Source organism: Podarcis cretensis (genome assembly GCF_951804945.1).
Source record: "Podarcis cretensis genome assembly, chromosome: 9".
Lineage (NCBI taxonomy): Eukaryota > Metazoa > Chordata > Lepidosauria > Squamata > Lacertidae > Podarcis > Podarcis cretensis.
In genome coordinates, this window is record NC_137178.1 from 13,275,201 (window position 1) to 13,777,700 (window position 502,500).

Sequence of the window (502,500 nt, forward strand, 5' to 3'; positions counted from 1 at the left end):
AGGGAATCAAATTAGTGCATTTCAAGAAGGTTGCTCTGAGCCATGGGTAGGCAAACTAAGGCCCAGGGACTGGATGTGGCCCAATCGCCTTCTAAATCCGGCCCGTGGATGGTCCGGGAATCAGCATGTTTTTACATGAGTAGAATGTGTGCTTTTATTTAAAATGCATCTCTGGGTTATTTGTGGGTCATAGAAATTTGTTCATTCCCCCCCCCCCAAAAAAAAATAGTCCGGCCCCCCACAAGGTCTGAGGGACAGTGGACTGGCCCCCCGGTGAAAAAGTTTGCTGACCCCTGATGAGCCTTTCTTAGTATGTACAAGGTGTGTTTTGCACTTTGGGAGCCTGCAAAAACACCCCCTCCTTCACTTTCACACACCTGTAGCCTATAAATGAATTCTACCAATCTCGTTCTGTGTTGTGGTGTAGAACAGCCTTCACCAGCTTGGGGCATAGCTTCAACGTTTCCCTTTTTTAAAGGGACATTTCCTTATTCCGAATAGGATTCCATGAAAGAAAAGGGAAAAGTTGACAGCTATGACTTGGGGCCCTCCAGAAGTTGTTGGACTACAACTCCCATCAGCCATAGCCACGTTGTGCTGATGGGAGTTGTAGTCCAAAAACGTCCAGAGGGCACTAGGTTGGCGAAGGCTGATGTAGGAAGACATTTGTTTATAAATTGTACTTTTTATTTTTTCCACATGATGACTTGTTCCTCCCCCTCCTCGAAACCCCCAATTCTTGTGATTATATAGGGCAAATGCAATGTGGATACTTTTCTATGATAGGTTCATCCTCGTTAAAGATTTTGGGCCAGTTGTAGAATATGGGTTTCTCATTAGGGGGAAGGCATCTCTTTGCTGGACAGGTTATCTAACAATTAAAACAAATCAAAAAGTCATCTGGTAGGAATCTTTGCATGACTCCCCCCCTCCTCATTAGTCCCTTAGACTTCAGTGTTGCGAGAATGTCTGAATAAGCGATTTGGAGATCACAGCCTCTAGGTGATGAATTGCGTGTCCGCCTGAATATCAGCAAAAGTCAGTCATGGTGGGGCTTGGAGGCATACCAACTTTGGGAAGATCCCATCATAAATGAAAACATACATTGTATTAATTACGTTGTTTCGATACAATGTTCAGAAACAGCCAAGAAGGGAACTACAGTGGTACCTCAGGTTACATACACTTCAGGTTACATACGCTTCAGGTTACAGACTCCGCTAACCCAGAAATAGTACCTCGGGTTAAGAACTTTGCTTCAGGTTGAGAACAGAAATCGTGCAGTGGCGGTGCAACGGCAGCAGGAGGCCCCATTAGCTAAAGTGGTGCTTCAGGTTAAGAACAGTTTCAGGTTAAGAACGGACCTCCAGAACAAATTAAGTACTTAACCTGAGGTACCACTGTATTATTTATAGTTGTCTTTGGCACTGAACAACACCTCATCCCCACCCCCACCCCGCTTGAACTGACACTGGGCATAAATTCTCCACTGAGAAGGCACAGCTAAAAGGACCTCCTCACATATTCCGTGTACACCTAAAAATGCAAAGTGTGTGAATGCTGCAAGCAGGTGTGTGGCAACAGACGCATCACACAGGTGTTATCAAAGAGCCAGGATTAGCTGCATATCCCTGCCGGGTATGCAGGTGAAAGCTGTTTTCTCCAAGGCTCCTGGTGGAATATAATTACTGCACTTTAAAAACCTGTTGCTGAGGATATTTCACACTGGTTTCAGCCTTTGTCTTAGCCATGTGTATGTAGATATATAATCTTTGTATGCGAACTGGCTTGGAGATGCTGGGTTATATCCAACTAAATTCCGCTCAGACTTGACCCACTGACATAAGTAAGCAGCGCCAGATTTAGGGTGGTGCAGGCAGTTCTGCCCCTGCATGGGGCACCAAGCCAATGGGGAGCAAAAGCGAGATGATCCATGATTGAGAAGAGCCATTTGGTGGCACCAAGTTTCGGCCTTGCTCAGGGCGCCATATTACCAAAGCCTGGTCCCCTGAAGAAAGCCAGGTCCTCTAATTTCCGTGGGTCTTTTCTGTGCATGACTCAGTAATTGAATATAGACCTATCAGTAGAAAAGTACTTTATATGTGAAGTGTTCCTTGGATGCATCACAGTGGGTAGTAATCTTCCCAGTGCTGCCATCACGACCTTTTCTAATTGTTTTCAAGAGAAAGTGGAAGGGCAGGGAGATTGTAAACAAAAAGAGTGGCATGGGAGGAAGGTGGATTCTGGTAAACGAAAAGAAAAGAGGTTGTCCCACGTTGCAGTTTTATCTTAACGGTGGATCTCAGGTCTAAAAATGTTGAAGTCAACTCAGGTTCAGAATGCCCTTTGTCAGTTTTGATCAGTCCAACATCACAATCTGCTTTTAATTCTTGAGAAACCATCGTCCTTACTAGCTGGCCGTCCTTAAATGTGCAGTGATCTAAGACTTCCCCACCAAAACCAATTTATTTCAAGTAGAATTTTGCAGTGTGGATAAAAATAGAAGTTCTAGCTTGAATGCCTCTCCCACCTTGTCGCTGCCTGAACTTTCTACACTTGAGATTCTTTAGCGGAGTGCTAAACTGAAATAAGCTACCAAGCCAAACTGTTCCCGGTGTGCTATCTCTCTCTCCCCAACTGAATCCCACAAGCGAATATCTGCATCAGTGGTAGGACCTTTCCTGGAATATGTGAATTCATTGGAAATAGCACATTTCTGGCCCCCTTCACTTCTTCTATGGTTATTTTTTATATATAAAAACTTTAAACTAGACTTGCAAAATGCCAGTCCTTCAAATAGAGGACTGTCCCTTGTAAAATAGGACACAGGGCCACCTTAGAGGCAGCTCCCTCATGAAAGGGCAGTAAATTGCTAGTTATTTAATTGAATTATACAGCAAATATCATTATTTTGTTTTGTTTTACTGCTAGGAAGAGGTGTTTGTGTGGGTTTCAGCCTCAAGTGCCAAAATAACTTGACCCAGCCCTGAGTACTGTGTATCTTGACTCTGTGGTGGTGATGTTAGTCACCAGGCAGCAAAATGTCTTGGGGTTGCCTTGGCCAGAGTGGGGTAAGCAAGAGGAAGAGAAGATTTTTTAGGAGGAGCAAAGTTCTCAGCAAAGTGTAAAGGTCCACCCTTTTTATATGAAATAGCACATTCTGACAATGTTTGTTGTGGTTACATTAATTACATGTCTTATAATCACTGAGTTATCCAAATGATAAGTCAGTAATTATAAGCTGAGACCCTACCTGCCCGCAGACTGTCTCGCCAGAGTGGTGCATACCCTAGTTATCTCTCGCTTGGACTACTGCAATGCGCTCACCTTTGAAGGTGACCCAGAAACTACAACTACCGTATTTCGCCCTATAGGACTCACTTTCCCCCCTCCAAAAATGAAGGGGAAATGTGTGTGCGTCCTATGGGGCGAATGCAGGCTTTCTCTGAAGCCTGGAGAGCCAGAAGGGTCGGTGCGTACCGACCCCTCTCACTTTCCAGGCTTCGGGCAGATATCCGCAAGCCTGGGGAGCCCGCGGGAGTTCCTGCCGGGCTCCCAAGGCTTGCAGATAGCAGCCTGTTCTGGGGGCTGGGGTCGGTGGAAGCTCGGGCTTCCCCCGCCCCAGCCCCGCGCCTAGGGGGGGGAATAATTTTTTTTCTTTATCCCTCCCTCAAAAAACCTAGGTGCACCCTATGGGTCGGTGCGCCCTATAGGGCGAAAAATACGGTAATCCAGAATGCGGCAGCTAGACTGGTGACTGGGAGTGGCCCCTGAGACCACATAACACCGGTCTTGAAAGACCTACACTGGCTCCCAGTATGCTTCTGAGCACAATTCAAAGTGTTGGTGCTGACTTTTAAAGCCCTGAACGGCCTCGGTCCACTATACCTGAAGGAGTGTCTCCACCCCCATCGTTCTGCCCAGAAACTGAGGTCCAGTGCTGAGGGCCTTCTGGCGGTTCCCTCGCTGTGAGAAGCCAAGTTACAGGGAACCAGGCAGAGGGCCTTCTCGGTAGTGGCACCTGCCCTGTGGAATGCCCTCCCATCAGATATCAAGGAAACAAACAACTATCTGACTTTTAGAAGACATCTGAAGTCAGCCCTGTTTAGGGAAGCTTTTAATGTTTAATAGACTATTGTATTTTAATATTCTGTTGGAAGTAGCCCAGAGTGGCTGGGGTAACCCAGCCAGATGAGTGGGGTATAAATAATACATTATTATTATTATTATTATTATTATTATTATTATTATTATTATTAATTATTAATTATTAATTATTAATTATTGTTATTATTATTTTACTTTATTCGTTAAGTAAATTTATGTTGCACCAAAGAATCCCAAGGTGGAATACATAGTTATCCCCCAACTTCCATTTTATCCTCCCAGCCTGAGAGATAGGGACTGGCCCAATGCTGACTTGATCCATGCTGACTTTATTTCTCCTTTGGGAGCAACGGCAGAATATACAGTGACTACACAAACAAACGTATGAATCCAAATATGATCCATATGCCACTTTACATCATGCTCAATTTACAGGCGCAATACAAGCAAAGTTAAACATTTCCTTTCCGTGAGAAAAAAAAGCACCTGTTTAACTGTATTCCATTGAAATCAATGTGGATTAAAAGTGGTTCACTTTGGTTAAGACTGCACCTTATGGGTCGGATTCCGCTAATTGTCACTGGCAGAAACCTGCACAAGGATTTTCTGCACAGTGGGGCTTTCCCTCTCTCTCTCCTCTTCTGTGTGTCTAATGGCCCCTCCCAAATTGGTATTTTTTGTGGCGGGGGGGGGGGGGCAGGAAAGAGAACCCCTAGAATAGCACATGGGGGAATGGAGGGGGACTGTTCCCAATGTATGGGCTTATTCCCTAACAGGTGTGTGTTAGGTGTGTGCAGACATAAAGAAGGCAGAACAGAGACCAAATAGTTCTATTTAATGAACACAGTTAATTTGACTTCATCAACACTCTAAACCCCCCCCCCCCAAAAAAAAAAAAACCCTAGATCTCTGAAAAGTCATTTCAGGTATTACACCTGTCCTTGAGCCAATTACAACCATATGGTTTCCTACTTCTTTATTTAAGCTGTTCTTTTTTCTTAGTTCAGTTTGAAACACAAGTCAAAAAAAAAAAAAATAACACAGGAAATGCAGCATAGTCAACTTTACTAAGAAGCACAAAACACTATTGGGTTGGGAAGAGAAAAACGAGGATTTCTTTTTCTTTCTTTCTTTCTTTCGCAGGGGGAAGAGGGCAATGAAAACAGAATTTCCTTCACCATTCTTTCAAGCTGCGCTTCTTTCAACAAAGCTTGGGCAGCCTGTAAATGCATAAATAAAAATTGTGTCACCCCATTTCATAAACAAATTTACTGAATATACATAAGGAACTTTTTTTATTTTTATAATGGAGGTTTACCGGGGAAGCGAAAACAAAGCAAACTGAGAGCAGAATTGGAAGGAGTTACTAAGTAAGGCTTGAAAGAAAAAAAGGGGGGTGGACCATTTGCAGGCTTGCGCTTTCTACTTCTCAGTTGCACCTCAAAGCGCACTACTGGCGACTGAGTTATAAAGCCACAAAAAGAGAGTTTAATAATGGAAGTGCTGGTGCATTCTTAAGTATATGGGGCCAGCATGCTGCTTTAATATCTAATTTAAAGTAGGACTAATGATGACTATATAACTAAGCAGCCCTCATTATTGCATCCCTTTTCACCCATGGGATAGATTTGGCAATCCATAAAAATGTCAGTATATCCTCTGTAAAGGTAAACATGCCACATGCTAGTGGACTTGTTCTAGCCCCCAAAAACATGTGGTAGTGATAGCAGCAGAACCGAGCACAAGAGCCCTCTAGCCTCCTAAAGTTTCCAGCAATTGGTATTCAGAAGCATTACTTGCCTCCAACAGTCAGGGGGCAGAGTGTGGCCATCATAGACAGTGGCCATTGATAGCCTTATTCCTGCATGAATTTGTCTAATCCTCTTTTAAAGGTGTTCAAGTTGATGGCCATCTCCGCTTCCTTTGGGGGGGGGGTCAATTCACTGGTGTAGCTTGGGAGGGTGCCAGGGGGCATTGCCCCAAACCCACAATGGGGAGGGGCATGCGAACCAGGTGTATCCCCCCCCCCGATACAGTGGTACCTCTGGATGCGAACGGGATCCGTTCCGGAGCCCCGTTCACATCCTGAAGAGAACGCAACCCACGTCTGTGTGTCTGCGCCTGCACGGGTCGCGATTCGCCGCTTCTGTGCATGCGCGTGACGTCATTTTGAGCATTCCGTTACTTCCAGGTCACCGTGGAGGGCAACCTGCAAATGCTCAACCTGAAGCAACTTCAACCCGAGGTATGACTGTATCCCTGTCACTGGTGAAGACCCTGCTGGTGAAGACCAGCACCCTCTGCACCCCACTCTCACCCAGTATGCTCCCACCCACCTGTCAGTGACGAGGGCTGGGTGAGGCGCAAAGGGTGCTCTTGTCCCTGACAAGCAGCCGGGCTGTAGCCAGCCATTCCACTCCCAGGTCAAGCCTGACCTGGGGGCGAAGAGAGGAGAATTGGTGGCAGCATTGCTGCCCCTTCCTTGGATGAGTGACGCCTTGCAAGGGTGCTGCCAAGGCAACATTCTTGCACCCAGTGGGGTCCCTTCGCACGCCACCCCTGGGCTGCTGGAGCATTTCCTGGGTGAATTCAATACTTTTTAACTATGCACGGTGTGGATAAGTACTTTCTTTTGTCAGCCCTGAGACTTCCCACATCCATAAGTTCTGGTTTCATGACAGAGGGTGAGAGACATTTCTCAACCCATTTTCACCGTGCCCTTTTTTTAGGCAAGGTGACCAGAATTGCACACACTATTCCAAAGGCAGTTGCACCATAGAGGTGTGTAACAGCCCTGCTGTAATGTACCATAATCACATTACTTGAAGCACAATCTTTCCCTGTATGTCTCACCTTCAGTTTTCCTCACCTTCCTCTGTTTCCCTTGTGTTGTTAGCTCCTCAGACACCTTGTGTCTTCTGCAGAACACTAAGTGTGAACAGATGGCACTAAGTAAATCAGGTTAATTTATTGTGGCAACCAGGTGGAGATATACCATGATAGCATCTGTACTGGCCTTCTTCCCTTGGTCCCCCCCCCCTCTCTCTTTCATTTTAGCAGCAAATAAGCTGTGATGCACATTTTAAAATGGCACAGACATTTATTACTTTTGCATCGGTCACCGCCCTTTGCAAACGACATTTCCTCTGAGCCCAGGACAGCTTCTGCAAACAGTAGTGGCTGGCAACTGACACAGCTGTCTTAGGGGAAGGCAGGGCCGGCCTAAGACATTTTGCTGCCTGAGGCAAAGGACAATGCGCATAGAAACAAAATGGATGAGAAGTCTGCCTGAATCTCACTTTCACACTGGGGATAGGGTGGTGCCCTTCATCACACCTGAGGGCAGCAGGCGAGTTTAGGAGGCCCAAGACAAGGCTGTGTGGCAACAGAGAGGTGTAGTTTGAACCCTCAGAGGTCAGCCCTGAGACCTACAGGCATAGTGCAGTACACAAACTGAATAAAGAATAATAGTCACTTCTAGGGACTACAGCTGCTACTACCCACTTCAGTATCTGCAACTGAGGCAGTCGTCTTGCTTTGCCTCATGGTAGGGCCAGATCTCAGGGACGCGGGTGGCGCTGTGGGTTAATCAGTCCGATCAGAAGGTCGGCAGTTCGAATCCCCGCGACGGGGTGAGCTCCCATTGCTCGGTCCCTGTTCCTGCCAACCCAGCAGTTCAAAAGCACGTGAAAGTGCAAGTAGATAAATAGGTACCGCTCCGGCAGGAAGGTAAACAGTGTTTCCGTGCGCTGCTCTGGTTCGCCAGAAGTGGCTTAGTCATGCTGGCCACATGACCTGGAAGCTGTACACCGGCTGCCTCGGCCAATAAAGTGAGATGAGCGCCGCAACCCCAGAGTGGGTCATGACTGGACCTAATAGTCAGGGGTCCCTTTACCTTTAGGGCCAGACCTCAGAGAAAAAAGGAAGGGGAACAGGCCCCTGGTCTGAAATTGGAAGTTTCTTCATCGAATGGCATGTCCTGTTTCTCTGCTTGAGGTGAAGTGACACCAGAATTGGTGCTGGTTTGGGGTGAGATTGTGCCAATTTCCAGGGCAAGATCTAATGTGATTTCTGCAAGATCTTGCTGGGAATCGGTGCAATCTCGTCCCATATCAGCACCACTTCTCTGCCAGTGGCAGAGGCAGCAGGGCAGGCAGAGGGCCTTCTCGGTAGTGGCGCCCGTCCTGTGGAATGCCCTCCCATCAGATGTCAAAGAGATAAACAACTACCTGACATTCAGAAGACATCTTAAGGTTCAGGGACATTTTTAATGTATGACATATTAGTGTGTTTTTGGTCTTTGTGGAAGCCGCCCAGAGTGGCTGGGGAAACAGATGGGGGGGTTTACAAATAATAAATTATTATTATTATTATTATTATTATTATTATTATTATTATTATTACCCACCACAACATACCACATAAAGAACTTTCCAGTGATCTTAACTATGCAGGTATAAGTTCCTGACACAGGTTATTCAGTGCCTGGAACAATAGCTCTTGGGAGAGTGTCAGTCTATACATGGCGATCTGCAGAATTCAGTGGCAAAGGTTTCTTTGGACAGCACTGTGTAGCAAGAAACTAAGCCCCTTCCCTGCATGCAGAAAATTAATGTATCAGGGTGAAGGCCTCAGCTGTATTGCTCTTTTTCTGTGTGCTTGGAAGTTCTCAAATTTTTTTAGCGGGGCATCATTGCATCATGCACTTTCCGTAAGGACTTACACAGTTCAGGAGAAGCCATGCCACTGGGCCCTGCTGCCTGCCTAAATGGAGGCAAAGTGTGAGGGTGTTTCTGCTTCCCTACAGAAGTGCAAGGAGCTTTTAGGGAAGGCTTGTGCTCTCTACAGTGTCGCTAGTGAATGGACAGGGAACCAGTCCATCAATTAATTCCCTGTCCGCTCCTCTTCCCTCACGTGTCCTGTCCCCGCCCCCTTAATTAATGCAAGCTGCTTTGGGAGACAATAATGGTCTGGAAAGCAGAATAGAGTAATAGGTAATTTGCCTGTTGAATGTACCTGTTACAGTGTTTCCTAATGCTTCCTGATCACACATTCTTTCACTGCAACTGCAACTCCAGTGTCATGCATCAATAATGTTTAACTATTGTGGTTTGGAAACAATTGCACTGCCTCAGCCTGCCCCACCCTGAAGTGTTACGTTCTCAGTGCAAAGTTGGGAGCCAGCAGAATCTTCTCCCTCCACGAGCAGAAGCCCCATTACTGCCTATCATGGGGCTAGATATATATTCTGTGTGTATTCCCACAAACCATATGTGAAGCACATGTGGAATTGGCAATCAGGCGTGTGGGGGTGGGGGAAGGGTACAAAGCAGCCCTTCTGCAAAAATCTGTCCACATCCATCCATCACTCCATCATCACCTTGACACGTTTGACTCATAGTTAAGCAAAATCAGCCCTGTGCCAACGCGGAGACTGGTTCAGCCATGTGAAAGTGCCCAAAATGGCAGCAGGAGGAAAAGAACAGGGGTTGGCAGCGATGGAGTAAGGAACACGCTTGCGATAAGTTATTTGCTTTTAACTTACTGCAGCAAATAAAAATCTAAAGAAATCTGATATCCAGGATCATCCTACAGCCGTGTTGATTCTTCCAATATGGTTCTGGCCGCTAAATGTACTTAGAAGTTTTGTTGCAATCCAGCAGCATAAATTTTGTTAATTAAAACAAAATAATAATAATAATGTGCTTGATTTATATCTACTGCATCCTGAAGACCCAAGGCAGGTGTGTAGGGGTGTGTGTGTGTGTGTCTGTGCATGCGCAAAAATTCCAGTTAAAAACAGTCAAGATCTAGTAAAGCAAAAAACATTACATTTTCCTGGCTTTAAAATCATCCCAAAACAATACCTTCCCCCCAGGAACCTGTGGCCCTCCAGATGTTGCTGGACTACAACTCCCATCATTCCTCATCATTGGCCATGTTGGCTGAAGCTGATGGGAGTTGTAGTCCAACAACAGATGGGGCGGTATCACTTTGGCTACCTTTGTCACTGCTGCTGCAACGTAGCACCTCCATCGTTTTCTATTTTTACCAGGGCCATGCTAACCAATCAAGGAGGCTGTGACTGAATAAAAAATACATCTCTGGGCCCTGTTTTTGAAATCAAGGGATGCTTTGAAAAGAAGAAGCAATCCCACCCCATGCCCCAGTCTTAAATGGTAACTTTGGATGTTAAATCCCATTACATGAGACTGACAAGCAAGTGTACCTGGGTTTGCTGCTTTGGCCTGGAACTTGTCAGTTGTGTGATCACTGCTAATGCGGGGTTGAAAGCAGAAGAGAGTTATTTTTAATCCAGTTTGCTTTCCAGTTTGTGCAGGCATTACATTAGAGCTACAAATATGGGAAATGTAAAAAAGCAATTTGAGCATCGCTTGTGAGAGCAGCCTTCGTCTTGTGGTTTGGCTTCTGGGTCAGGCTATCTACTTGGGTCGCTGTCCATGATTTCATGCGTATCTGCTGCATGAAAAAAATTATTTCCCCCACTTCTCTTCCAGAGTTATAGGCATGTGTTTCTTTCTGCCTTTTCTAAATCAAAGCTAATGTAACATCACAGCATCTGTGGTGACAGCATCCGAGAACCAGCTTGCAGGAGTTTCCCTAACAGTTGCTAGCTGAAAATGCAGGAGAACAGTGACATCTATTGATGAAGACCAGCAAGTTTTTAAAACATCGAGAAACCTGCTTTGGGTATCTTCAGTGGAATGGCTTTTAAACTAGAATGTGACCCTCTTGTTTGAGTTTCACTTCATCATTTTTCCACAATGTGCTCTGAACAGAACTGGAGAAAACAATTCCGTCTTCTTGCCTTTTCCATCTGGTTTAAATTCTACATGGAGTTGAACAATTGCCACGGCACCAATGATGCAAATGGCTCTTGGGTAGAGAGGACTATTTTGCTACTAACCTACACCTGAAGTATGCTAAAATCCTAAAAGGGCTAGATCACTGACCAAACTATCTAGGGACGAGAGTCTTCACTCTGTACTATTTTGATTGTCTGTATGGGAGGGAGGAGGAAAAGGCAAGCTCAGGCTTGTTAGTTATTAAATTCCCACCTCTATATTTAACATTTTCCTTTTTGTTCCAAGAAAGTAGCAAAGCAAAATCTGGTGTGTTCTTCCCATCTCATCCCCATCTTATCTTATCAGCTATCTTATCTTTATAAGACACCTGAAGGCAGCCCTGTTGAAGGAAATGAATGAATATCTGTTGCAATTAAAAATGAAATTTTGTGTTAAACTGACTTGTATGATAGTCACAGGCAGATTACCTGACCCTTTCTATCCTCACACAAATGTTTTTTTCTTCTCCTAGGGATCCCTGGCAACAAAGAAGTTCGGGTTTTTAACCTAACCTCCCTCACCAAGTCTGAAAACATCTTGTCTGCTCTGTTGCATTACTATGTTGGGGATCTCCAGAACAATAGTAATAACTGCCCTCATATCAAGGGCTGCTCTCGCCATGGGCACAGGAAGCCCGACATGCAGATCAGCCTCTCGCTGTTGAGTTTTCCTCCATCGGGAAACCAAACCCGGACCCTGGGTCATTACTCCATCAACGTCTCCACTGCTTTCCGGGACGTCCTTTCTTGGCAGTGGAAGAACATTACCCAAGTCTTGAGCAAGGCAAAGCAAAACAACAACCTGCTCATTGGAGTCAAAATGGCCTCCGTCGGCCGGCACACCTGGAAGAACATGCACCCCAGCTACGAGCCGTACATTCTCGTTTACGCGAATGACTCTGCAATTTCGGAGCCTGAGAGCGTCGTCTCCAGCTTGCAAGGGCACTGGAGCCCGCTTCCGGCCAGCTTCCCCAAATTAGACAGCCATTTGAAACGCGGGCTGGGGGAACGGCGGCAAAAGCGCTCTGCCAGCGTCTTGCTGCCTCTGCAGAACAACGAGCTCCCGGGCGCCGAGTACCAGTACAGCGAAGACGAAGGTTGGGAGGAGAGGAAGCACTACAAAACGCTGCAGCCCCGGCTGGCGGAGAGGGCAAAGAACAAGAAGAAGCAGAGAAAGAACAACCACCAGAAAAGCCAGACGCTGCAGTTCGATGAGCAGACCCTGAAAAAGGCAAGAAGGAAGCAGTGGAATGAGCCGAGATACTGCACACGGCGCTACCTCAAAGTGGATTTTGCAGATATTGGCTGGAGCGAATGGATTATTTCCCCTAAATCTTTTGATGCTTATTATTGCTCAGGTGAATGCCAGTTCCCGATTCCAAAGGTACAGTATTTTTTTCTCTCTTTATATATATATATTTGTTTAGGCATTTAGTCATGTCCGACTCTTCATGACCCCATAGACCAGAGCACGCCAGGCACTCCTGTCTTCCACTGCCTCCTGCAGTTTGGTCAAACTCATGCTGGTAGCTTCGAGAACACTCTCCAACCATCTCGTCCTCTGTCATCCCCTTCTCCTTGTGCCCTCAACTTTTCCCAACACCAGGATCTTTTCCAGGGAGTCTTCTCTTCTCATGAGGTGGCCAAAGTATTGGAGCCTCAGCTTCACAATCTGTCCTTCCAGTGAGCACTCAGGGCTGACCCTCTCTCTCTATATATATTTATTTTAAATCTTGCTTTATCTCTACACAGTGCACAAAAACGCAGCCCCATCCTTTTAACAAACTGCACGTGGCTTTCTTAAAAGTGTCAATAAAATCCAGCTTGATTGTTATTAAACCATAGTATGCAGTAAGAGGGTTCTCTCTCTCTCTCTCTCTCTCTCTCTCTCTCTCTCTCTCTCTCTCTCTCTCTCTCTTCCTAATGGCTAAGTAAGAATCCAGAACTGATTTACACAAAGATATAAAAATAAAGTTACAGGGGAGAATTACAGCAGGCTTTTTTTTACAGAATTCAAATATGCTATAAATTGCTTATTGGGTAATAATAATGTGCGAACTCGTGACCGCCTGGTTAATCATCCCTAATATCCCCTGCATGCCCATTTCTAAAAAAATAATAAAATACAACCGTGTTTAGTGCTTTATAAAAGTTGCAGCCCATTTCTAAAAATCGGTGTGCTGGAAAATAAGTGCTTTGGTTGGGGAGAAGGATGCCCTAAGCCACGAGGTTCCACTAGGATGGAGAGAAAAACCACGCCATTGGCATGGGATGTTTCAGCTACTATCTGGATTCCATGGGTGGATGCCATGGTGCAGGTACCTGTGGGAAACTCACAGTGAGGACCTGAGCACAGATACATGCTTCCCTCCTGTTGTTTCCAGGAACTGGTATTCAGAACCATTACAGTCTCGGAATGTAACTAGTAGCTATTGATAGCCACCTCTTCCTCCATGAATTGGCTGTTCATCTTTTAAAGCCACCCACGTTGTTGGCCATCACTGCTCCTGTGGAACAGAGTTCCACAGTTTAACTATTGTTGTTGTTGTTGTTGTTGTTAACATTTATATACTGCCCTTCATCAAAAGATCTCAGTGTGGTTCACAAGATAAAAGCACAAATAAATTATTATTGTTAATTAGATTTATATACTATGCAGAATTTTAGGGATGCGGGTGGCACTGTGGGTTAAACCACAGAGCCTTGGGCTGGCCGATCAGAAGGTCGGCGGTTCGAATCCCCGCCATGGGGTGAGCTCCCGTTGCTCGGTCCCTGCTCCTGCCAACCTAGCAGTTCAAAAGCATGTCAAAGTACAAGTAGATAAATAGGTACCGCTCTGGCGGGAAGGTAAACGGTGTTTCCATGTGCTGCTCTGGTTCGCCAGAAGTGGCTTAATCATGCTGGCCACATGACCCGGAAGCTGTACTCGGCTCCCTCGGCCAATAAAATGACATGAGCGCCGCAACCCCAGAGTCATCCGTGACTGGACCTAATGGTCAGGGGTCCCTTTACCTTTTTTACTATGCATAATATGAAGAAATACTTACTTTCACCTGTCCTGAACCTTTCAACATTCTGTTTCAGTTTCATTGGGTTTCCACAAGTTCTAGTAAGAGAGGGAGAAAAAACTCCTCTATCCTCTTTTTCCAAGCCATTGTTATTACTGGCGCTCTCCTGAAGTTCAGATCTATCTTGTAGTGGCTCATCCAGGCATCCTAACCCCCTCTTGCTGCGTGCCTCTTTCCACAAAACCTACGCTAGGAGAATGGCAGCCAGGCAGGCCAGTGTGGAGAGCTTCAGAAGCAGCAACCTAATCTTTTAACTGAAGGGGCGTCTTCACCCCCATCGCTCAGCCGGGACACTGAGGTCTTCCTCTGAAGGTGTTCTGCTCGTTTCAGGGAAGATACAGGGAACCAGGCAGAGGGCCTTCTCGGTAGTGGCACGCTCCCTGTGGAACGCCCTCCCTTCAGATGACAAAGGAGATAAAGAACTACAGTGGTACCTCCGGTTATGAATGGGATCTGTTCCGGAGGCCTAGCTGTATCCCAGAAATTCCATAACCAGAAGACCGCTTCTGCGCACATGCGCGGTGCCGCAGAGCGCTTCTGCGCATGTGCGAGTGGCAAACCCACTTCCGGGTTTGCCGCGTTCACAACCCAAATGTTACGTTACCTGAAGGTCTTTTGGAAGACATCTGAAGGCAGCTCTGTATTGGGAAGGTTTTAATGTTTGATGCTTTATTATGTTTTACATACGCTGTGAGCCACCCAAAGTGGCTGAGGAAACCCAGCCAGATGTGCAGGGTATAAATATTATTATTATTATTATTATTATTATTATTATTATTAACAACTCTTGGGTGCCCCTGGCCATGTCAGCCCTATCATTAGGCAGAGTGAGGTGACCGATTGAGGCAGCTGATGTTGGGGAGCAGCAACGAGGTGCTGGAAGGCAAAGTGCTTGACCCTGTGGCCCTCAAGTGCAGTAAAGGACTCTCACTCATTGCCAATGTTGAAGTAAGATTCAGTTGCCAGTTCCTGTGCCTGGAACAGTGTGTGCAGATGGTTGCCTTTGGTCTGGGAAGGAATTCTCCTCTGCTGATGATGCCGTATGACAATGGTGTGCTTTTATTTTAATTTTTTGGGTTTCTGGTTACTAATAGGCCTTTGCTTTTTGTTATTCCACCAACATTTGACCTTTCACAAAGCCCTTAAGGCTGCTTACAATTTGAAGCAACACCCCAAGATCACTGCGTATAAAGCCACAAAAAAATTGCAAACAAATTAAAACATCAGTAACAACTACATTTAAGCAGAAGAACAGCAAACAAAAGTCATGTTAGAGTCCCCTAAAGACTCATGAAACAAAAGATTTTGTCATTTCCCCCTATAATGTTTCAAAGGATTGCTTCTGGTAGACCTCTTCCTTTCTAGGGAACTAGGGGAAAGGCACGTGGTGCATCCACTGGGTAGAAAATAAGTAGGGCTGATTCTGTTCAGTGCCTGGATGGGGCCTAGAGATGTGCAGCAGGGGCAAGGGCATTTAGAGACATTAAATGCAATTTGCATTTGGTTTGCTCTCCAAAGTGCAGCCATCCTGTGAAATTTTGCACTTCTCTGAATTTTGCAATGCAAAATTCCCATAGAACTGTACAATTGGAGGGGACCCTGAGGATCACCAGTCCAGGAATATACAGCTCTCCCATACGGGGATCGAACCTGCAACCTTGGCATTATCAGTGCCATGCTCTAACCTACTTGGGCAATGAGGACTTTCCCTTCACATTTTTGCAAAGTGATTATCCCTTATCTAATGCACCTTTGTGCGATATTTTCCCTGACATAATGCACTTTCATATGTCGTTTTCACTAATATATGCATTTACACCCACCTTAATATGTGCTTTTTAATAGAACACATTACTTGGCTTGAGAGCTGCATTGCAAAATTCAGAGAAGCGCAAACTGGGGAAGGATCATTGCGTTTTGGTTTGCTTACCGTGTTTTTCACTCTATAAGACGCACCTGACCATAAGACGCACCTAGTTTTTAGAGGAGGAAAACAAGAAAAAAATGTTCTGAATCAAATGTTGTTGAAGAGGCTTTGCGTGGCTATCCCTGAAGCCAGAACAGCAAGAGGGGTTGCTGCGCAGTGATCCCTCTTGCTGTTCTGGCTTCAGCGATAGCTGCGCAGCCTGCATTTGCTCCATAAGATGCACACACTTTCCCCTTACTTTTTAGGAGGAAAAATGTGCGGCTCACCATCTTAAGTGCAAGTTCAGCCGGGTTGCCTTTAAATGTGAACTGAACCAAATTCTACCTCCCTTCCTATGGACTAATGGTGTGACTTGATACAAGGCAGCTTCCTCTGCTCCTTTGTAACTACTCACACTTCTTCCTTTTCCCCTTCCTTGCTGTGTTTCCATTAACCCCCTCTCGCTCGGGTAGGCATCCTGGATATCCAGATGCAGACCAGCTGGGAGCTGGGGGAGATAATAAAACCAGAGAGGTGGAGAGGGGAAATCCATGTGGATTTGAATCATTACCACTCTGTCTGTCTTAACAGCCCAACTTTCATCTAGCTTCCCAAAAACATGTCTGTAGGTGTCTGAGGACACTCATCATTTTATTTTATTTTATTTTACACTTCATGTGTTTTCTACAGGAAACACCTGCGCAACACAAAAGGTGGCTGTTGTGCAAAGTCTTGAGCTGCTCTACTGCAGAGACAAATATATGCTCCGAAAAGTACTGCAGGCAGAGGACTGGGCATTCCAACAGTCCCACACATAAAGAATTGCTACTCAGAGGGAAAGCTAGGACGAAAAATTGCTTCTGGAAACGAATTCCTCTTTCTTATCTACTCTGTAGCTCAGGGGTGATGGAGAACCTCAAGCCCAGGAGGCAAACGTGTGGGGGGGGGCAGGCCTCTCTAGATGGCTCTTGGGAATCCCCACAGGTCACACCCTCCTGGAGTGCTTTTGCCTGCATGGAATGTGTCATTGACATGTGACAATGCTTCTTGTTTGCATGGATGGAAGGTTTGGGTGTGCGCAGCAACCCTCTGGTTTTGTGTGTGGCTGAAATGCAACCTATGGTGCAATGGTAAGAGCCACATCCACTTTTGTTTCTGGCCTTCAGGCATTGTTGTTGTTGTTGTTTAGTCGTGTCCAACTCTTCGTGATCCCATGGACCAGAGCACGCCAGGCACTCCTGTCTTCCACTGCCTCCTGCAGTCTGGTCAAACTCATGTTAGTAGCTTCGAGAACACTGTCCCACCATCTCGTCCTCTGTTGTCCCCTTCTCCTTGTGCCCTCAATCTTTCCCAACACCAGGGTCTTTCCCAGGGAGTCTTCTCTTCTCATGAGGTGGCCAAAGTATTGGAGCCTCAGCTTCAGAATCTGTCCTTCCAGTGAGCGCTCAGGGCTGATTTCCTTAAGAATGGATAGGTTACCCTCCAACATTTCTCCAATGAAAACAGCGACATCCTATTTTGACAACAACAACAATTTTACTATATATTCTCCCAGCCTATCTGACTGGGTCACCCCAGCCAGTCTGGGCGGCTTCCAACGTATATAAAAACAAAATAAAACATCTAGAAACTTCCCCATACAGGGCTTCCTTCAGATGTCTTCTAAAGGTTGCATAGTTACTTATCTCCTTGACTCAGAGGGTCACATAATTCCATACCCTCCAACATTTCTCCAATGAAAATAGGGGTGTCCTAAGGAAAAGCAGAACATTCTTAGATCAAATCAGAAACTGGGGCAGCTTCTGTAAATCTGGGGCTGTCCCTGGAGAATTTGCTGATCACCAATTCGGGGAGCAGAAGCTGCTGTTGTAGCTGCTCTGATTCTGGGGTCTGCATGAGGTTTAGATACCAAGAGCCTTCAGAATATACCTGTGCCTATTTATTTATTTTACTAGTTGCAGCTATTTATTCAAAATATTTTTGTCCTACCTTTCCCATATAATGTTCCAGGTGGCGAACAGGCTTGTTTCTTTTTTTTTTAATTTTAAATAATTTTTATTCATTTTCCAAACAATTTTATACAATCAACAACATCACACATACCATCTCGGGACTCTTTAATTGCTCATCGTCTAACATTTTGTATGCCATCAAATGCCAACAGTGTCCTTCAGCTCTCTATATTGGACAAACAGGCCAAACCTTACGCCAAAGAATAAACGGACATAAATCTGACATCAGGAACCACAAGACAGAGAAACCAGTAGGAGAACACTTCAATCTCCCAGGACATTCTATACAAGATCTCAAAGTAGCTGTTCTATTACAAAGGAATTTCAGAAATAGACTGGAAAGCGAAGCTGCTGAATTGCAACTTATCACCAAACTTAAAACCATGGAGAGACCTGGTCTGAACAAAGACATTGGATTCTTATCTCATTATACATGACAAAGCCATTTTTCACCTTCTCACCCCTTGCTTTTTCCTGTAAGACCTATTGCAGTCGTTAAGAGTCGTCAACAGGCTCATCACAGCTATCTGCCAATCACCCAATCCCACCACCCTTCTGAGTAATACCCCTCCCCACCTTCTCACTATATAGAAGGGTCTGGTGACTTCTGTTTCAGTGTATCTGAAGAAGTGTGCATGCACACGAAAGCTCATACCAAGAACTAACTTAGTTGGTCTTTAAGGTGCTACTGGAATGAATTTTTTTATTTTGTTTTGACTATGGCAGACCAACACGGCTACCTATCTGTAACTGGAACACATTATTTAACACTCATTCTTCAGTTTTCGACTTCCCTCAGTTTCTTTGTCAATCTTTCGTAAGAACAGGCTTGTTTCTTTAGCTGATAAACATATTAGTCCTGTCTTGCAAATAAAATTGTCAGATGTTACCAGTCCATGAGTGTTTTCACCAGCCCATCTGTCTGAGCTCACGGCATTAGTCACCTGTATTAACAATCATAAAAAGGTGGCGAGTGGAAGTCTTACTATTTATTTACAAAATGTTCCCTAACTGCTCACTGACAATCCTGCAAGCCACTATTTACAAGCCTGCATTGGTCAGTTTTGTCGCCGCCGCAGCTGTTGCTGCTGTTTTTGCTACGTGGGTCAATGTACACATAACATTATTAACACTTTCCGAAAGGAATGCTAAAATTGCCCACTTTTGTTTTGAAGAAAAAGCAGCAGTGCCCCCAATACAGATGGGAGCCCCCACATCATTTTTTTATTTTTATTTTGTAAATCACACACACACACACACACACACATACCACAGAGATAAATGCTATTATTTCCCCCTGACTATGGCCAGCCACCTCAGTCTTATCTGCCTCGCAGAATAAAATGATGGGGAAGAATATATGTTGTGTGCTTTTATTGCTGTAAACTGCATTTTTTTTATTATACAGTAGAACCTCGGGTTATGTACCGTCCTCCTTACGAAGGCTTCGGGTAACGAGTTCCACTAACCTGGAAGTATATGCTTCTGGTTGCAAACTTTGCCCCGGGATGCGAGCAGAAGTCGCACGGCGGTGGCAGTGGGAGGCCCCATTAGCGAAAGCATGCCTCATGTTAAGAACGGTTTCGAGTTAAGAACGGACCTCCGGAACGAATTAAGTTCGTAACCAGAGGTACCACTGTATAGCAATACAGGCAATCCTTGTTTTGTGCAGGGGGTTATGTTCTGGATCCCCATGTGTCAGTTCTGGCAGGGCCTGCGTAAAATGTTCTGGCCCACCCAGTTCCACCCTTTTAGTGACTTTTAATGACGTTTTAGTGACTTTTAGTGACATTTTAATGATGGGTGGCGCTGTGACTTGCTGATCAGAAGGTCGGCGGTTCGAATTCCCGCGACGGGGTGAGCTCGCATTGCTCGGTCCCTGCTCCTGCCAACCTAGCAGTTCGAAAGCACGTCAAAGTGCAAGTAGATAAATAGGTACTGCTCCGGCGGGAAGGTAAACAGCGTTTCCCTCGGCCAATAAAGTGAGATGAGCGCCGCAACCCCAGAGTCGGTCACGACTGGACCTAATGGTCAGGGGTCCCTTTACCTTTAATGACATTTTCAAGTCACTTCTGGGTTTGGTGCCATGTGATCAAGTGTCAGTTGGATGCACGTAAATCGGCCAGCACCTGTGCACAAACATTTTTGCAATTAATAATGTAATGCCATCTTGAACACTTTGAAGGAAATATATGCTACAAATGTACCAAATGGATGGATAAGCAATCTGATTCTAAAAGCAAGAAGGAGGCATGAAACTCAACTTTCTCTGGGCCGGCTAATGCTTATGGCTCCCAAAGAACTTTTTGGATAACTGAGTCCACTTCCAGTGTCAGAGTTTAGCTGAGGAGAACAGCAGCTCAGGAGAGAAGCTTCAGGCAGGCAGAAGGATTCCCTTCTCCTCGCTCAGACACTTGATCAGAGCAGTTTTGGGTCTAAACACATAGAACTGCAGCCGTCACATCTAGTATGACCCTGTGGGTCAGTTTACACAATGGGTAGCCCATGTGATGCTTTGGACGACAACTCTCATTGGTCCCAGGCAGCAACACAAATTGCTAGGGATGATGGGAATTGTAGTTCAGCAAACTCTGGGGCGGTGGGACACCATATTGGCAGGCTCTGTTTCCCAGTTCTGGAGAACCAAATGGTGTCACTTATACTGCACTGTATTGCTTCAAGTGCCACACTGTATGTTCATATAAAAACTGCACATAGGAAATGAACAGCGGGGGCAGGGGGAATCCTCCTTGAGATGCTTTTTACTATAGCGTGAAGACCAGGAAAAACTTTACAGCTTGATTCTGTTGAATGTCTAGGCTGGCTCTGAGTAACAAGAGGTTCATTCATATTTCTTAGTGCAGTGCCTGGAAGGGAAAACCAAGAGTTTTAAATTTAAACTGAAAACCGCATCCAAGCAAGGCTCTGCGTCAACCGGAGAGTAGTTGCTCTCATACCACAACCGTGCAGGAAGGGTACCGCAGGCCAGCAAACATCTTTATTGCTATTTTGTGCATAAAACCACAAAAGCAGAACAATAAACTCACAACCCCTTTCAGAAACTGTAATTGACTTTGGAGAAGCATAACCTCCCAGTGTTCTTAATAAAATAGACTTGACATAAGCAGAGCACCTGTTTCCAATTCCTTTTAGCTCATAAGACACAATGGATATTTCATGGATCCCTAATGCAACCTTTTGTTCCTGGCATTCGGTGAGAGCAAAAGGACCTTAGAAAATTCCTGCGCACGCCTAGGGATAGCATAAGAGCCTTCATTTCTCTGTCCTAATTCGTATGCCTGCAGTAAAATAGTCTTCTCCTGTTTTCTGACTTCATTTTGTACATACTCTAAAGACGTGGGACCTCTAGAAATGTTTCTGGAAAAGAAATCCAGACAATGGGCTCGAAGGTCTCCTCCTCTTCCCTGCCCCACTCCACCCCACATTTTATAGATTACATCCTTTAACAGGAACACTGGGGGCTGGGGGAGGAACAAAAGACAGAGAACAATATATTGCAAATTATTCTTGCATAAGATATTGACTGGCTCAAACAGCAGCGCATTGAAGAACACCCTTTTCCCATTTTGGGGTGTTAATAGATGCAACAGAGATCTCTTTATAAACTGCTACACCTTCCATTTCAGCAAATCATCCATGGAAAGGGAGAGAGGTCTGCTGGCATTATGTTCCATTTTGGAGAGGAATTTAAAGATTACCGGGAGGGAAATTGCATCTTGCACTGAAATTAAAAACACATCTTACCCGCCTCCTCTTGAATGGAGTCAGAGGCCAAATCCAGCAAAGTGCATGTGCAGCAGCCAGAGATAGCCGTACATAGCGTGATAAGGGGAGCTGGAATCTGCCTGGATTAGCTGTCTGATGGGGAAGGGGCAGAGAGGGGACAGGATACAGTCCCCACTTTCCTCCCGAAGAGCTGGCTCATATTCCAGCTAACCTGCTTTCTGGGCTACAAACATGCAGTCCTGGTAACTGGAGTCAGCTGGGGGAACATATTGTTGTTTAGTCATGTCTGACTCTTCATGACCCCATGGACCAGTGCACGCCAGGCACTCCTGTCTTCCACTGCCTCCCGCAGTTTGGTCAAACTCATGCTAGTAGCTTTGAGAACAGTGTCCAACCATCTCGTCCTCTGTTGTCCCCTTCTCCTTGTGCCCTCCATCTTTCCCAACATCAGGGTCTTTTCCAGGGACTCTTCTCTTCTCATGAGGTGGCCAAAGCATTGGAGACTCAGCTTCAGGATCTGTCCTTCCAGTGAGCACTCAGGGTGGATTTCCTTAAGAATGGATAGGTGTGATCTTCTTGCAGTCCACGGGACTTTCAAGAGTCTCCTCCAGCACCATAACTCAAAAGCAATAATTCTTTGGCGACCAGTCTTAATTGTGGTCCAGCTCTCACTTCCATACATCACTTCCGGGAAAACCATATGGGCACTATCAATTTGTATGCATGTTCCCACATCCAGTTAGGAAACCTGATTTTGCATAGGCATGGCCGCTAATGTGCATGTTCGGCAAGATGCGCTTTGTTGCTACTAATAATTGCAGGAAACTATCTTAACAGATCAAGGGATGCAGGTGGCGCTGTGGGTAAAACCACAGCGCCTAGGACTTGCCGATCGCATGGTCGGCAGTTCGAATCCCCGTGGCGGGGTGCGCTCCCGTTGCTCGGTCCCAGTGCCTGCCAACCTAGCAGTTCAAAAGCACCTCCGGGTGCAAGTAGATAAATAGGGACCGCTTACCAGCGGGAAGGTAAACGGCGTTTCCGTGTGCTGCGCTGGCTCGCCAGATGCAGCTTGTCACGCTGGCCACGTGACCCGGAAGTGTCTTCGGACAGCGCTGGCTCCCGGCCTATAGAGTGAGATGAGTGCACAACCCTAGAGTCTGGCAAGACTGGCCCGTACGGGCAGGGGTACGTTTACCTTTACTTATCTTAGCAGATCAAGGCGGAAACATTTTTCTGCCCAAAGGGTGCATTTCCTTCTAGGCAGCCTTCACATGAGGGGTGGTTGGCACATGCCAGCAGTGGGTGAGGCCAATGGCGCAGAATGGGGGGGGCACAGAGACAGTTGCCCTGAGCACAAAATTCCTAGGGGTGCAAAATTTCAACACCCAGCGCTGCCTCAATATAGCTCTGCACTTCTGTCGCTGGGCTCCATTGAAAATGGCTTCTCTGTGTGAACCAGGAAGTGATCTCTCCAAACAATGGAAATGGCTTCTCTTTTCTTATCTCTGCAGCTACGATCTTCTGGGTGACGCAGACGCTGTTAGGCAGTTGAGTGCGCATGCGTACTCCGTCCATTTCCCTCCCTCTGCATGGCCCCGGGCGCTGGCAACTCACACTAGGCCACTGGTTGGGTCAGAGGCAAAAGAGGGCAGAGAATTACATGTGAATTTTACCTTTTTGCAGTAGGCTAGTATCTACCCAGAACTCACACACCTCTCTCCATCCTCCAGGAAACCAAAAAGTTTTATCAGAGCTGGAGGACACATTCCAACCAGACAAAAACACTGGGCGGGCGCGATGTTGGGCTGGTGAGAGGTGTGACCTGGTGAAAGAGGGTTTGAGACCTACCTAAGGAGAGTCCAACGGGCCAAACAGAGAGAGCCACATTCAGCCCCTGTCCTTTTATAGACAATACAGAGCAAGTCAAGTATAAACTGGGCAGCCTCTGTTTATTACATCATGAGCTCTTAAGAGGAAGGATGGCATGCAGTGGTTTGTGAATTTTATTTGATAAGTGATATCCTACATACAAAAGGTGGCATTTTGACATGCAAACGGTTCGCAAATTGCATTTGATAAGCAATATCCAACATGGCAGCTATTTCAAGCCCTGGGTCACCAACCAGTTGTTCTATCAGAGCTGGTTTTCAGATCAGTTAAGGAAGGTGTACAGTGTCCAATAAGATGGCTTGATTGAGGATTTATTTCACTTATATAAACTGTAATGTGCAGAATTAATTAGTAATGCTAACCTATGTGCAGGGGGCGTATAGTAGCTGGAGGAACTCATTGAACTCCGTAAACATGTAAAACTTGCCTTATTTTCAAAGGATAATCAAGGTGGCTAACAAACCCTAACAACCCTGAAATATGGAGCGATCCCTGTTCAAACCGTAAGGGCAAAATATTCATGCCAGAACCCCAACAACAAATTCCAAAACAGCAATCAAAGCTAAAGCATTGGAATAAACCATCGTTCTTTCAGTGAAGCCTTGGCGATTAAACCTGGTATAAAAGCACTGCAGATCTGTTCATGGTGGTGCTGTTGTAAAGGATCAGTTAAACATTGTGTGTTCCCAGCCCAGTTAACTGCTGTTCTTCTCTTCTGCAGGCCTTGAAGCCCTCCAACCATGCAACTATCCAAAGCATTGTGAGAGCTGTGGGTGTGGTCTCTGGGATTCCAGAGCCTTGCTGCGTCCCAGACAAGATGTCGTCTCTCAGCATCTTATTCTTCGATGAAAACAAGAACGTGGTACTCAAAGTCTACCCAAACATGACAGTGGAATCCTGCGCCTGCAGATAACACCCTCCCCTGCAACCCAAGAAGCCTTATCTTAAAAAACAACACCTCCTGCGTTGACTTTGTTGCTTAACAGTTCTCCCCACCTGACCCCATTTTGCACTGCCAATGCATTTCATTCTCCAAAGATTTTTAAACAAGTATGAATGAAAAGATGTGCAGGAGCCAAGAAGGAACACACCACAGGTTGCCACAATGTGGAAGGACTAGACTGTAACTTTCTTACTGTGAGAATATGGTGGTGGGGGAATGGAAAGCTCAGCACCAGTAAAGCAAGCAACAAACCTTGTTGTTGCAAGCTATGCATGGGGGGGGGGGAATGAAATCTGCAAAGAACTTGTCAAGATGATATGAAGATTGGCAGGAAGACCATTTCGTATATTTCTGTACAAAGCTTTGTAAATGGTTCATCAAAACTGCTGGTTTTTTCAATCCACTCTTTTAGAATCTAGTGGTGAAGGAGATTTAAGATATATGTTATGCGTCTGAAGCAAAGCTTTCTGCCTTAGGTTACAGGAGAACTTCCCAAAGTGCTGAACAACACAATCGGTTCTGACATACGCAAAGAACCTAAGAAAATCCAGTGTAAGGTGTTTATTTCCCTGTTGTGGCATGTCAGAAGGGCTCTGTGTTTGTGCGTGCCTCTACACAGACAAGGGCTTCCTTTCGCAGAGTAATGGAAACCTTCATGTTGCAATCAAAAAATATTCTTCTCTTTGCATATCTACTAAAGATCAATATGCACGGGCAGTCAATCCAACAAAATCCTACTCGTTGACCTAGTGCTGGTCTTTGCAGGAATGTGGAAGAGAAAAGTAGGGGACTCCCAGGAGGTTGCTATGGCCCTCCAGATGTTGCTGTACAACCCCCACCACCCCTGGCCATTGGCCATGCTTGCTGGGGCTGATGGGAGTTGGAGGTCAGCAACGTTTGGAGGGCCAAAGGTTTCCTACAACTTCTTTGTGCAATGGACAGCTCCTAGCGCTGGTAGTTAAGCCCTGTCAGGTGTGATTTAAACATGATCGTGTGTGTATGCATTTTTCAGCTGCCTGGTGCGAGGTTCCACGTGTATGTATGAACCTGATCACTAGCACTCATGTATGCAGTTTCAGCCTGCTAGAATCGTGTGTTTGTAAGGAATGGCTACTTGGCATGCTAATGTCATGTGCCCAGGTGCCTGCAAGCTGGTTGAAGTAAGAATGGAAGGAGAACCGTGCTGGATCAGGCCAAGGGGTCAGGGAGAGGCTGATGGGAAAATCTCAAGCAGGATCTGTTCTGCCCACCTGCAATTCCCAAGCAGGCAGCATACAAAATCCTTAATGCCCAGAGCCCTGCCTGGGTCATCCTCCCCACCCCCCAAAATGTGTTGCATCACATTTAAAGCATCCCTCACTGTTGAGGAATGGAGTACAGTTCCTCCCCAAAACAGCACTGGCGCAAGGAGAGCTTGAGTTCACCAAAGCCAAGGAGCAAGCTGATACAAAATCATATGGCAGGTTCCAATTACAGCAAAACCACATTTCCTGATGTGGACCATGAGAACCTGCAAACATTTGGAGGAAAAAAGGTTGTATCCCATAACAGAAGATTTACTCACGGCTGCAACGAATTCCTGGATCTTGCACTTTTGAATTTTCTGCCCCGTCTACTCCCTCCCTGCTAGCAATAGCTTTCTCACGTAATTCTTGATCAAGCTGTCCCTGCGCTGGTGCTACGTATGAAATCATGAAAGCTCAGTGACGTCCACTTTCATAGCCTTAGAGCAATACTGCTAAACTTAGAGCAATACTGCTAAACTTAGAGCAAGGCTGCTAAACTGCATATCCATGAGCTCAGCTTTATTCAGTGGAACCAAAGACTAAGCAGAGGCTGAGTCATTAGCCCATGACCTTCTGGAATTATAAACTATCCAGCCTGCAATCATGGCTAGGCAATCGGATTAGCAGGCAAACAATGCATAGGCTGAGAGTTATTTGGTCTCATGCTTGCAGATGAAAATTGGGGAGTAGCGTCTGCTTTTGTCAGAGGAAGTCGGTGCTGAATGCAATGCGTGCAAATGTGTGCGCTTTGACCACACTACCTGGAAAGGCCAGCACTTGGGATGGACTTTGACATATGATTGCTATGCATCTCACAGAAGATACGAAGTGCCTTCCAGTCTCTGCCAATAAAACACTGTGCATCTTTCTTGTATTCAAGCAAAACTCTAGAGCTTGGAATGGAGCGGAAAGCTTTCATTTCCAACTCACTAGAGTTATATTGCAGCTTCAAAGGGTTGGTTCCTCTTGCTTGGGAGCTGACAATATTAAGCTATCTCCTTTCCCATTTTTTTTTAAATTAAAATAAGACTTTGTACATTTTTATTTTTATTTTGCTTAGGAATTGTGATGCTTGTACAGTTGGCGTCAGTAAAGTTAAAAGGAAAAAAAAAAAAACCCCAGAGGATATTTGTATATAGAAAGAAGCTTCTATTCATGCCTTTAATTTATTTTATGTTTGTTGCCTTCCTGTGTGTTAATTAATTTCCACTTTTTAGTATTCTCAAAAACATTGGTTTTTGCATTAATTTTACAAAATTATGTATCTATGATTAGAGGAGCTGCATGCCATCGGAACCAAATTTACGTGATGGAGGCACACTGAGAAGGGACACTTTTCACTACTGATGTATAAGCTTGCCTGACTTGTATTTGTTTCTCTCCTTCAGTAATAGGAATTTTTCACTGCAAACTACTATGTACAAGTAAAAAAAAATTTTTTTTTAATGTGAATCTTCATTCTCTCTCTTGATTTTTAATATCACTTTGCACAGAATAGTTTAAAACAGGATACATGCTCCCTCCTTGTTTTGTAAAGGATGACAAACAGGTTTTAAATAAATAAATAGGCTTTCAGTTTGGAAGAAGTTCCTTTTAAAAAACAAAACAAAACCCAAATTGTCACTCTCTGTACTTAAGGTAAAGGTACCCCTGCCCGTACAGGCCAGTCGTGTCCGACTCTAGGGTTGTGCGCTCATCTCACTTAAGAGGCCGGGGGCCAGCACTGTCCGGAGACACTTCTGGGTCACGTGGCCAGCGTGACGAAGCTGCTCTGGTGAGCCAGCACCAGCGCAGCACACAGAAACGCCGTTTACCTTCCCGCTATAAAGCGGTACCTATTTATCTACTTGCACTTAAGGGTGCTTTCGAACTGCTAGGTGGGCAGGAGCTGGGACCGAAAGACAGGAGCTCACCCCGCTGCGGGGATTCGAACCGCCGACCATGCGATCGGCAAGCCCTAGGCACTGAGGTTTTACCCACAGCGCCACCCGCGTTCCCGTACTTAAGGTAGGTTACAGGAAATAGAGTTGATGTCAGTTGAAATATGCAACACCCCACTGCTGTAACCCATCAAGCACTTGATGCTCTTAGTAAGGGCCACAGCTCAGGGTTAAGACACCTGCTTTGCATGCAGAAGGTCGCAGGATCGATCCCTGACATCTTCAGATAGCGCTGGGAGTGTCCCATATCCGAAACCCTGTAAAATTGCTGGCGGGTGCCATAGAGAATACTGAGCTAGATGGACTCGCGTAGTTTTGTATGTGCCTACCACTCTCCACATTAGGGACGTGGGTGGCGCTGTGGGTTAAACCACAGAGCCTAGGACTTGCTGATCAGAAGGTCGGTGGTTCGAATCCCCGTGATGGGGTGAGCTCCCATTGCTCGGTCCCTGCTCCTGCCAACCTAGCAGTTCGAAAGCACGTCAAAGTGCAAGTAGATAAATAGGTACTGCTCTGGCAGGAAGGTAAACAGTGTTTCCGTGCGCTGCTCTGGTTCGCCAGAAGCGGCTTAGTCATGCTGGCCACATGACCTGGAAGCTGTACGTCGGCTCCCTCAGCCAATAAAGTGAGATGAGCGCCGCAACTCCAGAGTCCGTCACGACTGGACCTAATGGTCAGGGGTCCCTTTACCTTTACCTTTACCACTCTCCACACAGACTTCCTGCAGTTCCAAGCAACAAAAGTCCCTAGAAGATTGGGCATGTATCATAGTAAGTCAAAGGCTAGCCAGGACTGCAATAGGCAGACACTTGGGTTGACGGTAGTGAATTGCAGAAATAACCTATACTTAGAAGTTTTCCCCAATGTGGCCAGTGCTAGCGACTCATTGTTGACAGCCATAAGCTGCTAAATTGCAGGTTGTGTTGAATGCAATGGGCGTTGCTCTGTTGATGGAAGGCATCTGTTTACAGAATGCAGCGGGAGGGAATTATAAGTAAATTTCCCACCCCCTATTGCCTGCAAACCCAAAATCTGAACTGAATAAAAATGAGAAAGAGAGAAGACCCAATCGCGATAGATTCGCCCACCCCCATTGTAGCTGAAGTTAAGAAATATTTCATTTTGGTGTGTTAGGAATGTAGGGGGCCTGTAATAGTGACGTTCCTGTGTGTGGATGGGATGCTACTCTGGAGAACAAAAGGACTGAGAGATGAGCTAAAAAATGTTAGGGTTTTAAACCAGATACGTACAGCCTTTTCTGGGTTGGTTGAGCAACTAACCAGATTTTAACGGGAATGGGAATTAGTTTGTGGCCCACGAGAAAGGACTGGTTTATGAGAAGTGGATTCTTTGCACGCCGTATCACCATAAAAGAGAATGATAAGATGGCAAAGAAAAGCGCAACTTTTTTCATAAAACAGCTTTTGAAAAATCCCCATGTGGTGAAGGAAGGGGCAAGAGAAGTCTTTTATCTAAACTTTCCAGAGATCAAAGTTCTCTTTTCTTTTCCATTCTTCAATGCACATTGCAGGTTTCCACCCCCGAAAAAGATGTTAGGTAAGACCTGGGTAAAACTTCAAAGCCAAATTAAAAAAAAAAGGTGGCATGTTGAAAAGAGGCAATTCAGGTGGGGAAAGGGTTGGTGATATTTATGTGCATGCATTCATTTATACAGAAGTAAAATAGATGTTGTTTGTTCTCTGAGCTGTTGCGAGGAGAGAATTAAAGCACTTGGAAGATTTTTTAAAAAAGCTTTTAATGCAAAGTTCCATAGGAATACTACACCTGGATCAAACTGAAAGCCCATCAAGTCAATTGTTCTGTGGCCAGCCAGATGTTCAGATGTTCAGTGCCAGATTATCAAATAAGAAGAGCAGGTCTATAGGCCTTCTAGGGGCCCCGCAACAGTGGATCAAAATACTATTGACTTGATCTTGAAAGACAATTACAAAAGCATATTAGGAGATAATTTGCAAGCCTCTCCCCAGGTTTTGACTGCCTAGAGGACTCTGCGGGTTTAATCTGACACTACAAACCTGGCCAGATCCAAGTGGGAGGCAGCTGACTGCAAAGACCAGCCTGGCAACACAATGGCAGGCGGTAATAGCCATAATCAAATCCAAGTTAGGAGCATAGGAGCCAACTCCTAGGGGCCAAGGAAAAATTTGAGGGGGGCCACCAAAGTAAATGAGGGATGCAGGTGATGCTGTGGGTCAAACCACAGGGCCTAGGCCTTGCCGATCAGAAGGTCGGCGGATCAAATCCCCGCGACGGGGTGAGCTCCCATTGCCTAAGGAGTCTTAAAGCGGCTAACATTCTCCTTTCCCTTCCTCCCCCACAACAAACACTCTGTGAGGTGCATGAGGCTGAGAGACTTCAGAGAAGTGTGACTGGCCCAAGGTCACCCAGCAGCTGCAAGTGGAGGAGTGGGGAAGCGAACCCGGTTCCACAGATTACGAGACTACCGCTCTTAACCACTACACCACACTGGCTCTCCAGCAGGAGGAGGCTTAGCAACACCTCCTGGAAGTGCGTCTTTGGGCCGACTCGCCGCCAGGATGAGCTGGAAGGTAAACAGCGTTTCCATGCGCTGCTCTGGTTCGCCAGAAGTGGCTTAGTCATGCTGGCCACATGACCCGGAAGCTGTACGCTGGCTCCCTTGGCCAATAAAGCAAGATGAACGCCACAACCCCAGAGTTGGCCACGACTAGACCTAATGGTCAGGGGTCCCTTTACTTATACCTTTTTACCAAAGTAAATGGGCAATGCCCAAATATTTTATTCAAGTTGGCACCCCTGGTTAGAAGCGAGTTCCATAGTTTAATTGTGCCCTATGTGGAAAAGTACTGCTTTATATCTGTCCTGTATTTTCCAGCACTCAGGCATTATGAGGGAGGGAGGAAAACTTTATCCACTTGGTGCATGAATAATTCTATGCCCTTCTATCACGTCGCCTCTTCCTCACCGTTTTTCTGAACTAAGATGTCCCAAATGCTGCAACCTTTCTTCGTAGTTGTTCCACCCTGTGATGAATTTGGTTGCCCTTTCCTTAACCTCTCCCAATATCCTTTTTGAGGTGGCGTGCTGGGGAAAAAAATGCTTAAAACTAGTGGGCATAGCAAACCTTGCCAGGTTTCCTGGGTCCTGGCAGTTGCCCAAGGGTGCCATGGGCCTTGGGGATATAATTAGTGAAGTGATGAGTGATTAAGTGGCACAGCTTCCCACACCCACATTTTCAACCCATGCCGGCACCTTTTTTGTAAAAGCAGCAGCAAAAAGGCCCTTACTCTGGAAGCTGTGTGCTCCCCGCCGCGGCTTTTGCTTGGAGTTGCAGGCAATAACACGACCAAGAAAATGTCACTTGACTTTAGAGGAACATGGAGCAGATGTCTGGCCTTTAAAGAGCAGGATTGCATTTTGTCACCTTATAAAAGAATATAGGCTAGTAAATGGGCTTTGGGACTTCTCCATGGGTTTTCTAGATGCTTTGGTCTCTGCATCTGGCAATTGAAGATGGGACCACGGCTACACCAGTGGGTTTTGCATTTACTGCCTGCATTCAGTTGGCAAAGCAATTAGCCCTTTTGCTGCAAAGCCAGCATCTGAATTACCCTCAAAATTTCCTGCGCAAAACTACTTTCCATCTGCCTGGTGTTTTCACCACCGGGAAAAAGTTACACCTGCGCTCCATACAGAGTTCGTATTGGCTTTCAACCCACTTCCAAATGCAATACTAGGTGTTACTTTTGGACCGTAAAGAGCACTGTTATATAACCCAACCGATCATCTTCTTTGTTCTCCTTAACCAAGAGAAAAACCCTTGTGGATAAGCTATTTTGAGTTAAAAATCTGGCTTATTGTAAAGGAAGAAGAAGAAGAAGAAGAAGAAGAAGAAGAAAAAGAAGAAGAAGAAGAAGAAGAAGAAGAAGAAGAAGAAGAAGAAGAAGAAGAAGAAGAAGAAGAAGAAATCCCCAAATAATTGTTTCTCAAAATAAATGTCTTCCAGCCACAGTCCTAAACAGATTGCATTTGTTGTTGTTGTTGTTTAGTCATTTAGTCGTATCTGACTCTTCGTGACCCCATGGACCAGGGCACACCAGGCACTCCTGTCTTCCACTGCCTCCCGCAGTCTGGTCAAACTCATGCTGGTAGCTTTGAGAACACTATCCAACCATCTCGACCTCTGTCGTCCCCTTCTCCTTGTGCCCTCCATCTTTCCCAACATCAGGGTATTTCCCAGGGAGTCTTCTCTTCTCATGAGGTGGCCAATGTATTGGAGCCTCAGCTTCAGGATCTGTCCTTCCAGTGAGCACTCAGGGCTGATTTCCTTCAGAATGGATCGGTTTGATCTTCTTGCAGTCCATGGGACTCTCAAGAGTCTCCTCCAGCACCATAATTCAAAAGCATCAATTCTTTGGTGATCAGCCTTCTTTATGGTCCAGCTCTCACTTCCATACATCACTACTGGGAAATCCATAGCTTTAACTATACGGACCTTTGTTGGCAAGGTGATGTCTCTGCTGTCTAGGTTTGTCATTGCTTTTCTCCCAAGAAGCAGGCGTCTTTTAATTTTGTGGCTGCTGTCACAATCTGCAGCCACAAAATTAATCTGCAGTCAGATTGCAGCCAAATCAATCTGCAGCGAGATTGCATTTACTCCCAAGTAAAGACCCCACTGATGTCAATACATCTTCATTGCAATACCAATGCAATGAAGCCCGCATTCTGGCCAGCCATGAAGGAGTGTGTTGGAAAACACAAACAGAGCATGTTGAAGGTGCCGTGTAATAGATTTATTTGTGCACACAATGCATTTTACAGCCGGTTTAAAAAGGACAAAGGCATTTCTCTCCCTGTGTGTACATACCAGCAACACTCTTGTGTAATAAAACCAACATATACTTTCTCGTTTAAAAAATAGGCATATATGAAAACTGGGCATATATACAAATAAAGTGGAAAAAAACAACCCATCTATTTTCTCTTTTTTAAAAAAGTTTTACAGCCTTTACATTTTTGATACCTTCTAGAAACGGGGCACAAAAATATAGATGATGTGCACTAAAGAAGATACAGATCTGGGAGACACCGCACAGTCTTTGGTATTACTAACTGGTACCTGCAAGCACTTGAGTGGTTTCTATAGGATCAGGGATGAGTCACCAGGTACCCCCCCCAACACTACAAGGACTACAACTCCCATTATCCTTGAGCATTGGCTGTGTTAACTAGGGCTGATGGGAGTTGTGGTTCAATAACAGCCAAAGGCCCAATACATTTTCCATCTCTGCCTTGAATCCTGACAAGACAGAAGTACTGTTTCTGGGGGACAGGAGGCGGGTGGGTGTGGAGGACTCCTTGGTCCTGAATGGGGTAACTGTGCCCCTGAAGGACCAGGTGCGCAGCCTGGGAGTCATTCTGGACTCGCAGCTGTCCATGGATGCACAGGTCAATTCTATGTCCAGGGCAGCTGCTTACCAGCTCCATCTGGTACGCAGGCTGAGACCCTATCTGCCTGTGGACTGTCTCACCAGAGTGGTGCATGCTCTAGTTATCTCTCGCTTGGACTACTGCAATGCGCTCTACGTGGGGCTACCTTTGAAGCTGACCCGGAAGCTACAACTAATCCAGAATGTGGCAGCTAGACTGGTGACTGGGAATGGCTGCCGAGACACATAACACCAGTCTTGAAAGATCTACATTGGCTCCCAGTATGTTTCCAAGCACAATTCAAAGTGTTGGTGCTGACCTTTAAAGCCCTAAACGGCCTCAGTCCAGTATACCTGAAGGAGCGTCTTCACCCCCATCATTCTGCCCAGACACTGAGGTCCAGCGCCGAGGGCCTTCTGGTGGTTCCCTCACTGTGAGAAGCCAAGTTACAGGGAACCAGGCAGAGGGCCTTCTCGGTAGTGGCACCCGCCCTGTGGAACACCCTCCCACCAGATGTCAAAGGAAAAAAACAACTACCAGGCTTTTAGGAGACATCTGAAGGCAGCCCTGTTTAAGGAAGCTTTTAATATCTGAGGGAGTATTGTATTTTAATATTTTGTTGCAAGCCGCCTGGAGTGGCTGGGGAAACCCAGCTAGATGGGTATAAATAAATTAATTATTAGTATTATTATTATTACTGCAGCTGCCTTATGCGGAGATGGACCACCTCGCCCAGGAAAGTCTCCTTTGCTTGGCAGCAGCTCCTCCAAATCCCAGGCACAAATCTCCCCCAGCCTTGCCAGGAGCCCTCTTTTAACTGGTGGTACTGGGATTTGAGTGTGTGAATTATATTATCTGACAACGATCCCAGCGGCACCTTTTCCGCTGCTCATGGTCCTGTTGTGTTGCACCAATTTTTTTCCAACAAATAATGTTATTGACAGCCGCTGCTCCTAAGATTCAAATGCAAGTGGGAACTTTGATTTGTGCCGACTTCCCCCAAGTTCATTATCACACCAGGTGGTCAAATGCTATGGCGCCATCTCCCTGAGGTGGGTTTAGAAAGCAGGCCACTGCCTTCCTATGCAGCCATTGTCACAAGGTGGCAGTAGCGAATCCTCAAGCTGGCTGTGTCCTCCAACAAGACTTCATCATGCCACCCTTGTAGGATCCCTGATTATCACCCCTTTCAGAGATACAGGGTCACAGGAAAAAAACACACAATCCCTTTGCTGTTCTGCAAAGTTCAACCTTCGGGGTTGAACTTCAGAAGTCCCTGCAGTCCCTATACGGGGCATAGCTGTCAACCATCCTTTATTTGGCGGGAAAGTCCCTTATCCCAGCGCTGTGTCCCTTATTGATGATGTCCCTTCAATTTCCTGGGTTTCAAAGGAAGCAGCTCCTCTCCCTCCCTCCTTGCCGGCCAGGGAGGAGGGAGGCTCCAATTGTGTTGCTTGGCTGTGTTGCTCACCCAATAAGGAGTCTACGAACAACTGGGGGGTGGAGCTTGCATGCCTTGTGCTGATCAAATCGGCCGCGTCGCCTGGGGACTCGCCTTTGCTCAGCGCTTCCCAGCAGAGAGGTGACAGTGGTTTTCCTTGCTGCATCCCTTTTGCCAGGTTGCTGCGCTGTGGGAAACCACCGCTTGAGGCTTAGTTTGGCTGCTGGCTGGGCTTTCTGCCTTTAGCTTGGAGGGGCTCAGAAGTTGAACATACCTGTGCTTGGAAAATCGCTTATTTTGGCTGCTGGTCCCTTATTTTCAAATCTGTAAGTTGACAGCTATGATATGGGGTCATGTATGTATCTCCTTCATGAACCTTTGGCTTTAGATCTTGGAAAGGCCAGAGCACATGCTTTATCTGCCTAAATTCATTTTCTGGCATCTGCTGCTAGGACTGGGAAAGACCACACAGGAGAGCTGCTGCCAGCCAGTGTTGACAACACTGACCTAGATGGCCTGATGTGAAATATGACAGCTTCATTTGTCACTCTCTGCATTTTTGCCATCGAGCCACTGCTCCACAATGGAAGAAACAAAAAGGTCTTTGATTTCTATTTCTAATTCAACTTGTTTTTTCAATTAGACTGGAAGACTAAACATTTTCTACAAAATAGAAACAGGACCTATGCTTTTAAGAATCTCTCTCTGTTAAAACATGGCCAGTCAAGAAAGGAATAATGCTTTTTGTCCAAGTGGGTTAGATGTGATCCTCTAGAGGCCTGTTGGTTTCCAGTTACCACCTGCCCCAGGCAGACCGACAAAAATATTAGGAAAGATCAAAACCTAAGGGCAGTGAAAACAAGTTTCCGCACTAGGCATATACTAACCCAGGAGCTGCAGCCAATTCCAGCACTTTGACTCTGCACTTCATGGTTTTTCAATATGTTGTGAGGCACCAATAATGCACAGGAATTGACTTCAGAAATCTCTGCTGAAATCTCTGCTAAATCAAGCTTTTTATATACATATATAAACCCACACACAGAGAACAGTTATTTTGGGGGAAGTCTACCATACTGAACGTAATTGTTCTGCAATAATTGCCTTTCTTGTTGAAAGTGTAAGTTGGCCATCTTCTAACAATATGGCACAATCCTTTTAGCTCCTGTCTGCACTGATATTAATAGCATTTTTCTGTAGCAATGCATATGTATGGTGCATATGCGTATGCAGTAATCCCACCTGTGTATGCCAATTCCTGGATGTTAAGAAGACTGCTTTATGCTGATGCGACACTGCAACTGGAATAATGCCCTACTTAAAATACAGCTTGGCTCCTGAGCGCTTCTGTACATCGCAACCTGAGCGGGATATTTAAAAAGCTACTTTTAAGTGTGGATTTTGTTTACCCTGGAAGATGACCAGAATAGGCCACCTCCACGAAGCCATTCAGAATGCTGCTCAGCTCTATTGCATCTTTCCATTCCTCATACTGAGGGCTCACGGTTGCCAATACAGTCATATCTTGGATCCCAAACACCTTGCAAGTCGAACGTTTTTGCTCCTGAACGCCGCAAACCCAGAAGTGACTGTTCTGGTTTGAGAACGTTCTTTAGAACCCGAACGTCCAACGTGACTTCTGATTGGCTGCAGGAGCTTTGGAAGTCAAACGGACTTCCGGAACGGATTCCGGTTGACTTCTGAGATACCACTATGATGCACATCTCTACGAGAGATGAAGAAATTCTGTTTGCAATTAAACAAGGAGTGATGCTTCTTGCCACTGCCACTGCCCCATCCTTCAAAGGACAAGGCAAAACCCATCATGCTGCGAAGTTGCAAAGGAAGTTAAAAGGGGGGGGTGTCGGCGTCTGTATCCTGCTCACACTAAATGCAGACGTCTCCTTGATCTGAATGCAGCTGGGTTGGGCTCCTAACAATTGTGTTACATGACTACTACAAACAATCTGTGGATGCTCGTATTTGTTGATCTATAAGCCTGCTTCTTCTTTTCTCCTCTTAGAAGTCTTTATCCCAGCCTGAAAGCTCATCTGGTGGGGTTCCCTGTTCAGGAGGGTATCGGTCGAAGTAGCTGTAATCCATCGGACCAGAAAGCTGCGAAAGAAACACGTGTAAAGAAAATCTTAAGGGGGACACCAGGCAAAAAGCAGTTACAGAATCATAACTATCAGCTGAGATCCAGCTCCGAGGGCCTTCTGGCGGTTCCTCACTGCAAGAAGTGAAGTTACAGGGAACCAGGCAGAGGGCCTTCTCGGTAGTGGCACCCGCCCTGTGGAACGCCCTCCCACCAGATGTCAAGGAAATAAGGAGCTATGCAATCTTTAGAAGGCATCTGAAGGCAGCCCTGTATAGGGAAGCTTTTAATGTTTGATTATGTTTCTTTATATGCTAGGAGCTGCCCAGAGTGGCTGGGGCAACCCCGTCAGATGTGTGGGGTACAAATAATAACATTATTACTATCATCACCATCACCTAGTCCAACCCCACTGGCATTTAAGGCACATAAGCTTTGAACGACTTCCTAGCCACATTCCCAAAGCATGCTGGGATATTATCATGTCAGGCAATGGCACTCATTGCAACTATCCACTGATCCTGCCCAAATGAAATCAAACACCATTGATGCAGAAGAGAGGTTCTGTGAGACCAGAGTTTGAATCCCCGCTTGGCCCTTCTGACACAAACAAGACTTCACCCTTGTGCAAATGGTCAAATGACAAGCGTTTAATGCCACATAGTATGACGTTCTCAGTACCTCTCTTTTTAAAGGAGACGTTAACTTCCTTGCCTTGAGTCCTTCCCAGTTAAAACTGTTCAGCCACCTAGGAAGGAAGTTTCAGAACAAGAAGATCAGTGAAACAGGCTTCAGTGGTTATAAGACAAGAGGCGCATCTGTCTTGGAAGGAAACAACATCACACCTTCATCCTGCCTTTGTGGCCACAAAAGGACTTCCATGTTTCTCCTCTGCTCTACAGCATCAGAGACAAAAGCAGGAGAGAAAGAAGCGACCCTGGTTTGCAAGGAACCCCGCCATTCCTTTCCTTACCTATGCCTCTTAATATCATGGATACCATTCTTCAGATTTCCTAACCTCTCGGTTGGATTTTGCCTACAAACAAAAAAAACAAAAGCAAAGTCAACGCTCCACAATTTGGAAGCTTCGTAATTTAATAATACTATCACCTTCTGTGTTCTAATGCAATTCAGCAGGTTGGATCCTATCTCTCTATATATTAAAAGAGCCTGAATCAGCCTTCCCCAACTTGGTGCCCTTCAGTTGCCTGTTAGCAAACAGATTTGAAACTTCCAAGGGCTTTCCCCAGAAAACCTCCATTTGCACCAGTTGTATATTTAAAATCAAGGCAGAGAAACTTTCAGCATGACCTTATAAATAATATGCTCTTGGTCCGCAGGAAGTGGGGCTGATTTCTAGTAATGTTCATTTTGTTGGTATTTGCAAGTGGGTGGGGGAGTGGGAGAGTGTGTGTGCTCCAGCCGCCAGAATACATGGCTTGAAATACCCTCAGCAACTTCTCTCTCAAGTGAGAAAGAGAAGTGTTATGAAAAATCAATGATGTGTCATCATAAATGTATGGGAATCAGTGCATTTACACGTACCACATGTCAAAACCTACAGGTGGTGAAAAATGGCCTTTACAGCATGGCTCAGTTAAATAGTGGCAAAGTTTCCAGATGTGCCTATTTGGTCCTGTTTTCTCAACGAACCTGCCAATTTCTTGATGAAAGATCACCTTTACCAGTAAAACCTGAGCTGAAAGGGTACAGAGAGCAACAAAGTGGCCGTGTTTATTCCTAGCCAGCCTTGAGACTCCCCTAGTCACATAGCAGGAAATTCTTCCTCTGTGAAACAGGTTTAACAAATGTTGATAACTATCCAATCAGACTTGTCAAAAGAGCAGATTCCTATGCATGAACGAAACAGGTCTGTGACAATGGATTATGGAATCATAGCATTCACAGTATCAAAAGAATGACCCAGACTGGCCAGGAAAAGGCAATCAGCAAACATTAGCAGGGATCTTGACAGACAGAGGACAAGTCATACTCTCACAATTTCTAGTTACAGGTAGGTAGCCATGTTGGTCTGCCGTAGTAGAAACAAAATAAAAAAAAATCCTTCCAGTAGCACCTTAGAGACCAACTAAGTTTGTTATTGGTATGAGCTTTCGTGTGCATCCACAATTCTTCAGTTGGTGTCTAAGGTGCTACTGGAAGGATTTTTTTTATTTTGTTCTCAAATTTCTGTTGTAGACCGCCTCTTTCTGTGATGCTTGTATGATGCTTGTGGGTGGTCTTTGGCTAACACACCCTTTCTCAACCTGTGGGTCCACAAATGCTGGGGACCCACAGGTTGAGAACTGCTGGGCTAAGGGGTTGGGCAATTCCTACAGTCTTTAAAAGTTGTCACACACCTTTGTTCTGGGCTCCCTGGAGAGACTCTACTTGCAAACAGATCAATAGAGATCAGCAGCTTGCCTTGTTTTCTTTGTTGCCTCTGAAATATACTCTGAGTCGAGAGTGGATTTCATGCTCTTTATTCAGCTCATAGTGGTGAGGAGGAATGGAAGTTCCCCCAGAATGTCTGCTTTATATACAACAACAACAATCTTTATTACGGTCCAGAGACCAACAAAACATTACAAATCAGTACAGAGTTCATACAGCCTACCTCCAAGTTAATCAAGCACTTTGTTTGGAACATAGGGCTCATTTGTTCTTACAACCACCGATAAAAACTTTGCCACTGCCAAAGTTCTAGCTTTTGTCCGGTCTTCCAGTAGGAACCTGACATAGTGAGCCTCTGACTTTCCTGGGAAAGGCACCAGCAAGGGTATTATCAGTTCAGCCCTGGCTTGCTCATACTTCGCACAATGTAACAAAATATGATTTATGGAATCGATGTCTTGAGCACACGAGCAAAGTCTGTCCTGGTAGGGAGCACCTCTCAGCCTACCATCCAGCACTGCAGAGGGGAAGACATTCAGTCTGGCCTTGGTGAAAAGCCTTCGAAAGTTAGGTACTGTCAGGTTTTTGATGTAAGATGTTAACTCAAAGACATACCCATATTGAACTCCTGCTGCCAGTGGACTACAGACTGCGTGTGACCGAGATCGCAAGTCACTGTGTGCATTGTCCCATAATCTTTGCTTTAAAACCTTTTGGGCGCCTTCATAGCCCAGGTAATACAGTTGGGGGGGGGGGGAGAGAGACCAATAGAGGTGGCTTTTTTAGCCATGGTTTTCTGCCATTTGCTGACAAATTCCTCATTTGTCAAATGTTGGTACAGACCCTTCCCTAGATTAAACACTGAAATCCTGAGCCAATGTCTTAGGGCAGCCCACCACGCTCTAGCTGAAATTGGGCATTCACCAGCTTCCAACAGAAGTACGGAGTTGGGGACGCAGTTAGGTACCTGCAGCAGAGATCGTATAAATTTTGCCTGAAAGCCATCTAGCTTTGGCAGGTCCCCATTATGCCAGACATTTGCTGCATACAGGAGTTGGGAAACGGGCTTTGCATTGAAAACCCTTAAGGCTGCTGGAACATATTTGCCGCCCTTTGTGAAGAAGAATCTATGTATGGCTAGCTTTGTAATCTCCGCCTTTTGAAGGGAGGTTTGCCAGTGGTGCTTCCAAGATCTTGTATGATGGAATGTGAGCCCTAGGTAACTGAAGTAATTTACCTGTTCGAGGTTATGGCCATCCAGCACCCATTTAGACTGGGAGAATCTTCTTTTGAAGACTAAGATTTTAGATTTTTCATAATTAATGGATAAACCATTTCCAGAACAGTAATCAGAAAATTTCCTCAACAGATAATTCAAGCCCGGCCTGGAGCGTGAGATGATGGCTGCATCATCAGCATACAAAGGGGTCCTTCTCATTCCTATTTTTGGAATGTGTCCATCTGGGTCCATTAAGTTCTCTTCTAGGTCATTTAAGAATAGACAAAACAATGTGGGGGCCAAAATACAACCCTGTCTCACCCCCCTAGTCATCTCGATGCTGTTCGATAGCTGTCCCTGTCGACCGCATCGGACCTGCAGTTTGGTTCCATTGTACAGGGCTTTTATAGGAAAGAAAAGTCGTTTGTCCTGCAAGATCAGACTCAATTTGGACCATAGCTGGGATCTGGGGATGGAGTCAAATGCTGATTTCAGGTCCATAAAGGCCACGAAGAGTTTACCCTGTAGGTGTCTGGTATACTTCTCAGCTAGGAGGGACAGCATTAGACAGTGGTCTGTTGTTGAATGATTCTCACGGAAAGCTGCCTGGGCTTCAGATAGTATATTATGTTCATTTAGAAAAGTTGTCAATTTGCTACTGAGGAAATGGGCATACAGTTTCCCAATTATTGAAAGCAGGCTAATAGGCCTATAATTGGAAGGTACATTTGGGTGGCCTCTCTTAAAGATTGGAACTACTATAGCATGTTTCCAGCTATATGGTACCTTACCAGAGTTATTTATTACCGTAAAGAGTGCTGCCAGAAGCGGAGCCCACCAGTGCTGGTTTGATGTAATCAACTCAGCTGGGATAAAGTCTTTCCCCGGAGCCTTTCCACTCTTCAGATTCCCAATTAATGTATGGACTTCCTCCACAGTAACCAGCCTCCAATTAGGGAGCAGTGACAATTGTGCCCTGTCATCCTCCTGTAAACTGGAAGGGAGGTTTGGATTTTCCATAAATATATTTCTGAAGTGGTTCTCCCAAACCTGAGCTGGAATGACACAGCTGGGGGCTGAGGAACTATTTTTCATTGAGTCGGAGACCATTTGCCAAAAGTGTTTAGTTTCATTGTTTAGTGAGGCATTCAATAGTAGGGACCAGGAATTTTGTTCGGACTGCCTTTTTTTTGAGGCCAAAAGGGCTTTGTACTCTTTTTTGATTTTGAAATAAGATTGAGGTAAGTAGCTTAATCCAGCGTTTCTGTAGGCCAAATAGGCGTTCCTTAAGGCTTCCTTCTTTGTGTGGCACTCTTGGTCAAACCAACTGCGCCCTTTTGCAGTGCGTGGCTTGCCGGCTGAGTTTATGTTATCCGAGACCACATCCTGCAAGGACTCAATGAGACTTTCATAAGCTGTCAGGGAGGAGTCTATTGATAAATTGTTTATTATAATTGATCTTAACTTAATTGCAGTTTGTGAATTCAATCTATTCTCAACTGCAATTGCTATCTCAGGTGTCCATTTTTTCCTATGCAATGCTGGATCATTTGCTTTGTCTATATCCTCATGTTCTATGTGAGAGTGCTGAATTGAATTTTGGCCAGTAGTGGAGATGATAAGAGGTAAGTGGTCACTTTCAGTCCTATTGTCTATTGTGAATTTTTTAATTGATTCGAAGGCCTGTCTGTTAGTGAGACAGTAGTCTACTGTGCTGGCCCCATTTGAATTTATGAATGTGTACTCGCCTTCTCTGTCCCCGGGGAATGCCCCATTAGCAATGATCAGATCAAGACTTATTTGTAAAAAAGCCAGGCAGAATCCAGCATAGTTGATTTGGCAATCTTTCGAATGTCTACGTGGGGGTGGGTTTAGCAAGAGGGCGCTATTTTCCTTTAGATCTCTTAATATTGGGAATTTTATTTCCAGGCTATCATCATTTGAGCCTATTCTGGCATTCATATCTCTCATTAGGTAAAATGGCGAGCCAGGGTACCTAATTTGTAGGGAATAAAGGAAACTATGGATTTTACGCCACGTGCTCTCTATCTGTGTTTGCACTGTATATGGTGGAATATACACTGAAACAAGAATAATACTCTTGGATTCCATATGCAAGGTGATCCCCAGTGCCAGCTGCTCGAAAACTGAGCACTCAATAACTTGTGACGCCAATTGAGTGGAAACCAGAGTTACTAGGCCCCCCCTCGGTCGTCCCCTTCCAAGCGGTTTAGACGCCTTGATTTCATAGACGTTGTAACCGTCGAGAGCTATGTTATCAGTTGCCCAAGTTTCCTGCAGCATTATTATGTCAAAACCCGTTATACATTCACGAAATGGCTCGTCCCCAAGTTTGTTAGGCCAACCCGCTATATTCCATGAGATAATGTTAAAGCTGCTCGTTCCATAACTGGCTTGGCTTCATTGTGGTGGGGAAATTGTTATCAGCTCTCCCACTGGTTCGGTAATGATACAACCGTTCTTAGGATATGCACGGTGTTGTTGTTCTCGGGGTTGATTTGCGGCATTTTCCCGATTTCCCGGCATCGACGGTGTTATTTGGATTGCTGGTGCCATCGGGGGGTCTTCGTCAAAGATAATTAAATCTGTCTCTGGCTTTCTATGTGTCCCACTTCCCTTGGGAGGGTCGTCACTTGGCATTGGCTGATCAGATTCCAGTTGGGATAGAGGGTGGTGAAATTCTGGATCTGCCAAAGGCGTAATAGAGAGTCCTATCTTTGAATTATCTAGATTGGGCTGGCGTTCTTTGTGTGTTTGACCTTTTTGGTCTGATGTTTTCCTCTCCAAGTGAGTGTTGCAGCTGGGTTCACCGCACATGTTCATCTTTGACGGCCCTTCCGAATGAATCATGGCCCTGTGGCGAAAGCCCTTCGGCAGAGAGGGTGCTGATTGCTTGGGGTTGGTCCGGCTATATGACAAGTTTGGCAGTAGTTGTTTTCGTTCTGTGTCTTTAAAAACACGCCTCAAAACAATATTATAGTCCTGTAAAATGGCCCTATATTTCAGAAGCATTTTAGGGGTAGCTGAGTCAGAAAATGTCAGCGTGAGTCTGGTGTGCTGGGGGTCCGTGCAAAGCAAGTTTATCGCGATCAGAGTGTTGCAATGGATATTTAGTAAAAGCTTAAAGTTTCTCTTCACACTGTCGATTGATTTCCAGTAAGGCAGCATACCATTGAAAGGATATATATCCAGAGCTACTTGAGTACTTTGTAGGATCAGGTCCCTACTTTCGCTTTTGTTGTTTTTAGTATTTGTAGTCTCTTGGTTATCAAGTCCAGGCCGGTTGCACCCCTGTACATGATGGTCTAGAGGGAGGGCAACGCTATGGTCGGTCTCTTTAGTACTGAGTTGGCTATTTTTGGCTGTCAGGAGCACCAACTCCGTCAGGAGAGACGTTACCTTTTCTAATTTGATGTTAATTTCCTCCACTGTTCTTGCAGTCAGCAGACAGTGGTCCATGAGTATTTCTGCATAGAGCGGTGCCCCCTCAGATGGTAGTTCATGGGATAATTCATGAGCGCTCATCTCAGCATTCTCCCCTGGGTGATCTCCGCCCATTAGAGCATCCCCACCTACCTGGGAATGCGTTCTGTTTGGTGTGGTAGGTTCTGAGTTCTGTGCTTTTACAAAATCGTCCATTTTGCTCTGCTTGCTCTTCTGTGGGCTCCCTTCTGGAGATGAGGCCGGTCGTTTCTTTTTCCTAGACATTTTCCAGGGATAGAGCCGCTGTAAATCAGAGCAGCTTCTGCTGTAAATCAGGAAGCTCGGCGTCTACCCACGATGGGGCGTCTAATGCTTTATATACATTATTTACACAATGGGCCCCACGTGATTGGCTAATTCCGGGATTCTCCTGTAGGCCAATCAGGTTGCGGATTCACTTCCACCTGGAGCTGGATTGGGTCGCTCCTGTGGACCAATCAGACTGCTGCATTCTGGATCCTATTGTTCTAGGGCCAATCAGGCTGCTGCATTCTGAATCCTATTGTTCTAGGACCAATCAGACTGCTGCATTCTGACTCCTATTGTTCTAGGACCAATCAGACTGCTGTATTTTGGATCCTATTAAACTCAGTACATAACAGCATCACTGTTTCATCTCTGACCAAGATGAAAGGGATATCTTTTCTCTTGATAGGGGAGGGGGCCGAGGCTGTAAAAACCAAACCCCATTTCCCCCCCCCCCCAACAGAAGAAATGATAAAAGCCAAAGGCGACGACTCATCCTTACTGCAAAGGGTGCAGCACCAATGCTCTGATCATTGCTACTTTGCACACTCAAGGTATAGCAGAGTAGAAGCTTCTTGTATGCCGTGTACCATATTAAAACTGCTGCAGACTTGTAGTTAATTATAAGACAGGAGGCTAAGAGCATGAACAGATGGGGGGTTCATTCAGGATACTGAGGTGCTGAGTCAATGAATCCAGTCTGCTTGAAGTGGGGCAAACAGAAGACCTGGAAGAGAGGTCCTGGATCAGGGTCCATGTGCCCTTCTGCGGCAACCTTGATCTTCCAGTTTGCCTGGTCTTCTGTCTCTTTCTCTGGTGATAGATGCCTGTCTCCATCGAGGCACAGCCAAGATCTGGGCTGGCTCAGCTTCAGCAAGGCCGTTGAATCACCTGCCTTTTTTTTTTTTTTTTTACTTCCATGTGCAATGGGCTTGCAAGAATGGGATGTGTCCATCCCAAAGTCCCAAGAAGCAGGCCTTTGAAAACAAGGTAAAGGCCTCAGAACCTCAGCCTTCAAGGGGCGAATTGGCAGCAACTTCCAGTTCACGTCTTCGGTTTTATGTTGGTTGCCTAGCAACTTGCGAGGAAGATTTTAATGTGAACAGGGAAGCCAAAATGCAGCTGATTAACACAGAAACAAGTGCAGCCTAATCTGAAGAGAAGAGTCGGGGAGACAGCAGGCCCCAGTGAGGCTTTGGGTCTGGGCAAAAGTTGCTTGAGCATAAATAGGCAGCCAGGGCTATAGACTCTGATTGTACGTATCTACCTTCACTCAGAATGCCCAAAGTGGACAGAGCAATCAAGTAGCAATACTTGCACGGAATTGCACTGTAAAATAAATAATAAAGTATCTCACACCCGGTAAACATTACGCAAACAATGCATTTTTTAAAAAACAAAAACCAAACACCCTCAGTTTAATAGTTAACACCCAAACATCTCAGCAGGATCTTTTTTGCTTCAAAAGAGAGAAAAGATAGGTTTTGGCTTAAGTTTAACAAGCTTTGATTTTGGGCGCGTGGCAGAATGTAACACGGCTAAAGTATTTTTTTCACACCTTCGCGACCAAATTGCCCTCCTCACCTGCAGAGCCGCCGAATCAAATCTTCAGGCCGCTTTGTGATTATCCTGGGAAAATCCAGCCTTTCGACGCCTTTCAGAATCAAATTGTAGGTCATCATTTGATCGACCCCAGAAAATGGAGGACTAGAGTAAATGTCACGATTTTTAGAAATGCATTGGGCGGGGGGGGGGGGGGGGGAGAGAAGGAAAAGAAAAAAAGAAAAATGCTTGAGTAAAAAGGAGTTAGTAATGACAAAAGAGAAATTCTATTTTAGATACAGGTAAAATTCGCAGAAAGCTGTTTTATAGCAAGTCTCACTAATTGTCCTAGCAGCCCAGTATTGTCTATTCTGATTGGTAGCAGCAATCCAGGGTCTCTTCCACCGGGTTGGACTAGATGACCCCTGTGGTTGCTCTCTACAATTCTATGAATCTCTGACCTGCTACCTGGTGCTTTTAAATGAAGATACTGGGGATTGAACCTGGTGACTCTTGTTTGCAAAGCAGATGCTCTACCACTGAGCTATATTATTTCCCGATTAATGCCCATGCAAATATGCATGAAGAAAGAAAGAAAGAAAGAAAGAAAGAAAGAAAGAAAGAAAGAAAGAAAGAAAGAGAAGGAAGGAAGGAAGGAAGGAAGGAAGGAAGGAAGGAAGGAGAAGGGAGAAAGCTAGACCCCCTAACAGTTTGGCTACACTGAACCTTAAACAGAGATCATTCTGAAATATGAATGTATTATTACGGATTTGTGGGGGCCCTGCCTTCCCCTAGGTTCCTGGGTGCTGAGAATCAAGGTGGGCAGATAGGTGTTGGATTTAGAAGTGTAAAAATTCAGGCTAAGCTTCTGTTCCAGACCAGGGCATTGCCTGAGGGGGGAAGTTATTAAGAAGTGCAAACAGAGATCCTTGAGTCTGGGCAAACAGGGGTTGCCAGGGTTATGGTGGGCGATGACTGAGACAGAAGGGGTTGGACAAGGGGGTTTGTTGGAAGAAGATGGAGGATGTAGGAGAGCACAACATGGAGATGAAGGAGAAGAAGCCATCAAGGTGAGGCAGAGGCTGATTCAGCTGCTTGTGGATCTGAGCTTGCTGCTCTTCAGAGCAGTGGCGGAGCTAGCGGATTTGGCACCTGGAGCGGGGGGGGGGGGCATGGTGTGGCACGTCCTCGAACCCAGCTATAAAGTGTGGGCTCTACAATATGGACTCTCTCCATAATATAATAACCAAGCAAAACAACAGCAAATAACCTATTTGTGTAAAGAGTTCATCGAAGCAGTGATTCCTGAGGTAACTGACTTGGCACTTACTTTCCTGTCAGCAGCTCATACACTAGGATACCAAGAGACCAGAAGTCCACGCTGAAATTGTGTCCTTTATTCAGGATGACTTCAGGGGCAACGTACTCAGGAGTCCCGCAGAACGTCCAGGTCTTTTGCCCAGCTCCAATTTTCTTAGCGAACCCAAAATCAACCTCATGGGGAGAAGAGCAAATACTATCATCAGACAGTGAGGCATTTAGCTTTGGCTGTTCTCATTTGCAGCATCTAGCCCATGCTGGCTTTGCGTAACCCAGGGCATTTACAAGTGGGCTTTGGAAGGCCAAGGGAAGTGGGCTGCCATTTACAGTGGTACCTTGGTTCTCAAACTTAATCCGTTCCGGAAGTCCGTTCCAAAACCAAAGCATTTCTAAAAACAAGGCGCACTTTCCCCACAGAAAGTAATGCAAAATGGATTAATCCGTTCCAGACTTTAAAAAGCAACCCCTAAAACAGCAATTGAACATGGATTTTACTATCTAACGAAACCATTGATCCATAAAATGAAAGCAATAAACAATGTACTGCAGTCACACAATCAATCAATCAGTAGCTGAACTGGGTTCCACACAGGCACAAAAACAAAAAGAGCTGCAAAATCAGAAACGCAAAATAAATAGCAAAAACAGACAGACCTCAGCATAACACTCAAAATGGAAGCATAACACTCAAAACGGAGCACATTCGGCTTCCAAAAAATGTTCGCAAACCGGAACACTTACTTCTGGGTTTGCAGTGTTTGGGTTCCAAGTTGTTTGAGTACCAAGGCGTTTGAGAACCAAGGTACCACTGTACTTAAAATGTACAGGATGGCAAAAAGGTTGCTTTTCTCTTCCATCTGTTCTGCTCCCTCTGCCAGCTTGGTGCCTACACTGACTTCCAGAAAGGTCCTTTACTTCCCCAGCACATAGTTAAATTATGGAACCCGTTGTGACGTTAACATATGAGAGTGCTGGAGGTGAAATAGTTAAACAGGTTGCCCAGTCAGGGTGGAGTCAGAGGGACTATAAAACCAGCTCTGGGAGGGGCAAAGGGCAGAGTTCATTGGGAGTTGGGTGGTTGGTTGGAGTGGGAGTGAATTGGGATAGAGTCTGTGGGGAGGTTGAGTTAGTGTAGCAAAATAGGCTGAGTCAGAAACCGTTAGGGGCTAGGAAGACAAGTCAATATCTGAGAGGTGGTTTAGTGAGTGAGAGCAGGTAGTGGAAGTTATAGGTCTGGATAGGCACCCCATGAATGTAATTGACCAATACCGTTTATGAAACCACACGCTTGTTAAACTGCAATAAATAAACAGAAATTTATGTTCTAATTTAACCCTGACTGGACTCAGTATTGTACCAGGTAGGGCCTGGGTGGTGGCAGCGAGAAATAAAGTGGTGGCACAGGGATCAATAGACGGTGAAACGTCCGGGGACGGACCCTGTGTGATCGCCACACGTGTTCCCACAGGAGGCAGTGACACTGGTCCTGCTAGCTAGGGATGATGGGAGTTGTAGTCCAGACTGGAGACCCCAGTTTGGGAAACCCTGGTCTACCCAAACCAGTAGCAGCTCTCCATGGTTTTGGACAAAAGTCTTTCCCAGCCCACCTTGTAGACACCAGGGGTTGAATCTTGACCTTGGCATGTATACTGAGCTATGGGCCTTCCATTATCCTATTTTCACCTTAGCATTTTGAGGGGGGTACTTTGCTTCTGCTGCACACAGGTATGTCAAGAACCTATGAAGAGTCTGTGTTAAAATATGGATGCAATTCGTCAATCGGAAACTGGGTGGTCCATGGAAGGAGGAGATTACAGGTGGCTTGCTGGTTTCCATCCTCACTCTACCCAAGTGGAGTGCAAGGAAGTTTCCGTTCTTTGTGAATGTTCCCTTTGACTTTGGGCTGGCAAACGATATTCTTCAGAGGCTCAGATCTGACCCAGGAGGCCTCTCACAATTGCTGACCTCGAGGATCATTCCTTCCACTTAGACCAAGCACACAATTTACAGGAAGATTCTTGTGAATTAAAATTGTTACCTGGGAGGAAGGGGGTGAAATTGACACACCCAGGGGAATAATATTCCTTCCTAACCCTCGGGTTGAGTGCGACAGAGGCTTCAAGGATTAAGTGCTCTTAAAATTTCCCTTTAACGGGCATGGCACTGGATGAAAAGCAAGCTTCTCTCTGCAGGGCAGTTATGGGCATTAAAGAAAAACAAACCAACCACAACCTCACCAGCTTTATATAACCTTGAGCGTCCAAAATTAAATTTTCGGGCTTCAAGTCCCTGTAGATCACACTGATGTAATGCAAATATTCGATGGCTTCCGTCACACATCCAACACAGAACTTTGTAGTGGTTTCATCAAAGCTCCCTCTGAAATAAAGCAAACATTTCCCATCTTTTTCACACTGGCTGTAGTTCTGTAGTTCATCCATATCCAATGCAATCCTTGAGCTCCAGAAATCAAGATCCTCTATCTCTCTCACATTTTATTTGATACAAGGAGAGTTGGGTCTAAATAAGCAGGTCTGCGGCTGTAGTAGATAGCCTGAGGGCTCCTACAGATTTCATTTTCATTGCACGTTCATGATTATTTGTGCTCATGATGCTATTTAGGGGTGGTCATGCCCAAAAACACTTTCAATACTATTTGTGTGTGCAAAAGTTTGTGGGCAGTCACACTGCTTCATTACCAGTCAGTTTGTATCGAAGAACTTCCTGCTGAAATCATTCAACTTCTTAATACAGTGGTAGCTCGGGTTAAGAACTTAATTCGTTCCGGAGGTCCGTTCTTAACCTGAAACTGTTCTTAACCTGAGGTACCACTTTAGCTAATGGGGCCTCCCGCTGCTGCCGCACAATTTCTGTTCTCATCCTGAAGCAAAGTTCTTAACCCGAGGTACTATTTCTGGGTTAGCGGAGTCTGTAACCTGAAGCGTCTGTAACCTGAAGCGTCTGTAACCCGAGGTACCACTGTGCCAGAAATGTTCTGGTTTGTATTTTCTCCTGCTCCGGAGGGCAGGATTCGAACCAATGGCTTCAAGTTGCAAGAAAGGAGATTCTGACTAAGCATCTGGAAGACGTTCCCAACAGCAAGAGTTGTTCGACAGGGGAATGGACTCCTTCCGGAGGCAATAATAATAATAATAAATAATAATAATAATAATAATAATAATAATAATAATAATAATTATTTATTATTTATACCCCGACCATCTGGCTGGGCTTCTCCAGCCACTCTGGGCAGCTTCCAACAAAATACGGTGGTACCTCGGGTTAAGTACTTAATTTGTTCCAGAGGTCCGTACTTAACCTGAAACTGTTCTTAACCTGAAGTACCACTTTAGCTAATGGGGCCTCCCGCTGCTGCTGCGCCGCCGGAGCACAATTTCTGTTCTCATCCTGAAGCAAAGTTCTTAACCTGAACCAATATTTCTGGGTTAACGGAGTCTGTAACCTGAAGCGTATGTAACCCGAGGTATTAATCTCCTTCATTGGAGATTTTTAAGCCGAGGTTGAATGGCCATCTGGCAAGGATTCTTTAGCTGAGATTCCTGCACTGGACTAAATGCTCCTGGAAGTCCCTTCCAACTGTATGGTTTTATGATTCTCCTACTTTGGTTGCCCTCTAGCCCCTCCGGACAGCAATAATGTGCTAGCACTGGGGAAGCACTGCAGAACAAACTAAAGCAGCACAAATTCACCACTAATGCATTAATATTGTGTCAAGAACTTGTAAAATGCACCTGCAGCAAAACACAGGTCTGAAGGGGCCCTTCTTGCAGGTTTATGAAACATTTTAGTAATTGCAAAACCCTTTGTCTGGAGACCACAGGAGAAACTTCCCCATGAGCTGTGTGGTGTAGTGGTTAGAGTGTTGGACTAGGAACTGGAAGACCAGGGTTCAAATGGCCATGAAGCTCACTGGGTGACGTTGGACCAGTCACTCACTCTCGGCCTAACCTACCTCGTAGGGTTGTTGTGAGGACAAAATGGGGAGGACGGAAACTATGTTCGCCAGCTCCTTGGAGGAAAGGTTAATAATAATAATAATAATAATAATAATAATAATAATAATAACATGCCACCCATCTGTCTGGGTGCTCCCAACAAAATACAATAAAATTCCAACCATTAAAAACTTCCCTTGAGATGTCTTCTAAAAGTCAAATAGTTGTCAATCTGTTTGACATCTGATGGGAGGGCATTCCACAGGGTGGGATACAAATGTAATAATAATAAAAATAAAATAAAATAAAATAAAATAATAATAAAAAATATAACTCACATTGCCCTGTTAAGTTTCTAAAAACCTGTAGTCTGTACACAGCCCCACTGGGCATGGATCTTAAGGCATGCTTCTTTCTTTCTTTCTAAATCATTTTTTTGAAAAGTTATTCTTCAGGTAGAAAACAAAAAAAATATTACCTGTCTCTCAGGATACTCCACAGCTCACCACCAAGACAGGCTTCCAAGAGCATGTAAACGTATTTGTTGTCTTTGAAAGTGCGGTACAATCTGAAGTGAATTGGAGGGAAATCAATCAGTCAATTAAAATTATTTGTAGGCTATCCTTTATGAGCAAAACTCACTCAGGACGATTTACACAATAACAAATTTGTTTATTAAAAATACAATTTCCAGGGGAAAATAATAATACAATGCCAAACCTCCCATAAAATGCAAGTATCTGAGCAAGCTGGAAAATTATTAAGCTAAACCATACCTGGGCTGTGTCATTTTCTATAACAGTGGTTAAAGCTGAATAGAAAACAGAGAAAGCAATTTACTTGACAATGAAGGGAGAGCAGGCTTCTTCTAGAATTTTTTTTTCAGAGTGAATGTGCTCCTGCTGTTTGGTATCCACTATGTGTTTCTTCTTGATACATTTCATGGCAAATGTGATGTTCTCGTTCTTCACTTTCACCTGAGTTCACATTAGAGGAAAAAAAGAAACAGTTTAAAGGGGCTACATGATCATAAGCTCCCACCCTCCCCATGTCCCTCACTTTTTTGCAGAGTAGACAGAACGGAATGATAAGTGCTGACCATAATGGAAATTATGTTGATAGGAAAGGGATTCTTGTCCATATATGTTATAACCCTACAGTTAACAAGAATTCTGGAGGAAAATGCCCTTCAATATGATCGGTTTTGTCTAAGACAGTGGTGTCCAAACTTTTTTCAAAGAGGGCCAGATTTGATGAAGTGAAGGGCTGTGGGGGCCGACCTTTAAGACTGAAGTTGTTGAGCTGCCACAGGGGCTGGATTAAACCAACTGGCTCGCCGGATTATGTGATGTTACCATATGATGGTAACATCATATGATGGCCTATGTGATGGCCTATGTGATGTTACCATATGAGAGTGCTGGAGGTGAAATAGTTAAACAGGTTACCCTATCAGAACCCAGGGGGGTGGAGTCAGAGGGACTATAAAACCAGCTCTGGGAGGGGCAAAGAGAGGAGTTCGCTGGGAGTTGGGTGGTTGGTTAGAGTGGGAGTGATTTGGGATAGAGTCTGTAGCTAGGTTGAGTTGATGTAGTGAAATAAGCTGAGTCAGGAACAGTTAGGGGCTAGGAAGGCAAGTAAATATCTGAGAGGTGGTTTAGTGAGTGAGAGCAGGTAGCGGACGTTATAGGTCTGGATAGGCACCCCATGAATGTAATTGACTGATACTGTTTATGAAACCACATGCTTGTTAAACTGCAATAAATAAACAGAAGTTTGTGTTTCAATTTAACCCTGACTGGACTCAGTATTGTCCCAGGTAGGGCTTGGGTGAGGGCAGCGAGAAATAAAGTGGTGGCACAGGGATCAATAGACGGTGAAATGTCCAGGGATCCTGTGTGATTGCCACAGCCTGCTCTAAGATATTCGGGGGGGGGGCTATAGGATCAAGCATCCACAGAATATGAAGCTATGGAAAACCACTAGACCTGATTAACATGTGAGAACTGCGACAAAGTGTGGCACTATGACACCCTGCCATTCAAGATTCCAGCCAGTCAATTCCACTCCCTACTTTTCTTTTCTTTTCAAAACAGCCATTCAGCATTCTATTGGCCACTGAGCATGCTCAGTCCTCATTGGGTAGTTTGCTCTCTACCCCACCGTCACTTAGGATTTTATTCATAAAGGTTTTTATCATTCTAGAAACCCTATTCTCACCCTGCTGGTATCTCCCTCTCGTGCAATGGCAATCACAACCCGAACATTAGAAACAGGTGGTGGGGGGAATGATTGATTGGTTTGGCTCAATTAACTGCAATGAGTCTGTTTATATATATATAGCCTGTTTATATATTTGGAGGAATTCGCCAGCCAACCAATTGCTGCCTGCTCTCCAGCATTGTCAGCTTGCAAGATGTGCTGATCGCTAGTGTAATGGAAGGTAGTGGTTAGGGAAAATGGGAGAGGAGCTACCGTTTCTCGCAAGTGCTCAGTGACACATGCAGGCGCCCCAGGCTCCAGCCAAAGCCCTGTGATGCTGCCATCACAACACACCTGTCACGATGCCCGCAGCGCGGCCATAGGCGAAGAGGCCTGCAGGCAGATGGCGAGTCAGCACGTGGGCAGCAAAGCTTCGGATTGGCTGGCTGCTGGCACCAATCAAAGCCCAGCTCCCTTCCTCCGTGGGGCAGGGAGAAGCCAGGAGGAAGGGAGGGAGGAGGCACCACTGCGGTGTGTGGGTGTGTGGGAAATGGCGCCCCAAAAAATTGCAAAAAAAATGGCACAGCCCGAATGATCACACCGATCCAAGCGGCGATTCCAGGACCGTCCAAGGGCTGGATCCAGAGGGCAATTGGGCCTGATCCGGCCCACAGACCTTAGGTTGCCAACCCCTGCGTTAGAGAATGCACTTGAAAATATGGGAATCCTGAGGCCCTAGGAAGTGCAAGATCATCCACACTGGCACGGGTACACCAAAACATTCAGATCAGAAGCAGCAGTCAAAATATTTAAAAGGCAAATTCTTACAAGTTCCACTCTTCCAAATCCACCAACACCCAGGGTAGCGACAATTTCCAGGTTCTGAAACGGGCAGGAGGAAGGAAACTGGGCTACTTTTTCTTTCAGCTGTATCATCTCCAAAGAGACGTCGCTGGGTAGCTGCTCCAAGGAAGAAACTCTGCATTAAAAAGAAATAAAATATCCCCTTCAGTTCAATCTCACCGAGAATTGCTGCGGTGGTCTGATAATGTTTTTTGAAAAATGTTTTCGACGTTCCCCCACGTTGTTCAAAGGTATCTTTCCTCAAGCACCTGGAGCAATGAGCTCACAGATGGCCCTTTTCTGACTGAGCTGGCAGAGGAAAAGACCCCCCCCCAAATTCATTTAAATTATTTTGTTTCTGCAAGCTCAGTTTCAAGACCTTTTCGTAGCTCACTGAAGTTTTAAGAAGAAACCACCAGTGTGGATAGGAAGGAGGGCTTCTTCCTGGCTCAGAGGAAAGGCGTTGTGAGTTATTTGTTCTGGATAAGTCATCAAAGTAACGATGGCAGGTGTGTCTCAATAGGAGAAGACTTCCTAAGAACATGGGACGCAGGTGGCGCTGTGGGTTAAAGCCTCAGCGCCTAGGACTTGCCGATCGAAAGGTCGGCGGTTCGAATCCCTGCGGCGGGGTGCGCTCCCGCTGCTCGGTCCCAGCGCCTGCCAACCTAGCAGTTCGAAAGCACCTCCGGGTGCAAGTAGATAAATAGGGACCGCTTACCAGCGGGAAGGTAAACGGCGTTTCCGTGTGCGGCTCTGGCTCGCCAGAGCAGCGATGTCACGCTGGCCACGTGACCCGGAAGTGTCTCCGGACAGCGCTGGCCCCTGGCCTCTTAAGTGAGATGGGCGCACAACCCCAGAGTCTGTCAAGACTGGCCCGTACGGGCAGGGGTACCTTTACCTTTACCTCCTAAGAACATATTGCAGCATTTTTGGTGTCCTTGAATTAGAATGTCTTTAGCATGTCAAAGGAGAAAAGAATTTCATGTCTTCTTACAGGAGAAAAGTTAGCATAAATAATAGAAAATAGTGTTGTTGTTTTTTAAAGGAAGATTTGATCAGGAACAGAATGCGATCTTTTTCTAATGAAGTTTTGAGAGTTCCCCTCCACATGTCAAAAATACATGCAGATGCATGCCAGCTGTCACCTGCTGTTCTGCTGAAAGTCTCTTTTTAGTGGCAGCATTTCATGAGGCATTAAATATTGATTGCAATCTCTCTGTTTGGGTACCTCGGGTCTGAAATGGCAATTTGTTTGATGAACAGCCACCTGCTTTTATTGCCTCTCTCAGTGGCCTTTTGTAGGTTTATTGTAATGAAGTGAGGGCCAAATAATTTCTCGTCAGAATGCCAATGGTAATTTCTCCAACTTGAACACTGATTCCAGTTCTGCATTAATGGTCTTTCAGATAATCCATTAAAACTGATCAAAATGAAAACGATACTGAGACTGCCTAATATTGCCTAATATTGCTGTGACGGGTGCCTGTGTTTCCATGGTTCTGATCAGCACTAAAAGGAAAAATACAGTGCTAGTAGCAGATAAAGTCCATTTGAAGCCACCATCCTTTACAATTAATCCATCCCACTTCAGTTTTTACTTAAGGTGACATTATGTCTGCAGTGATGGTGCACATATAGTGATGCTATAAAGCAAACTGTTGTTCCCAGGCTAAGTCAGTTTGGACGAGGGCTGGAATGGCTAAAATTGCACGCAGCCTGGGTTAAGATTGCATGCAGATAGGAATTTCTGAGAAAAAATTAAACAGCTGTACTTAAGAGCTTCCTACTACCATTTACGAGAATGGCAAAGTGGAAAGCATACATGCAAAGAACTGAATGCAAAACTAAAAAAAAAAAAATTAGGGGAAGGTTCTGGATTGTGGCCAATGCATTGGAATCCCCCTGCTCCATTGCGCAGTGACACTCACAGTGGTGCCATATGTTATGGTAACACAGCCAAAATACTAAATAAAACACCACAAAAAACAAAAAGCATAGATGGACTGGAAGATATCATCGCTGAGCAGCTCTGCTGGAAAACAACAAAATGCTTCTATGCTGTGATCTTATGTTGCTCTTGTTATTGTTTAGTCGTTTAGTCGTGTCTGACTCTTCGTGACCCCATGGACCAGAGCACGCCAGGCACTCCTGTCTTCCACTGCCTCCCGCAGTTTGGTCAAACTCATGTTGGTAGCTTCGAGAACACTGTCCAACCATCTCGTCCTCTGTCGTCCCCTTCTCCTTGTGCCCTCCATCTTTCCCAACATCAGGGTCTTTTCCAGGGAGTCTTCTCTTCTTATGAGGTGGCCACAGTATTGGAGCCTCAACTTCAGGATCTGTCCTTCCAGTGAGCACTCAGGGCTGATTTCCTTAAGAATGGATCGGTTTGATCTTCTTGCAGTCCATGGGACTCTCAAGAGTCTCCTCCAGCACCATAATTCAAAAGCATCAATTCTTCAGCAATCAGCCTTCTTTATGGTCCAGCTCTCATTTCCATACATCACTACTGGGAAAACCATAACTTTAACTATACGGACCTTTGTCAGCAAGGTGACGTCTTTGCTTTTTAAGGTGCTGTCTAGGTTTCTCATTGCTTTTCTCCCAAGAAGCAGGCATATTTTAATTTCATGACTGCTGTCACCATCTGCAGTGATCATGGAGCCCAAGAAAGTAAAATCTCTCACTGCCTCCATTTCTTCCCCTTCTATTTGCCAGGAGGTGATGGGACCAGTGGCCATGATCTTCCTTTTTTTGATGTTGAGCTTCAGACCATATTTTGTGCTCTCCTCTTTCACCCTAAATCTGAGATGCCGCAAGAATTCTTGAGGTCAGTTAGCTTGTGAATTTGCGGGACTTGAAAGCGGCTGGAAAATGCTAAAGGAAAAGTAAATAAATAAACAGACAAAAACCACAGCAACTTGGGTCACTCATGAGTCCAAAATCGGAGGCGCTGCAGTCTGTATTCCCTTTTAGCAGGGAATGCTGTCGTAATGTAGATATGCGCCACCAACCCTACAGAGTGTTGAAGAGGTTACTTTCCATGCAATTTCAAGGATCAGCTGCAAGACTTACTGAGCTTGTCTTTTTTCATCGTCCCGAGCCAGGGTGGCCACATAACCCGCAAGGTATGCCTGGAGTTCTTCAAAAGTCCCAACGGTTTGATTGAAGGTTCTACAGAACAAAAGGAATGAACCAACATGGAAGATCATTGCTAGGAGCGACGAGAACACATTTTCGTCAGTTTGCCCCCCCCCCCAATTAAATATACCACAGAAGTATCTTTGATTTCTACTTAGATCTCGTTAGCCAGACATATGGTAATGAATAAAAACACCCAGAGATAATTGCTGTGTTTGAACAGAACAGCTTCAGTGGGCAAACACTGCATGAGGCCGCAATACACACAGGCACTGAAAAACCTGGTTGTCATATTGATGCATATGCTGTTATGCGGGATGACATTGTCTTGTTGTGCTGTATATGTGATAAAGGGGGAGCCACATCAGGGTGAAGGCATCCTTCTTTGCTTGTCTCTGTGCTAGTTTAAGTTTGTTGGTTAAATATTCTAGTAAGGCAGTTTCCCATACGTTTTGGTACCAGAGGTCTATGTTCACTCCTAATAGGACCTTCCAGAGTCTAGTTGTAATGTGTTAGGAACTGGGCAGAGGAGAAATGGTGGAGTCCGCCTCCCCATCCGGACCCTTCCAGGGAGGAGGAGGAGGAAGGCAGTATAGATTTACAACAGGGGTTTGAGGGAGGTCACAGCTCAGAGGCAGATGAAGGGGAAAGTTGGGAAATTGTGGGCGAGTCACAACAGCTGGCTGACATGTTGTCACTAGAAAGCATTCCAGACCCATCATCTCCCAGAACCCGGCAGGCCTTAAAAGTAGGAGAGCAAAGAGCTCAAAGACAGAGGGCACTTAGCGGCACCCATAGAGGAGGTGATGATGATGATGAACAAGGAAGTGGGAGAGACAGGAGGGTGGAGATTCATTTGGGACAACACCATTTTCCAAGAGGCTTGGTTCTAGAGCCTCCCTCTGTAAAGTTTGAAATAAAAAAGGACCGTAAGAAACTTTCCCTTGCCTTTATACTTCCCTGGGCAACCAGCTCACAGTATCCTGACATGATGTTTCTAGCTGCTGAGAGTAAGTGACCTATGAGCTCCTTGTCATGTGTATGTGTGTTGTTGTCTTGGGAGATATTTAATAGGGCTAGTTCTAGAGTTACATCTATTACAAAACCCTACACAAACACGCTGTGATAGAATGAAATAACATTAGCCCTTCACATCTCTCTCTCCCCACTTTCTTTCCCCCACAACCGCATGGTGTCTATGACAGTACTGTCTCATAGCAAATGTAATCAAACCGTGAAAAGGACTCCATTAATTGAAAATGGAGACGCTGTTTTCCTTGTTTATGTGCTTGTTTTTGTAACACAAGAAAATATTTAATAAAAACCAATTATAACGAAACAAAAAACCTGATTGCACCTGCTTGAATGCAATTATAGGAAATTAACACTCTGTGACAGTCCTTCACAACTTCTGACCCACCAAGCTGAACTCACATCACCACACTATGTAGCGTGGCCCGCAGGGAACTTCATTAACCTATATTTCCTGACAGTGAAAACAAGAGCGGTTTGACAAGAAACAGGCAGAGAAGGGTGTGTCAGAAAGAGAGAGAAAGAAAAAGGATGGTACAGACAGACAGACAGACAGACAGACAGACAGGGAGAGGTACGAGGATGGAATGGGGATGTTTCCAAACTGTCGCTATTTTCAGATGGGACTGGCAAACTCAGGGTGTGCGATTAAAGTTGATTTGAAGAAATGAGCAGTTTGTGGATAAGCAGTCTTTTAGGAAACCTCATCTCCCATGAATGATTTAGCACACTGGCAAACTCAGGTTGTGGAATTAAAGTCTATTTTGTGCTCTTGTGCAACAAACCTGAACATTTTGTGATAAGGACAGGGGTGGGAAAATGCATTGGAAAAAGTGAGATAACATTTGGTTGAGTCAACATCATATAACTCATCCTGCAAACGAATGAGAATGAATGTTCAGTAAATAGCTGACATCCTCAAATATGCCCACACTTTGTGCAAACAAACCAGGATGGATGTTTGGTAAACAGGGCGTCTGGGACAGGCAGGAGAGAGAAGGCAGTGGCAGAGAGAGAAAAGGGACTTAGTGGAAGTTACTTATTTCGGATATGATCCAGGAATCAACTTTTGTTGGACTCTTAATTTTCACTGATTTTGAAAGGTATGAAGTATGTGTTTAAATCTCTCCTACAAAGAACAACAGGACTTTCTGCGCCTTTAGTAGGGATGTCGGGGAATTGCAACAAAACCAGAAACGGAAGTGAAAATTCTTGCAGTTTGTGTGTTTTCCTGTGCTCAGGGAAATCAGTCGAGTACGTGCAGTTTGTAATTGTTCGCATCGTTGTTGCTGTTTTCTCAAACAATAAGTAGTTACTTCGTTTTTTAAAAAAAAATCGTTTTGCTGTTTCATTTACATTGAAGTAAAAAGTTACCTAAGCTACATCACTTTACATCAAATAGCAGATAAATAACAAAATATTTAGTGGAAAGCAAACTGCAGCGGAATGGAAGCAGCACTGATTGTGCCCCGAGAAGAGAAGACTGAGAGGTGACATGATAGCCATCTTCAAGATGGAGCAAGCTTGTTTTCTGTTGCTCCAGAGCAGGGGTCAGTGAACTTTTTCAGCAGGGGGTCAGTCCACCGTCCCTCAGACCTTGTGGGGGGCCGGACTATATTTTGGAAAGGAAAAAAAATGATACAAGAGCACCAGGAGCCCCGGTGGCTGCTTACCTGTGTCTTGTGAGCAGCAGGGGCTGGCAGCGGGATGATGAGCATGCGTGAAAGGGCTCCGGAGAGCGGCTGCTTAAAATGGTGGCCATTTGAGCGCTGCTGCTGCTGGCACTAACAAAGTCCAGTCCCCTTCCTCCTCTAGGCAGGGCGGGGAGAAGTCAGGAGGAGGGAGGGAGGGAGGGAGGAGGAGGAGGCGCCGTGTGAGGGAGAGGGAGGGAGAGGGAAAGAATGTGCGCATGCTGGCAATCCACACGGCGATTCCTAGACTGTCCACAGGCCGGATCCAGAAGGCAATTGGGCCTGATCTGGCCGCAGGCCTCAGTTTGCCTACCCATGCTCCAGAGGGTAGGACATGAAGCTATAGATTCATATGACAAGAAAGGAAGATTCTGACTAAACATTAGGAAGAACTTTCTAATGCCAAGAGCTGTTTGACTGTGGGGAGCACAAAGTCACAAAGATGCCACTTACTCTCGGTCTATGACAAGGCACTCCACGTCGTTTTCGTCGGCAATTATATTAGCAGACCTGACGTCGTCACTGTAAACGGAAATAAATCAAGGCATCACACTGACTAAATTGTTCTGTCCAATACAGAGATATTAAAAAGTGGCGTATTAGATGTCAGCTTGTGTACAATTGGCAGAAGTGGTGCATGAGGAGGGCAGAACAGCAGGACAGATCTCCCAGAGGTGCTGAGCTCGCTAGGAAAGGCTTGAGGTGCAGTGGTGGCAAGGTTACGGGAACCCTGGGCTGGCAGCAGCAGCCTGCAGGAGACCAAAGACACCAACCCAAGATTTTGCAACCTCACAGATCCCCTGCTCCACCCCTGTCAGGGCCGTCTTACCCATAGGTGCTAGGGGTGCAGGGCACCTGGGCGCCGGGTTCTCAGATGCACTAGGCCAAGAGTCCGGGGCCCGAGAGTTGAGTCCAGGGAAAAACCCGCCCGCCGGTCGGAGCGCCGCGGTGGGCTCTTCTGCTGTGGGTGGCTCTGTGCTGCAAGTTTGGGGGCAACTGAGCCAGTGAGACGCTGTGGTGGCTGGCCGACACCGCCCTCCTGTGCACCTGGGACTGGGCAACCTGGGTGGCCTGGATCTTTGCACCCCAGCGCCGCATATGCTTAAGAAGAAGAAGAGTTTGGATTTGATATCCTGCCTTTCACTCCTCTTCAGGAGTCTCAAAGCGGCTAACATTCTCCTTTCCATTCCTCCCCCACAACACACACTCTGTGAGGTGAGTGGGGCTGAGAGACTTCATAGAAGTGTGACTAGCCCAAGGTCACCCAGCAGCTGCATGTGGAGGAGCGGAGACGCGAACCCGGTTCCCCAGATTACGAGACTACCGCTCTTAACCACTACACCACACTGACCCCTGTCCCATTGAACACAGCACCAGTGGGGGGGGGGGTGCCACTGCTCATCTGCCCCCACCCTCCCATCATGGATCATAGTGGAAGCTAAAACATCATTTATTTGATAACAGTTTATATACCGCATCATTGTAGAAAAAAGACCCTCAAATCACAGCAGAACACTTAAATACAACTGAAACTGAAGAGACTCAGGCTGCAAGTTGTGGGAGGATAAATCAGTGGGGGAAATGGACACCACAAATATTCATTATTTTTATTTTTATTTTTTAATTTTTTTTTCATTAATTTTCCATTTAAACATATATAATCACATCATTATTATCCACTTTACATGTTTGGCTCTTTAGAGCCTGTCAACTTCGTTCCCTCCCGCCTCTTGGCTTTCAAAAATAACCTTTATATCAGAGCATTTTATATATTTTCCAGTTCTAATATAACTCATTACAAAATACCTCGCAGTTTAAATAAATATAGAAAGGTAAAAAGTTTCTCATCACAAGTCTTCAGATATCTCTACTAGTGTTGTCAATTGCTTACAATGATCTTTCAAATATTGTATAAATTTACTCCAATGTTTTCCATTTTTTAAGGGAAATTCCCTTATTCCGAATAGGATTCCTCACAAGAAAAGGGGAAAGTTGACAGCTATGTTTTGGAATACTTGATCATGCTGGTTTCAGATTTTTCCCGTCAGCTTCGCCAGTTCTGCAAATTCCATCATTTTCATCTGCCACTCTTCTTTCGTTGGCACTTCTTGTTAAATATTCATTATTTTTAGGGCAAAATGGTTAGTCAATTTCCCCCTTAGGATTGTGCCTAAGACTCATATTCCCAAGTCCTGCTCCTGAACTCCTCTGCCATCCTGCATACCGTATTTTTCCTTCTATAACACGCAGATTTTTTCTCCTAAAAAGGAAGGGGAAATGTCTGTGCGTGTTATTGAGCGAATGTGTGGTCCCTGGAGACAAATAGTGCAAGGGGAGGCAAAAAAAAGCAGGCAAAAATCAAACCGCGCGTCTCCTAGAAGGGAAACTTGAAAAGAGGAAGCGGCTGCTTTCCGGCATTCTGCCTCAGGGTCTTACTGCCCACCCATCTCTGTTTCCTTGCTGTGTTTGCTCAAACGGAACAAAGAGCAGGGAAAGCCCCTCCCCTCCAGGCAAGCAGAGGGGAAAGCTGAAAACATGCAGGAGGGAGAGAGAGAGAGAGAGAGAGAGAGAGCGAGCGCGGGAGCTGGCTGGCTTGGGTGGGTAGGTGAGGGAAAACTTTTGCCTTCCTTTCCTCCCTATACCCCTCTCCTGCATTCTTAGCCAGCTGCTTCTCTGCACACCCCTCTCCTGCTCCTTGTCCCTTCTGTGTTTTTCCTTCCCTCCCCACTTAAAATGTGGTTAAAAAGCATGGATCCACATGGATCCTCAGGATCTTTGCATTGGGTCAGCCCAAATTCACCATCAGATCACATAGCATGTCCATGGCTACAGCCTGCCCACCAAAAATCACGCACCCACTGTTGCCTGGGGCTGCAATGGTGCAAAAATGTGGTTAAAAAGCATGGATCCACATGGATCCTAAGGATCTTTGCATTGGGTCAGCCCAAATTCAACATCAGATCACATAGCATGTCCATGGCTACAGCCTGCCCCCCCAAAATCACGCACCCACTGTTGCCTGGGGCTGCTATGGTGCAAAAATGTGGTTAAAAAGCATGGATCCACATGGATCCTAAGGATCTTTGCATTGGGTCAGCCCAAATTCACCATCAGATCAAATAGCATGTCCATGGCTACAGCCTGCCCCCCAAAAATCACGCACCCACTGTTGCCTGGGGCTGCAATGGTGCAAAAACGTGGTTAAAAAGCATGGATCTACATGGATCCTCAGGATCTTTGCATTGGGTCAGCCCAAATTCACCATCAGATCACATAACATGTCCATGGCTACAGCCTGCCCCCAAAAAACCACACACCCACTGTTGCCTGGGGCTGCAATGGTGCAAAAACGTGGTTAAAAAGCATGGATCTACATGGATCCTCAGGATCTTTGCATTCAGTCACCCCAAATTCACCATCAGATCACATAGCATGTCCATGGTTACAGCCTGCCCCCCAAAAATCACGCACCCACTGTTGCCTGGGGCTGCAATGGTGCAAAAACGTGGTTACAAAACATGGATCCACATGGATCCTCAGGATCTTTGCATTCGGTCAGCCCAAATTCACCATCAGAGCACATAGCATGTCCATGGTTACAGCCTGCCCCCCAAAATCACGCACCCACTGTTGCCTGGGGCTGCAATGGTGCAAAAACGTGGTTACAAAACATGGATCCACAGGGATTCTCAGGATTTTTGCATTGGGTCACTCCAAATTCACCATCAGATCACATGTCTGTGGCCACAGCATGAAGCACAAAAATGATACATCCACTGTTTCATTCAGAATGTTTTTTCCCTTGTTTTCCTCCTCTAAAAACGATGTGCGTGTTATGGTCAGGTGCGTGTTATAGAGAGAAAAATACGGTAATAAACATTTTTAGAAGCAAATGTGAATGCTAGCGATTTTAAAATGTAATTTTCAACTCACCTGATGAGGGCCTTTTCCCCAAAGTAATCTCCTTTCTGCAGCGTTTTAATGAGCTGAGACTGTGTCTGACCTTCTGCAGTTTGGGTAACCTTAACCTAGGATTTGGAAGGCTACATGTTACACAATCACTTGTCAAACGCAAATACAATGATACCAAAGCCACGTTCACACCATACATTTAAAGCACCACGGTAGCACTTTAAACAGTCGTGGCTTCCCCCAAAGAATCCTGGGAGTTGTAGTTTGTTCAGGATGCAGAGAGTTGTTAGAAGACCTGTATTCTCACAGAGCTACAATTCCCAGAACTCCTTGTGAAGCAGGGTTGAGAGTTAAACCACTTTGGGAACTGAAGTTCTGTGAGGGAAACAGCGCTCTCCTCACAACTCTCAGCACCCTTAACAAACTAAAGCTCCCAGATTTTGGGAGGGAAGCGAAGTGCTGCTATTGTGCTTTAAATATGTGGCATGAATGTGGCCACAGTTGTTTCATCACCCATACAATTTATCATCCTAGTTTATCAACAAGAACCACCATTCTTGAACTGAGCTATTGTTTAGAGTTCTTTGTCGGGTTGGGGTTGTTGCTGTTATTGCGATTAATTTTTGGTATCTGTAATTTAGATCTTATTATGATTTATGCGGAAACTGTGGTTGTGCATTTCCTGATGTTTTATTTATTGTTTATGACTACTGTTGTTACGTCGTAATTATGTATTGCAACTATATATTGCAAAACATCTAATAATTAGACTACTGCATTCTGAATCCTATTGTTCTAGGACCAATCAGACTGCTGCATTCTGAATTCTATTGTTCTAGGACCAATCAGACTGCTGCCTTTTGGGTCCTATTCGCCATCCGTCTGCTATCACCCATGCTGACCGAGGCTGATAAGAGTTCATCAGCACCTGAAACGACACAGGTTCCCTAGTCCCCCCTTTTTAAAAAACAACAGCATTTGATTGTAGATTGGAACCCACTGAACACAACACGATGAAATATCTTGCAGGAAGCCCAATCCGTTCCCAGATTTGCCAGCTCCCAGATTCAATAAGCAAATCGCCTGAGATGTGCCCAACACAGACTGATTCCTGCCAGCACATATTTTGCTTGCTTTCTCTGAGCGAACTGCAGACGTGTTTATCCCTGGCGCTTGCCAACTGGTAATGTGCCATCTGTGTCTATTCCGGCATGTCAGCTGAGCTGCTCGTTCCCCGATAGTTAACACATAAATGTTTTTTGAATAAGTCCCTTCGCCCTCTGCATAAAAAAAGGAAATATTTTGTTCTGTTTTTCAAATGAAGCTTTTGAAGGCTTTGGCTGGGCTCCACAGTTATCTTAAAAGGTAAAGGGACCCCTGACCATCAGGTCCAGTCGTGGCCGACTCTGGGGTTGCGGTGCTCATCTCGCTTTATTGGCCGAGGGAGCCGGCGTATAGCTTCCGGGTCATGTGGCCAGGATGACTAAGCCGCTTCTGGCGAACCAGAGCAGCGCACAGAAATGCCGTTTACCTTCCCGCTGGAACGGTACCTATTTATCTACTTGCACTTTGACATGCTTTCGAACTGCTAGGTTGGCAGGAGCAGGGACCGAACAACAGGAGCTCACCCCGTCACGGGGATTCAAACCGCTGACCTTCTGATCAGCAAGCCCTAGGCTCTGTGGTTTAACCCACAGTTATCTTGGGCATACGTAAAACCTTGGGCACATATAGCTATATTTTCACTTTGCCATCCAGCACTTGTTGTTATTATTGATTACCGACCCTACACCCCAAGGTCCCAGGGTGGGTTACAACATTAAAACATAATATTAAAAACAGTTTAAAATAACTTGCAACTCCCCAAATAAAGTGGGTCCTAAAATATACTCCTCAAGTGTCAAAAAACAAGGTAAAGAGGTGCATCTTCATCATTAGCTGGAAGCTGTACAATGAAGGTGCCAGACACACCTCTGTGAGGAAGGAACTCCACAGCTTAGGGGCCACCACCAGGAAGACCCTTTCCTGGGCTACCCCCCAAGTCTCTGGGGGGTGGAGCAACTTCCAAGAGGGCTCCCTCTGCTGATCTCAGCACCCAATAAGGTCTAAGGAGCAAAGGAGGGGATTTTTCTGACCTTAAATCAGGTCAGAAACGAACTGGTAACAATGGAGCTGTTTTAAAAATGGGGTTATATGATATCTAAATGGAACCCAGCTGATATTCTGGCTGCTGCATTTCAGACTAATTGAAGTTTTGATTCATATTCAAGGGCAGCTCCATACACAGCCCTTAAAAAAAGCAATACAGAACAACGAACCCCTGTGTTGCAAACTTAACACAACAAACAATACAAGCAACACGAAGACCAGTATACTAGAAAGCACTGTAATTCTTATTGCATAATATACATGATTTAGTACAACAAAAACAAAATGTGTACACTTGTAAATTCTCTAATATATTTGAAATCAAATCAACACACGTCTGTCAATCTTTGAAAGTCCGTATAAGTATAATAAGTCTATGGTTGAAACAAAGTAATAGATGCTATCCTGTGGGCTAAGTGGTAAAACTTTTTTTAGGTGTTCATGGTGCCGAAGTAGTAAGTGAATAACAATGTAGGACAGTGATCCTGGATAATCTGATTGTTTCGCTGGAATCTTCTTCAGCACAACCCATAGATTAGAAAAATGCACAAGGAGTAGTGGTCATGAGAATATGTTGCTTGTATTGTTTGTTGTCTTAAAAAAAAGCATGCAAATGTATATTTTACCACAACGTACATATTTGAATACATATTTTATACATGTGTATTTAATATATGTGTTTCAAATACAGCCAACTACTAATTTGTGTGGGGATTATGTTCCAAGGCACTGCACCTAGGTGAAATCGCATATCTTTGAAACACCATGGGAAAAAGCTTTAAAATGCTCTGCTCCTGTGTCGTCCCACCCCACCACATTCTGCCCTGTTCCACCCCTTTTCGTGATGTTTGTGTGACTTTTGGGGTCATTTCCAGGTTTGGGCTGATGTGCATGTGCCTAAAATCGTCGCTGCCTGAGCATATTTTAAGTCTTCATTTCTACAACTATTTCATCCTAAAACACACATTTTTATGTTCTTTGGTAGACTCTTCGAGCAGAAAAGTGTGTCGCAGAATTCACAGAAATCCAAAGGATAATTATGTTTTAAATCTGTGCATTATTGGTGCACAAGCTGCAAATTCGATTGGTTGGCTTAAAAAGGAAGAGTAAACCAAATTCTCCTCTTCCCCTAACTGTGACCTTCATTTCAGTATCACTCACATCCTTGGAAGGGGCAGAATAGTCATCTGTTGTGACTGCAACCAAACAAACCTTCATGCTCCTACCCTTTGGCAAATATACCTGTGCATTTTCAGTGGCAACTTACCTTCCCTTTGGATATAACAAAGAAGGTGTTTCCTTCCTCTCCCTCCCGAATAACATAATCACCTTTGTCATAGTATTCCTAGGGGACAGAAATAATGCAGATTATAAGAGGATGTAGAAACACATTCAGAGCCTTTCAGGGGCCGAAAGGGGGGGGGGGACCACCAGCATTTTAAAGAACATTGTCAAGCGTGTAGGTTTTAATACAGACAATTATTTAAATTCATACCAATCCCTACAGTTCAGAGCCAGATAAAAAGGTTGAATTATTCAGTCTGCTGAAGGCACAGGTGGATTGGGGTATACACCTGGATAATCCCAGTGTTACATAACTGCAAACTTCCTTGCAGACTTTCTGCAACTGGGCAGCAGAATGCTTCTGAGCAGGTAAGATCATGCAAATTCCGAAGAGGCTACAGCTGCTGATAGTGGCAGCTGGACAAGGATCAAGCATCCAGCCCAACAGCCTGAATTCCTCTGCATTGCAGCCATACCACTGTGACTTAAAGGTTAGGGAGGTGTAGCTGGGCAGGGTGTGACCTGGGGCAAATTACCGTATTTTTCGCTCCATAAGACACACTTTCCCCCTCCTAAAAGTAAGGGGAAATGTCTGTGCGTCTTATGGAGTGAATGTGTGGTCCCTGCAGCCATATTGCCCAGGGGTGAAAAGCAGATTGTGCTTTTTTTTTTTTTTAGAAAAAGGGAAGGGGGTGTTGAAACGAAACCACTGAGCAAGCGATCAGGAGGGAGATAAGGGACGCTAGCAATAAAGGAGGCTGCCTGGGAGGGGGGAGGTAAAAGCACATGGATCCTCAGGATTTTTGCATTGGGTCACCCCAAATTCACCATCAGATCACATAGCATGTCCATGGCTACAGCCTGCACCAAAAAAATCACACATCCACTGTTTTGTGGGGCCACAATGGCACAAAAACATGGTTACAAAGCACGGATCCACATGGATCCTCAGGATTTTTGCATTGGGCTACCCCAAACTCACCGTCAAATCACATATCATGTCTGTGGCCACAGCATGAACCACAAAAATCATACATCCACTGTTCCTCTCAGAATATATTTTTTCTTGTTTTCCTCCTCTAAAAACTAGGTGAGTCTTATGGTCAGGTGTGTCTTATGGAGTGAAAAATACAGTATGCAGGGCAGCCTATTATGTAGGGGAATTGCATACGAAGGGTACTGCTGGCTCAACATCCTGTTCTCACTGTGGCTTGACCAGATACACATAGGAAGCCAGAGTGCACCAGTTTTCTAAATGCAGTGTGGTGGCAGTGGGGATAAGAGCTTTCCTTTCTTCCCCCAGACTCCAAATGCTATTATGTAGCACCCCACAAAGATTCATCCAGACTACTTCCTCCTTCCTGGCAGACACTCCTCTCCTCTCTGAAAAATCTCACCCTTCATTAGCATTATCCCCTCCTGCCTTGTTACCTTTAAAAGTCAACCTTTAAATAAGAACCTGAGTCATCGTTGGCTGCCGTCCCTGGAAACCTTCAAAGTGGAGGTGTAAGAGAAATACAGTGGCAAAAATGTGTGTCTAGGCAAACAGACATAATATAATAATAATAATAATTTATTATTTGTACCCCGCCCATCTGGCTGGGTTTCCCCAGCCACTCTGGGCGGCTTCCAACAAGGATGAAAAATACACTAAAATGTCACATATTAAAAACTTCCCTGAACAGGGCTGCCTTCAGATGTCTTCTGAATGTCAGGTAGTTGTTTATTGCTTTGACATCTGATGGGAGGGCATTCCACAGGGTGGGCGCCACTACCGAGAAGGCCCTCTGCCTGGTTCCCTGTAACTTGACCTCTCGCAGTGAGGGAACCGCCAGAAGGCCCTCGGAGCTGGACCTCAGCAGAACGATGGGGGAGGAGACGCTCCTTCAGGTATACTGGACCGAGGCCATTTAGGGCTTTAAAGGTCAGCACCAACACTTTGAATTGTGCTCGGAAACGTACTGGGAGCCAATGTAGGTCTTTCAAGACCGGTGTTATATGGTCTCGGCGGCCGCTCCCAGTCACCAGTCTAGCTGCCGCCTTCTGGATTAGTTGTAGTTTCCGGGTCACCTTCAAAGGTAGCCCCACGTAGAGCGCATTGCAGTAGTCCAAGCGGGAGATAACCAGAGCATGTACCACTCTGGCGAGACAGTCTGCAGGCAGATAGGGTCTCAGCCTACGTACCAGATGGAGCTGGTAAACAGCTGCCCTGGATACAGATTTGGCCTGTGCCTCCATGGACAGCTGTGAGTCCAAAATGACTCCCAGGCTGCGCACCTGGTCCTTCAGGGGCACAGTTACCCCATTCAGGACCAGGGAATCCTCCACACCTGCCCGCCTCCTGTCCCCCAAAAACAGTACTTCTGTCTTGTCAGGATTCAACCTCAATCTGTTAGCCGCCATCCATCCTCCAACCGCTTCCAGACACTCACACAGGACCTTCACCGCCTTCACTGGTTCTGATTTAAAAGAGAGGTAGAGCTGGGTATCATCTGCATACTGATGAACACCCAGCCCAAACCTCCTGATGATCTCTCCCAGTGGCTGCATGTAAATGTTGAAAAGCATGGGGGAGAGGACAGAACCCTGAGGCACCCCACAAGTGAGAGCCCAGGGGTCTGAACACTCATCCCCCACCACCACTTTCTGAACACGGCCCAGGAGGAAGGAGCGGAACCACTGTATAACAGTGCCCCCAGCTCCCAGCCCCTCAAGACGGTCCAGAAGGATGTTATGGTCGATGGTATCAAACGCCGCTGAGAGATCCAGCAGAACTAGGAAACAGCTCTCACCTTTGTCCCTAGCCCACCGGAGATCATCAACCAGTGCGACCCAGGCAGTTTCAGTCCCATGATGAGGCCTGAATCCCGACTGGAAGGGATCCAAATGGTCCGCTTCTTCCAGGCGTGCCTGGAGTTGTTCAGCAACCACTCGCTCAATCACCTTGCCCAAGAATGGAAGGTTTGAGACTGGGCGATAATTGGCCATCGTGGCCACATCTAAAGATGGTTTTTTAAGAAGCGGTTTAATAACCGCCTCTTTCAGCAGGTCTGGGAAGGCTCCCTCATGGAGGGAAGCATTCACCACCCCACGAAGCCCATCGCCCAGTCCTTCCCGGCTAGCTTTTATAAGCCAGGATGGGCAAGGATCCAGGAGACAGGTGGTTGGCTTCACTCGTCCAAGCAGCCTGTCCACATCCTCGGAGGTAACAGATTGGAATTGATCCCACACAACTTGACCAGACAGGACTGTAGCACTCTCCCGCCCCGGCCCTGCTCCCACGGTGGAGTCTACTTCTTCCCGAATCTGAGCGATTTTATCTGCAAAAAAATTTGCAAAATCATTGCAGGAGAACATATGGCCCGTACTGGGCCCCGATGTTACAGGTGGTTCCGCTAAATTGTGAACCACCTGAAAGAGTCTCCTGCTGCTGTTTTCTGCAGATGCAATAGAGGCGGCGAAGAAAGTCTTCTTCGCTGTCGCTATCGCCACTTGGTAGGCTCGACGTTGAGCTCTAACCTGTGTCCGGTCAGATTCAGAATGAGTTATCCACCACCGGCGCTCTAGCCGTCTCAACGATTGTTTCATTGCCCTCAGATCCGTGGAAAACCACGGGGCTCTCCGGGCTCCATGCAATCGGAGAGGGCGCTTCAGAGCCAAACAGTCAATAGCCCTGGTTAACTCCACATTCCAGCGGGCCACCAGGGAATCGGCTGAAAGGCCATCAACATGGGATAAAGCATCCCCTACCACTCTCTGGAAACCATTTGGATCCATTAAGTGGCGGGGGCGGACCATCCGAATCGGTCCCACCTCCCTGCAGAGGGGATGGGTCGCAGAGAAGTCCAGTTGCACCAGGAAGTGATCTGACCATGGCACTTCTTTCGTTTCGCTTTTAGTTAGTGTCAGATCACCAACATCCATAGAGGTAAATACCAGGTCCAAGGCATGTCCGCGGCTATGGGTTGGGCCAGACTTATTCAGGGACAGCCCCATGGAGGCCATGCTTTCCACGAAGTCCCGAGCGGCCCCTTGTAAGGTTGTGTTGGCATGGATGTTAAAATCCCCTAGGACAACCAAGCTAGGTGTCTCCAGGAGAACATCCGCCACGACCTGAAGCAGCTCGGGCAGGGAATCCTTGGTGCAGCGGGGAGGTCGGTACACCAAAAGGAATCCTGTACTGCCCCTATTGCCCAACTTCCAGAACATGCACTCGGAAAACTGGGTCTTCCCAATAGGACGCCTGGTGCAAACTAATGACTTCCTAAAAATCACTGCAACCCCCCCTCCCCGCCCACATGACCTGGGTTGCTGTGCGTAAGAGAAACCTGGTGGACAAGCAGCGGCAAGGACAGGCCCATCTGCTTCATCCAACCAAGTCTCTGTTACACATGCCAGGTCAAGTCCTCCATCCATGATCAAGTCATGGATGGCAGTGGTCTTATGAATCATTGACCTGGCATTGCACAGCAACACTTTCAGGTCATGTGGGTATCCCTTGCTGATTCTAGTATCCATCCGGTCAGGACCAGACCCGGAGGCAGGGATAGTCCTCAGACAACGACTAAACCTGCCTCCTCTGTAATGACATGGTCTGGTCTTAGCGTAACTCCTCCTCCTACCCGTGATCACTGAGATCGGTTGTCCCAGTGCATTCCCCCCTGTGAAACATGTCCCAGCCATTTTGTTGGCTGGGACCAACTCCCCAGCAGCCCTGACCCCTCCCCTTAAGAACAAAATAACACTTAAAAAAACAACAACAAAACAACAAAAACAACAACAACAACAACACAAATAAAACAATACAAACAAAAAACAATAAAAATTACAAAAACATAAAATCAAACAAATTCCCAGGCCCAATAAACATCCACCCCACCCCCACCCCCACATACAAAAAAATCAAAATAAAATTTTTAAAACATTTTAAAAGCACTCTGCACCCCTCCAGCAGTAACAGCAACTGTCCTAGTGAGGCCCGTCAGGCCCTGCCCTGGGCCAGGTGGTAAGTGGCAGGAAGGAGCAGGGCCCCCAGACACTCACATACAGGAGAGTCCTCCTGGGCAGCAGAGCGCAGCAGTCCCTGTGAGGCTTCAGGCCCCACCCCAGGCCAGATGGTGAGTGGCAGGAAGGAGCAGGGCCCTCAGACACTCACATACAGGAGAGTCCAAGAATGAGCTTATTTTGGCCTCAGCTCAAATGCAGTCGCATTGAGAAAAATGGCACATGAAGTTGACAGAAGCAGTAAATGGGATATTTATTCTGCATCTAAACAGCTCAGTAGCTCACTAATACAAATAGGTAGCATCTCAGATTATTTCTTTGGGGCTATAACTACCACCAGCCCTGGCCAACATGGCTGCTCTGGCAGTGGCTAATGGGAATTGTAGTTCTGAACATCTGGAGGGCACCCAATTGGCGAAGGCTGCCTTACAGCTGCTTTGCACTGATTCAAACCTCTGGTCCATCTAACTCAGTACTGTCAACGCAGACTGGCAGCAACTGCCTAGGGTTTCAGGCAGGGTTATCTCCTGACTATATCTGGAGATGCCAGGGATTGAACTTTCTGTATGCAGTGCAGAAGGGGTGGGTGATATATCGTCCAAAACTGGTTTGAAGCCCATATTGTGATATTGGTTTCATAATTTTTGACCTGGCAATATATTGTGAATCATGGTGTGTGTATGTGCGCTATGCAAAAAATCACAATGTGAAAATGTGAAGCCAATCAATGCTCCTTTTGATTCCTGTAGCCCCTGTTAACTCTGCCAACACAGCTCTCCCCTGCTTCTTGCAGGGGGCAGCGAATCACAAGAGCAGGTAAAGGTAAAGGTACCCCTGCCCGTACGGGCCAGTCTTGACAGACTCTAGGGTTGTGCACTCATCTCACTCTAGAGGCCGGGAGCCAGCGCTGTCTGCAGACACTTCCGGGTCACGTGGCCAGCGTGACGAAGCTACTCTGGCGAGCCAGAACCGCACACGGAAACGCTGTTTACCTTCCCGCTGGTACGTGGTCCCTATTTATCTACTTGCACCCGGGGGTGCTTTTGAACTGCTAGGTTGGCAGATGCTGGGACCGAGCAACGGGAGCGCATCCCGCAGCTGGGATTCGAACCGCTGACCATGTGATCGGCAAGTCCTAGGCGCTGAGGTTTAACCCACAGCGCCACCCGTGTCCCATTCAAATCACAAGAGCAGGCACCGGCAAATATCACAATGTAGGAGCAACCGTGAAGCCAGCCAGTGCCTCCACATAGCTCCATCCTTATTTCAGACATTGTGATATATCAGTATATCACAATGCTCAGCTGGTGATATAGCATGATGTTGAGGACCAGATATCACCCAGCCCTACAGTGCAGATGCTCTACCACCGAGCCACAACCCTTCCACCAATACAAAGCAGCTACAGAAAGGTGAGGTGACTACTGTTATCTTTATTATACACCCACGTTCTGCTCCTCTTTCAAAAATCTCAGGCCACAAGAACTGCCATGACTTCTGCTATGTATTCAGTGGTCTGTGTTTGCCTGAGCTTGAGTCTGCACTAAGGATTCTGAGCCCCTGTGTTCTGATTGGATACATGATATCCAATCACAGAACATTTTAGGATTTGGGCCTCTGCCATTGGCCCTTAAACTCTGAGTTATGATTTGCAGCTTGGCAGTCTAGACAGCCAATCACGTTGGGAGTGGGAGTGGCCCAGGCCTTCAGAAATGTATATAACCAGTTGATTTGCCCCTGTTGTCCAGTTCTGTTAGTTCAATAAAGGTTATTGCTGTTATCACTGTGTCTTGCCTGGTGGGAGCCCACCTACACTTCAATTTCCCTAAAAAGTATTCAGAACCGCCAATATTGTTAGGGCTGTTTGTGTGGTGTGGTCTGGCCAGCCCGACAAACAGTCTGTGCCAGACTATTGTTCCGATGGAGGTGTTGTCAAATGGAAGGAGTGCGTTGTGAACTTTGGAAGAAATTCAGATCGCTCATGATAAGGCATTAGCAAAAAAAGGGAAAGAAAGGAAAGAGGGGGAGGCAGGTATCGATGATCAGACAAAGGCTGAGCACGGATCCTGCTCAAAATATTTTGAATGTTTCTCAAATTACATTTCCTAATCCTCGCCAAATCACTCTGCAACACTCTTCTGCAGAAATAAGTTCCACTGAAATTAAACGGCACATTTACTTCCAAGTAAATGGCATTCAGGATTGGAGATATAAAGCGCTAAATGAGATCCGTTACCTGCTCATTTGTTCTACCGGAGAATAAAGCCATATACTTGCAATGCCATAAAGTGTGCATTAAACCAATATGCCCAGAGCTGTTCACACATAAAACTGCCTGCTCATTTACAATGACAAATACATAAGCAAGAGCAAAGGAATAAAAACCCTACTAATAATTTTAGGTTTCAAATAATTATTCCAGTTGCAGGATCTTGTTATATTTTTATAACTAAAGAAGGAAAACTGAGCAGTGAAGAGAAAAATCTAGTATTTGTTCTAGACAGCTCTGTACAGTTTTTATCAGTCACTATCGCTACTCCATTAATTCTGGTTACTTGATAGACAGAGGAGGAAAGGCTGGCTTCCATAAGTTTCATCACAGCAAGTATTTCATTACAGATAATTGCCATAATGTCAAGAGCTATTTTAAGCGCAAGGATACTCATCGCTAAAAGCTGGAAAACTCAAGAATTACCCACACTGGAAGAATGGCAGATGCAACTGATAGACTATATGGAACTGGCGGAGATGACGGGCAGAATCCGAGACCTGGGAGAAGAACTGGTGGAGGAAGACTGAAAGAAATTCAAGGACTATCTACAAAAATATTGTAAATTGTATGATTGTTAAGAAAGATGTAAGATTAGCAAAAACATGGCTTCAACAAACTAGTTATAAAGAATATAAATTTAAATTCAATCGGAAGATGAAAAGATAAATTTGGGATAATTAATATTTTATGATTAAGCTTCAATAGGAGTATGTTAAATCCCAAAATTTGAGACATTAAATATTGGAAAATTATATTATATGAATTAAATCAAGTTAATAATTTGCTGGTAAAATTTATGTTTAGAAAGCAGGAACAAGAGATGTGAGGAAGTCCAAAGTTGAGAATGAAATGTGGATAATGGAAAATATTATGTTATTATGAATGCCTTTTATTGGTTATACAAAATTTAATAAATATTATTATAAAAAAGAGCTATTTTAAGCGCTCCTTGGGGCTCGCATGCACAAAGTCTTCTTGGAACAGCAAAATCCACATGCTTCTTGCCGCAAGCGATGTGATTTGCGGGTGTTACTGACCGCATCCTTGCGATACATTTAAAACAGCAGAATTCCACTTTAGCTTTGTGGAATCCTGGGAACTGTAGCTTGTTAACGGTGCTGAGAGTTGTTAGGAGACCCCTATTCCCCACACAAAGCTATGATTCCCAGAATTCCCTGGGAAGAAGGATTGATTGCTAAACCACTCTGGGAACTGAAGCATTTTGAGGGGAACAACTCTTAACAAACTGCGGTTCCCATGATCCTTTGGGATGATAGTTTAAAACCAGGAACCATAGCCATGATAGTTTAAAACCAGGAACCTGGCAGAGGGCCTTCTCGGTGGTGGCGCCTGCCCGCTCTGTGGAGCGGGAGTGGCCCAGGCCTTCAGAAATGTATATAACTAGTTGCTTTGCCCCTGTTGTACAGGTCTGTTAGTTCAGATGTCAAAGAAATAAACTACTATCTGACTTTTAGAAGACATCTGAAGGCAGCCCTGTTTAGGGAAGCTTTTAATATTTGATGAATTATTATATTTTAATATTTTGTTGGAAGCCACCCAGAATGGCTGGGGAAACCTAGCCAGATGGGTGGGGGTATGTATGTATGTAGCCAGATGGGTGGGGGTATGTATGTATGTATGCATGTATGAATGAATGAATATTATTATTTAAATTGTGCTGCACTGCTCTTGATATATGATGTGGATGTGGTCACTGTCTGAGAAACACAAGCCCAGTAATATGGTCATTTTTGTGACCACACTACAGTCAGCTAAAAACAGATTTCCCACACCGTCAATCATCACTTCTTTGTGCAACTGCAATTTTTGAAATATTCCCCAACATAAAAACAACAGCTCTGCGAATAGAAAATTATCATAACTAACTAGGCTTAGCTGTCCTACTGTCCTACTAACATGCTGACTTTCCAGTGGCACAGGTAGGACATAGTCTTGCTCTTCTGGAATATTTGGTGATTTTAGTTAAAGTTCAGCCTCTTGGCCTACTGTTCTATACCTGCTTATTAGGGAGTGTGTCCCCAACCCCCGAGTAAACATATATAGGAATAGACAGCAAAATCTGCCCATTTCCCATGCGGCAATGAGAGCACAACTAATTAGTGCCCTTGAACTCTTGATCAAAAGGTTTTTGATCCAATGGAAGCATCCACTAACAGAAGAGGAGTATTTTTCCAATCTTCCCTTCCCCTGGCCCCCCATGCCACCTTCTACTGAAAGTGTGGCCCACTTTCTATCCTCTTCCAGAGGGTCCCCTCAACTCTCTGGAGCTGATTTTCCAGAGGCACTGCAAGATCAAAAGCCCTTTGGTAGAGCACAAGGGCACCAGCTGCATTCTGCCAGTTACTAAAAGTGGATGTGAATCTACAACACATTATTTTATACCACGTAATCCCAGGTTAACTGCTGTCTGTCATATAGGATTTTTCCTGAAGCTTTAAAACAGAATACAAGAGATCTCATTGGAAGCCTGTGCCACTGGGTATAAAACTACTTACCACTTCCAAGCAGTCTATAATCTTTGTCAGTTTATCTTCAGGTAGATTCTTCAGCAGAGAAACACTTTGAAAGATAAATATCAAAGGATTGCATTTAAATCAACTTGTATGTAGAGTTTCAACTCCTATACACAGTTTCAGCTTTTCTGTTGTAGACATTTATTGTCGGGGTAGCTGGGTTCTCTTTAGTTATTGTTACGTTTTAGGGTTCTTACAATCAAGTGGTGTATAAATTTTATGACCTAAATAAAATGAATACTTCTCCCAATCCAAAAGGATATCATGCATGATAACTCTCAAAACAGAAATTATCCAAGCGACTAAAAGAGCAAGTGAATGATGCTCAGGTAGGGGCTACTGATATAAGGCTTAGCAGTAGCATAGGAGAACCAACGTGAGCTAAATAATTGAAAATATACCCTTGAAAAATGTTTTTCAGTGCTTTCAACACCATGTAGTTATAATGGAATATTTTGTTATTATTTAAGTTACCTGCTTACTTAAAGAGATATGCTGCTAAATAGTTGTGACAGAAATAAGAGCTCTACTGAGGTTAAAGGTAAAGGGACCCCTGACCATTAGGTCCAGTCACAGATGACTCTGGGGTTGCGGCGCTCATCTCGCTCTATAGGCTGAGGGAGCCAGCATTTGTCTGCAGACAGCTTCCAGGTTATGTGGCCAGCATGACTAAGCAGCTTCTGGTGAACCAGAGCAGCACACGGAAATACTGTTTACCTTCCTGCCGGAGCAATACCTATTTATCTACTTGCACTTTGTGCTTTCGAACTGCTAGGTTGGCAGGAGCAGGGACCGAGCAACAGGAGCTCACCCCGTCGTGGGGTTTCGAACCGCCGACCTTCTGATCAGCAAGTCCTAGGCTCTGTGGTTTAACCCACAGCACCACCCGCGTCCTACTGAGGTTAGTCGCATATTAAAAGCAAGTGTGCTTAATATTGCCCTCTTATTTTGGAGGGACAAGCTAATATCGCATGTAATTTGGCCCTGAAATTCTCTTCCCTGCACAAGCCCCCACACACACTTGAAATGCTTTGAACAATATATACAAGGAGCATCACGTAAGAACAGCTGACTTGACCCAAAGCTGAGACTGTCCCAGAAGGCCTGTAGACTCCATCTTGGTAGTCAAGATAATCCCAAAACTATTTGGTAGTTATAAGAATGAGCTCATATATAAGTTTATATTCACTTGTGTGGATATACGCTAATTGACATGCTTTGGTGCTATGCTTATCTGGGCAATGCTGGGCTCTTGGCCCAGAGAATGTAGCTTTTCGTCTGCCTTGAATAGTTGCCACTTATGCCTGCATGGACTGATGGAAAGTTCTGGCCAAGCTGACGTATGTTGATCTTTGTATGAGCAATGTACAGTGGTACCTTGGTTTCCAAATGGCTTAGTTGCCGAACAAATTGGCTCCCGAATGCCACAAACCCGGAAGCAAGTGTTCTGGTTTGCGGACGTTTTTTGGAAGCCGAACGTCTGACACGCAGCTCCTGCAGCCAATCGGAAGCTGTGCCTTGGTTTACAAACAGTTTCAGGAGTCAAATGGACTACTGGAACGGGTTAAGTTTGAGAGCCAAGGTACCACTGTACTGTGGTACCTCAGGTTACATACGCTTCAGGTTACAGACTCCGCTATCCCAGAAATAGTGCTTCAGGTTAAGAACTTTGCTTCAGGATGAGAACAGAAATCGTGTGGCGGCAGCAGCGGGAGGCCCCATTATCTAAAGTGGTGCTTCAGGTTAGAACAGTTTCAGGTTAAGAACAGATCTCCGGAACGAATTAAGTACGTAACCAGAGGTACCACTGTACACATTTTCCTGGGTGAGGGCAAGTCGTGACAACCTCTCCCTATTGCGGTGTCCGTGCTGTGTCTGTAAATACAGTGAGGCTCTGCATACTCTGTTGTAAGTTTACACCTTTCTTTAATAAAGTACTAGAGCTGGTCATTCTGGCATTCATGACATCCTTCTTTGGTATCGCTGCATCAAAACACCAGCCCATCTGAATCAGATCTGATCATATCTAGATCAGATATGGTAGAGGATAGCTCAGTTAGTAGAGCATTAGATTCTTGATCTCAGCACCGTGGATTCGAAGCCCGGATGCCTACAGGAACCCCCTGAGCAAAACCTGAGGGCGACAGCACTCTCCTTGTGATTTCCAGCAACTGGTATTCTGAAGCATACAATGGAAGGAGAACATTGTCACTGATAGCCTTTCTATCTCTGAATATAGAGCCACACAAGTTGTGAGCTACAAGAGAAAATCAAAATACCTGCAAGAAATTTTGGCCTTCTAATACAATTTTCAATCTGATTTTAATACTGTACCATTGTGTTATATAGTAACCTGCCCTAAGGCCAGCAAGAAATTCTGTAAATAAAATTTTCTCAGTCAGCAAGCCTGCTCTCAAGACATTGCTGTGTCTGCCTCATTGACCTTATTTACTAAATATAGATGTAATTGAAATCAGTAAATGTCCATGGCAGACTTGCAGATACTTCACCCGCAATCAGTGAGGCATTAAGTGGGTACTTGATGTCAAAGCAGCTTGCAGTAAGGAAGTAAATAAAAACATTCAAATCTGAATTGCTAGAGAAGTTTTACTTGGCAATCTGTCCCAAGGCTCTGCCATCTAAAAACAAGAGGATTGAATGACTGACTGATAATCTTGGGTCTCTGCTTATTTTCAATAATATACAGTTAGGCTTCTTCCAGATGACCTGTTTATTCAACATTCATCCAGATTCGTTTGCAGGGAGTTGAGACAATGTTGACTATTTAATGTAGGGTTGCTGTATTTTGAAGAGCGAAAAAGAGGACAGATTTGCCAACTTCTACTTTTAACTACGGATCGCTGTGACGACTCTCATTTTACATACCCATGAAAAAGAGGATGTGTCCTGGAAAAAGAGGACACATGGCAACCCTAATTTACAGAGCATTCATTCTGATTTGTTTGCAGACAATGTGTCAAAGCAAGCATTGATGCACTATCCAGTAAATTTCCCCATCACTTTCATTTTCACAAAAAGTCCAATATTTGTGGGGGGAAGGATATTTGCGCAAGACGTCCCAATAAACTGTAATTGTGCATTATGCGTCTGAATCCTACCCCAAAACAGCAGCAATCTGGAAGTGCTGCTGAGCTAGTTTAATGTTATGAGCATAATCTTCCCCCTGAGTTCCACCGTTTTTTGCCATTGCCCCAGGGATGAATTCAGAAGCAATCACTTCTGTTTTTCATTAACCATAGCTTGCCATATCATCTGACTAGTTTAGGAAGCTGGCATTTTTTTCATTGACCACAGTTAAATTTAACCACAGTTTAGGGTTCAGATGACACGCTAAACAGTGGTTAATTGGTAGCTTCTGACTTCCTCCTCGCAGCCATGGGAAGGCTGCAAGCTCAGGTCAAGCTAGGGGGATTCTCCTAATGCTAAACCACAGTGTAGCGTTATGCCTAAATGAAGTCAATGTATCTAAATGCACCAGACCCTCCCCACTAAATGCAGCAATAATTATCTGTCTATCCTGAGAAAACAAGTGTATGCGTTGTTTACCTTCTGAGGAAGTTTTTGTATTGCTCATGCCTTGCTTGTGCTGTCCTCCTCATTATATTCTGGAAAACCTCTCTGTCTAATGCCCATGTTTTCACGCTGGTGACAGCTTTAGGAACAACAAGAAAAGCAAAATTAAGAAGCTAAACAATTCTACAGCATACAAAAAGTCACCCAGGTACACCCAGTGCAAATCCACCAAAGTGAGCATATTGACTGAGGTTCTTTGTGAAACTGAGAATGCATTCACACTCACAGTGGGATTTTTGTATCACTTTCTTTTAGCCGAAATTGTCAGTGAGGGAAGCTGCAACTGGCAGCTTCACACCTCGCTGGTGTGATGATATGATTTTACACAGCAACTGCTCATGTTTTACCCTGGACGATTTCTATTCCAGGACAGCTTATAAATGCTGCAAATGAATAATTGGCATTCTCAGCAGGATTTCATAGTAAAGAACTAACAATAGCTCAGAGTCTTCCAAGGGGACAGATCCAATAATAATAATAATAATAATAATAATAATAATAATAATAATTTATTATTTGTACCCCACCCATCTGGCTGGGTTTCCCCAGCCACTCTGGGCGGCTTCCATAGAAACCAAAAATACAGTAAAATATCACAAATTAAAAACTTCCAAGGTGATACATCCCAGATTTTGTGGGACTACTAGTCCCATCACCCTTGAGTGCTGAGTGAGGTTTATGGGGACTGGATTCCAACAAAATCTGGGAGGCACCACAATAGCTACCCCTGAGTTAGAGTGCCAGGCTAAGGAAAATAGTGTTCACGTGGGTGTCAGGTGTCAGAGGATCTAATCCCCACAGCAGGTTGCCAGGAACGGAAGACAAGGAAAGTTCTTACCAACTGCTTTTTATTCAATATTTTACAGAGAGAGGCTTAGAAATGCAGCCTCTTAGAATAATGGCATTGCTCCCAGTAAAGCTCCAACCCCTTTCTCTCCCAGTACATTTCCGAGCACAATTCAAAGTGTTGGTGCTGACCTTTAAAGCCCTAAACGGCCTCGGCCCAGTATACCTGAAGGAGCGTCTCCACCCCCATCGTTCAGCCCGGACACTGAGATCCAGTGCCGAGGGCCTTCTGGCAGTTCCCTCATTGCAAGAAGTGAGGTTACAGGGAACCAGGCAGAGGGCCTTCTCGGTAGTGGCACCCACCCTGTGGAATGCCCTCCCTTCAGATGTGAAGGAAATAAGCAGCTATCCTATCTTTGAAAGACATCTGAAGGCAGCCCTCTTTAGGGAAGTTTTTAATATTTAATGCTGTATTGTTTTTAACACTCGATTGGGAGCCGCCCAGAGTGGCCGGGGAAACTCAGCCAGATGGGCGGGGTATAAATAATAAATTATTATTAATTATCATTATATTCGTCAACAGCACCACCCCCTCTATGGTTGCTGCTTAGGGCCATCTGTCTCCAAGCCCTTTGCTCTCCTACTTTTAAGGCTCACCAGGTTCTGGGAGATGGTGGGTCTGGAATGCTTTCTTATGATAACATGTCAGTTAGCTGCTCCAGCTCTGGCCCCTCCGCCTCTGCCATTATTTCCCAACTTTCCCCCTCATCTTCCTCTGACCTGTGACCTCCCTCAAACTCCTGTTGTAATTCAGAACTGCCTTCTTCTTCTCTGGAAGGGTCAGGCCGGGGAGGTGGTCTCCACCATTCCTCCTATGCCCAGTGGCCTTTGTCCATTCCCTGACCCCCAGTCTAAGTTGTCACATAGGGTTGCTGTGGGGCAGAGATGGATTTAGAGCAGTATGAGCCCAGCAGCCACACCAGGTGTGCAGCCAAGATGGGCACATTCTCAAAGCCTGGTAAGTGGGTAAGAGCTTGCCCAGCTTCGGGAAGGAGGCATTAAGGCTCCGGCAGGGTCCTAGAGTCCTCCTTCCTCCTTCCCAAAGCCAGGCAAGTTCTTACCAAGCTTTAGGAAGGAGGTTGGGAGGGCTCTAGGATCCTGCCAGAGCCTCATGCCTCCTTCCCAAAGCCCAGCTTAAGCTGGTGCCACAAGGGCTGGGGGTAGGGTGTCAAATGCACAGGGTGGTATATTACCATAGCTGTCAATGTTTTCCTTTTTTAAAGGGAAACTCCCTTATTTTGAATAGGATTCCTCACAAGAAAAGGGAAAAGTTGACAGCTATGTATATTACCACAGTCCACCCCTACATGGGGAAGGATGAAATAGCCCCTTGGTATTTTGCTCTGAGCTTTTCAGAGAAAGAATAAAATATAAACAAACTGACAGTCCTTCTTATTAATACTGTGGAGAATATTCCTTTCTTATATGATAATGACTCCTGCTTGCCTGGATGAAGGATAGAGAGGTGTGTGTAGAAAGTGGCCCATTGTACAAAAGTAAAATTGACACCTATTGCTCAACCCATTTTTGCCTCTGGCATTGCTCGCCATTGGAGTTTGGCGCTTGGAACATTGCCCAGAAGGTAAGCTGCCCCCTAATCTCAAAAGGGCTTCTCATTCCCACTGCAATATGTATGCATGCTACTAAATACAAATACCCCCCCCCAAAAAAAATCTTCATACTTCCCAGAAGTTAATAACATCTGAGTTGTGCTTAGGATGCTAAGGAGAAACGTTGACAAAGGCTCCTAATTAACATGCACTAAAAACTGCTCAAAACCTGACCTGGGGCTGTAACGAGCTGACAACTCAGGAGCACTTCGTAAAAAACAAACGAGAATCAAAATAGAAAGTGGTCATGGCAGATAAACTAATCTGCATGGTGCTGCCTCTTGTATGAGATTAGCAGAAATTGTTCCGTGCCGCTTTTCTGAATATGAATTCCGTCTGCTCAACACGCAAAAAGAACCTCAGGGCCTGCTTTTTCCCTTCAAGAATCTAACTAGGCTTCTGGAGCTAGGAGTTCTGGGCCAATGCATTGACCAACAGGCCAGAGAAGGGAACTGTTGCTACTTCAGAGCAGACAGTAGGAACCTCTTTATTGGAATTCACATATCCAAGAGTGAAAATGATGCATCAATCAGATCCCTCTGTATGTAACATTCCCAGGTCTTGTTTGGGAACATGTCATGGGAAACTACTGGGATGTTTTTCCACACCTATTAGATTAGCCTCTGCCTGCCTGACACATATATTTGTCCGTCTGCCTTCCCTGATTAGGGACAGAGCCAAAATTTGATTCAGTTTGATTCAATTCTCATTTAAAGGTAAAGGTAAAGGGACCCCTGACCATTAGGTCCAGTCGTGACCGACTCTGGGGTTGCGGCACTCATCTCGCTTTATCGGCCGAGGGAGCCGGCGCACAGCTTCTGGGTCATGTGGCCAGCATGACTAAGCCGCTTCTGGTGAACCAGAGCAGCGCACGGAAATGCCATTTACCTTCCCACCGGAGTGGTACCTGTTTATCTACTTGCACTTTGATGTGCTTTCAAACTGCTAGGTTGGCAGGAGCAGGGACCGAGCAACGGGAGCTCACCCCGTCGTGGGGATTCGAACCACCGACCTTCTGATCAGCAAGTCCTTGGCTCTGTGGTTTAACCCACAGCGCCACCTGCGTCCTTTTAAGGTGAACCCACCTAAATCACACTTCCCAAAACAATGCGCGAACTGAAACGCAGCCGGCTTTCAAAATTTGCACTCCTCTGAATTTTGCAGAGCGGTTCTCCAGTCATATAATGCATACTAAAATGCATATGTTAATTGCATATAAATGCATATATTACTGAAAATGACATGCAAACGTGCATTATATTAGAGAAAATATTAACATTCCCTAATATTTATTAGAGAAAATACGCTTTGCACAAATTTGCATATTAGACAAAACTGCATCAAAAAAGAGGTACGCTGGGAGAAATTTGCACTAGAATGCTGATGAATTTTCAGGGGGACTTTTTAAAAAGAAAATAAATAAATTTGCAAACTGAGGTGGAAATGTGGAGGGCTGAAAAACTGAGAAACTGAAACTGACAGATTTGCCCATCTCTAGCCCTGATCTACCTTGTTTTGCCCTTTCACTCACAAACTGCTGCTCCAGTTTTGGAATTCCATTTGCTAAATCCCCTCACAACTGCTTGTTCCACCAACCTCAGCTGCCCAAGGCCTTGCAGCCATAGCTAGAGACGACCAGATGGTGTGCTTCAGAATCTCTACAGCAGGGATGGGGAAGCTGGGGTCCTTCAGCTGTTGTTGGACGACAGCTAGCTGACTATTGGTCATGCTCACTGGTGCTGATGAGAGTTCAACAACATCTGGCTCCTCATCCTTGCTGTGCAGCATCAAACCCAAAGCTGCAGGTTTTGTCTCACAAGATCCCCACATGGCCACTGTACGGCTCTTCTCTGTTTGTCTCATCATCACCACAATCTCTTCTATCAGGAAAGAGCAGCCTGGAGAGGGTTGCTTTTCTGCTTTTGCAAAATTTCGAGGGATTAAGTGCACATACCTTTCACCGAGGCCGTCCTTGTGCAGTTGTACAAAATGGCCAGCTCCCCAAACGCTGTCCACACAGGAATCGAAGAGAGAAGTTTGTTTTGCTGAAAGACTTCCAACCTGCCTTCTGCGGGGAGAAAAAGACAGAATCAAAAATGGTGTGCAATTTTGCTGACTAGCTACGAGGCAGGTTCCTACAATCACTTTTATATAAAACTTAACCCCCCCCCCCAAAAAAAAACAGACAGCCAGGTAATCTAATATCTTAGCTAGTACTTCAGTGTTAGTGTGAACTATCCCTAGCAGTTTAGAACTGGGAACTTAGAATAAATCTCAACAGATTTTAAAGTCCAAAGCTTAAAACCCTTAGATGAGCTCTACGCCCAGTTTTCAATATATACGGCAAGATAAATTACAACCTCTCCATGAAGATTCTGCTCCGGGCAATTTCTTTTACACCTTTTTTTTATATATTCGTTGAAAAATGGATTTTATTAGAGTTAACAATATTTTACCACCTCTGCATCCAAAACTTTATTCCTCGTTTCAGCTAACGGCAAGATTTCATGAGCAGGTGATCTCTGAACATGTCTGTGTGTTTCTTTGCTGCAATTGTTTCCCTCGAGGCTAAAAAGTCGAATATATCACAAGCACACTGTCCACAAAATAGCTATTTTGCTAAACATTAAACAATGGTTCTAATATTGGAAGAGCCAGTGGAAATTAGAGGCGAACTTTTTTTAGGACGAAAGGACAGCTTTGCTCTTAACGCCATGTTCAGGGGAGCTATTTCCTCCCTAGTATTGATTTCGCTGGTTTAATTAGGAGTAACTCGATTCAGCTATCGACTCAGCTAGAACTATGGCAGTGTTAATTGCACCAAAGGTCAAACAAAATGTGACGGCAGCAACCATGTTTATTTAAGCACACATCTTGGCAAAGTGTGCCTGCCTGCCTCATTGTAAATGTCAAAGTGGGGTACAGGGGTGAAGGAGCTGAATCTGCCCCACAGTCTCACCCCAGACATTTGCCTTGCAGTGCAGCTTAGTTCCCATATTGTAAAAAGAGGAGCCCTGCAGGATTAGCCTTGATATGTCCCAATGACAGAGTGGTGCATGCTCTGGTTATCTCCCGCTTGGAGTACCGCAATGAACTCTACGTGGGGCTACCTTTGAAGATGACCCGAAAACTACAACTAATCCAGAATGCGGCAGCTAGACTGATGACTGGGAGTGGCCGCCGAGACCACATAACACCGGTCATTGACTCCCAGTATGTTTCCGAGCACAATTCAAAGTGTTGTTGCTGAACTTTAAAGCCCTAAACGGCCTCAGCTCAGTATACCTGAAGGAGCATCTCCACCCCTATCATTCAGCCTAGACACTGATGTCCAGCTCCGAGGGCCTTCTGGCGGTTCCCTCACTGCGAGAAGCCAAGTTACAGGGAACCAGGCAGAGGGCCTTCTCGGTAGTGGCGCCTGCCCTGTGGAACGCTCTCCCATCAGAGGTCAAGGAAATAAACAACTATCTGACTTTTAGAAGACATCTGAAGGCAGCCCTGTTTAGGGAACTTTTTAATGTTTGAGGTTTTATTGCTTTATTATTATTATTATTAATAATAATAATAATAATAATAATATAATAATAATAATCATCATCATCAGTTGGGAGGCACTCAGAATGGCTCACAAGCAGGCTATGAGCACAACAATGAATCGGGGTGTTGGGAAAATCTGAGCTATGCCTTCTCAGAAGTAAGTGCCGCTGAATTCAATGGGGCATACAGTGGTACCCCAGGTTAAGGACTTAATTCACTCTGGAGGCCCATTCTTAACCTGAAACTGTTCTTAACCTGAAGCACCACTTTAGCTAATGGGGCCTCCTGCTGGTGCCGTGCTGCTGGAGCACGATTTCTGTTCTCATCCTGAAGCAAGGTTCTTAACCCAAGGTACTATTTCTGGATTAGCGGAGTCTCTAACCTGAAGCATCTGTAACCTGAAGCGTATGTAACCCAAGGTACCACTGTAATATTTTGGCTGCTTGAGGCATTGGAACCCTCAACATTAGCAAGGTCAGAGTATCCGGTGTAGCCTTGCAAAGAGTGGCCAAACCAGACGACGAGACAAAGGGGCGGCAAGCAGCTCGTGGAAAAGGCTAGATGGATTTAGCGGTCGGGTAGTGGGAGAAATAAAAAGGGAAAGCTGTATTCATAATTCTTGTGAGCATTTCTGGGATGGGGAAAGGTGGGATATCCAGCTGGCCATTTATAAACAGATAATAATAATGACTCATCTCTTAGGGCTGCTGTGATGGATGGATGAGGTGGGAAGGCACTTAAAGCACAACACACATTATTACAAGCATCGCATTGCTCCTCTTGCGGCCATAAATAATAGTTGATGTGCCTAGAAACATCGCTGGCCACAGTAGCTAATGGGACTTCTGGGTTCAGACACAGTGTGCAGTTTGCATGGACAAAAGGATTGCCCTGTTGTAAACTATCAAGGAGATGGATGTTGGAAGCCCTATATTCCATCTAGGCTGCCATCTTAGAATCATAGAATTGTAGAGTAATGCAAGATAAATAAACACCCAGCAATAAAAGATAATGGGAGAGGGTTTACCCCAGAAAATTATTTGTCAAAATTACAAATACCCAAATACAGACGGTCATTTACCCTCGCTAGATTCAACGTGCTGCCTTATTGCAGGGCAGATTCGAGGGTAAACCATACGTGGACTGAGTCTACTCCTGCGGCTTGATGGAGGTAGAAACTGTCTCTCATGTCTTGTTACGCTGCTGTTTCTATGGGGATATACGCTCGGTATTTATCACTCCTGTTATTCAAAAATCTCCAAACGGGTCCGAATTTCAATGTCTAAAACTCCTGGTAGAGGACAAGGATCTAGAGATCACGCTTGTTGTTTAGTCATTTAGTCGTGTCCGACTCTTCGTGACCCCATGGACCAGACCACGCCAGGCACTCCTGTCTTCCACTGCCTCCCGCAGTTTGGTCAGACTCATGTTTGTAGCTTCGAGAACACTGTCCAACCATCTCGTCCTCTGTCGTCCCCTTCTCCTTGTGCCCTCCATCTTTCCCAACATCAGGGTCTTTTCCAGGGAGTCTTCTCTACTCATGAGGTGGCCAAAGTATTGGAGCCTCAGCTTCACGATCTGTCCTTCCAGTGAGCACTCAGGCCTGACTTCCTTAAGGATGGATACGTTTCATCTTCTTGCAGTCCATGGGACTCTCAAGAGTCTCCTTCAGCACCATAATTCAAAAGATCACACTAAGGGTGGCCAAATTCTGTGCGACTGCCAAAAAAACCTAGGGAACAAGCTGTACTACCAAAATGATTAAGGTTTTAAATGACAATTTTAGGTTATATTTTAGTGATCAAGATTTAATATATATTTTAAACTGCCGCTATATCTGAATTGTCTCTGTAATACCCAATTGCGACTCAATGTATTCCTCTTGTGTTTTATGATATTGTAAGTGAGCTGGAACTGGTCTGTGACCGTAATAATAAAATTCAGAATTGTAGAATTGGAGGGGGCCACAAGGATCATCTAGTCCAACCCCTGAAATGCAGGAATCTTCTGCCCCGCATGGGGCTTGGACCCACAACCCTGAGATTAAGAGTTTAACCATATCTACTCAGAAGCAAGTCCTCCTTAATTCAACAGAACTCACTCCCAGGTAAGCGGGGCTAGAATTGCAGCATGGTAAGTTCATTCCAGGTCTAAGCAGCAAAATTCCCAGTGCTAGCCATTTAAATGTACAACTTAATGTGGTTTACTAACCTGCCAGTACAAATATATGGTTGCCAGGCTCTCCTTGTTTGATTATGTAGCTCCCTTGCTGGTATGTTCTTCCATACATACATTCCACCATATCTCTGATCTGCTGTGGGTCCAGCCTCTTCAGAAATTGGTTTCTACTCAGGGCATCTGTGATGAGCTTTTTCTCACTTATATTCAGTAAACCAGAGAGAGGAGAGGAGAGAGAGAAAGAAAGAAAGAAAGAAAGAAAGAAAGAAAGAAAGAAAGAAAGAAAGTCAAAAGTCACGTTCATTTGCAGCATATAAATGGATTACATTATGCACAACTTATTCCCCCCATCATGGTATTCACAGTCCAGTGACTATGAAAGTAGTTTACATTTTTTCTCTGCAACCTAAAACATTCAGCACATAGGAAGTTGTTGCTTTAAGCATTTGTCCATCTAGCCCAGCACTGCCTGAGCTAGGGATGGGAGGATCTGTAGATTTCGATTCTCTTATGTTTCTCAATTTCCCCATTTTAAATTCAGTCCTCCACATTTTTGCAACAATTTGCAGAGTGCTGTTGTTGTTTTTAAATCCTCAGGAATATTCTTCAGTATTTCAGTGCAATTTTCTCTTGCTAAACACTATTCTGCACACAGTTTTGACTAGCGTGCATGTTTTTTTTGCAAGCAGCTTCTCCTAATACAATGCATTTTTTGTTTGTCGTTTCACAAACATGTGCATTTTGATACACACATTCCTCTAACACTGATCGGTTGGAGAACTTCATCACAGCATTTGGAAAAGTGTGAGTTTTGGAGGATGGCTATGTTTTGGTTCTCATGCTGTTTCAGGAAGTGCAGCTCTGATACCTTCTGGTTTAAATGCGACCTGAATTGAATTTTGTCCCCCCTGCCCTGCATCTCGATTGGCAGCAGATCTCTAAGGTCTCAGGCTGAAGCCTGTCACATCACTTGCTGCCTGGTCCTTCAAACAGGGTATGCCAGGGACTCAGCTCGGCAATGTGGGCTGGAAAATTTGTTGTGCCATTTGTTGCAACCAAATCCTTTCCCAAAAATACTTACAGCATGGAAGCATACACACACACACACACACAGAGAGGGAGAGATTACATTTTTGTTGGCTCCATGATGAGATTCAGAAGATTGAACCAAATGATTAAGAAGTAAGAACAGGACTGTTTATTTGTAATTTATCAAATGTGAAATCTGGCTGAAGTTGCATGCAATGGAACTCAATGTAGCGCTAAGAAGATTGTTCCATCAGTGCTGTTGGTGTAATGTGAACAATGGGTTGATGTACACAGTGCTTGGTCTCATGTCTTTAGGAGCACATCCCCCCATGCTTGGATGTTCTGCCATAAGGGTGCCAGGTGCACTGGGTTACCATAGCAACACCAGCGAGGTCAAGCGTATGACATGCTGAGTTCTTCCATTGGTTCAGGAAATATGCCTACAATTAGAAATAGGTATAACAGTCTCTAGGGACGCAGGTGGCACTGTGGGTTAAACCACAGAGCCTAGGGCTTGCCGATCAGAAGGTCGGCAGTTTGAATCCCTGCGACGGGGTGAGCTCCCCTTTTTCGGTCCCAGCTCCTGCCAACCTAGCAGTTCGAAAGCACATCAAGTGCAAGTAGATAAATAGGTACCGCTCCAGCGGGAAGGTAAACGGTGTTTCGATGCGCTGCTCTGGTTCTCCAGAAGCGGCTTAGTCATGCTGGCCACATGACCCGGAAGCTGTCTGTGGACAAACGCCGGCTCCCTCGGCCTATAGAGCAATATGAGCGCACAACCCCAGAGTCGTCCGCGACTGGACCTAACGGTCAGGGGTACCTTTACCTTTTTATAATAGTCTCTAGGGCACTGTTTTCATTATGTCCTAGTGCATGTCTTGTCCATGCCCTGTCCTGTTCGCTGTCGACATCTGACTCTGAGTCTGTGAGAGTTAGGGGAAGAGTCTGTGAGTTTTACTCAGCAACGTAAGCTAGCATGGTGACTGTGTTAGTGAATCTCTCTGTACATGTGTATTTTTCCTTCAAAGACCAGAAGAACTGCATACAGTAGACAGTAGTGTTTAGCTTTGTCTTGCACTTGGAGACAATAAGCACTTTGTGGGAAAGGAGTTTTCCCCTTAACGGGGGGACTTTGGAAGAAGTTATTCTGCTGGGAGCTAGAAACCTCTGAAGACTCTGCTGGGCAGTGGAGAAGGAAACCTCTTCGGCACCCGGTGCAGGGCACCGAAGGGCAGGTAAACTGCCTGGTGGCACATGTGTGGTGCCTATATGGACACATGCGTGGCAGCCTGTACAGACTGCGCATGCGCGGTGCCCGTATGGAAGGAGCTCGAGCGGCAGCCCATACAGACGGTGCTTGAGCGGTGCCCATACTGAAAGCATGCGCACCCTCAGCCGCTCTACAGCTGGGGGGAGGCAGTGTACCATCTTGCCAACAAACCCCCAGGTGGCACCCGGGGTGAACCACCCCCACCCCCCTCGGTGCACCCCTGCTGCTGGGGCTCTGAATCCTCTGCTGATACATCCCACAGGTTGAGGTATGGTGAAGTGACTTTTACAAATCTCCAGCAAGTGCAATCATTTCCGCCTGCAAGATGGAATGATCTTTGCTCTCAGTGCCCTATGCCAGGGGTGGCCAACTTCCAAGAGACTGCAGTCTACTCACAGAGTTAAAAACTGGCAGCGATCTACCTCTGCTTTGGGGGGGTTCAGGTAAAAGTTGTTGAGCTTTTCTAGGGAGGAGAAAGGCTCTGTTTTATTGAGGGTTCGGGAGGCATAAGTTGCTTAACTTTGGGAGGTGGGGCGTAACGTTTTTACATTATTTTGGGGTCAAAGATAGCAACTCACCAAATGAGTTTTCATCACCGAATGATTGCTGGTGGAAAAACAGCCTTGGTTTGTAAACTCCGTCTTCTGTTCTCCAACAATGGAGGGTGGGGCGGGGCCAGGGGGCGGGGCCAGAAGGGGGCCAGCGATTGACCAAAACCTTGCAGGGATTGACCAGTAGATCGCGATCGACCTGTTGGACATCCCTGCCCTATTCAATGCTCTGGGAGTTCTCCTGAACCTCCCAACAGATTTGGGAAGGGTGTGGGAAGAGGAGAAGATGGGGAAGTCCCATTGTGCTAGCAGGACTTGTGGAATTGAATCCAGCCCATGGTTTCATCAGAATAGTACACTGCTCTGAAACGGCAGACTGACTTACAGATATTAGGCAATGCTTTCATCAAATTACCTGCGCATTGCTTTTGGCAATTTTTAGAATTTGCAATGCCGAAGCAATGTGGATTCTGCATTTTTGCAATCTTTCCACCTTACAGCAGACACTTTCCTGTGCTCTCCTAAGAAGAAGCCCTGTTGTGGCAGACCAAAAATCCATCTTCAGCATCCTGTTTTGCCTCTGAGAAACTTGAAAGCAACTCATGAAGGCAACAACCCTCTCTTGTTGTTTTCTCCAGCAGCCGGTGCTCCCTGACCTTTGAACATAGAGCTTGCACACAGTCATAATATGACAAGCTGCCATTGATGTATCTATCCTCCATTTGTCTCTATGGGGGCTTCAAGGCTGTTGCTATTTAGGGGTGGAATTCAAACACATGCTGGGAAATTCGGGTTGTGCCAACTGATTTGGAGCATTTTTGGAGAAAATGCATTTCACTGCTCCCCCTTTTTTGAAAGGGACAAGGGGATAGGAAAATGCACTGGGAAGTGTAGGGCTTCCTTGACGCAACGTTAACAACCCCCCGTGAAAGCAAACCAGAATGAATAATGAAAAATATAAAGGCAATGTCAAGTCTCACCACAACCTTCTGCTAACTAGTCAGGATAAACGGTCAATAATCAGGCTGACTGGAAGTAACCCTAGTGCCTTTTTCAAGTACAGTGGTACCTCGGTTTACGAACTTAATCCGTTCCAGAAGTCCGTTCTTAAACCAAAACCATTCTTAAACCGAGACACGCTTTCCCTAACAAGGCCTCCCGCCGCCAGTGCCCTTCCACTGTTTGGATTCTATTCTTAGACTGAGGTAAAGTTCGCAAACGGGGACACTGCTTCTGGTTTTGCGGAGTTCGTAAACTGAATCGTTCATAAACAGGGCTGTTCTTAAACCAAGGTACCCACTGCAATCAAAACTGGTGGTCATCACTAAATCCTGGGTCAGCAAGTTCTATCACACCCATAGCTATGTGAATAAGCATTTCTTCTAGCCTGTACTGAATCTCCAGTCAGAAATAATGGCTGAATATTCTGGTATTATGAAAAAGGTAGAAAAACTCTGTTTTTTTTCCATACCACACACCATTTAATTTACCTTTACCACATCCCTCTTTAGTCCTATCCCCCCCCCCGCCCAAACTAAGATGACTCAAGCTATGTAGACTTCTTGCAAAAGCCAGGAGGGGGGAAGCTGTGACCCTCCAGATGTTGCAGACTTGAAATCCCATCAGCCCCAGCCAACATGGTCAATTTTATAGAGTTATTTTTTCATAAAATTTATATACCACTTGTTTGTAAGGGATGTGGAGAGCTGGAGTCCAACGAAACCTAGAGAGCCGAAGGTTAGTCACTCCACCTTACCGCGTTGTTGGCATCCATCTGTCTCGAGAGACAATGGGTGTCAAACCACAGCATTAGCAGCACCCAAGTACCGTCCTCGGGGTGCAAGCCTGTGTGTGGAGGTCCTGGACTGCCCAGACGACTGTTGGTATGCTGCCGGGAGATGGGGGCAACTGGCGGGCCTCCAGCTGGCTCCAGCCATCAGCTGGCAGCCGGGCGAAACTCCCATTCTTGGAACAGCATCAAAAACTGCAACTCAACCCTCAGAAGGCCTCAGAAGCTTAAGCACGCAAGCCAACAGATATTAGAATTCTTTGCAACGGAAGTGGCAGACAGAGACATGTGTAAGCATATTTACAGCATTTATTCAACAGCAGGACAAAGGAAAAACATGTCTGCTTCCCTTCGTGTTCAAGCACAACAGCGGCATAGCAAAAGCAATATACAACGGAAGTTCCCAGCAGACTGTGCTGGAAGTAAACAGACTTGCGACATACAACAACTCCACATATCTGCTCCTCTTAAGGCAGAACGGAACATCAATATCCTAACAACGACAAGAAGGCATGGCCTTCCTGATGTGGTCCAAAGGAAAGCAGAGCAATACGTTTGGCACCAGCTTGGCTGCAGGAGTTGCTGGAAGGAGGGGTACAAGATGCCAACCAACCATCTTAGGGACTCCACTCTGGATTTATGTAGGGTTTGCTCTTTAGCATTTCTTCTACCAAAGATGTCCCACAAGGCAGATGAAGCTTAGGACAGGATGGCTCAGTTGGTTAGAGTGTGGTGCTGATAATGCCAAGGTTGCAGGTTCGATCCCTGTATGGGACATCTGTGTATTCCTGCCTTGCAGGGGGTTGGACTAGATGATCCTCAGGGTCCCTTCCAGTTCTATGATTCTATGACTATCAGAGTTTTCCTTCTCCTACATGGGCTACCTTCAGAGGTTGATGAACTCCACCTGCCCCTCGCTTCCCTCTACAGCAGTGTTCCCCAACCTTGGGCCTCCAGCTGTTTTTGGACTACAATTCCCATCATCCTTGACCACTAGTCTTGCTAGCGAGGGATGATGGGAATTGTAGTCCAAAAACAGCTGGAGGCCCAAGGTTGGGGAACACTGCTCCACAGCACATGCAGAAACTGCCTTCTTGACCGTTGGACCCACCATTGGTCTTGTCCACAATATCTGCCAGAGCCTGTCTTTGCACAAAGGGGAAGTCCCTAACTCACGGAGGGTTTGAGACCCAATGGCTACCTTACAGTAACTGTGTGAAACACTCTTTAGGGTGAAGAGGGGGAACCTTCAGCTCTCCAGATGTTATTGAAACAACAACATCGAAAGGGTCACAGGTTCTTCATATCAACACTGCATGAAACACACACTGTCTGAGCCCATGAAACTGAGAAACTGAAATATATTTATTCATTTGCAAATGAAGGGATCTGAATCCACATCTAGCTAACTTGAAGGGCAACCTTTGCCCTGGAATGCTGTGCTTTCGTTATTGCCTGTGTGAGGCTCATCCATCTAATGAAGCGAATCTCAACACAGCACTTTGGAAACCCTCCAGGGTCTCTTCCGACTTGGATTCATAAAACAAAGTAAAACTGTCCCAGAGAACGAGGCTTTGCTGCAAAATCTCCAGAGGGCACCTTAAGAGTGAATGATCACTTCCCGTTTTGCAGCTTGATTCATTTCCTTTATTACCTGTGCAGCAAGCTTGAAAACGAAGAACGGCAATGATAAAAGCCTAGAAAAATAAAATCAGAAGCACAGAAGTCGTCGTGTTTCCTGGCCGAAATAGAAACTTTGGGCATTTAGGAAACTTTAGGCCTAGCAAATCACATTGTATATAGGTCACAATGTTCAGCTGAAAACAAATTTTCTAAGTATAGGCTAACCCCCACTGCCATCTTGCATAAGTGGGTTTTTTTCTTCTTTACATCAGGAATTCCTAATTAGACCCAAATATTAAACATTTCCACAGAGCTGGCCAATGCATTAGATATGGTCTCTAAGGGACCAATTCAGGCTACCTTAACATTTCACTCTCGTGACAATGGTCCCTCATGCAAGCTGAATTTTGGTTTTCCCCATTTATGGGGTTTCTACGGCTTAATTGTCTTGGTTTTCCATCTTTACTTCCCCCACCCCATCTGATCCTGTTATATCTTAAAAGCACTATAGGAAAAAATCAAAATACGAGAGAGAGAGAGAGAGAGAGAGACTAGTTTCTGAACAGTATACTGAGTTCTCAATGATGGTTGCATGGCTAGCTTCAGGAAATAGCCTCCTCACATGTAATTGTGATGTGCTGCAATGTGTCTCCTCCCTAGGCACCAAAGGTAATAGCTGGAGTGCCAAACCAGCATTGGCCCAGTTTCTATGAGGGATGCTGCTGCCAATACTTGTCAATACTTGGCCACCTCCCATCTGGTCCTGGCCGTCTGATGTTACCACTAGGGCAGACATGGCCAAACTTGGCCCTCCAGCTGTTTTGGGACTACAATGCCCATCATCCCTGATGACTGGTCCTGTTAGCTAGGGATGATGGGAGTTGTAGTCCCAAAACAGCTGGAAGCCCAAGTTTGGCCATGCCTGCACTAGTGGGGGCCACACTGCAGCTGCTTTCACATGGCAGAAGGGCCTTGAAGGATCTATACAGAATTGCTCTTTGTTCCAACCCACTGTTACATGCAGCCTATACACTAATGAACCAAATGTATAGTCTATTCTTTTCCTAATTATTACTTTCCTATCAACTTACTCTCTACTCCCATTGCCAACAATTCAATTTGTAATTTTTATTTGCACGGGTGTGCTTATTTATTGCTGGGAACATAAAGAAACATTAACTCCATTAAAGGCCCGTCTGGCGCAGTGACTTTCTCCCTATAAACGTTGATTGATGAAACAAAAATTACAAACTTCGCCCTGCTTTGCCATTAAATTTTCTCAGGGTAGTAATTAGTGGGTGCATAATCGTAGACAATCACCTGCATTATATGATATTGAAGTGGGGGGAAAACACAAATTACGAGGTTCAAACATCAAGAGTGGAAGGAAAAATGGAAAACAAAATTGCAATGAGGAATAAAGAGAAACCAAGGCAAAAACTAAAGGAATTAAAGGGACAATCCACTGGGAATCTCTCCTTCATAATCCCATGGACATTAATGGAAGCTGAGTTGTGCATTATGCTGCTCTTATACAACTCCCATTCACTTCAATGGGGTGCATGTAGAATCTCGTAGCAGATGAGATAATAATAATAATAATAATAATAATAATAATAATAATAATAATTTATTTATACCCCACCCATCTGGCTGGGTTTCCCCAGCCACTCTGGGCGGCTCCCAACAGAATATTGGAAACACAATAAAACATCAAACATTAAAAACTTCCCTAAACAGGGCTGCCTTCAGATGTCTTCTAAAAGTCAGATAGTTGCTTATTTCTTTGAGGGCGTTCCACAGGCCGGGTGCCACTACAGAGAAGGCCCTCTGCCTGGTTGAGTGGCAGAAGAGACAACCTGCTTCCATTTGATTTAACCTCACACTTCCTAAGGCAGCTTCCCCAACCTGGTGTCCTCCAGATGTTCTGGGCTACAACCTTGGCCCTCCAGATGTTTTTGGCCTACAACTCCCAAGATCCCTAGCTAGCAGGACCAGGGGTGAGAAAATGTGGGGTGAGAATAGAGCAACCCTTCCTTTATTTATTCCCTTCCTGATCGTTATTGTAATTATTATCATGTTCTCTAACACTTTTGCTATCCTTCTTCAGCAATCTACGAGTGGAGAAATATCCCCATTCATACACTGGATGAGGCCATACCATTCGTGACAGCTATGTATAGTTTGAGGTTCAAACAGGGCTGCTGCAAATTGTACATTTCATTTATTAGTACAGTGGTACCTCGGGTTACATACACTTCAGGTTACATACGCTTTAGGTTACAGACTCCGCTAACTCAGAATTAGTACCTCGGGTTAAAAACTTTGCTTCAGGATGAGAACAGAAATTGTGCTCCGGCGGCGCAGCAGCAGCAGGAGGCCCCATTAGCTAAAGTGGTGCTTCAGGTTAAGAACAGTTTCAGGTTAAGAACAGACCTCTGGAACGAATTAAGTACTTAACCCGAGGTACCACTGTACTTCTATTTCATAGGCTATGTTTTCAAACACACCAGGAATGTGCTTCAAAAGCCAGATCTGTTTTACGACGGGCTGGGTCGCTCTGGCACTCATCTCAGTGATAATGACATGTTTTGGAAGGGGATCTGTTGTTTGGAAGACATTTCGAGCTCAGTCGCTGTTGCTTGGGGAGTTGGGGCGGAAGGGAAGCTGCTAAATCCAACCTAATAACTGTAACTTGAGATAAAAACCAACTTCATTTTTTTCATAACATATCTTGGTTTTTCCCTTGATGTCCTACAGGCACTCTTCCTTGGGCTCCAAAATATATTCGTATCATTTAGATTTCTTACTCGCCCTTCCCCACAAGTAAGAAAATCAGAATTTGGCACCTGCCCTGGCAGTAGACAACCTGCTGGTTGCATTTTGTGCTTTGCTGTTCGATTGTGTAGACTGCACTACACTGCACTGCTTTTTTCCAGGGGGAGGAAGATGCGGAAAAAAATGGGGCTGTTGGGCCATTGCGCTACCTAGTTTAATATCATCTGCTCTGACCCGCAGGGGTGCCCCAAGGTTTATGGGATTTCCTAGTGCTAATATCCAAGTTCGTTTATGACTGGAGATGACAGGGATTGCCTGGGGTCTTCTGCATGAAGGACAATATTTTTTAAAAAATGCCTGTAATAACTACATTTGAAAGACGGGCTTAGCAAACATTCAATGACAACAGCTTCCCTTGACAAGGGAAACAGATCCCTTTGTAGCTCTTTGAGGATGGAATCATGGACCTACTCGAGCAAGACCCTGATAGAGACACATGCCAGACTAGCATGTTCTCTCCCTTCTGGTCGATCGTTTGGGAGCTTCAAAAGCTTTCTTCAGCCCGAACATCACAGCAACCGATACCAACAGACATCAGCACACTTAGGGATCCTCAGAGTCTTTGCAGCTTGCATAACAGACCTCAGCAACTCAGCATTTTGGCTAATCTACTTTATTTACATATAAACACACACGGAGCACTGCAACATGGCTCCCTCTCTCTCTAGCATCAGACAGCAAAGAGAAAGAACAAAGGACAATAGTCCATGGAACACAGTAACACAAACATCCTGTCTCTGTCACCTCCCACTTTGTGGAATCAAAACATACACCATCATGTGATAGGCAAAAATCCAATGACTGCAATCATTCACTTTTCACAAGAGTGAATGGTGGAGAGAGCTTATTATGCAAGACTAGACTGGACTGTGTGGAGGAGGAGGATGCGAGTGAGCATCTCGGAGAGGTCGCAGCTTGCTGTGCTTTCAGGTCAATCAATACCAAAGCGAGTGGAAAAAGTCGGAATTGCCTGGGGAATTTTGCAGGCTTGTAGCAATAGCCGAAAGATCATCTGACTAGATTGCAAGGTTCTCTGCATGCCTATACATTCACCCTTCGTATTTACAAGGAATGAAATGGACATGCCACTTTGAAACACGGGGTACATAGGAAGCTGCCTTATACAAATTGAGGATATCGGTCCTTCGAACCCAGTGTTTTCTACACTGGTTGGCAACAGCTCTCCAGAGTTTCAGGCTGGGGGTATTTTCAGCCAACACGGAATTGAACTTGTGCCTATCTGCATGCAATGGCCCTTCCAGCATTAAACTGTTAAATTTATTAACCACATGAATTTATTGGCACTTCTGTCACTATAAGCCATGTCCCTTAGAGATGATGGGACAGAATGACCTTTTATTGGCATCTACAGAGCAAAACACCAAGTGATGGACCAGATTACTGTTGGCTCTAATGACTAGTCTGGCAAGCTTGACATTCTGGCTTCTTTTTAAAAATAGTCTCCAGCTCAACACTGGTGAGTCTGCAAGCCAATGAACAGAGCAAGAGGTCTGCTGCACCTTGTCGTCTGAACAAGCATGCTGTCTCTTGGCCAACCCCCATATTTTCTCCATGCAAATGTTAAGCCATTTTGACAGGAAGAATGCAGCTGGCCAGCTCAGGAGCGTAATATCACTCACACCTTACTAACTATCGCTGGCTATTCACACATCCTGTCCCTTGCAGTATTGTATGCCATTGACTGAATTGCACCCCCAGTTTGGTGTGTTGCATTTAGTAGGTCTCTAATGGCAGAGGGACTGAGATGTTCTGAACTTTCTTCTTAAAGTTAAAGGTAAAGGGACCCCTGACCATTAGGTCCAGTCGCAGACGACTCTAGGGTTGCGGTGCTCATCTCGCTTTATTGGCCGAGGGAGCCGGCGTACAGCTTCTGGGTCATGTGGCCAGCATGACTAAGCCACTTCTGGCGAACCAGAGCAGTGCACAGAAACGCCGTTTACCTTCCCGCTGCAGTACCTATTTATCTACTTGCATTTTGATGTGCTTTCGAACTGCTAGGTTGGCAGGAGCAGGGACTAAGCAATGGGAGCTCACCCCGTTGTGGGGATTCAAACCGGCGACCTTCTGATCGGCAAGTCCTAGGCTCTGAGCTTTCTTCTTAGGGTGAAGTAAACATACTCTTCCTGCTTGTTTGCTGTCTGAAATAGGAGTGTTCAAGTCTCAAGGAAGTTGCTTATCTCCCTTTAGTCTCAGAATCTGGCTTTGGGAAATGGACACAGAGCTCTTAGAATTATGTCGCTGTGAAACCATAATGTCCTAAAACCCAGGGCAAAGAAACTTGTTTCCTTTTATATTTTGGGTTCCAAATAAAAGCACAAGAGCCTAATAATCCATATAATTATTATTTACCACATTAACAGCCCTATCGCTTAGGCTTTTGTTATACATTTAGCCCATGCATTTAAACTTTCTGACTTGCTACACACACACTAGAGGTATACAACTGTTTTGGTTTGATATGAGAAGCAAGATTTCTCAAATGTTTGAAAGATGGCTTCCTGGCACCTATAACTCCCCTATTAATCTTAATTCAAAGGAAACGGCAGAGGGTGCAAAGCTAGGAAACTGGAACAAATACCTACTTGGTTTTGGCTCTTTCATGTGGCCAGTGGCAATTTAATGCTGTTAACTTCAGGTGGTGAGCAGCTATCCACCTTATTGCTCTATCTGCAGCTCCTGGGGAAAGGCCCCAAAGGGGAAAACAAAAACCTGCTATTGTAGAATCTTCCTCGCTTTACTATGCAGATTTGAGTTTCTTTCCAGTGGAATCCAAACTGCAGCAGAATTTCATTATGTAGTCTCCAGAGCTAATTGCACTGCAAATTCAGTTATAACCCACAGGAGTCATAGCCTCTTTCCATAACTAGTGGACAAAGGATATGTTTGCGACCCAGAGGACCAATGGTGCTCCAGTTTCCCTACAATGGTGCTGAATACTTGTGGCCAAAGAACTGGGACTGAGTCTCTGAAAATCCCAATGCCCTAAATGGAGGCAAAGGTAGAGAACTAAAAATGCAACGGTTAGTTCCTAGTTCCTAATTCTTGTAGTGCATAGCCTGTTTTAAGCTGAAACTGTTTTGTCTTACCAAAAAGATATATCTAACAAGTGTGCCACCAGCTTCCCTCTTCAAAAAAGTGATTATATTATATTATTGTTATTTAGTCACTGAGCACAATGAACCAACCAATAAAAACCTAAAAAACCACATCCCCTATACCCCCGTTCCCCTTCACCCATGTGAATTTGGGAATTTGAAATATCATTTATAATATAAAAGCTTTAATATAAAATTTCTAACTGTGTTATATTTGTATACAGCAAAAAGAAGCAAAGAAAAGTTTAGAGTAATTAGGTATATTTTAATTTAGTTAATTATGTAATAGGTTTATGTTAGAAAATGAATATGGATGTTGAATTTGATGTTTGTAATTTTTCTTTTTTTGGTTTTGGAAATAAAAAATTAAAAACAAAACAAACCCACACCCATACAAATAAATGACAGGGCTTAGGAAACCTATCCCACTAAAAAGAGGTGGCAGGTACTTGAAACTGCTCAAATTAAAGGCACAAAGCCCAGGTAAAAAGAAAACAACTTTCTTGTTCCTAAAAATAGATAAAGATGGTGCCATGTGAGTCTCCCTGGGGAGATCATTCCACAACCAGGGAGTCACCACTAAAAAGGCCTGTTCAATGCTCTGTCTAAAATAGGCTCTTAAAATACAGTCACCATTCTGTTTAGAGTCAACATATAGGGAAGAAGTTCTGGACACTGCCTTATTTGGCTGAGACATAGTCTCACAAAATCTGTGAGTGCCGTCATTATGCTGAGACCTAGGAACTGCTTCTAGAGTGAATGAGGCAGCCTTAAAGAACAGTTCCAGAAGAGCATAGTGAGTGGGAAAGAAGAAGAAGAAGAAGAAGAAGAAGAAGAAGAAGAAGAAGAAGAAGAAGAAGAAGAGTAGTAGTAGTAGTAGTAGTAGTAGTAGTAGTTTGGATTTGATATCCCGCCTGAAATATACTCAGAGTCGCAAAGTGATTTCATGCTCTTTATTCAGCTCATAGTGGTGAGGAGGAATGAATCGATGTCCCCTCAAAGTATCTGCTTTATATACATTATTTACACAATGGGCTGCACATGATTGGCTAATTCTGGAATTCTACTGTAAGCCAATCAGGTTGTGGATTCACTTATATCTGGAGCATGATTGGGTGGTTCCTGCCAACCAATCATACTGCTGCATTGTTCTAAGACCAATCAGACTGCTGCATTCTGAATCCTATTGTTCTAGGACCAATCAGACTGCTGCAACTTGGATCCTATTGTTCTAGGACCAATCAGACTGCTGCAGTTTGGATCCTATTCAACTCAGTACATAACACCGCCTTTCACTCCCCTTCAGGAGTCTCAAAGCGGCTAACATTCTCCTTTCCCTTCCTCCTCCACAACAAACACTCCGTGGGGTGAGTGGGGCTGAGAGACTTCAGAGAAGTCTGACTGGCCCAAGGTCACCCAGTAGCTGCAAGTGGAGGAGTGGGGAAGCGAACCCGGCTCCCAGAAGAAAATGAGCGCCTTAACTGATAGTGCAGTGGTACCTCGGGTTACATACGCTTCAGGTTACATACGCTTTAGGTTACACACTCCGCTAACCCAGAAATAGTGCTTCAGGTTAAGAACTTTGCTTCAGGATAAGAACAGAAATCAGGCTCCGGCGGCGCAGTGGCAGCAGGAGGCCCCATTAGCTAAAGTGGTGCTTCAGGTTAAGAACAGTTTCAGGTTAAGAACGGACCTCCGGAACGAACTAAGTACTTAACCCGAGGTACCACTGTATGTCCTGGAACAGAATGATACAACATTAAAAGTCTTTAGTGCACATGAATTCTTACTAGCCTATCTGCTCAAACAGACCTATGCCAGCCACCTGTGGTGTACCGAGGACCTGAGAAGAAAACTCTCCCAGTTTACAAATGCTTCTCTGCTTCAGGGTCTGAAAGCAATTCTTACAAGGGCAACAGATGAATGGGTATTTGAAAGCCTGGGTTAATATTTAGTTTTTTTCTGCGCAGTAACAGGCACCATCCAGAAAAACCTGTCTATTGTGCACAGCCAGCACTATTATTCCAGAAATAAATCCAGAAATAAATTTGATAGGCAATAAACAAATACACAGATTAAGACACACATTTAAGCGTAATCTACCACACCCATTTGCAAACACCAAATGGGCGTTATTGAGGGGAGCACCAACCACCATCTCCCCATTTTGGACTCCTGTTTATGAGTACTAAAGTCTCACATGCACTCGTTCACAAGCCTTGCACACAAGCTCTTTTTCACACAAGCCCAGCCCAGCCTTTCCCACTTGTCCAACTATAGGCAAGTTCCTCAGAGACAGACGCTCCTTTTCGCTCGGCATCTGTGCTCCGAAGAATTATAGCTTTGCTGTGGCAGCATGAACAAAAAAGGCATTCTCTTACGCTCAAGGTATATCTCTTAACTAAACAACAAAGAACAGCGAGGCAGTGTGATCCCAAGGCCGCTCTGAAAGCCCATGCCAGCTATGAAAGCCCAGGGCACATTGTGGTGCAATCTTTTCCTGCCCCAGATCCATTACTCTTCTTGCAGGAAATGTTCTTAGAGAGGACATTTGCAAATGCATTCCTCTGCACAACCTCAGAGCCTTCGCCCCTTTCAGCTGCTCAACGGCAGACAGGGAGGGGAATCAGAGGGATAGGGGCAAATCTGTCTGTATGAGGCATTCAAACTTCCACACACATTTGTGGTAGTCTACCGGCTCCTTGCCCAAATTATATAAACGACCAGAAGCGTGCATCTAAAACCGCAACATTAGAACTGTCTCACACACTTACAGCTATCACAGCAGCAGGCAACTATCCTGTGAAGGATCAGGGTGCATAAAAAATCAATGATTTTTTTTTAAAAGATTTTTATTTAAATAGGTTTTTTTATTTCAATCAGATTTTTAAAAATTTCAATCAGATTTTTAAAATGAAATGCTTTTGGGGGGAAAATCTTTCTAAAGATAGTTTTCTATTGTAGTTACATTACAGTCCAAAGGCTATTCATCAGGAAATAAGGATTTGTTTTAAGTTTTTCATGTTTGCTAAAACTCAGTCTAAGGGGTTTGTTTTTTTAAAAAAAATTGTTTAACCACATCAGTTAACAAACATGGATACATATGATATATTGTTCTTGTTTGAGTGAAATAAATAAAATAAACCTTCACCTGGTTGTGAATATTAAGATTATACCAGCAAGAATGAGTCTTTCTGTAAAAGAAAAAAGATTAAAATCAAGTCTTACTGACTAGTGATTTAAATCATGATTTAAATCGATTTGACTTAAATCGTGATTTAAATCAGTTTGACTTAAATCATGATTTAAATCGATTTGATTTAAATCAAACCAACCCTGTGAAGGATGCACCTAGCTATGCATACTTTGGTGTGCGCACTGATCGCCCCAGCGCAGCATGCCCTCTCACCTTGAGGCCTTTCTGACTCTCGCCTTTTCGAAGGAGAAGCGAGGCTGCTCGCTCAAGTCGTACGTCCGACTCGTGGGCTCTGCAGACACGCCTTCCTTCGCGCCTCTCCTCCTGTTGCTGCAGGGGGCTGCATGGTTGGCCCTGGGCGCTTCTTTAAGAGGGGAGAACAGGAAGGGGTTTGCCCCCTGGGTGTCCACAACATCCTGCAGCTTGTTGAGCTGGATGCATTTGCACTTAAGTTCTTCGGTGAGGTCGGCAATGGTCCGGGTTTGCTTCGCCAGCTGCTCCTGCAGCTCGATGATGTGGTAGTTCCTCTCGTGGAGCTCTTCCTCCTGCCTCTTCAGCTCCTTCTCGAGCTCCCAGATCTTGCTTCGCAAAATATCCGCCGCACCTGTGATGGTACTGATGTTCAGTCCCGGGTCTTTCAAGAACTTGCTGCTCCCTGAGCAGCCCAGAGGGCAGTTTCCCACATGACTGTCTGGCCTCTTCAGGTACTTCTGTTTCACTGACCCATTTCCCATTTGGGCAGGTGACCTGGACAAAGGGGAAAGAAATAAACCCAGTTCAAAACCCTCGCTGTGATAATGGGATCAAACAACCAGAGCATTGTTTACCTGAAAGGCGAATGCTAAGACTGGCAGGTTTTCTCACTGCACAGAAAGAAAACTTAAATCCTTTTTCCCCCCTTTAAAAAAAATAATCCATCTAGCTGGAAGTCAGCTTGTGTGCCGCTGTGCATTTCAAACCGACGTCTCATGCAACCTGCTGCTCTTGTTGAGCATTCCAAAGAATTTCACACATTGAAACTGAAATTCTGGTGTCAGGCTGCTAGAAGGAAATAAAACCAAATAGCAACATGGAAATGTGGGAGGTGGGAAAAACAGAAAAGAAAAGTCAACTTTCTGCTGCAAGAAAGCTACTGGTGTGGTTTTGAAAAAGCAGCAGTTATATTTTGATGTTTAAGTCCAAATCTCTCTCTCTCTCTCTCTCTCTCTCTCTCTCTCTCTCTCTCTCACACACACACACACACACACACACACACGTGTCAGTGACAGAACTGGAACATCATTTCAGCTTGCAAACATGAAATGTTGAGCTACCAAACCTACACATGGCTGAAAAATAGATGAGAGAAGAAGAAGAGGAGTTTGGATTTGATATCCCGCTTTATTACTACCCTAAGGAGTCTCAAAGCAGCTCACAATCTCCTTTCCCTTCCTCCCCCACAGCAAACACTCTGTGAGGTGAGTGAGGCTGAGAGACATCAGAGAAGCGTGACTAGCCCAAGGTCACCCAGCAGCTGCATGTGGAGGAGCGGGGAATCGAACCCTGTTCACCAGATTACGAGTCTACCGGTCTTAACCACTACACCACACTGGGTCTACTGGCTGTACTATCCACACTCTGACTTTCTCTAAAGAATCCTAGGGAACTGTAGGTCCCCCACCATAACTTAGACAGTTGTTGCATGAGGCTCTGGGTCTCAGGTGGTGATCCCCATCCCCTTTCCATGGGCATCTGCAGTCAAGGATCAGACTTGGGAGATTCTTGCATGATAAGCTTGAGCTGTTTCGCTGCTCTCACATAGGGCCGCTTCAGTACTGGGCAATATAACATAGCGAGTCTTGGATTTCATGGAAGGCAGGCAGGTAGTCAGAGGCTGCGTCAGACTCTTGGTATCTACAAAGTTTCCTATCACAGAAACTCAGGTAGGTGCCTTACACAGAGCCAGACCACTGGCCCATCTAGCTCACTATTGTTTACACTGGCTGGCAGCAGCCTGATCACCAAGGTTTCAGGCAGCAGTCTCTCCCATCTCAACCTGGAGAAGTCAGGGACTGAACCTGGGACCTTGTGCATACAGGGCAGATGCTCCACCACAGAGCTAGGGACCCTTTCCCTAATCTTTCCTTGCCTCTACCTTTTTCTCTCTCCTGTCTGCTCCAGCACGGGAAGGTTGTGACACAGGAGACTCCCAATCTCACTGCTTCTCCAGCTCCCCTCTGAAACTATGGTGGCCCTTTGGACACCCAAAATGAAGACCCTGTGTAGTTTCTCCCAACATCTCCCAGGAAGACTGATGTCCACTCTTCCACAGAACTGCCACCAAGGTGCTGATGTTGCCTCCTGGGCCATTATTACATCTTCCTTATCTCCCTCCATTCAAAAGGGCTTGTTCCCCCACACACAAAGGATGCAAATGTATGTTGTGTGCAGTTTAGTGAATGCTCATGGGGGAGCCACACTGGGACTCAAACTGCTCATGAATAGCCTGTAGCTTATGCTTGCAACCGTGTCGAGGCCTGAGCTATGGAGGCCTGGAAGAGAGAGCAGTGCAATAGGTTCTTCTTCCTTACGAACACACTCTCTCTTTGTGTGTGTGCATGAGAAAGAGAGAGCCCTGTAACATTATCTCAGTGCCATCAATGCACGTTGATTTGTGACTTCTGCGAATGGCTAGCAGGGCTGTCACTGTGATTGATGGGTGGCAATGAAGTTGCAAAGGACTCTGTGGGCTGTTGTTGTTGTTCTGCAGATTCTCATGCTGTTTTGCTGCTGGAGGAGCATAGCTCACTTTTTCCAGCGCGCCACCATAAGCCTTGGCAAAGCACCGCCACAAGCCCAGCTGCAGAATTAGCCTGCTCATTCTGCTCTCTGTATTACCGCACAAGTTACCCAGGTTCTAAAATATGCATGTCATTATTTATAGATTTGCATCTATTCCGGGCTGCACGTCTGGGCTAGAGAAAGAAACAGTTAGTGGGAAATAGCATTGTTTGGGGTAGTTTGGACCACATGGCTTTCAGCTGATTGGTCCTGTGTCTCAATGATGGGGGGGGGGCTTGCTTAAGTGCAGGTCACACACACACACCATTGCTTACGGTGGGGGGGGGGGCTGTCAGTGAGACAATGTCAGGCGCCTTTGTGGCACCTGAATTGTGATGTTCTGGTAGCAGGATTTTAACCAATGTTGTCAGCAGTAATGGGAACACTGTGTGTGTTTATGACAAAAGTGTCTCTCACTAAATGTAAATGAACTGTGAAAAAGACTGTGAATTGAAAGCGGAGATGATAGGTGTAGCTTTCCCTGTTTTGTAACACAAAAAATCCTTAATAAAAAGTAATGAGAGAGAGAGAGAGAGAGAGAGAGAGAGAGAGAGAGAGAGAAACAGTTGTGCAAAAATTCAGGTGCCCAGAAACCATTTGGAAGTTAAAAGATGAGCTTGGCAACTGGTTCCATGCATAGCTGTAAACGTTTCCCCTTTTTAAAGGAAAATTCCCTTATTCCGAATAGCATTCCTTGCAAGAAAAGGGAAAAGTTGACAGCTATGGCTCCATGTGTAGCTGTGGACCATAGGAGCGAAGGAAGATTATGTCAAGTCTGACCACAGACCCCCCCAAAGGTGGTGACCCTATACCAGCAAAATATGGCTGGCTTCCTACCTCTTGCAACAATTTTTGCACTATTCTTGCAAAATGCCCGATGTGAGCTAAGTTGAAACGTACATTTATAGCCCGAGTCACCAAGTCTCTTCCCAAAAGCTTCAAGATGACAGACATAAGACTTCTCATTTCATCCTCAACAGAGTCCTGTGAGGAGGTTAGGTTAACTGGTCCAAAACAGACCAGAAAAATTTGTCAAGCATCCTGTTCTCTCTCACTGGAGCCAACCTGATGCCTGTGGGAACCCCACAGGCAGAAACCAAGCAGAACAGCACCCTCCCAAGTTGTGATTCCCAGCAGCTGGTATTGTGAGTCATACCCCCTCTGACAGTGGAGGTAGACCTTAGCTATCACAGGAAGAACCTGCATAGCTCAGTTAGAGTGTGGTGCTGATAAAGCCAAGGTTGCAGGTTTGATCCCCGTATGGGACAGCTGCATATTCCTGCATTACAGGGGGTTGGTCTAGAAAATCTTCAAGGTCCCTCTCAACTCTATGCCTAGGAATCTTTCATAGTCCAATCCTCCATGAATTTCTCTCATTGTGTTTTAACAGCCAACTAAGCTGGTGGTCATCACAACCTCTTGTGGGAGCAAATTCCTTCGTTTTGCACTGTCCTTCACTGTGCAAAGAACTACTGCAGAATCATATAGTAGTAGTAATAATAATAATAATAATAATAATAATAATAAGTTATTATTATATGTACCCTGCCCATCTGGCTGGGTCTCCCCAGCCACTCTGGGCGGCTTCCAACAAAGATTAAAAATACATTAAAATGTCACACATTAAAAACTTCCCTAAACAGGGCTGCCTTCAGATGTCTTCTAAATGTCAGGTAGTTGTTTATCTCTTTGACATCTGATGGGAGGGTGTTCCACAGGGTGGGGGTGCCACTACTGAGAAGGCCCTCTCCCTGTAGCTTTGCTTCTTGCAGTGAGGGAACCGCCAGAAGGTCCTTGGCGCTGGACCTCAGCGTCCGGGCAGAACGATGGGGGTGGAGACGCTTCTTCAGGTATACTGAGCCTGATTATGCAGAGGAACCATGAGGGTCATCTAGTCCAACCCCCTGCAGCAGTGCAGGAATCCTTTGCCCAACGTGGGGCTCGAACCCACAACCTTGGGATTAAGAGTCTCATGCTCTGTCGACTGAGCTATTTGCACTGCCATTCCGGAACCTTCCATATGGCCAATTTGGGTGGGTTTGAGCAGTTGAATGGGGATTCAAACCTGTGCCTACCTGGTCCAAGTGTGACACTCTACAACACATTGACTTGCATACTAAAGAACTCCAAAAAAGCAGAGCCACTTCAGCTTTTCCAGAAGTGTCAGTTTGCCCCCCTTCACCTCTAACTGTGACACTAAACAGCTAATAAACCATTGATAATGACCAAATAGAGAACAGGAGCTTGCTGCTCAGAAAACTCTTCCATCTCTTTCCTTTGCTGCTATTCTATTTAATTAACCAACACAGGGACCAGTGTGTGATCAAGTCACATCAGATCTTCATCTCCTCCTCTTCCCTATCCTGCAGAAGGAACAAGGATGCATGTGCTTTTAGCTCCAATCAAACAGCTCCATACTACTGCCCTTCCTGGAGGTGATACAATTACTATAATCTCTCCCATCAGTGGTTATTTAATCTATGCATATAGGCATGTTATATAAACTTGATTTCCCCCATTATATACCAACAGAAAAGGAGAACGCCAAAGGCATAAAAACATACATACATTTTCAGCACTGACACTTGGGTGAAGCCCCCACCCCTTCTCTCCCCCATTTACCCCCCCCCCCCCAAAAGGAAAAAGAAACACGCTTGGGGGAAAAACATCCCACTTTGTACGTGAAACCCTAACACACAATAAACTTAGAAGTGGTTTTTTTTCATTATCACCTTGAGATGGTGGTTCAGAAGCCAATTAATAAATCAGTGGTAATAACAGGAACAATAAATAGCAGGATGAGATAAAGCTGGAATGAAGTCCCTCAGACATGTGACATGGTACTCAATGTCTTCTACATTAGCAAAATCCTAGCTCCAGCAGTGAACACGGGTGGAATGCCAGGACGCTGGACTCCTCGGAAAAATCTGTATGCATTTTGAGCTTTAAACATGTCGCACTCCAGAGAAGCCCGCTATTCCTAGCTTCCTGCACAAATCTCTCCCCCAGCAGACAACTGCAAGCCCAACATCGCATAGTTGTGAAGTTCCCCCCTCCCCTCTCTTATTGCACATAGATGGAGAGCAACCTCACATCTTTCCCCCACCCTTTCTGCTGGAGCCATACGGTGTGGGTGCAAATAAAGTAAATAATAATTGTGGTATTGCTCTCAGCTAGGTCAATTAATAAATTGTTAAGAGCTGGGTCCCCAACACACACATGCCAGATTCAATCAACGCACGCTTCAGGTAGCGCAGAATTGCGGTTTTAAAAATGCACATTTGCAGTACTAGTTATACTGGGTTAATTAATGCAATCATTAATTGCTTTGCAAACAGAAGGTCCCAGATTCAAAACACACACACACACACACACACACACACACACACCCCGCATCTCCAGGTAGTGCTGGGAATATTCCCAGCCTGAAATTCTGGAGAGCCCCTGCCGGCCAGTGTAGACAACACTGACTCAAGTGAAGGCAGCTTTCTCCGGGATGCGTATGCACACGCAACCAGCGGGTGCACACGTGAAGCGTCAACGCGCGTCTGGACCCCGATTTCTCCCCCCGAACCTCCATCCGCTCGTCTCCAAGAGCCAGGCTCGCCCGGCAACCTTCGCCCGCTTCGGCGGCACTCACCTGCCCGGTCAGCCCTGGCTCCGGCCACTGCCTTTCCAGGGACGCAGCCGGCCTCGTGCCCGGAGCCGCGGGGCCCAGAGAGACAGAGGCAGGCGGGCGGGCGCGGAGGCTGCGAGGGACGGGCAGCGCGTTCTGCGGGCACCGCCGCCGCCTCCTAGCTCCAGCCGCGGCTGCTTGCAAGAGGCGGAGATGGCAAGGGCTGCTGCCTGCCTGCCTGCCTCTCTCTCCGGCGCGCAGGGGAGGGAAGGGGAGGAGAGCGCAGGCAGGAGCCGCCTCCTCGTGCCAGCCCCGCCGCTTGCCCTTTGCTCGAGGCCGGGAAGGAGGGAGGGAGGGAGGGGAGCCGGCTTGTTTGGCGCTCGGCGGGGATAGGAGCCCCGCCACCGGGGCCGCGCATCCCCCGGGCCCGCGCGCCAGGCTGCTTGAATCCCCGGAGAGCGCGCAGCGGCGCATAGCTAGAGAGGAGGAGAAGGGGAAAGGAGCTGTCCAGCAGGGTTCACACGTGCAGAAGGTCAGCTTCTCCCTGCAACCCGCCACTCAGCTAGCGGGGACTTGAACGTGTGAACGCGCCACCAGCGCAGAGAAACAGGGCGAGCAGCCACCCGGAAAGGCTGGGCTTTTCCATCAACTGGCCCCAAGTGCTTTTCGCTGGGGTAGGCCGTTCACACGTTCGGTTGCTGCCAGGGTTTAAAAAGGAAGCCACGTAGTGCTGAGATGTGTGTGACGGAGAACGTATGAATGGGTTCTCGGTCTTGTGTTGGAACCCATATGGAACTGATGTTGACTTGAGTTGTGTGGGTGATGACCCATTTCACACATGCAGCTTGGTGCTCGAGGGTGACACGGCTGAGCATTGGGCAAGTGTCTGTGTCCCAGCTTTGAATGCTCTTCCCAGAAATGGGGTTGCCACCTCTGCCTGTGACTTTTAAAGTTTATTTCACATGTTATAGAATTGTAAACCCCTCTGTGGGGTTTGTTTGGATGGAGGTTGGTGTATAAATTTAATAAACAATGACAATAATAATTTATATACTGGGAAGTAACTTGCAGACTTCTGTGTAGGTTGTCACAACTATTTCAAGCACTACAGTTCCCATAGTTTATGGGGTGGGGGGGGCTTTAAATGTGCTTTAAATATATGGTATGCATGTAGCCTCTGCTTTCACTTTAATGTAGGAGTCCTCAAATTGTTCTGTAAAATTCTTCTAATTGCTGCCTCTGATCAAAACAGAGTGCTGTCCAAGCAAACTAACTCTAATAGGAGCATTCCTCAGAGGCCTGCCCTACCTTCCCCCCCTCTCTCATTATATTTTGTTCTAATTAAAAATGACAAAGTTATTACATAAAATGCACTAATTGTGCCTTTTGCTGCTTTTTTGGTACTTGGGAATGCAAATCCTGTGGATGATACAGTGAGAATTATGAAAGGGGGGGGGGAAATGGGTCATATAAAAACTTTCCATAATTAAACTACTTTGTGCAGAAGGATATTGACAAGGAAACAAATGGCAGTAGGCCTCCTTTCTTAGGTCCGAACTACATGTGAGGTTAAGGGACGCGGGTGGCGCTGTGGGTTAAACCACAGAACCTAGGACTTGTCGATCAGAAGGTCGGCGGTTCGAATCCCCGCAATGGGGTGAGCTCCCGTTGCTCAGTCGCTGCTCCTGCCAACCTAGCAGTTCGAAAGCACGTCAAAGTGCAAGTAGATAAATAGGTACCACTCTGGCGGGAGGGTAAACAACATTTCTGTGCACTGCTCTGGTTCACCAGAAGCGGCTTAGTCATGCTGGCCACATGACCCAGAAGCTGTATGCCGGCTCCCTCGGCCAATAAAGCGAGATGAGTGCCGCAACCCCAGAGTCGGCCACGACTGGACCTAATGGTCAGGGGTCCCTTTACTTTTACATGTGAGGTTAATCACATGGTTAAAACAAGTGCACCTAATTTGGCCCTCTTATCTTGGAGGGAAACTGGTATAACATGTAGTTCAGCTCCTAAATGCTCTTCCCTACGCAGGACAAGGCAGACTCAATACAGATCCCTTTAGCCTGGTGCAATATATAGAATCATAGAATCATAGAATCATAGAGTTGGAAGAGACCACAAGCGCCATCGAGTCCAACCCCCTGCCAAGCAGGAAACACCATCAGAGCACTCCTGACATATGGTTGTCAAGCCTCTGCTTAAAGACCTCCAAAGAAGGAGACTCCACCACACTCCTTGGCAGCAAATTCCACTGTCGAACAGCTCTTACTGTCAGGAAGTTCTTCCTAATGTTTAGGTGGAACCTTCTTTCTTGTAGTTTGGATATACAAGGAGCTTCACATATTGTCTTGGACTGGTTGGAGGAGTCCAAGGAGTGGTGGGAGGAACCAGCTGGGGAACCACCAAGGGAAGAAGTCTCAGAACCAGGGGGTTGGTAGTGGGGCAACACTGAGTGATCAGAGGGAGAAGACTGAGAGGAGGTGATGTTGGAAGCTGAAGAGGTAATAGGGCTTAGTCAGCTGGGAGAGTCTTCAGAAAAGAGAAGTCCAGAATCAGAGGTAGAAGCTGAAGCAGGAGAGGAGGGAGGCCAAGGGTCAGAGGTTGAAGAGGCTTGTGTGTCTCCTCCTCCTGAAGCGAGAAGCTGCCCTCCACCCTGGTCTCCCAGAAGAGTCATGAAATGGGCAGAGAAGAGGTTGTCTACATGCAGGCACAGTCTCTGATTGCTTGGGGGAAAGCTCTGGAGAGGAGAGGACTGCGAGGAGGCAGGGACTTTCAGTTTCGGCAATGGCTAAGTAGGCTGAAGCCTAGGGTCTCTAAATCTAGGGGGCCTCCCCAGTCCACCCACCCCCCAGCGGGCAGAATCCCCTCTCCCAAAACTGCAAACCCAAGACTTCATGTGAGGGCAGGGCAACTCAGAATTCCTGGAGAACAGGCAGAACATCTTTATCCTGGAGAACAGGAGAACATCTTTATCAATGACTTGGATGATGGACTCAAGGGCATCCTGATCAAATTTGCAGATGACACCAAACTGGGAGGGGTGGCTAACACCCCAGAGGACAGGATCACACTTCAAAATGACCTTGACAGATTAGAGAACTGGGCCAAAACAAACAAGATGAATTTTAACAGGGAGAAATGTAAAGTATTGCACTTGGGCAAAAAAAAAAAAATGAGAGGCACAAATACAAGATGGGTGACACCTGGCTTGAGAGCAGTACATGTGAAAAGGATCTAGGAGTCTTGGTTGACCACAAACTTGACATGAGCCAACAATGTGACGCGGCAGCTAAAAAAGCCAATGCAATTCTGGGCTGCATCAATAGGAGTATAGCATCTAGATCAAGGGAAGTAATAGTGCCACTGTATTCTGCTCTGGTCAGACCTCACCTGGAGTACTGTGTCCAGTTCTGGGCACCACAGTTCAAGAAGGACACTGACAAACTGGAACGTGTCCAGAGGAGGGCAACCAAAATGGTCAAAGGCCTGGAAACGATGCCTTATGAGGAACGGCTAAGGGAGCTGGGCATGTTTAGCCTGCAGAAGAGGAGGTTAAAGGGTGATATGATAGCCATGTTCAAATATATAAAAGGATGTCACATAGAGGAGGGAGAAAGGTTGTTTTCTGCTGCTCCAGAGAAGCGGACACGGAGCAATGGTTCCAAACTACAAGAAAAAAGATTCCACCTAAACATTAGGAAGAACTTCCTGACAGTAAGAGCTGTTCGACAGTGGAATTTGCTGCCAAGGAGTGTGGTGGAGTCTCCTTCTTTGGAGGTCTTTAAGCAGAGGCTTGACAACCATATGTCAGGAGTGCTCTGATGGTGTTTCCTGCTTGGCAGGGGGTTGGACTCAATGGCCCTTGTGGTCTCTTCCAACTCTATGATTCTAGCAACTATGAGACTCGGGGCCAGCCAGTGGGTTCCAATTTGAAACTCTAGGGCCCCACTTGAATTTTTTTTTGTGGGGCCTTAGTTCACAGCAAAAATCTGCAGAATCTTAGAGATATCCTTTAGAGGAGAAATTGTGAATTGAAGAATTTTAAATACCCGTCATCATCGTTGGCTTCATTCAGTTTTGTTTATAACACGCTTCCATTTTATTCTAGTCGTGAGGGTGGGGGATTGGGAGGGGCTTCACAAGTGGAGTAGCCTAGGGTCTCTCTGCATCTAAATCCAGCCCTGGGTCTGACATTCAGTCGAGTCTGTGGAGATTGTGTTTTTGCTAATAAAGAGATAACTCCATCTTTGAACTGTGTGGTTACTTAATGGCATGCTCCTGTGACATGTACATAAGGAGAGTTCATCTGGATCAGGCCAAAGGTCTATCTCAGGGGTCAGCAAACTTTTTCAGGAGGGGACCAGTCCACTGTCCCTCAGACCTTGTGGGGGGCCGGGCTATTTTTTTTTGGGGGGGGGAATATGAATGAATTCATATACCCCACAAATAACCCAGAGATGCATTTTAAATAAAAGGACACATTCTACTCATGTAAAAACACGCTGAGTCCCGGACCACCCGCGGGCCAGATTGAGAAAGCGATTGGGCAGGATCTGGCCCCTAAGCCTTAGTTTGCCTAAAAGGTAAAGGTACCCCTGACCATTAGGTGCAGTCGCGGACGACTCTGGGGTTGCAGCGCTTATCTCGCTTTATTGGCCGAGGTCATGTGGCCAGCATGACTAAGCTGCTTCTGGTGAACCAGAGCAGTGCACAGAAACGCCGTTTACCTTCCCGCCGGAGCGGTACCTATTTATCTACTTGCACTTTGACGTGCTTTCAAACTGCTAGGTTGGCAGGACCAGGGACCGAGCAATGGGAGCTCACCCCGTGGTGGGGATTTGAACCGCCAACCTTCTGGAGGCAAAGGCCATGAAAAGACTTAATATGGAGACTAACTGGCCAAAGTATTGGGAAATTTTGGAGCAGGAGGGTGATAAAGTGAAATTGCAGAGTTATGAGAAACTCAAGGAAAAGGTGCGAGATTGGTTACACTATTTTCAAGTAAGAGAGGCCTACAACTTAGATAAAAAGATTGGCTTCCAGGTGGAAAAATCAAAACTAGAAACAGAGTTGTTAGAACCCAATGCTAAGATATTATCAAGAATGTATAACTTGCTGTTGAAATGGAATACTGTGGGTGAAACGGTAAAATCTGCTATGATCAAATGGGCGCAAGATGTTGGACATAACATTATGTTTGCTGACTGGGAACAGTTATGGTCCACTGGAATCAAATTTTCGGCATGTAATGCCTAAAGAGAGAATATTATGAAAATGATGTACAGGTGGTACATGACCCCAGTCAAGCTTGCTAAAATTTACCATTTGCCTGATAACAAATGTTGGAAATGTAAAGAAACTGAAGGTACATTCTTTCACCTTTGGTAGACGTGCCCAAGGATTAAGGCTTTCTGGGAGATGATTTATAATGAAATGAAAAAGGTATTTAAATATACCTTCTTGAAGAAACCAGAGGCCTTTCTCCTGGGCATGGTCGGCCAATTGGTGCCAAAGAAGGATAGAATTTTCTTTTTGTATGCTACAGCAGCAGCAAGAATTCTTATCGCAAAGCACTGGAAGACACAAGATCTACCCACCTTGGAAGAATGGCAGATGCAAGTAATGGACTATATGGAAATGGCAGAAATGACCGGCAGAATACGAGATCAAGGAGAAGAGCAGGTGGAAGAGGATTGGAAGAAGTTTAAAAATTACCTACAAAAACATTGTAAAATTTTTGAATGTTGAGGACATTGAAATGAAACGAAGGGGTTCTAGTGAATAAGATAAATAAGAGTATGAAAGAAGGGATAGATATTGGATGAAAATCAGAACAATATAATATGTGAAGGAATGTTTAAAGGATAAAATTAATAAGAATGAACTTGCTAAATTAATTTTAAAGTGGAATACAAGAAAGGAAGGCGGGTGGAAGTCAGGAAAATAAGGTTATGAAGGATATGAATTTGAAAAGAGCTCTTTTTTATTTCTTTCTATGTTAAAGGTTTTCTTTAAGTTTTCTTAGGTTTGTAACATTTTTTCTGTTTTCTGTTGTTTTGGTTCTTTTTTGATCGCCTGTTTTTGTTGTTTAAATGCCGATGTTTGTTGCTGTTTTGATGTTTGTTGTCTTTTCTTTTTCTGTAAAATTGAATAAAATATCATTAAAAAAAAAATGAACCGCCAACCTTCTGATCAGCAAGCCCAAGGCTCTGTGGTTTAGACCACAGTGCCACCCGCGTCCCCAGTGCCACCCATGGTCTATCTGCTCCAGCAGGAGCACACTCTCCTCTTGTGCTCCCACGCAATTGGTATTCAGAGGCTTACGACCTCCGATAACACACGTTATAATGGACATTCGTCATGGAAAGCCATTTCTGCCAAGACTTTGTCCAAACTGCTTTTAAAGCAGTCCAAGTTGTTGGCCATTTCAATGTGTTGTGGCAGTGAGTTCCACAGCTGTGCAAAGAAATACTTCCATTTGTCCTAAATCACCCACTATATTTGCAGTTATGAGAAAGGGAGGAAAACTTCTGTCTAGCCACTTTTCCCCCACTATGCATAATTTTAGACACCTCTCCTTCCACCACCACCTTCTACCAAAAAGAAAAAGCTGTACATGCTGTTAGGTGCAGTGACCAGAATTAACACAATATTCCAAGTGTAATTGCGTCATAGATTTATATAAAAGCATTATGATACTGGTGGTTTTATTTTCAATTCCTTTCCTAATGTTCCCAAGCGTGGAATTTACCCTTTCCATAGCCACCACAAACTGGTCAACATTTTCATTTAGCCAGACCTCTGAAGTCATTCCTGGTCATTTAAAACCAGTACACACCCCATTAGCAAATACACGAAGCTAGAAAATTTTTGTGTGTGCCTTGCTTCACACTGCTCACATTGAATTATATTTTAATGCCCCAAATCCCTTTTTTAAATGCTGCATCACAATGAACACTTTTCAGCCCTCTGATCTTAAGGGAAAGTTACCTATTTTTGCTAGAAGACCAGCAATTTCACTTCCAAGTTCTTTAAGACTGCCACGTGGACATGATTATTTGTTCATTTTGAATTTGTCAATAAGGCCTGTTAAACGCAATGGTTCTGTGGAGGAGTCTCCTTGTTGCCCTATCATACCACTTTAAATAGTCATGCCTCCCCCCCCTCAAAAATCATGGGAATCATGGGAACTGTAGTTTGTTAAGGGTGCTGATCGTTGCTAGGAGAACCCCTAATTCCCCTCACAGTGTTACAATTCTCAGACTTCCCTGGAAAGAAGGATTGATTTTCAAATCACTCTGAGAATTGTAGCTCTGTAAGGAGAACAGGGGTCTCCTAACCTTTCGCATTTCAATGTTTAGGTTTCCGGTGATGAAAAATCCTGTTGTTGTTGTTGAATAGGATGCCCCTATTTTCAATGGAGAAATGTTGGAGGGTGATGTTATTGGCATTTTGATATATATATATATAGTCCAGTCCAATTATTATACGCATCTGACTGGGTTGCCTCAGCCATTCTGTGCAGCTTTCAGGATATATAAAAACACAATATAACATTAAACATTAAAAAAAACACCTTTCCTACACTTGATCTTAGCCAAAAGGCCAAGAAACCTTTCCTATATAGGGCTGCCTTCAGATGTCTTCTAAAGTTACTTATCCCCTTGTATTGGGGATCTCATACATGAGCTTCCATCATTTTTCTGATGAAGACAGGGACATTCTATTCAACAATAATAATTTTACTATTTATACCCCATCCATCTGACTGGGTTGCCCCAGCCATTCTGGGCAGCTGCCAACATAATAGAATATTTAACATTTTAAAACTCCCCTATACAGGACTGTCTTCAGATGGTTTGGGGGTCGGATAACTCCATACCCTCCAATATTTCTCTGATGAAAATAGGGGCGTCCTAAGGAAAAGTGGGACATTCCGGGATCAAATCAGAAACTGGGACGACTTCTCTAAATCAGGGATGTCCCTGGAAAATAGGGACACTGGGAGAGTCTGGGAGTGGAGGATAAATCTGATTCAGTTCACCTTTAAAGGTGAACCTACCTAATCTGCACTTTCCAAAACACTACAAGAAGCAAAATGCAACCATCTTTTGAAATCCGCACATCTCCGAATTTTGCAACATTGTTCTTACACCAAGTAATGTGTACAAAGATGCATATACTAAGAGAGGGTGTGCATTTAAATGCATGTATCTGTGAAAATATAGCAACATTGCATACAAAAATGTGTTTATTGGGAGGAATACGCAGGAAAATGCTGCTAAATTTTCACGAGGGTTTAAACAACCACCACCACCTGCAAATTCATAGAATGGTAGAATTGTAGAGTTGGGGGGGGGGCGACTGCTAGGATCATCTAGTCCAACCCCCTGTTGCAGAAATGTGGAAGACTGGAATTAAAATGGGGAAAATAAGAAAGAGAGAAAACTGAAACGGACAGATCCATCCATCCTTAGTGGTAACAAGAGGAAATTGAAATGTACGGAACAAATGACATATGTTCACATGTCAAATTAGCTAAGAAATATATCAAGCATTTTCTTATACAAATAATATGCATTAAAATTATTTAAACAATTAAAATTATTATTATTTAATTATCTCCCTATCCATAGGACTTATGAGCAGACTGCACAAAATAAAGTCAGCCACAGATTGACTTTGCCCTGGAAACAGGTCTGGTGGGTTGAATGCCTTCTGATCCACCACAGAACATTAGCACAAAATGCTGCAGAATTGTACTTTCATTATCTACTCGGGAATCATGATTAGTTATTAGCAACCACTGGCAAAAAATAATAATCCAGAAATGTCCCAGTGTTTACAACGACGTTATAAACCAACAGCCTTTCGTAACAGCAACAGAAGGCACAAAGCACTAAAAGATTATTTACAAAAATGAGCTCCCTTCCTGAATTTGTCACAGAGCCTCTCCAACCTAATAATAGCATTTAGAAACAAATGACCCAGATTAATTTCTGAGATCTGCTGCTGGGAAAATTATTCCTTTTGGATCCTTCGAGGAGGAGCGATCTGATACTTGGGGACTCTGCAACATCAAGGATGAGGAAGGAATTATATATTAATTAACCAGTGCCAGAAACAAGACAATGGCTACTACTGGACTAATCTACATCAATATTCAGCGAGGTTACTTCCAAGTTTCATAAATAATCTGAGATCTGACAATGGCTGATTTCATTTGAAGTTGGACTGTCTCAAATCCAGGGCTGGATTTAGGTTTGATGAGGCCCTAAGCTACTGAAGGTAATGGGGCCCTTTATACGTCCAGCTGTCCTTTGTCAACAACAAATTGTCACTGTCTTTTGTGTTGAATACATGCTATATGGTATCTAAAGCCATTTGCACATAACAAAATGTGTATTTTATCAAAGTAATTGTTGAACTGAAATACAATTAAGAAATATATTAGTAGTGAAATGATAGAAATGAGCAAACCAATGATCTTTTAGGGAGCAGGCTAGCAGGCGGGGCCCATTACATATCATAGTAGCCTACACAACCCAAAACACTGTTGCTGTATGTAGGTTTTATTTTATTTGTTATTTTATCTTATATTTTGGAAATGTACATCCAGTTGGTTTTTTTTTTTTTTGGGGGGGGGGGGAGCCAAGAGAGTGGGGCCCTAAGCTATAGCTTGTTTAGTACGTTTCCCAGTACGCTTCTGAACACAATTCAAAGTGTTGGTGTTGACCTTTAAAGCCCTAAGCGGCCTTGGTCCAGTATACCTGAAGGAGCGTCTACACCCCCATCGTTCTGCCCGGACACTGAGGTCCAGCTCCGAGGGCCTTCTGGCGGTTCCCTCACTGCGAAAAGTGAGCTTACAGGGAACCAGGCAGAGGGCCTTCTCGGTAGTGGTGCCCGCCCTGTGGAACGCCCTCCCATCAGATGTCAAAGAGATAAACAACTACCTGACATTCAGAAGACATCTGAAAGCAGCCCTGTTCAGGGAACTTTTTAATGTGTGACATTTTAATGTATTTTTAATCTTTGTTGGAAGCCGCCCAGTGTGGCTGGGGAGACCCAGCCAGATGGGCGGAGTACAAATAATAAATTATTATTATTATTATTTAGCTTATACATAAACCAGAACAAGGGCTTAAGGAGAGAAGGCGAGCCTGCTGGACCAGTGTCCCAACTAGTCCAGCATCCTGCTCTCACAGTGGCCAATCAGATGCTTGTGCAAAGCCCACAATCAGGGCCTGAGCACAAGAACATATACCTCAACTTAAAGCAGGACATCCTGGAATTACAGAATCCATTCCAGCTTCTGAATGGATCCTGGGATGTCCCATTTCCCCCCTGCTTGCAGAGGTGCCACCTGAGTCATCCACCTCGCAGGTTTTTGGGTGCTACGCTCCTCCTCCCCACCTCACAAGTTGCCCCTCCGTACTGTCACCTACCAGAAGCAACACCAGACCTGCCAGGAAAAGGAAGGTGGCTGGACAGACTAGCCACCTGTGAAGGAAGAGGACTGCGAGGAAGGGAATTCCAAACTGAATTTCCAGTTTGCGTTTCAGAGGTTTGGCATAATATAAAGTGAAAAGCCCAAGCAGGTTGAACAATTTCTGGAGGTAAACTGTATAGAAGGAGGAGACCATCCAAGAAGATGAGGAGGAGGAGGAGGAGGAGGAGGAGGAGGAGGAGGAGGAGGAGTTGGGACTTGATATCCCGCCTTTCACTCCCCTTAAGGAGTCTCAAAGTGGCTAACAATCTCCTTTCCCTTCCTTCCCCACAACAAACACTCTCTGAGGTGAGTGAGGCTGAGAGACTTCAGAGAAGTGTGACTGGCCCAAGGTCACCCAGCAGCTGCATGTGGAGGAAGCAAACCCGGTTCACTAGATTACAAGTCTACCACTCTTAACTGCTACACCACGCTGGCTCTCCATACCATACCTGTACTGTGGTGAATATAAATGCATGTTGCCTCTGTCAGTTTGCATTTCTTAGTACGGAAAGTATTGATCTGATGTGTAGAGATATTTCCTATTCTAATTAATTCAAGAGGGTTCTGGAAGCTTCTCCATGTGAAATAAACAAGCAGCAGGTTCGTGATGTTTGGGTTATTCCATCAGAGAAGCTGAGTACAGCTGCCTTAAACTGGTTCTGTTATCTCTTCTTCAAGGTCATGCTGACTATAATAAGAGGCCAGAAGGAGCCTGGGTTTCACTTTCTCTTTCCAGCTCTTTTACTTCTGGTGTGGTTTTCTGTATATAGTGTTTAGTCTTATTGTAAGTTTAAGTTAAGTCTGCTGCAACTGGATTTCTTATGGACAGTGCCAATCCTGAATGTATTGGATTTGTGACCATGATGCTCATTTGCGTTCAGTAGTAGTAAAGTTCTACTGGATGAAATACAATTGCCTCTGGTCTATTTTGGGGGGACCCTGCAACGTATTTCAGTTTTTACTCTGCTAACTATATGTTGGAATTTGCTCTGGATCAATATTGAGTAGAATTCCAATGACACCCTCTTCCCCACAATCGAGAGTAGATTGCCATAAGAATAACTTTGCTCTAACTAGGACAATAGGGATGCGGGTGACGCTGTGGGTTAAACCACAGAGCCTAGGACTTGCCGATCAGAAGGTCAGTGGTTTGAATCCCTGCAAAGGGGTGAGCTCCCGTTGCTCAGTCGCTGCTCCTGCCAACCTAGCAGTTCGAAAGCATGTCAAAGTGCAAATAGATAAATAGGTACCGCTCCGGCGGGAAGGTAAATGGCATATCCGTGTGCTGCTCTGGTTCACCAGAAGTGGCTTAGTCATGCTGGCCACATGACCCGGAAGCTGTATGCCAGCTCCCTCGGCCAATAAAGCGAGATGAGCACCGCAACCCCAGAGTCGGGCACGACTGGACCTAATGGCCAGGGAGCCCTTTACCCTTTTTAACTAGGACAATATCCCAGCATTTTCATAGAAGGATTCCGTATCTGTGTGCGATTTGCACGGATGCAGCCTACAAATTCCCCAACGTTAACTAGCATAAACATGCCTGCTTTTATATCCGTAAGGGGAGAAATTATTCATGATGTGACCTGACTTTCACTTTTGTATTATACATTCGCAGTAAACACAGCTTCTGTAATCTTTGGCAACTGAGAGACTGTTTCATCATTAGTTCAGTTCAATTACATGCTGAATTAACTACTGTCTTGGGTTGTTGTTGTTGTTTTGTCCTTTTTAAGCATTTCACTGTGCATTAGGTTTCGACAGACAAATTGAAGTTACTCCTTTATGTGCTTGGTTGGAAACAAAAATGCAATTTCTTAAAAGTTAGGCCAGGTCTCTGAATGAGGTGACAGGCTTTAATAAATAATAATAATAAATTTTATTTATACCCCACCCTCCCCAGCTAAGACCAGGGCGGCTAACACCAGGTATAAAAACAATTGATTGAAATACAACTTAAAAAAACAAGATTAAAATACAACATTAAAATGCAGCCTCATTTCAGTAGAAACTCAAATCAAAAACTTTTTTGGGGATGAAAACGTCAAGTCTTCAACAAGGCTAACTATCCAGACTGGTCCTACGTGGGCCAGAAAAAAGCCAGGGAAGTCCCCAAATAGGAGTTCCATCAAAGGAAGTGAAAAGAAAGAAAGAAAGAGGGGGAGGGGGTCAAGTTGATTCCAAGCCAAAGACCAGGTGGAACAACTCTGTCTTACAGTCCCTGCGGAAAGAAATCAGATCCTGCAGGGCCCTGGTCTCATGAGGCAGAGCGTTCCACCAGGCTGGAGCCAGTATTGAAAAGGCCTTGACTCTGGTTGAGGCTAATCTGACTTCCTGACTGGGCTCATCAGCCATGGTTTCCAGGTTCCAGCAAGATTGCATGAGGCAATCAATTTTGTTTGGCTCTCGCGAAATTTCACAGAAACCTGGAAGGAGTGTGTGTGCCTTGAATTTCACAACCTGCGGAAACTTTCTTCAGGGTCTTGCGAAAGAACAATGTGAAACAACAATTGATGACCTCCTTCTACAGGTCCACAATAGAAAGTGCCTCTCATACTGTATCACGGTGTGGTACGTTGGCTTGACAGCCATGGACGGAAAGTCTTTACAGAGGGTGGTGAACACAGCACATGATATCATGGGCTGTCCCCTGAGCCTGCTAGATGACATCGCAAGGGATCGATGCCTTAGGAGAGCAAGAAAAATTCTCAAGTACGATTCACACCCTGGCCAGCACCTCTTTAATCTTCTACCCTCGGGCAGGAGATATAGAAGTATAACCAGTCATATCAACAGGCTAAAAAATGTTTCTATCCGTGGACAGTTAGGCTGCTGAACAGAAAATAATACAGTGCAACTGACTTTTGGGGTTGGTGTGTTGTGCGACAAGCACACAGAGTGCAATGAGATTGAGTGTTTTTGTGGGGGGGAGGCTCAGTTAATTTCATTGTACATATAGGTTGTACATTGACAATAAAGGTATTGCAAAAAATTGGAAATCAGAAGAAGTACCAACATTGAAAGACTGGCAAAATAATTTTTTAAAAAATGATTGAATTAGCAAAAATGACGGCAACAGTTAGAATGCAATCTAATCAAAACCTCAAACAGGAATGGGAATGTGCACAAGAATACATGACCAAAAGATGCTCCAACAAGAACTTATTGATATGTATAGACTGATTTCACAAAGTTAAGTCAAGTTAAGCTAAGCAGATATATAAGATTGAATGTTTAATTATTAAGATACAAAATTACAATCTTGATAATAAAGTTACAAAATAATAACAAGGAAGTCACGCACGGGTGGAGGGAAGACACAGGGCAAGAAATGTATAACTGTTGGTACATAATGAAATGTGAAAATGTGAATTTACGAATATAATGTATATGTATCAATATGTATTGATACATATTGATACATACACCTTGCCAACAAAGGTCCGTATAGTAAAAGCTATGGTTTTCCCAGTAGTGATGTATGGAAGAGCTGGACCATAAAGAAGGGTGATCGCCAAATAATTGATGCTTTTGAATTATGGTGCTGGAGGAGACTCTTGAGAGTCCCATGGACTGCAAAAAGATCAAACCTCTCCATTCTTAAGGAAATCAGCCCTGAGTGCTCACTGGAAGGACAGATCCGGAAGCTGAGGCTCCAATACTTTGGCCACCTCATGAGAAGAGAAGACTCCCTGGAAAAGACCCTGATGTCGGGAAAGATGGAGGGCACAAGGAGAAGCGGACGAAAGAGGACGAGATGGTTGGACAGTGTTCTCGAAGCTACCAGCATGAGTTTGACCAAACTGCGGGAGGCAGTGGAAGACAGGAGTGCCTGGCGTGCTCTGGTCCAGGGGGTCACGAAGAGTCGGACACGACTAAATTACTAAACAACAACCACAATCAATATGTAAAGATTTCATATATGTATTACAACATTAATAATAAATAAATAAAGTGCAAAACAATAAAAATAAAGATATTATTATTATTATTATTATTATTATTATTATTATCTGCCTCAGTCTGCCCTTTGGCCAAGGTACGCCATAATGTTTCGAAAAACCAGTGAAGAATGGAGACAGTACAAAGTGGGAATCCAGCTCCCTCAGCTGCCAGGACCTGTGGGGGAAGTGTCAGTGGGCAGAAGGCAGACAGAGAGAGATGCAGGCAGAATAAAAAGGCTGCAGTGGATCTCGAGAGTTTATGCTACATCTCTCTCTGGAAATTGGTGGGGCATTTGGCTCCAGCAGCAGCAGTAGTACAGGAGGAAGAGTCATCTCACCCTCCGCCTTCCAGATCTGCCTTGCCTCTGGTGAGCTTGCCATGGGTGGGAGCTTGCAACTGTGGGAAAAACGCTCCTGTTTAGGTGGCTCGGTCACTCTTGTTTTGGTTGTTTGGTTAGCTTTTTGTCACTTATGCATTGAGGATTGTTGAGGGTATATTCACCAAGACCACTTGTCTGTATTGTGAGCCCAGGTTAACCAGGATTTCACGGGAAGTTGATATTTAGATGAGGGTGTAATGGCACATGCCAAACCCTTTGGAAAGGCAGGACTTCACCAGAGAAAAGCATTCCCTATTATAGTACACATTCCCCCGCTTTCATTTCATAATGTTGAGTGCTTCTGTTGGGAGCACAGCGGTCAAATGGAATGCAAACCAGGTTAAAAAAACTTAAAATGTTACATCTCCATTTGCTTTTGCATTCTGACCTTTTGCAAAGGAAGCACAAGGAATAGGAAATGCAACCTCTTACGCATTTCTAGAGGAATATCCAATTAAAGACAATCAGTGATTTAAATAATGGTCTCCTTTTTCGCATAGCTTAAAATGTTCAAGAAAAAGTGCAGTTCTCTTGGTTTATTTCTCTTTAGAAGGTTGGTGAAAGATTGTGTGTCAGAATGCTTGTGTGTCAGGGGAAAGGGCAGAGGCCTTCTCTCTGATGTGCTAAATTTTAACAGGCAGGGAACTTTTGATAAAGGGAAAGGAATCAAACATGTGATCATCCACCTAGCGGCATACCTGAAGGAGCGTCTCTACCCCCATCGTTCTGCCCGGACACTGAGGTCCAGCGCCGAGGGCCTTCTGGCGGTTCCCTCACTGCGAGAAGTGAGGTTACAGGGAATCAGGCAGAGGGCCTTCTCGGTGGTGGCACCCGCCCTGTGGAATGCCCTCCCACCAGATGTCAAAGAGAACAACAAGTACCAGACTTTTAGATGACATTTGAAGGCGGCCCTGTTTAGGGAATCTTTTAATGTTTAATAGATTATTGTATTTTAATATTCTGTTGGAAGCTGCCCAGAGTGGCTGGGGAATCCTAGCCAGATGGGTGGGGTATAAATAATAAATTATTATTATTATTATTATTATTATTATTATTATTGTCGTCATCATCATCATCATCATTATATCAGGCATGGCTGATGCCTGGGGTGGGCATGCAGAGGTTGGATGGCTGTCTGTCATGGATGCTTTAGTTAAGATTCCGGCATTGCAGGGGGTTGGACTAGATGACCCTCGGGTCCCTTCCAGTTCTTTGAAATTCTTTTTGTAGTGTTTGTTTGAAATGTATACCTGCTTCTTGTAAGCTGTTTTGAATATGATTTTATTTTTTGTGGGAAAGCAGCATACAAATGAAATGAACAACTGGTTGATTGATTGATTGATTGATTGAACTGGTCTCTTCAGTTCTGACCTGTATCTCAAGCTTTGCCTGTTCCTAGTGGCTATCTTGGAGTTGTCTGTAAGCACACAGTATTGATCTCTGCCCCTTAATAGATTCATATATTGCTTGCATAGCAAGTCATGCACCTGAGGCCTTGCAGGCTGTGGGTCTCCAGAAGGTTCTCCAATAAAAATAACAACGTCCTTGTTAGAATTCCTGCTCCATGATTGCAGTCATGGGATTGTTGTCTTTCACATGACGTGATGTGTTTTGATTGCACAGTGTGGGAAGTGACGGAAACAGGGTGTTTGCGTTACTGTGTTCCGTGAATTGGGACTATTGTCCTTTGGTTTTTCTTCTTCTCTTTGCTGTCTGATGCTAGAGAGAGAGGGAGCCATGTTGCAGTGCTCTGTGTGTGTTTATATGTAAATAAAGTAGATTAACCAACATGCTGAGTTGCTGAGGTCTGTCACACAAACTGTGCAAATTCTGTGGATCCCTAAGTGTGCTGGTGTCAGTTGGCATCGGTCGCTGTGATGTTTGGGATGAAGAAAGCTTTTGAAGCTCCCAAACGATCGAACAGGAGGGAGAGAACATGCCAGTCGGGCATGTGTCTCTACCAGGGTCCTACTCGAGTGTAGGCTGAACTCCTGACAGTCCAAAGGAAAAGCAGGACATTCCAGGATCGAATCAGAAACCGGGACAGCTTCTGTTAATCCTAGAGCAAACTTGCTTTCTGCTGTTCCAGAGATTAGGTCCTGAACTGATGGATTTAAATTGCAAGAAAGGAAATTCCAGCTAAACATTAGGAATAATTTTCTGATGGTAAGAGCTGCTGGGCAGTGGAATGGACTCCCTTGGAAGGTAATGGAGTATCCTTCCTTGGAGGTTTTTAAGCATCTCTCAGCGATTCTTTCGCTGTGATTCCTGCATTGCAGGGGCCTGGACTCGATCAGTGGCGTAGCGTGGGGGGTGCAGGTGGGGCCAGCCGCACCGGGCGCAACATTTGGGGGGGGCGCGCTCGCACTCGCAGCTCTCTGCCCCTACCTGGCTCACTCACTCTCTCTCACTGCAGTGCTGGCTGTGCGAATCCGATCCGAGCTGCCGGGTCGCCGCCCACTGTGGAGGGGGAGGGTGCCAGGCGTGCGTTGCGGTGTGGAGCGGAGAGAGAGCGAGGGAGGGACTATCTGGGGGAGGGACAGTGCAGCGGCCGCCCAGCGCAGCGCTGAGCGCGGGAGAGAACTACACCCGACCAGCCCAGGCAGCAACAAGAAGAAGCTGGCAGCGGCGGCAGGTTAGGGGTTAGGGGCGCAAATTACTTGCCTTGCCCCGGGTTAGGGGGCGCAAATTACTTGCCTTGCCCCGGGTGCTGACAACCCACGCTACGCCGCTGGACTCGATGACCCTTTGGGTTCCTTCCAACCCTACAATTCCATGATTATATGATTCAATAAGTTGTGGAACATTTGTGGACGGCAATATTAAGTTTAGCCCCCTCCCTTCAAAACACCAATTCTTCTGCACATCTGCTATAAGCCTTTACCACAGTTAAGTGCTTCAAAATCTCATTCACACAGAGCTAAATAAGATTATGTGATGATATGAGGAGTGTTATCTTGGCCTAAAGGGTTGAGAATTGATAGGAAATGCAAGCTTTACAGATACAGAGGGAGGCAGTGGGGTGAGGGAGGTAGAGAGAGACATCAAGGAGAAAAGTTATAACCAAATTGCAGCTTGTTTTGAAAAACAACATGAAATTAGGTTACCTTCATTCTGTCCAGAGGCATTAGAAGTGATTGCTATTTATTTATTATTATTTTTACCTAACAGGGAGCTTCGGTTGTACCTACCTTTATTTTATTTATGCGACCACTCAGAGAACGACATTGTTTTTCCAGCTGAAGGAAGGCCTTTTAAAATAGGCATTCATCTCCCTGTTCTGAAGTGTTTACTCAAAGGAAAGTGTCTCTGCTTTTATGTTTATAATTGAGGTGCACAATAATTCCCCTGCCGCCACGCCTCTCGTCATTTCCGTGAAATCCTTTTAATGCACAATGAAAGGAAGGTCAGTTTTAAATTGGGGTTTGTTACTTTGGTACTGCTGCTTGCTGCAGACAGCGCTGAAGGGCTGTGCGTTGCAACCTGGCACTATAGAGTCAAGTCTCTGCAAAGGGTTCACATGGCCACCACAACATGAGTAGGGCGAAGGAAACACTCTCCCATCAAATCCATGTTCAGGTAAATGTGTGATCAGCTTATCATTTATTACCATGTAGCCTTAAAGGTATTACAGATCTGCCAGAGCTGATGTCATCTAATTCCCTAACACTTGTGATTCATACTCATGCATTCTACTCCAGCAGTGGTCTAGCTTGCTTGCATCTGTTGACCCATTTTTGTATATTCTGCTTGATTTTGTATGTTAAGTGTGTTTTGATTTTAACTGAGATTCGGCACACTGCAGAGATGCTATTTCATATGAGTTTGCAGTATTACAAATTGAATTATTATTATTATTATTATTATTATTATTATTATTATCTTTTTTATTAAGTTTTACATTGCAAATTTAAATTCAAACATCAACATCAACATCAGACTTTTAGAGGACATCTGAAGGCAGCCCTGTTTAAGGAAGCTTTGAATGTCTGATGGATTACTGTATTTTAACATTTTGTTAATATTTAGTGGCTGAGAAGGCCCAGCCAGATTGGCAGGGTATAAATAATAAATTATCATCATCATCATCATTTAGGATTCCCTGAATCCTTTGACTCCCCTCCACCTTTCCATAGTTTCCATTCTCAATCTTTCTTCAACTGCTTCACTTATTTTCTCTATTTTTCTTAATTAATCCATTTTACCTTAATTTTTAGTACTTCACAAGCGTTACTCAAATCCTGCCAAAGTTTTTAGTTGTTTACAGTGTTCTCTTAAATACATTACAATTTTTTCCCATTCCTTCTTAAAGTTCTTCTCTTCCTGTTTTCTGATCTTCCTGGTCATTCTCGCCATTTTGGTATAGTCCATCATCTTCATCAACCATTTGCCTCTCGTCGGGACTTCATCTTCTTTCCATCTCTGGGCCAGTAGCATCCGCACTGCCGTTGCTGCATACATAAATAATCATTTCTGCTCCTCTGGAATCTCTGCACCTAAAATTCCTAATAAAAAAGCCTCTGTTTCCCCCCCCCCCCCCACAAACACAATTTTAAACATTATTTCCAACTCATTATATATCATTTCCCAGAATGCTTTTGTTATCTTGCATGTCCACCAGCGAATTGAATTATTGTTATCATTATTACACTGCAAATGTAGTCACATCTGTTCCTGGACTTTACCATAGCAAAACAAAATCTCCTTGCACATAGAAAAATAGCCTGTGAGGGAGAGGTCTAGGCTAGACCTAGTCTGCTTGATATGCTAATTGTCTAAATGCAGATAGGTAAAGGTAAAGGTAAAGGTACCCCTGCCCGTACGGGCCAGTCTTGACAGACTCTGGGGTTGTGCGCCCATCTCACTTAAGAGGCCAGGGGCCAGCGCTGTCCGGAGACACTTCCAGGTCACGTGGCCAGCGTGACATCGCTGCTCTGGCGAGCCAGAGCCGCACACGGAAACGCCGTTTACCTTCCCGCTGGTAAGCGGTCCCTATTTATCTACTTGCACCCGGAGGTGCTTTCGAACTGCTAGGTTGGCAGGCGCTGGGACCGAGCAGCGGGAGCGCACCCCGCCGCAGGGATTCGAACCGCCGACCTTTCGATCGGCAAGTCCTAGGCGCTGAGGCTTTAACCCACAGCGCCACCTGCGTCCCTGTGTCTAATTGTCTAAATGCAGATAGAGGTATTCAATCATGCAATTCTGTATTTTCAGCCTGCAGTCCAACTTTCTCATGGGAACATAGGAAGCTGGAAAGTTTCATATAGCAAGCCAACTCCAAACCATGGATTCCCACAGCAGTATCTTATTCATAATCCACATGGCTTAAATCACAGCACCAGATTTCTGTGCAATACTTGTCTTGCTTCATATAATCAATCTTTGGGGCTGGAGTGGATTTGATTCAATTCACATTTAAAGGGAAACCAGCTTAATTCCATGCTGCGACATCCACACTTCTCCAGATTTTGCTATGCAGTCCTCCGGCCATGAAATGCGTGCAAAAATGCATGTACTGAAATAAAACATACATAAAAATTACACGTATTCATGGAAAACAAATACAAAAATGCATTATTTTAAGAGATATTGCTCTGCCAAAAAAAAAAAAAGTTATATTATGCAAAGTTGCACACAAACATTTGGTGCAAAGTGTGTTCTCCCTCAAGGAGAGCACGGGTTGTGGGCGGGGCTGACGAGACACCTCACTGTTGCTAGGCAAATGGTTTGGCCATCCTTTAAGCAGGGGCAGGCTGTTACTGGGGAAATCTAGATGTTGCCATTTGTTGATTCATAGCCCTATTTGTTAAATACAATTCACACAGTGACAAACTTCCTCTTTTCGCTTCGGATCACCCGCCCTCCCTTCCCTTATTTTAGGCTGTTTGCTCGAGCTTGCTATGCCTGTCATGGGGTCGTCTGCTTTGGGGCAGGGGCCTGGTAGAAATTTTGTCCATTTGGCTGATTAGTGTGTGCGTAGCAAATCATCACAACTTGTAAGGTTTGCGGTTAGGCATTGGTCTTGGAATTGGTTGGTGGAGGGGTATGGATTTGGCTGTGCCTGCCCCTCCAAAATGCTGCTGCTGCTTCAAGGGTTTTCCATTAAAGGAACCCAGGGGCTCCCCCATGCTTTTGTCCGAAACCCCCTGGCAAGGGGCTAGGGCCACGCAAGCCCCGGGAGCATTCTGGGGAGAGGTGAGGCATGGTTCCCAGTCCCGTCTCTCTCCCCAGGTGACTTACCCTTGCTGACTTCGCGGGGGGTGCGAATGTCAGAGCTGTCCCCGTGCGGGGTCAGTTAGTGCTACCAATGCCTAAGCAACCACTCACATTGCTGTAATTTGAATAAAGTTGTGGCCAAAATTATGCCAAAAACCTTAAACAAAAATTAAATGTCAATTGTGTTTTTCTTTGGGGGGTGTCTTGGGGACCTCAACGCGCAATCAATTTGTACAATTTTCATATGCACTCCCCGGCCCCCCCAAAAGCAAACTGAAGTGGAAAAAACGTAAAATGTGGAGAACCTGAAGCCGACAGATATTTCCATCCCTGACAATGACAATTCCATGTTGCTGTGGATTTAAAAATCAGCCAATGAACCACAGCAGCTCACAGTGAGTTAGCTGATGCTATTTTGCTCTTGTCTTGATGCAAGGAACTATTTATTGATCAATGCACTGGCCTCTCAGGTTAAAAAAAGCTTTCTTTTCTTCTGTTGCACTGCAGACTACTGTTGATCCTCCCTAAAATGAGCTTTTCTTTGTATTCGCTTGCTAATGTTTGTTGCTAAACAGACCGAAAGGAAATGGAACTGCCACCTGTCTCTGCCAAGACAGTTTCGCAACACCTTCTTTATATCACATTTAATATTTTACTTGCAATTCCGTGGACCAAAGTTCCTCGCTGCTTTATTACAGTAACATTTCATCAGTGAATGGCTATGTGCAATTTGTTCTTCTTTATAATGATAATAAAAGTTTATTAGGGGAGGGGGGTGGATATCTGTATATGCATGCATGTGTGTGTGCGCACATATGTCCAAGAGGAGACTGAATTGCAGCTTTATTTTCAGGAAACATAATTATGAGAGGTAGTTAATATTTACTTGCTACCCCCTTTTCCCTGGAATGAACTGACCTTCCTGTGTGAGCTCATTGGCCACAATAGATAACAAGAAGACTTCAGTAGCTGACAGTTTCATCTTCTGAAAGCCATCTTGATGGCGTAAGGTGTTTTGATGTTGCATCAAAATCCCAACCATTTCCCTTCTTCATATCCAAGCATTTTTCTGCAAGATGTACATGCATATCCATGCAAAATGTGGAAGGTCCTGTTAAGATTGTTAAGGTCATAACTCCAAACTTTACAACACAATCCTGAGCATGTTTGTTCAAAAGTTTTGCTGTGGTCACACCCCAAAGGTAAAGATAAAAGGACCCCTGACCATTAGGTCCAGTCGTGACCAACTCTGGGGTTGCGGCGCTCATCTCGCTTTACTGACCGAGGGAGCCGGCGTACAGCTTCCGGGTCATGTGGCCAGCAGGACTAAGCTGCTTCTGACAAACCAGAGCAATGCACGGAAATGCCGTGTACCTTCCCGCTGGAGTGGTACCTATTTATCTACTTGCACTTTGACATGCTTTCGAACTGCTAGGTTGGCAGGAGCTGGGACCAAGCAACGGGAGCTCACCCCGTCGCGGGGATTCGAACTGCCAACCTTCTGATTGGCAAGTCCTAGGCTCTGTGGTTTAACCCACAGCGCCACCCACGTCCTGGTCACACCCCAAACCTACATGTAAATAACTCTTACACTCCTTTAACCAGGGCTGTCTTTACCCAGGGGTGAAAGGGGTGCGGGGCACCCGGGCGCCAAATTCTGGGGGGTGCCAAATGTATACCTACTGTATACCGGTCCCTCTCGATCAGCAGCAATGAAAAGTGGTAGCAATGATCGGCAGCTATGCTACCACTCAGTGGATTTGTAACTGGCTGACTGACCGAACCCAAAGGGTGCTCATCAATGGTTCCTCTTCATCCTGGAGAAGAGTGACTAGTGGGGTGCCACAGGGTTCTGTCTTGGGCCCGGTCTTATTCAACATCTTTATCAACGACTTGGATGATGGACTCAAGGGCATCCTGATCAAATTTGCAGATGACACCAAACTGGGAGGGGTGGCTAACACCCCAGAGGACAGGATCACACTTCAAAACGATCTTGACAGATTAGAGAACTGGGCCAAAACAAACAAGATGAATTTTAATAGGGAGAAATGTAAAGTATTGCACTTGGGCAAAAAAAAATGAGAGGCACAAATACAAGATGGGTGACACCTGGCTTGAGAGCAGTACATGTGAAAAGGATCTAGGAGTCTTGGTTGACCACAAACTTGACATGAGCCAACAGTGTGACGCGGCAGCTAAAAAAGCCAATGCAATTCTGGGCTGCATCAATAGGAGTATAGCATCTAGATCAAGGGAAGTAATAGTGCCGCTGTATTCTGCTCTGGTCAGACCCCACCTGGAGTACTGTGTCCAGTTCTGGGCACCACAGTTCAAGAAGGACACGGACAAACTGGAACGTATCCAGAGGAGGGCAACCAAAATGGTCAAAGGCCTGGAAACGATGCCTTATGAGGAACGGCTAAGGGAGCTGGGCATGTTTAGCCTGGAGAAGAGGAGGTTAAGGGGTGATATGATAGCCATGTTCAAATATATAAAAGGATGTCACATAGAGGAGGGAGAAAGGTTGTTTTCTGCTGCTCCAGAGAAGCGGACACGGAGCAATGGTTCCAAACTACAAGAAAAAAGATTCCACCTAAACATTAGGAAGAACTTCCTGACAGTAAGAGCTGTTCGACAGTCGAATTTGCTGCCAAGGAGTGTGGTGGAGTCTCCTTCTTTGGAGGTCTTTAAGCAGAGGCTTGACAACCATATGTCAGGAGTGCTCTGATGGTGTTTCCTGCTTGGCAGGGGGTTGGACCCGATGGCCCTTGTGGTCTCTTCCAACTCTATGATTCTATGATTCTATGAAAAGCAGTGGAGTGAAAGTCTCTGCCCCTCCTCCGTCGCTCTGTTACTCCGTAGCATCAAATATCCCTGACGAGCCAGGAAACAAAAGCAGTTCCCCCTCTGCTGCATCATTGTTACAGGTGAATGATTTCCCTTCTAAAAAAGGACAACAACTTTGGCTTCCCCCTTCCTAAAGAAAGCTCAATAAAAGTTAATTTGGGGGTGATGGGTGGATCTTTGCACCTTGGCGGCGCATGTGCTATAGATGGCCCTGACTTTAACTGTTATGGCTTCCCCCAAAGAATCACGGGAACCATAGATGGTTCAGGGTGCTAGGAATTGTAGCTCTGCCATGGAGAAAACTACAGCTCCCAGGAATCTTTGGGGGAGTAGAAATGCATTTTAAATGCATGGTGGGTATGTGCGTAAGATTACACCCTTAAACAAATGTGCTTTTCTATAATGGGGTGAAAACCCCTACATCACGTTTCTGCTGGTCTCTCCCCCACCCCCAAGTATTTCGGGCCTGAGGCAGATGCCTCACATTGCCTAGTGGCAGGGCTGGTTCTGAGTTCCACTAGTAAAGTACAAATTCATGTTTTTATACTGTATTTTATGCTGCTTTTACAATTAAGTGTTTTAAATTTGTTGTTAGCCACCGTGAGCTAAAGTGCGGGGTATAAATAAAAATTTATTTATTTATTTATTTATTTATTTATTTATTTATTTATTTATTATTATTATTATTAAACCTTGTGGTTCTTTCAGAGAAGGGAGCCCCAACCAATAAGCGGCTGTGAAACAGATGTAAATGACAGGCTCATTGTATGGCTGTACCAAACTCTAACCTGGGAAGATATCCAGGGATCTCCAGTCCAGGATCCCTGAAGGTAGTGGCAGTTATGTCCCAAAGGATCCATTGATCAGGCACAGGAAGACAGCCAAGCTCTGTCTCAGTGGCTGCGACTCTTTTAGGACCTGTAAGCACACTGGAATACCGTGCAACTGGGACATAACTGCCAGGAAATCCCGGAATTACAGAAGCCTGATGTCTTGGGATTTTTGATAGAAGGCTACAGGGTTTTTTTGGTGGGAATGTAAAAAAGTAAAGAACTTCTGGGAAATGATATATAATGAGATGAAAAAGATGTTGAAATATACATTTTTTAAAAAAAACAGAAGCATTTTTACTTGGTATTATAGGTCAGGACATTAATAGGCAAGATATGAAATTGTTTTTATATGCAACAACTGCAGCAAGAGTATTGTTAGCCCAGAAATGGAAGCAATAAGAAATTCCGACAAAAGAAGATTGGCAGACAAAAATAATGGACTGTGCAGAATTGGACAAAATGACAGGAAGGATTCGAAACCTGCGGGACCAGAGATTTGCAGAAGATTGGAAGAAGCATATGAACTATTTGAAAAGCAATTGTAAACAACATATTACTCTACAAGAAGTTTTGTAAGGAGGAATATATGAAGTGCTACAAAGTAGATAAAGAATAGAGATATTGTTATGAGTTTTAAATGTAACAGGGAAGATAAGAAATGTATACTAAGAGATTAGATTGGAAAATTTTCAGACAGGACTGATGGAAGTCAAAAAAATGGAATAAGATGTAAAAATATGATTAATTACTGTTGAAAATGGTATGTTAAAAAAAACCTAATAAAAATTCATATATACAGTGGTACCTCGGGTTACATACGCTTCAGGTTACATACGCTTCAGGTTACAGACTCTGATAACCCAGAAATAGTACCTCGGGTTAAGAACTTTGCTTCAGGATGAGAACAGAAATCGTGCTCCGGCGGCGCGGCAGCAGTGGGAGGTCCTATTAGCTAAAGTGGTGCTTCAGGTTAAGAACAGTTTCAGGTTAAGAACGGACCTCCGGAACGAATTAAGTACTTAACCCGAGGTATCACTGTATATAAAAAAAGACGACTACGGGTTGTTTTCTTAAATGATTACCAGTTCTGCAGCTACTTACTGTGCATAGCTGTAGCCTAGCGCAATGGGGTGTCTGCCCCCCCCCATGTGGCATCACCGTTTGCTGCTTGAGGTGCTAGTGGCACCTGAGACATAGAACCCCATGTCCTTTTGCCCCTGAGGATGTGGAGTTGTCACCTAAAATGAAAATAAACCATACAACATGTTAACTTTTTTCACAGGAAAAGCTGGATGACTGAAGGTATCAGCACGCTGAGGATGTGAGAGAACCTGTGGCATTTTCTTGTGAGGTTTAATTCCCCCCATACACACACTTTACCACTCCAAAAGATTCAACTACCCTCCCCTGTCCTAACCACAGCATTCCCTAGACCACCGAGCACGTAATTTTTAACGAAGACGAAGAGCCCTTTATATGAATTATAGAACAGCTTCTGCAGTTAGGCTGGCAGAAATAATCATTACAAGGGCTTCAGATTCTCCTTCTTCAGTACAGATATGCTGAGCTCCCAGCCGAGGGGAGAATGAAATTTCCCCATTGCGGTATGGTATCTCATATTTAGGCACATTATGTGGGCTTTATGACTTCCTGTGAATCATCTGGCTCTTAAGTACTTTTGGAGACAGGATACTAAACGCAAGAGGCCTGTGCTTATGTGGTCTCTTTTCTGTATTCCCATTGCTTTTTTCCCTTCTTCCTTTCAGTGTTTGTGAAAAGCAACTGAAGAATAGCAGTGTTTTCCAAGTGGTCAAATTCACAAGGTTTGGGGGGCACCATTTCCATATGTTTCACCTGCTCCTGTTTACTAGGGGCATGTCAGAGATTCTTGAGCAAGATTCTGAGGTGGTCTCTATTTCCCTCTCCCTCACACACACACTGTATACCTGAAGGAGCATCTCCACCACCATCGTTCTGCCTGGACACTGAGGCCCAGCTCCAAAGGCCTCCTCGCTGCAAGAAGCCCAAGTTACAGGGAACCAGGCAGAGGGCCTTCTTGGTAGTGGCACCCGCCCTGTGGAACACCCTCCCACCAGATGTCAAAGAGAACAACTGAGGCATCTAATCATAAGCCTGCATTTTTATTAAAGCTTATATGTTTAATCAGGGCCTGTATCTTAAAAGACCAGTCTTAGAAGACCAGCTGCCTAAGAACCTTGGCAAAATGTTTTTCTCCTAGACAAGGGGCCCCCCTGATTTATAGCAGAAAACAATTCTCAAAGTCGTAAAAAGGGAATTACAGGCTGACAGCCAAGGTTACACTGACCCTACAAATTAAGGGTGGATAAATAGTAAAATGAGCCATATCTTCTTCCTAAGGTTAAAAAGGTCAAGAGCAGTGAAAAAGCAACTGGTCTGGCTGGCAGAAACAGAACATTTTTGGGAAGTCTTTTCTAAAGCTGTTTCTTTCTTAAACTAAGATCCTTTTAAGATTTCTTTTCCTTTTAAAAGGTTAGTTATGTATTAAATATATTAGCTTAAATATAATTATGCAAAGGATTTAAGAAATGCTAGATTCTTATTTCATATAGTTGTAAGAGTTGTAACTATCCTGAAATTAAGTCAGCCACCAGCCCCCCCCCTTGCCAGACAGGAGACGTCATCGAGCACTCCTGATATATGGTTGTCAGGCCTTTTGTTTAGAAACCTTCAGATGAAGGAGATCTCTCAATGTTGATGTGAACTCAAAATCCTTGACATATGTTTAAGATAAAAATTCAAGATTAATCATCTGTTTTGGAAGGCAATAGGGCAAGGAGGGCAAGAGGTGAGCTGGTAATTAAGATTCCTTGTTGAGACACATGTAAGATATATTACTACTTATTTGTCATTTATAGATAGAAGAATATATAGCTTTTTGATTTCCATAAAAGGGCAGAAGGAAATGGGTGTATCTTTTGTGATTGGTTCTAGCAAACAGCCAATAGGAATTTCAACCAGGCTGATTGGACAGAGGCAGCCACAGGAGGAGCAAGGGGGCTGGATTAAGGAAATATAAGTGCTGGCCAGAATGGCAGGAGGCCAGGCCAGAGCTTGGTAACCATATACCACTGTGCCTCATATTTATTTGTCTGACAAATAAATTATTATTTTAATTTCTCTATTGCTGCGTTGAATATTTCATTCCAGCTAAGCGTTAACCACAAGCAGGGTGCTACATTTTATGGTGCCTCTGTGACTCGGATAAGTGGTCTGCTGGAATGCAGCCCCTTCGCCCTACTGGGCAGGGTACAAGAGGGAGGACCACGAACTGCTTACCCAGCGCGCACCGGAAAATTTTTCCAGGGGAACGCAGAAGTCTCGTCTGTCTGATACCCTGCTCACTGGCGGCGACGGACCGGGGGGAACCAGCCAAGGGTAAGTGCACAAAGGGGTTTTGGCCCTCCAATTAATTGGGAGGAAGAGAAGTCTTGATCAAACTTCTGCGCCTCAGTAAGGGGGAACTGAGTACGCTAGGTGGCTGGGTACATCAGATGGTGATCTGGTGTAGGGAAAGGTTGGGAGGTAGAGTGTGGTGAAGTATCCAGCGCATTGTATGTGTGAGAAAGTACAGAACAATCTGTAGCTGACCTGAGTGTGGAGTGAGTAGTACTTCGGTTCCCAGTGAGGCGACTCCATCTGGGCAAGGAATCTCACAAAGCGTGTGTGTGTGTGACTGAGTGGATACTTCACAGGGCCATACAATGGGAGTTGGGGGTTCAAAGGGGGGAAATACACCTCTTGAATGTATGTTAAATAATTTTAAGAAAGCCTTCTCAGGGGCATATGGAGTCAAAATGACGCCAGAGCGCTTGAGAACGTTATGTGAATTAGAATGGCCAAAACAAAATACTGGATGGCCATCTCAGGGAACCTTTGATATAAATTTAGTAAGCAAACTTTGGTCTGATATCACCAAAGAAACTGGAGGGTGCCCAGAACAATTTTCATATATAGATTCTTGGCTGAGCACATTAAATAAAAACCCTCCATGGATAAGGGAATGCAAAGTCAAACGATGCAAATTATTGGCTGTAAAAGCCGAAGCTAGGAAAGGAATCTTGCCAAATAAACTCAAACCCATTTTTGAGGGACCAGAGGAAGAGGTGCTTCCACCTCCACCCTATGCTCCACATCGAAGGGAGCCTAATTCAAACACTCCACCAGTTGTAACCCCAAGGCAAGAAAGTGGAATGAATAATGGGGGTGGAGTCACAGAGCTTGATTCCTTGATAGATTATGATAAATATCTTCAGGAGGCATTGGAGTCCTATAATAAAGCCCAAGCAGAAGTGGTTATTCCACCTGTGACTCCTAATAGACCTCCATCTACAGTCTCCTTTAGTGGAACAACTGATTGCCCACCCCAAACCCCTGTACATCCAAGTCCCAGAGAAATATTACAGAAGTTACAGGGAGACCTTGATCGGTCAGCAAGCAATACAGCCAGGCGTATAAAGCTGCTAAAAGAACGCCTTGGGACAAATACCATCCCCTACGATTTGAGGCCCCTAGAGCAAAGTGAAGAGAAAGGTCACGTAGTAGCCCCTCTTAGAAGAGTATTTGATGCACTTGAGGAGCCTGTGCTGGTTAACGGGCAACCCGGACCACGGCCACCTCGAACTTCGACCCTGCAATATATTCCATTCACGACTACGGATCTGATGAATTGGAAAACACACACCCCATCTTTCGCAGAAAAACCTCAGGCTATGATGGACTTGGTGACTTCAATAGTAAATACTCAGTCCTACTTGGACAGATTGTCGCCAGCTCCTAAATACTCTTTTCACCACTGAGGAAAGGAGAGACATAATTGAAAAGGCACAGATATATTTGCGTGAGCAGGCCAGAGTGGGAAATATTTTTAATATTGATCGTCATCTTCAGGACAACTTTCCCTTGGAAGATCCTAATTGGGATCCAAACAATGCAATTCACCTGGCCAGACTTACCACCTACCGCCAGACACTTGTGCAAGGTATCCGCAGGGCATGCCAGAAGCCCACTAGTATGTCTAAAGTCTCAGAAGTAGAACAGAAACCAAATGAGAGTCCGGGAGACTTTTTAGAGAGGCTGCAGGAAGCCTATCGTATATGGACTCCTTTTGACCCTGAAGCCCCTGAAAACAGCAGAATGATTACTGCTACATTTGTGGCCCAGTGCGCTTCTGACATTCGTAAGAAAATTCAGAAATCAGAAGGATGGGAAGGGATGCTGATGAGCCAAATTATGGCCATTGCACGCCGAGTTTATCGGAATAGGGATGAGGCTGAGAAACAAGAGAAGAAGTGGCAGAAGGAAAAGATGGTAATGCTAGCCACAGCAGTGAAGCAAGACTACTGCCCCTTAAATGGAGGGAGAGGACGGGGAAAGAATCCACCACTGGGAAGGAATCAATGTGCAAATTGCAAGAAGGAGGGTAACTGGAAGCGGGAGTGTCCTGAACCCTTGAGGTTGGAAGAAGTACGCCCAGGTCCAGGCCCAGGCCCAGGCTCCGGCCCAAGGAACCAGGGACGGGGACGAGGAATGATCCGAGATGGAAGATATCAGAGACCTGGACAAGGACGGAGTAGAGACAATTTCATTGGACTGGCAGAAGAGGATTTTACCCAAGACTAGGAACGACCGGACTCCATAAAGTTAGGCTTCCAGGAGCCCACGGTCACGATTCAATTAGGGAGCCATTTAATAGACTTTATGATTGATACTGGGGCTGAATACTCAGTACTCCCAGAACTATTGCAGAAAAAGGCATCCAAAAGTGTAGTCATTAAAAGTGCCACTGGACAGTCAGCTAAGAGATCTTTCCTCCAACCTTTGGAATGCCAGATTGGGGGACATCGTTTAACCCATCAGTTTTTGTATATACCTGAGTGTCCAATACCTCTCTTAGGCAGAGATATGCTGTCCAAATTGCAGGCCCAAATCACCTTCACTCCTCGAGGTCCAGAAATGAAACTGCCATCAAAAGCAGCAGGAATAATTACCCTCTCAGTACCTAAGGAACAATCATGGCGCCTAATGTCAGCCTTGCAAGTCCAACCCACATTAGATACAGAATTAAACAAGCTCCTCCGAACTCTACAGGTGCCACCAGGAGTATGGGCCGAAAATAGCCCACCAGGAATGGCTAAGAATATAGCTCCAATTGTAGTAACCCTAAAACCTATGGCTACCCCTGTATCTGTAAAGCAATATCCCTTACCCCGGCGAGCAGCAGAGGGCATCCAGAAACATTTGGACCGCCTATTAAAATATGGTCTGCTTAAGCCCTGCCAATCAGAATGGAACACACCCCTTTTGCCTGTTCGAAAACCTGGGACAGATGAATACAGGCCAGTACAGGACTTGAGGCTCGTAAACCAGGCTATCGAGACCTTGCACCCAAATGTACCAAACCCATATACCTTGCTGAGTTTGATCCCACCAGAAGCAACATTTTTTACTGTATTGGACTTGAAAGATGCATTCTTCTGTTGCCGGCTGGCACCACAGAGCCAACCTATATTTGCCTTCCAGTGGGAAGACCCTTTGACAGGAACAAAAGGCCAGCTAACCTGGACAAGATTGCCCCAGGGATTCAAAAATTCCCCAACTTTATTTGGCACTGCCTTGGCGAAGGATCTAACAAGTTACCCCTCAATACCGGGAGAAAAGGCGGTTCTGCAATATGTGGATGATCTTATACTAGCGGCAAAGGATTTTGATACCTGTAAAGAAGGGACAGAGGAACTGCTCCACTTGCTCTGGGAAGCTGGCTACCGAGTTTCCCAGAAAAAGGCACAGTTATGTTTAGAAAAGGTCAAATATTTGGGCTTTGACATCTCACACCAACAACAAGCATTGAGACCAGAGAGGAAAGAAGCTATTTGCCTTATCAAGGAACCTACCACAAGAAAACAACTTAGAGGATTCTTGGGAACAGCAGGGTTTTGTAGACTATGGATACCTGATTTCAGCAGTCTGGCCAAGCCCTTACATGAAAGCACTCGAGGTGCAGAAAAGGACCCCTTCGTATGGGGACCTGAGCAGAAACAAGCCTTTTTAGTTATCAAACAACGACTTATGGAGGCCCCAGCCCTTGGATTGCCTAATTCAGAAAAACCCTTTCAGCTGTATGTACATGAACAGAATGGGATTGCTGCGGCAGTCCTGACCCAGAGATTAGGAAGTTGGAACCGTCCAGTAGCTTATTTGTCTAAACAATTGGACTCAGTAGCAAAAGGATGGCCTCCATGCCTAAGGGCAGTAGCGGCCACTGCAAGCCTTGTCAAAGAAGCTGATAAATTTACCTTTGGCCAGACGATGTATGTGAATGTACCTCATGCTGTTTTGACACTCATGGAATATAAGGGTAGTTATTGGCTAACGAACCCAAGGATGGCTAGATACCAAGGCTTATTGTGTGAAAATCCCAGGATTCATCTACGAGTAGTGAATATGCTCAATCCAGCAACTTTGCTGCCCCTACCAGAGGTAGATGATGAAGGATCACATGATTGTCTCCAAATAACGGATGAAGTTTATTCCAGTAGACCCAATCTGAAAGATGAGCCATTGAAAAATCCAGATGTTGTATATTATACTGATGGTAGCAGTTACCTGCATGAAGGTGCCAGACGAGCAGGATATGCTGTGGTCACTAATGAGGAAGTTGTGGAAGCTGAAGCTTTGCCTGCTGGCACCTCAGCACAAAAAGCTGAACTTATAGGTTTAACTAGAGCTCTGCAATTGGCAGCTGGATGTAAGGCAAACATCTATACTGATTCTAAATATGCCTTCTTAACCCTGCATGCACATGGAGCTCTATGGAAAGAAAGAGGTCTAATCGGAGCCCACGGGAAGGCCTTGAAATATGGACCTGAAGTAGAAATCCTGTTGGAAGCAGTATGGGCTCCAGAACAGATTGCTGTAATGCACTGCAAAGGTCATGGACGAGGAAGGGATCCAATAACCAGAGGAAATCATGCTGCTGACAAAGCAGCCCGGGAGGCAGCCCAAAAGCCTGTGGGAGGATTTATAGCAGCCCTCATACCAGAGGTAGTTCCAGAAGAAGTTAAACCTCACTATACCCCAGAAGAGAGGAAGTGGGCTGAACAGGAAGGAGCGGTTGTGAAGGACGGTTGGATGATCCTGCCGGACAATAGGATTTATGTACCTCATCATCTAGCAGGCACAATTGTAAGAAATTATCATGAATCTACTCACCTTGGCGGTACTGCAACCAGAGAGAGTCTCAGTCGGAAGTTGTATATTATTAATCTATCACAATTAGCAACTTGCATTTCACAGAAATGTGTTCTTTGTGCTAAAAACAATCCCAGGCAGGGACCGGTACAACCTCCTGGAATTCAGCATGTGGGATACGTCCCCATGGAAAGCCTAATTGTGGACTTCACAGAGTTGGTCCCTTCTAAGGGATTCAAGTATCTCCTTGTGTTTGTAGATACTCTTACCGGATGGGTTGAAGCTTTTCCCACCCGAACTGAAAAGGCACGAGAGGTAACTAAGAGACTCCTCACTGAATTGATCCCGAGGTTTGGATTACCTAGATGCATTGGAAGTGATAATGGGCCAGCATTCATTGATCAAGTAGTACAAGAAGTATGTCGAGTCCTACAAGTGAAATGGAGACTGCATGCAGCATATAGGCCTCAGAGTTCAGGGAAAACTGAAAGAATGAATCGGACTCTGAAAACCCAATTGGCAAAATTAACCCAGGAAACGGGATTGGGATGGGTAGATGTGTTACCCATAACACTGTTTCGTGTTCGGTGTGCACCCTCAAAAAGACTTAAGTTGTCACCTTTTGAGCTCCTGTATGGGAGGCCACCCTCCTTTGTTCAGGATATTCCAGCTGACCTTAAACAAATAGGAGACCATGTGACACAGGAACAAGTGCAATCTCTCTCCCGTGTTTTTGTTTCTCTTAACAGGTGGGCCCTCGAGCGCACGCCGTGCAGCATTGCCGAGCCAATTCATCAGTTCCAGGCTGGCGATAGCGTATGGGTGAAAGAGTGGAAACGCGATCCACTTGCACCTAAGTGGCGTGGACCTTACACCGTCTTGCTCTCTACTCCAACAGCGGTGAAGGTAGCTGAGGTGACCCCCTGGATTCATCACTCTCGTTTGAAGAAGTCCGAAGGCAGTTGGACGTGCAAAGGTGACCCCTCTAATCCTTTAAAACTGACTCTCTCCAAAAACCCCTGTATCTAGCCCTACCGGGAATGGGCTAGGTCACGGGCAACATTTAGACGACCGGCCTGCTGCAGCCACAACCTGGAAGCTGGCTGACCTGCGCACGCCTGAAGCTTGAGGAGCGTCTGAACCAGCGACTGTGAACGGAAAGATTCTCTTATACAATTGATTGACTGCCCCCTTGTGGAACAATTATAAAGGATATTACTCATTGGGGATCCTCGGGATATATGTTTTGGTCTTGGTGGTTCCCCATTTTTGTCACTGGGGGAATTATATTGGGGCTAATATTTATTTGCTATCACAATAAGGTAATCTTTTGTGGAAGGAATGCATATGCTAGACATCAACATGATTTTATTATTAATCCTGATCCCTTGGGAAGGGGAAGGGTCCTTGAATCTGACCAAATTTGCTAAATATGGATTCCGCCATGACCACAATATGTGGGTAGGCTTAGCTGAGATGGTAGCCAATGTTGCAAATAGGACTAATTGCCTTGTTTGCTCTCTTGGGCCAGATGATTCAGAGGGAGGTATGCCCTTATTACCAATACCATTAAATGCCATTGGTATGGTAAGCGAAATGCCACACCAAACAGAAGTACAGAATTTCCCCGGATGGAACTCAACTAAACCAATACGAGTTATACCTGTGCAAGGGGAATTCTGTGTGCATAAATCATCAGATGCAGCTGATCCTACCATGATAGGCTCTTCCCATTGCCACTATACTTGGGATTATATTAAAAATAGTCAAACCTGGGCAAACGGTACTACGTATCGAACTCGGAATACCTTGCCCTGTGCACCTCATTTTATTCATGCATGGAAAATGGTATGGAACATAACTGTGATAGAAGAAGGCAATCTAACATACTGCACTGTGAACTCTCTACCCCTTTTGATATTTCGCCTTCTGCACTCCACGTACCAAAAACCTCAGACCTGATGGTTGTGGTGGATATGTGGAGAATGGGCATACAAGAAACTCCCTTCCAAATGGAGTGGGACTTGTTTCTTGGGATGGGTATTACCACCAATGTGGATTATGCCCACTAGTTCAGCCAAGCGTACACGAAGAAACGCTGATATTTCTCATATAGCAGGAGGAAGTACCCAAAGTTGGAGCGGTACTGATGATTGGCCACCAGAGCGCATTATAGCCTATTATGATCCTGCCTCCTGGAATCCTGGTGAGCTCATACAAGGGGCACGGGATCCTATTTATAATCTAAACAGAATAATTCGATTGCAAGCAGTAGTGGAACTTGTAACCAATGCAACGGCCCAGAGTTTGAGACTTATTGCACAACAGTTGGATGAAAGTAGAGCTGCCATTTTGCAACTGAAAATGGGAATGGATTATGTACTTGCCAGGCAGGGAGGCCTATGTGGAGTCTTGAACTTGACAGGGAATGCCTGTTGCTTTAACATTTCTGATAATGGTGAGGCAATCCGTGTGTTGGCCACAAAGATGGAGAATATAGCACATGTCCCAGTACAAACATGGGAAGGATGGGATATGGGATGGCTCACCAATTGGTTACCTAATGTCGCAGGACTCAAAGGGATACTATTGTCTTGCTTGTTTTTCTTGACAGTAGTAATAATGGTTTTATGTATGGTGCCATGTATCATTTCATGTTTTAGAAGTACAATTAGCAAGATGATTTCAAATGAAACTCTACCTCATATCATGGCCCTATACAGAGCTTTACCTCAGGAATATGATGAAGGTCAAGCTATCAAGGACACTTGGGATGAAGGTCCTTGAGCTTGAAAGGGGGGAATGAGGCATCTAATCATAAGCCTGCATTTTTATTACTTATATGTTTAATCAGGGCCTGTATCTTAAAAGACCAGTCTTAGAAGACCAGCTGCCTAAGAACCTTGGCAAAATGTTTTTCTCCTAGACAAGGGGCCCCCCTGATTTATAGCAGAAAACAATTCTCAAAGTCGTAAAAAGGGAATTACAGGCTGACAGCCAAGGTTACACTGACCCTACAAATTAAGGGTGGATAAATAGTAAAATGAGCCATATCTTCTTCCTAAGGTTAAAAAGGTCAAGAGCAGTGAAAAAGCAACTGGTCTGGCTGGCAGAAACAGAACATTTTTGGGAAGTCTTTTCTAAAGCTGTTTCTTTCTTAAACTAAGATCCTTTTAAGATTTCTTTTCCTTTTAAAAGGTTAGTTATGTATTAAATATATTAGCTTAAATATAATTATGCAAAGGATTTAAGAAATGCTAGATTCTTATTTCATATAGTTGTAAGAGTTGTAACTATCCTGAAATTAAGTCAGCCACCAGCCCCCCCCTTGCCAGACAGGAGACGCCATCGAGCACTCCTGATATATGGTTGTCAGGCCTTTTGTTTAGAAACCTTCAGATGAAGGAGATCTCTCAATGTTGATGTGAACTCAAAATCCTTGACATATGTTTAAGATAAAAATTCAAGATTAATCATCTGTTTTGGAAGGCAATAGGGCAAGGAGGGCAAGAGGTGAGCTGGTAATTAAGATTCCTTGTTGAGACACATGTAAGATATATTACTACTTATTTGTCATTTATAGATAGAAGAATATATAGCTTTTTGATTTCCATAAAAGGGCAGAAGGAAATGGGTGTATCTTTTGTGATTGGTTCTAGCAAACAGCCAATAGGAATTTCAACCAGGCTGATTGGACAGAGGCAGCCACAGGAGGAGCAAGGGGGGTGGATTAAGGAAATATAAGTGCTGGCCAGAATGGCAGGAGGCCAGGCCAGAGCTTGGTAACTATATACCACTGTGCCTCATATTTATTTGTCTGACAAATAAATTATTATTTTAATTTCTCTATTGCTGCGTTGAATATTTCATTCCAGCTAAGCGTTAACCACAAGCAGGGTGCTACACAACAACTATCAGACTTTTAGAAGGCATCTGAAGGCAGCCCTGTTTAGGGAAACTTTTAATGTTTGATGCATTACTGTATTTTAATATTTTGTTGGAAGCCACCCAAAGTGGTTGGGGAAGCCCAGCCAGATGGGCAGGGTAAATATTATTGTTGTTGTTGTTGTTGTTGTTGTTGTTGTTGTTGTTATTAACTTTTAAACCACTCTGGGAACTTCAGGGGAAGAGGGGCTCCAAACAACTCACAGCACCCATAACAAAGAGTGATTTAGCACAGCCGGGCACACCTGAGACATTTCATTTCCAGGAACAACCATGTACAGCACAGTGGGAAGGGGAGGAATGTTTTTGCTAGGCTTTTTGTCGGTGTGCAGATCCCAGGGCTATTAGGAAACAGAAATAATAAATCCTGACAGTTTCATACTCTCCCTGAGTCATTTAGGAAGCTCTTGGTAAAACAGGTAAAACATCAAAGGCCCGTGGAGTGAAATGCAACTCTTCCCCCTTACGTCCACTCCCAGGAACCTTGTAGAAACAACAGTTGTCGTCCTTGTTAAGTTGTGGGTGAACATATCAGACGGCACAGCGATTCTTCCAATACAGCTCTTTATTTGTAAGCTGGAACAGAACTGAACTGAAGAGCTAAGTCAGCCCGCTTACATAGAGCTCCAGAACAACGTAACTGTAGCAACTTTCTAAAACTATCCAATCACTGAACATAACTTTTGATCCTTCATTTGTATACAAACTATCCAATCACTGAACGTCACTTTCGATGCTTCATTTGCATAACTATCTACAGTATCCCCCTGCTGGCCCAGGGTGAGAACTTCAGTACATAACTGAAGTTATGTCTTCAGTGTGTCTCTTCTGCAACTGGCAAGATGGCACCATCTGCAGGTGTGTGTTATGTTTGTGGTGGGAAGAAAGGAGGAAGTGTGTTAAACCCCTAGTTGATGGGCTTGTTTGTTCTTGTCCAGAAGAAGGGTTCCTTTTCCTTTCTCATCCAGTGCTGCTCAAGATCTTGTGATGCTGTTGGCCAAGCCAGTTCTGCATCCTCAGACACATGGCCCCAAACCCCCTGCTGGGTTGGCAGTGGTGGCAGAGTATTGCAAAAACATCCCAAACTGGGGTTTTTAAAGTCCCACACAGCTATTAAGGAATAATAATTAAAAATGCAGCCCAAAGCCTGATGTTGCTGCATTGGAAAAATAAATGCATAGTTCCGTTTATTCAATGGATTGAAGATCCGACTACACTTGCCACGAACAAATGGAATGCTTGTAGAAACAGACTCTGCATGGACAAGTGAAATAAAATTTGGAACTCATACAGTAGATTAAAAATTGTAATTGTTAACAAATGTTAGAGTGATAGACTATATCCAGGACTTTTTTAAAGCTGGAACTCAGTTCTGGCACCTCTCAGGTGGGCGCCATTGCCATTGTAAGAGATCGAGGGAGGTGTTCTTTTTTTTTCTTTTTTAGAGGAAAAAAATCTTTATTGAAATTCATTAATGTCATTACAGATTTAACGTCTCTCTCTCTCTCTCTCTCTCTCACACACACACACACACACACATATATATTCCACTTAGATATCAACTAAGCTAAAATCATATAATGGTACATAATGGTACATAAAATAAAGTAAAACAACAACAAACTAAAGTAAAATAAATATAGACTTCCCATCATTTCCCAATATAGTTGACATTTGTGATTTTGAATGTACTTATTACCTTACATTTAATATACTTTCTAATATTTTCTTACAACCTAGCGTGCCGATTTTCCTTTATTTCTTAATATTTTATGTACACAAGGGTCATTCAAACACTACCATAGATAATATGTCACTGTTTTTTTTTTGTAAGTATCTCTTAAACATTTCCCATTTTTGAGAAAATAACTGTTCGGTGTTACCTCTTAACCTATTTGTTAATTGAGCCATTTCCACGTAGTCTAATAATTTATTTTGCCATTCTGTTAGCGTTGGTATCTTTTCCCTCTTTCCAATTAGATGCTATCAATAGACGGGCAGCCGCTGTTGCATATAAAAAGATTTCTCTTCTATTTTTCGGAATGTCTCTACCTGAGATTCCTAACAGAAAGGCTTCTGGTTTCTTTAAAAATGTGTTCATGGTGAGTTCCCTCACCTCTTTTTCTAGAAAAATAGCACGGACTATATTCTTTGTTGTTGATAATAATAACAACATCCAATGAAGGTGCACCAAGAACAATATATGGCAAATGCAAGAGCAACTATACATCAACTGGTCCTTGAGGCTGGACAATTACAAAAATTGGCAGGGATGTGGAAAGGGAACCACAGGTGGAGGAGGCCACAGGTGGGGGGCTGAGGAAGAAACCAGGGCACCAAGACCCCTTTTCCATCCCTGTGCAATTCCTCTCTCTTCCAAATCCCTCAGTGTGGCTGATGTGGGCAGCCTGAAACAATGATAGCCAACGTGGCACCTTCCGATGCCGCTGAACTACAATTCTCATCAGCCCTTGGACGCACAACCAACAGTCAAGGATGGTGGGTGTTGGAATCCAACAACATCTGGAAGCCACCACATTGGCTGTCAACTAAATAAAGAAATAGAGAATTTTCCGAATGGCTTTTAACCTCACACTCTTTTCCACCTGTGCTTTTAAAAAAACAACTTATAAAAGCATATAAAAATGCAGTCTGGCTTCAGAGTAGTGAAAGATTTAACACTCCCCTTTCCTATATACTTATTCACCAACCTGCCTTTCCCTTTCCCTTGTAGTAATGTTTCCTTCCAGCTGTGTTCATGGGCCATATTAACTTCTATTCCCACCCGGCCTCCACTCATCTTTAAAAGGGAGTCAAGTAGACTTCACCTTTCTGGTGGGAAACCCTGCATGTTTTTCTGGCACCCTTAACAAGCGTGCTGCTTCTAGCACAAAACAGATGTGCACCCCGAGAGCAGGTTCAAAATTCAACTGAGAAGCAGGGACTTAGGTCTTCTTACACCGCAATTTAGGCACTTAGCTCTGCACCAGCACAGCACATCTGCCATGGCTGTACATTTTCAAAGCGTTCTGGCAGGTGCATTTCATGTCCATCGGGGAGAAGGCAAGTTATATAGAGGTGGGAGATGGTGGGGTGGGAGAGAAGAACAGAAGCAGGGCCTGGTATGGGCGACAATGGTCTGGATCATGGCCATTGGGTGGAAGGCAGAGAGGAAAACACTAGGTGGCGCCAGAGTCAATAGCAGGCAGTGCCAACTCCTTCTAGTTTTGTCCCTATCCTCCTTCCTGCTCAGTTCTACAAGGGCAACACTGAGGACTCATCCAGACTTCCTCTCGTCTCACCGCTTTCCCCCCTGGCTGGATCTACACTGTTTAACGTTATTAGAACAATATTGGATCTATCATTCTAAAATGTCACAGGGCACAGTTGTAAAATAAAGCGTTTTGAAATGCGATCTCCCTACTGCTGGTCACTCTGCAGTGCCCTCTGGTGTCACATGCTGATAATGCATTAAAGGTAAAGAGACCCCTGACCGTTAAGTCCAGTCACGGACGACTCTGGAGTTGCGGCGCTCATCTCGATTTATTGGCTGAGGGAGCCAGCGTTTGTCCACAGACAGCTTCCGGGTCATGTGGCCAGCATGACTAAGCCACTTCTAGTGAACCAGAGCATCGTTCATCGGTCCCTGCTCCTGCCAACCTAGCAGTTCGAAAGCACGTCAAAGTTCTGGCGGGAAGGTAAACGGCATTTCCATGTGCTGCTCTGGTTTGCCAGAAGCGGCTTAGTCATGCTGGCCACATGACCCAGAAGCTGTACGCCGGCTCCCTCGGCCAATAAAGTGAGATGAGCGCCGCAACCCCAGAGTCGGCCATGACTGGACCTAATGGTCAGGGGTAACTTTACCTTTACCTATATATAGGGTGCCTACATTCTGCATGGACTGGTTGCATGGCAACATGTGCAAATGGCTTTAGATACCTATAAGGGCCATAAATTACCAAATTTGTTGTTGACAAAGGACAGCTGGACATATAAAGGGCCCCATTACCTTCAGTAGCTTAGGGCCTCATCAAACCTAAATCCGGCTCTGAACGTAATCCCTACCGGAAGGCCGTTTGACTTCCGAAATGCTCAACAACCAAGGCGCTATTGCCGGTTGGCAAAATCCATTGAAAAAATGGAGAAACACGCCATTTCGACTTCTGAGGCGAGTTCGAAAACAGGAAGCGTTCACTTCTGGGTTGTCGGCATTCGAAAGCCGAAATGTTTGACTTCCGAAGTGTTCGACACCGAGGTTCCACTGTATATGTTTAAAGACTCGGTGGGCATGGGGGAAGGACCTATTGTGCTGCAGCCCCAAATCTTAGTGCCTAGCTCAGATGCAACTTCGCTTTTATATTTCAAGCAAATAGCAGGAATGGCAAATCCTGGAAGATGAAAACCGCTATCATGTGGAATCAGAGCTTTCAAATGTGCGCATAAAGAAAGGCTCTTCTTTGTCAGGAGTTACCCTCCAACTAGTCCTGAGTTTCAGGCTCCAGAGCATTTTTTGGGTATGTTTACAGACCTTTGCCTTGCTCATATATTCCTGAAAACTTCCACTTGATGTTTTCCCAGAACTGTTGCATAAACATAGCACGTCTCTCCTTTTCTTCCTCTGTCACATTCTCCTCTGCTTTCTTTCTTTCAAACTGCAGAGTTACAGTGAACTTTTTCGACTCCCCATCACTACTGTGGCACGATCGATTGAAGCCTGAACTAATGCTATTGCCTCACTTGCTTTGGAGAATTGGCTTGTGATGTAATTGATAAGGGTGTGTGATTCTGCCAACATCCCTTTTGGAAGTTTCCTGAACAATGCTATGCCCCAAACCTTCTTGTATCATTGTAATGTGTCCACTTGGTTATTACTAGCCTAGCTTCATAGCTGTTACAAATTCCAAACCACTCTTATTAACAGAATTAAAGAGACTTAACTGACTGGTTTGTGCAGGGCCAGATTTGGGTTTGATGAGGCCCTCAGCAACTGAAGGTAATGGGGCCCTTGATATGTCCAGCTGTCCTTTGTCAACAACAAATTGCCGCTAATTTTTGTATTGAATATATGCTATATGGTAATTTATGGACCTAACAGGTATCTAAAGCCATTTGTACATGACAAAATAGGAGCCTACACAACACAAAACACTGCTGCTGTGAGTAGGTTTTATTTTACAGTGGTACCTCGGGTTAAGTACTTAATTCGTTCCGGAGGTCTGTTCTTAACCTGAAACTGTTCTTAACCTGAAGCACCACTTTAGCTAATGGGGCCTCCTGCTGCCGCAACGCCACCGGAGCACAATTTCTGTTCTCATCCTGAAGCAAAGTTCTTAACCTGAAGCACTATTTCTGGGTTAGCGGAGTCTGTAACCTGAAGCATATGGAACCTGAAGTGTATGTAACCTGAGGTATCACTGTATTTGTTTTTTATCTTATATTTTGGAAATGTACATCCAGGTTTTTTTCCCTTTAATTTTTTGGGGTCCCCCAAGAGAGTGGGGCCCTAAGCTATAGCTTGTTTAGCTTATATGTAAATCCAGCACTGATTCCGTTTGTCAACCGAAGTTCCACTGTATCACGATTCCCATTTCACCTCAATGACAAAACTGATCATTATAGTTAACAGCAGACTTGTTTCCCTACCCAGTGCTGACACCTGGTGGTTGAGACACTCACAGCAATAGTCCCTGCTAGGTTCCTATTCGGGGAGAGAGAGAAAAGTGAGGTATTTTGAAGGAATGTTTTGATAAGACACAATTACTCTTCCAGCAGAGATGCAACAGGCACCCTCACTTTGGGCTCCTCCATACTTCCGCTTGGTTTGAGAGGCTTTTTGTTCATCCCATCACTTTCCCTTGGGAAACCGAAAGTTTCCTGCTGAATTGGAACAAATGTCAATCTGCAGATTTCACTGCAGTAAGTGCTGGGACAAAAGAGAAACCTGTTACATCCTTGCCTAAAAATCACAGGACAAGCGGAAGCATGGATGAGCTCTTTGACTTTCAGGCATCTCTTTTCTTCTTCATTGAAATTTATCTATCGATACTTATTCACAGATATACAGACTCGACTCTTGCAATCTTGGCAGTTCAGGGCTCCCTGAAGTTGCCCAAGGAAAAATTACTTCTTGCATACCTTCCAAAGTTTCTCTGATGAGAATAAAGGTAAAGGGACCCCTGACCATTAGATCCAGTCGTGGCCGACTCTGGGGTTGCGGCGCTCATCTCGCTTTATTGGCCAAGGGAGCCGGCGTGTACAGCTTCCAGGTCATGTGGCCAGAATGACTAAGCTGCTTCTGGTGAGCCAGAGCAGCGCACAGGAACGCCATTTACCTTCCCGCCAGAGCGGTACCTATTTATCTACTTGCACTTTGACGTGCTTTTGAACTGCTAGGTTGGCAGGAGCAGGGACCGATCAATGGGAGCTCACCCCGTCACGGGGATTCGAACTGCCGACCTTCTGATCGGCACGTCCTAGGCTCTGTGGTTAAACCCACAGCGCCACTCGCGTCCCTTCTGATGAGAATAGGAATGTCCTATTCAACAACAACAATAATAATTTTATTCTTTTTTAAAAAATATATATTTTTTATTAACCGACCAATCAAATCAAATCAAATCAAATCAAATCACATCACATAAATTCTGAATTACAAAGCCGAATTTTAAATTTTTGTTGAGGGGACCCATATTTCAAGTTCCAAAGGGGGATTCCGATCATCTTCTTACTACTGCGTTAATGTCCAAATCAGTCCAAATAAAGTTCATAATTCTATCCAGTCTTATCTTGCTGTTTCCACATCTCATCTTGTTCGAATATATTTTCTCTTTTTTCTTTGTGATCTCTTCTGATAATCTCCTTAAGCAGATAAGCACCAATTATAATCCTGTGTGATTTTTTCCGTTCGTCCAATCCTCAAATCGAGATGGTTTCCATATATCATCGCTTTCATAAGTAACACCGCTCTTTCCATCATTAATCGCAAAACTGTCGTTCTTAAGTCCCTCTGAGGAGTCTCACCCACAATATAAAAACAGCTCTATTTCTCCTCCCAGACTTAAGTCCTCCGGCAGAACTTGCCAACATGGCGACGGTATTTTTAACTGCGTCATTCCAAAGCTCTTATACTTTCCACAATCTTCTTAAAACATGCTTTGGTTAGAAAATTTATCTCCACACAGTCATAAATCCACAGCTTAAGTCATTAAAATGACATTTCCGACTTGTGGGGGGTGGGGATTCTTGGTTAATCACTTAGAGGGGGGGGGAAGGAAAGTTTCCCCCCTCCCCCATCCAGTCCTTTTGCCATACCGAGCCTTGGCGTATCTTCTCATGATTTATCTTGTTCCTCCGACCCATCTTGTTTAACAGAGATCTCTTCAGTTAGCAGTCTTTACTCCCCCTCCTTCCTTGAAATATTTGCATTCGCTTCCTCCTAATTGTTTCTTTTGAAGTTCTTGCAGCTAGAGGCGCGGATCAGAGACAGCGTCCAGGAGCGCCAAAATCTCACAGGAGGGCATTCTGCCTAGTGCCCCCCATCCCCACAAATTCGGGGGTGGTATAGGGCACAGCAGGCAAGGGCAGCCCCCCCACAACCTTGGGGGGGGGTAGGGAGGCTATTTACTCCCATCACAGCCTCCTAATTACCTCGTGTGGGTCGGAGAGATGTTATTGTCAGCCATCTTCTGATGCGCCAATAATTTTATTCTTTATACCATGCTCATCTGACTGGGTTGCCCCACTTTGGGCAGCTTCAAACATATCTAAAAACAGAAGAAAACATTCAACTTTAAAAAAAAAAAAACTTTCCCTGTACAGAATTGCCTTCAGATGTCTTCGAAAGGTTGTATCTCCTTGGCTTGGGGGTCACAAAACTCCATACCCTCCAATATTTATCCAGTGAAAATAGGGATGTCATATGGAAAAGTGGGACATTCCAGGATCAAATCAGAAACTAAGATGGCTTCTGTAAATCCAGGACTGTCCCTGGAAAATAGGGACACTTGGAAATTCTACTGTTGTGTTTCACTAGGTCCATACATACTCATTAACCCCCTGCCTCCATGACTTTGCCCCACTTATAATCTATCTGAGCACAGACTATAGGAATTGCGAAAAATAAATAAATAAAACCAACAATTCCATTTTGTGCCTCGTTGCTTTTTTATTCTTATTTTATTCATGATTTTCAATTTTATAATCATTTTAACATTTCCAAAATTGACTTCCTTCCCCCCTCTTTCTGCAGTTCCTAAAATTTATTTTTCATATTTTCTGCATATCCAAATTAACTTAATTTATTCATTTCTTCATCTACTTTAAATATATACTCTTATTACAATAATCCTGCCAATGTTCTTATCTGTTTACAATTTATTTCTAAATATTCAATAAACCATTTCCACTCTTTTATATATATATATAAAGTTTATCTTGATTTCTTATTTTTCCGGTAAGTTTCACCATTTACGCATATTCCGTAAGTTTTTGCATGTATTCTTCTTTTGCTGGGAAACATTCTTGCCACTGTAGTCGCATACATGAATAAATTTCTATACAGTTTGGGTAGTTCTGTCCCTGTAATTGCCTCATTGCAAGACTTTGGGACACTACGTCCAGATGTTCCTATTTCAACTTGTCAAAAGTAAAATGTTTCTTTTTAAGGGACCAGAGAGGCAGAAGGAGGTGTACTGGATGGATCATGTTTTCAAAAGTGGGGGATGAAACCCTGGAAGACTTACGAGTCTTTTGAGCGTTGCTTGAGAAGATACTGAAAGGTCTGACATCTTTATCCCTCCCCCCGCAATTGTTCTGATAGTCTTGTGTTGAGAGGGGGTGAAATTTGCTTTCCATGCTGGGTTATCCATGAAATGCAAAAGTAACGGGAGAAATTAAGTACGAAGGACCTCGCCTGCTTCAAATGTCGCAAGTTTCGGATGCTGAGAGTACAGTGGTACCTTGGGTTAAGAACTTAATTTGTTCCGGAGGTCCGTTCTTAACCTGAAACTGTTCTTAACCTGAGGTATCACTTTAGCTAATGGGGCCTCCCGCTGACGATGACGTGCTGCCGCCGCCGCCGCACGATTACTGTTCTCACTCTGAAGCAAAGTTCTTAACCTGAGGTACTATTTGTGGGTTAGCGGAGTCTGTAACCTGAAGCGTCTGTCACCCGAGGTATCACTGTACTTAACTAGAGTTTGAGAAGGATATTGACAAACTGGAACATGTCCAGAGGAGGCCCATGAAGATGCTGAGGGGCCTGGAGATCAAACCCTGAAGAGAAAAGGCTGAAGGAACTGGGAAGGCTTATTCTGGAGACAAGATCACAGTAATTGTGAAGTATTTGAAGAGCTCTCACATAGATCACGGAGCACATTTGTTCTCGCTCCAGAGGGTAGGATCTGAATCAGTTGGTTTCAATAGCAAAATAGGGAATTGAATCTAAGCATCAGGAAGAGGAACAGTATCAGTAGATGTCATGGGCCCCTAAGATCATCTGGATGTGGCAGAAGAGGAAGGAGAAGGAACAGATGGAGAACTGCGGGGTTCTCACCTGGGGATGGAAGAGGGATGTCCTCCTAGGGGGACTTTGACCAGCCAGAGGGAGGGCCTGAACAGGTGGAAGTGGTGACAAAGCTGAAGGTGAAGGGGCAAGGCATGGTTTGGTTGCTGAGAACCAGATCTATCTAGCTATGCATGTGTGCTGGGCCCGGGGGTAACCTGTGAAATGCGATCCAGGACTGCTCCAGAATCCAGAGGTTCCATTGGAAGTCAGTCCAAGGCAGGACACGAGGCAGGAAACCAGGCACGGACAGGTACCGGATCTCAGGCAGGATCTAACATACAGCAATGTTGCTCCCGCAACCTGGGGCGGGGTCCGACAGCCTTTTATCTTTGTCAGGGTAACGGCCGGTCCTGATCCCCTGGCGACTCACCTCCCTGTTTCGCCCGAAGGCGAGCACTCCTCTTGCGAGTACTCAGGTCTCTCCTTCTCTCAGACCTGAGTCTCTGCAGCTCGGGAGACGTCGGTGGGTTACTAGACTCAGGGGCTGCCTCAGCCTCCCCTGACCCAACCGGTAGTGGAGTAGCTGTAAATGATGGCCCAGCTGAAGGCAACAAGGTAACCCCCGCATCTGGAGCCAGGGCAGGCTCAGGCCCCTGACTTGGCCCAGCTGGTGTTTGTTGCAGGGGAACCTGTGCAGACCGGGACTCTTCAGGATCAGGCCCCAGACTTGGTTCAGATGATGCCTGAGGCAAAGGATCCGATGCAGACTGAGTCTCCTCTGGTTCCAAGTCTGAGTCTGAGTCCGAGGCCATCATAGCATGAAGTAGAGGCTGCATTTTTAGAATATGAAAACATTTATTATAAGAAGCAGCGGCAGAAGCTCCCTGGGCAGACTGCGCTGATGGACCCTTAGCTGATGGCTCTCTGACCATTGTCATGTTTAAGCCATTTCTCTACCTGTCTTCAACTGGTATATTCGTAAATAAACTCAAATGTTACAAAGCACTATAAACCCCTTAAGACCCCAACATTTCTCCAATGAAAATAGGGATGTCCTATTCCGTAATAATAATTTTACTAATTATACCCCACCCATCTGACTGGGTGGCCTGAGTCACTCTTAGCGACTTTCAACATATATAAAAATATAATAAAGCATTAAACATTTTTTAAAAAAAATAATTCCTATACAACGCTGCCTTCAGATGGCCCGGGGGCTGGATAACTCTATATCCACCAACATTTCTCTGTTGAATATAGGGACATTCCTAAGGAAAAGTAGAACATTCTGAGATAAAATCAGAAAGCAGAGTGGCTTGTGTAAATCTGGAACTATCCCTAGAAAATAGTGGCAATTGGAGGGTTTGAGACCCCCTGTTTTGCAGGTTCTTCAAAGGATCTTTAGTAGACAATATATGATCGGCTTGCCGATCGGAAGGTCGGCGGTTCGAAATCCCGTGACAGGGTGAGCTCCTGTTGCTCGGTCCCTGCTCCTGCCATCCTAGCAGTTCGAAAGCACCTCAAAGTGCAAGTAGATAAATAGGTACCACTCCAGTGGGAAGGTAAATGGCATTTTCGTGTGCTGCTTTGGTTCGCCAGAAGCGGCTTAGTCATGCTGGCCACATGACCCAGAAGCTGTACACCAGCTCCCTTGGCCAGTAAAGCGAGATGAGCGCCGCAACCCCAGAGTCAGCCACGACTGGACCTGATGGTCAGGGGTCCCTTTACCTTTAAAGGGGAAAGATATTTTTTATTTGAACAGAATAAGAAAACCTCCTCAAACAGCAACAACAAAACCCTTCAAATAATAAACCTTCTTAAATAGCAATAAAAACCTTCTTACAGCAAGAAATAACCAATTCCCCCTCAAGATCTTCACCCACATACAGCAATAGATCCATCCATAGGGGGCCTCAGCAGTGTTTGGTCCATTCTTCTCTGAGACATTTAAGTGGGTAACGTCAGGCCCAATTTCTCTCTCCATTATGATGGGCTGGGAAGGGTGAAGAACACAGATAATATTTATCTTGCATATATGCTGGTTAAGGGGAAATTGGTTACAGATATCTCACAGCTGTACAGGATACCTCTGTTTCATTTGAAGCTTGTCATAAATCTGGTTGCTTAATGTAGCTGCTCCAGTGATTTTAATTTAGGGGACATTGGGAACGTCCCCGCACATGACCCTCGTATATTAAGATAGAAAGAGGGGGCTCGACTTGGGTTTGAGGCATCTCAAGGGAGGTGCTTTAGATTTATGAAAAGGCTGTGTTACCATGAGGAGTTCAGGGAATACGAGGGAAATCTTTCATTGATTAGCAAAGCCGTAAAGAAGAAATTGGTGAAAATGATTTTTTTCAAAAAAAATAATAATATTTGGAGCCATAATAAAAATGCTCTATTTGATTTATTCTCCTCTTTTTTCCGATAAGCACACACACATACACAAACAATGCATGTCTAGGACTGATTTGCAAACTTTCCCCCTTTTAGGAACACTTTCACATCAGCTTGTCTGCTCAGCAGCATTGCAAAGAATTCTGGGACACCTTCAGGAAGATGTGGGGCGTCCACACGACTTCGCTTTAGCATTTCATTCGTCCCAGACCATTTAAAGCACTATCCAAACTGCAGAAATTCAGTTGTTTTAAAGTGGATTTTTCGTGCTTCGGCGTCAGAACCATTGAATCGACTGCAAATGCACCAACCTAAAGTTCTGGCCTTACTGACAGTCTGGAGCAGGCATAGGCAAACTCCGGCCCTCCAGATGTTTGGGACTACAATTCCCATCATCCCTAGCTAACAGGACCAGTGGCCAGGGATGATGGGAATTGTAGTCCCAAACATGTGGAGGGCCGGAGTTTGCCTATGCCTGGTCTGGAGGCACTTGAAGCAAATTGAGCCTCAGACTTGCCACGTAGAATGAAAGGGCACACTCAGGACCAAACTCACCTGTGGCTTTACATTAGAGAGACAGGTTGGAAATGGTGAGAAATCTATTTTTCCCCAGACATGTCTGTGTGTTGTTACTGAGCTTGTCATTGAAGGACCCCTGATAAGCTTTCAGCACCTTCCAGAGGTCTCCAAAACAGTTTGTCAAGCCAAAGCCAAACTTTTGAGACAGGTCACAGTCAGGGGTTCAGTTATAGCTCAGGTAGACTTAAGTTCCAAAGACCTAGAGGCTGGTGGTCAGGTTCCTGATCAAGGAGGTTAAGAAAAGGCAAAGAACTAGGGGCACCAAGCTTTTCAGGCCTATAGGCACATTTAGATTTTTGAATGGGTGCCATGGGTGCCACTCAGTTTGGTCACCCCTGTCTCGCACATCCCCCTCCTCCAAAGAAATAGGAAGACAGAGGGAGAGAGCACACACACGACTTTTCCAGGGATCTGGCTAAAAGTTGGATGTAGCAGAATTAATGTAAAGCACATAGAGTTTAAGGAGGAAGTGGGAAAGAGGGTCACACTTGCAACTTCCTCCTTCACGTCTATGTCCTTTTCAAAGGACACAAAGGCCGCCACCTAATGACCAATGGGGTAGGCATCTCAGAGGCTTTGTGGGCGCCTAAGAAAGACTTCAAGGGAGCTATTGCATACCCCTCAACTGACCTGAATAAATCGGAATATCCTCTCATTGCATCCATGCTCTCATTGCATCCATACAAGAGTGAAATGAAATGGCGTTTGAGTTGTCTTGGTGTAGAATCTTTGCTTGAAATTTGCCACCTGTTCTGGATACTGGACTGAAACGGGACAAAAAAACCCAGTGAAAATAAATTGGGGTTCAGTTAATGGGTGGTGAGGGAGGAGGAAAGACGCTTACATGCCTCAGCTCTACTATTTACAGCCCTAAACAGTGGTACAGTGGTGCCCCGCAAGACGAATGCCTCGCAAGACGAAAAACCCGCTAGACGAAAGGGTTTTCCGTTTTGGAGGCGCTTCGCAAAACGAATTTCCCTATGGGCTTGCCTCGCAAGACGAAATGTCTTGCGAGTTTTTCCGACTTCCCCCCCCCTTTTCTAAGCCGCTAAGCCGCTTATCCGCTAAGCTGATAAGCCGCTAAAAGCCGCTAATAGTGCTAATAGCACTAAGCCGCTAAGCCGTCAATGGGCTTGCTTCGCAAGACGAAAAAACCGCTAGACGAAGAGAATCACGGAACGGATTCTTTTCGTCTTGCGAGGCACCACTGTACCTCAGTTTTCGAATGTAATCTGTTCCGGAAGACCGTTTGAATTCTGAAACATTCAGAAACCAAGGTGCAAAGAGTGGTCTGCAAATTAAATTGAGAAACACTCAGCAGAAACCGTTCGACTTCCGAGGCGTGTTCAAAAATGGAAGCATTTACTTCCGGGTTTTCGGCGTTCAAAAACCGAAACATTCAACTTCCAAGATGTTTGAAAACCAAGGTACCACTGTACTTTGGGGGTGGGGTGGAAAGTTACACATCCGCAGAGGATGAAATTAATGGACTACGCAGAACTGGATAAATTAACAGGAAGGATTCGAAACCGGCGGGACCAGAAATTCACAGAAGACTGGAGTAAATTTACAGACTATTTGAAAAATATTTGTGATGATCAGACTACGTTTGTAGGATTGCAAGAAGTTTTGTGAGGAGTATTATTAGAATTATCGCAAAAATGGATAAGAGGAGGATGGTTAGTGAAGACATTGCAAGGTAATATGATTTTAAGAAATGCATAAGAAGTGGTTAAAATGGTGGATCATCAGAGGAGCTGATAGAAGTCCAAAAAAAGATTGTATAAAAGATGAAGTTTTGTGGTATGTACTATAATTTATATGTTAAAATTGAATACAAATTATTATTAAAAAAAAGGAAAGAAGCACAAGAAGATGGCTTGCTGGAACAAGACTGTGCACCAAGCCAGTTCCATTTTTCCTCGTCTCATAAAAATCATTTTAGGAACTGGAGACCCAACAACAAGTCTTTGGATCTGCCTCAAGAAGCTGTCAGCCTGGAGATCCCGCTGTTTGCTACTATTTTCATGCGATAAGCAGAGCCTCATTATATATATCCCAACTTAACTGTGGGATGGGCTTCTCACTGTTAGTGATTCATTTGTCGGAGTCGAGGGGCCCCTCTTGGCCAGGCTGGCTCACGCACGCAGCGCTTTGGCAGAAGAACTGTAGATGTTTCCAATTAGGTGAAAAACAAAACCTCCAAAGAGCGTGGCTTTAACCCAAACGAAACCTCTCCTGAATATCACATTTTCTGCATCAGGAAAGTGGTTGAGACAGCTGCACCACACAGGTGGTATCGCAGGCCGTAAATTACGCCGCATTTATAGACGGCTTGGGAGATGCGGTCTCGGAACAATTAATTTTACCACTGGAACTTTGACCCCAGAGCACTTTTTACCGCCGCAGGAATTTCTTATCGAGTTCTTGGCACGCAGGTGCAACGTGGCTGCTCTGGGGAGAGGCGCAGCGTTTAAGACAGGTAGGGCCATGAAGGAGGGTGTGTGTGGGACGGCTATTCAAAGTGCAGCCTGGGGAGGGAGAAAGGAAAAGCTCGCCCGAGTGTAAAAGGAGGGGGGCAGGGAGGAGAACAGCCTCAAGTAAAATCATCCCCTGCTAATGAGTTTATTGCCTACCCTCTCACCCAGAATGTGTGCGAGGGAATCTCCAGGGCACACCTAAGGGCTGGCCGAAATGCCACTGAGAGAGAATTACAAGCGCAGCTGCAAGCTGTCTGCAACAACAGGCTTATCGCAGGGAGGCAACCTGGGCCTTGTTCCAGCAGAAAGCAAGCCACACGTGTGATGTTAATCTTCCCGTGGACGTCTGCTGCACTTTCAAATGCATGGCCCAGGGAACTTTGCAAGTGATAAGATACCACCCCGTCTAATGAAAGAAGACTTTGCTGAAAGTACCAGATGCTTCAAAGATCCCTCTAGACCAAGAATGGTTTTGATTTGGAGTACCTGTCCCCAGTAAATCTCTGCCCTGATTTTGCCTTTGGGGGATATCTCCACTGGTTTCTTTCTTTTTTTTAGTATGAAGTGCATGAGTCACTGGGTCTCTACTGGATGCAACCTCTCTTGAGGTAGTAGAGCACCTGCTTTGCATGGAGAAGGTCCCAGGTTCTGTGAGATAACCAGCCTCATATAACCAACACGCTTAAATCTAATTAATGCACGAAAGGGTTAATACCATAGAGTAAGCTGTCCTGCCAGGCTTAGTCACTCTGCCTTGGGACAAGGTAATCAGGCCTTTAGTTTTCTCAGTCTACCAGAGAAGCTCAGCATGCGAAGAGGCTAAGCTGGTTGCTGCAACTTAGCAGCATGGTTCTAACAAGCCTTTCTTAAGTTCCTATACCAATAATTTAGGAACTTTCACCACTGAAACCAAGTCAAGTTTTACTGGCTGTGTTTTGCGACCGCTGTATGCATAAGCACGTGAATCTGACCTTTGGAGAGTTTGTAAGTGAGCCATTTTAATTTACCAAATGGGTGGGGTTTTTTCTGTATTGAAGGCTCCATGGGGCCAAAGAGCACTCCCCAAACATCAGCCTCTGGAAACAACCATCCAAGTATTTCAGAACCACCGAAAAGCGGTGCCACCCACCCCTAACTCAGACAGCCGCTCCAGAAGGATCCTGTGGTTGATGATACTAAAAGCTGCTGAGAGGTTGAGGAGAATTAACAGGGACACATTTCCCCTGTCTCTCTCCCAGCAGAGGTCATCATATTATCTTGTCTGTAGTGCACATAAACACCAAGGTACCATGTAGGGCACAACCTGCAATTTCACAAGCTAGTGAGGTTTGTTTTGAATGGTGGTCGATAGCTGATCTAATACAATTGTGTTTCGCTAGTGTTGTTGTTGTTGTTGTGTTTGTTTGTTTGAAAAGGCTCTGTTGCAAGTCACTGCCAAGCAGGCAGCACCACCAAGAGGGCCTCAACTGCTATTCATAGGCTCTGATATGGCTGATTCTGGAGAAGGTGCTGTTTTGTATATTTGGGTCCCAAGCCATTTAGGGCAGAATATACAGAATAAAAGGGACGCAGGTGGCGCTGTGGGTTAAACCACAGAGCCTAGGACTTGCTGATCAGAAGGTCGGCGGTTCAAATCCCCGCGACGGGGTCAGCTCCCGTTGCTCGGTCCCTGCTCCTGTCAACCTAGCAGTTCGAAAGCACCTCAAGGTGCAAGTAGATAAATAGGGACCGCTTACCAGCGGGAAGGTAAACGGCGTTTCCGTGTGCGGCTCTGGCTCTGGCTCTGGCTCTGGCCAGAGCAGCGATGTCACGCTGGCCACGTGACCCGGAAGTGTCTCCGGACAGCGCTGGCCCCTGGCCTCTTAAGTGAGATGGGCGCACAACCCCAGAGTCTGTCAAGACTGGCCCGTACGGGCAGGGGTACCTTTACCTTTACCAGGCGGGAAAGTAAATGGCATTTCCGTGCACTGCTCTGGTTCATCATAAGCAGCTTAGTCATGCTGGCCACATGACCCGGAAGCTGTACGCCGGCTTCCTTGGCCAATAAAGCGAGATGAGTGCTGCAAACCCAGAGTCGGCCACGACTGGACCTAATGGACAGGGGCCCCTTTACCTTTATACTAGAACTAACACCTTGAACTTGTCCCAGTAGCTTGCTGGCAGCCTGTGCTGTGCTTTCAGGACTGGTGACATAGGGTCACATTGGGCTGCCCTAAGTACCAGCCTAGAAGCCACATTCTACACTAGCTGCAGTTTCTGGACCATCTTCAAGGGCAGCCCCACTTTCAGCTCATTACAGTAGTCCACATTCGAGGCCACCAGAGAAAATTAACCAAAGGAACAAAATCACCCACTTTTCTCCTGTCACCTCTTACTCACCTCAAAATTCAATTCTCATTTTCATCTAGATTTCTGACTTCTTCATTCATGTATCCTTTTCACCACAAGATGGTGCCATCTACCAATCTGCCCTGAAACTAACTACCTTCTTATTTCATGCCTAGATTGTTGAAGATGCTAGAAAAATGCACCCTGTGTCACTGATAGTAGTACGACTCACGCAACACGTTGGTGACTAAGATACACACAATAATTACCAAAATGATTATGCATTCTTTATCAATCCTCTGAAAAAAATACAAAAACTTATGCAAAGCCACAGAGACTTGTGAACTACCCAACCTAAGGTCAGCTTATAATGTCTGATTTCAATGGATTTTCCAAGCATTTGACTCAGTCTTTTGTTTTCTTTATCTTTTTAGGCAAGTTCATGAAGACACCAACAAAAGGTAAGTTCGATGTTGTTCACAATACCGAGACATGCTAGTGAAGTTGTAAAGGTAAAGGTAAAGGGACCCCTGACCATTAGGTCCAGTTGTGGCCGACTCTGGGGTTGCGGTGCTCATCTTGCTTTATTGGCCGAGGGAGCCAGCGTACAGCTTCCGGGTCATGTGGCCAGCATGACTAAGCCGCTTCTGGAGAACCAGAGCAGTGCACGGAAATGCCATTTACCTTCCCACGGTAAATAGGATTGGTACCTATTTATCTACTTGCACTTTGATGTGCTTTTGAACTGCTAGGTTGGCAGGAGCTGGGACAGAGCAATGGGAGCTCACCCTGTCGCGGGGATTCGAACCGCCGACCTTCTGATCAGCAAGTCCTAGGCTCTGTGGTTTAATCCACAGCGCCACCCACGTCCCTTCAGTGAAGTTGTTGATGGATGTTAATGAAGTTGTAGTCAGGGTACCAACGTTTTGCACCTGTTTCGCCCTGGCAGTCCAAGTAATCAAGAGGCTGCTGTTTGCCCCTGATAGGGCCCTTTTACTGGGGCTTGCAGGTAGCACACTCCCAAGGTAGTTTTCCAGGCTTCTTCAGTGGTCTGATCTCAAAGCCTTGATACGTATATTGATATTCACTAATAATAAAAGGTAAAGGTAAAGGTACCCCTGCCCGTACGGGCCAGTCTTGCCAGACTCTAGGGTTGTGCGCTCATCTCACTCTAGAGGCTGGGAGCCAGCGCTGTCCGCAGACACTTCCAGGTCACGTGGCCAGCGTGACGAAGCTACTCTGGCGAGCCAGCGCAGCACACGGAACGCCGTTTACCTTCCCGCTGGTAAGCGGTCCCTATTTATCTACTTGCACCCGGAGGTGCTTTCGAACTGCTAGGTTGGCAGGCGCTGGGACCAAACGACGGGAGCGCACCCCGCCGCGGGGATTCGAACCGCTGACCATGCGATCGGCAAGTCCTAGGCGCTGAGGTTTTGCCCGCGTCACTAATAATAATTCAAACCAAATCTTATTAGAAATTAGGTTGTTGAAGATGGCAGAAGGGGAGGGCGAAAGACTTGTTTGCCTGTTGCTGCTGTGTCTTGTTGACACTGCCTGTCTGTCATTTGTTATTATACCCCAAAGTAGACTGAACCCTTTGCTGCATGCATTTCCTCACAATATGGTTAAAAAATAATTATCAGTTGAATGGCTGAAGAATGGGCTGGTTCACTCTTTCCTTCCATCCATTTCCCCACAGAAAGTCTCACTTCTTAAACTGTTGCTCTCCCCAGCTAGAGCTGGATGGGGGTGATGTTTAAGAGTCCCACTTTAGCCACTGCAACACATTACTGTATCCCAGCGGTGTAGTGTGGGTTGTCAGCACCCGGGGCAAGGCAAGTAATTTGCGCCCCCTAATCCGGGGCAAGGCAAGTAATTTGCGCCCCCTAACCCGGGGCAAGGGACGCAGGTGGCGCTGTGGGTTAAAGCCTCAGCGCCTAGGACTTGCCGATCGAAAGGTCGGCGGTTCGAATCCCTGCGGCGGGGTGCGCTCCCGCTGCTCGGTCCCAGCGCCTGCCAACCTAGCAGTTCGAAAGCACCTCCGGGTGCAAGAAGATAAATAGGGACCGCTTACCAGCGGGAAGGTAAACGGCGTTTCCGTGTGCGGCTCTGGCTCGCCAGAGCAGTGATGTCACGCTGGCCACGTGACCCGGAAGTGTCTCCGGACAGCGCTGGCCCCTGGCCTCTTAAGTGAGATGGGCGCACAACCCCAGAGTCTGTCAAGACTGGCCCGTACGGGCAGGGGTACCTTTACCTTTACCTTTAACCCGGGGCAAGGCAAGTAATTTGCGCCCCCTAACCCCTAACCTGCCACTGCTGCCAGCTTCTTCTTGCTGCTGCCTGGGCTGGGGTATTTACAGTAAGGTAGCCACGGTGGCGGCGGGTCCGTGTCAGGTGATCTGAGGCGAGTTGCCGCTGGCACTGCCGCCCAAACGACACCGCTTGCCCGGAGGAGGAGGAGGGCAGAGAGGCGAGGAAAATGCAACATGGCCCAGCAGCTGCAGCAGTGGCGGCGGCGCTGTGAGGAGGGGCTGCCTGGTGCGCCCTCCACGGCCCTGACGCGCGGGGACCGCGGCGAGCGCTGAGAGCCGCTGCCTGCCGGACGCCTTCAGCCCGGACGCGCGCACAGCTCGTCGGTTCCGCGAGACATGGGGCTCTGCTACAGCCTGCGCCCGAGGCTCTTCGGCGACTCCGGAGGTGGCGAGCGCGCCCCCCCAGATGTTGCGCCCGGTGCGGCCGGCCCCCCCTGCACCCCCACACTACGCCACTCCTGTATCCTGCTTTTGTCGGGACCATAGCTTTATGGCAGAGCACAACATTTGCATTCAAAGGGTCCCAGGTTTGGTCCCAGGCAATCTCCATCTTAGGAATGGGGGAGAACATCACTTTCCTTTGCAGTGTGAGCAGGAAGCTACTGAAATCATGCTTTTCAAAGCATTGTGTGAAGAAGCATAGCTAACCTTCAAAAATTGCACTTCTCTGAATTTTGCAATGCAGTTTTTCAACCAAAACACTTGTACACAAATGCACCTCTTGGGGGGAGAGTGCACATAAAAATCCACACAGCCTACATAAACGTGTTATATTCATGAAAATTGCAGAAATGTGTGGATTTGTCATTATATATGTAAACGTGTCTATTGGAAAAAATCCGCATTAAAATGCTGGTGAATATTCTTGGAGGTTTCTTTAATTCACAGATTGCAGGGGGAATTGTGAATTAGTTGGATTTAAGAATGGAAGAATAAGAAACCAAGAGGAACTGAAACTGACAGATTCATCTATCCCAACACATAGTAGATGATCTGCGAGAGCCTGTGTTTTAAGTGCTGATAATATTGAGCATGATGTATGAACAGCTTGTCCTTGTGTACGGCAGTTTCCCGTGTTCCTAACATGTTTTGCCTCTTTCCCCTTAAAAGTAGGGATTGGAATCAAGCTAGTGGATGAATTTAAACCAGAGAGTAAGTCATAACTTTCTTGTCAAAATGCATACCCCAGCCACAAAAAAACCTGCATTTGGGAATAATGCAGATAAGAAGTATATACTCTAACAGAGGATTCTCCACAGCATTACAAAACTGCAATTTCCAGGATTCTTTGGTGGGAGCTATGGCAGTCATACTTGAATATAAAACCAATCTAGTCTACTGTTTCCATACCTTTCAATCCTTGTTGTTGCTGTTTAGTCGGTCAGTCATGTCCGACTCTTCATGACCCCATGGACCAGAGCACGCCAGGCAGTCCTGTCTTCCACTGCCTCCCGCAGTTTGGTCAAACTCATGCTGGTAGCTTCAAGAACACTGTCCAACCATCTCGTCCTCTGTCGTCCCCTTCTCCTTGTGCCCTCAATCTTTCTGAACATCAGGGTCTTTTCCAGGGAGTCTTCTCTTCTCATGAGGTGGCCAAAGTATTGGAGCCTCAGCTTCACGATCTGTCCTTCCAGTGAGCACTCAGGGCTGATTTCCTTCAGAATGGAGAGGTCTGACCTTCTTGCAGTCCGTGGGACTCTCAAGAGTCTCCTCCAGCACCATAATGCAAAAGCATCGATTCTTCGGCGATCAGCCTTCTTTATGGTCCAGCTTTCACTTCCATACATCACTACTGGGAAAACCATAGCTTTAACAATACGGACCTTTGTCGGCAAGGTGATGTCTCTGCTTTTTAAGATGCTGTCTAGGTTTGTCATTCCTTTTCTCCCAAGAAGCAGACGTCTTTTAATTTCGTGAGTGCTGTCACCATCTGCAGTGATCGTGGAGCCCAAGAAAGTAAAATCTCTCACTGCCTCCATTTCTCCCCCTTCTGTTTGCCAGGAGGTGATGGTGTCAGCATCGCCCTTGAGCCAGTGTTACCAACTGGACTCATGCACTTCAACCCCGACTGGGCTAGGCGAGCTGGGTAGCACTTCCAGAGACCACCTTCTTCAACTGGAACAGGTCAAAGTGCTGTGGACTCACAGCTCAGATCCGTGAGCACCGGATTCACTTCCACAATACAGTCGTCCACAGCAGAGTACAGCAGAGTCTAGCAGTGTATAAACAACTCGAAGAGCAGCTCTGTAGAATATCTTCTTTTATTCTATAACTATATAATACAAAACTATATACAGAGCTAAATAGGTCTAGGCATAAATGAATGCTACACTGAGTGTCTGCAGCTGCTCTTAGCAGCAACCTTATCTCTACACACGATCTCTAACACTCAGTCTCTCTCTCTGTCCGACACACTGACTGACTGACTTACTGACTTGGTGCTGGAGCTGAATAAGTAGAAAGCAGCACACTGCTCCTCCTCTCTGGAGAATCAGCAGACTCGTCAGGAGATTCTTGGATATGGGAGGGGTGAAATCTCCTCAGATGGGACCAGTAATAATAATAATAATAATAATTTTTATTTATACCCCGCCCTCCCCAGCCAAGGCCGGGCTCAGAGCGGCTTACAAGCAATAATAAAAACAAGTTGAATGATTACAACTTTTTTAAAAAATTAAAATACAACATTAAAATATTGAAATATTAAAATATTAAAATTTAGCCTCATCGCAGGAGGAGAAGGAAAGGAAAAAAGAAAGAGGGAGGGAATCAAATTGGCTCCAAGCCAAAGGCCAGGCAGAACAACTCTGTCTTACAGGCCCTGCGGAAAGAAATCAGATCCTGCAGGGCCCTGGTCTCATTGGCAGAGCGTTCCACCAGGCTGGAGCTTGATGCGGCGAAGGTGGAAAAATGTCGCCTTGGCTGTTGCTGTAACTTGTGCCTCCATGGAAAGGGAGGCGTCAAGGATTACACCCAAACTCTTAACGGAAGGCAATGGCACTAATTGGGCCCCCGCAAGAGAAGGGAGTTGGTCCCTCATCCCCATGCCATCCCGACCCAGCCATAGGACCTCTGTCTTCGAAGGATTTAGTTTCAATCGGCTCCCACGAAACCATCCAGCCACAGCTTCCAAGCATCTGGTCAGTGTGTTCGGGGCCGAGTCAGTGTGGCCATCCATCAGCAGATAGAGCTGAGTGTCATCAGCATATTGGTGACAGCCCAGCCCAAAGCTCCGGATAATCTGGGTGGCCACGATCTTCGGTTTTTTTTATGTTGAGCTTCAGACCATATTTTGCGCTCTCCTCTTTCACCTTCATTAAAAGATTTAAGTAGCAATTCAAATATTTCTCTCTCCCGCAAAAGCACTAGGTGGTGCTAGCATCCCAGTGAAGTCCCGATGTTTCCTCCTGGGATTTCTGCAGACCAGAGCAGACCAAGTATGAGCAGCAGGGCCTGGAGAACTCTCGTAAATTGCATCGCTTCTCTTGTGACATTTGCTGAATCAGCCAAAGAAAGGCAGAGAAATAAAACTAGAGAATGAAACAGCTCAACAATTAATAGAGCCATAACAAAGCTTCTCCCTTCATCTCCCCTAATGCCAGTGTCTGGGGCAATGATCAACTTTTCCTTGCTTGCTTGCCGTGATTTGATTTGCATATCAACCAGACATGTATGTGCGCGCAGCTTCAAGGTACAAATGGAAAACATTGGGGAAGAATTATCAGCAGAAAGGGCCTGGAAATTAAAAAGTTTGGGTTTGGAGAGGTAAACACGGTTGGGAAAAGTTATGGAAAACACATTTGAAATTTACGGCATGTAGTACCCTAAAAGAATATTATATGAAAATAACGTACCGGTGGTATTTGACTCCTAGCAAGCTAGCAAAAATGTATAGAACAAGTACAAATATCTGCTGGAAATGCAAAGAGAAAGAAGGTAGCTTTTATCATATGCTGTGGTCGTGTGAGGTAATAAAATCTTTCTCGGAGATGATATATAATGAACTGAAAAAAATGTTTAAAATAACCTTTTGTTAAAAAAAAACCCCAGAAGCCTTTTTATTAGGAATTGTAGGTACCAACATCCCAAAGGAGCAGAGAAGACTTTTTTATGTATGCGACAACAGCCACACGGATGCTACTAGCCCAGACATGGAAAGAAGAAAGATTCCCTACCAGAGAGGAATGGCAAACTAAGATGTTGGACTACACCGAAATGGCAAAACTGACCGGAAAGCTCAGGAACCAAGAGGACAAAAACATCAAGAAAAAATGGGAGGGAAATATAATTTATTTAGGAGACCACTGTAAGCAGATGGAAACATTAGCAGGATTTTAAACTCACTTGTAATGTAACAAATACTATGGATAATATGGATAGATATGAAATATAGATTATGATATAATTTGTAGTTGAAAACGCTGACATTAGGACCCACAAAGGGGATGGGGGAAATCTCGAGATTCATAGAAATCTCTGTATCTGGAAATGTATTTAGTTTTGTTATAAATCTATATTTGAAAAATCAACTAAAAATGATTTTTTTCCCCAATAAAAAATGTGGTTGTCCAAAAGGAGGGATAGCTAGCTTGTTGCCGCCAAATGTTGCTAGACTCCAAGTCCTGTCAGCCTCAGAAAACATGGCTACCACTAGGGTACGACCTAGTTTGTGTAAATCCCCATGTCATGAACTGGTTGGACTCAGAGGAATGGTGGGAGGTGCCAGCTGGGGAATCCCCAAGGGAAGAAGGCTCAGAGCCAGGGGATTGGTGGTGGGACAACAATGAGTGGTCAGAGGGAGAAGACTGGGAGGAGGTGGTGTTGGAAGCGGAAGAGGTAACAGGGCTTAGTGAACAGGGAGAGTCTGTGGCAGAGAGAAGACCAGAAGCTGAAGCTGAAGCAAGAGAGATGAGTCAGGCTGGTGAAGAAGCACAGGAGTCTCCCGCTCCTGCTGTGACAAGCTCCTCTCCTGCCTGGTCTGCCAGGACCAGGAGAGGCATAAAGAGGGAGGAGGTAAGGCAGGCAACGCTACCATAGTCTCAGATTGCTTGGGTAAAACCCAGGAGAGGAGTCGTCTTAGGCAGCTGTGGGAAGGCTCTGCAACTGCCTCATAGGGGCAGATCTATTGAAGAGAGTTGCTGTGCACTTTAGACCTGGCAGACCTGAGCACATCCTGTTTCTTCTAATAAAGAAGTGGTGGTTTAGTGGTGACTTGCTTCTGACACCCCATTCATTTCAACGGAGCTTGCACAGGAGAAATCCCTGCTGGACCTTGCCCTAAGAGTTTGACTCTGCACATCCCATCAGCTGCCTTGACGCCTTGTCTCTTCCAAGGACACAGTTCTGGATTTTAACCTTTGAAGTCCTAAACAGCTTGAGATCCACCCTGGTACCTTCAGGACTGCTTTCTCCCCTCTGGGCCAAAGTATTGGAGCCTCAGCTTCACGATCTGTCCTTCCAGTGAGCACTCAGGGCTGATTTCCTTCAGAATGGATAGGTTTGATCTTGCAGTCCATGGGACTCTCAAGAGTCTCCTCCAGCACCATAATTCAAAAGCATCAATTCTTCGGCAATCAGCCTTCTTTATGGTCCAGCTCTCACTTCCATACATCACTACCAAAACTGTGCACAGCATTATAAAATCTACGGTGTGACCACACTTGGAATATTTGACTTGTCTTATCGCTTCCTTTTCCCAACACAGGCTCCCACCTCGCTGGTCTGCCCTCCTTTCAATCTCGCATCATCACATCTGCCCAGTAGAATGGTAAATGAAGAGAAGGGACAGTACTGGCGGTGGGGGTGGGATGAGGCGTCTATTGTTGCACACAGAAGCCAAGCTCATTTGCATCCAAAGTGAAGGGCCTCTGGCTTGCCTAAGGCCATCATATTTGCATCTCTTTTCAAAAGGGGGAGTCCCACGGCTGGCCCCATCTCGCAGCACCTGCTGCCACTGTTGTGAAGGTGGAGAGGCTCGTGTCATTCAAGGCTCCCGCTGCCTGCTTCGGTATGCACAGCCTCTTTGCAAGCCAGATCAACACTCTCCATCCCAAAGCACACAACAGTGGCTGCTTTTGACTGTCAACACTCATCTCTGTTCCATTTTTATATTCTCCCCACTTCTCCGGAAGCACCATAAATGAAACATGTTTGCCCCAGACACCTGGAGAGTCAAAACAACGGAGGAAATGTAAATTATTTCCACAGATAAGCAAACGATTGCATTGGAAGAGGCAGAAGCAATCCTAAAGTCATTATATTTTATTATTTTATATCAAGCCACCTCAGAGATCTTTCTGGGATAAAAGGCAGGATGGAAACCAAACTAAGAAAGAAACAACGAAGAGATAAATAACCACAGACTCCGTCGTCTATGCAGTGCACACTTATTTCGTATTTAAAATGTTTTCTGAGGATGATTCAGGATATTCCTTTGAAATGTATTTATATTGGTTTGGTTGCATCGCAAACTGTTTGCTTCAAAAAGCGAGATGAAAATACTGAAATAAATCGAGGGGCGATGACGTCTCAAGGTTCAAGACACTCTGTGGGATAATGGTTTGAGGCCAGGCTCAAATCTCCACTCAGTCCCGAAGCTCACTGGGTAACCTTGGGCTACTTACTGCCTCTGGGTTGAACCCACCACAAAAGGTTGTCGTGGGCGAGAAGAAAAACATAAGTGTCAAGAACTACCTTGAGGAAATGTGGGATATAAACATCCATCTGCTTCCATCTATATTTGATAGGTGTCTCTGTTGCCATACTTTTCAACCTGCTGTTTGATTCCTGGAAGTCCCAGCCAAAATGGCCAAAGGTCAGAGATTTGGGGAATTTTAATCCAGCAACTTCTAGAGGTCACCAGGTTCTACCATTTATGGTGACCAGGCCTAACACCCGTAGCCTGGAGTATGAACAGGGCTAGCCTGAGCGCATAGAAATGTAGAGCTGAATGAAGTATTTCACACACAAAGGAAGAGGTGGCCATATTGGTGAAAATCTGTGATGCGGTTGAATTATAAATTATCCAGTTTCTACAGAGGGCCAACAGGGACATGGGTGGCACTGTGGGTTAAACCACAGAGCCTAGGACTTGCTGATCGGTGGTTCGAATCGGTGGTTCGAATCCCCGCAAGGGGGTGAGCTCCCGTTGATCGGTCCCTGCTCCTGCCAACCTAGCAGTTTGAAAGCACCTCAAAGTGCAAGTAGATAAATATGTACCCCTCCGGTGGGAAGGTAAATGGCGTTTCTGTGTGCTGCTCTGGTTCGCCAGAAGCGGCTTAGTCATGCTGGCCATACTCTGGCTCCCTCAGCCAATAAAGCAAGATGAGCGCCGCAACCCCAGAGTCAGTCACAACTGGACCTAATGGTCTGGGGTCCCTTTACCTTTACCTTACAGAGGGCCAACACCATTACACCATGTGAGGTGGCTGCCATTATCATGAGGAACCTCTTGTCCATGGGCATGATTAGGCCTGACAGGCCTCTGGGTTTGGCCTACGAGGCCATTTTGAGCAAAACATGCCCACTCATCGATCGCCTGATGTTGCAAGAAGTCAGGTGCAGCGATCTGCTGTCTCCGACGTAAGCATGAAGTGCTAAGATCAGAGAGAAGTCTTCTCTCCTGTATTAGTGCTGAGCACCACAGTGCTACGATCAGAGATAAATTAATGGGCCCACAGTACTAAGACGGGAGATAAGCTTCAGCCTGCTGCTTTTAAAATTTCCATTGAACTTTAAAAGCTGCAGTCCTAAAAACAACAACTCATTTTTACTTCCTTTTTTGTGCTAGAGAGCCACACCCTTCAGTTTATAGAGTACGGAATGGTGACTAGTAAGAAGTGTTCATTTCTTCAAATGTTATTCTCCCCTCATGATTCCACCTGCAAGAGGGTTGAATCCAATACTATTTATACTTAGAGTAGACCTACTGAAATCAATAGACATGGATAACTTAGATCCCTTGATTTCAGTATTGCAGAACTGGCAAAACTGACAGGAAGAACCCAGAACCAGTGAGACCAAGCATTCCAGAAGGACTGGAACAAATTTATATTGCATTTATATTATATTATATCTGAAAGACAAGTGTAAGCAATTAACACTCTCCTGTGTGAGTGTCTGAGTGTCTGAGGGCCCTGCTCCTTCCTGCCACTTACCACCTGGCCCAGGGTGGGGCCTGAAGCCTCACAGGGACTGCTGCGCTCTGCTGCCCAGGAGGACTCTCCTGTGTGAGTGTCTGAGGGCCCTGCTCCTTCCTGCCACTCACCATCTGGCCTGGGGTGGGGCCTGAAGCCTCACAGGGACTGCTGTGCTCTGCTGCCCAGGAGGACTCTCCTGTATGTGAGTGTCTGAGGGCCCTGCTCCTTCCTGCCACTCACCATCTGGCCCGGGGTGGGGCCTGAAGCCTCACAGGGACTGCTGCGCTCTGCTGCCCAGGAGGACTCTCCTGTGTGAGTGTCTGAAGGCCCTGCTCCTCCTGCCACCTGGCCACCACCTGGCCTGGGGTGGGGCCTGAAGCCTCACAGGGACTGCTGTGCTCTGCTGCCCAGGAGGACTCTCCTGTGTGAGTGTCTGAGGGCCCTGCTCCTTCCTGCCACTGACCATCTGGCCTGGGGCGGGGCCTGAAGCCTCACAGGGACTGCTGCGCTTTGCTGCCCAGGAGGACTCTCCTGTGTGAGTGTCTGAGGGCCCTGCTCTTGCCGCTTACCATCTACCTGGCCCAGGGTGGCGCCTGAAGCCTCACAGGAACTGCTGCACTCTGCTGCCCAGGAGGACTCTCCTGTGTGAGTGTCTGGGGGCCCTGCTCCTTCCTGCCACTTACCACCTGGCCCAGGGCAGGGCCTGACAGGCCTCACTAGGACAGTTGCTGTTACTGCTGGAGGGGTGCAGAGTGCTTTTAAAATGTTTTTAAAATTTTCTTTTGAATTTTTTGTTTGTGGGGGATGGATGTTTATTGGGCCTGGGAATTTGTTTGATTTTATGTTTTTGTAATTTTTACTGTTTTTTGTTTGTATTGTTTTATTGGTTTTTTGTTTGTTTTTTTAAGGTGTTATTTTGTTCTTAAGGGGAGGGGTCAGGGCTGCCGGGGAGTAGGTCCCAGCCAACAAAATGGCTGGGGCATGTTCCACAGGGGGTGATGCACTGGGACAACCGATCTCAGTGATCACGGGTAGGAGGAGGAGTTACGCTAAGACCAGACCATATCATTACAGAGGAGGCAGGTTTAGTCGTTGTCTGAGGACTATCCCTGCCTCTGGGTCTGGTCCTGACCGGATGGATACTAGAATCAGCAAGGGATACCCAAATGACCTGAAGGTGCTGCTGTGCAATGCCAGGTCAATGATTCATAAGACCACTGCCATCCATGACTTGATCATGGATGGAGGACTTGACCTGGCATGTGTAACAGAGACTTGGTTGGATGAAGCAGATGGGCCTGTCCTTGCCGCTGCTTGTCCACCAGGTTTCTCTTACGCACAGCAACCCAGGTCATGTGGGCGGGGAGGGGGGGTTACAGTGATTTTTAGGAAGTCATCAGTTTGCACCAGGCGTCCTATTGGGAAGACCCAGTTTTCCGAGTGCATGTTCTGGAAGTTGGGCAATAGAGGCAGTACAGGATTTCTTTTGGTGTACCGACCTCCCTGCTGCACCAAGGATTCCCTGCCCGAGCTGCTTCAGGTCGTGGCGGATGTTCTCCTGGAGACACCTAGCTTGGTCATCCTAGGGGATTTTAACATTCATGCCAACACGACCTTACAAGGGGCCGCTCGGGACTTCGTGGAAAGCATGGCCTCCATGGGGCTGTCCCTGAATAAGTCTGGCCCAACCCATAGCCGCGGACATGCCTTGGACCTGGTGTTTACCTCTATGGATGTTGGTGATCTGACACTAAGTAAAAGCGAAACGAAAGAAGTGCCATGGTCAGATCACTTCCTGGTGCAACTGGACTTCTCTGCGACCCATCCCCTCTGCAGGGAGGTGGGACCAATTTGGATGGTCCGCCCCCGCCACTTAATGGATCCAAATGGTTTCCAGAGAGTAGTAGGGGATGCTTTATCCCATGTTGATGGCCTTTCAGCCGATTCCCTGGTGGCCCGCTGGAATGTGGAGTTAACCAGGGCTATTGACTGTTTGGCTCCGAAGCGCCCTCTCCGATTGCATAGAGCCCGGACAGCCCCGTGGTTTTCCACGGATCTGAGGGCAATGAAACAATCGTTGAGACGGCTAGAGCTCTGGTGGCGGATAACTCATTCCGAATCTGACCGGACACAGGTTAGAACTCAACTTCGAGCCTACCAAGTGGCGATAGCAACGGCGAAGAAGACTTTCTTCGCCACCTCTATTGCATCTGCAGAAAACAGCAGGAGACTTTTTCAGGTGGTTCACAATTTAGCGGTACCACCTGCGACATCGGGGCCCAGTACGGGCCACATGATCTCCTGCAATGATTTCGCAAAGTTTTTTGCAGATAAAATCACTCAGATTCGGGAAGAAGTAGACTCCACCGGGGGAGCAGGGCTAGTCATGTTGTGTGGGATCAATTCCAATCTGTTACCTCCGAGGATGTGGACAGGCTGCTTAGACGAGTGAAGCCAACCACCTGGCTCCTGGATCCTTGCCCATCCTGGCTTATAAAAGCTAGCCGGGAAGGACTGGGCGATGGGCTTCGTGGGGTGGTGAATGCTTCCCTCTGTGAGGGAGCCTTCCCAGACCTGCTGAAAGAGGCGGTTATTAAACCGCTTCTTAAAAAACCATCTTTAGATGCGGCCACGATGGCCAATTATCGCCCAGTCTCAAATCTTCCATTCTTGGGCAAGGTGATTGAGCGAGTGGTTGCTGAACAACTCCAGGCACGCCTGGAAGAAGCGGACCATTTGGATCCCTTCCAGTCGGGATTCAGGCCTCATCATGGGACTGAAACTGCCTTGGTCGCACTGGTTGATGATCTCCAGCGGGCTAGGGACAAAGGTGAGAGCTGTTTCCTAGTTCTGCTGGATCTCTCAGCGGCGTTTGATACCATCGACCATAACATCCTTCTGGACCGTCTTGAGGGGCTGGGAGCTGGGGGCACTGTCATACAGTGGTTCCGCTCCTTCCTCCTGGGCCGTGTTCAGAAAGTGGTGGTGGGGGATGAGTGTTCAGACCCCTGGGCTCTCACTTGTGAGGTGCCTCAGGGTTCTGTCCTCTCCCCCATGCTTTTCAACATTTACATGCAGCCACTGGGAGAGATCATCAGGAGGTTTGGGCTGGGTGTTCATCAATATGCGGATGATATCCAGCTCTACCTCTCTTTTAAATCAGAACCAGTGAAGGCGGTGAAGGTCCTGTGTGAGTGTCTTGAGGCGGTTGGAGGACGGATGGCGGCTAACAGATTGAGGTTGAATCCTGACAAGACAGAAGTACTGTTTTTGGGGGACAGGAGGCGGGCAGGTGTGGAGGATTCCCTGGTCCTGAATGGGGTAACTGTGCCCCTGAAGGACCAGGTGCGCAGCCTGGGAGTCATTTTGGACTCACAGCTGTCCATGGAGGCACAGGTCAAATCTGTATCCAGGGCAGCTGTTTACCAGCTCCATCTGGTACGTAGGCTGAGACCCTATCTGCCTGCAGACTGTCTTGCCATAGTGGTGCATGCTCTGGTTATCTCCCGCTTGGACTACTGCAATGCGCTCTACGTGGGGCTACCTTTGAAGGTGACCCGGAAACTACAACTAATCCAGAATGCGGCAGCTAGACTGGTGACTGGGAGTGGCTGCCGAGACCATATAACACCGGTCTTGAAAGACCTACATTGGCTCCCAGTATGTTTCCGAGCACAATTCAAAGTGTTGGTGCTGACCTTTAAAGCCCTAAATGGCCTCGGTCCAGTATATCTGAAGGAGCTTCTCCTCCCCCATCGTTCTGCCCGGACACTGAGGTCCAGCTCCAAGGGCCTTCTGGCAGTTCCCTCACTGCGAGAGGCCAAGTTACAGGGAACCAGGCAGAGGGCCTTCTCGGTAGTGGCGCCTGCCCTGTGGAACGCCCTCCCATCAGATGTCAGGTAGATAAACAACTACCTGACATTCAGAAGACATCTGAAGGCAGCCCTGTTCAGGGAAGTTTTTAATATGTGACATTTTAGTGTATTTTTCATCTTTGTTGGAAGCTGCCCAGAGTGGCTGGGGAAACCCAGCCAGATGGGCGGGGTACAAATAATAAATTATTATTATTATTACTATTAACATCATTAGCAGGGTTATTTGAAGATTTGTAAGATGAAATTGCTACCTATTCAGGTTGAGTAATGTAAAGTAATGTAAACCATCAGATGGGAGGGATGGAAGTCGTTAGGCTCATTTGAGCCAAAGAGATAAAATAAGAGGGTATGATGTTACGTAATGTGATTATACGTAAATAAATATCATTTATAGAAATGAGCTGAGTATGACTCAGAGAAACTAGGAACAGCCCATGGGAGTCTACACCCTTTCGTCAACCAAGACACGCATACAAACTCTGCCAATACAAGTTGTGATCACAGGGTAGTAGTAGTGTAAATTCTCAACAGTGGGATCCTGCACATCTTTCAAGGAGCAGAAGCCACCATTCTTTTTCAATAGGGTGTCTCTTTTCTTGCAGAAGTAATTAAAGAAGAAGAAGAGTCGAGCCTTGAACTCCTTTTCCAAATCTACAAGTATGCAGGGCAATGCAAGTGTAGATGTAGATATATTTATTTTCAAATTTGAACAGCGGCACTGATTACATACAAATCCCTGTGCTTAGAATACGATTCTGGCAAATGAAGGACCCCCACCTCGAACATTAGGCTGCCTAATAATGGAGGGTTATGTTTCATTTGACAGAATTTCCTAGAGGGCAAAATACAGTGGCTAAGCATTCCGGTTACTACAGAATGTATAACAAGAGGCCCTCTTTCACAGTCAAAACATTGCTCATAAACTCATGAAGCAAAAGACAGTCGGTTGTTTTCAACCCACACTTCTACTTTAGCAGAAGATTATCCTTCCCTTGTCTTTAAGACATCACACAATTCCAGTTAGCTTTACTGGGTCACACATTACTTCAACCATTACTTCCGTTTTTCTCAAAAACCCTCAATAAAGGCATTGATCTACCCACGGTCTGAGCTGCAATTTTTGAAGAGGAAATAATAAGTCAAATTGTTCAACCAATAACCTGGGGTGGGAAGGAGATGCAGACCATTTGGTCATGTCTACATTAGATATTTAAAACCATTCCAAATCGGTTTAAATGTTTTGGCTCCCCAAGAAACTATGGGAGGAAATAGTTTTATGAACAAGTTGTAGGAGTTGTAGTCCAATTACATCTAGAGTCATTCCTCCAATCCTGAGCTGGAGGTCTCTACCCTGACTACTTTCAGATAGCTACAGTTTCCGAGGTTTTCTGGATAAAGCCAGGAAGTTAAATCAGATTCATACCAGATTATATTTACTGTGTAAATGTGCCCTTCAGAAACAAATAAAAAGACAGTGTAACTATAAATTGGGGAGAGGGTTTCTTTTCTACAGAGTCTAGCTACATTTGCTACGTTTCCTTCTAGTGTCTCTGCTTTTCCTATCACAGCACTGAGTTTAATCACTTCTCATTTTTAAATAATACCACAACAATAGTTTGCCAGCCAGCAGCAAACTCAAGGAAGAAACAAAACAAACGGAAAACCCAATGACCCCAAAGGAATAATCATTAATCCCTTTCCCATGATAAATAAACGCAAATCTTAAGCAGCCCATGTCACTTTGCCGTGAATGTTTCTTCTTCTCCCCAAGGAGGAAACCAAAGTTCTTAGATTCGCTGAGCAAAATATCAGCCTGAGACAGTTTTCCTTTCCATTCACCGCTCAAAACATGATGCAGTCGAAAAACGAAATGCCAGCAGTTGGAATGAAATTTTGTTTGAGACTCCAGCCCACAAGTAGCAGCAAGTTGTTAATACAAAGGAGCGAGGCGAAAGTGTTTTTTTTAAAGGTGGTGATGGAATCCCATCCAGGTGTTTTGAAATGATTCAAAGAAGAGTCAGATCTTCAAACGGTTTTCTTCATCGCTGTCTTTTGATCAATCACCCAAAACAATCCAGTCACTTAATCTGATGATCCATCAGGTTTGAGAAGCCGGTTTGCTTGTTCTTGAGTTAACTTGCGGTTGTTCCTTACGTTTAATAAAGTCCTGACATGTCTTAACTAGCTGCACAGCTCTTATAACTTAAAATGTCACTTGATTTAAAGAGGGAGGAGGGGGAGGAGGGGGAAAATAAATAAGTGACATCAATAATGGCCTTCAATTAAAAAAATAATCCACGTCAGCACAGCAGCAGCAGCAGCAACAGCAGCAGCAGCAGCAGCAGCAGGAAGCCAGTCATGGATTAAACCCTTCCAAGAAGCGTTGACCTAAAAGACAGAGGAGTAGAGAGGACACTCATTAGGAACAGAGGCGGTTGGTAGGACAGGTGGGAGGCCAACAGCAGGTGGCGCCAAAACCAATGACAAATGAAGCCCAAACCAATGGCAGACACAGCCAATTAATTCAAGTTTTGCTCCGGTTCTCCTCCTTTCTACAAGGGGCAATATGGCATCTGAGGAGCTGACAGCGAAGACCACCCCATGGACAGGAAGGACAACAAACTGAAGATATTAAGACAGCTCTCCATTGATTAGGACACTGGGAAACCGCTCCACAGATTGTCTCAGACGTTGCATTTGTTGGTCTCTCTCTGAACTGTCCACCAAATGGGTCTGGGTGTATTTTAGTGCTTGTAGCTCTCGGGAGCACAGTAGATTGGCAGCAACCTCAAAGGTGCTAATTTTGATCTTTCAAAAGTGCAGAGCAGACAGTGGGGAACCTCAGGTCTGGGTTAGGGCAGAAGTGGCCCTCCAAATCTCTGTTTGGCCCTTGGGAGTTTCCTATCACCACCCCCTCTCTTCCCAGGCTACGCCTGTCAATGGCCCTGCCCTAAGGTCGCACCAAAACATTGTGCAACTTTCTCAGGCAAAAAGGTACTGCACTAGCAAGTTTCACTCCCCAACTGCCATTGGCATATGGTTTCATCGGCAAAGGAGGGACAATAAGGGATTTTAACCAATGCAGCCTTTCCTAACCTGGTAGGTAAAGTAAAGGTAAAGGGACCCCTGACCATTAGGTCCAGTCGTGACCGACTCTGCGGTTGCGGTGCTCATCTCGCTTTATTGGCTGAGGGAGCCGGCGTACAGCTTCTGGGCCATGTGGCCAGCATGACTAAGCTGCTTCTGGCGAACCAGAGCAGCACACAGAAACGCTGTTTACCTTCCCACTGGAGCGGTACTTATTTATCTACTTGCACTTTGATGTGCTTTCGAACTGCTAGGTGGGTAGGAGCAGGGACCGAGCGACAGGAGCTCACCCCGTCGTGGAGATTTGAACCACTGACCTTTTGATCGGCAAGTCCTAGGCTCTGTGGTTTAACCCACAGTGCCACCCACATCCCTTCCCTAACCTGGTACGCTCTAGCTATTGTTAGACTCCAGCTCCCATCATGTCCAATTGTTAAGGAATGATGGGAGTTGCAGCCTAGCAGCATACAAAAGGGCACCAGGCCTGAATCAGCACAAGTCAACTTTAGGAGAATTTAGAAACATGCATGACTGACTGGACAAAAGCCTTCAAACAAGAAAGGGAAGGAAAATGGAAATCTGTCTGGGCAAAAATAAATAAATGCATTCATTCAGTTTTTAAAGATGAAAAAAGGAGGTTCCTAATACATTGGGGATGGGTGGAAGGGACAAAAAAACAGGAAGATGAAACAGCTTGTGTGCTAATACTTTGGGAAAGCCCAGAAATTAAATATGACTTTTTTTTGGAAGCCAGTTCACACTGTGTCCATCTGTTGAGGCATGCAGCAGTGGAACACTTGGTATCGAAGGTGTCTTAGCGCTCAAGCAACTTTGCAGTCTGCTGATTTATCTGACGGCAATCCCCTTTGACACTGACCTGAGAGTCTTCCATCTGTCTTTTTCAATGTGGTTCTCGGGGCCTTCGCTCTCGTAGGAAGCCAAGTAAAGTGCTGCAGTCAGAAGAAACAGAACATCGTCATTACAGGCATGCGAGCCAGTGTAGTGTAACGGGTAGAGTGTCGGACTGGGACCCGGGAGACCAGGGTTCGAAACCCCACTCAGCTCACCGGAAGACCTCCAGGGCAAGTCACTCACTCTCAGCCTAACCTGCCTCACAAGGTCATTGTGGAGATTAAAATGAGGAAGGGGAGAATTGTGTTGAGCTCCCTGGTAAAGAAGTAGGACACAAATGCAACAAATAAATAACTATCTTCCAGTCCTTGCCTCAGAGGACTTCATCAGCATCTCACCACTTGGGGTAGGGGCCTTGTCACTTCCAAGTGTACAGTAACAAGGTCTGGATGGTAAAGAACCCTCTTATAATGCTTTTTTTATTTAAAAAAACTGCTTGCAGAATATTCTATCCATCCTGATTTTCTGTAATGATTGTCCTCCTCTTACTATTTGTGGTTAGAATACGTGGCTATGGATTTTTGAATTATTGCAATTAATTACATGCCACCTTTCTATCTCAGTTGGGACATTCATGGCAGGCGACAACCATTATTTGAAGCACGGTCACCAAATTTAAACAACCATTATTTCTAGACTTGCATTGCTTTAATTGTGAATCAAATGTTTTTCTGTTGCAGGGACTGTCTTGCTTCTCCATCCTGTGATTCAGGTGGACTTCCTTCCTTCCTTCCTTCCTTCCTTCCTTCCTTCCTTCCTTCCTTCCTTCCTAGAGCTATTATGTACCTTTATTCATTGATAAGAGCAAACCAGTCCTTTGCGATTGGAAGCGGGGGTTGTTTTGATGATGCTATGGATGCTAGCCAATCAGCACTGCATATAGCTGGCCTTTCATCACCAACTTGTAGTACTGTGGGTTTTATGTACTCCTCTTTCTCAGAGACTCACAGGTGTATCAAATGCTAACCCTGCCCTTCTTCTCCCAAGGGGCTACCTCCAACAAAGCTAGGGTGGTCTTCTGTATTTCCCAAAAAATAATGGTCACACTGCACAATGACCAGAGTTTGCACATCTCTTACCATCCTCGCTGAAGACTGGGACGGTGAGCAGGTATGGAAGGATTTTCCGGTCTCTTTCAAAAGGGCACTCAACTTGTTTCCACGTCATAAACTCACTCACTTGTTTAGCCAGTTCCCAAAATTTCTGGAATTTAATAGAGGGCAGAGAAGGTCAGTAAAAACATGTCCACAAAAACAAAACAAAACAAACAACCAATCAAAGTCTGAGTCAAGAAAAGAGAGGGATGCATGGTGTAAAATTCCAAATTAGCATTTCCGACAGCTGCGATAGAGGTAAAGAGGTAAAGGGACCCCTGACCATTAGGTCCAGTTGTGGCCGACTCTGGGGTTGAGGCTCTCATCTCGCTTTATTGGCCGAGGGAGCCAGCGTACAGCTTCTGGGTCATGTGGCCAGCATGACTAAGCTGCTTCTGGTGAACGAGAGCAGCGCACGGAAACGCCGTTTACCTTCCTGCCGGAGAGGTACCTATTTATCTACTTGCACTTTGACGTGCTTTCAAACTGCTAGGTTGGCAGGAGCTGGGCCCGAGCAATGGGAGCTCACCCTGTCGTGGGGATTCGAACCGCCGACCTTCTGATCGGCAAGCCCTAGGCTCTGTGGTTTAACCCACAGCGCCACCCGCATCCCTTACGATAGAGGTACACTCGCTCTTTTTCTGAAGTAAGAACTGACGACGCCACTTCACCATCATATGACGGTGATTCTTCACCCTTAAGAGAGCTACAACTCCCAGGAAGTGGGCTTCATAATCTGTGAAAGGAATAGGGGTCTCCTAACAACTCTCAGCACCCTTAACAAACTTCAGTACCCATGATTCTTTGGTGGAAGCCATGACAGTTTAAAATGGGACAGCTCAGTCGGTAGAGCATGGGACCTTTAATCTCAGGGTCATGGGTTTGAACCCCACGTTGGGCAAAAGATACCTGCATTGCGAACGTTTTTTATGTATGCTATAACAGCAGCAAGGATACTTATTGCAAAGTATTGGAAGACACCAGATCTACCCACGCTGGAGGAATGGCAGATGAAGATGGCAGACTACATGGGACTGGCAGAGATGACTGGCAGAATCCGAGACCAGGAGAAAGAGACAGTGGAAGAAGATTGGAAGAAATTTAAAGACTATCTTAATAAATATTATAAAATTAATGAAGGCTAGAATTGACATGGGTTTAAAAATTATGTGGTTTTCAGGGGTGTTGATTATGGAAAAAGAACAGAATTATTAAAAACTATGGGAAATAAGGGAATGGATTTGCTGATTAGATAATGAAATTAGAATACAGAAGGGGGAGGTATGAGGAGGTCGGGGAAATTAGGTTTAAGAAAATAAGGATGGAAATTATACTTGTTTCTTTTTGTTTTTTGTTTGTGTATGTTTTTATTGTTAAACTTTAATAAATATCATTAAAAAAAAAAAGATACCTACATTGCAGGGGATTGAACAAGATGACCCTCAGGGTCCCTTCCAACCATAGCTGTCAACATTTCCCTTTTTTTAAAGGGAAATTCCCTTATTCTGAATAGGATTCCTCGCAAGAAAAGGGAAATGTTGACAGCTATGCTTCCAAACTCTACAATTCTATGATTCTGCTTAAAATGTATAGTGCAGATGTGGCACTAAAACAGATGTAAAAAGAGAGAAGAGGGAACCTGAATGCTTGTCTGTTTTTAGAGGAAGGGCATAGCCAACCACGAGCAGTGAAAGCGACAAAGTCAGAGCAGACATTCTCCCGCAAAGGGTGGGGTCTTTGCCAACAGGACCCGGCAGCAGACACCAAATGATTAAGTCTATACCTCCGGGACTAGTCATGCTCACAATTAGCATCTAGAGATGGGCAGCCAACCCTCCGGCAAGGCTTTCTGTTCACAGTTTAATTAGCAAAGCTTGTCGGTTAAAAAAACAAACCACACACAGATACACACATCGAGAAATTCCGAGCATGCTCTACTTACTTCGAAATTAACGTGGCCGTTGGGCAGGCGGTTGGCGCAGCCCTCGTTGAGGAAGTAAATGTCCTTGATAAGCAGGCTGAAGAAAGGGATGACGATCTAAGGAAGAAGGGGAACAACAGGCTTAGTTAGCATCCAGTTCCAAAAGGGAGGAAGCACAACAATGGGCAAAGTCAAGGTGTTCCAGTAAAAACTTGAAAACGGCTAATGCACGTAGCCTAGAGGCAAAGGAGCATTTCTAAGGTGGCTTATACAAAGTCTGACCTTTTTATTCATCTAGTTCAGCACCGTTGACACTGTCTAGTAGCCCTTCCCCTCCCTTTCAGCAGCGCTGAAGCTAGCATAATAGTGACACTGTTTGTCTAAGGCACACATTCTTTTTCTACCAAAGGCCAGGGATCAGGGGCTGAACACAAGTATTAATGAACTTATGAGTTCAAGGATCTTTCTTTACACTCCCCGCAATTTCCTAAGGCCCAGCTGAAATTAAGCAGGACTGTCGCCAACCTTGAGCTGGAGGTTCTCCACTCTGGGTGTATTTGCTCATTTATTTATTAAATTTATACCCTGGCCCTTCTTCCCAAAGGACCCCAGGGCAGCAAGCAACAAGGGAGCAAACATCTTAAAAACCATCCCGATACAGCTGCACACTGGGAAACCTCAATTTATTATTTATTTTTTAAAAAATAACTTTTATTAGTATTTTCCAAACAACAACAACAACAACACGAAAGATATCAAAAAATAACAATACACAACACACAAAAATCAACATTCGAAAACTAAAGAAAGCAACAACAACAATAACAAAAAACAAATCCATATCTTACAAGTTAATATTATAAACACTAAAACAACAAGAAGACATTGACTTCCACCAATCCCACAGCACCTCCTTTATCTCTCATTGTGTCTTCCTGTTTTCCTGTTTTATTTATCATCTCTATCCTAACATCTAGATATAAATCCATCTTTCATATCCTTTCCCTTCACAAGGTTATTCCAGACTCAGCCAGATTTCTGCTCTCGAACCTTGACTTTTGAGGTATTCATTTAGGCACTCCCATTCTTTTTTTACTTCACTTTTTGGTTTTTGTCTTATTATGTCTGTCAACCTCAATTTAAAAGGCCTGCTGAAAGAGAAAAGTCTTCGTCTGGCATGGAAAAGACAACAGAGATGAGGCCTAGTTGATATTCAAGCGGGGAGTGATTCCAAAGGGCTGGTGCTGTGACAATATAAAGACCCGATTACTATGTTGTGCATAGGAATGGACCTCCTAATAAGATGGTATCTGCAGGAGGCGACTAGGGCTGGGCGATACCTGGTATTCAACACCGTGATTTATCACCAGTTAAACACCGTGATATACAAATATATCACAATGTCTGAAATAAGGGTGGATCTACGTAAAGACATGAGCTGGCTGCACGGTTTTTCTCACATTGTGATTTTTGCATAACGCACACACGCACACATCATGATTCACGATATGTCGGCAGGTCAAAAATAATGAAACAAATATCATGATATGGACTTCAAACCAGTTTTGGATAATATATCAATATATCACCCAGCTTTAAAGGTAAAGGTAAAGGGACCCCTGACCGTTAGGTCCAGTCGTGGATGACTCTGGGGTTGCGGCGCTCATCTCGCTTTATTGGCCGAGGGAGCCGAACTACATGTTATACCAGCTTTCCCTCCAAGAGGGCCAAATTAGGTGCACTTGTTTTAACCATGTGATTAACCTCACATGTAAAGGTAAAGGAACCCCTGACTCTGGGGTGGCAGCGCTCATCTCGCTTTATTGGCCGAGGGAGCCGGCGTACAGCTTCCGGGTCATGTGGCCAGCATGACTAAGCCGCTTCTGGCAAACCAGAGCAGCGCACGGAAACGCCGTTTACTTTCCCGCTGGAGTGGTACCTATTTATCTACTTGCACTTTGACATGCTTTCGAACTGCTAGGTTGGCAGTAGCAGGAATCGAGCAACGGGAGCTCACCCCGTCGTGGGGATTCGAACCGCCGACCTTCTGATCGGCAAGTCCTAGGCTCTGTGGTTTAACCCACAGCGCCACCCGCATCCCCACCCAGCCCTAGCAGTGACTGATTTGGTATATAAGGGGTGTCCTTCAGGAATCCTGGTCCCAAGTGTTATGGGATTTTGCACACTAGAACCAACTTCTTGAACTTAGCTTGGGAGCTAAATGGGAGCCAGTTTCCCTTTGGGTTTCCCATTGCATCCGGCATGCAAACACATGGACACATATGCACAATATCAGTATATTTCCAAACTTACAAGCTTATCACAAGAGTCTCAATACCTCTTTTCCCACTTCACAACCTCTATTTCATGGACCATAATAATTTTTTTAATCCCCTCCTGTAGTTTCTACTGCTAGCATTCCCTTCCCACCAAAATAAACAACCCAACCCACAATTGACCATGCAGGTAAAGGCTGGCTTTTTTTAAAGGTTCAGCTGAAATCCAGGAGGTACTGCTTTCCTCAAAGTACAGAGATTTCAGAGAATATCTTTTGGCCGAGGAGCAGCCTGCAAAGCTTTCATCTTCCTGCCTTTCATCCGGAAAGAGCAAAGTGTTTGCTTCTCACACCTTTCTAACTTGGCTCTATTTCTGGGGCAATGGAAATGAGAGAGAAAACCCACTAAGAAACTGATTCTCTGCAAAGGCAGCCATGGACAGGAATAACATCACATTTCCCATCAGGAAAGGCTTGCCCAAATAATTAGTGTTCCAGCTTGATTAATTTGCATTATTAAAACACATGCCTGGGGAACATGTGGCCTTCAAGAAGTTGCTGGACTACAACTCCCATCATTCAAGACCATCAGCCACATTGACTGGGGATGATGGAAGTTGGAGTCCAATGAAATTCTGCAAGGTTCCCATTATAAACCCTTCCTTTCTGCTAGCTTAAAAACAGTAGAGCCTCTGATGCCACCACTAAACGTAAAGGGACCCCTGACTGTTAGATCCAGTTGTGGCCGACTCTGGGGTTGCGGCGCTCATCTCGCTTTATTGGCCAAGAGAGCCGGCGTACAGCTTCTGAGTCATGTGGCCAGCATGACTAAGCCGCTTCTGGCGAACCAGAGCAGCGCATGGAAATGCCGTGGTTTTTTTTACCTTACCTATTTATCTACTTGCACTTTGACGTGCTTTCGAACTGCTAGGTTGGCAGGGGCTGGGACCGAGCAACGGGAGCTCACCCCATCGCGGTGATTCCAACCGCCGACCTTCTGATTGGCAAGTCCAAGGCTCTGTGGTTTAACCCACAGCACCACCCGTGTCCCTCTGACGCCACCACTAGCCCTCACCTTTCATTTTTTAAAACAACAACAAATTCCTTGGCCTTAAGAGTCACATGTATATGTTCAAAAGCATGTGGGCAACGTATGGCCAAATATGAGGAGCCCAAGGAATGGATAAAATAGATCCCTAATGGCGATGGACAGCGATGTTGCATAGCTCCATGCTTCTCCTCATGACTAGCCAAACCAGAATAAATTATCCAAAGTAAGAGAACTATACAAATGGGCCTAGCTTGCATCATTTATACAATTTGCAGAAGGGAGATTTCCTTGGCATGAAACTGATTACCTTGGCACAGTATTCAAGCGTATTTTTTTTAAGTGCAAAGCACACAGAACCCTTTAGGACAGGCCAGATGTTACATTTCTTTATGAAAAAAGGGACAATCAGTGACCAAAAATGCACATCCCCCCCCCCCAGTTCCCAGGAAGCTGTGCTCCAGGCAGATGGCTTACCTGGTGCACACCTCCTAATAAGTAAATTTGATCCCTGGCCAACCGTGAATATATTTGCAAAACATACCTTCTCTCTGTTGCTGTGTGCTGTCAAAGACCTCTGAGCTGCTCCACGCAGAGCTGTGCGGTAATTGTAAAAATTGCTGGAAGGGTCCATTTGATGCTAGATTTTAAAAAAGAGTGGAAATGTTCACAACATTTCCATGCCATAGCAGACACCACAAAATTATTTAGAAGTCCAGCATTTAATTCAGTGGAAGAGCACTGGATACAAAGCAGCAATCGGCCTGTTTTTAGATATATAATATTTTTAATACGGTCAATGACCAGAAAGCAATTTATAAAAGAAATACAACATTATAGCAGTATTGTGCTACAGCAATCGGCCTGTTTTTAGATAGTTTTTAGCTTGCTGCTAGTGTTACCAATACAGTGGTACCTCGGGTTACAGACGCTTCAGGTTACATACGCTTCAGGTTACAGACTCCACTAACCCAGAAATATTACCTCGGGTTAAGAACTTTGCTTTGGGATGAGAACAGAAATTGTGCTCCGATGGCAACGCAGCAGCAGGAGGCCCCATTAGCTAAAGTGGTGCTTCAGGTTAAGAACAGTTTCAGGTTAAGAAACTGACCTCCGGAACGAATTAAGTACTTAACCCAAGGTACCACTGTAATTTCATTGTTTTCTTCATCTGTAAACTGCTCTGAGGTTTGTTTACTTTTTACAATCAAGCGATATGTAGCTTTTATGAAATAAACAAATAAAGCAGACAACCAGCAAAGGCTCATCCAAAATTCGAAAGAGAGGCAGAGATGGATGGAGATAAGCCACTGTATGGCTCTATATTTAGATAATCAGATGTTTGAGTCAGATAAGCTATTTGGAAGTAATAGGAAATTTAACAAATTGGGACCCACGTTCTGCATATTCGCCCACGGAATAGATTTTCAGTGTAATTTTCCTTTTAGTATATTATTTTGTTTTATTATGTTTGTGTTCTCTGCCCTGGGACAATCAGGTGAAGGAGAGATTACAAACGTTCAAAATAAATAAATAAAGCGTTGCCCATTAAATGGCATATGGAAAGCATAGACTACTATAGATTTTTCTAATGGGCTAGGAGCTTCTCTTGTTGCTACACTGTAAGCAGAAGTGTGTAGTCAGAACATTTTAATATATTACCCACCCTCTCCAAACTTTAATGGAACTAGCATTAGGGATAGAAAAAATGGACAGAATAGGTAGATACAGTGGTGCCCCGCAAGACGAACGCCTCGTAAGACGGAAAACCCGCTAGACGAAAGGGTTTTCCGTTTTGGAGGCGCTTCGCAAAACGAATTTCCCTATGGGCTTGCTTCGCAAGACGAAATGTCTTGCGAGTTCCTGCGGGGTTTTTTCCCCTTTCCCCCCCTTTTCCTAAGCTGCTAAGCTGCTTATCAGCTGATCCGCTGATAAGCCGCTTAACAGCTGATCGCTAAAAGCCGCTAAACCGCTAATAGCGCTAATCCGCTAAGCTGTCAATGGGCTTGCTTCACAAGACGAAAAAACCGCTAGACGAAGAGCCTCACGGAACAGATTAATTTCGTCTTGTGAGGCACCACTGTATCTTTGCATAGACGATGATAACCACTTGTCCCCCTGGCTGATAAACAACTGGATAAACAAGATTTCAGGTGACCAAACCACATTTACCTCGAGAATGTCGAATTTGGCCGTCTTGACCTTTGACCAGGTTTTCTTTAGCCTGGAGACAGGGCTCATATTCATTCCAGCTTTTAGTTCAAAAGGCCACAAGGAAGATGCAGAAACAAGAGCGAAAGAGCACATCATTATTCTGGACTAGATATATTTAAAAAGCAGGGGACAGGGAATTGAATATTTGCAAAGATAGCCATTCTGGCCTCCTTACAGCATTATGAAGAAGTGACTAGAAAGTATTGGCGCTGCAGGTCTGGTAGCAAAAGCAGCCTCACATCCTTCTGTCCTCTGTCCTGAGAGTTGGGACTAAGGCTATGTGCACGCCAAACATTTAAAAGCACATTAAAAAGGTAAAGGTAAAGGTACCCCTGCCCGTACGGGCCAGTCTTGACAGACTCTGGGGTTGTGCGCCCATCTCACTTAAGAGGCCAGGGGCCAGCGCTGTCCGGAGACACTTCCGGGTCACGTGGCCAGCGTGACATCGCTGCTCTGGCGAGCCAGTGCAGCACACGGAAACGCCGTTTACCTTCCCGCTGGTAAGCGGTCCCTATTTATCTACTTGCCCCCGGAGGTGCTTTCGAACTGCTAGGTTGGCAGGCGCTGGGACTGAGCAGCGGGAGCGCACCCCGCCGCAGGGATTCGAACCGCCAACCTTTTGATCGGCAAGTCCTAGGCGCTGAGGCTTTAACCCACAGCGCCACCTGCGTCCTAAAAAGCACATTACTTCCCCCCAAAGAATCCTGGAAACTGTAGTTTGCACTTTCCAGCTCCTGTAACAAACTACAGCTCCCCAGATTCGTTTTTGGGAGAAGTCAGATACTTTAAATGCAGGGTTTGTACACAGCATAAAAGACAAAACTAAGCATCAGGAAGTGTTTGTTCCCAATTTTGCCTCTGCCATGGTGACCTTTGGCACCCCATTCTCTCTCAGCCTGAATCCTTCCCACCACAAATTGGGTATAATACCAATGACAACAGGGTTGTTGTAAGGATTACAGCTAGATAATGGCTGTGAAGCAATCTGAATTATCATCATGTTTCTTAATTAGCTGAACGTCCTTGTGTGGATTGTGACAATACAGAAGCACAATATTAAAATCAGTTAAAACAATTTGCAATCAAAAGAATTGCATGGGTCCTAACTGAAGATACTGTGCAGTACAACCGGTAAGTATCATTATTATTATTCGCTCTGCAAAGCAACAAGATAGTTCTATCTGGTTAGTGATATTACATTGCAGAGCAGTTGTGCGGCAGGAGTGGGGAGACACAGGGTACAGTTGTTGGCAGCAACAATATAAATTTTCCCTGACCTGCTTCCCCCCAGATGTTTCTGGCTAAGCTACAACTAGAGATTGGGAAGAAAGGCAGTTGACCATGCTCACTGGGGCTGGTGGGAGCTGGAGTCTAACCACATCTGCAGTGCCACAAGTTGGACAATATTTTAATATTCTGTTGGAAGCAGCCCAGAGTGGCTGGGGAAACCCAGCCAGATGGGTGGGGTATTAATAATAATAATAATAATAATAATAATAATAATAATTTGCCCAGATCTGGCCTGAATCAGACTGAGGTGAGCCAACTCATTCTCCAAACCAAGCACCCTTTAACAAGCAACTATTTAAAAATACCATGCAACTACAAAGGATTCCCGTCTATACTTACAAATAATGGCCATTAATGAGTTGAAGTTGCCAATGTTAAAGCACTCCCGGGCCACGTCGATGAAGTACTCTATCATCCTCGCTCGGTGCTTTTTCTTCACAGGCTGAAGGAAAACAAACCCAAAAGAGAATATATTTAATTTCATTTAATTTATTTCTTGCAGAGGAAGGGGTAAATGAAGGGGGAAAGCACAGGTACATATGTCTATATCCTGAGGGTTCTTTTGTAACAGTACTCACTGGTAGAGAGTACCAGAACATCTTTTTTCCTACCCACGGCGGCCATTTTGTGCTGGCACCCACGGCACTTTCATGAGTGCCAACGCCTCATCTTTTTGCCCCCACCCCCCAAATCACTGTCCCTACCATCTATGGCACTGTAATTTAACATTATTCTACAGATACAGTACAAGAACTTGCAACACAAGGAGGACTTTAGGTTGTTCCATCAGCTCCATGCTTGGTATATTAGATCTATGTACTAGTGGCTGTTTCAGAACTGACAGAAAATCACAATGGGACTCACATCTCGCATTCAGTGGAGGGCTATCGAGGCCCTTCTGCTAACCTTAGCTAGGTACTTCAGGCTTGCACACATTTTATTTTCTTTGGGTGAGCAAATTAAAATCATCCGAAAAAAGGATTTCACACGGGGACTGAAATGTAGAGCTGATTAACACACATGTATTCGCAGGCCTGGAGGCATTACCTGGCATGATTGGTACCAACACCTTGCCAGACTCAAATGGTGGAGGGATATACCATTTCACACTAGAGAGAGGGCAGGGCATCATATTTTAAATTCTCCTCCATGTTAAAAACAAAACAGCAAGTTGAACACATTCCCAGCATAAACTAGAGCAGGCTTCTTCAACCTCGGCCCTCCAGATGTTTTGAGACTACAATTCCCATCAACCCTGACCACTGGTCCTGCTAGCTAGGGATCATGGGAGTTGTAGGCCAGAAACATCTGGAGGGCCGAGGTTGAGGAAACCTGAACTAGAGGAAGATCGAGCATATCTCCCATTTTCAGTTTATTACTTGCAGGGAGATTTTTTGATGTGGAAGGGTGTTACAAGTATGGCACCCAACCCCTAAACTGTAATCTGATTTGCTTACCATGCATATTTCTGTGGCAACTAAGTAGCTGAGCCTGTTGAACCATTCTACGTAGGCTTCCAGGTTCCGCGCCTTCTTCCGGTCCCCATAGCAGCTCTGAGAAGACAAGAGCAGCCGTTTGTTTCCCATGCCATGTTTCTAAGCGGGGGGAAATTCACCTTCTACAGCTTTCTTACCGTCTTTACCTCGCCTTGGTTTAAATGAGGTTTTACGTATAATACCCAAGTGGCATTCCCCTTCCAGAACTACAATTCCCAGAGTTCCCTGGGAGGAGGGATGGGTTGTTAAACCACTTTCAGAATAGTTGCCATCTGTGAGGGGAATAAGGGTCTCCTAACAAGTCTCATCACCCTTAAAACTACAGCTCCCATGATTCTTTGGGGGAAGCCATGACTGTTTAAAGTGCTTCAAGTGAATGATGTTAGAATTAGTCAACAGATGCTGTAATCTGGTGACGGTTTTACCCTCCCAATGAACTTCTGTTCAGCATCATGGACTGACATGACTCTCCAGGAAGCCAAAAGCAACCACAGGCAACCTCTTCAGTCTCTGCACTGCCATGTTCCTGCCCATCCTCTCATTTCCTCCCCTGCTGCACCTCCTATATGGAACCCACATAGTCCTGGTCTCAGCGTTGCAATCCTAGATTATCAATGGAGTTCACAGAATCACGCATAATCGCAGAATTATACAGTTGGAAGGGATCAAGAGAATGATCTAGTCCAGCCTGTTAAGTTGTGGGTGAACATATCAGACGACACAGCGATTCTCCAAACAGCTCTTGTTTATTCACAGGCCAGAACAGAACTGAACTGAAGGGTTCAGCCAGCCTGCTTATATAGAGCTCCAGTACAACGCAACTGTAACCATTTTCTGTAACTATCCAATCACTGAACGTCACTTTCAATCCCTTATTTGCATATGTGGCCCTGAGTGAAAACTATCTACGGTATCCCCCTGCTGGCCGAGGGTGAGAACTTCAGTACATAACACAGCCTTTCTCAACCTTGGGTCCCCAGATGTTTTTGGCCTACAACTCTCATCATCCCTGACCACTGGTCCTGTGAGCTAGGGATCATGGGGGTTGTAGGCCAAAAACATCGGGGGAAGCAAGGTTGAGAACCACTGATTCTAGTCCAACTCCGCAATGCAGGAATCTTTTGCTCAACGTGGGGCTCGGACCCACGACCCTGACATTAAGACCTTCATGCGCTACTGACTGAGCTAGCTGAACTTGTCCTGTAGACTGACTGAAACCTAGCACCCACGCAGCCCCCTCATTCACCTTGTCGTTATCCAGCGGATCCTTTTGTACAAATGCCTGGACAAACTCCTGTGGTCCGATGTAGTTGAGCCTCTCCTGCAGAAAGGGGAAAGGAAAGGAATCAGAACCGGTGGCAAAATTTGCACACCGCTGTCAAAGAAAGGTGAACACAGAACACAGGCAAGATAAGGAGGCAGCGGAGAGCAGGACGGCGTCAACTCACTAGCTCTATGTGAGTCAGCTGCTGGGCTAGCATGTAAGGGTCGCTGCAGACGGTGATGATATCCCTCTGAATGGCTTGGGGTTTGGTCTTCAGGACCGTCAGCCGGTCCGTCGAGCTAGCGTTGATTTTTGCAAGCACCTCCTCGTACTGGCTAAGGGAGGCCAGCTTACGAATGAGATTCTGGATGATTTGCTGCACATTTTTCCGGTACATCTGCCAAAGGAAAAGAAAATAATTCATCAATTAGTTTCATTCATATCTCACCTTTCGTCCAAGGAACAGACAGGGTGGCCTATAGGCTTAGATGGCTGCAATGCATTAAATGCAGGGCTGCCTCTGAAGAGGGTTCAGAAACTTCAGCTAGTGCAGAATTTGGCAGCCAGGCTGCAAGGCGGTTTCAGCATATGACACCAATCCTGGCCCAAGCTCACTGGCTGCACATTAGCTTCTGGGCCCAATTCAAAGTGCTGGTTTTGACCAATAAAGCCTTAAACAGCTCAGGCCCACAATACCTCAAGGACAGCCTCTCTCCATATGAACCTACCCGGACCCTGAGGTCATCCTCTGAGACCTTACATCGTGTGCCTCCTCCACGTGAGGTCTGGAGGGTGGCAAGATGAGAACGGGCCTTTTTGTGGTGGCTCCCAGTTTGCAGAACACTCTCCCCAGGGAGGTTTGCTTGGTGCCTTCATTATATAATTTTATGTTGTGAACCACTCTGAGATCTAAGGATGAAGGACGGTATGCACATTTTAATAACAACAACATTATAATTATAATACCTCCCCGCCTTTTTAAGCCTCATAGCATTTCTGGGAGGCAAGTTAAGAGTGACATACGGTGACTAGCCCAAGGTTATCCAGTGAGCTTCATGGCTGAGTCAGGATTTGAACTCTGGTCTCCCAGGCCCTAGTCTTACACTCTAACCACTACCCCACACTGGCTCTGTTATTGAGTTATGCTTCATGCATATGTAATATCCTCAAGTATTCAAAGTGATTCATATTAGCACAGCCCTGTAAGTTATTGTTATCCCCATGGCTTTTTTTGTGGGTGGCAATATTCACCAGTATAGCACCTCTCTTCTGGAAGCCCACAGAAGCCATTTTGTGCTGGTACCATGACACTTTTAATAAGATATTAGTACAGGCTACTTCATTAAAAAACAAAAAAAAAAACCAAACCAAAATCACACTGATTATGAGCCAAGCCATGGTTTAGCTTAGTATTATACTCTAATCTGGACTCTTGATCCAGACAAACCACGATCTGTAGCCAAGGCTTGTTCTATAGCTTACTATTCTTAATTTGTTTGTGAGAAGATAAGCCCTGAGTCCAGGTTTGGATGCAATGCTAAACTAAACCATGGATTGGCTCACAGCAGCAGCACGATCAAATGAGGAGCAAAGTCGCTGTGATCTCAACTCATATGAAGAAGAAGAAGAAGAGGAAGAGGAGGAGTTTGGATTTGATATCCTGCCTTTCACTCCCTTTAAGGAGTCTCAAAGCGGCTAACATTCTCCTTTCCCTTCCTCCCCCACAACAAACACTCTGTGAGGTGAGTGAGGCTGAGAGACTTCAGAGAAGTGTGACTGGCCCAAGGTCACCCAGCAGCTGCATGTGGAGGAGCAGGGAAGCAAACCCGGTTCCCCAGATTACGAGACTACCACTCTTAACCACTACACCACACTGGTGATCTGTTCACACTAAACCATGGTTTGGCTTAACATTTCATACAAACGCAATCACCAACACTTTAACAAAGCAGCGCATTGAAAGACTTATAAATTTATTACAGCATAAACAGGATTTTGGATGGGAAAATCTCTGCCCACCCACACCCCGCTGCCGAAAGGCACTGAGTGTGACAGCTTGGGAGACCGTAATGACAGATGGCTTTCAGTGATCACTGGGGAGATATCTCAGCCTAAAGACAAAAGAATATCCTTATCACCGATTGCCTGTTGGGTGAGCTATACATGCTTATCTCACGATTTGATGTGACAGCTAATAAAGGTCAATGCAAAGGCAGGGGGGTGAGTGAGTGAGAGAGGGGGGTGGAGAGAGGGAGGGAGACAGACTGAGAGATATAATCCATATGTTTAAATACGCACACAAATAAACTCAAGTTCTCTGTCTCCAAGTGGGTGGATGTGATTTTACCTTCAGACACAAAGGCCACCTTACCAAACTCTCGCCCAATGTCATAGACTGGCTGGATGCAGATGACTGGTGGGAGGCACCAGCTGGGACCCCCAGAGGAGGAAGGCTCAGAGCCAGGGGATTGGTGGTGGGATGACAAGGAATGCTCAGAGGGAGAAGAGGGAGCAGACTGGGGAGAGGAGGTGTCGGAAGCTGGAGAGGCAACAGGCTTTAGTGAGCAGGAAGAGGCTGTGACAGAGAGCAGTCCAGAATCGGAGGCTGGAGAGGAGGGGGACCAGGAGACAGAGATGAGGCAGGCTGCTGAAGAAGCCAGGGACTCTCTCCATTCTGCTGTGACCAGCTCTTCTCCCCCTAATCCCCTACAACCCAGACAGTAATGAAGAGGGCAGAGCAACAAGACATAAGACGATGGAGCCTTGGGCTGCTGGGAAAGGAACTGGGGAGGAGCCTTAGAGTGTGGTGGGAAGGCAGGGACCTTCAGTGCTTGCAACTGCCTCACTGGGATAAGACCTACTGGGCAGAGTAGCAGGGATCACTAGGCCTGTACTGTTTTGGTTTCTCTGAGTAAAGAATTAGCTCACAGCTGGGTGTTTTATTTCTGACCGGCTTCTGACACCAGTCCTTAGTGGGCAGGATCTGGACAGGCTCGCTTTAAACCCAGCACGAGTTGCAATATTGTCCTACAGGATGCGGTTGAAAGCAGTTAAGATTTGGGGAGGGGGGGTACAGCAAACAGCACTAACGGAAGGCATCCGTTCAGTCACCTGGGGCGGATGGGCAAACCTACGTAGGACTTCCTACAAACCCCTCAACTCTTGTAGCGATCTGCATTGCAGTGCAAAAGAAACAAGGTCACTCCCTCCTGCATTTACCCTTCCAAGAGAATTACTAGCCAATATAACTAATAATTTATGACATCCAGAACTGTACTGCGACGCTGGCTTTCTCTCTCAACCACCCCGCCTTTTCATAAGGGGGTGGGGGAAACAGAGTCCCTTCGAGATTCAGAAAGTCTTTGTTGTTATTATTTTTACGTGAACATTTATTACCCTCACGTAATCTTTTTGGAACATTTTCATCTGAGGAACCCCTGCTAAGGGACCCATGTTGCGTGGGGACACTTTATGAAGGTGGCTCTTGGACCACTAAGCAAGGCCAGCAAGGGGTTTTCATAGGCCTGAAGCAGAGTTGTCCATTTCATTCTGAAAGCGTCTCCTTCCTTTTTAAAAAAACAACAACCCAGAACCTATCTAAGTCCTTTAGGGAGAATTAAAGCACTGCAAGCTTCCATAAAATGCAATGTCTCACATTGGGCGTCATAGATAAAGTGGGATATGCAGTCATAGTAAATAAATAAATAAATAAATAAATAAATAAATAAATTTTAATTTATACCCCGCCCTCCCCGGCCCGGGCCAGGCTCAGGGCGGTTAACACCAAATATGAATTACAATAAAATGTAAGAGGGAACAACAACAACAAGCAAACAAACAAACAAGCAAACAAGCAAACAGTTAATTAAAATACGGCTTAAAATACAGCTTAAAACGCAACCTCATTTTAGTAGTAGCCCATAAATCAAGACCATAAAGGGAGGAAACATCAGCTATTCACCCATGCTGGGACAACAAAAAACCCAAGGGGAAATTTATATACCAAATCCCATATAAGGGGTCAGAGTGAGTCTAAGCTGAAGGCCAGGTATAACAGCTCCGTCTTGCAGGCCCTGCGGAAAGATGTCAAATCCCGCAGGGCCCTAGTCTCTTGTGACGGGAGCATTCCACCATGCCAGGGCTAGTGCTGAAAAGCTTCAAGGGCAGCCCCGCGTAGAGCGAGTTACCTGGAGGTGACCATCGCATGGATCACTGTGGCCAGATCAGGGAGAGAAAGGTAAGGGACCAACTGCTTAATACGGCAGAGATGGGAAAATGCCACCTTTGTTGCAGCTGCAACCTGCACCTCCATAGAAAGGGAGGCGTCAAAGGTTACACCCAAACTCTTGACAGAAGGCACTGGCACAAATTGAGCCCCCGCAAGAGATGGGAGTTGGCCCCCCAACCCCATGTCGTCCCGACCCAGCCAGAGGACCTCTGCCTTCGAAGGATTTAACTTCAGTCAGCTCCCACACAGCTATCCAGCCACAGCTTCCAAGCATCTGGTCAGTGTGTCCGGGGCCGAGTCAGGGCGGCCGTCCATCAACAGATAAAGCTGGGTGTCATCAGCATATTGATGACAACCCAGCCCAAAACTCCGGACAATCTGGGCAAAGAAATGAATGGTGTGTGTACACACACGCACACACATTTGCTGTCCCACATGCCAGCTGACAGGCACCGGCTGGCAAACAGGTGGTTTATCAAAGGGGAAAGAAGCAGCTGGGATCAAGCGTTGGGGGGGGGGGGACCATAGTGGGGAGGGAGAGGCCCCAAGGGATTTTGGAAGCAGAGCACACGCAGAGCAGCTCGATAGGTTGGAGGTTGTGGGAAGAAAGCAGAATGGGGAAGGGAGGGAGAGTCACGCAGGAGAGCTCAAGTATGTGATTTCCATAGTGCACCAGGAGACCGCGAACATATGGGCAGATAAAAGACTCAGAGGCTGGTCCATTCGGGCAAACTCAGCAGGGAGGATGGGGACAAAAGCAGGAGTTGGCTGTCTGTCATTTGACTCCGACTCTATACCTCCTGTTAGCTTCTCTGCCTTCTGCCCCACTAGATAAAAGCAGATTTCAAACCACAAATGCTTCCAAAGTCTTGCTACCTGCAACATGGAGGTCCTTTTCCCCACCCTCCCCTTTTAAAATTGGTGCAATATAAAAATTGTACTAAAGCTTTAAAGGCATTTTCCGACCTCCTCTCCCAGACGAATGGCACTGGCATTCTGTTTATCGGATAGGGTGGAAATTTGTTACTATTGCCTCTCCCACTCCTTCCAGCGGCCTTTACTGCTGCATGGCATCTCAGGGCTCATGGATGGCACTGCGTTCCTGGGCAGTGGCAATGATCCAGGGTTCCTCCTCCCTGCCTGTCAGGTGTAATGCAGGGTTGTCTTAAAGGAAGACCAGAGCTTCCCAACTGCCTCACTGGGGATGATGTCGCTGCTACCACTTGCGATGTCCGGCAGAAAATGGGAGATTTATACAGTGGATCCTCGGGTTACATTACCTTCGGGTAACGTAACTTTCGGGTTGCGAACGTGGCAAACCCAGAAGTGTATACTTCCAGATTTTGCCACGCATGCATGCACAGAAGCGCTCTATCGCGCCACACGTATGTGCAGAAGCGGCACCTCATGTTGCAGACTTTTCGGGGTATGTAAGGATCCCCAGAACGAATTAAGTTCGTATCCAGAGGGTACACTGTATTTGTTTGCAAGTGCTTCCAACCCTACCCTTTAGCAAAGTTCTTACAAAATCAGAATGTCACGCATTTAAGACACCCAGGGTGCAATTCAATGTTGTACTAAGGCGTTCTGTCAGCGAAAGCATTTCTGCTTGGTGGATGTAACAAACTCCCCGTCCACCAGACTGTGGGTTCCCCTGAACCTCCCTAGCAGACATGGGGGGCTGAGAGGGGCGGGAAAGCCCTGTTAATGCTAGGAGGACTTGGACTAGTGCAACAATTTAGTTGAATCCAGCTCACACATCAGAGATGCCTTGGTGTTCAGATGAGCACAGCGTGATAGTTGGCTCAACACAGGGGTTATTCCTGCATTGGCCTACACCAAGACAGTGTCTTTGAATCACTCAAAGCCACCACCAAGAGATAAAACCTTGTCTGCATACATGACTGGTTTTCTGCAATTCCTGCATATGTCATTTGACTCTAAAGCCTGTTGGGATATTCCGTTCCACCTTAAGGAACAGGCATGATTGTTGTGTGTCACATGCCTGTTAACACTCCAGCACAGTATGCTGGGAACTTCCGTTTCTGTATAGCTTTTGCTTTAAGCTGCTTGCTTTGGATGAGATCAGACATGTTTCCCTATTGTCCTGAAGTACGCTGAATAAACTGCTTGTAAATAAGCTCACACAAATTCTCCTGCTACTTCTGTTTGCGCGTTATCTCTGCTGAGTTGCGTGCTCCAGCTTTTGAAGCTGTGGGTCGCAGATGCTGCAACAAGGCCTGGAGATTGCCCGGCACACCGGCCGGTGGGCTGGAGCCAGCTAGGGGCCTGCCAATTGCCCCCGTTCCTTGCTTGCATGCCAACAAAGCCTACCATGGCTAATAGAAGAAAGCAGGGGTGGGAGCCACTGTGACCCTCCAGGTGCAACTAGACTATAACTCCCCCTGGGTCCAACTCACTGGGCCACAGGAGACACTTCAATGCAGGATGTGAGAAAATGCTCTGCAGTGATTAGGAACATCTTGAAACACCAGCAAGCTCATGCTCCACTCAAGTGACTCACCTCATCCCCACTGGCAATCTGATGGGCCAGTTCCTTCAAATTCCTCATCATCCGCTCATCTCGAAAATCATAAGGAAATGTCTCCGTCCACTCCGTTAACAACTGCAGAATTTTGGGGGCAATTTTCCGTAACCGGTTCTGGAGAGAGAGACAAAGAACATAGGTGTGGTCCCTCAGAATATTCGTGGCTTAGAGTTAGGTGGGCACAAGAATAAGTACAGTGGTACCTCGGGTTACATACGCTTCAGGTTACATACGCTTCAGGTTACAGACTCCACTAACCCAGAAATAGTGCTTCAGGTTAAGAACTTTGCTTCAGGATGAGAACAGAAATTGTGTGGCGGTGGTGTGGCGGCATCAGGAGGCCCCATTAGCTAAAGGGGTGCTTCAAGTTAAGAACAGTTAATCCGAGGTACCACTGTACTGAGTATTGCTGTTCAACTAAACAGACTTTCCATTTGGGGTGCTTGAGATTTCTGTTCAGGCTGCATTTTAAAGTATGTTTGATCCCAATTCACAGTTTCTAGATTGGAACAGTTATTCTGCATTTCTCCAACGAGTTACAAAAATGCATACTTTGGGGTAAAAAAAGTACAAAGATAATCCAGTTTTTTTATTCAGTTTGGAAGAGAAAAAAACAACACCCTACTGGTTCAAGAATGGGACAGAATGAACTTATGGATGAACACATGCAAAAGCTGACAGGGACCAGAAAATATTGATCCATTCCCACCCTTTTGTGTCCACTTCTATTCTCACTAAGGGTGGAAACAGACAATTATGCAGTGGAAAACCATTAAAAAGTGTATTGTAAGGCAGGAGGACGGTGTAGCTGCTTTGAGCTCTTTGGAGGAAAGGTGGGGTAGAAGTTGTAGCCAACAAATCATAGAGGTGGAAGGGACCCAAGGGTCATCTAGTCCAACCCCCCATAATGCAGGAATCTTGGCTAAAGAATCCATGAAAAATGGGCACCCAACCTCTGCTGAAAAACCTCCAAGAAAGGAGAGTCTACCACCTCTCATGGAATAATCTTGGCAGAATTAGATGGATCCCTGTATTGTATAAATATAAGTTCGTAGGGAGGTAAAAAGAAACTATATAAGAAATATCTAACTGTGTGATATAAAGTAATGGATAAAGTACAGTGAGATTAATTGGAAGTCAATTTTAAATTTCTTCTCTATAAGTTTTATAATTGTGTTCAGTATACTGGTAAAAGGTAAAGGGACCCTTGACCATTAGGTCCAGTCGTGACCGACTCTGGGGTTGCGGCGCTCATCTCACTTTACTGGCCGAGGGAGCCAGTGTACAGCTTCCGGGTCATGCGGCCAGCATGACTAAGCCACTTCTGGCGAACCAGAGCAGCACACGGAAACGCTGTTTACCTTCCCACCGGAGCAGTATCTATTTATCTACTTGCACTTTGACGTGCTTTCGAACTGCTAGGTTGGCCGGAGCAGGGACCGAGCAACGGGAGCTCACCCCGTCACAGGGATTCGAACTGTCGACCTGCTGATCGGCAAGTACTAGGCTCTGTGGTTTAACCCACAGCACCATCCGTGTCCCCAGTATACTGGTATATGATGATAATTATATTAATGTTCTTGTATCTTCTAGTGTGGTGGTTTGTTTGATTTTTCTGTTATTTGTTTGATTGTATGTTTGTTTACTTGCATGTACATCTGTTTTCTCATAAATGTATTCATTTTAAATTAATAAAGATATTTTAAAAAAGAAGAAAAAGAAAGAAGAGTCTACCACCTCTCATGGGAGTCTATATATAAATATAAATACATGCATCTCTCCTCGATGTGTTGGCTAAGATGACCTTCCGCCCCAGTCATTAAGCAGGGTGCAACCCTAAATCACATTGATTAGGCAGGCCACTTACTTTATCGGCCGTGGGCTCATCCAGTCTCTGCTGCTCAATGCACAAATGGCAAACTTTTGCCATTAACTCGTAAGGGTGGACGAAGAGCCGAGAGCTGAGCAGGAAGGTAAAGATGTATGTTCTCTGCAGGTGAAGAGAGACAGCGGCTAAGAAGATGCATAACTTCACAGGGGGCATTTACAACAAGACACGCATGCTCATGTTTTAGCAGGCAGAGGCTAACTTGTTGCGTTACCGTGGGAGAGTGCCCAAGACTGCCAAGATAAGCATTTGAAACCTCATTGCGCCAAACACCATTGTCTTCAGAACCTGTGCTGGGTAAATCATCACACCCTGCTGATGCAAGGCTGGCAGCAGACAGGGCAAGGAACATCACAGCTGAGCCGACAATCGTTGCGTAATAAACACGCAGTCAATAACAAGAGTTGCTGGGTACGCAATTTCAAATTTCATCCTCTTGCTAAACATGCAACATTGCCTAGTGGTTTAGGGACTCTCACTTCTACCTTGAACTCAGTGGGTGGTGAGAGGCAAACCTCAGCATCAGCCTCCCATGAGAATCACATGGGCCTACTCTAGAGCAGGAGTCTGCAAACTTTTCCAGCAGGGGGCCGGTCCACTGTCCCTCAGATCTTGTGGGGGGCCGGACTATATTTTTTGGGGGGGAAATGAATGAATTCCTATACCCCACAAATAACTCAGAGATGCATTTTAAATAAAAGGACATATACTACTCATGTAAAAACACGCTGATTCCTGGACCATCTGCGGGTCAGATTTAGAAGGCAATTGGACCAGATCCGGCCCCCGGGCCTTAGTTTGCCTACCATGCCTTAGATTACGTTCTCAACCTGTGGGTCCCCAGATGTTGTTGGACTACAACTCCCATCATCTCTGAGCTCTGCTAGCCTTGCTAGCTAAGGGTGATGGGAGTTGTAGTTCAATAACATCTGGGAACCCACAGGTTGAGAAAGGCTGCTCTAGAGCAGTGTTCCCCAACCTTGGGTCTCCAGCTGTTTTCGGACTGCAATTCCCATCATCCCTGACCATTCCCTGGTCTTGTTAGCAAGGGATGATGGGAGTTGTAGTCCAAAAACAGCTGGAGACCCAAGGTTGGGGAACACTGCTCTAGAGCATTGATGCAAGCAGTATTGAGGTCATGCTATAAAGTGCTACAGAGAAACAAAGCAAAACAAAACAGGGAGAGAGAGTATCTCCTTTACCAGTATGGTTGGTGCCACCTCCATTTTTTAATTTATTATTATTATTATTATTATTATTATTATTATTATTGAAATATTAATATATTGCTGCATCATAAAGATATAGCACAGTGGTTTACAACCATATAAAAAATGAAACCAAACAATAAAATAATAAAAAGGTCAAAGCAAAAATAAATTAGACACTAACATCAATAGACCATTGTGTGGGATGCACTTTTAATTGCCGGGCAAAACAGAAAAGTTTTCAGGAGGTGTTTAAAGGTTGGCACAGAAGGCGCCTGCTAAAACTCTAGTGGCAGGGCATTCCACAGGACTGGGGTGATGACACTAAAGGCTCGATTTCTCGTTGTTGTCAAATGAGCCCCACCAACTCAGGGAACAACCAAAGATGCTCTGGCAGATGGGAGAGGCAGTCACGCCAGTGTTGCGTACTCTAGAAAAACCAGAAAGCTTGCATTCTTGGTAGATCCACTATGTGTTGAAACTCACTGCTCAGAATCATGGGATGAGACTTACCGCTGTAACTGACCAGCCCTAGTTTGTTATTCCAAGACTGTTGCAAATTCCAGCAATAAATATAATTTATTATCTGTGAAACCGATTCAGCTGCACTTGTTTTATTCTCTGGGCAGCCAGCTCCTAAGTGATCTTCACAGTAGATCTTCACAGCTGAGGCTTCCCTGCTCCATAAGCTCTCTGCTACGCTGCACCAGCCCATCAGAAATAATCTGAATAGCTCAGCCACAGGTTTCTGCACCCCATAAATAGAGCCCAGCAGTCTGGGCTCAAAGTATCTATTCCATATCACTTTTGCAAGCAAGAGAATACAACTGAGGACCAGACAGTGTACATCTTTCCAGTGTGGAATCCTGTCCTGTTGCCATCATAGGACGGAAAATTCCACACGGCTTCAAGAGTTAGCAATCCTCATGTGAGTTTTCAACAAGGGTGTCATTCAGTTCAATCCGAAGCTTCCATGCATGGACATGAATAAGCAAGGAGTGTTTTGAAGCAACCTTGTTTATCTGAGTAATTACCGTATTTACTCGAATCTAACGATCACCTTTTGGGGCCATATTACATTGCGAAAGTTAAGGCGTGTATTAGATTCGATGACACATTTACATCTGCCAGCAAATACTTTTTTGTTTCGAGGTTCTGAAAACTAAGGTATGCATTAGATTTGATGGAGCATTAGACTCGAGTAAATATGGAAATACTGAAGGAGTCCTACTGAAGGCAATATTCACACATTAAGAAATCTGTCGCAATCGATTGCTCAACACATTTGTGAAGATCAAAGGGGAAGCTGAACATTTGATTTCCATGTGCGTATTCAGACACAGAGCAGAGAATAGAAGCAAACTCATCATACTGAAGGGGGCCAATTCACTTATGGCTGTTTTCTACATGGATGATAATGCCCAAACAGGAAAATTGCATGTAGACTTGGGTATGGTGCTTATCTTGCTGTGTGTATATGTTGCAAATAGCAGCGTTTTCCCAGCCTGTAGTTTGGTGGGCAGGCATCTAGAAACCTACTTAAAGGTAAAGGGACCCCTGACTACTAGGTCCAGTCGTGGCCAACTCTGGGGTTGCGGCGCTCATCTTGCTTTATTGGCCGAGGGAGCCAGCGTACAGATTCCGGGTCATGTGGCCTGCATGACTAAGCCGCTTCTGGCGAACCAGAGCAGCGCACGGAAACACCGTTTACCTTCCTGCCGGAGCTGTACCTATTTATCTCCTTGCACTTTGACGTGCTTTCAAACTGCTAGGTTGGCAGGAGCAGGGACCGAACAACGGGAGCTCACCCCATCGCAGGGATTCGAACCGCCGACCTTCTGATTGGCAAGTCCTAGGCTCTGTGGTTTAACCCACAGCGCCACCCTCGTCCCGTTTAGAAACCCACTTCGTGTGGGACAGTGAGTGCTTGCTCTATGGCAGAGGGGCAAAAATGGATCCAGCACTCCATGGGTCGTTTTTTACAGAGGAGCAGGATATCAACCAACTCACTGTGTGTCCAAATCCCTAGGAACATAGGAAGGTGCCTCATGAAGAGTCAGACCAGTTGGTCTACCTAACTTAGTATTGTCTACACTGACTGGCAGCTGCTGGCTCCAAGGTCTCTCCCAGCCCTACCCATGGATGCTGGAAACAACTGGGACCTTTTGCACACTCTCTGAGAGAATAGGGGAAGGAGAGGGTGTGTGTGAATGAGACCCCAATTCACAGACAAACAACTTTAATAGCCTGCAGTATTGCTGAATGCCTTGGAGGCTTAGCAAATGGAGGGGGAAATACCACAAACAGCACTCGGTGGACGGTGGCCCAATGTGCTTGAGAGATGTTGCACTCCGGTTGGACAAGAAAAAGAGCGTAAGGCTGTGGATGGCAGACCCTTCACAGAACAAGTCATTCCCCATACTGCCCACAACACACCTGAGCCAACCCTCACCCCCTACTTCCCCACCTCTCTTCTAATGCACAGTAAGTAAAGTTAAAGGGACCCCTGACCATTAGGTCCAGTTGTGGCCGACTCTGGGGTTGCGGTGCTCATCTCACTTTATTGGCCAAGGGAGCCGGAGTACAGCTTGCAGGTCATGTGGCCAGCATGACTAAGCCACTTCTGGTGAACCAGAGCAGCGCACAGAAACGCCGTTTACCTTCCCACCAGAGTGGTACCTATTTATCTACTTGCACTTTGATGTGCTTTCGAACTGCTAGGTTGGCAGGAGCAGGGACCGAGCAACGGGAGCTCACCCCGTCGCGGGGATTCAAACTGCCAACCTTCTGATCAGCAAGCCCTAGGCTCTGTGGTTTAACCCACAGTGCCACCTGCGTCCCAATGCACAGTAGGTCGGGCCAATTTAATTTGCAAAAGGAGGAGACTTACATCAGGGTAGTAATCAACAGTGGGCACTAAGTGCTGGATGAGGGCTTCCAAGGATCCTGACAGCAAGTTGTTTTCATGGTAATAGAGTCCTCCGCAGCTGTCCTCTTTGGCCTGATACAGGTTTCGGTTGTAACCACTGCTGTCAAACATCGCTGCAAAGGGAGGAGTCTGCGGCATGTTTTCCTAAGCAAATACAGAGGAAGGAAAAAAGTTTGTACACAATATTCAGGCGAGGCAATTCATTTATGATTCTTCCCTTTCTTAATCCCCACGAAAATCCTTTGTGGTAACTCATAAATCCCATTTTATACTCGATAAGGTGTGGTTGGACCACACCAGCTTTTCCGAACCTTGGGTCTCTGGATGTTGCTGAACTACAACTCCCATCAGCCCCAGCAAGGCCCAACAGTCAGAGTTGATGGGAATTGTAGTCCAATGACACTTGAGGATCCACGTTTGGGGAAGTCTGGACTGGACAACAGAGACTTGCTCCAAACCATCCAGTATGGTTGTGTCAAAAGGCTGTAATTGGAACCCAAATCTGTAGATTTGTCTACTGGGGAAAGTGTGTACCACAACAAACCTGGGGGTCCTTAAAGGTGGCACATGGCTCAAAGAAGCCAAGGTGATGCCCTCCAGATATTTCTGAACTGCATCTCCCACCTTCCCTGGCCATTTCCCATGCTCACTGAGGCTGTTGAGAGTTGAAGTTCACTTGAAGGGTCTATGGTCCTCCTTCTACACACCTGCAATAGAACTTCTGCATCGGATCCTGACGATTGTCCATACTTCAGAAATGCCTCATTGTCAGTTTCCTCCAGGGAAGTTACTTGAAGCTGTAATCCTGAATCAGTCAGGACTGTACCTACAGCTCTTTGCCCACCAACTCAGCTCCATTGCTGATATGTCAACAGACACGGATTTCGGGTTCTGCCTCCCTTGGAACATCACATCTTCCACAGTCCCTCTACCCTCTCATCCCCTTGGGAACCATAATTCTCAAGCATCCTAGATTGGTGGACTTTCCACAAGAAAGAGCAAGAGGTATGTCGACACACCCTGTCCTGGGCAACAGGGATTATCTTCATCGGCTGTTTTGTTTTGGCTAGCACAGTCCAGACCAGACAGCATCCTGGATGGTTGCCGTGGGCTAGGGTTTTTGCATCAGGGTTTTGTCACACAGAGGATGCTTCAATTTCAACCAGTGGCTCCAAGTGCTACTTAATCGTTCCTCTTTTGTCGGAAATGCAACAGACTTTCAATGTCATTGAGGCACTGTCCCCGCTATGGAAGGATGTGTGTATCCAGAATTGGTCTCCACAGTCACTTACAGACTCATTGTTAAAACCGTGTTGATGGAAGACAATCTTACTCGGCTACTAGTAATTGCCAAAGAAGACAACACAACAATTTCCAGTCACACAGCCTACAACACATCCCATCCTTGATGCAGCCACGTGTTCGGGGAAAAGGAATGATCACATCAATGATGTTGGAACAGTCATCTCTCTGCCCCTCTGGGTTACGAGTCAAATTGCCAGGTATGTACATTTGTTCAAGTTTCATGCAAGAGGTTGGCATGTCTCCATATGCATGCATCTGCAAGGGCTACAGGCATGCAAATAATGAAATGGACAACGAGGAGGAGTCAAACAGGAAAGGGGAGAACCTGCTAAGAATGCCCCACGTGTCATTCATCCTGAACGGTGCTGCCACACCCTTGATTGAGCAAGACTCCCAACAGTTTTAATCTCAAGATCAAATGAAGGAAATGGCTGGAGCTCGGTGGCAGAGCACATGCTTTTCATACAGTTCAGTCCCCAGCATCTCCAGTTAGGGCTTGGGAGAGACTCTTCTCTGAAGCCCTAGAGACTGCTGGCAGTCAGTGTAGACCAAAGTTTACCTCGCCTGGGCCGGTTCACTCCAGTGGGCTGGATTGCACATGCATGTAAGTGTGCGCTCCCATGATTTCCGGTGTCTGCACCTGCGCAGACATGATTTTTTGCATCTGCGCATACACAGACACGATTTCCGGCGCTGCGGAAGCGAATCCCCACACTGTGCTGCTGCGCTGGTTTAGCGTAGTGCTTGGGAACTCGCTGAGCGGGCGGCTCGTTTCGGGGGTGGCTCGTGGGCCGGTTAAACGACCCCCGTGGGCCGCTTGTGGCCCATTGGCCTTAGGTTGCTTACCCCTGGTGTAGACTGTACAGAGCTAAATGGACCAATGGTTTGACTTGGTGTAGTGTTACTGTGGGGCCAATAGTTGTTAAGAGCGGTAGACTCGTAATGTTAGCCACTTTGAAACTCCTTTGGGTAGTGATAAAGCAGGATATCAAATCCAAACTCTTCTTCTTCTTCTTCCTGAAACCCTGGAGAGCTGGTTGCCAATTGTAATAGACAACTCGACAGACCGATGACCTAAGCAGTTTATCTTCTTCTCTCCCCGATAAGAAGATCCAGCTGGTGGCCTCCTGTTCTCACAGTGGCCAACCAGACACCTGCGGGAAACCCTCAAGGAGAACTGGAACGCAAGAGCACTTTCTGTTCCTGTGGTTTCCAGCAACAGGCATTCAGAAACACGGCTGCCTCCAACCCATAGTGGCTAGCAGTCACTGATAGCCTTATTCTCCATGAACTCTGCTCTCCACCCCATCCCCAACACAGCTGAGACTCTGCAAAAAAGAGTCTCAGCACACTGCACACACATGTGTGCCTGGGAAGTGCTTGATTCCACGCTTCCCGCAAAGATAGCATTGCAGGTGCAGATGCCACCTATTCTCTTTATCTATTGCAGCAAACCTTTTCAGCAGGGGGCCAGTCCACTGTCCCTCAGACCTTGTGGGGGGCCAGACTATATTTTGGGGGGAAAGAATGAATGAATTCCTATGCCCCACAAATAACCCAGAGATGCATTTTAAATAAAAGGACACATTCTACTCATGTAAAAACATGCTGATTCCTGGACCGTCCGTGGGCCGGATTTAGAAGGCGATTGGGCCAGATCCAGCCCTCGGGCCTTAGTTTGCCTAAAGGGACCCCTGACCATTAGGTCCAGTCGCGGACAACTCTGGGGTTGCAGCGCTCATCTCGCTTTATTGGCCGAGGGAGCCAGTGTACAGCTTCCGGGTCATGTGGCCAGCATGACTAAGCTGCTTCTAGCTAACCAGAGCAGCGTACAGAAACACTGTTTACCGTCCCACCGGAGGGGTACCTATTTATCTACTTGCACTTTGACGTGCTTTCGAACTGCTAGGTTGGCAGGAGCTGGGACAGAGCAATGGGAGCTCACCCTGTCGCGGGGATTCGAACCGATGACCTTCTGATCAGCAAGCCCTAGGCTCTGTGGTTTAGACCACAGCGCCACCCGAGTGGGTTTGCCTACTCATGCTCTATTGTGTGCCCAATCCTCCAGAGATTGGGGGTTGTTGTTGTTGCTGATGTTGTTGTTTTGATGGGGGGGAAGACTCTTTTAAATAGTAAATAAATGCAGGACTTGGTGTGTTCCAGTCCAGGAAAGGCCCCGATTTTGGAAAACAAGTGGTAACAAGACAGCCTGTCAATACGTAGCTTCTCTCCCCACCCTCCTTCTCCATCTGTGTGCTCCAAAACTCCTAACAAAGCACTTTTCGGAGGGAGGCGTGGAGAAGCTATTAAGTTATTAGCTGGATTCCTGGGGACAAAAAAAAAAAAAAATATGAAAGGAAGAAAACGCACCATGCAGCACAGAGAGCCAAAGGGTCTGGCTTGCTTCTGGCAACAGGTCAAGACAATGAAGGCATTCAAACTCTGCACGAGACTTGGAGGATTGAGCAAGGAAACAATAAGACAGAAAGCTAAAACACAGTGGCTTGGGGAAGGTGGAAGGCACACCAAGCTGGAGAGACTCCCCTGGCCTGCCTAACCCCCCCCCTCCCTTCGCTAATCCCTCTTTTCAAGATGCCAAAGGAGATTTGCATCAAAATAAGGGAGGGCAGCAGGCTCAGCATCTGAAAAGTCACATTCATCACTCTGAGCAGCTGTTCGACCAGGGATTGGATTCCTCCCAGCACCAATAAGCCAGGAGGGGGTGGGGTGGGGGGTGTGCATGAAGGGAAAGAATAAAACAGACCCACGTGCCTTCGCAGAAGGGGACAGACGCACAGCAGGTGAAATTTTAGGCAATGTGAGAATGCCACATGCCGCTTTGGAAGGAGAAGGCAGTTGGGAAGAAGAAGTGGGTAGGAAGTCCCTTTGTCTTCAGAGGGCATCACCAGCAGCAGAAAAAGAAGAGACAAATGGTACTTGGCCACTTCATGACCGCAGATGAGCTCCTTTTCCCCATCACTTCCTTCCATCTGCTATTTTGCAAAACCCAAAACAGAAACATGCACCAGTTTCCTCCAATGATGCTTCCCATAGACATTTCTTTGTCATACTCTAGATGCAATAGAACACCCAGACTCTTCCTTACATCACCAGTATAATTTTTTTGAATATGAGATAATGGGAGGGATCCAGAGACCTACTTTAGACACCTAAAGGCAAAAGCGTCCCTTGTTTGTTTGTTTGTTTGTTTTTTAAAAGCCAAACAAAGGACCAGCAGATTCCAATACATCATTGAATGTAAACATTCCAATATACATTCGCATAAGACACTGATAAATATGCTCGAATTCAGAGTGGGAAAATGTTTCCCAAGCCTTTCATTGATGGGAAAGTCAGCTGAGAGCGCACAAATTAGGAATTAGCACAAGTGCAAATGTATAGGAATCCTATCGCTGTCACCCAAAAGGACTCAGGATGGCAAGATTTAGAATAAAGACGACAACTCCTGTCCAAATCTAAACAATTTCTCCTCTGCGTATCATAGAACTGCAGAGTTGAAAGGGACCACAAGGGCCATCTATAGCCCAAGCCCCTGGGATGCAGGAATCTTTTGTCCAAGGTGGGGCTTGAACCCACGACCCTGAGATGAAGAGCCTCATGCTCTACTGACTGAGCCACTCTGTTCCATTGGAGCCAAGAGGAACATCACCATGCAAGGGGAAGGACCACGGCTCAGTGGCAGAGCATCTGCTCTGCATGCGGAAGGTTGGAGGTTCAATCCCCGGTATTTCCAGGCAGGGCTAGGACAGACTCCCTTCCTGAAACCCTGCAGAGACGTTACCTGTCAATATTGAACTATATCATGGGTAGGCAAACTAAGGCCCGGGGGCCGGATCCGGCTCAATCACCTTCTAAATCCGGCCCATAGACAGTCCAGGAATCAGCATGTTTTTACGTCAGTAGAATGTGTCCTTTTATTTAAAATGCATCTCTGGGTTATTTGTGGGGCCTGCCTGGTGTTTTTACATGAGTAGAATGTGTGCTTTTATTTAAAATGCACCTCTGGGTTCTTTGTGGGGCATAGGAATTCATTCATTTATTTTTTTCCCAAAATATAGTCCGGCCCCCCACAAGTTCTGAGGGACAGTGGACCGGCCCCCTACTGAAAATGTTTGCTGACCCCTGAACTAGATGGACTGATAATCTGACTTGGGGCTCCTCCAGACTTCCGCTTGACAGAACGAAACACACTGGGCAATCTCCAGTTTTGCCCATCCATGAGAGAAAAGGCATTTGCTCATAGAATCACAGAGCTGGGAGGGACCCTGAGTTCCACCCAGTCCACCCCACCCCCTGCAGTGCAGGAATATACAGTTGTGCAATGGGACTTCTCCTTGCTCCACTCTGTGACTCCCTTAGGCGCCGCCCCAGCCTGCTCTGAGGAGTTGAGGGACCCTCAGAGCAGATCAGGGGGCAGCGTTAGAGACTCAAGATATATGAGCTAGGTCCTTAAACCAGGGCTCCTTAAACCAGGGTTGTTACAGTCGCCAAAACAGAATGCCCCATTTTGGGGCCAGGCGACTTGAAAGTTGTATTTTCCAATATAGTGGTACCTCAGGTTAAGTACTTGATTCGTTCCGGAGGTCCATTCTTAACCTGAAACTGTTCTTAACCTGAAGCACCACTTTAGCTAATGGGGCCTCCTGCTGCTGCCGCGCCACTGGAGCATGATTTCTGTTCTCATCCTGAAACAAAGTTCTTAACCCAAGGTACTATTTCTGGGTTAGCAGAGTCTGTAACCTGAAGCGTAGGTAACCTGAAGCGTATGTAACCCAAGGTACCACTGTACAACCTTTTGGTTCCTGGAATTCATTCTGACCATGAAGACAAAATATAATGGGTAGAATTCTACAGGATGTGTTGCTCCTGTGTGAAAATGGTCAAGATCCAAGGACCTCCCCAGGCACGCACCTCCAGATAGTGGAGACGTCCGACGCCATCTTGGCACCTGGGCATCTCCCCTTGGTTGCAAAGGGACAATAGGTAAAGGTACCCCTGACCGTACGGGCCAGTCTTGACAGACTCTGGGGTTGTGCGCCCATCTCACTTAAGAGGCCAGGGGCCAGCGCTGTCCGGAGACACCTCCGGGTCACGTGGCCAGCGTGACATCGCTGCTCTGGCCAGAGCCAGAGCCAGAGCCGCACACGGAAACGCCGTTTACCTTCCCGCTGGTAAGCGGTCCCTATTTATCTACTTGCACCCGGAGGTGCTTTCGAACTGCTAGGTTGGCAGGCGCTGGGACCGAGCAGCGGGAGCGCACCCCGCCGCAGGGATTCGAACCGCCGACCTTTCGATCGGCAAGTCCTAGGCGCTGAGGCTTTAACCCACAGCACCACCTGCGTCCCTAAAGGGACAATAGCCAGTTGCAAAATGTACCTGGTGCCTGTCGAATTTCGAACGCTGTCTGGCGGCGGAGGGGCGGTCCTCAGGAAGGAAGAGGTGCTACACTACAACTACAACATTGTCCTTAAGTGGCACCAGCCTTTTAAAGACCAGTTTCTCTTTGATATGTTTTCTGACGGCTGCTTTTTCTCCCTTCTCTCTGCATGTTTTCTTCAAACCCTGGCTTAAACCAGCCGAGCTTCCTCTAAACGCACCCCCTACCTCTCTTTTTAACAAAACAAAAGGCAAAGCTTATGCGTTTCAGAACCCCAAGATCCAAGCAGCTTGCTTAGCGTGAATTAGAAGGACAATTATGGCATGACAATTCCATCCAGGACCCTGGGAGAATTCCGCCTCTGCCCCATTCGGTTGCAGAGAGATTTACGGAGTGAATTAATCTGAAAGGGATGCACGATGGACTTAGGCCCAAGGCAAGCCTGCAATAAAACTTCCCCTGTGCAGCAGGAGATCGTTTGAGGCAAAAAGCTGCTTTTCTATGTCATTATTTACAACCAAGCAGCTGGAGGACGGAAAGGAGGGGCTGCTGGGCAATGCTCCATGCTCAAGTGTAGCACACCGTTCCAGTTTTCAGCCTCACAGATCAAACTAATCCAGGGGCTGATGCTTCCTTAGCCTTGGGTGTGTGAACCCAAATAGTGAACAAGTGCCAGAGCAGCTTTCCCCAACCTGGTGCCCTCCAGATGTTTCGAACTGCAGCTCACGTCACCCCCCAGCTGTCTAGAGGGCACCATGTTGGGAATGGCTGCACTTGAGAACCTGCAAAGGGAGCAGACTAGGTTTCAAGGATTTTGGATAGCAAGGCTCAGAAAGAGACCTCAGGCCCCTGGTGCTGTTCCCAATAAGTTTGTGCTGGGGTAGATGAACCATGGGGCAGATTTATGTGTCAGGTATATCATTTTTTAAAAAATTACTCAGATGTGTAGATATCAAATGCTACGGAGTACAAGGATCTCAAGGTCCATTCCTTTTTAATAAATTTGGTTTATCCAGGATTGAAGCTGGCCTGGTAACGTTTTCAGAAGTGCTCGTTGTTGATATCTTAGATCAGGGGTCAGCAAACTTTTTCAGGGGGCCGGTCCACTGTCCCTCAGACCATGTGGTAGGCCAGACTATATTTTGGGGAAGAACATGAATGAATTCCTATGCCCCACAAATAACTCAGAGACGAGTTTTAAATAAAAGCACACAGCCTACTCATGTAAAAACACCAGGCAGGCCCCACAAATAACCCAGAGATGCATTTTAAATAAAAGGACACATTCTACTGACGTAAAAACATGCCGATTCATGGACTGTCCATGGGCCGGATTTAGAAGGCGATTGAGCCGGATCCGGCCCCCGGGCCTTAGTTTGCCTACCCATGCCTTAGATTAGGGGAAGGAGAACAAGTTTCTCTTGAAGGCCCCATTCGAAAGAAGTCCAAACTGAGTGTGGGCAGAATCTGCATTGGGCAAGGAAACTTCTCTCTTCCTGCCACTTCTTCTATTTCCTTCCTCTATGCCATCCCACAAAATCAGACTAAGGCACTGCAGTTTGCCTCAGATAAGTTCCCCAAATTTCCATCTCTTGGTTCTGCTGATGGACTGCATAAGCTGAGGAGAAATGTGACACTGATGCAAGTTGGCCGTTTAAAATACACTTATTGAGGATCCACCACCAATTCTGGCTCCCTCCTAACTAAATGCACATATCCGCATTTGCAGATAGCTGTACCTCAGCTCCCAAATGCTTTGGGAGTCAAACAATCTGGCTCCCAAGTGATCGAAAACTGGAAGTGTGTGTTCTGGTTTTCAAATGTTCTTTCGGAAGCTGAACATCTGACAAGCTCCCTGCAGCCAATCAGAAGTCGCGCTTTGAAAGTCAAACGTTTCAAAAGTCGAATGGACTCTGTTCGGCTTCCAAGGTATGACTGTATATGAAAGTTCAACCCTCCTCCCTGTGCCCTTGCTGTTCACAAGCTTACAATTTGGAGAGGTGTACAGATGCTTGACACAGACATGTGAAAATACATCGATTAGCCACAAAATGGGTTTCGACGAAAAAGCACAGAGTTCAGGATATGAAGAAATGCATGCAGCCTCAGGACTTTCTTGTCTGGTGAAATCTAATCCAATTGCAGCGATGCTAATTTCTTCCAATATAAAACTTGATCAAAAGCAGGAGAAAGAACTGGTTTCAGGACGGCCAGCCTTCAGCAGCTGGGTTATTTCATCAGCCAGCAATTCTCCAGTTGAGCAGAAGGTGGAACCTGACTCCAAACCCTTGGATCAAAATCTCAGCCTCTCAAATCATCACACCTACAAAGTCAACAGATTAAGCGGGATCTTCCAAGTACACATTAAGAAGCAGACACAGTAGATGGGAAAGAAAAGGGGACTCTTTATCTCCGTGTACAGCTTACAAGAAAATGTTACAGAGGGGAATGCTTTTGGGATGATTAAGAGACTTTAACTTTTAACCTCTTATTCAGACAGACTTAAGGCATGCACACCCACACACTTTATGGGGCACTCGGAAAACAAAAATCTTCAGAGCAAGGAAAGCAGCTCTGAGTCACTCTGTTATCTTGCAATATGTCTCAGGAACTTGGCTTCACTCTGACTATTTTTACATTAGGCTAGACACACACACAGGCTTCCAAGTACACTAAGAGCAGACTTTGTCAACCTGGCGCCCTCCAGATGTTTCAGACTAGAACTCCATTCTCTAGTCCAAAACAGCTGGAGGGCACCAGGGTGGCAAAGGACAATATAGTGGTACCTCGGGTTACATACGCTTCAGGTTACATACGCTTCAGGTTACACACTCCGCTAACCCAGAAATAGTGCTTCAGGTTAAGAACTTTGCTTCAAGATAAGAACAGAAATCGTGCTCCGGCAGCGCAGCAGCAGCAGGAGGCCCCATTAGCTAAAGTGGTGCTTCAGGTTAAGAACAGTTTCAGGTTAAGTACAGACCTCCGGAACGAATTAAGTACTTAACCCGAGGTACCACTGTACATTTTTTGCTTGTGTGAGGTTTCATTTCACAACTCACAACAATACAATAATGACTTGCGGTTGTTCCTATCCTCGTCAGTATCATCGCATTACCTGGTAGCGGCCTTTTTCTGGCCAAGCCTGTGGCAGATCAAATCCAAATCAGAGACAGTACGGTAACCCTTAATGTAAATTTAACAGAATCAGGAAAAAGTAACCAGGGAGAACATTCCATCTCTCGTTACATTTGAACCCAGGGACATCCAATGGATGCCTTTGAGATGATAAGGCTCTCAAAGGCATCAAATAATGACGGACGCCACCTATCAGTTGTCCAGGATCATGAGCAAAAGCATTTGCTGCCTGTCATGAATGTTCCCAGCAATATTATTTTCTGCAAAGTTTTTCTCTGCTCTGGCGGAGAAGAGGCAGGAACGGTGGACACCTGCCTTGGCTAGCAGAGTTCCCCCAGACCTTGGACAGCACCAGAAAGATGATTGCAACAGGTGTTACTGGAAGAACTGCCGTGACTGGGTGTTTTTCAGGTGTGCCTCATCAGTTAACAGATGCAAGTGCTCCCACACAGACAACACAAACAGTTCCAGAGAAAATGATCTGAAGACCACAGCCCAAGAGAAAGCATAAAACCATCTACCTATTAGAAACACATTTGGCAGATGAGTTTCTGTTCTTCATAATGGAACAGAGATAGGGAATCCCCAGCCAGGGGCCTGAATGTGGCCCTTCCCACATTCCCAAGTCACACAGCTTAACAGTCCTTCTTTGTACTCTTCTTGAAGGTTTTTGCCTGGCTGGAACATAACTCTACCCATGCGCTCCTTGCTTGACCTGGGTCCGAACCTCCCTTCTTTTAACTTGAATCCATTGATTTGGGTCCTGGCCTCCAGAGCAGGAGAAAGCAAGCTTGCTCCATCCCTCATGTGGCTGTGCTCAATACTGCAACATTTTGTTGCAGGTCCACTTGCCACCTCCTGTCTCTAAACAAGGTCAGATGTTAACAAGACCTTCCCAGCTATGCTCTATTCAGCATTAAGGTAAAGGTAAAGGGACGCCTGACCATTAGGTCCAGTCGTGACTGACTCTGGCTTGCGGCACTCATCTCGCTTTATTGGCTGAGGGAGCCGGCGCACAGCTTCCAGGTTATGTGGCCAGCATGACTAAGCCGCTTCTGGCGAACCAGAGTAGCGCACGGAAATGCCGTTTACCTTCCCGCTGGAGTGGTACCTATTTATCTACTTGCACTTTGACGTGCTTTCGAACTGCTAGGTTGGCAGGACTATTCAGCATTAACCAGGTGTAAAAAATGCAAACTATTTCCCCTGTCTGATGCTCTCTCACATGGTTTAGTTTTTCCACCTCCTTCCAGGAGCTGGTTTCTATGGGGGCAAATACTATCCCTGTGTTAAGCCATCTTTGGAAAGATTGCTTGCAACCTTTCCCACAGAATAATAATTGCAGTACATGTTCGCCCAACTCTGATATAGAAAAAACAACACATGGGTAGTTTCTCCTCCCAACAGCAGTATATAATAATTGAAGTCCATCTTCCACACTTTTAGTATCACCCTAACCACACTGATGACAAATCTATCAGCATGCAAAAGCTGCTTCGATATGTAGCATCAAAGGTTATATTCAGCATAACCTTTTGCCCTAAAGTTTCTACCTCTTTAAATCATTCCTCTTCTCCCCTTGTGCCGGTTGGAGGATGGATGGCAGCCAACAGATTGAGGTGGAATCCTGACAAGACAGACAGAAGTACTGTTTTGGGGGGACAGGAGACGGGAGGGTGTGGAGGACTCCCTGGTCCTGATTGGGGTAACTGTGCCCCTGAAGGACCAGGTGTGCAGCCTGGGAGTCATTCTGGACTCACAGCTGTCCATGGAGGCGCAGGTCAATTCTGTGTCCAGGGCAACTGTTTACCAACTCCATCTGGTATGCAGGCTGAGACTCTATCTGCCCATGGACTGTCTTGCCAGAGTGGTGCATGCTCTGATTATCTCCCGCTTGGACTACTGCAATGCGCTCTTTGTGGGGCTACCTTTGAAGGTGACCCAGAAACTACAACTAATCCAGAATGCGGCAGCTAGACTGGTGACTGGTAGCGGCCACCGATACCACATAACACAGGTCTTGAAATACCTATATTGGCTCCCAGTACGTTTTTGAGCACAATTCAAAGTGTTGGTGCTGACCTTTAAATCCCTAAAGGGCCTCATTCCAGTATACCTGAAGGAGCATCTCCACCCCTATTGTTCTGCCCGGACACTAAGGTCCAGTGCTGAGGACCTTCTGGCGGTTCCCTCGCTGCGAGAAGCAAAATTACAGGGAACCAGGCAGAGGGCCTTCTCTGTAGTGGCACCCGCCCTGTGGAATGCCCTCCCACCAGATGTCAAAGAGAAAAATAACTACCAGACTTTTAGAAGACATCTGAAGGCAGCCCTGTTTAGGGAAGTTTTTAATGTTTGACAGACTATTGCATTTTAATATTTTGTTGGAAGCCACCCAGAGTGGCTGGGGAAACCCAGCCATATGGGCAGGGTATAAATGATATATTATTATTATTATTATTTATTATTATTATTATTATTATTATTATTATTATCACTTTCCAAAGGCCACATACAAGTGAGCACTGGGCAGAGCCAGAGTGGGTGGAACCACAAACAGAAATTTACAGTAGTCTAGTTTTGACACGCACACCCCATGCTCCACCCAGGCAACGAAGAGGCATTATCAGGGTTTCCATCCCTAGCATATAGAAATCATTCCGCACTACGTTTGGGGAGGAAGGGACGAGTCACCGGTTGACACCCGAGTCTTACTTGCCAGATCTTATGATCAAAACAAGGCAGCCGCCCTACCAAACTCCAGATCTTCTCCCTGCCTCCCCTTTCTCTGTTCTGCATCTCGCCCGGTCCTAAATTTAGAGGGCTTAGCAACACTCAGCCGCACTGTGGGAGGGTGTTTCCGCATCTCCAGGCTTGGCAAGGCGAGCCAAAACAAACCCGTTAGTGCAGAAACGAGAGGGGAAGAGAACGAGCACAGATTCTCCCAATGGAGGAGGAAGTAGACCAGCCAGACAAGACATTTTTAAAGGTCTGCCGCCCCTGTAAGCTTCAGCTCTGAATGATAAGGTTTCAGTTCTCCTCGATTTCCCCTGCTCTTTGCTTGGGCCACACACCAGCTTCATTAAAGCGGACAATCTGTTGGGAGCTCCTGCGGAGGAGGAACCCGTGGTTCTCTTTAAATATATATATATATATATACACACACATTTTTATTGATTTTTTTAACATATCAGTTCTAACAGTCATACAATGTAACTTCTCATCTTATACAATATTTTTAGACTTCCATCAACACCACTGATGATTTTCCGTTCTTTATCACTTATTATGCATTTCTTAGTTTCTATATTACATTTAACTGTCCTTAACGAATAATTCTCTTCATAGTCTTTCTTGCAATATTTCAAATAATCCACCTTACAAAACTTCTTACAGTCCTACTAGCGTAATCTGTTCATCACAATTATTTTTCAAATAGTTCATATATTTGCTCCAGTCTTCTAAGAATCTCTGATCCCGCAGGTTTCGAATCCTTCTTGTTAATTTATCTAATTCTGCATAGTCCATCAACTTCATCCTCCATTCTTCTTTCGTTGGTAGTTCTTCTTGCTTCCATTTTTGTGCCAATAATATTCTTGCTGCTGTCGTTGTATAGAAAAACAACTTACAATCCTGTCTAAATCTATGGTTCTCTATATGTTGTTAGACTACAGGTTGTATCACCCCAGCCTACTGCTGCTGTTGGCTGCGGCTAATGGATTCAAACAGCACCTGCAGAGCCACAGGCTCCCCACCTCGCCACAAGGAGTATTCTAACTCTGGTATGGCTGATCTGCATAACCTTGTGGCTTCAGTTCTAGGATAGGAGAACAGAGACTTCATTGGCTATTGTCCCAAAGTGCCCTCTGCTTAATCAAGGTATGACAAGTAGCTATGATGGAAAGGGCATCTTCCACAGTTGACATCTCGTGTCCACTTCTGGGCACCACCATTTAAGAAGGATGTTGACAAGCTGGAACGTGGGCAGAACCAAGGGCAACCAAGATGATCAAGGGTCTGGAAGCCAAGCCCTATGAGGAAAGGTTGAGGGAGCTGGGTATGTTTAAGCCTGGGAAAGAGGAGACTGAGAGGAGATATCTTCAAATATCTCAAGGACATGGAGGATAGAGCAAGCTTGTTGTCTCCTGCTCTGGAGGGTAGGACTCGAACCAATGGCTTCAAGTTACAAGAAAGGAGATTCTGACTAAACTTCAGGAATGATTCTCTAAGGGCAAGCACTGTTCAACCGTAGAACAGACTCCCTTGGGAGGTGGTGGACTTTCCTTCCTTTGAGGTTTATAAGCAGAGGCTAGATGGCCTTCTGTCACAGTTTAGATTCTTGCATAGCGGGGGGTTCGGCTGGATGACCCTCAGGGTCCCTTTTCCAACTCTACAATTCTATGGTTCTATGGTTCCTGTCCGCCATGAAGTCCTCCAATTCTGACTTCAAGCTTTTTAAACAAAGATGAGCAAACATTAACAGCAGAGGAACTGGTTAGAAGGGCTTAGGTTGCATTTTCTTAAACCAGTCAAACTTACTTCCTAGTGAATACAGTATGTTTTGTGATCACGTTGCCACAGTGACATAGTGGAGCAGGGACTCACTAGTCGTATCAGAGTAGAAACAACGGCATCATTCTCAGAATGCCAAATAAATAAGCTTTTCACAGAGAGAGACCTACTAAATAAGATCTGCTGAGGACAGGTTAGGTTACATTAGCATGCACAGCTAAAGGGTTAACCTGCCATTTTTATCCTGGAAATTCCAAAGTCCCTGGTATTATACCCAAAATGCCACAAAGCACCGAGCAATCTACTGAGTCCAGCAAAACTCTTCATCAGGCTAGATATTAAGCAAAAGCAGAGGGGGTCAGAGGTCAGCAAGAAAGATGACTTAGTAGTGTTAGTTTTTTGGGGGGGACAAGACTTCCCTAAAATCCGGGAACCATTAAAGGGTCAGAATTTAATCAAGCCCCCTGAATTTTCAGAGCAATTCAATTGCTGGAACAGCCAGGATGAGTTGTTAACAAAGGCAAGGTGATGAGCCATTAAGAAAGTGGAGACTCAGTGCCCAAGGTGGCAGAGACCAAAAGAATGTGGAGTTTTTTAGCATTTCAGTTTCAGGTCTTTTCAGATCCCTGGCTACAGCTTGGGAGAAGCAAGTACCTTTGGGAGCGCAAACCCCTCCATCGTAGGTTCAGGGTAGGTAAATGGACCATATACCATAAAGACAACACAGTCTCTGTTGTGCCTTAACACGAACCCTGGAGAAAGTGCCTAGACCCCCAGACTTTCACACAGCTCAGAGATTGGAGAGGTGTGAAACAGTATTAAAGCCAGAATGCCTGCCTTGATTAAGAAAAATCACTTTTACTGTACCGTCTTTAAAGGGGCATACCTGTGTGTGGGGGGGTGCCTCATAAAAGAGCACCCGCGCACCGTTACATCACTGGGTTGCAAACAAGTCTACACCAGTCTCATTTTTCACTGACTGACAAGCAAACAGCTTAAAGTACACAGTGGATGCATTTCAGTGCAGCTCAGTATCAGTTTACTGTTTACAAAGCCCTTTGAATAGAGGACCTAGCTGAAATCACCTTTTGACATCAACTCCAATTACTGAACAACACTTTAAAACACATTTGAAGCCTGTGACTTCTCCTAAAAGAGTCCTGGGCACTGCAGTCTGTTAAGGATGCTGGGAATTGTAGCTCTGGCAGGGGGGAACTACAGTTCCCATGTTTCTCCATAGGGGAGTCCTGTGCATTAAATGTGCATGAAATGGATCTGCCCTATAAAATCCCATCAATCCATCTGTCGAGTTATTCAGTTCTGTTCAAGGGAGCTGCCCTCTTGAAAGGTATAGCCTGACCCCTCACAGCAAGTCGTCTCCATGCATCCTCTACATTACCCAGGAGAGAATTTTGGAATTCCTCTCTTGTTTACAGAAAAAAAGAGCCCTAGGAAGTCAGCCTATATATAGGAAGAAATGCATTCCTCGTCTTTTTACGCAGCATGGAAATTAACAAAAGGGGAATCCTGAATTCAAGTGACAAAAGCAAATACTGATGACCCCCTTAAATATTTTTTTACAAAAAAGAAACGTAAACAATACAACTTAGCGATCCATGTGTCACTTAAGCAAGAGTACTGCGCTTAAAATTATAATGTGTGCGCACCCCTAAGTTATCCAAGGCTACCCCTGCGTCAAACTAGTTTCAAGAGCGAATAAACTGGTTTATGTGACCCGGGAATGTGGCCATATAGGTTGAAAACCACGCTCCCGATTTCCCACCTTCTCTTTCCAATCTCCTTGGCTCAGTAGCGCAAAGCGCATCGCTGTAAGTTACACTGATTTCCAAAGAAGGGGCCCTCCCACGTTCCACTCAATATAGCACGTCACTAAATTAATAATTACCCATGGTGGGTCTACTCCCGAGGAAGCGTTTTATAGCACGCATCTGGTCCTCCGCACAAGTCCGCGAAAAATAAAGACAACAAGCTGTTGGAAGCAAGGGAGGTGAATTTCATGGGTGGCCACAATGCTAAAAAAAGCCACACCTTGGGAAAAGGAAACCCGGCAGAAATCGGCAGAACTTCACGAGTCAAGCGTACAACACGGTCCACATCGCTGGTGCGCTCAGACGACGCTACATCAACCCGAAGGCATTGACAGACACTGAGACGCTCGTTCCCACGCACGCGCGTCTTTTTACCTGGCTCAAAGGATCTCCGGATCTAGGCTACAAGTTTCCTCCAATTTCTGTCGCCTCTGTGCAAATCTTCCCGAGTCTCTTCAGGGCGCCAAAGTGTGGGCTTCCACGGCAGAGATGAACTCGCAGGCTCAGAGAGGAAAACTTCACCTCGACTCTCCCGAGCGCAGCCCTCCACAAGATCCAACCTCTGCGCGAGATCCTTCGCCCGAGGTCCAAGCAGCTCCGCGCACCGGTGCAGCTCTGCGCGACCTCCTAACAACACCCACCCCCACCCCCGTCTAAATTATGGAGCTAAAATAAATATGAACCAAAATCTATCAATTTAGCAGCGCAGATAAAAAAATAACACCCGGCGCGCCTTTCTGCAGCTGCAAAACTGATCGCTCTGCCGGCCGCGGGTGTACTAGTAGCGCGCACGCCCCCTTCTCCCGGGTCCTTTGGCTCCGCCCCCCCAGAATTCCTCCACCAATCCTAGCTCGGAATCTCACTACCGACGGGGGGGGGGAAGCGGGGGAGGAAGGAGAGAGCAACGCTGAGAAGCAGAGATCAGAGCAAAAGGGAGTTTTGTTGTTTTCGTCTGTGTTTCACCGGAGCCCCCCCCCCCCAAAAAAAAGCAAGCGCGAGAAGGATTTCCATAGAATTGGAGAGTTGGAAGGGTCCCAAGGGTAATCTAGTCCAACCCCCTACAATGCAGGAATTCTGCACACAGCCGTCCCCGGGTGGGCTCGAACCACCAACAGCAAAACGCATCGACGGATTTTTGATCAAGGAAATGGTTTGGGGTTTTTTTTGGCAGGGTTAACTACAAGGCTGTGATCGGATCTCTTGTCTCTCTTAATTTCTTTGGAGGTGGGGTGTGCGTTACATTTAACTATGCCTACAGTGGCAGCAGGGACGCAGGTGGCGCTGTGGGTTAAAGCCTCAGCGCCTAGGGCTTGCCGATCGAAAGGTCGGCGGTTCGAATCCCTGCGGCGGGGTGCGCTCCCGCTGCTCGGTCCCAGCGCCTGCCAACCTAGCAGTTCGAAAGCACCTCCGGGTGCAAGTAGATAAATAGGGACCGCTTACCAGCGGGAAGGTAAATGGTGTTTCCGTGTGCGGCTCTGGCTCTGGCTCTGGCCAGAGCAGCGATGTCACGCTGGCCATGTGACCCGGAAGTGTCTCCGGACAGTGCTGGCCCCTGGCCTCTTAAGTGAGATGGGCGCACAACCCCAGAGTCTGTCAAGACTGGCCCGTACGGGCAGGGGTACCTTTACCTTTACCTTTACAGTGGCAGCAGAATGTCTATACCATTTCAGACAGAGCGGATCATATTTTAATAATGCTTTTTTAAAAAAAGTTAATCTTATTGTTTCTCTGTAGGGGTTAACTGTTTTGCTTGTACAATCAGCATAAATCTCAGACCTGAGGATGACTCAAGCATCTTCCTGGGGTTTTTTGCAACACTGCCCTAGGCACGGTTCCTCAAAAGTTAAAAATTCTACTGAGTTCAGTGGAACACTAGATAGTGACATGGATAGTGGGAGAGAGGACTCAATGGAGTATCCTGCACAGGGCCGGCCACCCATGAGGCATGGGGAGGCGACCGCCTCAGGGGGCAGGATTCACCAGGACAGCAGATCCTAATGTCGCCCTTTCTTCCCTCCTTGTTCCTGAAGCAGATCTTCCCTCACTCTTACCCCTGCTTCCCTGGTGAGGGCATCATTTAGGGGTTCACCTCAGGTGTCAAAATGCCCTGGGCCAGCCCCTAACTGAATTCTCACGCTGCAGTGCAACTAAGCCGCTTCTGGCGAACCAGCGCACGGAAACGCCGTTTACCTTCCCGCTGGAGTGGTACCTATTTATCTACTTGCATTTTGACGTGCTTTCGAACTGCTAGGTTGGCAGGAGCTGGGACCGAGCAACGGGAGCTCACCCCATCGCGGGGATTTGAATCACCGAGCTTCTGATCAGCAAGTCCTAGGCTCTGTGGTTTAACCCACAGCACCACCCACGTCCCATTTTAAAGATGCCCAAATTGAGGCTGAAAGGACAGCTAGTGACTTGCTCAAGGCCACAGAAGTCAGGGTGAGTGGGGAGGGCAACCCAGATTTAAAGCACATGGCCTCCCCTAGAGAATCCTAGGCAGTTTCCCCCTCACACATTTCCCAAAATTCAATGAAATCCTGGCAAACATGAATCTTTAAAATGGGAATAATAATTATTGTTGTTACTTATTTATATGCCACCCTTCTAACTGGGTTGCTCCAACCATTCTGGGCGGCTCCCAGCAAAAAAACAGTAAAAATGCAATACAGCATCAAACACTAAAAGCTGCCTTCAGACGCCTTTTAAAAATCACCTAGCTGTTTATCTCCTTGACATCTGATGGGAGGGTGTTCCACAGGGCAGGTGCCACTACCGAGAAGGCCCTCTGCCTGGTTCCCTGTAACCTCAACTCTCGCAATGTGGGAACTGCCAGAAGGCCCTCGGAAAAGAACGATGAGGGTGGAGATGCTCCTCCAGGTATACTGGGCTGAAGCCGTTTAGGGCTTTCAAGGTCAGCACCAACACCTTGAATTGTGCTTGGAAATGTACTGGGAGCCAGTGTAGATCCTTTAAGGCTAGTGTTATGTGGTCTCGGAGGCCGCTCCCAGTCACCAGTCTGGCAGCCGCATTCTGGATTAGTTGTAGTTTCCGGGTCACCTTCAAAGGTAGCCCTGTGTAGAGCGCATTGGAAGATAACCAGAGCATGTACCACTCTGGTGAGACAATAATAACCACCAGCTTGTTGCAATGAAGAGAAAAGAATAGCAGTGAAGTACAAGATCAATCAATCCTAGTAATAAGAGATGCCTGCAGTTTTAGAAGGCAGCCAGCAGGAGAAGCTTGACTAGATTAGGTTTCCTCCTGGCTGCTATGAAGTTAATGTTCAAAGCAGGCTTCATTTCTTCCCTGGCTGACAAATATCACGAAAGTAAGGAGGAGATTATGCGGGACGCAGGTGGCGCTGTGGGTTAAAGCCTCAGCGCCTAGGGCTTGCTGATCGAAAGGTCGGCGGTTCGAATCCCTGCGGCGGGGTGCGCTCCCGCTGCTCGGTCCCAGCGCCTGCCAACCTAGCAGTTCGAAAGCACCTCCGGGTGCAAGTAGATAAATAGGGACCGCTTACCAGCGGGAAGGTAAACGGCGTTTCCGTGTGCGGCTCTGGCTCTGGCTCTGGCCAGAGCAGCGATGTCACGCTGGCCACGTGACCCGGAAGTGTCTCCGGACAGCGCTGGCCCCTGGCCTCTTAAGTGAGATGGGCGCACAACCCCAGAGTCTGTCAAGACTGGCCCGTACGGGCAGGGGTACCTTTACCTTTAAGGAGGAGATTGGAGATAAAGTGTTACCTATACAGGAGGGGTTGGGGCTCTGTGGAATATCTTACAGTATTCGATTGCAGTGAAATAATAGGCAATCAACTGCTTTTATTTGTTTACAGTACAGTAATACCTCGGGTTACAGACGCTTCATTTTTTTTTCTCTTTGTTTCTTTTTTTTTAAAAAAAATATATTTATTAAAGTTTTAAAAGTTACAGAAAGAAAAAAGAAAAAGAATCAAACATAACAAACCCATACAATACAATATAAAAACAAAAATACCACATATACATAACAAAAGTAATTAAAAATAAGTAATTAAAAATAAGAAAAAAGAAACACAACCTATACCTTCAATGTTATTAACTTTTTATTACTTGTTTCAGCGACCTCCTCACACCTCCATTTTTTTCTATTCCACTTCAGTTAATTGTTTCAGCAAATCCTTTCCATCTTCTTCAAATTTCTGTCCTATCATTTAACTTAACAAATTCTAACATTATTTTTTTTCCTTTAATCCAATTACAATCCATTATACTTAATTCTTTATAACATTTCTGCTAAAGCCATGTAACTTCATTCCAACATCTTTCTAACAGGGTTGCAGATGCTTCAGGTTGCGTTTTTTCGGGTTATGGATGTGCCAAAACCCGGAAGTACCGGAACGGGTTACTTCCAGGTTTCGACAGTCGCGCATGCGCAGAATCGCTAAAGCACGCTTTGCGCATGCGCAGAAGCACCGAATCGCAACCCCCGTGTGCGCAGACACGGGTTGCAATTGCTGCGGGTTGCGAACATGCATCCCACACAGTTCACGTTCACAACCCGAGTGTCCACTGTCGTTTATATAGGATGTCCAATTATGGTAAAAATTATATTCGGGGTTTTTAATGAAATATTTTCCATAAGTAACAAAAGTACATTCTGTGCCTCTGTTTTTAAATCGTAGCATCCTTCATACAATTTGATTGCCGTCCCTTAGAGACAATTTTTTTGCTGTAGTCCATGTGGGGTTGAGGGGGAAAGAGAGGGTGGGAGAGAGGGGGGAGAGAAATTTAGGGTAAATGTGGAAGGGGCGGAGAGGAGGGAAACATTAAACTTTAATTCTCTGTATAATATATGAGCGGAGCTTTTCATGGAATTGTAGAGTTGAGGATCATCTAATCCAACCCCTTGCAAATGCAGGAATATGCAACTATCACGTTTTGTATTTTGATCAATACAAAATTGGGTGTGGCACGGAATTTGGTGTTTTTTCTTCTGATAGGGTGGCCCAGAGGAAAAAAGTTTGAGAACCACTGTCCTAACAGAGGTATAAGGCAGAGTGGCAATTCTGCTGCTGCTCAACGCAAGGAAATAAGATGCCAAAAAAGGACTGTGAGGAAATTGGTAGGAGAATTTGCCCCTGCCAACATACTGAAAAGGATCTGAACAGGGAAAGCCTTTATTGGATCACCCATTGGGCAATGCAGACATTTGCCTCAGGCTCAGGGCTTGCGGGAAGCGTCACATTGCAGAGTTCCCAAGTATTTTTCAGTCAGAGTGGCAGCAGGAGGCGGCCCCTGAGTCCTCCTGCTACTGTCAGGTTTATCTCCGAATGGTGATTCAGAGGTCGTCTTCCTTGAGCGCTTGCTCATGTGTCCGGAGGCTCTTGCAGGTGAGATCATTTGAGAGAGCTCGGTGGAGCTAGTGTTTTCCACAGCCAAAAATGTACAAAGACAAGGCTAACTGTAGTGGAGGTGGAACAGAGGGGAAAGAAGCTGCTACGTCACTGCCTGAGGAGGAAAAGCGAGTTGTGTCACTTCCGCTGGGCTCTGATCCTCACCAAAAATGAGGGGTTGGAAGGGTAAGAGAGGTAAACAGAGTCAAGATATATGAGTTACTGAAAAAACAGAAGCAGAACACCCATGTTTCCCATTATTTATTTCTGTTCTCTATTATGACTAATCTACATTCCTCAGGTGCCTCATATTTAAAATGTGTCAAGGCAATGTACGTTCTAGAAATGTAGAGTTTTGCCCAATGTGGGGCTCAAATCTAGGATAAAGGTAAAGGTAAAGGGACCCCTGACCATTAGGTCCAGTCGTAGCTGACTCTGGGGTTGCGGTGCTCATCTCACGTACAGCTTCCAGGTCATGTGGCCAGCATGACTAAGCCACTTCTGGTGAACTAGAGCAATGCACAGAAACGTTGTTTACCTTCCCACTGAAGCAGTACCTATTTATCTACTTGCACTTTGACGTGCTTTCGAACTGCTAGGTTGGCAGGAGCAGGGACCGAGCAACAGGAGCTCACCCTGTTGTGAGGATTCAAACCGCTGACCTTCTGATCAGCAAATCCTAGGCTCTGTGGTTTAACCCACAGCGCCACCCGCATCCCCCAAATCCAGGATAGGGGTTCCCAAATTGTGGTCCGTGGCCCATCAAGAGTTGTCAGACCAAGCAATGGAGACAGCACACTGCCCTTTCAGAGTTAAGGGGCTGTGCCTTCTCCTGCCCCATTGCCCCACTGGCCCTGTTCCCTTGCTCTTCTCCCCTGCCTTCTCTGGGACAGAATAAATAAAAGAAGAAGAAGAAGAAGAAGAAGAAGAAGAAGAAGAAGAAGAAGAAGAAGAAGACGACACTTAAACAAAGAGATTGCACCCAATTCTTGGACGAAAGCATGTAGTCCGATGGAAGGAAACAAAGGCTGCCATATAGGTCAGATGATGAGGTATAGGAACATAACAATATTTAGCCTTTTCTGTATTTTCAAAATGATTGGTGGGTGGGTGGGGGTGCTATTTATTTAATCAATCAATCAATCAATCAATCAATCAATCATCTATAGGCCACTCAGTATACATTGTTGAAAAATATCTAAGTGGTTTACAATGTAAGATAAAACAAAATCACAATGCAAAGATACAAATAAAACAAATATATATGTTGTCAATATCACCAATAAAAATCCAGAATCAAAATAAAGTACTGAGCAATGTGGTCTAAATATTTATAGTCAAGAAATGCCCCTCTTCAGGGTACAACATTGCATTCCTCCTCCCACCTAGTTTCGGTTCCTTAGTCCCCTCAGCAGACAGTCCCCACTGGGCTGTTTTTGGAGTTCCCCCCTCCTTCAGGGTTCCCCTCCTTTCTTAAAATGGTTTTCACTTTTTCTATTTCTGCAAACTTTGGGCTTCCCCAAACCCTGTGGCTTCCTCTCTCTTAGGAATGGGTGCTTTCTATTTTGACCACCAAAGTGCGAGTCCCCTCTCCTGAAAATGGAAAACAGAACAGAAAATGAAGATAATGTTAGAGGGATACCATTTAATCATGGATTTTCAGCAAGAATTCTCCCTAGGGGTAGAGGACACAGTTAAAATACTGAAAGTGGAGAGCAGACTAATTTCCGACACACCAAAATTAGAAGAACTTTGCCTGTGTATATGCTAGATTTTTAAAGCACAATCACAGTGCAATCTTTCTCTCAAAGAGTTCTGGGCATTGTAGTTTCCCCCTCAGAGAGTTACAATCCCCAGCAACCCTTAACAGACTACAGTGCCCAGAATTCTTTGAGGGGGGAATTGTGCAGTCAAACCTCGGTTGCCGAATGTAATCCATCCCAGAAGACCGTCCGACTTCCGAAGTGTTCGACAACTGAGGCGCAGCTTCCAACTGGTTGCAAGAGCTTCTTGCACTCAAGCAGAAGCCACATCGGACGTTCAAGTTCTGAGGATCATTCGAAAACAGGAGCATTTACTTCCGGGTTTTCAGCGTTCAGGAGCCAAAATGTTCGAAAATAGAGCTGTTCGACAACTGAGTTTTGACTGTATAGTGTGTACATGGTCTGTGGATTTTGTCTCATATCTCAGGTTTTGCAAAAGCTCTAAACTCTTAAAAAAATAAAAATAATCATAAGAATCTGGGGATACTGCCCCCTTCCCAGTGGAAGCTCAAGGTATCCAGTTTGACCAAGTCTCTGGAAAAATGAATCTGATTCCTCTACAAGGATTTTTGCCTTGGCATGAATGGGAGAGAGTGGAGAGCTTTTGCAAAGCAGAATTCCTAGGGAATTTTTAAAACCAGTTTCAGCAGAAAGGAAGAGACAAATAAAACCAAAAAAGGTTAATTTACGGGAAGTCCCAGAAACTGACACCCTTGGAAAGAACCCAAAACCAATACATTAAGGAATCACCATGTCATAAGCCTCTTTCCAAGAAGTGTGATGAAATTTCTTTTCGTTTTATTAAGCAAAAACACAATAAGGGAGAAGAACTTATTGACCCTGTCTTTTCCCCACCTCCAGCTGACAAAAGGACCAGATTCCAGCTTTGTAGCTTGTGAGTTTCGCTGTCCAAAAAGGGAAGGAGTTTGGTTCCAGTTGCATTTGTCGCATTTCAGCTGTAACTGGGGCTTCCTGGATGTGCTGAAAATAGCTGGCAAATTATCTAGAAGCCACTACCAGCTGTAGTACTAACTGTTGCCTTAAGAATGGACAGTGAGAGAAAGAGATGGAGTAATATCTCTACGTCACACACCTCCAGGAAGGCAACTTCAGCGCCTGTTAAGAAAAGTGGAGGTTTCAAATATAGCTTGATCAAAATCGCACGTAAAATGAGGGGGGAAACACTTTATGAGGTTGGCCAATCCAGCAAAGACAGAACTAAAATGATTCAGCCAGGCAGCACAACACAAACCTGTTGTTGCACAGGTCTCAACCAGTTGCTTCCTTGTCCCGCACAAATAAATTAGCAATAGTTGATGGCAACAGTGACAGGCAGCTCTATCTAGTCTTTGAATCCGGTGTGGTAAATCCCAGATTCACTTGGCTGGTGCAATTGTAGGGTTTTGCCTACAGATTTACTGCCTTTTAATAAGGCTCAGTTCTGTACGTATACATTCTTTGCCAACCTCTCTCACTGTGAACATGCCTCCTCCTTACTGTCGCTTAATATGGATAGTAGGCTTCCTGTAATAATAATAATTTATAATTTATACCCCGCCCATCTGGCTGGGTTTCCCCAGCCACTCTGGGCAGCCTCCAACTGAACATTAAAAACAATACAGCATCAGACATTAAAAACTTCCTTAAACAGGGCTGCCTTCAGTTGTCTTTTAAAAGTAAAATAGTTGTTTATTGCCTTGACATCTTCTGGGAGGGCGTTCCACAGGGCAGGCGCCACTACCGAGAAGGCCCTCTGCCTGTAGCCTCACTTCTCACAGCGAGGGAATCGCCAGAAGGCCCTCGGTGCTGGAACTTTGCGTCCGGGCTGGATGATGGGGGTGTATTGCCATTACTTTTTCATTGACCATATAACGTCCGTCCTGCCCATGCTACCCCCCCCCCTTAATATGGATTTTCTCATACTAGAAATACTCCAAAAAAGAGAGGGTGTGAGAAAATCTGAAATGAAGGGTCACAGTATCAGGGGCACCAACTTGCCCCCTGACATCATGCGTAATTGCGGGGGGCATGAACCAGGCACCCCCCACAGAGATCCCCATTGCACCCTGCTAGCAGTGGGGGCTGGGGAGTGGAGAGGGTGAAAATCACCCTCCCCATCGGCAGCAGGGGGTGGGGAATGCAGAGGGTGAAAAGCACCCTCTGTGCCTCCTGGCCCCCTCCATATTGGGGGGCTCGGCCCCCTGCCAACAAATATTGAGGGGGCCAAAGCCCCTTCTGCCCTCTCCAGTTGGTGCCCCCGGGCAATATGGATGACCCCTAAGAAGGACTTGTTAACCTAGTTGGTATCTGTATTAGAACAGAAATTGATTTCACAGATGTAATTGTTGTACATCTATAATAATTGTTTATATATGCATATCTATCCATCTGCAATTGTTTTAATCTTTTCGGTATGCGCAATTGCTCCTCTGTGTTTTTGTACTGTGAATTGCTTTGAGATGCCTCACTGAAAGCAGTAATAATAATAATAATAATAATAATAATAATAATAATAATAATGTACACCCACTAACAAAAAGAGCCACTTGGACCCGTTTCCGAAGAAAAAAAAACTGGGAGCCGCAAAACTCGTCATTATAAAAATAACTTTTTTGTCACTTTTTAATTATTTCTTTGTTTGACCCCTCAGAATTACTCCTCCTCATAGAAATAAACGTTAAATTAACAAGTTACCTTTTTTTGTGTGTGTGTTCTTCACTCCCCTTCAAAACAGTGACCAGCGTACATGCCCCCTTTCAATGCAGTGACCAGCGTACATGCCCCTTGCAATGTAGCGGGCGGGTGGGCGGGCGGGAAGGTGACTAACGCATGCACCGCCCCCATGCAACGTCACAGCCAGTACAGCGCCCGCCACAGTGGGGAGTGTCGGGGCGCACAATGCGCCTCCTCCCCTTGCTAGTATCCGCCCCGGAGCCGCGGCAAAGGTGTAAAAGAGCCACATGCGGCTCCGGAGCCACAGGTTGCTGACCCCTGCTGTAGGCTAACAGTGTGCTAGGAAGCTTGCCTATTAAAAAGAGACTCTTAATACAAACAGAAACTTGATTCCAGCCAGGTGGAGAATTTGCACCGCAGTTCTCTCTCTCCTTCTGTGGATTCTGCAGATGGCCCTAGATTATTTCAACACCATATGCATACCACTTTCTTTGTTTCTTTTTTTAAAGGGCAGCAAAACAAAACTTAGAAGCTTTGAGGTTACAGAGGATCCCTGGTTCTCTGTTAGCGTCACCCCTTCCAACATTTCTCCAATAAAAATAGGGACATCCTAAGGAAAAGTGGGACATTCCAGGATCAAGTCAGAAACTGGGATGGCTTCTCTAAATCAGGGATGTCCCTGGAAAATAGGGACCCTTGGCAGGGCTGTAGCTTTTGTTTTATTGTGGACATGGCTGGAGGCAATTCCTTCCCTCACCACCCCCTCTGTTGTAAACCCTGAAATTCCTTCTCTCTCCCTGCACCCCAACCAGCATCAAACTCCCCCCCCCCCATTTCAGCCTGACGACCAAGCTCAAATGCTACCTGACAGACTGCAGCCATCAGTTTATGAATGGTAAGTAATTTCCTCACTGACAGCCTCCCATTTACTCTGACATCTGCCAGCACTCCCTGACACTTGAATAAGCATTAAGACATTAACAGTCTGGCACAGGTTTAAGAGCTGGAATAATAATGGTCAGTGGACTGGGAAAGAGGGAGGAGGAAAAGGGGGAGCCACCCACTTCCGCCAAGAACAAGTGGCTCACGTGTTTTCGCCATGCGTTTTTTTTGCTTTGGAAGGCCTAAACAATGGAAAGGGCAGTTCTCAGCGTGACATATTTGTGGGAGTGAGAGTGTTTGGCTCTTGACTGGCTAGAACAGCCTTCCCCAAATGAACACCCTGCAATTCCCATCAGCCCCAGGAAATGCACCAATCAAAAATCACAGAATTGTAGACTTGCAAGAGACTCTAAGGATCATCTAATCCAGGGGTCGGCAACGTGTGGCCCATGGGCCAAATGCGGCCCTTGAAGACCGTTTTACCCAGGGGTAGGCAACCTAAGGCCCAGGGGCCCGATGCGGCCCAATTGCCTTCTCAATCCAGCCCGCGGACAGTCCGGGAATCAGCATGTTTTTACATGAGTAGAATGTGTCCTTTTATTTAAAATGCATCTCTGGGTTATTTGTGGGGAATAGGAATTCGTTCATTATTTTTTTCAAAATATAGCCCTGCCCCCCACATGGTCTGAGGGATGGTGGACTGGGCCATGGCTGAAAAAGGTTGCTGACCCCTGGTTTTACCGGCCCCCAAGCCACCCCCCGAACTGAGCCACCTGCTCAGTGAGTCCCCCGCATGCTGCACTAAACCGATGCAGCGTGGCACAGGGACGCACTGAGCAGTGCCAGAAATTGCATCTGCACACATGCAGATACCAGAAATCGCACCTGTGCATGTCCAGATGCCAAAAATTGCTTCTGCGCAGGCGCGGTTTTAGGGGTCTGGGCATGCGCATATGTGATTTCTGGCATTGTGCTGTGCCGGTCCGGCCCACGGACAATCTCCATGGAAGTGATCCGGCCTATGGCCGGTAAACCTTGCTGACCCCTGATCTAATCCAAGCCCCGCCCCCAATGCAGGAATGTGCAGCTGCCCCAGACGGGGATCGAACCTGCAACCTTGGCATTATCAGCACCATGTTCTAACCAGCTGAGCTATTCAGGTGGGTATTTCTCAATAATTTCTCAAGAAGCTGGAGGATACCTGCAGATTGTGACTAACACCATGAGTATTTGCAGCTTCCTATGTGAGCACGCTGAGGTTGGTGGGGCGCCATTTGCCCTAACAGACAAGGGTCTGCTAAGAAGAGTGTTCAGATACATTCCAGTGTAGAGAAGGACCAGTTGAGGGCATAACATGGGGACAGGAGGGGCAGCCTGGGGTGCAAAATGTGAAGGTTGCTAACACCTGTGGTCTACACCAATGGGAACTGACTCTCCAGGTTTTCAAGTGAAGGTCATTTCTAGCCTTCCCTGGAGTTGCTTGGGATTGAACCCAGAACTTTTAATTCCACTTGTGCTTCAGACTTTCCCAGTTCCTTTGAGATGGTGGCCCAGGGATGCGCCTTACTTTACCATCAAGGTGTTCCTTATTTTATGGAACTCGTGCTTACACAAAACGTTCCTGATCCCTCCCCTTGCCTGTCGTGCAAGGCTGAGGAAGACTTAAAACACATTGCAGAGTTCCCCCCAAAATAGAACAGAGGCAATTTCTTCCAGCAGAGCTATACTCGCTACTGAAGGCAAATGAGCATAATGGTCACAAATTCAATACATTCAGGACTGGCACTGTCCACAAGAAATCCAGTTGCAGCACTTATCATAAACTAACTTACAAGAACTTATAATAAGACTAAACCTTAACACGAGAAAGTGAGTGAAACCCAGGCTCCTTCTGGCCTTAATATTATAGTCAGCATGACCTTGACAGAAAGGATAACAAAACCAGTTTAAACCAGCTGTACTCAGCTTCCCAGAAGGTATAACCCAAACATCAGAAACCTTCTGCCAGCATCTTACACATAGAAAGAAACCTTCTAGAACCCTATTGAACTAAGCAGAATAGGAAAGATCTCTATACATCAGATCAATACTTTCTGTACTAAGAAATGTGAACTGACACTGCCTGCTTCTTTTATATGTTTCAATTACCCTCTTTCCCACCCTCACCCCCAATGAAACATGCCTGATTTCTGCCCCATTAGGGATACCACACAGCAGCAAGCTACCTTTCCCACAGCTTTCCTCATCGTCAGCCCATACATAGTATATCTGTACTTGGAAGATATGGTTCATCTAGCCTTTGAACACTTACACACTCTTTGAGGCTAGAAGTGTATGAAGTGAATCCAGAGGGCTTTGGGAAGGCCTGAATGTGTTTATTAAACATCTGGGAGGAATATTCAATTTCCTGGAATTAATGTCAAACAGAATTCACCAGCTTCATTTCGCCTTTTGAAATCCAGATGCAAATGTTTCCACTTCCAGGTGAGCCTAATGGACTTCTAAAGGGGGGTGGTCTCTGAAATCTAGCCAAGTTCCCCCCCCCCTCCCCAGTAGCTCATGCCTGGCTGACATGGGTCACAACCTCGCAAGAAAGCGGAATGGAAATTAATCATTGGCGTCTCCCAAAGTCAGCCCAAGTCATTTTGTGTCGCTCTGCTGGTGGCCCAAATTGTCCCTGGGTTGCCGGTTCCTGCATTTGGGGGGCAGGGGTGGGGTGGGGCTGGTTGGGATAATGATGAACAGAGGCTGTGTGCACAATACCAGCTGAAAATGCAGCTGGCCTGTTCTTTTTCTCCATTTGCATCAAGGCCGGTTTGGAGAAAAATGCATTACAATGCAGTAATTCACAAATAAAGACATCATCTTACACGTCACCAGACTTTGCTGAGCACCCCCAGAAGACTTACAGTGGGGTCCTTCTCACTTGGCATCATGCTCTGCAGGATCTGTAAGGGTCAACCAGGGTGCAGGACAAGGGGAAGGTTCAGGTGGGCCGCAAGGCACGATGAGCATGTTTCGGAGCTCTGAAGTTGCTCCAGGAGGGAACAAGCTGCAACTGCGCCCTTTTTATAGCAGAAGCATCTGGGACCAGAGGCGGAGCTACCGGGGGGGGGCTAGCTGCTTGTGGTGAGCGGCGAGCGTCCAGAGGGGGTGCCACCCGCGGCAAGCATCCCGGGGTAGTGGGGCGGCAATGTCACCCCCCTCAGGGATGACACCTGGGGCGGACCGCACCCACCTCACCCCCTTCCTCCGCCAGTGCCTGGGGCGGATGTCAGGAACTGGCTAGATGCAGACGGGGCACCAACTGAGGAACCACCAAGGGAAGAAGGCTCAGAGCCTGGGAAGTGCTGGTGGGACAATGAGTAGTCAGAGGGAGAAGACTGGGGAGAGGAAGTGTTGGAAGCTGAAGAGGTATCAGGGTTTAGTGAGCTGGGAGTTTTGTGGAAGAGAGAAACCCAAAATCAGAGACTTGAATCCTTTCCACAAAATACTGATAGTCCAGAGGCGCCCCTGTTGCATTATGGGAAAGGACTGGTCAGCAGGCAATTGCCACATTAGGGTTCAGGTTTTCTTTAGGATGACTCCCACTTCTACTATCCTTCTCCTGGTTGTTGAAATTGGGCTCCTTCTTCCCACACTGTGTCTTGTGAGATTATCTTGTGCAAAGACCTGTATGGCCCAACCATCCAGACCAGCATTTGTATTCAGGGCCGTCTTTAGGATATGCGCCGCCAGGGTGCAAAGATCCACCCAGTGCCCCAAATTTAGTTTAAAGGTAAAGGGTAAAAGGACGCCTGACCATTAGGTCCAGTCGTGGCCGACTCTGGGGTTGCGGTGCTCATCTCGCTTTATGGGTTGAGGGAGCCGGCGTACAGCTTCTGGGTCATGTGGCCAGCAGGACTAAGCCGCTTCTGGCGAACCAGAGCAGTGCACGGAAACGCCAATTTACCTTCCCACCGGAGCGGTACCTATTTATCTACTTGCACTTTGGCGTGCTTTCAAACTGCTAGGTTGGGAGGAGCAGGGACCGAGCAACGGGAGCTAGCTGCCCCCAAATTAACTTTTATTGAGCTTTTTTAGGGAGGGGGGAAGCAAAGTTGTTGAGCCTTTTGGGGGGGCGATTGCTCACCTGTAACAATGACGCAGCGGAAAAAACTGCTTTTGTTTCCTGACTCGTCGGGAATATTTGACACTACAGAGTAACAGAGCAATGGGGGGGGGGAGGCAGGGACTTTTGCTCCATTGCTTTTCACTGCTGCCGATTGAGAGGGACTGGTATACATTTGCCGTCGCCCAGAATTCGGCACCCGGGTACCCCACACCCCTTGCACCCTGGGGTAAAGACGGCCCTGCTTGTATTCTGGAAGCAATTCCTTAAATAAATTAAAAATCAGTGCATTGGTGGGCATATTTGAATAAGGCAAACGCTGCCTTGGCACTGTTCTTGCACGGCTGCCGGCAGGTAATTAAGAGGTGTTTCAAAGCCTAGAGGGAAATTCACAGGCCATTACGGGCAGTTTTCACTCATCCACTTTTATTGCAATTTAAGCTCTGTGCATCTGTGCTGCAATCAAGCAAGATGGATGCTGAGAGAGCAGCAGTGCACAAACCAGGGGATCCTCAAGTCCAACAGAAATCTTGCGCTTGCTGCGTCTCAGTTGCTTTTTTAAAAAACTGATTTTTTAAAATGGCTTTTGATGCAAAAGGAGGCAACATGAGCCTGAGGTCTTTCCCACGTCTCCAGCCCTCAATCCCCCCTCTCCAAAGTTGGACATCATGGCTTGCCAATCTGCATTTTGAATAGTGGTTTGCCATTGCTGGGAAATTGCAAATGGCAATGTTACATTTGGGAGGAAAAAGAAAGGTGGAAATGATTTTAGAATGTGCTCATTCCCACCCCCCTGCTCTGCACCCTACCCCATATTGGAAAATCTTATACAGGCTCCTCTCCTCAAGAGTAGTGAGGGTAAGCTAACCCACCAAACACACACACACTTAGCCCCACCACAACTCATTGAATCTGGTCAGGCAAACCTCATGGTCTACACTGGTCCTACACTCAGCCACATGAATGGGCAAGGGAAACAATACAAACTAAAAATCCTGGAGCTTGTAAACTGTGGGGATCAGGCATGGCATGATTACAACCCCTGGACCAGTGGTCATCTAGGTTGGGCACTGGCTGAGAGCCTCAGGGTTTCGAAGAGCCACTCAACATTCTAACCTGCCTTGTGGGGAGGTGTGCTTCTTCCTTCCTGTCTGCTCCCTCTCTGGGTTCTGCGAAAGGGCCAAAGGGACTGTCCTTCTCAGAAGAGGCCTGCGCTTAAAAACAACAAGCCCTACGTTTAAAAATACATGTTTTGCTGTCACAGCAAACTATGTGCGTCGCTAGCATTCTCCCGGTCACCTCACCCCGAACACCTGGCTTTGAAGAAGGTCCCATCCTTGGTCTTTTATTCAAGTGCAGAGGTGATAGAGAAGCCACCAGTGCTGTTGCTGCTCTCACAGCAGCAAATATTTTTTGTAACGAAAAAAGGTAGATGGGAAAGAGGACACCGTCGCAGTGTGTTCCAGAGGCAAGGGTGCTTCTGGTGTTAGGATTGGGTTGGCAGTCTTTTACACAGGAGGAAGAAATGGGTGTGTGAAGGGCAAGTGCCTGGGCTGGAGAGGGTGGGGGAGACCTACCATTTCCTCTCTGACTTCAGCTGTTTGGGAAGCGGGAGCAGGGATGGTGTCTCCCACCACCACCCCAGTCTTCCAACAGAGTGGAGAGCTTCACTGGAGGCTGGAGAGGGCTTTGCTCAACTGAGCAGGGTGGGTGCAGCAGGAAGCAGCCTGAACAGGAGGGTGTAGTCTTCTTTTCTAGAACCAGGCATGATCTTCGCAGATGGAGGCAGACCTACCCACCCTGATAGAGTGCATCATCACCACAAGGCAAGTCTTGTGAGGAAGCATTCCATGCTTCAACTTTAAGAGCTTGGTAGGCAAGTCACTTGTCAGTAGCTCATCCTACACTCGAGTAGGACCCTGGCAGAGTCACATGCCCAACTGGCATGTTACCTCCCTCTTGGTCGATCGTTCGGGAGCTTCAGAAGCTTTCTTCAGCCCGAAAATCACAGCAACCGATGCCAACCAACACTGGCACACTTAGGGATCCGCAGAGTTTGCGCAGTTTGCATGACAGACCTCAGCAACTCAGCATTTTGGCTAATCTACTTTATTTACATATAAACACACATGGAGCACGGCAACATGGCTCCCCCTCTCTCTAGCATCAGACAGCAAAGAGAAAGAACAAAGGACAATAGTCCCTCTTCACGGAACTCAGTAACACAAACATCCTGTCTTCGTTACTTCCCACTCTGTGGAGTCAAAACATATACTGTCATGTGAAAGACAACAGTCCCATGACTGCAATCACAGAGCAGGAATTCTAACAGTACTGACGCTTGTTGGGTCAACTCCATTTCTTCCATCCAATTCTGAAATCCTTGCCCTGCTCCTCAACTCCTGAACTATGATCCCAGAGCCTTGTGTCTGCTCCTGAGCCGCTACCTTCATTTGTCTGAATAAGTATCTCTTTCTTATTTACACGTAAGAGCCTCTGTCTTTGTGTTTTGGGATGGGATGGGAGTAGACGGTGCTGTAGCCCTCCCTGAAGTCTAGTGCTAGCTCTGGCCCCTCAGACTTCAGCAGACGCAGCTTGTGGATTGGAGGATTTACAGTGGTGCCTCGCAAGACGAAATTAATTCGTTCTGCGAGTTTTTTCATCTAGCGAATTTTTTCGTCTTTCAAAGCATGGCTATTAGCGGCTTAGCGGCTATTAGTGGCTTAGCGGCTTAGCGGCAAGATGTTTTCGTCTTGCGAAGCAAGCCCATAGGGAAATTTGTCTTGCGAAGCACCTCAAAAACGGAAAACTCTTTCGTCTAGCGAGTTTTTCGTCTTGCGAGGCATTCGTCTTGCGGGGCACCACTGTACTGTGAATCCTAATACTTCCTCAGAAGTAAGCTGCACCAGATTCAGTGGTGCTGACACCCTAGCGACTGGAGCATATTAACATTGCAACCTTAGAAAAGATTCACAAAGCAGCTTACAATAAAAATGCAAATGAGGCCTTTCCAGTTTGAATTGACACTTTGGGTCTCTTCAGCTGGTGCATTAAGTATCCTCCTAGGTGACAGAATTTCTTCTTTGTGTGAAAGCTGCTGCCAGCTTCTTTTACTTTCCTCCACATGGGTCTCCAGAGATTCAGGCTCAAGACAGTATTTCTTAAATGGTTTGCTATTATTAATATTTAAAGTGGTGAAAGTTGTAATAATTATTTAATACAGCTCCCCTCCTCCCTGACCATTGGCCAAGCTGGCTGGCGCTGAGGGGAGCTGGAGCCCAAGAACATCTGGAGGGCAGCTGATTTTGGGTGGACAGGCAGAGTCACTTTGCACGACAGCCTTTATAAGCCTCACAGGAACAATGTATGGAAGATCATCTCATATGTGCTCGTGCTGCCTTTGAATTAAAGCGAGAAGGCCCTTGTAAATACCTACACCCTCCAAATTACTTATTTTGCTGGCTTAATTAGAGCAGGGTAGGTTCTGCAAAAGCTCACTTGGTTAGGGCATAGAATCATAGAATTGTAGATTCTGAAGGGACCTCAAGGGTCCTTCAACGCAGGAATTCAGGAATTTAGTATGGCGCTGATAACACCAGGCAGAGGGCCTTCTCGGTAGTGGCACCCACCCTGTGGAACACCTTCCCACCAGATGTCAAGAGAAAAAACAACTACCAGACTTTTAGGAGACATCTGAAGGCAGCCCTGTTTAGGGAAGCTTTTGATATCTGAAGGACTATTGTATTTTAATATTTTGTTGGAAGCTACCCAGAGTGGCTGGGGAAACCCAGCCAGATGGGCGGGGTATAAATAATAAATTATTATTATATTATTATTATTTGATCAGCATATGGGACAGCTGCATATTCCTGCATTCCAGAGGCTCGGACTAGATGACTCTCAGGGTCCCTTCGAACTCTACACTTCTATGTTTCATGCTGATTAGAATTACACTGAGGAAAGTTAAACTTTTGGTTGTTTTTTTAAAGACGTTTTGCATCTCTTCTTCTGCCATGGAGCTCTAAGGCAGGGGTCAGCAAACTTTTCAGCAGGGGGCCTGTCCACTGTCCCTCAGACCTTGTGGGGGGCCAGGCTATATTTTTTTGGGGGGAATGAACAAATTCCTATGCCCCCCAAATCACCCAGAGATGCATTTTAAATAAAAGGACACTTTCTACTCATGTAAAAACACGCTGATTAATTCCTGGACCATCCGCGGGCCAGAATTAGAATGCAATTGGGCAGGATATGGCCCCCGGGCCTTAGTTTGCCTACCCATTCTCTAAGGTAATGCACACCACATTCCAAGATAGCCTCCCACCCAGGTATTTGATGGATCAAATGATCAGGTTTAGCCAATTGTTTATTGGCTTGTGGGGTGGGAAAACAGCCTCTCTTTCCAGCTCCCTTCCCTTCCCTGCTTATGCTTGCAGAAATGCAAGGATACATACATATACACTCATCTCCAAACTATTTATATATGAATAAATAAACGCCTAGGAAAGTATAGCTTCCCACCCCAACTCCAATATAGCTGACTGCTACTGTGAAAGCAGCTTAGTGGATGTTGTCCCCCACTGTGATGTGATCCATGCAGCCAAAGCAATTTCATAATTATGTGCATGGAAGGTCTGACACTCTGTTTTTTTAAACAACAACAACAACAACAAACCACCCACCTCCACCAGTTTCTGAAGGTTAGGGGAACATTTATTCCTCCTTTCCCAGTGCCAGCTCCTTGCCAGTTTTATAGCACAGAAGCTCGTGCAGGCAGGAAGCCGTGCAATTGATTGGCATTTATTTTACTAGCTTCAGGTTCCCTTAAGAATGTAAAACAACAACCAGCAGCAGGTAGGGCAGAAAGGAGCTTGCTTCAGTTTTTCTCACTGGTGCTGTAACTGGCCAATGTGCCTAGAGAACCACATGCTGTCATGGTCAAGTTTGAAAAAGAGTTGGAAGTCTAGAATAATTGATGGTGGTTGGTGGGGATGGGAGGGCCCGGGAGGAAGGAGATTGACAGTCTTTGCCACCCCCTTCAATAGACAATAAGGAGCTGGATGTACCGATGTCAAGGAGCTGTCAGTGAGCCAGGTCATCCACAGGACAGGCACACACACAGAAGGCAATTATTTTTTTTATTAGCAGAAAACAACAACAACACAACAATGTCCCTGGTTCATCTTAACAGGGGTCAGCAAACTTTTTCAGCAGGGGGCCGGTCCACTGTCCCTCAGACCTTGTGGGGGCCAGACTATATTTTGAGAAAATATGAACAAATTCCTATGCCCCACAAATAACCCAGAGATGCATTTTAAATAAAAGCACACATTCTACTCATGTAAAAACACGCTGGTTCCTGGACCGTCCACAGGCCAGACTGAGAAGGTGAATGTGCCGCATCTGGCCCCCAGGCCTTAGGTTGCCTACCCCTGGTCTTAACTCATTGAAGGCATTGCTGAAACTAAGCCCTAAGCATATCCTTCCCCTCTAGCCTCGCACTCTATATCCCTCCCAAGCAGACAAAGGCTCCATTGAGGGGGTGGGCTCCTCCCCTGGGCCTGTCTGGTGCAGTGCTCAGCAACATGCATGACGTTCCTCGAGCAGGGAGTGAGAGGGGAGGAGAGGGAGGACTGGGACTGTCTGTGTGCATGATTCTAATCCTGTCCTGGAGGGCTCTCCTTCTTCTGACCTCCTTAGATCACTCAGGTCTCCCTTCTGCTGACTGCTCCTCAGTGTCCCACCATCAGGCTCCAGGCTCTAAGGCAGTGGTTGTCAATCTGTGGGTCCCCAGATGTTGTTGGACTACAACTCCCATCATCCCTGAGCTCTGGCTTTGCTAGCTAGGGATGATGGGAGTCCAACAACATCTGGGGAGCCACAGGTTGACAACCACTGCCTAGGATATCATCTTTGGAGCCTTCCCTGGGCTCCCAGGCTCCCACCACTCTTCCTCATGGAGCCTGTCCCTGACGACCAATGGTCTAATGTGCATAAGGCCACTTGCTGTGTGTTGGTTTCTGCTTTCTTCACTGTGCAGCGAAAAGCTCCGGGCAGCCTGCCAGCTTCTAGTTAATGGCTTTATGGCTGGGCTTTGAACTTTTAAAAGCCGTTTGCCAGGCACAAGCTCACAGGCTTGGGGAAGGCTTGAGAACCGAAAGCACTTTTAAAATTGCTTTTGGAAAGAGGTTTGAAGCAGCAGTGACGCACCTTATTTAAAGCAGCAGAGATGACGCAGAAGGCTAATGCCAGAGTCATGATGGCTAGCTGCAGAAGGCTGGCTGATGCAAGTGGGGAATCTGTTGCCACTCAGATTGCTGTTCAGCCTACTGCTCAGCTCACAGTAGACTATGTTACTGCCGTGATTCAGAATGAAGCAGACCGCCGGGGTGCTAGCTGCATGGGTAAGGGGGAGTCTTCACAGACGTCATCCCAGAGTGCAGTGGAACCACCAGATGGCGCCAAAGCTTTGAAGGCAGTGAAATGCTACTCGTGTGGACGTCTAGGCCATATGAAGAGGGAATGCAGATATCCCAGGGCCAAGACAGAGCAGCGCTGCGAAAGCTCATCACGTGGAAAAGGCCAAGGCAAAGGCAAAGGTCCGGTGTCCAGGACAACGCAGCACAAGGCAATGGTCTCACGCTTCACTCCAAAGGTTGCAAAGGTCCAGAAGACGTCTAGATCTTTCTTCGTGGTGGATTCGGCTGCAACGCACCACATGTGCAATGATAAGCAACTGTTCGCGGGGGGGAATTCACTTCTCAGCAGTTTGAAGCTTTTCTGACTGAGAAAGGAATTCAACACGATTTGTCTAGTCCTCGCTCACCATGGCAGAATGGACTTTGCGAGAGGGCAAATCAAACATTGCTTCAAGGGTTAAAAACCTTGCTGCATGATGCCAATCTTCCAGTGAGTTATTGGGCCGAAGCTCTCTCGTGTTTTACTTACAGTTATAATCGCAGGTTGTCTTCAGCGATTGGTTGTACCCCCTATGAGAAGATGTTTGGCAAGAAGCCATACATCAAACACATGAAAATTTTTGGTTCTGACATGTGGGTTCACACACCACAAAGCTCCAAATTAGGCAAGCGTGGATTGCATGGTATCTTTCTAGGTTATCAGAAAGGTTCTTACAGAATAATGATGACTGACTCTAAGACAATTAAGCTCACAAGAAGTGTAGATTACAATGCCAAGTGGGGGGAGAATGTGGGAATTTTCCAATGTTATCCTGATGACAGTGATGAGACTGAGGATGAACAAAAGCAGCCGCAACAACCCACACCCACTGATGAAGGTTCTGATTCTGAGTCTGAAACTGAATCGGGTGATTCAGAGGATTTCAAGAGTGCGAAAGCCTCTATGCGACCCTCTGAAAGCTCTGACCAAGAATTGGAGGAACCATTGTTCACAATAGGTCGCTTTTCTCCTAAGAAGGAAGAGGAGAGTGTTGAAGACTTAAGGCTAATTCGCTGGTCACAAAGAGCCACAAAAGGCAGACCTCCAAAGAGATTTGCTGATGAGTTTGCTAAGATAGCAGTAACAGCTGTTAAAAGCTCCAAAAAGGTATTTGAACCTTCAAGTTTCCAAGAAATCCAGGATTTGGATTCAAAGGAAGCTGAGCCATGGTTAAATGCCATGAAGGCTGAGCTTGATTCCTTAGAGAGGAACAAAACATGGGAGCTAGTTCCAGTAGTTCCAGGAATGAAACTGCTTGGAAGCAAATGGGTCTTCAAAACGAAGACTGATCAAAATGGCAAGATAGTCAGGCACAAAGCCAGATTGGTAGCCAGAGGTTTTGCACAGGTACCAGGTGAAGACTATCACGAGACCTACTCACCCACAGTGAGATATGAGAGCATTAGGCTTATGCTCAAGCTAGCTGCAGAGGAGAATCTACACATTAGTCACCACGATGTGAATACAGCATTTTTGTACGGATCTCTAGGTGAATCACTTTATATGCTTCCACCTGATGGCGTACAGGTAAAACAGGGATTTGTTTGTGCTCTGAAGAAGTCCCTTTATGGTCTCAAACAAAGTGCACGGTGTTGGCACACAAAACTCACTGAAGTATTGTTTTCTCTAGGTTTTAAGCAAGGGAAAGCTGATCTATGTGTATTTGTCAAAGAGGAGGGGCAAAAGAAGCTGTATTGCTTGTTTTATGTTGATGATATTTTATTCTTTTGGAAAGATGTCACAATGTACAATAACGCCCTAGCTCAACTGAAAGAGCACTTTGACATGAAAGATCTTGGTGAGGTAAACAACTACCTATCTCTGGAAATAGAGAGGGATCAAGATGGTAACATTCTAGTACACCAGTCACGGAAAATTGCTGATGTGTTAAACAAACTAAACCTGATGGATGCTAACCCTGTAGACACACCGATGATAACAGGTTATCAGGTAGATGACACTGAAGAAGCATTTTCTGACACTACACTGTACAGAAGTGTGCTAGGCAAGCTAAACTTCATTGCCAGATGTTCAAGACCTGACATTGCTGTTAGCTGTAATTTGCTAAGCAGACAAGTCAACAATCCTACTGTTAAGGATTGGAAAGCTCTGAAACGCATAGTGCGCTATTTGAAAGGCACTATGCATTACAGACTGAGATTTAATAATCAGAAGTCTGGTGGTCTTGAGATATTTGCAGATGCAAGTTTTGGAAGTGACACTACAGACAGGAAAAGTACGTCTGGAGTTTGCTACATGTACAATCAGGGTCTATTTGATTGGTCATGCAAGAAGCAAACAACAGTTAGCTTAAGTACTTGTGAAGATGAACTGAATGCACTGTCTTATTCACTTAAAGATTGTGAATGGTTGTTACAATTGTGCAAAGACATGAAAATTCCTGTCAAATGTCCAATCCAGGTTTACCAGGACAACAAAGCATGTTTGGCTTTGCTGAATTCTGAAGGTTGTAAGCAAAGCACGAAGCACTTGCAGTTGAAGTTGCAACATGCTAGGGAATGTATTCAGAAGGGACTCGTAATGGTGTCCTATATGCCAGGTAATGAAATTCCTGCTGATGTATTGTCCAAGATTGTATCAAGGGATCAACACTGTACCTATGTGCAGAAGTTGGGTTTGTACTGATATTGTATGAACACGCTGCCCAGTGATGTTCACAGAAAGGGGGAGGATGTTGGTTTCTGCTTTCTTCACTGTGCAGCGAAATGCTAGTCACAAGGCATTGTTTACATTCCACAGTCAGAGTTGCTGTTGGGTTTCCCACGGGAATAAGAGGCTGGATGTGACGTACACTGGTTTCCTGTTTTTCACAGTTCTCTCGGTGTTTTCTGAGGAGAGGAGTTGCTCCTCTGCTCACGCAGAGGCAAGATGCATGTTTGTAATCTCTCAGCATCGAAGTGTAAATAAAGCAAAGTAAAGTATGTGGCACGTACTGCTCATCATTCCGCTGTGTATTTGACTCTGCAAATACAACCTGGCCCTGATGACCTCCTACTCACTCACTGTCACCAACTAAGCCCTGTTTTTTGTTGGTTTTTGTGGTTTTTTTGCATATAATGGAACCACCCAATGCACTTCTCAAATGTAGTGAATCTGGACAAGTTCTTAGCACAACACCCGTGCAATGCAAAAGTATGTCCAAAAAGAATAGGCCATCTCAGGTCATATAATATGGAAAAGCACATGTGTAGGGGGTGGGGTCCCACTTACAAACTCTGCATTTGTCAAGTGTATGACTTGGTAGGTGTGGGTGATATTCCCAGTCTTTGCAATTTGGTATTCCCGCGTAATCCGGAAGAGGCTTGTTCACCTTTTCTGGAGAGCTACTAGCTGTTGTGCTCATATTATTACTCATTGTGAATAATGCCGCAGTGACTAAGATCACTATGGCAGCAATTCAATTTGCTGTTTTTATGCCTTGATTGATTGCATTACAAATCTAGACGGTGTGAGGCACCTCAATTTGCATCTCGGAGGCTGGCTCGGAACATGGTCTCTGCTCTTGTGTGGTTTGGCACAGAGGAGGCCTCCTCCTCCACCCTTTCCCCCCTGTCAATATGTCTTTTAGGAACAATGCAGGGAAGGGCTGCAGCCCAGTGGAAGAGCATCTGCCCTGGGTTCAAACCCCAGTATCTCCAGGTAGAGCTCGGAAGGACTACTAGCTGAAAAAAACCCAGAGAGCTGATGCGAATCAGTGTAAACTAGTGGTTCTCAAAGGGTGTGGGGTGCCACCCTGGTGTGGGAGGAGAGGATTGTAAGAGTGATGGGAAGATTCAAGGGCAATCAAATAAACTTTTAAACAATTCAGTGTCGTATAGTACAGTATAGTATAAAAGGTAAAGGGACCCCTGACCATTAGGTCCAGTCGTGACCGACTCTGGGGTTGCAGTGCTCATCTCGCTTTATTGGCCGAGGGAGCTGGCGTACAGCTTCCGGGTCATGTGGCCAGCATGACTAAGCCGCTTCTGGCGAACCAGAGCAGTGCATGGAAACGCTGTTTACCGTATTTTTCGCTCTATAACACGCACCAGACCATAACACGCACGTAGTTTTTAGAGGAGGAAAACAAGGAAAAAAATATTCTAAACGAAATAGTGGTTATATGATTTTTGTGGTTCATGCTGTGGCCACAGACATGTGATCTGACAGTGAGTTTGGAGTAGCCCAATGCAAAAATCTTGAGGATCCATGTGGATCCGTGCTTTGTAACCACGGAGGAGGGAAGGAAGGGGAACCATGGATCCTCTGCTCACAACTGCAGCAGATCCCCCCCCCGCCACCCGCAGGCATTCGCTCCATAACACGCACAGACATTTCCCCTTACTTTCTAGGAGGAAAAAAGTGAGTGTTATGGTGCAAAAAATACGGTACCTTCCTGCCGGAGCGGTACCTATGTATGTACTTGCACTTTGACGTGCTTTTGAACTGCTGGGTTGGCAGGAGCAGGGACCGAGCAACGGGAGCTCACCCTGTCGCGGGGATTCAAACCGCCAACCTTCTGATCGGCAAGTCCTAGGCTCTGTGGTTTAACCTGCAGCGCCACCCGCGTCCCTTCCCACAGTATAGTATAGTATGTTCAATTTATACATCCTAGGAAAGCTCCCTTATACAGAGTCAGACCAGTACACTGATAGTCAGCAGGGTTTCAGCCAGTAGTCTCTGAAGCCTAGCTGGAGATTGAATCTGGGACCTCTTCCACTGAGCTACAGTCCCTTTCTGCTTAATAAAAAAGCCCAGAAGTGATTTACAAGTAAAAAAAAACCACAACCACAAAACTCCAAAAACATTTTAAAGAACAGATTTAACAATGTAAGATCATATTATTAGTACAGTCATACCTCGGGTTACAGAGGTTGCATTTTTTCAGGTTATGGACTGCTGAAACTCGGAAGTACCGGAATGGGTTTTGGTAGTCGCGCATGTGCAGAAGCGCTAAATCGTGCTTTGCACATGCGGAGAAGTGCCGAATCGCAACCCGCGCGTGTTTTTTTAGGATAGGATTGAAGTTGTTGAGGTTTTTTTAGGATTTTACCTCAGGAAATAAACTGCCACAGGGAACGGATTAAACATACTGGCGGGCTGGATTAGACCCCCGAAACAGACTTTGGACATGCCTGGGATGATCCTCAGGGTCCCTTCCAACTCTATGAGTCTATGATGACGGTGATGATTACTAGAACGTTTAGTTATTAAATTTCTATACCACCCTTCATCTGAGGATCACAGGGCGGTTTACAATATAAAAATAATTAGCCAAAGGCCTTGGAGAAGAGGAATGTTTTCTCCTGGTGCCTAAATATATGTAACAAAGGCGCCAGGCGAGCTTCCCCGGGGAAAGCATTCCACAAGCAGAATTCAGAACCATGAGGACTGTAGTCTTACTTTTCCTTTAAAGGAAGGGACCCCAGTTCAGTGACAGAAAACATAGGACCAAAGGATAGGTATGTTCCTTGAATGCCTGATAGCCTGCAGAGCTAATGCCTGTCAGTGTAGCAGTGGTGGACCTTGGTGATACAGCGCCATGTGCAAGGGAAAAAAATGGACGCCCTCTCTGGCCCTCACTCCACCTTCCGAAAGCCGGGTAAGAGGTACAGTGGTACCTCGGGTTAAGTACTTAATTCATACCGGAGGTCCGTTCTTAACCTGAAACTGTTCTTAACCTGAAGCACCACTTTAGCTAATGGGGCCTCCTGCTGCTTCTGCACCGCCGGAGCATGATTTCTGTTCTCATCCTGAAGCAATGTTCTTAACCTGTAGCACTATTTCTGGGTTAGTGGAGTCTGTAACCTGAAGCGTCTGTAACCTGAAGCGTATGTAACCCGAGGTACCACTGTACTGGGATTTGGGGAGGAGATGTGAGGGCTCTGGCAGGGTCCTAGAGACCTCCTTCCTCCTTCCCAAAGTTGAGTAAGTGCTTGGCCAGCTTTGGGAAGGAGGAAAGAGGACTCTAGGACCCTATCAGATAGCAGGTAACAGTAATGATCTACCTGAGTCAATGGTCTGGCTTGGTATAAGCCAGACCATTCCTATGTTCCTGAACAGGTTGTCAAAGAGAAACTGTTGCTAAAGAGATTATTATTTTTTGGCCGCTAAGAACATATGCTTCTGGCTAAGAAGTGAGTATAACAAATTTCAGACTATTTGCCCGCAACTGCTCTGGGCTCTCTTCATTAATTTCTTCCAGTGCCATTCCCCAATGCTTTATTAATAGGTGAGATTGGAACCCACGGAGAGCAATTCACTCCCCTTTATGCAGGCATTAAAATTCAAAGAGACAGGCACTATCAGAAGAAGTGGGGCGGGGGCCTAGCTATAATTATGAGATTCCTGTCCCTCGCTTCACTTTCTGGCATTGCTTTAACAATGCTTATTATTCCCAGGGCTGAGCTACTGAGCAATTATTGTGGAAATTTCCCATTTTGAAAAGTGCTTTCGGTTGCCGTAATGTACCCATTTAGCAAAATGCTGGTGCAATGTGGAAAAATAACAAGGTACATGGGAGGGGGAAGGAGGAGCAAGAGAAAAGATGTGCTATTAGGGAGCCCAATTTTCTTCTTATTTGTAGTGACAGTTTGGTTTCAAATTCATCGACCAAATATTAACTGGCTACCACTCTGTCCCCGTCCCCACCCCCACTTATTTAGAGTAAGAAGGTTTTGATTTGTATAGCATGGAAATAATGGCAACGGGTTTGATTTTTTTCTTCTTCTCACCAATGAAATCAGGAACGCTCCATTTTCATGGCTGCTTTTCTTAAGTCAGTGATGGGAAAACTGTGGCCCTCCAATTGCTTCTGGAATTTATGAGAGTCGGAGATTAGGATCATATTGTGCGGCGCAGAGGTCCCCCATTCCTGCCTTAAAGGTGGCTAACCTTTCTTGGCCCAAATACCACACTGCCCAATGGGAATAAATAGAACCTATTTATTACCTGTGAAATACAGCATACATAGAATGATCAGAATATAATAGAGTGCAATGCATCCTTTTCATGCTGGGTACATAGAACACAAGACTGAGACAACTGCATATTCCTGCATTGCAAGGGGTTGAACTAGATCAGGCCTGTCCAACAGGTAGATCACGATCTACTGGTAAATCACGGGGTGTTCCTGGTAGATCCTGATTGACCTTTGGCCCCACAGCAATCTCCTTAAAGGTAAAGGTAAAGGTCCAGTCCATTAGGTCCATTCGCGGACAACTCTGGGGTTGCAGCACTCATATTTCTTTATTGGCCGAGGGAGCCGGCATACAACTTCTGGGTCATGTGGCCGGCATGACTAAGCCGCTTCTGGCGAACCAGAGCAGCACACAGAAATGCCATTTACCTTCCCGCCAGAGTGATAGCTATTTATCTACTTGCACTTTCGAACTGCTAGGTTGGCAGAAGCTGGGACCGAGCAACGGAAGCTGACCCCGTCGCGGGGATTCGAACCGTGACCTTTTGATCGGCAAGTCCTAGGCTTTGTGGTTTAACCCACAGTGCCACCTGTGTCCCTTTAGCAATCTCCTTAGAAAAAAGCAAAAAAAGAGCAAAAAACCCAGCAACTTTGGCTTACTAAAAAAAAGCTCAACATCTTTGGCTTCCTAAAAAAAGTTCCACAACTTCGGGTAGATCACTGCCAGTCTTTTTATGACAATGGGTAGATCACTGCCAGTTTTTTTTATACTGTGAGTAGATCGCAGTCTATTGGGAGTTGGACGTCCCTGAACTAGATGAACCTCAGGGTCCCTTCAAATTCTGCCGTTCTTTGATTTCCATGAATACTTTCTTGCATTGTACTGTGGTTGTTTGTCCTTGGCCAGTTTCTCAATATTTTCTGGCACTGAGGATGCAGCTACTCTCCAGTTGCTCAAAGTTCACATTTTTAGCTTTTGGCTACTACGATAGCATCAAAGTGTTGAGGAAACTCTGCTTCTTAACAACCAAATCTGTGGGGTCTTTAAACCTGAAAGTATTATTAATACTAAAACTTACTGATTAAGAGAAAAGAAAAACAAGATTTGCAAGTGCTACTGCTCAGAGATTAGAGCTAGTCTGGAGTTTGAGCCCATATGTCTCTGTCACACATGGCTGCAATCTGAGTCCTCTGGAACCCTTCGCTTCCTCTGACTTGAGGTTTACCACCAAATTACAAGGCTTCTTTTGATAAATCTTCTTCCTTTTCCACCACGGACAGTATACAGCTGAACTATGCCTAAATTCTGCACGCAGACCTCCAATGCCTGAATATTCCTGGACAGGAATGTCCAACAAAAAGTCCATCTGCCAATCCCGATTTCACAAACCTATAACTGGACAACCCTGGAATTTCAGTTGTATGATTAAAAAATCCATCAGCACATACTCCAGACTGAAGAGTGTCCTGTTCCTTCTGCAAGGCCTACTTGCTCAATAGCAAATTTAATTTAAGAACATTAAGAGGAGCTCTACTGGATCGAACTAAAGGTCTATCTGGTCCAGGATCTGCTCTTACACTTGCCATCCATAACTGACTTTGGGAAGCACAGAAGTAGGACGTGAGCAGAACAGCACTTCTCACTTGTGATTCTCAGAAACTGATGCTCACAGGCATACAGTCTCTGACATCACAGTTAGAAGCAATTGCTAGCCTTTTCCTTGAGTAACTGTGACTCTAAATGCTCTTTTAAAGCCATCCGAGTTGGCTTTAAAAGGCAAACAAATTTCTGGGCTCTTTAGGTCCACACCAAACCCAAGTAGCCATCCTCTGTAGCTCAAACTATGCAATCTTCTGTGTCAGCCAGAGCAATAAGTACACTGTAGTATGTTTCATGAATAGGAGGTCCTGACCCTCCTCTCTCTTTCTTTTAAATTCATTTTTTAAAACAAAAAAAGAGAGTCTTTTGGCTACTTAAAAACCACCAAATTTATTATGGTATAAGGTTTTTGTGAACTCAAGGTCGCAGAAACATGAATTGAAATATTCGTTGGCAAGTATATGAAAGCGAAAATTGCAAGGTGGGAGCTGAACAACACTGAGGTGTGATAAGTGCGGTCAGTGATAATTAAGGCTTAAATGTTTGTTGTATTGGCAAACTTTTAACCTTTCACAGTAGCAGATTTGATTTTTCACAGCGCAGCTTCCTTTCTGAAAGTTGACCTTATTTGTACATACAAAGGTGCATATATGAATTTTATACAGATTTGTGTCATGGTGGGCCTGTGGGCCTGAGTCTGAAGGCTCTAAATTGCATGTGGAAAATCTCAAAGTCAATCAGCACACTGCTGACTAATTCAAGGTAGGAGGCAACCAAGTCTGAAGACTTTTCAACCCCACTGATTTTAGCTGGAGAAAGTAAAGCATGTCTTTAACTTTCCCATTGACATCACATGAATGGAGTTCTTAACTTTGTCTGGATCATGCCCTAAATGTTGAGCAGTACTACTGTAGTAATTATCTTAGCAATAAATACTAGAAGAGTAGTTATCTATAGTAGCTGAAACAACAAGGAGTTCTATGACACCTTTAGGACTAACAAATTTATTATAGATTTAGGAATAGTTCACAGGGAAGGGCACTGTGTTGTGTCTCACCTGGCCTCCAGGTCTCTGCAGTGATACTGGCCAGGAGGTTAGGTACACGCTGCCAGCATATGCAGCAAGTGTCCCTGAAAAAAAGGGACATTCCATTTTTTTATTGCAAGAGAACGGGGGCCATTTTGGTCACCACGACCTCATGCGATTTCACACCACAAATTCTCCTGGGGGAAAAATGCTTTTTGAGACTGTGATGTTACATGGCACCCCAAAACGTGTATTTTTGTGTGCGGTACCCAGGGGACGCGGGTGGCGCTGTGGGTAAAACCTCAGTGCCTAGGGCTTGCCGATCGCATGCTCAGCGGTTCGAATCCCCACAGCGGGGTGAGCTCCCGTCTTTCGGTCCCAGCTCCTGCCCACCCAGCAGTTCGAAAGCACCCTTAAGTGCAAGTAGATAAATAGGTACCGCTTTATAGCGGGAAGGTAAATGGCGTTTCTGTGTGCTGCGCTGGTGCTGGCTCGCCAGAGCAGCTTCATCACGCTGGCCACGTGACCCGGAAGTGTCTCCGGACAGTGCTGGGCCCCGGCCTCTTAAGTGAGATGGGCACACAACCCTAGAGTCGGACACGACTGGCCCCCTTTACCTTTTACCCAGAAAAGCATTCAAGGGGTGGGGAATTGTGGTGCAAAATAGTGCACCATTTTGCAATAAAAAATGGGAAGATGGCATCCGGGAAGATTGTGTCCTAGATTTTGCCATCCCCTTATGCGCCAGCCCCGTCCACAGATAGATTCCAAACACCTCAAAAGGGCTACAGTGAATAAGCGCAATTCTATATAACAAACTAAAACTGTCTGTTTGATAAAGCCACCGAGGACAAGTGAGGGCAACGTAAATTAATAAGCAAACATTTTCACGTGGAATGTTGGGAAACTACTGCATAGGGGACACACTTTGGGTTTCGCTTTTTTGACGCCGTCGGAAAGTGTTTTCAAAATCCAGTACTATCTTTGGCCGGTTTCAGAGCACTGACACACTGGCTCAGTTATTCTGCACCCTACCAGTCTTCCCCCTCACGACCTAAGGAGACTAAACACCTCACTTTGGAAAACCCAGCAAATGTCAGCCTTTGCTGCTAACCCCTCTGGGAGCCATTAGCATTTTAGAAAAAGGAACCTAGTCTCAATTCCGCTTTGTCCCTTCCCAGAAAGCGGGAGTTTGTTTTTCCTTGTCTCTGAGTCAGGCCACTGTATTACTCCGAGAGCAAGTCTGAGCCTTTAAGTACAGCGCATAATGCAAAGTTTATTAGAAAGGCCGAGGGAAACCAAATTAAGTCAAAAGCAAACAGCCTCGATAGCCTCATTCCTACTCTGCACAGTCACTTAATTTAAGCCTCGGTTCTCCCCGCCTCTGTATATGGAACTTGGTTTTCCCCCAGTCAGCCTTTATTTAAAGGATTGGTTCTGAGGTACATTTTTTTACCTGGGAAGTGCGAGGGAATGGGGGCGAGAGTCCATTAAAGCCACGTAGGTGCTGACGCGTACGGTGTTGCATATTAGCCTTGGTAAGTGCTGAAACTCATGAGGCAAAAGCTAACAAGGATGATTTCCCACATCAGCTCACAGTAAATTTGCAAGAATGTGGCAGGAAGACATCTCTCTCTTGCACTCTCCCTGACCTACACAATATTCTTATGTCAGTTTTAACTGCTGTGGAACCTTAGGAACAGCATTCACAAGACGGGTTGTTGAGAGACAGTTATTATAGACAGCCTGAGTAACCTCATGGAATGACCATTCCCAAAGTTGAGTACAGTCATACCTCAGGTTGAATGTGCTTCAGGTTGAACGCTTTCGGGTTGCGCTCCGCGGCAACCCGGAAGTAACAAAGCACGTTACATCCGGGTTTCGCCGCTCGCACATGCGCGGAAGTGGCAAAACGCAACCCGTGCACGCGCAGACGCACCGTCGCATCTTATGTTCCCATTCAAGATGCGAACGGGGCTCCGGAATGGATCCTGTTCGCATCCCGAGGTACCACTGTATCTTGAAGCCATAGCTCTCTAACAGTGGGTCTAGGGCCAATTTCAGGTGGGCCTCAGTGCCACAACTTGCCCATTGACTTCTCATTTTTCTGCCCCAACCCCTAGCCATGCCATAGTTGGATGGACCACAGCTTTGGCTGGATCAGTGCCCGCACCAACAGGTCAACCAACGCTGAATAAAGGCAGATGGGAGACAGAGAAACTTTGGGTTGTGGGGCAGGGAGGAGGGATGGAAGATCTCTGAGGGGGTGGACTAGACAAGGAGTTTAAGGGAGGTGATAAAAGGTTAATATTTACTTCTATTATGAATAGAATAGAATAGAAATGTGAGAAGAAAGCAATGGGTGATGAAATTACAGAAGATGAGTAAAAATACTTTGGGAGGCATGTGGGAAGGGAAAAAGTATAAAAGTAAACCTTTCTCAATGTAGAGCCTCTGGGTCAGTGAATTCTGACTTAAATGGGGAGGGGGAGTTGCAAATGTTTATATTTCAATTAGTGAGGATTAAGCTATGGAACTCCTTCCCACGAGGAAAACACAGTGACAAAAAGTAGGTCTCAGTCACTTTCAGCCACCTCACATGGGCCCCAAGGGCAGAAAGTTGCCATAGAGTATATAAGCAAAGCTTTATAGTAAAAAAAAAAAAAAAAAAAAAAAAGCAGGATCAATATGCTTCTCTGACTTTGTTCTCTGCACTATAAGGGTGGTTTCTATCTTTTGAGGGATGCCACGGCTGCTTTGAATATCTCCACATGGCAGCCACATGCTATACACCACTTCACATGCAGAAGCTGACTTGAAATGGATTGTGAAATTTCCTCAATGCCACCAGCAATTTCCCCTTCCGTGTTTAAGATATACTATCGCCTTTGGATTTATTTTGAATGAGTGTGTGATTTTTGTGTATTTTTTAAAACCTGATTTTGTCGTAAACTGTTCTGTGTGGCTTGTGTAAAGGGTGGTATATAAATAATCTAAATACCTTAAGGGCACAACTGTTAAAAAAAGAGAGACTTCCTTGCTGCCTCTGCTTTCTGCTTTAGTTTCCTCCTCATTATTCTAAGTCTTAATCTTCACACTTTCTATACGAACATCCTTCATGTTACAGGGATGTGTTTTCACCCCGAAGCAGTGGTGCCGTGATAAATTTTTGAAGCGCAAAAGCTCATCGTGGCAGCCCTTATTATAGCCATTTCATCAAGAAGTGTCCAAAAAATACAGGCATCTGTGTTGATCCACATCACCAGAAAGAGCACAACATCCAATTTATTAAGGTTAAGTGACAGTCATAGAATAGAGAACTGACAAAGGAGGGTATATTAATTAGCATGTTGAAATGGGGTCAAGGTGTGCATGGGTCCTAAAACTCGCCCTGCATCTGAGTCTGCACGTTTTCCGAAATTCTAATTTATTTCTGAATCATCTCTCTTCTCTCTTCACTTCAATCTGTGTTTTGGGTTTCAAGCCACTCTGCGTAGAACAAGCTCTGTCTTTCCCCATAATGTGGAATATAACAACTTGACTTTTCCCCCTTCTGTGGGCCAAAGTGAATGAAATATGCAGGCACGAGAGTCCCTCCAGAATGAAATGAAGCCTGCCAAACCCAGGGGATTTTTAAGGGCAATGAAAGAGGATAATTCTCACCCATAATCCCTTAAGGGGTGTGTGTATTTTTGCATATATCTATACATCCATAGGGACGCAGGTGGCGCTGTGGGTTAAAGCCTCAGCGCCTAGGACTTGCCGATCGAAAGGTCGGCGGTTCGAATCCCTGCGGCGGGGTGCGCTCCCGCTGCTCGGTCCCAGCGCCTGCCAACCTAGCAGTTCGAAAGCACCTCCGGGTGCAAGTAGATAAATAGGGACCGCTTACCAGCGGGAAGGTAAACGGCGTTTCCGTGTGCGGCTCTGGCTCGCCAGAGCAGCGATGTCACGCTGGCCACGTGACCCGGAAGTGTCTCCGGACAGCGCTGGCCCCCGGCCTCTTAAGTGAGATGGGCGCACAACCCCAGAGTCTGTCAAGATTGGCCCGTACGGGCAGGGGTACCTTTACCTTTACCTATACATCCATAATGATATCTATCTCTATATTTATCATCTATCTATCTATCTATCTATCTATCATCTATCCATCTATTCATCCATCTATATAAACTGCAACTCTCCATCACCTCTTCCTGTCTGGTGTTTCCAATAGATCTTACATTGTGAGGCTGTCCAAAATGTTGTCTGTGGAGTTCTAAAGAGCTCTTGCTTTTTGTTAAAGCAAAGTAGGGTTTAAAATAAATAAGTAGATCTTAATTTAAGTTTTAAACTCTTTTTTTAACCCTTCTGTTACTGTGCTTTAATAACAACAGTCTAGAGCTCTTCACAGAGTTTTGCATGCTATGTTTAGGACAGCCTCACTTCTTGCAACAACCATGTTCCAGATACTGAGTTATTCTGCAAAGAGAACTACAGAAACAATCAAGCGGCAGAACAAAGCAAGGTTTTGTAGGAAATCTGGTCTGACTTTGGGAAAGGCAGGTGTTACTGACCATGTTTCAGATTGGGAGGGGGAAAGACCACCCCCAAAGTCACCTCAACTCGCCTTGTTCTTCAATCCCCACACAGAGCTTAAGTGCACTGTTAGAATGGGGAGACCTAGACTCACATTCTGGATCAATCATGAATGCAATCCTATGCATAGTTATCTGGGAGTAAGCTCCATTAAACCTGTTAGGTTTAACTTGAAAATCACACTGAGCGTTAACGATATATCTCCAGCCAGCTGGAACGTAGCCTTTCACTTTTAATTAGAAATGCAAAAACCTCACAAAGAAGTCTTCCCATTTAAGATGTTAGCATCAAGTAGGAATCCCATCAAAGGAAATAACTGCTCAGCTTCTGCTTAATTCTTTTCCTCATTGACTTCCTCTATCCTAATCTGCAACATATAACAGTAAAAAATTGAAATCTCAATATCACCTCATCCACTTGCTGGAACAAAGGAAGTCCCTCAGTTACCTGGTGTTCTGATAGATGATGTCATTGGTCCTGCTCTGGAAAAAAAGTTGCACACATGCCCTTACAGTTCCTGCTTCACCAGTATCACTGCACAGCTAGGTAAAGGTAAAGGGACCCTGACCATTAGGTCCAGTCATGACCGACTCTGGGGTTGTGGCGCTCATCTCGCTTTATTGGCCGAAGGAGCCGGCATACAGCTTCTGGGTCATGTGGCCAGCATGACTAAGCCGCTTCTGGCGAACCAGAGCAGCGCACGGAAACACCATTTACCTTCCCACCAGAGCGGTACCTATTTCTCTACTTGCACTTTAACGCTTTCAAACTGCTAGATTGGCAGGAGCAGGGACCGAGCAATGGAAGCTCACCCCATCACGGGGATTCGAACCGCCAACCTTCTGATCAGCAAGTCCTAGGCATCCCTCACTGCATAGCTAAATACAGCTTAATATAGCTAAACAGATGGATTACACAACAAGCTCCCAACGGTTTTAGTATGGCGACCTACAAGTCCAAATTTACTTGGCATGGTGTCCCATTGATTCATTGTTCCATGAATTTTGGACCATAGCTCTTTGGCAGCCATTGGTTTCATGCACTTCAACTGCACACTTGCCAGTTTTATATCCATGACTTGAGACATCTGAGCAATAATTTACTAAACACCTATGAGCACATGGCGGTGAACCATTTCCAGATCACCTGCCTGCCAGCACAGAGCTTTTTCCAAGCGTTAAAACAGAAGACTTGAGCCTTTCCAATGTTAGGTTCCAAGTGTCGAACATGGCATTACAATATGCCAACAAAACAAAAGTTGGAAGAGGCATTCATCGTATCATTTAAAAAGTAATAATTAGTTGGGTTCGCTGATAAAGCCAAGATCTATTTGCACAGGCTGCTTGACCCAAAGGTTGAGAAATGTTGCAGTATACCATTGTATAGCAAAAGAGACATATGTAATGCTGTGCAAGCTCACAGCTAAATGCAGCCTCCATGCTCAGAGGCTATGAATACCAGCTGCTGGGAAGAAAACAATGGGGAAAAGGCTGTTTTAATGTTCTTCTGCAGGCTTCCCAGCACCATCTGCCTGCCACTCTTACCAACAGGACGCCTGGCCCTTAGTTTGATCTAGCAGAGCTATTTCTATGATCTTCCACGCAATATCCTACATGGACACCCATGTAAGAAATTTGCCGTCATTGAAGCAGCCCTGAAAGGATGCCATTTGAGTCAAGATAAGAAGTCGGCAAGAAGAAAAGGCATTTCCTTCAAAGATCATCAAACAATGCAGCTACTTTGTTTCTTCTATAGATAATAGTTGAAAACCTAATAAAGGAGACATGCTGTTGTTGTTTTATCGCAGAGCTTTCGAGCACTTTCCCCTAACCGCAATCAAGAACAGATTAATCTTATTAGTCTTTATGCTCTTCATAAAATGATATTAGGCTTTCATTAAAGGCATCAAATGGGTTTTGATAACATCTATTGGCTGCCGTCCTCGTAAAGATTGCTGCTTCATCAAAGAGCTTTGAGGTTCTTCCTGAGAACGGCACACAAAAGGCTAGATTTTTACTATTATTTGTCTAAATACAGCCTCGTTCTCTGCCTTGCATCTTTCCCACAGACCAAAACCAAAGGAATGATACCAGATTTCTGTGACTGTGGACTTGGGACCAAACCAGGCACAATGTGGGAAATCTGTCATCAATCTCCCCACATCTTTTACTTTGATGGTAAGCATTTGGATTGGAGGCATGGGGGACTGAGAGAGGGGAAGATTAACCCCAGTTCCTCTGCACCATTCTCTGACTTAGATTATCCCTTGAAATGATCTATCTGTCTTTTCCCAACTCCAATGCTTGCAGCAGTTGGGGGTGCTGCAATTTAAGATTGTTGTTGTTTAGTCGTTTAGTCGTGTCCGACTCTTCATGACCCCATGAACCAGAGCACAACAGGCACTCCTGTCTTCCACTGCCTCCCACAGTTTGGTCAAACTCATGCTGGTAGCTTCGAGAACACTGTCTAACCATCTCGTCCTCTGTTGTCCCCTTCTCCTTGTGCCCTCAATCCTTCAGGGTCTTTTCCAGAGAGTCTTCTCTTCTCATAAGGTGGTCAAAGTATTGGAGCTTCAGCTTCAGGATCTGTCCTTCCAGTGAGCACTCAGGGCTGATTTCCTTCAGAATGGATAGGTTTGATCTTCTTGCAGTCCATGGGACTCTCAAGAGTCTCCTCCAGCACCATAATTCAAAAGCATCAATTCTTCGGTGATTAGCATTATTTATGGTCCAGCTCTCACTTCCATACATCACTACTGGGAAAACCATAGCTTTAACTACTGTATACGGGCCTTTGTTGGCAAGGTGATGTCTCTGCTTTTTAAGATGCTGTCTAGGTTTGTCATTTCTTTTCTCCCAAAATTTAAGATTAGAAAATGACTATTATGATTGTAGCTAATAGGTAAGATTTCTGGCCTTCCTCAAAATCCCATCGAAATGTTTTGCGGAGGGATGACCCACACCTTGTTGCCGCCACCATACCTTGCAAGTGTCCCAGAAAAACCAGGACATTGCGTTTTCCCCCAGTGCCAGCACAGTGGCAATTTTGGGCACCATGGTCTTGTGCAATTCCATGCCAATATCTCCCCCTGAAAAGGTACTTTTGGGGGCCAAAATCTCATGCAGCATCCCAAAACCACACATTTTTGGGTGCCATGAAAACACGGGCCCCAGAAGAGTGCATTTTTGGACTCCGTGATCTCGCACGGGCCACGCGACTTGCTCGGGAGCATGGATGGGAATACCCAGATATTGGGACTCAACATGTTGGAGGATACGATACTGCTATTGGGTGAAGTTTGCATATGACATAAATTGCATCCAAGATGACTGTGTGTGTTGGATTGATCCAGAGGCAGAATCATTTCATAAACACACTGTCTCTGTTCAGCAGAAGCGAGCCTCTGGTGTCAGCTAAGGCCTCGTTATCATGCAAGACGTTGGGAAGAATAATTGTGAAAGCGGAGTGGGTTGGGGCTGGCACCAAGAAGTCAGGGAGTGAAAAAGCACAATGCTGGGAACTGCAGTGAGGAAAAATATCATGAGACAGAAACACCTGTCAAGCTGTCAGCTCTTTCCCCCTGCCTTTTGTGTGAAGAAATGTGACAGTTATGCTCCCATTCGCAAAGAGAGGTGTTAAGAGGAAAAAGGAAGCCAGGCTTGTCAGAAATCCACTGTTTTCCAAGTACAACAAGTATCATCATATGCTCCTTTGTAGATTGCCTGGACCTTGAGTGGCAAGCCATGCCCTGAAAGGGCTCAAGCAGAGAAAGGAGACAAATCGTATTTTAAACGAGGAGTTCTCTAAAGGGGACTGATAGTATTATCCCTTGACTTTCCCTACTCCTTATCCTATGCCTAATAATTCGGGCCAGCTCTAAACATTTGGATTCCCAAACTGGTTCAGTCTAAAGTCCCACCCTGGGACATACTATGGCAATTTCACCTCCCAACCATATTTCCCCTTCACCCAAGATCCAGCCTTCTCTTTTGCTTTCCCTCATCCTCTTATGAAATCATAGACTTGTAGAGTTGGAAGGGACTGCAAGGGTCATCTAGTCCAACCCCCTGCCAGCGCAGGAATCTCAATTAAAGCATCCATGACAGGTGGCCACCCAACCTCTGCTTAAAAACCTCTAAGGAAAGCCATGGTTTTCCCAGTAGTGATGTATGGAAGTGAGAGCTGGACCATAAAGAAGGCTGATCGCCGAAGAATTGATGCTTTTGAATTATGGTGCTGGAGGAGACTCTTGAGAGTCCCATGGACTGCAAGAAGATCAAACCTCTCCATTCTGAAGGAAATCAGCCCTGAGTGCTCACTGGAAGGACAGATCCTGAAGCTGAGGCTCCAATACTTTGGCCATCTCATGAAAAGAGAAGACTCCCTGGAAAAGACCCTGATGTTGGGAAGGATTGAGGGCACAAGGAGAAGGGGATGACAGAGGACGAGATGGTTGGACAGTATTCTTGAGGCTACAAACATGAGTCTGGCCAGGCTGCGAGAGGCAGTGGAAAACAGGAGTGCCTGGCGTGCTCTGGTCCATGGGGTCACGAAGAGTCAGACACGACTAAACGACTAAACAAGGAAGGAGAGTCTACCACCTCCCGAGGGAGACCATTCCACTGTTGAATAACCCCTACTGTCAGAAAGTTCTTCCTGATTTTTAGTTGGAATCTCCTTTCTTGTAAGTTGAATCCCTTGGTTCAGGTCCTTGGTTCAGCAGCAGAAAACAAATTTGCTTCATCTGATTGCTATTATTATTATTATTAATTAAATTTGTATACTGCCCTATACCCACAAGTCTCAGGTTGGGTCTCATCTTCCAAGGTATAGTCCTTGAGGTATTTAGAGATGGCTATCACATCTCCTATCAGTCTCCTCTTTCCCAGGCTAAACATACCCAGTTCCTTCAACCATTCCTCATAAGTCTTGGTTTCCAGACTCTTGATTGCCTTGGTCGCCCTCACTGCTATCTATCCTCACTGCTCCATCCACAGCCCGACTCTCCCTTGAACTGGGAAAATAATTGCTATGTTCAGTCTAAAGCACTATTGACATGGGCATCATTATGACTGGGAAGCCACAGGGTCTGTGTCTGGATATTCCCTGCTGGACTAGCAACCTAGAGCAATGGCCAAATCTGGTAGACAGAGTGCACTTCCGAGGTGGATGCCATAGTGCTCTGGAATGTGGATCCACACAAGCCCTGAGAGCCTCCCCCGTCACTTTCATTTCTTATCTCTTCCAAGTCTTTCATAGATGGGGTACGTACTTTTGGTTTTATTTCATATTGAATTGGCATTATAGTTCATGTGCATAGTTTATAATAATTTGAGTTATTGTAAGCTACCATGTATATGCAGGTCATCGTTTCAATAATTCAATTGCAGTTTATGAAGCATTTCTGTATCCTTCTGCTGTGCTGAAGAAGAATTCCACGAAACAGTGGGTACAGTGGTGCCTCGCAAGACAAAATTAATCCGTTCCGCGAGTCTCTTCGTCTTGCGGTTTTTTCGTCTTGCGAAGCACGGCTATTAGCGGCTTAGCGGCTTAGCGGCTATTAGTGGCTTAGCGGCTTAGCGGCTATTAGCGGCTTAGCGGCTTAGAAAAAGGGGGGGAAAGGGGAAAAACTCACAAGAACTCGCAAGACAATTGTCTTGTGAAGCAAGCCCATAGGGAAATTTGTCTTGCGAAGCACGTCAAAAGACGGAAAACTCTTTTGTCTAGCGAGTTTTTCATCTTGCGAGGCATTCGTCTTGCGGGGCACCACTGTATATCCAAAATCACTGTTCACTACGTCTGTTTGTGGACCACTTCAGCAGCATTGGACGTCATAAAACAAAGCTTTACGGCTTGTTTTCACCAGATAAGAATCTGACCTATTGCTTCTCTCAGAGACTTGCATCGCCCACAAAGACTTTCAGAGACCTATAAGACATGTTTATTTGGTTCTATGTTTTCAAGAGAATCCATCAAGAGTGCATATTTTGTGACTTTCAGAGATTTAGAAGATTTCTGTTTATTTGGTTTTGCAGAGAGTGCATATTTCATATATTTCATATTGTTCAATGTTCTGTATAGATTATATAAAGAGTTTATATTGACATTGCATTGTTGTACTTGTGTTGCCTTTGGATATTACTGATATTTGTTTGCACAGGGGTTTAATTGTTTGGTTACTTATTGTCAAAGCAAGAAGTGGTCAGAGCCACCACCCCCCGCCACCTCTATCCCTCTTTACCTCTCAGAGATGGGGAGAGGGCAGAGGCATGGAAGTGTTTGATCTGAGCAAGGATTTGTGGGATGGGGTGGACACAGGGAAATGGCACATCTCTTTCTGACCATTACCAGAGCTTCCTGCTCATGCTAGGAATCAGGGTGATAGTTGGACAGATTATGCCATCTAAACCTTCCAAAATAGGACAAATTCTGCTCCAAGGATTCCACCACCTTACCCCCTCCAGTCCTCTTTAATCCCAACCTTCTCCTTGTCCCAGACCCTCCTAGTGTCCCTATTTTCCAGGGACAGCTTCAGTTGCATGGACTCCCTTTTCCGGCATCAAAGGATTCATATAGGGGAGAAACCTTATAAATGTTTGGAGTGTGGAAAAAGCTTCAGTTGCAGTAGAAGCCTTACTAGATACCAAAGAACTCATACAGGAATGAAATCTTAGAAATGTTTGGCGTATGGAAAGAACTTCAGTGACAAGGGCTCCCTTAAAGGGCTCCCTTAAACCATCCCAGTTTCTGATTTGATCCCGGAAGGTCCCACTTTTCCTTAGGATGTCCCTATTTTCATTGGAGAAATGTTGGAGAGTATGGAGTTATCCGACCCTCGAGCTGTCTGAAGGCAGCCCTGTATAGGGAAGGTTTTTTAATGTTTAATGTTTTATTATGTTTTTATATATGTTGGAAGGTGCCCAGAGTGGCTGGGGCAACCCAGTGAGATACGTGGGGTATAAATAGTAAAATTATCATTATGGAATGGGACATCCCTATTTTCATCAGAGAAATGCTGGAGGGTATGTTGTCCTCCCCCTGGAAACTCTAGATTCAGTTCCAATTGACTTTTCATGATCATGCCCAAGGCTCTAAACGGGATCCTAAGAGCAAAGAACAGGCCCCGTGTTCTGTGGTTCAGAGAGGCCACAGCAGGCTCTGTTGATTCCAGCAGTGTATGAGTAAAATTGCCACTTTCTTATTTGTAATGTTTCGGGAGAAAGCCATGAGGGGAGGGGAGTTTGTGGCTTGTCAGCAGTGACGCCATGGGCACCGTGCAGTTGGTGCTTGTGACACTGGAGGAATCAAGCACAGCACGTACCAACAACATTCTTAGAAGTAAAATATGCAGTTTAGGAAAGATATTTTTAGAAAAGGGATTTGGAAAGACTGAGTAACAACCTCCAGCTTTGCCAGACTTGCCACTCGAGCAGCCTCATCATACATCAGCCACTTTCCAGTGAAGATTGTCATCTAAGGAGTCTACCAGGTCACTTCAAATGAAAACTGCCTATGAGGAATGATTGTCAACAAAAACTTTTATGGAGCTTAGTCTGAGAATAACACCTGGTGGGAACTTAGGATCCTGTTCATCAAACCTGCACAGTTTGAGATCCACCTAATCAGATACAGCATACTAGCCAGCTATGAAAGCCTATCAAGGCCTCAATAAAACTCTCATTTTTTGCTGCCTGCCTAGAACAGGGAGGCCGCCAAGCCATAGGCAGGTCACAAATTGTGTGAGTTGTGCTGGAAGTGCAACAGCAGATATCATTCGGCAGCTAACCAAGAGGGCGGTGGCAGTGTTGATTAGTAGCAATGAGGCACAGTGGCATGTTCGTCAGTGAGGTAGTACATGCTCTGATTGGCTATGAAGTTTTTCTTCTGTGTGCTTGATTGAATGTCTCCCTGCCCTGTACAAGGCCTGAGCCCAAAAGACAAACTTCTCTTTTCTTTCACCTCAGATTACCATATGCTCTGCTTTTGTTCGCTTTGCTCAGTAACATGCTATCAGGATTCTCCTCTTTGGACTCTGTCAGAGTTATTTAAGTGACTTTACTAACAACTTGTGGGATGAGCTCAATTTGGTACGTGGCTATTATCCTTAGATCAATCTGGGAAAACCTTCAGACAATGTTTTCCTTCATTCTTGCACTTGCAGGGTCAATTTGAAAGGCAGGTTTGTATGAGTGCAAGTATCAGGTCCAGATTGACTTGCAACCCCATGCAGAAGGTTTGGGGGTGGGGTGTATCTTATGTATTTGTAAAGCTGTAGGAACCAAGCCAAAAGGCAAGCAGGAAAATTGACCTTCCTGTGTTCAAGGTCATATTATCTACAATGGGGCCGTTTTTTCGCTTCCCTGTTGCAGAAAGCATCTGCTAGTGAGCTTTCCCATAACCTCAGCCATCCACCAAATTATCTTTCAGAATGCAAATTGTGTGCTCTAATAGCCTGTTCTAATCAGAGACCCTCAATAGCCCCCCTCCCCTGTTTTTCCACAGCAGGTGGGAGAGAGAAGCAGAATGAATATAGAATGATACAATGAAAAAATCTGTTATGCACTGATGCCAGTGATTACAGGTCTTTGGCGCAAACAGCTGGTGCTGCCTCTGGCCTTTGAAGGGGAAAAACTAACCAGATAATTATTTGCTATATTTCATTGGATCAGTTGCTTTTGCTGCAAAATAGGGAAGTTTTCACGTTACTCAGAACTCTGCAACATTCCAGGAGAGCGGTAACTTGCATAGTTCCTTGTCCCTGGTAGCCAGTCCAGCAGAAGATCTCATTCCACCTATTTTGGATCTCCCTGGTAGGTGACCAAACAAAGGTCTCATCCACACTTTGGTTTGACCACAGCTATTCAGGCTGGGTTTAAATGTCTCAGAATCACCACAATTGGCCAATTTATTGTTATTGTTATGTAAAGATGCTCCTAAAAGTATACAAGGAAGCTGCCTAATTGCAATGGCAAAACAAAACAGAATCCCGAAGGACATCTCCGTGCACACCTGCTGTCTCCTACATAATTTGTCAGCAGTGAACACTGTTGTGATCTTTGTTTTTCAGCCTTACAAAGGAATGCGTGCTTTTTAAAAACATTAAATTCCCAGAATCAGATGCCAATGTGCATGACTTCAAAGCAGAGAACAAAGGGCAAAATAAAGTCAACAGTGAGTGACAGGTCAGTTTTTAATTAATGCTTAATGATTTTTTTTTTTTGGGGGGGGGTGAAATAGAGATATATATTTACTACTTAATATATATATATCTATTTCCACTCCCCCAAAAATAGAGACATATATTTACTACTGAATATATATTCACTCGGGATGTGGATGGCACTGTGGTCTAAACCTTAGAGCCTAAGACTTGCCAGTCAGAAGGTCGGCAGTTTGAATCCCTGCAACGGGGTGAGCTCCCATTGTTTGGTCCCAGCTCCTGCCCACCTAGCAGTTCGAAAGCACATCAAAGTGCAAGTAGATAAATAGGTACTGCTCCGGCGGGAAGGTAAACAGCGTTTCTGTGCGCTACTCTGGTTCGCCAGAAGCGGCTTAGTCATGCTGGCCACATGACCTGGAACTGTCTGAGGACAAATGCTGGCTCCCTTGGCCTATAGAGCAAGATGAGCACCGCAACTCCAGAGTCGTCCGCAACTGGACCCCTTTACCTTTATATACAGTGGTACCTCGGGTTAAGTACTTAATTTGTTCTGGAGGTCCGTTCTTAAGCTGAAACTGTTCTTAACCTGAAGCACCACTTTAGCTAATGGGGCCTCCTGCTGCCGCCACGCCGCCGGAGCATGATTTCTGTTCTCATCCTGAAGCAAAGTTCTTAACCCGAGGTACTATTTCTGGGTTAGCGGAGTCTGTAACCTGAAGCGTATATAACCCGAGGTACCACTGTATTCACTACTCTCTTCTTCTGTATAGTTGACCAAATCCCAGCTGTATTTCAGGCAGTGTGCATTTATCGGAAATGTAATCACAAAACAATCTTGTTGTTTCAAAAGCCTTTGAGAGTGTATGAACGGGTGGGGTGAGGCCTCTAATATCAGCTGCCAGTCAGCAGGAGGAGGCTTCCTCACTTCCTTACATGTGATGAGTGAATGCTTTCGGCCGTGCAAATCATATGATTCCTGTGAACAATTTCCAGCTCACATAGTCAAGAGAAGTATGGCTCTGATTTTGCTCCATGTGACACCACTGCATTCTTTCGTTTCAGAAGCGTAAGCATGACCAGAGGCAAGTTTGTATCTTGATCAACGTGCCACAGAGCATAATGAATGGGCAGCCTGCAGCCCTTAGTCACCTCCTGTTGTCATTTCCTGGGAGGAGCTGACCACCCCTTTAAAAAACCTTGCATTTCCTCAAACCCTCATTCTGCAAGTGACTTTCAAATTTCCTTCTGCAAGCTTTCATTTCAAGCAACTGACAAGAGTGATTTGTCCATTCTCCAGCAGTCCACTGAACAGAAAGCGAGGGAAGAGGGTGGTAGAAAGTGTAGGAGAAAAAATATGGGTTTTGCCCACTTCTGGGGCTGTCCACCACAGGCTTTAGCCCTGCCCACAGCCAGGATGGGACCTCCAACACACTACCTTCAAGAGAATATGACCCTCCAAGGACACATGATTCTCCACCCTGCATTGCAGGGGTTGGACTAGATGACCCCTGGGTTTCTTCAAACTTTATGATTCTATGATTCTACCCCTGCCACTCCAATTTAGATGACACTAGAAAGTGAGTTTGATACTCTGTTTTTTAACTAACAATAGTGAGAGCAAATCACAGTTCCCCAGTTTTGGAAATGTTGAGGAACTATGGAGTGGTTAAAAGTAAACTAGAAGTTGTCAGCCTCCCCTTCGCATGCATGAAGGAAGAGAGGAGAATAGTGGGTTTGTAGGAGACCCTAAGCTTAGGTGGACTATGGCTTGGAGAAAAGACAAATTAGAAGAAGACAAGAGTCAAAGAAGTACATAGTTCTGAGAGGCCAAACACTGGCTTTCTGCTCCTTCCCGATGGCACTGGGCACTATAATTTTCTTTGGCACTGCATGAGTTCCTTTCTGTTTTGCTCAGAGTGACCAGCAGTAACCTCTGGCAAACAAAAGCAAGCTGTCGACAAAGTATGCAAAAGTTTACCGATGAGTCCGTGGGACAACAGAGATGGAAAAACACTGCCAAATATAAGCTGCTCATGAGATTCCCTCTTCCAAGATGCCCTGCTCCTTCAAGGCACCTACTTTTAGAAGAAACACAGAACAGCTTCAGGAGAGAGCCCGGCTCCTGCATCTTTTCCAGGTTTATTTTAAAGGGAAGATTTTATAATTCTGGTTTCCAAGTCACAATTACAGAAAAAGCTTCCAGGTCTGTGGGCGACAGGCGCCTCAAGTCACTCTAAATGTGATTACCAAAATCTAATAGAAAGCGCTTTCTGACACACAGTGATTTTTTTCTGAAGCACTTAGGAAACCCTCAAGCTCATTTTGTCTGTGTCGTTTATACATCAGCCGTTAAGGAGTTAGCAAAATGCAGACAGGCTCATTTCCCTTTGGGTCCTTAAAGTGGTTTATCTGCAGCCAGTCATCCTGCAGCTCCTGAAGATGGAACCAGGAGTGCCCCCAAACGAAAAACCCCAGAGTTTGATCTGAAGGCACATTAGACTATCAGTTTGCTGATGCTAAGCAGATCTAGGTTTGGTCAGTGCTTGGATGAGTGACTGGTTTGGGAGCCACATTTCTACTCCCTTGAGTTCCATTACATGAGATAAAGGTAAAGGGACCCCTGACCATTAGGTCCAGTCGTGACTGACTCTGGGGTTGCGGCACTCATCTCGCTTTATTGGCCAAGGGAGCTGGCGTACAGCTTCTGGGTCATGTGGCCAGTATGACTAAGCTGCTTCTGGTGAACCAGAGCAGCGAATGGAAACACCGTTTACCTTCCCACCAGAGCGGTACCTATTTATCTACTTTCACTTTGACGTGCTTTCAAACTGCTAGGTTGGCAGGAGCAGGGACCAAGCAACGGGAGCTCACCCCATTGCGGGGATTCGAACCGCCGACCTTCTGATTGGCAAGTCCTAGGCTCTGTGGTTTAGCCCACAGCGCCACCCGCATCCCCACATGAGATAGATGGTATATAATTAAAAATATAAAAATGCCATATCACAATCTGTTCTTTTATTCAGTTTCCAAAGTAGTCTGTTGTGAGATGGAGGTTCATGGTCATGGTCTGCTACATATTCTGTCGCTCATCCAGAACTAGGTAAAAAGTAAAGGATCCCTGGATGGTTAAGTCCAGTCAAAGGCGACTATGAGGGAGCTGGCGTTTGTCTGCAGATAGCTTTCTGGGTCATGTGGCCAGCATGACTAAACAGCTTCTGGCACAACAGGACACCGTGATGAGTGCCAGAGTGCACGGAAACACCATTTACCTTCCCGCCAGAGCGGTACCTATTTATCTACTTGCACTGGCATGCTTTCGAACTGCTAGGTTGGCAGGAGCTGGGGCAGAGCAACGGGAGCACCTGCAACTTTTCCAGGTTTATTTAAAAGGCAACTTCTGGTTTCCAAGTCTCATTTACAGAAAAAGCTTTCAGGTCTGTGGACGACAGGTGCTTCTAAATGTAATTACCAAAATCAAACAGAAGTACAGAGCAACGGGAGCTCTCTTCATTGTGGGGATTCGAACTGCCAACCTTCTGATCTGCAAGCCCAAGAGGCTCAGTGGTTTAGACCACAGTGCCACCAGGAGGGGCTAATGGGGTGTTCCCCAGATGTTGTTGGACTCCAACTCCCATCAGCCCTAGCTAGCACAGCCAGTGGTGGAGAATGATGGGACTTGGAGTCCAACGACATCTGCAAGGCAGCACAATGACTGCTCCCTGAGTTATATGCATTCCTGTTAAATGCACTGCACAAAATCAACATTGTACAACTCAGGCCCTAAAATGGGGAAACCAGTGCCCATGCCTTATGTTTTATGGTACGTGGGAGCCAAGTATGCGGTTTGACGTCTGGCCTTCCTTTGTTGCAATCTCTGGTGGCTCAAAGGAATAATAAGCTTTCCTCATACCCCTATTGTGTTGTATGCAAACCATGCATGGCATTCACTGGTGGGCTTGAGGAAGAGAATGAGGCTGGATTAAAAGGGTCATCATGTCAACCATTCTCCGCATGGGTTTGCCAGTGTACACAAAGTACAAGATGTCATATTTGGGGAAAGAGATAAGGGGAAATTCCCTCATGATCCACGCTGAAGAAGAAGAAGAAGAAGCCTAACCTGTGTTTTTAAGTCATTACCAGCTGGCTTTACGTTTGCAAAAGGGTTTGTGGCATGCTCAGTTCTTGGTGGTTACTTCCTGGTGGTGACACTAAAGAGAATGAATGCCAGGCAAGCAATTCTGCTTTTGACTGACAATGAGCCTGACTTTGCTTTATAAGAGTAGGGTTTTTACAGATTGGAAAGGCAAGGGGGAAAGGAATCATGACTGAAGTTTTGGAGAAAATGTTTCAGAAAGGAGAGGGGGCTCGTTGTCAGTCAAAAGCAGAACTGCTGGCCTGATGTTTTTCTCTGCTGTACAGAGCCTGGTGTGGACAATACTAAACAAAATGGGCCCATGGTCCATCTGACTCAGCATAAGAACGCTTCCTATGTCCTTAAAGTCAAGACATCAACAAAACATATAAGGAAATACTTTTTTCAGAACCTACTACTAATCACTTTCATTGGGTGATGTCAAGTGTGTGTGGGGGAGTGCCTACATTTCTCTATTCCAGGGGTCAGCAACCTTTTTCCGCCGTGGGCTGGTCCACCGTCCCTCAGGCCATGTCGTGGGGGATGAACAAATTCCGGACACTGAGGTCCAGCACCGAGGGCCTTCTGGCAGTTCCCTCACTGCAAGAAGCCAAGTTACAGGGAACCAGGCAGAGGGCCTTCTCGGTAGTGGCGCCCGCCCTGTGGAACGCCCTCCCACCAGATGTCAAAGAGAACAACAACTACCAGACATTTAGAAGACATCTGAAGGCAGCCCTGTTTAGGGAAGTTTTTAATGTTTGATGTATTACAGTATTTAATTTTTTTTTTGGAAGCCGCCCAGAGTGGCTGGGGAAGCCCAGCTGGATGGGCGGGGTATAAATAAATTATTATTATTATTATTATTATTATTATTATTATTATTATTCCTATGCCCCACAAATAAGCCAGAGATGCTTTTTAAATAAAAGCACACATTCTACTCATGTAAAAACACCAGGCAGACGCCATGAACCCATGAACCCAGAGACACATTTTAAATAAAAGGACACATTCTATTCATGTAAAAACATGCTGATTCCTGGACTGTCCGCGGGCCAGATTTAGAAGGCGATTGGGCCACATCAGGCCCCCGGGCCTTAGGTTGCCTACCCCTGCTCTATTCCTCTAATTTCCCTCTTTCTTTTTTAAAAGAAAAAGTGAAATGATTTGCTTTCTTACATAGATTCCATCTGCTAAATTACAGTGCTGTCCAAAAATCTGAATTGGCTCACTACATTTATCGTATGCTGCCTCCTGTTGATTTTATCTGTTTTATTGTTACTGTTTTTACTGTTGCTATTGTCCATTTGGTTTTATTGTTCTAACCTTTATTGTGTGTCAATAAGTGGCTGAGTTGAAAAGTAGCTTATAAACTGTAATAACAAAGCAGAACAAAAAAGGTTTAGACAGATTCACAGTGGACCAGTTAATCCATTACAGTTAGCTATGCTAGCTAAACCATGGTCAATAGACCTCTGCACACATATTCTGGCTCGGCTCCCAATCACCAACTAGTGACTCTTTCTTGCAAATAAGAGTCCTTTATTCAGACAAACAGCAGTGCAGGTTGAACAACAAGCACAGGGTCCAGAAGTCAAGATCCCAAGGTCCAAGAGCAATGTAAGAGGTTCATAACTGAATTGAAGCTACAAAGATGTCCCAACAGCTTACGTGTCCCTCCTACCAAGCTTTCAAAGATGTGGCAGAGCAAGCTCACTCATGGGACTAGTGCCATAAATCTGCTGCACATGCTCTTGATCCCACCTATGACAACTGTGCCTAGTTTTTGGTGCTAAGACTGTGTTTTCTCCCTCTGCCTCCAGCTCTGTCAACTCCTTCTGGCTGGTTGGGGCAGGAGAGGGAGCCAGAAGATCTGCTTCTCCCTCTCTAACATCTGAAGTCTCAAAGGGAGACCCTCTCACCTCCAACCCTAGTTTCCAGCTTTTCAATCCTCCATCTGTTCCTTCTTCCTCCTCCTCCTCATGGTCTACCACTTTGGTTAGAACAAGCCACAGTTCCTTGAGTTCACTTGCAACACAGAACCGTGGTTATTTCAAAGTGAAACGGGAAACTTTCACTCTCCTCCTCTTGTGAGCAAAGGAGAGAGAGGAGGAATGTGTGAACGCAAGGCTCACCGTGGCTCATTCCCAATTTGAACTGGTCCACACACAAAAAGGAACACAGTGTCTGGGACTAGGGTATAATACAAGCAGAAAATAAAAATGCTTTGGCAATGGAAAAAGTCAAGATTCATGGGCCAGTGAAAGTGATTCAGCAGGCTCAATTCATTTTGCAGGATACTTATTGCAGTCATGGGACTAGGCCCTGGGTCAGGCTGTTGCTTAAGCATTCATTGCAAAAGATCATTGCTTCTTGTCCATTCATCAATGAATAAGTTAACTATGGTTCAATTTGCACATGGCAGAATTACAAATGGAAACACCTGACAGGTTCAGAAGAAGAGGAAAACCTTCTCTTCCTCCAGATGCTTTATATTTCATTATAGGTTCATATAAAAACATCCAGACACTCATCTTCTACTTGGACTTATCTAGAGTTGCTATATTGTGAAGAATCCATTTCTCTTTCCTGGTCCGACTTCAATCTAATGCAGCACAGAGTCACCAGCTTGTTACTTTGAGATTTCTCCCTTAGCGCATGTGGCCGATTAGACTGATGGCTCTCTCACTTTCTGGGCCAGCTCGTTCAGAAGGAAAGAGGCATTGCCATTACAAATCTGTTAACACCCTGGCGGATGAGATATGGCTTGTCAGGCAGAAAGAAATCAATCTCATTTCATTTCCGTCTCAATTTCCCTCCTTGGTGCCTACAGTCTTTGTGGAGATGCAAATCTATCATTAGCCTCGTCTGCATGACACCCCACATTCTCTTGTGTCTCGTTTTCTTTCCAAAATAGCCTTAAAAGGATCTCTGTTACACCATACAATGCTAAGCAATGCCGGGCACAATCTGTTGGCAAGGTCATTGTGTAGGTGTGTGTGTGCACCTGGTTTACTGGAAGGAATGGGGATTATTATGAAATAGCATGACCATTATGTAGCAATATAGAAGATGATCTTGGTGGATTATGCCTGGTGTATGGACATGCAAAGCAGAACAAACTGTATACCATGGGTAGGCAAATTAAGGCCCGGGGGCTGGATCCGGCCCAATCACCTTCTAAATCCAGGAATCAGGGTGTTTTTACATGAGTAGAATGTGTCCTTTTATTTAAAATGCATCTCTGGGTTATTTGTGGGGCATAGGAATTCGTTCATTTTTATTTCTATTTTTCAAAATATAGCCCAGCCCCCCACAAGGTTTGAGGGACAGTGGACCGGCCCCCTGCTGAAAAAGTTTGCTGGCCCCTGCTCTATACAGTTGCCAGATTGAGATATTAGGTTCCTCTAATGTTGAAAGTTCTAATGGAATTCCATCCTGTCTCTGCAAGCACTTTTCTTCAGGCCCCTGGCAGAACAGCCAAAGAGAAACCCTAATTTAATTACAGTGGTACATCAGGTTACATACGCTTCAGGTTACATATCCTTCAGGTTACAGACTCCACTAACCCATATATAGTACCTCGGGTTAAGAACTTTGCTTCAGGGTGAGAACAGAAATCGTGCTCTGGCGGTGTGGCAGCAGCAGGAGGCCCTATTAGCTAAAGTGGTGCTTCAGGTTAAGAACAGTTTCAGGTTAAGAACGGATCTCTGGAATGAATTACCGTATTTTTCGCTTTATAACGCGCACCAGACCATAACACGCACGTAGTTTTTAGAGGAGGAAAACAAGAAAAAAAAAATATTCTAAACGAAATAGTGGATATATGATTTTTGTGGTTCATGCTGTGGCCACAGACATGTGATCTGACAGTGAGTTTGGAGTAGCCCAATGCAAAAATCCTGAGGATCCATGTGGATCCATGCTTTGTAACCACGGAGGAGGGAAGGAAGGGGAACCATGGATCCTCTGCTCACGACTGCAGCAGATCCCCCCTGCCACCTGCAGGCATTCGCTCCATAACACGCACAGACATTTCCCCTTACTTTCTAGGAGGAAAAAAGTGAGTGTTATGGTGCAAAAAATACGGTAAGTACTTAACTCGAGGTACCACTGTCCTCTAGTTCAGGCTAGAAGGATGGCTCAGCCACCAGAAATGCAGAAATGTATACATTTGTAAATACTACTAAGACAACCATCTGAGCCACTCAGAAAACCATAGAGCAGGGCCTTCTCAGTAATGGCACCCTGAATGTAGAATTTCCTCCCCTTGGAGATACAGTTGTCCTCCGCATTAACAGCTTTCAGACATCTAGTTAAGATGCAGCTTTTTGCTGAGGTCTATGGAGGTGGTTGATTTAAGGTGAGTTCCTTTGTTGCTGTTCTACAAGGTTATCACATTCTTGCTTTAGGATGTTGATAAGGCTTATTGGTTTCTATATTTTATTTGGATTTTTTTTTTAAAAAAAATCAGTTTATATTCAAAGGAACCTCAGAGCACCAAGCAAAAAAGATAGAAATCAAACACAACAGAACAGGATTTCAGAAAACCTTGTACAAAGTAGAGGTCCAGTACTATACAAAAGAATATCAAACCATGTACAAAATAGATATCAAATGCAACACACACACATGCTCACACAACGTCAAATAAGTATATAATGTAAAAATCAAATATAGTATAAAGGAAATAAACAAAATACCACACAGAACTCAAAGACAAGCCAAATTACATACAGTGGTACCTCAGGTTAAGTACTTAATTCGTTCTGGAGGTCCGTACTTAACCTGAAACTGTTCTTAACCTGAAGCACCACTTTAGCTAATGGGGCCTCCTGCTGCTGCCGCGCCGCCGGAGCACGATTTCTGTTCTCATCCTGAAGCAAAGTTCTTAACCTGAAGCACTATTTCTGGGTTAGCAGAGTCTGTAACCTGAAGCGTATGTAACCTGAAGCGTATGTAACCTGAGGTACCACTGTACATGTTTTCTGATGTACTTGTTGTACTATTAGTTGCAGTTTCCAGGTCATTCTGGTGAGACAGTCTGTGGGCAAGCAGGGTCTCAGCCTGCGTACCAGATGGAGCTGGTAAACAGCTGCCCTGGACACAGAATTGACCTGCACCTCCATGGACAGCTGCGAGTCCAAAATGACTCCCAGGCTGCACACCTGCTCCTTCAGGGGCACAGTTACCCCATTCAGGACCAGGGAGTCCCCCCCACCCCCTGTCCCCCCCAAAACAGTACTTCTGTCTTGTCAGGATTCAACCTCAATCCGTTAGCTGCCATCCATCCTCCAACCGCCTCTAGACACTCACACAGGACCTTCACCGCCTTCACTGGTTCTGATTTGAAAGAGAGGTAGAGCTGGGTATCATCCACATACTGATGAACACCCAGCCCAAACCGCCTGATGATCTCTCCCAGCGGCTTCATATAGATATTAAAAAGCATGGGGGAGAGGACGGAACCCTGAGGCACCCCACAAGTGAGAGCCCAGGGGTCTGAACACTCATCCCCCAATACCACTTTCTGGACAGGGCCCAGGAGGAAGGAGCAGAACTACTGTACCCTAGATCCTTCCAGAAGGATGTCATGATCGATGGTCTCAAAAGCCGCTGAGAGATCCAGCAGAACTAGGAAACAGTGACTTCTTAGCACCAATGAGGCTTTTGAACGTCTTTAAATACACACGCAAAAACATTTTACTTGGCACACCAGTTCAATCTATAAGCAGTGCTTTGCCCTAATCCACTCTAGCAGTGATGCTAATCCCATAGACGTCTCCATCCACTTGTTTTTGCTGAGTCAATGGAATCTTTGCAAGCTGGTGCTTTCTGTTCCTCGGAAGGAAGCACTTTTCTGGGTGTTCGGTGGAAGAGGAAACCTTTGCCATTAAACCCCTTTCCTTTCCGTCACCAGTGCAATCAGCAGCCATATGCCCAGTTCTTGCCGTCCAGCTTGCACTTCCTGTTTTCCCTGCCGGAGATTCTTACTTGTATCTTTGGCTCACATTTCAAGAGTTCTCCGTGTTTGGGAGGGAAGGTATCCTGTGGAGAGCATCTGAAGAAGGGACAAAGCCTGCAGCTGTAATAATAAAAAAAAGGGTGGGTTTGGTCCTCGTAAAGAGTTTTCTAAACTCAGTTGCAGTAAAGACCAACATGGAGAATCCGAAAGTCGCCAGCCTGCGGCCAAGGGATCATTGGATTGCACCACTGTGTTTGCTATAAAACAAAAAACTTTTGAACGGTTGCTTACAAGCCTTTGTGGACACGTGGAGAGACTGTGTCTTAGAGAAGGTGGCTATATAAGCAACTCCCAATTTATGTGGGGGTTATGTTCCAAGGCCAGTAGTGATGTATGGAAGTGAGAGCTGGACCATAAAGAAAGCTGATCGCCGAAGAATTGATGCTTTTGAATTATGGTGCTGGAGGAGACTCTTGAGAGTCCCATGGACTGCAAGAAGATCAAACCTATCCACTCTGAAGGAAATCAGCCCTGAGTGCTCACTGGAAGGACAGATCCTGAAGCTGAGGCTCCAAGACTTTGGCCACCTCATGAGAACAGAAGACTCCCTGGAAAAGACCCTGATGCTGGGAAAGATTGAGGGCACAAGGAGAAGGGGACGAGATGGTTGGACAGTGTTCTCGAAGCTACGAACATGAGTTTGACCAAACTGCGGGAGGCAGTGGAAGACAGAAGTGCCTGGCGTGCTCTGGTCCATGGGGTCACGAAGAGTCGGACACGACTAAATGACTAAACAACAACAACAACATATTCCAAGGCACCACACATTTAAATGAAATTGTGTATATTTGAAGCACAATTTAAAAAGCCTGCAAACACCCTGTTCTGCCCCTGTTCATTCCCTTTTTGTGACGTTTATGTGACATATCTGGGTTTGGCGTGATGCAAGTGTGAGCAGTCACACACATATTGGACACGCCTAAAATGGTCACTGTCTGTATTGCACAGCAAATGTGCATTCATCAAGAAGCTGCAGTAAGAGCGACAAAACACAGCTAGCACGCCCCTTTTAGAGAATTTTCATTTTCCCATTTGGTTTGCGATGTGTTGTAAAATTGTGATTTCCCTCCAGTTTTGACTTCCCTTGAAATTGCATGTGTGATCTGAAATGCGGTTGTGCAAGCGTCATGGGTGCCTATTAGGTAAGGGCCTATGATCTCACTGCCGCCCTGTGACAGAAGAACCTCGCCTTCTGCCATGCCAAAAACCTGTTTGAAAGGCCTTTTAAGATTCTTTATTTTAAATTAAGAATTGTTTTTCTGCTCTTTACCACCCCACTTACAGCACTTACATACTGTAGATTTTTTGACAGCTAGACTTAATAACCCCCTTTAACTATTCATCACCATGAAACTTGGAGTGGGGGGAGAGATACTTTTGGGAGGACATCTTACCTCTAAATATGAGATGGATGAGGGTTTCCCCCCTTTCTTTCTTTTACCAAAAAATCATAAATAGGATGTACCAAAAGAAATCACAAAAACTTCTATTTTTGTTGTTGTTGTTTAGTCGTTTAGTCGTGTCCAACTCTTCATGACCCCATGGACCAGAGCACGCCAGGCACTCCTGTCTTCCACTGCCTCCCGCAGTTTGGTCAAACTCATGCTGGTAGCTTCGAGAACACTGTCCAACCATCTCATCCTCTGTCGTCCCCTTCTCCTTGTGCCCTCAATCTTTCCCAACATCAGGGTCTTTTCCATGGAGTCTTCTCTTCTCATGAGGTGGCCAAAGTATTGGAGCCTCAGCTTCAGGATCTGTCCTTCCAGTGAGCACTCAGGGCTGATTTCCTTAAGAAATCAGTCCATGGGACTCTCAAGAGTCTCCTACAGCACCGTAATTCAAAAGCATCAATTATATGGTGATCAGCCTTCTTTATGGTCCAGCTCTCACTTCCATACATCAATAGCTATAGGATGTAGCATTCTGCCCAGAAACGTTTTGTCTGAGAGCAGTGGATCAATGGCTTGAAGTGGCTTTAATACTTTGGGGCATGTGTGTTTGAAGAAACACCTTTGACCAGCTCATATTTAAAAGTAAGGAACCCACTACCCCAGATGCTTAGAATTCACCTGAGAAAGCATTACTGGTTATAAGAGCATCTAGCCCAGAATTCTGTCCTCACATTAACCAGAGGCCTGTGGGAAACCAGAGATCAGGCCCTGACCACAGACACACACCTCCTATTTCTGAATCCCAGTCCTGACTGGTAGCCATTGATAGATTTCCCACCCATGAATTTATCTAACTCTCTTTCAAAGCCATTCAAGTCCACTGCAGAAATGTCAACATCTACAGTTGGTGGGTTCCGAAAAAAACTAAGCAGATGGAAGAACTCTCAAATAATAACTAGGTGAACCCCGCTACACCTTGGGGGGGGGGGAGGTAATTGTAAATGAACATAAAGTGCATGTTTCATATGGAACCCAACTTCCCAATTTCACAGAAATATCCTGATAGGATTTGAACCATCCAGAATTTTTCATTGTGGTGGTGGGCAGTGAAAAGATTAACACAGTGTGCAGTGGTCTCTGTGTGTCTGTGTGTGTTTTAAAAATGTTATCTATATTAGGAATGGACTTGAAAAAAATATTCCCCCAATACTCTTTTCAAACCATTTACAGTACAGATACATTTAGAGAAAGGGACTTAGTACATAATATGTAGGCTCTGGGGACACTTGGAATAACGTAGAAGCTCATTAACTATTGAGATAGTTTGGAGGTATGCACCCAAATCATTAAATAGATGCATCTGGATTTGTTTGGAATGTGATCATAAGCCTGAAGAGGAAACCCAAATTCTTATTTCAAACTGGGATTTCTTGCTTGCTGCGCTTGTTTTGCAAGGCTTTCCTTTTGTTTCTATTTCACCATTAATGGTAAGACCCAGGGTTCTCGCACCGTCTAAATAAAGGCCATTTACTACAGATCCAACCCTCCACTTTGTAGCAATCTAGTCTTCCCACACAAAAATATTTGTGGAAGGGTCAGATTTCATGACCAAATTAGGATTCCCAGCGAGGATCTTGGCTGAGTGGATCTGAGCAGCTGAGTGGGAAAGCAGAGGTCATGGGATTGCTCCTCTATATGTCAGGCTCATAACTCAACCTACTCTTTGAATTTGTGCAGGTCGGTCACAGTCCACACCAAGGGGGCAGAACATCCCCCTATTCCATTGCTCTTCATGGCATGTGCCTTGACCTAAGGTGATCAACCGCAGCACAGCTTGCAGTTGTTGTTGCCTTTCTTTTTCAGGAGTGAGAGAAAGCATCTGTAAGGATTCAGTTCTATTTATCCTTAATAGTATTTGAGGAGAAGACATACTTGCAGGCATGGGATTTCCGTCCATGTGTGATAAATGGTACAGTCATACCTCAGGTTACTACAGATGCTTCAGGTTGTGTTTTTGGGGGTTACGGACTGCCGAAACCTGGAAGTACCGGAATGGGTTACTTCTGGGTTTTGGTGGTCGCGCATTTGCAGAAGCGTTAAATAGCACTTTGTGCATGCGCAGAAGCGCCGAATCACAACCCACACTTGTGCAGACACGCAGCTGCGGGTTGTGAACACTGCGGGTTGCGAACATGCATCCTGCACGGATCACATTCGCAACCCGAGCATCCACTGTACTGGGAACCTTGAGAGGAAGTGATCATGTCCTCCTGGGTTTTGTGGTACAGAGGCAAGAGGAAGCTGAGTGTTATCAGACGTGCACTCTGGACTTTCAGAAGGCTGATTTCAAAAAAGCTTAAGGAATTACTGGGTGAGATCCCATGGTCAGAAATAATCAAAGACAAGGGAGTCCAAGATGGATGGGAGTTTCTTAGAGGTGAAATATTGAAGGCCCAAATGCAGACAATTCCAATGAGAAAGGAATGTGGGAGGCATCTAAGGAAACCAGGGTGGCTGCATAAGGAGCTTACAGATGAGCTGAGATTCAAGAAGGGCATGTGTAAGAAATAGAAGGGAAAATCATGAATGAGTAGCCAACAGTTGCATGGAGTGGTTCAGGCAGGCCAAAGCTCAAGCTTACAAGAGAGGTTAGAAATAATAAAAAAAAAGGTTTCTTCGGCTATATTCGAAGTAAGAGGAAGAACAAGCAGGTGGTAGGTCCTCTGCGTGAGGAACACAGAGAAATGCTATTGGGTGACAGAGAAAAGGTGGAACTACTCAACACCTGCTTTGCCTCTGTCTTCACCTAAAAGGAAAGCAATGCCCAACCTGGTGATTAACAGAATAAATCATGCAAGGAGGGAGCTGCAGCCAAAGATAGGAAAAGATGTGCTAAGGGAACACCTAGCTTTAAACAAATTCAGAACTCCAGGGCCTTGATGGGCAGCATCCAAGGTACTAAAGGAGCTTGTGGATGTAATCTAAGCACCTCTGTCTATAATCTTTGAGAATTCTTGGCGAAGAGGTGAGGTCCCTGCAGGGAAATGTTATGTTTGCCACTCAGCTTGCCCAGTGCCCCCTAAGACAGGGTGAAACAGAGGATGCTGTGCAATTATCAGTGTTTCAATAAGATCCAGTTGCCTAGTTGGATTGTGTATGTGGAATTGAGAGGTGAAGAAAGCAGCATCTTGTGCTTGGCCTCAAGCAACAAAATGTCTTGGGCTGACTCCTTCTTCTGATGATGGTGTTAAATTTATATATTGCTTACATGCCAAACTGGTCATGAAGCCGTTTGCAACTATAAAATCAATGACAACACCCATACATAATTAAAATACACCAGAATCCCATCAGGGCATTAAAACAGCCTCGATTAAAATATACAATTAAAGCAAGCCAGTTAAAAAGCGGGATAATTATAAGAGGTTAACACAAGAAGATCAGAAGTTCAGTTCAGGGGAACGAATTGCCTCAACAGCAGCCAATGGAATGCCAGTATCGATGCGGCCTCTTGTATTTTGATAGGGAGGACATCTCACAACACTGGTGTTACCAGTGAAAATGCTCACCACCATGTTACCACAAGCTGATAATCCATCAGGCCATTGCGCAACTAACTGGGTTCCATTAGCAGATCATAGGAACCTTGTTGGGCAGTGGAGGAGAATACAGTTTTTCAGTTCCAGATCTTGCTGCAGATCCTTCAGCACTGGTCTGATACGTGTCCAATGAATTCATCTAGCTCAGTATTGTCTGCATTTCCTGGCAGTGGCTCTCCAGAGTTTCAAATATACAGCAAAAATTGAAACAAAATCTTCTGAAACCACGTCTTTAGATGTCAAACATGAAAACCAAAATAGCCATCAAACAAGAAACCTGTTCTTTCTTATATTGCAACCTCAGCAGCTAAAACGAGTCCTCACCAATTAACCAAGTAAAGCTTGGGTTGATGAGCCTGCCAATTAAAACTTGCATTCTTAATAGTAATATAATGGTCATGTCTATTCTAGAAATGGTTTCTCCCCCCGCTTAACTTTCTGACCAAGATGATTGATGGAAGACTTTGACTCTGAACTCCCAGGAACCAGAGCAGAAGATCAGGGGAGGAAGGTCAACGCTTCCCATCAACTCATCCTTCATTATAAAGGTTATCATATATCAGAGGGCCATGCTGTCGTAAATCCTGAAGCGGGATCAAAGGCAGCAGAACAGATATCCATTACATACCTGGCTCCTACAATTAGGCTGATGCTTTAAAGTGGCAGTGTGTACTTTTTGTTCACAGTCTTTGCTCCACTGGTGCTATCACAGAAACTAGCTACATGTTCACAGTCAAGGCTGGATGTTCCCTTTGTTGCTACTTGCTACAGTGAAAAAAGACAGGGCACCTTTTAAAGCCTCTTTACAACTTGTTTGCTCAGCATTTAGCTCTTTTTGATCCTTCCTCTTGATGCAGCTTCAACTCCACTCTCAGACTGTTACCTAAAATGTATTGTGATCAAAGGACCCCTAATTATCTAGGATTTCTTCTGAGCTCAAGCCCCCTTCTGCCCCCACCCCCAATATCCACATCCACGCTGACTAACATTGCAGACTGGAGAGATTAAAAGCACTTTAGAGGGGTGAGTCAATGTTAAATTTCATTCATATATTTATTTAGTAAATTTGCATACCGCACTTGGTTCACAGAATAAAACCACAAAGTGCATAATAAAAACAAGAACAAACCAACCCAATAACCCCCCTGCCACAAACACATTTAAAAGAATATAGACTGTTTTGTGAAATATGTGATGTTAAATCAGAAGAAAATGCAATGTTCTGAAGAAAGATTGTAAGCTAGTAGCTTATCTATTTGCTTCAGCAGCAGTTGCTGATCAAAAGCTTCTCCGTGCATTGTGTGTGTGTGTGTGTGTGTGTGTGTGAGAGAGAGAGAGAGAGAGAGAGAGAATATAGCCAAATAAAGAAATGTTCATGCTTTTTTAGTCAAAAATTTTGACTCCCGCGTTCCTAAGCAACACGGCTGAGATTTCAAATGCATATAGATCCCAGTTTGTTGCTTCTGTCTCTTGGTCACACTGAAGCACATACAAGGGACGCTGGAGTGAAAGTTCCTCCACCTTAGACTCTCCAGGTGAGTTCACTTTCATGATTTAAAATGCAGTGAGTTCATTTCCCTCTGCTGCATTTCAATCCACATTTGCATGGTTCACATCAGAGAAGAGGTTGGGATATCTTCACCTGATGCCCATGAACTTGCTGGTTTCCCCACTCCTGGAGACTTCCCTCCTGAACTCCTATTTATGAAGTTATCAGCTGCACATCTCCACATTGCTGCTTACTCTGCCTCCAGTTTTCTAGCTGGATTGAAGCTAGCTTGAGGGGAAAATGCACTAGACATCAGGATTTGTCAAGAAACAACATGGACTGGATATGGATTGTGGCTAACGTTGAGCAAATGAGGCTTCCAAAACTAGCAGCAGGGAGCACACTAGATGCAGAGTAATCAGTAAACATGAACATCCCCTCGGCTTGGCTCAGGAAATAGAAGGAAAGAAACCAGGAATGTCCCACTGCTCAACACAGGCTGGCCAAACTTGAGAGAAGCTGGGTCCCCATTACAAAAAGAAAGCTCTCAGGCTGAAGAGACGGTTCAACTTGGAATGATGACGGTTTGCTTCACCTGCAGCCCTGATCCAGCTGCTAGCAATAAAGTACAATGAAATATCAATGTCAATATCTGATGTGATGAACTTCAACCTGTCTTCCCGTCTTCAACCACAAATCCACATACCACAGAACATTTGAATGAAGCTTGAAGACCACTGGTGGTCCGTGGAACACAGTTCGGGAATTCACACGGATCACAGGCACAGGGTTGCCCCTAAGATTGGGAAGGCCATTGCATGTCATGTGTGTGTGACATCACATGTGCGGCACACATCACACGACGTCACACACATCTTCCAACGTCCTGCAGGCCGGACTGGCGGGGCCAAGCAGAAGGTTGTACCAGCCTTGCTGTGACAACAGACACATCAGATACAGCCTTCAAAGAGGCTATTGCTGTCACTGTGGGGGCAGCAGCATTCTTTGGAGGCTGGATCTGTGGATCTGTGGATCCTGCCGCCTGAGGCAGTTGCCTCACCTTGCCTCATGGGTGGGCCAGCCGTGTCTGTCACTTTACCCAGCCACATGCATAGACCTGTTCTGTTTCCTCATCTCCTTTCCTGGTGTCCGTTCTTTATCACTCATCTCACCATCTCTCTCACCAAGTGGCTTCAGTCTTGAAAGTCCCCTCCTCCCAAAACCAATGGCAGAGACATGAGATTCTTATTTCTAATACACCTGTGCCAATTTGTTACAACCTGGCTGCATTGTACAGAGCTCATTTCAAGAGATTAGGTTTCATAAATGAAACTTAACTGGAATACAGCTGGGGGAGAGCAACCACCAAGAAAAATAAGTAGAGTGTTCTTTATTTACATCCCTCCATGGTCCTTCCCAAAGATCTCAGACCATAGGACAAGCCTTGGAAGGCAAAAGGTCTACCTTCTAGCGTATCTGAAATGCCGTCTCCTTTTTTAAGAAATAACAGCTGGCGTTCAATAGAAAGGCAAGCTAGAAATCTAAAGTATTTAATTCCACTGATACCTAGACTGAATTTTTGGTGTTAAGCTGTCTGCTTTTACAAGTTTTAATCGGGCAACCTCAGCTTAGGTGCAAAGTCATTTAATGCTATAGCTGCACAGCGGGGGAACGTGGTCTTTAAGTCCTGAAACTTCAGTATGAGTCACAGCTCATTACCGAAGGAGACACATGTCTCTGTTTCACATTCCCCACGCAAACCCCAAAGTCACCTGCTTTGCTTTCCAAAGGACACTCTCACATCTCCACGTGAATATATTGTGGGGGTTTTTGACGCTTATGCAAGCCCCAATCGCCACTTGTGAAGAAAGAAGGAGACCCTAGTTGCTGAAAAAGAACAAAACCTATTACCTGCTTCTTCCAGGTATCTATAACTATATATACCACACAAACACACACACACATACAGAGAGAGAGAGAGAGAGAGATTGATTGATTGATTGATTGATTGCAAGGTGTGGAGGTTAGCTATGCAAGAGTCATTATTTGAAACCTAGGTCATTTATTTCCCCAATGAATGTTTTTTTCTGAATACAATGGTACCTCAGGTTAAGTACTTAATTCGTTCCGGAGGTCCGTTCTTAACCTGAAACTGTTCTTAACCTGAAGCACCACTTTAGCTAATGGGGCCTCCTGCTGCTGCCGCACCGCCGGAGCACAATTTCTGTTCTCATCCTGAAGCAAAGTTCTTAACCTGAAGCACTATTTCTGGGTTAGTGGAGTCTGTAACCTGAAGCGTATGTGTCAGGGAATTGCCATCGGATCTCAGGGGGGTGGAGAGGCTCTCGGATGCTGGGGAGGGAACCAGCAGGGAAAGAGGGAGAGCTTCCGCTGAGGAAGAAGGGAAGGAGGAGGAGTCGGAGGGAAGGCTCAGGGACGCTTCCAGCCAGACCAGTGGAGAGAGCTCAGGACCTCCCCTGGGGACGCCCACTCTGCGCAGAAAGCTGACGCGCAGGGAATCCAGGCAGAGACTTTCTGTCAAGGAGCTCTTATGTTGGAAAAAGTTCAGGAAACGCCCACTAACGGATTCTGCCAGTGATTAAGACAGCCACGAAGTAAGGGCTGTCCAGCTAGGGAAGGTTTTAGCCAACTACTCAACTTGGAGCGGTTTGGCGCTTACGCACAAGCAACCCCTAATCCCATTACAGTATGTAACCTGAAGCATATGTAACCCGAGGTACCATTGTATAATGGCACACATTGTAAAGATTCTTCCTTTCCTTTCCTTAACGCTGCAAAGTTTTTAAAAAACTCCACAGCAAAGAGTGAATTCATTGTGCTGCTTTGAGTTAATATACTCCTGCTTCATTTATAATCACCAGGCAGCATAGTACAGAAAACGGCGTGCAGGCACCACAAAAAGAGTGAAAATGTTCTTCTCAAAGCATTTGGCTCTGGGCCAAACAAACACACTGCCTAAACTGCTTGCCCAAAAGATGTTCCACCATCCCAAAGCACCCTCTGGAAGGGGCAGGATTATGATGCACATTTCAAGCAGGAGGGGAGACTCCCTAATCCTTTCCCTCCCACCTGGTTTTCACCTGAACCTGCTTCTCAGAATGATGTTACAGAGGTACCTTGGGTTACAGACACTTCAGGTTACAGATGCTTCAGGTTACAGACTCCACTAACCCAGAAATAGTACCTCGGGTGAAGAACTTTGCTTCAGGATGAGAACAGAAATCGCACTGTGGCGGCAGCGGGAGGCCCCATTAGCTAAAGTGGTACCTCAGGTTAAGAACTCTTTCAGGTTAAGAATGAATTAAGTTCTTAACCCGAGGTACCACTGTACATCCTACTGGGAGATTTCATTCGGCTGAAGAAGACCTGAGAGATGTTCCTCTATTCCAAAACATTCTTGGGAGGGGGCTAGTCTACAGCGGGAGGTGAGACTGCTTAACCTTTTCCTCATCCACTAGCCTTTCATGTGAAATCACCTCTGGGAATGGCACTACATTCCATACCCCATGAGCGTCCCAGGGAAAAATGGGATACCCTCTTTTTTCTCACGAGAGGATGGCGCCTATTTAGGGTGCTGTGATCTCGCACAACCTCTCCAGCATATTGGTGAGGTTGTCCTGAGCGTTTACTAAGAAGGCTTCTAAGAGCCAGTGTGGTGTAGTGGTTAAGAGTGGTGGACTCGTAATCTGGGGAACTTGGTTTGATTCCCCGCTCCTCCACATGCAGCTGCTGGGTGACCTTGGACTAGTCACACTTCTCTGAAGTCTCTCAGGCTCACTCACCTCACAGAATGTTTGCTGTGGGGGAGGAAGGGAAAGGAGATTGTTAGCCGCTTTGAGACTCCTTAGGGTAGTGGTAAAGCGGGATATCAAATCCAAACTCTTCTTCTTCTTCATGATGTTTGGATGATTTAGGGTGCTGCCCCCAGCTGATAACACAGCTTCTTCTGAATGCAAGGCCACAGGGCTTGGCCAAGACAATTTGATCCCAGATGGTGCAAAGTAGAGCTGGGTAAGGCCTGGGAGAAGGTGTGTAGCCTGGTGGAAATCCCAAGAGCCAGAGAGAGAGAGATGGAAGGCCACATTTGCCCCCTAAGTCTGACATTCCTCACCTCTGTGTTACGCTGCCTCTCACACTCGCTGCTGTTGGTCTTGCTACCCAACTATCTGCTCATGCCCCATCCTGGTGGGTTCTTCAGTCTCATAACCTTGGAATCGTTGCTATAGTAGCCACTCAGTGTGGACGTGCATAATATTAGGGGATTGGCCTTTTTAATGGTGCGTTATCAACCACAGGTGGCAAAGTACTGCAATTACAGAGGATGGATTCAGATCAATTATGAGAACCTCCAACTATATATTTACCACCCTGAATGATCTCTCCCATTATCAGCTAATATGCAGAACACAGAAGGGCTAAATGACCCATCACCACCTTCTTTTGAGTGATAAAAATCCCCTTTGTTTCTGAAAATCTGTCAGAGTATAATCACAGGCATTATTCATCAAATAAAAGGAGGGTGTTTTAATTTCCTCATTAATGGATAGCACCCGCTGTTTTTCCGCCCACAGCCATACAACCATTCCTTGGGCTTAAATAGGCTCCAAATATCAAACATTCATTTTTTTTTTATTTTTTCCCCCATAAATCCATTTATACATAGCAGATGCTGAGATGATTAATTTCTAAAAACGAGAGGTGTCATCTGAGACTCAAACTAGCATTTCTGGAAGCATTTCCCTTTAACCATAGATGAGATGTGGGTTGCCACTTGGTAATAAGAAAGGCCTTATTGTTCCAACAAACAAGAACACCAACAACACAAAGACTCAAAACTTTATATTAAAAAATGCATTTCAAAACCTTATATTTAAAAATGCATTTTGAGTTCTTGCTGTTACAATTCATGACCCAGACCACGAATAACCACACCGATTAATACAGAATATCTGTAAGAGTCTGTCTTGATGGCTGTGTGCATATATATATATATACACACACACACACACACACACACACACACACACACATTGTGTGTGGGAAACCACACTGCATGTAGTTTTGTTTCAACATACTTCCACAGATGCAACAGAGCTGAGCAGACCATGAAGATCACCTCAGATTCCACCCATGCTGGGAGGAATATAATCCCAGGGTTAAGGGCGTCTCTCAAAGGGGACACTCTCTGGCCTGGCAATAGCATTGCTTCCGTGAACCCTTGCAGACCCTTCCCAGTGTCCCTATTTTCTAGGGAAATTTTTGGATTTACTGAAGCCGTCCTAATTTGAACCCGGAACGTCCCACTTTTCCTTAGGATGTCCCTATTTTCATCTGCAAGATGTTGGAGGGCATGGAGTTATGTGACACCCAAGCCAAGGAGATAGATAACTATACAACCTTTAGAAGACACCTGAAGGCAGCCCTGAACGGGGAAGATTATTTTTTAACGTTTTATTGTTTTTATATATGTTGGAAGCTGCCCAGAGTGGCTGGGGCAACCCAGTCAGATGGGTGGAGGTATTATTATTATTAATAATAATAATAATAATAATAATAATAATAATTAAATAGGACACCCCTATTTCCATCAGAGAAATGTTGAATGTTATGCCATTGGAGGCCCCACTGAAATCTTAGGCAAGAGACGGCTGATGGACACAGAGTCAAAAGCTATGGTGTCATTTAGAGTTCAAATACATCAGCAGAAGCTTGAACTGAACACTTTCCTAATGTCAATAGAAGCATAGGTGCTTCCAGACCTGTTTGACCGCCCCCAGAACAAATGTATACACCTTGAGAGGGATGCCTCTCAATATTTTGAAAAATTGTTGCCTGTCTCCCATCTAAAATGTACCCAAACCCTCTCCTTCCCTTTTTTGTGTGTGAAGCAGAGTAATTAAAGTTATGTTTGTTCATGTACGCACAACACACAGTCACAAAGAAACCCCCTTTTTAAAATGATCTTTATAGCATCCTTCCTAGTTTTAAAATATTGAATCACAGAAGGCAGATCCACAGCATACACTTAATGCGCATTCAAGGCACATTTAAAGAAAATGGCTTTCCCCACAAATAATTCTTGGAATCATAGCTTGTTACTGGTGCTGGGAATTGTAGCTCTGTGAGGGGAAACTACAGTTCCCAGAAGTCTTTGGGGGAAAGTCATGTGCTTTAAATGTATTGTGTGGATCTACCCTAGGGTTCCCAGACATCCCCAGATTTGCAAATCCGTCCCTGGGAAACGTGGCAGTGGCAGCCTCAGCAGCCCGGAGCCAGCCTGGTAGCACAGTTGGCTCTGGCTGGCTTCAGGAGCTGCTCACTGTTGTGGCGCCCGCAATTTTGCCTGCTCCACGACAGCGAGCAACTCCTGAAGCCAGCCAGAGCCAACTGCACTACCAGGCTGGCCTTTCCTGGGCAACACCTGCCTGCCTCTGATTCCCGAGCCTCCCCCGATCTGTCAAAACAAAGGGGGAAGGAGATCGGGGGAGACTTGGGAGTCATGGGCAGGTGGCGTGCCATTGCCCAGTTTTTTTAAAAAAAACTCTGCGCATTTATGTTTCACAGGGTGCAAAAGAAGGGCTTTGCACCTTTATACAATATGCATGTGTGCTTGGGCCCAGGGTCTTTTGCCTCACCATCCCCACTACTGACTCCCTGTTGCTAAAAGGTAAAGGGACCCCTGACCATTAGGTCCAGTCGTGACCAACTCTGGGGTTGCGGAGCTCATCTCGCTTTATTGGCCGAGGGAGCCGGTGTACAGCTTCCGGGTCATGTGGCCAGTATGACTAAGCCGCTTCTGGCGAACCAGAGCAGCGCACGGAAACGCCGTTTACCTTCCCGCTGGAGTGATACCTATTTATCTACTTGCACTTTGATGTGCTCTGTTGCTACTCAGCTGTAAAAAAAAAAAAAAGTGTCCCTGGATTCATTGAAAAAAATCTGGTAACCATAATCTACCCAGATTTGGAAGATATCTCAAATGTCGTCCCTGATGGGTAGCCTTCCAGCCTCTGCTTGAAAGCCTCTAAGGAAGGAGCATCTTCCAGCCTCCTTCCAGCACCATCCGTTCCATGCTCAAAGAGACCACCAGAGACAAAATGCAGGTATTATGCCAGTGCCTAAGCTAGTTAATAAAGTTGCAAATTTCTCTCCCCTTTCAGTGTTCACCATTCTCTTTGGTGGAAACTTGTCTTTATATCTTTAACAAAGCTAAGTTTTTTTTCCTGAGACTTTTCTTGCTATTTCACTGGGATTCCTTTTTCCATTTTGGGGGTGGGGGGTGGGGGGGGGAAATACTACAACAACCTTTTCACCTTTTCTTCTTCTCCTTTTCTCCTAGAAATACCTTCTCAGCACGACTTGCACTCGCAAAGTAGCTTTGAATTTAGCCACTGTGTCCTGAGTTACAGCCAGAAACCATAACTTGCCTTCCTTTTGAACAGAGAATGCCGAATCCTTTTCTATCGAGCTGGTAATTTAAACGAGTCAAATAACATTTCCTCTTTGGTTCTTCTAATATTTCTTGTTAGTTATTTCTTCCAACATTGCAGAGTGGTGTTAAAATTGAAAGAAAAATCTGTTGAAGGTACTGTTGGTTTTGAGTCTCAGACTATTCAAGATGTCCTTTTTATTGTGGATTCATTATGATTGGTGCTAATGGTGATACTGGAGCACTCACGTCCGGGTTTTCGGCGTTCGGGAGCCAAAATGTTCAAGAACTAAGCTGTTCAAAAACCAAGGTACGACTCTATAAAGGGACCCCTGACTGTTAAGTCCAGTCGCAGACGACCCTGGGGTTTTAGCGCTCATCTCTCTTTACTGGCCAAGAGATCCAGCGTTTTTGGCATACAGCTTCCGGGTGGCCAGAATGACTAAGCCGCTTCTGGTGAACACTGTTTACCTTCCCGCTGGAGCAGTACCTATTTATTTACTTGCACTTTGACGTGCTTCCGAACTGCTGGGTTGGCAGGAGCAGGGACTGAGCAACAGGAGCTCACCCCGCCACGGGGATTCGGACCACTGACCTTCTGATCGGCAAGCCCTAGGCTCTGTGGTTTAGACCAGCACCCCAATTTCTATCACTTTGACTTTGCCCCTGTGGTTTTCCAGGTTAAAGGGGCTGCAAATGGATTTTTTTCTGGAATCAAGTAACATAGAAATGAAAGCTAAACACGTGGAAATTAACAGCTAGGGAAATGTCGAGGAAAGGGAATAAACTATTGTGTGAATGCAGCCTAACTTAGGTCCACTCAATGAAAAGGACTGCTCCAAATAGCACCAACTGAAAGGAGGCACAAAATGAGTGCTCACTTCCACGAGAAAAATAAATAAATCTTAAGCCTGAGCCATGGCTCTTCTGCTGGCAAAAAAACCCAACAATGATTCCTTAATCCAGGGGTCAGCAAGGCTTACCTTGCCTGGGCCGGTTCACTGCCACGGAGCAGTGGGCGCACGAGAGCGGGTACGGATTGTGGGCGCATGAGAGCGGGTACGTCCTCGATTTCTGGTGTCTGCGTCTGCACAGATGCGATTTCCGGTGCTGCTCAGTGAGTCCCCACGTCACGCTGCGCCAGTTTAGCGCAGCGCGCGGGGACTCGCCAAGCGGGTGTCTCTGTTCGGGGGCAGCTCATGGGCCGGTAAGAAGAAGAAGAGGAGTTTGGATTTGATATCCCGCTTTATCACTACCCGAAGGAGTCTCAAAGCGGCTAACATTCTCCTTTCCCTTCCTCCCCCCACAACAAACACTCTGTGAGGTGAGTGAGGCTGAGAGACTTCAGAGAAGTGTGACTGGCCCAAGGTCACCCAGCAGCTGCATATGAAGGAGCGGAGACACGAACCCCGTTCACCAGATTACGAGTCCACCACTCTTAGCCACTACACCACACAACCCCCATGGGCCTCTTGTGGCCCATGGGCCTTAGGTTGCTGACCCCTGCCTTAATCCAATCATGGCATCCTCAAATTCATAGTTAAGACTGCTTTCTAGCTTGCACTGCCAACTGTGTCAATTTATCCTCTTTGGCAAGTCTCCTCTCTCTCCAGGAGCTGGTCTTCCTCCTCACCAGTGGGGATCCTGTTCAAACAAGCTTCAACACTATTATTGTCCCCACCAACACACACACACACACACACACACACACACAAATAAACAAATGGTGAGCTGGCAGAGAGACAGCGAAAGAAAAGAAGCTCTGCTGCCCACTTCATATCTTCCAAAGGAAGCAGACAGGGGGAAAAGGACTCCACCTGAGTTCTAATCAACATCTGCCCATTTCCCTTTGGACCTTATCTTTCATTTCTTCACACTTAGCAATTCCCATTCTTTGCCTTGACATCTTCTATTTATCCAGTTATTTCCTTCTACTTCTCCCCCTCTCCTGCCCTTCCCACCAACCCTTTCCTTCTGCTAATGACAACACTGATACGGGAGTTACAGGAAAATGTGGTTAACTGAGGCTGGAGGCAGATACTCACTTTTTTTTTCAGGGAAACGAAGGTGATTCGAAACAGGGATTGAACTGCACATATTGTTTGCATTTTGCCATTTCTGGTAAAGAGTTTGAAGCACCTTCTGCATGCATCTGCCTTTGGAAAAGCTCTCTGAAGTACTGGTTCCCAAATCCTTTTTGCATGCAGTTCAAAGTGTCAGCCTTGATCTTGAAGTCCTATGTGTCTTGGGTCAGCATTAATGAAGGGAACACCTTCTCCCCTATGAGGTCCACCCTATCCTCAACTGAGGCCCTGTTCTGGGTGTTGTGGTCCAGACTGTGAGGCTGGGAAGATGGCAAGAAGATGCAGGGCCTTTTAGGTAGCAGCACCTTCATTCTCACCCCCCAAAAGTCCACTATATAATGTTCCTAGTTTTTAGATAGATGGCTAAGACATTTTAAAAAACCAGAAAGCACTTGCAGGACTTAGATCAGAGATGAGGAACAGGACCATATTATCATAAACCTCGCATGATCCAGATCAGATTGGAAGGCCCACACACAGCTCATCAGTCAAAGCAGTTCCTAGGCAGCGGTTCCACGTCTGATGTTTAATACTACATGTCTGAATACTACTTGCTGGGAATCACAGGTAGGCTCATGCCTTGCCTGCAGGCTTCCCACGGGCATCTGGTTGGCCACTGTGAGAACAGAATGCTGGACTAGACTCCCCTTCTTCATGGGCTTCCTACACAAGAGATCCAGAGGGCGGCAACATGAGAACGGGCCTTTTCTGTGCTGGCTCCCCTTGTGTGGAATGCTCTCCCCAGGCAGGCTCGCCTGGCATCTTCATTATACGCCTTTAGGCACCAGGCAAATATGTTTCTCTTCAACCAGACCTTTGGCTGATTGACATCCGATGCCCTTTTCAATGTGTTGTGAGAGGGGGAATTATTGGTTTGTTTTGGTTCTTATTTTTATTGTGTATTTTATGTTTTTTTATGTTGTGATTTTATGTTGCAGACCCTCCCAGTGTCCCTATTGTCCAAGGACAGTCCTGGGTTTACAGAAGCAGTCCCAGTTTCTAATTTGTGTCCAGAATGTCCCGTTTTTTCCTTAGGATGTCCCTAAGGACTGAGATTATGGGTGGTATACGAAGAAGAAGAAGAAGAAGAAGAAGAAGAAGAAGAAGAAGAAGAAGAAGAAGAAGAAATTGACCTGATTCAACAGTGCCTTCCCTATGCATCCTACTTTACAGGGAACAGTTCTCTGGTTAAAGAGCTGTCCATTCAAGTCTGGTTTAAAGGGAAGGAGCCCTAAGAAGTGAGAGTGAGGTTTGATATCCTGCTTTTGAATCATGGTGCTGAAGGAGACCCTTGAGAGTCCTATGGACTGCAAGAAGATCACACCTATCCATTCTGAAGGAAATCAGCCCTGAGTGCCCACTGGAAGGAAAGATCCTGAAGCTGAGGCTCCAAGACTTTGGCCACCTCATGAGACTCCCTGGAAAAGACCCTGAAGTTAGGAAAGATGGAGGGCACAAGGAGAAGGGGACAACAGAGGATGAGATAGTTGGACAGTGTTCTCAAAGCTACTAACATGAGTTTGACCAAACTGTGGGAGGCAGTGGAAGACAGGAGTGCCTGGCGTGCTCTGGTCCATGGGGTCATGAAGAGTCAGACACAACTAAATGTCTAAACAACAACAACAACAACAACAAATTTAAACGATAGCAATTATTTCCAAATGTGCATCTTGACCAATGCAATTTTTATGCAAGCTGGCACCATGGTTTGCCCTCCTTTTTGCGTGCTGCATTCCCTTTTTTCTGGTGATATGCGCCACCAAGTCCAGCCACAGGCAAGCACCAGCTGTTGGCTAGTGAGACTTCCGTGGGAAATGTCCTCGCCGCCTTTGGTTTTGGTAAACTCTCTCCCCCCCCCCCCAAGGCTGTGGATTATTTGGGCTCCTTATGTAAACGGAACCTGCGGACTGGGAAGTGTTAGGCCCAGGGAAGGCCTTGTCAGCACTGATTGCAGCTTTGGGGGGACAAGGTTTATGATCTAGATGACATGTTTTGCTGAGCATCTCTGTGTAAACATTAGGAAGTGCAGCTGCAGAGAGAACAAAAACAGACCTTGGGGGAGAGGACAAAACAGCAGATCTGCTGGTGCACTAGCAAAATGCCAGCACTGCAAGCAAACAACAGAGGAAGAACACCAGGCCTCCTGCAGTTGCTCACGCAGGGTGTGTTTGTCACTTATCCAGGCTTGCTTTCCTTTAGAAAGCTTGCTGGAGGCTTACCAGCATTTTAAAATATTTGCGTGTTCTAAACAAATATAAATAGAATCACTGTGCTGACCCACACCAAGAATTCAAAGCATGCATTTAAAGCACATGACTTCCCCTAAAGAATCTTGGGAACCGTAGTTTCCCCACTTGCGGGACTACAATCCGCAGTACCCTTAGCAAATTGTAGTTCACAGGATTCTTTGGGAAAAGTCATGTGCTTTAAATGCGCAATGGATGTGCTTTAAATCTATGGTGGGGATTTGCCCATAGGGTTGGAAGGGTCTTTGGGCATCGTCCAATCCAAGTCCTTGTTCAGGATAGGCTGTGCAGTGCAGAATGCAGCTATACAGGGCCAGCCCTGCCATTAGGCAAGAATGAGGCCAGCTGCCTCAGGCAAAAGATTTTGGGTGTCTTGAAAAGACAGGAAACTGTTACATTATTTAATTGGCTATTACTGTGTTTTCACTGCTGGGGATGGCATGACGCGTTTTGTGTTGGGATTTCCTGCTTCGGGTGCCAAAATAAATTGGCTGGCCTTGTATATTAGGCACATTCAGTTCTCCACATCTGCACATCTGTTTGAGGTTTTTGTTGGGGTTTTTTTTAAGGGTCCTCATGAAAATGTATCAGCATGCTAGTTTGGAGTTCCCCTAATATACACACTTTTTTGCCTGCTTCAGACATTTTTGAAAAGCCACTTCCCCAACAGAATGAATGCCGTTTGAAATGTTATTTTCACTAACAGGCATTTATATGCACACTTTCCTCTAGCATATGAATCTCTGTACACGTTACTTGGCTACATTGCAAAATTCAGAGAAATGAGAATTGCGAAGGACAGCCACAGTTCAATTTACACCTCAGTTCAGAATATGTAGATTAGGTAGATTCACCTTTAAATATGAACCAAATCAAATTTCCCCCCTTATCCACCTGCCTGATTTCTGTCTAACCTTTGCTTAAACACCTCCAGCAAAGTAAAGACCCCCGTTTATTGAGGCAACCTGTTCTACTCTCAACAACTCTGACCATTAGGAAGTTTCTTTAACTGAAACCTGCCATTTCCAGCCATTAGCCCTGCCCTGTGAAGAAACAGCAAACAGGCCTGTTCCATCTTTCTTTATTCAAAGAAACAGCATACAATGGCGTACAACCCAGTAAGTCTTGCCCCTATAGAGCAGTTGCCAGGAATGATGGTACTGGTCTTCACTCCCCCTCTAAGCCGCCTCCTCTACCAGATGTTTCTCAAGCAGTCTCAAACTTCAATGGGGCATCTCTGATCCAGTGGCGGAAGAAGAAGAAGAGGAGTTTGGATTTGATATCCCGCTTTATCACTTCCCAAAGGAGTCTCAAAGCAGCTAACATTCTCCTTTCCCTTCCCCCCCCCCACAACAAACACTCTGTGAAGTGAGTGGGGCTGAGAGACTTCAAAGAAGTGTGACTAGCCCAAGGTCACCCAGCAGCTGCATGTGGAGGAGCGGAGACGCGAACCCGGTTCACCAGATTACGAGTCTACCGCTCTTAAACACTGCACCACGCTGGCTTGCCTGCACCATGAAACCTCTTGGGCACCTGGGGCAGTGTGAGCCACCCATAGGGGAGGGATGCACCACGGGGCCCCTGGAGTCTGCCTGCCTCCTCCCACTCAGCCGCACTACAGCTGGGGGGAGGCAGCGGGCAGACCGTTTGGGCAGCGCAGAGCCTGTGTGCACCCAAGCCACCGCGTCTCTCCCAGGAAAGACCCGTGGCTCAGGCACGCTGCAGGCCCTGGAGTGAGTGCCGTCCAGCATTTTGTCACCCCCCTCAGTGGTGATACCCGCGGCAGCCTGCACCCACCGCACCCCCCTTCTCTGATCTCTGTACCACCCTGCATGTCCTTGGAAACAGTCAGCAATGTCTAGGCAACACGATGACCATATACATACGCAATAGACATTCTTTATAGAATTCCTTCGAACCATAACAAGTACAAAATGAAATCTTTAGTCTCAAAGTCTTCATAAACCCATCTTATTTCGAATGAATGTAGGTAAATAGCAAATGGTGTGGAACAGTGCTCATGTAATAATGTAGTCACTGCTACCTTATGAAGCAACTCTATATTCGCCCACCACGCTGACGAAGAATTCTACGAAACAGTAGTCAATATCCGGAATCACTGTTCAGTGCTGGACATCATATTTGCTGAATACACAAAGCTTCACAGCTTGTCTTTCATCGTACAAAGTTTGGTACCTCACTTCATTTAAAGATTTTCAGAGACTTTGAGACTAAAGATTTCATTTTGTACTTGTTGTGGTTTGAAGGAATTCTATAAAGATTGTCTGTTGCATATGTATATGGTCATCGTGTTGCCTAGACATTGCTGACGTTCTCTTTGCAACACAGGGGTTTGTTTGGTTACTTATTGCTGTCCTTGGAAACAAGCAGGGAGGGGAGCTGGTCCCAGTAGGAGAGGCAGGCTCCCTGCATTCTTCTGCAGCCTCTCCTCCCTCCTCCTCTGCTTCAGCCTCTGAGTCGGAACTGCTCTCTGTCACAGGTGCTCCCTGCTCACCAAATCCTGTTGCCCCTTCAGCATCCAACAACTCCTTCTGCTCTTCTCCTTCTGACCTCTCCTCGGCGTTCCACACCAATCCCCTGGCTCTGAGCCTTCCTCCTCTTGGGTTTCCCTTGTGGGTTCCCCAGCTGGTGACTCCCACCACTCCTCTGCCTCCAGCCAGTCCCTGACACAGAATATAATAACTACTCACTCCTATGCCCCTGCCCTGTGCCTTTGGATCCCATGTCTATTTTGGGGAGATCTCTGGTCTATTGCACCACAAAGCAGGTAGTACCACAATGTGGAAGATGCAGGCAGGAGTGCTCTATGGAAGGGGTAGTCAACAGAGTGTCCTCCAGATGTTGGTGTGCTATGACTCCTCTCATACTTGACTAAAGCTGGCAGGAGTTATGGTCCAGCCACACCTAGAGGGGCACCACATTGGCCACCACTGCTCAGTGCCACAAGCAGGTCCAGCTAACCCTTCGGTTCACATTCTGGCAAGCTACAAGTGCCTGCCCTAGTACTCTCTCTCAGGCTCCTTTGTGGAGACAAGATGCTTACTGGCAGTGCTGGATCAGTGCCAGAATGTATCCCACATCATTCATAATGTTCCTTTTTTACTTTCTATCAGAGTTCAGTGAGTAGAACTATCGTGTGGGTTGCCCTGAGACAATAGCTCTCCAGATTCGGCCTGACACATCCTTTGTTTTTGCAGGTGATATGTTGCCCTGGGAAAGAAATGTTAAGCCATTTCCCTCAAATACCTGAATACACCTTTTTCCCACCACTCCTAGCCAAGCAATGTCTCTCTGTGGGGAGGCGAAAAACTCTAAAAGGTCAAAAGTCCAGCTTTAAGACATGCTTAGATGCAGACAATGAGCTGAGTTTTGAACTCTGCAAGCTCTCTCTGTGTGTAAGAGAAGTCAACATGGAGCAATCCAGTTGTTGCACCTCCCATAATCCCTCACTTTTGACAATGCTGTCTGGGGTTGTGCTTATTGATATGATAGCCATGTTCAAATATATAAAAGGATGTCACATAGAGGAGGGAGAAAGGTTGTTTTCTGCTGCTCCAGAGAAGCGGACACAGAGCAATGGTTCCAAACTACAAGAAAGAAGATTCCACCTAAACATTAGGAAGAACTTCCTGACAGTAAGAGTTGTTCGACAGTGGAATTTGCTGCCAAGGAGTGTGGTGGAGTCTCCTTCTTTGGAGGCCTTTAAGCGGAGGCTTGACAACCATATGTCAGGAGTGCTCTGATGGGGTTTCCTGCTTGGCAGGGGGTTGGACTTGATGGCCCTCTTCCAACTCTATGATTCTATGATTTATTGGAGGGGGAAGGGCAAGGTATGGAGAGCTTGGGCAGCCCCAAGGCAGCACAGCTGCTTGTGCATAATGGCAACCAGGGCCATCTTAACCATAGGAGCCAGGAGTGCAGGGCATCTGGGCACCGGGCTCTCAAGAATGCCAGGCCAAGAGTTTGGGGCCCGAGAGTTGGAGTCCAGGGAAGAGCATGCCCGTCGGTAGGAGTGCCGCTGCGGGCTCTTCTGCTGCAGGTGGCTCTGTGCCGTGAGTTCAGGGGCGAGCAAGCAAGCGAGGCACTGAGGCAGCCGGCCAGCTCTGCCCTCCTGCGCACCTGGGATTGGCGTAGGGCTGTGGAGAGGCCCGCCCAGCACACGCTGCTCACACCACAAGACACCCAGCTTCGCTGAGTCACCGATGCCTCGGGCTGGTTTGTTGAGCTGGGCTCCTTCTTGAGCAGAGATCAGCGTGGTGTCAGCTCCCTACAGAAATGTCAACAACTCAGGGGAACCTCTCCTAAAAAAAGGTCAACAACTCTGGGCAACCTGGGGGGGGGGGAGGCCAGGCGGATCTCTGCACCCTGGCACCGCATATACTTAAGATGGCCCTGATGGCAACTGTATCAGACTGGCTCCACCACATTCCCTACGCAAACTCCTTGCGCCTTTCTCCTCCCACTTTCCCTCCAGTAAGCATGCTGTATTCAGAAGCTGGGAAGGCACTGGTGCCCTACTAACACTGTCTCATGTGCCACTACTGCCTGCAGGGCTGCATTCAGCCTTCACGCCTGAAGGTAGCCATCTCTGCTCTAGCGATGACAAACATTGTCCCTGAAAGCCGAGGAGGAGGAGGAGGAGGGTATTTGGATTTGAAGAAGAAGTTTGGGTTTCATATCCCTCTTTATCACTAGCCTAAGAAGTCTCAAAGTGGCTAACAATCTCCTTTCCCTTCCTCCCCCACAACAAACACTCTGTGAGGTGAGTGGGGCTGAGAGACTTCAGAGAAGTGTGACTAGCCCAAGGTCACCCAGCAGCTGCATGTGGAGGAGCGGGGAAGCGAACCCAGTTCACCAGATTACAAGTCCACTGCTCTTCACCACTACACTACATTCAACACCTAGCCACTTCAGGGGGTACCACTAGGGGCGCATCAGAAGACGGCTGACAATAACATCTCTCCAACCCACACGAGGTAAATTGGAGGCTGTGATGGGAGTAAATAGCCTCCCTACCCCCCCAAGATGTGGTGGGGGACTGCCCTTGCCTGCTGTGCCCTATACCACCCCCGAATTTGTGGGGATGGGGGCACTAGGCACAATGCCCTCCTGTGGGATTTCGGTGCTCCTGGACGCCGTCTCTGATCCGTGCCACTAGCTGCAAGAACTTCAAAAGAAACAATTTGGATGAAGCGAATGCACATGTTTCAAGGAAGAAGGGGGAGTAAAGACTGCTAACAGAAGAGATCTCTGATAAAACAAGACGAGTCGGAGGAACAAGTATAAATCATGAGAAGATACGCCAAGACTCGGTATGGCAAAGGGACTGATGGGGGAGGGAGGAAAAAAACTTTCCTTTCTTTCCTTATGTGATTAAACAAGAATCCCCCCCCCCAAGTCAGAAATGTCGTTTTAAGGACTTAAGCTGTGGATTTAAGGCTGTGAGGAGATAAACTTTCGAACCAAAGCATGTTTTAAGAAGAGCGTGGAATGTATAAGGGCTTTGGAATGACACAGTTAAAAATTCCGTCGCCATATTGGGAAGTTCTGTCGGAGGACTTAAGTCTGAGAGGAGAAATAGAGAAATAGAGCTGTTTTTATATTGTGGGTGAAACTCCTCAGTGATCAAAGATGAGAAGTTAAAAGAGGGATTTTTGTGTTTTTTCTTCTTTTTTCCTAAAATGTGTTTTTTCTTTTCTTTTTTGAATCTATTTTTTTTTCTTATGTATTTTATAATTTTGTATTTTTGTGTATTTGTTTCTTTTTCTCATGCTTGTTGTCTTTTCTAAAACTTAATAAAAATCTTTAAAGAAAAAAAGAAAAAAAAGAAACTCCTCAGTGGGACTTAAGAACGACAGTTCTGTAATTAATGATGGAAAGAGCGCTGTTATCTATGAAGGCGATGATATATGGAAACCACCTCGATTTGAGGATTGGAAGAACGGAAAAATTCACACAGGATTATTATTGGTGTTTATCGGCTTAAGGAGACTATCAGAAGAGATCATAAAGAAAAAAGAGAAAATATATGAACAAGATGTGATGTGGAAACAGCAAGAAAAAACTGGATAGAATTATGAACTCTGTTTGGATTGATTCGGACATTAACGCAATGGCAAGAAGATGATCAGAATCCCCCTTCGGATCTTGAAATATGGGTTCCCTCAACAAAATTTAAAATTCAGCTTTGTAATTCAGAATTTATGTGATTTGATTTGATTGGCCGGTTAATAAAAATTATTCAAAAACACCTCGCCACTTCAGCTGAGGTGGCTCAGTCGGTGAAGCACGAGACTCCTCTTCTCAGGGTGGCAACTTTGAGACCCACACTGGGCATTGCAGGGGGTTGGACTGAATGACCCTTGCGATCCATTCCAGCTCTGCGATTCTGTGATTCTCTCCCCCAGCACATTCTATGGTCTCAGCTGGATTGGAGAGCCTGGCACCCAGACTATAGGAACATGAGAAGTCAGACTCTTGGTCCATCTTGCTCAACATCATCTACATAGGCTAGCATGTGCTCTCTGGGGTTTCATTCCCAATCCCTAACTGGAGAGGCCAGGGATTGAACCTGGATGCAAAGCTACGGCCCTTCCTTGCATAGCATAGAAAGCAGTTGAGGAAACCAGTGCCCCTCCTTTGCCAGCCAGACTTTGCAGCTCCAAAGTGCCGCGCGATAGGAAAGGAGAGGAGGAACGAGATTAAAAGATGGAGGAAGAGCTGGGTGGAGGATAATGAAATGCTCAATCACTCATCCTGAGCAGATATTCCAGCCTTCTCATGGCTGGGTTTAATCAGGCAGGTCACACTCTGACTAGCTGCTGACATCTCTACAGCCACATTTCCACCTTTACTCCTTTTTCCCAGACTCTAATTACACACTCGAGCTGGCCCAGTCGCCTGACGAGGCATCCCAATGCCCTTTGCTTTGCCAAGAAGCGTCCGCAGGAGAATCCGAGAACAGAGAATCTATTTTACTTTAAACTTTTGCTACTCTGCCTTGCAACTCTGCCCTCGTTGGGGATTTGCTAAGCTCTGAGTGTTCTAAGATACCGGATTGTAGTTCTATCCATTCCCAGTATATTTCTCTGTTTATTGGACAAGTCTGCATTAAATCCATTCTGTGTTTAATCTGTCTGCGCTCTGCCCTTTCATCTAGGGGATTGGCAAAGCAACTGGCAATTTTGCAAGTCACACGCAAAAATAAAAAAAACTGCCAGGGGTGCCAACTTGAATAAAATATTGGGGGGGTCCGGGTAAGCACTGCCCCACATAAATGATCACAAGACGTGGTACATGCACCCCATTTGAATGGCAATGCTTATCAACATTGGGAGGGGCCTGCCCCCATCAAATAATTTTTTGGGGGGAGGGCAAAAAGACCTCAGCCCTAAGGAATTGGCTCCTATGAAAGCTGCTGTAGTAAGATGCCAATAATTAAAATGTAACATCTTCAAGATACACATCGAAACAGTAGAAAGCCAAGAAATATTCTACTTCAGAAGTGAGTCTCTCAATCATTTTTTTCAAGTGGGCTTCCAGCAAAACTTGCTGCTTGCAAGGATCTCACACCCCTAACAGGTATGTGTCCAATACTGCCTTGAAGATATCCTACCATGGAGGACATTGCCACAGAAAAGGACCCGTTCCTGGGCACACCCCTGCACCCCCAACCTCTGGCAAGTGGGGGAACTGGAGACTGAGCCAGTTGAGAACAGGAGCTGAGGAGGAAGAGCAAAAAGTATTTCTTGCATTGAGAATTTCTGAGGGGAGTTTTTGCTGAGAACTTTCATGGGTGCGCTAGGAGGAACTGGTAGATCAGGGGTCAGCAAGGCTTACCATGCCTGGGATGGTTCACTGCCACAGAGCCCCCTCCATGGGCTGGAGCATGGGCGCATGTGAGTGCGCACACCCATGATTTCCAGCGTCTGCGTCTGTGCAGACGCAATTTCCGGGATCTGTGTTTGCGCAGATGCAATTTTCGGTGCCACAAAAGCGAGTCCCTGCGCCGCGCTGGTTTAGCACAGCGCACTGGGACTCACCGAGCAAGCAGCTTGGTTCGGGGACAGCTCGGGGGCCAGTAAAACAACCCCCGTGGGCCGCTTGTGGCCCCTGGGCCTTAGGTTGCCGACCCCTGTGGTAGATACTCTAGTACCCAAGGGCATTGTGTTGGCAACCTCTGCCTTCAGTTCTTGTTTGCCATGTGCCAAAATCATGTCTTTGTACCAGCAGAGGTTCTGCCAAGCTGGGATTCCACCTCCTCCCTGCCTTGTTTACTGTAAAGTTGTACATTGAACATTGCACCTATAAAGTCACGACTGCTCCCCAATGGGAAGTTTCTGCTTTGCCAAAGTTGTGTGATATTCAAGTTAACCAAGTTGTGATGAGAAACACAGAACATTATGTGCTCTCTTGTTACTAAGTATAACATCCTCGGCTGTTTTCCTGAAAAGGGGATTGCAGTAATGTTCTTCTTTAAAATCGCTCTCTTTGAACACTTGCCAAACGCCTTCACTTGAGACTTGTGTTTATATGTTCAGTTCTCATGAGTAATGTTTATGCTGGGCATGACCTACTCTCAGTTTTACACACACCCTGAAATCTGCATTTTATTACTAAGCTGGCGAATGCAAAACCCAGACCCTTTGATGCCGGGTTACACCTGTTCCTGCCTCCTCTATAAATGACACTTAAAACTGCACTTGCTGCTTCTGTGTTCTACATGCAAGTCCAGGGAAAGATTAGCACAGAAGCTTTTTCAAACAGAGCGCCACATTCTGGGTGGGTGGGCTATACAATATTAATTTAATTTTTATTTTATTTTTTATTTTTATTGCCCTCTGGGCAACCTTTAGGGGCCACAGGCAAAAGGGGGTGCAAGAATGGATGGATAGCTCAGTTGGTTAGAGCATAGTGCTGATAATGCCAAGGTTCCAGGTTTGATGCCCATACGGGACAGCTATATATTCCTGCTTTGCAGGAGGTTGGACTATTTTGGGATTGGTCCCATCCAGTTCTACAGTTTTGTGATTCTATGATTCTACATTTTGTACAGTATATTAGTTTCTGCATGCACTCACATACTCCTCTCTGCCCTTCCTACGGGCAAGCGAGAGGCATGATCAGAGTCCAAGGGCACATCCAGCCAGACAAAAACATCCAAGGAGAATACGAAGCAAGGCAGGTGAGGGGTGTGGCCTATGGAAAGAGGGCGGGGCCAGGGAGGGCGGGGCTTTAGGAGATTCCCCATCTCTGGTATAGAGCTAAGCAAACAACTCTGTTCCTGGAGAATTAAGTCCTCCTCAGTTACTTTCTCAGACAGAAGGGACAGAAAATAAGAGGAAATATTTTCTCTGTGAAAAGTAGCAGAAGAGAAAACCTCTTGAAAAACACCAGAAGCTTGAAACACATTTAGCTTCCTTAAAAAAAAGAAAAAGCCAGTCAACTTTGATTGTTTTTCTTTGACTGCGGTTAGAGCTAGAATGCTGAACTAGATGTGCTTTTGTTCTAACCCAGCCAGGAAATTCTTTGGTTCTTATCATTAGGGCTGCCAGTTGATTTAAAGAATGTTAAACTCATTCACTCTGCGAACTTTGGTTGAATAATCTGTGGGCTAAATTTGCATCTGGATAAAACAATAAATTTAATAATATATATATATATATATATATATATATATATATATATATATATATAAAATAATAATATTTCTGATGCATGAAACGTGGTCTCTTTGTGTCCACATTATGTGCACCATCCATTGCAGGTAGACCTGGCACCAGCAGCCAGTCACAATAGGCATTGGCCTTCGGTTTCAGAAAGGCCTTTCAATGGCCTAACCTATTTTACCACCAGGCCTGGGTAGAAGGGTGCAGACACTGCTTGAGAGCCACACTGAACTTGCAGTGGTGCTATATATACAGTATATTTGAAGGGGACGCGGGTGGCGCTGTGGTCTAAACCACTGAGCCTCTTGGCCTTGCCAATCAGAAGGTCGGTGGTTTGAATCCCTGCAACGGGGTGAGCTCCCGTTGCTCTGTCACACCTCCAGCCAACCTAGCAGTTCAAAAGCACACCAGTGCAAGTAGATAAATAGGTACCGCTGTGGCGGGACAGTAAACAGTGTTTCCATGTGCTCTGGTTTACGTCACGGTGTCCCATTGCACCAGAAGTGGTTTAGTCCTGCTGGCCACATGACCCAGAAAGCTGTCTGTAGACAAACACCAGCTCCCTCGGCCTGAAAGCAAGATGAGCGCCGCAACCCCATAGTCGCCTTTCACTGGACTTAACTGTCCAGGGGTCCTTTACCTTTAACTATATATATTTTTAAAGGGGGGGGGAGGAATAGTAGTGCTGCCGCCACTACTGCAACAGATGCCTGCTTCCACCTTCCTGCTTGCTACCTCCCCCGAGCTCTGAGAATAGGCTGGGACGAGAAGAAAGTGCTCTTCTTTTCAGGCATTTTGGGTGAAGAGGTCTGGTAAATGCTGGAGCCGCTGTTTTGGTTGGCCATTTTTTCAAAAAAATCTAAGTTTCAAATGTCTTTCTAGCTGCCTGTCAGGGACTGTGCTGAGGAGGGCTGCACTTAGGAAGAATGGTGGGAGGCACCCCCTCCTCCTGATCCTGAATCTTCGCAGGAGCAGGAGGACAGTATAGATTTGGAACAGTGGTTTGCAGAGGGGAATAGTTCAGAAGGCAGAAGCTGGGAAATACTGTATGGGGAACAGCTAGCAGAAGAAACACTGGAAGAGAGAGAGTTAACAGATTCACAGTCTCTAGACAGCATTCACCCCCCTTCCCCAAAGTCTCGGAGAGCTCAGAAAGTGTCAGAACGGAAAGCACAGAGACCACAAACTCAGATTACAAGATGTAGGAGTGACATGAATTAATAGGGACGGAGGGGGGATGACCTTAATTGGGAGCACCGCTACTCTGGTTAGAAGCTTTCTTTTGTCATTCACTGTGTTTATAAAAAAACCTAACTGGTATGAATTCCCTTTCGTTTGATCTGCTCATTTACGGCCATGAGGGAGGAAGCCGATTCCCCCAAGCCTGACACTGCCACAACAACCCCCAGTGATGGTGTAGTGCCAGGGGTCAGCAAACGTTTTCAGCAGGGGGCCAGTCTTCTGTCCCTTGGACCTTGTGGGGGGCCAGACTATAATAATAATAATAATAATAATAATAATAATAATAATAATAATAATATCTTTATTGTCATTGCACCCTCTCGGGGACAACAATATTTTAGAGAGAGAGAAAATGAACGAATTCCTATGCCCCGCAAATAACCCAGAGATGCGTTTTAAATAAAAGGACACATTCTACTCATGTAAAAACCTGCTGATTTCTGGACCATCCAGAGGCCAGATTTAGAAGGCGATTGGGCTGGATCCGGCCCCCAGGCCTTAGTTTGCCTACCCATGCCCTAAAGCCTGGTACCAGCCCTGACAGCAGTGCTTTGAAGAAGCATTCTTCCTCATTGAAAAGACTTGCCATCTGCATCCGTAGGAGCCTTTCTATTCAAAACAATATTTTCCTTCTGTGTTTGTTTTTATGTGCTGCTAGATTCATAAGAGGATATTTCCAGTTGCCTTAAATGTCTTCCGATCAATTACCCATCTGATCAATAAATTCAAGCGCTGCTAGTACCAACAAGAGAAGAAAGGCAGATGAAACTGATGGAGTTTGCAGAGATGGAAAAATGACGGGGAAGATCGGAAACCAGGAAGATCAAGTATTCTCTAAAGACTGGAGTAAATTTGAAATTTATTTAAAAGACCACTCTAAACAGCTAAAATCTTTGGCTGGGATGTAATGACCCTTGTCATGTGGAATTATTTATGATATTTATGGTTATATGATAGATGGATAATGGTAAAAGATGCCGTAAATTTAATCTTAAACATGGAATCCATGGAGGGAGGGAAGGAGGTTCAAAAGAACATTGTATTTTAATGTTTGAAATGGTTATGATAAATATGTATAAAATTATTTTTAAAAGCCAATTTAAAAATTATATATATATATATATATATATATATATATATATATATATATTTCAAGCACTGCAATCCTAGAGACACCATCCATGTGACACGAGTGCTAATTCCAAGAAGAGAATCCAGATCTCTGCCTGCAAACGGGGAACAACTGTACATTTCTGCTGCACTAAGCCAACACGATTAGCCTGGAGAGAGGACCCCAAGGGGATTTCGTCGCCACCAGTGTCCAAGGAAGGAGGCTGTTGCCTATGAAACCGTGCGATAACAAACACACATCCCTGGAACATCCCTTACTTGAGGTATGTTTAAAATCCGAAGCGGCAGGCTTCCCTTGCAGACGGAGCCTGGCTAGCTTCCTATCCCTGATTTTAAGGGCTGGCTGTGTTCTCAGCACTTAAATCTGCTAAATCACCCTGCTGGCTAATTTATGCTGTCACCTTGGCACAACGCATCTTCAAATGAAAGCGTGTGGGAGGTGGGAAGAAGGGGAGGGGGGAAAATAATCTGTTTTCTCTTTCCAGCATCGGTTTTGCTGAGACAGTCTTTGGGAGTGGGTCAGGATTAAGAAAGCTTGAACAAATATATATATATACTGTATATATCGTTCCCAGGTTTATGGGGAGGATGACACACAACTCCACGTCCTGGCTAGGTGAAGGGCAGTAATTGAGTGAGTTCATCTGGAACCTTCCTTGTAAGTTGAAAAGGGGGGTGTTGCTCTGTTTTTCTAAGTGTGCGACCCACCCTTGTCTTCCTGCTCATCTGGGGGCCCTGGAAGAAAGGGGTCAACTCCTTGTACTCCAGAGGGGTCAGAAAGAGTGGCAGCGTGGGGGAAGATTTATAGAGCAGCAGGATCAGAGATCTTCAAGCTCTCAAAGGAAGTTGCTGGAGAGGGGCAGAGAGTCCATGGTTGGAGGCAATCATTTCTTGAGAGTGGAAGATGGCATGGGGAGATGTGGCTACCGTTTTCCAGTGAGTGCATAACTCCAGCATTTATCTGATGAAAATAGGGATGTCCTATTCCACTATTATTATTACAGTGACCTTGGTTTACAACCATAATCCGTTCCGGAGGTCCAGTTGCAAACCAAAACAGGTTCTAACCCAAGGAGCGCTTTCGCCAATGGGGCCTCCAATAAATAAAAAAAAAAAGGTTGTAATCCCCCCAAAATTGGCTGTAATCCAAAAAAAGGGACACACACTTCTGGGTTTGATGTGGTTGTAATCTAAAATGGTTGTAATCCAAAACGGTTGCAAACCAAGATACCACTGTATTATTATTATTATTATTATTATTATTATTCCCCACCCAGGTGCCTTCCAACATATATAAAAACATAATAAAACTTTAAACTTTCCTTCCCTATACAGGGCTGCCTTCAGATGTCTAAAGGTTGTATAATTACTTACCGAATTTTTTCATGTATAAGACGACCTTTTTTCTGATATATTTTTTTGCAATAAATTGAGGGTCGTCTTATACACGGGTTAATATGCTAAGTGTGCAAGGGCTGGTCCTGCGGCAATAGCAGGGAAATGTCAGAATGGAGGCTGCTTACCTGCCCTTCCTAGCTTAGGAAGAGTATTCGGTGAGTGCCAGTATGCGGTGTATTACGGCACCAGTTCCATCAGCCAGAGCGGGGGATCGCCGAAAAGCTGCTCAACAGCTCAGCGAACTTACAAAAGAAGCTCAACAACTGTTGAGGGCTCCCAAAATAGGGGTTGTCTTATACATGGGGTCGTCGTATACACGAAAAAATACGCTACCTCCTTGGCTCAGGGGTTGCATGACTCTATGTTGTTGTTGTTGTTGTTGTTGTTGTTGTTGTTGTTTAGTAGTTTAGTCGTGTCCGACTCTTCGTGACCCCATGGACCAGAGCACACCAGGCACTCCTGTCTTCCAGTGCCTCCTGCAGTTTGGTCAAACTCATGCTGGTAGCTTCGAGAACACTGTTCAACCATCTCGTCCTCTGTCGTCCCCTTCCCCTTGTGCCCTCCATCTTTCCCAACATCAGGGTCTTCTCCAGGGAGTCTTCTCTTCTCATGAAGTGGCCAAAGTATTGGAGTCTTAGCTTCAGGATCTATCCTTCCAGTGAGCACTCAGGGCTGATTTCCTTAAGAATGGAAAGGTTTGATCTTCTTGCAGTCCACGGGACTCTCAGGAGTCTCCTCCAGCACCATAATTCAAAAGCATCAATTCTTTGGCGATCAGCCTTCTTTATGCTCCAGCTCTCACTTCGATACATCACTACTGGGAAAACCATAGCTCTAACTATATGGACCTTTGTTGGCAAGGTGATGTCTCTGCTTTTTAAGATGCTGTCTAGGTTTGTCATTGCTTTTTTCCCAAGAAGCAGGTGTCTTTTAATTTTGTGACTGCTGTCACCATCTGCAGTGATCATGTAGCCCAAGAAAGTAAAATCTCTCACTGCCTCCATTTCGTCCCCTTCTATTTGCCAGGAGGTGATGGGCCCAGTGGCCGTGATCTTCGTTTTTTTGATGTTGAGTTTCAGACCATATTTTGCCCTTTCCTCTTTCACCCTCATTAAGAGGTTCTTTAATTCCTCCTCACTTTCTGCCATCAAGGTTGTGTCATCTGCATATCTGAGGTTGTTGATATTTCTTCCGGCAATTTTAATTCCGGCTTGGGATTCATCCAGCCCAGCCTTTCGCATGATGAATTCTGCATATAAGTTAAATAAGCAGGGAGACTATATACAGCCTTGTCATACTCCTATACCCTCCAACATTTATCTGATGAAAATCAGGACGTCCTAAGGAAAAGTGGGACATTCTGGGCTTGAATCGGAAACCGGGATGGCTTATGTAAATCCAGGCCTGTCCCTGAGAAATAGGGACATTTGGAAGGTTAGGGTATTTGATATTTTATTTTATTTTATTTGTAAGCCGCCCTGAGTCTCTGTCAGGAAAAAATGTGGTGTGTGTAGTAAAAAGAAAATACAAGACTGGCCTAGGGTTATCCAGAGAGCTTTGTGGCTGAGAAGGGCTTTGAACCTGCTTCTTCTCAGTCCAAGGGTGCTGCTTTAACCACTACACCACATTGCCAGGCTCTACTAAGGGCCGTATCTGCCAAGTGCCTGTATTTCCCTGTCATACTATAACTATGCAAAAGAAGTGTGGTAGCCATCTACACTTAAGCCTCTGATCCCACTTTCTCACAGCTTATATTCTGTGCATGCACAATTCCTCCATCCTCCTTACACCAATGCACTTTTTGTCAAATGAAACAAAATGAAAGGACAGCATGATAATATCCCTAGGAAATCAGCAGGGAGGACTGCTATGGCACTAATGCTTTGCATGTCACAGCAGAGAGACGCACAGTGATGCGCATTGAAAGAAAGAGCAATTTACATGCTGCTGAAGAATGGATTATTCAAGCTCAGACAAAGCCTGACTTTCTAGGCATCTTTTTGCTTGTGTTTCTTGACTGCACAAAGTGCTGTTGACATGAAAAGCAATTTTCATGCTTCATAAAAGCCCTGGTGGGCTGGCCTTCAGCGGCTCAAAGATCTTAGCAGCTGCTACTTTGGCTCAGACGGAAAGTGTCATAGGTGGCTGCTGCTGGCTTCACTACAGACACGAGAGAGAGAGAGAGAGAGAGAGAGAGAGAGAGAGAGAGAGAGAGAGAGAGATGTATTTTAAAGGAGGGAAACCATCCAGTTCTCTGCTTGTCTACTCAGAAAAAAGTGTAAACTGAGTTCAATGGCATTACTTAAGGATGAACAAATCTCTCAATTTCAGTTCCCCTCAGATTCCCATTTTTCCTATATGAAATTCAGTTTGCTGCATTTCCATGCCAATCTGTGATTTACTAATCTTTTAGCGTTCCAATTTTAGTATATGTGCTGCCGAAGCGAGAACTGTGATTTACTAATCTTTTAAAAGAGTTTGCAGTGAGGGAACCAGTAGAATCATAGAATCATAGAGTTGGAAGAGACCACAAGGGCCATCGAGTCCAACCCCCTGCCAAGCAGGAAACACCATCAGAGCACTCCTGACATGTGGTTGTCAAGCCTCTGCTTAAAGACCTCCAAAGAAGGAGACTCCACCACACTCCTTGGCAGCAAATTCCACTGTCGAACAGCTCTTACTGTCAGGAAGTTCTTCCTAATGTTTAGGTGGAATCTTTTTTCTTGTAGTTTGGAACCATTGCTCCGTGTCCGCTTCTCTGGAGCAGCAGAAAACAACCTTTCTCCCTCCTCTATGTGACATCCTTTTATACATTTGAACATGGCTATCATATCACCCCTTAACCTCCTCTTCTCCAGGCTAAACATGCCCAGCTCCCTTAGCCATTCCTCATAAGGTATCGTTTCCAGGCCTTTGACCATTTTGGTTGCCCTCCTCTGGGCACGTTCCAGTTTGTTAGTGTCCTTCTTGAACTGTGGTGCCCAGAACTGGACACAGTACTCCAGGTGAGGTCTGACCAGAGCAGAATACAGTGGCACTATTACTTCCCTTGATCTAGATGCTATACTCCTATTGATGCAGCCCAGAATTGCTTTGTAGATGACCCTCGGATGAGGACCTCAGTGTCCGGGCAGAATGATGGGGGTGGAGACGGGCCGAGGCTGTTTAGGGATTTAAAGGTCAGTACCAACATTCTGAATTGTGCTCAGAAATGTACTGGGAGCCAATGTAGGTCTTTCAGGACTGGTGTTATATGGTCTTGGTGGCCGCTCCCAGTCACCAGTCTAGCTGCCGCATTCTGGATTAGTTGTAGTTTCCGGGTCGCCATGTAGAGCGCATTGTAGTAGTCCATGCAGGAGATAACCAGAGAATGCACCACTCTGGCGAGACAGTCCGCAGGCAGATAGGGTCTCAACCTGCATACTAGATGGAGCTGGTAGACAGCTGCCCTGGACACAGAATTGACCTGTGCCTCCATGGACAGTTGTGAGTCCAAAATGACTCCCAGGCTGTGTACCTGGTCCTTCAGGGGCACAGTTACCCCATTCAGGACCAGGGAGTCCTCCACACCTGCCCGCCTCCTGTCCCCCCAAAACAGTACTTCTGTCTTGTCAGGATTCAACCTCAATCTGTTAGCTGCCATCCATCCTCTAACTGCCTCCAGACACTCACTGCCTTCACTGGTTCCGATTTAAAAGAGAGGTAGAGCCACTGATAGCCTTATCCTCCATGCATTTGTTTAATCCTCTTTTAAAGTCATGGCCATCAGCCAAATCTATAGTTCAATATGTGCTGTTACTATTAATACTTTTTTTCCCTTTGGTCTGTGCTGCATCTGAAGCAGTCTTTCCATGCGGCTTCTTGGGTAGTCAGTGTAAAACTGATTGTGATGGGCAGAATCGCTTTGGGTCCTTGGTGAATTCCCCTTGGAGCTATCCTTTGGGGGGAAAGTTCCATGAGATTCCCAAAAGGACCTGCTTCCGAGAAAATGGGTTTAGAATGCAAATTGCATCGTATGTGTTTTGTTTCTGCCACCATCAACACACATGCATCCACTCACATCCACAAGCTCATATCTTCCCTGGTTAAGAACATAATAATAATAAATGATAATCTCATCAGCATCAGAGCCACTGATGAATCAAAATTCTATGCATAAAGAATCAATCCCTCCACCAATATCTCCCAGGAGAAATGTTCTGTTTTTTACAAGTGCATAAGAAGTTAATTGGACATTTCGGAATAAAAATGGAAGCCTTGATCCTGCTATAAAAGGTGATAGACTGAGTTTTTAATCTCAAGATTGCTTATTTCATCCCACCCCCACTTCTTTCTCTCTCTTTTTGGCTTTCCCTATAAACTCGCAATATTATAATAAAGCTAACCGGTAAAGCCTGCAGAGTACATTGTAATTATTCTGCAATATTATGCTGACATGGCAATAAGCTGTAATGAAGCTTGAGCAATTTGTGAAAAATCTGAAGATGACTTCAGGGGGAACTCTTGTTCCATCAGCAGATGTTTTTATAATAATATGACTATTTAATGTGTAAGTTAATGTTACGTTCCAAGTTCAATTGATGAGAGAGAACCTAAACAGGAGGAAGCAGAATAAGGTGGTAGACTTGACAATAATCCTTCAGACTCCAAGTGGGCAGTGGCAGACTCTGAGCTCTCAAATTTCTTCTTCTTCGACGATCACTCGTAGCCGAGTAAGATTGTCTTCCATAAACACGGTTTTAACAGTGAGTCCGTGAGTGACTGTGGAGGCCAATTCTGGATCCACACATCCTTCCACAGTGGAGACATTGGTTTCTGGGCAGGAGTTGATCACGGTGTGGATTTGCCAAGCATGCCGTCCTCTCAGCACGTTTCTCCCTTGTGTCTTGAGTTCAAGTGTCTTCAAAACCTATGACACCTTTGGTAAAGGCTGTTCTCCAACTGGAGTGCAGCTATTCTCCAACTGTTTCCCAGTTGTCAGTGTGTATACTACATTTTTTTAGATTTGCCTTGAGACAGTCTTTAAATCTCTTTTGTTGACCACCAGCACTACGCTTTCCATTTTAAAGTTCGGAATAGAGTAGTTGCTTTGGAAGACGATCATCAGGTATCCGCACAACATGACCAGTCCAACGAAGTTGATGTTGAAGAATCATTGCTTCAACACTAGTGATCTTTGCTTCTTCCAGTACACTGGTATTAGTTCGCCTGTCTTCCCGAGGGTGCTAACCAAGTGATGTGTAAAAATTATTGGAGACACCATTGATAGAATCTTTCGAGGAGCTGGAGATGGCGTTTATAAGTGGTCCATGTTTCACATGCATATATAGTAAAGTTGACAGTACAATAGCTTTGTAAACAAGCATTTTGGTTTCCCTGCAAATGTCCCAGTCCTCAAACACTCTGCACTTCAATCAGGAGAAAGCCGCACTTGCAGAGCTCAGGCGATGCTGGATTTCTCAGATTTCAGTGGTGCCCTGAGTGGCACTAAAATTTGGCAACCCTCACTCTCACTCTCTGTTCTACAGCATTGTTTCGGTGCCCTCTGCACTGCAATGCCCAGGGTGACCGCACCTATCCATGCCACCCTAACACCGCCACTGAATTGGGGATCATATTTTTGAACATAGTTTTGCTTTGTAAACAAAAACAAATCTCCCTGCAAGTAGCCAAATAACACAGCAGGGATGAGCTAAAAACCTGCTCCCTAAAGTGCTAGATTTCTGTTTATAGGTAGATTTTTATAAGGGAGAGTAATAAAAAATGGTTTCTACAGTATTATCACCTCATTCTGCTTCATACGCTGAAGAAATTAAAGCCTACTGACAGTATGGGCGAAAGAACGGAGCTTTGTGAAAAACAGATCTGTTTCAAAAAGTGGGAGACTTTGCGGTCTATTGTAGCTAAATTGGAGAAGCCAAGGTCATGGGGCAGAAATACGATGGGGAATAAAAGGAGAAAAATAAGGTAGGGCAAATCCATGGAGAGCCTTTCAGGTAAGGACAAGGAGTTTGTGTTGGGAGTATAAGGTAAGGCTACCAGATTTTTTTTCAATGAATCTGGGGACACTTTTCAACTTCAGTGGATTTTCTATGGGGACTGATTTGTAAATCTGGGGACAGTCCCCGGGAAATGGGGACATCTAGTAACCTTAGTATAAGGGCTAAGCTTACCTGGAGCAATGCAGATTTTTCAGGAATTCTGTTTTTTCCTCTCTGTTGTCCCTACTTGGTTTCAGCATTAACAGTGAACCTGATGGGGCAATGCAGGGCACACTGTGAGATAATGAGAGATGACAAAGGCCTGCAGAGTGAGCACACATGTGCTAGACGTTGCTCCGAGAATAGACATTGTCCAGATATTGTGGCCTATTATGAAACAGCATGCTATAAATTCGGGACATGCACAGGTCTGTCTGCAGGAATGATTTAAACACCTATGGCAGCCCTATCAATATATTCTGCACAGGACCTGATTCGGGGAGTTGTAGTACAGGAGAATCATAATAAAATTCCGACCAAATGGAAGTGGGGATGAGCCCTGTGTGCCTTTGTCTGTAGACTCAGCTGTGGCCTAAACCACTGAGCCTCTTGGGCATGCTGATCAGAAGGTCAGCGGTTCGAATACTACAAGAAAGAAGATTCCACCTAAACATTAGGAAGAACTTCCTGACAGTAAGAGCTGTTCGACAGTGGAATTTGCTGCCAAGGAGTGTGGTGGAGTCTCCTTCTTTGGAGGTCTTTAAGCAGAGGCTTGACAACCATATGTCAGGAGTGCTCTGATGGTGTTTCCTGCTTGGCAGGGGGTTGGACTCGATGGCCCTTGTGGTCTCTTCCAACTCTATGATTCTATGATTCTATGAATCCCCACGATGGAGTGAACTCCCATTGCTCTGTCCCAGCTCCTGCCAACCTAGCAGTTCGAAAGCACACCAGTGCAAGTAGATAAATAGGTACCGCTCCGGCGGGAAGGTAAACGGCATTTCTGTGCGCTCTGGTTTCCATCATGGCATCCCGTTGCGCCAGAAGAGGTTTAGTCATGCTGGCCACATGACCCGGAAAGATGTCTGTGGACAAATGCTGGCTCCCTCGGCCTGAAAGTGAGATGAGTGCCGCAACCCCATAGTCGTCCAGAGGTCCTTTACCTTTACCTTTTTACAGCTGCAAATATAACGTTTTAAGTGCATTATACAAATGTGACACTAGGTGGCAATGGGATGCTTATGGCAAATTCAATATATTTTTCAAAACTTTTTTTAAAAGCATTTTCACAGCATTTTTTTTTTATGTGTCGAGATTCCACTTGTATGTGGCCCATTATGTGGGCATAATGCAAAATGATCAACTATTTATCCAGCAAAGCCTGAGGACTGACTAGCCATTTATAAAGCAAATATTAGAGATATATAGAGATGCACATCTGTGTATATACAGGGCCTGCCCCTATTCATGAGCATCAGGGTGTCTTCTAAAATCTTCATTAAAGCCGAAATAAAAGATAAACTATCAACATCCTACTGTAGCAACCAGAGACTCAAAACCAAACCCAGGCCTGTATCAATTCTGTCCAATTTCAGTCTCGCTGGCACTCAGTCACAGGTCCACCCTGTCTCACTTTGCAAATATTTTAAAAGAATGCATGGAAAGTTGGCGCTTGCATCACACACTTTGTACACACTTTTTACACAAAAGACGCACATTCCAATGCACGAGTCTTTAAAGAAATGTGCTTCCGGTCTGCATTCTCCATGGAAACAATTGTGTTTCTGTGCACACATTTTGTTTCGCAAAGCGTGTTCTCATTCAAAGAGGGCACGTGTTGCGGTGGGGTTTGCCAAGCCGCCGCCCCCCCCCCCCCCATTGCTGGGCAGGTAAGGATAGATGGTCTCTGGCAGTGATTGGTCTCTTGAGTTGCTGGGGCAATTTTGATGTTGCCAATTTGGGGGAGGGAACAGAGGTTTGTTAGGCTGGGCATGCAGCTTTGCACTTCCTCTTTCGCTGCGCGCACCGGATCACCTGCCCACCCTCCCTAATTTTAGGTCTTGCGTGTTGACCTTGCTACGCCTGTCATGGGGTCATCTGCCATTGGGGCAGGGGCGTGGTAAGAATTTTGTCCAATTGGCTTATTGGCTGGTGCCATTTGGTTTTTGCCTACTGTGTAGCAAATCGTCACAACTTGTAAGGTTGCGGTTAGGCATTGGTTAAAAAATTGGTTGGTGGAGGGGTAAGGATTGGCTGGGCCTGCCCCTCCAATGCTGCTGCTGCGAGGGAATTCTATTAAAGGAATTCGGGGGCTTGCCATGCTTTCGTCCTTATCCCTGGAATCAGATTTGGGCCACGCAAACCCCTGGGAACATGCGGGGAGAAGGTGAGGGCCTGTGGTGCAGCTCCAGTTTCTCCCCAATATTGAAACAAAATAAAAAAAAATTTCTTTCAGTAGCACCTTAAAGACCAACTAAGTTAGTTCTTGGTATGAGCTTTCGTGTGCATGCACACTTCTTCAGATACACTGAAACAGAAGTCACCAGACCCTTCTATATAGTGAGAAGGTGGGGAGGGGTATTACTCAGAAGGGTGGTGGGATTGGGTGATTGGCAGATAGCTGTGATGAGCCTGTTGACGACTCTTAATGGCTGCAATAGGTCTTACAGGAAAAAGCAAGGGGTGAGAAGGTGAAAAATGGCTTTGTCATGTATTATGAGATAAGAATCCAATGTCTTTGTTCAGACCAGGTCTCTCCATGGTTTTAAGTTTGGTAATAAGTTGCAATTCAGCAGCTTCTCTTTCCAGTCTATTTCTGAAATTCCTTTGTAATAGAACAGCTATATACACCCAATATTGTTTTCCCTTTCTGACTTTCTCTGGAATCTGGAAGTCAGTTCTGTCCCCAGGTGGGGGACAGATAGTCCTAACCAATGCCTAAGCAACCACTCACATCCATGTATGTTAATAAAGTTGTGGCCAAAATTATGCCAAAAACCTTAAACAAAAATTCTGTGTGATTTATTTAGCGGGGGGTGTCTTGGGGACCTCAACAATTTAGCGGGGGGTGTCTTGGGGACCTCAACATGCAAAACCCAAAGAAGTGCATCATCTGACTGGGAGTCGCATTCCAGTCGGGTCCCAGGCACAACCTTCCCCCCAGCTCAGCTACTTGAAATCCCTTTTATTCAGAGATGCCAGGGATTGCCAGGGATGCCATGGAAAACTGGTACTCTTCCACAGAACTGCTCACCCAACCCTCATGTGCTACCCATGCCAGGAGCGAGCCACACAAAAACTGCTCAGTGCTCCAGATGGCCACCTCTCCTGCCCAGATTTTGCATTCAACGAACACTTCTGTTGGCTTTTCCCATTCATTCATCCTGTTGCCAGAAACCTTCCAGGAGGCTGGAATGCTGGAGGCACTGACAAGTCAACGTAGCCACCACCAAACAACCAGAGCCAAACAGAAGGAACCAAGAAGACGGCGAAGGGGAAGGAGATCAGAGGCAACCGTCAAACAGCCAAGGTATAAATCACAGAGGAGGGAGGAGGGTTCCTCCCTGAGCAAGCCAGGACTGCTCCAAAACCAGCCTGCCCTCGGGAGGGGAGAGAAATATCAGAGAAATACCACAAATCAACAAACACCTGCTGTCTGCGGCTCTTTCAGGCCTGCGTAGGATATCAAAGCGGCTTTGTTAGTCCTCCTCTTCCTTTGTTTCAGCAGGTACAGAGGCTAGCCTCCAGGAATGAAACAACCGAAGAATTGATTTGCTGAAACAGAATACGGACCGTGTGGCTTGGCCTTCTGTTTCCAACAGATCCCTAGATCCGGCCACATGTAGGGCAGGAAGGTGGCTTCCAGGGACAATGCCAATGCTCAGCATCACTGGGCTGAGGACCCAGATCCCACCAGGTGGCCCACTGATGGAAAACCCACCAACTGCCCCATTTTAAGTGGGGCAGCCCGGATCACGGAAGCCCATCCCCGCTTCTGTTTCGATACTGGAACACCCAGTTTCTTGGTCAGGCGCACTGGTGTGAGTGCCAACCAAGAGACGCTCACTCTGGCAATCGTTAGCAGCATCACGCCAAAGTGCCTTCTGGTCCAGTGTTCTGGCATGACTCTGCTGATCACCAGAGCACCAGATGAGAGTGACGAGAGTAAGGCCAAGTGAGGAAGACAGGGAGGGCAAGGGGGTGGCACAGGTGGGGAGCACAAGTGGTGAGAGGCACAGGGATGCCAACCTGAATAAAATACTGGGTGAGCAGGTAAGCCCCGCCCCACATCATCAATCGCATGACACGATGCACACATACCACTTGAATGGGAATGCTCATCAGCTTTTGGGGGGGACGACCCCCACAAATATTTTATTGGGGGGCCGAAGACCCACCAGCACCTAGGATTTGACTCCTATGGGTGGAGAGGGTAGGTGGGGGGGCAGCATGCAGGGGGGGTTCCAAGATTTGGTTTAGATAAAGTTGGAGGTTAGGAGATTGCAGGATCTGTTGCACGAGGAGGTCAGATTCCTGAAAGCTGAGGGCTCACGAACACTGCCTTGTCTCGAAAACACCATTGTACCCTTGCACATCTGGTGTTCTTGCCTAGTAGTGAGCTCACTGAACATAAACCAGAAGGACCTGAGATTGAATCCTTGCACAGCTGTGATGGTTTCTGAGAGATGGGACTGATCATTCCCTTGCAACTGAACACAGCTTACAGGGTCACTGAGAATAATAAAATTGGGAGTGGGAATTGTGTATTGTACCCTGGGTATCAGGGACGTGGGTGGCGCTGTGGGTTAAACCACAGAGCCTAGGACTTGCCGATCAGAAGGTCGGCAGTTCGAATCCCTGCGATGGGGTAGGCTCCCGTTGCTTGGTCCCTGCTCCTGCCCACCTAACAGTTCAAAAGCATGTCAAAGTGCAAGTAGATAAATAGGTACCACTCCAGCGGGAAGGCAAACGGCATTTCCGTGCGCTGCTCTGGTTCGCCAAAAGCGGCTTAGTCATGCTGGCCACATGACCCGGAATCTGTACGCCTGCTCCCTCGGCCAATAAAGTGAGATGACGCCGCAACCCCAGAGTTGGCCACAAATGGACCTAATGGTCAGGGTTCCTTTTACCTTTATCCTGGGTATTGTTTAATAAAGAGTACCCTGGGCTCTTTAAAGGAATGGCAGGATAAAAAATGCCCTGCTGCTGGATGTTGTCAGGAATGAGTCTTGTGGTCTAGGAGAAGCCAGAAAAAATTGCCTAAGTGGTCACATCTGGTCCAGCGGTCACTCTAGGGAATGGTCCAGTTCATTGTAATCCCAATCCAGACAAGGGAGGGGAAGCAAAAGAGGCCAGCGCATTGAATCAGGAAGGATGGATGTATAAAGTGACAGCAGGAAGGAAAGGGCAGGAGGTTTTCCTTAGGTCTGGCTGGCCCAAGCCTCTAGCTCAGAGCAGATGGAACAGGGCTTGTTGTGGGTCAAGACTGAATGACAGGAGGAAGCCACTAGAGGAGAAGTAGGATGAGGGGCATATGTCAGGGTCAACGATAACATCAGAGGCTGAATAGGGGTGGGGAGATTGTATGTCCTGGGAGGAGAAGCATGATAAGAGGATATTAGGACTGCAGCTTGCATTGAGGAGAAATGAAGAACAGCAGCACATGTTCATTGCAAACAAATTACTGATCTGGTCTGATTCAGGCGCAACTGATCCTAATTAATCCATCTGGCCCCAGAGTAGGCAATTTAACAATACAGCAGGGGAAGAGATCTCTCCCCACACCCACCCACAATTATGCTTACTTTAAGGACCAAAATGGTTAAGATAAGAGTAACATTTAAGAGAATGAATTTGAAGATTAACAAGGATTTTTCAAAGTTCAGCAGCCAAATCTTCTGAATTCATGTTTGGTTCACTCGGCAATTTCAGGAACTGCTTTCAGGTGTACAGTGGTACCTCGGGTTAAGAACTTAATTCGTTCTGGAGGTCCGTTCTTAACCTGAAACTGTTCTTAACCTGAAGCACCACTTTAGCTAATGGGGCCTCCTGCTGCCGCTGCACTGCCACTACACAATTTCTGTTCTCATCCTGAAGCAAAGTTCTAAACCTGAGGTAATATTTCTGGGTTAGCGGAGTCTGTAACCTGAAGCGTATGTAACCTGAGGTACCACTGTAGTTCAGAGGCTTTTGAACGAATTCAACGAACTGCGTTAAACTAGTTCATGCCAAGCACTGCTTTGCATCCTCATCCTGCCTAGGAGCCAGGAAGGCTGAGGAAGAGGCTGAGCTCCTTTCTCCTGGCTGTCAGACAGGTTGTCTTCTGGTCTACATGGGCAAGGAAAAAGGAGCCCCAGTACAGCACTGGTTTCAATTGGGCACCATCTATCTGGAAGCAGTCATCAACTAGATAGCTGCTTGTTTATAGAATTAAAGGCTCCCTCTTCCTCTCCGCTGTTTTTGTTTTGTTTGTTTTTAAATTCGCAGAGGGGATGAGAGCAGAAAAACAACTAAAAACAACACAGGCCTGAGAACAAGTGCTTGGACTCTTAAGCAAATCCCATCTGGCTGCCAAACCACACATGAAGAGGAGAAAGGCTATTTATCCTGGAGGGCTAGGCAGCAATTTAGCTGTCTAGAAAAACAGTAGCTCTGCAGGAGGAAAACAAACAAACAAAAGAATCAGCCTGGCCATCTGAAGCTCGGGCTGTAGTCCTTAACCCTTTCGTACACAGGGCCACGGTGGTGCTCTGCTTTCCAAGAATGAACTGTGTTGGGTCGTGTGTGGTTTCTTCCAGCTAACCCAGGTTGCCATAGTGGTGAAAGAACTGCAATGATCTTCTGGGACAGAAAGCTGATTTACCATAATCAGAGAGACTCACTGATCAACATCTAGTGTGCTCAAGCTTTGTAGCACTTGCCAACAAGGGATACAACCACAAATAAGGGGGCCACCACCGAGAAGTGACCGCTCCACAGGCCTTACCCAAAGCAAATTGCCAGTGTGGGAGTGACAATCTGGACTGGTACACAAGCATATGAATTGGGGGGGGGTGTCTTTAAACCTCTGCTCCTCCCCACTATGGTCTCAATCTGGATTTGTTCCCACGCCTACAGTTTGTGAATTGGAAGACTCCCATTTGCTTCAATGGAAGCTCCCCCAGTCATGCCAACTTTAGACATGGAGGCCCATCTACTCTTCATTTTAGGGTCTCCCCACACTGGCAATATGTGTATTTAAAAACACCATTGCATTAATGCACAGCTAACATGACTTGTAGTTTGGCCCTTAAATACATAGATGTGCAGGGGTGTATGGGGTGTTAGGGGAGGGGTAGTTCCTCTGGTGGGGGACACGTCATGCTTCTTCTGGGGTAGTTTGTCCATCTTTGGTCCTCACCCTGCATTCAGATCTCACCTGTGTGGTGTAGTGGTTAAGAGCGGTAGTCTCGTAATCTGTGGAACCGGGTTCACGTCTCCACTCCTCCACATGCAGCTGCTGGGTGACCTTGGGCTAGTCACACTTCTTTGAAGTCTCTCAGCCCCACTCACCTCACAGAGTGTTTGTTGTGGGGGAGGAAGGGAAAGGAGAATGTTAGCCGCTTTGAGACTCCTTAAAGGGAGTGAAAGGCGGGATATCAAATCCAAACTCTACTTCTTCTTCTTCTTCTTCTTCTTCTTCTTCTTCTTCTTCTTCTACCTGTGGCTCCCAGAAGCTGTCAGCATGCCACAGTGGCTGGCTAAAGCAGGTGAGGGCAGCTAATGGGTCTCAAACCCTCAGTGAGTTAGGCACTTCCCCTGCATGTGAAGACAGGCTCTGGCAGATTGAGCAGACAGGACCAATATTGGGTCCAGTGGTCAAGGTGGTTTCTGCAAGTGCTGTAGAAGGATGGTGCTTGTCCACCTGGGAAGGGAGCCCATCCAGGAGAAGGAAAACTCTGACCCTAAACCTCCACTGCCTTGCGGGATATTTTTGGGAGAAGAAAGGGTTAAGGAGTAAACCTCGCACAAATCTAAAGTGGAGTCCCTAAAACAGTTGGATGGCGTCTTGTACTCCTCCTTCCAGCAAGTCCTGCAACCAAGCTGGTGCCAAACATTTTGCTCTGCTTTCCTTTGGACCACAGCAGCGAGGCTGAGAGGCAAGTGTTGTCATCTCGGCAACCCCGTGGCCTCCATACACACTGCCCAGGCCTCCACCCCAGAGACGTCACTTTGGTACTGCCAATGCACCAAACTTGATTCTCTACAGATGTTGTCAGACTGCAGCTCCTATAATGCTTAACCATTGGTCACACTGGCTAGGGCTAATAATAACTCTCCGACAACATCTGAAGGGTGCTAACCAGTACTTTTTTTCCTTAAAAAAATGTTTAGAGGTACTCTCTCGTTTCTTTTTTTGCCAATTTCCCCCCTGTTTTTAATTACCGTATATACTCGAGTATAAGCCGACTTTTCCAGCACATTTTTAATGCTGAAAAAGCCCCCCTCGGCTTATACTCGAGTGAGGCAGGTGGCGGCGGTGGAGGGACGAGTGGCCCAAAAGGAGCCCTTTCTCACCACTGGTCCCACCACCACCGCCTGCCTCTCTCAAGGGCACGCACAGGAGCCGTGGTTGGCAGAGGCACTGCACTGCGCTGTGCCTCTCCTAACTGCGGCTCCTATGCCTGCTCTTGCAAGTGGCAGAGGTGGTGGCAGAGGAACAAACAGCCCGAAAGCAGCCTGCTTGTTCTTCCTCCTCCGCTGCCGCCACCACCAGGTTTGTGGCGTGGTGAACCGGTTTATACTTGAGTCAATACGTTTTCCCAGTTTTTTGTGCTAAAATTAGGTGCCTCGGCTTATATTCGGGTTGGCTCATACTTGAGTATATACGGTAGTCAAAAGCTAAATTGATGGGTTTTACTCAAACCACCTGCACAGACAAGAGAAGGAGGTCCAGAGGAAAGGGGAGACAGGGCCATTTCCAGAAAGCAGCGGGATATTCCCTTCTCACTCCAAAGCTTTCAGGATCATCTTGTTGGCTTCCACGCTGATCTGTGCTTCCGCCTTTGCCGCTTCGTCAGAGGCAGACGCCAGCTCCGACAGGGCCTTCTCCAGGTTCGACTTGGCTGTCGCAGCATCCAGCTGATCCACTTCCTCAGCAAGCAGCTGGACCAAAGAGTCTACGTTCACTGTGATGGAGCCGCTACTAATGAAGTACAGTGGACGCTTGGGTTGCAAACGTGATCAGTGCAAGATGCATGTTCGCAACCTGTAGCGTTCACAACCTGTAGCGTTCACAACCTGCGCCTGCACATCTGCGCATGCGCGGGTTGCGATTTGGTGCTTCTGCACATGCGCAAAGTGTGATTTAGCGCTTCTGCGCATGCGCGACCGCCAAAACCCGGAAGTAACCTGTTCCAGTACTTCCGGGTTTCGGCAGTCCGCAACCCGAAAAAACACAACCTGAAGCGTCTGTACCCTGAGGTATGAGTGTATTTTGTGGAAGAGCCATCCTCGGCAAAGACCGTCACAACTCCGGCCTCAGGACTTGCAAGTTGGCGACATGGACGGCCAAGATGCTGAAGGACCCACTCATCATGGGGACGTCAACTTGCTTCACGTTGGCCCCATTGTAGAAAACCTGGGAGGGCGAGGTAAAGGTGAAGGCCATTTGGGCCTGCCCAGCAGTGGTGGCCTCAGCATAGTGTCTGGCCCTGGGTACTCTCATTCTGACTCAAGAAAATCACCATTTTATAGTTCGAATCGGGGGAAATAAATACAGTCAATGGACAAAAGTACAAAGATTCACAAAATGTTTAGGGGTATGCGTCCCCTCAGAAAAAAAAGCACTGGTGCTAACCCTGGTCTAGTAGATGGCTGCCTTTTAAAGTGCTTTTGCAACCTGAGGTCATGGCTTTTTTCTATAAATACAAACCAAAGATACGTTTAGAAATATTTCAATGTATGTTTCCCCCCTAGGGACTGATACTAGCTGTAACATTTAAATTATGTTAGGCATTCTCAAAGTTCACATGGTTCTAAAAGAGGGTCTATTTGGAAATACATAAGTGCAGAGTTGTTTGCTTCTATATTTATCTGTAACGTAGTGTTCTGTGATTTCTCCCCTCCCCCTCCCCCCGAGAAAAAGCAGTGGGAAGATCAGAACAGCTCTTGCAAGCAAGCAAGGACCTAGGTAAGCAATCCAAGTTCCAATGAACACCAGCACCTTGAAATATTAAACAAAGCACTTCTTGTCAGCCATACGCCAAACCACAACGTCTGTAGCAGGCAACACCGGAGAGTGTGATTCTCATTCCAGGTGCTCTGAATAGCCCTACTCCCTTTGGGGAAGTTGGAGAATTCCAACACAAACAGAAATGGAAATTGCTGTTGTCCATTTATTTTTACCATGTCTGGAATAAAAACCAGTCACAGAACCATTGAATTGTAGAGTTGGAAGGGACCACAAGGGTCATCTAAGCTGAGCTGTCATTTCACCATCGAATACCATTGCTATCGCTCCTGTTGTTGTTTTCAGTCTGCTAACAGTATGTAATTTGTCACACACATACATCCCATTTGCACTGAAATCAACAGCGCGGAATAACATAATAATACTGTAATGGATTCTGCCACAGCAGATAGCAAGATGAATAAGATAGTTTTTATTGGAAGCAGAACTGCAGCAGAATGGAAACAGAGCTGCATGACTCAGAACATTCACTTTATGCTAGCAGCATGTCTCACAACTCCAATATTTATCTCATAGTTGCGATACAAGCTTGCACCAACAGTGAATTTTAGTGTCACCAGATAGTATCTGACTATTCGAACAATTAGCAACTATTTCCCAACCAATATTTGATGCCAATGTTTGAAAATACAGCCGTACCTTAATTCCCGAATGCCTTGCAAGTCGAACGTTTTGGCTCCCGAACACCGCAAACCCGAAAGTGAGTGTTCCTTCTGGTTTGTGAATGTTCTTTGGAACCTGAACATCCGACATGACTTCCGCGTCTTCCAATTGGCTGCAGGAACTACCTGCAGCCAATCGGAAGCCGCGCCTTGGTTTCTGAACATTTTGGAAGACGAAAAGACTTCCTGAATGGATTTCGTCCGACTTCCAGGATACCACTATATTTGGTAGCTGACATAACATGGTGTTTCATATTTGTCAGTTGACATACCGTATTTTTTGCCCTATAGGGCGCACCGGCCCATAGGGCACACCTAGTTTTTTTTTGGGGGGGAATAAAGAAAAAAAATTATTTTCCCCCCCCCAGGCGCGAGTTTCCCCCGACCCTAGCCCCCAGAACAGGTTGCTATCTGCAAGCCTTGGGAGCCCGGTAGGAGCTCCTGCCGGGCTCCCCAGGCTTGTGGATATCTGCCCAAAGCCCAGGGCACGCTGCTCAGTGCTCCCTGGGTTTTGGGCTGCAGGCTGCTGTCCACAAGCCTTGGGAGCCTGGCAGGAGTTCCCGCAGGGCTCCCCAGGTTTGCAGATATCTGCCCGAAGCCCAAAATCCGGCAGCATGCGCCAGGCTTCGGGATGCAGGCTGCTATCCGCAAGTCTGGGGAGACCAGCGGGAACTCTCGCGGGCTCCCAAGGCTTGCGGATAGCTTCCTGAAGCCTGGAGAGCGAGAAGGGTCGATGCGCACCGACCCCTCTCGCTCTCCAGGCTTCAGCGAAAGCCTGCATTTGCCCCATAGGATGCACACACATTTCCCCTTCATTTTTGGGCAAAAAATACGGTATCTGGCACAGTCTCTCTCTCTCTCTCTCTCTCTCTCTCTCTCTGTGTGTGTGTGTGTGTGAGAGAGAGAGAGAGAGAGAGAGAGAGAGAGAGAGAGAGACTCCTCCCCTTTCACTTAGCACGATAGCCATTGTTTTATCTGAGTGGATGAAATGAAAAAACAACATTTTTTAAGCAGGGATGACAGCCTAACTGCGGAACTTGAAAAGCCTGCTCCACTGGTTTTTCTCTCTGAAAAACATCACTGTTACTATAATGCACATTATGTAATAGTGGAAAGACAGAGCCAGGCGTTCAGCAGATGTCTTTTCCCTGTGACTCTTCCAGTCACCCCAGAGCTCAGCTTCCCGCACTGAGTCACATTTTCTTACCAACCTTCCTATGTATTACAATTGGAATCATAAGTGCCAATGGCCGCTGGATGACTTTTACACCTTTTTGTTGCCTCTGGTCTGAGGATATGGAATTAGTTCACTCAGAGCTTCCATACGGAATGAAGAAAAGGAAGTTCTTTCCCCAAAGGGGAACTGGCATTCTTTAAAAAAACCTGTCTTTACAAACATCTCATAGTTGGGGCATACTCCCATAATGTGGGAAATTCACACCTACTAAAGTTTCTCATAGGGACACGGGCGGCGCTGTGGGTTAAACCACAGAGCCTAGGACTTGCTGATCAGAAGGTCGGCAGTTCAAATCCCCGTGACGGGGTGAGCTCCCATTGCTCAGTCCCTGCTCCTGCCAACCTAACAGTTTGAAAGCACGTCGAAGTGCAAGTAGATAAATAGGTACCGCTCCGACGGGAAGGTAAACGGCGTTTCCGTGTGCTGCTCTGGTTCGCCAGAAGCAGCTTAGTCATACTGGCCACATGACCCGGAAGCTGTACGCCGGCTCCCTTGGCCAATAAAGCGAGATGAGCGCCGCAACCCCAGAGTCGGTCACGACTGGACCTAATGGTCAGGGGGCCTTAAAGTTTCTCAATCTTTCATGTGCCTCCAGATTGCAAGGAGGCAATCCCAGAACAATAACTCATGCAGAGATATGGCAGACAGCCTCCAACACGGCCAAGGAATCTACTTGTAGCAACTGAAGCATTCAGCTCCTTCTCACACAGGACTGTGGCAGATATAGCTTGCTGCAGTCAAAGCTGATTAGAAGGAGGGGAAGCCCAGAACAGTGATTCACACAGGGATGCATCAGGTGGCCTAAACCAGGAGTGGGTCATTCTTATACATCTCACCATCAGAAGGGATTGAATGGGTGTGATTAGATCAGTGCAGAGATACAGCAACAGTTACATACCCCTGGCAGATTGGAAGGTCTCAAGCCCAGAACTGTGGTTCACACAGAGATGCAACAGGCATCCTCATCTCTGTGTGGGTACTTTGGTTTCACAGAAACACACTACTGTGTTCCAGAGCAAGTTTGAGAATCGCTTCTTTAAATCAGAGTCAGCTAGTTATACTGTTTTGACTGACTGCGTAAGTGGGAAGGGCAATAGCTGATTGGTAATGGAAATAGGTTGTATTGAAAAGGTCTTGAGTTAAATCTCCAGGTGAAGTGCTTGGGGAACAGGTGATGGACAGATTCTGGAGAGACACTGCCAGTCAGAATATACACTTCTGAGCTAAGTGGACTGATGGTATGTAACTCAGTATATGACAATTTCATATGTTCATAGAGCATGATACAGTGGATGTTTGGGTTGCAATCGGGATCCGTGTGGGATGCACGTTTGCAACCCACAGCATTCGCAACCCACAGTGGCACATCTGCGCACACACGGGTTGCAATTTAGTGCTTCTGCGCATGCTCGACCCCCGGTTCTTCCGGGTTTCGGTGGGTCCATAACCCAAAAAAACACAACCTAAAGCGTCTATAACCCGAGGTATGAGTGTATTTACTTCTGCCTAAACCTCCTATCTGCCAAAAGTTGAAAAGTGTCATTTTAATGGCACATCCTTTGCTTCAAACTCTCCCTGAACACTAAAAACATGGATGAGGAATCTGTGACTCCCATCAGCCACAGCCAGCATGGCCAGTTGCCACGGATGATGGGAGTTGTAGTTCAGCAACATCTGGATGGCCTTCAGGTTAGCGACCTCTGATGTAAAGGGTAGACACCCAGAAGCTTTCAGGTGACCATAAATGGCTTCTAGTACGCATTGTGATGTAGCAGGTAAGACACCAAAATGAGTCTTGCGTTGTCGCCCAACCTCCAAATTTTGTATAGATGTTCCTGGTTGACAATTTGAGGCCTACAAGTATGGATGCAAGTGTGTGAGATCTCAGACCACACAAAATGTACTAAAACATGCAGAAGGTTATGCCACAATAAATTTGTTAGCGTTCAAGGGGGTCAGAGGCCTCTCCACTGTTTTTGTTTTTTGCTGCAAGAGACAAATATGGCTCTTCCCACGGGACATGAAGTCAGGAAGATCTTGTCGTGTTTTTAAAACTGCTCAAATGGTAAACAATTACACAGTAAATGGCAGCTGAGCTGAAAGCCCATAAACAGGGCACACTATAAAATCCAAAGCAGAAACATTAACGCGAGAACACTTTATCCAAACTTCCCCTTCTGAATGTTAATTTGTGTTTTCGAAAGCTGAAGCAAATCGCACAGTCATATATACAAAATGGCTCCACTTATACTGGACACAGGGAAGGAAATTCACTCTTGGCCAACATAAAGTTAGGATTGAAGTGGTAATAAACTCGCCGCTTCTGGAGGTGCCCCCTTTGCGTCAGAGCAGCAGCTGCCATTGGCCTGGCTGCTCTGACATCATGGCACAGGAGCACTGCACAAGAGACCCTTTTCAGGGTAGTCAGGAAAGAATGATCTCAATTCGTTGTGGTAAGTTGTACCAATGCTGACCTCTGCAGCCTCTCAAGAACTGTGAAGGGCTATAGCCTCTCTGGAAAGCACACCCCAACTTTGGTTTAACTCCACCCTCCCAGGCTGGCCATTGGCCACTTCCAGGATGAAGAAATACAAGGAGACTTCCTGTTGCACCGGCTCCTTGCTTGAGTGACAAGGTCTTCCTGAGCTCCCCCGTGGTTCTAGTCCAGGAGTCAGCAAACTTTTTCAGCAGGGGTCCAGTCCAGTGTCCCTCAGACCTTGGGGGGTGGACTACATTTTTGGGGGGGAAATGAACAAATTCCTATGCCCCACAAATAACCCAGAGATGCATTTTAAATAAAAGGACACATTCTATTCATGTAAAAACACACTGATTCCCGGACCATCTGCAGGCCGGATTTAGAAGGCGATCGGGCCGGCCCTGGCCCCCGGGCCTTAGTTTGCTTACCCATGTTCCAGTCAGACTTTGGCCTATGTGAGCAACAGAGATGACTTTTCCTTTTGTACCATATGTGGTGCATACATCAGCACCACAAACAGCTCTTGATTCTCCATCCATGCAGGAAAGAGACATCATACCCCCAACTGTCCTGTTTTATGTGGTATACCCCAGAATCAGAGAAGCCTATCCCGGCTTTTGTTTGCATCCTGAAATGCCCCATTTCTTTTATTTGGAGCTCTGTGTGGCTATAACACAGGGTCCCCGGACGTTTGACACTCTATCGATCCCTGTGCCACCACTGTGATTACTTCCCCACTGCCACCAACCTGTTTCTCTCGGGTATACACGGAGTCCAGACAGTTGTTAACATTAAACCAAATAAACAAGTTTATTTTATAAGCATTCACAAGTTTATGGTTTCAGATAATTTTTCTTGTCAGTTTCTTAATCTTAGTTTCTTTACTGGCCTATACCTTCCTAATAACTTCTAACTGATTATCCCAACTGTCTATCTGACTCCTCTTAACAGATTCTCTCACTCTCTCACATCAAACTATCCCAACCCAGAGACTTATCCTCCCTCTCTCTTCTCTAACACCCGATTGACTCCTTAACAACACTAACTCTAACTCTTAACTCCTCCCCTTGGGTTCCCACTGGCCAATCACTTCACACTCATTTAACCCTTTCCTTCTGACCCAGCATGATGTCACCTAGGAGGGTAAACGCCACACTCTGGAATAACCCAACTGATGAGTGCCGGAGCGCCAGACCCAAAGGCACGTCCCTCCTGACACCCCAATTTTGAGGATGAAAATGTTGGAGGATATGAGACATTGTAATAGCCCAAGTGTGCAAGGCAAGAGCTCTCAAGAAGGAATAAATGCTAGACCACTGATGGACATAGCCTGTAAATGAGGAAAGATGTGAGGCCTGGGGAAAGCTATGAGGGCCATTTAAAGAGTCCTGGAGGCAGCTTCTGGAGTTGAGGTTCTCCACTGCTGTTTCAGAGACTACCTGTCTTCCATAGACATCTGGTTTGCCCCTGGGAGAAAAGGATTCTGGACTAGATGGGCCACTGGCCTGATCCAGCGGGAATGCTCCTATGTTCTTACTTCCATACATCGTCCCATAACATTCTTCAAGGGCCAAGAAGGTTATCCTCTTAACAATATCAGCTGCATGGTGTCTGAACTTTCTGGTCAAGGGTGCAAAGATAAGTCATCTGAATGTTACAGAACTGTTTCCTCCTGGGAAATCAATGACATCAACCTCTCCCCAAGGCTCTCTTACTGCCAAGGGCCACCAACTTTATCCTCTCTTCCCATTCTGCCAAAAATAATATTTCCTTCCTCAATTCTGGCATCAACGTGCCTTCTGCCCTGATAAACACGCTGCCTAGGGCTGTCCGCCGGAACACTGTGGCAATGGAATATGGAATGAGCTAGCCCATCTCTCAGTGCCAGGGCAGAGCTGTTGCTACAGATACAAAGCAATGAAGTTTCCACCTATTCCCTTGGGAGAATATGCCATGCTATGCATCAGATCACAACATCATACCCAGTTTCCTCATCCTTACATGCACTGATTTTGTTTTTATATAATTTCCAGCCCTGCTTGGAACTTGTAAACATGCCCTGCCTCCTGCTAACTCTTTGTATTCTGGACCAGAACAGGCAATACATATCTGGATCACTCCTGAAGGTTTGGAGGGGACTGAGAGTATGCCTTTCTCTGGATAAAAAGTTAGGATTCCAGGTGGAAAAATCGAAGCTGGAAACAGAACTGTTAGAACCTAAGACTAAGGTACTTTCAAGAATGTATAACTTGTTGCTGAGGTGGAATACACAGGACGAAATGGTTAAATCAGCTATGATAAAGTGGGCACAGGACATTGGGTATAACATCATGTTTGCTGACTGGGAAAAGTTATGGACCACCGGTATGAAGTTTACGGCATGTAATGCCTTGAAAGAAAACATTATGAAAATGATATATAGGTGGTACATGACCCCAGTCAAGCTAGCAAAAATATATCACCTGTCAGACAATAAGTGTTGGAAATGTAAGGAAACTGAAGGAACGTTCTTTCACCTCTGGTGGACTTGCCCTAGGGTTAAGGCCTTCTGGGAAATGATATATAACGAGTTGAAAAAGGTATTTAAGTATACCTTCCCTAAGAAACCAGAGGCCTTCCTTTTGGGCATTGTTGGCCAGAGGGTGTTAAAGAATGATCGAACATTTTTTATGTATGCAACAACAGCAGCAAGGATACTTGTAGCTAAATATTGGAAAACTCAAGATTTGCCCACGCTGGAAGAATGGCAGATGCAACTGATGGACTACATGGAGCTAGCAGAAATGACTGGCAGAATCCGAGACCTGGGAGAAGAAGCAGTGGAAGAGGACTGGAAGAAATTCAAGGACTACTTACAAAAACATTGTAAATTATATGAGTGTTAAGAAGGATGAGGGATTTGAAACTAATAGGGCACCATAAAGATTGGTTTAAAGACTATGAGACTGAGTGAAGTTTACGAGAAAAATAAATTTTGAATAAAGATTATGGTAAAATTAGATATCTAAGATTTACATAAAAATATTCAAAGTTAGGGACAAAACATTGGAAATGCGTACAATAAGAATGGAAATTAGGAGATAAATTGCTGATTAAAGTTTCATAAATTTGGAAAGTAGGAGCGAGAGGCGTGAGGAAGTCCAAAAAATGATGGAAAGTTGGCTATTAAAGGTAAAGGTAAAGGTAAAGGTACCCCTGTCCATACGGGCCAGTCTTGACAGACTCTGGGGTTGTGCGCCCATCTCACTTAAAAGGCCAGGGGCCAGCGCTGTCCGGAGACACTTCCGGGTCACGTGGCCAGCGTGACATCGCTGCTCTGGCGAGCCAGAGTCGCACACGGAAACGCCGTTTACCTTCCCGCTGGTAAGCGGTCCCTATTTATCTACTTGCACCCGGAGGTGCTTTCGAACTGCTAGGTTGGCAGGCGCTGGGACCGAGCAGCGGGAGCGCACCCCGCCGCAGGGATTCGAACCGCCGACCTTTCGATCGGCAAGTCCTAGGCGCTGAGGCTTTAACCCACAGCGCCACCTGCGTCCCTCAAAAGTTGGCTATTACAGGATGATAAATTTTATGTTTGTTTCTTTTTTGTTTGTTTTTTCTTTGTTTTTTCTTTGATTATGCTGTTTTTCTTTGTTTATTGTATTAAAAAACCCTTAATAAAAATTTCTAAAAAAAAAAAAAGAGAGAGAGTATGCCTTTCTCGTCCACCCTCCCTTTTGAACAGGAAGTGTGTGCTTAACATTCTGTGTGCATGGGCAATAAATCGTGCAGCCGATTCCTGTATTTTACATGCCCTGCAAACCGCACAATCTGGGCCCATGCAGATATGCCCCGTTCAAAGATGTGCACTTTGGAAATCCCACTGAATTCTGCAGGACTTACTCATGAGTAAGCATCTATAGCATCAGGGTGATAGAATGGCTCACCCTATTCAAGGGGATATTCTCCAGCTAAGGCTGAGTCTTCACACCGTCTTTTGAGGAATAACGCAAGTCGAGAATATTGTGTTCAATTCCAAAATGCAAGGGAGACCTACAGGGTATATATTGAAAGGATCCTTTAATTAAAAAGAGGCTGCTTTCTGCCAGCCTAGAATTGCACAAAGGTTATTAGAAACCTTCTACCTTCATTTGAAACCTCAAACGATTTTTATGGGGATAGGTTTAAGGGTTCTTTATTTTATTATTTTTATTGACTGACCTTAAAATGTAATAAAGTTGGGGCCATTTTAAATGCAGCTATTAAAAACAAAACGACTGCCTCTGTTAGGCAAGCTGAGGGCTGGTTTTCACTCCAGCAAGCTGCTGAAATGATAGGCATGGAGCTCTGCTCCAAAACAAGGCCCTCTTACAGATGGAGACACAAGACTATGTGTCTACTATGTAGAAGCACAACGGCACCACAGTGATTACTAGGAACAGATTCCCCAGTCCCTCCCCTTGGCTGGAGCATTTTTATACCTTTCCTTCTCATGCTTGCCCCATCTCCACTCCCAGCCAGTGGGGAAAATTTTTGTGTGTGCCTATAAACACCAAAAAGGAGAATAGCATCACAAATTTTGGAGAAGTGGGAAAACCAAACAATCACGGCATTTCACTCAGTATGTCAGTTGATTAAGTATGTATCACAGTGGTTTGCTTAGTCTTACAGGCTGAACTAAGTCCTCAGGAATTCCTAGCTATCCTACAAAGACTGTCCCTATCACTAATAATACTTTAATCATTAATTTTTTTAAAAAATTAAAGTGTGAGATATTGTTCCTAATGTTCCTAATCAGTACCAAGTTGCCAGCACAGTCTTTAGTGTATGCGCCGCCGGGGTGCAAAGATCCGCCAGTGCCCCAAAATTTAGTTTAGACCCCAAATTAACTTTTATTATGATGTTCATTTCGCGTGCACAGCACTGTTGAGAATGACAAGTGCCGTCGTTGAGTAAAGCGCCACCATTGTGAATGACAAGCGCCACCACTGACACAGTGCATGTTTGGTAAATGAGCACGCAAAGTCAAAACTCCTTTAGTGAAACAGTAGGTATACATTTCGGGAATACCTAGGTATGTATGTATTTTGTTTTTCTAGCTTGATCAAAATTATTTATTATTTTATAACAGATGGATAGTTAAGAGCTTAGGCGGCTTCAGCAGTGGGTGCCTGGCACCCCCCAGAATTTGGTGCCTGGGTGCCCCACACCCCTTGTACCCCCAGGTAAAGACAGCCCTGCAAGTTGCCATATGTAACCCTACAACCTCTCTTGGATCTCAGACACATGCAAAAGCTCAGGAGCATGAATAGAAACTGAGCTCTGAACAAATGATGATGCCTTTCACTGAGTCAGTCCTATCTGGCTCAATCTTGTCTACTCAGTCTTTGACTATCCAAATTGAACTAGGAATCTTCTGCAAGCAAACATGTGCTCTGTCACTGAGGTGGGCTCCTTAGTGCACAAAGTCCTGAAGAATAGTGATTGTGCTGAACCTGATGTTGAGGTACGTTGTTCATATTCCCATTTCACTGGTGTTTGACTGAGGCTGAGAGAGCACATACACTTTCACCAAGAGTGCTGAGTGAATTCTAGTGTAAGAACTCACAGCCGACTGGTGAATTCTCAGAATGCTAATTCTTCACCCAATACCACTTAACTGTAGTTCTGCAATTGATTTCATAGCTGTCTTTAAAAATCAAAAGTCTGCCCTCAACTGCCTGGGTTGTTGAGCTGGATTATTCAGAGAAACCTGTGCAGGGCGAACAGCTAACTAAACCACCTACTTGGTTGAAATAATCTCTGGCTTCTCTCATTTGAATATTCATCCAGCAGCATCTTCGACCTGCTCTTTCTCTTAACAGCCTCCTCTGCTAAGGGACTATCCAATACTACCTCCCAATAAAGGTTATTACATTCAGAGTAATCACATTTTCCTCTTTTTAATAAGCCAGATGCGCTGTCAGCCTTAATATCCCCAATGTGGCGCTCGCTCTGCCAGGAGAGCTGCGTTGTTGCAACGAAAAACAAAAAAAGTCATTGTGTTTCTTCCATTTTAGTTACATGGGGAAATATAGTGCTCACAAATATTGTGAGGACAGCATTTGCTAAAAATTCCTCTTCTCCTACTCCTGCTCCAATATTGCTAACAATATACCATAGCCAAAAGAACTGTTAGTGAGCTGTTCTAGACTGGGTGGATGGAAGGTGGACCTGCTTTTGATGAGGTTACACTCCCTCTGAAGGTACACAGTTTAGGGATGGAACCATTGCTGTTGATGGAGGTTCAGGTGATCTCAGTGTCTTCTATCAGCTTCGGCTGGTAGGTCAGCTGTGCCCCGATCTGGACAGGAATAACTTCTGTCAGCTATGTTCTGACAACCTCCAGATCAGATGACTGCAATGTGTAGGGCTGTCTCTGAAGATGGTTCAGAAACTCCAGCTGGTACAGAATTCAGCAGCCAGGTTGCTCACCAGCTGAATCTGACACCGCCAGTGAGCTTGTTTCACCAGCCGGTTCATGACACCCACTTGTTACTCCATACAAATGAGCAAGAGGCATCGTCAGGGTTTAAGGACCCGCTCCATCCAGGCAAAAGCAGGTGGAAGGGATGTGGCCTGCAGAGAATCCCAAGGGTCAGATTTAGAGACTTAGTTCTCCATCCAGCTGACCCAAGCAATCTATGGTCACTTGCGTCTCTGCATTTATTTTGCAACCCACTGGTGGTGAAGCTGGGTAATTTTAGACCAGGGGTCGGCAAGGTTTACCTTGCCTGGGCTGGTTCACTCCAGTGGAGATCCCTCCATGGGCCGGATCGCTTCGCCCGCGTACCTGTGATTTCTGGCATCTGCATCTGCGCAGACACAGTTTCCAGCATGTGTCTGTGCAGACACGAGTTTTGGCATCTGCATCTGCACAGACACGATTTCCAGCGCCGAGAAAATAAGTCCCCATGCTGCGCTGCGCCGGTTTAGCGCAGCACGCAGGGACTCACCGAGCAGGCGGCTTGGGGGCCGTTTAAACGACCCCCATGGGCTGCTTCTGGCCCATGGGCCTTAGGTTGCTGACCCCTGTTTTAGACTCTGACTTAATGGGGGGGTTGTATGGGGGGGTTGTATGGGGGTGTTCTTTAGATGGTACAGTGGTACCTCGGGTTACATACTCTTCAAGTTACATTCGCTTCAGGTTACAGACTCCGCTAACTCAGAAATATTACCTCGGGTTAAGAACTTTGCTCCAGGATGAGAACAGAAATCACGCGGCAGCAGCGGGAGGCCCCATTTGCTAAAGTGGTGCTTCAGGTTAAGAACAGTTTCAGGTTAAGAACGGACCTCCAGAACGAATTAAGTACGTAACCAGAGGTACCACTGTATTGCGGTTTCCTTCACTTCAAAAAGTGGTAAGCTAGCCCTGCTGAATTTGGGAGCCCTTCTCCCCATTTTGCAGAGCGGGACCTCACTCCCCAAGTTCCTGCCCTGATGGTACCACCCAGAAGGCCCCAAGTGCGAGAGAAGCACTGGGAACTGCAGGGACGATGAGGGTGTTGAACGTAGGACAGGGAGCAACATTTAGCTGGCTGTGCAAACAAAAGGCCATTTGAGAGACTGTGCAGATTCACCCTGCTTGCCTCTCTTGTTTTGCTGATGTAGCCGAAAAGGGACAGAACAGGAAATCCTTTCCCCCTTTCCTTCCCTGCCAACAGTCTCTTTCTGCTGCTCTGCTGCTGATGCTGCTGTTCTTCTGGGCTTGAAAGGCTTGAAAGACTTCGCACTTCTGTGCAACTTTCCCCAATGGGTTTGCCACCTTAGTCTGTTTGCAACAGAATCCACAAAAGTTCCTGTGTGGCGTAGACAATAAATGTGTCGATTCTGTTAAGGTGCAACCAGACTACTGCTTGCTTTAGAATGCTCTTCGGCATCCAAAGAACTTAACAGGCCCCATAATATGAACCAAAATTATTTCCCATATTACAAACAGAAAACTAAAACTGAGAGATAGTCACTTACCTGGTTGAAGCACATGTGATCTAGGAGATCTGTGCTTAAATCATGCAGTGCTTTTGTTTACCTTCTTGGCTTTATTGACTGATTTATTGTATTCGTTAGATGCGTTTCCCACCAAGTAACACAAAGTGACTTTCATTAAAACCAATTAAAAGCACTCAATAAAAATCTGCGGCAGGCCACAGACAGATGATGGGGTAACCCTTTCCTCCATGCTGTTTTCCCCATCTAAATGTCGCCTAAAGCTACCATTAGTCTTACTTACTGGGGTGCGTGACCTGTATCAATGCCTGCATTTTCTCCCAGCTGGCTTCAGGATGTATGTGTAATTTAGATTAGGGACGGGGAGTAAGCACCTATACACCTCTGGAAATTCTGTACTCTAGTGAAGAGTTAATCTACCAATTTTGATTTCTCTGTTTCTCATATTTCCTTCATAAGTTCTGTTTTCCACATGTCCCAGTGAAAATTCATCATTTTCGTGTCGATTTCTCCTAATGCATTTTTTCTATGCAATTTTGCCTAATCTACACATTTTTGCAAACCATTTTTGCTCTGCTGTATGCTGTTTTCACTAATATATGCATTTCCACCCATACTTTTACCTTACCATATGAAGTTTGGGAGAACTGAGTTGCAAAATTAGGAAGAGTGTCGTTTTCAAAGGAGAGCTGTGCTTCAATTCATGGCTTGTTTCAGAAAGTGTGAATTGGACAGGTTTGCCTTTAAATGCCAACTTAACTGAATTCTCCCTCGTCCCTACTGTGTTCTTATCAAAACTGATGCCCCTGTGACTACACTGGAGTTTTAAAAGACAATTTAGGAGATAATGGATCACCTGTATCAACATCACATGCCATTTGGCTCTAACCTGGCTGTGATAAGATTTGGGTTCTTCTCCACTCATGCAGAGCATTCCATTGCAACAGCCAAAACTGTTTGTGCTACCTGTGCAAAGCCTCTCAGTTTCTCAGCTGTAGAATGGGTATAATGCAGCAGCTAATCTCAAGGGTTTTTACTGTGTACACCTGCTTTGAATGCTTTGTGATCTGAAATGATCTATAAATTTGTATAATAATAGCAATCATAGCAATACAAATTTGGAGCATTCATTCACTGATAGGCCACAGAAGAGGAACATGAGCTTTCTGTTTTACAAATAATCCAGCAAAGATTACTAGAGATACATATTGGTGGACATCTTCCGTGCCAACTTTTAAACACCTCTGAAAACCTTTCTATTCTGCCAGGTCTATGCAGATTACCGTATTTTTTGCCCTATAGGACGTACTTTATCCCCTCCAAAAATGAAGGGGAAATCTGGGTGCATCCTAAGGGGCGAGTGCAGGCTTTCGCTGAAGCTTGGAGAGCGAGAGGGGTCGGTGCGCACCGACCCCTCTCGCTCTCCAGGCTTCAGGAAGACATCCGCAGCCTAGGCAGCCCTGCGGGAGTTCCCGCAGGGCTGTCTAGGTTGTGGATAGTAGCCTGCTTCCCGGAGCATCGGGCGCCCTGAAAGCAGAGCAGAGCCCCGCAGGGCTCCCCACGTTGCGGATAGCAGCCTGCCGCCCGGCGGGCGAAGCACCCTGAAGCAGAGCGCCCCGTGCGCCGGACAGACATCCGCAGCAGGAGTTCCCCGCAGGGCTCCCCACGCTGTGGATAGCAGCCTGCCGCCCGGTGCGCAGGGCGCCCTGAAGCAGAGCGCCCCTCGCGCCGGGCAGACATCGGCCAGCCCCACAAGCTCGGGGGACAGCAGGGAGGCGCAGCGCCGCCATCCCACTGTTCCTCGACCTGGTTCGGTTTCCCCGACCTGCTTTTGGGGGGGGGAATAAAGGGGGGGGAATTCCTTTATTTCCCCCCCAAAAAACTAGGTGCGTCCTATGGGACGGAGCGTCCTATGGGACGAAAAATACGGTACATCCCCCACAACAGTCTGATGGTGTTTGTTTGTAATTTCTTTTTGCTTTTAACTCCTTTTTAACTTTTATGGTGTTATTGTTTGGTTTTATGTTTTCGCATTATTGTAAACCACTGTGATCTATTTTTATGACACAGCAATATATAAATATTTCAGTCAACAAATAATACCATTGGTACTTCTTTGTGGTTTAAAAGACGGAACTTTTGTAAAGCCCCTTGCCTAGTCATCTGGATTGGATTCTCGGTCTCCCCAGGTGACCAGACCAGTGGCTGTTAAACAGCAAATGACCATTATCACAGCTGAACGTGGTTTTTTGAAAAAGAGACTCAGCCACTCTAAATGGCTGGTTGCTCTTAGTTGTGTGTTGTCTTAAGTGGTTTAAAAATCAATGCAGTCATTAAAACAGTAAGTGCGAGCCGTCATGCTCTTGTGGACACAGAGGCCCATCTTCAATTCCCAGGAAAGTATTTTCTTCATAGCCATTTTAAAAAGTCTCGTATGTTTTCAAAGAAAAGTTCAAGCATCAGCTAATTAATGCCCCTGCTGAAACTGTCCATATTCTTCTTCAAAACAAACAGGCACAGCTAATGGGGGGGGGGGGGGGGTTCCATTAAGCCAAGAAAGTATTGGACATCTTATCCAAAGCCCTCAAGAGTCCCATGGACTGCAAGAAGATCAAACTTATCCATTCTTAAGGAAATCAGCCCTGAGTGCTCACTGGAAAGACGATCCCGAAGCTGAGGCTCCAATACTTTGGCCACCTCATGAGAAGAGAAGATTCCCTGGAAAAGACCCTGATGTTGGGAAAGATGGAGGGCATAAGGAGAAGGGGACGACAGAGGATGAAATGGTTGGACAGTGTTCTTGAAGCTACCATGACTAAACAACAACATCCAAAGCCCAAAGTCATGTGCTGGTTGGATGCATAGGAATGGTGGGAGGGACTGGGAACCACCAAGGGCTCAGAGCCACGATGTGTGGTCAGAGGGAGAAGACTGGGAAGAGAAGGTGTCAGAAGCTGAAGTGGTTGTTGTTGTTGTTGTTTAGTCATGTCCGACTCTTCGTGACCCCATGGACCAGAGCACGCCAGGCACTCCTGTCTTCCACTGTCTCCCGCAGTTTGGTCAAACTCATGCTGGTAGCTTCAAGAACACTGTCCAACCATCTCATCCTCTGTCGTCCCCTTCTCCTTGTGCCCTCCATCTTTCCCAGCATCAGGGTCTTTTCCATGGAGTCTTCTCTTCTCATGAGGTGGCCAAAGTATTGGAGCCTCAGCTTCACGACCTGTCCTTCCAGTGAGCACTCAGGGCTGATTTCCTTAAGAATGGAGAGGTTTGATCTTCTTGCAGTCCATGGGACTCTCAAGAGTCTCCTCCAGCACCATAACTCAAAAGCATCAATTCTTCGGCGATCAGCCTTCTTTATGGTCCAGCTCTCACCTCCATACATCACTGCTGGGAAGACCATGGCTTTAACTATATGGACCTTTGTTGGTAACGTGATGTCTCTGCTGAAGTGGTAACAGGGCTTAATGAGCTGGGAGAATCTGTTGCAGAGAGAAGCCCAGGATCAGAGGCAGAAGTGAAGCAGAGGAGGCCATGAGGCAGAGATGAGTTGGGCTAGTGAAAAGCCACAGGTGTCTCCGCTTTCTGCTATGACAAGCTCCTCTCCCCCCTGGTCTCCTAGAACCAGAAGAGGCATGAAAAGAGCAGAGGGGAGGTTGGTTTAACACAGGCATCGTCTCCAACTGCTTGGTGAAAACCTTGGAGAGGTGGAAACTTAGACGACTGTGGGGACCTTTAGTCTTGGCAACTGATCCATGGGGCAAGACCTACCAGGGATGAGCTGCTAGACTCATTAGGCTCGACACTCCACCAAGTCTGTGAAGATGGTGTTCTAGCTAATAAAGATTTAGTTCCAACGGGTCACAATGTGATTTACTGCTGGCTTGTTCCTGACACCCAGTGAGCTTAAGTAGGGCATCTCCAGACTGGTACAGTTCGACACAATCATTGATACTAAGAGCAACTCATTCACCAAGTGTTTAGCCAAAACAGCAGCATCCATGCACAACAGCAAAGGGATAGCACTCTATCACAGGGACTGACCACAATGTGCACACACAACATAATTTTATGTGCAGTGCCAAGTCAAAAGGACACAGTCCTGCTCAGCTATTCTTGGAGGAGAGAATTTGGTACCTCCCTTCTGGAATGGACACTCCCCCTGCCCAGAGGGACTGCTTTGAATTGCTGCCAAAATGTCTACCAAATTCAAAGGTTCTTCCTCAGGTGAGGCATCTGAGGAATTCATAAAGAAGGGCCCCAAAAGGAGATCTGATAAGACAAGCAAAATTCCCAGAGGTGGGTGGTGAGAGTGAGCACTTTCTTAGCCTGCGGTGAATTTTCTTGAGGGCAACTTTGAAGTAAATTTGGAAGTTCCTCTTCTTCTTCTTCAGGTTCCACTTCTGCAGATTTTCAAGGAAAGCCAAAGGAAGTTTGATAACGCTAATGAGGTTTCTCAAGAGAGTTTCCCACTTCCCTAGTGATCATAATTTTTTGAAAAATCCAGCCCTGTCCTCATAAACCCACCGAGAGAGCCTCAGCAGTGCCCATGAAAACACATCTCCTTTGGACCTACTGATAGCTGCAGCTAGTATGTCCAGAATAACATTGTGGATATCACAAAGAAGCAGGGGAGATGGCGTTCTTTTAAGCAATCCACTCCCCCTGCTGCCAGGAAATTGCCTCCATTAAACTCTCACTTTCACAGACAAGCCCTTCAAATCCTGTGCTCAGAGCAATGCAGTATAATGTGTGATCTGCAGGAAAATGGTGCCAAATTCAATCTCTGCCACTTCGAGTCGCAGATCTGGGAAAGAGCTTTGTGTGGAGCCTGTGGGCTGAAGAGCTGCTGTAGATGAAAATTACAGTATAAGGATATTAAAATTGACTTTGTTTTTCACAGGATACCCAAAGGGCCAGAAGAGCCACCTTCATTCTCTATCTATCTATCTCTCTATCTCTATCTCTCAATCCATTACTATCTCTCTATCTCTTATTTTATTTTTAATGCCTCCTCCCTTTTGGGGGCAGTCTCCATTTTGCCCCACTTGATTTTCTGCCCCTTTGTCTAAGGGGGTAATTAATCAGCTCAAAGTGTCTAGCAGGGCTGGCAATATGAAATTACAGCTGTAGCTAAAGATTAGCAGTAATAGGAAATGAAACAGCAGGTCTTTTTCTCCTTCCTGTGGTACAACAAAGATCAATCCAGCGGTCATTACTAGCATGCACACATGGCTTTTAAAAATGTACGGTGTTCTTTATTGTTGTTGTTGTTATTACAGTGGTACCTCAAGTTAAGAACTTAATTCGTTCTGGAGGTCCGTTCTTAACCTGAAACTGTTCTTAACCTGAGATACCACTTTAGCTAATGGGGCCTCCTGCTGCTGCCGCGCGATTTCTGTTCTCATCCTGAAGCAAAGTTCTTAACCTGAGGTACTATTTCTGGTTTAGCGGAGTCTGTAACCTGAAGCGTCTGCAACCTGAAGCATCTGTAACCCAAGGTACCACTGTATTATTATTTTGAAGGCATTCTTAATAGCTGTTTGGAGTTCCAGAAATAAAATTTTTCTCTGACTGGAAACTATCCTTTATCCCATGAAGTTCCATTGCCTGCTCTCTACTCCTCAGGATCTTTGAAATAAAAATAAGGGCTTCACAATCTTTTATCAAATCCTGGGCACTGTTCAAAATGCAAGATGTCTTATGCTGAGTCAGGTTATTGGTTCATCTTAGATCTTCCTACTCTGACTAGCACTGTTTGTTGAAAGTCTACAGCTGAGGTCATTCTAGGTTCTAGTCCTCTCAGTTAGGTTTTCCAAGGATGAAACCTGATGTTTTTGGCATGCAAAGTACATGCAGTTACTATTGAGCTATTTCTCCCTCCTTGGGACACATGAAGTAAATAATCAAGGCCGCGTGGTGTAGTGGTTAGACCACTGGAGTAGGAACTGGGAGACCAGGGTTCAAATACCCAATGGGTGACCTTGGGCCAGTCACCAGCTCTCAGTCTAACCTGCCTCCCAAGGTTGTTGTGAGGATAAGATGTAGAGGGGGTGAATCACTTTTGCCATCTCTTCAGAGCTGGGATCTGCGTGTAATAAATAGATAGCAAATAAGAGAAGAGGAAGAAGAAGAGTTTGGATTTGATATCCCGCCTTTCACTCCCTTTAAGGAGTCTCAAAGCGGCTAACATTCTCCTTTCCCTTCCTCCCCCACAACAAACACTCTGTGAGGTGAGTGGGGCTGAGAGACTTCAAAGAAGTGTGACTGGCCCAAGGTCACCCAGCAGCTGCATGTGGAGGAGCGGAGACGCGAACCCGGTTCCCCAGATTACGAGACTACCGCTCTTAACCACTACACCACACTGGCTCTCTCAGAATGCCTTCTGGACATACACAGAATTCTTTTCCCATATCACCAAGAAATCATTCTCATGGCATTTGGATCTTGTGGAAGGGGACACAACAATTACATCCATACCATATATTTAAAGCACACGTTTATAACACTTTAAGACTCATAGCTTTCCCGAGTTCCCAGGATTCTTTGGGAGGAAGCCATGACTGCTTAGAGAGTCACCACTCAGCATCTGAAATATTAAGCAGTATATACAATTGCTTTGAAATACAATAAAGTTGTACAGTATAAGGGCACGTTAAATGTATGGCATGACTGTCTTATGTTTAGATGTCAGATACCCCCTTTTTCTTAATGGTAACAAGAAGAGGCCTCGGTGCTGTTTCCTGGGTTACATGGCAGGGAGGAGAAGTGGTAACATCATTGAAACTTCTCCTAATGAACCATTAATTCTCCCAACGCATGGCTGATGCTATGAAAAGAAGTTTTATTCTGTCACAAAACTGAAGAGAAATAGACCCCACCCACCCAAGAGAACGAGAAATGGCTTGTCTAAAACCACTCTATTTTTAACTTCCTTTTGAGGAAGCTTTTCAAATGTATATCCAACACCTGCCTGAACATGGTCGTTTCTTTCTTTTTCATTGAAGAGAAAGGAAATTGGGAGACAGAGGCTCGAAAGAAGACTTGTATCATGACTGTCCAGTATTATTTGGCACAGGAATGTACTTCCTGGAAAAAAAAAACCCCAAGGTTTCATTTTTAATGCATGGAACCCGTCCTTGAGACTGGTTCAAACATGTGTGGACATTGGTTTTTATTATTCATGGTTCTTCAACTACTTACAAATTAGGGGGTGGGGAGAACACAGAGGATATAACCTCCCCAAAATGGAAGGGTACATTTTAGGAAAGTATAAAGTACGGTAGCTTCCTAACTTCCTTTGTATGGACATTACAGGCAAAGTTGGTAAGACCAGAAAATTCCATCTAAAAGAAATTCTGGGGTGAATTTAAAATAATAATAAAAAAGGAAGGAAGCTTCCTTCGTCTCTGCAATAGCTCAGTCCTCATGCACACTGGCTGTCAGCTGCCAAGAAAGCAACAAGATCACAAAAGCTCCACTGCTCAGTACCTAACAAAACCATTTTGCAATAGAGCACTCCAACCAGCGCCAATGGAGGGACTTGGTTGAACTGCACCAAAAAGGCATTTTTCGTTAAGCCTGCTCCTTCGGAAGCAGGATTAAGCTCCAGCAATTAATAGAAGCCCCGAGGCAAACCACCAACCTGATGCCACAACTCCTACGCTTTGCAGCCCTCCACCACCCAGTCTGGATTCAATGCAAGCCAGTTGTTTGTTTAATGATTATCTTTTCAGAGAAGAACTGTCCCACTTCTCAGCAAAGACATCCTGAGCGATGCATAGCTAAATTTGGCCAGGAGCAAAACTGGGAGGAGGCGTTAAGTAGGAAACAAGACTATCTTGCAAATTGTGCTGTAACTCTCCTCCGCTCCTCCCCACCCTCCAACTTGGAGGGAAGCTGGAACACCAACAATGTAGGCAGCCCAGATGTGGTAGCAGCAGCAGCAGCAGCAGATGTGCTCCCCACAAATCTGCTGCGCACAATTCCAGCCAGTCATATCAGCCACAAGGCTGCAATCAGCCTTCACCACACTGGTGCCCTGTGGATGCAAAGGGTACAGTTATGAGTTGGAGGGGGTGTCAGTCTGGATGATACCCTGGGTCCCTTCCAAATGTGTGATCCTGTATCTTTGAGGATAGAATGTATAGGAGGAAGCCCACCAGACCAGTTTCTTTGTTAAAGCAACAGCTCTGGCTGGCTAGTGAAGTACCATGATTTAACATATCCAAAGAAGCTGCTCTGTTGCCATAGAAACGAATGGAAGGGCCTTTTCCCATCTCACCTGGCTGCAGGTGGAGAGGGACAAGGGGCCAGAGGTATGTGTGTGTGTCTGTGTGTGTGTGTGAGAGAGAGAGAGAGAGAGAGAGAGAGAGAGTGTATTTGGGCTGATGCTGAAAGCTAAGGACACAGAGGCACATCTTTCTCTGCGCTGGACCCAAATTGGAGGAGGGTAGGCTTCTCTGGAAGCCTAATGGAGAAACATCATATGTTCAGATGCTAACACCGTGAGTTCCTCCATCCTATGCTCAGACTCTATAGGTGTGTAAAGGTAAAGGGACCCTGACCATTAGTTCCAGTCATGACCGACTCTGGGGTGGCGGCGCTCATCTCGCTTTATTGGCCAAGGGAGCCAACGTACAGCTTCCGGGTCATGTGGCCAGCATGACTAAGCCGCTTCTGGTGAACCAGAGCAGCGCACGGAAACGCCATTTACCTTCCCGCTGGAGCGGTACCTATTTATCTACTTGCACTTTTGACGTGCTTTTGAACTGCTAGGTGGGCAGGATCTGGGACCGAGCAACGGGAGCTCACCCCATCGCGGGGATTTGAACCACTGACCTTCTGATCAGCAAGTCTTAGGCTCTGTGGTTTAACCCACAGTGCCACCCGTGTCCCAATAGGTGTGTAAATAAAACCATATATCCTAAGTTTAGGGCATAAAAAACCATATGTCGTAAAGACACCAGAGTTTCCACTGATCTCCATTCCAAGGAAACGAAACCCTGGGGAAAGTGCTTGGAGCTCCTGGAATCTCTCATCACTTGGAAATTGGGATAGAGTGCAACAACACATGTGAATGCTGGGAGGTAGGGGTGTGAGCAGCAGGTACAGCCCCCACCTGCCCCCTCCATATAGTCATTTGTACCCAAATGAATGAATAGGACTTGTGCCTCTTAATACATTCATCATGACTCATTTCCCGCTTTTTCCTGCTCTAAAGGTTGGCATTTTCTTTGGCTGTATTTTTCAGGGTGGTAATTTCTGCCGTGGGGAGGGGGCTAGTAATCATCACCGGCTGTTCTTTCATCCACACAATGTTTCACACTCAAGCAGGCCAACTTATCTCCATGAGCCCCCGGAAAGAGATGTTTGAGGCGGTCGCTGCAGAACAGGAAGCGTAATTAAGAAAAACAGTCCACCAGAAAGCACCCAGTGCGTGTCCATCTAAGGTGAAGGATTGCCTTCATTTCCTGAGATGGCAGGAGGCCTTTATCATTCACAGCTCCCTCCTTTAAAGAATGTCTGGGGATGAGAGGGCAGAGATAGCTGGGAGGAAAACAGGACAGCCATTCAGCATGAATGAATTTATTTTGTAGAACAGGGTTTTCTACTTCATGGTACACAGCTGCACCAAAGCTGCAGCTCAGTGGTAGAGCATCTGCAGAAGTTCCCCAGGTAGGGCAGGGAGAAACTCCTGCCTGAGAGACTCTCGAGAGCCCCTGCCAGTCAGTGTAGAGAATACTGAGCTAGATGGAACAATGGTCTGTTTCAGTAAAAAGCAGGGACACGTGTGGCGCTGTGGGTTAAACCACAGAGCCTAGGACTTGCCGATCAGAAGGTCAGCGGTTTGAATCCCCGTGACGGGGTGAGCTCCCGTTGCTTGGTCCCTGCTCCTGCCAACCTAGCAGTTTGAAAGCACGTCAAAGTACAAGTAGATAAATAGGTACCGCTCCAGCGGGAAGGTAAACGGCATTTCTGTGCACTGCTCTGGTTCACGAAAAGCGGCTTAGTCATGCTGTCCACATGACCTGGAAGCTGTATGCCGGCTCCCTCAGCCAATAAAGCAAGATGAGCGCCGCAACCCCAGAGTCGGCCACGACTGGACCCTTTACCTTTACCTATGCTAGTCAGCACCTCAGTCACTTTCGGGTTTCATGTCAGTATCCTGAAAACCACCATTTAAGTTGGAAAGCATGAGAGCAGAACATCTATGCAAGAAAAACAGAGTCAGATCAATGGAAATTAGGCAAGTCTGCACGGTGTTGGATTGCAACCTAAGTGTTCCTACTTGGTGTACTTGATTGGTAGCTGGCAATCATGTGATTTTCCTCCAATGGGTCCATATTTTAACTGCCCTCATCAGTGGCGGTCCATCTCATTTAACCACCTGAGGCGCTGCCCCCTGCCTCCCCTGAAGCCTCGCTTGCTGGAGTCATGCAGTGGTGGCCTCCAGCAAGATCTTGCGAGATCTCATGGAACTCTCACAAGATCTTGTGAGATCTTGGCGGAAGCCAACACAGCCGCCACCCAACCTCAGAAGAGGCAGCAGCAGGCCCATGGTGATGCTCCCCCGTGGGATTCTCCCACCTGAAGCGGCTACCTCAGTTCGCCTCATGGAAGAGACGGCCCTTGTCCTCATGTTTGATTACATGTGTTTTTAAATGAAATTACTGATAAAGGGTGGGTTATAAATTCCTCAAACGAATGAAAATCTGGATGACATTTCTTCAAACAACCCATCAAGGATTATCGCTGAAGTCCATCCCAGCTTAGTGATTCTGAGGCATCTAATCATAAGCCTGCATTTTTATCAAAGCTTATATTTTTGATTAAGGCCTGTATCTTAAAAAGAGCTTAAAGATTTTCAAATGTTTATGCCAGGCAGAAGACCAGCTGCCTAAGAACCTTGGCAATGTTTATTCTCCTGGACAAGGGGGCCCCCTGATTTATAGCAGAAAACAATTCTCAAAGTCGTAAAAAGGGAATTACAGGCTGAGAGCCAAGGTTACACTGACCCTACATATATTACAGAAGATAAAAAAAAGAGATAAACATAATTAAGAGTGGGTAAATAGTAAAATAAAACCATGTGCCTCCCATTAAACTTGAGCCATATTTTCCTAAGGTTGAAAGGTCAAGAGCAGTGAAAAAGGCAACTGGCTTGGCTGGAGAAGATAGGTTTCTTCCTATCTTATTTTGAGGCTGGAAACTGTTCCTTCCTTTTTTACTTTGAGAAGGTTTATTCTTCTAAAAAGCTATCTATGTTATGTATTAAATATATTGGCTTAAATGTAATTATGCAAAGGATTTAGAAAGAAAGAAATGTTAAATCCTTATGCTAGATTCTTATTTCATATAGTTGGAAGAGATCACAGGGGCCATCAGCCATCAGCCCAGCCCCCCTGCCAAGCAGGAAACATCATTAGAGCACACATATGGTTGTCAGGCCTTTGTTTAAAGACCTCCAAGAGAAGGAGATCTTTCAATGATGATGTGAACTCAAGATCCTTGACATCTGTTTAAGATAAAAATTTAAGATTAACCATTTGTTTTGGAGGGCAATAGGGCAAGGAGGGCAAGAGGTGAGCTGGTAATTAAGGTTCCTTGTTGAGACACATGTAAGATATATTACTACTTATTTGTCATTTATAGATAGAAGAATATATAGCTTTTTGTTTCCCATAAAAGGGCAAAAGGAAATGGGTGTATCTTTTGTGACTGGTTCTAGCAAACAGCCAATAGGAATTTCAACCAGGCTGATTGGACAGAGGCAGCCACAGGAGGAGCAAGGGGACTGGATTAAGGAAATATAAGTGCTGGCCAGAATGGCAGGAGGGCAGGCCAGAGCTTGGTAACCATATACCACTGTGCCTCTCATTTATTTGTTTGACAAATAAATTATTATTTTAATTTCTCTATTGCTGCGTTGAATATTTCATTCCAGCTAAGCGTTAACCACAAGCAGGGTGCTACAATTCTATAGCGATAACCCCAACCTTTGACACTTAATTGGTGTGTGTGTGTACCCTTTCTTGTTGTGACCATAATTTGTTCTAAACATTGCTGTAACCTGCCCTGGGACCTTCTCAGAGAGGGTAGTTAATAGATGGCTGATGGTGATGATATAGCAGTCGTTTTCCTGCATTGTCAGGAGGTGAGCCAGATGACTCTGTGATTCTGTGTTTCTGTGCTACCAAACTGGGCATACTGACCAATCAGAGTAGAGCTGAAGCCAGCGCCTACGACTTCCATAATCACTGACCATTAGCTAGGCTGGCTGAGGCTGGCGGGTGTCCAGCAACATCTGCATGGTGACAATTTCTTCACCCCTTGCCTTAAGAGTTGCACCAAGGAAATGGTAGACAATGGCTTTGAATGGCAGACAGAACTCTTATTCTGCTGATGCAAGGGAACCTGACTGAGCCATGGCTCAGTGGGATAGAGCACATGTTTTGCACATAAAAGGTCCCTGGTTCAATCCCTGGTATCTCCTGGAAGGGCTGGGAGAAACCCCTGTCTAAACCCCAGAGAACTGCTGCCAGACCTCTAGCCTGGCTCAGTATAATGCTTCTCCCTATACAGTGGTACCTCGGGTTACAGACGCTTCAGGTTACAGACTCTGCTAACCTCTGTTCCCCTCTTTATTTTCAACTTTCTTGGGCACATGAAACTAACCACAATTACCTTGAATTTCTGCTTAACCCTCAAGAGTACCTCGGGTTAAGAACTTTACTTGTGGATGAGAACAGAAATCGCGTGGCAGAGGCACGGCGGCAGTGAGAGGCCCCATTAGCTAAAGTGGTGCTTCAGGTTAAGAACAGTTTCAGGTTAAGAACAAGCCTCCAGAACGAATTAAGTTCTTAACCCGAGGTACCACTGTATTTGTGATCTTGTCTCCCTTGCAGCCCAGGATACAATTTGGGATTGAGTTGCTGCACAGCCTGCAGTTTGCTCCAAGCAATCAAATCTCTTAAGAACGGGGTCCTTCTCCACTGCATAACAGGAAGCAAGGACTTCCGATTTTATAATGCAGAGCTAGTGTAGATGTTTTCCAGGAGCGCTCACTGCCAGTCAAGTCTCCCCTCCATCATCTGATGTTTGTCTCATTCTTTGAGGCAAGAGAAAGTGCCAGGCTTTCCTCCTGACTGACAGCTGGTGACGTCAGGATCCATTACTGCAGGAGGTACTGTGCAGACCTTCTGGCAGAGTGAGCACAAGTGGGGGAGATGGGGTATCACTGCCCACCTGTCAGCTGTCATTCCCGGACAACAACGAGAACTGAACACCTCTTTGTTTTCATCTGGTGTGCTTAGATCTTCTTCCCACTTGTGGATTCTCGGATCATTACAATAGCGCATGACCACCACCCACTCCTAGGGTCATGGCATGACATGTCTTTGAAGTGTGAATGATTTCGGCTACAGTTTGAAGGGACAGAGATCAGTAGTGCTCTGCAGTGTCACCGGCACATATAAGATCCCAGGTTTAGCCTTTAGTGCACAGATAGCTGTTGAGGTGTGTAATGATCACACAGGGTCCCTGGACGTTTAACGGTTTACTGATCCCTGTGCCACCACTGTGCTCGCTTCCCCGCTGCCACCAACCCGTTACTCTCGGGTAAAACACTGAGTCCAGTCAGTTGTTAAAATTGAACCAAATAAACAAGTTTATTTTACAGTAGTACCTCGGGTAACATACGCTTCAGGTTACATACGCTTCAGGTTACAGACTCCACTAACCCAGAAATAGTGCTTCAGGTTAAGAACTTTGCTTCAGGATGAGAACAGAAATCGTGCTCTGGCAGCGCGGCAGCAGCAGGAGGCCCCATTAGCTAAAGTGGTGCTTCAGGTTAAGAACAGTTTCAGGTTAAGTACGGACCTCCGGAACGAATTAAGTACTTAACCCGAGGTACCACTGTATAAGCTTTAACAAGTTTATGGTTTCTCAGATAATATTCCTGTCAGTTTCTTAACTTTAGTTTCTTTACAGGCCTAATACCTTCTGACTGATTATATCAACTGTTTGACCATCTCCTCTTAACAGATTCTCTCACTCTCTCACATCAGTCTAGCCCAACCCACAGACTTATCCTCTCTGTCTCTTCTCTAACTCCAGACTGACTTCTCAACCACCCTAACTCTAACTCTAACTCCTCCCCTTGAGTCCCCATTGGTTAGTCATTTTACAATTAGTTAACCCTTTCCTCATGAACCCAGTATGATGTCACACACCTAGGAGGGCAAATGCCACAAGGTGCCCTTCAGTTGTTTTGGACTACAGCTCCCATGAGCCCCAGCCAGCATGGCCAATGGTCAGGGGGGATGGGAACTGTAGTCTTTGGAGCACCATGTTGGCTACTCTGAAGTCTCCAGGTCATGGACTTCATGCAGCAGTTCAGGCAAAGACACCTCTCTGAGGGTCATGGATTGGTTGGACGCAGAGGAATGGTGGGAGGAACACCCAAGGGAAGAAGACTCAGAGCCCATGGAGCTGGGAGTCTGTGGAAGGAGAAGTCCAGAATCAGGCAGAAGCTAAAGCAGGAGGGGGGGGAGAGGCAGAGATGAGTCAGTCTGGTGAAGAAACATGAGTGTCTCCCCTACTGCTGCAACAAACTCCTCTCCCCCCTCGTCTCTCAGAACCAGAAGAGGCATGAAAAGGGTGGGGGAGTGGTTGACTTCATGCAGGCACAGTCTCCAATTGCTTAGAGAAAACCCTGGAGAGGTGGGGACTTTCAGTCTCGTCAACTGATCCAGGAGGGCAAGACCTACCAGGGATGAGCTGCTTTGCTCATTAGGCCTGCCTCTCCGCCAAGTCTGTGCAGACTGTGTTCTTGTTAATAAAGAGTTAACTCCAGCTTGACTGGTGTGATTTACTGCTGGCTCGCTCCAGATGCTAAGACCCTAGAGAAACAATCATTGCTGATTTGAGAAGCTGCTATGTATCCTACTCTTCTATTCAGGTATACCCTAGCTTGGAGATTATGGCCAATGTGGTCCCATTGAGATGCTAGTGGACTGCAACTCCCATCATCCATGACCGTTGGCCAGTCTGGCTGGGGATGATGGGAATTTGTAGTCCAACGGTATCTGGAAGGCACCACACTGCCTAGCTCTGCTCTAGCTGGAGGTGAAAACTTTGCTCCCACAAACTCTGCTCAAAATTCAAATGTTGATGCTGATGTCTTCTTTGTGGTGGTGCTGAATTTTTGCTTGACAGTCAAATAATGCTGAAATTGGATATCATCATTCAACATTCGAATGTATTTGATTTCAGTATAAACTACATTTCGTATTTGCCAGTGCTTGACGGATCACATGCAATGTCATTTTGCATTTGACTGTGTTTCATAATTGGCTTGCTGTGGCATTTAATATTTGACAATAATTTATATCTGACTTAAAATTATGCTTAATATTTGATTGTTGGCAGTGATATCTGTATCTGACACGGGCATGAAGAAAAGCATATACTCCATATCCCCCCCAAACAGAGGGCCAGGGCACCAGAAACAGCTCCCTGTAATCAGTGGAAACTGATTACAATGTAGGGCCCATTGACTGCACAAAACTTTTCCTTTCTGGCAATTTTTCAGCATTTCTTGCCTAAATCTGCTAATTTGTTAAAATTGTCCTCATTTACCATTTATTTACTGACATCTAAGAATTGATGCTTTTGAATTATGGTGCTGGAGGAGACTCTTGAGAGTCCCATGGACTGCAAGAAGATCAAACCTCTCCATTCTTAAGGAAATCAGCCCTGAGTGCTCACTGGAAGGACAGATCCTGAAGCTGAGGCGCCAATACTTTGGCCACCTCATGAGAAGAGAAGACTCCCTGGAAAAGACCCTGATGTTAGGAAAGATTGAGGGCACAAGCAGAAGGGGACGACAGAGGACGAGATGGTTGGACAGTGTTCTTGAAGCTACAAACATGAGTCTGACCAAACTGCGGGAGGCAGTGGAAGACAGGAGTGCCTGGCGTGCTCTGGTCCATGGGGTCATGAAAAGTTGGACACGACTAAACGCTAAACAACAACAACAATGATTTATTTGCATCAGGCATAGCCTTGTGACATCAGACCGTGACACCGCACTAAATTCAGGAAAATGGAAAGAGCCATTAAAGGAAACAACGGTAACAAATAGTTACTTCAGAGTCCAAGTCTGGGGACCCAGATGTGAGAACTTCTGATGAACACCCTGAACGCTACCAGATTGCAAATGGGGGTGAAGTTGCCTGTTGATATGATTGCTTGCAATTGGAAAAGTAGTCTACAACTAAAAAATAATAATTAGCCAGACCTTCTCCTTGACATGCTAGCTTTCTATGAACTTTGAGGACTGGGTTTTTTTGTTTGGTTTTTGTATTTTTAACATGGGGGTCACATCCAAACATGCAATCTGTCTGAAGTGAGACAATCTTAAAAGGCGTGTTCTGCTATTTATATATCTTTGACTTAATTAAAAGTAGCGCAGGTAATTATGAAACTGTGAAAAAGAACTAATTGTTCATTGTTTTTGCTTGGAAGAAAAGATGAAACATTAGCCTGTTCATTAACTATGCTAAAACGCTAATGACAATGAGACAGCATTATTATATATATATATATATATATATATATATATATATATATATATAAAACCTATTTAGTTGGCAAAGCCAAGCATTCCTGGAAGTACAGTTCATGTATAAAAGGAAGAGCTTTGTTTTTTTACCTTTGTTTGTTGTCTTAATTTGCACAATAATGCTCAAACAGTAAGTTCTGCAGTTTGTAACATGTTATACGCTTTTTCTATTAAGTGATTATACAACATTGTTTCCAAGAAAAGGCAATAAGAAAGTACTTAAACTGGGATGATAACCTAATAATTTTCTCCATTTTACATATATTGCTGCAAAGAAAAAGTGCAGTACAGAAAACCAAGAGCCCATTCGTCATAAGATAATGTTTGCAGCGGTGTGAGGAAAAATAGGTTGCCTTTAACTCCTTATTTGCAAGATGAAATGGCAGCTACAAAACCATTCCAACCCTCAACCCCGTCAATGGATATTTTTTTCTTATTTCTGGGGCACCATTTCCTGAGTTTTTTTATTTCCTTTGGGCAATTAAGAGATCCTAGATATTGTCAAGACTTTGCCCAGCCAGGCTGGCTATTGCTTCGCTTTAAGTGGAAGGGTCAAAATAGCTTCCTGTTCAGCGTGGCTAATTGTTGCAATTTGGCTCTGGACTCCCTTGGATATTACATGATAGCAGCAGCAGCAGCAGCAGCAGCAAGAACAAGAGCAGCAACATCAACAGACAGGACCCTGCCCCAAGGAGGTTCCAGTCTAACTGGCAAACTGATGTGAAAATATGGACTTTATATAACATGGACTCTTTTTGATTGCCATTGAGACTTGTATAAAACAATTGTTGTGTACTGGTATTTTATGTACCTTTATACTATGTTATTGCATATTTGAAACTACATTATTTCTGCACTTAAACGTTGTGTTTAAATTTACTATTATTTTAAAACTGTCGCACATATACGTTGTGTTTAAATTTACTATTAGTTTAAAACTGTTATTCTTAGCAGAATATACACGTTTTTCTTTTCAACTCTCGAGTAGGAATTATTCCTTGTATTGAAACTTTTGGCCAGAGCTCTTGGTATATCCTTTTTAGTGTACTTCCAACAAGAACTCCAATTTCTTTAGTGAAAATATGGAAGACTGGATTTAAAACCGGCAAAATGGGGGGGAAACAGAGAACCCAAATTAGCAAATTCACCAGTTGTCTGCAGATATATAATAGACTGCTTAGAGTGGTTATTTTATAGCTACCATAACTTTATGACCGTGGTTAGTCAACAAGGTATCTACCCTAGAAGAAAGCTGGACAGTGACTTCTCAGCTATTTGAAGCATTGCTGGTAGGGGCCATAAAACTTGTGATTGGCAAATACTGTATAGCCTTAGGTTCTTACAAAACCTTTCATTCGGGAAGATGCTTCCACATCCCTTAAAGCTTAGTCATATCTTTACAGATGTTTTAGACATTTCAACACATTGGATGTTCCTCCTCCCATTTCAGATTATTCTTTTGATGGCTCAGACGACAAAGCCATAAAACAAGCTCTGGTGGTCAGGACTTCATTGTCAATTTGGGGCCGTATTCTGAACTGAGCAAAGGCTAAACAGCTAAAGGGAATGTTGGCTCCTCCCACTGATTCACATGAGCGAAGGCACAGTCAAAGGCTTTTTAACCTCTCGCGCCTCTGTGTAAATAGTGCTGGCAGTCTGTTGATGTGCCACTGTGGTTGGCATCCGTCTGTCTCGGGAGACAGTGAAACAGCATGCCTTTGAGGTAAAGTCAAATCACTGGAGAATTACAGGAGAGACATGTTTTGCTGCAGCTGGGGTATATGTGGTTGCAGCGCCCCCAAATTTAGTTTAGCCCCCAAATTAACTTTTATTATGCTTATGTCAGACACCACGCTTATGCCTTATCTCTTGTTTATGAAAGAAAGGAGGAAAAAGAAACAAACTTTTTTATTTGCTCATTTATTTACAATATAGTGGTACCTCGAGTTACAGGCGTTTCAGGTTATGTGTTTTCGGCTTGTGTACCACGCCAAACCTGGAAGCACCAGAACGGGTAACTTCTGGGTTTCGGCGCTCGTGCATGTGCAGAAGCCCTGAATTGTGCTTTGCGCATGCACAGACGTGCCAAATTGCAACCCGCACATGCGCAGACACGGTGCTGCGGGTTACGAACGTGCCTCCCTCACGGATCACATTTGCAACCCAAGGTTCCACTGTACACTTATACTTAAGTATACATCACCACCACACTTAAACTTCTAAGTATTGTTTGGGCACCCACAGACAGCTTTCTGAGTCATGTGGCCAGCATGATTAAACCGCTTCTGGCACAATGGGACACCGTTACGGAAACCAGAGGGCACGGAAATGCCGTTTACCTTCCTGCCACAGTGGTACCTATTTATCTACTTGCACTGGCGTGCTTTCAAACTGCTGGTTGGCAGGAGCTGGGACAGAGCAACGGGAACTCACCCCATCATGCATATTTGAATCACCAACCTTCTGATCGGCAAGCCCAAGAGGCTCAGTGGTTTAGACCACAGAACCTCCCGTATCCCTAGACATCTTTGTAACGCAGAGTTGGTCTGTCAACAGACCTGGTGCTTAGAGTCAGTTCCCCATAGAGCACATCCTTGGGGATACTGCCATTTCCCATTCTGTGGACATGACCAAGCCAGCATAGACGTCGCTGAGACAGGAGTGCAAACATGCTGGGAATGTGAGCTTGGGAGAGCGCATCTTTGTTTGAGCTCTGTCCTGCAAGAAGCAGCCTGGAGAGTTGCAATGGGCGTCAGGCAGAACCAGTCTGAGCAAAGACCTGTTGCCCTTCTAGAAACCAAGTGGGAGAAACAGGATTAGAGGTGATGCTGGCACTCTCTTTATTATCCATCCAGCAGCAGGCTAAGACCTTCCTATTCAAGACAGCCCTTTGAAAACTAAGGTGCCGGCACTGCTGATCACTGGGCTGCTGTCAGGGCAAACCACATTTTAATTGCTGGTTCTACATGTGCTCTGGTGTATTTCAATTATCGATCTTAAGTGGTTTGCTTTTATTTTGTATTTTAAGGTCCTTTTTTAATGCCGTGAGCCACGTTGAATCCCAACTTAGGAGAAAGGCAGGATATTATTATTATTATTATTATTATTATTATTTCAAGAGCTGCTTGTGTTCGAAGTGGGGGCACTGTCATACAGTGGTTCCGCTCCTTCCTCCTGGGCCGTGTTCAGAAAGTGGTGGTGGGGGATGAGTGTTCAGACCCCTGGGCGAGAGCCCACTTGTGAGGTGCCTCAGGGTTCTGTCCTCTCCCCCATGCTTTTCAGCATTTACATGCAGCCGCTGGGAGAGATCATCAGGAGGTTTGGGCTGGGTGTTCATCAGTATGCGGATGATACCCAGCTCTACCTCTCTTTTAAATCAGAACCAGTGAAGGCGGTGAAGATCCTGTGTGAGTGTCTGGAGGCGGTTGGAGGATGGATGGCGGCTAATAGATTGAGGTTGAATCCTGACAAGACAGAAGTACTGTTTTGGGGGGACAGGAGGCGGGCAGGTGTGGAGGATTCCCTGGTCCTGAATGGGGTAACTGTGTCCCTGAAGGACCAGGTGCGCAGCCTGGGAGTCATTTTGGACTCACAGCTGTCCATGGAGGACAGGTCAAATCTGTGTCCAGGGCAGCTGTTTACCAGCTCCATCTGGTACGTAGGCTGAGACCCTATCTGCCTGCGGACTGTCTCACCAGAGTGGTGCATGCTCTGGTTATCTCCCGCTTTGACTACTGCAATGCACTCTATGTGGGGCTACCTTTGAAGGTGACTCGGAAACTACAACTAATCCAGAATGCGGCAGCTAGACTGGTGACTGGGGGCGGCCGCCGAGACCATATAACACCGGTCTTGAAAGACCTACATTGGCTCCCAGTACGTTTCCGAGCACAATTCAAAGTGTTGGTGCTGACCTTTAAAGCCCTAAACGGCCTCGGTCCAGTATACCTGAAGGAGCATCTCTACCCCCATCATTCTGCCTGGACGCTGAGGTCCAGCGCCGAGGGCCTTCTGGCAGTTCCCTCATTGCGAGAAGCAAAGCTACAGGGAACCAGGCAGAGGGCCTTCTCGGTAGTGGCGCCCGCCCTGTGGCTCTGGACTCCCTTGGAATCGGAAGATTCACAGAAGGGGGCGCCAGTGGCCAGGGCAAGGGGATTCCCAAGGGGGACACTCCAGGAGCAAGGGGCCAGCAGGGACTCCCAGAGTAGCAGTTGGAAATCAGGACCAGCTTCCCCACCAGAGCATAGTGGGGGGGAAGAGACCCAGGTATCGAGGGCAGAGGATTCCACACCAGGGAGTGAAGATAAGTCAGGGCTGGCCACGCCTCCGTCGGAGAGCCAGACAACAGAGGGGAGGTCGGATCCGGGCAGTATCCCGGAAGAGGGAAGCAGTGACAGAAGCAGTGTGACGGTCAGGAGGAAGGTCACTGGGTTGGCGCGAGAGGCAAGTTCAAATGTACAGGAGCGCGGGACAGCAGAGAATGAGGATTGGGAACCGGGTCCTAAAGCCCGCCGGAGACAGGGGGAGGAGTCAGCCGACTCAGCGTCGGAAGAGTCCAGAAAGGGGAAAGCCCCGGCGGGCAGGAGGACCCAGAGGAGGAGAGAACAACGGAAAAGGTGGAGCAGGGCTAGGATCTTAAACTGGTGTCAGAGGGGAGGAGATTCAGACGGGACTTCGCCGGTCTAGGGTTTAAGACGTAGGGCTGCGCGCTGCGGCTTTGGAATGGAAGTTGAACTTCAATAAAGACTTTTGTACATAACGACGATCGGGCGTTGGTCCTCTGTGAGCTGGGACCTAGGGGCAGCTCTGACAGTATGATATTTTACTGTATTTTTGCTTTCTATGGAAGCCACCCAGAGTGGCTGGGGAGGCCCAGCCAGATAGGCGGGGTATAAATAATAAATTATTATTATTATTATTATTATTATTATTATTATTATTATTATTATTCGAAGTGGGGTCCATGTCTCTCACAATATATTTTTCTTGCTGCAGAAAACCCGATGTGTTCTTTCCCCCAGGAATGTTAGAAACCTCCTGACAAAGGATGCTGTCGAGTGACTATCAGGGCTGCCCGCCGTGTGACATGCGCTTCCAGCAAAGAGAGGGAGGCTTGCCATCTTCCAAATAAAAACCTGGCAATGCTTTGTTCTTTACAGTGCCCATGCTGTGCCCCAACCCAAACGCACTGGCTGCTAGCCCAGTGCACAATACTGGATTGAGCTGGAACAAATCCAACAGCCCTTGCTACAGACAGAAAACGCCACCCTTGTCTCTGGAGATAAGAAGTCAGGCTGGGAAGGGAGGCTGGGGAGAGGGGGAAGACCAGGGCTCCAAATTTCTGCGGCTGCAACTTCATGTAAGGATGTGTCTGAACTCTTGCAGAGCAAAATAACAATGGCTTTGTTTATACAGCCAAGAGAAAAGTTTTCTTAGCCTTAAAACACTCAGGGCTTCTCTGTAAAAAAAAAAACCTTCTCAGACTTCTCGTCTGAGGAGGAACCCACAAATGCACCTCAAATTTCATTTTGGGTGGAAATTTTGGTGCCAGTGTTACACAGGGTAGAAGAGAAACAATAAGGGAGAGGTGTGTTGCTTCTCGCAATGGCAAGTTAGCAGACAATCTGTGGAAGCAGTTAGTTGAATGAGGACCGAAGAGACAGTATTAATATTCAAGTGGCAAAAGACTCCAGTGCTTATGCAGGATTCGGTTTCCTTGAAATGAAGGCCAATGAAGACTGTGGTGTTGTTAGGATACAGTGGTACCTCGGATTAAGAACTTAATTTGTTCTGGAGGTCCGTTCTTAACCTGAAACTGTTCTTAACCTGAGGTACCACTTTAGCTAATGGGGCCTCCCACTGCCGCCGCACCGCCGCCGCACGATTTCTGTTCTCATCCTGAAGCAAAGTCTTTAACCCGAGGTACTATTTCTGGGTTAGCGGAGTCTGTAACCTGAAGTGTCTGTAACCTGAAGCATCTATAACCTGAGGTACCACTGTATGTGGTTTAACTTGCACATGTATACAACTAGGATGGAAGGACTCACAGCAGTAACACTCCAATAGCTCTTGCCCCCTCTTTAGCTTCCCAGGGAACAGATCTGGGTCCAGCACAGAACAAGACAAGCCTGAATCAGAAGCATACAGAAGCATAGAATCAAGTTGGAAGGGACCGGGAGGATCATCTATTCCAACCCACTGCGATGCAGGAATATGCAGCTGTCCCACACAGGGATCGAACCTGCAACCTTGGCATTATCGGCACCCTACCCTCACCATCTGAGCTATCCGATGACAAACTCTGTGTTTTCAGCTTCCAGCAGCAGTCAAAACTCTCTCACACACAACTCCCCTCGGCCTATTGTTCTGCATCCTAGGATATATATATATGCTAGACTTGAATAAGCCAACGGATGGCACACTTTTCTCTGGCAGTTGCCAAGCTCACAGGCTGGGGTTGCCTTCTGGTATTCTGGCTGAACATAATAATCCATCTCTGAGAATTTACAAGAAGTCACGTATCTCCTTCCTACAGATATAGTTGGAGAAGGAAAAGTCGCCCTGATAATTAAGATAAATCCTACCGCCCAGGAGGAAAGGTTAATGAAAGGCTGTGTGCCAGCAAAGAGGGTTTAATACAGGGCTAGGAAAAGCCTTAAAGCTGCATTTCCATCAAAGGAATAATTACGTCCACACATCATGGCTCATTTGCAATTTTGTACTTCCGGATAGGAATCCGCTATTAAATCGCCAATCACATCTATACCAGATGTACCTCAAAGCTTTTGGGAATGGTCTGACGCCGCTCTTGAGAAGGACTGAATGTTTCACTATGTTTTTCTCCCACCTTCTTTGGCTGTCACAAAAACTTAGCAGATCTTTCCCTGCTGCCAAATATTTAGCCTTATTCAAGAGAATGAGTGGAAAGGGCTTTCATTTTTGTTTCATTATATTTTTGTTTCAGAAAACTTCATATTGGATGAAAGGGGAGTGGGGACACTGCAGCCAATAAATGCAGAATGTCACAAAAGAAGAGTAATCTTAACACCTTGCGCAACTAGTACACTCCATCTAGCTATTATAATATTATAACAATGTATAATACAATTATACAATTCTTAACGCATATGAACTGAACTGACCCAAACCCTGAGATCATCATCTGAGGTCCTTCCTCATGTTCCTCCTCTGTGAGAGGCCAGGAAGGCGGCAACACAAGACTCAGCCTTTTCTGTGGTGGCTCCCCATTTGTGGAATGCTCTCCTCAGGAGGCTCACCGGGCACTTTTGTTGCATATATTTAGGTGCCAGGAGAAAACATTCTCCCAGGCCTTTGGCTAGTTAAACAACCTATGCCCTTTTAAACTGGGGGGGTGTGTGTGTTGTTTTTGTTTGCTATTGTGATATGTATTTCTGTGCTGTTATATTATAAACCGTCCTGTGATCTTCAAACGAAGGGCAGTATAGCATTTTAACAAATCATCATCATAATCATCATCTTAATCTATCGCTCTTGGTCTCTTGATCTATCACTTTCTTTGTCCACAGACAGCTTTCTGAGTCATGTGGCCAGCATGACTAAACTGCTTCTGGCGCAACAGAACACCATGAAGGAAACCAGAGCGCACGGAAATGTTGTTTACCTTCCCACCAGAGCAGTACCTATTTATCTACTTGCACTGGTATGCTTTCAAACTGCTAGGTTGGCAGAAGCTGGGACCGAGCAACGGGAGCTCACTCCGTTGTGGGGATTCAAACTGCCAACCTTCTGAACTGCAAGCCCAAGAGGCTCAGTGGTTTAAACCACAGTGCCACCTGCGTCCCTTTTCACACACCCCCAATAATACATTGTCAATCCATGAGTTTTAAGCGGTTCTAAATGGTATCTCAGGAGGGACGCAGGTGGCGGAGGGACGCAGGTGGCGCTGTGGGTTAAAGCCTCAGCGCCTAGGACTTGCCGATCGAAAGGTCGGCGGTTCGAATCCCTGTGGCGGGGTGCGCTCCCGCTGCTCGGTCCCAGCGCCTGCCAACCTAGCAGTTCGAAAGCACCTCCGGGTGCAAGTAGATAAATAGGGACCGCTTACCAGCGGGAAGGTAAACGGCGTTTCCGTGTGCGGCTCTGGCTTGCCAGAGCAGCGATGTCACGCTGGCCACGTGACCCGGAAGTGTCTCTGGACAGCGCTGGCCCCTGGCCTCTTAAGTGAGATGGGCGCACAACCCCAGAGTCTGTCAAGACTGGCCCGTACGGGCAGGGGTACCTTTACCTTTACCTTTAAATGGTATCTCATAGAATAATCAATAAATTTCTGCCAATTTGCCAAAACACCCGTCTCTGCCTTCTTCAGTGAGAATATCCACAAAACTGAACAAGTTTTCCTGATCCACCACTGCTTAGCTCTCATACCAATGTACAGCTCATGGGGAGTGTTGGGTATTCTAGAGTGCACTCTCAGTTTATGTGGACTGACATGCAGTCCCTCATGCCTGGCTGGTACACTTGGATGCTCCCCACGATACATCGCAATCTCTGCCATGAAGAGGAAGTGACAGAGCAAGCAAAATGAAGGAAGGCAAGGTCTGGGTTTCTGGAGCCAACTTGGCACTGTGGCAAGGTCAGGACCCTAGGCAGTGACAAGGGTGCTAGTTCTGAGTCCAGTGGCTACAGTTTGAGGACCACATGTAGCATTCTTGCAGCTGAGACAGAAGGAACAAGTTGCCTCAGCACTGGTCTGGAAAAATGGCCAGAGCTTTATAATTCAGGCTAAAGAGTCCAGACTAAAGCCCTGCCTTCTGAGTACATTGTTTTGCTAGCTAATGGTCAAATACCTTTAATGCATCCATTGCCTTCATCTAGGCAATAGGGTTTTGAGTTTTGGGGGTGTGATCCTCAAGACTTCTCAGCCCTCTGAGGACTCTTAAATCCATCACTGGAGCCCAGTGGTAGAGGTACCTCCTCTGGGTTCAGAGGGAAAGATAGAGTGTGGCGCTGGTGGTCCTATTCACAAAGGACCAGGAAGTAGGTCTGTTTCATCCTCAGAGCAACGACTGAGCAAGAAATCTACTTCCAAGGATTCCTGACCTGAAGACATGGTAGACATGTGTCGAATCCATGGGGATGCAGAGATTCTGGAACAGATGTCCAAGAGTTCTGCAGCAAACAACCCAATATGGAAAAGATCCCCCAAAGTCTGCTACTACCTGTCTAGCTGCAACTGATAGCATTTGAATTTTGGCACCACAAAGCCACTTCCGACCTCGGGAGGAGGTGGTGTTGCAGGCTCACGCCCCCAACACACGCGCGGTGGCTGGTTTGCAGCACCGCACGATCTGGGGGAATCCTCGGGCCACGTCATCCCCTGAGCCAGCCAATCGGCTGGCTCGGGGTGTGTGGCTTGCCCCATTTAAGGCAAGCGCGGCCCGGGATCGCCCTCTTTCGGACTGCTCAGCTGACTAGTTTTCCCACCCACCCGCCCTTCAAGATTTCCTTCTGACCTTGCTATGGACCTCAGTTGGTCGCCATTAAGGGGCCTGGTAGGAATTTTTTCCACTTTGCAAATTGGCACCGGCCATTTGGTTTTTCACCTACCTTGTAGCAAATCGTCACAACTTCCCTGGTTTTGGCGAATAAGCATTGGTAGGGGTATTGTTATGTAGATGAGTTGGGGGGAGCGCCATCACCTCCCCCAAATATTGAAGGGTAGTCTGGTAAAGGATTCCGGGGGGCGTTGCCTTGTCCGAAGCCTATAGAGGTTAGGGCTTAAAGCACACCCCCGAGTGGTGACCCTGGGGGAGTTACCTAGTTGATGTGCATCAGCAAGGCTCCCCCTACTGGTGTTAACCCTTGCCGGCCTTCATGCCATCAGGCTGAAGCCGGATAGAATGATAGGACCAATGCCTAAGCCAATACCACTCTTACCTGTAACCAATAAAGTTGTGGCCAATTTTAGCCCATTAACCTTATTTAAGGTGTCCTGTGTCGTTATTTACCACTGGGTGGAGGCGGGAACTCGCCACGCAATTGATAATTTAGAACACCTTTATTGTGTGAATCTTCGTAAAAGTCTCCGGCTGCTCCTTTTGGTACCCTCCCTCTCCTCATCCATCACCTACCTTCAAGTGATGGAGTCGTGGACACCAGACTCCAAGCAGACAGGATGGCTTTGCTGCAGTTTTCACTTTTCATTTCTCTGAGACCCGCAAATCCTGAGCTTGCCCATTAGCAGCACCTTGTGGTGTGATGATTGCCTAGGCACAGATTTATCTGGATGCTTTTATCTAAAATGTGAACGTATTCGCAGGGGGCTGCCTATTCTTTCACTGCTATATAGCCAGCTCTAAAACAAATTAAGTGGCAATGCATTTGACTTGCTGCTGTAAGTGGCACCAGGTGACTGGTTTTGAGGGAAACGTCTTTCCGTCAAAATGATGAAGCTGTTACGGGCGTGCATTTACTGTCGGTAAAAGAGCAATAATCAAACTTTTGACATGGGAAAGGCAAAGGGGGAGGGAACCTCGGGGGAAATGGGGGAAATAAAATTCCCCAGCCTTTCAATAAAGATTTTTCTGGTTGTTTTCTTATGCAGTACGATAGAGAAGATCCCATTGGCCAAAGAGGCGCTTTAATAACATGACAACACTTGATTGGTCAGACCCATCTTGTCCACCATTTTGTTTACAACAGGGGTGGGGCTCTCTCCAGAACACACCCCCTCCCCAACCACGCCCCTTTCCCCCAGGCCACACACACCTCACGGGTCCTGCTTTGCATTCTCCTAGAGTGCTTTTGCCTGGCTAGAATGCGGCCTTGAACTCTGTTAATGCTTCTTGCTTCCCTCAGTGCAGGACAGAGAGAGAGGTGGGTGTAAAGTTGTTTCCCCACCCACTTCTGCTTCTGGCTCCACCCACCAGTGGCATGTGCCCACCTCCTTAATGTTGCCTTGAATGGAATACGGCCCTTGAGTTGGAAAGGGATCCCCCACCCCATTTTACAACACTGGGAAGCCAATGGGAAGTTTACAAGCAGGGCATAGAAGCATTGCTTGTATTGTTTTTAACACTCGATTGGGAGCTGCCCAGAGTGGCTGGGGAAACTCAGCCAGATGGGTGGGGTATAAATAAAAAATTATTATTATTATTATTATTATTATTATTATTATTATTATTATGACATCTCTCACATTCCTCTGCACAAGGAGGTTCTATCTAGGTATCACGGTAGCTCTGTCAATCGTTACTTGTACAGTCATACCTCGGGTTGAAGTAACTTTGGGATGAATATTTTTGGGTTGTGCTCCACGGCAACCCAGAAGTAATGGAGCATGTTACTTCCGGGTTTCGCCGCTCGCGCATGCGCAGATGCTCAAAATGACGCCACGCGCATGCACAGAAGTGGCAAATCCCGACCCGTGCACGCGCAGATGCGGGTTGCGTTCGCTTCAGGATGCGAACAGGGCTCCAGAATGGATCCTGTTCGCATGCAGAGGTACCACTGTATAATGCTTTTTCAGATCATGTGTTGCACATGGCGGATAGTTAAGTATTTATTGTCAAAGATAACACAGTCACTTCTACATTCTGAATATCTGTACACTAATAAGACCTCTCCTCCTTCCAGAAGGGAGGAGTTGTGAGCGGAAGCCGACTCCCGTGTCAGCAGAGGGGGCATATTCGGCCCCCTGCGTCAGCCTTCCCCCAGCTGCCGCGCCAAGCCCTTTAGCCAACGAATAGGGCTGGCTTGTGGGCTGGGTTTAGCCACATTTCAGTGGCTGCAGCGGCGCTGGGTCCCCATTCAACTTCCTTTTTTTCATCGGATCAAATGGCATACAAGTTTTATGAAATAAAAAAATAGTGCATGGTCACTGCTCTCTGGAGGGAAAAAAGCTTAAGATAGCACCAGAATAGCCCCAGAAACTTGGATTAGGGTAAAATGGGGAGAATAGGAGGCTAACATTGATCAGGCCATCTCTACTTAGTTCACTGCATATTAATGGGCATTATACACATTTTTATGGCAATGAATCCCAGGACTCAGCTAGATTGGTAAAGAAAAAGAGATTTATATGTGTTGTGTATGCAATATAACATTGTGTCACCAGATGGTGGTGTGGAATCCCATTTTAAACTACTTGTTTCCCTGTTTAAATTTACGAAGCGTTTAACTGAAATGCTTCTTTTATGCGACTAGATCCAGCCCCAGTGGGAGGCTGCTGCTGCTGGGATTTTTTTTTAAAATAAACCTCAAACCGCTAAGCTAATGTGTCACCAGGAGCTGTCTCGATGGACAGAGAAAACACTAGCAAAATTAATGCGCCGTTGCACTGTTAAGAAAACGTCCCGCTTAACAACCAAACAACAGCAAGTCTGTTTTGTAGGCAAATGCAATAGCAATAGCTTCCAGAAGCACTACCAAAATTTGCTAGTTTAAAATCCTAAAGAAATTGTGGGGCAAATATGATGAAATCTGTGTGTGTTTGTGTGTGGCAGGAATAGTGGCAGGAGTGTGGCAGGAGTGTGCACATGCTTCTATGTCCCTGCATGTGTTGGAGATAATCATTTTCCAATGGTTTGCAGAGAGCCCAAGTTAAATATGTTTACCCTGTTCTTCATTCTCTTGGGGGGCTTTTGTGAACATTAACAACTAAGCCGCTCATTTCCAATTTGCAGCCAGAGACATCGGAGCTGTGAACGCACAGATGGGACGATATTAAGACCTGCCGAGCTCCAAGCAATCTATGAAAGCTTTGCTGTGAAATATAACCCTCTGCTATTAGCATCCTTCTTACAGCCAGTTTGAGTCCCTTCTTCTCAAAAGGGACAATGGTGGTGGCATCCTTCACAGCAGTGTAAAAAGGAAATGCCATCAGCCAAAAAATAAATTGACAGGTCGGAACAAAGTTCGTGTTTTTCTAGATTGCTCATGAAATACCATGAGACTGACCCAGAAACTCCAGCGAGTGCAGAATGCTGCAGCGAGACTCCTTACGGGGTCCTCGCTGCGGGATCACATTCACCCAGTGCTATACCAGCTGCCCTGGCTCCCAGTGGAGTACAGGATCAGGTTTAAGGTGCTGGTTTTGACCTTTAAAGCCCTATATGGCCTAGGACCCTCGTACCTATGGGATCGCCTCTCCTGGTATGTCCCACAGAGGATCTTACGGTCTTCAAACAAAAACATCCTGGAGGTCCTGGGCCACAGGGAGGTTAGGTTGGCCTCAACCAGAGCCAGGGCTTTTTTCAGCTGTGGCCCTGATCTGGTGGAACACTCTGTCACAAGAGACTAGGGCCCTGTGGGACTTGACATCTTTCTGATGAGCTGTCAGGGCACAGTGGGAGGGTCTCCCCCAGAGTTCTCCCTATCAAGTTTACAGGAAAACTCTGTGAGCTTCAACTCGTATTATGTGCCCCTCTAGCAAAACACAAATTGTTGACTTGACAGAACTTTAAATATCCCACAATTAGTAAAGAATGCTATAATACCTGAACCTCAAACTACTTCAGGGACTGGCAAAGAGTCAGAAACCCTCTCTACTATTGTTTCATTTGTTCTATGTTCTGAATAAATTGTCAAAAGAATTAATTTTTTTGTGGTGGTGGGATTTGTGGGGTGCTTCGCACATACACTTAGCTGTCACCTGTCTTGCTCACACGGCAACAGCACTTAGGAATAGTTCCCACTTACTTAGCACGTAACTCTTCCCAAGCCCTGCATTGGATGCTAGTCAAAGCTGATTGACAGTGCACGATCTCCTGTGACTTCTGGAGTTCCTTAAAATCAATCTCACTACAGAGCCCATGCTGGAGGGCATTAGTTAACATTCTCCCCAGGAGCCAGCCTGTGGGAGAAGTCTTACCCACTGCACATTATTCTTTAATTGCTTTCTCCACTGGGGATCTGTTTTGTCAATTTCCATGGCACATAGAACACTGAGTGGCACACATCCTGGAGCTGATGATGGCTTCATGTCGCTAGGCATTTGGACTTTTCTTATGCCAAAGGAGTTGTTCTGCAAAAAAAACAACACGGCCAGTGCAGGTACCAAAGATGGCAGAGTGGCCACTCAAGTATCGCAGAAGGAGGGCAAGTGAAATTTATTATTATTATTATTATTATTATTATTATTATTATTATTGATACCCTGCCCATCTGGCTGGGCTTCCCCAGCCACTCTGGGTGGCTTCCAACAAAATATTAAAATACAGTACCTCAGGTTACATACGCTTCAGGTTACATATGTTTCAGGTTACAGACTCCGCTAACCCAGAAATAGTGCTTCAGGTTAAGAACTTTGCTTTAGGATGAGAACAGAAATCGTGCTCCGGCAGCAGCAGGAGGCCCCATTAGCTAAAGTGGTGCTTCAGGTTAAGAACAGTTTCAGGTTAAGTACGGACCTCCGGAACGAATTAAGTACTTAACCTGAGGTACCACTGTAATGCATCAACATTAAAAGCTTGCCTAAACAGGGCTGCCTTCAGATGTCTTCTAAAAGCCTGGTAGTTGTTGTTCTCTTTGACATCTGGTGGGAGGGCATTCCACAGGGCGGGTGCTACTACCGAGAAGGCCCTCTGTCTGGTTCCCTGCAACTTGGCTTCTCGCAGTGAGGGACCCGCCAGAAGGTTAATCACAAAAAAGAGGAGGGCAAACAAGGATCACTGAGCAAACAAAAGCACAGCCAACCTTCGAAATTTATCATTCTCTGGATTTTCTGACGCACCATTTCCAATGGGAAGAAATGGGCTTTAGAAGCACATCTTAAATTACGCACAAAAATGCATTCCTTGGTGAAATTAATGTTGAAAATGCACATATTGTGCATAAATGTACCGTATTTTTCGCCCCATAGGACGCACTTTTTCCCCTCCAAAAATGAAGGGGAAATCTGGGTGCGTCCTATGGGGCGAATGCAGGCTTTCGCTGAAGCTTGGAGAGCGAGAGGGGTCGGTGCGCACCGACGTCTCTCGCTCTCCAGGCTCCAGGAAGACATCCGCAGCCTAGGCAGCCCTGTGGGAGTTCTCTGCAGGGCTCCCCACGCTGCGGATAGCAGCCTGCCGCCCGGCAGGTGGGGCACCCTGAAGCAGAGCGCCCCGCGCGCCGGGCAGACATCTGCAGCTTGGGGAGCCCTGCAGGAGTTCCCCGCAGGGTTCCCCACGCTGCGGATAGCAGCCTGCCGCCCGGTGGGTGGGGCGCCCTGAAGCAGAGCGCCCCGCGCGCCGGGCAGACATCTGCAGCTTGGGGAGCCCTGCAGGAGTTCCCCGCAGGGCTCCCCACGCTGCGGATAGCAGCCTGCCGCCTGAGGCAGACATCGGCCAGCCCCACAAGCTCGGGGGACAGCAGGGAGGCGCAGCGCCGTTCCTCGACCTGGTTCGGCTTCCCCGACCTGCTTTGGGGGGGGGGGGAAATAAAGGGAAAAAATTTTTCCTTTATTTCCCCCCAAAAAAACTAGGTGCGTCCTATGGGACGGAGCATCCTATGGGACGAAAAATACAGTATATATCAGGCAAAACTGCATAAAAACGCATATATTTGGTGAAATGCAGATAAAAATGTGCATTGATTTTCATGCAATTCATTTATTTGTTTTAATCGCACTCTGATGTGGAAATGGAGAGAGCTGGAAATTGGAAAAATGAAAAAAAAACAGAGACAACCCGAAATTGTCCAGTTTGTCGATCCCTAATTGATATAGATTTGCTGCAGTTGCCCAGTGTTCGGCACTAGAAAATTAAAACCATGGCTGTCAACTTTTCCCTTTCCTTGCAAGGAATCCTATTCGGAATAAGGGAATTTCCCTTTAAAAAAGGGAAACGTTGACAGCTATGATTAACACTCCCAATGAATATTCATGGCATGGGGCCAATCAGATAAACTGGTTTTCATATAGAAATTATTATTAAAAAGGAAAAAAGAAATAGCCTGTCTAGAGGATGTTGTCGCATCCCATATCCCTTAAATGCATGAGCTATAAATTCATTGCTAAGCCATACGTTCCCTCCAACATTCGGGACCTCATGATTATGCACCACCATAAAAGTACAAAGGTCAGAACTTTAATAGGTAGCTTGATCAGCAAATTATGCAAATTCATTCAAATCAAACCTATTGCACTGCCTTCATGATCAGCCGTATTAAAATACAGCTCAGTTGGCAAATCGTAAGACATTTTCAGCTGCTTGGTCAGTAAAAGTAATCCATATGAAAGATATCTACGTTGCTGCACCCAACTGAGAAATGGGCATTTTTGAGCTCAGGAGCCCAGAAATACAATATCTGACATGCCTTTTTTTTGGTGGGGGATGGGGAGCGGGTCTAATAAATCCTGTAATCTAGCAGAGTGTGAAAACAGCCACTGAATCAAGGCTTTCATTACAAAGACCCATAAAATAGCATTTGCAGCAAATGTTCCACAAATATGAAGCTCTCTCTTCTTGGAAGTTCATAGAGATCGTAGGATTGTAGAGTTGGAGGGGACCCTGAGGATCATCTAGTCCAACCCCCTGCAATGCAGAAATATGCAGCTGTCCCATACAAGGATCGAACCTGCAACCTTGGCATTCTCAGCGCCATGCTCTAACCAACTGAGCTATCTAGCCTCATTCTATTCACACACCGAGGGCTTGAAAGTACATGAGAAATGTCTGCTCTTCCTTTTCTGCTGGCACCACCAGGCCATTCGTTTTGGATCACTTTCTGATCCAAAACTGTCCTGGAGCAGATTGTTCATCTGTGGCAGGGCCCGAGTTCAGATTATGCTTGCAGAAGGAGATTGATTTACAAAGCCATACATGTTTGCAGGAGGGCTTCTGTGGAGTGAATACTAGGCCACACAAATGAAACATGTTTGTCTAGGGCAGGGGTTGTCAGCTTGGTCCCTACCACCCACTAGTGGGCGTTTCAGGATTCTAAGTGGGCAGTAGGGGGTTCTACGGCACAAGTTGAATCCTCCTTCCATCGAGCCCTGGTGGGCGGTAAGGAAATTTTACCATCCAGAAAGATGCCTTAGTGGGTGGTAGGTATAAAAAGGTTGACTACCCTGGTCTAGGGACGCGGGTGGCGCTGTGGGTTAAACCACAGAGCCTAGGACTTGCTGATAAGAAGGTCGGCGGTTCGAATCCCCGCGATGGGGTGAGCTCCCATTGCTCAGTCCCTGCTCCTGCCAACCTAGCAGTTCCAAAGCACGTCAAAGTGCAAGTAGATAAAATAGGTACCGCTCCAGCGGGAAGGTAAACAGCATTTCCGTGCGCTGCTCTGGTTCGCCAGAAGCGGCTTAGTCATGCTGGCCACATGACCTGGAAGCTGTACGCCGGCTCCCTCGGCCAGTAAAGCGAGATGAGCACCGCAACCCCAGGGTCGGTCACAAATGGACGTAACGGTCAGGGGTCCCCTTTACCTTTACCTTTACCTTTACCCCTGGTCTAGGAGGTGGCAGACAGAGAGAGTGAGAAGGATTGATCCATAGCTGTCAACTTTCAGATTTGAAAATAAGGGACCAGCAGCCTCGAAAATAAGGGACCAGCAGCCTCACCTGTCCCGGGGACAGTCTACGGGATATCTAACAATCCGGGATAGCAGCGGGAAACGGCGCTGGAATAAGGGAATTTCCCGCAAAAAAAGGGAAGGTTGACAGCTATGGATTGATCCCTAGCTGAACTGGGTTCCACACAGTCACAAAAACAAAACAAAAAAGAGCCGCAAAAACAAAAACGCAAAATAAATAGCAAAAACAGACAGACCTCAGTGTAACACACAAAACGGAAGTGTGGCACTCAAAACGGAAGCGTAACACTCAAAACAGAGAAAGTTTGGCTTCCGAAAAAAGTTTGCAAACAGGAACACTTACTTCTAGGTTTACAGTCTTTGGGTTCCAAGTTGTTTGAGTACCAAGGCGTTTGAGAACCAAGGTACCACTGTACTTGGCACAGTCCAACCACCCCAGTGTGTCAGACATCCTCGCCTGGAGCTTTTAGTCCAAGCCTCACAGCCCGAGCTAGAGACAATTCATTCAAAATAAACGAGGACCTGGTAGGGGCACGACGTGAAGTGGCCGCTACTCCTTTTGCCAAAGCTATGGGGACATATTTGCACACGAAACCCTGAAGCTGTGGTAAAACAGGCTGTGGAGGCAATGAGCCAGAACTGCAAGCTCCAGCTCAGTTTAGTGAGAGAACAAAGCGCTTTCCAGGAGGAAAGGAACAAATTGCTCACAGCTTCGTTTTATCCTATGTAATCCACTGATTAGCGCTATTTAGACATACAGTCTTGCACTCGCCCCATGATTAGGATCACGTGAGAGAGAGAGAGGGTGAGCTTGCTGTCTCCCCCCCATTTTATTCTCATGATGGGCCCCGCTGCCCTCCATGCTGTGGGGAGCACCCATCTGAACCAGGAAAAACACTGAACTTGTGGAGATTCCCTGCACGATTTATAACAACTTGTAAAATGTTTTCAGCACCAAGCAAGCATTAATTGAGGTCCACATCTCAAGTTAGCTAGCTTCTTCCTTTCTGTGGCTTGTTGCCATAGGTTACCAGCTCCCCTAATATGTTTGTTTCCCTCTAGCAAGTTAACGTGCAAAGAATATCTCCATTAATACCGCAAGAAAGATTAAGACACATAGATGGATTCCAGTCAAAGTGTTGGGAGGGGGTGGGGTTAAGGAAAGGAGAGAAAAACCGTGATGATGCTTCTGAGTTTGTTTCTTTCTTTTATGCCCAGAGGTCTACGTTGTTTTTATTATTGTGATTTGTTCCGCTTATTTCTACAATATGATTTTTCCACTGGGCTGTTGATGTTACTGTGGTTTCCAGTTGAGCGAGTCATTATTGAATCTCCTTCAAAGGCAGACGGTGGGGTGGACAGGGGAAAGCTCTCTCTGAAAGCATGAACACAAACATTTTTCTATATTTCATGAGGAGTCGGTCAGATCCCTGAAATTCAAGCCCTAGATGAAACCGAAAGTGAAATAATGGGGGAGTCACTGTTAGCAGGTGGTGCTGTGGGACACAGGTGGCGCTGTGGGTTAAACCACAGAGTTGGACTTGCCGATCAGAAGGTCGATGGTTCGAATCCCCGCAACAGGGTGAGCTCCCATTGCTTGGTCCCTGCTCCTGCCAACCTAGCAGTTCGAAAGCACGTCAAAGTGCAAGTAGATAAATAGGTACCGCTCCGGCAGGAAGGTAAACGGCGTTTCCGTGTGCTGCTCTGGTTCGCCAGAAGCGGCTTAGTCATGCTGGCCACATGACCCGGAAGCTGTACGCCTGCTCCCTCGGCCAATAAAGTGAGATGAGCGCCGCAACCCCAGAGTCGGTCACGACTGGACCTAATGGTCAGGGGTCCCTTTACCTTTACACTGTTAAAGGTAAAGGTAAAGGTACCCCTGCCCGTACGGGCCAGTCTTGACAGACTCTGGGGTTGTGCGCCCATCTCACTTAAGAGGCCAGGGGCCAGCGCTGTCCGGAGACACTTCCGGGTCACGTGGCCAGCGTGACATCGCTGCTCTGGCCAGAGCCAGAGCCAGAGCCGCACACAGAAACGCCGTTTACCTTCCCGCTAGTAAGCGGTCCCTATTTATCTACTTGCACCCGAGGGTGCTTTCGAACTGCTAGGTTGGCAGGCAAATGGTGTGTGCACCGTGAGTTGTAATCAATAATGTGGGAAGGGTTTACCTGGGGGCCCTCAATATTTCTTTCAAGAATTTCTTTCAAGAATGCACAAGGAGCTGTGCATTCAGTTTTTGGTGAAGCTTCCGCCCAGTTGAGGTCAGGCAACCCCACTCCCTGTTGAACTTCTAACACTTACTGAAGACTTTCTTGTTCCAGCAGGCTTTTGAACTGAATTCTGATTTTACAGTTTTGTCTTACATTCAGTCTTAATGCATGGGGTCTCCTGTACACCATGGTTGTGATTAAGTGATATACCAAATTCTTGAAATAAACTAGCAAATAAACACAAGCAGATCCTTCATCAGCCCACAGGCTGGCTGCTGGCTTATACAGTGGTACCTCGGGTTACAGACACTTCAGGTTACAGATGCTTCGGGTTACAGACACTTCAGGTTACAGACTCCGCTAACCCAGAAATAGTAGAATCATAGAATCATAGAATCATAGAGTTGGAAGAGACCACAAGGGCCATCAAGTCCAACCCCCTGCCAAGCAGGAAACACCATCAGAGCACTCCTGACATATGGTTGTCAAGCCTCTGCTTAAAGACCTCCAAAGAAGGAGACTCCACCACACTCCTTGGCAGCAAATTCCACTGTCGAACAGCTCTTACTGTCAGGAAGTTCTTCCTAATGTTTAGGTGGAATCTTTTTTCTTGTAGTTTGGAACCATTGCTCCGTGTCCGCTTCTCTGGAGCAGCAGAAAACAACCTTTCTCCCTCCTCTATGTGACATCCTTTTATATATTTGAACATGGCTATCATATCACCCCTTAACCTCCTCTTCTCCAGGCTAAACATGCCCAGCTCCCTTAGCCGTTCTTCATAAGGCATCGTTTCCAGGCCTTTGACCATTTTGGTTGCCCTCCTCTGGACCCGTTCCAGTTTGTCAGTGTCCTTCTTGAACTGTGGTGCCCAGAACTGGACACAGTACTCCAGGTGAGGTCTGACCAGAGCAGAATACAGTGGCACTATTACTTCCCTTGATCTAGATGCAATACTCCTATTGATGCAGCCCAGAATTGCATTGGCTTTTTAAACTGCCGCACGTTAGTACTTCACGTTAAGAACTTTGCTTCAGGGTGAGAACAGAAATCGTGCTCCAGTGGCGCGGCAGCAGCAGGAGGTCCCATTAGCTAAAGTGGTGCTTCAGGTTAAGAACAGTTTCAGGTTAAGAACGGACCTCCAGAACAAATTAAGTTCTTAACCCGAGGTACCACTGTATATATACTACAGATCAGGGTTTCCCAAACTTGGGTCTCCAGCTGTTTTTGGACTACAACTCCCATCGTCCCTAGCTAGCAGGACCAGTGGTCAGGGATGCTGGGAATTGTAGTCCCCAAAACCACTGGAGACCCACGTCTGGGAAACCCTGCTATAGATCCAGGGTGGAGAACTTGTGGTCCTCCAGATGTTGTTGGATTCCAACTCCCATCAACTCCAGCAAGCATGACCAATGGCCAGGGATGATGAGAACTGTAGTCCAGCAAGATCCAGAAGGCCGCAGGTTCCCCACACCTGAGATCATGCTTTTTTGCAGGAAAAAAGGTACCAGTCATACAGGTGAAACTCGGAAAATTAGAATATCATGGAAAAGTTCATTTATTTCAGTAATTCAACTTAGACTCATGACATGCAAAGTGAGATATGTCAAGCCTTTATTTGTTATAATTGTGATGATCATGGCGTACATCTGATGAAAACCCCAAATTAACAATCTCAGAAAATTAGAATATTAAATGAAATCAGCAAAACAAGGATTGCAAATAGACCAATATTGGACCTCTGAGAAGTAGAAGCATGCATATGTACTCAGTGCTTGGTTTGGGCCCCTTTTGGATCAATTCTGCCTCAGTGTGGCATGGCATGGATGCTATCAGCCTGTGGCACTGCTGAGATGTTATGGAAGACCAGGAAGCTTCAATAGCAGCTCTTCTGCATTGCTTGGTCTCATGTCTCTCATCTGTCTCTTGACAATGCCCCATAGATTCTCTATGGGGTTCAGGTCAGGCGAGTTTGCTGGCCAATCAAGCACAGTAATCCCATGGGCACGGAACCAGGTTTTGGTACTTTTGGCAGTGTGGGCAGGTGCCAAAGTTCTGCTGGAAAATGAAGTCAGCATCCCCATAAAGCTCGTCTGCGGAAGGAAGCATGAAGTGCTCCAAAATTTCCTGGTAGAGGGCTGTGTTGACCCTGGACTCAGTGAAGCACAGTGGACCAACACCAGCTGATGACTTGGCTCCCCAAATATCTTTTCTGATGAGAGCAGCTTTTGCATCTCGTTTGGAAACCAAGGACCCAGAGTCTGGAGGAAGAATGCCAGATGCTTGAAGTCCAGTGTGAAGTTTCCACAGTCTGTGTTGATTTGGGGAGCCATGTCATCAGCTGGTGTTGGTCCACTGTGCTTCAGTGATGTTTTCACCAGCTGTACGCCAAGATCATCATAATTTAACAAATAAAGGCTTGACATATCTCACTTTGCGTGTCATGAGTCTATCTCATATATTAGTTTCACCTTTTAAGTTGAATTACTGAAATAAATGAACTTTTCCACGATATTCTAATTTTCCGAGTTTCACCTGTATTTTGGAACACGAAGCATGCACAAGCGCCACTACTCAGGGTGGGATACACTTGCCCAAACCATGTGCACCAGAGGCCTTAACTAAATTGTTTTGCAGCCATATTGTCAGCTACACTTTAAAGATCTGATAGCCGTGATCTTTAAATTGCTTCCTCCAGACAGTTAGCAATATTACAAATGTTTTCATTTCCAGTAACTTGATTAAAGTGGTTTGCGAATGTATCGTACCTTGACTTCTGAAGTGAGGGTGGGAGACTAGGTGAGTGCTACACGATCATAATTTCACAAGGTATACTAAGGGATTTAGGAATGCGGAGGAGGGGAACTTACTAATGATCTGTGGTGCAAAACGACAGTAATAATTAGATCCATTGATGTTGGTATTTAAACCCTCCGCGGCAATAAGACATGCAGTTGAAATTCTATTATCCATTTTCATGGCAGGAAAACACACTATTTAATGCTCATCAGATTTGTGAAAGGGGGGATTGTCGTGTCCATCATGAAAATGAGCGCAACCATTTGAAACAGCCTCAACGAGGGAATAGCGGCAGCTGAAGCAGACAGGAGCAGAATCTCCTCTGCTCCTCTAGCCTAGTTAGCAAATGTGATATTTCTGCAGTCCCCTGCGTTAGGCGGCTTGTGCCATCTTAATGCGCTAGCTCCTGCTAATACACTCTCATCCGCAGCAGCACAAATGGACTAAAATGGAAAATTCAATAAAATGTCAACATGCGGGTCTCCCTCTGTTGTGCGCAATTGTTTCCCCGGCGCACTGGGATAAACTTGCTGGATGCAAACAATGAGCCATCAAAGGCCCTTGCACGTGTCTGTTTTAAAGAATGGCGGTCTCTTGCTGCCAAGGCTTTTAATTAAAGGATTGTCCTTGCACTTCCTATTGTCGGTTTTGATATCTTAGTTTGTGCTCTGAGCCATCTTAATGGAAGTGTACAATAACCTGCCAGGTTTTGACTTTGCAATTTCTGATTTGATTGCCCCTGAGAGAAAGCACACTTCTTCCTCACCTGTGAGGCTGGCTGCTGTCAAATCCACAGCACAGGCCGTTGCATTCCCAAGTAAGTGTATACAAAACTTCAACCATGGGTGACGGTTGCTTTTTCTCTTCACAGATGAATAGGGCCATACATAAAGGTAAAGGTAAAGGAACCCCTGACCATTAGGTCCAGTTGTGGCCAACTCTGGGGTTGCGGCACTCATCTCACTTTATTGGCCAAGGGAGCCTGCGTACAGCTTCTAGGTCATGGGGCCAGCATGACTAAGCCGCTTCTGGTGAACCAGAGCAGCGCACAGAAACACTGTTTACCTTCCCACCAGATATCCGATGAAGCATGGTCTATGCTACAATTCAGTCCTAAACTGAAGGCCCATATTGTTAGATCCGCACTTCTGAAGCCCAACCCATATAGCTGTGTTAACTGATTTAATTTTTCTTATAAATTTTCGGTAAAGATGAGGAAAGAGTCTGGACAGTGCTAGTCCTAGACCTTTAGGACCTAAGAGTTTTAGGACTGTGTCCAGTTCTGGGCAGCGTAATTCAGGAAGGCTATTTACAAGCTCAAACATGTGCAGAGGAGGGCAACCAAGGTGATCAAGGGTCTGGAAACCAAGCCTTATGAGGAACGGTTGAAGAGCTGGGTATGTAGTCATGACAATTGCTGCATAGTCGCTTACTAACAATTGCAGTTAAAATCTGTAACCTCGCCATGACTTGTCTTTCCGCAACATCAGAAAACTAAAGGTAAAGGTAAAGGTACCCCTGCCCGTACGGGCCAGTCTTGACAGACTCTGGGGTTGTGCGCCCATCTCACTTAAGAGGCCAGGGGCCAGCGCTGTCCGGAGACACTTCCGGGTCACGTGGCCAGCGTGACATCGATGCTCTGGCGAGCCAGAGCCGCACACGGAAACGCCGTTTACCTTCCCGCTGGTAAGCGGTCCCTATTTATCTACTTGCACCCGGAGGTGCTTTCGAACTGCTAGGTTGGCAGGCGCTGGGACCGAGCAGCGGGAGCGCACCCCGCCGCAGGGATTCAAACCGCCGACCTTTCGATCGGCAAGCCCTAGGCACTGAGGCTTTAACCCACAGCGCCACCTGCGTCCCTATCAGAAAACTACCTGCCCTGAAATTAACTAACTGCCTCTGTCAAAAAAAAACCCAAGCCTTTAAGAAGCCCAACAATTCTACAAAGCATATATTTGATTCATGTTCAAATGCTGACTGTTCCGCTGCTATCAAAATCCTAACCCAGACGCAGCCGGCAGCTTAAATTAAATGGGACTGAGCACAAATCCATCTCCGCCTGGTGCTTTGAGTTTTATTTCATCCTGTGTCCAAATTATTTGCTTTTATTGCTATTTCCATCTCCTTCGGCTCCGTTTTGCAGGAGAAATATTCGCCTGGGCTTTGCTTTGCTCCGAGCCAGACAGAAGATCAAGCAATTATGAGCAGTTAAGACTCCGGCTGCCTCTCCCTTCCCAAGCCACCCACTGCCACAACTTTCTTTGTTGCCTAATTAATGAGAAGCACATTGTCTGTAAGTCTGTCTGCTTCATCCCTCATTACGTGCCTGAAGTTCAGTAATTAAATCTGCTGTTTGTTGGCCGTCAGGCTGGCAACCCTTTGCCAAGACATGCCCCATCTTTAATTTTTCTGATTAGCTAAGCAGATAAATAAACAGCTTCAGAACTGGCAATGTGCAGACCGGGAAAGCTGCTATGCCCACTCATTAGAATTCAGCAACCCTTAATTGCACTCTCCAAGACTTGGAGAGCTTGTGGGTTCATTCATACAGCTGGAACGCTCAGATTTGGCAACAGCCAAAAATACTTTCCTTTTCCAATACTGTCTCAGGGGGCAGGGAGAATCTCCCTCCTTGGATCTGGCCACCATCACCTCTGAGCCTTCCTAAATTCAAACTTGAAGCTACAGCTCTGTGTATGTGTGTCCTTAGATTCTGCAGAAGCACAGAAAAGCCACACAATGTGGCATTGGCTACAGATATCAGCTTCCCAAGAATCCTAGATTTTGTGGGGGTTTTGCCATATTTAGAACTCATTCTCTGTTCTTTGTGGCCTGTCCTCTGTTTTTGATGGTTCTGGGTGGGGATGGAAGGACCCGTGAATTCTGCTTCTCATTATTCCAATTTTAAATTCAGCTCTCCACATTTTGCACCAGTTTGGGGGGTGGGGCCCACAGCCTTTTTTACGTTGGGAGGAGGTCATACTGATGCATACCTGACAGCTATATGTTTACGAAATGCAGGTATTAAAAAAATGAATACAAAATAAGTTAGGATATCGCTTGCAAAATGTGTACATTTGGTCAAAACTACATACACAAAAAATGTGTTCATTAGGAGGAAATAATGCTGAAATGCTGGCAAGTTCTCACATGGACTTTAAAGAAAATAAAACCAGAAGCTGGTGCAGAAATGTGGAAAGCTTAAGTCTGGGGGGGAAAGTACCAGAAAATGAAACTGACATATTCGCCTATCAATGTGCTTCATGACTGAGTGAGGATTTGCATCCAGGTCTTCTGAGCTGTAGTGTGATACTCTAACCAACACAGTTCCCCAGGCCCTTACATGTACAGCTTATATGTGGCAGGAGAGTGGGAGCTGGATTGTACCCACGCCATATGCACACTGGACATGTTTGTTTCACCTCTAGGCATGATGGCCATCCACACATCAGATGCGGTGTCTGCAATGGACCAACAAATGCAGGTCTGTTTTTCAATATTACATTCCTAGCTGCAGACATGGAAAAGATTAGCGAGCCCTCATCTGTGAACAGATTTAATAAAGCCTCAGATCGGGTTCCATCACCTGCTCCGTAACAGAAGAAACGTCTTCAACGACTATTTTCTAAAATAATTTGCATTCCCACCAAACATGGATATATGTACCTAACATCCTCTCTCACTGTATAATAATAATAATAATAATTTATACCCCGCCCATCTGGCTGGGTTTCCCCAGCCACTCTGGGCAGCTTCCAACCGAATATTAAAAACAATACAGCATCAGACATTAAAAACTTCCCTAAACAGGGCTGCCTTCAGTTGTCTTTCAAAAGTAAAATAGTTGTTTATTGCCTTAACATCTGCTGGGAGGGTGTTCCACAGGGCATGCGCCACTACCAAGAAGGCCCTCTGCCTGGTTCCCTGTAACCTCACTTCTCGCAGTGAGGGAACTGTCAGAAGGCCCTTGGAGCTGGACCTCAGTGTCCAGTGTGGAAGATGGGGGTGGAGACGCTCCTTCAGGTATACAGGTATATGTATGGAATGTTTCTTGGGGGTATACGCGAATTGTTTGTTATGCGTGTTTTTAGAAACTGAAAAAGCATGTTAAGAAGGAACAAGTGCAGGTCTGAAGTGTGCAGCTGTTAACACCTATAAATTTGTCCATCCTTACGCTGCCGGTTCTGTGTTTCTCTTCAGCCTTGCGTGGATGGCTGTATCTGCCACTGAAGCTGGCTGTATCTGCCACTCCCATGATAATTTTCAGCTGAAATGCAGAGCCTTAATATCCAGGAGCCCCTCCGCTCCCTCTCACCCACCCTTTTCAAGTAATTAGGGGCAATTTTGCTGAAACCATTTGGATGACAGCTTCCCCGCCTGCCCCCCAAGCCTGCTAATCCAAGGGCACCATCCGGTTCTCATCCCTGCTTGCATTCATACAGCACAATGAGGCATCAAATCCAGCTTCTTTAAAAGTCTGTCATAACAACAACAGAGTTCACCGAGCGACAAGTTGACAGCGTGAAGACAAAAGTCAGGCAGGAATTCAAACAGTCACGGGGCGGGGGGTGGAGGGGCAAGCTGTGTTGTCAAGAAAAAGAGATGCTGAGGAAATCAAGAAACTGCGACGGAAAACAAGGCTGCTCCCTCTGCACGTTGAGGTACGGGGAGGAAGAGGCACAGAATTAAGCTGCAATTAAGTCAGGCAATATCCTTCTTCCGTTCGTTCACTGGAAACATCTGCTCCTTGAAAGAAATATTAGAGTCCCCTCATGCACACAATGTTTAATTATTTGTGTGTGTGTGTATGTCATGTAAAGAACTGCTGCCACACAAGAAACTTCAGATCTCAACCTTTATGTAGAGATCCACCTTTCTTTGATGATTCCTCGTAGCTGAGTAAGATTGTCTTCCATAAACTTGAATACAACATGCAGTAGATGAGAAATGTGTGGTCCATGGAGATTGTGTGTGTGTGTGTATGTGTGTGTGTGTGTGTGTGTGTAACGTATCCATTCTTAAGGAAATCAGCCCTGAGTGCTCACTGGAAGGACAGATCCTGAAGCTGAAGCTCCAATACTTTGGCCACCTCATGAGAAGAGAAGACTCCCTGGAAAAGACCCTGATGTTGGGAAAGATGGAGGGCACAAGGAGAAGGGGACGACAGAGGACGAGATGGTTGGACAGTGTTCTTGAAGCAACTAACATGAGTCTGACCAAACTGCGGGAGGCAGTGGAAGACAGAAGTGCCTGGTCCATGAGGTCACGAAGAGTCGGACACGACTAAACGACTAAACAACAACAAAATATATAGTGTGTGTGTGTGTGTGTGTGTGTGTATCTGCACCACCAAATCAAGAAAAGTCATCTCAAAGTGGGGTACATAATAAAAAGTATGGGTTTTTTAATAAAGTCTTTGGATATAGCCCCCTCATTTAAAAAAGAAAATCAACCTGGCATAAAAAAAAATCAGGGGTAAAAACATAGAAAAGCAAAAATCAGGAGAATGTAAAACGATACCATGCTTGGTAAGGATGTCTCTACAACTTGTATCTCACCTGGTTATGTAGGGAGTGAATTAGGGGAGGATATTGTTATGACATTCCTTTGTTAGGTAGATTGCTGGATGATAGCCTAGTGCAGTCAGCAAGGGCCTTGATGGACAGATGTCAACCTTATGTGTTTCACTTTGGGGGTTTTTCCACTAGAACCCTGAAGCCAACGCACTGAACCAGCTGCCAAAGAATAGTTTGGGATAGCAAACAAAGCGTGTCTCCAGACTATCACTATGCTGTTGAGGCATTCAAGAGTATATAGCCACATATTCCCCCAAGTATCCCCATTTAACCAGGACATCCCAGATTGGCAGGATCCCAATCCCGGATGCCCCGTTTAGGATTCCCACTCAGTCATGAAGTTCACTGGGTGGCCTTGGGCCAGTCCTTGCCTCTCAGCCTAACCTACCTAGTTGTGAGGACTAAATGATGAGGGAGAGAAATCATGCACAACACCTTGAGATCCTTGGACAGAAAGATGGAATATAAATGCAGTAGATTAAATTAATTAAGAGGTCGGGTGGCCACCTGTCATGGATGGTTTAGCTGAGATTCCTGCATTGCAAGGGGTTGAACTAGGTGGCCCTTAGGTTCCCTTGCAAATCTACAATTTTATGATTCTAAGTGATAGCAAGTGAGTCTACTTTACAAGCCCATGTCACCTTTCTGCCTTGGAGGCTTTTATTTTGTTTTCTTGCGAAGACATGAAACATTAATTTCCCTTCCACAGACACTCACTAGACTTGCTCCAGGTTCTATACAAACATTTTGACCCATCCCGTTCAGTGCTGGAAATTCAGGCTTTCCTATTCTGGGCCAGTCTTTGTTTCCTTTGCATCACAGTCTCTCTGACCTCTTCCTGCTCCGTACATTATTGTTCTGAGACCAAACAGAGCGCTCCTCTCCCTGCCCAGCCCACTCAACTCTCCCAATTGCCCCTCCGCTTCTATGTGTTTGTAATGGTTCTAGGGGTTGCTTGTGTGTAAATCGGCGCCACACTTGGCTGGGTTACTTGGGTGAACCCTTTCTGTCCGGACAGCCACTCATCCGTGGCTGTCTCAATCGCTGGCAGAATCCGTCAGTGGGTGTTTCTTGAACTTCTTCCAGCAAAGAAGCTCTTTGACGCCTAGTCTCCGCCTACACTCCCTGCGTGGAAGCCTTCTGTGCAGGGAGGGTGTGGGCAGTGGATGACCCATGCTCTCCCCGCTGGTCTCTGGCGAGGAGTCATGGTGCCCCCTCGCCAATTCCCCCATTTGCCCCCCTTCTCCACTGGTGCTACGCTGATTTCATTCCCCAGAAGATGGGCTGCCTCTCTCCCTCCTGGGACGCTCTCCAGAATCCCCCTGGAGCCCTCCCTCCTCCTCTGGCTCCGACGGCAGTTCCCTGACAGTGTTCAACTGTGAAACAGAACAGATAATAAGCCAAGACTGTTCATCTTCCTTTAATTGCTTTTACTGAAGGCCCGCTCTTAGACTCTAACAAGGATTTGATATCTGTGCAAGTGTTACTGTGCTCTGTCTGTTCCAAACACATGGAAATATCAGTGGTTAAAGTCTTTTCGGCTGACCAAGAAACTGAACTGATTCTACATATAAAGGTTCTCTAATCAGAGGTCACAAATGTGGTGCCCGTGAGCACCAAGGCGCCCACCAGTGCCATCAGTGGTGCCCATGAAAGATCTCAGCAAATATGCCTTCAAACATCTACAATGCACAATGGGCTATTTGCTCTTTTTGTCTAATTCTTATAGTGCTTTAACACCTCTTTCCAGGAAACTCTGCGAATTGTAGCCCTGTGAGGAGAACGGAGGTCTCCTAAACACTCTCAGCACCCTGAACAAACTATTCTTTCAGGTAAGCCATGACTGTTAAAGTGGCATAATAGTACAGTCATGCCTCAGGTTACAGATGCTTCACGCTGCATTTTTTCGAGTTGCGGACCGCCAAAACTGGGAAGTACCGGAATGGGTTACTTCCGGGTTTCAGCGGTCGCGCATGTGCAGAAGCACCGAAATGCAACCCGTGTGTGTGCAGATGCGGGTTGCAAACTCTGCGGGTTGCGAACATGCATCCCGCATGGATCACGTTCGCAACCCAAGCGTCCACTGTATTGTAAATGCATAGTTCAGACTGGGCCATTGTCACATTGGTGTGGCAACAAAGTTAAAGGGGAAGCAAGCACGGCGAGGATTTGCCAAAGAAATGCAAGTCTCACCCATTTCCATCTCCCAGGTAAAATGGCTGTAGCTGCACAGAGCCAGATTCCCCAAGTTAAACAAACACCATGTTTTTTTCTGCTGCTGGATTCATCTCGCCAGAGGACTCTCCTCTCCTGCGCGCTCTCAGAATTCAGAATTAAATCTCGCCTGCTTCATCCAGCCAAAGATCAAGCGCTTATGTAGAATATTAAGCAAACACCCAGCCATTACCGTTATTGTTTGGGGGATATGTTTAACTAGAAAAGAAGCGCCTGGAGGGAATTGATGAGACATCCAGAGCTTTCTGCGCCCCATTATACAACCGTGCGCTTCTAATAATCTCTTTTCCCGAATGGAGATTACTCTGTCTGGGTGAGTGAAATATCATCCGTGCAAAATTAAAAACAAACCCCTGGTTCTGCAGGGTAGCAGGCTCCACACTGGGCGCTCCTGTGCAAACACCTGTGTCCCTGATATTACCTGCTAGACGGGGGGGAGAGAGAGAGAGATGGAGCTCCAGGATTTGTTCAAATACATAAAAGAGTCATGAATATTTCATGGAGATTCTGGGGAAATATTTTTGCAAGGGTTGCCGTGCCGACTCGCTGCGTATCCCAGCTCAGCATATATTATTTGTCTCGTGCTCTCCCTTGGATACTTGGTACCGTTAACAGCATTCTGTCAAATATAATATCAGGCGGCAAGCAGTACAGAGCAGGTGCGAGATGAGCAGGGGAAGAAGAGGGGAGCTGGCTAGAAGAGTTTCCAAACTGGACTCAAACTGGTTAGAACACAAGGCGTGCTACATACAGCTCCCACATACACTCCAACATTCCTCAGATGAAAAGAGGGACATTTCTCACTCCCCCGTCAACAGACCCTCCTTGACAAAAACACACACACCTGTTTTTTGTCATTCCCTCACGGAGCATTTCCTGCCAGAAGCAAGGTAAGTGCCACAACCAACAGTTTGGATTTGATATCCCGCTTTATCACTACCCGAAGGAGTCTCAAAGCGGCTAACATTCTCCTTTCCCTTCCTCCCCCACAACAAATCATCTGTGAGGTGAGTGGGGCTGAGAGACTTCAGAGAAGTGTGACTGGCCCAAGGTCACCCAGCAGCTGCATGTGGAGGAGCAGAGACGCGAACCCGGTTCACCAGATTACGAGTCTACCACTCTTAACCACTACACCACACTGGCTCTTAACAGGACACAGCACACAGGCCCTCCATCGTCCTGAGATAACAGAGTTCTTAGGGGACCCCTATTTCCCTCTCAGAGTTCCCTGTGATTGGTTGTTAAACCGTTCTGGGAATTATAGCTCTGGGAGGGGAATATGGGCTCTTCTAACAACTCTCAGTGTCCTTAACCAGCTGCAGCTCCCAGAATTCTTTGGGGGGAAGCCATGACTGTTTAAAGTGTACATTGCTTTTTGAATGCATAGTGTGAATGTGGTCATAGCTCTCCCTCTCCCTGGTTTAACTTCACAACAACACTCTTAGGCTGGGAGACAGTGACTAGCCCAAGGTCGCCCAGGGAACTTCAGGGCTGTGTGAGGATTTGAACTCTGGTCTTAAACCGACACACTAACCAAGCCGCCATGCTGCCTTCTTGGCTCTTTCCAATGGGATTGCCAAATGGAAGGCTCAGAGTAACAGATAAAAAGATGGGCTGGAGGAGGGAATTGGCTTTGTCAGAACCAGACAGCTGGGGAAACCACAAGGCTTCAGAGGATGTTATTACCAGCCCCCTGTCATCATAAATGCATCCATTATCTTTTATTTTAAGCCGGGTGCCTATTTCCAAACGTCCAGTAAGACTCCCACTCAGATATAACTATTTGGCATCCTCTCTCTCTGCCACCATTATTGTGCTATAAAATGGAAATAAAATCTCAGAAATGGTGTTATCAAAATACGAAGGTGGCATGAATATTAACTCAGTAATTGCGTTTCCCCTTCCCTGCACAATTGTCTCGAAACAGAAGCACCAACAGTCTCAGCAAGGAGAAATTCAGAACCAGCCACTCAGGGCCACGTAATTTCAAATGGAAAGAGAGTTTACCTTTCTATGAACTGCAGCCTGTCAAGTTTCCAATTCTTTCTAATCTATTATTTAATTACAGAAGCTACAAAGGCTTGAGTGTAGCTGCAGGATCTGCTCCCAGAGGCTCAGCAAGATCTTTTTTATCATTCGAAGAAGAAAACTTTCAAGTGCAGGTGGGGGGAAATTCCACTTACCCTTTTGCAGTCAAACAGGGACTTTTCATTGGCCAAAGAGTTGAAAGGGGAGGTCTGGAACAGAAAAGATGGAAATTCTTTTACAACTTGTCTTAAGACCCTTTTCCAGAAATACATTGTTGTTATTGCAAAACACAGGGAAAGAGACAGGGCATTTGAGAATGTAATATCCAAAAAATACAGAAAAAGGACATGATTTCAGTGACTTTTTAAAAAAATCACAACAATACAGTTATTTATAAAATATAAAAAGCCCTGACAGATCATATTAAACACTCATCTTGTCCAGCATTCTGTTCTAGGGGTGGGTGGTAAAATTTACAGGGAACAGTCCTCTGCTTGAAGTGAGTGAAAGAAGAGAAATTTGATTAAGTTTGAGTTTAAAGGCGAGCTTAGCCAATTTCCCCTTCCCAAAACAAGATGCAAACTGAAATACAGCTGTCCTTTAAAATTCACACACCTCTGAATTTTTCAGTGCAGTTCTTCAGTCAAGTTATGTGCACAAAATGCATATATTAGTGTAAAGTGTGCATATACAGTGGTGCCCCGCAAGACGAATGCCTCGCAAGAAGAAAAACCCGCTAGACGAAAGGGTTTTCCGTTTTACGAGGCGCTTCGCAAGATGAATTTCCCTATGGGCTTGCTTTGCAAGACGAAAACGTCTTGCGAGTCTTGCGATTTTTTTCGCTCCCCCCCTTTTTCTAAGCCGCTAAGCCGCTAATAGCCGCTAAGCCGCTAATAGCGCTAATCCACTAATAGGGTTGCTTCGCAAGACGAAAAACCGCAAGACGAAGAGACTCGCGGAACGGATTCTTTTCGTCTTGCGAGGCACCACTGTAAATGCCTATATTGGTGAAAGGACATACAAAGATACACTATTTAGAGGAAATTGCTTTTTTAAAAAAGGTGCATGTTAGGGGGAAAATGCACACACAAAGGCGTATATTAGGGGAAAGTTGCACTTTGGTGATGATGAAGAGCAGAGCTGTGGGAAAACTCAAATAAAAAAAACAGAGATAAAGGAGATGTAAATGGGAGAGACCGACTGGGGGAGGAAAGGGAGTGCAGAGGGTGTGGACCGTCCCCGGCACCACTATTCCAGTACGGTGCCATCACGGCGGCCCCCCCGGACACGCGCCATGCACCCCCATTGCGCCGGGTGCCACTCCCCCACAGGCGGCGCGCCACACCCCCAGAATGTGTGCCACGCCCCTGCGGGTGGCGCATCACACCCTCACGGGTGTGTACCATGCCCCCAGGATGCACACCACACCCCCAGGGCACACATCACACCCCAAGGGGGCACCAGCCACACCCCCGCCTGCTCTCCGCTCCCGGTAGCGGAGCATGCAGCTTCACCACTGGAAAGACCCCCATCAGCTTGTGCAAAAGATCCCCATCAGCTCTCACTGCATGTTCACACTCCAGTCTTTCTTCATATCCAGACACAACATCTTCAGTGAAGGAGATGGTTGTGTACCTAAGTCAAGGAGAGTGAAAATGTTTCTGAGGTCAGCTCTCCCCATCTCTTCATTCTGGGGACACAGGGCTTTTTTGCATTGAACCCATGCCAACACTTCCATGTTCATCCAACAGCTACCTGCAATGTCCCATTTGCAAAAGACTTAAAAAGCATTCTTGTGAAACAGCCTGCAGGAGGCCAGCCACAAAATTGAGCATGCACAGTAAAAGCAGCTTTAAGTGGTTTGGTTTTGTCACAGAAAAAAACATCCATGTGCTGCTTTTAAGTCTTCCGACAAGCCTCTCACAATAGGAACCTCTCTGTCCTAGAATCAAATGTAGCACCGAGAACATGATAGCCATGTTCAAATATATAAAAGGATGTCACATAGAGGAGGGAGAAAGGTTGCTTTCTGCTGCTCCAGAGAAGCGGACACGGAGCAATGGTTCCAAACTACAAGAAAGAAGATTCCACCTAAACATTAGGAAGAACTTCCTGACAGTAAGAGCTGTTCGACAGTGGAATTTGCTGCCAAGGAGTGTGGTGGAGTCTCCTTCTTTGGAGGTCTTTAAGCAGAGGCTTGACAACCATATGTCAGGAGTGCTCTGATGGTGTTTCCTGCTTGGCCTTTTTATTAGGTATTTTAGGTCAAGACATACCAAAAGAAATGAGGACTTTATTTATGTATGCCACTACAGCAGCAAGAATGTTGACTGTGCAAAATTGGAAGACTGGAGAAATACCAACTAAAGAACAATGGCAAGAGAAGTTGATGAACTATGCAGAACTGTCAAAAATGACCGAAAGACTAAGAGAAAAAGACAACAAAGACTTTGAAAAAGATTGGGAACCATTCATATTATATTTGCAGAAACAAAAAAAGGCAATAGACTTGATGGCAGGATCTAAATAAACATTCACATTATTAGCATCAGAAAATGTTTGGAAGATAGTGAAATAAGATGATGTATTTAATTTTGTTTTTATGTTTTTATGTTATGTTATTAATAACTTTTTCTGCTGAGAGATAGCAAAGTGGGTGAAAATAGAAAGAAACCAGAAACGCAAGTTGGGGGAAGTCTTGGAGGGTAGGGAGGGAGGAATATATAGTAAATGTTAAGAATCTGAGATGTATATAATGAATGAAAATGAAAAATGAATTAATTTAAAAAAAAAAAAAAGACTTTGCAGAAACCCACCAGGCTACAGGCCCTTTCTATTTCTCTCAGGACCTGCTAATACTAGGAATATTAATCGTGCAGAGAGCTCACAGAACGTTCCAGCGGGATTTATATTTGCTGACTAACAGCCATGATCTGCCTTCCATTTAGTTAATGAACGTTTGGAGAACTCTCCGATAATTATAGAGAAAGTGGATGGGCTATAATGCAAACCGTCGAAAGGATCGCCTCTCTTACTTCTTCATTTAATGCTAAATGCCTCTAATTGCTCCACTTAATTGCAGGACAATATTTACTCAGCGGGGAGAAAGGACCTTGCCAGCAATAGAGGCAGTATGGCTTTCCGAATGGGAATCAGAACTTTGAAATCTCCTATTCATTTAAAAACAAAGAAACCAAAACATCAGTATGATATTCAGGGCCAAACAGATATTTAGGTGTTAGGGTGGGGGAGTCTAAATGGCACCCACCCCATGCTTTTGAGTAAGTCTTATTCATGCCAACTCAGGAGTCCAACAATGAGACTGTCCTGATAGATGAATTCATCCAACGGGGAACAATTATCTGTCTCCCATTTTGCTGCCTTTAATGATACTCAGGGTCTGCTGTCTCCTCAGCTTCCTCCACAGCTGGTCTATGTCCGATTACAGGTATACATTTAGCATGGAGCAAGGTGAGGAACGTCAGTGTGATGGCCTGGGACTTGGGCTCGGGCTCGGAACCAGAGGAGACTCAGTCTGCATCGGATCCTTTGCCTCAGGCATCATCTGAACCAAGTCTGGGGCCTGATCCTGAAGAGTCCCAGTCTGAACAGGTTCCCCTGCAACAAACACCAGCTGGGCCGAGTCAGGGGCCTGAGCCTGCCCTGGCTCCAGATGTGGGGATTACCTCGTTGCCTTCAGCTGGGCCATCACTTACAGCTGCTCCAGTACCGGTTGGGTCAGGGGAGGCTGAGGTGGCCCCTGGGTCTAGTAACCCACTGACGTCTCCAGAGCTGCAGAGACTAAGGTCTGAGAGAAGGAGAGACCTGAGTACTTGCAGGAGGAGTGCTCGCCTTCGGGTGAAACAGGGAGGTGAGTCGCCGGGGTATCAGGACCAGCCGCTACCCCGACAAAGATAAAAGGCTGTTGGACCCTGCCCTCGATTGCGGGAGCAACATTGCTGTATGCTAGATCCTGCCTGAGATCCTGTACCTGTCCTTGCCTGGTATCCTGCCTCGTGTCCTGCCTTGGACCTGTCGGACTGATGCCTAGCGGAACCTTCGGATTCTGGACCGGACCTGGACCGTGTTTCACGGGTTATCCCCGGGCCCAGCACAGTCAGGATGTGAGACAGAATATGACCATCTAGGCTTTTCTATAGGGTCCTCAACACTCTCTATGGCAACGCCCATTTTTTGCCACACCCAACCACAGACATGTAGCCCCCAGAAAGCAAATGCAGCCCTCAAGCCAAAGCAGATGTACCACTAACATGCGAACCTGGAGTCCTGGTTGAAAACAGTGGTGAGTTGCCAAACGTCAGCTTCATAATCCATGGTTTGCAGTGGGCTTCTTAACCACTAACCATTGTTGGCTGTGAGCTGGGTATCCTGGATCACATCTACGCTGAGATCCTTTGAAACTGAAAGTAGAATACCTCCTTGAGGTCATGGGGGGAGGGGGAAGCCTGCAACCCCCATGGCTCAGCTGGGCTCTTCTGAGGCTTATCCACACAGCACGAGAGCATGCAAGAGAGGCATGTAAAGAGGGTTCGGTGGCACATGGACCAGCACACTGTAGTGGCTTACCGTCAGTGAGAAGGGGGCCAGGAGGCCACCACTGTGTGGACCACTGTGTGGGAGCACCATTCCTTATCAACTTAGGTCACAAAGCTGCCCCTGCTCCCACCACTACGTCTACATAGTGTTGACTCACTTCTCCATAATGAAATGTGGGTAAAGTTGCACTGTGAATTGTGTGGCGAGTTCTTCCCCCCCCCCCAGTGGAAATAATGACATGTGACACAATTATTAAGGTTGATGGGCTAAATAAGGCCACAACTTTATTGGTTACAGGTGATGAGCGGTATTGGCTTAGGCAGTGGTCCTAACCAACTGTATCCGACTTCAGCCCGTCCGCTTGAAGTCCAGGAAGGGTTAACCACCATTAGGTGAGTCCTGCTGATGCACATCAACCAGGAACTCCCCCGGGGTCACCGGTAGGGGGTGTGCCTAGGCTTCGGACAGGGCCATGCCCCCCGGAATCCTTTATCGGACTACCCTTCAATATGTGGGGCAGGTGATGGCGCTAGCTCCCCTCTTCCATCTACAGAACAATACCAATGCCTAACTGCCAATACCCAGAAAGTTGTGACAATTTGCTATGAGGCAGGCAAAAACCAAGTGGCTGGTACCAATTTGCCAAGTGGAAAAATTCCTACCAGGCCCCTCAACGGCGACCAACCAAGGTCCATAGCAAGGTCAAGGAACAAAAACCTTATAGGGCAGGAGGGTGGGAAAAGCAGGAACAGCTGGCAGGCGGGCAAAGAGAGAGATTCCCGGCCACGTCCTGCCTTAAGTAGGGCAGGCCACGCCCCCAGAGCCAGCTGATTGGTTGGCCAGGGGATGACACGGCCAGGAATCCCCCCCATTCATGCGGGGCTGGGCTCCAGCCACCACGCGCCTGGTGGGGCCATGAAGCCCGCAACTCCACTTCCTTTGAGGGTGGAAGAGGCTTTGCAGAATCCTCCAACGGTTGCAGACTCTCTGAGGAGATTTCACCCCTCCCATATCCAAGAATCTGCTGATGTTCTCTGCTGATTCTCCAGAGAGGAGGGGGCGGTTTTTGCTCTCTACTTATTCCACTCCAGCCTCACATCAAAGAGAGAGAAAGACTGAGTGTTAGAGAGAGATCGTGTGTATAGATAAGGTTGCTGCTAAGAGCAGCTGCAGACACTCAGTGCAGTTCAGCATTTTTGCTTAGACCTCATTTAGCTCTGTACATAGTTGTGTATTATAGTTGTAGATAGAATAAAAGAAGATATTCTACAGAGCTGCTCTCCGAGTCGTTTATGCTCTGCTATACTCTGCTGTACTCTGCTGTGCGACGACTGTCTTCTTGTTGGAGTGAATCCGGTGCTCACAACTCTAAGCTGTGAGTCCACAGCACTTTGACCTGTTCCTGTGCAGAAGGTGGTCTCTGGAAGGGCTACCCAGCTCGCCTAGCCCAGTCGGGCTGAAGTGGATGAGTCCAGTTGGTGGCACTGGCTCAAGGGCGATGCTGACACTCTCCTCTACTTCAGCTTCAAAGTTATCATTTGGGTATTTGCTACCATGTTCTGTTACTCAGCAGGCTCTCCTGGCTCACCATGTGCAGCAATTTTACAGAATTACTCAGCTCCTTGTTATTTAATGTTGCAAGGCAGATAGGAAGAGTTGCATATGAGCTTTGCCATTGATTTATCCAGAGGTATTCTCTTCCTGTATAGATTTCTGCCCAAGGAACTGCTGCTTAGTTTTCAAGGCAAAGGTAGCCGTGCTCACGCCAGGAGCAAACGAAATTCACCCTCCAATCAATAGCGGTTCAGACATTAGTGACTTTCCAAATAGAAAACAGCACAACATTTTATCAGTCATGCCTGGGTGTGTTATTTATCTGCTCAGCGCGCACGCGCACACACACACACACACACACACACACACATACACATACACATCCCTTCCAATATTACACAAAGTGCCCCGTTTCAACCAAACTTCAAAATGGCAAATCCTATTACATCACAGATTAAACTAGACTCTGCCAGGACCCGAGGAATCAGAACAAAAGGATTACATAAGGCTCACACAGCTGTCAAATGCCCAAGAGAACATGGAGGCCTTTTTCCTGATTGCACTCAAGGGAATAAAAAGATCTGAACTGTTTAGTTGCCTAGAGTTTATTCTTTATGCCTCAAAATAGCTGCAGTTGTAGATGTTTCAAGGGAATAATTACTTGTGGTCAGGAAACCATTATCCCCACCAACTACCCCACCCAACTCATTTGTATATCTGTTTCACATTATATTTCCTGTCCTCTGAATCACATGTTGTTGTTGTTTAGTTGTTTAGTCGTGTCCGACTCTTCATGACCCCATGGACCAGAGCTGGCCAGGCACTCCTGTCTTCCACTGCCTCCTGCAGTTTGGTCAAACTCATGCTGGTAGCTTCGAGAACACTGTCCAACCATCTCGTCCTCTGCCGTCCCCTTCTCCTTGTGCCCTCAATCTTTCCCAACATCGGAGTCTTTTCCAGGGAGTCTTCTCTTCTCATGAGGTGACCAAGTATTGGAGCCTCAGTTTCAGGATCTGTCCTTCCAGTGAGAACTCAGGGCTGATTTCCTTAAGAATGGAGAGGTTTGATCTTCTTGCAGTCCATGGGACTCTCAAGGGTCTCCTCCAGCACCATAATTCAAAAGCATCAATTCTTCGGCGATCAGCCTTCTTGATGGTCCAGCTCTCACTTCCATACATCACTACTGGGGAAACCATAGCTTTGAATCACATAGTTGGAAGGAATCCCCCTGAAATGCAGGAATCTCAGCTAAAGGATCCATGACAGATGGCTGCCCAACCTCTGCTTGAAAACCCCAAAGGAAGGAGAGTCCACCACTTCCCAAGGGAGGCATTTCCACTGTCAAATAGCTCTCACTGACAAAGTTCTTCCTAATGTTGAGTTGGAATCTCTTTTCTTGTAACATGAAGCCATTGGTTCAAGTCTTCTACCCTCCAGAGGAGGAGAAAACAAGCTTGCTGCATCTTTCATGTGACAGCCCTTGAGATATTTGAAGATCTCCTCTCAGTCTCCTCTTTTCTCCAACTCCCTCAAGGTTCCTCATAAGGCTTGGTTTCCAGACCCTTAAGGAGCGTCTCCACCCCCATCGTTCAGCCCGGACACTGAGGTCCAGCACCGAGGACCTTCTGGTGGTTCCCTCACTGCGAGAAGTGAGGTTACAGGGAACCAGGCAGAGGGCCTTCTCGGTAGTGGCGCCTGCACTGTGGAACACCCTCCCACCAGATGTCAAAGAGAAGAACAACTACCAGACTTTTAGAAGACATCTGAAGGCAGCCCTGTTTAGGGAAGCTTTTAATGTTTGATGTTTCATCGTGTTTTTAACATTCTGTTGGGAGCAGCCCAGAGTGGCTGGGGAAACCCAGTCAGATGGATGGGATATAAAAATTATTATTATTATTATTATTATTATTATTATTATTATTATTACTACTACTACTACTACTACTACTTTATCATCTTGGTCATCCTCATCTGCTCACATTCTATAACCCCTAGTGGTGCAGCAATAAAACTGTTAGCACACTTGCAAAGCTAAGCAGGGTCCAGTATGATTTCCTCTTGGATGGGGAACTAGTATGTGCTATGATTCCTGCATTGCAGCTGATTGGATTAAATGTCCAACCAGTTCCACAATTCTATGGTTCTATAAGCTAAAAGAGGGAAATGTAATGAAGGATGGTATACACATGCATACTTTCCAAAAACAAAAATGTCCTGCACACTGACTTAAATAGCATGCATTTTATTTTTTATTTTATTTTATTTATTTAAATAGCATGCAGTGTGTTTTCTTCACCAAAAATTTCACAGACATTGCTGAAGGGCAGATAAAACTGTGTTATGATCCACGTGGCCACCCTGCTCTGGAATATGGCCAGCTGCTTTGGCAAAACCACTCTGGGTATTAACCTGGAAGGCTCCAGCCCACGTGTCTGCAAATGAAATTAGAAAAAGAAAAAAGTAGGGGAAAGGCCTTAACTGTTCAAAACATTAGAAGAGAATCTGCACACATTCTGAGAGGCACGTATACAAACGTTTTCAGAATGTTCTGGTTGCATTAAGCTAAGAATGCACCAAACTTCTGATTTGTGAGTGGTGATGATATACTTGTTTTATTCTGAGAGACATTTCATGCACCACTGCTTAGAAGGAGGCATGTATGAACACCGCCTTTTTAGATGCTTTGAGTAGTCATGGTACCTTCAAGTACATACAGACTGTCACGGGCGATCGAAGTCCCAGCAGGGGACGTCAGGACTGGGGGCAAGGTGGTGGGGTGGGAGCAGGAAAAGGGGTCCAGAAGCCAGGACTCAGGAAGCCAAGAGTCCGAGGACCAGGAAGCAAGGAGTCAAGAAGTCAAGGGTCCGAGGACCAAGAAGCAAGGAGTCAAGGAACCAAACACAGCAAGGCAGGGAACGTGTTGCTGTGGCAAAGAGCCAAATAATAATAATAATAATAATAATTTTTATTTATACCCCGCCCTCCCCAGCCGAAGCTGGGCTCAGGGCGGCTAACAACAATCAAAATAATCCAACATTCTAAAAACCTTTCATTATAAAAATTAATTAAAATCAAATTGATGGCAACCATTATGCAAAATTCTGTGCAGATTGCCAGAGGAGGGGGTCAGGCTGCGCCCTGGCCAAAGGCCTGGTGGAACAGCTCTGTCTTACAGGCCCTGCGGAAAGATGTCAAGTCCCGCAAGGCTCTAGTCTCTTGTGACAGAGCGTTCTACCAGATTGGAGCTGCGGCCGAGAAAGCCCTGGCTCTAGTTGAGGCCAGCCTATCCTCTCTGTGGCCTGGGACCTTCAAGATGTTTTTATTTGCAGACCGTAAGTTCTTCTGTGGGACATACCAGGAGAGGCGGTCCCATAGGTACGAGGGAAAAGGGAAAATGCTGACCTTATATCTCTTCCCAGCTCTTGCCACCAGGTGCTGTGAGTTACTAATCGGCCTCACCTGTGGGGCCACATCTTGCCTCTCCAGAACAAACTTAGGAAGGCCCCAGTCCTGCAGAGTCCTATCGGTCACAGGGCCTGGCTCCTGCAGGCACTCCTGACACAGACCAACATAGACCATGTGGAGATAGCCTAACCACTGAGATAATTACTGTGAGTCAGTCCAGAGCACAGTGCCACAGAATATTATAACCACATCCCCTCAATCAGCCTATATAGTAAAAAATAAAAATAAAAAATAAAAAGAGCAGACAAACGATCGACCTTATGCTGAACTGATAATTAGAATGAGATGCTATGTTAATTCAGTTTTCAGTTCTAAGGCATTTTAATGGAGTCCTGTTACTATGGGAAATGTGATACTATGTGTAATGAGAATGTGATATACCGATAGTGCCATACAGCATGGTGTATTGTAAGCAATGCTACGTTGTGCCATTGTGCTACATTGTGCCCTGACACATTGCTATAATAAAGATGCAAAGGCATATGTGTGTATGCGCTGCCAAGCCCAGGCAGCACTAAAGGCCAGCTGCTGTCTCTTCTCCGACACATGGCGCATACCTTTCCAAGATACATGGAATACGAGCGCTAGCCTTATTGTATATGTAATGGTTCTAGGGGGTTGCTCGTGCGTAAGTTGGTGCCACACCTGGCTGGGTTACCTGGGTGAACCCCTTCTGTCCGGACAGCCACTCACCCGTGGCTATCTCAGTCGCTGGCAGAATCCGTCAGTGGGGTTTCTTGAACTTCTTCCAGCAAAGAAGCTCTTTGACGCCCAGTCTCCTCCTACTCTCCCTGCGCGGAAGTCTTCTGCGCAGGGAGGGTGTGGGCAGCGGAGGACCCGTGCTCTCCCCGCTGGTCTCCGGCGAGGAGTCCTGGAGCCTTCTCCCCGATTCCCCCATCTGCCCCCCTCCTCTACTGGTGCTACGCTGATTTCCTTCCCCAGCGGATGGGCTGCCTCTCTCCCTACTGGGACCCTCTCCGGCATCCCTCTGGAGCCTTCCCTCCGCCTCTGGCTCCGATGGCAGTTCCCTGACAGTATATCACAGGAATGCATGGGCAAATCCTGACATGACTTAGAATCTGGGCAAAATACCTGGGGCTGTATCCAACTACAGTGGTGCCTCAGGTTACATACACTTCAGGTTACAGACTCTGCTAACCCAGAAATAGTACCTCAGGTTAAGAACTTTGCTTCTGGGTGAGAACAGAAATCGGGCAGTGACAGCATGGCAGCAGCAGAAAGCCCCATTAGCTAAAGTGGTGCTTCAGATTAAGAACAGTTTCAGGTTAAGAACGGACCTCCGAAACGAATTAAGTACGTAACCAGAGGTACCACTGTAATGTATTTCACCAGTGCGAGGATTTCCACTTACACAGTACAACTCCCCACTGCCACCTCTTCAAAACAGAAAGGATTGTTAAAAAAACAAGGTCTCTTTCGGCAGAAACTTATTTCTGCGGAGCAAATTCTGAGGCCCTCTCCCCCCAAATCATGGTCCCTCAAAAGATTTACCTTCCACTCTGGGGATTTACCCTACGCAGTGAAAGCAGCAATCCCTCTTGCTGTTCTGGCTTCTGGGATAGCTGCGCAGCCTGCATTCGCTCCATAAGACGCACACACATTTCCCCTTACTTTTTAGGAGGGAAAAAGTGAGTCTTATAGAGCAAAAAATACGGTAAGTCCTGTGCAAATTACTTTGAAAGCGCTCCCACGCTCACTGAAGCAGGCACGGAGCAATGGCTCCAAACTACAAGAAAGAAGATTCCACCTAAACATTAGGAAGAACTTCCTGACAGTAAGAGCTGTTCGACAGTGGAATTTGCTGCCAAGGAGTGTGGTGGAGTCTCCTTCTTTGGAGGTCTTTAAACAGAGGTTTGACAACCATATGTCAGGAGTGCTCTGGTGGTGTTTCCTGCTTGGCAGGGGGTTGAACTCGATGGCCCTTGTGGTCTCTTCCAACACTATGATTCTATGATTCTATGATTCTAAACCTTCCTCTTCTGCTTAAATCCTTAACGCACCTCGGCCATAAGATTATCCACTTAAAATCCATCGGGTGCAACAGTCCTGCCTTTTCTGGGGGCACCAGATCAATTCTTGCCACACTTAGGAATGATGCATTCCCACAGCATGAGCACAATGCCAAAGGCGAGCAGCGCTAAAACTTAGAAGACCCGGCTTCTGCTTAAAGAAACACCAATGGTGGGAAAGGGAGCTACAATTGGGGAAACTGCAAAGAAAGTAAAACCCTGCTCTGCTTTTGCTGCTGCTCTCCCTGAAAGGAGGAGAGAGATGATGGGCCATCCCTGGACCACCATGGAGGACACACACCCCCTGCTAATTTTTCAATCATTATTAAAGATTTTCTTGGTTTGCAAAAGTATGTGCAATCTCTCTCTCTCTCTCTCTCTCTCTCTCTCTCTCTCTCTAAGTAACATTTTTTTACAGATCAGTTTCATTTGTTGAGACATTAGGAAGAAGAGGGGGAAAGAGGTGGAGGGGGGAAAGGTGAGTAGGGGTTGGGTGGGGAGGCGATGTTTCTATTTTACTTAATATATGTGGGGTTTTGTGTCAGCGTTGCTTGTGCAGGTTCTCTGCTGTTCACTTGTGTTCCTTTGGTGGTGAGAGAGGTTGGGGTTGGCCTAGGGTGTGGTTGTTTGTTTGTGGTTGTCTGTGGTGATCTTTGTTTTCATGTGTGAGTGGGGTGGGTGGGTGTTTTGGATCAGGTTAGCCATATTGATTTGCATGCTCTTGGTGGATTTTTATCGTTGTCTTGTTGGGCTGTGTATGTGATAAAGGGGAGCCATACCAGAGTAAAGTCGTCTTCTTCTGTTTGTCCCTGTGTCAGTTTCAGTTCAGTAATTTTTCTAGTAGGGCTGTTTCCCATACTATTTTGTACCACTGGTCAATGCTCACTCCTGACAGGTCTCTCCAGTGTCTGGTTATGGTGTTTTTGGCTGCTGAAAGTAGGTGGGTGATGAGTTATTTGTGGTGTAAATGGGCATTATTGTCTTGGAAGATGTTTAGTAGGGCCAATTCTGGGGTGATTACTAATACTTGCTTAGTTATTTAACATATCCCCCCCCCCCGATAATTTATAGCAGCTGCCCATGTTACTGGGCTTCTTGGTTTGATGGAAAAAAATTTAAAAAATAATAATCACTTGGTTTATTTTTTATTTTTTGGGTGGGAGCTAGAGAGGGGGTTTAGTTTTTTTTTTTAATCTGCTATTTAGTGGGTGGGAACATTGTTTTGTTTGCTCCTTGCATCCTGCAAAGTTTTCTATTACTGTTAGGGGAGGGGCTGGTGCTTGGGTTTTTGTATTCCCAATATATGGCATGGAATATTAATGTGTTCTATTGTTCCTAACCTAATGGTATAATGATCTGTGCATATATATTTAAGTTGCTTGGAGACCCTTTGGGTGACAAGCAATGGAGAAGTTTCATAAACAAATAATAATAAATGTGAATTTTAGGGTAACTGCACTAGAGATCACAGGACTGCTCAGCAGAAAATTGATTTTCTGAGGCTGGCCTGAAACATTAACCAGCAAAGGTTCCCTGGGACTACTACAGCAATCTTGGCTGGGCCTATACTGAAGGACAGGGGAACTCCCTGAAACATGATTCTGCGTTTATTGGTGGGCAGAAGTATTAGCCATTAAGGTCACCACTTTTGCATACATTGTGGCCAAGGTAAAGGTAAAGGTAAAGGTACCACTGCCCGTATGGGCCAGTCTTGCCAGACTCTAGGGTTGTGCGCTCATCTCACTCTATAGGCCGGGAGCCAGCGCTGTCCGCAGACACTTCCAGGTCACGTGGCCAGCGTGACAAGCTGCATCTGGCGAGCCAGCGCAGCACACGGAACACCGTTTACCTTCCCGCTGGTAAGCGGTCCCTATTTATCTACTTGCACCCGGAGGTGCTTTCGAACTGCTAGGTTGGCAGGCGCTGGGACTGAACGACGGGAGCTCACCCCGCCGCGGGGATTCGAACCGCCGACCATGCGATCGGCAAGTCCTAGGCCACCCGCGTCCCATTACATTGTGGCCAAACTGACCCCAAATCCCTTGAATACAATTGTCATAATGGTGGTGACAGATACAGTCACTGGCCTTGTGAAATCCTGCGCTTCACGATGCTAGCAGTCTCAAACTCAGCATTGCTTGGGAATTTGAAGAAACCAACAAAATCAATCAGCGGGTAAGATCAATGCAGTTTCTAAAGGTTCAGTCCATCATCTTGATTCAAAATGGCATCCAGTTGTATCCAATTGTAATAATAATATTCTTCTGCACCTTCTGAAGCTTCTTGAGGCATTGGTTATTTTGCAGTTGGTGCCCCCCCCCCCCAGCGCCACATCCAACCAACCTGGCTCTTCTTTCTGGATAACTGATTGACACAAGTTTGGGAAGCTGAATCCCTACTTTGCCCATCAATTCTCTCCTGAAGATCTGTCTCCACCTCTGTGGAAGAACTAAAAGTCCAGGTACCTAAGAGGAGTTTAAACCCATTAAGTCAAAGCACAATAATTTAATGGATGAATTAATAAACATACCTTCTGCTTGGCGCTTTGCTTCAGGCCAATACGGGACTGGCTTCTGGACTGTGAAATAAGCGAGAAAGAGAAATATGATTTTGCTGAGGAGGGGAAATCGTGTGTTTTTTTGAACGTCACATTAATGCTTTCTTGCAGCATTAATTCCTTTCGAGTTCTGGCAAAATAAAGTGCCTTCTTATAGTGATTAAGGGTGGTATTCAGATACATTTTAATTTCAGGGGAGCGGGTGGTGCTGTGGGTTAAACCACAGAGCCTAGGGTTTGCCGATCAGAAGGTCAGCGGTTCGAATCCCCGCGACGGGGTGAGCTCCCGTTGCTCGGTCCCTGCTCCTGCCAACCTAGAAGTTCAAAAGCACATTAAAGTGCAAATAGATAAATAGGTACTGATCCGGCAGGAAGGTAAACGGCGTTTCTGTGCACTGCTCTGGTTCGCCAGAAGCGGCTTAGTCATGCTGACCGCATGACCCGGAAGCTGTTTGCCGGCTCCCTCAGCCAATAAAGCGAGATGAGCGCTGCAACCCCAGAGTCGGTTACGACTAGACCTAATGGTCAGGGGTCCCTTTACCTTACCCTGAGTAAAACATAGTCGAATACCACCCTATAGCTTCCATTCTAACCCACTTACCTGGAAGTAAGCCCCATTGAATTCACTGCTTTCTGAATAGACATTGTTACAATTACACTGTAAACCGTAGCTTAGCATTAAGTACAAAGTGGGCCTTGTGCAACCTTAAGAGGTTCCTTCAAAGGCACTGACCCCAGTTTAAGATCAGTTTCTTGGCATCTGGGTTATTTGCTTTTCTCAGCTCACTCAGCCTTGTTGCTCCTGCTCTCTGTGCAATAATTTATGTGCACAAACACACCAGCCCTCACTTTCCTTAGAGATGCCCGACAGTCTGCTGAGCTTTAAGATAGTATCCCATTAACCAAGATAAATTTTAAGGTTGCCGCAAAGTGTTTGTAGATGTAACAAATGTTAAGGAAACCAACATCAGGCCAATAAATAAATGAAGAGACTGCTCCACACTGGATGCAGTTTTATTTGCTGAAGAATTGAACTGACATCCAGCAGAAAGGAAAGCATTTGAACAAGTTCCAAAGGGTATTTACTTATTTATTACATTTATAGCTCACCGTTCCTCCGGAGAGCTCAAGGTGCACATGGTTCTCCCCCTCCCCATTTGTAGCCTCACAACAACCCTGTGAGGTAGGTAAGCATATCCTCCATTGTCCAATTTTTAGCAGGACTGACAGAAGCTGCCCGGGCTTCTGATCCAAATTCGAGATGTGAAATTTTGGCTCCTGTGCTCTGGCCACACCAGCTGGCTTCTGGAGGTACGTCTGGGGCAATGCCACTGCCAGAGGAGGTGGAGGCCACGACGGTTGACACAGAATCTCCCAATGCCACGCAGGCTAGTGCAGCCTTCTGCTAGCCTATGTCAGGCAGCAGAGTGTCTTCTGAGGCTGAGGAGGAGGACAGCAGGCAAAGATAGGAGGACGGAGGGGTGAATGGGTGGACAGGTGAGTGATGGGGACAGTGGGATGGAGGGGTGCCCCAAGTTGCTCTCCCAAAATGTTGAGGGGGGTATGGCTCAGAGGCAGTGACTGCTTCAAGGTCAACCAGGGAGCTTCATGGCCATGTTGAGATTTGAAACCTGCTCTCCCAGGTCCTAGTCCAAGATTTTAACCACCACAACCTACCGGCTTTAGTGGTGCTCACTAAAAGTGAGTGGCACTGTGGTCCAAACCACTGAGCCTCTTGGGCTTGCCGATCAGAAGGTCGGCAGTTCGAATCGCTACTACGGGGTGAGCTCCCATTGCTCTGTCCCAGCTCCTGCCAACCTAGCAGTTCAAAAGTATACCAGTGCAAGTAGATAAATAGGAGGGAAGGAAAGTAAATGGTGTTTCCGTGAGCTCTGGTTTCCATCATGGTGTTCTGTTGCACCAGAAGCAGTTTAGTCCTGCTGGCCACATGACCCGGACAAACGCCAGCTCCCTTGACCTGAAAACGAGATGAGCGCCACAACCCCATAGTCGCCTTTGACTGGACTTAATCGTCCAGGGATCCTTTACCTTACCTTTCAGTGGTGTTCAGTCACACATTATTACTAGGGTGCAATACGCCGGCCTACCAGTTCTCAAGCCTCATTAGACAATAACATATTCAATAAACTTAGATTTGAAAGCTAAATAAGGTCTATGCGTCAACAGCGATTCTATGGGAGTACAGGGTGTTGCCCTGGGCATTCAGATTCCTGTGAATCTCAACCTTCCTTTTAACTCGTATCATTTCCAAAAAAGCTAACTTGAAGGTCCTGTTTTTCACTGCCAGAACTACACAGCCATGTGCCATGACCAGTGACTGCTCCTCAGCTCTGATGTATTTTAGAGCTGTATTTTATTCCTGAGTCAGACCACTGGTCCATCCATTTCTATACTGCAAACACAGGCAGGCAGGGGGTTCCCCTTCTCCTTCTATTCCTGCCTCTCTCCTGTTTAAAAAGAAGCCAACATGAAATAGTGAGAATGCCGCTAATGTGACGCAACCTTGGTCAGCGCACAAACCACTTGTGTGTGTTGGCCCACTGGATAAAAACCAGTTTCCTGGCCCAGGAATTGGGATCCCATGGTTCTCCAGATGTGCTGGGCTACCATCATCCTTGGCCCCTGGCCAAGCCAGCTGAGGCTGATGGGATTTGGAGTTTAACATCTGGAGGCTCCAAGGCTCTTCAACCTTGTCCTAGATAATCAAACAGAATTATCAGATGCTACCTGTGTGTTCTAGGGATGCGGGTGGCGCTGTGGGTTAAACCACAGAGCCTAGGACTTGCCGATCAGAAGGTCGGCGGTTTGAATCCCCGTGATGGGGTGAGCTCCCGTTGCTCGGTCCCTGCTCCTGCCAGCCTAGCAGTTCTAAAGCACGTCAAAGTGCAAGTAGATAAATAGGTACTGCTCCAGCGGGAAGGTAAACAGCGTTTCCATGTGCTGCTCTGGTTCGCCAGAAGCGGCTTAGTCATGCTGGCCACATGACCCGGAAGCTGTACGCCGGCTCCCTCAGCCAATAAAGCGAGATGAGCGCCACAACCCCAGAGTCGGTCATGACTGGACCTAATGGTCAGGGGTTCCTTTACCTTTACCTTACCTGTGTGTTCCAGCAGAGGAGATTGCTGCCTGGATTGTGTGTGACCCATTCATTCCAGCAACAAAGGGCCTGCCTATCCATTAATCTCCCCTTTCCCCACTCTTTCCCCTGTGGTCTCCTCTCAATCCCACTTCATGAACTGGAAAACATCTGGCAGAGTTAACAAGACGAGCATCAGCAAGCCCTAATGAATTTCTCTGGCGCGTCTGGGGAAAGGCTGGGGCTGAACTAATGAATTGTCATTTCAATTATTTAAAACACATTAAAACTTTAGGTAAGGAAGAAAAGGAGAGATAGGAGTGCTCTTGGCAGTACTTCCTGGCAAAGCCGCCACAGACAGAAAGGAAAGATTTGTAACAAATTGAGCCTCTTTGCTTTGCCTCCACCCGCTTTCCGATCCAGTCTCAACCACTGTTATGTTGCCAGAATGGACTACACCTGAGGAATGTTGCCCTAAATGGTCGAAAAGGTTCCCAACCCTTGTTTAAATCGACCACAATTCCTCAAGTTTGGATGTCACAGGAAACTGTGGTTTGTTTAAAAGTGGAGGTTTAAGACAGGCTTCCTCAAACTCGGCCCTCCAGATGTTTTTGGCCTACAACTCCCATGATCCATAGCTAGCAGAACCAGAGGTCAGGGGTGGTGGGAACTGTAGTCTCAAAACATCTGGAGGGCCGAGGTTGAGGAAGCCTGGTTTAAGAGTTTATCTTCTCCTTTCAAGTGTGAAATAGGGGGATAAGGAAAGCAGTGGCGGAGGAAGATGCTTTGGCACCTGGGACAGCACACCTAGGGGTGAGGCGCGGCACCCATAGGGGCAGGGCGAGGTGAGCCACCCATAGGGGCAGGGTGCACCATGGGGCCTCCAGAGTCTGCCTGCCTCCTCACACTGAGCCGCCCTACAGCTGAGGGGGAGGCAGTGGGTGGACAGTTTGGGCAGGGCAACACGTGGCTTGGGCACGCCGCAGCCCCCGCAGTGAGTGCCGCCCAGCATTTTGTCACCCCCCCCCTTCAGTGGTGACACCCAGGGTGGTCCACACCTACCACACCCCCCTTCCTCCGCCACTGAAGGGAAGGGGAGCATGCAAGCCCTAGCAAACCATGGTTTCTCATTACATTTCAACTGAGCCAGAGCAACTAGCCTGAAGCCACAATCAGAGTGTGCAGAAGTGAGATTTGAATCAGGGGACTTCTTGCTCCAGAGCTTGCTTTCTTAGCCATTACTCGATGCCAGCTCAGTGCGCTAATAGGATTCTGTGACAAAAATTAAGTGGCTCACTGATGAAGTGTTCCTCGGAGCTGACATTTCCAAAGGGTCCAAAGGTTTCAACGGGCAGCGGCATAGGTTTTATCAATGAAAAATAATGATTGTTGGTTCCCCTGTAACACTCGGAGCATTTATCACATTATGAGTGCCCGTAGGTCCTTTCAAATTACCATCCCAAAGTGCAAGGGTATCTAATGGGTATTGATGGCACTTTAATTAGTTTCCCAATAAAGTCCATATGCTCCTGTCACCTCTGGGTCAGTGGTGAAAATATCAAGCGACAGGGAAGTGGGTGGGGGAGATGAGAATTTGTGTTGTGTTGGGCATCAGTCATGGGACCAAGGACTAATCTGGATGAGCCCGCACTGGTAGCTCAGTGATCCGGTCCCTGGTTTCTACAGGTAAGATCCCTAGCTGAAGCCCCAGAAAGTGCCTTTCCATCACTGTAGACAAAGGAACCTGTGGACTGTGGGCCTAATCCAGCCCACCAGGCCATTTTGGGCAAACCACACCCACCCACCTTTCCCTGGACTTATCAGGGGTAGGGTTTGGGAAACTTCAGGTGCAGCTAAAAGGAGAAATTCACTGATGAGGACTCTAAAGGAAAATTCACAAACTGCTGCATAAATGTTAAGAACTGGGCACAAAGGATGGGAAAAAAATGAGTGACAGAGAGAGATCACAGTTGACAGATTCATCCATCCATGCTTTCCATCTGCTAGGTAAAATGATTTAAGTGCATCTTGCCAATTGAAAATAAGCCACTTTGACCATTCACAATTAGGTTACTGTAATGCTAAATTTCTGCCATAATCTTATCCTGTTAGCTGCACCAGATGATCCTATTTCCCAGTCTGGCAGCTGAACAAACCAGTTGGAACCATTCCATGCTGGAAAGAGATTGCCTCTCCTGCCTCATGGTGATCATGACCTGCTCAGAAATATCCCGGCAAAAATAGGTTTTCACAGTTATGCAAACAGAGAGAATAACTGGCGAATATTGCAAGTAAAAAAGTAACGGTAAAGGACCTCTGGACAGTTAAGTCCAGTCAAAGGTGATTATGAGGTTGCGGCGCTCATCTCACTTTCAAGTCGAGAGAGCTGGCGTTTGTCCACAGACAGCTTTCTGGGTCTTGTGACTAAACCGCTTCTGGCGCAATGGAGTACTGTGACGGAAGCCAGAGCGCATGGAAAGGCCACTTACCTTCCTGCCACAGTGGTACCTATTTATCTACTTGCACTGGTGTGCTTTCAAATTGCTAGGTTGGCAGGAGCTGGGACCGAGCAACGGGAGCTCACCCCGTCATGAGGAATCAAACCGTCGACCTTCTGATCAGCAAAGAGGCTCAGTGGTTTAGACTACAGCGCCACCCGTGTCCCATCACAATATTGCAAGTGCACTGCAACGATACATGGTTGCGGAGGTGGAGGGAGGTTTTTCAGCATTCCATCATGGGCAGCTTTCCCTGGACTGTTTACCTGTGGTGGGTGGGGCAACGGACCGTGGATCTTAACCTTTGTTCAGCAGGCTATATTCCAGAGGTTTGTCGCTGCACACACAGGGCCTACATCACTCCCTCCAAGCAAGCAAATGCATTGCGTGGACAGGCGGAGTCCCCAGATCCCGAGTGGTCCCCCCCGTCATGTGGAATAACGACTCCAGACAACGTGCTATGGGATTAAATTGGCCACAACTTTATTAAATTTCAAATGTGGGTAGACCTTGGCTCAGGCATTGGGCGTTCTCCCTCCCCAGTCCCCAGCCGGGGACCTAGGGAGCATCAGGGTTATCCAGTGTGTGGGGGGGGGATGGGCCGGCTCTGGAGAACATATGTTCAAGCAGAGATAGCAGCCCCCGTTACGCTGCCGCCGCTGGGAGAGCAATGACGACCTTTCGGCGTACGGTCAAAGCCTCCCTTCAGAAACCCCTTTAAGGGGGAACCCTGGTATCGCCGCCGCAAAGAGGAAGATGGACTAAAGGATTCCGCCCAAGGCCTGATACCGCCAAAGTTGTGACGTTTTGCTACGGGAAAGGCGAAACCTGCCAATGCAGGGAAATTCCTTTCCGGCCCTTTAACAGCGACCTTATCGTAGCAGCGCCCGCATACCTGTGGAGAAAGGTTAACCTGCAAAACCTATGAAGAAAAGTTAACCTGCAAAAGAAGACATTAACTGAGGGTGGGTAGGGTGGGAGAAGCTCTGGAGCCAAGTGAGGATTACCAGGTAAGATCCACCCTCTATTGTGTGGGCAGGTAATCCCTCCCCCTACCTGGCCTGGTTTCCCTGGCAACGCTTCCCCCAGGTGGGATTGGACAACTCACTGGGGTAGGCGGGGACCTCCAGGTATCCCACCTGAGGGAAGGCAAAGCCTATGCTGATGGGGCCACTCCAGATCCAGGGCTGCACGCGTCCACGCAAAGGGCGCCCCCCGTTTTAAGCGGGGAGCGGTCATTATCAGAGTTCAATAACTTTCCAGCCACACAAAAGCACATGAGGAGGGTGCAAAGCAGGGCTGGTGGGAAGGGGTGTGGATTGAGGAGTGTCACACACCGGTAAATTAATCAAGCAGAGTGTCTTCTACATAAACAGAATAAACAGAATAAAAGTTTTACTGAAGAAAATAAACTTGTTCAGAAACAGCATAGTTAAAGAGTGTACACAGAGTGCTCATAGCAGCTATCTGACTCTTCACAGAGGCACAGTCTTAGTGATTTACTAGAGTCCTGGAGCCCCTCTGTCTGCAACAACACAACACACACACTGGCTGAGACACACAGGCACTGACACAGAGTGAGGCCCACAGAGAGGCTGGTTACTTTTATAGGGAGAATGAGTCTTCACTCAAATCATGAGTCACAGTGACTTAACAGTTTACAGTTTACAATTTGCAGTCTTGAATGATTGTGTAGGTCTTGTAGGCCTTACTGCCTCTGCTCTCAAGAACCTTTGTCTCATGACAAGGAGGACACAAGGAGGGTTAAGAACTTAATTCATTCTGGAGGTCTGTTCTTAACCTGAAACTGTTCTTAACCTGAGGTACCACTTTAGCTAATGGGGCCTCTTGCTGCTGCCACGCCACTAGAGCACGATTTCTGTTCTCAGCCTGAAGCAAAGTTCTTAACCCGAGGTACAATTTCTGAGTTAGCAGAGTCTGTAACCTGAAGCATATGTAACCTGAGGTACCACTGTATCTGTGATACCTGCATTGTACGGAGTTGGACTAGACAGCCCTTGGGGTCCCTTCCTACTTCGGTCCAGTATACCTGAAGGAGCGTCTCCACCCCCATCGTTCTGCCTGGACACTGAGGTCCAACTCCGAGGGCCTTCCGGAGGTTCCCTTGCTGCGAGAAGCCAAGTTACAGGGAGCCAGGCAGAGGGCCTTCTCGGTAGTGGCACCCGCCCTGTGGAACGCCCTCCCACCAGATGTCAAAGAGAAAAACAACTATCAGACTTTTAGAAGACATCTGAAGACAGCCCTGTTTAGGGACGCTTTTAATGTTTAATAGGTTATTGTATTTTAATATTCTGTTGGAAGCCGCCCAGAGTGGCTGGGGAAACCCAGTCAGATGGGCAGGGTATAAATAATAAATTGTTGTTGTTGTTGTTGTTGTTGTTGTTACAATTCTATGATTTGCAGAGGGAACTGAGATTCAGCAGAGACTTCCACTGGTGGAAGGAGACAAGACAACATTTTATTTTATTGCCAGTCTTCACTTCCATATACACCATCCACACACACACACACACACACACACACACACACACACAATTTTGACATTTTCCTTAGCTCCAGCATGCACATCTATCCATATTTGATTTTTTATTTATTTATTTATTTCAAAGCAAAAGGTCACTGGCAGTAGCAGTTAAGCAGCTGATTGATTGAGCACTTCTGGGTCAAAGGCTCTGGCTGTTGAGTTGCAGCGGATGAGGAGGAAGCGGGGTAATAAATTGATTTGCAAAGAAACTGCTCAGGCAGCAAATGCAAGGCATCCCCTTCAGGGCAACAGCTCTTTGTGGCTACCTGTCGCTCAAGCCCAATGTTGGAGCAGGTGGAGAGCAGTGACCTATCTCTGGTGCGGCAATCAGCTTGTTAGGCCTGATCTCCTAGTGGGGGCTTTAAAACTGTTTTCCAAGAGACTTTGGGATTCCTTGACAGATTATGGTTGCAGAGCCTCCTAATGTCCCTATTTTCCAGGGACAGTGCCGGATTTACAGAAGTCCTCCCGGTTTCTGGTTTGATCCCAGAATGTCCCACTTTTCCTTAAAGGGACCCCTGACCATTAGGTCCAGTCGTGGCCATCTCGCTTTATTGGCCGAGGGAGCCGGTGTACAGCTTCTGGGTCATGTGGCCTGCATGACTAAGCCACTTCTGGCGAACCAGAGCAGCACACAGAAACGCCATTTACCTTCCCGCCAGAGTGGTACCTATCTATCTACTTGCACTTTGACATGCTTTCAAACTGCTAGGTTGGCAGGAGCAGGGACTGAGCAACGGGAGCTCACCCTGTCACGGGGATTCGAACCACCGACCTTCTGATCGGCAAGTCCTAGGCTCTGTGGTTTAGACCACGGCACTATCTGCCCCTATTTTCATTGGAGAAATGTTTTTTGTTTTGTTTTTAAATTATTTGTAATTTTCATTTATATGAATTCCAATAGTTTTACAGTCGTTTTAACATTTCAAAACTCGACTTCCTTCCTCCTCTTTCTGTGGTTCTTAAATTTATATTTATTTCATCTGATAAATATTGGAGAGTTTGGAGTTATGTGACCCCCCCAGCCAAGGAGATAAGTAACTATTCAACCTTCAGAAGACATATGAAGACAGCCCTGTATAGGGAATCTTGTTAATGTAAGGTTATCAGACATCCCTGTTTCCCGGGGACAGTTCCCATATTTACAAATCAGTCCCCTGACAAAATCCATCCATTCCGACTGAAGTTGAAAAGTGTCCCCGGATTCATTGAAAAAAATCTGGTAATCTTATTTTAATGTGCAGTGTTTTATTCTGTTTTTTATATATTGCAAGCTGCCCAGAGTGGCTGGGTAGGTACCCAGTCAGATGTGTAGGGTAATAATAATAATAATAATAATAATAATAATAATAATAATAATAGGTTTGTTTTTGTATTTTTTGTCATTTTCTTTTCTTCCTTTTCTCGGAGGGTGCGCAATCCCCTTCTTCTTTTAACTATATCTCCCCTTCTCTTTCTACTCTACTTTCACTGACATCTCTAAATTATCGCCCCCATTTTTGATTTTTTTTACTTTTATTTTCATTTTTATTACCATTATTAAATATTTCAATACAGTCATACCTTGGGTTACAGTCGCTTCAGGTTGCGTGTTTTTTGGGGGGGTTACGGACCCACCAAAACCCGAAAGTATCGGAACGGGTTACTTCCGGTTTTTGGGTGGTCGCATATGCGCAGAAGCGCTAAATCATGCTTTGCGCATGCGCAGAAGCACCGAATTGCCACCAGCGTTGCGAAGGCTGCAAGTTGCAAACGTGCCTCCTGCACAGATCACATTCACAACCCAAGCGTCCACTGTACACCTTTTTTATTTTACTGCACACACACTAATACTGCTATTTTTTCTATCCCCCCCCTCCCCACCTACAAATGTGTTCTCTTTTTCACTCTTCTGTGTGGCAACCCTAAACTACCCTCTTTGGTTCCCTGTGCATTCCCTAAACCTGTTCTAGGCAGATTTGCCCCAACCCTACAGAACAGATCTGGGGAGGGTGCAGGATGCGTGCAGGGGGTGGAGAGAGGGTGGAAGTCCCATTGCACAAGCGGAAATCCCTGTACTGATGGGATGCGTGACCTAGATAGCCTCGGCTCCCCACACAATTAGGCTGTGCATGGAGGCAACTGTGTTATGGAACAAAATATCAGCCCTATCAGAATTTGCAAAGTGCTTTAAAGCTGAAAACCCACCAGATGCACAACCCATCATTACAATAACAAAGCTTTCTCATTTCATTTTTTTTTTTTAAAAAAAGGCTTTTCTGTACATTTGTACAGAAGGCAGCCGAGTGAACCAGGGGGGGTTGTATTGAACATAATGTCGCAGCTAAAGATCTAATTATTCACCCCCTCATTCTTCTCTGTCAAGTCTGCGGCACTTTCAAAATAAAAAAGGAACAGAAAAGAATAAGAAAGGAAACAGCTTTAGTGCTAATTCCCTTTCACTTGTCTCTTTCAACACACGGGACAAACATGGATCTTCTCCTAACTGGTTTCGCTTTTGAATGGATCTTGCCAACATTTGAGGAATTGCTATTACAAAACTAAAGCTTGCTGTCTGAACACCAACATCTGCCTTGCTGATTAAATAGACTCCCAACCAATTAATCAACTAAAGGTATAGTTGATTAATCTACTGCAATAGTCACCAACACAGTGCCCGTGGGCACCACTGGGCCCTACAGTACCTCCTATGACACCTGCAAAAGATTTCAGTAAATACCCATTACAGTGTTTTGACTACACCTCCATGGTAGCCATTTTATGGCTGGCACCCACAACACTTTCTCAAAATTATAGCTGTGTCAACTGGCCCCAAAGGGTGGGCAGCCCCCCAATCTACTACTTAACGTTTGCTGCCTTAGAGCATGGGGTGTCTTGGGTAATGTATGATAGACTACTGCACCATCTAGCTCAGTACAGTGGTTCCTCAGGTTACAGACGTTTCAGGTTACAGACTCCGCTAACCCAGAAATATCACCTCGGGTTAAGAACTTTGCTTCAGGATGAGAACAGAAATCGTGCTCTGGCGGTGCGGCGGCAGCAGGAGGCCCCATTAGCTAAAGTGGTGCTTCAGGTTAAGAACAGTTTCAGGTTAAGAACGGACCTCCGGAACGAATTAAGTACTTAACTCGAGGTACCACTGTACACCTGAAAGCAGTTCCTGAAATTGCCGAGTGAACCAAACATGAATTCAGAAGATTTGGCTGTGGAACTTTGAAAAATCTTAACCCGAGATACCAATGTATTGTTTACACTGACTGCCAGCAGCTCTCCAGGATTTCAGACAGGGTTCATTTCCAAGTCCTACCTGGAGATGCCGGGGATTAAACTTGAGACCTTCTGCATGCAAAAGCAGGTTCTCTACTACAGAGCTACAATCCTTCTGTAAATGATGCAGGTGTAGGACAAAGTGAAGAAGTGTTAGGGCAGGTGTCAGGAACAGGTCAGCAATAGCTCACACAGTGCCAGATAAGTTCAGTGCTTTGGGAAGGTGGCAGGGTATGCATACCCCTAAACATTTTGTGAAGCTAACGGGAGAAGAAACTAAAAATGTTTAAAACATTAGTTTCTTCTGTAGCACAGTGAATTGTCAGTTCCGTTGCTACCCCGATGGCGGCTTCCTTTCCTTTCCCGGTGTTTTCTGTGTCTCAGGCGGAAGCGGGCATTTAATGTGTGAAGTAGGAGCTGGAATCTAGCACGGTGATTGGTCAGTTTCGTTATTACCACCTCCGATGGCGGCTTCCTTTCCTGAGTCTCAGACAGAAGTGAGCGTTTAATGTGTGAAGGAGTGTGGAATGTGGATGTGTAGTGTTTTACTGATGAAAGTTTGGCCTCATTGAGGGGCAGTGTTTATTTTTCCCGATTTGAACTACAAAATGGTGATTTTCTTGAGTCAAAATGAGAGTACCCCTAAACATTTTTTTAAAGGAAAAAAGCATTGACTCTATTTTTTAAAAAAACAAAATGGCTCAGGAGGCCAGGCCTCGTGAGCACAGCAACACTTCCCAGTAGATCTTGCCCCAATGAGGCAGTTGCAAGGACTGAAGGCCTTCCCACAGCCCTCTAAGTCTCCTCCTCCCCGGGTTCCTTCCCAAGCAATCCTTCATCTTGCCTGCCTTTGCTCCACTCTTTTCATACCTCTTTGGGTTCTGGGAGACCAGAGGGGAGGCGAGCTGTGTATCGCAGGAGGAGGAGACATCCTAGATTCCTCACCAACCTGTCTCATCTCTGCCTCTTGGCTCCCCTCCTCTTCAGCCTCCACTTCTGGTTCTGGTTCTGGACTGCTCTCTGCCACAGACTCTTCCTGCTCACTAAACCCTGTTTCCTTTTCAGCTTCCAATACCAGTTTGCTCCCTGTTCTCCCTCTGACTGCTCGTCATCATCCCACCACCAATCCTTCTGCCTCTGAGTCTTCTTCCCTTGGGGGTTACCTTTGGGGTTCCCCAGTTGGTACCTCCAGCCAGTCCATGACAAGACGCTGCCAAAAGAGAGCAGAAAGGAGGGCTGAGTGGATTTCTTCAACTCTTCACATTTCAGGAAGAGCAAGCTGTCCAAGAGCTGTATCTGGGTTGTTGCTCCAGCTCACCACAGGGAACCAAATTGCTCTGTCTGACACTTCAATGCACATTACAAATCAAAAGCCAGGGACTTCCACTCTCCTTCTGGATAAAGCAGGCTAATGTGTGTGCATGTTTTTAAAAATGTATTAAACATTAAGAATCAAAGCAGAGGATTAGAGCTACTGGGAAGTTCACTGTAAGGTCAGGATAACACAGGCTGTCAAGACGGAGCAGCAACAAAAATATTGAAATGCCTCTAATATATGCAGAGAGGGTTTGATGCCAAGAGAGCCATGAAGTTTTTTAGGTTAATGGAACAGAGCGGGAGAATCGGTGCAGATGGTGGTAGGCAGAAGGGGAAGAAGTCAGATCATTCCTTCCAGAAAAGGAAAATTGGCACATCGCACCTAGGGCTCTGGGATAGGTTGTGATGCTGTGAAGAAATTGCCAGCCCCCACAAAGAAGAGGGAAATTGACTTGATGAGGAGAGAAAGGGGGATGTTTTCAATCAGGGATAGGCAATCTAAGGCCCGGGGGCCGGATGCGGCCCAATTGCCTTCTCAATCCAGCCTGTGGACAGTCCGGGAATCAGCGTGTTTTTACATGAGTAGAATGTTCGCTTTTATTTAAAATGCATCTCTGGGTTATTTGTGGGGCCTGCCTGGTGTTTTTACATGAGTAGAATGTGTCCTTTTATTTAAAATGCATCTCTGGGTTATTTGTGGAGCATAGGAATTTGTTCATTTATTTATTTTTCAAAATATAGTCCGGCCCCCCCACAAGGTCTGAGGGGGGTGGACCGGTCCACGGCTGAAAAAGGTTGCTGACCCCTGCTTTAGATATTCCAGCTGCTGAATCTGCAGTCCTTAGGATAGAATTCCTGGCATCCTTGTCTACAGGAGAGTTCTGGAGCCTACTTTGGTAGGCAATTCTAAGCATGTTTGCAGGGACAACGGCCCCAGCTTCCTTATGGCAGTGGAAGAAAGCCCATAGCTCAGCAGTAGAGCATCTGCGTTGCATGCAGAAAACCCCCTGGCATCTCCATGTTGGCCTGAAATCCTGGAGAGTCACTTGGAGTTGGTGCTACTTTTCCGGAAAAAGAGGTGCCAAAACTCACCATGAACACTGGAATTTGCTGCCAAGGAGTGTGGTGGAGTCTCCTTCTTTGGAGGTCTTTAAGCAGAGGCTTGACAACCATATGTCAGGAGTGCTCTGATGGTGTTTCCTGCTTGGCAGGGGGTTGGACTCGATGGCCCTTGTGGTCTCTTCCAACTCTATGATTCTATGATTCTATGAACACCTCCCTCGTTCTCTTAGAAAGGCAATGGCGCCCAGCTGAGAGGTGCCAGAACTCAGTTCCAGTGAGTTCAGGCTGAGTGGGAAAAAGCCCTGCTTGCAGTCAGTTAGGATTTTTGCTGGTGGTGGCATCTGTCTGTCTCTGGAGACAATGGAAAAGTACACCTTCAGGGGTGAAGTCAAATTGTTCATGAGTTACAGCACCTGACGTGGCTGTAGAGGCTGATACAAGAGATAAGTCAGTGTAGATAATTCTCAGGTAGATGGATCACTGGTCTGAGAGATTATCCACACTTATATTTTGCCATAGTGTCTACCTGAACTGAGTTTTGGCTGGGGAAAAAAGCCCTGAATATTTCTATGGCAGTTCTGAAAAAACACGGGCCACAGTGAAGCGTTTTGAAGGCAACTGATTTCATGGAATAGTTGCACAGTTCTTCAGTTCCTCGCCTTGAACTTAACAAGGTTTAACAGTGCTTAACTTTGATGGAATTGTGCCCCCAGTTAAGATCAGGCTGCCAGCTTCCCAAGAGGAGTCAGGAAGAATGGATTGTTTGACTCCAGGTTTCCTGTGGCCAGAAGCTTATTAATTCAGCCTCTCTCTCTTTTTTAATAAAACATCTTGCTAAGCCTCTGAATGCCAGGTGCCCTGGGAGAGGTGCTGCGAAGATTGCAGAGGAATCTGCGTAGCGCTTCTCAGAGAGGCAACCACACAACCTGCCACAATGGCTTGGGCAGCCAAATCTATTCCACCAGCAGCGTGACACTTCATTTCAATAAAACCTTCAGACACACAAATTCTAGTGTTTGAAAAGCCTGGCAGATTGATGCATCTGAATCGTTTATGGTTACAAAACACCTAGATAAAATCACCTTGTGCAATTTTAAAGCCCCTTAACTCGACTCCTAAAAGCATGCCTTCATCTCCCACAATGCCCTTCACCCAAGCTGCTCACGATGGGGTGCAAATGTAAATCTAAAATGGGATAATCCTCTGATATGTCCCACTTTTCCTTAAGACGTCCCTATTTTCATGGGAGAAATGCTGGCAGGTATTGAGTTATCCAGTACAGTGGTACCTTGGGTTACATACGCTTCAGGTTACATACGCTTCAGGTTACAGACTCCGCTAACCCAGAAATAGTGCTTCAGGTTAAGAACTTTGCTTCAGGATGAGAACAGAAACTGTGCTCCAGCGGCCCGGCAGCAGCAGGAGGCCCCATTAGCCAAAGTGGTGCTTCAGGTTAAGAACAGTTTCAGGTTAAGTACGGACCTCCGGAACGAATTAAGTACTTAACCCGAGGTACCACTGTATTGAGTAATCCAACCCCCAATTTATTATGTTTTTATATATGATGGAAGCCACCCAGAGTGGCTGGGGCAACCCAGTCAAATGGGCAAGGTATATATAGTAAAATTATTACTGTTGTTGTTTAATGGGATGTACCTATTTTCACTGGAGAATGTTGGAGGGTAGGCAATACACAGACATTCCCATTTTCAGTATGAATTAAACTAGTTATACTTAACAACACCTGGGAAGCAATGCTCAAAGAGGTTTTCCATTTGTTCTGTGCTTTCCAGGCATGGATGCAACTGGTTTTGCCTTTGCACCACCATTTTTCCTGGGAAAACCTGCTCTTTACTGCTGAATCAGAGAAACCCACAACTTGATTTACATTTGCAGCAGTAAAGAGGGTTTTTTTCCTGGCGGGGGGGGGAGCAGCAGAGCAAGCAGACATGTGGATGAGCCCTTAAAAACTTTCGAGAAGCATTTATTTTATAAAAACCTATTTAATGATGCCAACTTTGAAAAGAGTAAGAGTAAAAAAGCAGACTGAAATGCAGTGTTGCGTCTTATTAAAACTGGCATAGAGAATTGGGGTTTTTTTTGTCGACTTTGATTCCATTTTTAAATAATACATGGCAGCCTTGCACTGAGCCATCAAAACACAACCAACTTTTGAGTTGTATCAAGATTTCTCTTCCAGTGCTGATTGCGGAGCCGTTTATTAACATTTCAGTCCTTTGTCAGGTCTTGTCCTTTAATATACCGAGCTATCAACTTGTCCAGTCAGATAGGAAAGAGAGACTTAAAAACAATTCAGGTTCAATATCGGGCAGCTTTTCAAAGACTGGATGCAATTTATTTCCTGCACGGATGTCCCGACCAATTCCTCCTGCCCTTTTCCCTTGACCTGCAATGTGCTTCCCTCCCATCTCATTTATTGAAGATTGTGACAGTATTTCATTTCCAACCATGGGTGAAAAGCAAAAAAAAAAAAAGTCTGCCAGCGGCCGTTGCGCCAATTATGTCTCTATCTCCTTTCCAAGAACCTCCAGGTTATGTTATCAAAATTTATCAGGAGCAGATTTATAGGAGATATTTTCTTTCCCCCACTTCCCCCCCCCTGCTGTCACTGAATCAACTTGACATCCAGTCTTGTCTCAGAGCCTGGCATGCTGTTAGCACAAAAGTGAGGGGGGGGTAGGGACAGTGAGCTGAAGAACGCCATGTAGAACATCTCAATACATTGCGAGACACCCAAAATCTTGTCCAGCTGCAATGGATGGATGTGCCTGAACTAAACACATTGCGGAGCCCTGCACACTTTAATGATATTCCCTAGCTGGGATGGATGGATGAAGAGATGTGTTTATGTGGGGTGTAAAGGGATCCCTGACCATTAGGTCCAGTCGCGGACGACTCTGGGGTTGTGGCGCTCAACAGCTTCCAGGTCATGTGGCCAGCATGACTAAGCCGCTTCTGGCAAACCAGAGCAGTGCTTGGAAACGCCGTTTACCTTCCTGCCGGAGCAGTACCAATTTATCTACTTGCACTTTGACGTGCTTTGAACTGCTAGGCTAGGCTCTGTGGTTTTTAGACCACAGCGCCACCGCGTATGTTTATAGAAATTTCTGACTTCATGTGCCCTGGAACGTAGCCTGCTGTGCAGAGGTAGGAGTCACACTGTTCCACTCCTTTTAATAATAATAATAAATAATAATAATTTTTTATTTATACCCCGCCCTTCCCGGTTCAAAAACCGGGCTCAGGGCGGCTAACAACAAATTTTAAACACTTTAAAAGCAGCATAAAATACAGTATAAAAACATGAATAACAATAAAAATCAAAAATCAATTAGATAATCCCTAGGGCTAGCTGGTTGAATTGGTCCTACTTGGCCAGCAAGGAGGCTAGGGGAGAATTAGCTGTGGGGACTCAGAGCGGGTGAGCAGGTTTTGCCTCTATACACAGCCACAACTGGCATGTGGATCTTGGAAAGTTGTTCACAACGTCTGGACTGGAAAAGATGCTCCTCAGCCCCTCATTAAGGGCTTTAACCCCTTTCGGCATGATCCTCTGCTGGCTTGCATAAGAAATCTTAAGAATCTCCCTACAACGTCCCTCCTCTCTGCTTATGACCTGCCTGGCTTCATTCTGCTCAAATTTAAGAGCGATGGTAGCATTTATATGGAAAACATGCCTGAGCATTCTTCACAGGCATTACCAAAGTATTCACACAAAGTATCCCCTTTTGATCCTGCCAACCTAGCAGTTCGAAAGCACGTCAAAGTGCAAGTACGGTAGATAAATAGGTACCGCTCCGGCGGGAAGGTAAACGTGTTTCCGTGTGCTGCTCTGGTTCGCCAGAAGCGGCTTAGTCCTGCTGGCCACATGACCCGGAAGCTGTATGCCGGCTCCCTCAGCCAGTAAAGCGAGATGAGCGTCGCAAACCCAGAGTCGGTCACAACTGGACCTAACGGTCAGGGGTCGCTTTTTCTTTACCTATCCCCTTTTGAGGATCGGTGGCTGAGGGGTAGCCACTTGCTAAGCCCATCCTTCAAGATCATGACTTCCCGGCTCACCACTCACACTCTCTGAGCTGCGTTGCTTCCACCAGATTTCATTTCAAGCGGAGGGGTTTGGCAAAATTAGGAAGCCCAGAGCTCATGAGACTCCGTGTTTTATTCATAACATTTGTGCGCCTGTACTTATCAAACATTGCTGGAATAAACAGGCATTAATTAAATAGCCAAAGAGCTCACAAACTGAGCAAACATCAATTAAGGGATTCCATCAAAAGCCTAATTAGAGAGCTCATTAAAAAAATTTCCAGCCCCTAAAGGAACTCCACCCTCAAACAAATTCCTACACAAATAAGCAAGAACTTGCTGCAATTGTGTCTAGACTCTGCTCAGTTGTGTCATACTGAGAACAGGATCATCATTTTAATAGCAATTGGGGGAAAGATGTATAAGTGGCTCTAAAAGTACGACCATGGGCAAAATCTACAAGTCCCACTTCACCATTTAAGGACATGAGAACTACTTCCCTTTACCCCCAACCAATGGGATGCGGGTGGCGATGTGGGTTAAACCACTGTGCCGCTTGGGCTTGCCGATCAAAAGGTTGGCAGTTCGAATCCCTGCAACAGGGTGAGCTCCTGTTGTTCGGTCCCAGCTCCTGCCAACCTAGCAGTTTGAAAGCACACAGTGCAAGTAGATAAATAGGTACCACTCCGACGGGAAGGTAAATGGTGATTCCATGTGCTGCCCTTGTTTCACCAGAAGCAGTTTAGTCATACTGGCCACATGACCCAGAAAAACTGTCTGCGGAAGCAGACAAACACCGGCTCTCTCGGCCTGTAAAGCGAGATGAGCGCCGCAACCCCAGAGTCATTCGTGACTGGACTTAATTGTCAGGGGTCCCTTTACCTTTACCTCCAACCAAGGTGCATACACCACAAACATTTAATGCAGGGGTTCCCAAGCTGTGGACCACAAGTGGTCTGCAAGATTCAATCAGGTGTTCTGTGAATTTGCAGCTAAAGATGGGAGACAACACCTCCATTGCATCCAATATTGATATTGATTATTAATTGTATTTTTATAGCTTCTTTCATTTCTTATGTACTGTGTTTTATTGTACTGCAATTTGACCTCCATGGAATTCATACCATGATACAACGAATACAGTATATGAGAAATAAAAGAAGCAATAAAAATACAATTGAAAATCATGCAGCATCTAGCAGTGCAAACTACAATTGCTACAACAGGCTGAAAAGATATTAAGTGGTCCACCTTTAGCAGTTTTGAAGTGGTCTGGGGGGAGATTTAAAACACTTTCCCCCTCCTTCACCCAAAGAATCCAGGGAATGGCAATTTGTCAAGCATTCTGGGAACTGTAGCTCTGAGAGGGGAAAACTACAGTTCCCAGAATTTGGGGTGGTGCTATTTAAATGTATGGTGTATATACTGCCTGAATGTTCCAGAAATGTCACAGTATAGATAGCCAGCACCTTCCCAGCATTGGATATTCAGAGATAAACTACCTTTGACTGCCGAGTTTCCATTTTGCACTATTATGGTCAATAGCCTGTGACACATCATTTGCTACTTTTAAAGATAATGTTAAAGCCATCTAACCAAGTGGCCAGTACAGTATCAGATTTTGTGTCCATGAACTCCTTATGTTATATCTGTATTAGAGGGGAACTACTTCCATTTGTTTCTCCTTAATCTACTTCCATTGGATTTAACTGGATGAACTCATTCAATTTTTTTCCACCTTCTTCGTAATTTTATACATCTTTGCTGTGTCTCCCTGCACACACACACACAAACAAACAATTTATCATATTTCATGTGGCAAAGGAACAGAACTTGTGGTTTTGGTTTGAAGGCTGTTGTACACAGGAGGGCCAAAAATTCACAGGAAGGTTAAAAGTACATGGGGATGTTTTGTTCAGGATGATGGTCACAGGAAGGTCAAAAGTTTAGGCACAGAGGTTTTGCTCATGTTTTTTCATAGGTGTTGTGGGGGGGGTTGCAATTAAGGGGAAATAGAAACTTATCAAAGTCTCTCCTCCTGATTCACTGAAAGTGGAGAAGAAGTCAAAATATTGTACAGTGGTACCTCAGGCTAAGAACTTAATTCGTTCCGGAGGTCCATACTTAACCTGAAACTGTTCTTAACCTGAAGCACCACTTTAGCTAATGGGGCCTCCTGCTGCCGCCGCGCCTCCGGAGCACGATTTCTGTTCTCATCCTGAAGCAAAGTTCTTAACCTGAAGCACTATTTCTGGGTTAGCGAAGTCTGTAACCTGAAGCGTATGTAACCCGAGGTACCACTGTACATACATCAATATGTTGCTGTTTAGTCGTTTAGTCGTGTCCAACTCTTTGTGACCCCATGGACCAGAGCACACCAGGCACTTCTGTCTTCCACTACCTCCCACAGTTTGGTCAAACTCATGCTGGTAGCTTTGAGAACACTGTCCAGCCATCTCGTCCTCTGTCGTCCCCTTCTCCTTGTGTCCTGAATCTTTCCCAACATCAGGGTCATTTCCAGGGAGTCTTCTCTTCTCATGAGGTGGCCAAAGTACTGGAGCCTCAGCTTCACGATCTGTCCTTCCAGTGAGCACTCAGGGCTGATTTCCTTCAGAATGGAGAGGTTTGATCTTCTCTCAAGAGTCTCCTCCAACACCATAATTCAAAAGCATCAATTCTTCGGTGATCAGCCTTCTTTATAGTCCAGCTTTCACTTCCATACATCACTACTGGGAAAACCATAGCTTTTACTATACGGACCTTGGATAAGCCGAAAGGTTGTGGAGTCAGAAGCTTGAAAATTTGGAGGTGAAGAATTGCAAGAAATAAAAAGAGATGGAACACTTTAAGAGATCCAAAACACTGGAAAGTGCCAGAGTGCACAGGAAGTAACCAGGAGGGGCAAGGAAGAGACCAAGAAGCTGAACTAAGGGATGAAAATTGATAAGTACTGCCTTGGTTAAGGAAACAGTGCAGCGGAGGTATAGCTGTTTTGATTTTGTTCTAATAGGTAACCACTCAAACTCACCCGCCCTCTGAAGGTTAAACCAAACATCAGCAGTCATTTTCACTCTGCCTGCCCTGAAACTTACAAATATCACCGGACTGAATACTGATCCCAAATCAGACAATTGCAGCACCACGGACAGCAACCTGTGCTACAGTAAAAGCAAGGGCAAGATAAATGAGATTTTTCATTTACCGGTTCATGTGTCCATTGCTTCCTGTTGAATGTCGTATCCTAAGAAGAGGCAAATCTATTCTTCCTCTGGGGCACCCCTATGAAAGAATATAGTCTGAAGAGGGGAGCGGGACTGCTACCGATATTCTAGTAGGGCTGTTTGTGCTTGGAACTTGCTGTAAGTCATTTTTTTTAAAAAAAACCAGTTATTCCAAAAAGCAACCTATAAATGATTAAACAATTAAGATTAAGAGATTATGTTCTTCAAGTCCCTTTTAGCTGATTCAAGTGAAAAATTGACATCATAAAAAATCTAACGGGCAGAGGGGCAGAGTGAATTGGTGAGTGGTGGGCTTGCAGTTTGTTTCTTCTTCTGGATGTTGAAAGCTGGGCTCAGCACAAATGTCAAGAAGAGGATGTTAATGAAGATAGAGAATTCTCCAGCAACCCAGAAATTAGATTCAGCAGATTATCTTTCTGGGCCTGAACCGTACTTCCCCTCTCCTTTTCAAGGAGCGGAATCCACACATGCTAAGATGCGGAAACAACAAACCCCAAATACACATTTTCTTCGGCTTTCAAGGGGTGGAGGGAATGTGGTTTGATTATGCATGCACATTAGAGCAGGCATCCCCAACCTTTGGCCCTCCAGATGTTTTGGCCTACAACTCCCATGATCCCCAGCTAACAGGACCAGTGGTCAGGGATGATGGGAATTGTAGTCCAAAACATCTGGAGGGCCAAAGGTTGGAGATGCCTGCATTAGAGACTTGCATCCAGTCGAAATGTGAGAGAGGGACTTGCAGCATATGCATCTTTACTCAGAAGTCCCAGCTTACTCTCTGGAAAGTGTGCATCGAATTAGAGCCTTAAACTGAGTTTTTGCATCTTTGTGATGTCCTGCTGTTTAAGTTACAGGCAACCAGGCAGAGGGCCTTCTCGGTAGTGGCACTCGCCCTGTGGAACGCCCTCCCACCAGATGTCAAAAAGAACAACAACTACCAGACTTTTAGAAGACATCTGAAGGCAGCCCTGTTTAGGGAAGCTTTTAATGTTTGATGTATTACTGTATTTTAATGTTTTTTTGGAAGCCGCCCAGAGTGGCTGGGGAAGCCCAGCCAGATGGGTGGGGTATAAATAAATTATTATTATTATTATTATTATTATTATTATTATTATTGTTGTTGTTGTTATTATTATTATTATTATTATTATTATTATTATTATTATTATTTCCATCCTCATCTCTGTATTGCTTCTGCTGTTTTCAAATGTGGGAGAGACACCCTCTTCAAGCAGGAAAGCCTAGATCAGCGATGAGGAACCTGTTGATGGACCACAGAGACCAACAGGGGTGCCAACTTGAACAAAATATTGGGGGGCAGGTAAGCCCCACCGTGCATAATCAATCACATGACATGGTACATGCATGCCATTTGAATGGCAACTCTTGTGGGGGCGCCCTCTCAAATATTTTATTGGGGAGGGGGCAAAGACCCCTCGGCCCCTAGGAGTTGGACCCTATGAAGGCCATCACCTGACCATACTGGATGGGGCTGATGAGAGTTCAACAGCATATAGAGGGCCACACATTCCCCATCCTGTGCCTGGATGCAAACTCGGAGCAGGTCCTGGAAGAAGTTATGGGGGCATGGCTGACTCCCTGCACACAAGCACTTCCAGCGGTGAGGTTCTGTTGCAGATCCCACTTATTAGTGATACTGGAGTGGGGCTAGGGAACTTTGGCCCTCCTGATGTTACTGGACTTCCACTAGCCCCAGCCATCATGGCCAAGGCTGATGGGAGTTGTAATCCAACAACATCCCCCACCCCTGTACTAAAGGAATACAGTGGTACCTTGGTTTTCAAGCTTAATCCGTTCCAGAAGTCCATTCCAAAACCAAAGCGTTCCAAAACCAAGGCGCGCTTTCCCATAGAAAGTAATGCAAAATGGATTAATCCGTTCCAGACTTTTAAAAACAACCCCTAAAACAGCAATTGAACATGAATTTTACTATCTAACAAGACCACTGATCCATAAAATGAAAGCAATAAACAGTGTACTGCAGTCACACAATCAGTCTATCAGTAGCTGAACTGGGTTCCACACAGTCACAAAAATGAAAAAAAAGAGCCACAAGGATGCAAAATAAATAGCAAAAACAGACAGACCTCAGGGTAACACTCAAAACAAAAGCGTAACACTCAAAACGGAAGTGTGGCACTCAAAACAGAAGCATAACACTCAAAACGGAGCATGTTTGGCTTCCGAAAAACATTCGCAAACCACAACACTTACTTCCAGGTTTGCAGTGTTCGGGTTCCAAGTTGTCTGAATACCAAGGCGTTTGAGAACCAAGGTACCACTGTAGTCTGACGCTAAGCAAAGATGACTCTGAGAAATTTGCTAGTTTGGAGAAGTACGCAATCTGCTCAAAGCCCCTTTGAGAAGAAGTGGGGTAGAAGTATAATGAGGAAAGAAACTTCACCTTTCTCTCTCGAATAAACAACATGTGGACTTCACAAGCTAAATATGATACCGGAGTCAAAAGTAACTACATCGCCATGGGAATCCCCACTCATCCGCCTTGGTACCCGGGATTTCTTGATGCAGGATGCAAAAGACTGAACCTGCACTTTGACATGCAAGCCATATGCTCTGCTATAGATGCAAAGCTCTCTCTGTTCCTGCCTGTCACTTCAGGGATCTTTTCGAGGCTGATCTATCTAGCCTCAGGGCTTGTTATTAATATTGTCATCTAAACCCCCCCAGAGGAAAGAAGTGTTTCGTCTCCACAGGGGTTCACAGTGCAATGCTTCATCTTAAGAACACCAGCAAACAATGATCATTTCACTCTTTTTTCTCTCTCCCCACCAAGCCTTCTTTCAAAGGCAATGTTAACTGAGGGAGGCTTGCTCAGGAATAAGTTGCAAATAAAAAGGCGCAGGATTTCAATGCAAAAGCATGGGCCAAATGAGAAATTGGTCAGGGGCTTCTGCAGGGCAGCTTGAACCACTCTTTCAGCGCAAACCTACTATTGCCAAGGTCACCCAGTATCAAACTAGATGCGATGATATCCAGATCTTCGGGTGAATGCAGCTGTTGGCTCAAAGAAAACTCAGATGATTTGCCTTAAGCAAAGCATTTCTTTAAAATAAAAAGGGGAGAAGGGGCAGGGGAACTGGGGTGTGATGCAAAAGATGTGAGGCTCAGGAATGGGGACCTAACTGAGATCCTAGGCTGCATGCACACCACACCTTTAAGCCACCTTCCCACCCCTAAATAATCCTGGGAGTTGTAGTTCGCAACGGGTGCTGGGAATTAATAGCACTCTGCAGGGTAAGTGACAAGATTCTTTGGGAGAAGCCAGGTGTTTTAAATGTCCAGTATGTAGATGGCCTTATTTATTGGAGGTGCCAGGAACCGGACCTGGGGCGTTAGGGCCAAACTACATCTTACACCAAGAAACCCGTGTTTAATTCCTCATTTTTATTTCCCTAAATGTGGAGGTGAGGTCATTGCAAATTTAATCCTCCAGGTAGTGTGAGCTAGGGACATACAGTGCTACCTCGGGTTAAGAACTTAATTCGTTCTGGAGGTCCGTTCTTAACTTGAAACTGTTCTTAACCTGAGGTACCACTTTAGCTAATGGGGCCTCCCACTGCTGCTGTGCTGCCGGAGCCCGATTTCTGTTCTCATCCTGAAGCAAAGTTCTTAACCCGAGGTACTATTTCTGGGTTAACGGAGTCTGTAACCTGAAGCGTCTGTAACCCAAGGTATCACTGTATAAATTTGTTTCCTCTGTTTCTACTTTCCCAATTTAAATTCACCCCGCATCCCTGCTTTTTTGCTCCGTGGTGGGAAAATACAGGTGTGATACACGGGGACCTATATTTTCTCCCCTGCGGACCAAAGTAGAAGCTTGAGTGGGGCAATTTAGATTGGGGAAAACAGCAGGGAGGCAAATAGTTAAATGCCCCCCCCCAGCCCTCACGCTGCTTCCCCATTTATACCAGCAGCACACAGGCACACACGCTCTGTTGTATCAAAGTCAGGCTCTCCTGGAGAAACTCCTTGCTGGCCCCTTCTACACTCAAAGCATGTCCTCTGCGGCTGAGCTACAACCCCTCGCCCTACATCCAATCCCAGAGACTAGTTTGTATGCCATGAAGCTTTCCCCAGCCCTTCTTCTCCCTCCTGGAAATCCACGATAGTTTTGCAATGGATTTCCCCTGCAAGTGGGATTATTGCTGCTCAGCTATTTCCACTGGCTGCCTATATTTGCAGTGAGATTAATGAATCCTTTATTAAAGCCCCTGCTATTGAGATTGAACTTTATTCACGGCAAACTGGGCGGCGTGTAAAGCTATGCATAGTTTTAATTAGTCCATTTCCATCAGAGGCCTTCGGCTTGAGGTTCGGGGAAGGAATCTGAGTGGCTGTCAATAAATTAAACCATTACATGGATGCCGCAATAGTCCCTTCTCTTTATTCACTGCTGAAAGCTCTATATATAGGACACCTAGAAACCCAAAGTGATTCATCAAAGAGTCCATTATTCTGCAGGAGCTTAGGCTTTTCTGCTTCTCAGTGGGATTCCTGTTTCTTTGAGGGCTGCGTTCAAGGCATAAATTCAACAGATGAAGACGGGTTCCAGGCCCCTGAAAAACAGAATATATCTCCTACTCCTAAGCACCCATAAGCCCCTCTGTGTGCCTATTGGGTTTCCCAATAGGAGATTAGGGGAATCTGCCAGTATACTGGTGACCATTGAAGGACTTTCTCCATCTACAGCAGCCATGGGGAACCCTGTGACTCTCCAGAGGTTGCTGGACTCCAAAAGGGCTGTCTTTGGTGTTTCAAATTTCAGCAACACCCTGTGCTAGGCCAAAATTCAGCACACGACCCTGCCTCTCACCTTCGGTTCTGCTCAATTCACTATGTCATAGTTGCATAGCCCTGTGACTCCCACTAGCAGTGGCGTAGCACAGGAGTGCAGGGGGGGCCGGCCGCACCGGGCGCAACATCTGGGGGGGGCACGCTCGCCGCCTCCGGAGTCGCCAAAGAGCCTCGGGCGCAGGCTGTAGCAGAGCCCCATGTCTCGCGGAACCGACGAGCTGTGCGCGCATCCGGGCTGAAGGCGTCCGGCAGGCAGCGGCTCTCAGCGCTCGCCGCGGTCCCCGCACGTCAGGGCCGCGGAGGGCGCGCCAGGCAGCCCCTCCTCACAGCCCCGCCGCCGCCACTGCTGCTGCAGCTGCTGGGCCATGTTGCATTTTCCTCGCCTCTCTGCCCTCCTCCTCCGGGCAAGTGGCATCGTTTGGGCGGCAGCGCCAGCAACTTGCCTCAGATCACCTGACATGGACCCGCTGCCGCCGCCATGGCTACCTTACCGTAAATACCCCAGCCCAGGCAGCAGCAAGAAGAAGCTGGCAGCGGCGGCAGGTTAGGGGTTAGGGGCGCAAATTACTTGCCTTGCCCCGGGTGCTGACAACCCACGCTATGCCGCTGCCCACTAGGCTCGGCGCCCAGTGCGGCAGAACTGGTCACACTGCCCTAAATCGACCTCTGACTCCAACTATAATTATATGATTCTAATATCCTATGAAACACCCGTTACTCAAGCTTTAGTTTCAGGTTGAGCTCCTAGGCAACATCATGCCAAAGGCTTCCCCTTTCTCCAAAATTGGAGGCACCATCCCTGGTTAGTTTATTTATTTGCATATATTTATGAAAACATTGGGACGTGGGTGGCACTGTAGGTTAAACCACAGAGCCTAGGACTTGCCAATCAGAAGGTCGGCGGTTCGAATCCCCGCGACAGGGTGAGCTCCCGTTGCTCGGTCCCTGTTCCTGCCAACCTAGCAGTTTGAAAGCACGTCAAAGTGCAAGTAGATAAATAGGTACCACTCCAGAGAGAAGGTAAACGGTGTTTCTATGCACTGCTCTGGTTCACCAGAAGCGGCTTAGTCATGCTGGCCACATGACCCGGAAGCTGTACGCCGGCTCCCTCGGCCAATAAAGCGAGATGAGCGCCGCAACCCCAGAGTCGGCCACGATTGGACCTAATGGTCAGGGGTCCCTTTATTAAAACATTTATTGGCAGTTCTTCAACCACCACTCAGAGAGCATCTTACAAAAGAGGGAAAGAAAAAAAAACACAATAAGACGTAACAGGCAAATTTGGCAGACACTTAACAAGTCCTGCATAAATGAACACACATCAAATGGCGTAGGGCAGTGATGACCAAACTTGGCCCTCCAGCTGTTTTGGGACTACAATTCCCATCATCCCTGACCACTGGTCCTGTTAGCTAGGGATGATGGGAGTTTGTAGTCCCAAAACAGCTGGAGGGCCAAGTTTGGCCCTCGCTGGTAGACAAATGAAAATAAAACCACCGTCTTTTTTCTCTCTTAAAAGTGAAAACAGACGATGTCAGGCAAACTTTTCTGGGGACAGACTTCCATGAAAAGGTGCTATGACTGAAAATATCCATCTCTATTCACAATGGCTACACAGACACCATAAATTTAAAACACATATGATCCCACCCACCCCTCGAAATCCTGGGAGCTATAGTTCACTTTTCACAGGGCTATAATTCCCAACACCCTCAAACTACAGTTCCCAAGATTCTTGGGAGGTGCTTTAAATGTTCCTTGAATTTCTACCACCCACTTTACTTTACATGTTGAATGAATTAGGGATATGTGATTCAGGATTCCTGGGTCCTAAGCTTTTAAAGCCAGCACTTGGCATTGTGCTTGAAAATGAACACACACACCAGCTCAGTCTTCCTCTCGGACGTCAGAGTCACAAGACTGTACATATCTCAAAATTTGCAGTACTGGATCTAAAACCTGCTGGAAATGTAAAGAAAAAGATGGTACATTTTATCATATGTGGTGGGAATGCAAAAGAGTTAGAAATTGGGAAATGGGAAATGATATATAATGAATTGAAAAAAAATGTTTACAAAGACTTTGGTTAAGAAGCCAGAAGCATTCCTCCTAGGAATTTTAGATCAAGATTTTAAAAAAAAGAAAATTTGAAATTTTTTATGTATTCAACAACAGCGGCAAGAATTATATTAGCACAAGCTTGGAAGACAGAAGAAATACCAATGAAAGAACAATGGCAAGGAAAACTAATGGAATATGCAGAACTGGCAAAATTAAGTGATAAAATACATGGAAAGGATAACAAAGACTTTAAAAGAGAATGGGAACCATTTACAACATATATGAAGAAATAACATAATTGGACTCACTGGCAGGGTTTGAATAAACAAACACAATGGTATATAACAAAAAGTAAGATTATATGTATTGGGGAAAATTGGGGAAACAACACGCAGGGTGAGTAATGTGGAAATAAAACAAAATGGGAATATGAGGGAGGTCCGGGGAGGAGGGGGGAAATATGGAAAATTGTTAGAGAAATATTGTTAGAGAATGTATACATGGGAAAACCATGTATCCAAAGATACATTTGAAACATCAAACACGCATGCAGAGAAACTAAAGGCCTCTTTCATCCAACACACAAAAGCAATTCCAGACGAAGAAAGTATCAAATAGAATTAGAAACGCTTGCTAATTCACCCTCTGTTCTTCCCCGAGTACCAAATGCTTCCCGACACTCAACTTGATGATGCTGAAGCCTTTTGTGCTGTCAGATGTAGGCGCTGCCAGAGGAGCCAGCTAATTTTAGATGACCCCAAGAGCTGGTTGGCTGGGCCTGGGCCTTTTGATGGGAATTTTGGGCGGCAGCAAATTGCTTTCGTGGATCTGAAGTGTGCATGGCACGGGATGCCAAAACGTTGCACAGAATATATCTTGAAGTGAAATAACAATAATTTATTTTTTTTAATAATATTTATTGAACATTTTCAAATATAACAGAAAAATGAAAAAAAAGAAAAAAAAAAGAAGTTTTATATCCTTATTTTCATTAACATCCTTCCAGGACTTCCCCTCCCCACCCCCTCTTGTATTCCAATTCCTTCAAATAAATTCAACAAGTTCTTACCCCAAATTTTAAACTTATTACAATTAACCCAATGTTAAAAATGTTTTTCCCTCCCCTAAAAATCGACCTCGCTCCCTTCCACGAGTTCCCCTTTTAAATATGCAGAACAAATTAAATTAAAAGAAAATAGAAAAAAGAATAAAGTATAATTTAACACCCTTTGGATTCCAAATTTCCCTCCCCCCTTTTCCGATTGCGTTCCCCAATGTCCATCAATGCCTGTTGTCGTCCTGGAGATCCCACATCTAGGCCGAGATCCTTGCCAAGTCCACTTTGCCGTCTTTTTAATAGTCTTTGCCGTCTTTTAGATCATCTTTAATTTCGAACGTCCAATCTTGGAAAGACTTTATCTCAAAAAGGACCATTTCTTCAATCCAGATCTCTATATTTAAGAGTAAAAACTCCAATTTTATTTCTTTAGACCTTTCAAATCTGGATGTCCCAAATGTACCCACTTCCAGCTTTATCCAATTCTTGTTGTTCATATTATTATTATTCTCTCTCCTCACTTTTCTCCAATTTCTTTTCCTGCTCTCCTGCAAAAATGTTCCAATTCCAAAAGCTTCTAAATCCCCTACAGAGGCTTTGTTATTCAGGAACAAAACTTTACGTCAAGTCCCTTCCATTCTTCAATAGATAAGTCTATTGTCTCCTTTAGTGTAGAGACCTCTGTAGACAAAATAGTGTTCCATTTCTGCAGTTTCCCAGGAGATAAAAAGTCCAATTCAAATTCCATACCAGCAATGCTTGTAATGTCCCACAGCCCCTCTAGAGGGATTATAATAACTCAGTTTCCTTCCAGATCACACCCAACAGTCAAAATAGCTTGTTATTCCTTGTTTTAATTTATATCTAATTTGTAACAAATGTAACCGGCAAAGTCCTCGTAACAAAGTTCTCTCTTTTTTTTATTCTTCAGCTTTGACAGCTCCTTTGACAGCTGTCAAAGCCTCTGTTTCTCCTCTCCCGGCACTCTCACGGTCCGCTCCCGGTTCCCGGGGGGGGGTTGCATTTTAGCTCAGGTTCTACTTTTCTCCTCCAGCCCAGTCTTATAATTTTCCATCGTGAAATTAATAACTTTATCAAACTTAGGTAGCACTCGATCTTAGTTGTTAAATCCTTTGCTTTAACTCCTCTACGACAGGGGGGAGGCTGACTTCCTTTTTGCACCTCCCCCGCTCACTCCGAATTTAAAATTTAAAATCTTTTCCCTTTTTAAGTCCAGTTTCCAATTACTCACGGGTTGTTCTTTTAATCCGAATTTTCAATAGAAGAAGTCAGCGCTCTCCGCCAAATGGCATGCGTCTTCGCTCGGCAGGGGAAGCGGAGGACTCATAGCACCACACACACACACCCCCGGCACCCACTCCGTAGCCTTTAAAAAGGCTCCTTCGTGAGTCGGGGGGCGCAAACGGTGCCCGCCGAGTCACCATGCCCATGGGTTTCAGTGCCCATGGTTTTTGAGGGTCCCCGCGACGCCGACGCGGTAGAACCCAGCCCCTGCCGAGCAGGCTCCCTCCGGAGCTCGGAGGGAGTCCGCCATTCGGCGATGGCGCCAACCCGGAAGTCGAAATAACAATAATTTTTAAATGTCCTCCTACACATGTGTCTAATGAAGAAGCAAAAGCTTGCAGTGCTCGAAGTCCTGTTCTTCAGTAGCTCCTGCCATGGCTTGTGAGGCCATCACAGATAAGGCCCTGCTCCTTGCAGACATTATTCTAACCATCTCAGACTATTGAGTTCAAAGCAGCGTGTCATTCGATGATCACATTGTGGTGGGGAAGAGAAGGGTTCTGATGGGACAAGTTATCCCCAAAGGTCTTCTGGACCAAGGGGCTTTATAAGCAAAAGCCCATCGCTTTGAATTGTGCTCAGAAACTAATCGGGACCTAGTATAATTCCTTCACCACAGCAGTTTCATGCTCCCATCAAGTCCCTTGCATCTTTAACTGGATAATGGTACACACGCCCGGCTTTCTCCCACAGCTGAGCATCTGAAACTTCTCATAAAAGTGATTTGCAAAAGAGGCAATTATATCCTTGTCAGCTGCAAAAACCAGCCATCACCTGTTGCCATTTTTAAAAAAGTTTTAATTGGGTTTTTAAAAACTAGTTCCCCAAGTAGATTTCTCCCAGCCACAGACCTAATCATCCCATCAGAGTCTGAAGTCTAGAAGTATATTTTTCTTTCTCTCTTTTAAAGTACAAATTGCTTCCTCCAAGGTAGAAGGGGGGGGGGACCTAAATAGGTGGAGTCTTGTAGGGACTGTACAAGTTGCCATCTAAGCATCTGATGCATGCTCTGTGCTGTCTGCTGAGAGGAGTAAATTTGCTTCTTCTTATGCCCCCTCCTTGTGTATTTGTCAATAAGCACATATTACAAAGGCAGAGACATCACCTTGCCGACAAAGGACCATATAGTTAAAGCTATGGTTTTCCCAGTAGTGATGTATGGAAGTGAGAGCTGGACCACAAAGAAGGCTGATCGCCGAAGAATTGATGCTTTTGAATTATGGTGCTGGAGGAGACTCTAGAGAGCCCCATGGACTGCAAGAAGAGCAAACCTCTCCATTCTTAAGGAAATCAGCCCTGAGTGCTCACTGGAATGACAGATCGTGAAGCTGAGGCTCCAATACTTTGGCCACCTCGTGAGAAGAGAAGACTCCCTGGAAAAGACCCTGATGCTGGGAAAGATGGAGGGCACAAGGAGAAGGGGACGACAGAGGACGAGATGGTTGGACAGTGTTCTCGAAGCTACCAGCATGAGTTTGACCAAACTGGGGGAGGCAGTGGAAGACAGGACTGCCTGGCGTGCTCTGGTCCGTGGGGTCACAAAGAGTCGGACACGACTAAACGACTAAACAACAACAACACAAAGGCCCCACAACTCTTCAGAACCCCTTCCTCCAAAAGGAAAATAAACATGGCAGTGCTTGTTAATTAGGTCCTTTCTGGGCTTATATTTTGGGTTCTGGGGAGCCTGTGTGGAAGAAGAAGGTCTTATCGTACAAAAACACAGGGCCAACAAAAGAAGGGTGATTCCTGTAAAGCCATTAACTCAAGAGCCTATCAAAGCCTAACTGCACCACAGGTGTGTTTTAGAGCAGCCCAGGTGAGCCATCAGTGAAGCCTGGATGAGCTGAGAGCACACCCTAAAACATCACCCAGAATCCCTTGCAGTGGATTCCCAGGTTCCCTGGTGCAGAGAGCTAGAAAATCAGTGGCTTAAGGCTTCTGTCCCAGGAACTCAGCCCAGTGTGTCTTCCAAGAAAACATCCTTAGCACTGGGCTGCTATAATATTCCTCCCTGCCTCCACTTTTGTATTCAAATTTCTGCTGACAAAGAGCTGAGGACAGCACAAAATACACTGGGCTTAATCTTTACTTTTGCCATAAATCGTGCTTATTGCTCGCTGCCTTCCTGTCATTGTTGGCTGCAAGTTGCCTGTGCTGGACTGGCTGGAGGTGGCATGATCCCAAACATGGGGCCAAAACTCCATACTATGGGTGGATTTACTATATATCTGTGTATCTCCTTTCCGCGGGGAGACGTAAGTGGGAGTGGCCTCTTTTGAGCCTCACCACAACCCAGTGAGGTAGGTTAGCCTGAGAGACAGTGACAGACCCAAGGCCACACCAGGTGGAGCAGGCATAGCTCAGTTGGTAGCATACAAGACTCTTGATCTCAGGGTTGTGGGTTTGAGCCCTGCATTGGGCCAAAGTTTACTGCATTGCAGGGGGTTGGACTAGATGATCATTGTGGTCCCTTCTTACTCTACAATTCTATGGAACCCGGGGGTTCCTTGCCCATATGCAGCATTATTGGGGGGGAGAGCCATAACTCAGTGGCAGAGCATCAGTTCTGGCATCTCCAGGTAAGGCTTAGAGAGAGCTTTGACTAAAATCCTGGAGAGACACCAACAATCAGTGGGTCCCCAGATGTTGTTGGACTACAACTCCCATCATCCCTGAGTGCTGGCCTTGCTAGCTAGGGGTGATGGGAGTTGTAGTTCAACAACATCTGGGGACCCACAGGTTGAGAAAGGCTGGTTTAGACAGCACCGAGGAAGATAGACCAGTGGTCTGACTCAGGACAACACAGCTTCCTGTGTTCCTGCGTACGCATATAAATCTACACATTCCAACTTTAGAAGTCGTGCCGTCTAAGCAAGACGGAACCTCGCCAAAAGATGCAAAAACCAGCTTTTAAACTCCTAAATACAAGGCCTAGGAGCTGAGCCAAAGTTGGCCAAAGTCATCTCAGGTTCTTATTTGCGAGAATCGTCTTGCATCGCTGATACTTAGAAAGCACACACGAGTCTGCAACCTTTTCCCCCCCCTCTGTCGTTTTCCAGCTCCGCCACAGTTAAAATACACCACCTTCATTCACATTCTGGACCTTGTGTTCCCCTCTACACACACACACACACACACACAGACACACACACACACATGCATTTGAGACTTTACTGGAAGTCACTTTCTAGTTCAAGTGCAATTTCCTTTGGGGAATCAACAGAGGATGCAGACTTTACACCGAAAACCTCTTCCTAGACTAACAAGTGCCCTGGCTCCTTTCTCCGCCCGCCTGCCCCCCCCCCGCCACCGCACCAGGATGATTTCAGTCCTCCAGAGAAGCAGGCGGGAAATATCCCTGCTTGGGGGAAAGCTACAGATATCCCCAGCATGTGCTGCGGATGTCAAGACGGTGCAATTAAACTCCAGTCAACTGACAGCTAACACATTGATGTGTCAAGTGGAAGTCAGTTCTGCTTTTGCGTTGAAGAACCACAGGTGGGTCCATCTCCTCCACAACCACCACCACCCTTCTTTTTACCCCACCCAGAAGGCAGGCTGGCTAGCACTTGGAGGGGTGGGGGTGGCTGTGATGACCGAAGAGCCCAGATCTGGCCAAAGGACCATTGAGGCATTTTGAAGAAGCAAGCAAGCACAAATGCAACAAGGATATCATCAGATTTTTTTAGCTTGCACCTGCACCCTGCAAAACCCCCTGGCGCTTACCTCGAACATGGGGGAGTGTCCCTTGCCCGGCAATGTGCAGCCCAGAAGCACCGCAAGAAACTTTGCCATATACAAGCAGAGAGGAAGGGTTTTCGCCAGAGATCTTGTTGACACAGGTAGAATATCCTTTGAAGGCGTAGCAGCAGCGGCGGCAGCAGAGGCAGAGGCAGAGAAAGAGGGGTGCTTGCTTAGAGCCAAGCCTTGGCCATTCCTTCCAGGAGAGAGAGAGTCTTGTTTATCCAAGCTCTTCCTTCCCCACCATTGTGCCAAGGAGATGGTGCGATTGTGCGGAGGGTCCCCTCCTGACTCGCCCAGGTCTGAAGCGGCCTTAATTTGCGAGAGGTAAGGCAGGAATTGGACAGATCCGCGGCAAAAGAGGGGACCAGAGCTGTGTGATGCTTGCTTCCAGCCTTTCCCAGCAAATGTCACTATTACTACAGTGAAAAGGGGGAAGGGCCCCGCAAGGGGGAGGCAAGAGGGACAACGGTTGCAGCGCATGAAACGGCTGGGAGGGGAAAGGAAAAAGGCATCGCCTTCTGCATCACTGGGTGGTTTTAGAGGAAAGGGGGAGCGCAGGATCGGAGCTGCGCCAAACTGTCTGTTCGCAACAAGAGCCGAAAAGGGGTCAGGAGGCTAGCAAAGGAACCGGTTTCAGATCTAAAGCTGGATCTTTGCGCATCAATTTCCAGGCTGGCTAGGGGTGTGCAAGCCAGATCGTTTCTGGTCCCAGAGCAATGTATGTAGATTGGGCACCTCTGTCGCAATTGCACACACATTCAAATTTGTGTTCTCTTTTCCATGTGGGATGAAGATTTCCTTCCCTCAAAAAAAAAAAAATGTCTGGGGCCAAGCACAAGTAAAATAATAATAATAATAATAATAATAATAATAATAATAATAATAATATGTCAGTGGAACTTTTCCCTATAACATTATTAGAAAGGGCTTAATCGGTTGAATTTCTGCCTGCCACACAGCTATTAAGAACCCTGCTGTTCCCCAGCGCCAATGCTAAACCATGTAAAATAACTCAAGTTACAGATACAGGTAGGTAGCCGTGTTGGTCTGTTGCAGTCAAAACAAAATAAAAAAATTCCTTCCAGTAGCACCTTAGAGACCAGCTAAGTTTGTTATGGACACGGGTGGTACTGTGGGTTAAACCACAGAGCCTAGGACTTGCCGATCAGAAGGTCGGCGGTTCGAATCCCCGCGACGGGGTGAGCTCCTGTTGCTAGGTACCTCCGGCAGGAAGGTAAACGCCGTTTCTGTGCGCTGCTCTGGCTTGCCAGAAGCGGCTTAGTCATGCTGGCTGTACGCCGGCTCCCTCGGCCAATAAAGCGAGATGAGTGCCGCAACCCCAGAGTCGGTCACGACTGGACCTAATGGTCAGGGGTCCCTTTACCTTAAGTTTGTTATTGGTATGAGCTCATATCAATAACAAACTTCATTGGTCTCTAAGGTGCTACTGGAAGGAATTTTTTTATTTTATTTCAAGTTACAGAGGTGGCGAGCCAGTTACTGCAGACCTTTCGATGGTTGATCTAAGTCTGGCTACGCTACGCTCTACACTTGGAGCAGGACCTGATATGTCATTTCAGATGGGAAGCGGCTGGGTTGTCAGAAGAGATATAGGATTTGCAGCAACCGGGGTCCACTCTTGGATAAAGTCAAGGTTAAATTGTTTAAAAGCAAACAGCAGTGTGTTCCAAACACAAACACTGTGGTTATTTATTATTTATTCCTCATAAAATAAGTGCAGCAATGCAATCGGCACAGGTCAAAGCACCACTTTTTCCTCTCCAAAGGGAGTTGAGCCTGTGACTTGACGTTTACGTGTTTATACCAGCAACAACAGAGACCAAAGGAAAGCAAAAGCAGCCAGAGCCACATATGCAGTCAGCCATAGTGGCTTTCGAGAGGGAAGAGAATCCTGCCTTTTTGCTCTGCAAGAATTCTAGCAACCCAGAAGCATTCAGAAGTCCGATACAAATTGCGCTGTTGTCTGTTGATCCCTTCCCCCTTGTTCAGCCTTGGTTTCTGTACTACACCGACGACACAGAAGAAGTGGGAAACTTGGGGCCCTGCATTTCCCTCCAGCCCCAACCAGCATAGCCAGTGGGCAGGGATGATGTCAATTGCAGTCTAGAGGGCATTGCAGAGGGCTGCACTAGATAACCCTTTAAGTCCCTTCCAATTCTGCAATTCTATGATTCTATTATTCTAGATTCCCCACTCCTGGTAGACAAGGCCAGCCCAAGACTTTTTTTCTGCTGTGTGTGAAGGATGAAGTGTGGCCTTCCCTATTCCAGATACAGAAGATGATGGGATTGGCAGCTGACCCATAATAATATATATCTTCTGTTTTACAATTTAAAGTACTCATTTTTACATCCTTAAGATATCATTGACTTCCCTTCTCCTCTTTCCATGGTTCGTTTTACGTATCATAAATCCCTGCATATTTTACAGAAACTATACCATTCAGTATTCCATTATTACATCCATCAAAACTTATTTACACTGTTGAATTTATCTTTCTGCTGCCAGCGTTTTCAGGGTGGAAAACAGGAACAACTGGTATGCGTTAAATAGGGCAGGCCATGCCCCCAGGGCCAGCCGATTTGCTGGCCAGGGGTGACGTGGCCGGGGATTCCCCAATCGCGCGGGGGCTGGTCTCCATCCGCCGCGTGCATGGTGGGGCTATGATGCCCGCAATCCCACCTCTTCTGCAGGGTGGAAGTTGGCTTTGCCAGGAGTTAGACTAGATGGGCCTTGGGGTGCCTTCTGTGAGTCTGTTATTCTACAGAGGCAGACAGCTCAGGCTCAAAACAAGCACGAATCACTGTTGCTGGAGCACCAGCTCAGGAAGATTGGAGCAGGCAAAAGGAGCTCAGAAAGAAAGTGGGTCGGACTAGATGACCCTTGGGTCCCTTCCAACTCTATGATCAGGCATAGGCAAACTCGGCCCTCCAGCTGTTTTGGGACTACAGTTCCCATCATCCCTGACCACTGTTAGCTAGGGATGATGGGAGTTGTAGTCCCAAAACATCTGGAGGGCCGAGTTTGCCTATGCCTGTCTATGATTCTATGAAAGCCCAGTCTGCCTTGCAGCACTGGCCACCTGAGGAGGCTGCCTCACCTTGCCTAATGATAGAGCTGGCCCCATCCATATACCTAGCTGTGCAAATGAAGGGAAAGCAAACCTGGAGCCCTGATCTCTTGCCTCCTGAGTGGGCAAATCTTCCTTTACCTCTACAAATACCGGTGATGTTAATAAGCCTCCAAAGTTAAAAAAGAAAATAACATCCCTTCTCTAATTTCCTCCAGCGTTATAATGCTGATTTAGATAGTACTTTGCAGCTTCAAAGCACTTTGCAGGTATTAACTAATTAAACCTCTCACCACCCCTCTGCGGTAGGTAATGTGTGTTGAAAGGAATAATTTGAACTATTCTGACACATTGATAGCTTCTAAATTAACTACTCAGGGAAGGGAGGTAGGCAGCATGAGGCAGACCCTTGAAGTATTGGGCTGATAGCGGCACAACTGACAATGAAGGCTGTGGTAAAGAGTTACCCAGAGGATTCCTGCCACACATCTCTCCATCCAAAAGCAAAGGGCAGGACAGAAAACATGGACATTTAAAAAAAAAAGATATGAGCCCTACAATAACTTCCCTAGAAGGGGAGTTTTATTAAAAAAGAGAAAGATTAACCTACTGAAAATATTACAGCTCCTTGAAGATATTATAATTTGCTGAAGGAACCTAACATTAATGAATGGTACAGAGAGGGCCATTGGCATTCTACAATTTGAAATTTTTGGTCCATAACACAAGGAAAAATCCTCTTTGGACTAATTGCTTTCTTTTATGAGTCTCAGTTAATTAAAAAAATACTTGATTAATCACCTGCCTTTCAGCAGGTTAATTTGAATAAATCTGCGTATCACCAGAATCTCAAATTAGGTGAGTGCCTTTGAAGGTACCAAAGGGAATATGACATAACTTCCCGTTTGTGAAATAAATGCTACTCTAATGGTTTGAGGATTTGAATTGGACCAAGGACTGAACAGCTTCAAATCTCTACTCAGCCATGAAGCTCAGTGGGTGATCTTAGACCAACCACCATGTTTCACCTGACCTACCCCACAGGGCCGTTGTGAGGATAAAATAGGGAAGCAGAGAAAGAAACACGTGTGTCACCTTCAGCTCATTGAAGGAAGAATATAAATGCAACAAATAAATCTTTAATGTTTTTTTTCTTTCATTGGTGTTGGTGTTGACCTTTAAAGCCCTAAACGGTCTCGGCCCAGTATACCTGAAGGAAGGTCTCCACCCCCATCTTTCTGCCCGGACGCTGAGGTCCAGCGCCGAGGGCCTTCTGGCGGTTCCCTCACTGCGAGAAGCAAAGCTACAGGGAACCAGGCAGAGGGCCTTCTCAGTAGTGGCACCTGCCCTGTGGAACGCCCTCCCACCAGATGTCAAAGAGATAAACAACTACCTGACATTTAGAAGACATCTGAAGGGAAGTTTTTAATGTGTGACATTTTAATGTATTTTTAATCTTTGTTGGAAGCCGCCCAGAGTGGCTGGAGAAACCCAGCCAGGTGGGCAGGGTACACATAATAAATTGTTGTTGTTGTTGTTTAGTCGTGTCTGGCTCTTCGTAACCCCATGGACCAGAGCACACCAGGCACTCCTGTCTCCCACTGCCTCCCACAGTTTGGTCAAACTCATGCTGGTATTATTATTATTATTATTATTCCACACCAATACCAAAAGCAATCTAAAAATATTGTGGAGGGGGGAAATATAAACTGCAAAAAGACCGGTCCCCTTAAGGATATTCCAGACCCTTCCTTGAATAAACACATATTGCAAAGTAACCACACCTTTGGGGTATTCTCTCTCTCTCTCTCTCTCTCTCCTACAGTGGAAACAAAATCCTGCAGCATTGCCCCTAGGCTTCTCAACAAAGAACAGGTATATGAACTATCTGCCATAAGAGAAGATAGCATGATTATGCAGCTACTGTAATTCTGAAGGTCTGCTTTAAATGATGGTCAGCTAACAGATGCATGCTCCACAAGCAACTAAACGAGTGCCTTATTCTTGACAGGCACAGCAGAAGTCGGCGGCTTCACCCCCTGCCAGGCAACACCTTGCCTTCCCCTTCACCGCCCCAGCAGGTAGTAAGAGGAAAGACGCAGACGGTGGCACGGTTTTTGCTCTGACCTACAAACCGTGCCAGTGGCGCAGCAGGATGTAGACTCTGTGGCTGGCAGACCCACCTGGCCCTTATGCCGTTGAGGGCAAACGGAGGGGTTCAGACCAGCCAGCAATATTGGCCTAGAAATACAGGAGTCAAAGAATAACATTTCAACTACTCATCCCATCAGTTACTGTAAAGAATAGTATTATGCCATCCATAGACAGACAGACAGACACTAGGTGTTGCCCCCCTGCTTATTCCTGCTTGAACTGGAAGATATACAGTGGTACCTTGGGTTAAGTACTTAATTTGTTCCGGAAGTCCGTACTTAACCTGAAACTGTTCTTAACCTGAAGTACCACTTTAGCTAATGGGGCCTCCTGCTGCTGCTGCACCACTGGAGCACGATTTCTGTTCTCATCCTGAAGCAAAGTTCTTAACCTGAAGCACTATTTCTGGGTTAGTGGAGTCTGTAACCTGAAGCGTATGTAACCTGAAGCATCTGTAATCCGAGGTACCACTGTATACCGTATTTTTCAGTGTATAACATGCCCCCTGCTTGAGATTTTTTTTTTGGGGGGGGGGGATTGCCCAGAGTTGCTGAGCTTTTTTGCACTCAAAATTTATTAAAGGGGTGGGGGAAGGTTGATGGAATCCTCATGGGGCCACCCCTGCCCAGAAGCTGCAGTTCGTGCAAAATACATTATTTTTCTGTGTAGAGGACGCCCCCATGTATAAGACGACCCCTATTATTTTTAACCCAGAATTAAGAAATTAAGCTGTTTAGGTTTGGGGGTGGGGTAAGGGAGGTCACTCCAGACAATCGCTCACCTGCCTGCCCGCCACTGCCAATCGCTTGCCACAGCCACTGCTGATTGCACACCTCGCCGCAGGCGCCAATTGTCTGCCCACTCACTGCCACCAACAGCACACCAGCCCACTTGCCACAGCTGCCAATCGCCTGCCTGCCCTGCCCCGCCACAGCCACCAGTTTGCCTGCCCAATTTCTGCAGCTGCAGCTGCAGCCAATCGCCAGCAGGCCTTGCCGCAGCCACCAATCACCCGCCCAATCGCCGCTGCCAATAATCAGACATCCCCTCTCTGCATTCACTATCCGTTTATGAGATGACACTCAATTCTTGCCCAAAATTTTTTTGCAAAAAGCACCGTCTTATACATGGAAAAATACAGTACAGCAGCTTGATGGCTCACTGGGCAGAATAGCACCATTGTTTTACAGTGGTACCTCGGTTCTCAAACAAAATCCATTCCGGAAGCTGTTCGGCTTCCGAAACATCTGAAAACCGAGGTGCAGCTTTGCATTGGTTGCAAGAGCTTCTTGCACTCAGCAGAAGCTGCGTCACACATTTGGGTTCCGGAAAACATTCAGAAACGGAAGAATTAATTCTGGGTTTGTTTGTTTGTTTACAACAACAGAGGCATTTGGGAACCGAGGTTCCACTGTATTCTAATTCTTCCTTCCCAGCTTGAATTCAGCCATTTTAAAATGCGGAGCTGTTCTCTGTCACTGAGCAGAAAAAGCCACCCACCCAGTCCAGAAAGTGCTGAAAGCAAGCAGCACTGTCAAAGGAAGGATATTCCTGAATCTTCCTTTGCGTCCTTGGCTTGAATTCCTCTTCGAACATTCTCAGCGTTAACCTCCCTGTGCCTGATGTCATAGAAGAGGTGTGGCCTTGTTCACCCCAAGCAACCTGAGGGACCAACTTCAGGTCACAACCACAATTTAAGCAAATCTGGTGCTCATTTAACCCATGTGGCTTTCCCCAAAGAATCCTGGGAACTGTAGTTTACCACTTCCCAGAGCTACAGTTCCCAGTATCTTCAAGTGGTACTTAAGAACTTAATTCGTTCTGGAGGTCCGTTCTTAACCTGAAACTGTTCTTAACCTGAGGTACCAATTTAGCTAATGGGGCCTCCCACCGCTGCCGTGCAATTTCTGTTCTCATCCTGAAGCAAAGTTCTTAACCCGAGGTACTATTTCTGAGTTAGCGGAGTCTGTAACCTGAAGCATCTGTAACCCGAGGTACCACTGTATAGTTTGCTTTCAATGTGCTTTAAATTTATGACGCGGATGCAACCTCAGAGACCTTTTTTGGCCTGACAAGACCGACAACTCTCAGACTGACTTCCTTCCCTTTCCCTTTTTGCTCTTTGAGGTGTTCTGCTCCTTTCCTCTTCCCCCCTCAATTTTGCTAACCACAGGGAGCCGGCGTTATGCCTGCACTATTACTGCTACCAAAAAAAACCAAACCAAAGATCCACAGATGGTCTGAGACGACTCCTGTCCAAAGGAAGCAGCGCCGCTTGGCTCTTTTGGAGTCTATTTTTAATAATGCAGCAGGAGACAGGTCTTCACTTTGCAACAAAGGCAAGAGTTGGCTAATGAGGCCTCGACAGGCAGACACTTATCATTATTATTAATCATCGTCATAATCAGAGTCATTTCCTACCCAAATTATGACAGTAGCGCTTCATCAAGATACTCGATCTGTCACAGGTCTGGACATTCTGTCCTCTGCCGACAATCAGACAAGCCCCACATTAAGTGCCATTGGAATCTCATTAGGAGGCTCTGTCAAGGAGCCCCACCTGGGTTTTTTTCACAGTTGGTTACAGAATACGATGCTGTGCAAGGTGGACTCACTGAATTCTTTGCCTATGGGGGGCCCGCAAGCAGGATTTGAGCGCAAGAGCCCTCTTCCCTTCTCCAGCTATTCAAAAGCTTTGCTGCCTCCTGCTGAGGAGGCAAAGAATCACCATCATGAATAGTAGTCATTGATAGTTAGATAAATTCACGATGGACAAGACTATCTTTGAAGGCCATCCATTAAAGTCAAAACCATTGTCCATACTGTTATGTACTGAAGTTCTCACCCTGGGCCAGCAGGGGGATACTGTAGATAGTTCAGGTCCACATATGCAAATAAGGGATCGAAAGTGACGTTCAGTGATTGGATAGTTACAGAAAGTTGTTACAGTTACGTTGTACTGGAGCTCTATATAAGCAGGCTGGCTGAACCCTTCAGTTCAGTTCTGTTCTGACCTGTGAATAAACAAGAGCTGTTTGGAGAATCGCTGTGTTGTCTGATATGTTCACCCACAACTTAACACACACAATCCCAGAGCAAGGAACAACTGACATATCTTTTTTAAAAAAATTAAGTGTTTTATTTACAATTTCAACATAACAAATTATCAAAACACACCATCTTCATTATTTCCCCCCCTTTTTCCCCTCCCACCTCCCCAACAAACCCTCCCCCCTAAGAATTCCCTCAGCTCCTCTCTGATTTCTCAACCTATTTTTAACCTCTGCATATTGTAAAATTGTATACATCCTTATATTATATATCTACCTCAATAAATTTGTGTATGTTTATTCAAAACCTGCCAAGGAGTCCAGTTCATTTTGTTGTCTTTTTAGATAATTTGTAAAGGGCTCCCAATCTTCTTTAAAGTCACAGTTGTCCTTGTCTCGCAATTTGCATGTCAATTTTGCCAGTTCTGCATGGTTCATCAATTTCTCTTGCCACTGTTCTTGTGTCAGGTTTTCCTCATCCTTCCATCCTTGTGCAACCAAGACTCTTGCCGCTGTTGTAGCATACATAAATAAATTCTTTATTTTCCTTGGCAGGTCTTGTCCTACAATTCCTAACAAAAATGATTCTGGTTTTTTTTATAAATGTCATTTTAAACATTTTATTCGTCTCATTGTATATCATTTCCCCAAATTTTTAATTTCTCTACATTCCCACCACATATGGTAAAAGGTCCCTTCCTTTTCTTTACATTTCCAACATATGTTTGACCCAGTTTTATACATTTTTGCTATCTGTACTGGTGTTATATACCATCTATACATCATTTTCATGTAATTTTCTTTCAGAAGAGAACAATCTGTAAATTTTAAATCTGGAACATTGACATATCAATAAAACATGCTGGGAGGAGCGCTGAAAGAAAAAACGCCATAATATCAGCACAACTGGATACCTTCATTTGCCCCAGCTGCAACAAAACATATCTCTCTCACTTTGGTCTCTACAGAAGTGGTTGTAATTTTCCTCTCTTTTTATTACATTTTTCAATTCATTTTCAATCCATAATCATTTTACAAATAGGATTCTCAGAATCCCAGAACTTCGCTCCACCCCCCCATAGTTTCCCCAGATATTCTTTTCAAACTGCATTGTATCATATTCTCCATATTTTCTTAAAACTCAATTTTTATCATAGTTCTCGCTTCATTTCAAGTGTTTTCAAAATCCTGCCAATGTTCTCAATTGTTTACAGTGTTCTTTCAAGTAACTTAGAAAATTTCCCCATTCATTGTCAAATTTATTGTCCTCTTGATCTCTGATTTTCCCGATCATTTTCTCCAATTTGGCGTAGTCAAATTGCCATTCTTCTTTTGTAGGTAGATTGTCCTCCTTCCATCTTTGGGCAATAGCCTCTTCCGATCTTTAAGTATTTCTGGACCTAAAATAACTAGTAAGAAAGCTTCAGGGTTTTTTATAAGGTAATTTTAAACATTTTTTTTCAGCTCATTGTAAGTCATTTTCCAAAATACATTTGTTGTTGTTTTTTGCATGTCCACCACATGTGGCAAAATGTGCCTCCTTTCTGGTGCTGTAATTTTCCGATGCCCAACTTCATGCCCAAAGGCAAACGCTACCATTGTCTCCCAAGACTGACGGATGCCAACAAGAGTGTGATCAGATTTAAATGCAGCTCAATGTAAAAGCAGACAGTATCTGCTGGGGAGCATGCAGAACTGACTTGTACTGTCTCAGACCATTGATCCAGCCAGCTCAGTATCGTCTGCAAAGAAGGAGGAGGAGGAGGAGGAGGAGGAGGAGGAGGAGGAGGAGGAGGAGGAGGAGTTTGGATTTGAAATCCCGCTTTATCACTACTGTGGTGGTTGCTCATGAGTAAACTCAAGCCAGGTGTCACCCATCTTGAGGCACAAATACAAGATGGGTGACACCTGGCTTGAGAGCAGTACATGTGAAAAGGATCTAGGAGTCTTGGTTGACCACAAACTTGACATGAGCCAACAGTGTGACGCGGCAGCTAAAAAAGCCAATGCAATTCTGAGCTGCATCAATAGGAGTATTGCATCTAGATCAAGGGAAGTAATAGTGCCACTGTATTCTGCTCTGGTCAGACCTCACCTAGAGTACTGTGTCCAGTTCTGGGCACCACAGTTCAAGAAGGACACTGACAAACTGGAACGTGTCCAGAGGAGGGCAACCAAAATGGTCAAAGGCCTGGAAACGATGCCTTATGAAGAACAGCTAAGGGAGCTGGGCATGTTTAGCCTGGAGAAGTGGAGGTTAAGGGGTGATATGATAGCCATGTTCAAATATATAAAAGGATGTCACATAGAGGAGGGAGAAAGGTTGTTTTCTGCTGCTCCAGAGAAGCGGACACGAAGCAATGGCTCCAAACTACAAGAAGATTCCACCCAGTGGCGTAGCGTGGGTTGTCAGCACCCGGGGCAAGGCAAGTAATTTGCGCCCCCTAACCCCTGGATTTTAGCACTCGAGTGCGAGCGCGCCCCCCAGATGTTGCGGCCGCCCCCCCTGCACCCCCCACGCTACGCCACTGGGGCTGGGGTCGAGCGAAGGAGCCAAGGACCCCCCCCCCCCTTAAGGCTCAGCAGGAATTTATTAAATTTATTATTTGCGGAGCCCCCGCGGGCCGAGGCAGCCGAAGCCCCCTCCCCTCGGGCGCCTCCCCGCCCCCTCCTCTCCTTGGGCTGTAGGTGGAGCCCGCGCTCCGAGGCGCTCCAGATCTGGGCTTGGCGAGCGCCTTTCCTCCCCCCGGCCTGGTCCGGGGCTTCTAGCCGCGCTCAGTCCTCGCCCAACCCCCCCCCCCCCCCGCAGCTGAGACTTGCGCTGAGAGCCGGAGCCAGCGGCGCCCCCTTCCGCCGGGAGACCCTCGCCCGCCCGCCGGCTTCCTCTCGGAGGGTTTTGGGGAGAGCCCCTCGGAGCTCTCCTCCCTCCCAGTCGGCAGAAGCAGCCGCCGCCTGTGGCTGGGCCGAGGGGATGGCGGCGGCGGCGGCGGGGTGCGGAGGCTGCCCGTGCCCGGTCAGGCGTTGGTGGCGGCGTCGGCGCTGCTGCAGCGGCTGCTCCTCCTGCGAGCAGTGAGTGGAGCGTAGCCGCCGCGGCAGCGGCGGCGGCGGCGGGGGGCGCGCTAGGGCGCAAGGCTGGCAGTGGCGGCGGGGAGCCCGGCGGAGGAAGGAACTTGTCCCTTCCCTCTGGACTTGCGCCCCCCCAGATGTTGCGCCTGGTGCGGCACCCCCCACGCTACGCCACTGATTCCACCTAAACATTAGGAAGAACTTCCTGACAGTAAGAGCTGTTCGACAGTGGAATTTGCTGCCAAGGAGTGTGGTGGAGTCTCCTTCTTTGGAGGTCTTTAAGCAGAGGCTTGACAACCATATGTCAGGAGTGCTCTGATGGTGTTTCCTGCTTGGCAGGGGGTTGGACTCGATGGCCCTTGTGGTCTCTTCCAACTCTATGATTCTATGATTCTATAAACAAGCAGGACTCTGACCTGTCTTTTACAGGTTTTATTGGTGCAAACTATTTACAGGGCATAACCACAAAGTTCACATCCATCTTAGTCACTTGCAGATTCTGGGAGTGGCCCCTTCCGGTTTCTCCCCCAACATAAGAACTTAGACACCTCAAATCTCCGCCTTCCCTCTTTACGTTTCACTCCTCTGCGCAAGCTGGGCAACGGAAACGGCATGTGTGCCTCCTGGCCAGCCGGGCTAGGTGAGGCGCTTGGGCTCTCAGCAGCATCTTCGAGCCCTCCCCTCGCTTGGCTGCCCCCTTCCCTCTCTTCTCCACTGAAGGCGTGGCTTTCCCCACCGCTGGATGAGAAGCTGCTCCTCAGAAGCGTCGGAGGCTCTCTGTATCCCCCTGTCTCCCTCCCCTGTTCCGATGGCAGTCCCCTGACATTCACCCTAAGGAGTCTCAAAGCGGCTAACATTCTCCTTTCCCTTCCTCCCCCACAACAAACACTCTGTGAGGTGAGTGGGGCTGAGAGACTTCAGAGAAGTGTGACTGGCCCAAGGTCACCCAGCAGCTGCATGTGGAGGAGCGGGGAAGCGAACCCGGTTCACCAGATTACGAGTCTACCGCTCTTAACCACTACACCACACTGGCTCTCCAAGCTTTGCGAGTCTTTCCTAGGACCACTTGGAGATGCCAGGGACTGAACCAGGGACCTTCTTGCCGCAAAACAGAAGCTCTGCCACTGAGCCACATCCTTCTCATGAACACATTTCCACTTGCCCAAGCTCTGCCCTAGTGAAACAATAGGAACCTATTATGGTGCTGTGTGAATTTTTGGGTAAAGATTGGCAGGTCATGCTTGCATCTATTTTATTTCTGCTTGTGGTTCTTTGGATGTAAGCCATTGTTATTTTGGTTCAGGGGTAACCAAAACAGTGCACCCCAAAGCTCTTGGCCTGCAGTTCCCATCAGTTCCAGCTGCCATGGCCAATGGCCAGGGATGATGGGAGTTATAGTCCAACAACATCTTGAGACTGCCACATTGGCTACCCCGTTCTTATTGTTCTCTGAATATTGGAGAAGAATACTCCTGCCTTTTGGAAGGAGAAGGGACTTAGACCTGATAAGTTTCTGCCTTCTTCCCATTTTGGAGAATTCCTAGAACTCAAATAGTGGCAGTGGATGGAGAGCAGGTAAGAGTTGAGCCGAAATTCTGACGAGTGACTCATCAACTGTTCTCAAACCTCTAGAAAAGGTGGACCGTTAAATTGAAGCAATCTGGCCAACGCCTCTCCTCTCTGGTTTTCTCATCTGGGTCAGCTATGGTTCGGTAACCAAAGCATGAATGAGACAGCTCTGATTCTTCACATCATTTTTGGATGAATAATTCAGCAACGTTAAATAATTCAAGGAAGGACTTTCTCGGCAGATACACTTATTCTTCTGTTCTCATTCCAGCCACCTGCCGTCGCCGTGGCACCACGAACCTCCCTCTTTTGAAGCTCTCCTTCCGCTTTTCATCTCGCTTCCCTTCTTCTGATCTACACCACTGGGCTTGTGGGACAAATTATTGGCAGAATTTAGCATTGGTGGGGGGGGGGTTATAGCTGCCTCCCCTCTTTCCTGTCTTTCAAAAGCTCTATTTGACAAGGTTTAACAAACATAGTAATGAGATCTCCCCAGAAAACACAAATGGAAGGGATCTTGGAAAGATGTTTTATTACACTGAGTCCAGTACTGCTTGAAGAAGCGATCAAACAACTGTGGTGCAGGCTCCAAGGGAAAGGTCCAATTCAACATTTAAAGCTAGTAGAAGAAGAAGAAGAAGAAGAGTTTGGATTTGATATTCCGCTTTATCACTACCTGAAGGAGTCTCAAAGCGGCTAACATTCTCCTTTCCCTTCCTCCCCCACAACAAACACTCTGTGAGGTGAGTGGGGCTGAGAGACTTCAAAGAAGTGTGACTGGCCCAAGGTCACCCAGCAGCTGCATGTGGAGGAGCGGAGACACGAACCCGGTTCCCCAGATTACGAGACTACCGCTCTTAACCACTACACCACACTGTATGGAAACACGCAGGGCAATGGGAGGCAGTGAACTTAATAATCAAAGATTGAATATCTTCCTTTATTATCTCTTACCAAGAAAGTAAGTCCAGCCCCCCAAGAAGGACAACTTTTTGTTAATATTCATGTTTAGATTTTATTGAAATTTTTCAGTAGAGAAATAATAAATGTAAAAGGTGAAGAAAAATCAAAATGAAAGAAAGAAAAAGTGTTTGAAACTGTGATGCAGTACATGGGTATATATGTAGTATGATTATTCTAGCAAATATAAAATTATTAACAAATCATTGTGCTTTTAATAAATGCATTCCATTTTTTTGAAATAATTTTTATTTGATTTTACAAATACAAAGTTATATTTAAAAAACCAAATATATATCCATAAACAGAAATTATTCTGAATCTTGGGACCTCCCCTCACCCCCTCTGCGGGTCCCATATTAAACATTTAAAACTGCATATTCCTCCAAATTCTAATTATTTTATCAATCCATATTACCCATGGTAATTATTACACTACAAGTGAAATTAAAATCCTGCCAATGTTTCCATCTGCTTACAGTGCTCTCCTAAATAACTTGTAAATTTTTCCCATTCTTTTATAAAGGTTTTGTCCTCTTGGTTTCTGAGTTTTCCAGTAAGCTTTGCCATTTCAGCATAGTCCATCAGCTTGGTTTGCCATTCCTCTCTGGTAGGGACATTGTCGTTTTTCCATCTCTGGCTAGTAACATCTGGGCAGCTGTTGTTCCATACATAAGTCTTTTCTGCTCCTTTGGGATGTCGGTACCTGTAGTTCCTAACAAGGAGGCTTCTGGTTTCTTAACATAAGTTATTTTAAACATTTTTTTCATTTAATTAAAAATCATCTCCCAGAAAGCCTTTCTCACCTTACAAGTCCACCCCATGTGATAAAGGGTACCTTCTTTTTCTTTACATTTCCAGCAGATATTTGAACTTGTCCTATACATTTTTGCTAGTTTAAGTGCATTGCAAATATTATATTTATCCACACACAACCTGCGTCTAAAAGCAATCCGTTCATACACTGAAGAGTTAATAATAATAATAATAATAATAATAATAATAATAATAATAATATTCTCTCCATCATTCAAAGGGGGCCATAGTGTTATCTTTCCAATGAATCAATATCAGGTTTTTGACAGAAGTCAGGGTGTGAAGACTCCACATTGTCAAACCGCATAAAGTTGGTATTTGGCTTAGAACAGGCATCCCCAAACTTGGCACTCTAGATGTTTTGGGACTACAACTCCCATCATCCCTAGCTAACAGGACAAGTGGTCAGGAGTGGTGGGAACTGTAGTCCCAAAACATCTAGAGGGCCGAATTTGTGGGTGCCTGGCTTAGAATAATATTATCAGCTGACAATTTAAATTTTTCCCCATAATAGAAGGACAACTTGCAGAGCTCACAAATTTTTTGAAGGCTGGGGCAGTATAAAGAAGAAAGGTATTCAAGTGACTAGGTGTTGGAACAATGTTAACTAAGTTTTACATTTTTTTTAGCAATCTGTACCTTTCAGCCTCCATATTTCCAGAGTTTATGCATGACAGCAACTGCACACTTCCGACCAACTTTTGCTGATCCCAGGCAGGCATTACATCCAGCGTGCAGATGACTTAGGGCTGCCATATGTCCAGGAATTTCCTGGACAAAGCCAGGATTTGTCTGGGAAAACTCAGGCATATGGCAACCCATGTTGGAAGTCCAGAATTTTTGGTGAATTTTGGTAGAATTTAGGTGAATTTCCTAAAAAAAAAAATAGCTCAAAAACTTTTGTGTCCGGATTTTTCACTTTTTGAAATATGGCAACCCTAGATGTCTGTTAGGCAGAGATGCAAAACAAGCAGATTTTGTGGGTACAATCCTGCTCCCACATCACATATAGGTCATAACCTGTAAGGACCAAGGGATACTGTAGTGATTGGAGTACAATGGACTACAATGGGGAAGACCCAGTTGCAAATCCTCACTCAGCCACAAAGATCACTGTACCATTTATGCTTCCTTCGACTGAAGAAGGAGAAAGAGAAGAGAAGGAGGAGGAGGAGGAGGAGAAGGTGAGATGTGACCTTGAAGAGAGAGCAATGTGTGATATAGTATGGCATGGAAAAGGAAATGAGGACTAGGAAAAGGGTTATTTTCATCCAGAACTTGCCAGAACTCAGTTCCAGCACCCAGGGGCAGAGGAAGGGGTGGGGGGCAGGCAGCCCCGGGTGTCACCACTGAGGGGGGTGACAATATGCCAGCTGGCACTCATCGCAGGGCCTGCAGTGTGCCCAAGCCACGTGTGTCTCCTGGGAGTGAAGCAGTGGCTTGGGCTCCCACAGGCTCCGTGCTGCCCCAAACGGTCCGCCCGCCGCCTCCCCCTCAGCTGTAGGGCGGCTGAGTGGGGGGAGGCAGGCAGACTCCTCAAAGGCCCCGCAGAACGCCTGCCCCGGCTGGCCCCGCCCTCATGGGCAGCTGGCCGCGCCCCTGGGCACAGGGCGCGTGCGCCGCCCCAGGCGCCCAATTGGCTTGCTCTGCCACTGCCAGCACCTCTCAGGTGGGTGCCATTGCCATTATAAGAGAACAAGGGGGTTAGGTGTTCATGGGGAGTTCCAGAACCTCTTTATCAAGAAAAATAGCACTGACTAGGACTGAAGAACAACAACAACAAATTACAGTGGACGCTCGGGTTGCGAACATGATCCGTGCGGGATGCACGTTTGCAACCGGCAGCATTCACAACCCGTGTCTGCACGTCTGCACATGCGTGGGTTGCAATTCGGCGCTTCTGCGCATACGCAAAGTGCAATTTAGTGCTTCTGCGCATGCACGGCCGCCGAAGCCCGGAAGTAACCTGTTCCGGTTCCTCCGGGTTTCAGCGGTCCATAACCTGAAAAAACGCAACCTGAGAGTCTGTAACCCGAGGTATGACTATATTTGTACCCCGCCCATCTGACTGGATTACGCAAGTATGGTCTCCAACAGCTCTGTAATACGTCTGTTAAAGTCTACAAGGGTTTGTTATCCCAGTTGCACAGTTACTTTTAGCCTATAAAAGAGTTACTGTTAATCTACTGCAGTCCTGGGCATTCATTAAACTTGCTCTTTGGAAGAAAGCTGGGATATAAATGCACTAGAAGGCAATATTAATACACATTTACAGGCTCATATGAACTGGCCCAAAGGTAGCATAATGTCACTGCTCATATTTACCAGTTGTTTTCCTTGCTCCTCGCATCAATAATTTTTCATTTGGGTTCACCACCACTCAAAATTTAAATTGTATACGGACAGTGGGTGGTATTTAACTACTGCATCAAATCAGTGCAAGGAATTCTGTTTGCATGATGGGACTCCCCCCCCCCTCTTCCCACCATGTTCACCTTCCCCAAAGTTGCTTCAGAAGGTATTGGGAACCCCAAAAATAGATTTAGGTCATGCATGGGGGAAAGGAGAGGGGCAGGATATTTCACTATGCAAGCAGAAATCCTCACAGTGATGGTACATTCACTTAGCCCTATGTTTGACTCCAGCCTATAGCTATTTATATCCATAATAATAATAATAATTGAATTTATATTCCACTCTTCCTCCCCAAAGAGCCCAGGGCAACAAACGAGATACACAGTACAAACTAAAAAAGAAAGCAAAAACACTCTAAAACACATCTTAAACATGCTTCCATCTAATTATCTTGAGGTTACAAGGACCAGTATTGTTCAGCCATCAATTGCCTGAGTGAACATGAATGCTTTCAAATTCCTCCTGAAAATTAATAATGGTGGAGAGAGGCACACTTCACCAGGGAGTGCATTACAAAACTGGGGAACCACCACTGAAAAGGCCCTGTCATGTGTCGACACCAACTGTGCAGAGGTAGACAGATAGACATCCCTTTCTGAACCTAATTAAGCTGTTTCCCAGCATAAATTCCAGAAAGAATTTTACCCTTACAACACAGCAAAATCCACTGAAGGAGAACCAAAAGTTGTTAACTTTAGCTTGGCCCCAAATGACCATCTGACACAGCATTAATTGCCATTGCATCTGAGCAAAAATATTAATACCGGAGGCCAGGGAGCATGCATTCATTCGATATATGTGATTTTTTTTTTTTAAGGTACCTAATTCACGTCCCAACAAGTTACGATAAGCCCTGGATCTGTCTTAAGAATCAGAAGAGCGGCCAGCATCTGCCAATCTCCTAAATTCATTCCGCAGACCCGAAGTTAAATTATTGAGAGAGCATGGATCGCAATGTGATGGATGCCTAAGATATACTGTCAGACGGCTACCGAATGGAACAACAGCATCGAGCTGCGTCTGTCTTGTCAGGGCTGAGAGAATAAGTGAGTCGTAGGATAAATGAATGCCTGCTGGCCAAAGGCACTCTCCCTCCACCAGGATTACAAACTGAAATTCCTGTATGCCAAAGGGGAGACAGACGAACAAATTTACTTTCTATTTTATTTTTGGCAGGGCAGGAAGTTGTGTGGGGAGAGAGACTTTCTGGATCTGAGTCTCTCTTTCCACTCCACTCCCGTGACTGCTATAAACGATAGGTAAAGGTAAAGGGACCCCTGACCATTAGGTGTCGTGGCTGACTCTGGGGTTGCGGCGCTCATCTCGCTTTACTGGCCGAGGGAGCCAGTGTACAGCTTCTGGGTCATGTGGCCAGCATGACTAAGCCGCTTCTGGCGAATCAGAGCAGCACACGGAAACACCGTTTACCTTTCTGCCAGAGTGGTACCTATTTATCTACTTGCACTTTGATGTGCTTTCAAACTGCTAGGTTGGCAGGAGCAGGGACCAAGCAATGGGAGCTCACCCCACCGCGGGGATTCGAACCGCCAACCTTCTGTTCGGCAAGTCCTAGGCTCTGTGGTTTAACCCACAGCGCCACCTGCGTCCCTTTCGCTATAAATGATACTTAGCATTTATTTAATATTTTGGAATGTTCAAAGAGCATCATATGTAGATGATACAGTAGCACAATGGGTCGGTGCGTCTGGTGGTTCAAGGCCACCCAGAGACAGCTGTGGGCAGGATTCCTGCATTACAGAGGGGGTTGGATTAGATGACCCTCAGGGTTCCTTCCAGTTCTATGATTCTATGAGCCACACTTCCGCTTGTCAGCATGCCTGGAAAGCAACTCCCCCCTGCCCTGTTCCTTTCCAGGGAAAGCTCACTCTTTAGCTCTAAATCGGAACAAATGGCCATCCATGGGAAAGCAAAATTGTTGTTTTTTCTGGTTGATTGCTGACTGATCTCCCCAGGAGAGAAAGCAGCGGGATGAGAGGAAGTGTGGATAAGCCCTCAGACTAATACAATAACAACACTCAGCAGTCATTGCGCCATGATCTGGGCCACATTCTAGGGCTGGGTGGTATATCGATATATCATCAAAACCAGTCTGAAGTCCATATTGTGATATCGGTTTCATAATTTTTGACCTAGCAATATATCATGAATCCTGAGGTGTGGGTGTGTGCTCTGCAAAAATCACAACATGGGAGAAACCGTGGAGCCAGCCAATGCTGGTAAATAGCTCCATCCTTATTTCAGACATCATGATATATTGGTATATCACCATGTTCAGCTGGTGATAGACCACGATGTTGAAGACCAGATATTGGCTAACCCTACCTACTGCTCACCTCTACATAGCTCCCTCCTTATTTCAGACACTGTGAAGTACTGACATATCACGATGTTTAGCTGGTGATATATTGCGATATTGAGAACCAAATATCGCCCAGCCGTACCACATTCATATCATACATCTCAAGCACTGTGATACCAATTTAAACAGTCGTAGCTTCCCCCAAAGACTTCTGGGACCTGTAGTTTGCTAAGAGTGCTGAAAGTTCTTTGGAGACCCCTTTTCCCCCTACCAGAGCAACAATTCCCAGAGTTCCCTGTGAAGAGAGATTGGTGGTTAAGCCACTCTGGGAGTTGTCATTCTGAACAACCTTCCATCTGACTGCATCTATTAGTCCAGGGGTGGCCAACTCCGAAGAGACTGTGATCTACTCAAAGAGTTAAAAACTGGCAATGATCTACCCCCTTTTGGGGGGTTCATGTCAGGATTGTTGAGCTTTTTCTTAGGAAGGAAAGCCCTGTTTTTTGGGGTTCAGGGCAAAAATGTTAAGCTTTTTTTAGGGGAGCCAAAGTTGTTGAGCTTCTTTGGGGGAGCCAGTGATCTACCAGAGACATCCAGTGATCTACCAGTAGAGCATGATCTACCTGCTGGACATGCCTGTACTAGTCCATAAACAGCAAATGTTAAATTTATTTCCTAAGCATTAAAGAAAAAGAAATATGGCTGAGGAGCCAGGATTAGCTAGGAAGTCGTCGCCGTTGCATTCTAATAATGTAAACAGAGGCAATGTGTCCAACCAGTCAACCATCCTAACTGGCATTAGAGTTGACAACACGTCCTCATTAGCGGTGGTAATCTGTCATCAGCAGCATGGCATACAACGCAGCGTCTTTCACTAGGAATCAAAACGTGGAACAAGGTACTGCTCAGTGGTTGGTAGCCTTTCCAAATGCACCAACTGGCAGCCCATCAGTGGCAGAGTCTCTCCCTACAAGCTTTCGGAGCAGCGTCTGAAGATTTTGCTAAGTGCAAGGAGAACAAGAGCCTGACATTGCCTTGCCAGGGTGTTTGTGCGGAGGGCTGAGAAATCCCCTTAAATCTTACAAGATAGCACAGTTTTACTGGCTGACCTTCAAGGGCTGATAAAATCTCATTAGGCAATGCTGATGGGAGGAAGGAAAAATCATTATCATCAGCAGGCAGGTGTCATAAATTCTCCCCATTGTTGCATACGATGAAATGCTTGAATAATTAAAGCATGGCATTAAAACACAACACCATCATTTTTTAAAAAAAAACACCAAAAATTCATTCCGTTCCAATTTGCACTTAAGTGAATGTTTTTCTTTTCTTTCCCCCAAGTTTATTTCTTTGACTTTCTTACATTGCCTGTTTTAAATCATAATGACTGTCCCCTGTGGGCTCAATCATAATGCTGTGAACCTAGCCCCAGATTCCTATGATGATGACCCACAGTCAGGATGGTCATAGTGATGACTGACAGATGACTGACAGGGAGGTCCTCTGCCCACCTGTCCAATTTGGTCCCAAGGATCTGTCCTGCCAACCCCTGTTCTATGGTGCCAGCTATCCACCACTTGCAAATTGGGTAAGCATTCATTTTATGCCCTTATCGAAGTCATTCATAGAATCATAGAGTTGGAAGAGACCACAAGGGCCATCGAGTCCAACCCCCTGCCAAGCAGGAAACACCATCAGAGCACTCCTGACAAATTCATGAGACAGAACCTTGCAACTCAAGACCTTTGTCCAGTTTGATGCAGTCATTAAAGTCATAGGAGAGCTTTCCACATGCTTTGCTGAAATCAAGATATACTGTGTCTGCAGCATTCCCATGATCTATTGGTAACTCTATTGGGAAAAGAGAGGGGGGGGGTCCAGCAGGTCTAGAGATGGAAGGATCTGTCACTTTCAGATCTCTCAGGTTCTCATTTTTCCAACCTTATATTCAGTTCTCCACATTACTGCAGCATTTTCTGGATATTTATAAATAATCATGATTTTTTTCCCCAACATTTTAGTGTATGTTTTTGTAATGTACACATTTTCCCAAGCAATTTCTCCTAATTTTTATATGTTGTTTTCACAAATATATTCATTTTAAAGCACAGTTCCCCCATTGCATGACTTTTGGTAAATGTGGTTTGGTTAGAAAACTGCATCATAGAACTCAGGTGAGTCCAGATTTTAAAGGACATCTATAGTTTGGTTCCGGAACATGCAAATTTTATGACTTCAGCTTTAACTGCGAACTGAAACAAATTTATCCTCCCTTCCTAGGCATAACTTGTTCTTGATAAACCCAAGCTGGCTCGTATTAATCAAATCACTCTCTCCCAGCTGGTTCAGGTCATTTGGGATCGGAGCAGAAGACTTTGACGTTAAGGGAGAAAATATATCCCCTAACATCTGCAGCAAGTCAGAAAACTACAATAGCAAGGAATTGGTAAAAATGCCACCAGCCGTGATGTTGCAGAACCTCCAGACTTACTAAGCAATTGTGTGTTGATTTCAAAGTGCAAACATTTAAAACTGGGGTTCAAAATGGACCCTTCTCATGTAAACACTGAAGTGGGGGGACAATGTTGGGGGAGCCCATTCTGTCACTCCTCTCCACACCAGAAATGACCTTAGTGGTCTCTTTCAGTTCTGCAATTCTATAATTTTATTATTCTAAGAGTCACATGCAGCCTTAGGGCTTATTAGTGATCCACCCCTAATCTTGTCAGGAGCTTGTCCTACTCTCGAGTAGGACCCTGGCAGAGACACATGCCTGACTGGCATGTTCCCTCCCTCCTGGTCGATCATTCGGGAGCTTCAAAAGCTTTCTTCAGCCCGAACATCACAGCGACCGATGCCAACCGACACTGGCACACTTGGGGATCCACAGAGTTTGCACAGTTTGCGTGACAGACCTCAGCAACTCAGCATTTTGGCTAATCTACTTTATTTACGTATAAACACACACGGAGTACTGCAACATGGTTCCCTCTCTCTCTATAGCATCAGGCAGCAAAGAGAAAGAACAAAGGACAATAGTCCCACTTCACGGAACACAGTAACACAAACATCCTGTCTCCGTCACTTCCCACTTGGTGGAGTCAAAACATACACCCTCACGTGATAGATAAAAATCCCATGACTGCAATCATGGAGCAGGAATTCTAACAAATGCAGCAGCAGCCTTTTACACAGAGAACATTCCCTGGCCATCCTGTGATTATTTGCAAGGCAACAGAGATCAAGGCTCCAGCAGCAAGCTCTCAGTATACTAAATCATTCTGCCTCTTATGCTATGGATGTGATGAAAGACCTACACACACAAGTAAAATATGCATTAGGTTTTTTGGAGTCCTCAACAGATCCATAAAAAATGGAGTTTCTGGGGAGCCCCCCTGCGATATCAAATGGGACACATAAATGAAAGTCTCTCTGTCTCCTCCAACATGCGTTTCAATTGGAAATCTACCATTTATCTCCCTGAAAACATTTCACTGATCATACAGGCCACAGCAACTTTTAAATAGGAGGTGTCACTAAAAGCAGTGCTTTGCTACAAGTATTTTCAGAAAACTGGTACTATAACTGAGATGCACTTCCCAACCTCCCCTCTCCAATAGATATGTAGCCTTTTTTTCTCCTTTTCGTTGCTCACAAACTTGAAGCTTCTGAAATGCCCACAATCAGAAATCAGGACAGCTGAGATAACAGCCTATTCTGACTTCCTTTTTGATTCTTCAAAATGCAAAAAAAAAAAGGCAACAATTTATTTGGCAGCTGTTTGAAAAGGGAAGCGATTGTTGCTGCTGGTGTGCCAACCATCGTTTAATCCAATTTATTCTTAATTAATGTTTAATGGTTGTTTAATTATGGAATGAAAGAAGAGAAAGAAATCAGGAGGAGGAGGAGGAAGCCCTAGCAAAAGCCTTGACAAGCATGAATCTGTCATGACGCTTAGAAGCTTCAATAAAATGCTTCTGATTGCAAATGAATATGCTACTCTGCTTCCACACTGGGCATTTATAGTGGAACGACTATGCTATGCCCACTCACATTTTATGGGGCATCTGCAAAACATTGTGTGCAAGCCTCCTCCCTCCCAATGTTTTCCTTGTTCCCCACGATACCAGCGGGAAAGCGCTAATTGCTGGTTGTTGTTGTTTAGTCGTTTAGTCATGTCCGACTCTTCGTGACCCCATGGACCAGAGCACGCCAGGCACTCCTGCCTTCCACTGCCTCCCACAGTTTGGACAAACTCATGTTAGTAGCTTCGAGAACACTGTCCAACCATCTCATCCTCTGTCGTCCCCTTCTCCTTGTGCCCGCAATCTTTCCCAACATCAGGGTCTTTTCCAGGGAGTCTTCTCTCCTCATGAGGTGGCCAAAGCCCAAATTTCATCACTTTACTCCTGTGATTTTCCAAGTTAAGGGGGCTGCAAACAGGCATTTTCCGGAATCAAATAACATAGAAACAGGCACTAAGCATGCACTGTATTTCATTAGTTGACTAAGAGTGACTTTTACATCATGTGAAAGCTCAACTCTAATGAGGAAATTAACAGATAGGGAAATGTCGGGGAAATCGAATAAATTGTGGTGTGAATGCAAGCTTAAATTTGAAGAGTGTGATGTGTGGATGGATCTGTTATTACTTATATCTGAATTAGCCTTAAATCCTGACACTTTCCCCCCACCTCACCTCAGAGGAGATTCTGAGTCTTCGCCCTTCCTTCTGCTAGAAGGATTTGAGCAGCCTCAGCGATTCTGTTGTCAGATCTTTTTGTTTGTACGAAAAGCCTATTTGCCATCTCCTCTTGTCCCACAAGGAGAAAGATAAATAATGAGACTGTGGCATGCCAAGCAGCCTCCCTCTCACCCCCACCCCTCCCCCAAGACAACCCATCAATCTGTGTGTGGCATCAGGCAGGCTGCAATGACCATCCATCAGCAACCCAACAGAAACCGCAGGAGAAATTATTAAGCAAGCAATGAGGGGATCATTGCTTGTTTGCTCATGTTTCTGCATCCCATCCCACCCACCCCCCTTGAATTGGGTGGCGGGAGTAAGAACACAGTCCAATCACGTTTATATTATAATCCTTCAAAATCCCCATGTGTGGTGTCATTTTCAACCAAGTCTCTTGAAATCGCATTGAGTAAGAATTGGGGGCATCTAATAATGAAGGGTGACCTAGAGGTTCTGTGCTAGACTGAATATTGTGTCTGAATTTGTTTGGGTGGTGATATATAAGTACTGTATACTGAACTGTGTGGATTCATATGGGGCTGTTAATGAGAAAGTAGATTTTTAGAGCTTTTTTTGTGAATGCACTTGAGCTTATCAGATGATACATCTCCCCCAGCCTAGCCCATCACGCGAAGGAGAACTTGTTAGGCTAGTTTAGGTTTACTGAAATAATAATGTTGCTTTGTTATTCTGATTTCTTACCCACCCTTCACTATCAGGTCCCAGGGCATGTTGCAATATTTTAAAATACTTAAAACAAATTCATCACAAGAATACGGCAAGCCCTGAAAATGTATCTCTCAAGCTTCGAAGGCCTGCTGCGAGCCAGGGAAAAGAGGTTTCAGTCTGTAAGCAGCGGCAAGCTGGAGATGAGGGGAGTCAGAGCACAAAGCGTGTTCTCCTTCATGGAGAGCACGTGTTGCGGTGGGGGCCGCCAGGACACTCCAAAGTTGGGGGGCGGGCTAATTGTTCGTTAGCCACTGATGCGATTGGGGCTTCCCTTGTTGTTGGGAAGAAGTTAATGTTGCCATTTATTGATTGACAGCCAGAAATAGTAAAACTCCTTGCACGAGGCTAGGGCTTCCTCTTTTCACCCGTGCATTGGATTGCCCGTCCCTCCCTCCCTAGAATAGGGTTGTCCGCTTTGATCTTGCTATGCCTGTCATGGGGTCGTCTGCTTTGGAGCGGGGGCCTGGTAGGAATTTTGTCCATCTGGCTGATTGGCTGGGGCCATTTGGTTTTTGCCTACTGCGTAGCAAATCATCACAACTTGTAAGGTTTGCGGTTAGGCATTGGTTTATGGTTTGGTTGGTTGAGGGGCATGGATTGGCTGTGCCTGCCCCTCTAATGCTGCTGCTGCTGCTGCAAGGGATTCCGTTAAAGGAATTGGGAGCTAACTATTGCTTGTCCACTCTGTCAAGGGGGCTCGGACCATAGCAATGAGCTCCTGGTTGCATTTGGGGTGAGGGCAGGTTCCCTGCTCCACGTAACCCCCAAGTGTATTCCCCCATTCTGACTTTCGCATCGTGCGGAATGTCAGTCTGTCCCCCATGGTGGGGGCAACCAATGCCTACGCAACCACTCACAAATTTGTATTTTAATAAAGTTGTGGCCAAAATTATGCCAAAAAAACCTTAAACAAAAATTTCTGTGTGATGTGTGAGTTATTGGGGTGGACCTGGGGACCTTGACACACAATGTGGGTTGACAGTTTGAATCCAGGACTGTGGCCAATAAACACTCTTGGAGTGTTGTGTCCTAAGCTCAGGTTGTATATACAGTGGTACCTCGAGTTACAAACACTTGAGGTTACAAACTCCGCTAACCTGGAAGAGTTACCCCAAGTTGAGAACTTTGCCCCAGGATGAGAATGGAAATCGTGCGCTGGCGGTGCAGCAGCAGCAAGAGGCCCCATTAGTGAAAACACGCCTCTAGTTAAGAACAGTTTCAGGTTAAGAAAGGACCTCCGGAAGGAATTAAGTTCATAACTAGAGGTACCACTGTATGTGTAAATAAACCGTATATCATAAAGACACCACAGTCTCCAGTGGAAATATATGCATATATCAATTCATTTTCCTTCTGACACACCCTCAATCTCTGGGTTCTCACCCAGGGTCTAAACAAACTCTCAGCTCACCCACAAAAGTCTCACAAGAAGACTTTCTGGAAACAGGAGACATCACCCTAGTCTCTCACTCTAGACTTGCTTTTAATGCTCAGGCCCAAGATGGGTGTTACTTCCTCAGGCTCCCACAGCTGCATTCCATTCACCTGCACACCCAGCTCCACTCACAGATATTTCCTCACCTTCTGTCCTCTCCTCCTGCTCCAGCTGCAAAGATGAGCTGTGTTGCCCCCTATTACAGGTCTACAGTTTTGTAGCAAAGAATCACCCCTAGCTCATCATCAAAAAATGGGATGATATTTCCCCGGCTCTGCCAAAAGACAGAGCCTGCTAACAGATGCCAGTGCATCAACCTGACAACTTCAGCTGAGAATTCACATGACCAGTTTTCCCTGGCAGACGGCCAACAGCTTTCTGACTGGTTTGTTTGCAGCTAATGATCTGTTCCTAAAGCATGGCGACCCTCTGAAGACTTTCCTCCTGCTGCCTGGGGAGTTTGTGCGCTAATATTCCCCCGCAGCTCGCTTTTCAGATTGTCTGTTTTGCCTTCTGCGCTGTCTCCCAAGGTCAATGACTCAGCAAGCGCAAGGTGCTTTTGCCAAATGCCAAGTCATTCATTCACCACCACCAACCAGCAACATTGAAAACGCCACTCTCACGCTCTGTATGGGCTGTCTCTGTTTAATACGGGTGGATTTCAGGACAGACTGCAGCATGACTGGACTCAGACTGAGGTTCGTGTTGGTGTGGATGTGGGAATGGCTCAGTTTGAGACCGAGCCTCAACCTTGGAACTGCTCAGTCATGGAGCACACACAATACTAATAAAGGGAACTGTGCCTCTGGGTTAGCAACATACGGTTGCTAACCAGCCAGAATTTGACTGATCTGATCAGAATTTCACAGTCCTAGCTAGTAACTAGGAGATGTAACCCAAAGGTTGGGGGTATGTTTGGCATATTTGTCTGTCTGCAAGTGCCCTGGAAAGAATGCTCTACACAATCTCAGAGGCAGTATGTTCTTTTTAAAAACAAAAATGCTTCCCATCAGAGGGAGGAAATAACATTGTGCAAGCTTCGGTATTGTGTCCTTCAATCCATGTTTTAAAAACAAGATGAAGTGGTTTGTAAGACCAAGGAAAGGCACTACCTGCTTGCTCGGAGACAGTCAACTCAAAGTGCCAGAATTTTAGAACACAAAACTTGACAAGCTGGTTTGCAGTCAGAGTACCTTTTTCTCTTCCTTTAGTGAGAAATGGGGAAGATATGGATTCTAGGCAGGTCCTCTGATAGATGGGCAGAATGGAGAAGTAAAAATTGAGGAAGTGGCTTTAAAACAGATGAGGAACCTGCGGCTCTCCAGATGTTGCCGTTTTTAATATTATGTTCTAAGTGTTGTAACCTGCCCTGAGACCTCAAAGTGAAGGGTGGGTAACAATAATGAAGAAGAAGTAGTAATTATACTTGTTGGCTAGTTGCAGTATGGTAGCGCTGCAGAGAGCTTGCTGGGGAGACCATGCATTAAAAAGGGACTCAAAAATAACTTAAACAAGGTTTTAATTACAAAAACAAAAACTCCTTATACACTAAATACATCAACAACAAACCAGACCCAACCACCAACCCAACCCCCAGGGTAATGGGAGAGCTAGGTGCTGCTCCTTATATACTACACCCAAATGCTGACACACCTTAATCAGTACAACTCAGCAGCACCTGCTATGTTTCACAGCTGTAAAGCTGGGTCTCGTTATTTTGCTCTGGCCCTTTCTCTGTCCCCTTAAAGACATACACATTGAGTGGAACAATGATGAACCTTTACATTTAAAGAAACCATTCAACAATACTCAGAGTAGGCCTATTGAAAATAGCAAAGTTAATAATATCCGTTACTTTCAGTGAGTCTGCTCAGAGTAAAAGTTAGCCAAATACAGTCCTCAGTGCATACCACGAAGGACCATGACAGCTCCATTAAAGCGATTCCCATCTACAGTAGTGTCAAGATTTTTCCTTTAGCCCCAGCTCTGTATTTTGAATTATCAGATTTAAACTGCAGCACATTGATAATTAATGGAATCATGACCACTAACCTGGAAGGGAACATTACTTTGATAGCTCCATGCTGCTCATTTTCATGTTGAACACATACCGCCGTGTGGGACTTTAAATTATTTAAATAAATCTGCATTTTCATCTCTTTTCCCGTTTGCAGAAACAATCAGTTCTACTCTGCTGCACTAGAATGGAGCAAAATAGGAACACGCTGCTGATGTCTAAGGGGGCATTCAGATGATCAAGGACTGATCAGGGAAAAACAACAGCATGAGACATTGAGTATTTCCCCAGTGTGTACTAAGGCAACTGGTGTTGATGTAAGTTATTCTCTTCCTCCTAAAAAACAACACACACACACACACACACACACACACACACACACAGCAACTGCTGTGATCACGTAAGGAAAACTCAACCCTTGAAATGCATTTCTAAAGAATGCTTAATGCTCAAAGAGTGATTGCCTTTGCAGCAACTTTCCCTCGCTTGCGTTTTATGATATTGCATTCTGCTTGCTGTGAGCGCCCACAGCCAAATCCGTCAGAAATGCCATGAGTCGTGCTGGTCTGCTAGGCAAACTGGCAGGCCCCATTTTGGCTTTGGAGTAGACCAATCAGGACCGTCTTACCCATAGGCGCTAGGGGTGCGGGGCGCCTGGACACCGGGCTCTCAGGGGCGCCAGGCCAAGAGTTGAGTCCGGGAAAGAGCCCGTCCGTCGGTTGGAGCGCCGAGGTGGGCTCTTCTGCTGCAGACACCTCTCCACCCCAACCCCCTGCCCTCCTGCCCAGCATCTGATGGTGGAATCATCATCAAAGTCTTAAGGTGCCAAGAGACCAAAGCAAGCAGGCACTCTGGGTCCCTGGATGGGCTTTCGCGAGCCACCCACAAAGGCTTGTGTTATGTACTGAGTCGAATAGGATCCAAACTCCAGCAGTCTGATTGGTCCTAGAACAATAGGATCCAAAAGGCAGCAGTCTGATTGGTCCTAGAACAATAGGATTCAGAATGCAGCAGTCTGATTGGTCCTAGAACAATGCAGCAGTATGATTGGTTGGCAGGAACCACCCAATCATGCTCCAGATAGAAGTGAATCCACAACCTGATTGGCTTACAGTAGAATTCTGGAATTAGCCAATCATGTGCAGCCCATTGTGTAAATAATGTATATAAAGCAGATACTTTGAGGGGACTTTCATTCATTCCTCCTCACCACTATGAGCTGAATAAAGAGCATGAAATCACTTTGCGACTCTGAGTATATTTCAGCTTGCTACTTAGGTGCCTGGTGGCCACCAGCCTTAACTTTCCTCCTTCCCTTTCTCTGCCTCCCAAATTTTAGGCGCCTTGCTGGAGACGGAGGGCAACATGTGAGCAGGGAGGGCAACACAGGCAACAAAGAAATCGGCTCGGTGGAGTCCCTGGCCATTTGATTCTGGAACATAGTATATGATGAGCTTAAAAAAAATGTTAACCAAGTATAACCAATGAGAAGTTTGGCTACTCTTCCCTTAAGCATGTACCAAATTAATCACCAGCAGGTTGGATCAGGTTGAAACCAAATAATTGAAGAGTTGAAAGGCCATTTAGTCCAACCCTCTGCAATGAAGGTATCACAGCTTAAAGAATCCCTAACAGATGACAATCCCACTTCTGTTATTACTCTAGTAATCTCAGCTTGCATCTCAAAAGCAGCACATTTTTGCAAACTAACATGAGGACTAAAAGCGTCTTTCTATTTAACCCAACATTTCTGTTTCTCAAGATTCTGTGCCATATATGTTCGAGGCAATTTTTCCAGTCCTGCGCCTTAGCCTTGCTGTGACTATGACTGTCATAAGAGCAAAACTTGTCTATTTTGGTCAGGGGTAGAGGAGAAGGGGAGGAGAAAGGATTGCATAGATTCAGCAGGATGGAAAACAAGCCCCTTCGCCTCCTAGGAATATTCATTAGAAAAGGGATGCGGCAGATTTATCGTCTGGTCTGAAGGGAATAGAGAAATAGTGTTAAATAGATTCCAAAGCTTGTAGACAAAGTCTCCATAACCAGATTCAAGAGTACGTATTGTATCTGAAATGCACTGTGAATGCATAAGAAAGCTGGCTTGTTCTAATCATGAGGCAGCCCACATGGGGGGGGTGCAGTGGGGGGAGGAGATGCCAAGAGCAGAGGAGTGTACCAAATGCCTTTCAAATTTGCATCACTGCCACATGCTATTGAAGAGAAGGCGCTAGCTGCAAAAGGAGCGCTTTGAAAGAGTGAGTCTGGAGTCACTGCCAAATGACCTGCTTATTAAGCACAAATCTTGATTTGTTTGCACAAAGTCTGGTCATTGTGCCATTATTATTATTATTATTATTATTATTATTACTACTACTACTACTACTACTACTACTACTACTATAACTACAGTGGTACCGCAGGTTAAGAACTTAATTCGTTCTGGAGGTCCGTTCTTAACCTGAAACGGTTCTTAACCTGAGGTACCATTTTAGCTAATGGGGCCTCCCGCTGCTGCCACACAATTTCTGTTCTCATCCTGAAGCAAAGTTCTTAACCCGAGGTACTATTTCTGGGTTAGCGGAGTCTGTAACCTGAAGCGTCTGTAACCCGAGCTACCACTGTATTATTTTGCAGGACAGTTATACAACGTTGCATTAAGCAATTGTTTTCCCAAACTTTCTGGTGCATTTTTCCGTCATTGCAGGTTTCCCCAAATTGAATGGCCCAACCTGCATTTGTGGTTGAATCCTGCTCAGAAACAACAGTAGCCTGGAAGCGCCCAGACCCTCAAAAAGGACAAGATGGCTGAACTGTACGTACATCAGGGGCACCATTCAAAGGGGGGGGGGAGAACCTGGATTGGCTCACCCCACTGAAGCACCTACAGCTCTGGTTGTTTACAACATTTATTTATTTATTAAATTTCTATGCCACCAATTCATCCAAGGATCACAGGGTGGGTTTAAAGCATAAGAACGCAAATACATACTGAGTTACCGGTCTCTGCAGCCACAGAAGGCGCCGTGATTCTCCAGTGGTCCGACTTCACCCCCAGAGGCGGACTCCGTTGTCTCTTGAGACGGATGGATGCCAACATCAACTGATGCAAAATCACTATACCCGGAAGTGCTTTTTTCATATATATATATATATATATATATATATATATACACACACACACACTATATATATATATATATATATATATATATATATATATATATTAGGGGTACAGTGGTACTTTGGGTTAAGAACTTAATTTGTTCCGGAGGTCTGTTCTTAACCTGAAGCTGTTCTTTACCTGAAGCACCACTTTAGCTAATGGGGCCTCCTGCTGCTGCCGTACCGCCGGAGCATGATTTCTGTTCTCGTCCTGAAGTAAAGTTCTTAACCTGAGGTAATATTTCTGGGTTAGCTGAGTCTGTAACCTGAAGCATCTGTAACCCGAGGTACCACTGTACTCTCATATTGACTCAAGAAAAATCACCATTTCATAGTTCAAATCGGGGGAAATAAATATAGTAAATGGACAAAAGTACAAAGATTCACAAAATGTTTATGGGTATGCAAACCCCTGTGTCTCCCCTGAAAAAAAGCACTGACACCCAGTTTGGATCAGTTCCACACCTACCCACCCACCCCATGCCCATTCCAATGCTACGACCTTCTTTGACACAGCCCCCACTGTTCTGGCCCTTCCTTGACTATCTGGAATGAGTTTATGGGTGCAAGGCAGGGAGGAGAATAACATCAGCTGCTGTCCACTCACTCACACAATGTGGTATGTCCCTGTCATGGTCTGGTTCATGGACGACTGAAGTCCCGGCAGGGGACGTCAGGACCGGGGGCAAGATGGCGGGGTGGGAGCAGGAACGGGGGTCCAGAAGCCAGGAGTCAAGAACCCAGGAGTCCGAGGGTCAGAGAGCCGGGAGTCAAGAAGCCAAGGGTCCGAGGATCAAGAAGTCACGAAGTCAGGGGTCCGAAGATCAAGAAGCAAGGAGTCACGAAGTCAGGGGTCCGAAGATCAAGAAGCAAAGAGTCACAAAGTCAGGGGTCTGAGGATCAAGAAGCAAGGCAGGAAGCGTGTTGCTGTGGCAAAGAGCTGAAGGGAAATGTTGACTTTATATCCCTTCCCGGCTCTTGCCACCAGGTGCAGTGAGTTACCAAGTGGCCTCACCTGTGTGGCTGCGCCTTGCCTCTCCAGAACAAACTTAGGAAGGCCCCAGTCCTGCGAAGCCCTACTGGTCACAGGGCCTGGCTCCTGCATGCACACCTGACAGTTCCACGGAGGACCTTACGGTCTTCAAATAAAAACATCTTGGAGATCCAAGGCCACAGGGAGGTTAGGCTGGCCTCAACCAGAGCCTCAACCGGGGGGGTGGGAAGGGAGGGGAAGGGAAGGGGAAAATTTGTATGGGAAATTAAAAAATTGGAAGGGGATAATATATGTATGTAAAAATCCTGAACTCGAATAAAATAAAATATTAAAAAAAAAAAATGTATGTGCAAGGCAAGGTATTTCAATCCCTTCCCTATCAAGGCACTCCCTTCCCTATCAAGGCACATGGCAGAAGCTCTGTTGGGAAACTGTCTCCGACGCCGCGTTTACTTTCTTAAATCATTAAAGTGATATTGTATTGCTATGGATTTCCGCCCTGCCCCCTTTAAATGATGCTGACAGCTCTCGACTCCACCAGTGTAATAAAACGGGTGATTTGCGGCATGAGATTCCCCTCCCTTGCTAAAACAAACAAAGGGCAATTGCTAATTTATCACAAATGGGGGTTCGTGGTTTTACTTCAGAAAGGAACATTGCTAAACACCAAGGGACCTCTTCAAGGAACAAAGCAGGTTGGCTTGTGTTTATTTTTCCTAAGGATTCCTGCACATACAGCACATTTGCCTCTTCTTGGAAAGATAACAGGGGGCGCCTGATATTCTTCATTCCCGGAAATTCCCTTACCCTGAGATCCCATTGCAACATACCCTCTGGCCAACACTGGGTCTGAGCACAGAACTGCATTGCATCTTGCAATTTATAAAAGCCCTCCTCCAAGAACTAGCATCTGGGCAAGTTAAATACGTGTGGGCGGTGGGTGCTTCAAGGCAACATGTTTTTGTGAGCTTTCATCCAGATCTGTTTAAGGCAGTGGTTCCCAAACTTTTCCGGGTCACCGCCTCCTTAGTTTCAGGAAGCGTATATCCTATAAAAGCATTTTACCCCATAAAAACCATTATTCAGAATAGAGGTTTGCACACCCCACTAAGGAAGGTAATAACACAATAAGATGCATAATTCATTGCACATTCATTGGAAATCCAATTAAAACCAATTAGTTTAATTAATTCAATAAAATTGATGAACTTGATCCAATGATACCAGCTTTTCAATGTCTGGTAGCCATTTACACCTCCAGCACCCGCCTGCCACCCACGGGCGTCTTGGCACTGACCCCAGGTAATCCCACCCCCTGGGGGTAGTAACATCTACTTTAGGAATCCCCTTTAAGCAGAGGCTAGCAGAAACATCACCTTGCCAACAAAGGTCCGTATAGTTAAAGCTATGGTTTTCCCAGTAGTGATGTATGGAAGTGAGAGCTGGACCATCAAGAAGGCTGATTGCCGAACAATTGATGCTTTTGAATTATGGTGCTGGAGAGTCTTGAGAGTCCCATGAGAGTCTTGAGAGTCCCATGGACTGCAAGAAGATCAAATGTATCCATTCTGAAGGAAATCAGCCCAGAGTGCTCACTGGAAGGACAGATCGTGAAGCTGAGGCTCCAATACTTTGGCCACCTCATGAGAAGAGAAGACTCCCTGGAAAAGACCCTGATGTTGGGAAAGATGGAGGGCACAAGGAGAAGGGGACGACAGAGGATGAGATGGTGGGACAGTGTTCTCGAAGCTACCAGCATGAGTTTGACCAAACTGCGGGTGGCAGTGGAAGACAGGAGTGCCTGGCGTGCTCTGGTCCATGGGGTCACGAAGAGTCGGACACGACTAAACGACTAAACAACAACAAATGATGTTGCATTAAATGAATACTTTCCCCCCACATTCCAGTGCATTTTCCCATCCCTTTCCTTATCACAAAAAGTCTCGAGGGGAAGCGGGGTTGGTGTACAAGACCTCCCCGCCCACAATAATTATGAGACCTGAATCGGCTGATATGTGAAAATGGGAAAGCCCAGTTGCTCAGGAAGCTCTAATTAGCCTCAGCCATCGCACTGATTTCCCTCTTCCTGCCTGCTTGAGGAAAGAACTTTTTCATGACAATGTTTACTATTCAGGCAATTAAATAATTAGCCACCCTTTAGACTAAGGTACTTTAAATAAAATAAAAAGACGACTATGGTGTGAAAGGGATGCAGGTGGCGCTGTGGATTAAACCACAGAGCCTAGGGCTTGCTGATCAGAAGGTCGGCGGTTCGAATCCCTGCGACGGGGTGAGCTCCTGTTGCTCGGTCCCTGCTCCTGCCAACCTAGCAGTTTGAAAGCACGTCAAAGTGCAAGTAGATAAATAGGTACTGCTCCGGCGGGAAGATAAACGGCGTTTCCATGCAGTGCTCTGGTTCACCAGAAGCAGCTTAGTCATACTGGCCACATGACCCGGAAGCTGTACACCAGCTCCCTTGGCCAATAAAGCGAGATGAGCGCTGCAACCTCAGAGTTGGTCACGACTGGACCTAATGGTCAGGGGTCCCTTAATGGTGTGAAATAAACATGAAACTGCCAAAGAGACTCACCAGTGACAACCTAATCTAATTTGCTGCTCTGCAGCGGCAAAGCATATGCCCGCGCTGCCCGGGGGGGCGCTCCCAAGGGGGTAGGGGGCAGAAGATGCCCTCCCAGGCACGGGATAGCCGCTCAGGTGCACGGAGCATGCCCTCCAGCGTGCCCTCCAGCCAGGGGCGGAGCAAGCCACCAATGGTGGACATTTGGCATGCCACCTGCCCCCAACTGCCAAATGTCACCCCCCTCAGTAAAGACACCCGGGGCGATCTGCCCACACCGCACCCCCTTCCTCCACTTCTGCTGCTTTTGGATGTTGTAAAGAGAGCTGCAGTTCTGTTCCACATTCCTGAGTTTCAAATTATCCATTAGTGCACCATCATATGTCCGTGCGTGTGTTTGTGTGCGCGCACACACACACCCCCCCCACTGGAAGACACACGAATAATAATAATAATAATAATAATAATAATAATAATAATAATAAATTTATTTATTATTTATACCCCGCCCATCTGGCTGGGTTTCCCCTGCTACTCTGGGCAGCTTCCAACAGAATATTAAAATACAATAATCTATTAAACATTAAAAACTCCCCTAAACAGGGCTGCCTTCAGATGTCTTCTAAAAGTCAGATAGTTGTTTTTCTCTTTGACATCTGGTGGGAGGGTGTTCCACAGGAAAGATCAGGGTCATCTACTCTAAAATGCAGGAATCTCAGCTAAAGCATCTATGTGGAGCAGCAAACTCTTGAGACCTCTGTTGGCCTGTTTCAAACTATGAACATTCACCTATGCTCATCCCAGATATATGTGTAAGGAAAAAAACCACCCACACATCATAAAATGCCAATAAATCTCCAGGGACCTCATTCCAAAGAAAGCAGGACCTGGGTACACCCTGCTAAGTCAACTAGGGTGCAAGCATGTAACAGCATGTACTACACTTTTGGATTTATTTTGTGATGGGTCAGGTTAGCACACTTCTTCCGGCCCCCTTAGGTTCTCGAACTCCCTCTTCCCTGCAATGCTGGGATTTCTGCAGGTTTTAAAAAAACACAGCTGCTGTCAAATTAAGATGTTCCTAACACCTCTTTTAATGGGATCTGTTCATGCTGTTCCTCATCCAGCTCCCTTTGTGTGTCTTGCAGGAAATCCTTAACCTGCAGGTTAACTCTATTACTAAGAACTTTGCTTCCCGAACCCATTGGTTATTTGCCCTTGAGGCAATCACAATTAAATCAAGCAAGTATTAACCGCAATTATCTGCCTGCTCCCTCCTTCGCCCTCCCCATCAACCCCCCCCCCCCCACCTCACCCCAAAGTTGCCCATCTGGGGCTCCAAGATTACATTGAAAGTGATGGATTGAGTTATAGTCAACTGCACACCCTACCGCTGGTGTGATATTGTTACAGTAAATTCATCATCCTGACACATTCATAATACTTAAGCACACCACTGTGCTTATTGCATTCAGCTCTGCTGGATTACTGGTTAAATTATAAAGCTTCATAGCACACGCCACCCAGAAAAAGATCGCGATAACCTTAGACAGCATTAACAAGCGTGCCTCCCCTCGCAGCTATGAAAATTTGTCAGCGGCTGAGGGCTGCTTTACATACATTTTTTTCCTAAATGGTGATCACTTCTGCATAAGGAAACTGCACATTGTGTTGTGTTAAGTTTAGGGTACGTATAGACAGTAGGGATCCACAGCCAATCATATCTGAGACTGAACATTCACAGCATACATGCAGTTCAGGGATATTTAAAAAATAATAATTGTGTGTCCTTATTTCTCAATTTGATCCTTTTACATAGGTTTGGATGTTTTGTGGTATTTTATGCATTGTGACTTGCCGTTATTTTTACTGATTATAGTTTAGGAATTGTTTATTGTAATTGTTAAGTTTAATTGTTTCCATTGTTTAATTACTATTTTTCTGATATTTAATTTTACAGTTTACTATTAGATTTTAATGGATTGTCAAATAATGCTTTATTTGATATAAGTTCCTTATTTTAAATTTATTATGACTTTTTTGTATTGGATCAGATTATTAAGTGTGTGATCCGGGTGGCGCTAGGGCCTAAACCACTGAGCCTTGGGCTTGCCGATCAAAAGGTCGGCAGTTTGAATCCCCGCGATGGGGTGAGCTCCTGTTTCTCTGTCCCAGCTCCTGCCCACCTAGCAGTTTGAAAGCAGACAAGTGCAAGTAGATAAATAGGTACCGCTCCGGCAGGAAGGTAAATGGCATTTCCATGTGCTGTTCTGGTGTCAGTGAATGAGCCAGTGTGGTGTAGTGGTTAAGAGCGGTAGACTCGTAATCTGGTGAACCGGGTTCGCGTCTCCGCTCCTCCACATGCAGCTGCTGGGTGACCTTGGGCTAGTCACACTTCTCTGAAGTCTCCCAGCCCCACTCACTTCACAGAGTGTTTGTTGTGGGGGAGGGAAGGGAAAGGAGAATGTTAGCTGCTTTGAGAGTCCTTCGGGTAGTGATAAAGCGGGATATCAAATCCAAACTCTTCTTCTTCTTCCGTTGCACCAGAAGCGGCTTAGCCGTGCTGGCCACATGACCCGGAAAAACTGCCTGCAGAGCAGACAAATGCCGGCTCCCTTGGCCTGTAAAGCGAGATAAGCACCGCAACCCCAGAGTCATTCACAACCTTAGACAGTGGATAATTTGTTTTTACTGCATGGAAGTGTAAATAGGGTAGACTTTGGGGTTCCTTTTCTGGTACATTATGCATGAGGTCAGAAAAAACATGGACTGTGTTGCCATTTTTTGGACATTTTGAGTTTAGAAAAGTGTTTACATCTCTTGACCAATAATAAATAAGGGGCAAACCAAGTGTGATTTTAAATGCATAAACTAGGATTGCATGAATCTTTTAAAAATCTAAGGGGTGGCGACGATCAGGATTAAGACCATAATCTGATCCTTTCCCCCCATATTATGGTCCCAAAGTAAATTCGCCACCAGATGCTATTTAGGTCAGGAGGGTGAATTTCATCAGAGATGACAGGCTTGATGGCCACCATCTTGATAGTTCCCTCATCCACACCTATGTTCCCCATGGCTGCCCAATCCCATTTTTAAGAGAGACACTCAATTTCAAGTTAAACATCACCTGTAGTTCGATGCTCAGTTAGGACTGCATTTGTTAATGATAAGCCTGTGTTTGGTTTGTTTTGTTTTGTTTTGTTTTGTTTTGTTTTGTTTTGTTTTGTTTTGTTTTGTTTTGTTTTGTTTTGTTTTGTTTTGTTTTGTTTTGTTTTGTTTTGTTTCGTTTCGTTTCGTTTCGTTTCGTTTCGTTTCGTTTCGTTTCGTTTCGTTTCGTTTCGTTTCGTTTGTTTATGGTCTCTGGGGATCTTCACATGTGTAGATTGGTTTTTTCTAAAGTACAAATCTAAAATCCAAGAAGGAAAGGGGAAAATCTGAGATTCTGGGAGCAGGACATTGAAATAAATGATTACTTATTCTGGTAGTGCAATTCAGAGGACTTCCCCCCCCTCCCCAATTTTCTCCTGTATTGATTGATAACCTTAATCCAATTTACTTGTTGCATTTTTAATTTTAAAGCCATCATTATTGTCATATTTCTTTGGGCAACCCATTATGCAAAGCACACTCATTCAGCCTCCCTTTCTTAAAAAATACCAATACAACTAAGAAAGGAGCTGTTCATCTAATATAATAATCACATTCGCTGTAGCCTTAGAACTGTAGTCACTTGAGAGAGTGAAAAGTGCAATCAATAAGATTAGCAGCAGCTTAGAAAGGTCAAGGCATATCAATATTTGCATTTAATTGACCAAACCCCTCTAGGGTGAAAAGAGGAAGATAGAGAGAAATTATACAGCCCTTTCTTCCGAAGCGCAGGTAGGTTCCTGGGATAAAGTCAATATAGATGAGTCAGCATTTCCACCTCAGCCCCGCCAACTGCATCGTACCTCAGAAGTGCAATTGTTTTGCCCTTGGACTTGCTGAAGTTCTGCTTTCGGCTTCAGCTTTTGTCATGTGTGCGCGCAAAGCAGTCAAGGAACATATGGCACTACTGAGCCACACAAATCACAAACAACGACATTTAACTTAGTCTGCCTTTTCCTCCTCGGCTGCTGCAGATTCAACTCGCCTTTGGGTCAATCTTTCTTAACAAGCAAATCTCAGGGTCTGGCAACCCTACTTGGCTATCAAGGGTGCCATCTTGAATAAAATATGGGGGGTGCGGCGCAGCTAAGCCCCACCCTGCTTAATCGATCACATGACATGGTGGACGCACATCATTTGAATGGCAATGCCCATCAGCTTTGGGGGGGCCCACCCACTCAAATATTTTATTGAGGGGCCTGGAGCCCCATCAGCCCCCAGGAGTTGGCTCCTATGTTGGCTATTTACATATGTTGTTGTTGTTGTTTAGTCATTTAGTTGTGTCCTACTCTTCGTGACCCCATGGACCAGAGCACGCCAGGCACTCCTGTCTTCCACTGCCTCCCGCAGTTTGGTGAAACGCATGCTGGTAGCTTCGAGAACACTGTCCAACCATCTCGTCTTCTGTCATCCCCTTCTCCTTGTGCCCTCCATCTTTCCCAACATCAGGGTCTTTTCCAGGGAGTCTTCTCTTCTCACGAGGTGGCCAAAGTATTGGAGCCTCAGCTTCAGGATCTGTTCTTCCAGTGAGCACTCAGGGCTGATTTCCTTCAGAATGGATAGGTTTGATCTTCTTGCAGTCCATGGGACTCCCAAGAGTCTCCTCCAGCACCGTAATTCAAAAGCATAAATTATTCAGCGATCAGCCTTCTTTATGGTCCAGCTCTTACTTCCAAACATCACCACTGGGAAAACCATAGCTTTAACTATACGGACCTTTGTTGGCAAGGTGATGTCTCTGCTTTTTAAGATGCTGTCTAGGTTTGCCATTGCTGTTATCCCAAGAAGCAGGCGTCTTTTATTTTCGTGACTGCTGTCACCATCTGCAGTGATCATGGAGCCCAAGAAAGTAAAATCTCTCACTGCCTCCATTTCTTCCCCTTCTATTTGCCAGGAGGTGATGGGCCCAGTGGCCATGATCTACGTTTTCTTGATGTTAAGCTTCAGACCATATTTTGTGCTCTCCTCTTTCACCCTCATTAAAATGTTCTTTAATTCCTCCTCACTTTCTGCCATCATGGTTGTGTCATCATAGACTTGCAAAAGAGACAATCCTGATTATTAGGGATCAACAAGTGTACCAATACAAACTGTACAGCGACCCATAGGAATGCCCTAAATTGGGGGGAGGGTTTTGGAAAACAAGCCTTCTTCGGGAGAAGCTGGCAACTCTCCCAGACTCCCGGCTTGGTCTCCGGTGACCTCCCTGGCTGCAATCCCCGCAGGATCCAGGCTAGGTCTCGATAGGCGATACTTCCCGGCGTGGGAAGTACACACCCACTCCCTCCTGCTTCCCTAGCAGGGAAAGGAGATAGACAGAAACGTCTATTTACATGCTTTTATTTTGACTTTTCAGCACTACAGAAAACATGTCTGTTTCCTTCAAACTCCTTCCAGCAAGAGACAAATACTTCCTGTACATACGCAAGAGGAAGGTCTCAAATTACACTCTGAGCAAATTCCGGTGCATCGCCCTGTGAACTGAATGTAACATTCTTTCCCACATACATGACAAAGCCATTTTTCACCTTCTCACCCCTTGCTTTTTCCTGTAAGACCCATTGCAGTCGTTAAGAGTCGTCAACAGGCTCATCACAGCTATCTGCCAATCACCCAATCCCACCACCCTTCTGAGTAATACCCCTCCCCACCTTCCCACTATTTAGAAGGGTCTGGTGACTTCTGTTTCAGTGTATCTGAAGAAGTGTGCATGCACACGAAAGCTCATACCAAGAACTAACTTAGTTGGTCTTTAAGGTGCTACTGGAAGGAATTTTTTTATTTTATTCTTTCCCACAGTCAGTCCCATCATTCCCATCATGTGATGTTTTCAAGCTACCAGTTTGCAGCTGCGTTGCTTCCATATCGTAACAGAGGGGAGGTGAAGGCTTTCTGGGAAATGATATATAATGAGTTAAAGAAAATGTTTAAAAATACTTTTGTTAAAAAACCAGAAGCCTTTTCATTGGATATAGTCGGTGAAGAGATACCAAGGGAAGATAAAATACAGTTTATGTATGCAACAACAGCGGCAATAATTCTTTTAGCCCAAAAATGGAAACAACAAGAAGTACCAGCGAAAGAAGAGTGGCAGATGAAGATGATGGACTTTGCAGAATTGGCAAAGTTGACAGGAAAAATCTGAAGCCAGCATGATCAAGTTTTCCAAAAGGACTGGAGTAAATTTATACTATGTCTGAAAGACTATTGTAAGCAATGAACATCCCTAGCAGGGTTGTCTGAAGACTTGCAATGAGAAACTTTCTGCCTTTCTATATTTATTTAAATTTTGAACCATTATGTAATGAGTGAACTAGAACTGCAAAACGTATAAAATGCAATGATATAAAGGTAAATTTTGAAAGCCATCAGGATGGAGGGAAGGAAATCGATAGGCTCTAAAAAGCCAGGGCAGTAAAGTAGATAATGATGATGTGAATGTATGTGATTAAATTGAAAATGAATAAATAAAAATTATATATATTATAAATAAATAAATTTGGGGGGTGTTGTGCATTTTTTGGTCGTTTGATTTGTTTTAGAAAATTGCAATGCCTTGTGAAAATTGCATTTTGGCAGAGCCTAAAGTCCAGGGATGAAAGCTTAACCATTAACAGACAAATTGCTTTAGGTAAATTGTTTCTCTTCCCTCAGAATAACAGTAAAGAAAACAAAAACTCCCTGGAGTAGATACACCTCTGGACTGATGCAGCTGATCTCTTCTGACTTCTTACAGTGGTACTTCAGGTTAAGAACTTAATTTGTTCCGTTCTTAACCTGAAACTGTTCTCAACCTGAGGTTCCACTTTAGCTAATGGGGCCTCCCGCTGCTGCCACGCAATTTCTGTTCTCATCCTGAAGCAAAGTTCTTAACCCGAGGTACTATTTCTGGGTTAGTAGAGTCTGTAACCTGAAGCGTATGTAACCTGAAGTGTCTGTAAGCCGAGGTACCACTGTATTTCAATAGGAAGAGGAGGCCTTTAGCTTTCCAGACCCTTCTTTAGTCTCAGACTATTCCTACTTTCAGAGTTACTTTATGCTCTGACTTCTCTGTCCGCCACACCAGAGTGCCAACAGCAAGGAATCCAGACATTCCCTGGAGCCTCAGTCCTGCTCTTTAACCCATTCCAGTTCCTCACTTTCATGAACGTGAATAATAAAACTTGGAAATAACCAAGATCCGCTCATAGGACGTAATAATCGTTTTATGCAGAGCCAAAGGTCGGTTTCGTCCTTCCCTGGGAGCGCATCCCCGGCGAAATAAAAATAAATAAATAAACCTACGGTGGGTCTCCACAATACTAGACTAATGAGATATTCATTACAAAACAAATCACTATGTAATAATGCATGAAACGCTAATGAGAACAATATTAGGCATGACAACTCGCCCAATATTTGACAGGCGGTGGAATTAAGCAGTTATATGCAAGTATTTCCCTCCACCCAGAGTGGCTTTCTCCTGGCATTTGTTCGCAAATGGTTAAATTGTGTGTGTGTGTGTGTGTGTGTGTGTGTACGCAGGGGTGCGTGTTGAGCCCACTTTTATATATGCTCTATACAGCGGACTGTGCCCCCAAATACCCCAGTAATAAGATCATTAAGTTTGCAGATGATCCAATGGTGGTTGGTTTAATAACAGCTGGAGAGGGGGAGGTGGCCTATAGGAAGGAAATTGAGCAGTTGGGGGAGTGGTGCAGGAAAAACAACTTACTCCTTAACTTAAAGAAAACAAAAGAGATTATTATGGACTTTAGGAAATGTAAATTGAATATTCAGTCACTCTTTATTGAGGGGAGGTGTATGGAACAGGTCTCAGTGTTTCGATTTCTGGGAATGGGGTTGAGAGATGACTTAACATGGGGAGAAAACAGTAAAGACCTGATGGTCTGTGTGTGTGGTTTGGGAGCTGCACGGTCAAGGGGAAAACAATGCTGTTCAGGATTGTAAAGACTGCGGAGAAAATAATTGGGTGCACTCTTCCCAGCTTGGATCAAATCTATACTTCCAGGTGCCATAAGAAAGCTGCAGAGATAGCGCAGGATAGTGCACACCCCGGAAATGATCTCTTTCAGCTTCTGCCTTCTGGAAGAAGGTACGGGGTTATAAAGACTAGGACTAGCCGCCTGAGAAACAGTTTCTATCCAAATGCGATTTTGGTTTTAAACGCAGTGTAAGGAGTCTCTATGGGAGTATATTGTATTTAATTATGGGGTATCAGAGTTTTTAGGGGCTAACCAGGCTGGGATTGAATGTTTCATGCAGATTTTTTTCAATTTTGTTGTTCTGTATGGGACAATGACAATAAAGATTATCGTATCGTATCGTATCGTATCGTAAACTGTGGTATCTCTAGGTAGGGCAGGGGAAAAGTTCTGCCTCAAACCCTGGAGAGCTATCAGTCAGGCCCCATCTGCAGTAAACACTTAAAGCTGTATCATGGCACTTTAAACAGTCATGGCTTCCCCCTAAGGATTCTGGGAAGTGTAGTTCGTTAAGGGCGCTGTAGGATACAATTCCCAGAGAAAAGAGGGATTGGCTGTCAAATCACGCTGGATTATGTATAACTGCCCTGATGCCACCATGAGCACAAATAATAGCCAATAAAAAGGACATCTGGGAGGGAGGCAAAAAAGCACCCCCAAAATCAGCAAAATTAATTTGAATGCTGGCCTTTTGATCAATTGGAACCCCACTTGCTAAACCAGCATATGAAATATAGACTGGAATTGAGCTCCTCTGGCACAAATCCTCAGTTTTGGTTCTCTACTCTTCTTTACACACCCACAGTTCGCGTATATTTCCTCCCATCAGGAGTATAGGCTCCGGTTTTTAATAATAACACCAAATATATAACCCTATAACCAGTGCTTTTTTTCTAGAAAATTAGGTGCCGGGAGATGGGACCCTGAGATTTGTCCATGTCATTGTGATATATGTGTGGCTGTGTGAGAGAAAGAACCTAAAAATAAATGTCTTCTTGTGATAACTGGATAAATTAGCACCTTGCAGTTTCATTATGCTCCGTTCCTTTGGCAGCTGAAATTAATTCCGGATTACCTGGGGAGGTGTTATTGTTTATGCAGTCTGGGAAGGTTTGAAAACTCACTCAAATTGCCGAAGCCTCCCATTTCTTAGGCATATCACACACCATTCTTAAATGGCAGGCACTCTGCAAAGGGCTAGTTATTGGCAGCATATATTATGCCCTGGCAGGATAACCTGGATGTCAGAAGGAGGATGCTCTCGAATTAGAGACGGGAAAGAAATTTGATTCTATCCTTCACAATTTGCACTTCTCTGAATTTTGCAGTGCTGTTCCCCAGCCAAGAGATTTGCACAAAAGTACACCTGCTGGGGTGAAATGTGTGCATAAAAATGCATGTGAGAGTGGAAATAACACTAAAAATGTGTTGCATTAGGGGAAACCACTTGAAAAAATATGCACGCCCGGCATACAAAAATGTGTATCTTAGGAAAAATCAACAATAGAATGCTGATGAATTTTTGTGAGGACTTTAAACATACGCACACACTGCAAACCGATGGGGAAATATGGGGAACTAAGCGGAAGACTAGAAAAATGAGAAACTGAGAGAAACTGAAAAAGATAGATTCACCCAACCCAACCTAGAATACAAGTCTTGGTTGCGCATGTTGACTTGGTGCAGTAGACAGAGCAGTGGGGATGAAACTGAGGTGAGCGCTCCTTAGATTAACTAGGAAATGGAAGACAAGAAGGGTTAGAGGAGTATCGAACCAGAAAATATTTGGAGAATGGAGAATATTTAAGAATTATATAAGATCATATTGTACCAATCATACCATATTAGCAGAACTTGAGTGATACTTGTAAACACAACAAATACTGTTTGTGGAGTAGACGGGAACAATATTAAAGAATATAAAACTGTGTGGGGAAAACTACGACAATATAAACAGTACAATGAGAATGACTGGAAGACTCATTTTGTCAGAAGTCTTTTTTATTTAAGTGTTTAATTAAATATTAATTAGGAAGATTAAGGGGTTTTTTTGTACGTAAATCTGCTTTTTCTTCTTTCTTTTTTCTGTATTTTCTTCTTTTCTTTTTTCTTAATTTCTTTTTCTTTAATTTCCTTTTTGTCGTATGAGATTGTAAATTCTTTGTATAAATGTGTAATTTAAATTAATAGAGATTATTATTTAAAAAAGGAAATGGAAATGACAGGAAAAACTGTATCTTACTATATACATAAAAACGTAAGGCTGTCATCACACAGCCCCCATTGGAGGATCTGTAGTGTTACATCATGATCCTGGATTTGCATGAAGTCATAGTGTGGGAGAGAAGCAAAAGGGAAGGCAGATTTTAAAATGGCATTTTTAAACAACAGCAGAGGTGTGAATAAAACAGGGGGGGACATAGAAGAGCTATGAGCATTGGAGGGGGCTTAAAGGAGCTGAGAGGGTCAGGGTTGAATGAAGGGTTAAAAGGAGGGAGTGGGGATTTGGCAGGAGTTAGGCAGAGTTGGCAAGCAGTTCAAGAAAGGATGGTAGCCCCTAGTAATATAACAATAATATAATTATGTAAAATTCTACCACAGCAGACAGGAAGACGCATAGCATAGTTTTGTTTTGTTTTTTAAAATATTTTTTATTGAATTTTACATTTTTATCATAACAACAACATATCATAGAACATGAAATAATACAATTCCCAAATTTCCCCCTTCCTTCAATTTCCTCTTCTGGTTTTCAACATATTAACTTGCTTTATATCTTGATCTTAAATTCTTTACATTTAATTTTGTTATATTCTTACCATTTTTACATCATCTTTATAATTTCTATGTTGTTTTGTTAAGTGTAAGTGTTTACTCAAACCCTACTCGTGGGTCCATTTCTTTACATTGTTTCTGTAGGTATGACAGAAATGGTTCCCAATCTTTTTTGAAGTCTCTATTGTCTCTGTATCTAAGTCTTTCTGTTAGCTTCGTCATTTCAGCATATTCCATCAGTTTTTCTTGCCATTCTGCAGCTTTCTTATGGCACCCGGAAGCATAGATTTGATCCAAGGTGGGAAGAGTGCACCCAATTTTTCTCTCCGCAGTCTTTACAACCCTGGACAGCATTGTTTTTTCCTTGGCCGTGCAGCTCCCAAACCACACGGAGAGACCATAAGTTAATACACTCTCAACAGTACAATGGTAAAATGCCATCAACAGGTCCTTTGAGAGATTGTTTTTCCGGAGGATTCTCAGAAAAAATAACCTCTGCTGTGCTCTCTTCATCTTCATACTGTTTACTGTTTGATCTTAGGTTTGAGCTACAGTCCTTTCTGAAGCAGTTTGACCCCATGATAAAGATTACTGCACCATCATCTTTGCAGTTATAGAGCAAATTTTGGCCAAATTTTTAAGCTATTTCGCCAAAATGTTAGCACATGTCAAAGCCACAGTCTCACCCCACACACTTTCTTTTCCTTACTGTTGTGACGGCATGCAATTCACCACCGAATTATAATCCGTATTTGGTACAGCCATATACAATGCCTTTGGAGGCTAGTAGTGCCATCGGAGGCCAGAGAACCACCAGCTGCTCATCCCAAAAACTGAAATAATGTAAATGTCACCAAATGGAAACAGGAAACTAACCATGTGAAAACTGGCCATCACTAAAGAATCAGAGGGTCGATTGGAAAAGATGCAAAGGCTAGTTTAGCTTTTTGAATTTTGGGTACTGCTACAGAGAAGAAACCCAGAAGACAAGGATTGCAAAAGTGAATTTTTAAAAGGAACTGTCAGAGCTGCCCAAGGTCCCAGCTCACAGAGGACCAACGCCAGGTCGTGGTTATATACAAAAGTCTTTATTGTAGTTCAGTTTCCATTCCAAAGCCGAGCGCGCAGCTCTACGTCTTAAACCCTAGACCGCCGAAGTTCCGTCTGAGTCTCCTGCCCCTAGACACCAGTTTAAGACTCTAGCCTTACTCCACCTCTTCTGTTGTTCTTTCCTCCTCTGGGTCCGTCTGCCCGCCGGGGTGTTGCCCTTTCTGGACTCTTCTGATGCTGAAGAGTCCCCGGATTCTTCCCCCTGCCTCCGGCGTGCTTTAGGACCTGGCTCCCAATCCGAGCTCCCTGCTGTCCCACGCGCCTGTACATTTGAACTTGGTGCGCGAGCCCACCCGGCCACCTTCCTCCTGACCGTTACACTGCTCCTGTCACTGCTTCCCCCTTCAGGGGGGGGCTAGCTGGATCTGACTTCCCCTCCGTTCCCTCACTCAGCGATAGGGGCGTGGTCAGCCCTGACTCATGGGACTCTTCCCCCCCGCTACGCTCTGGTGGGGAAACTGGTCCCGATCTCCAGCTGCTGCTTTGGGAGTCGCTGCTGGCCCCTAGCTTCTGGTGCGTCCCTCCCGGGACCCCCCTTGCCCTGGCCATTGGAGCCCCCTTCTGTGAATCTTCCGATTCGCTGGAGAGGCTCATGGAATCTCTCGGGCCACTGTCATCTTCCCCTACGCTGCCCTCAGATTCTTCCCCTTCGCTCTCCATCTCCCCTCTTCCCTGTGCTTCTGCTCCTGAGCCCCTGACAGGAAGATTCAGGAAAAAAGGGGAATTCACAAATAAATCTAGGCGCTGTTTCAGCTGAAATGGTAACTCCACATAAAAGCATATAAAGCAAAATCTTTTCTGAAAGCAAATGCTGCCACCTGCTGAAGGTCCAGAATTTTATTAAACAGGTTGCTTGTGACAAATCTAGAAAGCATCTTAAGAACCATTATATTCCAAGTAAAGTGTTCATGGACAAGGCTTAATTATCTTCTGGCTTTGGGGGCATATCTGGTCCTGTTTAGATGGATGTCTTAATGCAAATCAGCTCTCTGCCTACTGCTAGCCCAACAATCACACATGCATAATTTTAATTATTACTATTTTGAGGTTAATGTTTCTTTCCAAACAAGCCCCAAGCAGAAGCTGAGTCTTGCTCTTAGCCTACCACACATGGTTTGTTTGAAGAAAAGCAAGCCATGCCTTCCCCTTTATGGCACAAGTGAGGAGCAGGATACGAGCAAAGCATTTGCACTTGTTAAAACACACCTTATTTTAAACAATAGTTTAACATTTCATGCAAACCAGACCATGGAGGATAAGCTTTTAATGAACAGCCCAGAACCAAACAAACAGAGGCACAAGGTAACAGTGAGAAACTGCACCAAAACATTCAAAGAACAAACTTTGGGAGTGCTCCTAAACATTGGCTTCAATAGAAATAAGTATTGTTCTGCATGATATTATCATGAAGAGTTAATTCTTGGGGACTTTAAGAATGAACACTTACACAAGAAGTGAAGTACAGACTCGGTTGGCATCGATCTGTCTCAGGAGACAATGGAGAAGTGTATCTTTGGGGCTGAAGTCAAATTGTTGGAGGGTTGCAGCGCCTGCTGTGGCTGTAGAAACCGGTGTGGGAGAGGTAGGTTTTGTTGCCCGCCCTGTGGAATGCCCTTCCATCAGATGTCAAGGAAATAAACAACTACCAGACTTTTAGATGACATCTGAAGGCAGCCCTGTTTAGGGAAGTTTTTAATGTTTGATGTTTTATCGTGTTTTTAATATTCTGTTGGGAGCTGCCCAGAGTGGCTGGGGAAACCCAGCCAGATGGGCAGAATATAAATAAGTTGTTAATGTTGTTGTTGTTGTTGTTGCAGCTGGGGCAGGTGAAGGTGTCCATTTGTGCTGCCTCAGATACACCAGAGCGTTCCTTCTCTCTGTGGATTAAAGGGGAAAGACATACAGTGGCACCTCAGGCTAAGTACTTAATTCGTTCTGGAGGTCCATTCTTAACCTGAAACTGTTCTTAACCTGAAGCACCACTTTAGCTAATGGGGCCTCCTGCTGCCGCCGTGCCGCCGGAGCATGATTTCTGTTCTCATCCTGAAGCAAAGTTCTTAACCTGAAGCACAATTTCTGGGTTTGCGGAGTCTGTAACCTGAAGTGTATGCAACCTGAAGCGTATGTAACCTGAGGTACCACTGTATACATAAAATTTACAGGTACTAATTTTTGGATCCAGATGAAAATTTAGAAACAATCGAAACAATAATTTCGATTGTTACATATGCTTCAGGTTACAGGCGCTTCAGGTTACAGACTCCGCTAACCCAGAAATAGTACCTCGGGTTAAGAACTTTGCTTCAGGGTGAGAACAGAAAACACGTGGTGGCAGTGGGAGGCCCCATTAGCTAAAGTGGTACCTCAGGTTAAGAACAGTTTCAGGTTAAGAACAGACCTCCAGAACGAATTAAGTTCTTAACCTGAGGTACCACTGTAGAAATAGAAGACATCCCAGCAGAGAGGGGAGGGAGGTGACAAAGGTGCTTTTGCTGTCTGCTGCCCAGGTGCTCACTGATTGGACAAAAATTCCTGAACTTCAGGGGGTTGGACTAGATGACCCTCGGGTCCCTTCCAAGGCTGTGATTCTGATTCTATGGTTTCACAACTTCCAAGGCCACTCATGTTCTCCAGACTTGGACTGGACAGCCCTCCAAAGAGAGATTTTTTTTCAAATGGGGGCTGTGCCGCTGACAGCCCATCAAACAGAGGACCATTTTCTGCAAAGCAGGACAAGTTGCCTGCCACCCCCCTAAATACGAATTCATATATCCCCCCTTTTTTTTTGTATTGGGTCTATTACATTATCAGCCTGCAGGCAAAGACTTCCTTGGCTTTTAATTAATCTCTTTACGGTGCTTAGGGGGAAGAAATAGCTGCTTTATAAGAAAGTGACAACAACAATACTAATAGATGCTCAGGGTCCTTTTGGGATGTTGGTGAAAAGCTTCTTGTGATTGACAGGAGCATTCTGAGGCAGTTAAGAGGCAGTTAGGAGAGGCAGTTAGAGGATGGGGAGTTAAGATTAGGGTGAGAGAGAAAAGGACACTGGAAGAGAGTCTTCTCAGTTTATAGTCAAGAAATGTATATTGTTTGTTGTTATCATTAGTATGCCATGGGGATTGTTGTTTAATAAGATAATGTACAGTTAAATAATATCCACAAGATTTTACCTTAATCGGATTTGCCTCTTTCACGTGTGATTGCTGAACCCCTTTAATTTTCCAGTGATTTCCTAGTACCAGGGAATATATTCCTCTTTACCCTGTCCCTCCTTTATTTCCTCAGTCCTTCCTCAGTTTATCCACTGTGCTGAGGGCACTGCTATTCTTTCACTCCGTAACTTTATTTAAGCACTTGTTGGTTTTGTATCCTGGTCCACAGACTTCCCAACAGAATTTTAATCAGAGTCATGTTGACTTGTGCTGACATATTTCAGCGGGGTCTTTACAGGTTGCCAAATTCAAAAATTGGATGGGAGGGATTATCACCCGTATTACTTTTTTAAAACGCTGAAAGCTACTACCCTAAATGTACTGTAAGGTTTTGCGTTTCCTAACCACAGAAAGGTCGTGACACCATCGTAAGTCAAGTGCCTACAATAAATAATGTTGTTTTCTGAACTATACAAACCCATACTGCTTTCTAAACCTATACATGAGCAAACAATCCCAAAGTCTCTGGGTTCATCCACTCAGTTTCTAATCCTTATGGGCCCTTTTTCCTCCAAAACACCACAACTTCCCGCATCCCAGGCACATAAACACACTCTCTCTTCTCCCTTTCCTGCCCCACAATCACCTACGATCTGAGGTAAAGCTGCGCCACCCGCAATCCCATTTCTCCCCTTCCTGTGCCCTCAGTAGAGCTGGAAATCATGAGCTTTGACCTTTTTATTTATTTTAATACATTTATATCCGACCTTTTCTGCAAGGATCTCAAGGTGGCATACACATTTCCCCATTTTAGCCTCTCTTGACAACACTGTGAGGTAGGTTAGGATAAAATATAGTAGGCTTTGTGGGGTTTTGAACCCAGGTCCTAGCCCGAAACTCTAACCACCACAACCACACTGGCTCTTAAACCCAGTAGAAGTACAAACTGGAGAATTGTTTGTGTCCTCCCTTGCTGAAGTCCTATGCCCAATATGAGAGAGAATTATTTGAAGTATTCCTTTTAAAGCCTGTACAATCCAGAGGGATCCAGAAACCAGAGATATTAGATCTTTGATTTTAAATTAGATAAACACCTCATAAGGATTTTTTTTTCTATCGGTCTATGAGTGCTGCATTCAATTAGAAATGTTAGGCTTGAAAGTTGTTAAAACAGATTAAGAGCAAGCAGACAGCTTCCTCATATAAAATTGATATCATCTTCCCAAAGTGCTGGGGTTTTTCCCCACCTAATAGGGCACATGAGACACAATGCTATCAAAATCAAACACTTAATTCTCTTCCAATTTCAGAGAGAGGGAAGCATTTGCTGAAATGCATCACTGAAAACAATGACATTTCAATGTGCTTCTTAACTGTGGCTGAATGGTGCCCATTGCATTTTTCAGAATAATAACAATTTATTATTTATATGCCACCCATCTGACTGGGTTACCCCAACCACTCTGGGTGGCTTCCAACAAATTAAAATGCAATACAGCAGCAAACATTTAAAAAGGAAAGCATCATAGCCAGACACTGGAGAGGCCTGTCAGGAGTAAACATGGACCAATGGTATCAAATAGTATGGGGAAACAGCCTTACCAGAAAAACTAAAACTGACATAGGGACAAATAGAAGAAGATGCCTTCACCCCAGTATGGCTCCCCTTTATCACATACACAACCCAACAAGAATCGGGCAGCAGCATATGAATCAATATGGCCAGCGTGACCCAAAAATCCACACTCGCACACATAAACACATCTCACTACAGCCAGCCAAAGACAACCAACCACCCCTGGGCCACACACCCCAACCTCTCTCCCCACCAAGGAAATGTTGTTGTTCTTTAGTCATTTAGTCATGTCCGACTCTTCATGACCCCATGGACTAGAGCACGCCAGGTACTCCTGTCTTCCACTGCCTCCCACAATTTAGTCAAGCTCAGGCTGGTAGCTTCAAGAACACTATCGAACCATCTCATCCTCTGTCGTCCCCTTCTCCTTGTGCCCTCCACCTTTCCCAACATCAGGGTCTTTTCCAGGGAGTCTTCTCTTCTCATGAGGTGGCCAAAATATTGGAGTCTCAGCTTCAGGATCTGTTCTTCCAATGAGCACTCAGGGCTGATTTCCTTCAGAATGGATAGGTTTGATCTTCTTGCAGCCCATGGGACTCTCAAGAGTCTCCTCCAGCACCATAATTCAAAAGCATCAATTCTTTGGCGATCAGCCTTCTTTATGGTCCAGCTCTCACTTCCATACATCACTTCCAAGGAAATATAACAAGCAAATAGAAAGGGAATCCACACAAGTAACCCTGACACAAAACTGCACGCATACACTTAGTAGAATAATATTGCATGCAACACTAATGTCTCACAACCGATGAAACTGATCAGTAGAAAACACAACTTGAAAAAAGAGACAATGCACACATTTTTGTAAACTAAGAAATCTTTCATAAAAATTATTTTTAAAAAAAACATTTTATAAAGAAAGGGGGAGTGTCTCTGATGTTCAAGAGCAGGCTAGGGTACAAAGGTTTAGTTGGGAAATTATTTGTGTCACTGTATTAAAATATACGCCCCACTGTGGCGCTGTGGTCTAAACCACAGAGCCTAGGGCTTGCCAATCGGAAGGTCAGCGGTTCGAATCCCCGCAACGGGGTGAGCTCCCTTTCCTCGGTCCCTGCTCCTGCCAACCTAGCAGTTCGAAAGCACGTCAAAGTGCAAGTAGATAAATAGGTACCACTCTGGCGGGAAGGTAAACGGCGTTTCCGTGTGCTGCTCTGGTTCGCCAGAAGCGGCTTAGTCATGCTGGCCACATAACCCGGAAGCTGTACGCCGGCTCCCTTGGCCAATAAAACGAGATGAGCGCCGCAACCCCAGAGTCGGTCACAACTGGACCTAATGGTCAGGGGTCCCTTTACCTTTACCTTTTCTCTTCCTCTCTGGAATCCCCAAAGTGGCTCATAGTCTAAATAAAACTACAAGTCCCATATAGTTCCATGTGGGATGACTTTTGGAAGGGCCATAAAGAAGAATAACAATTTCAAGATCTGCATGAAGGCAATATTAGGCCAGCCCAAATGTCACAATGTATCTATGAAATCTTTCAGTTTTTCTCCAGAAATTTCTCCATCAGACTAGATCAGTCTTGTCTAACCTAGTTTCACCCCACCCCACCCCACCCCACTGCGGTCTTGGACCCCAATTTCCATCAAAGCCAGTCAAGGAGTGATCATCCAAAATATATGGAAGTCACAAGGTTAGGGAAGGCTAGACTCTACAGTGTCTTTCCTCCGGATCTGGCTGCTTTGTTTACCATCTCCTGTTGAAGAGTTCTGGATTAGAGCAAAAAGCTTGCACGCAATTCTGTGTCATTTCGGTTGGTCTAATAAGGGTATTGCCCCAGGATAGATTTTGGCATTTTCCTCCTGGGCCAACACTTCAACTTTTGTTTCTCGTGTGCCTTAAAAGAAAAATGAGGATGATGTAAATTTTAGGTAGTGATCTAGCATTTGGTGTGTGCCTATATATGTGTGAACCAATTGTGTAACTTTGGGGTGTGGCTCCAGAGCCCCAGGAGGTGTGGGAAGGACTGGGAGTTGGTCCCAAGTCTAGATATGGGTAACGTTGAGGCTATTATGTATAAATTAGAGTATTTTGCATTTGCACATAGATTCATAGAATTGTAGAGTTGGAAGGGACCCTGAGGATAATCTGGTTCAACCCATTTTTAAACAAAATCTGTGAAATGGTCTTTAATCTATGCTTGGGGTAGTAAAGTGTTGCAAAACCGTCTTAAAATAATGCTGAATGCTGAAGTGAGCTCCAGTAATCTACCAGCAGGTGAAACGGGTACAGGGTTTTTTCATAAACGGTATCGGTCAATTCCAGTCATGGGGTGCCTATCCAGACCTGTAACTTCTGCTACCTGCTCTCACTCACTAAACCACCTCTCATATATTTACTTGTCTACCTAGCTCCTAACTGTTCTTGACTCAACTTATTTCGCTACCCTAACTCAACCTGCCCACAGACTCTATCCCAATTCACTCCCACTCCAACCAACCACCCAACTCCCAACGAACTCTCCCCTTCGCCCGTCCCAGAGCTGGTTTTATAGTCCCTCTAACTCCACCCCCTGGGTTCTGATTGGGTAACCTGTTTAACTATTTCACCTCCAGCACTCTCATATGTTAACGTCACATCAAGCCATTTATTTTAAGGCTTGCTAGGCACGCCCAGGAGTAGTGCATTCAGTCCTGTGGGCCCAATTTTGTGGAACTCCCAAATGAGATGAGACAGGCCCCCTCCCTCTGGCACCTACTTGAAGACTTTTAAAGTCATTTCTGATTTTATAGTTAGTTTTCAACTGGTTTATCTCCATTGCATGTGTGTGTATAATTTTTATTTATTTTCCATTTAATATTATACATTCACATCATCATTATTCACAATACCGCTCTGGCTCTTTAGAGCCTCGACTTCCTTCCCTCCCGCCTCATGGCTTTTGAAATTGACCTTTATATCACTGCAAGTTATAAGTTTTCCCGTTCTTATTACACTCATTACAAAATGGCTCAAAATTTAAATAAATATAGGAAGACAGAAAATTTCTCATTACAAGTCTTCAAGCAACCCTGCTAGTGATGTTAATTGTTTACAGTCTCTCAGATATCATATAAATTTACTCCAATCCTTTTGGAATACTTGATGGTGCTGCTTTCGGATTTTTCCTTTCAGCTTCGCCAGTTCTGCAAATTCCATCATCTTCATCTGCCACTCTTCTTCTGTTGGTTCCATTGCATTTGTTGAGACCATTGTAATTATGTGATATATCAATTTATGAAGTGAATGCATAAAAGCAGTACACCTTTAATCGAGTGCAGAAGGAGTCCAGAAGGCAGTGCAAATGCAATAGCAACCGGGTGATACACAAATAACGTTCACGCTGCGTGTTTTTCCTAACAAGCACAAACATTTGTCATTTATTTTTAGGGGACCGCATCAGCAGTGACTTAAGCTGTATGCAAAGGCTTCGGGATGTTGCAGCATTTTTTTCTCATGAATAAACCAGGCCTAATCCAGGTTTTAAAGATTAACTGTAATAACAAATGAATTAGGTGATTACGCTAGAGATATTCTTCCCTATATACTGTATTTTTTGCTCTATAAGACTCACTTTTTCCCTCCTAAAAAGTAAGGGGAAATGTGTGTGCGTCTTATGGAGCGAATGCAGGCTGCGCAGCTATCCCAGAAGCCAGAACAGCAAGAGGCATTGCTGCTTTCACTGCGCAGCGATCCCTCTTGCTTTTCTGGCTTCTGGGATTCAGAATTTTTTTTTCTTGTTTTCCTCCTCCAAAAAGCTAGGTGCGTCTTGTGGTCTGGTGCGTCTTATAGCGCGAAAAATACGGTACATAGAAATGTCATGTCATGGTACAATTGGCATGACTGCCAGTAGGTGGACACACCAACACCATGACGACAGAATAGCAGGCAGGTGAAGGAGGAAGCAGCCCAGGTGGCAGAAAAACTGGGTGAACTGTTGTTGTTGTTGTTGTTGTTGTTGTTGTTGTTATCTTTATTGCATTTTTAAAAATTACAGAGAAAGCATGAATTACATTACATTACATCCAAATATTCAAAAGTAAAAATAAGAAGTAAAAATAAGAAAAGAAAGTAAAGGGGAAAGGGGGGGGGGAGAAAAAGGATGAATAATAAATGAAAAAGAATTAGCCAAGTACACAAAATTGTTCAAAGGATACAAACAGCAGTTAGAATATTCTATACACCAGGTTCTCAGAAAGAAATTATATTTGTAATCCTTCTTTTCTTTCTTTCTGTTCCAGAAAACTAGTTTGAATCCCTGCTCTATTAGTTGACTTCCCTCTATCTCTTTGCGGCTTCAACGCTTCTCTTAAGTGACAAATATTCTGCATTCATTTACTAAAATCAGTTTTCCCCACCCCAACCCCCTTATATCTGTGAGATAAATCTAAGCACAACCAAGTATTGGTTTTGGAACCATATTTTATCAGGTAGTTTTTAAAGCAATCCCATTCCATTTTGTACCTTGTCACCTGAGTGATCTCTCATTAGTTCTGTCCTTTTGGCTAGTTTGAGGTACTCGCACAACTTTAATTGCCGCTCGACAGACCAGGTGAACTGTTTAGTGGAAGTGGGAGGTGCTTCAGAGAGCGGTTGGGCAAACTACTCTCTGAAGCACTTTCTCCCATTAAACACAGCTATAGCAGGTTTGGCAAGCGACTCTCAGAAGTGGCTACTGAAGCCTATTGATGTCTATCTGACATTTTGATTGTGTTGATCATAGAATTCTTGAATTCCATGTTAAACTATTCAATTTCCCTCCAGATTTACAAGGCAATCAGCAGTCAAGTAACTCCTTAATATCACAAGCACTTTTTGCTCAGTGTTTTGAGAGTTGGGAACAGATTTTCAGGAGATATTAGCAAAATACATGGTAAGTAACTTTGCCAACTTCTCTCACTTCTCTAGAAAACAACTAGATGAGCAATCTATTTACTGTAAATCTAATTGTGTCAGTAAAACAACTGTTTCTGCAGCAGAAACATTCTGCAGCAGAAACATTCTGAGTTTAATATTTGTACAGCTTATCCAAAAAGACTAGTCACTGTAGTAAAATATTAACTAGAAGTTTCAATCATTGCTTCCTACTGCGTCATTACATTAGACAGATACCTTCCAAAGAGCAGAGGGAAACAAGCATACATTTTAAGTACTTTAACTCTTCTCCCGGATCTTCTAAAGCTACTTTAGGTAAAACAATCTTATTTTATTCACGCCTGCAAAAGTTAATTGGAATGATTTCCACAAAAGGCTACCGGGGCTTTGAATCAGCATTGCCAATGGGGTGTGAAACTAATCTTACTATAGAGTAAAATTGTAAGGCTGTTGTCATGCTACAGTTTGCACAGTCACCAGTTAGGCGACTGCGGCAACTCCGGCATGACCACAAAAAGCAGGCAAGCAGGCAGCACAGGTGGACAACGCAAGCAGTTTAAAGGAGGGTGGGCAGTGCTTCAGTTTCCCAAGCCCCTTTAAAAGGTTTGGGGTGAGCTGGGAGGGAATAGGCTGGGTGGGTGGGTTGTGCAGGGAGCAGGTTGGGTCAAGTGTTATGGGAGGCGAGAGGGAGTCTGTGAGCTGAGCAAGCAGGGGCAGCAGCCCCATGTGTTTTCGGAAAACCTTGGTGGTTTATTTACCGTATTTTTCGCTCTATAAGACACACCAGACCACAAGACGCGCCGAGTTTTTGGAGGTGGAAAACAAGAAAAAAAATATTCTGAATCTCAGAAGCCAGAACAGCAAGAGGGATCACTGCAAAGTGAAAGCAGCGATCCCTCTTACTGTTCTGGCTTCTGGGATAGCTGTGCAGCCTGCATTCGCTCCATAAGACACACACACATTTCCCCTTACTTTTTAGGAGGGAAAAAGTGAATCTTATAGAGCAAAAAATACGGTATTTCATAAAAATGGACACACCGCCTGATTCTAAAAACAAAAAATCAGTGTGGTTTACAAAAGAAGATAAAGCAGTAAAATTATAAATGAAAAAAATAAACGACAATAACGGTGTATGTAAGGTCAAATTGGATTCTGTTCTATCATTATTTACTATTAATTATTAAAGAATTAATATTGTATTAATATTGTATTAACACACGCATTACTTTCATGTAGGGAGAAATGGGCTCCTGCGCCACTACTATGGAGATAGAAAAGGGTGGTTTCAGCAGAGGTTGCCTTTATGGCATAGCTTCCCAGATATAACAGATATGTGAAAGAAAAGTGGTCAGATGTGAAAGAGCAGGAGAGGTCGAACACCTTTAATTGCTGTGTAGGATATCGAAGGGACTCAGGTGGCGCTGTGGGTTAAACCACAGAGCCTAGGACTTGCCGATCAGAAGGGTATGGTTCGAATCCCCGCGACGGGGTGAGCTCCCATTGCTTGGTCCCTGCTCCTGCCAACCTAGCAGTTTGAAAGCACGTCAAAGTGCAAGTAGATAAATAGGTACAGCTCCAGCGGGAAGGTAAACGGTGTTTCCGTGCACTGCTCTAGTTCGCCAGAAGCAGCTTAGTCATGCTGGCCACATGACCCGGAAGCTGTACGCTGGCTCCCTCGGCCAATAAAGCAAGATGAGCGGCGCAACCCCAGAGTCGGCCACGACTGGACCTAATGGTCAGGGGTCCCTTTACATTTAGGATATCGAAATTCAGTCTTTCCACACTTGGTACAGCTATAGGGGCCCCACTTTGACATATCTGTTATTCCCTGAATGCTAATTCATTTTGGTTTGTACTATGCTGTATGGTTACATCGAGTTTCCTGTAAATATGTATCAGATAAAGAATGGGAATCCATTGTTGTTGAAGTTCTGCGAATGGTGGGGGAATTGCATAGCTATTCTTACACGTGACGGCTTAAATTGCCATGTTACAAGAATAACAGTTCATCAGTCACTAACTGGCACTGAAAGGAATTGCTGAAATTAGAACCACATGCTTATAGAGGGGCCCATAAGCCTTCTCATGTCCTACTGCTACTTCTTCTCTGTGAGTTCTGATTAAAGATTAGGAAACTAGATCTGACTGAAACTGAGTGTTTTGCTGCACTGGAATAATTTTTTCAAAAAGACTGTCAGTGCATTGGAAGCAGGAAATAGGCTACGAAGGTAGCTGGACCTTTGGCTCATAAGGGAGTCAAAGGTGTGCCAAAGAAGGAAAAGGAAATTGTTATGTACTGAAGTTCTCACCCTGGGCCAGCAGGGGGATACTGTAGATAGTTCAGGTCCACATATGCAAATAAGGGATCAAAAGTGACGTTCAGTGACTGGATAGTTACAGAAAATGGTTACTGTTGCGTTCTAGTGGAGCTCTATATAAGCAGGCTGGCTGAACCCTTCAGTTCAGTTCTGTTCTGGCCTGTGAATAAACAAGAGCTGTTTGGAGAATCGCTGTGTCGTCTGATATGTTCACCCACAACTTAACAGAAATTGCAGAGAAACTGGCAGAATGCTTTGTATGTCTCTTCGCTGTAGAAGATGCAAGACAGTTGTTTGTGCGCCCAAATGAGGGAATTTGTAAAAGCGAAGTTGAAAAGGGAAGTCGGTAAGGCATGGGAGTTCCTAAAAATCACAATACAGTGGTACCTCGGGTTAAGAACTTAATTTGTTCCGGAGGTCCATTCTTAACCTGAAACTGTTCTTAACCTGAGGCACCACTTTAGCTAATGGGGCCTCCCACTGCCGCCACGCCACTGCCGCACGATTTCTGTTCTCATCCTGAAGCAAAGTTCTTAACCTGAGGCGTCTGTAACCCAAGGTACCACTGTAGTAGAAACTCAGCTGAAATGTGCTCCTTGCATTTCTTTATTTGCACCATCTTTGCTTTCTTTGGTCAATGTTTGTTCTCACTGGGGAAAAGTGACCATTTTCTGAAGAACTGCTCCTTGTCTCCAGTAAGCTTCCTTGATTCTGCTCATTAACCACGCTGGCATCCTCTTGGTTGTTGCACTCAGGTCCTGCTCGTGAGTAGCCTCCAAGCATTTGGTTGGTTGCTGCAAAAAGAGGATGCTGAACTAGATCCCTTAGCACTTTTTTTGGTGTTATCATTGCGCCTCCTTAGAGCATTCCTGAGATCCAACAAGGGACAGCAATACGAATGCAAAAAAAGCAAATGTCAGAAGCCTTTGCAAAAGAGCAAACATGACACTAATCTCTGCAGTCTTTTGGATCATTCTGAAATCTGCATTATCTTCGCAGAGAGCTGAAGGAAATAATATTAGTAACCCTTTATAATAGTGAATTTTGTGATACTTGGCAGTACAAACAGATAATTACTTCTATGCACTTTAATGGTAGATAAGTGGGATGAGTGAGGAGAGACTTAGGAATTTTCATGCATCTCAGTGTTGTTTAATCATTTATTTGTTTTGTGAAGGTAAATTGCCCTAACCTCATGGGAATGTTTTTTGTTTTGCTATTAATTCGTAGAAGTGCTCGGGTGACCTCTAGTGGCCATGTGATAACATTGCAGAGAAAGCGCACAATTCTAAAATATAACTTGAATACAGTGGTACCTCGGGATGCGAACGGGATCCCTTCCGGAGCCCCATTCGCATCCCGAACGGAATGCAAGACGTGACAGTGCGTCTGCGCGTGTGCGGGTCGCGTTGCGCCGCTTCCTCGTATGTGCATGGCATCATTTTGAGCCTCTGCACATACGCGAGCAGCGGAACCCGGAAGTAACGCGTTCCTGCCACCCTGAATATTCCCACAGTTTTAGGGGGAGGGGGCATCTGTTGGCAGGATTCCCTTCCCCAATGAGTCTGGCCAATATCCCTCCCTCCTCACTTCACAATACAGCAGGCAGTGCCAGATACTGGGACGCTATCTACTGAAAACTAGGAGAGGGAAGACCAAAAGGTTGTAAAAGACAGCACATCCAAAGGAAAGTAGATGTTAAGAGGCACCCACTACCCTAGATCTGTTTAATTAAATTAGATTATAGTTTAGCACCTAGAGGAAAGGCTGTGGGGTATACTATTAGAGGCTACGAAAGGTTTTTTAACAAAGGTGTTGAAGACTGGATTTGTCTTCTAGTACAAGCTGCACCATCTGCTTTTCAAATACAAACCAATTTCAAAAAGTTCCCACTGAGAATGCAGTTATGCTCCTTGTGTATCTGACATCTAAATTGCAGTTTCCGCCATTATGCTAAAGACGCACCTCTTTGCTCTTGCTTTTGGTTGAGACATGTGTCAATGCCCGCTTTGTTTTTCTAACAGTTTTGCCTGATCTCAAAAGTGTTGTTCTCTTGTAACTCACCCTAAGCAGGTAAGACACCCGATAAACAAATTGTGCATGGTTTAATTGTATTTGAGCTACTGAAATTCTCCATCAGCTCAGTTAAAATTCTTTGATATAAGACTGGGGGGGAGAGGGGACACAGATGGTAATATTCAGCCACGTTCCATTAGCACAGGTTCAATTTCTGTAAAGCAACTTCCTCATCCTTGCCCCCCAAAATCTGCTCCAGAGCATTGGGGAATGCTGCATAGATTTAAAGGGGATGTAGGGAGAGGAATGAGAAACAAAGTTTTGTTGCACAGCCATAAGTGCTTTAGCCAATAGAACAACTTTGGTAGATGTACCACCACCTTAAATTTGATGCTTGCCCTTTAGAATTTACACACACACTGAGCTTTTATGTTGATTTAATATTGGCTCTCAATCTGCTTTCATACCATCTGGGGTTAAAAAGGTCCAATTACTTGTCAAAACTAAAAGTTAAATGAGTTAACGAGTGGTTCATGGTTGGTTTTGATTTCTTATCTTGCAGGTTGTTGTATCTAACATGTTATACTACTTTTCCTGTTGGCTTTATATGGCAAGAGAGTTGTGCTAGATTTTTAATACCGCTGCAGAAATTTGTAAATAAAATACTAAAAGGCATCATTACACAGCGTTGATAAATGCTTAGTAAACAAATGCATTTTTAATCTTACTTCTCATTTTAATATTGGGTTTTACTGTTCTGTTTTTTTACTCTACCTGTCGCTTTCTGTGTTTTCAGCTGTGAATTTAGGACTGAAAATTAGGACAGAAATCTTTTGAATAAAACCTAGAGACTTGGTGGAAACAAGGAAATAATTCAGTACTATATTAGGTTTTCAAATAGCCTATAATTGGCTGGCTGACTTATTTTTCAGGAAACATTGCTATACAAAACCAGGGCTAGCATTATTATTCGTATTTAGTGTAATAAGTGAAATGAAAACTTTATCCTGGGCAGATGGCGTTTGATCAGAAACACGGCGATGCTGCAATTTCTACACTTCAAGTTCAAGTGGATGATGTGAAAAATGTCATGAGCCAGAATATTGAAAAAGTTTTGGACAGAGAAGAACGGCTGAGCGAGTTGGCTGGTCGAAGCGATGATCTCCAAACAGCGGTGATTCTACATTCATTTACTTTGTGCAGAATATTTATCAGTAGAATGGCTTTAAGCGGACTCTTTGAGGGTTGGCATCAGGATCTGAGGGTTGTATCGTATTAACTCCATCACGCAGCCTTTCTCAACCTTGGGTCCCCAATGTTTTTGGCCTGCAACTCCCATCATCCCTGACCACTGGTCCTGTGAGCTAGGGATCATGGGAGTTGTAGGCCAAAAACATCCGGGGACCCACGGTTGAGAACCACTGAAAGGATGTACAATTCTGCAATGTAGCTTCCTTCCCATCTCTCCCTGCACACTCTTATGGGGGGGGAACACCCCTAAGATTTAGGGGCACAGGGAGGGGTATGTTCCATTGCACAAGTGTAAATCCTTGGACTGATGGAACAAGTTCGTCGGATCCACAGGGAAGCCACATGGTCGGTCCATTTGCCAGCAATGCAGCAAGTTGCTTACTTTGGGGGCTCACGACAAATTACTCCTCCAAGAAAAAGTCGTTGGTGATCAGGGCCTTTGAAGAAACTGTTTTAAGTGTTTAACTATCAATTCATGCTAATCAAGCAGCTTCAACGACACTGAATTCCAAGAGGAGAAATATTCTGGGCTCATTTTGCGCTTCTCTCTCCCACCAGCTCTCAAAATACTCAGGCAGCCTGATGGAAAAAAGCTAACAGCATTATCCTAATCATGCTTACTCATAAATCCTATTTAATTCAACAGGGCTTATTTACTTAAGTAGGGTTCAGATTACATCTTAAGTGTGTTAACACACAATTCTTTGAATTGCATCCGTTTGAAAAACAATGCAAGCTAAGACTTCGATTACCAACTGTTGGGGTAATTTGTAAGTTACACAAAGCTACTTCCACATTTCTAAAGCAGCCGCTTTCATCCATTTGGTGTGTTGCCCTGCTTATTGACTTGTGCCTTTTTCCATTTGCTTTCAGGCTCATGGTTTCCAAAAGACGTCTACAAAGATTTCAAGGAAGATGTGGTGGAAAAACACTAAAATGATCATAATTATTGTTAGCGTTGTCCTCGTCATAGTAGTGTTCATCATCCTTTTAGCCACAGGCACCATTCCAACATAAGGATCCTTTTAAAACAGTTTCAAACGATGCACGGGCATTCTATAAAGAGTTCTAGATCGAAAGGCACAAGTATTTTTGTTTAAGTCTTCTATCTAAAAATAAGTACAGTTAACAGCTACAAATTGCTTTTACACACTAGCGCTTGCCGTTGGGCTGGCAAACAAGCAGGGATGGGAAACCTGTAGCCCTCCAGGTTTCCTGGATTACAAACCACATTATCCACAACCCTTTGCTGGGGCTGCCAGGAATTGGGAGTCCAACAAGGTCTGGAGGATCACGGATTTCCCAGCCCTGTGATAAAGGAATGAGCTAACTCCCCATTTAAAATATTTTGCATCATAAAAAGTGACAAGGCAATAGATATACCTATTAAGACAAAACCCTGAAAAAAATTCTCAATGGTGCAGGAGTAGAAATACTTTCAATTTCTAAGCCAACTTGTTGCATCAATTTCCTGTTCTGCACCCTTATATGCTTAAGGCCCACATTCTACAAACACTGGTGTTTAAGGGTTAAATAATCATCATCATCTGATACCAAGTAGGCAAAGTTCTTTATTAAAGGGGGAAAGTCGTGCTATAGGCAAGAGCAGACTTGAGAACTCTAGACCACAATGTCCTGCCCAAAAGTTTTTTGCTTATTCTCACACTACATGATTCTTCACTGCAGTTCAGTTTCATGTTTATTAAGCGACAGCCTGATAAAGAAATTGAGCCCTAGTGCAGGTGTGTCTACTCATTCCTATAACTGGAGCCTCTCTAGCTGAAAAACTATTAGTGGCTGAACTTCAGTCAATAGCTATATGTTCAGACATGTACGACTGCAATGTACGGAGCCCCAGCATTTTATATGCAAGAATTTTGGGAAAGAGCAGTGAGAAAGATGCTGGGGTTTGCTGCCAGCCACTGGCGACAGCAGGTAGACGGACCCTAAAAAAGCACCTTCTTAGAGCCATGAGAACATGTTGAGATGAACGGATTGTGCAATACAAGCCATGGCAGAAGCAATTCATTCTGCAGTCTCTTATTCCAGAGTAGACTGTCAGGAGCCTTCAGAGTACTTACCCAATTGCCAGTTATAACAATCAGCACAAAATTAATGAAATGCTTAAAAGTGCCGTCTTTCTTGATTCAACTGCTTATAGAAATGTTTTGTTTCCAATAGATATTGATGTGACAGTGATAAACAAAATATAGATATCCATGTACCATCTGGCCAATGTTTGTTGAGTGATATTAGAAGTCACACTTTGTTAGGCAGGTGCTGTTGTAAAGGCTGGAAAATATAAATGTGACATGGACCCCACTGTACTGTCTGAAGTTTTGGTTGTTTTTTTAAAAAAATGTATTTCTAGAGTTCAGGAACAGAGGAAAAGAAAACTTGTGCTGGTTCCTAACCCACAGCCAGTAGGTAGTGTCAGTTCAGAACCGCTATATCTACAATACTGGAATTATCCTGCCTTTCGGATGACTGACTCAAGCACGATACAAATACGACCTGCCAAGAGTGGTGCAAAGAGATTGTCACTGCCAAACTCCTCAAGCATAAAGTCTCTTAACAAATGATCAACACGGCCACTTAGTGTTTTGGTGTCCACATGTTAACGGGGCAACATTTTTGTAATCTGAAAACCATTGTAAGCCATTTAATACAGTGATCAGATTTCTAGCTTCCAAGGCAGTGGAAACCTTAATGATGCTCTGCGAAGGTGAGAAAGCAAGATGGATGTTAGAACCTGTCTATGCATTAAATCCTTCTTATCTACTACTAATACAATCCAAATAATAAAAAAACTGGAATTGTTTGCTACGGAAATGTGTTGCTGCGTTATCAGTTGCCCGCCACTGGTGAAGTACAGCCATAGTTGTCCTCTCAGAATTTTTACTCAATGGATGCATAAGCAGCTTAATACCTTCAAAGAACTCTCAAGAGCCTCCCTGTTCCCGAGAGGGAAAAAGCGAGTGCAATTTATACAAAAAGATTTATTAAAAAACCAGTAAGACACTACTACGTCATGACACTGTCACACTGGGCTTTAAACACAAGACTTTTGTTCTACAATACTGGGGAACAAAATGGGCGTGGGCATAAATCAAATTGATCCTTAAGCGTAGCAAAAAAAAAAAAAAAAAGACGGTGAAAGCAATTCTGTTGTAATGAGAACGCAATCAAACTTCAGAGGGACCAACATCTTACTTCCAATTCAGGGACTTGATACAAAAATTTTAGTTTGAACTGCTATTAGCAGGCAGCCTGAGCCGCCTCAAAATGAATCTTCAAATGAGAATA

General features: G+C 45.6%; 4 protein-coding genes and 3 long non-coding RNA genes across 11 annotated transcripts in view; 3 read left to right on the forward strand and 4 right to left on the reverse strand.

Moving 5' to 3' along the window:
* Positions 1–27,276, forward strand: part of BMP3 (bone morphogenetic protein 3) — a 37,749-nt gene extending 10,473 nt beyond the window's left edge. For both annotated transcript variants that reach the window (XM_079990967.1, XM_079990968.1), the window contains exons 2-3: positions 11,446–12,356; positions 24,317–27,276. In XM_079990967.1, coding sequence (XP_079847093.1) covers positions 11,446–12,356; positions 24,317–24,508 — 1,103 coding nt within the window. In that variant the 3' untranslated portion in view covers positions 24,509–27,276. The remainder of the gene's footprint in view (positions 1–11,445; positions 12,357–24,316) is intronic.
* The window catches only part of LOC307224450, a 122,962-nt gene extending 20,271 nt beyond the window's left edge, over positions 1–102,691 (forward strand). Inside the window, exon 3 of the long non-coding RNA XR_013842534.1 lies at positions 102,473–102,691. This is a non-coding gene — a long non-coding RNA (uncharacterized lncRNA). The remainder of the gene's footprint in view (positions 1–102,472) is intronic.
* Positions 1–136,258, reverse strand: part of LOC307224481 — a 149,140-nt gene extending 12,882 nt beyond the window's left edge. The window contains exon 1 of the long non-coding RNA XR_013842568.1: positions 136,154–136,258. This is a non-coding gene — a long non-coding RNA (uncharacterized lncRNA). The remainder of the gene's footprint in view (positions 1–136,153) is intronic.
* Positions 34,842–110,953, reverse strand: PRKG2 (protein kinase cGMP-dependent 2). Its single transcript, XM_079990821.1, has 19 exons — positions 110,609–110,953; positions 104,362–104,895; positions 88,770–88,936; positions 84,976–85,089; positions 80,539–80,644; positions 76,954–77,017; positions 67,145–67,222; positions 63,751–63,845; positions 60,271–60,339; positions 57,029–57,127; positions 53,942–54,092; positions 51,752–51,888; positions 51,390–51,479; positions 49,193–49,334; positions 46,966–47,129; positions 45,678–45,800; positions 37,704–37,766; positions 37,412–37,478; positions 34,842–36,750 (listed from the first exon to the last, which is right to left on the reverse strand). The coding sequence occupies exons 2-19, from the start codon at positions 104,880–104,882 to the stop codon at positions 36,655–36,657; spliced, it is 2,346 nt and encodes a 781-aa protein (XP_079846947.1). The 5' UTR covers positions 104,883–104,895; positions 110,609–110,953; the 3' UTR covers positions 34,842–36,654.
* Positions 136,259–179,766: 43,508 nt separating the features above from the next.
* Positions 179,767–436,922, reverse strand: RASGEF1B (RasGEF domain family member 1B). 2 transcript variants are annotated; one of them, XM_079990862.1, is made up of 16 exons: positions 436,827–436,922; positions 402,735–402,782; positions 388,754–388,807; positions 208,454–208,636; positions 204,335–204,457; positions 202,444–202,581; positions 195,876–196,088; positions 195,674–195,748; positions 194,389–194,484; positions 193,271–193,373; positions 191,600–191,679; positions 189,972–190,067; positions 186,126–186,221; positions 184,169–184,292; positions 183,055–183,127; positions 179,767–181,478 (listed from the first exon to the last, which is right to left on the reverse strand). In XM_079990862.1, the coding sequence occupies exons 1-16, from the start codon at positions 436,893–436,895 to the stop codon at positions 181,454–181,456; spliced, it is 1,596 nt and encodes a 531-aa protein (XP_079846988.1). In that variant the 5' UTR covers positions 436,896–436,922; the 3' UTR covers positions 179,767–181,453. The 2 variants fall into 2 exon arrangements, with proteins under 2 accessions (XP_079846988.1, XP_079846989.1); XM_079990863.1 differs by lacking the exons at positions 388,754–388,807; positions 402,735–402,782; positions 436,827–436,922 and adding an exon at positions 225,044–225,404.
* Positions 436,923–493,467: 56,545 nt separating this feature from the next.
* Positions 493,468–502,026, forward strand: LOC307224415. Its single transcript, XR_013842485.1, has 3 exons — positions 493,468–493,607; positions 498,959–499,117; positions 500,068–502,026. It is a non-coding gene; the product is annotated as an uncharacterized lncRNA (long non-coding RNA).
* Positions 502,027–502,178: 152 nt separating this feature from the next.
* Positions 502,179–502,500, reverse strand: part of HNRNPD (heterogeneous nuclear ribonucleoprotein D) — a 14,643-nt gene continuing 14,321 nt past the window's right edge. For all 3 annotated transcript variants that reach the window (XR_013842463.1, XR_013842464.1, XM_079991108.1), the window contains one exon: positions 502,179–502,500. This exon is cut by the window's right edge and continues 12 nt beyond it. The gene's annotated coding sequence lies outside the window, so the exon portion shown is untranslated.

What these genes read in the sequence shown, in the direction of transcription:
- PRKG2 (XM_079990821.1), bottom strand. Translation starts at nt 104,882, where the DNA reads ATGGGAAATGGGTCAGTGAAACAGAAGTACCTGAAGAGGCCAGACAGT. An exon ending in TACAAAAACTTCCTCAGAAG is followed by an intron (nt 77,018 to 80,538) that starts GTAAACAACGCA and finishes TATCTTTCAAAG; the next exon opens with TGTTTCTCTGCTGAAGAATC. An exon ending in CTCAAGGTTATATAAAGCTG is followed by an intron (nt 47,130 to 49,192) that starts GTGAGGTTGTGG and finishes TCTCCCCATGAG; the next exon opens with GTTGATTTTGGGTTCGCTAA.
- RASGEF1B (XM_079990862.1), bottom strand. Translation starts at nt 436,895, where the DNA reads ATGGCAAAGTTTCTTGCGGTGCTTCTGGGCTGCACATTGCCGGGCAAG. An exon ending in ATCCGCTGGATAACGACAAG is followed by an intron (nt 194,485 to 195,673) that starts GTGAATGAGGGG and finishes TTGTCTTCTCAG; the next exon opens with AGCTGCTATGGGGACCGGAA. An exon ending in CTCATTAATGGCCATTATTT is followed by an intron (nt 191,680 to 193,270) that starts GTAAGTATAGAC and finishes TTGAACTAAAAG; the next exon opens with CTGGAATGAATATGAGCCCT.